We start from the raw sequence: 526,108 nt of genomic DNA on the forward strand, positions 1-526,108 counted from the left end.
GTGTTACCAAGGGTGGTGAGGAGGCCAAAAAGTGCTCCCCGCCACTCTGAAGTGAGTCCCTGATCCCAGACACGGAATTCCCTGAGCAGCAGCCAGCCCCAGACAGAAATTCCCACAGGATATAGGACACTTCCCCCACAACACTAATTAGGGATGATGACTCTCGCAGCACACCCCGATCAGCGTTTGCTCTTCTCCTCAGGCCATCTGCGAGCAGGAGCCTCCCCACAAAACCCCCTTGTGGGGGAAAATCCAAGGAATTCTGAGCCAAAAAAACCCTCTTTATTCATATACAAAAAGCCATTTGCATAGAAGTTTACAGGTGCATTTCTAATTCCAAAGTGCTTTTAACAAGAAGAAGCCAGAGCAAGAGTTTGCCATTGCAGCCAAAGCAGGCAGCCCGCGACATGCCCCGGGTTAGGAACCAGGGTCTCCTGGCTAGGCGGGATGTCAGGCCTAAGTTAGGCCCGGCTCAGCGTCACTCACCAATAAACAGCAGTGGGATAAAGCTCAAGACACCCGGGCTAGAGAGGAGCTCTATGCAAGCAGGGGAGGTTCAATACATCAAATGTGGCCGGTCCTCGGGCACCCCCAGGCCCTCAGGAGCTCGGGACACAAGTCTGGATTCCAGCCCAGCTCAAGACCAGGCCGCAGTCTGTCAGTACTCATCCTCCTCACCCTCATCCTCCTCCCCGTCCGCCGAGTCCCTTCCAACCTCCTCATAATCCTTCTCCAGGGCCGCCAGGTCCTCCCTGGCCTCGGAGAACTCGCCCTCCTCCATGCCCTCCCCCACGTACCAGTGCACGAAGGCGCGCTTGGCATACATCAGGTCAAACTTGTGGTCCAGGCGGGCCCAGGCCTCGGCGATGGCCGTGGTGTTGCTCAGCATGCACACAGCCCTCTGCACCTTGGCCAGGTCGCCCCCGGGCACCACTGTGGGCGGCTGGTAGTTGATGCCCACCTTGAAACCGGTGGGGCACCAGTCCACGAACTGGATGGAGCGGCGCGTCTTGATGGCGGCGATGGCGGCGTTGACGTCCTTGGGCACCACGTCGCCGCGGTAGAGCAGGCAGCAGGCCATGTACTTGCCACGGCGAGGGTCGCACTTGACCATCTGGTTGGAGAACTCGAAGCAGGCGTTGGTGATCTCGGGCACGGAGAGCTGCTCGTGGTAGGCCTTCTCTGCCGAGACGATGGGCGCGTAGGTGGTGAGCGGGAAGTGGATGCGCGGGTAGGGCACCAGGTTGGTCTGGAACTCGATGAGGTCCACATTGAGGGCGCCGTTGAAGCGCAGCGAGGCCGTGACCGAGGAGACGATCTGGCCGATCAGGCGGTTCAGGTTGGTGTAGGTGGGGCGCTCGATGTCCAGGTTGCGGTGGCAGATGTCGTAGATGGCCTCGTTGTCCACCATGAAGGAGCAGTCCGAGTGCTCCAGCGTGGTGTGCGTGGTCAGGATGGAGTTGTAGGGTTCCACCACGGCCGTGGACACCTGCGGGGCCGGGTACACCGAGAACTCCAGCTTGGATTTCTTGCTGTACTCCACGGAGAGCCGCTCCATGAGGAGCGAGGTGAAGCCGGAGCCGGTGCCTCCTCCGAAGCTGTGGAACACCAGGAAGCCTTGGAGTCCACTGCACTGGTCAGCCTGCAGCAGAACATCGGATATTTACCCAAGGACCCAAAAACTATCCCGAGAATATGGATATATATCCCTTTCAGGACTGGAATAACTATCCCAAGAATACTGGGATCACTATCCCAAGAAAATGGATATTTATCCCTGTAAGCACTGGAGTAACAATCCCAAGAATATTGGGTATTTATCCCTTTCAGGACTGGAATAACCATCCCAAGAATACATGTATTTATCCCTGTAAGGACCAGAATAATTATCCCAAGAAAATGGAACTTTTTCCCTGTAAAGACTGGGATAATTATCCCAAGAAAATGAATATTTATCCCTTTAAGGACTGGAGTAACTATCCCAGGAAGACTGGATATTTACCCCAAGGACTAGAAAACTATCTCAAGAATATTGTATATTTATGCCTGTAAGGACTGGGATAACTATCCCCCCCCTAAAATGGATATTTATCCATTTAAGAACTGGGATAATTATCCCAAGAAAATGGATCTTTTTGCCTTTATAGGACTGGAGTAACTATCCCAGGAATACTGGATATGTATCCCAAGGATTAGAAAGCTATCCCAAGAATGCTGGATATTTATCTCTGTAAGGACTGGGATAACTATCCCCCCAAAAAATGGATATTTATCCATTTAAAGACTGGGATAACTATCCAAAATAAAATTGATATTTATCCATTTAAGGACTGGGATAGCTAATCCCCAAAAAATTGGATATTTATGCCAGTAAGAACCAGGACAACTATCCCAACAACATGGATATTTATCCCTGTAAGGAATGGGATAACTATCCCCCAAAAAATGGATATTTATGCCTGTAAGGACTGGGATAACTATCCTCCAGAAAAATGGGTATTTATTTCTTTAAGAACTTGGATAACTATCCCGAGAATACTGGATATTTATCCATTTAAGGACTGGGATAACTATCCCAAGATTACTGGATATTTATCCATTTAAGGACTGGGACAGCTAATCCCCAAAAAATGGATATTTATGCCTGTAAGGACTGGGATAAAGAAATAAATATCCATTATTGGGATAGTTAAGAACTGGGATAACTATCCCAAGATTACTGGATATTTATCCATTTAAGGACTGGGATAACTATCCCAAAAAAAAGGATATTTATACCTGTAAGGACTGGGATAACTACCCCAAAAGAAATGGGTATTTATCCATTTAAGAACCGGGATAACTATCCCAAGAATACTGGATATTTATCCATTTAAGGACTGGGATAACTATCCCAAGAATACTGGATATTTATCCATTTAAGGACTGGGATAACTACCCCAAGTAATACAGCACAAAATTCTGCTTAGAACACTCACTGACCACCTTAAGCCCAGTTTTAACACAACAATTCTCTGCTTTTAGGACAAACACACAAATCCAGGGGCTCTCCCAAGCCCCAAAGCAAACCCCAACAACCGCACCATGTTTGGACCTCACCTAAAGCTGTTTTTTAATTTAAGACTTTTTCATTTCAAGACTCCTACCCCAAACTTCACAATGTTGTCCAGAAGGGTGCTATTTTAACCCAGAAGGACGTTATTTTAACCCAGAACTCGGCGTTCCCCTCACCATTTTCCGGATCCGGCTGAGCACGGTGTCGATGATCTCCTTGCCGATGGTGTAGTGCCCGCGGGCGTAGTTGTTGGCAGCGTCCTCCTTGCCACTGATGAGCTGCTCGGGGTGGAAGAGCCCATGGTAGGGCCCTGTCCTGATCTCATCTGCACCAGGAGGAGAAATCAGCCAGAGCGGGGCACAAAGAAAGGTTCTGGGTGAAGCCGACGGAGCAAAATCCGTGGAATGTCCAGCAGGAGGCCACGGTGTGGTCAGGGAAGGGTTGTGGGAATCATGGAAAGGGGAGGAATAAACTCACACAGGTAGGGTCCTACCAGAACTCCATCCTCACCCTACACCTAGCCTGAAATCCTGAATTAATCTGGTTTCATGAGCCAGGACACCACAATTCCAGAGTTTTTGTGGGATCGGTTACCACAGGCAGCTCAGAGGAGAAGTCTGGAAGCTCCAGCTCCATCCTCTGCTCTCCAGCACGGAGGGGACACAGACAAAGCCCCTCCAGCGCTGACATTTCCACCTCCAGAGGGGTTTACAATCCACTCCATCCCTACACTGGGCACATTCCATCATCTCCCGGCTCACTCATTAAGCTCTCCATTTGATGCCTTAATGAGGTGTCTATAAATTAAGCAGAACCCAAACAAAAGCCTGCAAACCCTTTAATCAGGACTAACGAGTCACATCCCAGGCGGAAAGATAGGAGGGGAAGCCTGGAAGGCAGGAGCAGGTGGTTGGATTTGGGAGTCATTTCCCAAGCAAATAATTATTATTCTCTGGGAAGACGCCTCAAATTGAGGTGCCACACAAACAAACACCCAGAGATCCCTGAGGGAGCTGGAAAGGGAAGTGGGAATCTTTTGGGAATCCATCAGGCTGGAAAAGATCTCCAGGCAGGACAGCCAGGTCCCACAAGGCCGTGGCATGTGTGGCACCCCACATTGTGGGCGGCATCAGAACCAGATGTGCCACATCTGGCCGTGGGATGGTGGAATTCCAGCCAGGACCACCAAGGCTGGCAAATCCAGGACACTTTCCACCTGCCGAAGGTCCCAAAAGGAGGGAACAAAGACAACTCAGTGACAACCACGGGTTGGTCCCTCCTGGTCCCTTTGGAAGGGTAAATTCTCTCTGCCCCCAGTGGCTGGGGACATTTAACCAGAGCAGAGGAGTGGGAACAGCAGGATCCCATGGAAAAAGGGTTGGGAATTATGGATAAAGATGGATCAGGGAAAAAAAAATCCCATTTTTACCAATGACAGTGGGCTCCAGGTCAATGAACACTGCCCGGGGCACGTGCTTGCCAGAGGCTGTCTCACAGAAGAAGGTCTCGAAGGAGGAATCCACCTGCTCGGAGTTGGGATCCATGGATTTCAGCTGCTTGGAGCGGGGATGGTCCCGTCGGCCTGGATGCCGTGCTCCAGGCAGTAGAGCTCCCAGCAGGCATTGCCCATCTGCACCCCGGCCTGCCCGATGTGGATGGAAATGCACTCCCTCTGGAAAAGGGAAACAACAGGGAATTGTATCCCTCTGGAAAAGGGAAACATGGAATTGTATCCCTCTGGAAAAGGGAAACAACATGGAATTGTATCCCTCTGGAAAAGGGAAACAACAGGGAAATTTATCCCTCTGGAAAAGGGAAACATGGAAATGTATCCCTCTGGAAAAGGGAAACAACAGGGAATTGTATCCCTCTGGAAAAGGGAAACAGGGAATTGTATCCCTCTGGAAAAGGGAAACAACAGGGAAATGTATCCCTCTGGAAAAGGGAAACATGGAAATGTATCCCTCTGGAAAAGGGAGACAGGGAAGTGTATCCCTCTGGAAAAGGGAAATGGGGAATTTCACACAGGGATGTGGATGGAAATGCACTCCCTCTGGAAAAGGGAAACAACATGGAAGTGTATCCCTCTGGAAAAGGGAAACAGGGAATTGTATCCCTCTGGAAAAGGGAAACAACAGGGAAATGTATCCCTCTGGAAAAGGGAAAGAGGGAATTGTATCCCTCTGGAAAAGGGACACGGGGAATTTCACACATCCTGTGGAGGGGGATTGGGAGTTAAAGCCCCCACAGCTCCCCTCAGAGCCGTGCTGGGGATGATGAGGGAAACAGGTGGCGTCTGCCACCACGGGAGCTGGAGCCGGGATCAAACCAGGATCTGCTGCACACAGCATTCCTGGGAAAGGCTCTCCCAGCCCAGGGAGGAAGGGAAAGGGAAAGGGAAAGGGCTGCTGGCTCCATGCGGGGGCAGGAAGCAGCTGAGCAGCACCAGCTCCTCGGAGCCGCTGCCCATCCCTCCCATCCTGATGGACCAGCACCAGCAGCTTGGAAAAAAGAGCTCAGGGAGAAGCCAAGCTTGGAAAACCTGAGCCAAGCTGGAGTCACAGAGGATTGCCTCGGGGCAGAGCGAGGCTCCCAGGAGCAGCTCCGAGTCTGGATTTATCCAGGTCATCTCCAGCAGGCTGTGACTCCAGGGAAGCTCCTGGGAGCGGCGTCTCCCGGAGGCTCCCTGGGCACTGCCCTGGGTAATTGGCACCTGCTGCCGCCACCACGCCACGATCAAAGCCAGGGCACGGCCTCCTGGCCCAGATCCCGAGCCCTGAATCCCAATTATTGCCGTGCTGCTTCCCAAGGGGGCGCTGGGAAAGGGAGCTGATCCCTTTCCTGCTGGGAAGCACAAGCCGGTGTGAGCTCTGACCTGTGGCTACCACGGATGCAGGTTCTCTCTCCCTCCTGCAGCACCAAACTGTCCCACCATTAACAGGAGGCTGGGGGGAAAGACTCAAACCTTAAAACTTAAAGGGGTCGCTCTCATTAATGTCCTTATGCTGCATTTACATTTTCTCCCGAAAATGTAAATGCAGGAGAAACTCCGCAGGAGAAACTCCACATCAGAGAGGGCAGAAGTGAGGGATGAAATTCCCAGCTGAACACACACGGGAGTCAGTGACCCTCTCCACAGCTCCGCTGCACGTGGAGTGAGCTGCGCTTGACCCACAGTGAGTGCTGGCCCAATTAATTACTCCAGCTCCACTGGACAACACCAGCAGGGAGGCTGATCCCATTTTTTGTGGGATCATCCATGGGCAGCTGGGCTCAGGTCTCACCTCACCTCACCAGGCTGGGTCTCCACAGGTAAACTCAGCTTAAAGGGGGGTGGTGGGAACAGCAGATCCCAAATCTCCAAGCTGGGGTCTCCACAGGTAAGCCTGGCTTAGCAGATCCCAAATCTCCAAGCTGGGGTCTCCACAGGTAAACCCAGCTTAGAGAGGGGTGGTGGGAACAGTGGATCCCAGATCTCCAACCTGGGGTCTCCACAGGTAAGCCTGGCTTAGCAGATCCCAAGTCTCCAAACTGGGGTCTCCACAGGTAAGCCTGGCTTAGCAGGTCCCAAATCTCCAAGCTGGGGTCTCCACAGGTAAACCCGGCTTAGAGAGGGGTGGTGGGAACAGCGGATCCCACATCTCCCAACTGGGGTCTCCACAGATAAGCCTGGCTTAGCAGATCCCAAATCTCCAAGCTGGGGTCTCCACAGCTAAGCCTGGCTTAGAGAGGGGTGGTAGGGACAGCAGATCCCAAATCTCCTGGGCACAACCACCCGGAGTGCCCAGGAGTGTCCAGAAGATTCCAGCTGGACATCCCGGGGCACCAACCGCTCGTGGCAGGGAGATGAGCCGATGGAACCTCTTCTCCATCTCGTTCCCCCAAGCGTGGATGTGCCAAGATTTTCCCGCCCCTCAAGGAATTGCAGAGGCCACCAGAGCCAGGACAGGATCATTGCTGGGACACGGGGACACCGACCCAGAGCTGCCCAAACACCCCAAATCCCAGGGTGGGACAAGAGCCCCAGGTCTGCGGGGTGGGGGGGCTGCTGGGAGCAGGGATTGTCGGGATCAGGGATTGCTGGGATCCCATTCCTGCTGGGATCAGGGATTGCTGGGATCAGGGATTGTCAGGATAAGGAGCTGCTGGGATCCCATTCCTGCCAGGATCAAGGATTGGGATGATCGCATCCCTGCTGGGATCAGGGACCGTGGTGAATCCATCCCTGCTGGGATCAGGGTGATCCCATTCCTGCCAAGATCAGGGATCAAGGTGATCCCATTCTAGTTGGGATCAGGAGGGGCTGGGATCCCATTCCAGCCGGGATCAAGGATTGGGACGATCCCATCCCTGCTGGGATCAGGGACCGTGGTGATCCCATTCCTGCCGAGATCAGGGATCAGGGTGGTCCCATTCCTGCTGGGATCAGGGATTGCTGGGATCAGGGATTGTGATGATCCCATTCCTATTGGGATCAGGGATTGGGATGATCCCATTCCTGCCGGGATCAGGGCAATTTCATTCCTGCTGGGATTGGGAGGGCCTGGGATCCCATTCCTGCTGGGGTCAGGGATGGTGGCGATCCCATTCCAGTTGGGATCAGGGACTGGGACGATCCCATTCCTGATGGGATCAGGGATTGCTGGGATCAGGAGCTCCTGGGATCAGGGATTGGGACGATCCCATTCCTATTGGGATCAGGGATTGGGACGATCCCATTCCTGCTGGGATCAGGGATTGGGGTGATCCCATTCCTGCTGGGATCATGGTGATCCTGTTCCTGCTGGGATCAGGGATTGGGGCGATCCCATTCCTGCCAGGATCAGGGATTGGGGCGATCCCATTCCTGCCGGGATCAGGGATCAGGGACCATGGTGATCCCATCCCTGTGTCCCAGCTGCCACCTGCTCCGTGCTGGCTGCCCTGCCCAGCGCCGGCAGCAGCGTGGTTGGGATTGTTCCCCATGCCAGCTCTTCCCTGGGACAGCTGCTCCGCTCCCAAACCCCCATTCCCAGCACCTGCTGCCCTGGGAGCGCTGGAATTTACAGCCCAGAGCTCAGGGAACGAGAACAAAGGAAAATAAAAATGAAAAAGGAAAAAAAAACGAAAGGAATAGAAAAGTGAAATAGAAAAGCAAAATAAATAGAAAAGCTAAATAATACAAAAGCGAAAAAAGCAAAATAATACAAAAGCGAAATAAATGGTAAAGCGAAATAAATGGTAAAGCGAAATAAATGGTAAAGCGAAATAAATGGTAAAGCGAAATAAATGGTAAAGCGAAATAAATGGTAAAGCGAAATAGAAAAGTGTGGGAGCTGCTGGAAGGAAAAAAGTGCAGCGGTTTATTGGAGGTTTTCCCCTCCTCTTAAATATTCCAGAGGGGTTTTTTGGGGTTTTTTTTGGGATCTTCCCAATATTTGCATCCAGCTGAAGTGCCTTTTACAGACTCTGGCTATAGGCAGCCTATTGTTGTCCAGCTGATTTTCCCGTTGGGAGCACCACGTACATATTTAACACTTTTATAGCCAGACCAGAAATCCTCAGACTAAAGGAAAAGTTCAAAGCCAAAGCCCTGGGAGCCACTTTGAAGTTTTCTCCCATTTGCAACCGGATTTTTCCCAACAAGTTGCTCCTTTGCATCCAAAAAAAAAACAAAAAAAAAAAGAAAAGTGCCAGTTGGGATCCTCTTTCCCAAAAAGTTTCAGCTGGAGCAGACAGAAATAATCAGAATTCCAGATTTTTTTAATTTTTTTTTAATCCCCAGCTCAATCCGCTTCAGTTTCCCAGCTGCAAACGTTTTGGAGCAGGGATTCCATGGAAAAAAAACCAACATGGAAAAGGGGGATTTTTATCCATTTCATATAATCCCAAGGGTTTAGAGCAGACAAAGGCAACATGGCAGCTCATTCCTAAAGGAAAAAAAAAACCAAAAACCAAACCCTAAAGGTTGTGCTTGTTGCAGCACATTGGGAGCGTTAAAATTTTAGGAAAAGGGGGCGGCAGGATGAAAAAAAATTTCAATTTTAATTCATAATTTAGTTGAGGAAAAATTCATTTTAATTCATAATTGAGTCGAGGCTGCTCCTACACATACACACACAAAAAAAAAATTAAAAATTTAAATTAAAAAATCCCAACTTTTGGAAAACTTTCCAAGTCTCCAGACGCCACGGGGGAAAAGCAGCAAGAGGCCGCTCCAAGCATCCCAAGCACATCCCTCACTTTTCCCTTATAAGGAGCAAACCCCGAATCAATAACCCAGGAGCTCCCGAGCAGAAATAAAAAACCCCCGGGGAGAAACCAGAAAGGAAAAAAATAAAAATAAAAATAAAAAAAAAGGGGGAATTTTCAGCTCAGAAGCCTCGGCGGAAAAAAATTTGGGAATGGAATGCTCTTACCATGGTGAGGCTGGGAAGGTCTGAGCAGAGCAGCTGCTGCCGCTGCCTCTCCCTGCAACTTTATAGCCCAGGAAATCCTGACTCCACCTGGACCGAAAGAAGTTTCTCGGAGTTTAAAGGAGCAGAGCTCCTTTTCCTTCCATCCCCCCAAAAAAAAATTCAGGATCAAATCCCACCCAGCTTGCAGGATTTCTCTGATTAAAGGCAGTGTCATGGCAGATTTTTGCCTTTTTTTTTTTTTTTTTGGATTTATTTTGGCTTTTTTTGCCTTTTTTTTTTTTTTTTTTTTTTTTTTTTTGGCTTTTTTTGGCTTTTTTTTTTTTTTTTTTTTTTTTTTTTTTTTTTTTTCCTTTTTTTTTTTTTTTTTTTTTTTTGCCTCTTTTTTTTTTTTTTTTGCCTTTTTTTTGCTTTTTTTTTTTTGCCTTTTTTTTTTTTTTTTTTTGCCCTTTTTTTTTTGCCTTTTTTTTGCCTTTTTTTTTTTTTTTTGCCTTTTTCCTTTTTGCCTTTTTTTTTTCTTTTTTGCCTTTTTTTGCCTTTTTTTGCCTTTTTTCCTTTTTGCCTTTTTCTTTTTCTTTTTCTTTTTTTGCCCTTTGCCTTTTTTGCCTTTTTTTGCTTTTTTTTTTTTTTTTGCCTTTTTTTTGCCTTTTTTTGCCTTTTTTTTTCCTTTTTTTTTTTTTTTTTTTTTTTTTTTTTTGCCTTTTTTGCCTTTTTCTTTTTTTTTTCCTTTTTTTTTTTTTTGCCCTTTTTTTTGCCCTTTTTGCCTTTTTTTGCCTTTTCTTTTTGCCTTTTTCTTTTTGCCTTTTTTGCCTTTTTGCCTTTTTTTGCCTTTTTTTTTTTTTTTTTTTTTTCTCTTTTTTTGCCTTTTTTTTCTTTTTTTTTGCCTTTTTTTTTTTTTTTTTTTTTTTTTTTTTTTTTTTTTTTTTTTTTTTTCCTTTTTTATTTTTTTAAGGGTTTTATTTGCATGGGAATAAAAGTTGATTTTTAAACCTGGGGATGGTTAAAAAAAAAAAGAAGAAAAAAACTTTTGTGTGTTCCCACATAATTCACTTTATCCAGCAGGAACAATCTGCCTTTTCCCTTATTCACAGCACTGCCAATGATATTCTTAATTTTCTCCATTTTTAGACAAAAACCCGCAATTTTGGGGTGGTTTTCCCCCATTTTATTCATGATTTCGTGGGAATCCGCTGGGATTTGCACCTCTGGGATGTTCAGGTGGAAGCTCAGCCCCTCTGGATTCCTTGAGGATTCATTTTTCCCTCCTGCCGAGGATTTGGAATCACTTTGGGAATCACTTTTGGCCCCATTCCCATGGGATTTCCCAAATCCCACAAGTGCCTGTGTGCTCCTGCTGACTTTTCCCCTAATTCCTTTATTTACCTCTTCATCTCCCATTAAAAATTCCCAAATTTCCTTCGATCCATCCCAAATCCCACCAGCTCTGCATTGGGGGAGACAAGAATATCCCAAATGGGATCCGGAGCAGGAATTTTCCCCTTTTGGGATTTTCTTTGGGATTCCCAGTATAAAACCCCCACTGGTAAACTGGAGCAAAATCCATGGATTGGATGGATTTGGGGCAGGGAATGGGATTTGAGCCCTGAGCTTTCAACTCCCCAGGAATTTGGGGAGAGTTTGGAGCAGGAATGTGAAGATTTAAGGAATTTTGATCCTTGGATGCATCCCAGATTTGATTTTTAGGGGTTTCGTCACTGAATCACCTTTTGGGAAATGCAAAATTCAAAATTTGGGGTTTTTTTTTGGAGGGGAAGTGGGAAGGGAAAAGGGAATCCCACCTGGGATTTGAGGTTTTTTCGAAGAAAAAAAAAGAGAAATTTCATTGGTTTCTTCATTAAATTATGGGGTTTTGGGGCAACCCCAAGCCCAAAATTTGGGGTTTTTTTGGGAAAAGTGAGAAGGAAAAGAGGGAATTTCTGGAGCTGGTGGTGGCAGAGAGAACCCACCTGGGATTTCAGCTTTTCTGCAGAAAAAAACAAGAAAATTCAGTGGTTTCTTCATTCAGTTATGGGGTTTTTTGGGTGACCCCAAGCCCAAAATTTGGGGTTTTTTTCCTCTGGGAAAAATGAGAAGGAAAAGAAGGAATTCCTGGAGTTGGTCTTGCCAGAGAGAACCTGCCTGGGATTTCAGATTTCTGGAGAAAAAAATGAGGAATTTCAGTGGTTTCTTCAGTAAATTATGGGGTTTTGGGGCAAACCCAAGCCCAAAATTTGGGGTTTTTTTGGGAAAAGCGAGAAGGAAAAGAGGGAATTTCTGGAGCTATTGGTGGCAGACAGAACCTGCCTGGGATTTCAAGTTTTTTGGAAAAAAGACAGAATTAGGAATTTCAGTGGTTTCTTCACTAAATTATGGCTTTTTGGGGAACCCTAATCCCAAAATTTTGCGATTTTTTGGGGGGGAAATGAGCAGGAGAAGAGGGAATTTCTGGAGCTGGTGGTGGCAGAGAGAACCTGCCTGGGATTTCAGCTTTTCTGGAGAAAAAAACAAGAAAATTCAGTGGTTTCTTCACTAAATTATGGGGTTTTGGGGCAACCCCAAGCCCAAAATTTGGGGTTTTTTTGGAGGAGAAATGGGAAGGAAAAAGGGAATTTCTGGAGTTGGGGGTGGCAGAGAGAACCTGCCTGGGATTTCAGCTTTTCTGGAGAAATAAAAGAGAAATTTCATTGGTTTCTTCATTTAATTATGGGGGGTTTTTTTGGGCAACCCCAACCCAAGATTTTGGGGCTTTCTGGGGGGAAATGACAAGGAAAAGAGGGAATTTTGGGAATGTAAAGAAATTTCCGGAGCTGGTGGTGGCAGAGAGACATTTCCTGGGATTTCTGCCTTTTTGGAGAAAATGGAAAAGAGAAAATGAGGAATTTCAGTGGTTTCTTCACTAGATTTTGTCCTTTTGGGCAATCCCAAGCCCAAAATTTTGGGATTTTTTTCTGGGAAATGAGCAGGAAAAGAGGGAATTGCTGGAGCTGGTGGTGGCACAGAGAAATTCCCTGGGATTTCAAGTTTTTTGGAAAAAAGACAAAATGAGGAATTTCAGTGGTTTCTTCACTAAATGATGGCTTTTTGGGGAAGCCTAATCCCAAAATTTGGGATTTTTGGGGGGGAAATGAGCAGGAAAAAAGGGAATTTCTGGAGCTGGCGGTGGCAGAGAGAACCCACCTGGGATTTCAGCTTTTCTGGAGAAAAAAAAAAGAGAAAATTCAGTGGTTTCTTCACTAAATTATGGGGTTTTGGGCAACCCCAAGCCCAAAATTTGGGGTTTTTTTGGAGGGGAAATGGGAAGGAAAAAGGGAATTTCTGGAGTTGGGGGTGGCAGAGAGAACCCACCTGGGATTTCAGCTTTTCTGGAGAAAAAATGAGAAAATTCAGTGGTTTCTTTACTAAATTATGGGGTTTTTTGGGGCAACACCAAGCCCAAAATTTGGGTTTTTTTCCTCTGGGAAAAATGAGAAGGAAAAGAAGGAATTTCTGGAGTTGGTCTTGCTAGAGAGAACCCACCTGGGATTTCAGCTTTTGTAAGAAAAAAAATGAGGAATTTCAGTGGTTTCTTTATTAAATTATGGGGTTTTGGGGCAAACCCAAGCCCAAAATTTTGGGATTTTTTTGGGGGAAACAGGAAGGTCTGGAACTGGTGGTGGCAGAGAGAACCTGCCTGGGATTTCAGCTTCTCTGGAGAAAAAATGAGAAAATTCAGTGGTTTCTTCACTAAATTATGGGGATTTTGGGCAATCCCAAGCCCAAAATTTTGGGATTTTTTTGGAGGAGTAATGGGAAGCAGAAGAGAGAAATTTCTGGAGCTGGGGGTGGCAGAGAGAACCTGCCTGGGATTTCGGCTTTTCTGGAGAAAAAAAGAGAAATTTCAGTGGTTTCCTCACTAAATTATGGGGTTTTTTGGGAAACCAGCCCAATTGGGGTTTTGTAAAATGGAAGTTGTATTGGTACCCTGGATTCGTTTTGGAAAAGCGTTGTTTCGTGTTCCACAAATTATGGCTTTTGGGGAACAACAAAATTTTTGGGGAAATGAGCAGGAAAAGAGAATTTCTGAACTGGTGGTGGCAGAGAACCTCCTGGGATTTCAGCTTTTCTGGAGAAAAACAAGAAAATTCAGTGGTTTCTTCACTAAATTATGGTGTTTTGGGGCAACCCCAAGCCCAAAATTTGGGGTTTTTTTGGAGGAGAAATGGGAAGGAAAAAGGGAATTTCTGGAGCTTTTGGTGGCAGAGAGAAATTCCCTGGGATTTCGGCTTTTCTGGAGAAAAAATGAGACATTTCAGTGGTTTCTTCACTAAATTATGGGGTTTTTTGGGCAAACCCAAGCCCAAAATTTGGGATTTTTTGGGAAAAATGAGACGGAAAAGAGGGAATTTCTGGAGCTTTTGGTGGCAGAGAGAAATTCCCTGGGATTTCAGCTCCAGGCCGGATTTAGAAGGGAAGCAGGCAGAGCCCACCCCACCCCAGAGGATTTTTATAGCCAGAGCTCACAGCTGCTGCTCCTTCCCACATCCCAAATATCCCAAATCCCTCCGGGCTCCCTCACTGCTGGCTCTGCTTCAATTCCTGGGGAAATCCCGACCCCAAAATATTCAGGAGGTGAATTATGGCCAGGGCTCACCACAAGGTGCTGCTTGGTCGCTTCAATATTTACTTTAATTTAATTTAATTTAATTTAATTTAATTTAATTTAATGTTCCTTTTTTTGGAATTTTGTTTGGGGATTTTTTGGGGGGTTTTGTTTTTTGGGGTTTTTTTTGGTTGGTTGGTTTTGGGGTTTTGGGGTTTTTTTGGTTTTTGGTTTGGTTTTTTTGGGTTTGTTTTTTTTTTTTTGTAGGAAAAAGTTGGAGGAGGGAAAAATTTCCTTTTGTTTCAGGGATTTGTCCCTATGTTGGTCTGGTTGGCTGAGCTGAAAAAAATCAGGATTCATTGCACTTCCAAACTCTGCAATTCCAGGAATTTGCTCCCAGATTTAATTGTTCACCTGCTTAAATCGGATCCCATTTTTCCATCTCCACCTCCCAAGAGAAATCCACTTTTTGATCCAACCAATCCTTTGGCTATCCACTTATTTCATTGATTTTTTGCTGATTTTTTGTGATTTTTTTGGCTGATTTTTTGCTAATACTTTGCCAGGTTTTGCTAATCTTTGCTGAATTTTTGCTGATTTTTCACTGATTTTTTGCCAACGTTTTGCTGATTTTTTTGCCGAATTTTGCTGATTTTTTACTGATTTTTTGCTGATTTTTTGCTGATTTTCTGCCAAATTTTTGCCAATATTTCACTGATTTGTTGCTGATATTTTGACGGGTTTTGCCTCTTTTTGCTGATTTTTTGCTGACTTTTTGATGATTTTTTGATGACATTTTGCTGATTTTCTGCCAAATTTTTGCTGATATTTTGCTGAATTTTTTTACTGATATTTTGCTGGGTTTTCCTAATTTTTGCTGATTTTTTTTGCCATTATTTTGCTAATTTTTCCTGATTTTTTGCCAATATTTTTGCAGATATTTCACTAGTTTTTTGCTGATATTTTGCTGGGTTTTGCCTCTTTTTGCTGATTTTTTGCTGATTTTTTGCTGACATTTTGCTGATTTTCTGCCAAATTTTTGCTGAATTTTTTTGCTGAATTTTTTTGCTGATATTTTGCTGGGTTTTACTAATTTTTCCTGATTTTTTGCCATTATTTTGCTGATTTTTTTTTTCAGCAGAACTGGAATTTTGATGTTCTTTATTGTCCTGCAGAAAAAGCAGCAGCAAAAAATAATGACAATTTATTTTCCTTATTTATTTCTCCCCAATAAATGAATAAAAATAGGCACCAGCTGTAATCAATAAATGAGAATTTATTTTGATTTATTCCTATTTTCTATTCCCCTCCCTTTAATTTCAGAGTAATGAGGGAAATGCTTTAAGGAAAATGTTCTTTCTCAAATAATCTGGAGAAAAATGGATTTGAATTCCTTAAGGAGTTTTTTTCCTGCTGTGTATGGACAGAGTGAGACAAAAATGGGATTTGGGAATATCCAGGTAAAAAATGGGATTTGGGAATATCCAAAGAAAAATGGGATTGGGATATCCATGTAAAAATGGGATTGGGAATATTAATGTAAAATTGAATTTGGAAATATTCAAGCAAAAATGGGATTGGGAGTATCCAGGTAAAAATGGGATTTGGGATATTTAAGGGAAAAATGGGATTGGGAATGTCCACATAAAAATGGGATTTGTGAAATCCAAGCAAAAATGGGATTTGGGATATCCATGTAAAAATGGGATTGGGAATAACCATGTAAAAACAGGATTGGAAATATCCGTGTAAAGATGGGATTTGGAATATACAAGCAAAAATGGGATTGGGAATATCCATGTAAAAACGGGATTGGGAATATTCATGTAAAATTGAATTTGGAAATATCCAAGCAAAAATGGGATTGGGAGTATCCAGATGAAAATGGGATTTGGGATATTCATGTAAAAATGGGATCTGGAATATTCATGTGAAATGGAATTTGGAAATATCCATTTGAAAAGAGGATTTGGAATATCCAAACAAAAATGGGATTTGGGATATCCAAAGAAAAATGGGATTGGGAATATCCAAGCAAAAAATGGAATTGGAAATATCCACGTACAACTGGAATTTGGAATATCCAAGCAAAAAATGGGATTGGGAATAACCATGTGAAAACAGGATTTGGAATATTTATGTAAAGATGGAATGGGAAATATCCATGTAAAAATGTAATTGGGATATCCAAGCAAAAAATGGGATTTGGAATATTCATGTAAAAGCAAGATTGGAAATATCCATGTAAAATGAATTGGGAATAACCATGTGAAAAAAAGGGATTTGAAATATCCAAGCAAAAATGGGATTGGGAATATCCAAGCAAAAATGGGATTGGGAATATCCAAGCAAAACCAGGATCGGAAAAATCCACATTAAAATGGGATTGGGAATATCCAAGCAAAAAATGGGATTGGGAAATATCCAAAGAAAAATGGGATTGGGAATATACATGTAAAAGCAAGACTGGAAATATCCATGTAAAAATGGGATTGGGAATATCCAAGAAAAAAAGGGATTTAGAAATATCCAAGCAAAAATGGGATTGGGAATACCCATGTAAAAATGGGATTGGAAATATCCAAGCAAAAATGGGATTTGCAATATCCAAGCAAAACCAGGATCGGAAAAATCCACATAAAAATGGGATTTCAGATATCCATGTAAAAATGGGATTGGGAATATTCAAGCAAAAGTGGAATTGGAAATATCCACATACAACTGGAATTTGGAATATCCAAGCAAAAAATGGGATTGGGAATAACCATGTGAAAACAGGATTTGGAATATTTATGTAAAGATGGAATGGGAAATATCCATGTAAAAATGTAATTGGGATATCCAAGCAAAAAATGGGATTTGGAATATTCATGTAAAAGCAAGATTGGAAATATCCATGTAAAAATGAGATTGGGAATAACCATGTGAAAAAAAGGGATTTGAAATATCCAAGCAAAAATGGGATTGGGAATATCCAAGCAAAAATGGGATTGGGAATATCCAAGCAAAACCAGGATCGGAAAAATCCACATTAAAATGGGATTGGGAATATCCAAGCAAAAAATGGGATTGGGAAATATCCAAAGAAAAATGGGATTGGGAATATACATGTAAAAGCAAGACTGGAAATATCCATGTAAAAATGGGATTGGGAATATCCAAGAAAAAAAGGGATTTAGAAATATCCAAGCAAAAATGGGATTGGGAATACCCATGTAAAAATGGGATTGGAAATATCCAAGCAAAAATGGGATTTGCAATATCCAAGCAAAACCAGGATCGGAAAAATCCACATAAAAATGGGATTTCAGATATCCATGTAAAAATGGGATTGGGAATATTCAAGCAAAAGTGGAATTGGAAATATCCACATACAACTGGAATTTGGAATATCCAAGCAAAAAATGGGATTGGGAATAACCATGTGAAAACAGATTTGGAATATTTATGTAAAGATGGAATGGGAAATATCCATGTAAAAATGTAATTGGGATATCCAAGCAAAAAATGGGATTTGGAATATTCATGTAAAAGCAAGATTGGAAATATCCATGTAAAAATGAGATTGGGAATATCCAAGAAAAAAAGGGATTTAGAAATATCCAAGCAAAAATGGGATTGGGAATACCCATGTAAAAATGGGATTGGAAATATCCAAGCAAAAATGGGATTTGGAATATCCAAGCAAAATGGGATTGGAAATATCCATGTGAAAATGGGATTGGGAATATCCAAGCAAAACCAGGATCGGAAAAATCCACATAAAAATGGGATTTGGGATATCCATGTACAAATGGGATTGGGATATCCAAGCAAAAATGGGATTGGAAATATCCATGTAAAAATGGGATTTAGAAATATCCAAGCAAAAATGGGATTGGGAATGTTCACATAAAAATGGGATTTGGGATATCCATGTAAAAATGGGATTGGGAATATCCATGTACAACTGGAATTTGGAATATCCAAGCAGAAAATGGGATTTGGGATATTTAAGGGGAAAATGGGATTGGGAATATCCCAGCAAAAATGGGATTGGGAATATCCAAGGAAAAATGAGATTGGGAATACCCAAGCAAAACCAGGATCAGAAAAATCCACATTAAAATGGGATTGGGAATATCCAAGCAAAAATGGAATTGGAAATATCCACGTACAACTGGAATTTGGAATATCCAAGCAAAAAATGAGATTTGGGAATATCCATGTCAAAACAGGACTGGGAATATCAAAATAAAAATGGGATTGGAAATATCCTGAGCTCCCAGAGGAGGAATTCAGCAGGGAAAGAAAAACCTCCCAGAGTCTTCTTTGAATTTAAAAAAAAAGCAAAATTAATTCCCTTTAAATAAAAAAAAAGAGCAAAATTAATTCTCTTTTCTTTGAATTAAAAAAAAGAGCAAAATTAATTCCCTTTAAATAAAAAAAGCAAAATTAATTCTCTTTTCTTTGAATACAAAAATTAATTCCCTTTAAATTAAAAAAGCAAAATTAATTCCCTTTTCTTTGAATAGAAAAAGAGCAAAATTAATTCCCTTTAAATAAAAAAACCAGCAAAATTAATTCTCTTTTCTTTGAATAAAAAAATTAATTCCCTTTTCTTTGAATTAAAAAAAGAGCAAAATTAATTCCCTTTAAAAAAAAACCCAGCAAAAATTCATTCTCTTTTCTTTGAATAAAAAATTAATTCCCTTTTCTTTAAATAAAAAATTAATTCCCTTTTCTTTGAATTAAAAAACCAGCAAAATTAATTCCCTTTTCTTTGAATAGAAAAAGAGCAAAATTAATTCCCTTTAAATAAAAAAAACAGCAAAATTAATTTCCTTTTCTTTGAATAAAAAAATTAATTCCCTTTTCTTTGAATTAAAAAAAAGAGCAAAATTAATTCCCTTTAAATAAAAAACCCAGCAAAATTCATTCTCTTTTCTTTGAATAAAAAATTAATTCCCTTTTCTTTAAATAAAAAATTAATTCCCTTTTCTTTGAATTAAAAAACCAGCAAAATTAATTCCCTTTTCTTTGAATAGAAAAAGAGCAAAATTAATTCCCTTTAAATAAAAAAAACAGCAAAATTAATTTCCTTTTCTTTGAATAAAAATTAATTCCCTTTTCTTTGAATTAAAAAAAGAGCAAAATTAATTCCCTTTAATTTTAAAAAACAGCAAAATTAATTCCCTTTTTTTTTAATAGAAAAAGAGCAAAATTAATTCCCTTTAAATAAAAAAACAGCAAAATTAATTCAATCAAAATCAATTTGTGATTTTTTTAATTTTTTTTTTTTAATACCTAAATACAGCCAGGAAAGCCAAATGCTTTGTGCACATGTGGGTTTTGTTGTTTTATTTTTAATGGGTTTCCAAAGGAATTTAAGGGGTTTCAAAGGAATTTAAGGGTTTTCAAAGGAATTTAAGGGGTTTCAAGGAATTTAAGGGTTTCCAAAGGAATTTAAGGGGTTTCCAAAGGAATTTTTAAGGGGTTTCAAAGGAATTTTTAAGGGTTTCCAAAGGAATTTTAAGGGTTTTCAAAGGAATTTTTAACAGGTTTTCAAAGGAATTTTTAAGGGGTTTCAAAGGAATTTAAGGGTTTCCAAAGCAATTTAATGGGTTTCCAAAGGAATTTTTAATGGGTTTCAAAGGAATTTAATGGGTTTCAAAGGAATTTTTAATGGGTTTTTTTAAGGGGTTTCCAAAGGAATTTTTAAGGGGTTTCAAAGGAATTTAAGGGTTTCCAATGGGATTTAATGGGTTTCCAAAGGAATTTAAGAGGTTTCAAAGGAATTTTAAAGGGGTTTCAAAGGAATTTAAGGGGTTTCCAAAGGAATTTAAGGGGTTTCAAAGGAATTTTTAAGGGGTTTCCAAAGGAATTTTAATGGGTTCTCAAAGGAATTTTTAAGGGGTTTTCAAAGGAATTTAAGGGGTTTTCAAGGATTTCATCCAAGCTGAGCTCACCCTGGTGGACCTGATGGAGTGTAAAAGGCTGTTCCAGCACTGAGGGGGTCAGAGTTGTTAAAAAGAGAAATTTTAATTTTATTTTTGCCAAATCTGTCTGATCCAACAGCAGATTTGCACCCCAGAGGAAACATTCCCAATTTATCAGCAGGGCAAAGCCACCCCGGGTTCTAGGGATGGTTGGGGGTGTCACCCCATGAGGGGACAGACCCCGTCCCCTCCTCATCGCTGCCACTCTGCGTGGGGAAAGGGCTGGAATGGAGCAAAATCCAAACCCCACCAAGTGGGACAGAGTTCCAGATGATCCCCTTTAACCTGAGAGCATCCAAAAATTCAAATCCCACCAAGTGGGACAGAGTTCCAGATCCGATCCTAAAAGCATCCAAAATCCAAACCTGAGCCAAGTGGGACAGAGTTCCAGATGACCCCCCTTTACCTGAGAACATCCAAAAATTCAAATCCCACCAAGTGGGACAGATTTCCAGATGATCCCTTTACCTGAGAGCATCCAAAAATCCAAACTCCACCAAGTAGGACAGAGTTCCAGATGACCCCCTACCTGAGAACATCCAAAAATCCAAATCCCAGCAAGTGGGACAGATATCCAGATGATCCCCTTATAGAGCACCAAAATATCCCACCAAGTGGGACAGACTTCCAATCCTTCACCTGAGAACATCCAAAAATCCAAATCCCACCAAGTGGGACAGATTTCCAGATGATCCCCTTACCTGAGAACATCCAAAAATCCAAATCCCACCAAGTGGGACAGACTTCCAGATGATCCCCTCACCTGAGAACATCCAAAAATCCAAATCCCAGCAAGTGGGACAGATTTCCAGATGATCCCCTCACCTGAGAACATCCAAAACTCCTCCCAGAGCCTGGCTGGAAGCAGCACCTGGCCCTGCTGAGGGATGGGAGGAGCAGCGGGGGCTCCTGATGGCTTCTCAAGGTGGGCTTGGGGGATTTGCCTGGCCAGAGCAGCTGCTTTTTTCCAGCTCCATCTCACTCCAAAACCTCGCCACAAACGGTTCAGGCAGTGGTTTTGTGCCTCAGGGTTTCAATCCCTCGGGTGTGTTTTGAGAGAGGTGACTGAGGTAAATTTTGGGGATTTGAGCTGATTTCTGAGATGGAATTTTTTCCTTTTTTTCTTTTTTTAGGAAGCAGCTGTTTCTCCTCCAAAATTTCGCTGATTTTTTGACTCCTTCAGACTGGGTGAGGCTGTTGCTCCTCTTTCTGGAGAGAACTTTTCCCTAAAATCCAGGCTAAGCCCACCTGACACAGCTCTGGGGGTTCCATCCCAGGGATCAGGGATGGAGGTGGGAGTGGATGGGCTGGAGCTCCAACAAGACCAAGGGCCAGGTTCACCTCATGGAATGCTCCAGAGGGGCTGGAAATGTCCCTGGGGGTGCTGGTGACAGCAGCTGGACACCCCCAGGTGTGCCCAGGTGGGCAGGAGGGCGATGGCACCGGGATTTTAGCAGGAATGGAGTGACCAGCAGGGTTAGGGAAGGGACTGTCCCCTGAGCTGGCACTGCTGAGGGACCCCTGGAACCTTGGGATCAGCTCAGGTCAGGAAGGACCTGGAGGGGCAGGTCAGGAATGGACCTGGAGGGCTGGAGCTGGGAAGGGGCTGGACCAGGAGGGAGGGAGCTGGGAAGGGGCTGGAGAACCAGGAGAGGCTGAGGGAGCTGGGAAGGGGCTGGAGAACCAGGAGGGGCTGAGGGAGCTGGGAAGGGGCTGGAGAACCAGGGAGGGAGCTGGGGGAGCTGAAGGAAGGGGCTGGAGAACCAGGAGGGGCTGAGGGAGCTGGGAAGGGGCTGACCTGGAGCAAAGGAGGCTCAGGGGCCCTTGTGGCTCTGCACAAGTCCCTGCCAGGAGGGCACAGCCGGGGGGGTCGGGCTGTGCTCCAGGGAACAGGGACAGGAGCAGAGGGAACGGCCCCTGGCTGGGCCAGGGCAGCCTCAGGGTGGGCACAGCAGGAATTTCCCCATGGAAAGGGGGTCAGGCCTTGGCAGGGGCTGCCCAGGGAGCTTTGGAGTGCCCATCCCTGGAGGTGACACTCAGAGCTCTGGGCTGGGGACAAGGTGGGCTCAGGCCCAGGTTGGACTGGATGATCTTGGAGGTTTTTTCCATCCCAAACGTTCCAGGGAATGTGACTTAGGCCTTGTCAGGGGTTCTGTTCCAGCCAGCAGAGGTGGTGATGGCCCCCACGCCCAGGCTGTCCCTCACTGTGACCATCCTCAGCCCAAACATCCTGGCTGGACACCACGAGCTCCGTGTCACATTCAGAGCCCTTTTGCTGCATCTCCTCCACGGGTGTTCAACACAGCCCTGGAGAAGCCACGAAGCACCAAACCGGGAGGAGCTGTGCATCCCTGCCAGACCTTTCCACCCCTCTGACTTCCAGGTAACAGTCAATTATCATCAACCCAAGCCAATAAAGGCCTGGGAATCCTGGTGCTGTTTCTCCAGCCTGAAACATTCCCTCTCTGAGGAGGTTTTGACCAGGGAAAAATCATAATTGGTGGCATTGCTGGTCAGCTAGCTGCTGTCCATTTGTAGCTTGTTGCAAACTCCACTGAGTTTGTGTCCTCTGTGTGTGGTATAACCCACCCTAGAAAGCCAAGGGTAAAATTAGTGTTTGGAGAAAAAATATATATGTAGGATTTAATAATTATAAATGTACGTAATATATAAAGGATTTAATTTAGAGCAACTTGGTTGCAGAGGAAAACAGCCGTGTAGCCATTTTGGCTGTTACTATCTCTAGTAATATGACAATATCAAAGTATAAAAGTAACACTTAAGAAAATGTGATAGAAGGAAAAAGAGAGGGAAAGGATAAGAGGAGGAGGATCTCACCAACCACAGGTCTTGTGATGAGACTTGGCGGTTGCAATCTCGGTGTCTGTTGGTGGATCCACCAGGGGATGAGGGGAAGTCCCAAAGAAGTGGTGGGAGAAAGGCACAGAACACAAAATGTGGGTTTGTGCTCACTCAGGCTCAGTGGGCAGTCCCTGGAGCGGGGAGTTTCACCCTGGATGATGGAATGTTGTGGGTCATGGGACACTTTGGGACTCTTTGACACCTTCAAAGATGATGCAGCTGCCTTTGATATCAGCACAGTTCAGCCCATTTATGGCTGAGGTGAACACCTTGGGGCTCCCTGTGGATGTCCCCATTTTCCAGGGCAGGGGAGTTACCCCATGAGTTCCCTTGGGCAGGGACAAAGAGGCAGTGCCTGTTCAGAGCTGATAAAGGCTCCCTTATCAGTTTGTGGCCTGCTCTGGGCTGTGCTCGTTGCACATGGTAACTCGCCCCCTGAACGTGTGAGCTGGCAGCATCACAGTCTGTCTGCCAACACCCTCGTGGATGCATCCTTCCTCCCAGACCTGCCATAACTGGACAAAATTAAACATTTGAACTGACAGCTCCAAAATCCACCATTCCCATTAAGAGGGGTGTTTGGGGAGGGGTGGCTCTGGTGGTCACAGATGGACAGCAGCTCCTTTGCAGTTTGCTACCAAAGCTTGTTTGTGGCCAAAATGACTGATGATTGATTGATTGATTGATTGATTGATTGATTGATGATTTTAGCAATGTCTAATGCACGAGCCACTTCAGTCTCTCACAACACATCAAGAAAATAATCACAGGATGGAAAAGCTCCAAGCTGGAACAGATCACCAAGTGCAGCCATGAACCCAGCACAGTGTTCAGCAGTAACCCATGCGTCACAGACATTTTTTTAATGAAAAATCCTCTCTTAGGATTTTCCTGCTGAAGCTGAGAAGTTCAGCAACCAGACATAAACAACAGGTTACCTGCTGCTGTGGAATGCAACAGGTGAGTCTGTGACTGGTCTCCTGTGAAAGTTTTGGTTCAGTGACCAGTCACAGCAGAGCTGGCTTGTGGAGTCTGTCAAGGCCAGCTTGTGTGTTTTCATTCTTTACTTTTCTTAGCTTAGGTTAACAGCTGCTGGAAACTCTCCCTTCTTTTTCTTTTTTAGTATCGTATAGTAGATGTATATATCATAACATAAGAAATCAAGCCTTCTGATCATGGAGTCAAGAATCTCGTCTCTTCCTTCACCCCGAAATCCTTGTGACCGCCGTCAACAGCCATGTCCTCAGGAGGGACAGCAGGCTGCTGCATTTCCTGTCTCCCTGCCCGTGAGCTGCAGCTGGCCGCCTCTGATGACGCAGGGATGCGGTTTCCACTCTGTTCTGAGCTGTGCACCTACATCTCCTCCTCAGCCTTCTCTGTGCTCTCACTTCCCCACCACCCACCAGGAAGTCTCTGGTCACAGCAGCTCCACTCGTCAGCCTGCTAAAGCCAGAGGTCTCTTGCAACCTCTGTATTCAGCATCTCCAGCTAAGAAATTAATTAAACCCCAAAAATATTAGATTTTTGTAGGATATATTTAGCACACAGGGCTTTTAGGGACAGATGTTTCTGAGCACTGAAGGAGGAACTGCTCAGTGTGGTTTAGGATGGTTAAGTGAGCAAGGCCATTTTCACATCTGTGGTAAACTGGAGCTACAATGGTTTCAAAACTCCAAGTTCCAGTATCCAAAATTTGCTGGAATATTTGTTAAATAATGACTTTGTTCTCTCTTTAACAAAAAATTCTGATTTCAGCATGATGCCACTGAACTCAGCAGATGGTGAGCAGTGAAGTGCAGAGGACAAAGACTCAGCTTTCCAGTGCATCTGAAAAGTTGCCATTCACTTCTTTGACAGCAGATGAAAAAACCCTCCCAAAAATCCCAAACTCAGTAATGAAACACTTTTCCTTTTTCCCCCTCCTTTTTCCTTTTACCTCTCAGTTGAATTTTGCATGTAATTCCATCTCCCTGGCGGTTCATAAAGACCAAAAGACATCTCTAAAGAAAAGCTTGGACTTCAGATGGCTGGATTTGCTCCAAAGTGCTGCAGGCTGTGCCACGACTTCTGTGGATGCGACAGGGTGACAGCAGCAGCTATTCCTGCTTCACCCCAACCTGAGAGAGTTTGGTTCGCAGACGGGCTTTTCTGGGGCACAGGATTTAAGCCGAGTTTAGGATGAATAAATCCTGCTCTGCCCAAATCCACGAAGAGGTTTGTGATGGAGATGCCCCTTTTTTACAGCACGGGGAACTTTGTGGTGTTCTGCGTGTCAGGCCTTGCAGGGAGTTAGGTTCTTGTAGGGTTGGGGTTTCCTGTGCTCTGCTGCCACCGTTTCCTGCAGGAAGTTGTGCACCAGAGCCCTGCTGCTAAAAACACAGGAGATGTTGGGGTGAGCGTGTGTTTGTGGGTGGGAGAGACACAGGGCTGCTCTGGGATGGGAGTGGTAGACATAAATAAATCTAAACATTAATATAAATTTAAACATAAATACAAATAGAAATTATAACTATAACAAAATAGAAATAAGCTATAAATATTATATTATATTATAATATAAACAATATAATATAAACAACATAATATATAAATATAATATATTTATATATTAAATATAATTATATATATTATATATTATATAATATATTATATTATATATTATATATCATATATTAATATATATTATTACATATTATTATGTTATATATAATATAATAATATATAATATTTATATTTTATTATATAATATATATTATAATATATTATAATATATTATAATATATTATATATAATAATTATATATTATTTATATAATATAAATATTATATTATATTATATTATATTATATTATATTATAAAAGAGTATAATATAAAAATATAATATATAAATATAAATATAATATATACTTATATAATTATATAATATATACTTATATAATTTATAATTATATAATAATATATCGAATATAATATATAATTTATAATTGTATATAATATAATATAATATAAAAATATAAATATTATACTTATAAATTATGAATATAAATTATAACTATAGATATAAATTACATCTATAAATATAGTTTAATCAATTCTATTATTCACCACTCTGGGATGGGAGTGGTAGACATTAATAAATCTAATCATTAATATAAATTTAAACATAAATATAAATAGAAATTATAACCAAATAGAAATAAACTATAAATATTATATTATATTATAATATAAACAATATAATATAAACAATATAAAATATAAATATAATATATACTTATATAATTATATAATTTATCCTTATATAATTTATAATTATATAATAATATATTAAATATAATTTATAATTGTATATAATATAATATGGAAAATATAAATATAATACTTATAAATTATGAATATAAGTTATAACTATAGATATAAATGACAACTATAAATATAGTTTAATAAATTCTATTATTCACCACTCTGGGATGGGAGTGGTAGACATAAATAAATCTAATCATTAATATAAATCTAAACATAAATACAAATAGAAATTATAACAAAATAGAAATAAACTATAAATATTATATTATATTGTAATATAAACAATATAATATATAAATATAATATATAAATATAATATATAAATATAAATATAATATATAATATATACTTATATAATTATATAATTTATGCTTATATAATTTATAATTATATAACAATATATTAAATATAATATATAATTTATAACTGTATATAATATAATATAAAAATATAAATATTATACTTATAAATTATGAATATAAGTTATAACTGTAGATATAAATGACAACGATAAATATAGTTTAATAAATTCTATTATTCACCACTCTGGGATGGGAGTGGTAGACATAAATAAATCTAAACATTAATATAAATTTAAACATAAATACAAATATAACTATAACAAAATAGAAATAAACTATAAATATTATATTATAATATAAACAATATAATATATAAATATAATTTATAAATATAAATTTAAATATAATATGTACTTATATAATTATATAATTTATACTTATATAATTTATAATTATATTATAATATATTGAATATAATATATAATTTATAATTCTATATAATATAATATAAAAATATAAATATTATACTTATAAATTTGCTCTGTTTTGCAAACTCTCTGTATATATTTTTGTAATGACATAAGCTGGTTTCTTCCTCTCTTTTGCTCCTGTAACTCTCATACAAAGGAGCAAAAGGAACGGAATTTGAGAGCTCACAGGGATGGTTTTTAGGCAGGTAGTAGCAGGACACTCGCAGGTACCAAAGTCTCCCAGGTGGAACATTAGGATGGTTTTTGTGAAAAACGCCAATCACTTGTTTTCAAAATTTTAAAAGTTTAATAGTAATAAAAATGGTTATAAAAATAGTAATACAATCAGAGTAATAATAATTTGGACAATCAGGATTTAGGACAATATGAGACAATAAAGACAAAGAGTTACGGACGTCCGGGTACCTTTTTCCAGGCAGCGCGGGCCCAGGAAAAAGGACACACCTCTAACAAAAGGAGTAATCTTTAAGAGCAATAGCTTGTTGCATATTCATACACTTCATACATGATGCATAAATTCCTATTCAAACACAGGATTTTTGTCTGGTCAGTGTCAACTTCTCTTTTCTAACACCCATGGCGCCTTCGAGGCGGGAAGCAGTTCGTTTCTTCTGATAGGAAAGCAATAAATTCTTCTCTTCTGAAGGATTTAGGTGTCCTGTGGCTGTTATCTCGCTGCGAGTCTTCTCTTTTAAACAAAGCATCTTATATAGCATAGTTTCTATTTTAGCAATTTTTTATAACTTAAAACGATACAGTACTTAAGAGAATTAATACAGCATCACTTGCTAACACAACACATATAATATTCATTTTAATATTTGCGAAAAGCCAATCATAAAATACAAGCATTTCTCAGAGTTTTGTTACATCCTGGTGTGTTATCCACTCTGTAATCATCCAGTGCTTTCCTGGGGGTGTTCAGGGAATTCAGGAGTCCTGCTTCCTTTACTGTCCCCTTAGAGCAACCTTTTAGGACCTTCCCACCTCAACAGCCTCATAAAAAGATCCTGGAAAAAAAAAACCACCTTGTTCCTTGATTTTTTTTCTCTCTCTTTTTTGGCTTGTTTGTTTAAGTTCCACATAATTTCATTTTAAAGTATTTAATTAATTTAAAATAAAATAGAGGCCTTTACAATTGCTGCGCTCATTTTAGGTTGTTGCCACAAGATTTCAGGAGAAACAATCAAAAGGAATGTTTTAAATTTAAAGCCTGATATGTTCACAGCTAAGCTAAAGTAAACCAAGTGTGAAATCTTCTTTATGCAAAAAAAAGTGTCAGCGTTTGTCCTCGAGCTGTAACTGGCACTAAAAGAGAGAAATGTGTAAGAAAAATGAGGGAAATATTTAATGGAACCATGGAAAGATGGATTTCTTTTTCTGCAGCAGAATCCTGTGCCATGAAAGAAACAATTTTCTCTTTGGTGGAAATTCTGGATGTAAATGTCCAAAAGCTCACCTGCATTTACTGCTGAATGTTGGAGTATTTTTAATAGCTGAAAACACAAGGATAGGCCAAGTGCTCCCACAATCCTGCAGGAAATGTCAGCAGGGAGACAGCAGCACACAGATAATTGAAGAAAACCAAAATGCTTAAAACTGTTTACTACAAGCCAAAAATTACATTGAACTTCAAAATTTATATTCTTTTTTCTCTCTCTCAGGATGATTCAAGTAGGTCATGCAAATCTTGGGGGCACTTTTCCCACATCATTTAATAGGAAGTGCCTGTTCTGTGAAGGATGGAGATAATCAGCCTGGAAGAAAAGAGTTTTCTGTCCAGACTGAGATGTGAAATCAGAAGTTACATCACCGATGTTTGAGTTAAAGTTGTATCAGTGAAGCGATTAAATGACAGTAATTATTGCAGTTGGGGTTTCCTGGAGTTTTCTCAGTGCTGACGTGGCCAACACACCTGAAAGGGGCTTCAAATGTGGATTATCTCACCCTGCTTGGCACAGCTGTGGGTGCTGAGCTGCTCATGCTGGGATCTCCCTAGGGAGAAAAAGGAGATGGGAAACAGGCAGGTGAATTATGGCCACTTCCAAAAAACTCTGCTGTCTCTTTGTCACAATTGTGGCAAAATGCTCATTCCTTAAATTAAATCATTCCTGGAAAAAAAAAATTAATTTGCTTTTTAAGACTTTTTTTGATTTCTTTTAGTCTGCAAAAGAAGGTTTGTAGAATGAATTTGCCCTCATGTGCTCGGCTGGATTGCTCCCACAGTGCAGGACATGGCACTGTGTGTGCTGAAGGCGTGGTGACAACAGTGACAACGGCTGGGATCACCCAGGGGACAGCAGGAATGATCTGGCTCCTTTGGTATTTACACAAAACCTGCTCTGGGACACTTCCAGTGGGTTTCTTAGGGAAGCTTAAAATGTTACAGAGCCAGACCGACCTTGCTGGAGCTGTAACATTTCTGTCTGGGGGGGAATTCCTGCTCTGTGAGGTTTCCCATCCTGGGTTTGAGGTACCTGTAACATTTCTGTCTGGAGGGGAATTCCTGCTCTTGACTTTCCCAAACTGGGTTTGAGTATCTGTCACATCCTGGGATCTGCTCTGTGACTTTCCCAAACTGGGTTTGAGGTAACATTTCTGTCTGGAGGGAATTCCTGCTCTGTGATTTTCCCAAACTGGGTTTGAGGTATCTGTAACATTTCTGTCTGGAGGGAATTCCTGCTCTGTGATTTTCCCAAACTGGGTTTGAGGTATCTGTAACATTTCTGTCTGGAGGGAATTCCTGCTCTGTGATGTTTCCCATCCTGGCTTTGAGGTATCCCTCACTAGGGATGCTTGGGGAGGAGCAACTGGGAGCATTTTGCTTGTATAAAATGGAATTGTTTTCAGCAGAGAAGGGCAAGGGGCCTGCTGAGGATGATGATTTCCTGTCTGTGGGGTTTGGTTGGGTTGTCAGCTGATTTTCTCAAGCCACTAAGACAGGGAACACCCCAATCTTCTGCCGGGTTGTATTGGAGCTTTCCAAGCTCTGACTCTTACTCCAGTTGTAACCATTGAGTTTGGCATGGGGTCCAACCCCTCCCAAATGACACAGCCTGAGATGGGTCCTTGACAGCTTCTGCCACCTGTTGTTTGGGCTCCTGAGATGCTTCATCAGGAAGAACTTCCTGAAATCAGGTACAATACTGGAGGGAGTACCTCATAATTATAGCTTGCCCTTTGGGAACTGTCCCAGGAGAGTTTCCAGGTTTTCTATAAGGCTCTGTTTTGCTTTCTGTATATTTTGACAGTATATATATATATATATATGACAGTTTTCTTCTTCTCAGAAATCTGCACACTTTTATCAGTTCCTCATCCTTTTCCACTGCCTTCCTCACGTGCTTTGCACAGTTTCTGCTCCCACCACCAGGAAAGCCCACAGCAGAGTAGGAAACACCTCCAGCTCTTACACTGGCAGCTGATATTTTGCTTTTCTCCCCTAAAACCAGAGTTGGGGTCTCTCAGAATGCTGCAGCAGCTCTTAAAAGTTCTCTTCTAGAAGCTTCTTCAGGAGAGGAGATGGAAGGCGGTGTCTGTGGGCTTCACACTGCTGATGGCCTGGGAGTGCCTCTGGGGATCTCCCCGCTGTCCCTTGGCGTGTCCCAGCTCTCGGGTGGCTCCAGGACTGTCCCAGGTGGTTCAAATTCCTGTGGAATTCATGTGGCAGAGCTCTGCTAATGCTGAGCTCACCTGAACCCACTGATCTTCCATGAAGTGAGTGTTGTTCTATCCCTGTTCCCTCAAAATCCCTAAAACCTTTCATCTCTTTAGGGCAACAACCTGCTGCCACCCTTTAATATTGTTACATATTTCAAACCTGTAATTCTCGTTGCTTTCCTCCCTTCCCCACAAGGCTGCCCTTCCATCAGCACAAGGTGACAATTAACACCTCCAACCCGCACTTTTCCTTCCACACGCTGCTAAACTGGGACTCCCAGGACTGATCTGCCCAAACCTCAATGTCTGCATCAATGCTGGGGCTGGTTATCTTGGTTAACACAGGCAGAGCAGCTCAGGATGGGATTCCTCTGATTAAATGCGTGCAGGGCCTTAGAGCAGCCCCAGGTGTCTTGTTTAGGTACAAATTTAGGTATAAATCTCCCATTTATAAGATTTTGCTGAGAGAGCAAATTAAAATTTAGCGTGGCTGCAGAAATGTGAGTTCCTCACAGGGGAAATCGCCACGGCCACGGCTTAGCCCTCAGGAATTTGGGCTAAAGGCCACAGAAAGGGGTGTGAGAACTGCAAGAACTCTATGACAGGGGTAAAACTGTGGGATATTCTCAGTGTCTGAAGGGAAACCAGGCAGCCTGCGCCTTTGGGGCACCTGAGAGGACAAACCCGCGGTGCCTGAGAGGGCAGCGCAGCAGAGCTGGGGAATTCTCGGAGTTTATCTCTCCTGCCCAGGGGGAGGAGCTCACCCCGCGGCTGCCGCTGACAAAAACCCAGCAGGGCTGGGCGAGGACACGCCCGGCCGTGGGGACACCGCAATACCCATGAAAACAAGACAAAAGTGCGTCCTGAACATCCCGCTGGGGGTGCTCAGGGAATGATCTCCCCAAACCCAGCAGAACAAAACAGCGCATCCTGAACATCCCGCTGGGGGTGCTCAGGGAATGATCTCTACAAAACCTAGCAGAACAAAACAGCGCATCCTGAACATCCCGCTGGGGGTGCTCAGGGAATGATCTCTACAAAACCCAAGAGAACAGGACAACAGCACATCCCAAATTCCCGCTGGGGGTGCTCAGGGAATCATCTCCCCAAAACCCAGCAGGACAGGACAAAGCACATCCCGAACATCCTGCTCGGGGTGCTCAGAGAATGATCTCTACAAAACCCAGCCAAACAGGACAAAAGCACGCCCCGAACATCCCTCTCAGGGTGCTCAGGGAATGATCTCCCCAAACCCAGCAGAACAAAACAGCACATCCTGAACATCCCGCTGGGAGTGCTCAGGGAATGATCTCCTCAAACCCAGCAGAACAGGACAAAGCGCATCCCAAATTCCTGCTCGGGATGCTCAGAGAATGATCTCCCCAAAACCCAGCAGAACAGGACAAAGCACATCCCAACATCCTGCTCGGGGTGCTCAGGGAATGATCTCTACAAAACCCAGCAGAATGGGACAAAACGCATCCTAAAGTCCCGCTCAGGGTGCTCAGGGAATGATCTCCCCAAACCCAGCAGAACAAAACAGCGCATCCTAAAATCCCGCTGGGGGTGCTCAGGGAATGATCTCCCCAAACCCAGCATTCCCTGAGCGCATCCCGAATATCCCGCTCAGGGAATGCTCTCCCCAAGGAGAGCGCTCTGGATCCCTCGGTGAGGAGGTTTTCAGCTCTGCCACGGCAGCCGCGCGGTTTGGGGAGCTCCGTGTGTGCGATGCGCTGGCAGCAGGGCCAAGGTGTCACCCTGGGGCTCCCCGGAGCCCTCCCAGCTCTGTCTGTCCCACTCTCCAGTTTACAATGGGAGTAGTGGAAAAAGCAGTTAAAAAAAGAATTGTTTTAAAATCAGGTTTTTTTTTTTTTTTACCATATTTTTGGCGACAAAATCCAGTTTAAAATGCAAATTCCTGGAAAATGCCTTTTAAAATAGGAATTTTGGAAAAATCTGTTTAAAATAGTTTTGGGGTGGGGTTTTTTTTTTGTTTGGTTTTTTTTTCTATTTTTTGTGAAAAAAAATCATATTTAAAACGGATTTTTCTTTCCTTGTTTTGGCGGGAAAATCCATTTTAAAGTGGAAATTGTGGGAAAAAGTTCAAAATGGAAATGTTTCCTTTTCCTTTTTTTCCCCCCCCTTTTTTTTTTTTTCTTTTGTAGAAAAAATACAGTTTAAAACGGGGGGGGGTGGTGGTTGTTTTAGGGGGCTTTTTGGTTTTGGTTTGGGGTTGTTTTTTTTGTTTTTTTTGGTTTTTTTGTTTGGTTTTTTTGGTTTTTTTTTTTTCTTGGGGTTTGGTTTGGTTTTTTTTTAATTTGGTTTTGTTTTTTGTATTTTTTCTAAGATACAGCACAAAAGGAAAATTATCAGGTGCTCCAGCAGCCAACAGCAGGAGGGAAACAAGGCACTGGAGAAAAAACAATTGGAAAAAAAAAAAAATCCTCCCCGGTGTGTTCAGATGGGAAGGCACCGCCTTCCGATCAGCAAGTTCCCACCTCATTTCTCCCTTCTTCAGCCTCATCTTTGTCTCCCCATGAATTGTACATGAGATGCTTGGAGTTCCTTCCCTCCCAAACCGCTCTGCGGTGAACTTGACCCAAGTACATCCACATTTATATAAAAATAAGAAGTGAAAAGAAGCTAAAAATATCTGAGGAGTGCCTGCAAAAGGGGAGAACTTTAAGGATCTAAACGGGAGAGAGGGAATACTCAGATGAAAGAGCAGAAATGTGCGTTTGAGAGCCCTGCCAGGTGCTGGGAGATGCTGCAGGAATCCCAAATTCCCCCCCCAGCAGCAGCAGCTCTCCAGAACAATCACAGATTTTGGGGGCTACAATCCCTCACGGAGGGATGGTTCCACTACAGGAACCAGCCCCACACTCAGCCTTGGCTTTGGTGGGCTCCAGAGAAGCTGTGGAAGGCAGAGCCTGGCCAAGGCTGGGCTTAAGCTTAAACACACCGCGCCACCAAAATCCTCCCTGGATGTGGGGAAACCATCCTGGCTCTTGAGGAGCCGCGCAAAGAGAGCTCAGAGCACGTTCCTGAACAATTCCTGCCTCCAGGACACACTTTAATATGGGAAATGGATTTGTAGTTTTTAAAACACCTCTCAGTCGCCCCATCTGTGGGTCAAGGAAAAGGCAATGTCCAAAACTATAAGGAAAAGCAGTGGATGCTGTTTTCTTTTCAATCTGGAAAAAGAGGGAGAGAAGAAAAAGGCCAAGGAGCTGCAGCTGTGTTCTCTCCCCTCCCATCTGTGAGAAATGTATTGTGAATGTTTGAAAAATGCTCTTTGTGCTCTCGGAGTCAGTGGTTTCTTCACTTTTTTCAGGTTGTCCCAGAGGTTGTGGACTCCACATCCCTGGAAGTGTCCAAAGCCAGGCTGGAGGAATCGGGGATAACGGGAAGTGTCTCTGCCCATGGCAGGGGGTGGAGGTTGATGATCCTTAAATTCCCTTCCAAGATTCTGTGATTTTCCTGTGATTTTTTCCCTCCCCAGACCCAGGAATGGGGACATTTAAACCTTTCCCACCATCCCAGGAATCTGGGATAATGGGAAGTGTCTCTGCCCATGGCAGGGGGTGGAGGTTGATGATCCTTAAATTCCCTTCCAAGATTCCGTGATTTTCCTGTGATTTTTTCCCTCCCCAGACCCAGGAATGGGGACATTTAAACCTTTCCCCGAGGTTGTTCCTCCCCAGGCTTTCCCTGAACACCGAATTTGGCATTTCCTGACCAGCCTCCAGCATTCCCATGGCTCCCTTCCTTCTGCTGCCACATTTGTGTTTCCAGGTAAGTTTTTTCCCAACTTTTTTCACATGGGATTATGACCCAGCACAACCTGGAATATTAGGAAACCTGGTGCTCAGTTTTCCAAAGAGAAAGGGTTGGTTTGTTCCCACTGGGAAATGATGCCTGTCCAGATCATCCATGAACATCTGAACTGTCCCTTTGCTTTCCACAGAGGTAGGAAAAAAAAAAAAAGGGGGAAATTTCCTTTTTCTACTGTATCTTAGAGAAAATATAAACATAAAAAAAATCAAAAAAACAACTTCTGGTTTAAACTCTATTTTTCCACAAAAAAAAGGGAAACATTTCCATTTTTAACTGGCTTTTCCCCCCACAATTTCCACTTTAAAATGGATATTTTTCTGCCAAAACAAGGCAAGAAAAATCAATTTTAAATATGATTTTCTTTTCTTCCCACAAAAAAGACACCACACGTGGCAGCCCTCAGCAGGCACAGACTCAGGGATTTTGGGGCACTTTCACAATGCCACGTGTTGATGAGCCCATTGCAAAGCCATCAGCAACACCTTGGAAACATGCACTGGATGGGACATCCCCCCCACAGCCCGCTGCCCGAGGCAGGAGCAGCTGCAGCTGCAGCGTTGCCCAGCCTGCTCCAAAAGCTCCAACCCGGGTCAATTGGCACATCCTGCCCCTGGGGATTTTCCTGCTGCCTCACATAAACCCACATTTCTCCAGGACCTTCCTCCTGCAGGGATCCCAGACTCCATAGAATCCTTACCTATATATCCACCTATAGATATAGATATCCACAGATATCTATATCTATATCTATATCTATAGATATATATAGATATCCACAGATATAGACATATAAATATGTAAGTAGATATATAGAGATATATAAGTAGATATATATGGATATATAAAATAAATATATTAATTATAATATTACATTATATATATCTATATACCCATATACATATATATAATTATATATACATATATGCAACCATATATAGAAAACTATATACACACATATATATACATATATGTATATATGAGTATATATATACACATATACATATGTATGTATACATATATATACACACACATATATATAATATATATAATATATATTATGTATATATATTATATATTTTATATATATACACATATACATATGTATGTATACATATATATACACACATATATATAATATATATAATATATTATATATTATATATATTTTTATATATATACACATATATATATGTATATATGAGTATATATATACACACATATACATATGTATGTATACATATATACACACATATATATAATATATATATATATATATATATATATTTATATATATATACACACATATCTATATGTGTGTATATATATACATATACATATGTATGTATACATATATATATACACATATATATAAAATATATTATATATATTATATATATTATATATTTTATATATATACACATATATATACACACATATATATACATATATATAATATATATATATATATATATTATATATATTATATATTTTTATATATATACAAATATATATGTATATATGAGTATATATATACACACATATACATATGTATGTATACATATATATACACACATATATATAATATATATAATATATTATATATATTTTTATATATATATACACACACATATATATATGTGTATATATATACACATATACGTATGTATGTATACATATATATATACACATATATATAAAATATATTATATATATTATATATATTATATATATTATATATATTATATATTTTATATATTTTATATATATACACATATATATACATATATGTATATATGTGTATATATATACATATATATATGTATGTATACATATATATACACACATACATAATATATATATACATATATAATATATATATATTTTATATTTTTATATATATATATATATATACACTAATTTAAATCCCAAGCAATTTTTTGACCCCACAGACCTCGAGCACAGAGCACGGAATAAACACAAATTGTTTCTTCACAAAGGGACATCCCAGGAAATATTTTGCTTTCCAGGCTGCTCTTCAACAGCTTCTGGGAACTCTTCCGTGCCCGTGCCCGTTGTGATTTCCATGTCATTCCTAAGGGAAAAAAAATCCGTCAGCTTCAGGGAATTAGGTATCAAGTTCCACCTCAAAAGTCAAAATCCCACAGATTTACACCCATTTTTATTATTTTCCTCAGCTCCTTTCCTCTCTGCGTTTCAAATCCTTTATTTTTCAATTCCCTAAGGCATGGAATTGTTTACATTGGTCTTGAATACTATTAAGTCCCGCTGAAAGTCCAGATGAATTGCAAGCTCCACAGAAAAGGGAAACAATTTGTATTTTTAACTGGGTTTTTCCACAGAAAATGGGGAAAAATAAATTTTAAAATGGATTTTCCCACAACAATGGGGGGAAATGTAGATTTTAAATATGGTTCTCCCACCAAAAAAAAAGGGGAAATTTTATTTTTGTACTGTATCCTAAACAAAAATAAAAATAGAATTTAATGATTTTAAACTGTGGTTTTTTTCCACCAAAAAATAAGAGAAACATTTTGATTTTGAACTACCTTTTTTCCACAATTTCCACTTTAAAATGGATTTTCCTGCCAAAACAGTGAAAGAAAAATCCATTCTAAAGATGTTTTTTTTCACAAAAAAAGCAAAAAAACCCCACCAAATTAGTTTAGACAGATTTTTTTTCAAAATGTCTATTTTAAAAGGCATTTCCAGGAATTTACATTTTAAATTGGATTTTTTCACGAAAAATATGAAAAAAAATATATTTTAAACTGATTTTTCTACAACTTCCATTTTAAACTGGATTTCCCACCAAAAATATGGCCAAGAAAAAAAATATTTTAAACTGTTTTTTTCCCAACTTCTATTTTACACTGGATTTTCCCACCAAAAATATGGCCAAAAAAAATTAAACTGATTTTTCTGTAACATCCATTTTACACTGTATTTTCCCACCAAAAATATGAAAAAAATTTAAACTAATTTTTCCTCAACTTCAATTTTAAACTAGATTTTCCAACCAAAAATATGAAGAAAAATCTATTTTAAAGTGATTTTTCGTCAACTTCAATTTTAAACTGGATATGTCCACCAAAAACATGCAGGAAAAAAAAATTAAAATAGATTTTTCCACAACTCCCATTTTAAACTGGACTTTCCCACCATAAGTTGTCCAAAATAAATCTATTTCAGATCCCTTTGCCGTGGATTTCCAGGCCAAACCCGAGTTTAGCAGCGCTCCCGCCCTGCCGAGGCCCCGCGTCCCTCAGCGCCCCTGAGGCGGGAACGGCCGCGACCTCCCCAACATGGCGCCGGCCCCTCACGCCCTCCCCAAGATGGCGCCGACCTCCCGCCCATGGCCGCCCCCGCCGCCCTCGCCCTCCCCAAGATGGCGGCGGCGCGGCGCTATGACGCCATACGTCCCGCTCCCCCCCTCTCGCTGTCCCCGGCCTCCTCCGCCGCCGCCGCCGCCGCCGGTCCCCGCCTCCCGCGCTCGCCACCGCGGCGGCCGAGGGCGACTCGCGCCGCCGCCCCGCTCGCCCCCCGCCCGCCGCCCGCCCTCCGCCCGCCGCGGCCCGCGGCGCGGGCCCGCCGCAGCGCAGCCGCTCTGAGGTGAGCGTCCTACCGCGCAATCTCCTCCAGCCCCGGCGCAGCCGCACCAACGCCGGGGCCCCCGCCGCCCGCACCCGCTCCCCCCGGCGGCCGCGACCGCCCGGCCACGCTGGGCCCGCGGGGCTACCCGGGGCCGGGGCAGCGCGGGGCTCCGGGACGGGCGGCGCGGGCAGCGGCCACGGCAGCGAGGGCCGGGGGCGGCGGGTGCGGGGCGGCCTCGGAGCTCCGGCCCGGGCTCAGCCGGGCCCGGCCGGCCGGGGAAGTTGGGCCGCGGCCGCAGACATTGGCGGGGCTTTTGCTTCGCCCTTTTCCCTGCTATTCTCGGAGCCCCTTCTCGCCTGCTTTTGGCCCTCACCGCCTTTTTTTTCTTCTCTCCCATTATCCCTCCTTCCCCCCCCCACCCTCCCCCTTTTTTTTTCTTCACCCCCCTTTTTGCCTTCACCCACTTTTTTTTGCATTCACCCCCGCTTTTTTGCTTTCACCTCCATTTTTTTACTCTTCACCCCCCTTTTTTTTCTTTCAACTCCCCCGTGTTTTTTTCCTTTTATCCCCTCTTTTTTTTCCCTTCACACCCCCATTTTTTTCCCTTTACCCCCATTTTTTCCCTTCATAATCAATTAATTTGTAAAAAGCCTCAGAGATAAATGAGTGCAACCTTGATAAAGTTCCTCTTCATGCCCCCTTTTTTTCCTCCCTTCATCTTTGTTTTTTTTCCCCCCTTCACCTCCTATTTCTTTCCCCAGAATCACAAAACCAATTAGGTTGGAAAAGACCTCTGAGCTCATTGATGAAGTTCCCTTTCATTCTCCCTTTCCCCCCTTTTTTTTCCTGTCATCCCTCTTTTTTTCCCCCCTTTTAACCCCCGTTTCCCCCTCCCCTTTATTTTTCTTTGCATTTTGCACATGTATAATTTTCCTCCCTCTGTACAGGAGGTCGGCAGCAAGTTGAAACGTGTTAATCACTCACCTCCCCTCCATTTAATATCCCCAAAAAAGAGCTGCAAATTGCCTATAAAAAAGGGGTGTGACTGGCTGTGTATTAAAACACCCAAAAAAGGGCTCTAAAACATCTGGCTCAGCACAGACCCGGCTGTGACTGAGGTGCTCAGGCCCTTTTTTAGTGTAAATAATAATTAAGGGACAGAAATAATTCAGCTCAAGACTCTTCCTACATTTGAGGTTACCAAGTCTAAGCTTTCTTGCAGCTACAGATGATTTTTATTGGGTGGGGAGATGTTTTCTCTGTTCAAGTTTGGGTTCTCTGCTTTATGTTTTTATTATTTTTTTTCTCCTTCGCTGGACTGTTGTTTCCAGAATTTGGGATTTCTAATCCCTTAGGCAGGGCCTGGCTGTTGTGGTGTTGTTTCTAAGCCTTGCTGGTGTCTGAGCACGGTTTTAGACCCTCTTCCCACATCCTGAGAGGATTCTCAGTGTGAACTCATCCTTTCTTTTCCTTCCTCCACATCACAGTTGCTCCTTTCCAAATCCTCTCACGGCGAACTTTCAGTTCCCAAATATTGAGGAAATAGGCGAGGGAATTGTTCATCTTTTTAATTGAAATTTTTGTGCCGGTTATAAAATTGGGAGCAATCATTTTTTTTGCTGTCGAGGGTGAAACAGGAAGTGCGTGATGATGATGATGGTGGTGGTTGTGGGAAGCTGAGGATTGTAACAACTGAATTTTCCCAGGTTTTAACCTTGCCCATCCATCCCTGGAAATGTCCGAGGCCAGGTTGGATGGGGGCTTGGAGCAGCTGGTCTGGTGGGAAAATGGGATTTATGGTCCCTTCCAACCCAAACCATTCCATGATTCCACCAAGTGTCACAGTGCAGGGTTCATTCAAACCCTGCCATCTTCCTCTGTAGTTTCTTGGTGTGCTTGGTGTTTTGCAGAGCGGCTCAGCTGGTTTTTGTGGCATCCTGGTTGTTTTCCATCATTTTTGCGAGGTTTTGTGACGAGCTCTCGTGCACAGGCCATAACGCAGCGAGGTGGGAGCTCTCAGCCTCATCCCTGCGGGTTTTGTGCAGCTCTTGGAACATTTTAGGATTTAGGAAATGTGTGGTCCGACAGAGGTGACTTGGCCACCCCATTCCAGAAAGTTGAATGAAACCATCCTGGAAAACCCAGCCCCGCCAGTGAGAATCCTTGGTGTGGCTGGGAGGTTGCACTCTGCGCTGCTCCATCGGGAAAACGGGGAAATTTGGGGGGTTAAGCTCAGGGAAGTGGTGGAATCCCCATCCCTGGAATTGCTCAGTTTGGCACCCGAGGCTGTGGTTTGGTGGTGAGCACGGCGGGGCTGAGCTGATGGTTGAACTCGATGCTCTCGGAGGGCTTTCCCAAATTCACCCATCCACGATTCCATGGAGTTTTTTGCTCCTGGGGGCTTTGTCCTGCCATTAATTTCCTGCCATTAATTGGGGCTTTTCCTGCCATTAATTGTCTGGAATTCCCCGGACAGAAGCCCCAGCCTGGTCAGCTGCTCTGATGCCCACCTGCAGTCCATGGGCATTTTGGTGTAAGGAATTCTTCACCTGCTGGGACTTCATCACTTTTCTGTCTCTCAGGAGCCTGGATCACCTTTCTTTTCAGCCTTAAACTGGGAAATTTAACTTCTGGCAAGCTCAGGCCTGGAATATTTCAGCGCTGTAGGGGAAACCAAGGAACCCCAAGAGAAGGAGCCCAGACTGGGAGCACTGGGACCACTCTTGGTGTCCATCTCCCTTCCAGGCTGGTCCAACTTCTGCCACGTGCGTGCACAAGCTCTGGCAATGTTTCCATTGCTTTTCCAAAGGAGGGAGGTTTCCAAGCAGTTTCCTGAAGGGTTTGGGAATTATTATTTTTTTATGCATTACCTTTCTCTGCTGTGGGAAATTGTCTTCCAGGAAGGCAGCAGGGCACAGTGAACTCTGCTGCGCTCCTGAATCCCTTTTACCGAGAAAATTGAATCCACTCTTTTCTGCACGAGAACATTTTGTGCTGTCAGTAGGAGTGGTGGGGTTGCGCTGATGGTTTTCGGTGCAGGGAGTTCTGTGAAATTCAGCCTTGGGCTTTATCTTCCTTGGGCTGCTTCTGAAGTTGATCTGTGGGAAAAAAACCAGTTCAGATATTTTGTGTTACCCATTACCCAGTGCCCAAGATTTTTAATAAAATCGTTTCAAACCACTTTTTTGGGAGGTTTTAAAATAACTTCTGCTGCACAGTGGGGATTTTACTGGTACTGTTGAGTGCCCCACTACCCTCTGGGGAAAGAACCTTTTCCAAAATGTGGCCTAAACCCCCTGACACAGCTCCAACCATTCCCTTGGATGAAGTGGAACCCTGTCCCTGTGTGTGTTGAAAGGGAATCCATCCTCTCAGGGTTTGGAATTCAGCTTTTTGTCAGGTCATTTTAATGCTTTCCTACATTCCCACTGTTGGGTGCAGATCCACACCCCTGCCCTGATCCATTTCTCACTTATTTCAAGTGATTAAATTTGTGTGTCTGCTCTCATGAATCTCTTCATCAGCTCATTTTGCCTGTGAAACCAAACCAGGTAAATAAATCCCGCCAAAACCCCTGCGGTTTCCAAATACTGCAAATTCCAGAACTGGGGACATCATTGGTGTGTTTTATCTCTTCAAACTCAAACTGCCACCAGAAGCCCTCACCACTTCCCAGCCTAAAGGCTGCAGTGGAGTGTGGGAAAAGCTTTAAGGTCCAGAATTGTGCAAGGCTTTGTGCCAGGGATGAGGAGCCTCTCACCTGTCCAGGTGAACCTGCACCATCCAGGACTTGGGGAAATTCAGAATTTGTTCCGTGCCCACTGCAGCAATTGCAGTGGGGTTCAATATTTGTGTACTCCCCAATTCTGGCCCTTCTACTTCTGCTTTTTTTCCCCAAAAACTGGTGGGGCTGATCCAGTTGCCAGGTGGACAGTGCCACTGGGAGGGCTGGCTGGGATTTGTCCAGTTCCTGGGAAACCTCAGAGCCTGTAATCCTTTGGGAATAGCACAGCTACAGCCAGGAGTCTGAGAGGTTTTTCCCAGGTTTTTGGAGCTCAGGCTGCATTCCAGTGTTTTGGGAAGGACTCTGAGGCTGCTCTGGGTTGGTTGTGGATGAGTTGCTCGCCAGACTCCGAGAAGGAATCCAAGAAGTGAAGTCCAAGAGGGAATCCCTTGCTGTGCCAGATGGAACCCGGGAGCTGCCGGCTGTGTTTGCTGCAGCTCGCAGCTTGTCCTGATCCACGCTGACATTTTCATGTCAGTGGAATTCCACCTTGGTTTTTCCCTCCTGGAAAAAAGATGTAGCTGTACAAAACCCCTTGGGACACTCAGGATGGCAGGTGGATCCCATCTGGGTGGGATTGGGAATTCCAGTGTCTCCTTCCCTTCCTGTTTTCCACCCTTCCCCAGGGACTGTGCTGCTTTTGCCAGGGAGTGGAGCCTGGTTTTGTGCTGAAGGATGGAAGCAGGAGTCTCCTTGGTTTGGAGCGTTGTTTTTGTTGTTATTTTTGTTTGGCAGATGTGTGAATTGTTTGTGTGCTGCCTGTGGTGCCTATAAATAATAAACGGGTTGCTCAGATCCTGCAGCGACTCGGAGGGAAACTCAACTTTTTCAGTCCTACAAAATTCACCTGACCTCAAATGCAGAAGGGAAAACCCATGACAGTGTATTTTCACTCAGAGACCACGTTTGGTTGTGATCAGACCAAGGAAGCCAATCCAGAAGTGACTGAGTCCCTCCCACTGTTCATTACATAACCATCTAATTAAAGGAATCAAACAGGGATGACTTGGAAAACTCCATACTCTGGGTCAAAAATACTTGCAAAGCCACAGCCCAGAGTGCCCATGTTTTATTTATGCTGAGGGATGCTGTGTAAATGAAGAAGTTTATTCTTGGTGTCAGCCTCTAGAGTCTCCTGCTGCTTCTGCAGCCGCTTCCTTGGGCACCAGGAAAATCCTTTAACTCCTCATTTCCCTTTGGAAGGAGAAGGGATTCCAACAATGCTGCTCCCTTCCTTCCCTAGAAGGAGCTGGTGGATTCAGAGCTCTTCTTGTGGTTGCTTTGGGTTGAAAGCTGGGTTATTTTCAGGCTTATGAATTCTGCATCACGAGCATTCCCATGGATTTAGGGGTAAATTGTCATTTTGGTCCCTTGCCCCAGAAGGAAATGGTGGATTTCCCTGGGAATGGTTGGAATACTTCAGCCCTGGTAATCAGAAGCGTGTGTAGATGGAGGTGGTGGTGGTGAGAGATGTGAAAGAAGATCTGAAGAACAAAATGTGGCAGCAAATAAAAATCCACGGTCCATTTTCAGCAGGTGGAACGCGGAGCTGTGGCAGCCTGGGATTCCCTCAGGGTTTGCATACCCTGCTCAAAGCAGGAAAAGCACAGGGTTAGGGTGGGTCAGGGCTGGAATTCCAGGATGGCTCAGGTCTGGGTGCTCTCTGTGGGTCTGCAGAGCCCCCTGTGCCCGTGTGGGGCCGAGGGCACACGGAGAGCGCAGCGCCCGGCCTGTTCAACAGGCTCTGTCCGTGTGGAGAGGCAAACGTGGCACCAGCACCTAAACCCAGCTTGGAGGTGCTTCAGACCTGAAAGACTGGCAGGCAAATCTCTCCGGTGTAGTTGGGCTGGAAATGCAATTTTTTTCCCCTCCAGAAAACACCAATGTTGATGGTGCGGAATGCGAGGCTGCGAGCGTGACGTGGGATTCTCTCCTGGGATTTTCTCTGCTGTGTTTGCACAGGGTCAGTTTCCCTTTCTGGGGTCGTGGAGTCATCATGGAATTGTGGAATGGTTTGGGCTGGAAGGACCTTAAAGCTCATCTTGTGCTATGGCAGGGACACCTCCCACCATCCCAGGGTGCTCCAATCCTTCCTGGGACACTTCCAGGGATGCAGGGGCAGCCCCAGCTGCTCTGGCAATCCCAGCCCAGCCAGGAATTCCTCATTGCCAAGATCCCATCCATGCCTGCCCTCTGGCAGTGGGAGCCATTCCCTGGGTGCTGTCCCTGCAGGCCTTGGCCCCAGTCCCTCTGCAGCTCTCCTGGAGCCCCTGCAGGCCCTGCAATGTGCTGGAAGCTCTCCCTGGAGCCTTCCCTGCTCCAGGGGAACATTCCCAGCTCTCCCAGGCTGGCTCCCTGGGAACTGAGGGGCTCCAGCCCTGGAGCAGCTCTGGTGCCTCCTGTGGATTTGCTCCAGCAGCTCCAGGTCCTTATGTTCATGAGTTCCCAGGGAGTTTTCTGGGGAGTTTTTCCTCCTCAAGTGCGTATTTTGCAGTGTTCTTGAACCAGTTGAACTTCAAGAAGGGGTGGCCAGGCTGCCATTTGGGGTGGAAGTTTGACAATTAAACGTGGTTAGGACTGTACTGCCTGCTCTCACCACGTGCTGATCTTGAGTTAATGCCACGTGAGGACCGAGTCCTTAAGGTGGTCCATTCTAATTTTGGGCACCACCATAGAAGAAAGGTGCAAAGGCATTAGAGAGTGTCCAAAGGAGGGACACAGGGATGAGGAAAGGGCTGGAGGAGCAGCTGAGGGGACTTGGTTTGTCCAGCCTGGGGGAGAGGAGGCTGAGGGGAGACCCAGTGGGGGCTGCAGCTTCCTCAGGAGGGGCAGCTCTGACCCCTGCTCTGTGTGACCAGGGACAGCATCCAAGGAAATGGTGTTAAACTGTGTCAGGGTTGGATATCAGGTTGGATATCAGGTTGGGTTCTTTCCCAGGGGTGCTGGCACTGCGCAGGCTCCCCAGGGAACGGGCACAGCCCCAAGGCTGCCAGAGCTCCAGGAGCGTTTGGGCAGCTCTCTCAGGGGACAGAGTGGGGCTGTTGGGGTCTCTGTGCAGGATCAGGGGTTGGATTGATGATCCTGTGCATCCTTTTAACTCAGGATATTCCCAGCTGGAGCCAAGGCTGGACAGAGCTCGTCCGTGCTGGACACGTGGTGATCCTTCCCACCCCAGAACCTCCGCAGCATCTCTGTCCCCACCTTTTGCTCAAACCCTTCTGTGGCACCCCCTGCCATTCTCTCTTCCTGCGGTAGCCCAGCATAACCACTAATCCTCTCTGTCCATAAAAGAGGATTAAACCGGGCACATTTGCACCTTACAGCAGCCAGCAGCGCCGTGCTCTGTCTTTTCCAGCACTAATCCCAAGGGCTGCGCCTCTGTGCCCGGCCAGGAATGCTTCAGCCAGCCCCAAACAGCTGCCTGTGCTTGCTGGGTGAGGAATTCTCTAAAAGACCACTTCTGGCTGTTAATTAAGAGAGCTGAATTGACTAAAGATGAGTAACTCGCTTCACGCTGTTAGAGCGACTCCTGCGTTCTGCAGGTCTGAGGAAAATGGGTTAAAATTGGGATTTCTGCGCGGCTCTTTGAATAAAACGCAAGAGTTACAAAGCATTACCTCAGAGAATGGCGTTTCTCATGTCCTGGTTCCTAAACCTGTGGCAGACCACACATCCCACAAAAAGATTTGAGGGAAAAAAGGTGGGTACTGGTGAGGGGGAGTCACCCCAAATGGAGCCTGGGGCAAGCACGGAATGCTAAATGAGAATTCCATCCAGTGCTTCACGGTGCCGGGTGCAGTTTCACTGCCAGGTTTGGGTTTCACTCGGCTGCCACAGCCTGGCAGTGCCCTTCCCGTGGCTTCCCAAATGGGAAATGTGCCCTTTTCTTTCCTGGGGTCTTCCTGGCGAGGGCTGATTCCACTGGGGTGTTGTTTCTTGGTGCCAAAGCTCGAGAAGAGCCTTCAAGAGGAATCCAGCTCATCCTTGTGTTTACCCCGTGGCTTCCTGCTGGTGTTTGGTGCTAAATATATGAAATTTAGCTGCAAGTCACATTGTCCCTGATGCGTCCTATCGCATCACCCAATGGCAGCTCTCAGCAGCAAGTAGGAGCTATTATCCTAATAAATAGCTGTGAAATCCTGTTTGTTTCTTTTCCAGACCTGAAGTTTTTCCTGCAGGGGGATTTCTTTGCTCTTGGATGTGAGATTGTGACAAAGAGAGCTCGTTAGTAGAAGGAATTTTGGTTTTGTTTGCTAAAATCCATCTGATTTCAGGGCTTTTCACGCTGAGACCAAGAGCATTGGGATTTATTTTTTTTTTGTACCCCATGCTAATTAAAAGGATCATTTTACTAATGTTATGCCACAGGAGGACGCTGTGGAACGAGAGCTGGTTCCTGGTGTTGCTCGAGTCACCGTATCTGTGCCAAGCACGTAAATGAGATGTTCACTTCAATCTTGATAGGAGGGGAATAAACCGGAGTGTCTTATCTTGCTTTGTGCCTGGTATCAGCTGTGCTGCTGACAGGAGTCAGTGTCTCCAGTCATGGAAAGTCTTTCCCATCCAAAACCTTGAGCAGGGTCTGGAGGGGCAGGTGCTCCAGTGGAGGGAAAAAAAAACCCCAGTTTTTGATCAGGTTGTGGTGTTGGCTTCAAAATTCTCCTCGTGAGCATTTTTTTCTTTCCGTGGAAAATGGGATTTTGGTATTTAAATGTGCATTTTCAATGAGTCGTGGTAATGGGTGAGATATGAATCGAGCTTATCCTGGTGAACGGTGGTGTTTGCTTGTCAGACCCGCAGGGGTGATTCCCTCTAGGCACAGTTTTATACAGGAGTGGCGTCAAATTCGCCCTAAATAGGAATTAATGAATGATATTTACTCAGTGAGAGATGCCAATGCAATGTGGAAATCCCAGAAAGAGCTGCATCTCTGTGTGACTGGGAGTCTGGAATCACCTGCTGGGGACACCTGGACGTCCTCTCTCTCCTGTCCCCGTGGAGAAAAGAGCAGGAGCAGGTCTGGGGCTGGCTCAGTGGTGGTAGCTCTGCTGTTCCTGGGCTCTCCCAGAAGCTGGTGCTGTTGGAATTGGCTGGCACAGAGCTCCTGGCAGCTCTGATTTCTCCTGGCAGCGCTTTCTTAACCAGCGCTCTCAGGAGATGCCGTGAGGGAGCTCCACGCCCCGGCTGGGGGTGGGTGAGATGCCAGGTTGGTCCAGATGCAGGAGAAACAGAGCCAGGACAACACCAGGAGTGGCCGTTCCTCCTTTTTAAAGGTTGTCCTCTAATCCTGCCTTCAGCTGGAGCAGCTCCTCTAACCCAGACCATGCCAGGAGCCACCAAAACCAGCTTTTTTCTGGCCATTCTCATGGAGGGAAGACACAAATCCCTCAAGACTAACGAGGCTGACCACTGGTTTCAGTCTCACCTCCTGGTAAAAATCGTGGAATACATCCCTGGATTTGTTGAGGTTGGCTCTCTGTGGTTGTGACATCAAAATGCGATGTATCAGAAATCTGCAGGTGCTAAACCAGGATGTGCCCGCTCTCCTGAAAAACTGCATAGAGGGTCTTGTGCCAGAGCAGGAAACGCAGGGCTGGACAACTTCAAAGGTCTAATTCCACTCAAACAGGGGTTGATTTTATTAGGAAATGGCCAGTGATTGATTTCCTGCTAAGATCAGTTTTCACTTAGGAATTATCCCAGGCTGCCTCTGCAGGGAAATTGGAGTTTATCGAGACGCACGGCCAGAAGTGTGGAACAGCTTTGTAAAGAACACATTCCTGAGCCCTCAGTGCAGAGGAAGTGCTTTTCAACCTGACTGAATGCACCACGTGTGACCCAGCTGAAAAATCTCCTTCACATCACGGTCAGCCCAGATCATCAAAGGTGCTTTTGATCCCTCCCCATCACGAGCTGCCAGCGGTGCCCATGGTGCTGTGGCAGGGAGGAGGAGCAGCTGCAGCCACAAACTGTTGGTAGATCTTGAAATAAATGGAAGTGGGGTCTTCCTAACCCTCCTGGGAGTAAGGAAGCAGGTGGGAAGTCCTGGGTGCCACCAGCAGCATTTGGGAGGCTGGAAACTGCTCCAGCCTTGCTCTGTGGCTCATGGAGATGAAGCAGCAGTTGGCGAGGGATCTCCCTCCCAGTGAGGGGAAGGGGAACAGCAAACAGTGGCCAGAACCTGATTTGGAGGATGATTTCCTACAGAGAAGGAAAGGGTGACCTTCCCCAAGGTCCCTTTCATGGCTGTATGCTAGGAGGGATCCTCTCGTGAGAGGACAGAGCAAGCAGGTCTCTCCAAACCTCCACAGAATTCCTATTTTGCTTCCTTTCAAAGTTATTTAAACCACCAGAGAAGCGAGACCCAGCGATTCTTTTTATTAATTGCTGATCTGAGCAGGGTTTCAAATTAATGAGGTGTGGGCTGAGTTGGTAAAAACGGCACCATGATTTAACATTGCAGAGGATAAATGCTCATCTCCAGCTTCAGTCTGTCCCCGTCGTGTCTCCTGCAGCATCTGAAGCAAAACCTCTTCAGTGGGATAAAGGTTTAAAATAATTCCAGGCCCTGCCTGTGTAAGGGTTTTTTTTTCCATCACGCTGCTGCTCCCGTGGTTTTTTCTGGTGTGGGATTTTTATTTTGGACTCGGTTTTAAGCACCCATTAAGCTGGATGGTGATGGTAGAGGATGGTGTCTGTGGGGGTTTTTATGGGCTGAGCTGTGTGACTTGTCACAATCACACCGCAGAGACCTTCATTTCAATCCCCGTGGGTTTAAATTTGGTGTGGAATTTATGGGGTTTGCAGCCAGTTTCCTGTTGTTTTCTGGTGGTTTGAGTGGGGCAGCTCTGCCGTTTCCTCCTGCTTCTGGTGTTCCTCCAGTGGTGGTGTCAGCAGCCACTGCTCAGGGCTGACAGGACATCAAGGGAACCCCGACACACTCGTGAAGCAACTGCGCTGTGTGATGAGAGGGACTTTATAACCACTTTAAATGACTTTAAAACTACTCCTGGCTGTCATCCAAGCCTTTTGGACTAAGGAAGTGTCCAGAAATATCCTTGCAGTCACCACTGTGTCATTAGGCTTTCCCTCCTCCTGAAACCGCCCTGGTTTTGGGAGAAAACCAGGGATCAACGATCCTTTCCTGGAGTGGGGAATGCTCCTCTCTAAAGGATGAAGGGAGCAGCTTTCCTTTCATCCCTGCGCCCAGATCCTGCTCAAATCCAGGCCCCACCCTTTGGATGTGTCCCAGGGATGCTTGGCTGGGCCAGCTTGGTGACACCTCCACCTGCCAGTCAGGGTGTGGGCCCACAAAGCCTGGCTGGTGTCAGGAACCCTTTGGGAATAATTTGAATATGGGAATGGCTTCCCAAGGGTTCAGTGTTGGTGGCATTAGGTGTGGGTTGCCTTTGAGTGCAAGGTTTGGTTCCAGTGGTTTCATCAGTTGTCCTGACTTTAAAGTCACTGTGCTCTAGCAATCATATTGTGATCACATTTTCCCATGTTTTTTTTTAAATTTTAATAGTCAGAAAAGCAGCAATGTCCCCTTTCAGGAAAAGCTCAGTGTTTTGGGAAATCTGTTAAGCTGGTCCATAAAGATTTACTTGAAATATTTTTTCCCACCCATTTTTCTGAGGTGATGGCAGTGTGAGTTTCATGGAAGGAGTTCAGGCCTGATTGTTTCTCCACCAGGAGTTTTCAGTTTGTCTCCATGTACAGATATTTTTTCCCACCCATTTTTCCATGGTGATGGCAGTGTGAGTTTCATGGAAGGAGTTTGGGGCTGATTGTTTCTCCACCAGAAATTTTCAGTTTGTCTCAATGTGCAGATATTTTTTCCCACCCATTTTTCCATGGTGATGGCAGTGTGAGTTTCATGGAAGGAGTTTGGGGCTGATTGTTTCTCCACCAGAAATTTTCCGTTTGTCTCAATGTGCAGATATTTTTTCCCACCCATTTTTTGTGCTGATGGCAGTGTGAGTTTCATGGAAGGAGTTCAGGGCTGATTGTTTCTCCTCCAGGAGTTTTCAGTTTGTCTCTGTACCTCAACGTCTCAGTGCCTTCCTCGCTGGCACTGTTGGAACTCCTGCTATTTTTGGATGGTTCTAATATTACAACCCAAGTTGTAAACAGGCTTGGACAACGGCAACATCAGACTCCAGCAGCTTTTTTGGGAGGATTGGGAGTCTGAAGCTGGTTTGGCTTTAGCTGTAGCCTCAGTAGGTTTGTGACAGTCTCACAACAATAATTGTGCTGTCCCTCAGCCCTTCCCCAGCACTGCCAATCCCAGCACTAACCATGTCCCCAGGGTCTGTTAAATCCCTTCAGGGATGGGAGCTCCAGCATTTCCCTGTTCCACTGACAACCCCTTTGGAGAAGAAATGTTCCCTAAAATCCCATCTAAACCTCCCCAGCACAACTTGAACCCATTTTCTCTTGTCCTGTGGCTTGGGAGAAGAGTCTGACTCCCACCTGGCTGCAGCCTCCTTTTTGTTTGGTCAAAAGACCCCTCTTGACAAAATGGTTTGGGTTCCTGTGTCTCACTGACCCCTCATGGCATTCTGTGATCTCTGTCAGTCAGGAGCTGTAATTCCATCACTGTTCTTACCAGCTCAGAACCTTTTTTTTTTGTTTGTTTATTTTCCTCTTCCTTGCAGCTGGTCACCTCTTTCTCCTCTTTGCCCTGAGCAGGAACAGATTCCCTTTGGGGAATCTCTTTTTGAGGGTTGAGGCTCTAATTCTCCTGTTGGAAAATCTCTTAGGGATGTGCCTTTTCCTTTCCACAAACGTACAGCAGGCACAGACTGAAAATATCCCTGCACCTCCCACCCTGGCCCTTCTGCACAGATCTGTGCTCCCAGTGTGTGGTCCAGGGCCCTGCTGACTCCATAAGCTGCTGCTTTGCTCAGTGCTTTACCACTGGACGCTGTAATAAATCAGCTTTCTGTGATATTTGTGCTTGGGCTGTGGTGGCTTTGCCTCTTTCTGGACTCTGAGTCCAGGTCTGGGCCCCTCCTGAGCAGAAAGATCTGGAGGGGATGGAGAGGGTCCAGGGAATGGAGCTGGGAAGGGGCTGGAGAACCAGGAGGGGCTGAGGGAGCTGGGAAGGGGCTGGAGAACCAGGGCGGGAGGGAAGGGGCTGGAGAACCAGGAGGGGCTGAGGGAGCTGGGAAGGGGCTGACCTGGAGCAAAGGAGGCTCAGGGGCCCTTGTGGCTCTGCACAAGTCCCTGCCAGGAGGGGACAGCCGGGGGGGTCGGGCTGTGCTCCAGGGCACAGGGACAGGAGCAGAGGGAACGGCCTCAGGCTGGGCCAGGGCAGCTCAGGGTGGGCACAGCAGGAATTTCCCCATGGAAAGGGGGTCAGGCCTTGGCAGGGGCTGCCCAAGGAGATGGTGGACTCACTGTCGCTGGGGGTGTCCAAGGAATTCCTGGATGTGGCACTCGGTGCTCTGCTCTGGGGAGGGGACATTGGTGGGACTCAGTGATCTCAGAGGTCTTTTCCATCCTCAGTGCTCCTGGGATTCTGTACTGGCATCCTCGTCTGTGTCCTGGGCTGTTGAGGTCAGAGGAGACTTTGTGTCGCCCTCAGGCCTCTTCCCTGAGAGCTGGAACTTGGCGTGGCAAAACCAAATCCCAGCTTTGACCCCTCAGTGTGTGGGTGAGGGACAATCTCAGAGCTGCGGGGTCCTTGGGGACCTTCCCTCCAGCAGAGATAATGATGTCTGGGCGCTGTGTTCTCTTTGGAGCTGTGAATTTTCCCAAACTCTTTAACCTAAAGTTCCTCTTCTGGCTCCTGGCAGAGTTATTTCCCTCTTGTAGACTCCCTGAGCGAGGTGATCTCTGTCCGTGGTGCTCACAGCCCGTCGGGCTTTGTGTCACGGCTTTTTGTCACGGCTTTTTGTCATGGCTTTCTGTCACACCTTTCTGTCACGGCTTTTTGTCATGGCTTTTTGTCATGGCTTTTTGTCATGGCTTTCTGTCACACCTTTCTGTCATGGCTTTCTGTCACACCTTTCTGTCACGGCTTTTTGTCCCCCTTGGCAGTGACTCTTGATGGAAGAGCACGGGGTGAGCCAGGCAGAGCACATGGCTACCATCGAGGCGCACGCCGTGGCCCAGCAGGTGCAGCAGGTGCACGTGGCCACCTACACGGAGCACAGCATGCTGAGCGCCGACGAGGACTCGCCCTCCTCGCCCGAGGACACCTCCTACGACGACTCCGACATCCTCAACTCCACGGCGGCCGACGAGGTCACCGCTCACCTGGCGGCTGCAGGTAAAGCTCAGGGGCTGCTCCGTCGTCCCTTGGGGGAGATGAAACAGGAAAGCCTTGTAAATGTGATTGGCTGGCAAAAGATTTTGGGAATATGGAAATATAAGTGAGATGGAAATGAAAGCAAGCTTTGAGATCCCTCAGTTAGTGAACAACTGGACAACAATGGCATGGCTGGCTGAAGGTAAAATCCCCTTTTGATGGAACAACACCCTCTGCTTGCAGACAGGCCCCAGGGTCAGAGCAGACCCTACAGCTTGGCAGAAGGACCCAAAGAGGAGTTTTTAGGGGTTAAAATGTAACACAGGATGGTAATGTAATGATTCTTATAGGCTGTATGGAAATGCTATAGGATTTGTATCTTGTACTGGATTGGTTAGTGAGAATGAGAATATTCAACACAGAAGAAGATTTATGGTATTGTAACGGGAACCTCACCATCTTACCCTTTTACTCTCTTACCTTTTTTACTCTACCCTTACTTCTCTCACCTGCTCTGAGCTGTGGCTGGCGCTCCCCGGCTCTTCTCTCAGTCCTGCTCTGAGCTGTGGCCCTGTGCAATAAACCCCAAATCCCAGCAGGGCCCTGCACCCAGGCCCTGTGCAATAAACCCCAAATCCCAGCAGGGCCCTGCACCCAGGCCCTGTGCAATAAACCCCAAATCCCAGCAGGGCCCTGCACCCAGGCCCTTTGCAATAAACCCCCAAATTCCACCACCTGGCTTCAGAGATCTCTCGTCTCCGTCCATCCTGACCGTCCTACCCGCCATGCATCAGCCCTGCAGGGACACTCACTGGCCATGGACAGAAGAGATCTCCTGGAGGGAGGGTTGGCTGTGGGAGAGACAAAAAAACTTATAACAATTCAGAGGGAGGGGGTTTACATTTTCCATTTCAGGGGAGGCTCCTTCCTTCCTTGGCAGACACCTGGCTTTTCAAACCCAGACACAGAGCCCAAGGCAGTCAGGTGTCCTTGAGTTTCAGGCCTAGAGAGGAATTACCTGAATAAAATGGGAGAACAGCAGCTGACAGGCTAAGGAGTTTTAGAGTTATACACTAAAGCAGTACAGGATCTGAAAAATAGAGAAGCTAAATCCTAAAGCATCACTGGTCCATCCCACCCACAGGAATATTCCACAGGAAATTCTCCCTGCTGGCCACTTGAATCCCACATCATTGCTGTGTGCATCACAGAGGTGCTGGGAATTGCTGGTCTATACAAAGGTCCCTGCTAAAATGCTGCCTCAAGTAATGAAATTAAAATACCAAGTATGTCAAAGAGCAAAGATGATTTCAGGCCCCACAGAAACAACAGCAAAAACTAACCCAGGAGTGCAGCTGAGTCAGGGAGCTCACGTGTTGGGCCTCTCCCAAGGAGATCCACAGAAAATCCTGACATATCTGGGCTGGGAAAGGACTTCAGAATCACAGATTCCTCCCAGCGAGCCAAATGTCCTCCAGCCTGGCCCTCTAGAGTGTCTGCATTGGCAGAAAAATGGGGTGGTAATAAAGCACTGAGTGTGGCCTGACTCTGTGTCAGGCTTGAGACCAAACCTGTGAGGCTCCAGCACCCCCTGAGCATCCCAGGCCTCTTGCTTATGAACTTTCCACCCTCCCATCCTGCGGGAATTTTCCTTTTTTTTTTTTATTTTTTTTCACTTTTATATAATTTACTTTCTTTCCCCTGTAACACTCGAAAACCTTTTTATTTCCCTGGTAGACACCTGACCGATTTTAATTTTTCCTGGTAGACACTGCTGAAAACTGTGGATTTTCATTTTTTCGAAGGACACTGCTGAAAATTTTTTTTTTTTTTTTTTTTGTAGGACACTGCTGAAAACTCTGTATTTTACATTTCTTTCCCTGGTAGGACACTGCTGGAAACTCTGGATTTTACATTTCTTTCCCTGGTAGAACACTGCTGTGAAATCTGGATTTTACATTTCTTTCCCTGGTAGAACACTGCTGTGAAATCTGGATTTTACATTTCTTTCCCTGGTAGAACACTGCTGAGAACTCTGGATTTTACATTTCTTTCCCTGGTAGGACACTGCTGGAAACTCTGGATTTTACATTTCTTTCCCTGGTAGAACACTGCTGTGAAATCTGGATTTTACATTTCTTTCCCTGGTAGACACTCTGAACTGGATTTTACATTTTTTCCTGGTAGAACACTGCTGTGAAATCTGGATTTTATATTTCTTTTTAAAGAAACTGGATTTTACATTTCTTTCCCTGGTAGAACACTGCTGGGAACTCTGGATTTTACATTTCTTTCCCTGGTAGAACACTGCTGTGAAATCTGGATTTTACATTTCTTTCCCTGGTAGGACACTGCTGGGAACTCTGGATTTTACATTTCTTTCCCTGGTAGAACACTTTTGAAACACTTCTGTGAAATCTGGATTTTACATTTCTTTCCCTGGTAGAACACTGCTGTGAAATCTGGATTTTACATTTCTTTCCCTGGTAGAACACTGCTGTGAAATCTGGATTTTACATTTCTTTCCCTGGTAGGACACTGCTGAAAACTCTGGATTTTACATTTCTTTCCCTGGTAGGACACTGCTGGGAAATCTGGATTTTACATTTCTTTCCCTGGTAGGACACTGCTGAAAACTCTGGATTTTGCATTTCTTTCCCTGGTAGAACTCTGGATTTTACATTTCTTTAAAATTTTACATTTCTTTCCCTGGTAGGACACTGCTGATTTTATTGCTTCTGGTAACACTGCTGGACTGTTTTACATTTCTTTAGAACACTGTAAATCTGGATAGAGCTCTGGATTTTACATTTCTTTCCCATTAGAAGAGGCCCTTAATCCCTCAGGAAAGCCTCAGACTCCTGCTGCTGTAGTTGAGGTGTCCAAGCAGGATCTGTGGAGCTGTACCTGGTTTCCCCTTCCCAGCCACCAGGATCTCCTCAGTTATTCAAATCTTGGGAGTTTCTCACGATGCAAACACAGAGTTCTGTGAGTGTAAGGACAACTTCAGGCTGGAAATGTGACTTTCACCCAGGGCTGAGCAGGGCTTTGCCAGCCTGGGGACGGAGCGTTCAGCGCAGTGCTGCAGAGCAGAGCTCAGGGAGGGACTGGTGTCCCTTGGCTCTGCTGGGGACACCCTGGGCGCCCATTCCTGGCTGGGGGGCACAGTGCCAGTGTCCCTCTGAGCTGCTGGAGCTCCCTGACCCTCTGTGCTGTGCTTTGCAGGCCCTGTGGGGATGGCAGCAGCTGCTGCTGTGGCGACGGGGAAGAAACGGAAGCGGCCGCACGTGTTTGAGTCCAACCCCTCCATCCGCAAGAGGCAGCAGACACGATTGCTCAGGTGAGCACTCACCTGGCCCCGCCGCCTCCGTGTCCTCCTGCCAGCTCTGGTGGCCTCTGTGGTCACACCCAGTGCTGCCCAGGAGTCACCCAGCTCGGGGGTGTTTTTGGGAGTGTCTTTCTGGAAGCCAGAAAGTTGTAAGTTTATATAAGTTTGGTCCATTTACATACCAGGGGTAAATCAGGGTTTTAGTTGGCGTTAAAGGGTTAAACTGCAGCTCTGCTCATCTCTGATTTTGTGATCACCAGGGCTGACACTCTGGTGGATCCATTGTTCTGTTTTAACCCCAGCTGGTCGCCAGCTATCTGTCACATTGCAGGATATCCATAGTGGCTTTAGCAGAAATTGAAGCTCCTTCCATATCCCAGCTCTGCAAAGGTTTTATCTGCCTCACAAAAAAAGTCATTTCTGCTTGATTAACCATTCTGGGGATAAATTCAGTGTGCGTAGATCCAAATTTCCTTTGCCATTGTGAAGACTGGCAAAGGAATCTCGGGCATGTATCTCCCCCAGATTATTCTTCCTAAAATTGTGCTCTAAACCCCACGGTGAAGACTGCGGGATTTAGAGCACGATTTTAGGAAGAATAATCCAGGGGAGATTCCTGCCTGAGTTGAAACACTTTTTTTTGGCTTTAGAAACGTCCAGTGGGGACAGCAGAGCTGCACAGCCCTGCAGGTGCTGCATTCCAGGTGCTCTGAGCTCTTTGCCCACCTGATGGCCCCCGAGCCACAGCAGAGCCAGCCGAGGGCACTGCCCAGCCCTGGAGACATTTGTGAGCATCGGCTGCTGCTGCTCCCTGCCTTTTGCAACAAAGCAGTTCTTGCTGTTTCTGCTGTTTGGGATCTCATTGGGCAGTCAGTTTGAAATTATTGGGCAGAGTTACTGCTAAATAACAATCCTTGGGAGGGAACTCCCTGCCTTTTCCAGCTTCATTCTGGTTTTCCCTCCTTCCCCCAGCTCAGCCCTGTTTATTGCAGTGTCTCTGTGTTTATTGCAGTGTCTCCGTGTTTATTGCAGTGTTTCTGTGTTTATTGCACTGTTGCTGAAGAACAAATCTTTTTCTCCCTTGAAATATGAACAATATATTTTCTGAAGAAACTGCTCAGTGAAGGAATTATTTCTTCTCCTTTCACACGACAGCTTCATTTTGCTACATTAAGATCATGACAAAACATCATTTTTTTTCCACTCTGACCAGTCGAACACATGTTTGTGCTCGATTTTTCACCCCACTGGGAATCAAATGGTAATTCCAAACCCCTGACTGTGGGATCTGTGTATCTGGTGGTGCTTTTTGGCAACAGCAGGTTCTGAAATGACCAGGACAGGGGCTGAGCTGTCACCTCACGGACTGCTCAGCTTTTCTGGGAAAACACTACTTCTCTCATTGCTTTTGGAGTTTCTGCCACCATTTCTGGCTCTTGCACTGTTTAAAAGGGAATAAGAGGCAGAAAATATCCAGTGGAACATTTTAATTCCAAAGGGAGTTGCTGATGGGGCAGGAGTTGGGACGCCTGGGTTTCCTGTGCTGAGCTGTTGCAATATTTCCTGTTCTTGCTTATCCTGTAGCTTGAATTCCTCCAGATCTGGTTAGAGCAGGACTTTGGTGCTGGAGAATTGCACTGCTGTGATCTGGATGTAAAACAACCTCTGTCTGCAGGCCTCTTTTGATGAATCATTCGGGTGCTTCAACAAAACACAAGTTTTGTGTTGCTAGGACAGAGTGGAAGTGCAGAATCTCGCTGCCCCAGCTTTGCTGCTCCGGTGATTTCTCTTTTTACATCAATGAGAAAAGGAGAGAGGGGAGAATAATTGACATTTGAGCTGCTGGGTGACTGCAGGGAGCACAGCAGGCCTGTGGAGCAGAGGAATAAACTCCATGTGTGGCCAAGCTGAGCAGCTGGGGCCCCGTTTCTCACCTGCTTCGCGCAGGGGAGCTGGCACTCAGAGGGCTGGTGTTTGTGCAGGGTTCCAGCTGATGCCCATTCCCAGCTTTTGCTGTGTTTCAGGAAGCTGCGGGCCACGCTGGATGAGTACACCACCAGAGTGGGGCAGCAGGCCATCGTCCTGTGCATCTCACCCTCCAAACCCAACCCCGTCTTCAAAGTGTTCGGTGCTGCGCCCCTGGAGAACGTGGTAGGTGTCCCTAGGAAAGTGAGGAAAGAGATTCCTCACCTTCTGCGCAGGTTTTGTTCCTCTCAGGGCAGCCTTGGAAGCCTGGTGGGGATCTGAAGGGTCGTGTTTAAAACCCCAGAAAGCAGAGTTTAGGTTTTGTGGAATACAGTGCTGGCCCTGGTTGAGTCAGTGATTTCAGAGATCTTTCCCAGCCTTAATGTTCCTGTGACTCCCTGACGTGAGGGCGGCACTGAGGTCCTCTCCTCTCTGCAAGAATGGCTGCCTGGCACATCTCACATGGGGGGAACATCCTGGATTAAAACTTTAAAAATCAGAGGGAACAGGTCGTGATACAGAATCCCTGAGGTTGGAAAAGACCTCCAGGATCATTGAATCCAAGGTGTCAGAACCCCACTTCGTCCCCAGCCCAGAGCCCTGAGTGCCACATCCAGGAATTCCTTGGACACCCCCATGAATGGGAGCTCCAAACCCCCCTGGGCAGCCCCTGACCCCCTTTCCATGGGGAAATTCCTGCTGATTCCACCCTGAGGCTGCCCTGGCCCAGCCTGAGGCCGTTCCCTCTGCTCCTGTCCCTGTTCCCTGGCAGCACAGCCCAGCCTGTCCCCTCCTGTCAGGCACTTGTGCAGAGCCACAAGGTCCCCCCTGAGCCTCCTCTTCTCCAGACTAAACCCTAAAAAATGACACGTTTAAACTCAGCTCTGCTGTCTGCACCTTATTGCAAACCCTACCCAGGACAAGTTCTACTTTGAGAACTTTTCCTTCCATCCCACAGATTCTTCCCTTGCCAGCGTTACTGCAAGTTTCATCAGCAGGGCCGAGTCTCGGGGGGGAACTGCTGGCTGTTTCCCTGCCAGCTGTGCCACTGTTTGCTCCTCCTGCTCTGCAGCACCTTGGGGAAGGTGGCTGGGCCTGCACCCTGCTCCTCTCCTGGTGCTGCTCACCTTGTTTACCTGAGCCTAACAACTCCCCACAGGTGCGCAAGTACAAGAGCACCATCCTGGAGGACCTGGAGTCGGCGCTGGCCGAGCACGCCCCGGCCCCTCAGGAGGTCAACTCAGAGCTGCCCCCCCTCACCATCGATGGCATCCCCGTCTCCGTGGACAAGATGACCCAGGTGAGTGGACAGGTGACCCAGGTGAGTGGACAGGTGACCCAGGTGAGCAGCCAGCCCTGGCACAGGCAGGGCAACACAGGGGTGTTGGGCATCTTGCAGTCGCATCCTGTTGTTTTGTGTGGCTGCCTCTCCAGGGGATGGCTCTGATCTCTTTCCCCTGGGGCTCTAACAGCTCAGGTTGTGCTTGGAGGTGGAGCTTTGTTAGTGGTGCTGGTTTTCTCTGGGAAAAAACTGCTGCTGGGGAGAGCTCAGCCTGCTGGGAGCATTCCCTTTGGAGCTGGTTTTGGTACCTCAGAAAGTGAGAGCAGGGAAAATTTCCCTGTTCCCTCTTTGTTCCATTCTTTGCCACAATCTTTGGGCATCAGGGTTGGGAAGGTCTCTCGTGGACACCTTTCTGTTCCCTGTAGCTCATTCCCTCTGTTTCTTCTTGTGGATGGGAGCAGAGGGGAATTTGCTGTTCAACCCCAGATCAGACCCTGAGCGAGATATTTTTGTTGCAGCTTTGTTAGTGATGCTGATTTTCTCTGGGAAAAAAAAATGGTGAGGAGAGCTCAGGCTGTTGGGAACATTCCCTTTGGAGCTGGTTTTGGCACCTCAGAAGGTGGGACCAGGGAAAATGTTTGTTCCATGCTTTGCCACAATCTTTAGGCACTGAGGTTGGGAAGGTCACTTGTGGACACCCTTCTGTGTCCTGTAATTCATTCCCTCCTCCATTTCTTGCTGTGGCTTGGAGCAGAGGGGAGTTTAACCCCAGATTCAGACCCTGAGGGAGATATTTTTGTTAGAAACAGGGAATTATGTGCCCTGGGCATGTGGGAGATTCTCTCCAGGTCCAGCCTGACCTCGCTGCTGGGAGAAAGTGGAGGAGACTCCCAGGGAAGCTTCACCTGGAGGGAAATCTCCTTCCCAGGGATGCAGGACCTGAATTCAGGCAGGTGTGTCCTGCAGGAGGCTCTGGGTACACCCACTCTGAAGCACCACAGCAAGTTTTAAATGCTGAAAAGCAATTTTTTTCCCAAGGAGTATCCAGATGGAAAAGGCAGCACACAGAGAGGTCAGAGCAGGGCGAAGATGCGCAGATTTTTCTGTGCTCTGCAGAGGGCACACCCTGCTCAAAGCACCATTTCCATTTCTTAGTGGAATCAGACAAGCTCACACTCATAATAAAATTTTATTGAGCTTACTGTGCTTTGGCTGGTACAGATCATTTCCCCAATCCCTGACAAATAAGACAAAAATGATGATTTCTTGGATTTTTAAACTCCCGTGAAAGGTGGCACTGCAGGAGCTGCTCATGGCAGCTTTTGGTGTGTACCAGGAGCAGTTCCCCATGGAAATGGTTTTCTCCTCCTGGTCCTGCAGGGTCTTTGCTCAGCCAGCCCAAAGTGCTGATGTAGAACCTCTTCTTTTAAATCTTCTCCTGCTGCTCTATGGTAGAAAAACAAGGATTTTTTTAGGAATGGCCCTCATTGTTCCAGCACAGTGAGGTAGCTCAGAAGAGCTTTGTGAAAAGGTTTCTCCTGAGCTGGGCACAGAGGTGCCATCATTCATTGTGGGAATCTTGATTCCCAGAGCTTCCAGTATAATTATTTGTATCTTCTAGTAAAAAAACAGGAGTTTTTTGTTTTTTTTTGTTTGTTTTTGTTTTTGGTTTGTTGTTGTTGTTGTTGTGGGTTTTTTTGTTTCTGTTTTTGGTTTTGGGGTTTTTTTTGGTTTTTTTTTTTTTTTTTTTTTTTTTTGCAGCTAAGTTGCACAAAACCCTATGGAAACCTGGAACAAAAATAAATATAAATGCAATTAGGATGGCAGGGACTGGAAAAATGAGGCCTCTGCTTTCAGCAGGTGCCAGCAGGCAGGTGTAGAGGTGTCATCAGTGAGGAGGTGAAAATAATTCTCCTTTTAATTGCTCTGCTTCCCCAGTGGTCTGCAGGGAAATAAAGCCTTTATTTGCCTGGGCAAAGATGTTTCTCCAGCCTTGGGAATGGAGAGCATCACCCACCAGGGCTGGGCAGGAAAACCTGTGTTGCAGTGGGGTTTTCAGCCTTCACAGAGGGGGACCTTGGTGCTTTCTGGACTTTGGTGACAGCTGAGTTTGCCCCTCAGCTTGTTCCCAGCTGCTCATTGATGTGATTGAGGAGTAAAATTGGGTAATCTGAGCTTAACCAAGCTGAGCTCAGTGCTTCAGGCAGCTCTCACTGCTTTATGAACAGGTGATTTGTGCTTTAAGCTGATTTTTTAAGCCCCCATGATTTATAGGAGGCAGTAAAAGCTTTTCTGGCATCTACAAGCCAGAAAAAAACTTTTAAAAGTTTTTCTAAGACCATCATGGTGCCTGTTCACCTCCTGAGAGCTGCATTCCTGCTCTCCCAGCTGGTGCCTGGCGTGTGGCAGCATCCTTGCTGGGATCAGCTCCTGTGCAGCTGAGCAAGAGCCTGGGGGGTTTTATGGTTTCCCAGCTCTGGGAGGTGCAGCAGGGATGGATTCAGGGCTGAGTGCTCCATTCCAGCTCTGGGAGGTGCAGCAGGGATGGATTCAGGGCTGAGTGCTCCCTGCCAGCTCTGGGCAGTGCAGCAGGGATGGATTCAGGGCTGAGTGCTCCCTGCCAGCTCTGGGCAGTGCAGCAGGGATGGATTCAGGGCTGAGTGTTCCATCCCAGCTCTGGGAGGTGCAGCAGGGATGGATTCAGGGCTGAGTGTTCCATCCCAGCTCTGGGAGGTGCAGCAGGGATGGATTCAGGGCTGAGTGTTCCCTGCCAGCTCTGGGCAGTGCAGCAGGGATGGATTCAGGGCTGAGTGCTCCATTCCAGCTCTGGGAGGTGCAGCAGGGATGGATTCAGGGCTGAGTGCTCCATTCCAGCTCTGGGAGGTGCAGCAGGGATGGATTCAGGGCTGAGTGCTCCATTCCAGCTCTGGGAGGTGCAGCAGGGATGGATTCAGGGCTGAGTGCTCCATTCCAGCTCTGGGAGGTGCAGCAGGGATGGATTCAGGGCTGAGTGCTCCATCCCAGCTCTGGGAGGTGCAGCAGGGATGGATTCAGGGCTGAGTGTTCCCTGCCAGCTCTGGGCAGTGCAGCAGGGATGGATTCAGGGCTGAGTGCTCCCTGCCAGCTTTGCTGCAGTTTCTGTTTTTCCCTCTCCCACTTCCAGGGTGGTCCTGCATGGCCTCAACTTTGCTTTTCCCAGAGATCCCGAGGCTGAGCTGTGGGGAGATGTAGAAAATTCCCAGCCACAGCTTTTGCTCTGTTCCAGAAACCACTTTCCTTGGTGCTTCCAGCTCTGCAGAGCAGTTGGAATACAGCTGGCTGTGCTTTGGGCTGTTGCATTTGGGATTGGGATAGCTCAGTACCGTTAATTCTTGAATTTGACGTTAAAAGTGAAAACACCGAGCCCGTGTGAAAGGGTGGCAAAGAAACATTTCCCACAATTTCTCCCAAATCCTCCATCCTGGGGGTTACCTGAGCCCTTTCCAAGGGCACAAGCTGGGGTTTTTCAGCAGAGGTTTGATTTTTGGGTGTTTCCAGGATGGTGGCAGCCGAACGTGGCTCCTGCAGGTGAATGTTCCCCCTGTGCCCCAGGGGTGTGGGGGACGTTACCTGTGGCAGAGCCTGGCCTCGTTAGGGCACTAATTAGCCAAGTCCTGTCTCCTGACAGTGCTGCTGATTGTCTCCCTGTGGGTTAAAGACAAACCCTCCTTAACAAGTACCTTGAGTGGCTTGAGCCCTGCAATTGATGCAGCTGGAAACAAGGAGCTCTGCTGATGGCAGGAAAGCAGCTTTCAACTGTCCTTGCACCAGTCCTGAATGCTGAAAATTCTAAACTTTCTGTACCAAAAAAATCTAACCCCCCCAAAAGAATCCTACATTTAACCTAAAGCCATCAACCAGGATTGTTAATGACACTAAAATGACAAGTGCGTAGTTAATTAAAAGTGCGTAACATCACAAAGTAAAAAAACTTGAAGTTTAGTTTTAAAATGTAATATATATAATTTAAAATAGAATATATATTATTTAAAATATAATAGATAGAAAACAAAATAGAAGTTTTAAAACAAAAACTAATCCTTCTTCCTTGTTCTTCATAAGTTTAAATAGTATTTTATAATTAAACAAAAAAAAATCCACATTACAAAGTTCAAATAATTAATTATTAAGTTAAAAAAAATTAAGTATAATTTCTTAATTAAATAGTTTAACCTTAAAAAACCTTACACAAAAAAAAGTTAACCCTTTTGTAACTTATTAATAGACTATTATAAATAGAAATAATATATTACAAATAATATATAAATAAATATGTAAACCACTATATATTATATGAATTTATAAATATTCAATATTTATAAATTATTTGTTTTATTTATTTTTAATATTTATCTACAAATTGTTTAATTATTCAATTTATCAAATTTTTATAATTTTATATATTATATAATTTATATATAATTTATAATATAAATTTAAAAATAAAAACATCTAAACCTAAACACAAAATACCATCTCTAACACTTCAATCCCAACCTTAACAAAAACAAACAAACAAAAAACCTCAAAAATCAACAGCCACTCCAAAAAACCCTGCTGCTACCAGGTTTATTTGAATAAATTATTGGGCAGAGTTGCTGCTAAGTAACAATCCTTGGGATTTCCACTCTGGTTTTCCCTCCTTCCCCCAGCCCCGCTCACTCAGCCCTGTTTATTGCAGAGTTTCTGAGGAACAAATCCTTTTCTCTCCTATGAGCAATGTTATTTTAAAGAAACTGCTCTCTGGAGGAATTATTTCTTCTCCCTTCACCAGGCTCCATCCAGGGAACCTGGAGCATGGCAGGTTGGCCCTGCAGTGGAAGGTGGATCGTGGGCAGGCTGGGAAAAAGGTTCTTTAGGGCATTTCCCATGTGCAAGGTGGAAAAGGCAGCTGGAAATGAGTTCATGGACAGCTTGGAGCCCGTGGATGCAACATCCAGACTGTGCCCAGAGAGGGGGACAGAGCTGGAGCACAGGGAGAAGGGTCTGGAGAACTTGTGAGGGAGCTGGGAAGGGGCTGGAGAACTTCAGAGGGAGCTGGGAAGGGGCTGGAGAACCAGGAGGGGCTGAGGGAGCTGGGAAGGGTCTGGAGAACCAGGAGGGGCTGAGGGAGCTGGGAAGGGGCTGACCTGGAGCAAAGGAGGCTCAGGGGCCCTTGTGGCTCTGCACAAGTCCCTGCCAGGAGGGCACAGCCGGGGAACAGGGACAGGAGCAGAGGGAATGGCCTCAGGCTGGGCCAGGGGAGCCTCAGGGGGGATTTTGGGACAATTCCTCCCTGGAAAGGGCCGTGCAGCCCTGGCACAGCTGCCCAGGGAGCTTTGGAGTGCCCATCCCTGGAGTGATTTAAAATCCATGTGGATGTGGCACTTGGGGACATGGGACAGTGTTGGCCTTGGCAGTGCTGGGGAACTTCAATGCCTTTTCCAACCAAAATGACTCCATGGTCTATGAAATCATTTACTCTAAAAGCTCTGAAGTGATGCCGGGAGCTGCTCCGAAATGCAGTTTTTAAACTTTAAATGTGGTTTCCTCTGATAAAAGGAGAGCTCTCCCCTTCCTGCTCTGCTCTGCAGCTGAACCAGCCTTTTCCTGGTGCTTCAGGGAGTCCCTGGTACAAAACCAATCTTGTCACAAAACCCTGTGTGAGTTTTTTATTTATTTGGGCAGGACAGGGCTGGAGAAGTGTGAGATCGTGGTTTCCACATTTCAGCACTCACTGAAGCTCCATCCCCTCACAGCATCTCTGTAAATGATACATCAGCTCATGCCTGAGCTCCTGCCTCTGTAGGGACATTGATTATGGGGTTTTTAATAGGTTATTGTGATTTTTTTTTTTTTTTTCCCATTTCAGGTTGGCTCATTCCCTTCCTGTAGTGTTTCAGTTGTGAAGTGTCAATACAATGGCTGTGCCTTGGCGCTGTAATTTTCTATTTGCCGGTTGAATTTTGTTTCTTCCCTTCCACCTGCTGCCAAGCTGAGTCCTGGGAGAAGATGGCAAAGTATTGTCCACCTTCCTTGGGCTTTCAGGCCTCTTCCAGTTGATGGCTCCAACAGGATGGAAGTTGAGCCCAAATAATTCTGTGCAACGCCCCTCAAAACCACGCGGGATGTGAATTCCTAAACACCTCTCAACCTTTTGTTTGTTCCAGGCACAGCTGAGAGCCTTCATCCCCGAGATGCTGAAGTATTCCACGGGTCGTGGGAAGCCAGGCTGGGGCAAGGAGAGCTGCAAGCCCATCTGGTGGCCCGAGGACATCCCGTGGGCCAACGTCCGCAGCGACGTCCGCACGGAGGAGCAGAAGCAGCGGGTGAGTGTCTCCCTGTCTGCCTCCAATGGCATTGGAGACAATGCCAAAAACCCCTGGGTTTTGGGGGTGGTTTTTCCCCTGAGGGACAGGAGAAAGGGTCTGTGTCATGGGCTCCTGGAGGAGGGAAGGGATGCTGGCCTCTTCAGAGCAGCAGGGAGCTTTGTGCTTGAAGGATGGAGTCGTGGGTGTGCAGTGGAGCCAGGGAAAATGAGAGAACTGGGCGAAAAAGTAAAGTTTCTGCCAACCTGTCACAGAGATAATCAAAGGAAGCCACCGTGGTGGGGAGGCAGCAGGACCTGTGCAGGCTGGTTCAGGGCTGGCTGGGTGGGGAGGTTGGAAATGGTGCTGTGGCAGCATTTGGGTGCTTTCCCAAATCACCGTGGTTTTCTGCTCAGAGTCACAGAATGGTTTGGGTTGCAAGGGCCCTTTTAAAGGTGTTCTCATCCAGCCCCTGCACTGAGCAGGGACATCTTCACTGGATCAGGAGGCTCTCCAGGGTGATTCCTTGGGGGAAGGAGGGGATGAGCAGAGGGAGATTAAATATTGGTGGTGTTCGTTTGCCAATCATTACAAACCGCCCGGCAAAGCCCAGTGAGGACACAGTGCAAACCCCAGCGCTGAGCTGGCTCAGAACCCTCCCTGGCCTGACTGTGCCCTGTCCCTGCTGCTGGAAGGTGTCCTGGACCCAGGCCCTGCGCACCATCGTCAAGAACTGCTACAAGCAGCACGGGCGCGAGGACCTGCTCGATACGCCTTCGAGGACCAGCAGACGCCGCAGACCACGACCACGCACAGCATCGCCCACCTGGTGCCCTCCCAGACCGTGGTGCAAACCTTCAGCAACCCCGACGGCACCGTGTCCCTCATCCAGGTGAGAGCAGCCCCTGGCTTCTCCATCTCCAGCACCACTCTCAGGGTTTAGCTGCTGAGCGACCCCGAGATAGGTTAGAAAGTCTCTTTTCCCAGCCTGGTGGTCAAAGAAGGAGTCAGAAGTCTGCAGTTCTCGTTCTGAATGTTTTTTATTATTTCTTATCTATAAAATTCTCTCTCTGGCCTGCTGAGGCCTGTCCAGAGGCACTCTGCCTGCCCTGGGTAGTGTTATCTTTTTATACAAAAAACTACATTATTTACCATAACTTCCCAATACCTATCACCTGTGTTAGACACTGAGCTTCTACTCTAAACCAATCCAAAAGTGCCAACATCACCCAGAAGATGGAGGCCAAGAAGAAGGAAAAAGGACAAGGCATGCCCAAATTCCTCCATCTTGGGACCCGGAGCCCCCATTCTAAAAACCTCAAAAATCTAATTTTCACCCTGTGATAAATTCCCTATCATTCCACTTAGACTTTTGTGGCTTGTAAATTCTCATGTAAGGTTGGTAATTTTTTTCCATCGGTCAAGACCAAAGGCACAGTTGTCTTGGGCTCTGTACCAGGGTCTCTGAGCCCCCTTGGCAGCCAGAGGAATTTCCTGGGCTCCAACACCAGGAGGTGGTTTAAGGAAGCTCAGGAGCTGAACTTGTCCTTCAGGAATTTTCTCTCTATCACATCTTATCACCCCACAACAAAGATCCATCCTCATTCTCTCTCTTCCCAACCCCTTGGTGTCCAGGTCAAGGATTTCTGTGATGTGGTCACAAAAATTCAGGGGTTTGACCCGAATTTAGTGAACCTGCTTAGAATAAACCCAGTCCCTGGTGCCACCACACAACACCTGTGGTGGCGATGGGAGGAGAGGTGGTGGAACTGCCTTCCTTTAATGGTATGAAATGTAGTTTAATCAGCTGCATTTCAGGTATTAAATATACATATAAATATAAAGATTATAGATATTATATATATGATATATCTATCTATATCTATATCTATTTATCTCTATCTCTATCTATATCTATATATTTATAAATACATATCTATATATAGATCAGGTATATCTGTGCCCCAAATCTTCACCTGACACCTGAAGTGTATTATATTTATTACAAACACCAAATACATATATATATCTCAATATAAAATACATATTATATATATATATATAAAATATATATCTAGATCAGGTATTTCTGTGCCCCAGGTCTTCATCTGACACTTGAAGTGTATTGTATTTATTACAAACACCAAATGCATATATATATATATATGTTATATATAGAAAAAATATATATTTTATATATATATCTAAAATATATATTATATATGTCTATATCTAGATCAGGTATTTCTGTGCCCCAGGTCTTCATGTGACATATCTGTCCTCATGGAATAAGGATTCCCTCTGCACTGTTCTTAGCTCAGTGCTGCTGCTGCAGTTTTCCCTGTGCTCCCTGTGTGGGAAGGCAGATTCTGGCAGTTCAGGAAGTCAAAAAAATTCGCTTTTCTCTTGAAACTTCCCACAAACTCCTTGTGGGGGTGAGAATTGAATCGCAGTTTCCCCGTGCCTCCACATCACCACTGGTGGTGGTTCCTAACCAGGCCCAGCACTTTGTCCCTTTTGAGCATCACAGTTTTAGTGAAGTCTCAGACATAATGCAGATAAAAATGGGTGTATGAGTAGGGTTTTTTCCCAAATGAAGCTTTTCAGTGGCTGTCAGAGTTTTCTGTTCCCCACCAAGGCCCAGCAGACTTGCCAGGCTGGTTCTCTTTGCTCACCTGTCCATACAATCTCCCTTTGACTGGTGTTCTTTCAGGTGCTGGACACCTGAGATCCCCTCAACTTCCTGGCATTTATATTTCATTCTCCTCAGAGACAAAGCTGCCCATCTCCCTGCCTTTGTCCTTTCCCAGCTGTTAAATGGGGAAAAGATCGTTTCCAAAGGGGTACTGAGGAGGGGCTCCTGTTTGCCAGGGTGCCTGGAGATGAGACCCAGGGAATGGGGAGCAAGGAGGGTGTGCAGGGAATTGTGAGCCAGTGCAGGGTGGGTGGGAGAAGGGAGTTGACTCCACAGCTGCTCTTCCTGAGGCTGGGAAACTGCTGGGGCCTTCATGGACACAGGGACAGCGCAAGGGATGCGCAAAACTTGGCTCCAGTCTGGATTAATGACTTGGTTCCATGGGTTTGTGTGGCCCCAGCTTGGGATTCCCTCCCCCTTGGGGACAGCTCCGTGTTTTCTGTGAGCTCTGCAATTACAAATAGTCACAGAATCATGGAATTTGAGGGGGTGGGAATGGCCCTTAAGGATCCTGTCACTGCCATGGGCAGGGACACCTTCCACCATCCCAGGCTGTGACCGTGTTCACACGGGGTTTAGGAAGAGGGAAGAGATGAGATCTGACTCCGTGTTTCAGAAGGCTTGATTTATTATTTTATGATCTATATTATATTAAAACGACACTAAAAGAATAGAAGAAAGGATTTCATCAGAAGGCTAGCTAAGAATAGAAAAAGAAGGAATGATAACAAAGGCTTGTGTCTCGGACAGAGAGTCCGAGCCAGCTGACTGTGATTGGCCATTAATTAGAAACAACCACATGAGACCAATCACAGATGCACCTGTTGCATCCCACAGCAGCAGATAACCATTGCTTACATTTTGTTCTTGAGGCTTCTCAGCCTCTCAAGAGAAAAAAATCTTAAAGAAAGGATTTTTCAGAAAATGTGTCTGTGACACCAGGCTGCTCCAAGCCCTGTCCGGCCTGGCCTTGGACACTTCTAGGGGTGGGACATCCACAACCTCCCTTCACCACTCTCAGAGTAAATTCCTTTATTGTTTTAGTGTGACAGCGTGTGAGACCCGTTTTCCTGAGAGCTGTGGGCACTCCCTGCACTAACAGATGCGTTGTTTTGTCCCCCACAGGTTGGCACGGGTGCCACGGTGGCCACGCTGGCCGACGCCTCCGAGCTGCCCACCACGGTCACCGTGGCACAGGTCAATTACTCTGCGGTGGCTGACGGAGAGGTGAGAGCCTGCTCCTCCTGGGACACCTGCCCGGGCTTCCAGAAACATCTCTGGGTGCACAGCAAACACCAGCCTGACACACAAGGGCTGGAACACAACACAACAGGATGCTGCAGTTTGATACGGAAAGGGATGAAATGCTGTTGTGGCTCAGGACTCTGCAAACACGATTATTTTTATTTATATTTGATATTTGATATTTTATATTTTATATTTGATATTTGATATTTGATATTTTATATTTGATATTTTATATCTTATATTTTATATCTTATATTTTATATCTTATATTTTATATTCTATATCTTATTTATATTTATACAGAAGATAAAAATGATACATTTTATATATACAATTATATATAATATATATTATATATATTATATATTATATATATAATTATGTATATGTATGATTTCAGCTCAGGACTCTGCAAACACAGAAAATATATAATGTATCGTTTATAAAATATTATATCTATATAAATTATATATAATATTTTATATAATTATATATAATATATATAATATAATAATATAATATTATATATGATTGTGTATAAGTATAATTTCCGCTCAGGGCTCTGCAAGTACAGAATATAATATGATATGATATAATATGATATAATATGATATGATATGATATGATATATATTATATTATATTATATTATATTATATTATATTATATTATATTTTATCATATCATATCATATCATATCATATCATATAATGTAACATTATAACATAACATAAATATAATATATAATATATTATATATAAATATATAAAATATAATGTTATGTGTATAATTATATATATAATATATGTGTATATATATGTAAAATTGTGTTTGCAGAATCCTGAGCCAAAATAACAATTCAGCACTTTCTGTATAAAAAATACGAAAGACATTATAAATATAAATTATAAATAGAATATAAATTATATATATATATATTTTATATATATATATATATATATGTAATATTTCACCATTATCGTGGAAGCCTTAGGTCTGAATTTTGGGGTTTTTTTTATATAAACACCTCCTATAGATTATTTATTTCTATATAATAAATATAGGTTTATATATGGGGTTTATATATAAACCCCATATATAAACCTATTTTATTTATATATTTATAAATATAGGTAAATATGGGGTTTTTTGGCATTTCCATGCCTAAATCTGAGTGCTCAACCTTGCAAACATTTTTTTTCCCTTTTTTTTTTTTTTTCAATCAAATCATACATTAAAAAAATAGAATTCTTTCTCTGGTTTTAAGAAACATTCCACTAAAATTATAGAATTTTTTTTTATACCCTTTTGGCTCCAAACCGCACCTTTAAAGGAGGCTGTGGGTCCCTTTGTGTCCCTTTCTGTCCCCGCGCTGTGCCCAGCTGGGCTGTCACGGCGAGAGGTGGCAGCACAGAACAGCTTTGCTGGCCACAAACCCCGTTCCCATCTCAGACCAGCCTGGAGTGACGCTGAAGCGCTTTGCAGCTGCTCTGGGGTTTTCAAGAGCCAGTTTTATCCCCTGAGAGCTGCAGGGATTCTTTCAAAGGCACGAATAAGGCTGAGTGCGGCTCCCTGCCCTGGATCTGGATGGGTTTCATTTCCTTTTACGCCCTCCTAGCTGTAGAATCTCAGCAGCTCCGCCTTGATGGAGACAGTCCCAGCTTCTTTTCCTTCTTTCCTTATCCCATCCCTGTTCTGCAACTCCTTGGGCACCTTTGTAGGGCATCACTGGGATCTCCCTTCCCACCCACAATTTCAGGTTCTCCCTCCCTCCCTCTCCATCCTTTTTTTTGGGATTGACCTTTGCCCAAAGGCAGCAAAATTTCCTCACGCAAAGTTTTACCTTGAGCCTCAGATCACCTCTGCTTTCATGGATTTTTTTAACCATCTCCATCCCAACAAATTGAGGTGTTTTTTTCCTCACCCCCTACAGCATTTTTATTTGTGTCTCAGAAGTTGGGGAGTGTCCTAAAATGTTTATGGGGATGGGAGGTGGAGGGAGCTCTCCGCCTTGCAAAGCAGCCAGTAGGATTTGTCAGCAGATCCTCTGCTTTTTTGGTGCAAAGTATGTTTTGAGTTCTCATCCTGGTGGATTTTGAGGCCATATAATCATTATCTCACCAGCTGTGAAGTTCCACATGAAAATATGGGGGAAAATGAGCAGCTGGGTGAACTTTAGGTAATATGGAAATTATCTATGGGAATGTCTGGAGTTAGGGAATTTTAAATAGCTGGGATAAATGAACATTTCCAGCCACCATCATCTTTTATCAAGCAATATGGCTCAATCCCATCTGAGGTCACAGGTGCTGTCCAGATAAATCCTGGATGGGAATGTGGACAGATCCACAAAAAGTGCAAATAGAAACAGGGAGGAAAACATAGCTCATTTCCCTGGGGGCTGTGATCTGTGCTGCAGCTCCAGCACTGCAGAAACACAGAATTCCAGAGCAGCTGGAGCTGGAAGGGACCTCTGGGGATCATCCAGTCCAAGGCAGGGTGTCCCAGAGCCGGTGACACAGGGACATATCCAGGTGGCTTTGGGATGTCTCCAGACAAAGACTCCTCAGCTTCCCTGGGCAGCTGTTCCAGAGCTCTGCCACTCTCCATGGAAGGAAGTTCTTCCTCATGGTGAGGTGGAACTTGTGTTTTAATTGATGGCCATTAATCACAGCTAATTAATGAACAGCCCAGGCTGGCAGGCAGCGATCCAGGTACAACAACAACCCCACTGCCCTGTTTTGTTGGGGATTTGGCAGGACAGGAGGGATTTGGAAGGGCTTGGAACACAAACCCTGCGAGGAACCCCTGAGGGAGCTGGGGGTGCTCAGCCTGCACAAAAGGAGACTCAGGGCTGCCCCCAGCACTCCCTGCAGCCCCTGAAAGGTGCCTGTGCCCAGCTGGGCTCGGGCTCTTTCTCCAGCAGCTCTGACACAACCAGAGCACACAGCCTCGAGCTGTGCCAAGGGAAATTCAGGCTGGAGAGCAGGAAAAAGCTTTTCCAGCAAGGGGGATAAAGTTCTGCAATGGCTGCCCGGGGAGGGGGTGCAGTCCCCATCCCTGGGGGTGTTTAACAAGCCTGGATGTGGCACTGGGTGCCAGGGGCTGGGCTGGACTCCATGGCCTTGAAGGTCTCTCCCAACCCGGTGATTCTGTGAATTCTGTGATTTCTGGGTTTTTTGAGGACTTTTCTGGATCTTTATGGCTGAGGCAGGGCTGCAGTGCCCAGCCCATCCTCAGCTGGATCCCAGCCTCCCTCCCTTTCCCCGCTCTCAGAGCCGGACACTGCAGGGCTCTGTGAAAACCAATCCCCTTTTCTTTTGGGAATCAGCCACCCCTGGAGGGGCTTCTCCTGATCCCACAGCCTGTGCTGTGTTCCCTGCAGGTGGAGCAGAACTGGGCCACGCTGCAGGGAGGGGAGATGACCATCCAGACGACGCAGGCCTCGGAGGCCACGCAGGCGGTGGCATCGCTAGCCGAGGCGGCGGTGGCGGCGTCGCAGGAGATGCAGCAGGGAGCCACTGTCACCATGGCACTCAACAGGTACCTGGAGAGGGCACAGCTGCCTCAGCCTGAGCCTGGCATCTCCTGCCTGGGTTTCTTCCTTCTGTTGGGACAGAGTTCATTCTGTTCAGTCCTGAGAGAGGCTTTTCCTCAGTGGATTCATGCGGTGGGTGGTGTGTGCAGGACAGCTCCTGATTCCTGCTCTGGTCAGAATCAGAATTTTTTCCACTGCCCACTAGTTTTGGGTTTTTTTTTTTTCCTCCAGTCTTTCTGGAGTAGAAGCTGAAGGAGCTGCAGTGGTTATTAGGGTTTTTGGCTGCACTCAGGTTAGCAAGATCTGAGGTGTAGCTCCACAGGTCCACCCAGCAGGATGAAATATCTTTGCTCAGCTCTGCTGAGCTGCTTAAACTCATCCTGCTGTTCCTAAAACCTGGAAATGGCTGTGGCCGTTTCCCATTTATCCCATTTCCCACAGCCCATTCCTGAGGGACAGGAAATCACAACACAGCAGTGAAGGAGCTTTCCCACTGCTGAGGTGTGGACTGAGAATTTCCAGCAAACCAGGATCCTGGTTAGAGGCTGTGGGCTGGGCAGCCCACAGGGGGTGGGACAGGGCACCAGACCACACTGCTGGTAGCTGGAATAAAGCTCCAAGACCTTGTTCCATCCAGAAATTGCTGAAGGAATCACTTGGATCCCAGTTTGTTCCCAAATCTCTGTTGGGATTGAATCCTAACACACCTAGAACTGTTTCTGCTCTTTATGATGCAGATTTGGGTCCTTCAGATATTTCTTGTCTGCTACATGAGGTTGCTCAAATAGGCTTTTTTTACTAATATTTCCCTGTAAAATTCCCTTTTAAAACCAAATGATCTTTTCAGGACACCGGAGTTACAGGAACAAGCCCCATCTCCCCAAATCCAACTTGCAGGATTTTATCCTGCACATTTCCAGGATTCCAGATTTCCCTGCATGGATTTTTTTTTCTAGAAGTGGGAAGGCTGGGCATGGGGTTACACCTGATGCCAGGTTTGCTGAGCTGCCCTGGGCCTTCCTGCTGGGAAAATGCCTTCCCAGAGCTCCTGAAGGAGAAGGATGTGCCAAGGGGAGGAGGGAAGCCAGGCAAGAAAATATTCTGGTTCTCTACAAGTGTTTTAAGAGCTGCTCTGAGACACAGAGGGGCTGTTGAGAACTGAAAATCCACCCTGAGTGCATGGAGTAGAAAAGTGTTTGGCATCTAAGGAGGAAATGAGGGAAGAGAAGAAAAAATGTGGGGAAACAGTTGGAAAATATTTGAGTCAATTGGTCAAGCAGAGAATGAAAGAGGGAGAGCATCCATGGGGGAGTTAAAGGAAATTCCTCCTCTTTGTTTGCCTAATTCAGGTGGGAATTGGTAGGAAATTTGCCTTCAGGAATGTTTTGCCACTGCTGAGCAGATATTGTCAAAATAAGTTGAATATTAGGAATTATCAGGAAAGGCATTAAGGGCAAGCCAGGATTAGGAATAACTGATGGTGCATTCATTCACACCTTGGACAGTGCGGGAAGTGCTCACCACTCAGACAGAAAAGAGTGATCAAACCCCGGAATGATCCATGCCACAGCAGGCTGCGGGAAGGAGATTTCCCACTGGACATGTGGGAAACCATGAGGAAAACAAAAAAGCAAAAGTTTTATTTTCTGTTTCTCACAGTACCAGACTATAGGGCTGCCCAGCCAGGAGTTTTTGAAGCACCATAATGCAATTTTTCCTTCTAATTAAATGTGGAACTCTTTGCTCCAGGAAGCAAAGAGTGTAGATGGGTTTCAGAGGGGATTAGAGAGGGCTCACATATAGGGTGTGTTTGTATGTAAAGCTTGAGATAAGAAATGTTGAGTTAGAAACGCTGTGGAATAGGATAAACGTCGTTAGGAGAGAAATGGAATTAAAAATAAGTTTTAAAGGATGCTTTTGTGAATAAGACTAGGTATTTTAGAAAAATATAACTATGAAAAGTGTATTGTAGTAGGATCTATGAGAAGTAACTTTAGATGATTAGCTTTAAAGCATTTACAGTATGGTGTAGTAAAAGCTGATAGGCTAAGAAACACTTATATTGTAATTAAGAAATGGTTCATTTCTGATTGTAATAGTGTAAATTATAACATCTGTATTGTCTCACCCACAAAACTACCCCGTATATATATCTGTATAATATATATAAAAATAAATAAAAATATAATATATTATTAATATACACTGTATTGTTCACCAAAAAAAACCACATATATATATCTGTATAATTATATATATAAAATAATATAAAAAATATAATATATTACTATAGATATAACATCTGTATTGTCTCACCCACGAAACCACCCCATATATATATCTGTATAATTATATATATAAAATAATATATAAAATATAATATATTACTATAGATGATAACATCTGTATTGTCTCACCCACAAAACCACCCCATATATATATCTGTATAATTATATATATAAAATAATATATAAAATATAATATATTACTATAGATGATAACATCTGTATTGTCTCACCCACAAAACCACCCCATATATATACATCTATATAACTATATATATAAAATATAATATATTACTATAGATGATAACATCTGTATTGTCTCACCCACAAAACCACCCCATATATATACATCTATACATTTATATATATAAAATAATATATAAAATATAATCTATTACTATAGATTATAACATCTGTATTGTCTCGCCCATGAAACCACCCTTATTATTATTATTATTATTATTATTATTATTATTATTATTATTATTATTATTATTTAGATATATATATAATTAAAACATCTGTATTGCCTCACCACAAAACCACCCCATCTCTGGGTCAAAAAAAGGCTTAATCCAACAACCTTGAAGCACTTTGCAGCTGCTTTGGGGATTTCAAGAGCCAGTTTTATCCCCTGTGAGCTGCAGGAAATCTTTCAAAGGCACAAATAAGGCTGAGTGGGGCTCACCTGGGTTAGGGAAGGTGTCCCTGCCATGGATCTGGACGGGTTTAAGGTCCTTTTAGACCCTTTTAGCTCTCAATCTCAGCAGCTCAGCCTTGGTGAAGAGAGTCCCTTCTCCTTTTTTCCTTACTCCATCCCTGTTCTGAAACTCCTTGGGCAACCTTTGCAGGGCTTTTGGGCCTGGCTTCATCAAATGAAGAAATTTAAGGATTTCTTCATCACGTGCAGAAATTTAACAGCACTCTGCTGGGAGATAATGCTCAATGAAAAAGAATTATTGGGCCACTTGGCTGGGGAGGAGCTGAAGCCAGAGCTGGTGATGCTGCTCATGGCAGCAGGGCGAGGTGAAGGGGCAGAACCAGGGAGAGCTCTGAGATCTGCAGAGCCCCAGGATGGGCCAGGGCCAAAGTCTGATACCTGAATGCAGAGGCAGGAAGGAGCCACGTGGAATTGTCCCAAAGTTTTATCCAAGTCCCAGGAGAAAGGGAGAACACAGGGCTGTTCTGAGAGACCTGAAAAAACCCACCAGAGGCAGCTTCTTCCCATCCATTCCTCCTGCAGTGCTGATTTCCTGCTGTGCATCACTTCCCCCAGGCCAGATAGGAATCCCTGCGCTCTGGGCTGCTCTCCTGGCGTGTGTTTGCTGGTTGAAATGGAGTTTTATTTAATTTGATTTGTTTCTCTGCTGTTCCTGACCCTTGTCTCCCCCTGCAGTGAAGCCGCTGCCCACGCCGTAGCCACGCTGGCCGAGGCCACCCTTCAGGGAGGGGGACAGATTGTCCTGTCTGGGGAAACTGCAGCAGCAGTGGGAGCGCTCACAGGAGTCCAGGATGCCAATGGTAAGTCCTCTGCCAAGGGTTTGGTTTGGCATTTTTCATTTAGGCTCTTAAAAACGGCCTTTTCTTCTCTTTTTACTGAAATGGCGCGGTTTGGGTGGTAAAATACTCCTCCCTCGCTCAGGGGGTCACTGACGAGTTGTGAGTTTTAATCTCAGGGTGGAATGGGAGCATTAACTCCTTCTTTGCTCCCATGGTGCTGGTGGCTCTGATCTTTCCCTCCTCTGCCAGCTGGCTCTACATCCTTAGGGGTTTTTTTTTGGGAAAACTGCTTGGTGATGTGTGTCTGTGCCCAGCGCAGGAAGGACCAGCCTTGATCAATTAACACATTTAGTTGGTGCCGTAATAAACTCATCTCCAGAACTCTTAAACCAACATTTTATTACTTATTTCCTGCCCTTCTCAAGGCTTTTTTTCTGTGATTGGTGGCTGTTCCTGAGTCAGCCTCAGGTCGTTTTCCTCCTGCTTCATTTTCCATCTTCCCACCACAGTCGATCTCTTGATTCCAGGGATTCTCTGTAGCATTTCTCACCTGCTCTATGCCTTCTGCCAAGTCTGGTGACTTTTGGAGATCTTCAAACCAGAAATAAAACTGTAAATCTATAAAATCCCATCAAGAGATGAGTGGAATATGAAAATGTGCCTCGTTGGGGCTCATCCACTGCCTTCAGTTGTCCTGTGCTTCTGCCTGAGCCTGGAGGTGTTTAAGGAACACCTGGATGTGGCACTGAATGCCTTGGTGTTGGGTCACAGGTTGGATTCAGTGATCCCAGAGGTCTTTTCCAGCCTGACTCTGGGATAATTTCCAAGCTCAGACTGGTTGTTATGGAACTACGCAAGAAACCCACTGGTTGTTTGGGTCAGGTGGAAGGAGGTGTGTCAAAATCAGCCGGAAAAGGGCACAAGGAGTGAAGTTGTAAAGAAACCTCACCTCAAAGGTGGGGCTGTTTGGACAGGAATTGTCAAAGAGGGGCCAAGCACGTGTGGCTGGGTGGCAGAACTGTCACTTTGCATGAAAGCAGAAACCTGCTCAGGTGAGAGCTGCCTTCCTTCAGGATCCTCATCCAGCCGGGAGCGCGCTCCGCGTGAAACGTCTGTGCTCAGTTTGCAGCAGACGAGGGGAGAGGAATTTGACTCGGGGCTGGTTTGGTTCCCTTGCTGTGGAGTCAGCCAGCCTGAAGAGGGAGCAGGAATGAAGGGAAATCCCTGTCCCCGGAGCTGGGGATGCATCTGGCACCGAGGGAAGAGCAGGATTGTGTTTATTGTGCCGGCAGCCTGGCGTGAGGGCGATAAGTGCTGTGTGTTTATCAGAGGCAGGAGCTGACCCTGGATGCTCAAAACCAGCAACTAATCAGATTTGGAAAAGCAGATCCACACCCCTGGCTCCTTCTGCTCTGCTTCCAAAATGCTTTCACAGTCTGGATTCCTCTGGATGCTTCCCCTCAAACTCCCCTTCTCCACACCCTCCCTGACTCACTCCACCTCACTCTCCCACCGTTGACATCATTTCAATACAGGCTGGGCTATTTTTTTTTCCCTTTTTTTTCTCCTTTTTTTTTTTTTTTTTTTCCTAGCAGCTGAGTTGGAAATCAGATGGGATTTAGAGTGCATTAAGAGGAGAGGCTGCAGCATTTTCCTGTGAGCACAACCTCGCCCACAGCCCCCTCGCCTGCTTTCCACTCTCCTTCGATTTGCTCTAATCTCCGGTGGTATTAAGGGGAAGGGCTTTGGAGTCCTTGGAAGCTCCATGCTGCTGCTTCCTTACGTAACCAGCTAATAGATCTCCCTGAGGGATGGAGGAGATGCTGGTGTCCATTGCTGCTGCCTCTGTCTGGGGAGGCAGAGCAGATGGATCTGCTGCTGGCAGGATTTATCTCCGTAGCCGGGGTGGGAGTGGGAGCATCCTCCTGGACACCATTTGATGGATGCAGCAGAGAAAATCCACTCTGTGCCCTTCTGTCCAGAGGAGGTGGAATTGAGAGTGATTTGGGGAAAACTGCCAGAGCCAGAGTGGTCCTAATCAGCAAATTTCCCCTTCTCGCTGTTGCTTGCAAGGTCTTAATTTGCTGGTATTCCCAATAAATGCTTCTCTCTGGGAATGCTCTGACCCTTCTGCAGAACTTTTCTGAGGAAAAAAACCTATCTGCCAGGGTAGCATAGAAATTTATCTCCATCTTATTGATAAAGCAGAGGAGATAGTTGGACACCTCCCCATCCCTGGGAGTGTCCAAGGTCAGGTTGGACAGGTTTGGAACAACCTGGGATAGTGGAAGGTGTCCCCTTGGCAGGAACGAGATGATCTTTAATTCACTTCCAACCCAAACCATTCCATGATTTCTGTGAAAATGTCTGGAGGTCAGGCAAGGTATTTCATCCTGATTTTAGCCATTTCGTGTAATTACTCTCTTTTTTTTTTTTTTTTTTTTTGTTTTTTTCTCTCACTATGGCATTTTTCCCATCCCTTCTCTGGAATTATCTGAATAATTATAACAATACAAGACAACCAGGATGGCTAAAAAGAGGAGACCTCTGAATATTCCTGGAAATGTTGGACTCTAGGGCTGGATATCTTGCAGGGAGCCCAGGAACGTGGCTGCACTGCGAAAGGGCTGTGGATAATCTTGTGATCTGTTCCATTCCCAGCTGAAGGAAACAAGATCTCCTGCTCCCATGCAGTGTCAAAGCAGCTAAGTGCATTAAGGTTTTCCTGCTCCTCAGGAGCATCTGCTCCGAGTGGGGATGCAGGAACTGGTGACCCTACGCTTGGAGCCTCAGCTGGTTTTGTTCCTAAGTGGTTGGTATTGAACAGAAGGATATGGAGAGCAAGAGGAGGGCAGTGTGGCAGCGCCGGGCCCTGAAAATGCTGGGAAACGCTCTGCTGAGAACAACTCCGTGCCCTGGAGCCGCTTTTGGAGCGAGAGGAGCTGGGGAGGTGCCGTGCTGGAGCAGCCTCCTCCCGCAGCCCTTTGTTTGCCATTGATCGCGGGGCCCCGAGAGCTGCCAGGGCTTCCCGGCTGACGCTGAAATATTGATGAGGCTGCGGGCGGGGCCGTGCCTGCAGGGCTGTGCCCCCGGAGGGGCAGGGCTGTGCCCCCGGAGGGGCAGGGCAGCTCCCTGCCCAGCCTGGGCTCGGCAGCACCGACCGGGGCTGCTGTGCGAGGTGAGGGGAGTGGAACGCTCCAGCTCCTGCTGGCATCCAAACCAGGGCATGGAAAGAGGAGCAGTGGGAAGAGTTGGGGTGGAAGAAGAAGCTGTGGAGGATGTGGGATCCAGCCATAACCAGGGAATTAATTTCACAGACCGGAGCTTGGCCCAGCCAGAGATCCAGTGGATCCTGCTTGTCCCCCTTGGCTGCTCTTTTGCTGTCCCCAAAGCAGATTTTCCTGCTGGATCTCCTCCCTGTGCTGCTGGAGATGCTCCTGAGAGCACAGAGGGTGGCACTGAGAGGAGCCCACCCCAAATCCTGCCCTTCTCCACCCAAAAATCCAATCCTGCCCCCCACACAGGCAGAGGGGGCCGTGTTCAGGGCTGGGCTGAGCCAGGATCTGTGAGCAGCATTAGGGTCTGACGTGGGCAGGGGGATTAGAGGGCTCCCTGCTTTCACAAGCCCAGGAAGGAGGCGTCTGTGCTGTTGGCTTCTGGCTTCTTTTTCCTGCTTCTCTCAAGGCTGGCATTGAAGCTCTCGAGATGGTATTTTGTGTTCAGATTCAGGTGTTTATTATTTCTTATTTATATTACAAGTGGCGAGTTCTGCAGCATCCTACTAACAAGCTACCAAATGGCCAACTATCTTTTTATACGAGGTCTTTTAAGGCTAAACTGTCCAATTAAGAAATGACACCTGAATTATTTCTACTTTTAACTTAATAACTAATCACTCAAAGTCCACAATGCAGACTTTTTTGTCTAATTGCAAAATACTACTTAGGGAGAAGAAGGTGAAGAAGAACAACTAGTCACTGCTCTAAAACTTCTATCTTGTCCCATGTATATTGTTATATTTTAGAACCCTAAACTCTTAAGTTTTTCCACGCTGTGATATTCTAATCAAAGTCTGTACTATTACAGACCCATAGTGTTGTCAATCAATTTTGGAAGCTTTCTCCATGACTTCAGGTCAAATACAGTATTTTCCTGTGGCTCTGTGCCCTTCAGCACAGAAAGTTTTAAAATCTCAGCATGCAGGACCCCAACATGTGCAGGGTAAAGGAGCCTCAGTGGGGTTTGGGGTGACAGTGCCACATACAGCTGCTGCTCCAGGTGGTGATTTCCATGTGGGGAGGGGTTTGGGATCCCTGTCCTTGCTTTGGGATCCCTCAGGATGGGGAGGTGCGGCACGGAGCCGCTGGGAGCTGCTGGCTTTTTTACATGAGAAAAACATTTCTACATTTCACGGAGGGGGGGAGGCTGAGGGGCTGCAAATGTCGCTTTGTATAAAGGAGTATTTTATGTTTTTCCTGTTGGATCTCCTTTTTAGGGAAGATGGAGCCAAATGAGTCGCTAGCAGCTTGGCAAAGTGCAGATCAGCATGTTTGCATCCAGGAGGACAGGAAGGAAAGAGTCAAGCTTTTTGTAGGGCCTCCCTGGTGGGAACAGAATTTTTTTATGAAGGTTTTCCCTGAAACAGGTAGGATTTAATCCCAATCTGAAGGAAAGGTGAGGAAAATCATTTTTGCAGGTGTGTTTTGGATGAGAAAGGGTAGAAGAGAAGCCAGCAAGGAGAGCAGAAGAGTGAATTCCTTCCTGGGTTTGCTGAGCAGCTCCAGGAACGGGGAGAGGCATTTCCTAGAGGACAAATTGCTGTGTATCAATGAATAATTATCAGCAACAGAGCTGTTGGGCTCTGAGTGAAACCCCTTGGCGTAAACCTCAGTTAAAAGGAGTTTCATCTGTGTGGGGTCGGGGTCTCTTCTCCCAGGGGACGAGCGACAGGACCAGAGGAAACTGCCTCAAAATGCATCAGGCAGGTTTAGGATATTGGGAAAAAAAATTCCTCACTGAAAGGCACTGAAATTCCTCTCTTGCCAGGCACTGGAACAGGGCAGGGCTGGAGTGGGGATGTGGCACTTGGGGACATGGGGGCGGGCTGTGCTCCAGGGAACAGGGACAGGAGGAGAGGGAACAGAGGAGAGAGCCTCAGGGTGGATTTTAGGGAAAGTTCCTCCCTGGAAAGGGCTGTGCAGAGCTGCCCAGAGAGGTTTGGAGTCCCCATCCCTGTTGGGATTTCAGCGCCCCGTGGATGTGACACTTGGGGACGTGGGGCAGTGGTGGCCTTGGCAGTGCTGGGGGATGGTGGGACTCGATCTGGGAAGTGTTTTCCAACCTGAATGATTCCATGATTCCAAGGACACTCACTCCCCTGCATGTGCCCTGTAGGGAGGGGGTTCCTGATGCATCCTGTGCCCACCTCCATTCCCTGTTGTTGGTTTTTGTAGTTTTTATCGAGATGGGGTAATACTGAGTGATTGGTGTTAGAAGGAACAGCAGCATTGTGTGGCAAGAGCTAAGAGGCTGAAAAACATTTTCAAAGTATTGTAACCAAAAACCAGGCTCACTTCTGATGGAGTAGCTTTGAGCTTTACATCTCTTGTGCCTCACATTTCATCAGAACTGACAATAGAACAAAATCTCTTCAAACACCTCTCAGCTGCCCCATCTCTGTACCAGCTGGGAAAACCAACACTGTGCCAGTGTCACCCTGCTGGGTGTGACCAGGAATTCCCTGCTGGCATTTTGGGGCGCCAACCCCAGCTCATTGCCAGCCCGAGGAGAGGCAGAACACCCCACAGCCCAAAGGGCTGCAGTGTGCCCATCCTGGCACACCTTGCTGTGCCCTTTGGAGCCCCCAGATGGGCTGCAGTGTACCCACCCTGGCACACCTTGCTGTGCCCACCCTGGCACACCTTGCCGTGCCCTTTGGAGCCCCCAAGGGCTGCAGTGTGCCCACCCTGGCACACCTTGCTGTGCCTACCCAGTGGGCTGCAGTGTGCCTGCCCTGGCACACCTTGCTGTGCCCACCCTGGCACACCTTGCCATGCCCTTTGGAGCCCCCCCGGCACACCTTGCCATGCCCGCCCTGGCACACCTTGCTGTGCCCTTTGGAGTGCCCAGATGGGCTGCAGTGTACCCGCCCTGGCACACCTTGCCGTGCCCTTTGGAGCCCACCCTGGCACACCTTGCCAAGCCCTTTGGAGCCCCCAAGGGCTGCAGTGTGCCCACCCTGGCACACCTTGCTGTGCCTACCCAGTGGGCTGCAGTGTGCCCGCCCTGGCACACCTTGCTGTGCCCTTTGGAGCCCACCCTGGCACACCTTGCCGTGCCCCCCCCGGCACACCTTGCCGTGCCCCCCATGGCACACCTTGCCATGCCCACCCTGGCACACCTTGCCGTGCCCTTTGGAGTGCCCAGATGGGCTGCAGTGTACCTGCCCTGGCACACCTTGCCGTGCCCTTTGGAGCCCCGGGGGCTGGGGGTGGCGTTTCGCTAATCCCGCCGTGACGCGGGGCTGGCGCTCGCTGCCGCCGCCCGGCTTTGCTCTGACATCCTGGCCCTGCCGCTGAGGCGGCTGCCGCTGGTGATTAGGATTTGTCTGCCCACCAACCGCGGTTAAAAATAGCCCCTCCTGCCCCACATCCGCGGCCGGAGCTTCCCCCGCTCCGGGTCCCGTTCCGGGTGTGGGGCGGAACCAGCCCCGCTTACCCAGTTCCTTTGGGCTTCCATGGTGGGAACACAGAACGGGCATTTCTGGGCACAGTTTGGTCTTTGAGGGGGGAAAAACCTCATTTTATTGTCTTTGTTTGGCCTGGAGAAGAGAAGGTTTCAGGGAGACCTTATGGTGCGGAATGGGGATTTACAGGAGCGAGGCTTAGAGGAATGGCATCCCACTGTCAGAGGGCAGGGTCAGATGGGATTTTGGGAAGGAATTCCAGGTTGGAAGCAGGGGAGGCCCTGGCACAGGGTGCCCAGAGCAGCTGTGGCTGCCCCTGGATCCCTGGAATGACCAGGGCCAGGTTGGACAGGGCTTGGAGCAGCCTGGGACAATGGGAGGTGTCCCTGCCATGGGGACAGGGGGTTGGAGCTGGATCTTCAAGATCCCTTCCAGCCCAAACCATTCTGTGATTCTTGTGGATATTTTGATATGATGAGCACTCGGGATGTCCCAAGGCCTCTCTCCTCTTCACAAAGTGCCTGAGGAGCACAGGGAGCCTCCCGGGTGGTTCTGTGCCCCTGTTCTGCATCCAAGTCTCACGTGGAGTCTCCTCTTTGAGAGCACAGAGGAGGAGGCAGCGCCCTGGGGAGGCCCCAGGAGTGACCCCGCTCCTGATGTTGTCCCTGCTCAGGTGTCCATGCCAGAGTTCCCAATATCCCAAAGGCAGCCCCTTCCCTGGGGCAGGGAGGGGTTTCCTTGCACACCCCCATCCTTTCTCCCTCTCCTGCTGGTCTCGGGGAGCTCGCAGCCCCTAAAGGAGCCGTGCCCTGTCTGGCCTTGTCTCCTGGCTTCTCCCTGACCTCGCAGCATCTCCAGCCCTCCCCTGGTGAGTTCTGACATGCATTGCTGTGATCAGGCCGTTGAGCCTGCCAGGCTCCCCAGCTGTCACAGCCCAGGCTGGCCTGCTTTGAGCCCAGGCCATTCACCTTCCACGTGTCCTGAATTAGGGGAAATGGACAGGAGGGCTGGCTCTGTTTAAAAATTAAAGCTGATTACAGGGCATTAACATTACATTTAAAGCAATAGACAGCAGCCCTCCTCTCTCTCAGCGTAGTTGCAATATGTTCCCTTTTGTTCTGGGCTGCAAGAGGGAAGGGAGCAGCACTGCCAGCGACTCCAGGCTGGGCAGGATTTCTTCTTTAGCCATAAATTTTGAAAGAGGAGCTGCCTGTTGGCTGGTGCAAGAATTTAAAGCAGGTCTGACTACCTAAAGCAGTTCCCATCTTTGCTGAAGTTCTTTTGGCTGATCCTGAATTTCCCTTGGAAAATTCAGATGATCTGACTCTGTCTTCTGAGTTGTCATGTTGGGAAGTTTCATATTTGATGGATCCCATTTTTTTTTTTTTTTGTTAAATCCCACAATTTTCGTGGTGACTCTTCATCCCAAAACCAGGAATTACTCAGTCTGGCTGGGAACTCTCTGAGTGTGATGCTTGCCTGGGACTCCTTGTGGGTTTGGGTTGGATTTGAAGCCGGTTTGTTTGGTGCATTTGTGTGATGCTTTTCCAGGCTTCTGCACCTCCATCTCACAGCCCCTCAGGAATTCAGGTGGCTTCAGCAGGAGCTGCTCGGAGCAGGGAGGGTGCTGAAAAGAGGCCTTGTGGCAGGTGAAGGGGGGTGTTTGTATTCCCTGGATCCTGCTTTTCTCTGTGTTCAAGAAACCAAAGCTCCAGGGAGAGCTTCCAGCACATTCCAGGGGCTCCAGGAGAGCTGCAGAGGGACTGGGGCCAAGGCCTGCAGGGACAGCACCCAGGGAATGGCTCCCACTGCCAGAGGGCAGGCATGGATGGCATCTTGGCAATGAGGAATTCCTGGCTGGGCTGGGATTGCCAGAGCAGCTGGGGCTGCCCCTGCATCCCTGGCAGTGCCCAAGGCCAGGCTGGACACTGGGGCTGGAGCACCTGGGACAGTGGGAGGTGTCCCTGCCATGGCAGGGGTGGCACTGGGTGCCCTTGAAAGGTCCCTTCCCACCCAAAACCATTCCATGGTTCTGTGATCTCTTAGTGACTTTTCATTTGACTTTACCACCACCAGCATTCACATTAAATTCCAGGGGTGTTTTTCCATTTATTGTGTCAAAATCCCCAACAATCTGGCTTTGAGAGCTTTCCTGGTCCTCTCTGGGTGGCTGGGGCTGTCAGGGCCCGTGGCTCTGTGGTCACAGCAGATTTTTTGGGGTGTCTGCAGTAGATGGGAATTTTAATCCTTGAACAAGCTCCTTTCTGAAAGAGATGTGGTTGAACCCAGGCAGGGCAGGAATGGCAGTCAGGAGAGTTGGCATCTTCTCCTAAATACATCTGGAAGCACAAGGAAACATTTCCTGGTTTGCCTCTGTTTCCAGCCCAGGAATGGGGATGGAAAGGAGGGAAAGGAGGGAGGTGTTTTTGAAGGGTGTCTGCGAGCAGATCTCAGCAGTGCCACCCTCTGGGATCAGAGTTTTGGCTCCAGGATAGGGAATTGCTCTCCTGACAAGCTGCACCTCTCCAGCCTGGTGCTGTTTTATTTACAGCCCTTGGCTTAGGGAGAAGGGCACAGGTGGAGCAGAAATCCAGCTCTGCCCAGCCCTGCATCTCTCCTGACCCATCAGAGATGCTGCCGAGTCCTTTCTCCAGGTCTTCTGCTCCTCCTCCATGCTTAACCTAACCTGGGTCAGAGGCTTGACCAGCAGAGCTTCTTCAGGGGGTCCAGACAGGGTTGTGGTGCTCCTGGAAGGCACCACCAGCCTGGGGAAAGCAGCTTTGTGCCATTTCTGCTGGACACATCCATGCTGGGTGTGGAGCTGGATGTTCAAACCCACCAGGGTGGGTGGATGAAGATGAAGCCAAAATCGAGACCAGCTCTGCTTTGCTGCTCCTTTCTCCAGGATGAAATTCCCCTGTGGTGGATTCTCCCTGTAGTAACAACTCGTTCCAAACTATCTGCAGCGTGTGGCAGCCCCACCTCAGCTTTTTGAGCCCATCCCTGGCAGATCTTCCGGCTTCACCGCAGAGATCCAGGGCAGTTCCGTGCTGCTGGCACCATCCCTGCTCATCCTGCTCCTCCAGAAACCGCCGGGAGAGGTCCCAGCTCTCCCTCCCTGTGAGCTGCTGCCCAGGGCAGAGCTGAATTTGTGCCTGGAGCTCAGGGCAGTTCCCCCAGCTGAGCCCAGGGCTGAGGATGGGCAGTGCTCCCCACAGCTGGGGTTAGCAGCTGCAGCATCTCCCAGTGCAGATTTTGGCAGATTTTGGCTCGCAAGGCCTCCTGCCTCATCCCCATCCGTGGTGGGGAGGGACACAGGCGAGGCTGGGCACGTCACTGCTGCTGCCACCGTGCTGTGCCACTCCTGCCCCGCGCAGCACCCAGGGAATTCATTCCCTGGGACTCCCCTGGCAGATGGAGAGGAGCTCCCCGATCCCCGCACCCCATGGCAGAGCCTGCTGCAGGCTGCTGGTGGATGACAGCAGGACACGGCTCCTGCCGCCATCAGGGTGCCCTGGTGGCTGCGGGCTGCGCCGGTGCGGGGCAGAGCAGAAAACGGCAGTGCAGGGAGGCTGCTGTGACCCGAGGGCGCTGTGTGAGCTGCGGGCCCTTAATGGCTGTCCCTGGGTGCAGGGTGCAATCTGATCCAAATGGGAAGCTGGCTGAAATCCCAGCAAGCTGTCGCTGCTGCTGCTGCTGCTGCTGCTGCTGCTGCTGCTGCTGCGGGAGGCATCTTAGGAAATGAGCCGGGCTCTGGGAGCTCTCCCCGCGCCCCGGGGAAGGAGAAATGCCCTGCCTGCACCCTGGGGCTGCTCCCTGCGCTGAGCTTTGCTGGCTCTTCATTGACCGGCCTTTTGTTTCACACCAAAGTTTCCTCCCTGCGGGCAGCTTGTGGTTTCTGTGCTCCCTCTCTCCCCGCTCCTCTCTGGAATGTGCCTTCCCCACTTCCTGCGTGGACTTCTCCAAACTCCAGCCGGCTGTTGGCTTCCTTTGCCTTGAAAAGTGCTCAGCCCCTCTTTTCTGAGAGCCTCAGCTGCCTCCTCAGCAGGCTCTGACCTCCCAAGTTCCTCCTTTGCTTTTTCCCTGAGCACACCCAGGGGCTCACTCGGTGCCTGGATTTATCCTCCCCGTTGGATCTCCGGAGCAGGCTCTGATTTTAAGGGCTAAAAGCACAGCCCCATCTGTCTCATGCCTCTGGGGCATAGTAAAGAGCCCTGTCCTGCAGCCCCCGAGCCTGTGAGCAGAAAGGTTTTCCTTGTGCACCAGCCCTGCCCTGGCACAGTGAGGAACATGGGAGGCTTTAATGAATTTTCCCGAGTGGCTGCACTGAACTTTCAGATTTCTGCTTTCCCAAGTGAACCTCTTTCCTCTTCCTTGGCGTTCAGCCCTCAGATTTGGGATTGAGGAGGACGTTTCCTGCTCTGGGATAGCCCGGGCTCTTATTTGAGGCATCAGCAGATTGCACAAGAGCCTGAAGAGATGCAGCTGCGCCTTGGTGTCCCTTGGCTGGTGACCATTGGGTGGCTTTGTCCCAAACACTGGTGGGCACCCGAGGAAGAGAAGGCAAATCTGTCACCATAAGGACCCTTCCAGCTTCCAGCACTTTGCTTGGAGCCTGGTGGAGCAGCGGCTCAGCGCTGGGATATCCCTCCTGTGATGTGCACTCCAGCTGAGCGGAGGGGAGGAGGCAGAACCACCTTGCCTTGCCCTGGGAGCGTCAGGAACGCCCTTCCCGCAGCCTGGCGTCCCTTTGGGAAGGCACAGGAGGGTGATGTGTCTGTCCCTGCAGGGCCCTGTCTCCCAGTGACCTTCTCAGCTCGTGGAGACAGCTTGGCTTTGCTGTAAAGCAGCTCATGTGACAGCAGTAATCCTCGGAGGGTAAACAGCTGTGCAGGAAGATTCCGGGCAATCGCCCTATTTTCCCTGCCCCACACACACCGGGAGAGGCTGCACGAGCCCAGCCCCGCTGGGTGTCTCTGGAGCCATCCCTGAAAAGCCAGGGCAGGAGCCCTCACTTCCAGGATTCCTCCTGGAAGCCCTCGTGGAGCTGCACAACAGGTTCCAAGAATTTTAAGAAAGCCATTTCTCCTCGAGTGCTTTCCTCTGAATATTTTCCAAAACCACGAGTGGCATTTTTAAGCCCGAATTTGACTTCTGCCTCCCACCCTCCGTATTTTTTGGCACAATTTATTCCCTCACAGTTGTAGAAATTCCTCTCTCTGGGTAACGCTTTCTGGTGGCTCATGTGGACCCTCTTCTGCTCCTGGGATCCTCAATGGACTTTTTGCCCTCTGCCCATGGGAAATTCAGTTCTGCCCTGGAGAAGATACAGACTGAGGGAGCACTAGCTTGGCGTTGGTTTGAAATTAATCATGGGTTTATCATTCCCATCCCCAGCTTACAGACTGTAGCAAACTTCCTTTCCCTGCGGCTTTACCCCCTCGTTGTTCAGATCCCTGAATTTCCCCATCTCCCTTTTCCCCCATGATTTTAACCTTGCAAACCTCCCAGGGGAGTTTCAGTGAGTGTGTGCTGGTGCTGACAAGTCCAAGGAGCTGATGATAGCTAAAGCAGGTGGTTTTAGCCTGAGATCCAGGCTCCTGCACCTCACAGGCAGCAATTCCCCTCAGTTCCCTGCAGGAATGAGGTGCCTGGGATCAGGTGGGCAGCAGTTGCTTCGTAGCCGTGGAATCCCTGGGTTTCTGGAGCAGAAACCACCAGCAGGGTGTTTGTGGCTGCAGTAAATTGTCCACCAGCGGCCTGAGACAATCCCTTATTCCATGTAAGCCACAGCCCAGCCCTCGGGAGGGACCATCTGTTCCTCTGGCCGAGGGCAGATTTGAGCAGAGCCCTCGCAGTGAAAGGCTCTCTGCTACTCCCCTGAGCCGCCTGATCTCTTCCCTTCCACCTCTTCCCGTGGGGGAAAAAACCAAAAACCCCAAAGCTTTGTACTGCCAAGCATTAGGGGAGCTCTAATTGGTGTGTAAAGTGGGACTGCTGCCTTTAAGTGGTGGACATGGAGCTAATGGAAGTGGAATTTTATTGCTGGCATCAATGGGGGATGTTCAGCTCCTTTGAAGCGGCAGGGATCAGCAGCCAGGGGGGTTTCTGCTCAGTCAGAGCCAGCAGTGAGTTTGGTCCCTGTTATTTCCCATTGCTCTGAGTTATAATGTCTTTCTCAGAGGTTCCTGATGCGTTCTCTCAAAAAAAACCCAGTTTGAGTTGCACTTCCAAATAGGAATTACATAATAAGAGGTTTGAAGTCCAGCTTGGACTCTGCTAGGTTTTAGGGTTTCTGTGTGTTTGCTGCTGCTGGAGATGTGCTTCCTCACCTGTGGGCCTCCCATCTGAGCCAGAGCTGTGGGGATTTGGGCCTGAATCATCCCAGCAAATAAAAAAAAAATAATTCTCCAGCCACCACCGCCCCAGCTCTCTCATTTTCCAACCTGTTCTGTCTGCCTGGGAAGGGGCAGGACAGGCTCTTGCACTGCTGGGTTCTCCTCACAGACACTGTCTGTGCAGGTCCATGTGCCACAAATCTCCACTTTGCACATCCAGGGTGAGACCCACAGGGACAAAACAGCTGGAAATCTCCTTTTTGGGAAAACAAACTCATCCTTCTCCGTGCACCCGTCGTTGCTTTCTCTTGGTGTGCAAAGGACACTTCCAACGCCCAGGCCTGGGTGGTTGGAGCACAAAAGTTCTGTGCCTTCAGTCGCCAGGCCAGAGCCCAAACTTTGTGTTCTTAGCACCAGATGTGCAGAGTTTGAAAGGGAGGAATCTGCCAGAGGCAGCAGCATTCCAAGGATAAATACTCTCAGGAGAGCGAGGTGGGAGCCCATCTCCCCTGCCGGGCAGCGGGGGACGGTGGTGTACAAAAAAGGAGGAATGTGGACTGTAAAAACTTGCTCTTTACATGAAAAGTTCCACATCTGAGCCGTGTTTTCACTGTGATTTATTGCTTACCTCGGTGAGGATGGGCCAGGTCCGTCCTACCTGGGGGGAAGCTGTGCCAGATGTGTGCCTTGTCCTGTAAAGGACAGGCTGTGGACGCCAAAGCCCAGGAGGGGATGTGCTGGTTTGCAGCAGGGGTGCTCTTCTGGCTGGATTTGGAGGCTGTGCTTTGAGGTGAAGGGAAAGACAGGAGCCTTCAGGTGCATTTCCAGCCCCTTTTCCCCTGAGGAAAAAAGCCAAACTTACCTCCTGGTAGCTGGGCAGGACCTAGTGTGCGGTGAGCTCCAGCAGATCACCACAGCTGCAGCTTTCCATATCAAGGTAAAGCTTCAAATGCCTTCCCAAGGGGTTATCCTCCTCCAAAGGCTCTGCTGGGGGGCTCAAGCCACCTCTGCTGGGTTAGGAGCACAGAGTTCCCTGGCACAGAGGCACTGATGGGGCAGGGGGAGTACCCGAGGCGTCGGACCCGCCGCTTGGCCATGAATGTGCACCCTGTTGTGGCAGGGAAGGCTCCTGGGGAGCAAATCTGCAAAAACGCTGGGAAAATGGCTTTTAGATGGAGCCAGGGCCTATCTGGTTACAGATTGCCTTTCTGCCAGCACAATGGCTGCTTTATGTCTCCATGTGCTCGGCGCTCTGTAGGATGTGCCCGCGTCCGTCCGGGCTCGCTCGTGATCCGTCGGCCCCGCTGAAACCTGCCAGGCCCCCCGAGCCTTCAGTTCACATGGAGCTCCTCCCAGGCCCCAAGGAGTGCCTGGATTCCATGAACTTCCCAGCCTCGTGCTCCTGGGATACGTGGAAATTCCACTTTGGCAGCCATTTCTGCTCCTCGTTGCTCTCTCACGGTGGGAACTGTGGGAGAGCTTTGTTGGACGTGGCCTGAGCTTCTCCGTGATGGATTTCACGGCAGACTTTCCTCAGTGGGCCTCTCCGGGCCAATTCAACATCTAAATGTTGGTAAAATATCTGGCAGTGTCTTATTCTTACCTCCCACTTCACCTCCCACTCACACACTCCATGATCTGTACGGAATTAGAAATATCTCAGTTGCTCTGCCTGATGTCGGGGTGCTGCTTCTGTGGGGAGCACCGAATTTTTGCACTCACCCAGTAAACCAAAGGATGCATTTCCTACGAGTACAATAATCACCCCACTAAATCCCCCTCTCCAGCTGTAGCATCTCCCCTTTTACACTTGCATTTCATTGTCAGGCGTGCTAGCAGCAGACTATTCGTGTTGCACGTGGGACGTGGCAGGGGGTTCATCAGGTGAGTGGATTTTTGTGGTGGTAGTTTGGAATGTTGGGATTTAGCTGGTTCTGCACTCGGACCTTTAGGTCCCTCCTGGTGTTTTTTCGGGGTTAAAGGGGCTCTGTCTGTCTGGTTTTTGTGCCTGGGCACCGTTTGGGGTTGAAATGCCTTTGGGATGTGGTGATTTCACTCAGGTGATAAAAAATGGTTGTGTGATTTCAGGTGGTGCCCTGCCATGCTTCACACAGTAGCCATTAATAAAAAATAATGGAAAATACAGGACACTAAAAGCTGTTTAAAAAAGCAGGATAAGAATCCAGCTCTTCCTCTGGGAGAGCCCCTGGGGATGTTAAAAGCATAACTGGGCAGTCAGCAAAATATTTTTGGCAAAATCTGCCAGGGATCCCTTTGAGGTGATTGTTGAGAATCTCGTTCATGGGTTTAACACCTGATTGCTGAGGAGAGGGACAGACTGATTTATCCTGAGGTGTTTCCTCTCCCCAGTTCCTGAGGAGCTGGGCACAGATAACCCCTGTCTGCCCCTGTTTTGTGCCAACACCCAGCAGATCGTGGGGGAAGCAGAGCCCAGCTGGAGCAGACCTTCGGGGTTTGGACTTTCTCTATTTTTATCTGTGTTTCGTGTAGAGATGATTGACCACGATAGACTTGTAATCTTCTCAGGTGTGTCCACGCCAAAGCCAGCTCATCACGGAGGCTTAGATGGGTTATTCTCTAAGCTCCCAGCCCTGGAGCCCAGGAAAAACCTTCCTTCCCACAGGTGGATATGCTCCCTGGGTTTGTCGCCTCTCCTTAGTGACAAACAGACTCCAGTTTAAGGTGCCACGCCCTGGAGACCCAGCACTAGAGGGGCAGGTCTAGGTGAGGACTGAGTTTAAGCAGGGACAGCTTAATTCTGCCTCAGGTGATGCCCAGGGCCTGTTCTCCAGCTCTAAACTCACCCCATGAAGGGGAGAGGAGGGGACAGATGGCATCAGGTAAGGCAAAGCAAAAAAGTGTGGAGCTAATCCACCCCCAGGACACCAAACTGCTGTTCTGCTTTTCCCAAGCACCCTTTTCTTGGGAGTTTTTGCATCCAAAAAAAAAAAAAAAAAAAAAGGGAAAAGCTGGGATTTCAGATTGTTTCCCATGTTAAACATCACTGCAAGTTTTTTTCCTCCTGGGACTGTCCTTGCTGCAAAGACAAGTCCATGGCACTGGTGTCACCGGTGAAGGACACGTTTGTCACCACTGCTGCAGATTGTGGGTCTTTGCTGTGCCAGGGGCATCAGGCTGGCTCACTGGGATTTCCCTCTTTCCATGGAAGTGCTGAGGCTCCAGAGGAGACAATTCCTGTCAACCAGGAGTTCCAGCCCTGTGGTTTTTGTCTCAACGTGCTGCAACCTTAAAAGAAGTCCAGAAACTCCCTAGACGTCCAAAACAAACCCCAGAAACTCAAAGCCCCCACAAAAGACCTGGAAGAAATAAGGGAGATTAAGCCAAAGATGTTTCAGGTCTTGGCTGGGCCCTGGCCCTTCCCTCCTCAGAGGGAGGGAGAAACCAGGAATGTCCCAAAGATGCTGGTGCTCCCAGCCAGGGAAGGAAGGTTGGTCCCCGACCGAGATTTGGAGACAAACCTCAAGTTTGGATTTCATTTAAAACACCGCCTTGTTGCAAAATACCAGCATTGTGCTGAAGCTGAGTGGGTGGGAGGAAGACTGAGCTGTGTAAATGTGGTGTTGCCTCCTGACCTGTCCCATTCCCATGGTGTCCCGGATCAACCAGTGGCTTTGTGGGTCACTGAGACAGCAACTCCTGCTGCCCTGAGAGAGCAGAGAGGGAAAACTCCCTGCAGCAGATCCAGAGGAGCCAGAACCCCACTCTGGGTCCGTTAGGTTGGAGAAGATCTCCAAGGTCACCAAGTCCCAGTTGTGTCCCCCAACCCAGAGCCCCGAGTGCCCCATCCAGGCATTCCTTGGAAAGCTCAGGAAAGAAGGAGTCACTGAGCATGTTGAGCAGGCAGGTGAGCCCCAGGGACAGTCTGAGAGATGAGATGAGGCCCTGGAGGTGTGGTGGATGCAGGGAAGGAGGCAGTGACTCCAGGGCTGCCTCCTGTGCAGCTGTGGGTGGGAATGTTGGATCTCATCTCCTGCATTATTCCCTTCTAAGGAAAAGTCAGGGCTATGATGTAACTTAACTGATCTTCGATATCAAAGCCTCAGGTGCCTCATTAAATTGTTCTTTATTGACCAGAGTAGCTCCTGTAAAGACAGATGATCGTGAATGAGGACCGCAGCTTCTCGCAGATAATTTGGTGGAGAAACCTTCACGTTTTGACCTGGCTGGCCCAGAGGTTCTGTGGGGAAGAGCTGTGACTTGTGAGCCTTGGAAGTTCTCAGAGCTTGCATCACTGCATGGGGGTTTTGTGGTTTGTCAACATCACCGAATCCAGACCAGCTTGGGTTGGAAGGGACCAAAGATCATCCTGTTCCAGCCACACCTCCCACTATCCCAGGCTGCCCCAAGCCCTGCCCAAGCTGGCCTTGGGCACTTCCAGAGGTGGGGCACTGAGCCATTTCTGATGGGAAAAATCCTTCCAGTTATCGTCCTGAGAGATGTCAGAGTCAATCACTGATGGTCTTGCAGCTGAGGTGGGAAAAGATGGAGGGTGAGCTTTCAGTTCAGCTTATCTTAAACCAAGTGTCTGTGTTGGGAGATGTCTTCTGCTCCTCTGCCGCTGCTGAGTGTGGTGGGATTCCTGAAATGCTTTATTTCTGAGGCTGGCTTTGGGTGAAACCCCTTCCATGGTGTCGTGTCAGCACCTCGTGCCCCAAGGGACACGTTTGGTTTGGCACTTCAGGATTTGTCAGGGCAACACCTGGCTTTGAGAGCTCTGATTTCAGCTGCTGTGGCTGGACCTCGTTAGAAACTGGTTTATCTCCCTGAAAATACACCCTGGTACCCACTGATGGTCCCCCTCCTCCACCTCTTGAAGTCTTCTCCAGTCAGTTCCCCAGAAGGGAGGTGGTCAAGAGGATAATTTTTTTAAAAATCTTCACAAACCCAGCTCCCAGGCAAAGGAAACATCTCATAAAAATTAATTGTGGGACACTTTAACGTTTGTGCTGGGCAGTAACACTCCAGGTGGTGTCCAAAAGTGCAGGTGGTGAGGAGAGCAGTGGGTTTTGCTCCAGGATTCTGTAGGACCAGCCCCTTTCCCGAGCCAGCCTCAGTCTTACTTCCTCTAAAACACCTCCAGTGATGGAGACTCTGCTCCAGAGCTTCACCAACCTTGTGTTCAGCTGTCATCTGGGAGTTTTTCCACCTCCTAAGTGCAGGTTTCCACGCTGCACTTCAAACTCGTGTCTTACTGGGGGGAAAGCAATCAGAAAAGATGATTATTCCCTGCCTACCTGCATCAGCCTTGATGTTTTACACCTGGGAATGGAGATCAAAGCATACCCAGTGCCCTTCCGTTGTGCTGCCCACCAAGGGCAAACATTTCATTTTTCAGAGGTCTTCTGGCTTGGTTTTGGGAGTTTTTTGTGTATTAAAATTACTCATTCTGAACCATTGACAAGAATTCTTCAGGACATCTTCAGAAGTCACCCTTGGCTCTGCAGGGAGCTGGTGATGAGATGGTGTCTGCTGCCCTGTGAGCCCTGCAGTGCATTCCTGAGCACAGGGATTTCGGCTGGATTCCTCAGCCCCTGCCTCCAGAGAGGGGAAGGAGAAGGTGCAGGAGTATCTGCCACGAAAGGCCTCAGCAGGACGGTGCTCAGCACAGCTTGCTCTGGTTTCCCCCCAGGGCTGATGGAAACAAACTCCTCTGAAGGAGTTGCACGTCCACAGCCGAGAAAGTCCGGTGGAAAATTCCCCTTTTTTGAGCCTTTTCCATTTGGTGCTGAACCAGGGGCTGAGGGACTGGTGAGGTCGCTCACTCCTGACCCTGCAGTGCTCACAGCTTGCAGCACTTGGGCCTTTGGTGCCCAAGAAACCAGAGCAAGAGTCAGCCTTGGCCTCTGGAGCAAGGATCCCCAATAGCAGCAGCAGCAGTCGAGGTTCTGGGCTTTCATCAGGATTTTCATCTGGGTTTTCATCATTTTGCCTTGCTCCAAACCAGACAATGTCCTGTGCTCTCTGAGGGGCCCCAAGGTGGTGGCTCAAGTCCTTGTGCATTTTCCATTTTGTGCCATAAAAGAACTCCCAGGAGCAACAGTTCTGTGCTGCCTCGTGACCCCAGACTTGTGTCCCCACTCCTCCTCTAGCCCAGCAGTGTTCCTTGTGACATCTCAACCTGTAGAGCCATAAACTCCGCTCTTGGACTCTTTCCTCAAGCACAAGGGTGCTGAGAGGTTCCCACCATCCCCAGCTGCCTGCAGCTGGCTCCTCACCCCTGCTGAGGACAGCAGGGGCTTTTTGGGGGCTTCATGGCGGGGAAGCAAAGGCACAGCCTGCCTGCATCTCCCTGGGAGCCCGTGGGCACGGTCTGTGCTGCTCTGTGTGTGATCCATCCCCTCTGCTGCTGGCCCTGCCAGGCAGGAGTTGCTCTGAGCAGCCTCAGGTTCCGCTGGGATCCCGTTCCCTGCCTGCCCCGTTCCTGTGCCCTCCAAGGCAGGATTTGCTCTGAGCAGCCTCAGGTTCCGCTGGGATCCCGTTCCCTGCCTGCCCCGTTCCTCACAGCCCCGCTCCACTTTCTTTGCAGAAATGTATTTCCCAAAGACTCGAGGAGTTGGTTTGGGGCTGGTTGGGTTTGGGGTTTGGTTTTTTTTTTTTTTGTCTAATGGATTTCCTGTTTTTAATACAATTGAAAGGGTCTGAAATCCATGCTTTAGATTAACATATGCCAGCTAGATTAGGGCTAATCAGGGCGCGGGTCTGAGCAGATGCAGCGCGGGGCCAATCCCAGACCTGATTACAGCATCTCAGTGCTTTAATCGTCTCTCTCCCAAGGGCGATCAGCTCTGCTCTAATGCACAGCAGACTTTGCAGCCCTCTCTTGCTCTGCTTTGTCACCACCCCTGGCAGGAAGGGCCACCACGTCATCTGCTGAGGCGATTTGTGCTAATCCCACGCGGAGCAGAGCGGGATCCGCGCCGCCTCTCGCCGAGACTTCCCAGGAGCTCCCAGAGCTGCCCAGGCTCGGCCAAGCCCTGGCTGAACTAGCTCACCCTTCCCAAACACGCCCAGGGCTCGCCAGTGCCCAGTTTGGGCAGGTTTGGGCAGCACGGAGGCTCGAGCATCACGCCGTCTGTGGCCCATGGGGGTGATGGTGGCTCTGCTGCCTGGGCTGTCCATGTTTGATCTCCTCTGGGTTAACAACCCAAGTAACCCAAAGGGCTTAGTTGGCTTGTTGGTCTGGAGCGGGGATTTGAGGTGCATCCCAGGCCAGAGCTCCAGCTCTTGCCTAAACTGGGATGTGCTGCGTTCCCCCGAGGGGTCTGCTCGGAGATTTCCTTCAGCAGGGCTGAGCCTGAGCTCTGTTTGCTCATTTCTTCTGTTCCTGAAATGCCCAAATTGAGCAGAGGGAGCTGGGAACCTCCTCCTGACTCTGTGCCTCTGTGGGAGCTGGTGCTGAGCAGCCAAGCAGGGAAGCAATTCCTTGGCTGGGCCTGGGAAGGCGGCCAGGACCCCTGAGTCTGGGGGATCAGGAACATTCCCAGCCCCGGACCCCGAGGGAGGGCGGAGGCAGCGCCGGGGTCACCCACCTGGTCAGCACGATTAACTCCTAAGCTTTCCTGTCTGCACACAGAGTTATCCAAGGACACAGAGCTGCCTCTGTTACCAAAGCAGTGCCCTTGGCAGGGCAGAGCTCTGCTCCTCAGCCCAAAGGGATTGCGCTGCTTTTTCGGGAAAGCCTCGCTCGGGAGCCTGGTGTCCTGGCAGGGCTGCCCATCCATCCCGTGCTGCTGCTGCTGTTGGAAGCATTTGCTGACCTCAAAAAGCTGGTTTTTCCCCCAGCAGAGGTGTGGGTAGTTTCTGAAATGTCTAAATTGCCTCGCTTGTCCAAATCCCCCTTGGCCAAGCCAGAGGTGGAGGTGGGCCCAGGGATAACACCAATGGAGTTCCTCCTCCCAGCCTGCAGGATTTGCCATCCCCCTGCCCTGCCCAGCTCTCTTGAGAGCTCATTGCTGTTTTTTGCACCTCTTTCCACCGTTCACATCACAGTGACCCTCAGGGGTTTTGTTGTCACCTTGGTTGGTGTTTCCTGGCTCACCAGGACTCGCCTTTGGTACCGCAGCGTTTTCCCCCCAGCCCGAAGCTTTGCCAGCTCCATCCTCAGCCTGGAGGCATCTGATCCATTCCAGCAGCTGGGCCAGCCTTGGGAAAAGCTGTTTCTAATTTTTGGACCCATCCATGGTTGGAGAAGGGCTGAGAAAGGGGGATTGCTTTCCTTTCTCTGTTCTATGTGTCACATCACAGAATCACAGAATCACAGAATTTCTAGGTTGGAAGAGACCTTTAAGATCATCGAGTCCAATCCATCTTCTAACACCTCAACTAGGTCATGGCACCAAGTGCCAGATCCAGTCTTTTTTTAAAGACATCAAGGGATGGTGACTCCACCACCTCCCTGGGTAGATGATTCCAGTATTTGACCACTCTTTGTGTGAAAAACTTCCTCCTTAATACACACTGTGAGAGCCTGGGGCAGTGCCAGGAGCAGGTTGGGCTTGGCCAGGGCTTGCTGCCCTTTCCCTGTGAGGGCAGAAGGACCTGGCTGGGATGGGGAGGGAGCAGGAGGAAGGGAATTGTGTTGGACGGGCTTCATGGATGCACAGCAATGGGATCCTCTCACGTGCCACTGTGGGGTGACCTGCAGAGTTACAGGGGACGGGAGAAGCCAAATTTATCCCTTCCTCAGCCCCACAGTTCCCAGTTCTGGGCATATCAAGTGGGAAACATGTGAAGAGCGTGTTTCTCACCAGTGGGGGATCCCTGGTGGGCTGTGGGGTGGGAAAACTCGGCCTGATGGGTTTGGCTGAGCACCTCCCTCTGTACCACCCCAAAACATGGCTGGGCTGGGTTCCTCCTCCGAAAATGACGTTATTTCTTTCCCCCTCATCCTTATTGCCTCCCTGGAGCTGCACAGCCCCGGGGTGTGGGCCCCAAGGTGCTGCCACCCATCTCAGCCCCATCCCACCCCTGCTCCCGTCCTGCTGGCTCCAGGGAGGGCAGATCCAGCTCAGCGAGGCCACCAAGGCACAGAGCATCCCCCCAGCCTGGACACAGCTGGGGGAGCCACTTCCTGAAGTTCTAAAGTCCCAAAGTTTCCTTCCTGATTGCTGCTTTTCACGGATAGAGTCATGGCGTGGTTTGGGTGGGAAGGAACTTCAGAGATCATCCAGTTCCAACCTGAACCATGGGCAAGGACACCTTGAAATATCCCAGGGTGCTCCAAACCCCATCCAACCTTGGACATTGCAGGGATGCAATCCCAGCCCAGCCAGGAATTCCTCATTGCCAAGATGCCATCCATGCCTGCCCTCTGGCACTGGGAGCCATTCCCTGGGTGCTGTCCCTGCAGGCCTTGGCCCCAGTCCCTCTGCAGCTCTCCTGCAGCCCCTGCAGGCCCTGCAATGTGCTGGAAGCTCTGCCTGGAGCCTTCCCTGCTCCAGGGGAACATTCCCAGGATGGCTCCAGGGCAGAGGGGCTCCAGCCCCAGAGCAGCTCCAGGGCCTCCTCTGGGTTCACCCCAGCAGCTCCAGGTGCTCACAGAGTTGAGAACCCCTCCAGGCTGGAGAGCTCCAAAAAGCCACCCCCAGAGCAGCCCCCACACCCTGCACACCTCCCATGGCTCTGTCCCCACACCCTGGGCACCCTCCGCACCCTGCGCACCTCCCATGGCTCTGTCCCCACACCCTGGGCACCTCCTGTGGTACTCCCACCCCTCCGTGACGCCCGGGTGTCCCTTTGTCCCCGCAGGGCTGGTGCAGATCCCGGTGAGCATGTACCAGACGGTGGTGACCAGCCTGGCGCAGGGGAACGGCCCGGTGCAGGTGGCCATGGCGCCGGTGACCACGCGGATCGCGGACACGGCCGTCACCATGGACGGGCAGGCGGTGGAGGTGGTGACCCTGGACCAGTGACCCGGAGCAGCCCCACCCTGCCCAGCCTCCTCCTCTGCAGTTTTTTTACGCCTCTCCAGAGATGCAATCAGGTGGCATTTGAGTCTCCCAGCTTTGGAAATGAAACCTTTTTTTTTTTTTTTTTTTTTCTCTTTTTTCTCTTCTTTTTTTTTTTTTATCTAGAAAAATAGGAAAAAAAAAAAAAACACCAAAAAACCAACCAAATCCTGGCAGAGGATGTGTGTAAAGTGCTTTTTTCTAGCGCCACTCTGCTCTCGGAGGAACGAGAAGCCAAATTGTGACGGGACTTTGATTCTGAGGAGGTTGGAAAGAAAAGGAAAATAAAAATAAAGCGACCCTTTGTGCCCCGTTTTCCCCCACGTGGGATTGAGCAGGAGGAGGCTGGGGGGCAGCACGGACACCCTCATCCAGCACCGACCTCGACAGCAAATTAGGTATCAAAGATTTTAATATGGACTTTTATATTCCGAAAAACCCGCCCTGGATAAACAAACAAAACAAAACAAAAAACAACAAAAAAAAAAAACCCAACAAACCACAAAAGGAAAAAAAAAAAAAAAAAAAAAGTTTGGGAAAAAAAAAAAAATTAAAAAAGGACTCCTCTCCTGGGAAGAAAAAAAAAAACACAAAAAAAAAAGTTAAAAAAAGGAAATGCATGTGTGACTGCAGGGGGGTGGATGGAGACCTCCCGAAGGGATGGATGATGCTCTTCCAGGAGCCTGCCGGAGGATCCGCGCCCGCTGGGCTCCCTTGGTGCACACTGGAGACCTGTTCCTACTTCTCTGCTCTCGTACCTGCCATTTTACATCCTTGGGGTTGTTTGTTTTTGGGTTTTTTTTCCTTTATTATTATTATTATTGTTGATGTTGTTGTTATTGTTATTATTATTTCGTGGCTCTAGACTGGAGCGGAAGCGCCTCTAAAGGGGCTCTGGCTGTGTCCCCCCCTTTGTTCCCACCACATTCCCGGGATTTCCCTCAAACAGGAGCCGCCCCGGGCTCAGCCCGTTCCCTGCTGCCAGCCCCAACCTCTCCTCCTGCAATTCCTACAGGAACAGCTTTGCCCGAGGGGGGATGCAAGTGAGACCTTTCCCTTTGGGGGTCCCTCTTCACCCCAGCCCCTGCCCCATCCTGGTCCTGCCCTGTGCCTCTCCCAGCACGGTTTTAACCCCCAAATCCTTCCCAGGAGGGTTCCAAAAAGCCTTTGGGGTGGGGTGGGGGTGTTTTTGGGGGGCAGATTTTACTCAGCATCCCCATGGGCCAAACCCTCGTGCCCAAGCAAACCCCTTCCCCCCCTGCAAGCACTTCCCATGGGATTTAATTTTGGGAGTTATTTTCGGGGGATTTTTTATTCTCATTTCCACGTGGCCGTTCAAGTTCTCCACGTCTCGCTCTGCCTTCGAGGGAGTTTTCAGATTCTTGTATTTACTTGTTTTATATGGGGGGAAAAAAACAAAAACCCACAAAAACAAACCTATCCAATGTTCTTTGTATACAGTTCTTGGGTCCTTTTTCCGAGGGGAGGGAGATCTTTCCATAGAAACAGTCCTGGTTCTCCAGTTCATGACGTTTTCTGGGTTCGGTTTTTTTTCTAATGATTATTTTTTTATCGTCGTTGTGAAGATGTCGGTGGCTTTCCAAGTCAGTGTTTCTTTGGCGATGAAATGAGGTTCTTTTAGTTCCCCCCTCCCCCAAAAAAAAAAAAGACAAAAACCAGGCAAATAACAGAGCATGGACCCCCCCTTGTTTTCCCAGTGTCTATTATTGCCTCATTCAATAAATTGTTACAAATGTGTCTATCCAGGTGTCCAACTCTCCTGTTTTGGGGGGATTTTTGGGAATATTTGGGAATATTTGCCATCCCTCCCTTCCTGGTGGGTGTTTTGGGCTTTGGTCCCTCCCATGTTGGGGCTGGAGAGGAGAAGCTGAGCATCACCAGGATGGTTTTGGGGTTTAATCCTTTTTTTTTGGTGCAATTTATCTCATTTTCATCTTCCAGCATCAACCTTGGGGGTGCTGGAGCATCCCCCCACGCTCCCAGCCAGGGGCTGAGGGAATTTTGGGCTGAATTCCTCCGTTTTCAGCCCCGTCTCACCCCCATGATTTTTTGGGATGCAAACCCAAGGAGGAGCCGGGACACGCAGGGATGGGTTTCAGCAGCTTTATTGAAGGATGGTTCTGGATCCGGGGATTCCTGCGGGGCTCCCGGCGGCCTGGGGTGGGAGGAAGAGCAGGAGAAGCTGGCAGGACAAAGAGGGGAGGGAAGGAGCAATGGGGGGGGAGCTGCTTCCCTGGGGATGCTCCCAGGAATTCCCAGGAGCTGGAGCGGATCCCCGGGACATCGAAGGTGCTGGGAGGGTGACCTGGGGGTTTGGGGACCTCTGGGGACCCCAGGACATCCCATGGGCAGGCTAGGGTGCCCCAAAGGGGCCCCGGGTCCAGCAGCAGGGCCGGGGGAGGCGGCTGGGCCTGGCAGACGCTGCTGGGAGGTTTTAATCTTCATTAATCGGCCTTAATCAGCAGGGCAGGGCTCCTGCTGGGGCAGCTCCTGCAGCCCCCAGCGCCAACAGCCTCCGGTCCAAACTGGGAGAGACTGGGAGGCTGCACCAGTAACCTGCACCCCAAACTGGGAGAGACTGGTGGGGCTGCACCAGTAACCTGCACCCCAAACTGGGAGAGACTGGTGGGGCTGGGCCCTGCACCAGTAACCCTGCACCCCAAACTGGGAGAGACTGGTGGGGCTGCACCAGTAACCTGCACCCCAAACTGGGAGAGACTGGGAGGCTGCACCAGTAACCTGCACCCCAAACTGGGAGAGACTGGTGGGGCTGCACCAGTAACCCTGCACCCCAAACTGGGAGAGACTGGTGGGGCTGGGCCCATTCTGTGCCCCCTGGCACTGGGGAGGTCTTTGTGTGGATTTTCTGCCTCTTCCCGCCCCCAGGGAGAGCCCTGGATTGCAAAATGTGGCCCCAAATTGGAGGATTTGACCCCAAAAATGCAGGTGGACGCTCAGGATGAGCCCGGCTGCTGCAGCTGAAAAGGGCCAGGACAGAGGGGGGGTCCTGGGGTGCTCCCCCAGAGGGAGCTGGTCCTGGGAATGCTGGTCCTGGGAATGCCGGTCCTGGGAATGGGTCCTGGTGGGCACCGGCTGCACCTTGGGGTGGGGCCTCAGGGGAGGGGCGGAGCTCCAGGGGGTGTGGTCAGGGGGGCGGGGCTGGGGATGCTCCACCCCTGACCCCCCCCAAATCCTCCCCCAGCAGGGCAGGGCCCCGTTCTGAGAGAGAATAGGGTTAAATCCAGCACTGGGGGAGGGAGGGATGGACGGACAGACTGGGAGATGGGTCAGGGGATGGACGGACAGACGGATGGACGGACAGACGGATGGATGGATGGATGGATGGATGGATGGATGGATGGATGGATGGATGGATGGATGGATGGATGGATGGATGGATGATGGATGGATGGATGGATGGATGGATGGATGGATGGATGGATGGATGGATGGATGATGGATGGATGGATGGATGGATGGATGGATGGATGGATGGATGGATGATGGATGGATGGATGGATAGATGGATGGATGATGGATGGATGGATGGATGGAGGATGGATGGATGGATGGATGGATGGATGGATGTGGATGGATGGATGATGGATGGATGATGGATGGATGGATGGATGGATCCATGCCTGGACAGACAGACAGACAGACAGACAGACAGGGATGGGTGTCCATACACGCAATGGATGTGGCTGCAGGATTGCACAGACATTGGGTGTTTGTTACCTGGACGAGCAGAGGGACGAACAACCAGACAGACACACGGACACCCGTGCCCCCACAGCCCCCACCTGCCCCAGCAGGGCCATGGGGACCCCCACCCGTCCGTCTGTCCGTCCCTCCCTGCCCCCAGCACGGGGAGGATGATTGGAGCCTGCAGCCTAATCCAGCGTGATCCAATCTCGGCGGGCTAATGCCGAAAGCTCCGTAATCACCAGCGCTGCCCTACATTCCCTGCACAGCCCCGCACAGGGGGTGCACAGCCCCCGCCCCTCATCCCCCTGTCCCCTGAGAGCTGCCACCGTCCCTGCTCCCGCACCTGGGGACAGGCAGGGGACACGGGGCAGCTGCCACCGCCCCCTGCTTCATCCCTGCCTCAGTTTCCCCCCTGCATGGGGCTGGCCTGGGGTGGGATCCAGGAGCAGGGGTGGTATCCAGGAGCTGGGGTGGGATCCGGGAGCAAGGATTGGATCCAGGAGCAGGGGTTGGATCCAGGAGCAGGGGTGGGATCCAGGAGCTGGGGTTGGATCCAGGAGCTGGGGTTGGATCCGGGAGCTGGGGTTGGATCCAGGAGCAGGGATTGGATTCGGGAGCTGGGGTTGGATCCAGGAGCAGGGGTGGGATCCAGGAGCAGGGGTTGGATCCGGGAGCAGGGGTTGGATCCAGGAGCAGGGATTAGATCCGGGAGCAGGGGTTGGATCCAGGAGCAGGGATTAGATCCGGGAGCAGGGATTGGATCCAGGAGCAGGGATTAGATCCGGGAGCAGGGGTTGGATCCGGCAGCAGGGGCTGGATTTGGGAACAGGGATTGGATCCGGGAGCAGGGGTGGGATCCAGGAGCAGGGATTGGATCCGGCAGCAGGGGCTGGATTTGGGAACAGGGATTGGATCCAGGAGCAGGGATTGGATCCAGGGCTGGGGCAGGGGCCAGTGTCCTGACCCCATCCCCGCAGGGCCCTGCCCGGACTGGGGCCGGATCAGCCCCTGACACCCGGAGTCACGCTGGGACACGTGGCCACGCTGCTCCAATGACCAGTATCCCACAGATCCGGTTCCCCCCTGCCATGGGGATGGGCTGGGATGCCAGAGCCCCCTCTGGGGCTGGGGGGCGGCTCAGCATCACCATCCCCCCAAACCACGTGTGCAGGGCACCCACAGCATCCCCCACTCCACCCCGGACGGAGCAGGGCCCTCCCCAGACCCCACGGGGCTCTCCCAGCCCGGCAGCAGAGCCCTGCGGGTGCCAGGGGACACCAGGGGACACCAGGGGGACGCTCATGTCCGCGGCAGTGCCCCGGGGCCGTAGTTGGCAAGTCTAGAACCACCGGATCCTGCTACCGCACCAGTGTGAGTTCTACCATTGCCAAAGGCAGCCCCGGGGCAGCCAGGCCCAGCCTGGGGACAGCCAGGGACAGCGGCCACCGAGCCGGGCCTGGAGAGCTGCAAAAAACAGGAAAAACACGTGGTTGCACCCATGGGGCCAGAAAACCCCACACGTGGCTCCAGATCCCCCCTGGGCAGGGGGACAGGAGGTGCAGGGTCCATCGTGCTCATGGCGGCCACCACGAGGACACGGCCTGGCCGAGGTGTCCCCGTGGGCTGGGACACCACGCTGGGATGGACACCCCGTCAGTGTCACCTCATTGGGATGGACAGACGGACACCCCCTCAGTGTCACCACGCTGGGATGGACACCCCCCCTCAGTGTCACCTCATTGGGATGGACACCCCCTCAGTGTCACCTCATTGAGACGGACACCCCCTCAGTGTCACCTCATTGGGATGGACACCCGCTCAGTGTCACCACGCTGGGATGGACACCCCCTCAGTGTCACCTCATTGGGATGGACACCCCCTCAGTGTCACCACGCTGGGATGGACACCCCCTCAGTGCCACCTCATTGGGACGGACACCCCCTCAGTGTCACCTCATTGGGATGGACACCCCCTCAGTGTCACCACAGCGTGAGTGGGATGGACAGACGGACACCCTCCCCTCAGCCCAGCAATTCCAGAGTCATTCCCAGCCCCCCATCCCAGCCCCCCCGCCCCAAACCCCGGCGCTGCTCCGTGCCCGGCCCGGCGCTGCTCTCCCCGCCCTCTCCCATATTGGCACTACACATAATTGCTCAAACGCTACAAATCAAAGCAAAAATGTGCTAGTGCCAAAACGGGCCAGGCGGCCTCGGCGACGGCCCCGCGGCGCGCGCGGGTCTTTCTCTGCTCTGTTTATGGCCCTATGGTAATTCACTGACCGCGGGGTTGCACAGTGAATTCTACCAGTGCCATACACAGAACAGGAGTAGCGAGCTCGCACCTGCCCCGTTTCCCCGGGATTTCCACCCAAATCCTCCACCAGCAGGAGCCCGACGGCCCCGGAGCGGCGACAGGAGAATGGGAATTGATTGTTATTGATTGGTAAAGTGATTTGGGAATGGCTGAGAGAGGGGAGATGCTCATCCCGGTGGGATGGGGATGCTGGGAGCCATTTCCCAGCCACTGCATTTCCAGGGTTATCCAGGAATCCCAGCCCCAGATTTGCCAACCCCACAATGGTCCCAGACCCCCAAAATGTGCCAACCTCCCCCCGATGGCCACAAGCCCCCCCAGAACGGTCCCAGATCTCAAAATGTCGCAAAGCCTCGGGGTGGTTCCACAACGCCCAGAACGCCGCAATCCCTCCAGTTAATTCCAAACTGACCACACGGCTGCAGCCCCACAAAATGTATCAACCCCCCCAAAAGGTTGCAACCCCCCTGGATGACTGAAAGCCCCCCAAAATTTGCAGCTCCTCTGGATTGTTGCAAGCCCGCAGAAGGTTAAACCCCCCCTGGATGGTCAGAGACACCCCCAAAAGGTTGTACCCTCCCCTGGATGTTTTTGAAGCATGCAGATAACTTGAATTCCCTTCCAAAAAACTACTGCAACCCTCCTGAAAGGTTACAAACCCCCTGAACGGCAGAACCCCCCAAAAACATTTGAGAAGCCTCTTGATGGCTTTGGACCCTCCAAAACCACAACACCCCAAAAAGGATGCAGACCTCCTGGATGGCTGCAAACCCCCACACGGCTGCAAGACCCCCAAATACTGAACCACCCCCCCAGATGGCCGCAAACCCCCCAAAATGCTGAACCACCCCCAGACAGCTGCAAACGCCCCAAAACTTGCAAGCCGCCTTCATTGCTGAAGATCCCCCAGAAGCCTGAGCCCACCCAAGAGGATGCAGATCCCCTCGAGTGGTTGAGACCCCCTGGATGGCCGCAGGCCCCCCAGAAGTTTCCAAGCCCCTGGGAGGGTGACAGAGCCCCCCCGGATGGTGCAGACCCCGGGCTGGCGGTGACACCGTCCCCAGGGCCGCGGCGGCCGCGCCGGAGGAGGAGGAGGAGGAGGAAGGCACAAAGTCTCCTTTGTGTGGGCAAAGCCGAGGCCCCGGCGAGCCCAGAGGGCCGGGATGAGCTCGGGGTCCCCCAGATCCGGTGCTGGGAGCTGACCCCGCTCGAGGACGCAGCCCCCGGCCCCTCACACCCCGTCCGGCCTCGAACATGGGGACAAAGAGGAGCAGAGGCGCTCGCTGGGCTCGGCCACCCCCGAGGCGTGGGAGTGTCACACACGGAGGGGTCAGCGCCAGCAGGGACAGAGCTGTCCCCAACCCACACCCACCTTTGGGGCTCCAACAGCAACACCCCCAGGAAGCACCAAAATTCCCGGGGAAGCCCCAAATCCCCGTGGCGCTCAGCCAAGCAACCCAAAGGGAAGAGAAGAAAAGAAGCCCCCGTGACCACAGCTCGGTCCTCACCTGGGGGACACCGCCCTGGCGCCGCGGCGGCCTGGGGACAGCGGGGACAGCGGTGAGGCCGAGCCCGTGGCCATCCTTGGCCATCCTTGGCGTGACTTTGGGCGACGCCTTGGCCCCGATCCGGCCCCGGCCGCCCGCGTGGCCCCGGCACCGCGCCAGGTGGGACCCGGCCACTGCCCCCGGCCTTGGGGTGCCCCCTTTGTCCCTGTCCCCCTTTGTCCCTGTCCCCCGCCCCCGCCCAGGGCCGCTGCGGCACCGGGCCGGGCTGAGCCAGCCCAGCCCCTCTGCGGAGCCGCCCGTGACGTTGGAGGTTGGAGCTGCCGCAGTGCGGATGGGCCCCCCCGGCCCCCCCGGCCCCGCTGCCGCTGCCCCCTCCCAGGGCTCCCACACCTCCGGCTGGGGACAGCGGGGTCCCCTGGCCACGCTCTGGGGGCAAACACCGTCCCCAGAGGCACCGGAGCCACCACCCGAGTCACGGGCGATGCTCACGGCACCGGCAGCACCAAGATGGTGCCCGGGCACGGCCCCTGGCACGGCGAGGGATGGGGACATGGTGGCTCCTGGATGTGGCTGCCCTGCCATGGGGACAGTGGGGGTGGCACCCGGCCGGCCTCGACACCCTGACACCCAGGGCTGCATCCATGGGAACGGCCAGGAGGGGATGGGACGGGATGGGATGGGAATGGGGACAGGGATAAAATGGGGATGGGACAAGGACAAGGACAGGGAGAAGATGGGGATGGGGACAGGGACAAGATGGGGATGGCATGGGGACAAGGACAAGATGGGGATGGGATGGGATGGGATGGGATGGGATGGGATGGGATGGGATGGGATGGGGACAAGGACAGGGACAAGATGGGGATGGGATGGGGACAACACAGGGACAAGATGGGGATGGGATGGGGACAACACAGGGACAAGATGGGGATGGGGACAGCGGCAGGGATGGGAATGGGGACGCGGACGGAGATGATGGCGATGGGGATAAGGTGTGGGACAAGGAGAAAGAGGAAAGGAGAGGTGGAGAAGAGAAGGAGATACGGACGGGCATGGGGATGGGGACAGGAACAGATAAAGATGGGCATGGAAATGGGACAGAGACAGAAATTTGGTCAGGGATAGAGACGAGGCTGAGGATGCGGCTGGAGATGGGGACAGGAATGGAGACAGAGGACAGTGACGGGGACAGTGATGGAGCTGCCGCGAGCCCCATGTCGGGGCTGAACCGGGCAGATTTGTGCCGCAGTGCCCGCAGAGACACGGCCACGGCCCCCGCCCAGCGCCCGGGGACGCCTCCTCAGCCCGGAGCAGCGCCCAGCCCGGGGCAGACCCCACCCTGGCACCCCGACTGAGGATTGGCGTCCCCGGACCGGACTGGGGACACGCCTGAGCCCCTCAGGGTCCCCCCACGCTCCGCAGCACCGGGCGGGGCAGAGGGGCAGGGGGGCGCGCCCCGGGGGTTGGGGGGCTTGGAGAGCCCCCCCAGAGCAGCCTCGCCGTGTTCCGGACCCCCCCTGAGCCGGGCTTTCGTTAGCGGCACAATTCGTGACAGCGGAGCCGCCCTCGGGGCTGCAGAGCGGCCACGGAGCGCACCCGGGGGCGGGGGGGGCACCCCCGGAGCCCCGGAGAGCCCCCCCAGGGCCGGGGGCCGCGGGCGCTGGCGCCGCGCCCCGATCTCGTTGTCACCCGCGTCGCCCCCCGGGATGCGACCGCGGCGCCACCGCCCCGACGGGAGAGGTTCGGGGGAGCCCGGGCGGGATGGGGGGCGCTGGGGAGGGGGGGTGAGGCACGGGGGGGCTCAGCCCGAAGGGGTTTGGGGACCCTCCCGTCGAGGAGAAGTGGGGAGAGGGGGGAACGCAGCGCGCCGGGCTCGGGTCCCGCCGGGAGCGGGCGCGGGGGAAGGGAGCGGTTCAAGGGGGGTCCCCGAGCCCCGGGGGGGTCCCAGCAGGACCCGACCCCCCCCGGGCCCGAGGGCCGCACTTACCTGCGCTGCTCCGAGCGCTGCCTCGGCTCCGGGCGGCCCGACGGGGGGGTCACCGCGGGGCTGGGGGGGACGCACGGACACGGGACCCCCCCCCCCCGGCACCCCGCATCCCCGGGGGGGTCCCCGCCGCCGCCCGCAGCCCCGGCGCTCGTCCAAGTGGCGGGGAGCGGCGGCGGCGGCGGCCTTAGCCCGGCCGGGGGACCCCCCCTGCGGCTCCCAATTGGCCCAGGTGCCCCGGAAGGTGGAGCCGGGCCCGGGGCGGGAAGGGGGGACGGGCTCACCTTGGGCCGCCCCCCCCCACGCTCCCCACCCCCGGGGCCGCCCCGCCGGGGCCGGTGGCGCCGTCCGTGCCCCCCGCTCGCGCTCCGGGCAGCCCCGGGGGTGGCGGCGGGACCCCCCCAGGGCCGGGCACGGAGCGGGGGCTCCCGAGCAGGCGGGGCGGCCCCCCCCGCTCCATCCATCGCTGCCGGCGCTCCGTGGGGCGGAGGCGGTGCCCGCCCATCCCCGCGGCCTCGGGGCGGCTCCGTCCCGGCGGGCAGGGCCCGGGCAAGGCTGAGCCCCGACCGGCGCTTCCTTCCCCTTGGGGGGGCATTTTTATAGCCGGTGCCGTCCCGCCCCGGGGCCGCCGTCGGGGCCGCTCACCGGCTGTCGGACACCGGAGCCGCGCACCTGAGCCGCCCCGCCGCCGCCGATCCGGTTTCCCGCGGCCGAGACTCCCCCCACATCCCCCCGCGGGGCCGGGGGGGCGAAGGAAACCGATCCCGAGCCCCCCCGCAACCCCTCGCACCGCAACCCGAGAGGCGCAGCTGCCGCCGCCCGCCCCGAGGGGATGGGGTGGGGTGGGATGGGATCCATGGGGTGGGATGGATGCGATGGGATGCGATGGGACGGGCGGGGGGCTCGGGGGGCGCGACCCCCGCTGTGGGTCTGTGATGGATCCCGGGAGGGCGGGAAGCGCTCCCGGCGGTCCCGGGGTGCGGAGGGGTCCCCTCCGTGTCCCAGCGCTGCACGGAGCAGCCCGGCCCCCACCCTGCTAAAATTATCTCCCACCCCCCAAATTCCGTTTCTCGTCCCCACATTAAACCCCCGCCCCGCCCCTCATACCCCCCCAAGGCCCCCCAGCGCAAGAACGCAGTTTCAAACCATATGTAAAAAATATAAATAAATAAATAAAATACAAATTTATAAGAATAAAACTCTCTGGGGGGGTCAGTGCCGCCCCCCCGGCCCAGGCGCGGGCGCAGCGCGGGGCTCCAGCGCCGCAAACCAGCCCGACCAGTTTGGGGCCGGCCCCGCCGGGAGCGGGATCGGGTTGCCGGGGCCGGGATGGAGGCGGGAGAAGCCACCGGGGCTTCCCGGGAGTTCTGGGGGGGTTAAACCCCCGGGCGCGGGGCAGGGGGGCTGGGCCGGGGGTAACCCCCAGAGGGATGGGAGGGAAGGGCAAGGACAGGAGGAGGGGCTGGGATGGGTGAGGTGGCGGATCCCAGGTCCCCGTCCCTGGGATTGGGATGCCCTTGGGATGCTGCTCTGTGGTGCTGGAGGAAGGAGCGTCCTGGGATGGCCCCCAGACCCAGGGAGCTCAGGGTGGTCCTGGAGCCTGGGGGCGCCTCTGGTGGTCCCCAAGACCTGGCGTGCTCCCCACGAGCCAGGGGTGGTCCCCAGGGGTGGCTGCCAGGCAGGGAAGCACCTGGCATGGTCCCCGCATCCCATCAGATTGTTCCCAGGATTGCAGGAGGGGCCTCAAGCAGGGAAGGAGCCAGGATGGTCCCCAGGAGGGTCCTGGAGACCTCAAGACACTACTGGAGCCTCCAGGATTATCCCCAAGAAAAGAAGAACCCCAGATGGTCCCCAGAAGTCAGGATGGTCCTCAAGACCCCAGGAGGGTGTCCAAGAGCCTGAGATGGTCCCTGAGGCCCCAGGATGGTTCCTGGCACTCCAAAACTGTCCCCAAGATGGGAAGCACCCCAGATGATCCCCAGAGACCAGGGTGATCCCTCCCCAAGGTCCTTCGATGGTCTCCAAGCAAGAAAGAACCTGGAATGATCCCCAAGAGCCCGGGAAGGTCCCTGAGTTCCTGGGATGGTCCCTGAGTTCCCGGGATGGTCCCTGAGTTCTTGGGACGGTCCCTGAGTTCCCGGGATGGCCCCAGCTGAGGACAGTCCCCAAGCAAGGAGGCTCCAGGGGTGGTGCCCGTTCCAAGGGATGACCCCAAAGCCGGGACACCCCCGTGCCCTGCACGGTGCCAGCCCGAGCAGGGGATGGGGCCCTCAGCTCATCCCTCTCCTGGCATCCCCAGTGTTTTGTCTCCAGCAAGGAGCTGAATTACGGCCGGAATTTCCCGTTGGCCTCGTCCCGCGTACACCGAGCGGAGCCAACGGCCCTGTTTGAAAATTTACGTCTTCTTGGGTTCCTGAGCCCAGTCTGGGGTGGATGGGGCTGGAGGAGGCTCTGGGAAGGCGGAGGGGGCCGGGCATGGCAGCGCTCAGTGGGGGCTCAGCAGGGGCCGGGCTCGGGGGGATGGATGGATGGATGGATGGATGGATTGATGGATGGATGGATGGATGGATGGATGGATGGATGGATGGATGGATGGATGGATGGATGGATGGATGGATGGATGGATGGATGGATGGATGGATGGATGGATGGATGGATGGATGGATGGATGGATGGATGGATGGGGATGGATGGATGGATGGATGGATGGATGGATGGATGGATGGATGGATGGATGGATGGATGGATGGATGGGTGGGGGATGGATGATGGATGGATGGATGGATGGATGATAAGGATGATGCAATATTGATGTCCAGGGATCTGCATCAGCCAGGGAACCCTCCCAGCACGTTCCATGGCCAAATCCTCTCTGTTCCATGAGATCCCAGCTCCAGAATGGGGTGGAAGCTCAGGGAGAGGCAGGGGGGAGCCTGGTTCACCCTGGTGGGGTCACCCCGAGCTGGGAGGAGCAGGGATGAGAATCCCATTCCTGGGGTTGGGGGGTTTTGGTCTGGAGCTGTTGGATTCGGCATCACCACGCTCAGGTGGGGAGAGGAAAATGGGATGAAGGGAGGAGTTGGGGGGAAAGAGCTGAAAATTGGGAAGGAGCAAAGCAGGGAGGGAGAAACCCCAGCTCCGAAAGGCTCAGAATCACCGGGTTTGGGGAAAACGGAGACATTTGTCACCAAACGTGCCTTGAGCTGGGAGTGCTCTCTGCAGGGGCTCTCTGCTCTCCTGGGCTGGGACAGGGCGGTGGTGGGATCCATCTGGGAAGGTCCATCCTGGCTCCAGCCCCGCCACTCCAGCCGGGCACACACACATGTCCCACAGGCCATGGCTCGCTCCGTTGGCACATCCTGAGCTGGAATTCGGGTCTGGATGGAGGAGGAGGGAGCCAAACCCTTCCCCACACCCCCCCTGCCCCTGCTGCCCTTCCCGGGGGTGGGATGGGGCCGTGTCCCTCGGGAATGTCATGCATTAGTAATGGCCACCGATCCCATCCGCCGGCGCTGACGGCATTTCTTCCAGGGGAGGAACAATTGGGCCGTAACCGGAGCCGGCCCGGGGCCGGCCGGGAGGCTCAGGTGTCCCCCGGGGACAGCGGGGTCACCGCACGGGGCCCGGCTCGTCTGGGTGCCCGCCTGGGCTGGGGGCATCCGGATGGACGCACGGATGGACGCACGGATGGACACACGGATGGACACACGGATGGACACACGGATGGACGCACGGATGGACACACGGATGGACACACGGATGGACGCACGGATGGACGCACGGATGGACACACGGATGGACACATGGATGGACGCATGGATGGACACACGGATGGACGCACGGATGGACGCATGGATGGACGCACGGATGGACACACGGATGGACACACAGCACCGTCAGCAGGGCAGGATCCCGGAGATCCCCGGGGCTCCAAGGGATGGGGAGGGGTCCCAGGGTGTCACAGGGACAGAGCCAGGAGTGCCACAGTGCCACCAGGAGCAGCCCCAGAGCAGAGCCCTGAGCACCGGCCAGAGCTGGGCTGTCCCCGTGTGTCACAGGGGCTGGGGGGTGGCACCCACAGACCCTTGGGGATGTCACCAACCAAAGCCTGACAGGGGTGACACCCACAGACCCTTGGGGGTGGCACCCAGAGACCCCTGGGGTGACACCCACAGACCCTTGGGGGTGGCACCCAGAGGTCCTTGGGGTGTCACCAAGCAAAGCCTGATGGTGATGGCACCCAGATCTTCACGGGGATGGCACCCAGGTCCCCACAGGGCTGGCACCAAGCAGAGCCAGAGCCCAATGGAAACGGCACCCAAACCCCTTAGGGATGGCGCCCAAAACGCCACAGGGAGAGCGCCCAGATCTCCAGAGAGTCCTCAGAATTCCATGGGGGTGGCACCCAAAGCCCTGTGGAAACCCAGGACCCACGGGGATGGCACCCAGAACCCTGTGGGGCCGGCACCCCAAATCCCTTAGGGATGGCACCCAGTGGAAATGGCCCCAAAGCCCCTCTGGGGTGGCACCCAGAGCCCAATGGGAGCGACACCAAAAGTCCCATGGGAACGGCACCCAAAGCTCCTTGGGGACAACACCCAAAGCCCTGCGGTGGTAAAAGCCAGAGTGCCATGGGAATGTCACTGAGTGCCATGGGAATGTCACCTGGAGTCCCATGGGAATGTCGCCTGGATCCCCATGGGAATGTCACCCAAGTCCCATGGGAATGTCACCCAGAGTGCCATGGGAATGTCACCTGGAGTCCCATGGGAATGTCACCCACAATCCCATGGGAATGTCACCTGGATCCCCATCGGAATGTCACCCACGTCCCATGGGAATGTCACCCACTGTCCCATGGGAATGTCACCTGGAACCCCATGGGAATGTCACTGAGTCCCATGGGAATGTCACCTAGATCCCCATGGGAATGTCACCCCACAGTGAAGCTCCCAGAGTCCCCTGAGGTGTCACCCACATCCCCGGGAGCCCCGGGCTTTGCCCTCTGACCCTGTCACAGACCGGGCAGGGTGACACCTCCGGCTGTCCCCAGGAGCAACACCTGCCACCAGCTCTGTGTCCCTGTTGGGGACATGTCACCCATGTCACCCAAACCACAGCCACGCCCCGAGGGGGGACAGCGGGTGGCACCTGGTACGCAGGGGACAGCGGGGACAGAGCAGCCATGGGGACACTGCCGGGGCACAGAGGGCACCCAGCCCCGCGCCCGGCTCTGCCCGGCCTGGGCGGCCACTGGTGGGGCACGGGGGCCACCTGCCGGGCAGAGGGGACAGCGACAGTGCCACCCCCGCTGCCCTGGAGCCCCCCAGGGACGGGACACAGCCGGGGGGGGCACTGTCCCCCCTGCCGGCCCCTCCGCAGGGACAGGGCACAGCCCGGGGACAGTGGAGGTGGCCGGGGACAGCGGAGGTGGCCGGGGACAGTGTCGCAGCCCCGCTGGCAGCAGGTGGCACTGGCGCGGCACAGAGCCGCCAGCGTGTCCCCAGGCTGGTGACAAACAGCCCCGAGCCGGGGAGGAGGAGGAGGAGGAGGATGGAGAGGAAGGTCGGGCTCCGCTCCAGCTGCAGGGGTCAGGGCAGGTGAGGGGGGACAAGGGACGGGCCAGCCCTGTCACCGTCCCCAAACACCCCCGGGGTCCCTGAGCTGCCGCCCCCATTCCCTGCACACCTCACCCCCAATCAGGAGTGATCACCCAGCAAACGGCCCCTCGGCCTAATTAGCACCGTTAATTAATGACACCGCTCCGGGAACCCCGGGCAGCCTCAGCTGGGACAGCTCCAGCTCCAGGACACCTCGGGATCCACGGAATGGAGCAGTGGATCGCTCATCCAGCCCCAAAATCATCCTAAAAATCCTAAAAATCCTAAAAGTCAGCTTGGGGGCCGTGGCTGTGCCACGGGGAGGGAAGGACATCACCTGAAGAGCTGCAAAAGGAACGGGTGAGGGTGGAGAAGACCCCCAGCACCATCAGCCTCAGCACCTCCAGCTGGTCATGCCAGGCGGGGAAGGGCTCGATGGGGTTTGGGAGCTGCTCCTGCGCATGCAGAGCCCAGGATGGAGCCCAGGCAGATCTCAAGGTATATACAGATTTTGTTTAAAAAAAAAAGAAGTTTACAGTTCTTGAGTTATACACAGCTATTGGAGAGGTTACACCCAGAGGAGAGGCAGCTGTGCCGCTCTACCGACCAACACCAGGAAAAAAGAGGAGAAAAAAGGAAAAATAACAAAAACTCAACGCAAGGGCAAAAGCAGCCCCGGATCTCTGGTCTGACCCCAGATCTCTGCTCTCACCTGACAGGAACCCAGCACAGGGGGGAATCGTGGCTCTTGCAAAGGGGCAGCAGGATGTGGAGGGGAAAAATGGGGAAAAAGGAAAAAAAAAAGGAAACTATAAAATTGTGAAACATCTCCCAGGTGCAGGGAGCAGGGAAGGGAGCACAGCTGAGGGATGGGCTCAGGCTGGGGGCACAGCTCTGCTCCCCGTGCCACCACCCTCGGGTGGGCACAAAACCAGCCCTGGGTGGGCACAGCTGGGGCAGAGGGACCCGGGAGTGCCCACGCGGCCTCTCCTTCCATGGAAACCTCGGGGCAGGAGGAGAAACGGCGGCGGGAGAGGGCAAAGGCTGCTCCAAAGCAGCCGCAAGGGCTGCGGCGAAGCTCGGCACTGCCGAGCTCATCCCAGGGTGACGCCGCCGCCGTGGGGGGAAGAAGAAAATCACCCCGGAGATGGGAAAAGAAAGGACTGGAGACGATCAAATAAAGCTCTTGCTCCACCACGGTTCCAGCTTCCCATGCGGATGAGGTGGGTGAAGTTTTACAGACATCTTTTTGTGTGTGGGGGAGATTCTTTTGGGAGGAAAAGGGAGATTTGGGGTGAAAAGAAAAGAGGTGGGAAATGCAGGAGGGTCTGAGGGGGGGACGGGAGAGACCCCAGCACCTTCACCCAGCACCTTCACCCAGCACCTTCACCCAGCACTTTTGGCAGCTGCTTTTCCCTCCCAGGACAAAAGGTGGGATTTGTCCCAGCCTGGCAAGTGCTGGGAAGGAGCATTTTTGTGGCTGGGCCACCAGCTTGGACAAGCTCAGCAAATCCATCCCGTTGTGTCTCACACAGCCAGCTGCGCTTCCCCAGTTTTTGGGGTTTTTGGGGTTTTTTTTGGGAATCCCAGCTTAGTGTTTCCCATCCAGCCCTAAATCCACGTGAGGGGAATGATGGAGATGAAAAACCCTGCAAGGGAAGGGGGTGAGGGAATTAGAACACTATTGTTATACAATATTGAAAAAATACAAATTTTTATTGTGATTTCTTTTTTTTTTTTTTTTGGTTGCCTTTTTGGTTTTTTTTTTGTTGTTCTGGTTTTTTGTTGTTTTTTTCTCGTTTTTTGAAGCTTTTTAAACTGAAATCACCACCCAGCACTTGACTCTACTCCTAAGTAGCACCTACAAGTAAAGGTTTATAGCACAAGCAAAACTGCCAGGGCAGCAGGAAAGCGAGTTAAACGTGGCCCCTCCCTCCCCAAATTAATGAGCAAACAACGTGCTAGATAAGAGTTAATTACATCATTACATGTTAAATAATTAATATTACCCTCCAGCAAGCCACAAATGCTAGATAGAGAACTTCAGCACAGTACTAGCCACAGCCCTACACCACTGCTGGGAGAGGATGGGGGGAGGAGGAGGAGGAGAGGGAAAACCTTTGCTTCGTGCCCGGAATTAACAGAAAGGAAATTCATGGTAGGTTTTTTTATTAAGGAAATTCATGCCAAAGCCAAGTGGGACTTGATGGAGTTTTTGTTGTTCTCCCCCCAAAAGCAACAAGAAATGAAAGGAACTGATTGTGCTTTATGAATCAGAGGTGGGGTCGGGCTCTCCCAGCCCCAGCTCGGTGGAGTCTCGAAAGGAAAAGGGAACAAAGCCCAAGAATTCTGGGGAAATGGCAAATGCACCAGTCTGACATTCAACACTCTGCTCCAGAGTCGCTCAGGGTGGGTTGATTTCTTCCTGCGGGTCGCGTCACAAACGAAAAGATCTCGTCCAAACCCCTCCAAAAATCCCCAAAAGAAAACAGCAGGTAACATTCAGCTTTAAAAATCCATCTCAGCTTGAAGCTCCGATGCACAATTATCCCAATTCAAGTATCCCAAGGAGACATTTACTTATCAGATTTCTAGGAACAACAGCACAGAAAAAAAAAAAAATCTCTCAGTTTGCTGCAAGACACCAGGAGAAATCCAACATTCCAATTCCCACACATCCTGGAAAAAAAAACCAAAAAACCAAAAAAAAACCAAAAAAGAAAACCAAACCAACCAACAAAAAACCAAAGAGTGAATTCATTTGCTTCCTCAATTGGTGCTTTTTAGGCTTTTTTTTTTATTCAGCTCAAATTTTGTGTGGTTTTTTTTTTTCTTTCCTAGATAATTTTCTTTGTTAACTCTTCAGGAATTTTTATCCTGTTGTACACACACAAGCAGATGGGAACCAAGCTGGTGCAGAAGGGGGAGGAAAGAAAGATTTAAAAAGAGAAAAAAAAAAAAAACCAAAAACCAAAAAGGAAAATCAAAAATCGGTGCCGATGGATTCGCGGACTTGGGCCAACGGGACAATTCCGTGGAGCTGAAGCTCTGGCAAGGCCAATCCATCCGGTCAGAGGAGAATTCCCAGGTCACAGCCAGCGTTTGTCAGGTGTCTGAACCACACTTCCAGCAAAAGAGGGAGGGGAGGGAAAAGAAAGAAAGAAAGAAAAACCAAAAATGACAAAGCCAAGTGGGAGCCGTGGAAGGGCAGCAGGTTCCAGAGCGCGGGCAGAGGAGGAGTTGGGCTCCAGGTGCATCCCAGCTCCAGGAGCTTCCTCCTCATCCGTGGGTGCTTCTGGGTGGTTCTTCCCTCCCAGGCAGAGCAGGGAACATCATCCACAGCTTCTCCAGCAGGGTGCAGCAGGCAGCTCAGTGCCCACAGCTGCGGAGGGCAGGCAGGAGCCCACAGCAGCAGGGCTGGAATGCCCAGCGAGTCCAGGCGTCTGCCCTGCGCTGCTCGGGGCTCAGGCGCCCTGTGTGATCCCCTGAACACAGCCTGGGGCAGCCCCCTCCATCCCCACACCCCCAAGGGCTCACACTCGGAGGCAACACCAACACCTCAGCTGGAAACCTCGACCCCACAGCAAATCCTTCTCTTTTTTCTACCTTTTGTTTGGATTTTTGGGTTTTTGTTTTTTTGCTGATTCCCTCCCTCCCAGGGCAGCTGTTTGGTAGCACACCAAAGCTGACTCGGCCAAATGGAAAATCTCAAGGCATGCATCCTGCATATAGCTACCAGAATGGAATGTCGGGAACGCTCTAACGCACCTCGGGAGCCGGGACGTGACCCAGAAAACCAAGAGCTAAAGGGTGATATATATATATATATATTTATATATAAACACACACCTATATATAAATATATATATATATGTGTAGCTCAATGCTAGAATTCATAAAAACCTTGTTTAGTAATAAAAAAAATTGCTTTGTTTAAATATGAATATTATAGTCTGCTTCTCATGGTTAGGAAATTAGAGTCTCTCTGAAAAGCAGGTGGCCTCCTCTACTACAACTCCATGTCCTGAGCCTCGTCTTCAGAGAAGTCAGACATGGAGCTCTCGGATGAGCTGTCCCCGGTGCCTTCTTCCTGTTCTTTTAGTGCTTCTTCTGTTGCATATTTCTGGATGTATTCTGGATGGGAGGGAAAAAAAAAGAAAAAAAAAAAAAGGGGTATTTAGGGATAGGTAATCAACAGCTGGGGGAGGTTGGGCGTATTTGATAAGTTGCTTGTTATAGAATTGATAATGTAAAATGTAAATGTGAATAAAAATAGAATATAATGTGATATAGTAGAAAAATAACTATTATAATATATTATATATAATAATATATAATAATATAATATAATATATAATAATATATAATAATATATAATAATATAATATAATATAATATAATATAATATAATATAATATAATATATAATATGATATGATATATATATAATATAATATATTATATTATATAATATAATATAATATTATATTATATTATATTATATTATATTATTATATTATATTATATTATATTATATTACATGATATAAAATGTAATATGATATAATATAACGTGATATAATATAATGTGATATAATATACTATATGTTATAAAAATTACTATGAAATACGATAAATGACCATAAATTCTCACAAAAATTAATACTGATAAATCATGTAAGTATATAAATTATAAATGGCGTATTTGATAAATCAGATAAATGACCTCTTATAGAATTGATAATGTAAAATATATATAAATCAGATAAATGACTTCTTGTAAAATTGATAATGTAAAATACAACTATTTTACATAATAAAATAAATAAAAATAAAATATAAAATATAAAATATAAAATATAAAATATAAAATATAAAATATAAAATAAATATAAAATATAAATATAATATATAATATATAATATATAATATATAATATATAATATATATTATATATATTATATATATAATATAGTTATAATATATAATATATAAAATATATATGAATAAAAAATGATTAAAATTATCATGAAATAGATGAAACAGCACAAAATTAGCATGAAATAGATACGAGGACACCAGCGCACCTCCTCCCTGGCTGCTCCAGGGCACATTCCCACCTGCAAGCTGCTGCCTCCTCCAGCCTAAGCTAAAAATTGAGCCCTTCAAGCTTCAAATGCCACTTTTTTATATCCAGGAAAGCTCCTGGGCTGGGTGGGTTTTTTTTTTTGGAAGGTTTAACCCAGGGAAAGTGAAATTTTCAGGGAGTTTCCACGCTGAGCGTCACGTTGATTGGGATTTGTGTTGGGATTTTCAGTCCATCAAGGGAAAAAAAAAACCAACTCCAAAATATCGAACTAGTGACAGAGCATGTCCCAGAGAAGGGTGTTCAGGAAGGGGAATCCTGCCAGGAAAAGCCCTGTGGATTCGTGTCGCAGAGGCTGGAGCAGCAGGAAGGAGCTGAGCTCACAGCCCTGGCGTTCCAAGGGATCCCACTGCAATTCCAGACACGTGGGGTGGGACAAGTGACCCACAGAGGTCCTGAGCTCCAGCCTGGAGATCTCCAGCTGTTCCTCACCCTCCCAGGGGAGATTCCCTAAGAAATCTCCCAGAGAGCAGGCAGAGGAGAGGAGGAATTACAAATTTTGGGGCGCACCTCTGTTCCTGTGCTCCCTCCCCAAAGCACCAGGAGCATTCCCTGTCTCCCAGAGATGGAATCACCACGAGCAGCAGCAATAAATAAAATATTGGATTTGCACTCCCAGGGCCTGCCAGGATCCTCTGCAGCACTTTTAACATGTCCAAGGTTATTTTTTACAACAGGGGATGGCAGAGTTTGAGCTCCATCCCATCCCTGTCACGCAATCCTGGCAGGAGCTGCTGCACTCTGGGATTTCTGGAACATTCCAGGCACTCCCAACTCCTTCCAGATCATCTCTACCTGGCTCTGCAAGGGTGGGAATGAGGGAGCAGGTTATCCCTTCGTCCCCAGGGATGTCCTCAGAGCTTCCTCTGCCTGCCATCCAGTTTTTCTGGCTTTTTCCCAAGGGTATTTTTGGGCTCTAGGCTGTTTTCATGAAAGCCCAGAGGACTCTCAGTGCTGGCACTGGAGATTTTATCTGACAAATTATTATTTTTTTGGTTGCAATTTTTTGCCCTTCCCTGGTATAAAAAAGCAGGGAATGGACTTTGGGATACTGAGCAGGGCAGTCTCCACAATCCTGTCAGAGGAATCGGCCAAGGGAGGCCGAATAATTCAAAATTGAATTCCAATTTTGAGAGTTCTACCCTCAAAAATCAAACATTTCACAGCAGAGCAGCGAGTCCAGGTTTAAGCACTCCTGGGTGATGTGGCAGAGCTGATCCCAGCTTTTGGGATACCTGAGCTTTCCCAATTCCCAGCCCAGCAGCACCTCACCCCTCCCTCCTTCACATATCCCATGGAAGGGCAACAACCAGGCAGAACCTGCAGCAGAGAGCCATCACCGCCTCGGCATGCAATCCCAATTAACTGTGCTAATTAGGCCTCACCTTTAATTTTCTGTTTGTACTCTTCTGGTCGGTGGAGGTACATGGCTGCAGCGTCCCCATTGAGAGGATCTATGGGGTTGGGATAGGCCAGCAGCTGGGGCAGGAACGACTCAAAAATATTGGTGAGATCTGCAAGGCAAACACAACCTCGGTGTCAGCGTGCCCAGGGCAGAGCCATCCCAAAAAAACCACCCTGGAACACCCAGACAGCAGCACAAACTCCCAGGGAAACACTCTGGGAATGAGGAGAAATAATAAAGGGAGGAAAATCAAAATGGAAATAAAGGGAGGAAAATCAAAAATGGAAATAAAGGGAGGAAAATCAAAAATGGAAATAAAGGGAGGAAAATCAAAATTGGAAATAAAGGGAGGGAAATAAAAATTGAAAATAAATAAAGGGAGGAAAATCAAAATTGAAAATAAAAAAGGGAGGAAAATCAAAATTGAAAATAAAGGGAGGAAAATCAAAAATGAAAATAAAGGGAGGAAAATCAAAAATGAAAGTAAAGGGAGGAAAATCAAAAATGAAAATAAAGGTTGATGGAATCAAAAATGAAAATAAAGCTGATGCTGCAGCTCCTCATCCCTACACACACATGCTGATATCCATGGGATAAGCAAGAAGGGGATGGTGCTGATCCCAACCCTAAATCCTCCCTGGATTTTTGGGGGAAACCAAACAAAGGGTGGAGAGGGTGGGGATGTTTCATTCCACACATTGGGAATGAAACATCCCTTCCTTCCCACTGCAGGAACATCCTCTCCCTGCATTCATCTCCAAGGGTTCACCCCCAGCCTCATCCCAGGCACACAAACTGCCCAGGCCAAGGGCAGCTCCATGGAAATCCTCCTTTTCTCCTGATGCAGGAACAGGCACAATTCTCTGCTCCTTTATCTGAACTGTAAATTCTCCTGTGCCAATAAAACTCCTCATGCTGATATCCAGGGGTTAAGCAAGGAAGGGGATGGAATTTTCCTGATTTTTAATCCTGGCTGGAACAATCAGGAAAATCTCCCAACAACCAGCGCTGTGCTTTGTCCTTCCCTGAATTCTTTACCCCTTGCAATCCCTGTTTCAATGGAAGTTCTCTGCCCGTGGAGCAGGGCTGGAGCTCAGCCTCTGAGGTCCTTCCAAGCCCAACCATTCCATGAGTGTGTGGGAAGCACAAAGCTCTTCCAGAGCTTTCCATGACCTGGTTAACAGAAACCAGCACTAAAAACTGACCAATCCAGGGAATGTGCAGAGCTCCCAGGAACTCCTCAGCGCCAGCAGGAATCTGTCACCAAACAATGCAGAGCAGAAAACTGCCCAGAGCCACTGGGGGTGCACAAACCCCTCCTGGGAAGCACCAACTCCCCATTCCAGAGCTGGGGATGGGCAGGAACCAGCCCTGAGCCATCATCCCTGCTTGGAAATGTTCCTGGTGGGAATGTTCTGGAAATCTCTGATGTGTCTCTGTTTCCTCGCGGCAGGGAAATCCTGGGGGTGAGCATCACCACTGTGGCCACCTCCACCTGTCCCTGCTCCTGGAAAAAAGCTGGATCCCATTCCTGAGCCAGCCCCAGAGCTGCTGAATTCAACTCCCAGAGCCCTCAACTTCCCCCAGAAATTCCCCAAAAAAGGGGAAGGAGATCTCCAGGGGCTCTCCCTGTGCAAGGAGCTCCTCCAGAGTTCCAGGCTCCAGCTCTGGATGTGGTGCCCAGGTTGGACAGGAGCTCCTGGGATGGAGCAAAGCAGCACCTGGAGAAAGGATCTGAGTCCCAAAAAGGATCCCAGGGAACAGCAGGAGGGCTCTGGGTGGGAATTCCCTGGATCTGAACCCCAAAAAGGATCCCAGGGAACAGCAGGAATGCTCTGGGTGGGAATTCCCTGGATGGAGAAAGGATCTGAACCCCAAAAATGATCCCAGGGAGCAGCAGGAGGGCTCTGGGTGGGAATTCCCTGGATTTGAGTCCCAAAAAGGATCCCAGGAAAAAGCAGGAAGGGCTCTGGGTGGGAATTCCCCGGATCTGAACCCCAAAAAGGATCCCAGGAAGCAGCAGGAGTGCTCTGGGTGGGAATTCCCTGGATCTGAACCCCAAAAAGGACCCCAGGAAGGAGTAGGAGGGCTCTGGGTGGGAATTCCCTGCCCTGGCACTGCCTGGCCCTTGGCAGCTGCAATTCCCAGGGACTGGATTCGGGCCCTGGCAGCAAGCAGTTGAGTTTGGTTTGTAAAATTTCGTGCCGGGTGTCTCCCCTTGGCTCAGGAGCCTCTCTGTGGCCACTGAGGGCCCCTGAGGAGGAGGCAGCAGAGCCCTGGAACTCCCCTGTGCTCACAGAACCCCAGGAAAATGAGTTTTTCTTGAAGGAACCTCTCTGAACCCCCCAAATGTGGTGGGGACACCCACACTTGAATCAAATAAATTTTGTTTTGCAGCACCGAGGAGCTGCTGCTTCCCCAGGAATGAGCAGGAATTGAACCACGAGGTGCTCAGGAATTTTTTTTGGGTGGATATTCCAGGTTTCTCCCACCTTGGTGGAATGATCTCACCCAGATCCTCTGCCAGCTCTGCTTTAAAGGAATTGGAAAAATTCCTTTTTTAAGTGCAAAAAGGAAAGGAATTATTCCTCCTTTTCCATTTCTTTGTGGGGTGGTGTTGGAATCTTGGGTTGGTGGTTTTGGAGGGAATTCAGCCTTGCCAGTGTCCCCCTGCACCCCTGGCAGGACCTGGAATGCTGGGGCACAAAACCACTGCAATTATTCCTTTTTATGCTTTTTGTGGAGAAGCTGATCTCCCACAACAAATCCAAGCTGTGATCCTCATCCTCCTCCACGTGGCAATTCCAGAATTCCCACCAGGAATTCCAGCTAAAATCACTTTTCCAGGGAAGAACCTGAAGGATTGGATGTGCACATTCCCCTGGGTTTGTTCCACAAAGCAAACCTGGAATATCTGAAATCCTCATTTTTCAACAGAGACTCAGCTGTGCTCCTTCTAACAACTCCAGCTTTCTCAGTTTTAAATTGATTTGGTTTTTAAATTGACCTGTTAATCTCTAAAAAGCAGATTTTTAACCAGAAACGAGCCCATGGAAACCACTCTGCAGCATCAGAGGCAACACCACCTCCTAACCTGTAAAAAATCTTATTTTTCTCGAGATTTTGGCTCAGGGAGGAGTTTCAAATTCAGTAAAAAAAACCCCCAAAATCAAAGGGAAAAAACCTCCAAAAAGTGGCCTGGAATCACCAGTCACAGAGGAGAATGCCCAACTCACCGTAGAGAGCTGTCCAGGTTTGATTGATTACATCTAGACACACAGTTCCTGACCTGGAACACATGGAAAAAACAATGGAATTAACACTGCAAAACACTCTGGGAATGGAAAAAACTCCTCCCCAAGCCCTTGCCCAGGGTCTGGGATAAGCCCTGAGTTATTCCTATTTATCTCCTTTAACCACCTCCACCTTCCCACTCTGCCCAGGAGAAAAGAAACTGGAATTTTACTGCCAGGGAAGCTCCACACGAGCAAAAAATGATGGGGAAATAAAACTGGAGATTTTGGAGGATTTTCTACAAAGATGAAGGAAGGATTTACTCACGCCTCGTCAATGTTGGGATGGAAGATTTTATTCATGAATCCTGCAAGGAGAAACAGAGAGAAATCAGCAGAAAACCCACAAATAAATCTATTTTTTTTTGGGTTTTTTAACATGAGAAATCTGGAATTGATGGACCAAGGACCCAAAGCCATCCCAGCCATAAATAACCTTTCAAATAAGCAGGTACCATTCCCACCCTGGGTCCATTCCCCCAAATCCCAGGGAATGCTGGAGTCAGGAAATCCAGGAAAACTCTGCAGTGCAACCACAGAGCTTCTGGTGGATCCTGAGAATTCCTGCCCAGGAGCTCAGTGGAGCTCCCCCATCCCATGAAGTGGGTTTAGAAGGGCAAGAATAAACACTGAACACAAATGTAAGCTCAACATTTGATTTTAAAAATAAATTTTGTATCTATTTTTTTTATATATATATATATATGTATATATATATAATATATATATAATATATATATATAATATATTATATATATAATATATATTATATATTATATATATTATATATATAATATATATAATATATATTATATATATATTTTTTTATATATATATATATATATATATATATATAAAATAATAAATGTATATATATTTTTTTTCCCCAACAGAGATTTCCTATGAGCTTGGTATCATAACATTAATCTACACTTGTGAGCCAGGGAGGTAATAATTGAAATTTTCCATCAACACAGCAATTAATTCTGTTGTTGGTGCCTCTGGTCTCCTAAAAAACAGGTTTAGGAGGAGGGAGCTCAATGTGCCTTTGTCCATATTTCAGAGGGATTTTTTTTTTTGCTCTGAGTTGCAAATTAAATGGTGAAATAAATGAAATAAATTTTGAAGTAAAAAATAAATACATTTCTTTTGAATCATTTTAATAAAAAATTATTCAGAATAAATTCAGAAATGGTTTCAAGCCTTACAACAGTCCCCCCAAAACTTGAATCCAAAGATTAATTTTGTTTTCCAGCTGCCAACTTCAACCCCAAGTTCAAGACAGCTGGAAGCTCCAAACATTCTGGTTTTTATCCCATAAATAATGGTAAAATAAAACACATTAATGGAATTATGCACCATCCTCAGCCTGTAGAATCCCAAACTCCTCACCAGGAGCAGCCCAAATATCTGCATGTGGCCACAAACCACACATGGATCAGGGGTGGAATCAATTCCTTCATTCCTGGCTTGGAGAAACCACTTGGGATCTGCTCAGAGGGACGGATCCAACAGGAAAAGCTGCTTCCAAACCTTGGAGTTGCCTTTTGGATTGAACAATTGCCAGAAATCCTCCTTTTCTCTGCTGTGCCACCTTTTCTTATTGAGAATTTGCCATAAATCCTCATTTCCCTCTTGTGCCACCTTTCTGGATTGAGAATTTGCCACAAATTCTCCTTTTCCCTGTTGTGCCACCTTTCTGGATTGAAAATTTGCTATAAATCCTCATTTCCCCTGTTGTGCCACCTTTATTTATTGAGAATTTGCCATAAATCCTCATTTCCCCTCTTGTGCCACCTTCATTTATTGAGAATTCACCAGAAATCCTCCATTTCTCTGTTGTGCCACATTTTTTTGAGAATTTGCCATAAATTCTCCTTTTCCTTGCTGTGCCACCTTTCTGAATTGAAAATTTGCCATAAATCCTCATTTCCCCTGTTGTGCCACCTTTATTTATTGAGAATTCACCAGAAATCCTCCTTTTCCCTCTTGTGCCACCTTTTTTATTGAGAATTTGCCATAAATTCTCCTTTTCCCTGCTGTGCCACCTTTCTAGATTGAAAATTTGCCATAAATCCTCGTTTTCCCTGCTGTGCCACCTTTTCTTATTGAGAATTTGTCAAAAATTCTCCTTTTCTCTGTTTTGCCACCTTTATTTATTGAGAATTTGCCATAAATCCTCATTTCCCCTGTTGTGCCACCTTTATTTATTGAGAATTCACCAGAAATCCTCCTTTTCTGTGTTGTGCCACATTTTTTTTGAGAATTTGCCATAAATCCTCATTTCCCTGCTGTGCCACCTTTTTCATTGAGAATTTGTCATAAATCCTCATTTCCCTGTTGTGCCACCTTTATTTATTGAGAATTCACCAGAAATCCTCCTTTTCCCTCTTGTGCCACCTTTTTTATTGAGAATTTGCCATAAATTCTCCTTTTCCCTGCTGTGCCACCTTTCTGGATTGAAAATTTGCCATAAATCCTAATTTTCCCTCTTGTGCCACATTTCTGAATTGAAAATTTGCCATAAATCCTAATTTTCCCTCTTGTGCCACCTTTCTGAATTGAAAATTTGCTATAAATCCTCCTTTCCCGTTGGGCCTTTTGTTGAATTTGCCATAAATCCCCTTTTCTTTGTGATTTTTATTGAGAATTTACCATAAATATCCTGTTCCATATTTCTGAATTGAGAATTACCTAATCCTCTTCCCTTTGTGCCATATTTCTGTTTTGAGAATTCACCAGAAATCCTCATTTCCCTGCTGTGCCACCATCCCACAGACCCCAACAAACCCAGGCCCAGGTGGGAATTTCCCTGAATCCTGCAGGAATCCTTTTAAACCAACAGCAACTATTGCCTCTGACTGGGATAAAAGCAGGGAGGAAATTCAGGTCTGGGACATTGACTCCATCCATGGAGAAAGCTCCTTCCAGGACTCAAAAAACATGGAAGTTTTCTTTTCAGAGCAGCCAAAAAAGCCTAAAAGAAATCCGTATTTAACCATTTAAGTGCTGCCAACTTCCCCCACCTTCATGTAATGCTTCAGGGGAGCACTGGGGTGTCCTCCCTGCCCAAAGGAGGAGCAGCCCAGGGTGAGTGACAGCGTGGAGCCCAGCTGGGACTGAAATCCCTCCCCGATTTCCCAGGAATTGGGACACGACCACAACTCCAGCCTGGACTGGGGGGTTCTGCACAAACCCAAGGCTCAGACAATGCCCAAAAGCCAGAACAACCTCCAGGAGAAAGGAGAACTCCAAACATCTCCACGCTGCCAAGTGAATTTCAGGAAGAGCCTGGCAGGATTCAGCTGCAGAAGCTGAAGCAGATTCACCAAGGGGAGCTGGAGTTCCATCAAATATTTACACTCTGCAGCTCCCACAAGTTTAAATCAGGTCACGGATCCATTTTGTCGGGGCTGAGCTGCAGCCAGCGCTGATCCTGACCCGAAATCCTGCCTGGATCTTTGGGGGAAACCAAACAAAGGGTGGAGAGGGTGGGGATGTTTCATTCCACACACTGGGAATAAAAAAATCCCTTCCTTCCCACTGCAGGAACATCCTCTCCCTGCATTCATCTCCAAGGGTTCACCCCCAGCCTCATCCCAGGCACACAAACTGCCCAGGCCAAGGGCAGCTCCATGGAAATCCTCCTTTTCTCCTGATGCAGGAACAGGCACAATTCTCTGCTCCTTTATCTGAACTGTAAATTCTCCTGTGCCAATAAAACTCCTCATGCTGATATCCAGGGGTTAAGCAAGGAAGGGGATGGAATTTTCCTGATTTTTAATCCTGGCTGGAACAATCAGGAAAATCTCCCAACAACCAGCGCTGTGCTTTGTCCTTCCCTGAATTCTTTACCCTTTGCAATCCCTGTTTCAATGGAAGTTCTCTGCCCGTGGAGCAGGGCTGGAGCTCAGCCTCTGAGGTCCTTCCAAGCCCAACCATTCCATGAGTGTGTGGGAAGCACAAAGCTCTTCCAGAGCTTTCCATGACCTGGTTAACAGAAACCAGCACTAAAAACCTCATTGGCTCTGTACTGATTTTTATGGACAAAAAGGACACAGTGCCCATAAACATCCAGGTAAAAATCAAATTCCAAGTTCTACAGGCAGCCAGGAGGGAGACAAAAAAAAAAAAATCCCAACAGTGGGGCGGGTTTATTGTCACACAGCTCATCCCAATGAATGCCCTGTGCAGAATTCCAGGTGAGCATTCCAGATTTTGGGGTTCTCTCCAGGACATGGAGCTGAGGTCACAGCCTGAGATTCCAGCTGCTGGACTGGTTATAAACATCTAATTTAGTATTTTAATCCAAAATTCCCACTGAACTCCTGGAAAAGGCAGTGCTTGGGAAGGATGTGAGCAGCACAATCCATCCTTTCTCTATGGAGAAAGGTTATAAATATCTAATTTAATATTTTAAACCAGAATTCCCCCTGAACTCTTCGAAAAGGGAGTTCTTGGGAAGGATGTGAGCAGCACAATCCACCCTTTCTGTATGGAGAAAGTTATAAATATCTAATTTAATATTTTAATCCAAAATTCCCACTGAACTCCTGGAAAAGGCAGTGTTTGGGAAGGATGTGAGCAGCACAATCCACCCCAGTATGGAGACACCAAAGTCCAGGATTGCCTTTGGAATAAAAGCACAAAACCCATGTGGATAAAAAGGCTTTGGGTGATAACAGAAAACCCCCTGGGCATCCCTAAGGAATTCCACACCAGGAAGGGATGCAGCTGGAAAACCAACCTGGGAAACCAACACTGGTGTTGCACCATCAGCCTGGAGTGAGAATTCCCTGGATTGCCAAAAACCCTCGAGGAGAAGGGAATTGTTAAATTGAAACCCCAGCTCACCAAAGGCTGGCAATTCCTCAGGGCTGGAAACTGGGAATGGGGAAGATTGCCACCCCAACTCCTGGATAACTTGGGAAACACGGAAGATTCCCACCCTAATGGCTTGGGAATGTGGAAGATTCCCACCCCAATACCTGGATAATTAGGAATATGGAAGATTTCCACCCTAATACCTGGAAAACCTGGAAGATTCCCACTCCAATACCTGGATAACTTGGGAATGTGGAAGATTCCCCCAAATACCTGGATAATCGGGAAGTAGGGAAGATTCCCACCCTAATACCTGGATAACTTGGGAATGTGGGAGTTTCCCACCCTAGTACCTAGATAATTTGGAATATGGAAGATTTCCACCCCAATACCTGGATAATTAGAAATGTGGAAGATTCCCACCCTAATACCTGGATAACTTGGGAATGTAGAAAATTCCCACCCTAATACCTGGGAAACCTGGAAGATTCCCACTCCAATACCTGGGAAACCTGGAAGATTCCCACCCCAATACCTGGATAACTTGGGAATGTGGAAGATTCCCACCCCAATACCTGGATAACTTGGGAATGTGGAAGATTCCCACCCTAATACCTGGATAATCAGGAAATGTGGAAGGTTCCCACCCTAATACCTTGGGAACGTGGAAGATTCCCACCCCAATACCTGGATAATTAGGAAATGTGGAAGATTCCCACCCTAATACCAGGATAACCTGGAAAATGTTGAAGACTCCCACAGAATCCCAGAATGGTTTGGGTTGGAAGGGCTCATAAAGCTCATCCAGGTTCCACCCCCTGCCATGGGGACATTTCCCACATTTTCCTGGTTGTTTTTCCACCAGCCAGGCAGAACTCACAAGGACATTCCCAGAGGCACATCCCAATGTCCCAGCCTTGCCCAGGAGAGCCCGGTGACACCAATGTGCTCTGTGTTTATCTGGGCAAATAAAAGGCACAAACTGAGCACAAACATCCATGAAAAATGGAATTCCAGGTGCAGTTGGGATCAATTCAAGAGGATTTCCCACTGGGTGCAGGTTTCCATCCACCTATGCATCCCAAACTCCCACAAACATCCATGAAAAATGGAATTCCAGGTGCAGTTAGGATAATTCAAGAGGATTTCCCACTGGATTCAGGTTTCTATCCACCTACCCATCCCAAACTCCCATAAACATCCATGAAAAATGGAATTCCAGGTGCAGTTGGGGATCAATTCAAAAGCATTTCCCACTGGATGTTTCCATCCACCTACCCATCCCAAACTCCACCTACCCATCCCAAACTTCCATAAATATCCACGAAAAATGGAATTCCAGGTGCAGTTTGGGATCAATTCAAGAGCATTTCCCACTGGATGTTTCCATCCACCCACCCATCCCAAACTCCACCTACCCATCCCAAACTCCACCTACCCATCCCAAACTTCCATAAATATCCAAGAAATATGAAAATCCAGGTGCAGTTTGGGATCATTCAAGAGCATTTCCCATTGGATGTATCCATCCACCTACCCATCCCAAACTCCCATAAACATCCATGAAAAATGGAATTCCAGGTGCAGGTGGGATCAATTCAAGAGCATTTCCCACTGCGTATTTCCATCCACCTACCCATCCCAAACTCCCATAAACATCCATGAAAAATGGAATTCCAGGTGCAGTTAGGATAATTCAAGAGGATTTCCCACTGGATTCAGGTTTCTATCCACCTACCCATCCCAAACTTCCATAAATATCCATGAAAAATGGAATTCCAGGTGCAGTTTGGGATCAATTCAAGAGGATTTCCCACTGGATGTTTCCATCCACCCACCCATCCCAAACTCCACCTACCCATCCCAAACATAAATACATGAAAAGAATCCAGGGCAGCTGGGGATAACAAGAGATTTCCCACTGATTCAGTCTACCACCTACAACCAAACTCCCACAACACCAGAAAAATGAATTCCAGGTGCAGTTGGAGATAATTCAAGAGGATTTCCCTCTGGGTGCATGTTTCCATCCACCTACCCATCCCAAACTTCCATAAATAACCATGAAAAATGAAAATCCAGGTGCAGTTTGGGATCAATTCAAGAGCATTTCCCATTGGATGTTTCCATCCACCTACCCATCCCAAACTCCCATAAATATCTACGAAAAATGGAATTCCAGGAGCCGTTTGGGATAATTCAAGAGGATTTCCCATTGGATGTTTCCATCCACCTACCCATCCCAAACTCCACCTACCCATCCCAAACTTCCATAAATATCCATGAAAAATGGAAATCCAGGTGCAGCTGGGGATAATTCAAGAGGATTTCCCACTGGGTGCACGTTTCCATGCACCTACCCATCCCAAACTTCCATAAATATCCACAAAAAATGGAATTCCAGGTGCAGTTTGGGGTCAATTCAAGAGCATTTCCCACTGGATGTTTCCATCCACCCACCCATCCCAAACTCCCCACACATGGATCTGCTCATGGGTTGAGGACAGCTGGACACTTCTCCCTCCCCCAACACCTAAGGCCCTGCAAGGGAAGTGGTTTTTAAATTTGAAATGTTGAATTTTTAGCCCCACTTCTCACCAATTTCAGGGACTCCCTTGCTGTGGAGCCACCACGAGAAGGTTGAGGAGCCATGGCAGGAGGTGGGGAGAGGGCACGAGGACAAATCCTCTGCCCCAGTCCCAGCTGGTTTTGCCTCTGGATGTTCCCATTTTCCAGGGATGTTCCCACCCTGGAGCTTCACTCCCTGTCAGGTCAAGGAGCCCTCCTTGGCAAAGCACAAATTGATTTTTGATGGAATTTGAAGTGAGGAGCACTCACTAACACAAGGAGTTTTCATCCCTCAAAACCCAGGAGCTTTCCAAAACAATAAAAATGAAGCACAAGCCAGGAGAAATCTGTGAAATCCTGGCTGGAATTCAATGAAATTTAAAAAAAATGAAATTAAATCCAGCTGCATTCCTGTACCAGCTGCCACAATGCCTCATTCCACACACACACATATATATATATATATATATATTTATACATATATTCCATATGTTCTGTGCACACACCAGGTGCTTTGTTTGGGAAAACACTTGGAAAAAAGGGAAAATAGAAATGCAAGGGAAAACAGAAATATCTGCACCTGCAGGTAACTGGGACAGAGATGGAGGAGAATGAGAGCTGGGTGTGAAGATACAGAAAATACAATAATGCAGATAATATAATAGAAAGATATAAAAGTTAGAAATATAGATAAATTTATAAATATATAAAATTTATAAATATATAAAATTTATAAATATAGAGGGAATTTATAATTATAGAGCGAATTTATGAATATTGAGAGAATTTATAAATATTGAGAGAATTTATGAATATAGAGAGAATTTATGAATATAGAGAGAATTTATAAATATAGGGAGAATTTTTATAAAAATAAGTAGCATATATAGAATTTATTTGAGATATTGAGGATCTGGGTGTTTTGAATGTAAATTTTCCAGTTGTGGCATTTGATTATTAACAAAACCCCGTGCTGGCCTAATCTTCCTGCAGATTTTTAAATAAATAGTAATTAAATAGGAAATAAATTCCAGGCTCCCAGGTTGTTGCTGCTGTACCCAAGCAGGGCAGGACATTCCCACTCTGGATTTCCTCCTGCTTGTGGCATTAAAGGGAATTCATCTCCAGCTCTCTGCAGGGCAGGGAGGGATTAAAAACACCAAATTCCCACAAATTTCTGTGACCTGGGAGCTCCAAGGAGCCCTCCCAGCGCTCCAGAACTCTTCTTTGGGAAAGCAGGAAAAGCAGGAATTTCCCTGGAGATTTTAAATGCCAAGGAAAGGAGAGAAACAGAATCCCAAAGAGGGGAAGGAGAGAAGCAAAATCCTAAACAGGGAAAGGAGAGAAGCAAAATCCCAAACAGGGAAAGGAGAATCCTAAACAGGGAAAGGAGAATCCCAAACAGGGAAAGGAGAGAAGCAAAATCCTAAACAGGGAAAGGGGAGAAGCAAAATCCTAAACATGGAAAGGAGAATCCTAAATAGGGAAAGGAGAATCCCAAATAGGGAAAGGAGAATCCTAAACAGGGAAACGAGAATCCTAAATAGGGAAAAGGAAAATCCCAAACAGGGAAAGGAGAATCCTAAATAGGGAAAGGAGAATTCCAAACAGGGAAAGGAGTGAAGCAAAATCCTAAACAGGGAAAGGAGAATCCTAATCAGGGAAAGCGGAGAAGAAAAATCCTAAACAGGGAAATGAGAATCCCAAACAGGGAAAGGAGAATCCCAAACAGGGAAAGGAGAATCCCAAACAGGGAAAAGGAGAATCCTAAACAGGGAAAGGAGAGAATCAAAATCCCAGACAGGGAAAGGAGAGAAGCAGAATCCTAAACAGGGAAAGGAGATGAAAGGAGAGAAATAAAATCCTGAACAGGGAAAGGAGAATCCTAAATAGGGAAAGGAGAATCCCAAACAGGTAAAAGGAGAATCCCAAACAGGGAAAGGAGAGAAGCAGAATCCCAAACAGGGAAAGGAGATGAAAGGAGAGAAGAAAAATCCTAATCAGGGAAAGGAGAATCCTAAATAGGGAAAAGGAGAGAAGCAGAACCCTAAACAGGTCCAACCCCTTTGGCAATGGAAGCAGACATGGAGCAGGGAAGTGTTTCCTCACAAATGCAGGAATATTCCCAATAATTGGCTGAAACAGCAGGAGCAGCAGGAGTTGGGGTTTTTTGGAGCAAGTGCTCCAGTTAAACCGTGGAAATCGGGATATTCAGGGATTTATTTATTTATGCTGATGGGAGCTCTCAAGCCCAGAGCCAAGCTGCCTGCCCTGCACCAGGCTCTGTGGGAATTCCTGCTTTTCCTGGGATGTGCATTCTCCTGTTGGGAAAAACCATCCTGCAAAACCCACAGCAAACCCAGGAACGCTGCAGGGTGGGACGTCCCAGGAATCCCCACACGAGAACTCAGGATGGTTGAGATGCTCAAATATGGGAAACCAGAAATTCCCAGCGCAGTTTTTAGGGAACGGCAACAATGATCCACGTGAAAAACAGGGAATAAATGCCATGGATCTCTGAGGGGGGGAGAGAGAAGATTTGGCAGGAGAAGAACCAGAAAAGCTTCTCCTGGAGATGAAGAGATCCCTGATCCTTTAGGGATTCCCAAAACTTCCACACCTTTCCCAAGGAACCCACAGGAAAACCCTCTCCTGGTCAGGCCAGTACTTTGGGACAGAACACAAAGATTTTCTGGATCTCACCCTTGGGATAAAAAGATCCTAAAACATCCTAAAATATTCCAAGGGAACTCTTACCCATCATTTTTCTGCAGCACATGGATACGCTCCCCCAAAAAAAAACAAAAATAAAATTTCAAGGGTAAAATCAAGGAAAAGCAAAAAATACTTTTAAAAAAGTCACATTTTGTGCAAAAAAATTCATGCCAGGATCAAAGGTTTTTTAGGATGGGAGGAATATTTCAGCCCCCAGTCCTGGAAAGGTGCAAGGATGGGGTTTGTGTTTTAAGCTTGGGGATAAAGGTGGAATTTATTCAAGGAATAAATTGGATTTCATATTTTCTCCAAGGAGAGACTGACATGGGCAATGTGAACTCTGCAGAGAACAGGAACAACTCCAGCACCTCCTTGCCATCTATGGGCTCCAAAATCCCTGAAATCTTTCACTTCCACCCCTAAAAATCAGAGATTTCCACAGGAAACTCCTTCCCTACTAATTATAATTATAATTATTTTCCAGAGCTCAAGCAGGGTTAGGAATGGGTAAATTCTCATTTCCAGTGCTCCCAGTCTCTAAAAATCAAGAGATTTCCAGATGAAATTCCTTCCCTGTTAATTATAATTATTATCCAGAGCTCAGGCTGTGTTGGGAATGGGAGAATTCCCATTTCCATCACTCCCAGTCTCTAAAAAATAGAGATTTCCACAGGAAATTTTTTCCCTATTAATTATAATTATAATTATAATTATTACCCAGAGCTCAGGCAGGGTTAGGAATGGGAAAATTCTCATTTCCAGTGCTCCCAGTCTCTAAAATTCAAAGATTTCCAAGGAAACTCCTCCCCTATTAATTATAATTATGATTATTTTCCAGCCGCGGGGTAATGGATCCCACCACACTCCCTTCTAAATTCAGGAAATTTCCCTATTAATTATAATTATTACCCAGAGCTCAGGTTGGGTTAGGAATGGGAAAATTCTCATTCCCAGTGCTCCCAGTCTCTAAAAAATAGAGATTTCCACAGAAAACTCCTTCCCCATTAATTATAATTATTATCCAGAGCTCAGGTTGGGTTAGGAATGGGAGAATTCTCATTTCCATCATTTCCACCCCTAAAAATCAAGAGATTTCCACAGGAAACTCCTTCCCTATTAATTATAATTATTTTCCAGAGCTCAGGCTGGGTTAGGAATGGGAGAATTCCCATTTCCATCCCTCCCAATCTCTAAAAATCAGAAATTTCCAGATGAAACTTCTTCCCTATTAATTATAATTATTATCCAGAGCTCAGGCACGGTTAGGAATGGGAAAATTCTCATTTCCAAAAATGGGAAATAAAGGTAAAAAACCCTTCCTGGGAGCTTTCCTGAGTTCCAGAACTTTCCTTGGAGCTCCCCCAGCTTTTCCTGAGCTCGGCTCTAGCAGGGATTTTATCCATCCCTACTCGTGGTTCCAGCAGGAGGCAGATTTTAGGGGGAAAAATGGGATTTTCAGCAAGAGCCTGAGGAGAAAAATGGGTTTTTCTGGGAAGAGGAAAATTTTGGGAAGGAAAAAAGGGATTTTCCAGCAAGAGGCAGATTTTTAGGGAGAAAAATGGGGGTTTTCAGCAAAAGTCTAAGGAGAAAAATGAGGTTTTTCAGCAAGAGGAAGATTTTGGGAAGGAAAAAAGGGATTTTCCAGCAAGAGGCAGATTTGGGAAGGAAATAAATGAGGTTTACAGCAAGAGCCTGAGGAGAAAAATGGGGTTTTTCCACAAGAGGAAGATTTTGGGAAGGAAATAAATGAGGTTTCAGCAAGACCTTGAAGAAAAATAAAAGGGGTTTTCTGCAAGAGGAAGTTTTTTGGGAAGGAAAAAAGGATTTTCCAGCAAGAGGCAGATTTTTAGGGAGAAAAATGGGGGTTTTCAGCCAGAGCTTGAGGAGAAAAATGGGGTTTTTCAGCAAGAGGAAGATTTTGGGAAGGAAAAAAAAAAGGATTTTCCAGCAAGAAAAATACTTTGGGAAGGAAATAAAGGAGGTTTCAGCAAGAGCTTGAGGAGAAAAAAGGGGTTTTTCAGCAAGAAGAAGATTTTGGGAAGGAAAAAAGGGATTTTCCAGCAAGAAGAAGATTTTGGGAAGGAAAAAAGGGATTTTCCAGCAAGAGGAAGATTTTGGGAAGGAAAAAAGGGGTTCTACACTAAGAAGCAGTTTTTGGAGAAGAAAAATATGAGTTTTCAGCAAGATCTTTAGGAGAAAAAAGGGGTATTTCAGCAAGAGGAAGATTTTAGGAAGGAAAAAAAGGAGGGTTTAGCAAGAGGCAGTTTTTTAGGTAGAAAAGAAAGGTTTTTCAGCCACTTGAACAGAGACTCGTAGGGTGAGGGAAGCTCCTCGTGGGGTCTGGGACAAACCAGTGGAAACACAACAAGATTTAAACAAGAGAGGGATGGAAAACTGAGGGAAAAGCAGCAAAATCAACGTGAAAAGGGCCAAAAGAACTCAGAGATGTGAGCAGAAGCAGCTCCCCGCACATGGCCCTGCCCCTGGGATGTCCAGCCAGGCTGGACTGGGGCTGGAGCAGCCTGGGACAGGGGGAGGTGCTGGGGCTGAGGTTTCAGATCCCATCCCATGGGGTTTAAGATCCCTTTCCATGATTCCATGAGGTTTAAGACGCCATCCCATGATTCCATGAGGTTTAACATCCCATCCCATGCGGTTTAAGACGCCATCCCATGAGGTTTCAGATCCCATTCCATGAGGTTTAATATCCCATCCCATGATTCCATGAGGTTTAAGATCCCTTTCCATGATTCTGTAAGGTTGAAGACCCCATCCCATGATTCCATGAGGTTTCAGATCCCATCCCATGAGGTTGAAGACCCCTTTCCATGATTCCATGAGGTTTCAGATCCCATCCCATGAGGTTTAAGATCCCTTTCCATGATTCCATAGGGTTGAAGACCCCATCCCATGATTCCATGAGGTTTAACATCCCATCCCATGCGGTTTAAGACCCCATCCCATGAGGTTTAATATCCCATCCCATGATTCCATGAGAACCACCCTTAACCCACCCATATCCATGAGGTTTAAGATCCCATTCCATGAGGTTTAAGATCCCATCCCATGATTCCACGAGGTTTAAGATCCCTTTCCATGATTCTGTAAGGTTGAAGACCCCATCCCATGATTCCATGAGGTTTAAGATCCCATCCCATGATTCCATGAGGTTTAAGACGCCATCCCATGAGGTTTAAGATCCCATCCCATGATTCCATGAGGTTTAAGACCCCATTCCATGAGGTTTAAGATCCCTTTCCATGATTCCATAGGGTTGAAGACCCCATTCCATGAGGTTTAAGATCCCTTTCCACAATTCCATGAGGTTTCAGATCCCTTTCCATGAGGTTTAAGACCCCATCCCATGCGGTTTAAGACGCCATCCCATGAGGTTTAAGATCCCTTTCCATGATTCTGTAAGGTTGAAGACCCCATCCCATGATTCCATGAGGTTTAAGATCCCATCCCACGATTCCATGAGGTTTCAGATCCCATCCCATGAGGTTTAAGATCCCATCCCACGATTCCATGAGGTTTCAGATCCCATCCCATGATTCCATAAGGTTGAAGACCCCTTTCAATGATTCCATGAGGTTTAAGACCCCATCCCATGATTCCATGAGGTTTCAGCTCCCATCCCATGAGGTTTCAGATCCCATCCCATGAGGTTTCAGCTCCCATCCCATGAGGTTTCAGCTCCCATCCCATGATTTCAGACTGGTTTGGGAAGGGGGGAAGGACCAAGGACAGGCAGCAAACAGTGGGAATTCCCGTGGGAATGTGCCTCTCCAAGAGGGAGTGCCAGAGCTGGCTCAGGAGGAGGAAAAGGCTCCTCAGAGCCGCAGATTCCTGTGCTCTGCCTCAGAAATGTTTGCACATTCCTGGCGTTCACAGAAGGTCTCAAACAACAACAAAAATAATTGAAAATGTAAAGGATGGTGTATGGACAGCAGCAGCCTCTCCCAAAAGGCACAATTCCCATTGGAACAGAGGATTCCCCACCCCACAGAGCTCCCAGACAAAATCTGAGCCTGAGGGGGATTTGAAGGAAGCAGCCAAAGGAGGATGATGATGTTGGAAAGGGCTTCAGCCCCTGGAATGGCACCTGAAGACATCTGGGGTGGTTTCCTGCTCCCCAGGGATGGATCCAAGCTCAAACCATTTCCCAATGGAATTTCCTATTGCTCTCCAAGGTGAAACAAGCCTGGCCAGTCAAGCCAGCAGTTTTTTGGTGATAAATCCCTGCTTTTCAGCTCTTCCACATGTGTGTTCCCTGCTCCAAGAGGATGGAGGCTGCAGGGGAAGAACTTCCCCCCACTTTCGGACAGAAAACCCCAAAAGCTGGGTTCACCCCAACACCAAGAACTGTGGTCTTTGCTCCACCACTCCACAGTAAGTGGAGTTAATTATTAAATTTTTAAATTTAATAAATTTAATTTTTTTAATTTGAAATTTGTAATAATTAACTCCACAATGAGTTAATTATTAAAAAAACCCCACAAGGAACAGAGATTGAATTGATCAACACACAAATATGCAGCCAAATCCCACTCCCAGCTCCTCCTCCTTGCAAAGCCCACAAATCCTCTCTTCTTAGGATCTGAAATCCCATAAAAACCCTTATATTACACTGGTACCACTCCACCTGCAAACTTCAGCCCCAAACCCCAGGATTCTGATGGTAAATGAGTATTTGTTACCTATAGATGGGGATTTGAAGGGGTATTTGTCAGGAAGGTCGACTCTAACTTTCCATACTCCACCTTCATAGGGTGCTGCAAGGGAGGAAAAGCAGGAATTAGACACTGCACAGCTCAGAGAGGACAAACAGAGCCAGAGCACCAAGGAAAACACATCTGGAATCATCCACAGCTCCACTGGGAGGGAGATTGCAAAGCCTCTTCCCTGCCCTGCCTCACAGGGTTTGAACAGATCCTGGAGAAGATCTCAGCTCAAGCCTGAATAAAACCAGGCACTGAGGGATAATCCCCTTACCTTGGAGATGGTGCTAAATTAAGGTGGAAAAGCCATCTGAACGACAAACTCCATGGAAATTGCCATGAGTGATGCAGGTTTGAGCAGGTCTAGGAAAGCTCAGGGTGCTGAAGGAGTTTGCCAGAGCTCCAAGGGATGGGGTCTATCCATGGCCATGCTCCCAGCTGGATCATCCCCACCCTCAGAATGTGGATTTCTCTCCATCCCCCTCAGATTTGCTCATCTGGAAATGGCATTTCCCTGTTCCCCAAGCCAGTGGATTGCTTTTCAAGAAGGGCAGGGTCATGAACTTACTTCCTTGTGGTCCATAAAACTTCACGACAAATTCGTTGAGTCCTCCTAAGATTGTGACTTCGTGTTTGCTCTCGATCCTGGTGCAGCAAGTCAAGGAAAAACACCCAATGCAGGAAACAAAACCCATTTACTCCCACCCAAGGAATGCACTCAAAGCCCACTGACCCAAACATTCAAATCATCCTGAGCCCCACGTGGAATTTGAGTGTCCTGACACACCTGAGTGACCACAGCACCACAAGTGGCAAAGCCAATTCCCCACCCTCCCCTGCCCTGAGGAACCTTGGGATGAATCCTCAGAGTTTTCCATTTTCCATCCCCTCCTGCACAGAGCAAGCTGAGATTTGGGAGAGCACCGGGACGTGTTTGAAATAAATGCACTGCTCCAAGGAATTCCCTTCTCCCCTCCCTCCCACAGCTCCCACGCAAATCCTGGCAATGTTGATCTGACTTGCAAGACCAAAAAACTCCTGAGTCTGGGGAGAAATGGGGTGAAAGGAACAACAGGGAGAATCAAAGTGCTTTGAAGGAAGAAGGGAACAGAAAGGGAAAGGCAAGTGGGAAAGAAGGGAATAGAAAGGGAAAGGCAAGTGGGGAAAAGGGAACACAAAGGGAAAGACAAGTGGGAAAGATGAGAAAGACAAATGGGAAAGAAGGGAATAGAAAAGGAAAGAAAAAAGGGAAAGAGGGGAATAGAAAGGGAAAGGAAAATCAGAAAGAGGGGAATAGAAAGGGAAAGACAAGTGGAAAGAAGGGAATAGAAAGGGGAAGGCAAGTGGGAAAGATGGGAAAGACAAGTGGGAAAGAAAGGAATAGAAAGGGAAAGGCAATGGAAAAGAAGGGAATAGAAAGGGAAAGGAAAATGGGAAAGAGGGGAATAGAAAGGGAAAGACAAGAGGGAAAGAAGGGAATATACAGGGAATGACAAGTGGGAAGAAGGGAACACAAAGGGAAAGGAAGGTGGGAAAGAAGGGAATAGAAAGGGAAAGGAAATGGAAAAGAAGGGAATACACAGGGAAAGGCAAGTGGGAAAGATGGGAATAGAAAAGGGAAAGATAAGTGGGAAAGAAAGGAATACACAGGGAAAGGCAAGTGGGGAAAAGGGAACACAAAGGGAAAGGCAGGTGGGAAAGATGGGAACTGAAAGGGAAAGGCAAGTGGGAAACAAGGGAAAGGTAAGCAGGAAGAAGGGAACACAATTGGAAAGGCAGGGATCTCTGCTCCAAGCCAGGCTCAGTTAGGACAATCAGTGGTGGTGTTTCAGCACTGAAGCTCGATAAGGAATTCTGCTGTAAATCAGGGTTAATGGGTTGGGAATAACATCCTACAGCAATTCCCTTCCACCAGTGGTCTGGGTAAGAATTACAAGGGAAGCAGGAGCAAATCAAAGGTTTGTTCCCAGCTGAACTTTGGCTCTGCAGCACCGAGGCTGCTCCCACTTGTGGGAAGGGACAGGGAATATTTCATATACAGATCCCTCACATCACAGCACGGGCTTGGCAGGAATGCTCCAGCCACAGGGAACTGCAGATTCCCCTTTTTCCCCTTTGGATGGAAAAGGTTTCCTGCTTTCATGGCACCAAGTATGCCCAGGATTGCAGGAATTCCACAGACCCTGATGATACCCGGGCACACAGTGAAATATTCCCAACCCACCAGGAATTCCCAAAAATCACCAGGAATAAAGAATTCCCACCTCAGAGCCCTGATTTTAAGCGACAACCTATGAAATCTGCAGGATTTCCCCAAAGGCTGGGTGAGGCTCTGCAGTTTTTGTGAGGAGATCCCAGTCTGGGATCCCTCAGGAGGTCCCTCAGGATTCATTTCAATTCCTCAAGCACAACAACTCCCAGACTGGGCAGACTTTTCCCACAGTGCCAGCTCCAAAAGGGTTTGGACACAAGAACCTCCTTCCCCTCGTTCTCACGGGGAGAGGGAAAAGTTTACAGCTGTTTGTTTTGGCTCTGGAATTTTCTGGGTTCAGCAGGAGCTGAACCTGAAACTCCACAGCAAGGAGCTCCCTGCACCCAGCCAGGAGCAGCTCCCAAAGGGCAGATGTTTCTCCCTCAGTGCTGTGATTCTCCTGCTGAAATCCAATGGAATCTCTGGAAAAGCAGCACCACTCCAGGTTTGTGGTGAGGAGCCTCCCAAGGAAGGGTTGTGGCTGAGGGACATTCGTTACCAGATCTCTTCATGGCACTCAAACTTGAAAACTTCCTGTTGTGGCATTAATTCCATAGGAAATGTATCCCTGGATAACTGTTCCGGGTTCCCAAAGTCCTACACGGCCCTGCTGTGTGCAATGATGGCCCAGAAAATGTTTCATTTTCTGCATTTTCACACTCACAGAAGCTTCATGGGTCAGGTTAAACACAAATGGTTTTACTTTGGACTAAATGAAGTCCTGCTTAATAAAAACCAGCTCTCTCTGAGCAGCTCCAGCCTGGATGCTCCTCAGCTCCCTGAGTTAATGCCAACTGTAAATTAAAGCTGAGTTTCCCACACTCAGACTCGATCCTGGTGTTGCCAAATTCAAAAAAATACTCATGAGCCACACAGGGCCATATCTGAATATTGTCCTTGTTGTGGCAAAGACCTAAAATTCCTACCAAAAAAAAAAAAATCAGTGAGTGAATTGGTTCATGAAAGGGAGAAATACTGGGATGAAAGGTTTGGGAACAACCACGTTGGTTATCAAGAGGATACCAGAAATTCTTCCCTGTGAGGGTGGTGAGACCCTGGCACAAATCCCCAGAGCAGCTGGGGCTGCCCCTGCATCCCTGCAGTGCCCAAGGCCAGGCTGGAGCAGCCTGGGATGGTGGGAGGTGCCCCTGCCATGGCTTGGGTTGGAATCTTTAAGGTCCCTTCCCACCCAACCCACTCCCTGAGTCCATAACTGAGGCCAGCCTGAAAACAAAGTGGATTTCAGCAACGTCAACACAGGGGAAACCTCTGGAAGTGCATCAGCAGAAGTGAAGCTGGGAAAGGCCTCCTTCCCTGAAATGAATTCCAGTTACTACCACAGCTGGGGTGAACCACCTGCCCTCGCCCTTCCCCACCAAGGAAAGGATGCCCAGGAAAGTGAAATCTTGGAATGCCACCAACAAAAGAGCCAAGAGCACTCCTGGGAGAACTGCGTGGAGCTGGTGCAGAGAACATCCCACCCTGCAAGCTTTTTCCATCTCCAGGAAGCCCTCAGGAAAGGAAGCAGTTATTGCACAAGCTGGGAAATGCAGGAATCCGAGGCAGACCATCCCACAAAGCGTCCCAGCAGCACAGGGGACTGGACACCTCTGGAGCAGTGTCCAGACCCCATTCCCAGAGAAAGCTCCACCATCACTCCTGCTGATGCATCTGGCAGTGAATCCAGGCTCTGTTCTCTCAGCTCACACTGAATTTTTTCCAAAAGGCAAAAACCAGCCCAATCCCAGAGGAATTCTGTCCCAAACACGCCAGGAATTAACCAGCAGGCTCACATGCAGGCATGTCTGGAGACCCACAGGCCTGAAGGAAGCCAGCTGTGCTGGTGGGATGTCCTCTCCTGCACCCAGGCTCTGCTGATGGATCCCGCAGCGATCCCAAGGAACTCCAAGAATGAGAAACACTTCAGCTTTTCAGCAAAGTGAGCACAGCTCCAGGAAACCCCAGGAAAGGAGCACCAAGAACTTGGAGAAAGATTCCCACAAAATCAAGGTGATCTCCACAGGTTTCTGCTGGGATTGCTGCATCTGTGTCCAGAATTGCCAGCCACCCCTCTCAGGGGATTCAGGAATTCAACCACACATCCAGCACTTTTTGGGAAGACCATTTTGGAAGAACATTTTTTGGACCTTTGAGTCCACCGTGTCCAGGCCAATCTCTCTGCACCCACATTCTCTCCCAGCACACTTTTCATCAGTCAAATTTACAAAAACCCGAGCAATTAATGGCTCAAGACTTGAAACATTCCTGATTCCAGGGGTTCACCCTGGAAGGAGCCCTTGTTCCCACAGCAGGACAGAAAAAAGGACTTTTAGAAGTCAAAAATGTTAGAAAGGCCACAAAAAAACCCTGTGGTTTCTTGGAGCAGCAATAGGTGGATTTTAGCACCTGATTCGTTGCAAACTTCTTGAGAACTCCAGGCTAAAGTTCACAGCTACAAACCCGGCCTGTAACACATCCCACGCCCTGAAATGTTTAAAAACCATCACCCAAATCCCTCCCAAGGCTTTTGGCCTTGCTGCTTTTATCTCCTCATCACCTCAGGATGCCAGCTGGAGCTGGTGCCAAAACAAAGCCAGCGGAAAAGTCAAGGGAAAAGAGAAAAATCTGGACACGAGTCAGATCTCCGAGTTCAAAAGCCACAGAAATGAGAAATGAGTCCTGAGGACATGAAGATAAATTATCTTAGTCCCAGGATGATGAAGAGAATTTTAACAGCAGTAAACATTGGGAATACTGAGATGATGCTATGGAAGCTTGTTTGCAAGTATCAGCTGGGAAGGGCTGCTAGGAAGGAGCCAAGGGAATTTGTCAGCTCCCCAGCCAGGGCCTGAAACGAGCCAGGAGCTCCAAGGAGGACAGAGCTGTGGATTTGTACAACAGGAACAGCCCAGCTCCTGTGACAGTGTGACAGCTCCTGTGACAGTGTGACAGCTCCCTGGGACAGGAACAGCCCAAACTCCCTGTGACAGTGTGACAGGAACACCCCTGTCCCTGGGACAGGAACAGCCCAGCTCCTGTGACAGTGTGACAGCTCCCTGAGACAGGAACAGCCCAAACTCCCCTGTGACAGTGTGACAGGAACACCCCTGTCCCTGGGACAGGAACAGCCCAGCTCCTGTGACAGTGTGACAGCTCCCTGAGACAGGAACAGCCCAAACTCCCCGTGACAGGAACATGCTAGCTCCCTGTGGCAGGAACACCCCAGCTCCTGTGACAGTGTGACAGGAACAGCCCAGCTCCTGTGACAGGAACAGCCCTGTCTCTGTGACAGGAACAGCCCAGCTCCTGTGACAGGAACAGCCCAAACTCTGTGACAGGAACAGCCCAAACTCCCTGCGACAGTGTGACAGACACAGCTGAGCTCCCTGTGACAGTGTGACAGGAACAGCCCTGTCCCTGGGACAGGAACACCCCAGCTCCTGTGACAGGAACACCTCAAACTTTCTATGACATGATCATCCCAAACTCCCTGTGACAGGGTGACAGGAACAGCCCAGCTCTTGGGACAGGAACAGCCCAAATTCCCTCTGACAGGAACAGCCCTGTCCCCATGACAGGAACACCCCAAACTCCCTGTGACAGTGTGACAGGAACAGCCCAGCTCCTGTGACAGGAACAGCCCAAACTCCCTGGGACAGGAACAGCCCAAACTCCCTGTGACAGTGTGACAGGAACAGCCCAAACTCCCTGTGACAGGAACAGCCCAAACTCCCTGTGACAGTGTGACAGGAACACCCCAGCTCCTGTGACAGGAACAGCCCAAACTCCCTGTAGGGATCAAGGCTCTGCCTTCAGGGCTGAGCTCACTGAGGAAACTGAAACTGAAATTGTTTCCTCAGTCAGAATGAAAAGCAATTTAAAGCACTTTGGGTTTTCTACGTCAGGACAAAACCCCCCCAAAACCTTCCAAATCTGGACTGGCAGGACCTGACCAGCAGTCAGGGAAAAGTGGCCACTGTGGATTTGCCTGTTCCAGGGTCCAATTGCCATTTCCTCCTCCTCATGCAGGGCCACCCAGCACTGCAGGGCTGGATTTCCCCCGCAGCAATCAAATAAAAATGTGTTAGGATTTAACTTCACACCCAGACCTCCCCAAACCCCAGCTGAACATCATGGCCTACACATGGTCTGGCTGCTCACGGGGCTCAGTGGCTTTTTCCTGGCAAACATTTCACTCAAAAAAAAAAAATCATTAAGTTTCTTGAAAATTAACATTAGTTACAAGCTTGGGAAAAGGAGTTTTCCAGCTAAAAATATTCAGCAAGCAACACAAATGGCAAAGAGGAGCAGAAAGTTGGAATACTCTGTAGAAAAATGAAGTGGTGGATTTATCTGGGGGTTACAACTGAAGTGAGAGATGGGCTGAGGGTCATGATGAGGAATTAGGAATTTTTTAAGGGTCTCTGTCGTGACACTTGTCTGGAGGCAAATTACATCACCACAGAAATCATCCTGAACTTGAAGGAGAACCAAACAGCACACCTGAATATATCCAAAAAACAAAAAAGAAATCATGCAGCTCTGCCACCTAAGCAGAGAAGCTGCCTTTGAGCAAACAAGTCACGGTATTTAGTGAGAAAAGGAGATTTCAAAATGAGATGTTTCTTTTTAATTATATATTTATATTATATATAATATATATTTATATTTATTATATTTATATTACTATATATTTCTATAATATATATTTATAGATAAAATATATTTCCATATTTTATATCTTTATTTTATACCATTTTATATTTTATATATTTATATTTATTATATCTTTATAGTTATATATTTTACATAATATTTATTATATTTATATAAAATATATTTTTATGTTTTATTTTATATATTTATAATTATTATATATTATATATTTATACTTAATATATTTTTATTATATGGATATATACTATATATTATTTATATTTTTTATACATTTATATACTTTATATATTTATTTTAGATAATTTTTTATTATATATTCTTTATATATGTACATTTATTTCTATGTTTATAGTTATATATTTTACAATATATATATTTATATTTATCATATTTTATTGTATTTATATAGTATATTTATTATTTACATTTTTATTTTACATATTTATAATTTTTATATCTATTTATCCCTATTTTCCCTTTATCCCTGTTTGCCCCAACTCCCTGCCCTTACTCACATTTCATTTCCCTCCTCCTGCCCTGCAGGGCACCAGCAAAAAGGAATTTTAGAAGTCAGAAAGGTCAGAAAAGACACAAAAAAGCTGTGGTTTCTTGGAGCAGCGAGAGGTGGATTTTAGCACCTGATTTGTTGGAAACTTCTTGAGAACTTCAGGCTAAAATTATTCCCATATATATTTATCCCTCTTTTATATATTTTATGTATTTAAATATTTTATGTATTTGTTTTATATATTATATATTTGTTTTATATTATATGTATTATATGCTATTTGTATATTTATATTTATTTAAATTATATATTTATATTATATATAATATATATTTATATTTATTATATTTCTATTACTATATATTTCTACATTTTATATATTTATAGACAAAATATATTTCTATACTTTATATATTTATTTTAGATAATTTTATATTTTATATATTTATATTTATTATATCTTTATAGTTATATATTTTACATAATATTTATTATATTTATATAAAATATATTTTATGTTTTATTTTATATATTTATAATTTTAATATATTATATATTTATACTTAATATATTTTATTATATGGATATATACTATATATTATTTATATTTTTTATTTTATACATTTATATACTTTATATATTTATTTTAGATAATTTTATATTATTTATATACTTACACTTATTTCTATGTTTATAGTTATATATTTTACATAATATATATTTCTATTTATTACATTTTATTGTATTTATATAGTATATTTATTATTTACATTTTTATTGTACATATTTATAATTTTTATATCTATTTATCCCTATTTTCCCTTTATCCCTATTTGCCCCAACTCCCTGCCCTTACTCACATTTCATTTCCCTCCTCCTGCCCTGCAGGGCACCAGAAAAAGGAATTTTAGAAGTCAAAAAGGTCAGCAAGGGCACAAAAAAGCTGTGGTTTCTTGGAGCAGCAAGCAGTGGATTTTAGCACCTGATTTGCTGCAAACTTCAGCAAATGAGAACTCCAGGCTGAAATTTTTCCCACATTAAAATCCGTGTATTTCCCTCAAGCCAGGAATTCTCCTTGCCACAGGGCACCCTCAGAGTTTGTGCCTTTAAGCAAAGAGGTTTTCCAGCGTTGTTATCTTGCCAAGGATGTTCTGCTGAACGCTTCCTGGGGTTTGATCCTCACATTCCTGGGGCAAATCCCAACTTTCCTTCCTCTGGATTCTCCCTCTACTCTGCCCTGATGAGACCCCACCTGCAGAGCTGGATCCAGCTCTGGAGTCACCAGCAGGACCTGGAGCTGATCAGAGGAGAGCAGGGAGATGCTCCAAGGGCTCCTCTCTGCCCTGGGAGAGCCGGGAATGTTCCCCTGGAGCAGGGAAGCACCCAGGGAGAGCTTCCAGCACATTGCAGGGGCTCCAGGAGAGCTGCAGAGGGACTGGGGCCAAGGCCTGCAGGGACAGCACCCAGGGAATGGCTCCCACTGCCAGAGGGCAGGCATGGATGGCATCTTGGCAATGAGGAATTCCTGGCTGGGCTGGGATTGCCAGAGCAGCTGGGGCTGCCCCTGCATCCCTGCAATGCCCAAGGCCAGGCTGGACACTGGGGCTGGAGCAGCCTGGGATGGTGGCATTGGAATGGGATGGGGTTGAAGGGCCCTTCCCACCCAAACCATTCTGGGATTTGGGACACTCAGAATCCATCCCGAGGGATTTTTATGGCAGCTGGGGATGGAAAAGGGAAGGGAGACCCTTCCTGGAGCCCTGAGATTCCCAGTGAAGCCCCCGGATCCCAAAATCCCTTCCTAGAGAGGAGTCGGGGTGGGGATGGATCCAATCCCAGGTGGGAGAGCTGGGAATGGAGGGAATTCCCTGGGAGAGGGAGACTGGGGTGGGATTTTGGGAAGGGATTCCCAGAGCAGCTGGGGCTGCCCCTGATCCCTGGGATGCCCAAGGGTGGACACTGGGGCTGGAGCAGCCTGGGACAGGGGGAGGTGTCCCTGCCCAGGATCTTTAAGATCCCTTCCAATTCCACACCATTCTGGGATTCCATGAGTCTGAACTAGACTTTTGCAGGAATCCCACAGCTCTGAAAGCCACAAAACTGATTTTTATCCTACAAAATACACAAAAAGGACAGCAAAGCACTCCTGGAAAGCTCAGAGGACAAACAGTTTTCCCTTGGCTCTCCTGCTCCCAGTGCCAAGCAAAGCAGGGACACCTCAGCACAGAGGGGGCTCACTCCCTGTAAGACAACACCAGCTCTGCCTGCTGCCAAAAACGCCCTGGAAGGGCAGGAATTGTGAATTAATAACTGAGCAGCAACCTGTGCCTGGCTGCTGAGTTTTCATTTTACTGCACACAAGAGTTTCCTTGTTGGAAATGCAGCTTTGCTGTGAAAAAATCCCTTCCTGGCCACCTCTCCACCAGGCTTTACCTGCCTGAGGGAAGAAATCACACACACACAAAAAAAAAAGAATTCTTCAATTATTCCACAGGCATCCCTCCCAATGTCACATAAGGATGGCAAATTTCCCCCAGACAAAGCCCTTGGTCACCAGTGACCCCATCACCTTTCCTGAGAAGCAAAAGGCACCTTCTGGATGAAAGCAGGGATTTGGGGAGAAGAAAATGCTGTTCCAGCAAAGCCTCCAGCCTGCCCTGCTTGCTTTGGAGCTCCTGGTGATTTACATCTGGCTGATTTCCACCAGCTTTGTGCCAAGAAACTGGAGTAATAAAGAGAAGGTAGAAGGAAAAGTCAGCTTTTCCCTGGAGACACTCTGCAGCCGAGCTGGCTGCTCTGAACCAGCACGAACCAAGTCAGCATTTTCCTCCAAAGCTGCTTTGCCTTCCCCAGCAGCACCACAGAACACAAGGAGCATCCCATTCCCTGCTGCATGGAGCAGCACTGCCCTTCTCCTACAGAAATAAATCCATTTAGTGCCCTCCCAGCCCTCTGCTGCTCCCTTAAACAGTTACAACTGGAAAAAAAAAAAGAGGCAGGGATATATTGGATCTTTTATCCATGGAGGGGAAAGGAGCTGGGAAGGGTCTGGAGAGGCTGAGGGAGCTGGGGAGGGGCTGGAGAACCAGGAGGGGCTGAGGGAGCTGGGAAGGGGCTGACCTGGAGCAAAGGAGGCTCAGGGGCCCTTGTGGCTCTGCACAAGTCCCTGCCAGGAGGAGATGTTGGTTTTCTTAGTTTGTGTGGAGATGGGGTAATTGAGAGGTGTTTTACAACATTTCATTCTATTACCAATCTCAATAAATAGTAAAACTATTTCTTGAGATTGATAATAGAATGACTACTATTACTACTACAATAAAAGGTATTTATATGTAATATATATAACATGTATAATAAATATATAATGTATAAAATAATATGTATATAATGTATATATAAATATATAATATATGTATAAAATAATATATATAATAAATATATAATATGTAAAATAATGTATAAAATAATATGTATATAATGCATGTATAAAATAAATAAAGAATGTATGTATAAAATAAATAAAGAATGTATGTATAAAATATAGAATGTAGGTATAAAATAAATATAGAATGTAGGTATAAAATAATATATATAATACGCATATAATATGTATAATAAATAGTATTTATATTCTATTATATATAATATATATAAAATAGTATATATAATATACTATAAAATAGTATATATAATATATATAATATATATAAAATAGTATTTATATTCTATTATATTATATATAATATTACTATTTATTTAGTTTTACTCTTTATTATAGTAATAATATAATTATTATTACTATAATAAATAGCAAAACTAAATAAACAGTAAAACTAAACAAACAGTAATATTTTAATTCTCTACAATATCTGATCTTTTTACAAAACCCTACTTTAAAACCTCTCTCAACAATATCATCTCTATTCTATCCCCTTCCTAAACCAACACACCATATCTCAATATTTATATACAAATATATCAAACTATATAAACTTGCTATCAAATTTTACAAATCCTTCACAAATCTATTTCCCACAAGGGGACAGCCAGAGGGGTCGGGCTGTGCTCCAGGGAACAGGGACAGGAGCAGAGGGAACGGCCCCAGGCTGGGCCAGGGGAGGGGTTGGGAGGATTTCAGGGAAAATTCCTTCATGGAAAAGGTGCTCAGGCACTGGAAATGTCCAGGGAGGTTTGGAGTCCCCATCCCTGGAGGGATTTAAAGGATTTCAGAGCCCTGTGGATGTGGCACCTGGGGACATGGTGGCCTTGGCAGTGCTGGCAGTGGTGGGACACGATGATCTCAGAGGCCTTTCCCAACTCAAGTGATTCCATGGCCCTGTGGTTTTATGGTTGTGCATTAGAGAAATCACACTGGGACAGACTTGTCCAGAACTGTGCTCAGCCTGGGATGGGCCAGTACTGAACTGCAGTGGTGGCACCAGGAACCCGCCCTCCATCCCATAAACAGCCCACAAACCCTTTAAACCAGACCTGCACCCTCCTGGCTGGGAGAGGCTCCAGTCAAGGAGAGGAGAAGCGGCACAGGAATTTTAAAGGGGACTGGATTTGATGGAAGGGAGCTGCACTGGAGTTGGGATCAGGAAAGCTGAAGGGATGTCCCTGTGTGTGACCACAGTGACAGAGCCACCTCCACAAGCACCACATTTCCTTCAATCTCAGGAAAAGCCAGACAGGGGTCCAAGAAGGGCAAATAACACCTAATTAGAGGCAAGTGTTAACGAGCCAACTCCTTACATGGATCCTACAGGGAGGAAACTGCAGGGAGGACTTCTCTGGGATAAGTGGAGAGGCAAAACCATCCCAGGATTCCACCGTGACCTGAGAGCTTCCCAGGGAACTCCCTGAGAGAGGAAAAATCAGGAACCAGAAGAAGCCCCCAGTCTGAGTCTCAGTCAGAGGAGCCAGAGCTGGGTCCAGGAGCACTGAGGATGGAACTGAGGATGGAACTGGAGCAGTTCTGGGGGAACTGAGGATGGAACTGGAGCGGTTCTGATGGAACTGAGGATGGAACTGGAGCAGTTCTGGTGGAACTGAGGATGGAACTGGAGCAGTTCTGGGAGAACTGAGGATGGAACTGGAGCGGTTCTGATGGAACTGAGGATGGAACTGGAGCAGTTCTGATGGAACTGAGGATGGAACTGGAGCGGTTCTGATGGAACTGAGGATGGAACTGGAGCAGTTCTGATGGAACTCAGGGTGGAACTGGAGCAGTTCTGATGGAACTGAGGATGGAACTGGAGCAGTTCTGGGGGAACTGAGGATGGAACTGGAGCGGTTCTGATGGAACTGAGGTTCTGGTGGGAACTCAGGATGGAACTGGAGCAGTTCTGGGGGAACTGAGGATGGAACTGGAGCAGTTCTGGGGGAACTCAGGATGGAACTGGAGCGGTTCTGGTGGCCACACATGTGTCCCTGAGCTGAAGCACCACATTTGATGTGTGCATCACTCCAGGCTCCCACCCAGAGGAGCTGGTTTCCATGGAGATGGGACACACTGGTGGAACTGAGTGGTTTGTGCACAAATCATCAACTTCTCCAACAGCCAGAAATTTCAAGTGTGTTTTCAGAGAAATATCAGAAGGAGAAAATGCAACCTTTGCTTTTTTTCCAGGTGTGCTGGCAGGGCTTCATTTCCTCTTTGGGAGGATTCAGGAAGTGCTGAACCTCTCGAGAAAGAGAAACCCTGGTTGTGAAACCACAGGACTGAGCGTGACCCCAAACCTGAGCTAGACCTGACACCAAGCCCAAGACCTGAGTTTATTTTGGGGCTGGGCCTCATCACATGATTTACAAGAATGCAGCAGGGTCTGTCAAAAGCAGATTGCTCTGACATATTTAAATACTTCTCCAATTTAGTCTTCACAGGAAAAAAAAAAAGAATTATTTTAAGATGTGGCTTTTTCCCTCCAGGGGAGTTTGGGTTAGGTTTTTGTAGATTTTAGTGAAATGCTTTTTCACTTGCAGAAACCTCCCCAGTCATTCAGAAAGTGCCTCAAAGCACCTCAGCAACGGTGACATGAAGCCCTCAAGGGACAAACATCCACCTCCTCCTGCTGGAAAACCCTTGGGATGAGATGTTTGCACTCACAGCAGATGCAGAGGAGGCCAAGAGCTGAGCTTTGGCAAGGGCTTATTCAGGGGAAAAAAAAATAATCTAGAATTATGTCAAGGTCTTGATTTTAAACAAGATAAAAGAGTTTCATGGCAGGAAGGAGAAAGTGTCAAAGGAAATATTTTAAGCTTAAAAGAAATGAAGCTTAAATTTAGCTTTGGCATGGAGCAGGTCCAGTTCTGGAGGCACATTCCACATCCTCTCTGCTGCCCACTGCCAGGACCTCTCCTTGCCTGCCAAAGAAGCTGAATGGACCACAGGGACTGAGGAGGAAGATGCTGATCCTCAGCTCCGACTCCAGCCTAACACTGACTCAGGGAAGAGTGGAACTGAGAACTGGTTTAACAAACACTCCATGCTGGGATGCTCCAGGAAAAACCAGACCTGGGAGAGGCTCCCCAGGAACAAACTGAACCTTGAGCTCTGAAACATCCCAAGGGGAGGAAACCCCTCCAAAGTCCTGCTCAGGATCCCTCCAGGGCCTGCCTGGAGCAGAATCCAGGGGGATTTTTGCTGTCCTGCTCCCCAGGCCTCTCAGCACCAAGGAGAACTGAGTTCTCTCCATGTTCTGCACAGTTCCTTCCAAGCCCACCAGAAATACTCAGGGATGCATTTCTGATCCCATTTACACCAAGTTTTTAACCCGTGGTTTTCAGAGCTCAGGCAGCACCAACTGCTTGGAATTCCAGCCTGGCCAAGCTGGGTTTGCACTCTAAACCAGACTCAGAGCCCACAGAAATGGAGAGTGCCACTGAAAATGAGGCAGCTCTGTGCTCACAAAGCTGCCTCAACCTTAATTCCTCAATAATTGGCTTTTGTGCTTCAAATCCAAACTCCCAGCAGGAGCTGCCTCCCACCAGGGGTCTCCTGCTCCAACCTCCACAGCAATAAGGTCTCCCAAAGATATTTTGGGGGTGATTTGTCCCCTGTTGTCTCATAGAACCATAAAATTCGGGTGGGAAGGGATCTCAAACCCCCCCCCAGTGCCACCCCTGCCATGGCAGGGACACCTCCCACTGTCCCAGGGAGTTCCAAGCCCCAAAGTCCAACCTGGCCTTAAAGAATTCCAGGGGAGCCCCAGCCAACCTGTGCCAAGGTTTCAGCACCCTCACAGGGAAGAATTTCTTCCTAAGATTTAATCTCAACTTACCCTCTCCAGTTTTAGGCCATCCCCCAGTTGTTTGCTCCAGAATTCTTTGCTACTTGAGCCAGAAGCTCCAGCAGTTCTGAGCCTTCCTGGTTCTCATCTGCCAACCCTCAAAGAAAAAAAGCTTTAAAACAAATCTCCAAACCCACTGGGATTTCTCCAGCACAGGTGGAGGGAATAAAAGCCAAGTGAATGTGGAAATTAAGCTTGAGATCAGTGCAATTCCTCTAACCTAAAGCAACACAGATGGAAATCTTGCTTTGCCTTCAGTGCAGATTTCCCAGCACCCAACCTGAAGGAATCCACCAGGTGGATTTTCCAGGGGGGATCATTCCTGAGGCACCTGGGGATTTTTGTTCCTTTCAGAACACTATTCAAAATACACTTTTTTTGCAAGAACAAATGAAATTCTGCTCTTCTCATTCCCAGGTGCAGCAGAGAAGGCAGAGAGCAGCTCACCAGCAGTGGGAAATCAGGATGAACATCAAGCCTGTGGAAGGGGCTTGCACCCAAAATCCTTCCTGAAGTGCTGAGGCAGCAGCCACACCTTGGAAAGGTTAATCTGAAACCCATCTGCAGCCCTGGTGAGGATCCTGCTCCTTTGGTTGGGGCAATGTTCACAACAGCTCCCCATGGGCTGCCAGGAACACAATCCTGGGGGATTTTTCCTTTCCTGCTCCCCAAACACCTCTAAATTTCCATTTTCCTTGGTGCATCTCCACACTGGGCTTGTTTTGCAGAGCTCCTCCCAGTCCCACATGGAAATAGTCTGGAGTTGGGGACCTGAGGGTGCTGTGGCTTGTACAGATCCCTCCCAAACCCCAGAGGATGGATTTGTTCCCTTCTCTCCCTGCCAGAACCTCCAGAGGGATCAGATTTGCTTCCCCCCTCCTTGGCTTTGTTCAAAGTGTTTTAAAGGAGCAGCTCAGGCAGGATTTACACACAGTTTCCTTGGGTTTTTAGCACAAATTCCAAACCTGAATCACAGACCTGGTGAAGTTACAACAACCACAATTTCTCTTCTTTTCTCTCACACCAAAGCAGAAAAAGCCCAAGTGATTTAGGAACAAGCAGCCTGCTTACACACAGCTGAAGTTTATAAAGTTTGCCTTCTTTCCAGGTCACCTGCCACATAAAACCACCACAAAGCCACCCAGCAGGAAAGTGCAGCCCAAAAGGTGCAGGAGTTTCCTGCATGCCAGGGGTTTGTACAGAAACCCCTGCAGCAATCCAAGGTGCCACCGTCACAGCTATTAACCCAATTATCCTGAATTAAGAATGAGGGCACTGTGGCTTCCCCAGTGCATCCCATAAACACATCCAACACCCCAGGGCTGCCTGGGGACAGCCAGGCTGCACAAGTGGCTTTGCCCCTCATTTTTGTCCAGTGCACGTGGCCACTTCTATTTAAAGAGTTCGTGAATAAATCTGAGTTCATCGCTCAGCTCTCTGCCGAGTCAGGTGGGACTGCACTGCATGGATCAGGCCTGAGAAAACACAAACACACCAATTCCAAGGCTGGGTCAGTGCAAGGAGCTCCCATCGAGCCATTCACTCTGGAAAAGTGGAATCAAAGGCTGGTTTGGCTTGGAATGGAGCTTCAAACCACCCAGTTCCACCTGCAGGGACACCTTCCACTACTGCAGGCTGCTCCAAGTTCAACCCAGCCTGGGCAATCCTGCTTAGAACGTAAATTAAAGACTGACACTGGGGCAGTTAATCACCAAACCACCTGCCAAAAGTTCATTTAGTCACCAGTCACCAAACCACCTGCCAAAAGTTCATTTAGTTACCAAACCACCTGCCAAAAGTTCATTTATGAGCCCAGGAAGTTCAGGAAATCAGGCTGGTGCTTCCTTTAACCCCAGCAATTCCTCCTGATCCAGCTCCCACCATCTCTGCACCAAGAAGGACTCGCTCACAAAAAGCCATTTTCAGGCTGGAGCTTTCCAAGGGGTTTTGGCCTTTCCCAAGGGATTCCTTGCACAGGATTTTCCTGCAAGCTGAAGGGCTGAAGATACATTGTGTTCCAGAGGAAGCCACGAGAGAGCCAGGCTGGAGTGAACAATGATCCCCACAGGAAAGGCAGCAGCCAAGGAGGGAGCAGCACAGCCTGGGAGCTTTGTGTGCATCTGGGAATGGCTGGGCTGCCCACAGCCTGGGAGCTTTGTGTGCATTGGGAATGGCTGGGCTGCCCACAGCCTGGGAGCTTTGTGTGCATTGGGAATGGCTGAGCTGGGCTGCCCAAAGCCTGGGAGCTTTGTGTGCATTGGGAATGGCTGGGCTGCCCACAGCCTGGGAGATTTGTGTGCATTGGGAATGGCTGGGCTGCCCACAGCCTGGGAGCTTTGTGTGCATTGGGAATGGCTGAGCTGGGCTGCCCACAGCCTGGGAGCTTTGTGTGCTCCTGGGAATGGCTGAGCTGCCCACAGCCTGGGAGCTTTGTGTGCATTGGGAATGGCTGAGCTGCCCACAGCCTGGGAGATTTGTGTGCACTTGGGAATGGCTGAGCTGCCCACAGCCTGGGAGATTTGTGTGCATTGGGAATGGCTGAGCTGGGCTGCCCACAGCCTGGGAGCTTTGTGTGCATTGGGAATGGCTGGGCTGAGCTGCCCAAAGCCTGGGAGCTTTGTGTGCACTTGGGAATGGCTGGGCTGCCCACAGCCTGGGAGCTTTGTGTGCATCTGGGAATGGCTGGGCTGCCCACAGCCTGGGAGCTTTGTGTGCATTGGGAATGGCTGGGCTGCCCAAAGCCTGGGAGCTTTGTGTGCATTGGGAATGGCTGGGCTGCCCAAAGCCTGGGAGCTTTGTGTGCACCTGGGAATGCTGGCACCACCAAACCCAGGACCAGCCAGGTCTGGAGGGTGCCCAGAGCCCAGGACAGCTGCCATGCTGAAGGCTGCCATGGGAAATACCTGTTTCTAATTATTTTTATGGTTTGCAGGCTTTGGAGATCCTCCTTGGCTCAGCAGCTGCACCAGAAGGAGGAGATCCAGGCTGTTTTCAAGCACTGGGGATTTCTCTGATCATGGGAAGCCTCTGGTGACAGGAAGGCAGGGATTAAAATCATGGAATGGTTTGGGTGGGAAGGGACCTTACAGATCATCCACATCCACCCCCTGCCATGGCAGGGACACCTCCCACCATCCCAGGGTGCTCCAAACCCAGCCAGCCTGGCCTGGGACACTGCCAGGGACCCAGGGAGAGCCCCAGCTGCTCTGGGAATTCCATCCCCACCTGCCCAGCCAGGAATTCCCTCCCAATACCTGACCTAAAACTCCCCTCTCTCAGTTCATGGCCATTCCCCCTCATCCTGTCCCTCCAGGCCATTCCAAATCCCTCTCCCTCCTTTTATAACCCCCCCTAAAGCACTGGGAGGGTTCATTAAACCTCATTTTGGCACAGGTGACACCAGCACAACCAGAAGAAAGGAAAAAGGGAATTTTTTTGTAACAGCAGCAGAGCAGAGGGTGTTGGTGGAACACAGAACACAAAGTCCTGGTCACTGTGGCCAAGATTCCTCCAAAACAACCTCCAAGATGGGAGTGGGAGGGCTGAGAAAGATTGGGATGTTTCCCTGGGAGAGTCTGGAAGGTGCTGTCACTGCTGGGAGCTCTGGGAAGAAAATTCCCCACCCAGAAGCACCAAACCCACCTGGAGAGGGGAAGCAGGACACAGGGGTGGGTTTGCATCTGCTGGGATCAGGAGCAGCTCATCCTCAGCCCTGATCCGGATCCTGCTCTAGCACATCTGCTCAGGCTTCACCATCCCACCTCCCTCTGAACTCAGAGCCCAGGGGAGTGTCACAAACCAGCCACCCCTACATGTATGTCCTCCCATTTCACAGAGCTGCAGGGAGAAAAACTCACAGGAACAACAACACCCGGGGTTTGTTGTGTGCATCAAAAAGAAAAAATACCAGCGGTGAGTCTCAAATGGAAGCTGAGCTTTGGGGTCAGGCCTGGAATACACCCCACACTGCCAGGACACTGCAATTCCCAGCTCTTAGGCTGTGTTTGGAGCGAGGGCACAGCTTTCTCATAATTAGTTAAATTCAGCTGAAACAGAAGATTCCTTGACATCCTCTCTTTGAATCGCCGTTACAGAAGAGACAAAGGAACAGCGCACTAAAACCTAATTAACAGTTCAGTCGTTAGCAGGTGCAGCTGCCTGAAAAGTGGGATTTTGTCACCAAGTTTGAAGTGTCTCCTCCTTCAGAGAGGAGCTGATAAACCCCCCCCAACTCCCCGAGTTTTCCCCAGCACAGAACAAAAAGCCTGGAGCCGACCTCTGCCAGATGCTCTGAATTCCAGGTGACCCCCGGCAGAGGCAGGCAGCCTTTCAAAGGCACACATTTATCACAGCCTGCTTCAGGAAATCAGAATTAAGCAGCCTTGACACACTTGAAGCCATTTGGAGGACAGTATTACTAATCCACAAATAAAATTAAAAAAAAAAAATCCCAATTAAGCAGGGTGCTGCTGCTGCAGAGAGCCAGGATGCTGCAACAATCAAGGAAGTTCAAATAAAGACAGCTTGGAATTCCAGCAGCAGCACACAGCTCCCAGCAATTTTCCCCTGTGCTGCCACAGTGACTTGTTCTCCTCCCCTTTACTCATCTCTGCCATGTGACAATTTTAGCAGAGATGTGGGGCTTGGAGAAATGAAAGAAAAAAACACCAAAGTGGGAACATTCCTGCCTTGAGATAAATTTACAGGGTAATGAGAGAAGTGGTTTTCTCCCTTTCCCACCCTAAACCTACACGAATCTCCAAGCAGAGTTCAGCACACCACAGCTTTTTGGGCTGTGGAGCTGCTCCCTACACAGAAATGGGCCAGGATTCTCCTCTTGGCCACGCTGGCAGCCCTGGATGGGACTCAAGCCCTGATCCATACAGAATCTCCATGTCCTGCTCCTCCTCCCTACAATTCCACCTCCAGTTCCTCCTCCAGGAGCTTCCCAAGCCAAGCTCAGGTTGTCCCCAGGGACCTCAGCAGAGGCACAGCCCAGAACCAGGGATGGGGCAGGAACTGGGATCCAAAACCTCCCTCTTCTGGCTCACAGGCTAAATTTAGCCCAGCGTGGTCATGACCTAAAAAGCAGCTGATGTGGGTTTCTGTGACGCCTGTGGCAGCTCCAGCCACTTCCTGAGAGAGGGATGGGCACGTGGCAAAGTCCTGCTGCCTCCTGCTCCTTCAGGAGACCCAAATTGGCAAATGTGGGCAATATCCCACACCTGCACCCAAAGTCCTGCTGCCCCTGGTCCTTCAGGACACACAAAATGAGAAATGTGGGCAATATCCCACACCTGCACCCAAAAAATCTGCTGCATCCTGGCTCCTTCAGGAGACCCAAATTGGCAAATGTGGGCAATATCCCACACCTGCACCCAAAAAATCTGCTGCATCCTGGCTCCTTCAGGAGACCCAAATTGGCAAATGTGGGCAATATCCCACACCTGCACCCCAAGTCCTGCTGCCCCTGGTCCTTCAGGACACACAAAATGAGAAATGTGGGCAATATCCCACACCTGTACCCAAAAAATCTGCTGCATCCTGGCTCCTTCAGGAGACCCAAAATGAGAAATGTGGGCAATATCCCACACCTGCACCCCAAGTCCTGCTGCCCCTGGTCCTTCAGGAGACCCAAAATGGGAATGTGGGCAATATCCCACACCTGCACCCCAAGGATCTGCTTGAGCCAAGTGGTTCCTGCTCCTGATCCATTCTACATACTGACAGGATTAGGGGAAAGTTCCCCTTGCAGGGTTTTTTGCTGTTTGAAGCACCTAAAAGAATATCAAAGGACTCTGGAAGCCACCAAGAGCCACAGAGGACAATTTAAAGGACTCAGTGGCTACTGAGCTGAAAAATCTCCAAAACTCTTTAAAAAACCCCATTAATGCATCTCAAAACCCTTTAAAAAACCCCACTACTGCATCTCAAAACTCTTTAATAAAACCCCACTAAAGCATCTCAAAACTCTTTAAAAACCCCACTAAAGCATCTCAGAACCCTTTAAAAAACCCCATTAATACATCTCAAAACTCTTTAATAAAACCCATTAATGCATCTCAAAACACTTTTAAAAACCCCACTAAAGCATCTCAGAACCCTTTAAAAAACCCCACTAAAGCATCTCAGAACCCTTTAAAAAACCCCATTAATGCACCTCAAAACCCTTTAAAAAACCCCATTAATGTATCTCAAAACCCTTTAAAAAACCCCACTACTGCATCTCAAAACTCTTTAAAAAACCCCACTACTGCATCTCAAAACTCTTTAAAAAACCCCACTAAAGCATCTCAAAACCCTTTAAAAAACCCCACTAAAGCATCTCAAAACCCTTTAAAAAACCCCATTAATGCATCTCAAAACTCTTTAAAAAACACCACTAAAACATCTCAAAACCCTTTAAAAAACCCCACTACTGCACCTCAAAACACTTTTAAAAACCCCACTAAAGCATCTCAAAACTCTTTAAAAAACCCCACTGAAGCATCTCAAAACCCTTTAAAAACCCCACTAAAACATCTCAAAACTCTTTAATAAACCCCATTAATGCATCTCAAAACCCTTTAAAAAACCCCATTAATGCACCTCAAAACCCTTTAAAAAACCCCATTAATGCACCTCAAAACCCTTTAAAAAACCCCATTAATGCACCTCAAAACCCTTTAAAAAACCCCATTAATGCATCTCAAAACTCTTTAAAAAAACCCACTAAAGCATCTCAAACCCTTTAAAAAACCCCACTCATGCATCTCCTGAGGCTGCAGAATCCTGCTGTGTCCCAGCCACGCTGAGCAGGAATCCCCTGCAAAAAATTTGAAGTCCAAAAAGAAACAAACTCCAGCAAACTCAGTATTTATCAGCTCAGGATTAAAATTTGCCTCTACCCAGACAGAGATGCTCGTTCAGGCTCAGAGCAGCCAGTGAAATGGAATTTTGGGGTGGAAAGGACCTTAAAGATCACCTGATTCCCACAGCTTCCCTAGACCAGGTTTGCTGTGTTGTGTTATAAACTCTTCTCACACACCATTCCCACTTATCCAAGCAACTCCAGACAAAAATTAATGGGAAAAAAAACCCCAAAGCCACGGTGAGAAGAGGCACCAAGGCTCTCTCTCAGCACTCTGCCACCACAGAATCCCTGCACAAACCCCACAAACCCATTTCTTGCTACATTTAAGCAGGTGGAACAGGCAAATCTTGGCTTACCCCTCACTCTTTTCCAATAAATGCTGCTGAAGAGAGGAAAAATTCTGATTTTTTTTTTTTCCCCAGAGAAATGACACTTAAAAAGCTCTGGCAGTTTGGGATCACACCTGAGGAGCTGCAGGGATTGTTGGGATGCAGCTCAGGAGGATCTGACCCTCTGGGACACACAGAAAAATTCTGATTTATTTTTTTTTTCCCCAGAGAAATGACACTTAAAAAGCTCTGGCAGTTTGGGATCACACCCGAGGAGCTGCAGGGATTGTTGGGATGCAGCTCAGGAGGATCTGACCCTCTGGGACAAACAGAAAATCCAAACACACCCCTGCCCTCCACAATCTACCCCCTGAATGTGTAAATTTGGGTTTAGCACCAGGATGTGCAGATGCTTTAAATACAGGCCAGCAAGTTTCCTGATCTCAGAGCAGAAGCAAAGTTGTGGCAAACCTTGAACTGCAGAATGGGGCCCACTGGGGGCACATCATTGCTCAGCAGCTCACTCTCAGGGCATCTCTTGTTTCACCTGGTGAGGCTCAAGCCTCGATTTTACTCCAAGCAGGGCTCACAGTTTAACTGTGGATTTGCTAAAACCACGTGGGAATATCTCTTCAGTCCCGCCAGACTGGGGGTCTGAGGCACTTCCCACCCCTGCTGTCACTGGTGGGTTTGGGTTTTTCTCCACACTGGTTTTGCCTCCTGCCCAGTTTGCAGAACGTGGTGATTTTTTTGGGCAATTTTTGCTCCAAATCAGGCAAGCATCTAAAAGATTTGTGCTCCAAACTGGGCAAGCATTTAAAAGAGAATTAAAATGACCTTTTCATGGCAACACCAAACAAACCATGGAATAAAAAAACCAGTGGATTCTGAGTAACCTGCAGCTTTGTCAGCAGCTGTGAGCATGGCAAAATGTGTTTAAATGCCAGACCCTGGAGCTTCCCAGGAGGCACAGGAGTTGAAAGAAGCGTGGAGCAGCTCCAGGGGGAGCAGGTGAGCTAACACCTCCTCACATACCTTCCCTTTCAAGGAACACGGGCTCTGGCTCTGACTTACCGGGATCTGATTTCTGACATCCCAACTTTTCAACCCAGCCCTGAGTTCCCCCCTTCTCAAAGCACATCCTCCTGCTGGGATCTGAGCTTTCTCCAATATCCAGGCACGGATTCCTCCCCTGAGCCAGGAGGATTAAATTACCAACGATGTTCAACAAAGCACCGATCATTCCGCTGCCTTATTTCCACTGCTTCCCTCAATTCAACACTGACACAGCCTCAAAAGAAGCAAAAATATATAAACAGTGGGAAACAAAAAGTAGGAGGTGGCTTCAGGAGCAGCAAGGAATAAATCAGTGTAACCACGCTGAGTCACCTCAGAGATGGGACATTCCCAGGAACTGCTGCACTCCTGGAAGGATTATTCCTTTATATCAGCATCCTTGACTCTGGAATTGAGGATTCCCAAGCAAGGCCATCCCCAAACTAGTGAAAATCAGTCCCTGACTGTCTTCTTATCCAAACAAAGTCCCTTCAGAGATCTGACACTCCCAGGAAAACTGCTGGGAGGATTATTCCTCTATTTCAGCCCTGTAGATTTTGGAATTGAGGATTCCCAAGCAAGGCCATCCCCAAACTAGTGAAAATCAGTCCCTGACTGTCTTCTTATCCAAACAAAGTCCCTGCAGAGATGTGACATTCCCAGATAGCTGCTGCACTCCTGGAAGGATTGCTCCTTTATTTCAGCCTCCTTGACTTGGAATTGAGGATTCCCAAGCAAGGCCATTCCCAAAACTAGCAAAAATCAGTCCCTGACTGTCTTCTTATCCAAACAAAGTCCCTGCAGAGATCTGACAGCCCCAGGAAAACTGCTGGAAGGATTATTCCTTTATTTCAGCCCTGTAGATTTTGGAATTGAGGATTCCCAAGCAAGGTCATTCCCAAAACTAGCAAAAATCACCCCTTGACTATCATCTTGCCCAAACAAAGCCCTTGCTGGTTTCCAAACCTGGCTTTGTGTTTAGAGAGCTCCTAAAAGTCAGCAGCAGAGCCCAGGGGGATGTGGGTGCCTTGGGAAGGGATCCCAGTGCTGCTGAGCCATGGGCACGGGCACGTCCTGCCACAGAACATGAGCTCAGCACCAAAGCAGCCGGGGCATTGTGAGCTTTAAAACCTGCCTGGCTGCCATGTGAGAGCAGGTCCAGCCCTCCTGGCTTTGGGGATCTCAGGGGGAAGGTCACTGAGTCTGAATTAATGGCATCAGACAGAAGAAAAACAAACCCAGTTTCAGTAGAAAGGAGAGGGCGAGGGAGCGCTGGCTTCCCCTGATGGAGCAGCTTTCACCTGATTCAGCAGCAGGAAAAAACCTCCCCCCATTCCCAAAAAGGAAGAAAAAGCAGGGAAATAAAAGGAGAATTTAAACAAAAGATTGATTAGGAAAGGGTTTTGCCTGAACAAATCAGTTTGGGAGCAGCCAGGAACCAAAGGCAACTTTTGGGCTTCATCTCTCACCACTTCCATGTCATGTTCTGGCTGTCCAGGCACGTGTGGGGTTCCCAGCCCTGCAAGTGCCCAAGGCCAGGCTGCATGGGGTGTGTGGGACACCCTGGGATGGTGGGAGGTGTCCCTGCCCATGGTTTGGCTGGGAACTGGATGATCTTTGAGGTCCTCCCCACCCAAACACCCCACGATTCCATGTCTGCTCCTCCAGGTTCCTCTCAGTGCAGATCTCCCAGTTTTATGTTTTAAGAAGCCAAAAATTCCCTTTCCCAAATGCATCTGAAAGCTAAAGCTGGCCCTTTGCAAACTGAAAAGAGATCTGGCTTCACAGCACTCACACTCCACTGAGCAAGGCTTAAAGGAGCAGCTTCATTTCCTCAAACCTTAACTCTCCAACCGCGGCCACGCCGGCGATCCAAGAGCTTCAAGCTCAGATTTAAAACAGCACTTTGATTTAGAAACTCCTTTAAGAGCAAAATCACTTTCAATCTCTGCTCAGACAAGCCAGGGATGTGTTCTCGTGCAGCTTTCCTGCTGCAGGACTCGGGTGTCTCCTCGGACACAGCCTCAGAGCAGGCCCAGACCTGCCAGCACCAAGACAAAACAAAGCAGCACAGCCCACAGAAAAAAAAAAAAATTGCCAGCGTGGTTAAGTTAATAATTTATCAATCTTTTCAACTTTGCATCCATTAATCTACCACGGTGAAGGTTAATCCAGGACACTCAGGCTCAGTATCACACACTGGGTTTTTACTTTTTCAGGGGTTGCACTTGGTAAATTGTGTGAAGAGCTGACCCTACCCTAATTTAAAATAGAAAATCCCATCTTTTATAGCCAGCCAGTGTCTGTCCCTGATGCAAACATCCCCAAGCTCACCTTCCCATGGCAATCCTGGCTCCTCCTCCCCTAATCCCATTCCTGCATGGTGCAGGGCAGCAGCTCAGCCCTGTCGTTCCCTGCCAGCCCCACAGCCCGTCCCAAAGCAGGCTTTAGGAAAGGTCCCCCCAGCAGTGCCCACCACCTGTGCTGTGACACAGCTGTGACACTGAGAAGGCAGCAAGGACCTGCACAGCTCTCATTTCCACCACTGCTCAAAGCCAGGTAAAAGCCCCCTGGAATTAGGCAAATAATGCAAAATTTATAGAATTATGGAACTGTCAGCTTTTAACCTCAGCCATTCACAGGGAATGACACAAAGCCTGCAGGGGGAAGCTGCTCTAAAAGGCAGCAACTGTCATCAATGCAGACTTTTCCCCAAGAAAACATCAACAAATTCAAAACATTTTTAAGGCAGTAACACCAAAAACCCCCAAACAATTAAAGCCAGAGATTGCAAAACCTTTCAGAACTATCCACCCAGACGCTCTATTTGTACAATCCCTAATAAAAAAATATTTTCTGCTGTTTTCTGGTAGTGATTCCAAGGAAAGCAGGCACAGGGAAATGCAGCAATGTCTGGAAAGCAGCATCTGACCCTCAGCAAAACCAATCCAAAATGGCTCTAACCCTTCCTGAGGCTGAGTCACGAATATCTGGGAGCCTCCATCACCTCCTGGATGTGGATCACGGATCACGCAGGATGCCCAGCCCTGCTCTGTGATTCCCAATTTAAAGGGATTCATTCCACAGACCACCAGCTCAGTTTACAGACGATCCACCCCTCCACTGCTCTGCAACACCTCATGCCAAGTGATTTGGGAGCGATTTGGCTTCTCCTGAAAGGCTGCATCAATTTGCTCCAGGGAATCAGTGAAGTGATTTAAGATTAGAGGATGGCTCTTGGAAATTGCAAAACGAAACAGTGGCCAAGTCCTGAATCCAGAACCAACCCTATCATCACTGGATACACAAGAAGCAGCAAATCACTGTTTTCCAAGAGATTAAATCCACCCTCAGCCTCAGGCAGATCTTTAGGGAGGCTGAGGAGCTGGGAAAAGATGGGGAGGGAAGATGAGGAGGCAGCAGCTGGAGGTGAGGGGTCACAAAGGCGATGGGATGAGTGTCACAGGCATGTTTTATGGAAAATCCTTTCCTTTGGATTCTTCCTCCTGAGAAGCTGAGAGGCCTCAGGAACAAAATGTAAACATTGATTATCTGCTGCTGTGGAATGCAACAGGTGCATCTGTGATTGGTCTCATGTGGTTGTTTCTAATTAATGGCCAATCACAGCCCAGCTGGCTCGGATAGAGAGTCCAAGCCACAAACCTTTGTTATCATTCTTTCTTTTTCTATTTTTAGCAAGCCTTCTGATGAAATCCTTTCTTCTATTCTTTTAGTGTAGTTTTAATGCAATATATACAATAAAATAATAAATCAGCCTTCTGAAACACGGAGTCAGATCCTCATCTCTTCCCTCAGCCTGAGACCCCTGAGAACACGGTCACAGATGAGGGGGACAGCAGATGGAAATGCTGGGAACAGACTGCCTGGGTGATGGGGCAGTGAATCCCTGCACTCCTGTGCACTGACAGCACTCCAGGGCCACCCACACCCAGGCACAACCAGCTCTGAGCAGGGCAAGGAGGTAAAAAAAGGGAATAGAGGAAGCAGGGAAAAGCAAAGCACCAAAACCAAGTGAGCCCATGGCTCTGGGATGTGCTGGGGGATCCATCCCACCCAAGGGCTCCCGCTGTGGGAACCCAGGACATCCCTCTGGCTGTCCCTGCCAGGGGGCTCAGAGACCCTGGCACAGAGCCCAGGATGCCCCTGTGGTTTGGATTATGACCCACAGAGCAAGTTACCAACTTGAGATGAAGATCTGCAGGCCATGACAATTTAAGTAGAATGATAGTGAATTTATCATGGGGTGAAAAAGTAGATTTTGGGGTTTTCTAGAATGGGGGTTCAGGGGGCAAGATGGAGGAATCTGGGCGTGTCCAGCCTTTCTCCTTCTTCTTCTTGGCCTCCATCTTCTGGGTGATGGTGGCACTTTTGGATTGGTTTGGAGTAGAAGCTCAGTGTCTAACAGAGGTGATGGGTGTTGGGAAGGAATTGTAAACATTGTATACGTAGTTTTTAGTATAAAAAGATAACACCACCCTGAGGCAGGCAGAGTGCCTCGGAACTGTCCTGCTGGATGGACCTCAGCAGGGCAGGAGAAAGAATTTTATAGATAAGAAACAATGAACAACTTTGAGACCGAGAAATGAAGAGCTCTGACTCCTTCTTCAACTGCCAGGCTGGGAAAAGAGAATTTCTGACACATCTCGGGGTCACTGTGAGCAGCAGAGACCCCGAGACTCCCCCAGAGGCTCCTGCTGGGACCCACAGGGGCTGCACAGCACAGATGCCAAGGCTGGGTGATCCTTCAGCCACCAGAGCTCTGTTCTGCTGAGGAGGAACAAAGAGCAGGGCTCTGTGCTCACGGCTCCAGAAAGGCACGGACAAAACTCACAGGGAAATGGAGGCACTGAAAGGAGGGGAGTGAACGCACACAGGAATTCACAATGAAGAGCTGAGCTCTGATACTCACACCCACATCTATAATTCCCATCTCATATTTAGGAAAAAAAAAAAACCGTTATTCAGCATTTTTGCTGCCGGAATAAAGCCCAGGACAGCAGGAAAATTCAGGCATTTCTGCCTCAGTGTGGGATCACCTCTGACTCAAGCAGGCAGTGAAAGCAGGAGGGGTTTGGCTGGCAATCTGCTCCATATGGGAGCCTGTCACTTTAACTGTGGGCTCTCTCCTTCCTTCCCAACAACCTGTTAAGTGTTTATCCCGATTCAATCACAGAAGGGCAGAGCCCCAACAGGTGCTGAGCACATTTGGTGACACTGCACCCAGCTCTGGGGGCTTCCAGTGGCACCTTCCCTTCCCAACAGCCCCATTCCTGCTGCTCTGCCACCATGGAAGGGGGAAAAACCCCAGGAAAACCAACAGGGGAAAAGTCTGTCAAGGCTTTCAATCTAGGGCTGAAACCTAGAATAAATAATAAATAAATGTTTCCTAGAATAAGGAAACAAAGAGAGGAAAAGTCTATCAAGACTTGAAATTTAGGGGAAAAAAGAAGAAAACAAAGAAGGGAAAAGTCTGTCAAGGCTCTCAATCTAGGAATAAAACCCAAGGAAACAAAGAGAGGAAAAGTCTATCAAGACTTGAAATTTTGGGGGAAACAAAGGGGGGGGAAAGTCTATCAAGACTCAAAATTTAGGGGAAAAGAAAGAGGGGGGAAAGTCTATCAAGACTTGAAATTTTGGGGGAAACAAAGTGGGGGGGAAAGTCTGTCAAGACTTGAAATTTAGGGGAAAAGAAAAGAAGAAAACAAAGAGAGGGAAAGTCTATCAAGCCTTGAAAGTTAGGAATAAAACCCAAGGAAATAAAGAGGGGGAAAAGTCTATCAAGGCTTTCAATATTGGAATAAAACCCATGGAAACAAAGAGAGGAAAAGTCTATCAAGACTTGAAATTTAGGGGAAAACAAAGAGGAGCAAAGTCTATCGAGACTTGCAGTTTAGGAATAAAACCTGAGGAAACAAAGAAGAGGAAAAGTCTATCAAGAGTTGAAATTTAGGGGAAAAAAAGAAGAAAGCAAAGAGTGACAAAGTCTATCAAGGCTTTCAATCTAAGAAAAAAACCCCAAGGAAACAAAGAGGGGAAAAGTCTATCAAGACTTGAAATTTTGGGGGAAACAAAGGGGGGGGAAATTCTATCAAGAGTTGAAATTTAGGGGGAAAAAAGAAGAAAGCAAAGAGTGACAAAGTCTATCAAGGCTTTCAATCTAAGAAAAAAAACCCAAGGAAACAAAGAGGGGAAAAGTCTATCAAGACTTGAAATTTAGGGAAAAACAAAGAGGAAAAGTCTATCAAGAGTTGAAATTTAGGGGAAAAAAGGAAAAAACAAAGAGGGAAAAAAGTCTATCAAGGCTTGAAATTTAGGAATAAAACCCAAGGAAATAAAGAGGAAAAGAAGTCTATTAGGACTTTCAGTTGAGGAAGAAAATAATCCAAGGAAACAAAGAGGAGAAAAAAAACCATCAAAACGTTCATTTTAAGCCCTCCTTTGGTTTTGGTTCCCCCAGGACAAAGGGCAGGGATCCTGCCCAAGATGTAAGAGCTGTGCAGGGAGTTGTCCCTCTGGGAATCCCCTCCATGCTCAGGAATCTCCCCCTGTGCTGGCATTCCCAGGGAGGCAGCAGAGCTGGAGTCCTGCAGTGATGAGCTCCCAAGGAGGCACTGCAGGATTTACTCCTTCAGCTCCCAGACTCACTGCTAAGGGTGAGCTTGAAGGAGAAATTCATTTTAAAACCCCCAAAACATTAAAAAAAAAAACCAATCATCGTTTAATGCCAGCGCACGACGACGAGCAGAACCAGGACAGAACACTCCTGTGAAGATTCAATGTCATTTCCCCCTGGCAAATGAAACAATGCAGGGCCTCATGGAGGGGCATCTCCTGCTTGATCCAAAATCTGGGACCTGACAGGGTCTGCAGGACTGGGAGCTCAGCTCCCAGCTCCCATTATCAGCTCCTGCTGCCCAGAAATGCCCAGCACGTGGGAGTCACTCTGGGAGATGGTTCCAAAAGCTCACCAGGATTGTACAGCAGCCATGGTGACACTTCAAAACAATGCCCTGCCACAGGTCCAAGCACAGCTTCCCTAGGAAAGGCAGGAAAAGCAGCTGCCACAACCTCCTGGAGCCAGTGGAGGGGAGACCATTTCACAGGGAACTTGTGTTCCTGAAATCCTGTGCTCACTCTTGGGGTTTTTAAAGAAAAGGCCTCTAGAATTGGTTTAATCAGCATTTAGGGCCCAAATGCCACTTCAGAACTGGGAATCTGGGAAGCATCATCCTGCCAGACTCCTCAGTATTCCAAAAGCTCTGCTCTGAGTCCAGGGAATAAGATGGGAAAATAATTAAAATTACCCCTATTTTTTATGATTTTAAGCAGGGCTGGGATGTCAGGCTTCAACAGGCACTCTGCTCCAAGCAGCCCTAAGCAAATCCATATTTCCCAGTTTGAACTCCAAGATTGTGGCAATTCCATGATTAAACAGGTGCACTTGGCTCTCAGGCAAGTTCCCAAATCCTCCCCAGTCCAACTGACAAAGCAACAAAGGGAGAGTGAACTTCCAGCTCCAGCCAATTTTTTGGGAAAAAAAACCATCCAGCCACCAGCAAAGACTCCAAATTCTGCTCTAAAAGCAGCAAGATGATACCCTTGGAAGTTGTCATTTAGGCAACAAAGATTATTTATATTCCTCCAGTTGGTTTGGTTTGGGCAGAGATTTATGGATTTCGAGTTCTGCTGAAGACAGGCAGCACCTCCCAAGCCACGTTTACCTGATTTGATTTATAAAGCACCACCTGTGACAGCATTTCTGGGAAAAGGGGGGGGCTCTCCCAGTTCTGGGAAGGGGCTGCTGCCACGTCTTTGTGCATTCTGAAGCATCACCACACGACTCCCCTCATCCCCAGAGACCTCATTAAAACAGAGCCCCAGAAGCGGAGCGGAAAGAAACGTAGCGTGACATTCGAAAATTTACATTCAAAGTTTCCAGAAATATCGGTCCTTTAAAACAAAACAAAACGAAAGAAAAACACCCCAAACAAAACCCCAACGAAACAACCAAGCCCCACCAAACCCTACCAAAACAAGACATTCCAGTGCACACGCTCTTCCCTGGGGACAGGCCAAAGAGAACAACGCCACGTGACCCCGCGATTGCTCAACGCCGCTCTTGGAAGGTGTTCAAGTGGGATGAGAAGTGCCATGTAAGCCCATAATGAGCAGAAAAAGGAATTTATCCCAAATGTAAACTCTGTCCTACCCTTTGCCTCCACGGAGCAAACACGGCTGGGGCAGTTTGGAGATTACAAAACGCTCTGCAGGTAAACTAAGGAGCTTTGTACCTTTATTCTCCTTGACTCAGGACGAGCCTAAAATTAGCAGGGAGTGCAACGCTCTGCGAGTTACGCTCCCAAAGCCCCGGCTCTGCAAACCGGGCAGCACACGGAGACTCAAACAAAGCTGGCCACTATTTATAATTCCTTTCAGGCACAAAACAGGGTGACACTTCCCTTTTCCAGCTCTGACGCTTAAAAATAGAGCTCGGGGACTACAAGGCAGCCAGCAGAGTTTCTCCACAAAAGGAGGAAAATAAATCAGCACTAAATAAACTCCCGGCCAAGAGGAAGCTGCGAGCGCAGCGGAACAATGAACCCCGGGGCTGGAACGGGAAACGGCCCCGGGGTTTGGGGGAGATGGGGGGGCCGGGCTGGGTCCCCCACGGGTGTAAACAGCCCGGCAGGGGCACCCCTGGATCAGCTGCAGCCTCGCTCCGCCCCGGGCCCGGTTTCCGGGTAGTAACAGAGCAGCCAATCCGCGGAGTTGCGAGAGCTCGAGGCCTTTTCCCTGCAAACACAGCTCCGGGGCTGGCACTCGCCCCAAAACCGGGGGGAACCACAAAGGGGAGCCCCCGTTCTGCCGTCCCCAGGGTGGGAGCTACCCAGAGAGGCCTGGCCTGGAGCCCCAGGGATTCCCAGTGGGAGAATCCTTCACTTCCAGGCCGCTGGTGAGGTGTTCTGGGGAGCACGGAGCCTTCCTGCAAAACCTTGCTCTGAAGGGTCACAGGTCACCCAGGAAACTCGGGCTGGAGCCCCCAAAAGGGGGAGGAGGGACTGTGGCTCTCTTTTCCCAGCCCCAGCACCACAAACCCGGCCTGGAGGGAGACAATGAATGCCGGGGAGCTGGAGCACACCCTGGTCCGGGAGATGATGATTAAACATCAGCTGCACACATTCCCGCAGAGCTCTGCCCTTCCTGCAGCCCCACCGAGAGCGAGCAGGCACCTCTCCCCTTCCCTCCTCACAAAGAGGCATCCACAAAAGGACACGGACGTGGTAGGATTGAAAATAGGAACCATAAAAAGACCTCGCTCGGCTCCTAAACCTGTCAGAGCAGGAGAAGGCAGGAGTGTTATTCACCCTGCTCGTGCCCCCTCCCTACAGGGAAAGGTAGCCCTTGGCAGGCCATAAATCCATACTATTATTCTCCATTGGAGACGTGGAAAGGGGATGAAAAGGGAAACTGTAATGAAAACGGCAGCAAAAAGGGGGGCTAAAAAAAACCCCAAACAAAAACCCCTCCACAGCAACAAAACGCTGAAAGCCCCAGGAGGAGATGCCCTCAAGCACATTCCTTCAGTGTCTCCCCTGGGCAGCAGCGAGACCCCCCTGGCTGCCGTGTCTCAAAGGAGAGCCCGATTCCAGAGCAGCTTCCAGAGGGGGAGATTCCCCAGGGAAGCTCTCGGGAGCCGGGGCCTAGCGAGCTGCTCACCCCGAGCGAGGCGAGTCAGGCAGACAAACAAAAAAGGCCGGGGAGGGAGGGAGGGAGCAAGCGAGGGAGGAGTGCTGAGGAGTCATCTGACACATCCAACTTCCTAAGTTTGTTATCCGCAGGAGACCGACTGCTCTAACCCTCACCCCTCGGAAAACAAGGAAAGCCGAGCCGACAACAAGAGCTTTGCTTTTGGAAAAGCCACCGGGGTTCCTTTTGTCAGGGGGCAGAAAGAGCCAGGGCAGAAACTGCCCAGCACCGAGAGGAATCCCGGATATTCGGGGCTTTCTACCTACCCAGCTCCTAGAAACACACAGCAAAGCCACTTCGCAGGGAAAACCTGCTCTTTGTCCTCCAAAATGCTGCGACCGCTGGAGAAGCCGGCAAGGAACCGAACAAAAAGGGGAAAAAAAAAAAAAAAAAATGGAAAAGAGAGGGGGAGGGGAAAGGGAAACAGAGCAGCAGCCGATCAGGTCGGGCCTCAGCCCCTCTCCGGCCCAGGCTCTTTGCAGGGTATCCCTAAGAAAGGTTTTCCCCCCTCGCTGAACAGCTGGAATTCCCGACCCTCCTCCCGGTGCGATTAAGCATCGATCGCAATTGGCGGAGTCTGACATGTGTGTAACTTTAAACCCCCGGATAAAAATAGCTCCGATTCGAGCACCATCAGGACTCATTTCCTATTTGCTTCAAAACAGGGCGAAAAATACACCGAGCGCAGCTTTGTGGGGAGAAAGGCGCTGCGAGAACGTCAGACAAGTTTCCTTCGATAAGCCACAAACAGGAGCGCTGCTGCTGCTCCTCCCTCCCTCCCCCCCCACCCTTTCCAAAAAAACACCACCAAATCCAGATAAGTTTGTTTATCTCTCTCTGGGAACTAAATCAGACCCGTTTCTCGACCCCTCGACAGCAGCAGGGCAGAGTCACCAGCCCCGAGTCCTGCTGAGGGAGGTCGGGCACGTTCAGGAGACAGATCCGAGAAACATTTCATCCACTCGTGTCATTGCTACCCTTTCCCGGCTCACCCCGCCACCTTGTAAACAAAAACTATTAATAAAACAATCCCAGAACCGAATTCCCAATGGTATTTTTCAACGCCACCCACTCTCCAGACAGAGAGAAAAAAAAAGGGATTCACCGCCCCGTAAAGGGCCAGGAATAAAAACAAGGAGGAAAAATATAAACAGATCTATGTAGGAAGAAGGGGAAAAATAAAAAGTAATAAAGCCTAAGCAAACCTGGAGGGTTACATAAACCTCTTGGGAGACAGGCTCGGGCCCTGATGCCCTTCACCCACCCCTGGGTCTGCTGAGCCAGACCCCGAGGGACCCCCCCCGTCCTCCCCAAAAAATCAAATCCCTAAGCCGGCACCAGAAGCTTCATGAACTGCGGGGTGAGATGGGGGAATAAATAATAATAATAAACCCCACAAAAGCCTTTCTTTGGGCTGTGGCTGCTGGAACTGCTCTCCCCCTCCTGGCCCTCCCCAGGGCAGGGCAAGGGGGGGTGCGGGGCCCCCAGATTGGGGGGGCACCACCGAGGGGGTCTGCAGAGACACCGCCAGGGCCGCCTCTCAAGCCACAGAGGGGGAGAACCCCCCGAAATACGGCAGAAGGGGGGGTTAGGCCTCCCCTGGTGAGGGGGGGAGGGCAGATCCGACCCCAGCTCCGGGCAGAGGCCGCGGGGCTGCCAATGGGGGCGTCTGGGGGGCGACCCCGGCCGGGTCCCCGGTGCCCCCCGCCCTCCCACCCCTCTGCAGGCCCGGCCCCGGGGGGGGAGGGCAATCCTGGTCCCCCGTGGGCCCGGGGTGGGGGCACGGCAAGGATACAGCTTGACCACGTCGGTGTCCATCCGCCTCTTGCCCGGGCTGGGGGACGACATGGTGGCCGCGGCCGCCCCCGGGGCTCCGGGCGGGCTGTCAGCGCCGCCGCCGCCGCGGGCCGGGGCCGCCCGGCGCCGAGCGGAGCGGAGTAACGCCGGGCCGCGAGGCGCTGGGACCCGCCGCTGTCGCTGTCGCCGCTGCTGTCGCCGCTGTCGTCGCTGTCGCCGACAGGGCCCCCCCGCGCCGCTCGCGCTCCCTCAGCCGCTCCGGCCGCCTCTGCCCCAGCCTCTCTCTGGACCCCTGACGTCACCCGCGCTGACGTCACCGCCCCGCGGCGCTGCCATTGGCCGCGCCCTCAACGCTCCGCCGGCCCCGAGGCACGCCGGGAGTTGTAGTTCTCGGGGGAAGGGGAATGACGGATGGGCCGCGGGTTCGAGGCCCCGCTGGGGCCGCAAGCTCCAGTTCCTCCTTTTCCAAGGTTTCCCGAATTCCCCACGGCTCCCGGTATTCCCCGAGTCCTCCCCGTATTCCCCATGGATTCTGACACTCCTCTCATTCCCCCATTTCCATTTTGCCCGTTCCCAACACGGCCAGGGAACCACCTGATAAAATACGGGGTGCACCTACGTCAGGGCCTCGCAATTCCCCATGGCTCCCCCATTCCCACGTTTTTCCACAACTCCCCACAGCTCCCCCTATTCCCAGTATCGCCCTAGTTCCCCATGGATTCTGACGCCCTCTTATCCCCTATTTCCTGTCCCCAAGGGGGTCAGGGAACCACCCCACAGAATATGGGGTTTGCCCATAGAGAATATGAGGTTTGCCCACTCAGCATATGGGGTTTGCCTATCCAGAATATGGGGTTTGCCCATACAGAATATGGGGTTTGCCCATACAGGATATGGGGTTTGGTTTGCCCACTCAGCATATGGGGTTTGCCTATCCAGAATATGGGGTTTGCCCATCCAGAATATGGGGTTTGCCCATACAGAATATGGGGTTTGCACATACAGGATATGGGGTTTGCCCATGCAGCATATGGGGTTTGCCCACACAGCATATGGGGTTTGGTTTGCCCATACAGAAGATGGGGTTTGCCCATATAGGATATGGGGTTTGCCCATCCAGAATATGGGGTTTGCCCATCCAGAACATGGGGTTTGCCCATCCAGAAGATGGGGTTTGCCCTTATAGGATATGGGGTTTGCCCATATAGGATATGGGGTTTGCCCATACAGAATATGGGGTTTGCACATACAGGATATGGGGTTTCACATACAGGATATGGGGTTTGCCACACAGCATATGGGGTTTGGTTTCCACACAGCATATGGGGGTTTGATATAGATATGGGGTTTGCATCAGAATATGGGGTTTGCCACCAGAATATGGGTTTGCACATCCAGAATATGGGGTTTGCCCATATAGGATATAGGGTTTGCACATAAAGAAGATGGGGTTTGCCCATATAGGATATGGGGTTTGCCCATATAGAATATGGGGTTTGCCAGCATATGGTTTGCCCATACAGCATATGGGTTTCATATAGGATATGGGGTTTCCATATAGGATATGGTTTGCTATAGAATATGGGGTTTGCCATGCAGCATATGGGGTTTGCCCACACAGCATATGGGGTTTGGTTTGCCCATACAGAAAGTTTGCCCATATAGGATATGGGGTTTGCCCATCCAGAATATGGGGTTTGCCCATCCAGAACATGGGGTTTGCCCATCCAGAAGATGGGGTTTGCCCTTATAGGATATGGGGTTTGCCCATATAGGATATGGGGTTTGCCCATACAGAATATGGGGTTTGCACATACAGGATATGGGGTTTGCACATACAGGATATGGGGTTTGCCCACACAGCATATGGGGTTTGGTTTGCCCACACAGCATATGGGGTTTGCCCATATAGGATATGGGGTTTGCCCATCCAGAATATGGGGTTTGCCCATCCAGAATATGGGGTTTGCACATCCAGAATATGGGGTTTGCCCATATAGGATATAGGGTTTGCACATAAAGAAGATGGGGTTTGCCCATATAGGATATGGGGTTTGCCCATATAGAATATGGGGTTTGCACGTACAGCATATGGGGTTTGCCCATACAGCATATGGGGTTTGCCCATATAGGATATGGGGTTTGCCCATATAGGATATGGGGTTTGCCCATATAGGATATGGGGTTTGCCCACACAGAATATGGGGTTTGCCCATATAGGATATGGGGTTTGCACATAAAGAAGATGGGGTTTGCCCATATAGGATATGGGGTTTGCCCATGCAGCATATGGGATTTGCCCATACAGAATATGGGATTTGCCCATCCACAGTATGGGATTTGCACGTACAGAATATGGGATTTGCCCATGGCAATGGAATGTGGCAGCTGGCCAGGCCCCAGAGCAGGAGTCACCACTCCGGATTTCCGCTGGGACATCACCGGAGCATTTCCCGGTGCCTCAGTTTCCCCAGCCGGATGATGACAGCACTAATGGGTGTCTCCCAAACTGATGGGATTCCTGTGTGGAACCTCCCCACCCCACATTCCTGAGCCCGGCATCATCCCATAAATCTGCCCCGGTGCTTCCTCCCCCTGTGGGGAGGAGACACAGCCGAAGAATCCCAAAAAAAGCTCCTCCTTTAATGCCCCAACACGGCCCGAGTTTGGCAGGGGCAGGAGGTGACATCACCTGAGGGGACTCAAATCCACACCCCACATTGCAGGGGGGAATGTGGCAGGGGAACAGGGTTCTGTCTGAGCAGAGCTGCTGGAAAACTTGGGCTAGAGGGCCCTGTATTTCCCAGGCCACGATATTCTCTGACTGGAGAACTGGACAGGGAAAAACCAAGGATTTCTTGGAATCATTTCTTGGAATGCTTCTATTCCATCCGTGAAACACCAGGGATTATTCCAGGGACTACAACAGCACCCTGTTCCTTTTTGGAACACCTCAAGGCCACTCTTACAGCGCCTAAACCTTGGAATGGTTTGGGGAAATTGCTGAGGGAATTTTGGGGATCCTCTGAGCACCCCTCAGTCTGGAAATTGGGGATGGGAATATCATCCTGCCTGGATTGGGTGCACCCCATGATTTGTGGGGTGGGATCAGAGATGGGGGGAGCCAGGAGAATCCACGGACAGGGAATGTGGGGAACACAGGGAGCCAAAGGGAGCTGCTGGAAACCACTGGAAATGGAGAAAGCAGAGTTCCAGGGAGCTGTAAGGAATGGGGAAAGCATGGGGGGCTGCTGGGGGATCTGTGGGTCCAGGCAGCTGGAAAAGGGGCTCTTCCCTGCCCATCCCAGCCCATCCTCGTCCCTCTGCATTGGGGGTATCCCCATTTCCACCCCAACTCCCAGCCCAGCAGGGCCATGGGTGCAGCAGCCCCTCGTTAGGGCTCTGTAATTAGGGAAAGGAAGGGAACTCACCCAAATTCAGGCCCTGCTGCTTCCCATGGCATCCCAAAACGGTGGGTCCCAGGAGAAGCCCCCAGGTGGGCAGGTGCACCCCCAAGTTTTGGGGTTCAGGGAGAGCCAGGATCAGCCCTGAGCAAGGCAGCCACGGCATTCCCAAGCACAGGGATCCCAAAATCCATCCAAGGGCATGAGACAGGGGAAACCTCAGAGCTGGGGCTGGGGAAATGGAGGCAGGAGATCCTTTCCTCACAAAAAACCCCAAAAGGAACGGCATATCCCTGTGCCCTCACCCACAGCACAGACCTGCAGGGAGGAGACCCAACGGTGCCGGGCTGTCTGTGGGATCCCAGCCCTTCCCAAAGCCCTTTCCCCAATATCCTCAAGGATGGAGATGACACCATTCCCTTCCCAGATTTTGGGAATCCCACCCTCCCACCAGAGGGATTCATCGCCCCAAACTGGCCATCAGCAGAGGGACAGGGACTGAGGCAATGGAAAACCAAAATGTGGAGTGGCAAACAGGAGGCAGTGGGATGATGATCCCATAAGGACAAGAATCCTGAGGGATACAGGAGCCACACCTGGTCCTGACCTCCTCCTGCCCTGGGGAAAAGCACCACGCCAGCAGGAAGGAAAAAGAAAAAAAAACAACAAAAATGAAATGTTTATTCCCACCTGGCGTCGCTTCCTGGGGAGGTGACAATGATGTCCCCTTGTCACCCCACGGGCCCACAGCACATCCCAGCTCCAGGCAGCCCTGGCGGGGAGGGAGGGACAGACACACAGACACAGCAGCAGTTTGGGGAGGCTCCAGCAGGGCAGGCAGGGAGGGGATCCCATCCCAGCGTGGCTGGAGCTGCCTCGGGACACCGAGCTGCCCAGGAGCCACCGGAGCTGTGGGTGTGTCCCCATGGGTGTGTCCCAGTGGGTGTGTCCCAGTGGGTGTGTCCCCGTGGGTGTGTCCTCATGGGTGTGTCCCCATGGGTGTGTCCCCATGGGTGTGTCCTCCTGGGTGTGTCCCCATGGGTGTGTCCCCATGGGTGTGTCCTCCTGGGTGTGTCCCCATGGGCGTGTCCCAGTGGGTGTGTCCTCCTGGGTGTGTCCCCATGGGCGTGTCCTCAGTGGGTGTGTCCTCGTGGGTGTGTCCCTGGTGACGTATCCCTGGTGGGTGTGTCCCCATGGGTGTGTCCCGGTGGGCATGTCTCCGTGGGTGTGTCCCCATGGGCGTGTCCCGGTGTGTCCCTGGTGGCGTATCCCTGGTGGGTGTGTCCTGGTGGGTGTGTCCCTGGTGGGTGTGTCCCGGTGGGTGTGTCCCCATGGGCGTGTCCCCATGGGCGTGTCCCGGTGGGTGTGTCCCTGGTGGCGTATCCCTGGTGGGTGTGTCCCGGTGGGCGTGTCCCCATGGGCGTGTCCCCCGCCCGGGCTGGCTCCCAGGGCTCAGGAGGAGGAATTCATGCTCTCCCACTGGCGGAAAATGCGGAACACCTTGCAGGACTTCTCCGAGAGGCTCTGGAAAAGATGGGAACAGGGAACAGCCACGGGTCAGGGCACTGGAGCAGGAGCTGCCCCTGGCAAAGGGCACGAGGGGAAACTGCAGCAAAAAACCATCCAGAACATCCCAGCTGGCTGCCAGGACAGCACTTGGCTCCTTATCTTCATCATCCCCGTTTCCAGTGGAGGGGAGAACAAGGGGATAGGAGCAAGAAGCAGGAGAGGAGCCCAAAAAGCAGAAAGAGAACCCAAAAAGCAGGAAAGGACTCCAAAAAGCAGGAACTGAACCCAAAAAGCAGGAAGGGACCCCAAAAAGCAGGAAGGGAATCCACAAAGCAGGAAAGGACCCCAAAAAGCAGCAAAGGACCCCAAAAAGCCGGAAGGGGCTCCAAAAAAGCATAAAGGGAACCCAAAAAGCAGGAAAGGACTCCAAAAAGCAGGGAGGGACCCCAAAAAAGCAGGAAGGGGCTCCATAAAGTAGGAAAGGACCCCACAAAGCAGGAAGAGAATCCAAAAAGCAGGAAAGGGACCCCAAACAGCAAAAAGGGACCCCAAAAAAGCAGAAAGGGGCTCCAAAAAGCAGGAAAGGGACCCCAAAAAGCAAAAAGGGACCCCAAAAAAGCAGAAAGGGGCTCCAAAAAAGCAGAAAGGGAACCCAAAAAGCAGGAAGGGGCTCCAAAAAAGCAGGAAGGGGCTCCATAAAGTAGGAAAGGACCCCACAAAGCAGGAAAAGACTCCAAAAAGCAGGAAGGGACCCCACAAAGCAGGAAGAGAATCCAAAAAGCAGGAAGGGAATCCAAAAAGCAGCAAAGGATCCCAAAAGGCAGAAAAGGATCCCAAAAAGCAGGAAGGGACCCCAACCATCCCCTGCTCCAGCTGGGTCTGGTGCCTGTGACTTGTGACTGGTGCTGCTGGACCATCTGGAGCTTTGCTGGCTCATGGCAGAATCACAGAACCATGGAATGGTTTGGGATGGAGGGACCTTAAAGCTCACCCAGTCCCAACACCCTGCTGCGGGCAGGGCCACCCCTAGAAGGGACCTGCTGGGGACACAAATGCCACACAAATGCTGAAGGGGGAATGCCCCACCGCTCCCCTGAGCTCCAGGTGAAGCAGGAAGGAGCTGGCAGGAGGAATCCAAGTGGGTAATGAGAGCCAGGGAGGCAGCAGCTGCTCCACAGCCACATGGGGGGGGAGTTGTGGCCTCAGCACAGCTGGCACCCCAAGAGCCTGGAGCCAGGCATGGGGATGGCTGCAGAGAGGAGCTCTGGGGACACTCTGGGCAATGAAACCAGAGCTCGGGCAGCACTGGTATTTATAGCAGCCCTGGAGCAGCTCCAGCACAGCCCAGCCTTGGATGGAGCCTGCCGGTGGGAATGCCGGGGCTCGCGCTCTGCAGCTTGGTCCTTGTCACCTGGCTGGGACTGATCCCACACAAAGCCCACCCATCCCAAATTTTTGCTGCCCGGACAAGTTGGGATGCCCCAGGCTCACCACCGGCTCCGTTTCGGGCACCGTGTCGCATTTCTGGATGCCAAGGAGCCTCTTGAGCACCACCTCCCAGCCTGGCTCAGCCTTGCCAGGCTCCTTGTCTGTGTGGGACGCAGCGTCCTCCAGGGGTTCCTGTCCCTCCCCAGTGCTGACCCAGGGACACCAGTCCCGGTGCTGAGAGCTGGGGTGGAAGAAGCTCCGCAAGGAAGTGTCCTGGGAAGCGAGGCGGTGACAGAGAAGGGACACAACAGTGGCACGCTTTAGAGACACCAAAAACCCCTCTTGGTGCCCAAAGCCCTGAGCAGGGGCTGCCAACACCAACGCGCGGGGCAGGAGCTCCCTGCCAGGGTCACTCACCGAGCTGCTGGAGGAGCAGAGCCGCGCGCGCTTGGCCCTGCGCGCGGGGCTGGATGGCACCTCCATGGTGTCCCCCTGGCCCATGCTGCGGGTCACGGGGCGGCTCCTCAGGGCAGGGCTGCTCACATCCAGCTCGCCCCTGTCCATGGAGCTGGGGGAGTCCCAGCCCCGGGGCCGGGCCACGGCTGGGGACGGGCTCTTCTCGTGCTGCTGGGGCAAAAACGGCACCATGGAGCTCCTCTGCTCACCTTGTCCACCTCCAGTCCTCCTCAGGCACCCCACAGGAGCCCTTCCCACCACATGGAGGTGTCCACTGGATGGGGTGAGGGATCTGGAGCACCTGGAGCTGGTCAGGTGTCCCTGCCCAGAGGGGGATGAGGGACGTCCATAGGACATGGATGAGGGATCTGGAGCACCTCTGCTCACCAAGAGGCCTTGTCCAGCTCCAGTCCTCCTCAGGCACCCCACAGGGGCCCTTCCCACCACGTGGATGTGTCCACTGGATGGGGTGAGGGATCTGGAGCACCTGGAGATGGCCAAGTGTCCCTGCCCAGACAGGGATGTCCACTGGATGTGGGTGAGGGATCTGGAGCTCCTGGAGCTGGTCGGGTGTCCCTGCCCAGAGAGGGATGAGGGACGTCCCTTGGACACATGTGGGTGAGGGATCTGGAGCTCCTGGAGATGGCCAGGTGTCCCTGCCCTACCCAGAGAGGGATGAGGGATGTCCCTTGGATGTGGATGAGGGATCTGGAGATGGCCAAGTGTCCCTGCCCTGCCCAGAGAGGGATGTCCATTGGATGCGGGTGAAGGGATCTGGAGCTTCTGGAGCTGCCAGGTGTCCCTGCCCAGAGGGGGATGAGGGATGTCCATAGGACACATGTGGGTGAGGGATCTGGAGCTCCTGGAGCTGGCCAGGTGTCCCTGCCCAGAGGGGGGTGTCCATTGGATGTGGGTGAGGGATCTGGAGCTCCTGGAGCTGCCAGGTGTCCCTGCCCTGCCCAGACAGGGATGTCCATTGGATGTGGGTGAGGGATCTGGAGCTCCTGGAGCTGGCCAGGTGTCCCTGGCCTGCCCAGAGCCCCAGGGTGTACCTGCTCGGATGCCGGGTCCTGGCTCCGTGTCAGCATCCTGCGAGGGGAGGTGGGCACGGGCGGGAAGCGCTCGGGAGCAGCCGGGGTGGCGCTGCTGGAGCCACAGGAATCCAGCTCTGGAGCTGCAGAGGATTCCAGCTGGTGGAAGCCCCACAGCCCCACCTTCCTCATGCAGCGGGAGCAGGTGATCACCGAGAGGTTCATGGAGCCCGAGGCAGCGCTGCAGGGACAGAGCCAAGGCGTGGGATCCTTGTAGGACCCTTGTGGAGATCCTCATAGGGTCCTCATGGAATCCTCGTAGAGTCTCATAGGGTCCTCATGGAATCCTCATGGGATCCTCATGGGATCCTCACAGAGTCCTCATGGCATCCTCACAGGATCCTTATGGGATCCTCACAGGATCCTCATGGGAATCCTCATGAGATCATCGTGGGATTCTCACGGGATCCTCATGAGATCCTCATGGGATCCTCGTGAGATCCTCATGGGATCCTCATGGAACCCTCATGGGATCCCCATAGGGACCTCATGGGAACCTCGTGGGATCCTCGCGGGATCCTCGTGAGATCCTCATGGGATCCTCATGGAATCCTCATGGGATCCTCATGAGATCCTCATGGGATCCTCATGGAACCCTCATGGGATCCTCATGGGATCCTCATGGGATCCCCATGGAACCCTCATGAGATCCTCATGGGATCCTCATGGGATCCCCATAGGAACCTCATGGGAACCTCGTGGGATGCTCATGGGATTCTCATGGGATCCTCATGGGATCCTCATGGAACCCTCATGGGATCCTTGTGGGATTCTCGTGAGATCCTCATGGGAACCTCAGGGGATTCTCATGGGATCCTCATGGAACCCTCATGGGATCCTCACAGATCCTCATGAGATCCTCATGGGATCCTCATGGGATCCCCATGGAACCCTCACGGGATCCTCATGGGGTCCTCATGAGATCCTCATGGGACCCTCATGAGATCCTCATGGGATCCTCATGAGATCCTCACAGAGTCCTCATGGGATCCTCACAGGATCCTTATGGGATCCTCACAGGATCCTCATGAGATCCTCATGGGATCCCCATAGGAACCTCATGGGATCCTCATGGGACCCTCATGAGATCCTCATGGGATCCCCATAGGAACCTCATGGGATCCTCGTGGGATCCTCATGAGATCCTCATGAAATTCTCATAGGGTCCTCATGGGATCCTCGTGGGATCCTCATGGGAATCCTCGTGGGATCCTCGTGGGATCCTCATGGGATCCTCACAGGATCCTCATGGGATCCTCATGGGATCCTCATGGGAATCCTCATGGGATCCTCGTGGGATCACAGGATGGGTTGAAAGGGATCTTAACGCTCATCTCATTCCCACCCCTCATGGGCAGGGACACCTCCCACTATCCCAGGTTGCTCCAAGCCCCGTCCAACCCAGCCTTGGACACTGCCAGGGATGGGGAAAGTCAGGAGATAAGCCTGGGCTTGGAACAGTCAGGGAAGTAAGTCCATTAAATCCCATTTATGATGTTGATTTAAACGGGCCCAGTTGTGTTTTGCCTTGCCAGGAAGCAAGAACAGAGGGGGAAAAGAGGGAAAAAGTGGTAAAATAAGGGAAGCGGGAATGTAGTGGAAAAGTGGGGAAATGGTTAAAAAAGGGAAGCAGGATCCTAGTGAAAAAAGAGGGAAAATAAGGAAAACAGTGACACAAAGAAAGCAGGAGAATAGTGCAAAGAGGGAAAATTGGAAAAATAGTGACACAAAGGAAGAAGGGGAGTAGCGAAAAACAGGAAAATGGGAAAATAAAGTCAGGTAGGCAGAAGCATGGTGAAAAAGAGGGAAAACAGTGAAAAAAGGGGTACTGAGCATTCCACAGGAGGAACATCCCACATCCCTGCAGCCCCCAAGAGCTTTCATGGCCAGCCCGGAGCGTGAGGGACACTGAGGCCCAGCCCTGCAGCCCTGCCCACCTGCAGGTCCAGCCGCACAGCGCCAGGATACAGGCAGGAACGTGCACCTGCAGGATTTCCGTGGAAAACTTCCCGGGAGGCTTCTCTCCCTCTGTCCCCTTGTGCTCCAGCTCCTCCCCGATGAGCTGGAGGAGCCGAGTGATCCTTTCCTCTGTCAGGGACTGCAGGGAGAAAAGGCACTGGTTTGACCCCCAAAATCCCATCCCACGTGGAGAATGATCCCTTTTGCACCCCCAGCTCTGGGGAACAGGGAAAAGGCACTCAGAGCAACCCTCCCTGCCTCTGGTTCCCATTCCATGCAGCGTGCCCAGGCCCCAGCTGCTCCCTGGGGAGGAGCAGGTCCCACTCCTGCCATGCCTTGAGAATCCCTGGTGCTTTCTGAGCTCAGCCAGCCCCAAACCACCCCTGGGTTGTGGAATCCTCATGGGATCCTCATGGGGTCCTTGTGGGATCCTTGCGGAATGTTGGTCCTGAGTGACCCAAAAGGAAAGGCTCAGTATTCCCACAGGCAGCAGCAATGTGCCCCCTGTTCATTTCCAGGGCAATTGCAGCCAGGAAAATTGGGAAGTGGGGGTGGCACTGCCTTGTGGGATAATGAATTCATTAATTAAGGAACTCGGAGCAACCCTCCCTGCCTCTGGTTCCCATTCCATGCAGCGTGCCCAGGCCCCAGGTCCCACTCCTGCTGGGCCTTTCTGAGCTCAGCCAGCCCCAAAGCACCCCTGGGCTGTGCTGAATGGATGAAGATTCCCTGGATCCCACACAGCTCCTGGCTGCCCAGAGCCATCTGTTCCCTGGCAAAGGAGTGTCCAAGCAGCCAGACTTGGCTGCAGCAGAGCAGGGCCACGACAGGTCCTTGCAAGGTGACAGTTCCACACTCGTTCCTGGCTTTTCCTGCTTTTCCCTCCTCGGGCTCCTTCACCTTCCCAGCTCTCTGCCCACACCTCAGGCTCAGGGTGGCAGCCCCTGGCATCCCAAATTCCTGTCCCCAGACATCCCAGCTAAAGGAGTGATCCATGGGCTGCCCCTTCTCAGGGAGTGCTGGAGCTCCCAAAGGAGTGTGTGGGATCCCAAATCCCCTCTCCCAGGCACCACAGAGCAGCCTGGACACTGGGAAAGGTCCAGACTGCAAACCAGACACACTTCCCAGCTGATGAGCCATTCCAAACTCCTCTTTACACGTTTCCATGGTGGAACCACCACACGGGGAATGTCCAAGGGGGAAAACCAGGTGGGAGCAGATCCCTCACACACACACACACACACACACACACACACAGAGGCTGGAATCCCTGATTTTGGGGGGGCCCAGGCTCGTCCCTGGAGCCTGGAATGCTGCAGATTTTGGGAGCAGGAGGGAACTCCCCATGTTTTTCAGGTCTTGGGAGCAGGAGGGAACTCACCATGTTCTTCAGGTCTTCTGGTTTGAGGGAGGGCAGCTGCAGCTCCAGCTGACATAGGCTCTGGAAGCGATCCAGGAAATCCTGGAGAAGAACTCTGGGCTCATCCACCAGGAGCCTGGCAAAGCGATCTGGGGAGGGCAAAGCTGTGCTCAGCATTCCCAGCCCTCCTCATCCCACAGGGAGAGGGAGGGCACAGCCCAGCCAGGCTCTCCAGCTAAATGCAGTGATGGGATAAGAGGGAGTGACCTTAGGGCTGAAGGAGGAAAAGTTTAGGTGGGATCTTGGCAATGAGGAATTCCTGGCTGGGCTGGGATTGCCAGAGCAGCTGGGGCTGCCCCTGCATCCCTGGCAGTGCCCAAGGCCAGGCTGGACACTGGGGCTGGAGCAGCCTGGGATGGTGGCATTGGAATGGGATGGGGTTGAAGGGCCCTTCCCACCCAAACTGCTCTGGGATTCTGGGATTTGGGACACTCAGAATCCATCCCGAGGGATTTTTATGGAAGTTGGGGATGGAAAAGGGAAGGGAGACCCTTCCTGGAGCCCTGAGATTCCCAGTGAAGCCCCTGGATCCCAAAATCCCTTCCTAGAGAGGAGTCGGGGTGGGGATGGATCCAATCCCAGGTGGGAGAGCTGGGAATGGAGGGAATTCCCTGGAGAGGGAGACTGGGGTGGGATTTTGGGAAGGGATTCCCAGAGCAGCTGGGGCTGCCCCTGATCCCTGGGATGTCCAAGGCCAGGCTGGATGGGGTTTGGAACAACCTGGGACACTGGGAGGTGTCCCTGGAGTGGCACTGGAAGGGGTTTAATGCCCTTTCCAACCCCAACAACTCCAAGATTATTTTCCTGGCTTTTTGCATTCCCAAGCAGCAGAGCTCCCAAGACAGGATCCATCCCTCTCTGAGCACTCCATGACACCCAACCTCCCCTGTCCCCTCCCAGGTACAACCCATAAACAATTTAACTGCTCCAGAGGCACCCCGAGCTCAGGAAAAGCTGGATACAGCCCCAGGGCTTCCATTTCCTGAGGCTGCTCGGGGATGCTGCTTTCCTGTTCCATTCCATCATTCCCACAGGGAAAAGGAGACTGTGATGGCAGGAACAACAACGGAAAGGGGAAGAAAAAAAAAATGGGAATAATGCAGGAATCTGAGGCACCCACCTGGGCAGGGGCTGTCTGGCCAGAAGCAGAACTTCTCGTGGGCAGTGCTCAGGGCCTTCCTGAGCTCCTCACAGCGCTCCTTGTCTGCAGGGAAACACTCTGGGATATTCCTCTGCACAGCCCCCTGCTCAGGGAAGGGCCAGGAAAACCCAGCCAGGTGGTGGCAGAGCTCCCTGGGATGCTTTCCCAGCATTTCCCAGCACGGAGGCTGCACAGCCTGAAGCTTCACCTCAGACTGTTCATATAGAATTGTAATAATAATTTTAAAATTATATATTCCCCAAAATATATTATATATATTTTTAATATCATTATATTAAATTATATTCTATTTTAATATTATTATATTATATATCATATTTTAATATTAATATATTATATTATTGTATTTTAATATTAAAATATTTATTATATTATATATATTTTATATATAATATATATAATTTATATATAATATATATTTTAATATTATTATATTATATATTATATTTTAATATTAAAATATTTATTATATTATATATATTTTATATATATAATATATATAATTCTATATATATTATATATATATTTTAATATATATTATATATTATATTTTAATATTAAAATATTTATTATATTATATATATTTTATATATAATATATATATTTTATATATATAATATATATATTTTATATATAATATATATACTTTATATATATAATATATATATTTTTATATATATATATATAAATTATATATTCCCAAAATAAAGTGTCCTAATTAAAAAAAAAAAGCTTTTAAAAAATACTGTACTCAAACCAGTAAGTACTCAAATTTAAATATTAACACCTAATATAAGCACTAATGGATGCTGAGGATTCTGAACTCTGTGTTTAGAACTCGGAGAATTCTGAACTCTGTGTTTAGAACTCGGAGAATTCTGAACTCTGTGTTTAGAACTCGGAGAATTCTGAACTCTTTCAGCACAGAAAGATCAAAATTCTCAGCATGCAGGATTCCAACCTCTTTTGCCACCAAGAGGAATTGCAGGCTCCCTCAGGCAGCCCCAGAGCAGCAAATGTCACCTCAGCAGTTCCACCTGCCCACAGCCCAAATCCCTCCCTTTCCCGGGCACAGGAGCAGGGCAGCCTGTGGAAAAGCAGCCCAAGCCAAGCACGGGCACAAATCCTGCTGGATGCTGCCAGTTCCTCCTCCTGGGATGCTGCCAACCCCTGGCTGAGCTGATCCCTCCATCCCCAATCCCAGCCATGTCTGGAAATCAAACTTCCCCAAAAAAAACCCCAAAAAAAGATCTGACATTTAATTTCACTTACACTTTCCGAACCAAATAATTTCTTTTTCCATTTGGTTTTCACTGCCTCCTTCCCAATCTTTGATTATTTTGGGTTTTCCTAACCCGGCGTGTGATTTTCAATGGAATAATTAGGCCAAGGTTTATTTAACAGAGATAATCTGAATCAATAGGGAATGTTGATCTTGAGTGAGCCAAAAGGAAAGGCTCAGTATTCCCACAGGCAGCAGGAATGTGCTCCCTGGCCACTCCCAGGCCAATTGCAGCCAGGAAAATTGAGAACTGGGGATGGCACTGCCTTGTGGGATAATGAGGAGTTCATTAATTAAATCTCACAGTGGAATTTCTGCCTGAATGGCTTCGGTGAGCAGCAACCACCAATCAATTTTTCCACGCTGGAAAAATTCAGTGGAGGATCAGGGAAGCAGATCCAGGAATTGGGAAAGAAAAGAGAAATTTTTTTAAGAGGATTTTCAGATCCTGAAATGCATCCAGAGGGGCAACGAGGCTGGAGAAATGGCTGGAAAACCTGGGAAGAGGCTGAGAGCCTTGGGATTGTTTGGAGAAAAGGAGGATGAGGGGTGAACTCTGCACCTTCTGGAGGAGGGAAGTGCTGAGCTCTTCTCCCTGGAATCCTGTGGCAGGGCTGGCATGGAATTCCAGCACGGGAATGGCTCAGAGCTGCGCCAGGGGAGGCTCGGGCTCAACATGAGGAACCATTTCTCTACCAAGATGATCCAGCTCTGGAATATTCCAAGAGGCGACCAGTGCCCCAAGCCTGGAAGTGCTTCAGATGTTTTTGGATCATTCCCTTGGGTCTGGTTTGAGGTTTGGAATCTCTCTGGGCTTTTCCAGTCCTTAAAGGATGGAGGCAAAGAGGATGAGGAGGGTCTCCTTTCCATGGAGAGGGCAAGGAGCAGTGGGGACAGGGTGTGCTGGGACAGGTTTTATCCCAGCATAAAAAAGGAATTTTTTACAGTGAGAATTCCATCATTCCTTGGAACCATCATTCCCTGAGATCATCATTCCTGGCACCATCATTCCCTGAAACCATAATCCCTTGGAATCATCATTCCCTGAGATCATCATTCCTGGCACTATCATTCCCTGAAACCATAATCCCTTGGAATCATCATTTCCTGGGACCATAATTCCTTGAAACCATCATTCCTGGCACCATAATTCCCTGAGATCATCATTCCCTGAGATCATCATTTCCTGGCACCATCATTCCCTGAAACCGTAATTCCTTGGAATCATCATTCCCTGGGACCACCATTCCTTGGAAGCAGCATTCCTTGAGATCATCATTCCCTGAGACCATCATTGCCTGAGATCATCATTCCCCAAAACCACCATTCCTAAGGAATATCATTCCCTGGGACTATAATTCCTTGGAATCATCATTTCCTGGGACCATAATTCCTTGAAACCATCATTCCTGGCACCATCATTCCCTGAGATCATCATTCCCTGGCACTATCATTCCTTGGAATCATCATTCCCTGAGATCATCATTCTCAGAAACCGTAATTCCTTGGAATCATAATTCCCTGGGACCATCATTCCCAGAAAACATAATTCCTTGGAACCATCACTCCATGAGATCATCATTCCTTGGAACCATCGTTCCCTGAGACCATCATTCCTTGGAATCATCATTCCTGGCACCATCATTCCTTAGGACAATCATTCCCTGAAACCACCATTCCTTGGAACCACCACTCCCTGGGACCACCACTCCCTGGACACCAGCCCAGAACAGGAGGCGCTTTAAGACCCCTCCCAACCCAAACTCTCTACAATCCCATGACCTCTCCCAGCTGGAATTCCCAACACAAACCAGGATTGATTATCCCATCCCCCAGCTAAACACCACCCATCTGCCCTGAGCTGCTTTCCCAACCTCCCCGCCCCTGGAAGCCGCTGCGCCCCGCGATCCCACAATCCCAAAATCCCAAATCCCAAGCTCTGGGCTGTGCCCACTCACAGTTGCTGAGGTCCAAGGTGAGCTGCAGGCTCATGCACAGGTAGGCCTGGCAGCTGGAGCACCTCAGCATGTCACACTCGACGCTGACCCAGCCGAAGCGCGCGCACACCAGCGGGGACAGCGCCGGCGGCTTGCCCGCCCACCTCAGGGGGTCTGCCCGTCAAGGAGAGACAGCAGCACCATTCCTGGGATTTATGGGATGGGAAACACTCCCAGGGAGAGCTCGGGGTTTGTGGGGTGGGGGAACATTCCCAGGGAGGGAGAGTTCGGGGTTTGTGGGGTGGGGAAACATTTCCAGAGAGGCAGAGCTCGGGGTTTGTGGGGGAACATTCCCAGGGAGGGAGAGCTCAGGGTTTGTGGGGTGGGGAACATTCCCAGGGAGGGAAAGTTTGGGGTTTGTGGGGGAACATTCCCAGGGAGGGAAAGTTTGGGGTTTGTGGGGGAACATTCCCAGAGAGGGAGAGTTTGGGGTTTGTGGGGGAACACTCCCAGGGAGAGCTCAGGGTCTGTGGGGAACATTCCCAGGGAGAGTTCAGGGTTTATGGGGTGGGGGAACATTCCCAGGGAGAGCTCGGGGTTTGTGGGGAAACACTCCCAGGGAGAGCTCGAGGTTTGTGGGGAAACATTCCCAGAGAGGGAGAGCTCAGGGTTTGTGGGGGAACATTCCCAGGGAGAGCTCGGGGTTTGTAGGGTGGGGAAACATTTCCAGAGAGGCAGAGCTCGGGGTTTGTGGGGAAACATTTCCAGGGAGGGAGAGCTCAGGGTTTGTAGGGTGGGGAACATTCCCAGGGAGAGTTCGGGGTTTGTGGGGTGGGGGAACATTCCCAGGGAGAGTTTGGGGTTTGTGGGGTGGGGAACATTCCCAGAGAGGCAGAGCTCAGGGTTTGTGGGGGAACATTCCCAGGGAGGGAGAGCTCAGGGTGGGCTGCAGCTGGCTCAGGGAGAAGCACAGGGACAGGGGGGAGCTGGGCTGGGGGAGTTTAGGAGAAAGCTGGATTTAGGAAAAACTTGGATTATAGGAAAAGGCTGGATTTAGGAAAAGGCTGGATTTAGGAAAAGGCTGGATTATAGGAAAAGGCTGGATTTAGGAAAAGGTTGGATTATAGGAAAAGGCTGGATTTAGGAAAAGGTTGGATTATAGGAAAAGGCTGGATTGGAGGAAGAGGCAGGACTCTACAAAAGGATTTAAAAGAAGCTTGGATTATAGGAAAAATTGGGATTTCAGGAAAAGGCTGGATTTTAGAGAAAGGCAGGATTTTAGGAAGAGGCAGGATTTTGGGAAAAGGTTGGATTTAGGAAAAGGCAGGATTTAAGGAAAAGGTTGGATTTAGGAAAAGCTTGGATTGTAGGAAAAGGCAGGATTTTAGGAAAAAGCTGAATTTGAGGAAAAGGCTGGATTTGAGGAAAAGGCTGGATTATAGGAAAAAAGTTGGATTTAGGAAAAGGCATGATTTTAGGAAGAGGCTGGATTTAGGAAAAGCTTGGATTATAGGAAAAGGCAGGATTATAGGAAAAGGCAGGATTTTAGGGAAAGGCTGGATTTTAGAAAGAGGTTGCATTTAGGAAAAGCTTGGATAATAGGAAAAGGCTGGATTTAGGAAAAGTTTGGATTATAAGAAGAGGCTGGATTTTGGGAAAAGGCTGGATTTTAGGAAAAGGTTGAATTTAGGAAAAAGTTGGATTTTAGAGAGAGATGGGATTTTAGGGAGAGATTGGATTTAGGAAAAGGCAAGATTTGAGGAAGAGGCTGGATTGAGGAAAAGGCAGGATTTGGATTTAGGATTTCTGGGGCACTGAGCATTCCCCAGGCAATGGCCACAGCTCCAAAGCTCCAGGAGTGTTGGGACAACTCTCAGGAACAGGGAGGAATTTTGGGAGGAATTTTGGGAGGAATTCTGGGAGGAATTCTGGGATATCCCTGCAAGGGTGGGAATTGGATCAATGATCCCTCTGGCTCTTCCCCCACAATTGCAGCTGGAACTGCAGCATCCCAAAGGATATGGTGAATGTTTCCACCCTGCGGAAATAGGCCTCCCTGCTGGCAGATTCCAGGGAGAGAGCCTCCAGCTGGGAGGCTCCATGGGCTCGCTCCGAGCAGTCCAGGGTGTGCTTCCTGAAAGGAAAAGCAGCAAGGGAAACTCTGGGAAAGGGTGGAAATGGCAACAGGCTGGAGCTGGGAAAGGGTGGAGTCAGAACAGGCTGGGTTTGGGGAAAGGCTGGGTTTGGGAAAGGTTGGGTTTAGGAAAAGGTTGGGTTTGGGGAAAGGTTGGGTTTGGGGAAAGGTTGGGTTTAGGAACAGGTTGGGTTTGGGAAAGGTTGGGTTTAGGAACAGGCTGGACTTGGGAAAGGCTGGGTTTAGGAAAAGGTTGGGTTTAGGGAAAGGTGGGATTTTGAACAAGGTTGGATTTGAGGAAAAGGCTGGATTTAGGAAAAGGCTGGGTTTGGGGAAAGGCTGGGTTTAGGAAAAGGCTGGGTTTGGGGAAAGGTTGGGTTTGGGGAAAGGTTGGGTTTAGGAACAGGCTGGATTTTGGGAAAGGTTGGGTTTAGGAAAAGGTTGGATTTTGAACAAGGTTGGATTTGAGGAAAAGGCTGGATTTAGGAAAAGGTTGAATTTAGGAACAGGTTGGGTTTAGGAAAAGGTTGGGTTTAGGAACAGGCTGGATTTAGGAAAAGGTTCAATTTTGGGAAAGGCTGAGCTTAGGAACAGGTTGGATTTTGGGAAAGGATGGGTTTTAGGAAGAGATTGGATTTAGGAAAAGGCTGGATTTGGGGAAAGGCTGGATTTAGGAGAAGGCTGGATTTAGGAGAAGGCTGGATTTAGGAAAAGGCTGGGTTTAGGAACAGGTTGGGTTTAGGAACAGGTTGGGTTTAGGAAAAGAACCAGGCTGGATTTTGGGAAAGGTTGAATGTAGGAAAAGGTTGGATTTTGGGAAACCCAACCCAAAAGGTTGGGTTTTAGGAACAGGCTGGACTTGGGAAAGGCTGGGTTTAGGAACAGACTGGGTTTGGGGAAAGGTTGAATTTAGGGAAAGGTTGGATTTTGAACAAGGTTGGATTTTAGGAAATGGCTGGGTTTAGGAAAAGGTTCGATTTTGGGAAAGGTTGGGCTTAGGAACAGGTTGGATTTTGGGAAAGGATGGGTTTTAGGAAGAGATTGGATTTAGGAAAAGGCTGGATTTTAGGGACAGACTGGATTTAGGAAAAGGCTGGGTTTAGGAAAAGGCTGGGTTTAGGAAAAGGCTGGGTTTAGGAAAAGGCTGGGTTTCAGGGACAAACTGGATTTGAGCAAAAGGCAGGATTTTGGGAACAGGCTGGATTTTAGGAACAGGACTAAAAACAAAGCCCAGAGCACTTCCTAACCACCCCCCTCCCAGGCTTGTCCTGACAAGGATTTTCTCCAGAGCTCCCCATTCCCAGCTCCTCATTCATTCCCAATAAAACAATAAAATAAAATCCCAAAGGTGCCTTTGGCCTCCTCCCAGCACCAATTCAGGCACAGCTCAGGGGGGGCTGGGACCAGGGAGCCCCTGAGACAGCCCCAGAGCTCAGCCCCCCTGCTCCCAGTGCCCCCAGTGCCCCCAGTGCCCCCCAGTGCCTCCCAGTGCCCCCAGTGCTCCCAGTGCCTCCCAGTGCCCCCAGTGCCCCCAGTGCCCCCAGTGCCTCCCAGTGCCCCCAGTGCCCCCAGTTACCCTCCCAATACCCTCCCAGTGCCCCCCAGTGCCTCCCAGTGCCCCCAGTGCTCCCAGTGCCTCCCAGTGCCCCCAGTGCCCCCCAGTGCCCCCAGTGCCCCCCAGTGCCTCCCAGTGCCCTCCCAGTGCCCCCAGTGCCCCCAGTGCCCCCAGTGCCCCAGTGCCCCCAGTGCTCCCAGTGCCCCCAGTGCCCCCAGTGCCCCCAGTGCCCCCAGTGCCTCCCAGTGCCCCCAGTGCCCCCAGTGCCCCCAGTGCCCCCAGGGCCCCCAGTGCCTCCCAGTGCCCCCAGTGCCCCCCAGTGCCCCCAGTGCCCCCCAGTGCCTCCCAGTGCCCCCAGTGCCTCCCAGTGCATCCCAGTGCCCCCCAGTGCCCCCAGTGCCTCCCAGTGCCCTCCCAGTGCCCCCCAGTGCCCCCAGTGCCCCCAGTGCCCTCCCAGTGCCCCCAGTGCCCCCCAGTGCCCCCAGTGCCCCCAGTGCCCCCCAGTGCCCCCAGTGCCTCCCAGTGCCCTCCCAGTGCCTCCCAGTGCCCCCAGTGCCTCCCAGTGCCCCCAGTGCCTCCCAGTGCATCCCAGTGCCCCCCAGTGCCTCCCAGTGCCCCCAGTGCCTCCCAGTGCCCCCAGTGCCCCCCCTGCTCCCAGTGCTCCCAGTGCCCCCCCAGTGCCCCAGTGCCCCCAGTGCCCCAGTGCCCCCAGTGCTCCCAGTGCCTCCCAGTGCCCCCAGTGCCCCCCAGTCGCCCCCAGTGCCCCCAGTGCCCCCCCTGCTCCCAGTGCCTCCCAGTGCCCCCAGTGCCTCCCAGTGCCCCCAGTGCCCCCCCCTGCTCCCAGTGCTCCCAGTGCCCCCCAGTGCCCCCAGTGCCCCCAGGCCCCCCCAGTGCCCCCCAGTGCCTCCCAGTGCCCCCCAGTGCCTCCCAGTGCCCCCCAGTGCCTCCCAGTGCCCCCAGTGCCTCCCAGTGCCCCCAGTGCCCCCCTGCTCCCAGTGCTCCCAGTGCCCCCAGTGCCCCCCTGCTCCCAGTGCCCCCCAGTGCCTCCCAGTGCCCCCAGTGCCTCCCAGTGCCTCCCAGTGCCCCCCAGTGCCCCCCAGTGCCTCCCAGTGCCCCCAGTGCCCCCAGTGCCTCCCAGTGCCCCCAGTGCCCCCCAGTGCCTCCCAGTGCCCCCAGTGCCCCCCAGTGCCTCCCAGTGCCCCCAGTGCCCCCAGTGCCCCCCAGTGCCTCCCAGTGCCCCCAGTGCCTCCCAGTGCCCCCAGTGCCCCCCTGCTCCCAGTGCCCCCCAGTGCCTCCCAGTGCCCCCCAGTGCCCCCAGTGCCCTCCCAGTGCCCCCCAGTGCCTCCCAGTGCCCTCCCAGTGCCCTCCCAGTGCCCCCAGTGCCTCCCAGTGCCCCCCAGTGCCCCCAGTGCCCCCCAGTGCCCCCCTGCTCCCAGTGCCCCCAGTGCCCCCCAGTGCCTCCCAGTGCCCCCAGTGCCCCCAGTGCCCCCCAGTGCCCCCCAGTGCCTCCCAGTGCCCCCCAGTGCCTCCCAGTGCCCCCCAGTGCCCCCAGTGCCCCCAGTGCCCCCTGCTCCCAGTGCCCCCAGTGCCCCCAGTGCCTCCCAGTGCCCCCCAGTGCCTCCCAGTGCCCCCCAGTGCCCCCCAGTGCCTCCCAGTGCCCCCAGTGCCCCCCAGTGCCTCCCCTGCTCCCAGTGCCCCCAGTGCCCCCCAGTGCCCCCAGTGCTCCCAGTGCCTCCCAGTGCCCCCAGTGCCCCCAGTGCCCCCCAGTGCCTCCCAGTGCCCCCCAGTGCTCCCAGTGCCTCCCAGTGCCCCCCCAGTGCCTCCCAGTGCCCCCAGTGCCCCCCTGCTCCCAGTGCCCCCAGTGCTCCCAGTGCCCCCAGTGCCCCCAGTGCCCCCCAGTGCCCCCAGTGCCCCCCAGTGCCTCCCAGTGCCCCCAGTGCCCCCAGTGCCTCCCAGTGCCCCCAGTGCCCCCAGTGCCTCCCAGTGCCCCCCCAGTGCCCCCAGTGCCCCCTGCTCCCAGTGCCCCCAGTGCCCCCAGTGCCCCCCAGTGCTCCCAGTGCCTCCCAGTGCCCCCAGTGCCCCCCCAGTGCCTCCCAGTGTCCCCAGTGCCCCCAGTTACCCTCCCAATACCCTCCCAGGGTCCCAGTGCCCTCCCAGTGCCCTCCCAATGTTCCCAGTATCCTCCCAGTGCCCTCAGTACCTTCTCAGTGCCTTCAGTACCCTCCCAGTGCTCCCAGTACCCTCCCAGTAACCCCAGTACCTTCCCAGTACCCTCCCAGTGTCCCCAGTGCCCTCCCAGTGTCCCAGTATCTGTTTCAACTGCTGCCTTCTTGTCCTTCCATTATTCTCAGTGTCTCCCAGTCCCACCAGTGCCCCCCAGCCCTCCCAGTCGCTCCCAGTTCATTCCCGCTCTCCTTTCCCGCTCTCCCTCCCCAATAACAATTCCCAGCACCTCCCAGTCCCCTCCAGCCTCGCTGCCTCCGGCTCCAACCCCTCCCAGAACCCCAAATAACCGCGAGGGGTCCCCGATTCCCTCACGAGTCCCCAGCCCTCCCCTCCCCTCACACGGCCGGGCCTCCCCCCGACTCCCGCCCGGTGCCGGCGAGTCCCCGGCGCCCGGTGCCGCTGGCCCTCACCCGCCGGGCCCGGGCCCCTCGCTGGCGATGCCGCCGTCGATGAGGTCGCGGATCTGCCGGGGGGTGACGGGGGGCGGCCGCCCTCGGCTCCCGCCGGCCGCCGCCGCCCCCCCGGCGCTGGGCGCCGCCATTTTGGTCCCTCCCTCCCGTCGGGGCCCGGGAAACGCGGGCCCCGCACGAACGTTCCGCTCGCGCACGATCGTTCCGCCCGCGCCGCGGGGTCGCTCATGGCCTCGCGCAACCCCCGCGCCGCCTCCGGAACCTCGCGGAGGGCTCGTGGGGCGCCGGTGCCCCCGCGAAAGTCGCCGTGAATGTCCCCGTGAATGTCCCCGTGGGTGTCCCCGTGGGTGTCCCCGGGAATGTCCCCGCGCCCCCGCTCTCGGCGCTCCATTGCTCCAGCCTGGAGCGATCGCTCAGCTCTCCCAACAGCGGCGCTCTCGTCGCAGCCTCCCCCCACCTGCCAACAAGCCCGCAGCTGATAGGCTCCGGCCGAAGAAGCTCGGCGCTGATTGGCGGTTGCCGCTCCGTCCCTCAGGCAGCGGACGGGCCATGTCGGCGGCGGCCGCGGCCCGGGACGGGCTCGGGGAGGGCGCGGGCGGCGCCGCGGGAGGCGGCGATGGCGGCGGGGGAGGGATCCTGAACCGCTTCGTGCAGCTGCCGGGCAGGCCGCGGGCGGCGGGTGAGTGGCGGCCGGCGCCGGGGATGACCCCGAGCCCCAGGCCCAGAAGGGGTTCGGGAGCCGGGCAGCCCCGACCCTGAGGGCGCCGAGGGCTCGGGGAGCGCAGCATCCCCATCTCAGGGGACCGCGACCGGGACACCCCCGTTTGTGAGCTCCTGAGGGGTTCGGGGTTGGGGCATCCCCGTCTCCGGGCCTGGGGAACCGGGACAGCGCCGTGCCCGAGGTCCTGAGGGGTCCTGGTCCGAACACCCCCGTCCCGGAGCATCAGGAAGCGGATTAGATCCATTCTTCAAACAGTCTGTGATTAGAATTACCCATCGCCGCGGTGCTCGGGAGCGGGCACCCCCATTCCTGGGGGTCCTCAGTCGGGGCACCCCCGTCCCCAGCCACAGGGTCCCGCTGTCCCAGGCTGTGACACGCGTGTCCCCAGGGCCCTCAGGGGACAGGGACACCGGGGGGACAGCTGTCCCTGCTCTGGGACGTTCCCGGGGGAAGCTGGGGTGCCCCAGCAGACCGGGAATAATGGGGTGCCCCAAGCCGGGAATGCTGTGGGGGGAGCTGGGCTGTTCCCATCGCAGTGATCCCGAGGTGTGGAGCCTGCAGTCGGGGCTGGGGGGCGCTGATCCTTTCCCAAATGCATTTAGGGTCAGCCCCTCCCACAGCCCAGTGTCGGGTTCCCCATCCCAGCGTTGCCCAGGTGCTGGGAGGTGCCTGGGTGTCCCCATGGCTGTGGGGACAGGGGCACCCCACAGGGCTCAGCCCCCTTTCAGCCACCCTGGGTAAACCTGGGGTGACCCCTGGGCTCCCCCCGCTCTGCAATCCCACTCTGTTGGGGTTTTTGGGACACCTACCCCACTGCATTGGGGTTTTTGGGACATTACCCAGTGTATTGGGGTTTTGGGACATTACCCCTGCTGTATTGGGGGTTTTGGGACACCTACCCCAGTGTATTGGGGTTTTTGGGACATCTCCCCCAGTGTATTGGGGTTTTGGGACATTACCCCACTCTATTGGGGTTTTTGGGACATCTCCCCCACTGTATTGGGGTTTTTGGGACACCTACCCCACTCTATTGTGGTTTTTGGAACAACTACCCCAGTGCATTGAGGTTTTTGGGACATCCCCACAGTGCATTGGGGTTTTTGGGACATCTCCCCCAGTGTATTGGGGTTTTTGGGACATTACCCCAGTGTATTGGGGTTTTTGGGACATCTATCCCACTCTATTGGGGTTTTTGGGACATGTGCCCCAATGTATTGGGGTTTTGGGACATAACCCCACTCTATTGGGATTTTTGGGACATCTCCCCCACTGCATTGGGGTTTTTGGGACACCTACCCCACTCTATTGTGGTTTTTGGAACAACTACCCCAGTGTATTGGGGTTTTGGGACATTACCCCAGTGTATTGGGGTTTTTGGGACACCTACCCCAGTGTATTGGGGTTTTGGGACACCTACCCCAGTGCATTGGGGTTTTTGGGACATCCCCACCGTGCTGGGAGGGGACATCCTGCCTGGGGAGTGACATCAGCTTAGTCCTGCTCCCTTGGGAAAGGGGGAAATGTTCCCTGGCAGAAGTGCTGCTTTCCCTTTGCACCTCTCTCCCGGCAGTTCCTCCATCATTTCTGGATGTCTGGCACCCCAAACCCCCCAGCATTCCAGAGGGAGGCTGAGCTCAGCCCAGGCTCCCAGCACTGGGAAGTTCTGCAGCACTGCGAGGGCTCTGGGCCAGCCCTGGCCCTGTGACACTCCCAGCTGCTCTGCAATCTCCCATTTTCCCTGTGCCCTCCTCCTGACCTGGAGCTGCACATCCCAGGGCCAGGAATCCTTTGCTGTCACCCCCATGTGGGACAAGAAGCCCCTCAGGGCTGGCAGCAGCAGCTGGGAATGGCTTTTCCATGCACGTCCCCATCCCTGAAAGCTGCCCTGCCTTTTCCCTGCACACCCATGGGGATGTGGCTCAGCCTCCCAGCCCCTCCCAGCAGCGCTGGGAATTTGCTGAGTGTGGCTCCACACTTTCTATTTCTGGGCAAATGCTCAGCCCCAGCTCCCTCCTTGCCTGGAAATGCCTTTGTGGGCACCACAGGCCCTGCTGCTCTCCCCTTGCTGCCTCCTGATCCTGCATGGATTCTGTCCCTCCCTGCAGCTGCCCAGCTCAAACCAGCCTAAATGCACCCCAAACTGCCTGCCAGCCCCAAAAAACCCGGATTGTTGGAGTTTGACACCTGTTAGGGCCTATTTATAGAGCTCCAGCAGCAGCAGCCCTTGCATAACCACTGAGAGAGGAATTTTCCCCCTCACTCCATTTCCTCCAACCTGATTTGTTCCTGAGCTCCCAGTTCTCTTCCAGAGTTCCCAGGTTTGTTTTCTTAGCTCCCAGTTCTCCTCCAGGCTTGTCAGGTTTCATTCCTCACCTCCCAGTTCTCCTGCAGAATTTCCAGGTTTTCTTTTCTTCCCAATTCTCAAAATTCTCAATTCTCTTAAATTTTTCTTCCAAATTTTTTCAGGATTCTTTTCTCACTCTCAACTCTTCCAGAGTTCCCAGGTTTGTTTTCTTAACTCCCAGTTCTCCTCCAGACTTGTCAGGTTTCATTCCTCACCTCCCAGTTCTCCTGCAGAATTTCCAGGTTTTCTTTCCTTCCCAATTCTCCAAAATTTTTCTTCCAAACTTTTCAGGATTCTTTTCTTATTTCCAAATTCTCTTCCAGAGTTCCCAGGTTTGTTTTCTTAACTCCCAGTTCTCCTCCAGACTTCTCAGGTTTCATTCCTCACCTCCCAGATTTCCTGCAGAATTCCCAGATTTTCTTTTCTTCCTAATTCTCTAAATTCCCAATTCTCCTAAATTTTTCTTCCAAACTTTTCAGGATTCTTTTCTCACTCCTAAATCTCTTCCAGAGTTTTCAGGAGTTGTTCCTCCATTTTCCCTATGCTATTCCATGCCCTGGTGTTTGTAAGGTTTGGAAAGATGGGAAAAAAAGTCAAATGCAGGTGGTTTGTGGTTTGTTCTTCTTTTTGTGTCCACATTTTCCAGTGTTTTCATCAGACTGCTGGGATTAAGGGAATTGGAACAAACTTGAATGGATTTTTGCCTCTCCTGGCTCAGCATTCCTGCTCTTGCCTTCAGCTGCAATTTTCCCAGTCACAGAAGGGTTTGGGATTTTTATGTGGAGAGGTTCAGTTTTTAATATGTATTTAAACAGAGCAGAAATTCCAACTATCCCAAACCCCTTTGTGGCATGGAGAATTCCTTCGTTGATGGGATACAATTCCAGGGAACTCCTGAGGCTGCAGGAGTGGGCAGGCAAGTGTGGAGTGCAGCAAAGACAAAATTCCAGGGGTGCAGCAGCTGGAATGACATCCCAGGAGCCCAGAATGTGGGATCTGAGGGGTTTGGGAGCCTCCTCACGGAGAGGGAGCTGAGGGGAGGCAAATCAGGGCCTGGGCTGCAGCCCCAGGGACTCTGGGAGGGACAGATGGGATTGTCCTGCTCCTCCCAGTGCCCCTGGAATTCTGGCTGCACTTCTGCTCTCCACAAGTCAGGAATTCCCAGGCAGACTGCGGAGCATCCCAAGGAGATGGTCCAGGAAGGAAGGGTGAAGGATTCAAGTCTCTTCTCCCTGGAAAACCAGAGCAGCCCCTGGAGTCCTGGCCGTGCCCAAGGCGTGGCTGGGTGAGGTTTGGAGCAGCCTGGGACAGTGGGAGATGTCCCTGCCATGGAATGGGATGATCCCTGAGGTCCTTTCCAGCCCAGAGCGTCCTGGGATTCCATTCCATGAGGCTGTGAGAGGGGAGGGCTCAGGTGGAACCTCCCTGGGGGTTTCCAGGCCTTACAGGATGGAAGGTCTCCTTTCACATGGAGAGGACAAGGAGCAGTGGGGACAGGTGCACTGGGAAGGGTCATCCCAATGGAAAAAGGACATTTTCCCAGTGAGAACCACCATTGTCTGGGACCAGCATTCCCTGGGATGGGCTGGAATCCCTGCAGGGTTTCAGGACGTGGCTGCTCAAGGTGCTGAACAGCCTCATGGCAGCTCCTTGCTCCACAGGACACAGGTGATCTTCCCAGCTCCGTGGTTTTCATTCTCCACAATTCCTCTGTTTTCCTTTGGGCTTCTTGGAAACGAACAACCCAAGGATCACTCAGTTGTAGTGGTGTAAAATCCTTTAAAATGGGATTGTCCCAAAGATTTTGGAAACAAAACCTGGGAGAGCCAGAGCTGTTCACAGAATCCCTGGGTTGGGAGAGACCCTCAAGAGTCCAGCCCAGTCCCTGGCCCCCAGTGCCACATCCAGGCTTGTTAAACACCCCCAGGGATGGGGACTGCACCCCCTCCCCGGGCAGCCCTTGCAGAACTGTATCCCCCTTGCTGGAAAAGCTTTTTCCTGCTCTGCAGCCTGAATTTCCCTTGGCACAGCTCGAGGCTGTGTGCTCTGGTTGTGTCAGAGCTGCTGGAGAAAGAGCCCGAGCCCAGCTGGGCACAGGCACCTTTCAGGGGCTGCAGGGAGTGCTGGGGGCAGCCCTGAGTCTCCTTTTGTGCAGGCTGAGCACCCCCAGCTCCCTCAGGGGTTCCTCGCAGGGTTTGTGTTCCCAGCCCCTCCCCAGCCTCGCTGCCCCTCTGGACATTGATCCAGGAGCTCTCCCAGGATGATAATTGTGGAGTTCTCAGCTGTATCAGGAAATCTCTTGGCTGACCTGCAGGTTGTGTTTGGCATCCTTGGCTGGATCTTCTGGCTTCTCCCATTTTCCCTCAGCCCCGCAGAGCTGTTGTTCAGGGACCCAGCTACAGCTGGGAGCTTTTCCTCTTGGGAGTTTTTCCTCTTGGGAATGTCTCAGGCGTGGGCAGCCTGCCCAGGAAGGGAAGGGTGGGATCTGAACACAGCTGCATGAACAAAAAGGTTTTAAACCTCACCCTCAGCAGTGCATTCCCAATCCTGCTTATCCAAACATTCCTGAGGGACTCCAGTTCCACCAGTTCCAAACTTATTTTGTCCAGCTGTTGTGGAAAAGATGAAACTTTGAAGATGGGAGTCAAAGTCAATATTGACTTGTCTTGTTCTGGTTCAGCCCTTGTCCTAAATGTCCTTCAGGATTCCTGCAGGGATCAGAAATGGAAAGGGAGAGATTGAACCCTGCTGTTGTGGATATTGGAGATCCAGGCAGCAGGAAAAATAATCACAAACCCATCTTTAGAAAGCTTTCAAAAGCAGAGGAAAGGACTTGTGCACAGCCCTGGGATATTCACCATGGAAAAGAGGAGGATCCAAAGCCACGTTGCATTTGTTGGGTTTACACCCTGTAGTTATTCTGTTTGTATTTCCAGAAATAGGGCTGGAAGCAGAAATTCTGCTGCTGCTGGTGCTGATACTGTGGTGGTGTAGCACACACTGGTGGGGTGGCCTTGCACTGGGATTTGTGGGGTTAAATCGTGGGTTGCTCGGGACACCCCGATAGCAGGAGAGGCTTTTCACTGCTGCTGTTCCTTTTCCTGTTCTCCTGACAGGAAGGATTTGAGGTACTCAAAGTGCTGCAGATAACCCTGGGATTAAATTACCTTGGGGAAAAAAGGGAATTGATAAAGGAATGTACAATTATGGGATGGTTTGGGTGGGAAGGGAACTCAGAGCCCATCCAGTGTCACATGGCAGGGACACCTCCCACTGTCCCAGGAGGCTCCAGCCCCATCCAGCCTGGCCTTGGACATTGCAGGGATCCAGGGGCAGCCCCAGCTTCCCTGGGAAGTTTGTTCAGTGTCCCACCATTCTCAAAGTGGAAGTTTTTCCTCATACCCAGCTGGAATTTCCTGTTTCACTTGGTGCCCATTGTCCCTTCTCCTGTCACTGAGCAGTCCAGCCCCATTCCTCTCCAGACCCACCCCTGAGATAGAAATGGAATTGTTTAGGGTTTCTGACAGTCATAAGAACAAGGATGGTTTCAGGAGGCTCAAAACAACCTCACATCCATGGAATCATGGAATCTTTGCAGTTGGAAGAGGTCTCAGACCACTGAGTCCGAGCATTCCCAGCCTTGCCTTGGCCACCACTGCCCCACATCCCCAAGTGCCACATCCACAGGGCTTTGAAATCCCTCCAGGATGGGGACTCCACCCCTGCCCTGGGCAGTTCCAGTACCTGAGCACCCTTTCCATGAAGGAATTTCCCCTAAAATCCAATCCAAACCTGCCCTGGCCCAGCCTGAGGCCGTTCCCTCTGCTCCTGTCCCTGTTCCCTGGAGCACAGCCCGACCCCTCTGGCTGTCCCCTCCTGGCAGGGACTTGTGCAGAGCCACAAGGGCCCCTGAGCCTCCTTTGCTCTGGTGTCACACCTGGAAACACCTTCTTGTCTCATCCCTGTCCTAATGACAGCTCCTGCAGGAGAGGAGTTCAATTCGGAGCAGTTTGGGATTGGCAGGGCAGCAGCTCCCTCAGAACCCCTGGGTGAATCAGGGCACTTCTCCCTGCTTCAGGGGAATTGAGCAGGGGGTTGGCAGCTCCCTGCCCAGCCAGCCCCTTTCTGCTGGATGGCTCAGCCCTTAATTAGCACTTTCCTTAATGATGCCCCTGTTGTGATGCTTCAGCCTGGAATCACTGAATCCATTGGGTTGGAAAAGCCCTCCCAGCCCATCCAGTGCCAGCTGTGCCCCATGCCCACCTTGTCCCCAGCCCTGAGTGCCACCTCCAGGAGTTCCTGGGACACTCCAGGGCTGGGCACTGCAAACCCCCCTGGGCAGCCCCTGCCAAGGCCTGAGCCCCTTTCCATGGGGAAATTGCTGCTGGTTCCACCCTGAGCTGCCCTGGCACAACCTCTCATCCTGAGGGCATTTCCAGGGCGAGGCTGCCCCAGGACCCACCTTCAGCACGTACAGGGGCCGCTGCTCGTAGCTCTGCCCCATCTGGACCTTGCTGACCAGCTTGGGATGATCCTCCACCAGGACATCCATCCACTCATAGATCTGCAAGGAGGAGCTGCTGGCTCAGGAGCCTCAGCCTGGTTCTCACCTTTTGCTTTTGAGATGCAACAAGCAGAGCTTCCCTGGGGAAGATCCGGTGCTTCCCTGGAGAACTAGAACTCCCCTGGAGAAGACCTCATGCTTCCCTGGAGAACATGAGGTGGCTGGGGCTCTGTGTGTGCAGAGAAAGGCACATCCAATCCAAGCTGTCACTAATTGTCACCTTGTCCCCAGCCCAGAGCACTGAGTGCCACATCCTTGGACACCTCCAGGTGGGGACGGGCACTCCAAACCTCCCTGAGCAGCCCCTTCCAATGTTTAACAACCCTTTCCATGAGGAAATTCCTCCTGACATCCGCCCTGAGCCTCCCCTGGCACAGCCTGAGGCCGTTTCCTCTCATCCTGTTGTTACATTTCATCCTGATGGTGGAACTTATTCCCTGAAATTTTTACTGTTCCCATTTTTGCCCTCAGGACTGAGGAAGAAGAATCTCCTTGTAAATGCACCTTCCCATCCTTCCTTCCTGCTTCTCTCTGGAATCTTAAACTGGGAAAATGGGTGCTTCCCACATCATCCATCCATCCATCCATCCATCCATCCATCCATCCATCCATCCATCCATCCATCCATCCATCCATCCATCCATTTTAAAGCCATATTCCATAACTTCACAACCTCTTCTTTCCCCCAGACCTGGTAGATCCTGCTGCTTTCCATGCCCAGCATCAAGGAATTCCCAGCAGGACCTGGTGAATTCCAGCTTTTCACACAATACTTCCCCTAAGCTTTGGGTGTTTTGGGGTTCAGCTCTGGGAAAATGGGCTTTGCTCGTGACCAACCTCAGCAAATCCTGGGATTTTCCCATCTAAAAGTCACACCTGTGGGATGGGCAGCAAAAGCAGCTGCAGAGCTCTCCTGAATTTCAGCAGGAGCTGTGAATCATCCAGCGAGCCCTGGTTACATGGAAATGCAGCTCTTTATTGGAGCTGTGGACTTTGGCTGCTGAAGGAACTCAGAATTAACCCTTGAGCAGCTCCAGCTTTTCCAGCTCTTCCATAAAAAGACACAACTGGAGGATTCCTTTTGAAGGCAGAGTTGGAAGGGCCCTTAAAGCTCATCCAGTGCCACCCCTGCCATGGGCAGGGACACTTGCCGCTGCCCCAGGCTGCTCCAAGCCTGGCCTTGGAGCCTTCCAGGGACGTGGGATCCCTTCCTGTTGAAAATTGGGATTTCTGGCCAGGTCAGGTGCCTTCCCTGTTTGATTTTGGGAGGTGGATGGCAGTGAAGGCCTCCTGGGTGGTTTGTTTTAATTTATTTTCTTAGAATTACTCCTCTTACCTTGAGTTCATTTGCTTTATATAAAACTCAAGCCTTATTCTCCTCTTTTCCCTCTGGAAAATTCTCATGGCAAGTGCTAGAACTAGAGGGAAATAAAATGTGTATTTAATATAACATCTGAACTCCTAATTCCTTAACACCTCTTAAATTAGGAAGTGGAATATCCCCCTCTCCTGTGCCCAAACATCCCTGTCCTCACTACAGATTTTCCCCTTAATCCCTTCACTTTCTTCCCCTCTTTTTCAGCCAGTGCTTATTAGTTTTCTGAGTGGGAATTGCTGTGAGACACAGTTATTCCTGGAAACACCCCAAATCTGTCAAAACCTTGTCTGAACCCTGGAGAGCAGCTTAATTTTGGGCCAGAGTTGAACATGATTAAGCAAAGCTGCTTGTGCTCAGCTCAACTTCATTATTTGGTCTGGACAAATAATTCATTTCACTTTTCCTGTAGGAAAAATGCTTCATACCCTTTTTTTTTTTTTTTGCAGTGTTGGATTCACTGCTGGGAATTAAAACAGAAGAAAACATGCTGGGTCCTCATTAGATGCTTTCCTAGCTCCTTTTCTATCCTAAAATCCATAAAAAAGTCTGTGGGAGCAGGTGGGAGGTGAAGGTCACTGATTTGTTTGGGTTTGTTTTGGTCAGTTGTCAGCCAAGACCTTGATTTCTGTTACTTCTCAATGTTCCTGGTTGGTTTTTCCTTGGCTGAATCCATCTTTTTATCTATTCCAGTTGAGAGCTGAGCTGGAATTGTCCTCCCTGCTTTTATTTCCATTGAGTTTTTAGGGGTGGGCAGGCAGAGGATTCCTTTTGGGAACGGCTGCATCTCTGTAGGATCTCAGCTGGATTCCCTGCTCCTCCCAGTGCAAACACCTTAATTCAGGAGCAGATTTCCCCTGTTCTGTCAGAGCTGTTTAGTGACAAAAGTCACTAAATTTTTCTGTCACTAAACAGAACTAAACTAAACTGAAGTGTTCTGTTTAGAGACAGAAAATTTAGTAACTTAGATGAAGTCTTGAGATCCAAGGAGCAAAGAGGGAAGTCGCTGAGAGGTTTTTGTCAGAGGGAAAGCAAATCCTTAATGTTTTTCTCTGTTGGGCAGCTCTAAATGCACACATTTGGAATTGTTTCTGAGTGAAACTTGCCAAACAGAATGAAAGAAGAGGGATTTTCTCAAGTACCTCAGAAGGGGCTGGAGTGGAAGAACTGCCACGTGGTCCAGGGATGAGCTGGTGACACGCAGCGCGTCCCTTTTCCAGCTCGTCCTTCCAAAGCCATTTCCTCGTGCTGCAGAGGCCCTTCCCTGTGGATTCCCTGTGGGATCCAGCCCAGTGGGTGCCCTGCTGACCCTGGGGCACGCCCTGAGCTCTTGTGGAGCTGTTGTTTCTCCTCCTCCTCCTCCTCCAGGCCACAGGTGCCCCCCGGCCAGGAGCGGCCATCGCTGCGTGGCCGACAGTTCCAACCTCTACGTCTTCGGGGGCTACAATCCCGACTACGATGAGTCTGGGGGCCCAGAGAACGAGGACTACCCCCTCTTCAGGGAGCTCTGGAGGTACAACTTTGCCACAGACACCTGGCACCAGATGGGCACCGAAGGCTACATGCCCAGGGAGCTGGCCTCCATGTCACGTACGTATGGAAATCCAGCTCCTCCTGTGCCTGCTCCTGGAGCTGTTTTAATCCTGCCTGTTGTAATCCAGGCAAGAATTGGAAATCTGGATGCTGTTTTTCTAAGTGGGTCCTGAGGTTGGGTTGGGTTTGGGATTTTTCTTTCCCTTTTTGCTCGGTTGAGGCAGAGGGAAAGAAAGAAATGGGAAAGCAAGAGGTGTTTTCCAGGTGTTTACCTTGCTGTGCTTTCAGCAGGAAGGTGCCTCATGCAGACATCTCCAAGCATCCAAAAATAGCTGTCTTTGTTCATTTTTCAAAGCAGACCTTTGGTTACCATGGTTTTAGTTGGGATCCTTTCTCCTTTAGAGCCTCTCAAAGCCATCAATGCCCAGGGTGGATTGTAGGGAATTTGAGCAGCACTGAGCACTGCTGTCTCCAGAGCAGGGAAACCTGGAATGCTTTGGGTTGGAAGGGAGCTTACAGATCATCCAAGCAGCTTGCTCCAAGCCCAGTCCAGCCTGGAAAAATGATTTGGGAATGGTTTGGGTTGGAAGGGAGCTTAAAGATCATCCAATTCCCATACCATGGGCAACCTTCCCTAGAGAAGCTTGCTGCAAGCCCAGTCCTGGAAAAATGATTTGGGAATGGTTTGGGTTGGAAGGGAGCTTAAAGATCATCCAGTCCCATGGAGCAGCTTGCTCCAAGCCCAGCCCAGCCTGGAAAAATTATTTGGGTTGGAAGGGAGCTTAAAGATCATCCAATCCCATGCCATGGATAGGGACACCTCCTCTAGAGCAGGTTGCTCCAAGCCCAGTCCTGGAAAAATGATTTGGGAATGGTTTGGGTTGGAAGGGAGATTAAAGATCATCCAATTCTATGCCATGGGTAGCCTTCTTTAGAGCAGGTTGCTCCAAGCCCAGTCCAGCCTGGAAAAATGATTTGGGTTGGAAAGGAGCTTAAAGATCATCCAATTCCCATGTCATGGGCATGGGCAACCTTCCCTAGAGCAGCTTGCTGCAAGGCCAGCCCAGCCTGGAAGAATGATTTGGGTTGGAAGGGAGCTTAATGATCATCCAATTCCCATGCCATGGATAGGGACACCTTCCCTAGAGCAGCTTGCTGCAAGGCCAGTCCTGGAAAAAGGATTTGGGAATGGTTTGGGTTGGAAGGCAGCTTAAAGATCATCCAATCCTATGCCATGGGCAACCTTCCCTAGAGCAGCTTGCTGCAAGGCCAGCCCAGCCTGGACAAATCCTGTTCTGCTGATCTGCCAGCAATGAGCACCCCTGTTTTCCCCTCTCTCTCCCCCAGTTGTTTTACATGGCAACAACCTCCTGGTGTTTGGGGGCACCGGGATCCCCTTTGGAGAGAGCAACGGCAACGACGTCCACGTGTGCAACGTCAAGTACAAGAGATGGGCTCTGCTCAGCTGCCGCGGCAAGAAACCCAACCGCATCTACGGCCAGGTACGGGGCCCAGGGAGCCCTGGGGGAGCGCTCAGAGCGCCCCAATCCCCTCTCTGTGCCTCAGCAGAGCTGCTCCCGCTGTGGAAAAGCACGAGGGAAAGCAGGTGTCCTTCAGAAAGAAATGAAGCAGCCTTGGTTCTTGGAGATTTCAAATGAAAGGAGGTTTTCTCTTAGTTAGAAGGGCAGAATTTGTTCATTCAATGGCTGGTGCAGCTGAATGAGAAAAGTGTGATTTCAGGAGGGGTTTGTAGTCAAAAACCTTCAAAACCCAAAACTCTAAATAAAGTAAAAAAGTGATTTAAGGAGTGGTTCATAGTCAAAAACCTTCAAAACCCAAAGTTCTAAATGAAGATGAAAAAAGGTATTTAAGGAGTGGTTGGTAGTGAAAACCCTTAAAGCACAAAACTCTCAATAAAAATAAAAAAGTGATTTAAGGAATGGTTCATAGTCAAAAACCTTCAAAATCCAAAGTTCTAAATGAAGATGAAGAAGTTATTTAAGGAGTGGTTGGTAGTGAAAACCCTTAAAACACAAAACTCTAAATAAAAATAAAAAAGTGATTTAAGGAGTGGGTCATAATGAAAACCTTCAAAACCCAAAGTTCTAAATGAAAATATAAAAAATGATTTAAGGAGTGGTTGGTAGTCAAAAACCTTCAAAACCCAAAACTGTCAATGAAAATGAGAAAGGGATTTCAGGACTGATTTGTAGTCCAAACCCTTAAAACATAAAACTGTAAATGCAAGTTCCTAGGGTTCCTTTATATTAGAATTACACCTTTTAAGACTTTCCATTGGGTGGATGAACAAGGTGGACAAGGAAATGAATTGACACTCACCACAGGGCTGACTCTTTTAAGACTTCCCATAAAGTAAATGAACAAGGTGGACAAGGAAATGAATTGACACTCACCACAGGGCTGACTCTTTTAAGACTTCCCATAAAGTAAATGAACAAGGTGGACAAGGAAATGAATTGACACTCACCACAGGGCTGACTCTTTTTCCTGGTGCACATCTGCTTTGGAGGAGCAGGAATTCCCTCTCCTCCAGCCCCAGGTGCCCCAAATCCTTTCTGGTTTCTCTGCCAGGCCATGGCCATCATCAATGGGTGTCTCTACGTGTTTGGAGGAACAACTGGCTACATTTACAGCACTGACCTCCACAAGCTGGACCTCAACACCCGCGAATGGATCCAGCTGAAGCCAAACAATATGTCCTGTGACATGCCAGAGGAGAGGTGAGCACCTGGGCAGCCTCAGGGAGCTTTTGTGGGAGGCAGGGAATGGGAAGCTTTGGGATACCTTGCTCTGGTTGCCATTTCCAGCCCTCCTTTGCCTGGGAGTTGTTGTGGCATTGGCAGGAAGGATTTTGGTCGCTCTCATCCGTGGTTTGGTGTCCAGCTGAGAACAGGGAATTGGGAATGGAAGAATCCCAGAGTGGTTTGGGTTCATAGAAATCTTAAAATAAATCTAAAAATAAATCTTAAAATAAATCTAAAATAAAGTGTCCTCCTGCCACGGGCTGGGACACTTTTCACTATCCCAGGTTGCTCCAAGCCCTGTCCAGCCTGGCCTTGGACACTTCCCTTAGAAGGGGCTGGAATATTGCTGGCTGTCCTGGTACTCACTAATCCTTGCACTTCATTATTTAATAATTGCTCTGCAATCAGAAAATGCCTTTCAGACTTCTGGGGTGCTGCTTGGAGGGCTCAGGAACACTCCCACATCTCCTGCATGCTCCCAGCCTGAGGGACTGATGCAGCAGAGCCAGCCTTGGGAGTTTCTGCTCAAATCCCTGGAATTTGATGGTGATTGCCAAAAGGTTTTTTGTTGTTGCTAATTGTGCTGCTCTGCACCTTCAGGTACAGACATGAAATTGCTCATGATGGTCAAAGGATTTATATCCTGGGAGGTGGAACTTCCTGGACAGCTTATTCCTTGGATAAGGTGAGGCATTTGGAACCCTGCACAGGAGATTTTCCACACTGAGGAATTACCAGCACAGCCTCGCCATCTGGCTTTGCCTGGAGAGCCTGGTAAAAAAAAAAAAGAAAAATAAAAAAAAAAAAGATAATTGGGAGCAGATTGTTCTCCTATTTCTGTAAAACCTGGATTTGCCACACAGTGTCCTGGTGATGAATCTGTGGTCACTTTAAATAGTGCTCTGCTTCCAAAAAAGTGGAGTCTGCAGCACTTTGTGTGACATTTTATCTCTCCATTGTCCCATTTTTCTCCCTGTGTGCAGCAGGAGAAAAGGTATTTCTAAATCCTTCTGAGAGCTCGAGGGTGTGGATTTTAATTGGTCCAGCTCTTTTCAAAAGCAATATTCTTTTCTTTTTTTCAGCTGTAGGGCTGAAATAGCAAAGCTGGGATGGAGCTTGAAAGGTGATTTTAGACCTGCTTAGTCACTGGCTGGGATCAGCTATTTTTGGGTTTCCACTTAATGAAAAAAGGGATTTATTTCTAGTGGGTCAGGGCCTGGAAGGTCTCATGGCTCCTGTTCTTCCCCCAGATCCACGCCTACAACCTGGAAACCAACACCTGGGAGGAGATCACCACAAAGCCTCACGAGAAAGTCGGTGAGTTTGGGATTTCCCTTCTTTCCCTGGAAGCCAGAGTGGCCAAGGTGCTTGAGGGTGCAGTTTTCTTGTTCAATATGTGGCTTTATCTGGATTTGAGATCCTGCTTGTGCTGCAGCACTGAGGATGAACCCATCCAGGGGAGCTTGGCAGTCTGGCTTCCCTCTCTCCCTGCCTGGGAAAGGTGGCAGTGCCTGGATCTGCTCCCAGAGGATCCAAACCATCCCTGCTCCCTTTGAGGCCCTGGGCTTTCCCTAGAGTCTCACAGCTGCTTTTCACCAAGCCAGATTTGAGACTCTGGGGAACAAAATTCCAGCATTTTCTTCCTTCCCTGGAGAGGAATTAGGACTCAAACCTGACCCAGCTGCTTAAAATTGCACTTTTTATACCTGGGATAGCAGGAAAGTAAAACCTCTTAGAAATTAAACTCCATGATTAAATGTTGAGACAAAATCACCACTTGCACAAGCACTTTAAAACAATTATTGCTGATACATATTTTTAAATTTATTCTCTCCAGGCTTCCCAGCAGCCAGAAGATGCCACAGCTGTGTGCAGATAAAAAATGGTAAGATTTACCTCTGGAAAATTGGTGTATCTTGTACAACCAAACAGGGGGGAGTTGGAGACAACTGCAGGGACCACGTGGCTTTTCTGGAAGAGGATTTTTTCCTCACTGACAGGCTTTAAGCTGCCCACTTGGCACCATTCCTTCTTCTGCACTGAAAAAACAGTTACAATCTTCTTCCCTCTTTTCCAAACCCTTCAGGTCAGTGGCTGAATGCTCTCTGCTGAAGGGTGGAGGGAAATGCTGCATTGTATTTCCTGGGAGTGTTGATTGTGCCAATAAAAGTGAGGCAGGAGCTGGGAGATGCTTCCAGGATTTGGCAACCCCTGAGCTGAGAACTTGGGCAAAGCTGGGAGCAAGGCAGGACTGGGAGCTGGGGCTGCTCCCTGGGGGTTTAAAATCCCTGGAATCTGATCAAGCACAGGTGTCCTGGCTGTGAGAAGAGGGAATGCTCTCCTGCCTGCGGAGGCATTTAGCCCTGAGGCTGCCATGGTGGGCTGGGGTCATGGGCAGGCTGGGAAGGGGGACATGAGGCAGAAATCCACCCTGACCCCCAGTGTGGGCAGCAGGGCATGGGGGATTCTGCCCTTCTCAGTGAGACCCCACGTGCAGAGCTGCCCCAGCCCTGGGACCAACAGCAGCAGCACCTGGAGCTGCTGCAGAGAGCCCAGAGGAACCCATGGAGCTGCTCCAGGGCTGGAGCCAGGCTGGGAGAGCTGGGAATGTTCCCCTGGAGCAGGGAAGGCTCCAGGGAGAGCTTCCAGCACATTGCAGGGCCTGCAGGGGCTCCAGGAGAGCTGCAGAGGGACTGGGGCCAAGGCCTGCAGGGACAGCACCCAGGGAATGGCTCCCACTGCCAGAGGGCAGGCATGGATGGCATCTTGGCAATGAGGAATTCCTGGCTGGGCTGGGATTGCCAGAGCAGCTGGGGCTGCCCCTGCATCCCTGGCAGTGCCCAAGGCCAGGCTGGAGCAGCCTGGGATGGTGGGAGGGGTCCCTGCCCAATTCAGGGTGGAACTGGAGGGGCTCTGAGGTCCCTTCCCACCCAAGCCAGTCTGGGAATCTTTAGGTGCCTCTGCTTTGTGGTGGGCCTGATTTGGGAGATCTGGGAGCCTTTGTTGAGGTGGAGCAGTTTCTGATCCCAAACCTGTGTGGGGAGGGGGATCCCTGAGCTCTCCCCCAGCCTGTCCCTGGTTCCTGGCAGGGCTGGGCCTGGCAGCTCCCCACGTCCCCTCTCTTGCAGATGTGTTCGTGTGTGGGGGCTACAACGGAGAGGTGATTCTGGGAGATGTTTGGAAGCTGAACCTCCAAACTTTCCAGTGGGTCAAGCTCCCAGCTGCCATGCCAGAGCCTGTGTACTTCCACTGTGCTGCTGTCACCCCAGTAAGTGACTCCTTTTGTTCCTCCAAGCACTCTTACCTTGCTGTGGGCTGCAGATAGAGCTGATGTGCCCAGGGAAGTGACCTCCACTGGATGCAGCAGCTTTTTCTTCTTCTTGCTGCTCTTTGGACAGTGGAGCCACACTGTGGATTTTGCTTTCTCAAAGAAATGATGCAGAATTTGAGCTTTTAAAGTCTCTGTGGGAACAGCAGTTCCTGCTTGTAAAAGGAAAAAAAAAACCCACAAATACTCCCTGAGTAAAGTGATTTTGTGCTAGTGAGAGCAGCCTGAGGTGAACGATTGGATGAGGCTGTTTCCAACCCTTTGGAAGCCACTAAGGAATGTTGGTATTGCCAGAGCTTTTGGCCTTAAGTAGAAATCTGGAGACCTGGGATTGATAATTACCAGGCAGCAAGAAGTGCCTTTGGCTGTGCCTTCACCTCCTTCAGCTCCTCAGGGCAGAGATCACATTCCTTGGCGTCACTGCCTTTGGGGAATGTTACAAATGCAGCTTTTCCTGGGAAGTCTGATAAAGGTGTTTCCCAGGCAGCTCAGTGACTGCCTGGACAGCTGGGATGCCCTTTCTTTGCCAGCCTGTGGAATAAAATACCCACTCAGCAGCTGAGTTTTCCCATCTCTGTGTTCCTGTCATCCCTGGAGCAGGGTTGTGCTGAGCCAAGGGAATGCAGGATGTCTGTGTGAGGTGGGTGGAGTTTAAAAATACATTCTTTTTAGCTGGAACACGAGTAGGGCTCTGTACTACTTTATTAACAGTTTGCCACACTCCTAAAATGGATTTCTTGGGATAGAAATCACCCAAACCTCAGAGCAAAGCACTCAGAGGTGGTGGATGAGTGGTTTAGGATGAGACATGGCCCCTCCAGCAGTGATTCCTCCCTTGACTCAGAGGATCCCAGAGTGGCTGAGGCAGTGCCAGCTCTGCTGAAGGGTGGGAGGTGGGAATAAAGGCCAGCCCTGCTTTTCCTGGCTCTCTAACTCCTGTCCCCCTTTCCCCACCCAGGCTGGCTGCATGTACGTCCACGGAGGGGTGGTCAACATCCACGAAAACAAACGGACTGGCTCCCTGTTCAAAATGTGGCTGGTGGTGCCCAGCCTGCTGGAACTGTGCTGGGAGAAGCTGCTGGAATGTTTCCCTCACCTAGCAACTCTGTCCAGATCCCAGCTTTTGCACCTTGGACTGACGCAGGGACTCGTTGAGCGACTAAAATGAGCAATCTCCCACTTCTGTCCAAGACTCACCACGTTGAAGAATTCCCCCTCCCACCCCCTATTTATGGATTCCATGGATGGTCTTGCTAAGAACATGGAGGAACCTGCTCAAGGCCTTACTCAGCAAATACATCAATGCCTTCCCAGACACGGTTACTTTTAGTCATTGGAAAAAAAGAAAGTCCCCTTTTTATTTATGGAGCTCTTAAGTTACACCATTAATCCAAAAGTATTTTCTGAGACTAAGCAGCCAACCAGCAACCTGTCATCAGCACGTGCTTGCAATTAACTGGGGAGGTTAATGAATGTCTGAGCCCGTGCTCAACGTGGCACCTTCACCTTGGTACTTCCACCATCGCATCCAACGAGGGACCTTTGATGCAGAACAGGCACCAAGCTGCTCTTTAGCTGTGGCTGCCCCATCCCTGGCAGCCAGCTGAGCTCCCTGTCCAAAGCCAGCCCTTTTCTCCAGCCCTGCATGTTCCCTGGGCATGTTCCCACCACGTTCCCACCACATTCCCACCGCGAGCCTCCGGAGACGGCTGGAACGTCGCCCGGGCCGGCGAGCCCAGCTTGGCCCCCGCAGCTCCCCCGGTGCAGTGGCTGTGTCCTCCCCTTGTCACATTGAAAGGTTTGCTTGGAAGACTGGGAAAAAGTTGCCACTTAAGGGGACTACTGTGTAGTTTACTGGGGGTGAGGAGGGAAAAGGTTTTCCTGAGGCTTTTTTAACCTTTTCGGCTCGCTTTGCACCCACAACGAGCTACGGCAAAAACTCACCCTGTGGATTTCAGAGCTCTTTGAACCTGCTCAGCCAAGCCATGGTTCTCAGCATCTCCCAGCTTTTGGTTTTCCTTCCTCCCACACATCCCAAAAATTGGCCTTTTTCTTCTTGTTTCACGTTCCTCTGAGGGTGGGAGATGGGATTTAAAGTCAGTTTGGGGAGTGGCTTTGTGGATCACTCAGCCCAGGAAATACAGCATCCCAGAAAGGGGAGAGGGAGCAACTGTCCCTCCTTCTGGGGACAGGGATTGTCTGTGCACAGGAAGGGGTGGCTCTGGTCCTCTTGTGCTCTCTACACTGCATTTGTTTAAGTGGCCACTGAACTCTGAACAGCTCCAGGCATGAGGTTTGTGCAAAATCCTTTTCAGTTGGAGCCCATTTTTAAGTGCCTTTTGTTTTTAAAATCAGCTTTTCCCAATGCTTTCCTCTTCATCAAAGGCAGAGGTTACACTCTGAGGTTTTAGTTTCTTTTTAAGAAATTGCATTTATGTTTAAATAAACCATAGCATTGTCTTCATGTTGTTAATCCAAAGGTGCTGCCTGCTGGAGTCACTGCCCCCCACATAGGGAACTCACCCCTTGTCCCAAAATTAAGCTTCCCCTGGTCTTGACAATAGATTTTCCTCTTTCTCCAGCTTCAGTTGCTGCTTTTTTCCCCCCTCAAGGCTCAGAAAAAGTCTGGACCTCACAGCTGAGGCTTTCTCAGGTGCTTGGACCACAGGAACTGGTGGGAGCTGCTTGGAGCTCTGCTGTCTCCATCTCCTGCATTGCACCTTCACAGGAATTGTGCATTTCAATCCCTCCTCTGCCTCCCTGGCTGCTGAATCCAGACCCTGCTGGCAGCTGTGGGCTGGGGAAGGGTTCCCTGCTCTGCTGCCCTGCCTTGCAGTGACCTGCAGGACCATTTCTCCAGCTCCTCCTTCCATGCCAAACTGAGGCTGAATATCCACACTTCCATCTTTGCCTTGTGGGACCTTTGTCCTGGAGCAGCCTGGCCATCCCTGTGCTGGTTTTTCTCTCAGCTGCTTTAAAGAGCATCTGCCCTCATCCCCAAGGTGATCCTGGAGCCATCCAAGATCTCTGAGCAAGCACATTGCTTATGTTCTTAGGTTGTCCTTACTCTGGAAGTCTCTAGAGCTTTCTCTGAGGTTGTCACAAAGCCTCTGTCGATGATTTTGGAGCAGTCTTGGGACTCTGGAGAGGTCTCAGCTGGCTGGAAGCTGGTCCCAGTTTTCAAGGGATGACTGTGGAAACCACAGGGCTGCCAGTCCCACTTCAGTGCCTGGTAAAACCCTGGAAAAGATTGTTCTGGGAAACACTGAAAAACCTCAGGTGGACAGCACAGCCGTGGGTGACAGCCAGCACAGCCTCAGGAGAGGGAAGTCCTGCTTGGCCACCCTACAACCCACCTGGATGATCCTGGAAAACCAGGAGATGGAATCTGCAGACTTCAGCGAAGTGCATCCAGGACAGGCTGGGGAGCAGCTGTGGGAAGGGACCTGGGGGTCCTGGGTGATGGGACAGCAGTGCCCTGGAGCCAGCAGGGACACCTCTGCCCTGGGGACATCGGGGACAGCAGCAAGGGAGGGAATGTCCTGCTCTGCCCAGGCTCCCCAGGGAATGGCACATTTGGACAATGCTCTCAGGGCCGGGGGGGATTGTTGGGGTGTCCTGGGCAGGGCCAGGAGCTGGACTTGATCCCTGTGGATCCCTCCACCCCCAGCAGCTGGGAAAGCATCACCAAGAAAACCACAAAGCTCCAAGGAGTTCACTTTTGCTGATAAAAGCCATACAAGCATCACCCACTGATGGATTCCAGGGGTCTTGCCCATTCCATAACCTCCACAGATCTTTGGAGGCTGCTGTTCCTGAAAAAATGACCTGGTTTAAGCACTGAGCTCAGAGCTCCTGCTGAGGGGGCTTTAATTGCTGCTGGGCTACTGCCTGTGGGTAAAAGCTTTAATTAAAACATTCCCTAAAGGAGAGGGGGAGGATTCAGCACCTTCAGCAACTGATGGAGAGGGGTAGGAGCACCCACAGCGCTGCCCGGGATGGGGACAGGATGCAAGGGACAGGGAAAGCCAGCTCAGAACAGAATTCCTGAGCAGGTTCTCCTACAGCTCCTGCTCTCCCATCCCTTTTCCATGTCCTGCCACTCACCTGGCAGTGCTCCCAAATGTCCCAGGCTAAGGACAGCAGGACTGGCCCTGCTGCTGCCTCCCTAGGAAAACAAAAGGCTTAATCAAGCAGCTTCATGAATCACTAATGACTGCTGCCTTCCCTGCAGAGGAGGGCAGTCCCAGGCCGCCTCCTGCCTCACTCAGGGCTGTCCATCCCGTCAGAGTCCAACACTGCTGTGACAGCACTCCCTGCTTTTTGTGCTGAAGGAACAGGAGAGGGAAGAGGCACCAGAGCCTCCTTGCCTGTGTTAATGATCTGTCAGTGCTTTGCTTTGGGATTGTTTTTGTTTTAAAGATAATAAATATATCCAAGCCACAACTTTGTCCTCTCACGTCATCCACCAGCATTTCCCTGCGTGGAGGGAGATGTCCCCAGCCTGTCACACCCTATGGACAACACCAGGAGCATCCCTGAACCTTCTCAGGACTCTGGGACAGCCCTCAAAGTCAGGAGGACCAAAGACAGTCAGAGAAGACAGGCTGGATGAGCTGGAGCTCTGGGAGGGTCATGGAGAAAGCTGGAGCCCACAGCCACCCTGCTGGCTCTGTCCCTGGGGTGAGGTGACAGAGCTCTGACAGGGAATGGTGGCCACACAGGGGCCCAGGCTGGTGCCTGAGGCTCATTTAAGGAGAAACAAGTTTGTTTCTGATTTGTACAAAAGTGCTTTAATGACAAAACAGCTGAAAATACCTTTGGGTGCATTTCTGGTGCCATCAAACATCCCGTGTGCGATTCCCAGGCCCCTGCCAGGCCTGGGAGGGTGAGGGGCTTGTCAGGCACCTCCTCCCAGTGCAGCACATCCCAGGGAGGGCTCTGTCCTCGAGACACACAGAAATCCCTTCCAGACCCTCCTCTAAGGACAGTTTTCCTTCCAGCCACTCGAGTGTGGGCTGGAGATGCCCGTGTGACGTGCTCTGCCTTTGAGGCTCCTCACTTTGGGAGCCATCCCATTGCCACCACCCTTCCATCCCTGAAGGCCCACGGGGGAGCCCAGCAGCAGCAGGAGCTTCGGGAAACGGCGCTTGCAGACCGGAGCCAGCCCGGCCAGGTCCCTGAGACATGGAAAAGGTCCTGATGGGTGCTGATCCCAACGAGGGGGTTGGAGACAGGAGAATCCAAACCTCAGCAGCCGCTGGGCGACGGGGCGAAGAAATACACGGCCAGCAGGATGAAGTAAACCATCACCAGCACCGTGCCTGGGGCAGACAGACAGGGGTGGAGGGAGTTACTCCGTGGAGCAAGGAGGGACACGGGTTTAGACCTGGAGTGGTCTGGATTAGCCCCCTGTAGAGGACTTCCATGGCTCTCTACACAATGTCCATTAAAAGGGAGTTTAAAAGCGTTTAATGGGGGAAATGGGAGTGATCCCCCTTGGAGCCGCTGCAGGGGAACAGCTCCAAGATGGTCAACCAAGACCCCAGGATCGCTCAGGTCACCGCACGCCAAGAGCCCCAAAAAGCAGATGATGCCAGGGCTGGAGCCAGGAGCCCCCCATCCCACATCCCAGGGAATACAGGCATGCTCCAAGCCCCACAGCAGCCCTGGGGGAGGTGCTCACCTTGGAAATAGTCACATTTGCCATCCATGAAGATGTAGTTCATGAGCACCACGCTGAACATGCTGGCGTAGACATGGAGGTCACTGAAGACGAGCGTGAAGTTGGTCGGCTGCGAGGAGGAGGATTGGGGTTTATGGCCAACCAGGACAAGCCCACACTGACTCTGTCTGGGGACGTGTGTGTCACCCCCTAAACCCCCTCTGCCACACGTCCCCAGGGTGGGGACAACACCAGGAGACATCTGACCCCACTTGCCCTGCACTGAGCAGAGGGGACACTGGCCAGGGCAGCTGTGTCCTTCCATGTCCCATGGACACTGTGTCCCCAGCCCTGCTGCAGGAGGTCCCCAAGGGCTGTCCCGGGGTTACTCACGTAGAAGATGGTGAAGAGCACCAGGATGGGGATCTGGAGCATGCAGACCTGCACCGCAATGCAGTTCCCGATCTCGATGCTGGGGAGGAAGGACAACTTAGGAGCTGTGTCTGGGTGAGAAAATGCCAAACCACAGAGCCCATCCCACTTCTGACACCACTTTTTGGGCGACTCATCTCCTTGAGGACAAGCTGACACGGACTCTGACCCACCAGTGGCTGGGCAGCTCATCATGGCACCAAGGCAATGGGATTGGGACAGGGCACAGGAACCACCCCAAAACTCATCCTTGGAGCCATCTCACCTCAAGCTCAGATTGTTCTGCAGGGCAAACTGGATGCCATTGACAATCTCTGGCAGCTCGGGCACCATTGCCAGCACAGTGACACCGATGAAGTACTGCAGGGGAGAGGTGACATCAGCCTGGGCCTGACCACATCCAGGCCCTGGCCAACTGTGCAGAGCATCTCAGCACCTTTCCCCCACTCCTTCTGGAGCTCCAGCTGCAGCCAGGGCAGGTCCCCATCCCTGGAGGGCATATCTTGGTCCTCGGGGACAGCCAGAGGCAGCTCACCTGTGAGATGGTGGAGTTGGTGAGGATGGGGCTGATGTGCTCCGTGGCCAGGTCAGCACAGGCTGACATGCAGAGGGTGGAGAGCAGGAGGATGACCAGGGCCCGCCAGCGGGACCAGTGCACCACGGCACTGTGGTGGTGGCCAGGCACTGGGGAGAGAGCAGAGGCGTGTGGGACACTGCAGAGCAGTGACAAGAGCCAGCCCTGCAGCCAGGACGTTTGGGGACACTCACTGTGACAGTCGCTGATGTGGATGTCGTAGATGTGCGTGTGGGTTTTGAGGGTGAAGAAGAGCCCGATGAGGTAGGCAGCAGGGAGCAGGATGGACACCGTGTACACCAGGGGTCTGTGGGACACAGGTGACACTGTCAATGCCACCAGGGTCCAGCATGGACACCCAGGGGACTTCCCCTGGGGATGAGGAAATGGGGCACTGGATCATTGGGGTGGAGAGGGGCCCTGGGAGGGATGCGGGAACATGGCCAAACCCAGGGGGTGCCACCCCAGTGTGGGGACAGCCCTGTCCCCACTGCATGGACACTCACTGGACGTGGCTGTAGTAGAGGGTGCCGTTGTTGTCCATCTGCAGAGAGAGCACCTGTCAACAGGGATACAGGGGACAAGGGACAGCCACCACCCAGCACAAGAGCCAGGGGGCTCAGAGCATCCCTGACCCCAAATCCCCCCTGCTGGGGTCCAGGTCCCCACTCACCAGGTCAAAGTGACAGTTGTGGCAGAGGTAGTGGCCCAGCGGGTTCTGGGTGACGTTGTGGCACTCGCCACAGACCAGCTTCCCGTACACCTTGGAGAAGAGCGTTGGGGCAAAGACGCCTGCAGGGACAGCACATGGAGCAGGCACCCACCCTGGTGGGACCCCCAGCCCTGGGGACAGCCCTGTCCCCAACTCACCTCCCACGGAGAGGAAGAGCAGGGCCGAGCTGACGCCCGCAGAGCGGCTGTTGAACCGCTGCTCCTGGTGCCGGATGCCCCCGATCACCATGCACAGACCCTTGGGGACGGGAAAACCCCCCAGAGAAAATCCCCATCAGTGCTTTGCTCACAGCACCCTCCCAGCTCCCAGTGCCACCCGTCTCACCGGCACAAAGAGGACACAGCCCACCAGTGTCCCCGTCAGCGCTGACTTGACCACCTCGGCGTAGCAGCGGTTGCCCTCGCGCGAGCCCTTGATGAGGGCGGTGATGTAGAAGGTGAGCTCGGTGATGGAGCCGAACGTGGCGTTCACCACCGCCCCCACCGCGAAATTGCTCTGGGCCGAGATGCTGCAAAAGGGAGCAAAAGGGCGTCACAGCAGGGCTGGAGTGTCCCCACTTGGCCACCAAGTGTCCCCCGTCGCCTCTCACCTGGCGATGGCCATGCCGATGTAGTAGGAGAGGGGCATGATGGAGAGCAGGGCCAGCGTGAACTTGACAGCAGAGCCCGTCAGGTGGTTGGGGCTGTCCACGTAGCCCAGCACCAGCGTCACCAGCACCAGGGGCAGCAGGTCTGGGACAGCCAGTCAAGGACACAGCAGAGGGGGTGGATTTGGGGTCACCCCCACCCGTCCCACTGCAGCTGCCAGAAGGATACTGACGGCAAAGACGTTGATGCCATCCACGGCGTATTTGTAGTAGTAGGGGTTGGCAGCGCGGTAGCAGCAGAGAATCACCTCTCCCTCCAGAGGCACCTCTCTCTGGGGAGGGACAGGAGGGTCACCCCCAGCCCCAAATCCCCCCAGAGCAGGTGTGGGACCCTGGCCCTGCCCAGAGCCACTCACCATCCTCAGGGGCCGGATGAGCACGCGCTCCGGGGGCAGCAGCAGCACGCGGGAGGTGGCGCGGGCGCTCAGCTTGGCCACGGGGATGAGGACGATGAGGAGCCAGGCGGTGACACACACGAGCCCGTGGGCCAGAGCCAGCACTGGGTATCCCAGGCACAGCCACACCGCAGTGCTGGCGTGGTGCTGTGAACAGGGGGGCACCTTCAGGGACTGCCCCCCAAACCACCGAGCCAGGGGAGGGAAGGGGCCCGTGGGCACCTTGCCCACCGCACTGGGGGCTCCAGGGGTGATGGCCCTGGGGTCAGCATGGGGCTCACCCAGTATCCAGTGCCCAGCCAGCACCACGGGCGCCACCAGAGCGCTGTGGGACCCCCGAGCAGGGCTGAGCTCTCCCCCACGCCGGCCTCACATGCCTGATGGGATTTGGGCACCTGGGGAGAGGGGGATGTCAGGGTGTGCATAGGGCACCCCAAGACCCCCCAGGGGTTCCCAAAGCACCCTTACCTCCACTTTCTGGATCACTTTGCCAAAGGGCCAGAGGAAATACCCGGCCAGGTCCCAGCAGAGCCTCCCTGTGGGGACACAGCCATCAGTGTCCCTTCCACCTACAGGGACATTCTGTGGAGAAGGGACCCAGGAGACCCCAAACCCCATTGGTGCCGTTCTGAGCTCATCCAGCCCTCACGTGGGGGTCCCAAATTTGGAACTCACCATAAGGAGCCCCCATGATGGTGATGAACATCACAGCAGCCACGAGGACGTAGAGGAGCGAGAGCCACCAGCCAAAGAGCAGCAGGTAAAGGACATTCCCACACGTCAGCGTGGACCCTGCGGGAGGGAAGGCACCAGGTGGGACCACTGTCACCTGCAGCTGCCCAAATCCACACTGGTTGTCCCCAGGGCCACCCACCTCCAGAGCCTCGGACGATGTTGAGGTCAGAGTAGAGCTCCTTGACAATCTCGGACCGGTCCTCCCAGGGCCGCGCCGTCACGTGGCTCTTCCATTTCTTGAAGCCAAACTGCAGAGAGAGGAGGGTTTTTTTGGGATGAGCGAAGAGGAAGAAAATTAAACCCCATCACAGACCTCCAGGAGCACCCATGGGTGCCCCCACCCACCTTGTAGTTGTTGGAGAGCTTGTTGGCCTCCACAGCGTTCTCGGCCGTCAGGGTGGTTTTCACCAGGCAGCTCTCACACACCTCCTCCGAGTGCTGCTGGCAGCAGGACGGGGTGGACGTGGCTGTGGGTGACACACGGGGGTGTCACAGCGGCTGTGGGACCCCCCAGGGCCCCATCCCCAGCCCTTCCCAGCGCCAGCCTACCTGGGGGGACACGGGGATGGTGCAGGTGGCAGCCGAGCTCCCCCAGGTCCCCCTGCACGTTGTTGATGGCAGCGCAGTGCCGGTCGCAGAGGGAGCCCCGGCGGGGGCCGTCGCTGTCACCGCGGGAATCCGCGACCTTGGGAGCATCTGCGGGAGCTGCTGCAGTCACCCTGGGGCCACATCCCCACCCCTGCCCGGGCTCGGCACGGCGGGACAGCCGAGTGCCGCTGTGCTGGGGTGTCACCTTGGTCCCCAGACCCCGCAGGGGGGGACACAGAGCGGTACCCAGGGATGCTCAGGAGGGGGGACCCCACCAGCGCCCGGTACACGGCGGGAAATCCCGCTCGGTGCCCGGGTCGGGAGGGGCGGGACCCGGTGAGGACCAGGGACGGGGCAGCCCCGGCGGTGCCCGGGGATAGGGGAGCCGCGGCGGTGCCCGGGGACGGGGGAGCCCCGGCGGTGCCCGGGGACGGGGGAGCCCCGGCGGTGCCCGGGGACGGGGAGCCGCAGCGGTGCCCGGGGACGGGGGAGCCCCGGCGGTGCCCGGGGACGGGGCAGCCCCGGCGGTGCCCGCCCCTCTCAGCTCACCGGGCGTGTCCTGCGCGCAGCAGCGGCGGTGGCGGCGGCCGGGCTCGATGTCAGCGGCCATGGCGAGAGCAGCAGGTGCAGCGCAGGTGGTCCCGGCCCGGCCCGGCCCGCCGGAATTTAACGGGCGGGGCCGGACATGCGCGCCCCCGGGAGCCGCCCCCGCCCCGGCGGGAGGGGCCGCACCGCCCCCGGCGCGGGGGATGCGCCCGGTAACGGGGCGGGAATGGGGAGCGGGGTGTGCGGGTGGTTTGGGGTGCGCTGGGGAGAGCGTGCGGAGATTGGGGTGTGCGGGGATCACGGTGCGGGGTGGAAAGGGGTGCGCAGGGATCGAGATGCGCGGGGACCGCGGTGCGTGGAATAACGGGGTGTGCGGTGTAACGGGGTGCAGGGAGAGCCGGGTGGCGGTGTTTTGGGGTGAAGAGAGAGCGGGGTGCGTGGAATAACGGGGCGCGGAGAGAGCGGGGTGCGCGGAGTTTTGGGGTGCAGAGAGAGCCGAGTGCGCGGTGTTTTGGGGTGCAGAGAGAGCGGGGTGTGCGGTATTTGGGGGTGCAGAGAGAGCAGAGTCCGTGGAAGAACGGGGTGCAGTGAGAGCGGGGTTCGCGGTGTTTGGGGTGCAGAGAAAGAGGGGTGCGCGGTATATGGGGATACACAGGTGAGAGGGTGCAGATATTGGGGTGCAGGGGGCACAGGGATATGGGGTGTGTGGTATATCGGGGTGCCCGGGAATTGGGGTGCATGGTGTAGGGAGCGTGCCCAGGGATGAGAATGAACAAGATCTGGACTGTGCCGTGAATCGGGGTGCACGGGGATGTGGGGTGCAGAGTTAGGGCCTGTAGGAACAGGGATCTGCCATATATTGGGGTACACGGGGAGCAGGGGCTGTGCAGTGTTGGGGTACATGGGGAGCTGGGGGTGTGCAGTGTTGGGGTACATGGGGAGCTGGGGGTGTGCAGTGTTGGGGTGCACAAGGAGGAGGTTCATGGGGAGCAGGGGCTGTGGTGCAGAACGTGAGCAGGAATGGGGTGCACAATGAATTTGGGGTGCACGGGGTGTCAGGGGGCACCAGGACTGGGGTACACAGCAGTCTGGGGTCTGTACTGGGGGTGCAGAGTCCATTGGGATGTGATGTGCTGGGGGGCACAGGGAGCAGGGTGGATGGGTAATAGGGGGCACAGGGCCTGCCTGGGGTGTGAGATATATTGGGGTGAGCAGAGAGTGGGGTTTGTGATGTATTGGGGTGCAGAGTGTATTGGGGTGCACATGGGCTGAGGGGTGTGACGTATTGGGGTGCACATGGACTGAGGGATGTGATCTATTGGGGTGCACAGGGATTGAGGGCTGTGATGTATTGGGGTGTGTGATGTGCTGGGGGGCACAGGGAGCAGGGTGGATGGGTAATAGGGGCACAGAGCCTGACTGCGGTGTGGGATATATTGGGGTGCACCGAGAGTGGGGTTTGTGATGTATTGGGGTGTACAGGCAGCAGAGTGCACTGGGTATTGGGGTGCACAAAGACTGGGGTGTGTAGTGCATTGAAGTGCACAGTGTATTGGGGTGCACAGGGGCTGAGGGGTGTGATTTGTTGGAGTGTGTGATCCCTTGGGGTGCACAGGGACTGGGCTCTGTGATCCTTTGGGGTGCACAGGGACTGGGCTGTGTGACCCTTTGGGGTGCACAGGGACTGGGGTCTGTGACCCTTTGGGGTGCACAGGGACTGGGCTGTGTGATCCTTTGGGGTACACAGGGACTGGGCTCTGTGATCCTTTGGGGTGCACAGGGACTGGGCTGTGTGACCCTTTGGGGTGCACAGGGACTGGGGTCTGTGATCCTTTGGGGTGCACAGGGACTGGGGTCTGTGATCCTTTGGGGTGCACAGGGACTGGGCTGTGTGATCCTTTGGGGTACACAGGGACTGGGGTCTGTGATCCTTTGGGGTGCACAGGGACTGGGCTGTGTGATCCTTTGGGGTACACAGGGACTGGGCTCTGTGACCCTTTGGGGTGCACAGGGACTGGGCTGTGTGATCCTTTGGGGTACACAGGGACTGGGGTGTGTGATCCTTTGGGGTACACAGGGACTGGGGTATGTGATCCCTTGGGGTGCACAGGGACTGGGGTGTGTGATCCTTTGGGGTACACAGGGACTGGGGTGTGTGATCCCTTGGGGTGCACAGGGACTGGGCTGTGTGATCCTTTGGGGTGCACAGGGACTGGGGTGTGTGACCCTTTGGGGTGCACAGGGACTGGGCTCTGTGACCCTTTGGGGTGCACAGGGACTGGGCTGTGTGACCCTTTGGGGTGCACAGGGACTGGGCTGTGTGACCCTTTGGGGTGCACAGGGATCCATGTGGGGGCTGTGTGGGAAGAGGCTGTGCAGGATCCTGGGAGCACAGAGGGATGTGGGGTTTTGGGTACCCCAAAAACGTGCAGGGTCCTGGGGCTGCAGAGCCCAGGTCACCCAAGGGTGCCCTGTGGGATGGGCTCTTCCTGAGGATCCCCACTTTTTGGTGAAATAGGGGATTTCTGCACTTCAAGTTTTTAGAATGTGACACTAACAGAGCTCATTGAAGGGGAGAGTTTTGGGGTAAAACCCAGCTAAACCTGGTTCTTGAGCATTCCTGTGGTACATGGACAGATGTGGTCATGCTGAACACAAGAAAAACCCCAGAAAGTGTTGGATAAAACAAACTCATTTAATACAAGAACCAAATGAGCCATTTTGTTACCAGTTCTTGGAAAAACCCAGGTCCCCCAGGGAAGAGAGACAGAGTCCCCAAAACCAGTCAGTTCACACCAAAAAACAGCAAAGTTCCAAAAATTCCTCTTTCCCTCCCCTCAGTAAAAAATACAGTACAATGATTCCATGTGTTTATGGTCCTATATACACCTCTAAAATACTCATTTACCAGAATTTACAACAAATCCTCCCCCTGCCCCTTTGAGAAATATGACAAATATTGACTGATTCTTTATTTGACACAAATTCAAGTGTTTTTACCAAAAAAGGTACATTCCCAAAAACCTGTGCGTGTGTAGGGCCTGGTGTCCCACCAAGGTGCATAAAGCTCCCAAATTAGGTGGTGATTAGTGAAAAAAGCTGAAGGAAAATGAAATTCAAAAGCAAAGGCAGGTGAGAGTTGGTGGCAGTGAAGGTACCTGGGGAGTTCAGAGCTCTCAAGGCTCCCTAAGAGGGGAGGCCACGCTGGTTTCGTACAAAACAATGAAAATAAAAATTAAAAATAGAAGTAAAATTCTTATTTGCTGAACTCAGCAAGACAAACATGGTTTTGTCTTTCCTCTTCAGCTGCAGGAACATCTTGAGGGGTCAGAAATCACAATTACACCAATAATCAGGGATAAAAATAATGGGTTTTTATCATGCAGAATAAAATGAAGCAAAACTGAGTCTGAGCTTCCAGACTGGGAATTTCTTGGATCCTGAAGTTGTCCAAGTTGTTTAATCCCTGCAAGTGCTCAGAGCTGTGCACAGCCCTAGGCGGCTGTTCCAGCTGCACCTTCAAAGGTTTGGTTTAGTTTAGTTTAGTCTGAGATCAGCAAAGCTCAGTTTAAACAGCACTGGTTGGGGTGAGGAGCAGGAAGGAGAACTCCTGCCCAGAGTTCATTCCCACAGTGAAACATTCTGTGTAGTGCCCTGACAAAATCCACGGGGGAATCACAGGCACTTGCTCCCTCTGTGCACAGAGCTGAGCTTTAATTGTCCTGGTCTGCAGCAAATCCACGTTTCAGTCCCAGCTGATCCCTCAGAGCAGCAGCACTGTCCTCCAGAGCTGTATCCCACTATTCCCCAAAGATCCACAGGACGTTGACTCCTGATAATCCCAGATTTACACGCCTGCAAAACCAAAGGGATCACAATTAGCCGTTTCCATTGAAAAGCTGCTGTTAATTCGATTTTAGCACCGATAATTATCAGCCCACCGTTCCCATCCTTGGTCCCATGGGATACCTACCCCAGCATCCCAGATTCCTTCGTCTTTATGATGTACAGGAACATCAGCAAGGTGTGGAACATGTTGTTCCTGCCCTGGAGCCACAGAGAGACATAAGGATTTAGAAATCAAAGCAATTCAAAATCTCCGGATTTTCCTAGTTTGAACTGCCCCTTGGAATGTGCAGGGGCCTCAAGGGGTGACATCAGTGACACCAGGGACTGTGATTTGGGGTTTTACAATAAATTGGCAGAAAATAAATAAGAGATCCTGTCTCCTAAACAGACACCACAGGTAGAATTCAGCAGCAGAGTAAGCACCACGTGCTGGGCAAAGACCAAGCTGGACCAGCCTCTGTGTCAATGGACAGAAACGTGTCTAGGATTTAAAAAGAGCCCAAATCAGCCCTGGAAATGATTCCTGAGAGCAGGAGGAGAACAAAGCCCTGTACCTTGGGCAGGCTGTAGACGTGGCACTCGTAGATCAGCTCGTAGTGGGGAGGGTTGATGCTGCTCTGGTAGATGCAGAACACGTTTTCGTTTGAAGTGTCTGAATTCAAAATTGATTTAAAAAACAGATTTCAGAGGTGCTGCTGTGATCCCAGAGGAAAAGAGCAGCTGCAGGCCAGCCCATACCTGGTTTATCTGGAGTCTGGATGAAGTGCTGGGAAGTGAAGGTTTTGCCATCGGGGTACTTGGGGTGAGGTGGGAGCCTGGAGTCCAGGTAAGTGCAGAACACGTGCATCAGGATCTGGGCAAACACAACCAAATCTCACTGCAATGCTCCAAAACCCAGCAGCTTCCTGATCCCAGCAGTTAATCCCAGTCTTTGATACTGCAGTTACAATGCTGGCTTAACCCCAGGCTTAGGAGCAGCTTCATGCCTAAATCACCAATTTCAGATTGGCTGAGAACAGCAGAGGAGCTCAAAAAACAGCTCTGCCCACCCCACACCCAGCAAGGAACCTTCTCCCTTTCCCTCATGGCAATCCCTGCAAAGCCTGGGCTGCCCACAAGTCTTATCATGCCAAAATTGTGAAACAAAGGCCTGGGGCAGCCTGAGGGTTGGCTCAACCCTTTCTGGAGAGTTCTCAATATTTTATGTGGGTAACATCAGCAAATTGATCTGGTGCTTTCTGTGTTCCTTATACCCAACAGGAGCTGTCTGGCAGGGAGCACGGAGGATTTGCTAAAAAACAATACCACAAATCTGAAAAAATCTGGGAGATGCACCTTGGACCTCACAGCATTTTATTACCCACACTTAATAAAAATAAGAAATTGTCTAAATTTTTTTTTCTAATAACCTTAAATTAATGTCAAAACTTCTTCATTTGCCCTTTTCCTGTTTATCAGGACACTCAGAGCTGCTCCATAGCTGGACAATTCCGAATATTTAACCACCAGAAAACCAAATCCTATTTCAAGGTTGATTTTCCAATCTCTTTAAATATCCAGCAGCAAAGCTGCAAAGCTCCATTTTCAGATTTCCCCATGCTCCTCAAAGGCTTCCTGGCTGCTCCCTCCAAACCCTACCCCGAAATGCAAACATCCCTGGGATGCAGGCGTGCTGGAACTCACCGAGGAGTCGGTGGGAAGGTCCGTGTCCCATTTGCGGCCCTTGAAATCCCCTCCTCCGTTCCAGCGGAAGGAGCTCATGCACCCTCCCTGGGAGAGCTCTGCAATGACAGCAGTTTGCACTCCACTGCAATGACTGCAGTTTGCACTCCACTGCAATGACTGCAGTTTGCACTCCACTGCAATGACTGCAGTTTGCACTCCACTGCAATGACTGCAGTTTGCACTCCACTGCAATGACTGCAGTTTGCACTCCACTGCAATGACAGCAGTTTGCACTCCACTGCAATGACTGCAGTTTGCACTCCACTGCAATGACTGCAGTTTGCACTCCACTGCAATGACTGCAGTTTGCACTCCACTGCAATGACTGCAGTTTGCACTTCCTGGGGGCTGGAAGTGCCTCTCTAAACAAAGGAGGTTCTGGTGTAGAAAATGGGAACAATTCAAATAGGTAGAGAAGATATTGATCCAAGAGGTGAAGTTACAGGAGGATTTTCGTTTGTGGATATTGAAGTGATTCAATTTCACCCTGAGCAGGCAGGAGGAAATCACGGACTGGTTTGGATTGGAGGGAAACTGAAGGATCACCCATTGCCCCCCCTGCCATGGCAGGGACACCTCCCACTGTCCCAGGGTGCTCCAGCCCTGTCCAGCCCGGCCCTGGACACTGCAGGGATGCAGGCACAGCTCTCTGGAATACAGAACCAGCAAATTCCCTGCAGGATGGAAATGTTTTGCAATCAGAACTTAAACACCACAAACCTCTGATCCTTTCCACCAGATACTCCTGGTTTGGGGTGAGGTCCAGGTACTGCACCAGCGCGTTGAGGGTGGGGATGAGCGGAGCTTTCACCAGGGCTGCCTGCTTCAGGCTGCTGATGCTGGCTTCTGGAACAGACAGACAGACAGACTCAGCCTCAGGGGGGCACTGCCAGCTCCCTGCCCAGCCTGGGAACATTCACACCCCAAACACCGCCCAGGCACTACAAAGTAGCACAAATCCCCTTCACATCAGCTACAAGGAAGCAACAGGAACTTAAGAGCAGCAGGAGAGAAACAAAGCGGAAACAACAGCGGAAACAACAGCGGAAACAACAGCGGAAACAACAGCGGAAACAACAGCGGAAACAACAGCGGAAACACAGTGAAAACAAAAGCAGCACCTACAGGTTTGTTAAGCACTTTGCAACAGTAGCTTTGGAGGAAACACTCTAAGGACAAGCCAAAAAGAATCAATTCAAAGCCATCAAAGCCACTTCTCAGTTAATTTGAAACAACCAGAGAAGCAGCAGGATTCAACAGAATCCTAACCTGACATGAAAACCAGACCCCAGTTCATCAGAATTTTAAACCCCCAGTTCTTTCAGGAAGTGGGTGAATTGAAGGAAGAACTTGGGAAAGCACACAGCAGTGGAGACAGTGAGACTTTGGGAGACACTGAGAATTTACAGCACATCTGTCTTTGAAATGCTTTCTGCATGATTAATAATCAATTATTATTAATGATAACGTGAGCTGTAAAATTAAATTTATGGGAGAAAAAAAGAGGAATTTAAGAATTGTACCCAAGTGTCCAAGCATTGATATTTATAGAAGTATCACAGAAAACCTTCCCAGCTTAAAGAAATGCAGGAGATGGAACAAAGACAACCCCAAAAGAGAGCAGAAATGGGACAAAAGTATTTCCCAGACCTAATTTATGTACCAGCCATTCCAAGGAATTCCCAGGCTGCTGATCCTACCTCCAATCTGCAGTTCTGGACAGCCCATCCTCCTCAGCTGAGTGCTCACCGATTCCATCTCTTCCACCAGTGGCACCAGAATGGTGTCATTGATCCACTGGGAGGGAAAAAGGGGGAAATTCAAGCTCAGAAGCAACAGGAATGTTTAATAAACCCCTCCGTTTACACCCTGCAATCATCCCCACCACAAGCACAAGGCAGTTCAACAGAAACACTGAAGCCAATCAAAGAGAGAAATAATTTAATTTAATTTAATTTGTCAAGCCAGGCAGAAGTTAAGTAACCCCTTAAGGCAGAAAATTCAATGTAAAGGAGTTGGGAAAACCCATCTGTATCAGGTGAAGCTTTTCTGGCCACTGAGGAAAGGGGATTATGAACCACAGCCCTGCAAGCACAGACTGCTGGCTGCAGTCCCTCTCCCGTTTGGCTGAGGGCAGCAGGGAGATGAGAAATGTGTGGGATTTGTGTGTGACAGAGCAGCCCAACCCTCAGCCAGGCACTGCACCCCTTCCCATCGCAGGCCCACAGGACATGGAGGAATTTTCCCACTTGGAACTCCTCAGAGAGGCACTCACATTCCTGAATTTTGCTGTCCAGGAATCCATGTGGTCCAGGAGCTGCCGGTTCATTGTCACCCGAGCCCAAACCTATGGGAAGGTTTATTAAATCCACATGAGAACCTCACAGAGTTTTTAGGGTCTGTGACAATTCCTGCTGCTTGCAAAAGGAAGGAGTTGGCTGAATGCTGGAGGACTGACCCAGCTCAAATCCAAACCTCTGCACAAAGGTACATTTTAAAATCCCATTTCTCCCTCTTGACCATTTTTTGGTGGAATTTACCTCTTCTGCAGCCTGTTTGGAGGTGAGATCAGCTTCATCCTTGTGTGCAGAAGGAGCCTGGGACCTGCAGGCCAGCTGATACTGGAACTTCCTCAGGATCTGTGCGTGGTCAGCCATGGAGCGGCTGTAGTTCCAAAACGTTGGGCTGCTGGAGGGAGAGCTGGAATCCGAGCTCCCTGGAAAGATTAATTCATTAAGAAGTTCAATTATTGCCAAGTGATTCTGGAGAAACAGCACGGGGACAACAGGTCAGTGTGAGTGAATGCACTGCAGTCACTCTGCAGAAACCCTTATCTTGATTGTCCCCCCTTATCTCGATTGACCCAGGAGAAAAATGTACTGGATTCAGCCCCTTATCTGAAACCACTTGGACAAAATCCCCCTCTTATCAAGGTGATCTTATCTCAGTCCATTACAGCCACCAAGTGCTACACAGATAATCCAGCAGCACTGCCATGCTTAGCTCCTGCTCCAAGGAATAACTGGAGGAAAACTGCCTGAAGGGGAAACAATGGGGTTCTACCTCACACCCCAACTCCCAGGTGATCCAGAATCCAGTGGTGCCTTTTTACTGCTACTTCTCCCATCACAAAAGCCAACGCTGGGTAAAACCAACTCCTCTTCCCTGCCAAGCCTTTCCCAGCAAACCCCCCCAGTTTACCCAGTTGAACTCGGTGCTGTTTCTCCTCCTCGTTCCTCAGGAAGGTGTCCAGGGATTTGACATCTGTGATGCAGTCGTCTTTGTAGGTGGAATTGTTGTACAGGATGGGGGAGAATCGGTAGTGAGACCTGATCCCAGCGCTGTCCACAGGCCCCACACTCATGGAATAGGGAGATCCATTGGGAGAGTGGCCGAAGCTGGAAACCTTGGGAGAAAACAAAAAAAGAATTAATATATTTCCACTTCCAAGGCTGAAGCTGTGCCACTGGGAGCGTGCTGGTGGTTACCTTGGTGTAGCTGCTGCTGGGTGAGTAGGTGCCCGAGGGGCTGTGGGAGGGGCTGGCCCCGGGCAGAGCCTGCAGCTGGGGGCTGTAGCCGCTCAGGCAGCCCGCGGAGAACTTGGGGCTGGCGCTGGGCGAGCGCGAGGGGCTGTAGCTGAGCACGCACTGGCCCTGCGTGGGCGGGGACGGCGTCAGGGACAGCACCCGCTTGGCCGCGGCCTCCCGGGGAGGGCTCGTCTGTCCAGCTGCAAGGGAAGCACCTGCACGTCACCAAAGTGCCCTTCTTCGTTGGAAAAATAATTACTGCCATTGTAGACACGCTCAAAGCTGGTCCCTACACAACTCAGATGAAACACAGACCTGGGAGCCCAGCTCAGAATAAATCCTGCTGGGGGAGTCTCTAATATCCCATCAGCTCCCATCTGTACCACACTAATTAACGTCTCAATTACCTAAAACACAATTAGTTCCACCTCAAATGGCACAAACTAAACCACAGCACGGAGCCCAGCTCCTGGCCCTGCACAGGACAACCCCAAACACCCAGCTCAGCTTACAGCTCTTGTCAGAGGAGACAATTCAGAACAAAGAACACAGAACTGCAGAAACAACAATAAAACCGTGGAAAAGAACAAAAAGAGGGTTCATTCCCCACCTGCCTTGTGCAGCCAGCCCGTGATCTGCTGGCTGGGACTCGTCACCAAGCTGGCTGGTGCTGCTGTGTAGGTGAAGTACCTCCAGAAGTCAAACAGGGCATTGAGGCTGAACAGGGCTGCCAGGGCGAATTCTGCAAGAAACACACGAGTTTCTGTCATGGTTTGAGCAAAAATGACATTACTGGCAAAACCAGGCTATGTCTATTTAAAACAGGTCATTATTAGTGCTGCCAGTTTGGGGAAGTATCCAAGATTTCTTCACTTTCTTAGGCAAGAACCGTTGGAGATAATTTTCCTCACCGTTGAAATTAATGTATACATTTAAAATTTTAATTTTTTAAAACGGAATTGTTATTTTCCAAAAAAGAAATCTCATGATTCTTGCTTCTTTCCATCCTGCTTGACAGAGCTTGGGGTGTCCTTCTCCCCAAACCTCCTCTGAAACCAACTCGAATTGTTGTAAAATATCACCCACACCCAGAGCACAACACAGCAGGAAAATAAATCAAGGCTTTCTAAAGCTTTAATCCACACATTAAAACAGATTTCACACATTAATTAAGTCCTTCCTGCCCATTTCCCATAGAGAAAAAGCTGTTAACACTCCTTATCTGCCCCTAAAAAGAATGGAACTCCAGCAGTTTCAAGGGAGATCACAGAAAGGAAAACAAAGTTTTAGTTTAAAACTCAAACAGAAAAAAAACCAACCCTGCCTTAAAAACAATCTCCCAACAATAAAAATGAGTAAAAAACAATCCTGAAATTTGATTTAAATGCTTCAACGACTCACCAATGTACCAGAGTGGAAAGCAGGTGATGTTGTAGTAGGTGCTTAGGAGTTTCCCAGTCCTGAAAAGCAAAACAAGGGAGAATTTAGCAGAAATTCCATCCTGGGGGATATTTAGGGCTCCACGTGGTGGAATCTTTGCTGGTTTGGATCAGACGGAACAGTTAACTCACATTTCAGTGTAGATCATGCCTGCCACAGATATATTGAGGAGTCCCCAGGCCAGCACCACCTTCCTGGTCTCAGCCTGTTTCCTCATCTTCACAGCAAGGTCAATGAGGGAAGTGTCTGGACTCTTATTCGGTGTCATTGTCTGTGAGAACACAGGGAAAAGGCAAAATCTGTGAATTTTTAATCAACAGGAAGGTTCTCAGCCAGGTTACTGAGGAACAGTGTCCATCTCCTGCCTCATTTTTGAATAATAACGTCCTTCAAAAGGATGAGAAAAAACTCCTGCCTCCTGCAGGCAAGAGCAGTGCTTTTAGCAAAAATTCTCACTTATTTCAGTAGGTAACAGAGTATTTTCTATCATATGAAACCCACAGATTTTATTTCCTCCTCTATGTCCAGTAACACCTTATGTGAAGGAGACAACCCTGTCCCAGGCAGGCAGCCCTCACATCACCTCCAAACCTCAACCCCTTCCCCAAACTTCTCCTGTCCCCTCCTCAAACTTCACCTTTCCCCCACCCCAAAGCTCTCCTCTCCCTTAGCACAAACCTCTTCGATGATCCTCCTCAAACTTCTCTGATCCCCTCTCCAAATTTAAACTCTCCCGCTTCTCACACTTCCCTTCTTTCCCCGCCCCAAACCTCTGCTCCTCCCACTCCGCAAACCTCCCTGATCCCCCTCCTCACATTTCATCTCTGCAGACCTCAATGTCCTTCTCCCCAAACCTCCCTTCTCCCTTCCCAACCGCCCTCCCCAAACCTCACCGCTCCCCCTCCCCACACCTCCCCGTCCCCCTCCCGAAGCTCGGCCGTGCCCCCCGCCCATGTTCCACCTCACCTCTCGGCAGATCGGCCCCGTTTCCCCTCAGCCCGAGCAGTTTTTTCCCTTTTTCCCGCCGGGGCCCTCCGCTCCCCTCACGCCGCCGGGGCCTCGCGCTCTGTGCGCCTGCGCGGGCGCTCGCGCCGCGTCACCGGCCGCGCCGGGGGAGGGGCCAAGAGGGGCGGGCACTCGCGCGCGGGTTTTGGCGGGAAGGGCGTGAGGGGGCCGCCATGTTGGGGGGGGGCGAAGGAGCCCTCACAGTTTGGCTGTGGGGTTTTTTACTTGTCTTTATCGCTAAATTGTTTAGTTACCGTGAAAAAACGCCAGTCACTTGTTCTTTAAAATTTTAAAAGTTTAATAGTTATTAAATGGTTATAAAAATAGTAATACAAGTAGAGTAATAATAATTTGGACAGTTTGGATTAGGGCAATATGAGACAATAGAAACAAAGGGTTACAGACAGTCCTGGTACCTTTTCTGGGCAAAATAAGCCCGAAAAAGGACCCACGTTAACAGAGGATTAACCCTTAAAAACAACAGCCTGTTGCATATTCATACACCTCATCCATGATGCATAAATTCCATTCAAACACAGGATTCTGTCTGGGCAGTGTCAGCTTCTTCCTCTGAATCCTGACAGCGCCTTTGAGGCAGGAAAAAGTTCCTTTCTCCTGATAATGGAGCAATAAATTCTCTTTCTCTGAAAGATTCAGGTGTCCTGAGGCTGCTATCTCACTGCGAGTCCTTTCTTTAAAAAGGTATCCTACATAGCATAGTTTCTATTTTAACATTTTTTATAACCTCAAACTCTATTTAACACACTACTTAAGAGAATTAATACAGCATCACTTTCTAACACAACTCATATAATATTCATTTTAATATTAGCGAAAAGCCAATCATAAAATATGCATTTTTCACATTGTTATGCATTTTAACAAACAAATTAATGTTCATTGGTTCTAAATTGCATAATCCTCTTCATTAGTTACTATTATAATAAATGTTCCCTATTCATTTCCTCACTTTTTAGACTGATCTGGTCCAAATGATTTAGTAATTTTGTTATCTTTTTCTCAGACATGAAGTCTCCAAGCTTTCAGGCCTTAATTTCCTCTATTTTCTGGTTACTCCAATATCCTTGAAGTGCCATACATTTAAGATCCCACATGCCCAGCCTTCAAATTCTTTGGGTTTGTTCATTGAAGTTTGTCAGGTTTGTTTTAACAAACTTATTTGATGATTTCATGATCAGAGTAATAATAAATGTCTGTGGAGAAGCTTTATTAGAGCTTTAAAAGTAGGTGCTGCTCATAAATCATTAAAATTACCAACTAAAAATTAGGAAAGTTGTATCATTTCCAACACATGCACGACTTCAAATTTTTATCCAGGTGTAACTTCATTTTTCTGCTCTGAAATGCTGTTAATGGAAAGGGTTGTGTGAGGATAACCCTCCACATTTGAGGATCTTGATTTCCTAATTTAAGGAGAACTGAGTTGGAAATACATGGCTCCATTGCAGCCAGGGTTATTACACTGACATAAACTCAGATTTTCCTAAAGCCTAAAGATTTTCCAGAAACATCAAAAATATGGGCTCTGCTTCCAAAAAGAATTCTCGGTGTACGAGTGGTGAAGCACATACTGAAATCCCTACTCATTCCTTATCCAGGGCATTTCCAAGGGGGATTGGGGACATGGAGGCAATCCATCATTTACAGAAATAATAATTCCCCCATCAGTAATCCAAAATAAATTGGCGTTATGGCCAATTAACTCTGATTATCCAGGAGCTGAGCTGCCACTGGAGCCCTTTGCCGTGCCAGTGAAATATTTCTATCCAAAGGTGAAAAGTTTCTGGGATATTTTTCCCTACAGATGACAGGAGAGGCTACAACACTGGATCTTGGTTCACATCATTTGGGGCAGCAACAACACAGGGTCTGGATTTTACAAAAATGGACCGACCCCACTGAAATTTAATGATTTTTGAGGCTTTTCTAGTTGTTGTTGTTGTTGGGGGCACGTATCCATTCTGGTGTCTCTCAGGGAAAATCTGTGTCAATGCAGGGATTTTAGGTGAGGAGGGGGTTCGGCAGCTGAGACTGATTGGCCTTTGTGTCGCGCGGGTGTCCCCAGGCTGTCCCTGAGTCACGGGGTGACAGCAGAGCTCTGCAGGGCAGTGGGGAGAGCCCTGCGTGCCTCACCCACACACCCTCCACCCACCCGCCCGCCTGGGGAGCTGCTCTGAGCCTCAGCCCAGTTGTTCTGGGGCTTGTTTGAGCCGCGCCGGGCTCAGGGGGGACCTGGGGCTGTGCTTGGTGACATCCTGGCTGTGGAGCTGCCCTGAGGACCTGCTCGGTGCCACCAGACCTGCTCTGCTGCTGGCTGGATCCCGTGGGGCTCTGCTGCTTCTGGTGAGCTCCCTCCTGCACTGCCCTGCTGGGTCACCTCGGCCTCCCCGCTGCTCCCTGGGCCAGCACTGTGGAGCTTTGCAGCCTCTGGAATCCCCAGAATGGTTTGGGTGGGAAGGGACCTCAAAACCCACCTGGCTCCAACCCTTCTGCTGCCCCAGTGCCCAGCCTGGCCTTGGGCACTGCCAGGGATGCAGGGGCAGCCCCAGCTGCTCTGGCAATGCCAGCCCAGCCAGGAATTCCTCATTGCCAAGATGCCATCCATGCCTGCCCTCTGGCAGTGGGAGCCATTCCCTGGGTGCTGTCCCTGCAGGCCTTGGCCCCAGTCCCTCTGCAGCTCTCCTGGAGCCCCTGCAGGCCCTGCCATGTGCTGGAAGCTCTCCCTGGAGCCTTCCCTGCTCCAGGGGAACATTCCCAGCTCTCCCAGACTGGCTCCAGAGCAGAGGGGCTCCAGCCCTGGAGCAGCTCCGGGGCCTCCTCTGGATTCACTCCAATGGCATGGATGCCCATGGCTCAGGGCTGATCTCCAGACCCTTTAGGACCTCGTGGCCATTGCAGCCCCCCAGGGATGAGGGGTGAGTCCAAGGTTTGGGTTTTATGAAATGCCCTGGGTGGAGGCCGCAGAGGATGCTGATCAGGGCACTCAGAGCTTGTTGGGATAGTTTGGATCCTGCCATCAGGTTTGGCAGGGTTTCTTGGCAGCCCTTAAATCCATGTGGGATGTAGCATGAGTAATGAAACCAGCTCTAATTTTGCCCTGGATTAAATCCCTTCTTCCTGTTTGCAAAGAGTGAGCCGTGGCAGGTCGTGTGGGCAGTCAGCTGATTCCTTGTGAAATATTGGAGTCGGGAAGCTGCAGCTGGGGTTTGACTCCCACCACAGCTCCTGCTGTAGTTCCAGAAGCAGGAAATTCCTGTGATGGCTCCTGTCTTTGGGATAAATTTTTATTATTTGGTTTAATTTGAGGGGGTGGAGATCTTTTTGCCCAGGGACTGGGTTTGGTTAAACCTTAGAGACCAGAGCAGTTCTCCTGTGCCCCCAAGACACAGCAGTTACACGGTGACTCAATCCTACAGGCCAAAACAGGACTAATCCCTGCCTGGGGCTCCCCTTGTTCCCAAAAACATGAGACAAAGGACTTGCCTGGGACTGTGAACCCAACAGGACACCTGGGGAGGAGTGGGGTGGGAGTGTAGGTGAGAGGAGACTCCTCGGGAGGTGCTGACAAATGCTGAGTGATACAACAGAGATCTTTATTAAAACTTTCCTCTGGGAATTGCTTTCCCCGTTCTCCTGAGGTGGACTGAGCAGCTGAACATCTCCCCTCTCTCTGCTCCCCAGGAGCCCCAGGTGTGCCAGCAGGGGCAGCTCCTGCCTGTTCTCGGAATCCTTTTGGTTTGGATAAACACCAAGTTTATCCAGCAGCCCCGTGTGTACAGCCACAGCTGGGGCTTCCCACAGGAGAATATTCCCAAAGCTCAGGCAGGACTCTGCCTCCCACGTGGATAACAACTCCTCAAACGTCCTTTGGAACCAGGAATGGACAGCTCAAAATCCCAACCAGGCGTGGGCTGGCAGAGCTCGTGACCCCCAGTGAGAGCTGGGATGAGCTCAGTTTGTCCCTGATTTCCTCTGCCCTAAAGAACACACACATTTTTGTGGTCAGAGCTTCGGGACCGACTCCTCCCCCCACCCTGGTTTGGATGTCAGTGGAAAATATTTTTTTGGAGGTGAAATCAGCCTGCTGGTGGCCTTGAAGGCTCTGATAAATGTGAGAACTTGATCACATGGACTGATGGTGCTATCAGATGTGTTTGATCTGAAAAATAAAGCTCTGTATAAATTGCCCCTGGCCAGGCCCAGCTGAACTTGCCGCAAACATGAAGCTGATTTTGATCTTCAGTGCCCTCATCGGGGCTTCCCTGTGCCTGGAAACCTTCGTGGGGTGAGTTCCACTTTTGTGGGAAACCTTTCATTTAGGGCTGGTATCCTCTTGCTGTTTTTCATGGTCTCACCTTCACAAAATCTGCTCGGGGCGCATTTTTTTGGTTTTTGCCACTGATTGTTCTCGTTGCTTTGCTATTCTGGTGTCTGAGGGAATCTTTCTTTACTTTTGTTTGGGTTTTCTAAGGAGAAGGGCCCAGCTGTGGGGTTGAGATCCTCAATTCCTGTTCATCCAAGGCTTGATTTTGGCTTGAGTTGAACCTCACTGCAAAAGCAGAGCTGAAAGACCAGAACCTGTCCTCACAGCACGAAGTTCACCACTTTCCCTTTTTTCCCCAAGTTTCTTATTTCTCTTTCTTGCTCTTCTTTCCTTCTTTCTAAGCATTTAAAATCCTGATTTCCAACCATTAAATTCTCTAGGTCTGTCTTTATGTTGCATTGCAAAAATTATCCCACAAGGTATTTCCTCACAGCCTCACTGACCTTGGAAGAGCTTTAATAATTAAAGATTATGAAATCCTACTGGATAAATCCTGAGCTGCAGGAAGTGAGCACTAGATTCCAGTGAGTAAATCTGTGCATGAAGGTTTAAGGATTAAGAATAAAAAATTAATATAAACAATGTCCCAAAACTCGGAGATTTGTAAAGCCAGGAGGGGCTATTTTGAGGGGCTATTTTTCATTTAATCCTGAACTGAATTCTGCTTATTTCGTTTCTCAGCAGCTGTGGTGAATTCACAGCAGAATCCAACACTAAGATAAAGCTTATGGACAATCCGGTAATAAGTTATTAATGAGGAAAAGTTCCTTTAGAGCTGATTTAACTCGGTTCAGCAAAGAGATCTTATCCCTCTGCTGGCCGGGGAGAGGATCCCGGTGTAAACGAGGTGTAAACGAGGCGTAAACGCGGCGTAAACGCGGTGTAAACGAGGTGTAAACGAGGCGTAAACGAGGCGTAAACGCGGTGTAAACGAGGTGTAAACGAGGCGTAAACGCGGTGTAAACGAGGTGTAAACGAGGCGTAAACGAGTCCCGCTGTTTGCTCTGCTCCCCAAACACTGGATCCCTCCCCAGCTCAACTGGAATATCACTGTCCCACAAAAGTTCCCGAAGGATGCAGGATTGATCCTTGTGATTTAAAACCCTTCCACGTTGTCTGGTTTGCGAGGAAGGTGCGGGTGGCTGGCTGAACTCTTGGGTGACACCAAATCAACTGATGAAAGAAGCCGTTAACACGCAATTAACACTGAATTAACGGCCCCAGGAACAAACGCGTTCAGCCAGCCCCCTTCTGAGACTGCTTCTGAAAACACGGATTTATTGCAGGCACCAGGTTCTCCGGATCAAGACCAAAAATGAGGAGGAGGTCAAGCAGCTGCAGCTTCTGGAATCGCTGGAACACCTGCAGGTGGGTCGTGGCCACAGAGGCTTTTTGGATTTGCATCTCATTCACAACAGGTCAGGCTGTGAATCTGCATCTCGTTTGGAGGGTTCCCATCACTCTGGGGCAGCTGCCATAAATAATTTTATTCTCGCAACACTTTAAATTTGACCTGCAAGTTCGAGTACCAGCTCAGTGTTCAGGAGGGCCAGAATTGATAAATTTTTTTCCTACTGGTTTTACATCATATTTGAATTGTTAGATCTTAATCTCAGTGTTGAAAAACTTGTTTTTCCAGTGGGAATGGCAATGTCTTGTCTCCCAGAGTTATGGAAGGAATTTATTAGTTGGTCTACACTGCATTGAAACAGGAAAACACAATGTAAAATTCCAGGTTATTACAGTTCTTATTGCCATTGGTGAGAATTTTTAACACCACTTGTTAAAATCTCTGGCTTAAAAAATAAATTATGGATAATTTAGAAATTAAAATTTAGAAAAGTCCTACCAAAGGAGAGATAAAAGGAGAAATGAAAACAATGGGTTTCATATTACCTAAGACTGGAATATGGAGCTTTTCTTGAAATTATTTCTAGTAAAAGGGAGAATAATAAAATAGTCATCAGAGACAATTAAAATTTCCTCTTGTTTGTGTGACCAAAGCCTAGAAGTCAGTGAAAAACCGACTCAAGCCTTTGGTATTTGTTACTTTATTGAGTTTATCAGAGGAACTGATACAAGGCTGTGGTGAGGCCACAGAGATTGGAGCATTCCAAGGCTCCTGTCTGCGGGGGCCTTTGGATTGGGGAGAAATCAGCATTTCTAAAACTCTGCAAGAGCTGTTTGCAGGATGCCTTCCCCAAACCAAATCCATTTTCCTTTCTCTCTCCAGCTGGATTTCTGGATCAACCCCTCTGCCCCTGCCCTCCCTGTGGATGTGAGAATTCCTGCTGTCAGTGTCCAGTCAGTGAAAGCCTTCCTGGAATCCCAGGGCATTCAATATTCCATCCTGATTGAAGACCTGCAGGTGGGCACCTATTTCTTACATCTTTTGGAAACACTGATTGACAATTTGGCCTTGCTCCCACTTTCCCATACTCTGTTTTCTGTGGGATCCTCCCCTCATTTTTGTAGGCTGTGGATTATTCCTCAAAGACAACCCATGGATCGCTGTAGGTGTTCCCTGAGTGGTGACATCAATGAACTCCACAGGGCTCTTCTGACAGCCCCTGAGGAATTACACGTGGACTTTAGATCCCAGACATGTGGGAATCCCAGCACTGAAGTTACTGATCAGTCAGTAAACTCTGCTGAGAGTAGTTACGGATACAAATCACCCACTCGGGCACTGATCTGACATTTCCTCATGAGCAGTAATCCCCAAAGAGCACCTAAACCAGCATTAACTCACTGCCTTTTCATTTCTTTATCTTTTAGCAAGTGAAGCAGACACTTCTCACCATTTGAATGTTATTTTAGGATGTTCTGGATAAAGAAAAGCAAGACATGGCTGAGAGTGCCCAAAGGCAGCGCAGCACCAGCACCTTTGACTTTGGTGCTTACCACACTCTGGATGATGTGAGTACCTCAGGGGAAGAGTATTCTGATTTTTTCTGGTCTTTTTGCATGCTGTCTTCAGTTCAACATCCTATCTTAGCATCCAAAATGTCCTTGCAGCTTTTTCTGGCATGTGGGTTTGTTTTTTGCAGTATTAATTTTGTGCTCAGAACAATCAGCCAGCGCTGATCAAAATTCCATAAACTCTCCTGCAGACTCTGTCAAAACCCATCCTTCCAAAGAAAGAGAAATAAGGGGATCTTGAAAATGGGAAATAAAGAACTAAAAAGAAATAAAGCTGTGGCTTCCCCATCCTTGGAAATGCCCAAGGCCAGGTTGGAACAGCCTGGGGTGCTGGAAGGTGTCCCGGCCTGTGGCAGGTGGGTGGAATGGGATGGGCTTTCCAACGAATGGTAGAGCACATAAATGTGATATTAATGTCCTCAAAGATGATGGTCATGTCCTCATGGCCGTGCGTTTCAGATTAATGCAGAACTGGACCATCTTGCATCTGAGTACAGCTTTGTGGAAAAGATCCAGATCGGGGAATCCTACGAAAAGCGGCCTCTGTATGTCCTGAAGGTACAAGTACCATGGAATGCCTCCCTAGGGATGAATGACAGCACAGGCCAGAGCACCCCAGTCTGTTATGGGATGTGCTGGGCTGTGAGGTGCCAGAGTCTGAGACGCTGTGTTTGGTTTCCCAGTTCAGCACCGGAGGCTCCAGCCGCCCGGCCATCTGGCTCGACGCCGGCATCCATTCCCGCGAGTGGGTGACCCAGGCCAGCGCCCTGTGGATCGCCAACAAGGTTCTGCAGCTGGGATTCATCTCGGGCCTCTCTGGGCAATGTTTGCTGCTCTTTCAGAGGATATCACCCCTCTGTGTGTTCAGTTAATTCACCTCCCAAAAGCGGCTAACTCTCTCAGGATGTGGTGGCTGCCTCAGCCTGGAATTGGGAACCTCTGTCCTGTTAGAACAGCTGAGTTTAGGCAGACAGAATGCAGTGGTTCAACCAAACACTTTGAGGTTGTATTGCTGCTTTGCTCTGTTGTATTGCTTGCCCAGAGAAATGCAGTGGGGTTGGTTTCCTTCCACAAATGCCCAGACCTCCAGCTCTCTATAAATGAGGATTTAAATCCTGCTGGAAGTGACTGAGCCACCAGAGAAGTCACAGGATCACAGAAGAAGCTGAGCTGGAAGGGACCCACCAGGATCATGGAGTCCAACTCCTGGCCCTGCACAGAACCGTCCCCAGGAGCCACCCTGTGCCCAAGAGTGTTGTCCAAAAGCTCCTTGGGCTCTGTCAGTGCTGCTCAGTTGGCAATTCCCAACCTGGCTCTTCCATCTCAGCCTTAGTGCCAGCCTTGGCCTGTCCTCTGGGACAGGGAGGAGGAAATTTTATTATCCTCTTCCATTTTATTCTAAAGACCTCTTGACTTCAGAATAAAATAATAAAACAGATTCACTGCTCACTCCCCATGTATAACAAGGAACAGTTATGGCCCACAGATAATGGATGTTCCTTGTTTCCCTGCCCCAAAATCCAGCCTTTCCTGTGTCCCAAACGACGAGGGAATGAACATCTGGGAAGGAATTGCTCTGCTAAGCAGGGTGTGCTCTGTGTCTGCCTAGATTGCCTCTGACTATGGAACAGATGAGTCCATCACCTCCCTGCTGGACAAGATGGATCTTTTCCTGCTGCCAGTCGCCAACCCTGATGGATTTGTGTACACTCACACCTCGGTGGGTCAGCTCTCTGTCTGAGCTCAGTGAGATTCCAAAGAAATAATAAACATGAGGGAAGTGGGCTCTGAAACTCTTAATGCTGTGAGAGGAGTTACCAAAGAGTTGGGCAGACAAAGATCCTCATTCTCTGTCTAACCCCCTGTAATTTCCCATTTTTAGTAAATACATTTGATTTTTGACCATTGGCCCATCTTGGCAGTCAGAAATACTCTTGGGATCATGGCTAGGATCAATCCCCCATGGATGGGGAGCAGTTTTGGTGCCAGCGCCCAGATTTGGCCCCTTTTGAGCATTTCTCTGTTGTAGAATCGCATGTGGAGGAAAACCCGCTCCAAGATTCCCGGCAGCATCTGCGTCGGAGTCGATCCCAACAGGAACTGGGATGCAGGTTTTGGAGGTAGGGATGAGCCTTCTGGATTCTGGATCCTGTTACACAGAACCAGCAGCTGCCTTTAGAAAGGGGATTAATCACCCTGGAGCACAGGATGAGGCAGCATCGTGGAATTATGGAATCACAGAATGGTTTGGGTTGGAAGGACCCAAAACATTATTTAGTTCCACTCCCTGCCATGGGCAAAGCCACCTTCCATTATCCCAGGTTGTTCCCAGCCCCATCCAACCACAGAATACCCCCAGGAATGTGGATTCCTGCATTGCTGGGCAGCCTGTCCCAGGTTGCATCATCTCAAAGCGCATCCCTTGGACATTCACACTCTGTCGCTGCTGTTTGAGCATTTATCAGCGTTTAAGGCCTTGCTTTGGCTGCAGCCCTGTCCTTAGGAAAGCCCAGCTTTGTGGGGTCTGCCCTGACCTCCCAGGAATCCCACTCCTCACGGGGCTGTTCCCTCCTTGCACCACCAGGTCCTGGAGCCAGTAACAACCCCTGCTCCGAGTCCTACCACGGGCCCAGCGCCAACTCCGAGGTGGAGGTGAAATCTGTCGTCGACTTCATCAAGAATCGTGGAAACTTCAAGGCCTTCCTGACCCTCCACAGTTATTCCCAGCTCCTGATGTATCCCTATGGATACAAATGCACCAGGCCAGACGATTATGCTGAGCTGGTGAGACAGCAGGACTTGGTTTTACCTTCCTCTCTTCTGTCCAGCTGCTTTTCTGTGCTTTCCTTCCTCTTCCCTAATGACAGCACCACAGCTGGAATAATATCTCTGAGGCCATGTGGATCTCACAACCGTAATTCCAATGGGAAAGACCTCTGGAGGTCTCTGTTCTAACCCTGTGCTGAAAGGGCTTTGGAGCCAGAGCCAATTTCAGACTGAATTTGGATTGTTTTGATATTTCTAAAGAAGAATTCCACAGCTTTTTCAAGCTCATCCCAAAGTTTCCTTAACCTCATGGGGATTTTTTTGTCCTAATACCTAAATGCAGTTCCCCTGTGGAATTTCTTGCCTTTTCCCCCCTTCACAAACACAGCTCTGTTTTCCATCCAGCCCCCCATTACGTAGTTGAACTGAGCACAAAGTTGACCTTGGAGTATTGGAAGATCCCAGCTGCCTTGGGAATTTCTGGTATCTCTGGAGCCTTCCCTTGACAAGCCAGTGAGATAAACACGGGATGAGCACTTACAGAACCTGCTGGAAGTTAACTCACCTGCAGTGGCACCTCCCAGAAATGCTGTGGAAGCTGTGGCTGCTGGTGGTGTGAATCACCTCCAAAGCAGTTTGGAGATTTCTGGTGAAATCCCAGTGTTTAATCTCAGGAAATGTGGCTGCTTCCTGACTTTCCCTTCTTCTCCCCTGCAGGAATCTCTGGGAAGAGCTGCTGCCAGTTCCATCCGCTCCCTCTATGGCACCACCTTTCAAGTGGGCACCATTTGCAAAACCATCTGTGAGTATTTGGCCACCCAGAGCTTTTAGGGCTGTCCCAGGACACCAATCCCTGTCCTCCCCACAGGGTGAGTCCCTGCTGGAAGCCACAGTGCTCCTGTGCAGTGACACCGCTGGTCACACATCACACCTGAGTGTTCCCATCCAAACCTCATCCTTGTCCCCCAAAACACCAACAGCAGAACGACAGAACTCCACCATTGCTCTGCCTCCCCCTCTGGAGCATCTCCCTTTCCCTTCCAGACCAAGCCAGTGGAGGCAGCATTGACTGGAGCTACGACAACGGCATCAAATATTCCTTTGCCTTCGAGCTGAGGGACACGGGGCGTTATGGATTCCTGCTGCCCGCCAACCAGATCCTCCCTGCTGCCAAGGAGACCTGGCTGGGCCTGAAGAAAATCATGGAGCACGTGAGGGACAAGTCCTCCTGAGAGCGGGGCTGGGAGTCAGCTCTGCAGCACAGCTCAGAAACCCTCCATGATGGCTGTCATAGAAAGGGCTGAATAAACCCCTGTGCATTCCCCACATGGTGTTTGCCACGTCTTCCTTGTGTGTGACACATCCCTGAGGAGATTTTGGGACATAACCCTCCCTGCCCACCACCCAGTGCCCCCCCTGCCATGGCAGGGACACCTCCCACCGTCCCAGGCTGCTCCAACCCCATATCCAGCCTGGCCTTGGGCACTGCCAGGGATGCAGGGGCAGCCCCAGCTGCTCTGGCAATCCCAGCCCAGCCAGGAATTCCTCATTGCCAAGATGCCATCCATGCCTGCCCTCTGGCAGTGGGAGCCATTCCCTGGGTGCTGTCCCTGCAGGCCTTGGCCCCAGTCCCTCTGCAGCTCTCCTGGAGCCCCTGCAATGTGCTGGAAGCTCTCCCTGGAGCCTTCTCCAGGCTGGAGGGGCTGGTGCAGAAGGCCTGGTGTTAACCAGCATAATCCAGGCTATGGAACTAATTAAAGGAATTTAATTTCCCTTAACAAGCCCCAGGACCCTGCCAGGCCCCTGACCACTGTCCTCAAATGTACACCCCCATATATTTGGCTGCCCCTTTTCTCTCTCCCACATGTTCCCAGGGGACATGGTTGGAGGGAAGATGGAGGTGAGAGGACACCTCCCCTGATCCAGCACCCAGTCCCTCAGGAGCCCCTTGTTCCAATTTCATCCTGCAAATTTCTTGGGGATTAAGAGCAAAGAGCTCAGGAGGCCCTGAAGGATCAGAGATTAGCTCTGGCTGCTGCTGCTGTGGTGATTATCGAGTCTAACAGGTTTATCTTGGTGTCTTGTGACCCCCCAGCAGCTGGTGAGTTACTCACCCTCAGAGGCTGGCAGGAGAGCAAACAGCACTGATGTGTCCGATAAAACCCTGCGGACTCGGGCTCGGAGCTGTTGGCAGGAAAAGGGGAAGGTGCAGCTGAGGGAAGCAGCCCAGGGGGCTGGGTTTGGGTTAAAAGCAGCTGTTTTGGAAAGCAAACCATGCCTGGGGCAGCCAGCGCTGCACTTGTGTCCCTGTCCCCTCTGCTCAGGGCCTTGTCCAGTGGCACCTGCTTCCCAAACTGACCCAGCTTTCCAAAACCCCATCCTCTGCCTGGTGACTAAAAACCACTGATGGTAAATCCCAGGGACAGGGACAGCTGCCTCTTGGACCTGGAGGAGCTCTTGTCTCCAGAGCAGGAACTGCAGAGCCTGAGGAGCCTCGGCTGGGGGTGTGGAACTGTGACCTTGTCCTGGCGTGGAAGCTCATTCCAACCATCCAGGGCTCCCCCTGTCCCCTCCTCCCTAAGTGCCTGGTGTGAGGAGAGCTCATGCAGGTCTGGAGCCCTGACTCCAGAGAGATCTGGAGCCAGAGCAGTGGATGCCACCCAGAGGAACAGGAGGGTGCGTGCCATGGTGGGACAAGGAGGGAGATGGGCTGGAGATGACACAGGTCTGGGGTGGGGGGACCTAACAGGAACCTTCCCATCCCAAGGAAGGAGATTATTGAGGAAACAGCCAAGCTCTTCCCCACAGAGAGTGATGGGAGAGACAACAGCCTCACCTGGAACGAGGGAGAGCCAGGGGGGACATCAGGAAATGCTTTTCACCAGGAGGAGAAGCAGCAGGACCTGGTGCCAGCGGGGCTGTGCGGCCTCCATCTCTGGAGGACTCCAAGATGCAGAGAGGAGGGCCCTGGTGGGTCCCCAGAGCTGCCCATGCCCCACCCAGGCACTGGATACAGACCTCCCGTGGTCCCTTCCCACCTCAACCACCCCACGGTCCTGGAACCCCCTCAGCAACAGCACCAGTTTGTCACAGACATTTCTTTTACGAAAAATCCTCTCTTAGGATTTTCCCGCTGAAGCTGAGAAGTTCAGCAACCAGACATAAACAACAGGTTACCTGCTACTGTGGAATGTGGCAGGTCTGCCTGGATTGGCCCAGTTTGGATGTTTGGAGCTGGAGACCAATCCAGAGCTGAGATCTCTCGGACACAGTCCGACAGAGCTGGTTTGTTATTCATTCTTCTGCTTTCTATTCTCAGGTAGCTAGCAGCTTCTGGAAACTCTCCTTTCTTTTTCTTTTTAGTATAGTTTAAATAGATGTATATATCATGATATAATAAATCAAGCCTTCTGATCATGGAGCCCATCTTGTCTCTTCCTTCATCCCCAAACACCCTTGTGACCACCGTCAACGCCAGTTCTGCACCGCAAAGCCCCAGCAGACCCCAGCACCTTCCCACGGCACCTCCTGCTCCTGGTGCAGCCAGAAGCCCCTGGATTCAATGGAGAAAGCCACGGTCAGAGGATGTGAGCTGTAAAAAGCTGCCCTGGGAGGTGCCTGCCAGCCTGGGAACACAGCCCAGGAACCCAGAGCATCCCTGACAAGCACGGTGGGAGCTCAGGGGCAGCGCAGATAAGGCCCAACAAAGGCCCTGCTGTAACCTGCAGAACAAAGACACTGCTTTACCTGGGGAACAAAGACACCTCTGACAAACTGACCTCATGGATAGCCCCACTCAGTGACAGCTGCTCCACAGCCACTGCTTACACTGAAAACATAAAAATAATTCATTTTCTACCCAAAAATGAGCCTTTCTCTCTGAACATTACCCCAGCTGAACGTCCTTGTGCACCTCTGAGCTCCACGACTTCCATCCGCTTTGAAGTGAGATTTCATCCACCATCAAGTGACCTGGGAATGGTTTGATGAATAATTTGAACAATATATCTTACATTTTATACATCTGTATCTATATCTATATACATGTATGCATAAACTAATTAATAATAAATAAATCCACGTTTAAATGTTTGTTTTTTCTGCGTGTAACTTTGTAGTAGCTTGTCATTACACATGCATTACTAATCATAATTATGATTGGCTTACTCATAGCAATGTGTAATGAAGAAATCCATGGAAACAAAGAGGTGTTTCCTTGTGGTTTTGGGGCTCCTGTGAGCACGCCATCCCCACCGCCCCACGCCCGTGGGTTGGGAGCCGCCCGTGCCCACGGCAGCTCGGGGCTGGGAGCAGGGACACTCATCCAGGACCCACTCACCGAGGGAGACGTTATCAGATCCTCCCTAATTTGGCTGCTCTTGTGTTGACTTTGCCAAATAAAGCAAACATTTGGGCTCTGGGAGCCCTTCCTGCCTGCTCTGTTTGTCGCTGCCGACGCCGCGGGGGCGGCAGATGCGGCCCCGGTGAGGAGCTCCGGGAGGGACCCCGACCACCGAGGGGCTTCTGTCCGTCCTCGGGGCTGTGCTCTGCTCCCACCCATCATGGAGACCCTCCTGGTCTTCCTCGCCCTCCTGGGGGTCACCAGCACTGAGCAGCTCTTCGTGGGGTGAGTCCTGCTGGGGCAGGGGGTGGTGGGACACCACGGCTGGGATGGGCATGGCCCGTCCCCACCACTGTCCCTCAGGGTCAGCCTGAAGGGTGACATCCCCAAGGATGGAAATCCAACAGGGTTTTTGCCAGCTGGGAAAGGTTTGGTTTCACCCCAGGGCTGGAGGGAGGTTTGGAGCAGGTAGAAATCAGGGAATGCTGAAGCCTGAGGGCATCGCTCCAAGCTTTGCCAGGGTGGGGAATCCCAGAGGATCAGGGGATGATGTGTAGGGCTCAAAGACGATGGCTGTGGAGCCATCCAAGGATTGTCAGGAATAAAAACCACGATTGCTGGGAATAACAGCCAAGGATTGCTAGGAATAACCAAGGATTGCTGGGAATAACCAAGGATTTATGGGAATAACATGCCGTGGGAAAGGACAAGATGTGGCTGGAGAAGGGGCCCTGGGGAGGGAGGGCAGCACTTTTCCAGGATGAACATCCTGGTCGCAGCTCCTGCAGATAAGAACAGCACCAGTGCAGGAATGAGGCTGAGCAGGGGGCATGGAATATTGGGGGGGGTCAGGACAACCCAAAACTCCCAAAGCTTCCAGAAAGGTCTGAATGAATGGACTGGCAATGAGAACTAACTTGTAGAGAAAGTGCGAATTCTGTGTTCAGAGTAGGGAAAACTTATCCATAAAAAAGTACCCCCAGGACATCCCAGCAGCTGGACTGACACTGGAGCTGGGGCTCTCAGGACCCAGGGCAGATGGAGCTGTGCCAGGGGGGTCTAGGTTGGATATCAGGAAAGGTTCCTGATCCACAGGATGCTGGCACTGCCCAGGCTCCCCAGGGAATGGTCACATTCCCAAGGCTGCCAGAGCTCCAGGAGTGTTTGGACAACGCTCTCAAGGGCAGGGTGGGATTGTTGGGGTGTCTGGGCAGAGCCTGGAGTTGGATTTGATCCTTGTGGGCCCCTTCCAGCTCAGGATATCCTGTGATGTGACTGACCCACCTTCCTCCCTGCTTTCCTTCCTCCTGGGACACGATGAGGGTTGAGGGATCCATCCAGGATCCCATCACTCTCCTCCAGACTTGGGTGGCTGTGAGCCAAGTCTGTCCAGGGAACGTCAGGGCTGCTCCCTGACTTTGGAAAAATCACAAGGATTTAATGCCTGCCTGCATCCCCCAGGCACAGAATGGGAATTGTTACCACCCTGGGGAGGTGGTTAAACTGATAAATGGGAGTTAAGAGGATGAAAAGTACAAAAGGGGAAAGGTGAAGGAATTTTGTGCCATTTTGGGAGCAGCTTTAAGCACTGGCCAGCAGGAGAGGTTGGAGGTAGAGGATTGATCCAAGATGGGAAAACGTCTCTCCCACAGAACATTTCCTCCTCTCCAGGGGCTGTGCCTGTCCTTGGGAAGCCCAGCCAGGCTGGACTGGGACCTCTGCTAGGGAATACATCCATAGATATAGAACATATCCATGGGAGATATTCCCCAACATCCTGGGAGCTGGTCAAACAAGGCTGGAGATCACCTCAGACCCCCAGCACTTGCTCTTTTCCCATCATGGCTGCTCTGAATCTGCATTTTTTTTCTCTCGACACCAACAATCGATGCATTTTCCAACCCTCTGAGCCGGTGTGGAGCTTCCCCAGCCTCCCCCCAGGCCAGAGTCTCCTCCCTGTGACCCCTCTGCCTCCCTGCAGGGACCAGGTCCTGCGTGTCACGGCCAGGAACGAGGAGCACATCACCCTGCTCGGGGTGCTGGGCGAGCAGGAGGAGCTGCAGGTGAGCTCTGAGGGACCCTGAGCACCCCCTGGTCACAGACCCAGGTGAACCCAGGGCTCCCTCCTTCTCTTGCCATCCCATCCTTTTTCCTCCCCATTTTGGAGCTGTATAATTCAGAACCATATAAATGCGAATTTAACCTGGGGCTCCTTGAGCTCAGAGCTCCTGTTTTGTATGAACTGGGAACATCCCACAAATACTTACTCAAACAACTTGGGCTGAAACATTTCTGTAATTCCCTATCCAGACATCCATCTGTGGCCCAAAATTTGCCCAAAAACCTTTTTAGATCCTTCATGGAAATTCCTGTGAGACCCCTGGAGGTGTTGGGGAGCTCGTGGATGAGCACCAGCACAGGATGGGGCCGAGTTCTGCCTTTCAGCTCAACTTCTTCTTCCCAGGTGGATTTTTGGCGTCACCCCAACAGCCTTGGCCACCCCGTGGACCTGCGAGTGCCCTTCCCCAGCCTCCAAGGAGTCAAAAAATTCCTGGATTCCCATAATTTTTCCTACAGCATCATGATCGAGGACGTGCAGGTAATGGCTATGACGGGAACAGGATGAGCTCCTGCAGCTCAGCCCTGAGAGAAAGTTCGAAAGTTGGAAATCAAGAAGAAAAATCCAACCCCCTCCTCCTTCCAGCCTTTTTGATCTTGGGGTTTTTTGGCCTCCTAACCAGGAATTATTGGATGAAGAAAAGGAAAGCATGAGGAGGTCCAGGAGGGTAAAGAGAAGCTCCAGGATGTTTGATTTCGCCTCCTACCACACGATAGATGAGGTACCTTTCTCTGCAGAGCACTGGCTTTGTCCTGCTGGGGTCACATCCGTGTGGTGAAGGTCGTGGTGAGTTCTTGGTGACAGGTGAGACCTCCCTGGGACACGTTTCTCCTCCTTGGTGGGGCTTTTAGCTGAGATGGGAGACTGGGAAACCTTCCACATCCAGCGTGGCCACTCCTGGAACCTCCCACCCTGTGGAAGACACTTTCAGCTTCACTTTGGGGGTGCTTGGAGCCCAGTTTGGGACTGGTGAGGGCTGTGGTGGTGTTGGGGGGTCTTAGAACTTTTCCCCTCATCATTCATTCTACTTTTCCAAAAATGTTGGCATGTGCCTTTCCCTGCTCACACAGAGCCCCAGCCACCTCATGTTCTCCAGGGAAGCATGAGGTCTTCTCCAGGGGAGTTCTAGTTCTCCAGGGAAGCACCGGATCTTCCCCAGGGAAGCTCTGCTTGTTGCATCTCAAAAGCAAAAGGTGAGAACCAGGCTGAGGCTCCTGAGCCAGCAGCTCCTCCTTGCAGATCTATGAGTGGATGGATGTCCTGGTGGAGGATCATCCCAAGCTGGTCAGCAAGGTCCAGATGGGGCAGAGCTACGAGCAGCGGCCCCTGTACGTGCTGAAGGTGGGTCCTGGGGCAGCCTCGCCCTGGAAATGCCCTCAGGATGAGAGGTTGTGCCAGGGCAGCTCAGGGTGGAACCAGCAGCAATTTCCCCATGGAAAGGGGCTCAGGCCTTGGCAGGGGCTGCCCAGGGGGGTTTGCAGTGCCCAGCCCTGAGGTGTCCCAGGAACTCCTGGAGGTGACACTCGGGGCTCGGGGCTGGGGACAAGGTGGGCATGGGGCACAGGGTGGATTCCATGATCCTGGAGGGTTTTTCCAGCCTCAATGATCCCGTGGTTCCGCACAGTTCAGCACCGGGGGATCGAACCGCCCGGCCATCTGGCTGGACACCGGCATCCACGCGCGGGAATGGATCACCCAAGCCACCGGTGTCTGGACGGCCAACAAGGTCACCTTGGGGCCACCTGGGATGTGGGACCCCAATTCTTACCCCGCATCTGTCCCACCCCTCATCTCCGAGGGGCACCGGGGCAGCTCCTGCTCCTCTCCATGCACAGATCGCCAAGGAATACGGGCAGGACCCCTCTGTCACGGCCATCCTGGACAGCATGGACATCTTCCTGGAGATTGTCACCAACCCCGATGGCTTTGCCTTCACCCACAGCTCCGTGAGTGCGGGGACACCACGGGGGGATCTTGTCCCAGCGCTGTCCCCAGCCACGGCTGTGTTTTTAGGGTGGGGAGGGATGTTCCTCCATGTGGGGCGGTGAGTGGAGATCCCTGGAGATGCTTGGGCAGGGATTGGGACTCACACCCCTGTTCCAGTCTCCTCTCCATGTGCTCCCAGAACCGCCTGTGGCGCAAGACCAGGTCCATCAACGCTGGATCCCGCTGCGTGGGAGTGGATCCCAACCGAAATTGGGATGCTGGGTTTGGAGGTGAGACCTTGGCCACCAGGTCCCCACGCCTGGGCATTGTTTGTGCCTCAAAACATCGAAACTTTCTGCTAGAGTGGAGAAACCCAGGGATGGAAACCCTTCCTGAGGGATCCTCTCTGGATCTCCTCCTCCCCCTGCTCCAGGTGCCGGCTCCAGCAGCAATCCCTGCTCTGAGATCTATCACGGCCCTCACGCCCACTCTGAGAGGGAAGTGAGAGCCATCGTGGATTTCATCCGCGCCCACGGGAACGTCAAATCCGTCATCTCCATCCACAGCTACTCCCAGATGCTGCTCTTCCCCTACGGATACAGGAGGGCGCCCGCACCCGACCACCAGGAGATGGTGAGATGGCCCCAAAACGTGGGGCTGGGACCACCTGGCAAAGGCAGGCAGAGCATCCCAGTAGCTCCCCTGCTCCTCTTGTTAGATGCAACCCAAATACGGAACCCCTGCAGCTGGAGAGTGGTTGCAAGATGGACCTCAAAGCTCAAAAATTAAGGGTTTTTGGGAAAATCTAGAGCAGAAGGGATAGGGAATGATGGGCTCTAGATCCCCATGATCCACCAGATCCCACCACTTTTGGTGGTTCCTTTGCAGAATGAACTGGCCAAGAAGGCCGTGAGCGACTTGGCTGCCGTGTTCGGGACAAAATACACCTACGGCAGCATCGCCAACACCATCTGTGAGTGTCGCTCCCTCACCCCGCAGCAAATCCCCCGGGAATGGGCTCCCACCTGGGCTCCTCTCCCTGCAGACATGGCAGGAGGCACCACCGTCGACTGGGCCTATGACAACGGGGTGAAATATTCCTTCACCTTGGAGCTGAGGGACTCGGGGCGCTACGGATTCCTCCTGCCCAGCTCCCAGATCGTCCCCACTGCCACCGAGACATGGCCGGCGCTCCTGGACATCATGGTGCACGTCCTGGAGCATCCATACTGACCCCAGCACCTCCCCCAGCATTCCCTGCTCTCAATAAATGGGCATTCAGTGGTTTCAGGCACCCTCATTTTTTTTCATGCTGATCTCCAAAGAAAGGGTGGAAAAGGACTCCCAGTCCTGCAGGTGTTGATTTTCCCCTCGTGACTTTGGCTCAAAGTCCCCATCCTTTGGAGCTAACAGCCAGCATGGGAGGAGATGGGGTTTTTGGGGCAAGCAACCCCAAATTTGTGGGGTTTTGAGCAGCTTTGCTGCATCATCCCTTCCCAGGGGGCTACAGGGAGGGACATGGGGTACCCTCAGGATATTTGCTGTTTATTTTTGGCTACTGGGACAACTGTCACCTGCCCTGACCTTTGTCCTGGGCCAAGCTTTACACCACTTTCCTCAGCCAAATTTTAAACCAGTTTCCCCACCGCTCTGGTTTAGGGGTGCAGCTCACCAAGCCCCAAGTGGAAATCTGCATTTCGCACATTCTCAACCCAAACTGATCCTTTCCCTCCCCTCAGCCAGCGCTGAAGGCTGTGGGATTTTGGCACCTCCCGGTCTCACCTTGCTGGCAGCTGACTCACCAGGGCCCCAGCTGGTTCCTGGGACAGGTTTGGCCAGGACTGGGAGTGCCTGGATGGGGACAGCAGGCCCTGACCTTGGCTGGTGGCAGCCAGAGCCTTCCCAGGGCCCTGGGAAAAGGGACAGCTGGAGGGGCTGGGCTGGGGCCATCATCCCATGGGATTTAAGAGGCCCCAGGGCACTGCTGGGATGTGAGACCGGCTGTCCCTGCTGACCATGAGGCTCCCTGTGCTCCTGGCTGCCCTGGTGGCAGTGGCCACCTGCACCGAGACCTTCTTTGGGTAAGGGGCCAGGATGGGGACAGTGGCACCGGGTGGGGCAGGAAAAAGGTTCAGGGGAAATCCCTGGAATGGGGGGATGGATGTGTGGGGTTAGGTCGGACTAATGGGGCTGGAGCTCGTCCCACACCCCTCAGCACCCCCTGACCCCACAGGCACCAGGTGCTGCGTGTCGTCCCCCAGAGCAATGAGGAGCTGCAGAAGGTGCAGGAGCTGCAGGACCTGGAGCATCTGCAGGTACTGGGTGTGGGGGTGGATTTTGGGGGACACCCCCCAGCCCACGGCCTTTGTTTTACACCCCCAAGCAAAGCAAGGATGGGGTTGGATGTGGGATTATGGGAACCAAGCGGTGAAAAGCAAGACAGGCTGGCGCTGGGGGCGCATCCCAAGGCAGGATCTCACCCCTCATGTCCATTTTTCCCCATCCAGCTGGATTTCTGGCTGGCTCCCCGCAGGCTCGGCCTGCCCGTGGACATCCGCGTGCCCTTCCGCAGCCTGCAGGCGGTCAAAGCCCACCTGGAGGCCTCTGGGGTCTCCTACTCCATCATGATCGAGGATGTGCAGGTCAGCAGTGCCACAAGGGAGGTGAGGGAGAGGTGGGATCCCATCAGTGGGAAGGAGGCTCACCCCACCCCGTGTCCCACAGGCCCTGCTGGATGAAGAGCAGATGGAGATGCTCCGCAGCAGCCGCCAGCGGTCGGTCGACACCAGCACCTTCAACTACGAGGCCTACCACACCATAGATGAGGTGGGAAAGCACAAGATTTGGGGCATTTTGGGGGGAAAAGTCTGCTCTTGGGCAGGGCAGTGACCCCCACATCTCTCATTCCCAGATCTACAATTTCATGGACTTGCTGGTGGCCGAGAACCCCAACCTGGTGAGCAAGCTGGAGATTGGCCGTTCGACCGAGAACCGTCCCCTCTACGTGCTCAAGGTGAGGATTTGGGGATTGTGATCCAGAGGGGAAAGGGGTGACAGGGACAAAGCCAACCCCCCGTCTCTGCTGTCCCAGTTCAGCACAGGGGCACAAACCGCCCGGCCATCTGGATCGACACCGGGATCCACTCCCGCGAGTGGGTGACACAGGCCAGCGGCGTCTGGTTCGCCAAGAAGGTACTGACACATCCCAAAAGGGTCCTCAGGAGCTGTGGGATCCAGGTGGGTGATCCCACAGGGAGAACAGGGAGCCCCAAACCTCCATCCTCTCTAGATCGTCCAGGATCACGCGAATAACGAAGGTGTGGCCTCCATCCTGGAGACGATGGACATCTTCCTGGAGATTGTCACCAACCCAGATGGCTTTGCCTACACCCACACCACGGTAATGCCCTGGATCTCCTCCCCCTGGTTCCTACAGCTGCTCTGGATGGGGCTGGGGAGGATCTGGGGGGTTGCACATCCCTGAGAGGGCAAAGCCTCCTCACCCACGTTTCCATGGGGTGGGAAGGGGCCCACCACAAGCTGTGGAGCTCCCTCCAGCCCTGGGCACCAGCTGAGGTGGCTCTGCCCTTCCAGAACCGCATGTGGCGCAAGACCAGGTCCAAGCACGCGGGCGCCATCTGTGTCGGAGTGGACCCCAACCGCAACTGGGACGCAGGTTTTGGAGGTCAGAGCTGGCCCCTTGCCCCTGTGGAGCGCTTCCGCTCTCCAGCTGGAGGCTCCAAAGCTGTTTCTGGCTCAAAGATCCGTTGATGTCCCCTGGGGAAGAGTGGGATTTGCTCTCTGTGGCAGAGCCAAGGGTTTGGGCTCCACTGGGGCTTCGATGTCCCCCGGTGGCAAATCAAGGTCACCGTAAAAATCTCTAGGAGCAGATGCCCCAGGAGCATCTCTTGATCACCACCAAGGAGCTGAGGGGTGGGAAAACCTCTTGGGATTGGAATCCCCCAAATTCCCACTGTGTTCTCACCATCCCCCCAAATTCCCACTGTGTTCTTACCATCCTCTTCTCCGCAGAGGCCGGAGCCAGCGCAAACTCCTGCTCGGAGACGTACCACGGACCCTACCCCAACTCGGAGCCCGAGGTGAAATCCATCGTGGACTTTGTGAAGAGCCACGGCAACATCAAGGCTTTTGTGTCCATCCACAGCTATTCCCAGCTCCTGCTCTACCCCTACGGCTACACCGAGACCCCGGCGCCAGATGAGCAGGAACTGGTGAGGCCCATGTGCTTTGAGGGGCTGGCATGGGGTGGAGCTCTTTTGCTGCACCAAGGGGGAGCCACCTCTGTCCTGCATTCCTTGGGCAGCTGGGAGGAGCTTTGTTGCACCCAGAAAAAAGCTGTACCTCACAGTTTTTACTTTCTTTGCCTCATCTTTCCCTGTTCCCTGTATTCCCAGAATGAGATTTCTGCCAAGGCCGTGGCAGCTCTGTCCTCCCTGTACGGCACCAAGTTCACCTACGGCAGCATCATCACCACCATCTGTAAGTGCTGGGGCAGCCCCAAACCCCCCAGATCCCAAAACCATCCCTCACACCGGCCAAATATCCCATGGGATTCCTGTACTGTTGTAGTGTGTTTTTATACTTGGTAACAGTTTTGGTTTTGTATCCCCGTATTTTTCCCAAATGGTTTACCCCGGATTGTACCCCCTCCCTTTACCTGTGTAATCCCTCTGCTGAGATCATCCCCAAACCCCCACCCTGGCTCTCTGTCAATCACTCAGCATCCCACCCCCTCCATCTAGAAGTTTCAGTCCAGGACATCGAATGATCAGCCAGAGGTTAGAGGTCAACCCCATATGCTGTCCTAAATGTCTATCCCCCAGTACCCATCCCTTGGGGTCACTTCTTGGTCAGTAAAATGTTATCTACTTTTGGTTTCCACCTCCCTTTAACTGTAACCTTGGCACCTCTCCCGGGGCTCTCGGCAGGAGCCCCCTGAGGCGTAGGGAACTCCTAGAATAAAACTTGGATTAACCCCTGCTAAGAGTTGGCCCTTTATCTTCTACCAATATCTCTGATGTCTCTCCTGCTGCAAAGGTGACCAGCCTAGGTGCCCTCAGTACCCTCGGGGCACAAGAGTGTCCCCCTGCTGTCTGCCAACCCAGGGTTCCTGAGAGGCTCCCAGAGAGACAGAGACACTGTACAAAGCAATCAAGGCTCTGAATCCTCCCCCGTTTTTTCCTCCCCCAGACAGAGCCAGTGGATCGACCGTGGACTGGACCTACAACCAGGGGATTAAATATTCCTTCACCTTCGAGCTGCGGGACACGGGGCGCTATGGGTTCCTGCTGCCCGCCAAGCAGATCGTCCCCACCGCCCAGGAGACCTGGCTGGCACTGAAGGTCATCATGGAGCACGCCAGGGACAACATCTACTGAGCTGGGATCAGGCTGCAGCAGCTGGAGAGAGGGGAGAAGGCAATGAGTAAATAAATGCAAAGAAGGATGAGAAAAGCTTGTGGTTGGTTTTCCCTTTTTCCCAAACTGGGTGGAAAAGCCCTTTCGGAGTTGGGAGTTGGAGCCAGCACAAACAGGGTGTGCTGGGTCAGTGGCCTGGAAAAGGAATGGATTGAAAGGGCATGAAAATAGCAGGAACAAAAAGGAAGGAAGGTGGTGGTTTTCCCTTTGATCTGGCAGAGGATGGGAAGGGAACTGGGCTCTGGGACATGAGGCCAGCAGGATTTATTGGGGCTCCAGGAGAGCTGCAGAGGGACTGGGGCCAAGGCCTGCAGGGACAGCACCCAGGGAATGGCTCCCAGTGCCAGAGGGCAGGCATGGATGGCATCTTGGCAATGAGGAATTCCTGGCTGGGCTGGGATTGCCAGAGCAGCTGGGGCTGCCCCTGCATCCCTGCAAGTTTTCCAGGCCAGGCTGGAGAGGGCTTGGAACAATCTGGGATAGTGGGAGGTGTCCAGGAGCTGGAACTGGACGGACTTTAAGGTCCCTTCCCAGCCAAACCTTTCTGATTGTGTGACCCTTCCTCACCTGCTGCAATCCCTAGGGAATGGGGAGCTGAGCCCCTGCTCACTCCCAGCTTTTCCAGGCTCTCCACAGCTCTCAAAGCTGCAAATAAATCACCCAAACAGATGCTGTAATTTACATTTTATTAAATTAAACCTCTCAGCCTCTACGGAGTTTGACTCTGCTCCAAACAACACCAAGAGTCCAAATCCACTCAAATCCATCGAGATGGTGGGAAAGTACATCCAGTCCTTGCTTTGATTCCTTGGATTTGGAGTATCACAAACAATTCAAGCCAGTTTTATCCAACAGTTTCACCAGGAGGTTTTCATGCAGCACAGAGCAGCCAGGGATTCTGGATCTGTCTCCCACAGCTGGACAGCAAAATCAGGATTTTAGCCAATGCAATGACACTGCCAAGAGCTCATGGAGCTGGAAAAATCTACTCCCACAGCAGCAGGACCTTATCAGACTGAACCTGCCAGTCCTGCAATCAGCACGGTCTGATTTCACACTCACAGTCACAATACAAGATAAATGTGCTCAGGGATGTTGAGTCCTAATCTCCCAAACAGGAAATTATGTGCCATTTCTCCTACTTTTTGTCCTTTCATCAGAATTATCCCAAAATCACCGGTGAGTTTTGGGATGTGTTGAAAATTGTCTGCTTCAAAAAGGGGGGAAAAAACCACTGAATCCAAAAATACACACAAACTCCACAAAACCACGATAACCAAAGCAGGACCAGGTTCAGCAATGCCAGATGGAAAAACTGGAGAGCAGAATCTCTCCAAAATCACTCCCCATAGGTAGCTCAGGAAAATCAGAGGATTCCCAGGTTATCCAGAAGCACCAATTTGAGGAAAACTGTGCTACTCACTTTTCCAACTGTTCAGTTCCTGATTCCAGGGTCCTGCTGGGCTTTAGGGACCTTGGTGTAGCAGAAGCAGCAAATTTTCCTTCAGCCACCCTAAACCTTAAAAAAACTCCTAAAAAACCACTGGCAAAGGAGTCATTGGAAAAAACAAAATCCCAGAATTCTAGTTATTCTCCTCCAGGTCACCTTGAAAAAGACACAACTATTCACAAAGTGTCCACGAGCAAGCACCACTGTCACAGCACCAACTGAGCAATAAAAAACATCTTTATTACAAATACTTCTGTTCATTATCATAATTTATTTTAAAAAACCAACAAACAACCCTTCCAGGATCTTCTCTCACTTTTGGCAAGTTGCTGAATGTCTTTATCTCTGCTAAAACCACCAAAGTTCCTGCTCACAGATGATTTGTGGCCTGTTCACCCTCACAGCTCCAGGCATGGCCTGGCAATGTCACGGACACAAATTCCTTCAGCTGGACTAAAAACTTTGTGGGACAGTTTCTACTGGTGCCAGCCTTTACTAGCAGTTTTCTCCCTCCCCTACAAAACCAGTTTTATCAGCTCTGTCCTGCCCTGCGCCCCAAGTGATGCCATTCCTGCTTCTATGAACATCATTCCAGCTGCCCAGCCTTACCCGAGCTGCCAGTTCTCACCAGGGCTGCTTTTCCCTGCCGATTCCTAAAACCACAAAGGGGCTGCACTGCTCAGCGTTCCCAAAACCTGGAGACTGCTTTATTTCCAGGGCCTGTTCTGGATGCTGGTCCTGCTGTGCGAGCGGCTGCTCAGGGACGCCAGGCTGCGAGGAGAGCTGTGCAGGCTGCGGTTGCTCCTCACGGATGAGAGTTTGGAGTCGTGGCCTGAGAGCCCCCGGGTAAGGCGGCCTGTGGGAGAAACAGCCCCAAATCACAAACTGGCTGTGCACAGGTTGTGGCTGCTCCTTCCCTGGATGTGTCCAGCCAGGCTGGATGGGCTTGGAGCAACCTGGGATAGGGGACGGTGTCCCTGCCCATGGTGGGATGGATGGGGTTTAAAGCCCCTTCCCATCCAAGCATTCCATGATGAGGGTGAAGCACGTTCTGGTGATGCCTTAGCATAAATTTTAGCTTTTATATTTTTCAAATCCTGTACTGCATTATTGTTATGCATGTATCACAGTTGAGACAGCCACCATACAATATCAGAAGGATTCACCCCATACACAGTAACACCACCCCACTTCAGAAGGCTGCAGCATCTGCCCTTCTCCTTTTTAGCCCAACCTTTTATGCCCTCCTGTTCATGCAGTGCACCTGTGTGCCCTCTGTTCCCTCTGTGGTTGCTCAGCACACCTGGGCACCCCATGGCTCATCACCTTCAATGCTGCTCACCTGCTTCTCACAGCTGGAGACAATTATTGATGAGGCTGGGGCAACTCCACTCCCAGTCACCACAAACTCTGTGCCTACACCTTCCCACCCAACCATTCCATGATGAGGTTGAAGCACATTCTGGTGATGCCTTAGAATTTTAGCTTTTCTATTTTTCAAATCCTGTACTGCATTAGTGCATGACTAAACTCCATGTGAAAGGTTAATTAACTTCATCTGCCCTTCATGTACCTGAAGATCCTACATTAAATTTATCTCCTTTTATTCTTTTAACTTTGCCTCAATGCCTTGTGAAGGCTGACCTAGATGGAGCTAAAGAATGAAGCAGGGATTTATGGAAAGGATCTCCTCCACGGATGCACCTTGTGCAGCACCAGAGCCCAGCCAGGGCTGCACCCAAGATGAACCAAAATGGCCCCAAAATGCACGAGCGCTCCCGGGGTCTCTCCCTGGGATCAGTTCTGCTCCATTTGCACCTTGCAGTTCATTGTCCCATCCCAGCTTTAGCCCCTGCAGTCCCACCCTGCTTGTTTTTCTCTCTGCAGCCCACGGGGTTTGTGCTCCTGGGCTGAGATTTGGGTCATTTGTCCTTGGTGCCCAGCTGGAGCAGGAATTGTTTTGTCTCCCTGCTCTGTGCACAGAGCTCACCATCCCATAATGTGAAGCTCAGACCCACACACTAAAGCAGCACAGAATGGGAAAAATAGAAAAGCTAAACCTGAGGCAGCAATCCAGCCTCTGTTTCTAGGCAAGCCCAAAAAGGCAGCACTGGTCTCTTACTGGCAGCATCTGAAGGCATCTGCTCCTCAGCCAGGTAATGCCTCAACTTCTGGAGATCATCTGCAGAAAACCTCCACTTGTTCTCTGCACGTGTGGGTGGCACCCTGGGGGTCGTTCTCCTCCGGGCAGTTCCTGTGGGAGCCGTCACCTGGCAGGACACGGGCAGCGTGCCGGTGATCAACCCCTCTGGGATCTTCTGGGCAAGGACCTTGAGGCCTGCAGGGACACAGAGCAGCTCTTACCCAGCTGGATGGGTCAGGAGGGATCAGTCACAAGGGATTTGTGGAGCTGGAGGTCCAAAGTTTGGATGGAGAAATGTGGGCGGCAGGAGAGGGGGAATTCTGTCCCTGTGCCCTGCTCAGGTGAGATCCCACATGGACTCTGGGGACAACGGCAGGAGGATGTGGAGCTGCTGGACAGAGGAGGCCCTGGAGCTGCTCCCAGAGCTGGGAATGTTCCCCTGGGGAAGGGAAGGCTGCAGGGAGAGCTTCCAGCACATTGCAGGGCCTGCAGGGGCTCCAGGAGAGCTGCAGAGGGACTGGGGCCAAGGCCTGCAGGGACAGCACCCAGGGAATGGCTCCCACTGCCAGAGGGCAGGCATGGATGGCATCTTGGCAATGAGGAATTCCTGGCTGGGCTGGGATTGCCAGAGCAGCTGGGGCTGCCCCTGCATCCCTGGCAGTGCCCAAGGCCAGGCTGGACACTGGGGCTGGAGCACCTGGGACAGTGGGACGTGTCCCTGCCCATAGGGACAGGACTGGATGATCCTTCAGTTTCCTTCCAACCCAAACCATCCTGTGATTGCACAACCCATTGTTGTGTTGTTTCCCATGTTTCCCATCTCCAGCTCCCACGAGTTGCTCCCTTTCCCCGGGAGCTGTGGGGGAGCTCTCCCAGCCCCACCTACCCCCAGATAACATGAAGAGGTTCTCGAAGCCCCTCTCACACATGGTGGTGGCTGCCTGGCTGGCCAAGCGCTCGTCGTTGTCGTACACGATGATGATTTTGCCATGGGCGTTTTTCTGCCATGGGAATTGTTAAGGAGTCACTGTTGAACTTAAGGGATGTTGAAACATTTTAGGAAGCAAAAGAGAGAAATGGGATTGGGGAGGGAAAGACTCCATAGTTGGCTTGCAATCAGGAATGCTCTCCCTGAGGAATTCCCAGTGGCTGAGGCTTGCCAGACACAGCTTAATTCCCACTGGATCCAGCATTGCTTGAAGATTGGCAATGGCAACAGCCCCTTTGTTTACAACCTCCCCTCAGAGTCAACAGCCTGGGAATGATCAGCCTAATCCCCCTTAATAATCCTCTGCCTGTCCCCAGTCCCATCAAGGTGCTGACAGGAAGCCAAAGGATTCGATGGATGCATCCCTGGAGCAGCAGCACGAGAGCAGTGCCCAGGTCTGGCTTGGCCTTCCAGCAGCCAAAATCCTGGGAAATGCCAAATCCAGGCAGCCCCCACTGGAGTCAAGAGGAACCTTGAGGAAGCAGAATCCAGCATGTGATGGGGGCAGTGGAGCTGCACCAGGTAACTCCACCTCCTGTCCCAACCTAACTTTGCTTGGATACACCCCAATTGATTTTGGGAGCCCCCACCAACATCCCCCCATGCTGCCATGTAAAGGATACATATTCCAGAATATTATTTGTATAGGGATTCATGGTTCTTGACAGCGTTGCAATGGGGTAGGAATAAGCTGCAGAAAGGAAAAAAAAAAAAGAGGGCAAATCACCCAGAGGCTGAACACCAACATCCTGGGATACAACAGCCTTGAGAACCCACTGAGTATGGGATTAACATCAGCTCACAAACACATCCCTCCCAGGAAGGAGGGATGTGCTGGATAAACACTGGGACCACGCAGTGATGTCCCAGCTGGGGGACAAACTGCAGCAGGGGTGTGCCCAGAGCTGCAGGCCCTGCCCAGAGCTGCAGTCCCTGCCCAGAGCTGCAGTCAGTCCCTGCCCGGGGCTGCAGTCAGGCCCTGCCCAGAGCTGCAGTCCCTGCCCAGGGCTGCGGTCAGTCCCTGCCCAGAGCTGCGGTCAGTCCATGCCCGGGGCTGCGGTCAGTCCATGCCCAGAGCTGCGGTCAGTCCCTGCCCAGAGCTGCGGTCAGTCCCTGCCCAGGGCTGCGGTCAGTCCATGCCCAGAGCTGCGGTCAGTCCCTGCCCGGGACTGCGGTCAGTCCATGCCCAGAGCTGCGGTCAGTCCCTGCCCAGGGCTGCGGTCAGTCCCTGCCCAGGGCTGCGGTCAGGCCATGCCCAGAGCTGCGGTCAGTCCCTGCCCAGGGCTGCGGTCAGGCCATGCCCAGAGCTGCGGTCAGGCCGTGCCCAGAGCTGCGGTCAGGCCGTGCCCAGAGCTGCGGTCAGTCCCTGCCCGGGGCTGCGGTCAGTCCCTGCCCAGAGCTGCGGTCAGTCCTTGCCCAGAGCTGCGGTCAGTCCCTGCCCAGAGCTGCGGTCAGTCCCTGCCCAGGGCTGCGGTCAGTCCATGCCCAGAGCTGCGGTCAGTCCCTGCCCAGAGCTGCGGTCAGTCCATGCCCGGGGCTGCGGTCAGTCCATGCCCAGAGCTGCGGTCAGTCCCTGCCCAGAGCTGCGGTCAGTCCCTGCCCAGGGCTGCGGTCAGTCCATGCCCAGAGCTGCGGTCAGTCCCTGCCCGGGACTGCGGTCAGTCCATGCCCAGAGCTGCGGTCAGTCCCTGCCCAGGGCTGCGGTCAGTCCCTGCCCAGGGCTGCGGTCAGGCCATGCCCAGAGCTGCGGTCAGTCCCTGCCCAGGGCTGCGGTCAGGCCATGCCCAGAGCTGCGGTCAGGCCGTGCCCAGAGCTGCGGTCAGGCCGTGCCCAGAGCTGCGGTCAGTCCCTGCCCGGGGCTGCGGTCAGTCCCTGCCCAGAGCTGCGGTCAGTCCATGCCCAGAGCTGCGGTCAGTCCCTGCCCAGAGCTGCGGTCAGTCCCTGCCCAAGGCTGCGGTCAGGCCATGCCCAGAGCTGCAGTCAGTCCCTGCCCGGGGCTGCGGTCAGTCCCTGCCCGGGACTGCGGTCAGTCCATGCCCAGAGCTGCGGTCAGTCCCTGCCCAGAGCTGCGGTCAGGCCCTGCCCAGGGCTGCGGTCAGTCCCTGCCCGGGGCTGCGGTCAGTCCCTGCCCGGGGCTGCGGTCAGTCCCTGCCCGGGGCTGCGGTCAGTCCCTGCCCGGGGCTGCGGTCAGTCCCTGCCCAGAGCTGCGGTCAGTCCCTGCCCAGAGCTGCGGTCAGTCCCTGCCCGGGGCTGCGGTCAGTCCATGCCCAGAGCTGCGGTCAGTCCATGCCCGGGGCTGCGGTCAGTCCCTGCCCAGAGCTGCGGTCAGTGCCTGCCAGGTGCGGTCAGGCCGTGCCCAGGTGCCCGTGCCCGTGGTGCTCACCCCCCACGATGTGGCACTGCTCGTAGGCGTCGCGGTCCCGCACGTCCAGCAGCAGGAAGGGGCAGTCGGGGTAGGGCCTCTCCCTGGCCTGGCTGTCCTTGTCCTCCTTCTTGGGAGAATCCTTCTCCACGTCCAGCTCCCCGACCCCACTGATCACACTGCAAAGGGAAGGGCAGCTTGAGGAATGCTTCTGTGCCTCTCAACCACTCCCAAAGCTGGGGAAGAGCTGGCCTAAAGCTCTTCCAGCACCATCCTGGGATCCCCTCACAGGGGGGTTTGGAATTATTCTCAATCCCAGAATGGTGTGGGTGGGAAGGGACCTTAAGGATCTCATTCCACACCCTGCCATGGGCAGGGACACCTCCCCCTGTCCCAGGGCGCTCCAAGCCCTGTCCAACCCGGCCTTGGGCACTGCCAGGGATCCAGGGGCAGCTCCAGCTTCACTGGGAATTCTATTCCAGCCCCTGCCCATCACCCCAGCCAGGAATTCCTTCCCTGTGTCACCCTGAAGCCATTCCCTGTGTCCTGTCCCTCCATATCCACACAAAACCATCACCAACAGGAATGCACATGACTGAGCTGACCAGAGCACTGTGTTATCCCCACAACTCTGCATTGTGGGGGCCTGGATGGAATCCCACAAACACATTTCCTTGTCAGACCACTACCAGTGACAACAATCTTGGCTTGCTGTTTAATCCAAACCCATTCCAACAGGAAATCCTGCCAACCCCCTCCCTCTCACCTACAAAGCCAGGCTTTAATGAGAACCACAGGATAAAACCCCTTAGCAGCGATTTAAAATCAGCAGCTGGGCTCAAATACTCATCAGCTAAGACAGGAAGGAAAGGGTGTCGATGTGAGGCACCTCTGCAGCGTGGAGCGAAGGGATTCCCCGGCTCCTGAGTCGTTCAGGAACAGCACAGGGCTGGCTGTCCCCTCAGGGCTCCCTTTGCCGTTTGTCCCTGCTCCATCGTCACCTGCAGCACCAGCACCTGCGGGGAGAACAGGGCACCAGGAGCTAAGGAGCTGCACGAGGTAAACGAGCAGCTTTTAAGGGCAGTTGCTATTCCTGGAAAGAAAAGTGTGACAGCTTTAGCTTCATCCTCTTAAGCAGGAGAATTTACCCAGAGCCTCCTTATTGAAAATAATAAAGAGCCAACAGATTTTTTTTTTTTTTTTTAGGGCTTGAGCTCTCATTTGAAGAAGTCAATAAAGCAGAATTTTGATGTGGATTATGTTACTGCCAGCACGAGGCCTTTCCTACTTGCAAACCCTTCTTTTTTTAGGAGTGTTTCTACTCCCAGGCCACGGGTGAAGTTTGATTTTTCCATTTTTCCTCCTGATTAATCCCATCTGCCACTTCACCCCCGGCAGTGCCCCCAGCTCTGCCGCTCTGTCCCTGCCGTCGGCGCTGTCACCTTGCAGCTTGTGCAGCTCCTCGTTTGTCACTTCCAGGCTTTCATTGGACAGAGAGGCCACCTGGAGAACCTGCAGGGCACAAAAACAAGCAGACACTGATCCCACACCCACAGCAGGGAGCAGCTCAAGGAAAACAATCCAGGGAAAAAAAAAATCCCAACTCTGCAGGATCCCACTCTTCACATCCCTGAGTTTAACCTTCCCTTTCCTTCTCTCCTGAGAAGACAATTTGTTTGGTTTTTTTTTTTCCTAGTTTGAAGCAGTTTTCTTGAACCAGCACTCCCCAGCTCTTTATTTCATGATCAATTTTTCATTTTTTAATATGATGATTCACTACTTTTAAATAAAATAATGCACAGACAGCATTGAAATCCCAGCTGCCCCCTTCTGCAGTTAAACCTGGGGTCAGGGAGGGCTGCAGACACAAAACTCAGATTTAGGTGCTGTTTTACACAGCCCTTTTCTTTTGCAAGATGCTTGAAGATCCTTTTAAAGTTAATGGACAAATCAAGTAAGGAACAAATCTCAAAGATGGGGTCACCACAAACTTTAATTTGTAATTAAAGGCATTTGGCCCCTGTGGAAATGAATGATTTGCTTTTATTAAAGGCAGGAAGAAGCCAAGACAGAATAATTACAATTAAAGCTAAATAATTACAGAGGAATTTTTATTCCAAGGGAAAATGCTGCTCCTAAAAGATTCTGGAGGCCAGAGAGGGATCTGTACCTACCAACTGAGCAAAAGTTGTCACCTTCAGCCTCTTGAACAGCTCATCCTTTTTGTACCTGTAATCTACAAAAACAAAACAAAGGTATATTTTCGGTTCATTCCCAGGTCATGGCTCAATCCCAGCTTTTCTCTGAGGCTCTTCTGCAGCCAGGCAGGAATTCAGGGCAGGTTTGTGCTGAAGGATGAGAGCAGCAAACCTGGAGACGCTGTGAAGTGCCAGTTATAAATGAAGGGTTTGATTAATACCAGTTATAAAGAGAAGGTTTAACTAATCCCAGTTTTATAAAGAGAGACTTTAATTAATGCCAGTTATCAAGAGAGATTTTAATTAATGCCAGTTATAAAGAGAAATTTTAAGTAATGCCAGTTATCAAGAGAGATTTTAAGTAATACCAGTAATAGAGATTTTAATTAATGGTAGTAATAAAGAGAGATTTTAAGTAATACCAGTTATAAAGAGAGTTTTGAATTAATGCCAGTAATAAAGAGAGATTTTAATTAATACCAGTTATAAAGAGAGATTTTAATTAATACCAGTTATAAAGAGAGATTTTAAGTAATACCAGTAATAGAGATTTTAATTAATGCCAGTTATAAAGAGAGATTTGAATTAATGCCAGTTAAAAAGACAGATTTTAAGTCATACCAGTAAAAAAGAGAGATTTTAATTAATACCAGTAATAGAGATTTTAATTAATGCCAGTTATCAAGAGAGATTTGAATTAATGCCAGTAATAAAGAGAGATTTTAAGTAATACCAGTAATAAAGAGAGATTTTAAGTAATACCAGTAATAGAGATTTTAATTAATGCCAGTTATAAAGAGAGTTTTTAAGTAATACCAGTTATCAAGAGAGATTTGAATTAATGCCAGTAATAAAGAGAGATTTTAATTAATACCAGTTATAAAGAGATTTTAATAAATGCCAGTTATCAAGAGAGATTTGAATTAATGCCAGTTATCAAGAGAGATTTGAATTAATGCCAGTTATCAAGAGAGATTTTAATTAATACCAGTTATCAAGAGAGATTTGAATTAATGCCAGTTATCAAGAGAGATCTGGTGCAGATATGATGAAGTGGAAGAGGCAGATTCAGTTGCTTTTAGACTCAAATATGAATTTGTGTTTTCCACGGTGCTGGGGCAGGAAGCAGTGCAGGGTTTCCCCCTTTCCCTGCTGCTCTTTGGAGCCCCTTGGAGTCACAAAGCTCCTTAAACCAAAAGATTAATTTACCTTAATTTTTAATTCGTGTAAATTACAGCAGTATCAGAGCATGGGGCATCGTGTCTTTGCAAATACCAAGCTAAACACACAAGTTTCATCTTAACAATTAAGAAATCCAAGTTGTTTTACTTTATCTGACAATTAAATTCTGATTTTTTCCACTTGGTGACACGGATCTCTCCAGGAATGGATAACTGACACAAGAAACTGGACTAATTGAGTCTTAATGGGTAATTAATACAAGAAACTGGCCTAATTGAATCTTAATCCTGAAGACACAGCTTAGGGAGGAAGAAAACTGAGCAGGGCTGCTGGCAAAGATCCAGAGCAGAGACTCCCAGAGCCAAGGTGGGAGCCTGATCCCATCCAGATCCTGCAGAGGAAGGGAAGAACCTCCTGGGGGGAAACAAAAGCTGTGGGGAGGAGAAAGAGAGGCCAGGGTGGGTATCAGCAGGAACATCTTGCTCTGGAACAAACGGCCTGTCCTGGGGAGCAATGGGAGCTTTGTCCTTTGGGAAATGGGGCTGGGATGGAGCTGCTCCCTCTGCAGCTGCCCAGCTCCCAGGATAACAGTGGAGCTCAGGATCTTTGGCAAATCCACTCAGTTCAAGGATTCTAAATCCTCTAAAACCATCTGCTCAAGGCTCCATCAGCTTAGGGGAGATGGGGAGAAGGGGGAAGGGCTCCCCTGGCACATTCCTGCAGCCACCACACCCAAAAATTCCTGCGGGATTTGCTCGTGGAAATTCTCCAGCTGAGTTGTGCTTAGAGAGGCACGGGAATGCTGCAGGCTGAGATCCTTTCCCAACACATTCACAGTTCCTAAATTCAACATCCTACCCTAAATCATTTCGATTTTCGCAGAACAAGCAGCTCTCTGCTCCTCACAAGTTGTCCTAGGGAAGAAAAGGAGCCCTTGCAAAACATCCACTGCCCATCCAAACCACGGGGCTGAAGCACAGGAGGTGCAGAAAATGACCTGGAGGATGAGGAGATGCAGAAACTCAATTTCAGGATGTCAATTAACTGGGAAATGAGCCTCGTGGTTCTTGCAAAACCACCCGGTTTCAATCCTCAGCAGAGGTTGTTAAATCTTCCTTTAACTCCAAAAAAAACCCCAGCAACTGTTATCTCCTGTAATTATTTCCCCTTTCATCTGCTCAAGGATTTAAACTGCCCAGCAAAGGCCAAAAAAGAGCCCTTCTGTCATGGCAAATCAACTCCATTTAGAAGGCCAAATAAAAGCAGCAAAAAATAAAAGCAGCAAAGCTTGGGAAGGGCTGGATGGATATAAACGAAGCAGAGCTGCTGCCAAATGATGCAGCTCCTGAATGGCTCCTTCCCACCTCAAACAAGGAATTTTTACCCCCAAAAACCCTTTTTTTCCCTAGATCTTGCCTTTTTCTCGCTAGATCTTGCCTTTTTCACCCCAAATGCCTTCCCAGAGAGCTCAGGAGTGCTGCTTGCAGCTCCAAGAGCAACCCCACTTACCTGGTGTGGTCCTGAATGGCTCCTTCCCACCTCAAACAAGGACTTTTTACCCAAAAAACCATTTTTTTTGCCCTAGATCTTGCCTTTTTCACCCAAAATACCCTCCCAGAGAGCTCAGGAGTGCTGCCTGCAGCTCCAAGAGCAGCCCCAGGTACCCAATCTGGTCCTGCATGGCTCCTTCCCACCTCAAACAAGGATGCAGCTCCTGCATGGCTCCCATCCACCTCAAATAAGGACTTTTTACCCAAAAACCCTTTTTTTTCCTAGATCTTGCCTTTTTCTTGCTAGATCTTGCCTTTTTCACCCAAAATGCCTTCCCAGAGAGCTCAGGAGTGCTGCCTGCAGCTCCAAGAGCAACCCCACGTACCTGGTGTGGTCCTGAATGGCTCCTTCCCACCTCAAACAAGGACTTTTTTCCCCAAAAAATCCCTTTTTTTCCCCTAGATCTTGCCTTTTTCTCGCTAGATCTTGCCTTTTTCACCCAAAATACCGTCCCAGAGAGCTCAGGAGTGCTGCCTGCAGCTCCAAGAGCAGCCCCACGTACCCGGTCCGGTCCTGGCGGATCCGTTGGGATTTTCTGACATGGTTTTGCTTGGAATGATTCTGTTTTCCAAGGCTGGGCTCCTCAGGGCTTTGGAGAGGAGGGAAACAAGAGCAGAGAGGAGGGAAGAGACCTCCTGTGCGTCCTGAAGCCAATGAATCCTCCCAAGGATGGCCGGCGGTGGGCGCAGCCGTTGCATTTTTGATGGCGCGGATCGAAATCTCTCAGGTTACATAAGGGACAGAGAGGTGCCTGTGCTGGGGATTGCAATCTGCATCCAAAGGGTGTCATCTATCCCTGAGAAACCAAGGGGGAGAACTTCCTCCACTCCCTGGGAACACAAGGTGGCCATTCAGGCTGCAGAGAATGAGAAAGTTCCTCCAAAAAAAGAAAGGAGAGAGAGAGGAGGGAATAAAAGAAGCGCACGGAACAGATCCGCGGTGAGATTGGAAAGGCACAACAAAAAAAAAACCCCAAGATTTTCAACAGAAATAAAAAGCCAGGCAGTGTCCAGCACTGAAATCTCAGTCAACAGAGCATTCTGGAAAGCTCAAGGTCATTCCTCTTTTCATTTTCTCCCCCTCCCCAACAAAAGACCTGCAGTGTTTGGGAAAAAACCAACGCAAAGCCAACAAACAAGGGGCTGTTTAGCACCAAGAAATTCCCTCTGAAAGTGGGGCTGGGAACTAAAGCTGAACGGTTCAAATCCCAATTCAGGCTTTTTTCCCACCTCCAGAAATGCAGCTTTGAGGCTGAAGAGCTTTCCTGGCTTCTTGTGTGAGAATAATCTGGGAATAAAGTCATCAATCGCTGGTTTTATGGGGAAAAATCGATTTGGAAAGCCTGGGTTTGGTGGGAATATAGAGAAATAAAGGTAATTTAGGTTTGCATTAGTCTGAACAACACAAAGTCCTCAAAATACCAATGTTTAGTGCTGGTAAAATCAATGGAAACACAAGGAATGAGCTTGGTTTTTATCTTTTCTGGAGTATTTAGATAGGAATTTAAATTATATAAACATAAAAGAGCTCAAGTTGTGACTTAAAAGTGAAATAAAAGTCTTAGAAATGATCCAGAAATCTTCCCAGATCAGTCCAGCCTGGATTTCTTAGCCCAGAGGGCTTCCAACAACACAATCCAATAAGAAAGAAGGATCTGGATGGTTCCTGCTTGGATTTTTCAATTAAATCTGTGGAGATTTCCAAGGAAAACCTCCAGGAATTCATCTCCTGCCCTCTGAGTTTTGCACCAAGCCATTTTTAACCCACCCTGCTCCTCCCCAGGTACTCACTTCTTTTGATCTCCTCCAGTTTTTCCATGTATTTCGACAAACTATTTCCTGCAACAACAACAACAACAAAAAAATCAATTTATTACAATTATTTATTGCTTAGAGGTTTTCTTCAGGCCCATTGAGGCTTAAATTTGAATTGCTTTGAAGGAAGCAGCTGTTTGTTGCAGAGCCTCTTTCACAGGGGCAACAAAAGGTATAAAAATGCCACAATTTGCCTCTTTTCTCTCAAGGAAAGTAGAATTAAACAGAGAAATCCGAGGATTTGCTGCTCCTTTCCCAACATTTTGGGGAGGATGCTACAAGATAATGTTACTGGATAAAATTCAGCTGCCTTATCAACAATAAGAAAAAAACCCCACAAAGACAGCCCCAAATAATGATCTTGGCTCACACCCTTGATAAGCCACAGGAAAAATCCATGGACAGAAATTCCAAGACCAAAAATTTCTATGGGAACCACCACAACAGAGCCTGACCCAGTTTAAACCTATTTAAACCCCAAATTCTTCTTTTAAAAAGGAGAAAAAAAAAATAAATAAGCTTTGAGACAATAAAGACTTTAAATATGTGGTCATCTACACACAGAGCATTGAATCTCAATTTTCAGGGGGGTGCACGGTGGTGTGTGAAGATAAATGTACATAAATACATTAAAAATATATATAAATATACATAAATGTGTATAATTCGTGCTTGTTCATATTTCAGATTTGAAAGAAATTATAAATAGGATATTTTTATAATTGCAAACAGGAAATTTTTGTAACTGTGAATAGGAAATTTTTATAATATTTGGTGAGACTAATCATAACTACAATAAGGATTCTGCAGTGTTAGGATTAATTAGCTCCGGGCAGAGGTAATTAGGACATTAATTATATTTTTCCTCTCATGATAAACCAATTTTGGGTTTATCATAAGAGGAAAAATAATTTACCACACGAATTTCACTTACCAGTATCCAGACGAGTTTTAATATGTTGATACTTGGGATTCGGGGGGATGCGCCGGGTTAGAAACTGTTTCAAAATGGAAAACACGAGAAGCCAAAATTAAAAAAAAACAAAATTAAAAAAAAAAATCAGAAAAATTAGCATAAAACGCGATTTGAAGGGGTTTACGAGACAGAAAGACAAGCGAGATTCCTGAATCCCCAGGGCGGTATAAACCCCGCTGATTTAAAGGCTCCAAAGGAGAATTTCTGCCGTTTGCTCTCCGCGCGGAGCTCTCCCGGCTGCGGGGGCTGCCCGAACCATCCCCGCGGCCCTGCCCCGTGTTCCCCTCGCTCCCTGGAGGTTGTGGAGAAGGGAAAACCCCTGGCGGCACCTGGGGGTCTCCGAAGCCGCCCCGAGCCGACATCGCCCCTCACGGCCGCCGGCCCGCTCCGCCCGTCCCTCACGCGCGGCCGCGCTCCCGCCTCCCGCCCACCCCCCAACTACGCCCGCCGCCATTGGCCGCGCGCCGCGCCCGCAGCCAATCAGAGGCCGCGCGGCGGGGACGCGCGCGTCGCCCGGCAACGGGAGGGACGCGGCGGGCGGGAAGTGGCGGGGAGGGGGGGCTGCGCATGTGCGGGGCAGAGGCCACGCCCCCCTCTGGCTCCGCCCCGCCGGGAGAGCGCGATGGCGGCGCGCGGCCGCGGCAGCAGCTGAGAGCAGGTGGGAGCGGCGCGCGGGCGGCCGCGGCCACGCCCCCCCGCCGGGAGCGCGCGCGGGGGCTCCGCCCCGTCCTCAGGAAAGGGGCGTGGCCTGAGGTGAGGGGGGATGGGGGGTCCCGGGCTCGGGTTGTGGGCGGGGTCTGTTGGGGGTGTGGCCTCGAGGGGTGTCCCCTCAGGTGGGTGTGTCCCCTCAGGTGGGTGTGTCCCCTCAGGTGGGTGTGTCCCCTCAGTGGGTGTGGCCTCTCCCTTTGACCGCCATTGACTCCCTAAACCCGTTGGGGTCATGACCCCGCAGACCCCAATAAGCTCCTGACCCCCCCATGGCCCCCTCAGGCCTCCCACAGCCCATGGCCCCACTGGAGCCCCCCCAGTGACCCCATGGCCCCACTGGAGCCCCCCCAGTGACCCCATGGCCCCTGTGGACTCTTAGTGGGGTCATGCCCCTTCTCAGAACCCCATGAGTCCACAACCCCCCTTCAGACCCCTTATGGATCCACAGCCTCCCAATGACCCCATACTCCCCCTCAAACCCCAAATAGCCCACCAATCCCCCTCAGACCCCAAGGTGGACCTTTGCTCCCCCTCAAACCCCAAATGGCCTCACAGTCCCCCTCAGAGCCCAAATGAGATCGACCTTCCCTCTCAGACCCCAAATGTTTGCTGCATCTGCCACCCTGGGGACATGCAGGTTCTGGGAATGGGGGTTTTGGGGCCATGGAGGTTTATGGGAATGGGGGTTTTGGGGCCATGGAGGTTTATGGGAATGGGGGTTTTGGGGCCATGGATGAAGGGGTTTTGGGGCATGGGAATGGGGGTTTTGGGGCCATGGAGGTTTATGGGAATGGGAGTTTTGGGGCCTATGGGAATGGGAGTTTTGGGGCCATGAAAGTTTATGTGAATGGGGGTTTTGGGGCCATGGAGGTTTATGGGAATGGGGGTTTTGGGGCCATGGAGGTTTATGGGAATGGGGGTTTTGGGGCCATGGAGGTTTATGGGAATGGGGGTTTTGGGGCCATGGAGGTTTATGGGAATGGGGGTTTTGGGGCCATGGAGGTTTATGGGAATGGGGGGTTTTGGGGCCATGAAAGTTTATGTGAATGGGGAGTTTTGGGGCCATGGAGGTTTATGGGAATGGGGGTTTTGGGGCCATGGAGGTTTAGTTTTGGGGATGGAATGGGGGGAGTTTTGGGGCCATGAAAGTTTTTGTGATGGGAGTTTTGGGCGCCAGTTTATGTGAATGGGGAGTTTTGGGGCCATGGAGGTTTATGGGAATGGGGGTTTTGGGGCCATGGAGGTGGTTTCTCTGGACCTGGGGATCTCAGTGGGGGTGCGCAGCTCCGGGGTGACCCCGGTGTCCCCCCGTGTCCCCCAGGATGAAGGAGTGCTGGCTGCAGGTGGGGCTGCTGGGCGTGTCCCTCCTCGCTGCCTGCCTGCACATCCCACCCCCCAGCTCTCCGCTCCTGGAAATCCTCCGGGAGCTTCTTCACCTACAAGGACCTGAACATCTTCTACAGAGGTGACAGAGCCACCCATCCCTCAGTGGCCACGGGGACATTCCAAACCTGGGCCAGGTGGTGACAAATCCCTCCCGGTTTTTGCCATCCTGGACCCTGGGGATGGATCAGAACGTTTCACTGGGGAAAGCTGGATCTTGTACCTTGGTGGGAAGGATCCCAAGATGGATCTGTCCTTCTCCTCTGGGTGTCCATGGCTGAAATTGGGATTCCACCCCCAAAATTCTGAACATCCAAGGGTTGCTCCCAGGCAAAATCTCCCAGTACCAGCAAGTCTGGCTGGCCTTGGCCTCTGGTGGCTGCCCCTGCAACTCTGGGGCTCAGTTCTTTCCTTCCTATGGAGATCACTGGGACACAACATGGAAAAGACACTGGAAACCCTTTTTGCAGCAGCACAGAGGCTGCTGGAGTTAATTTGGGCTAATTAAATCCTTGTGTCAATTAAAAACCCATAGATTTGAAATCAATCCCTGGGTTGATCACGGAGCTGGTGAGGTTTCCAAAGGGAAGCTGTGGTGGGACTCAAACCCATCCTTAGTTTTGGGGAGCAGAGGGAGAGGTGGATTCCCAGTGGGATGGACTCAGTTCCTGTCCTAGAAGGGAGGGATTTTGGGAAGGGCTGGCTCCGGGGTGTCCCGTTGTCCCCAGAGATTCCAGCGGCGCCGTCGGCAGCTCGGATGTCGTGGTGCTCCTGCACGGCTTCCCCACATCCAGCTACGACTGGAGCAAGCTCAGGGGGTGGGATCTGACCCCACATCCCAGGATTTTCAGCTCCTGGGGATGAGCAGGCAGCACAGGAAGGGTGGGCCATGCTGCAGAGGAGAATTCCTGATTTCTGCTCGAGGTATCGCCGTTCTCCAGGATTTCACCTTGCTCCTCTCCCAGTGTGAAATCCAAGCTCTTGCCACATCCCACAGGAAAACAGCCACAAGAATTCCTTGGCTTTTTTGGGGGGGATGGTGGGGCTGTTTATTGGGGAATTTTGACCTGCTGCTGTTTTCTTGGAGCTGGCATGTTCTGTGGGGTGCTGGGGAGGAGCACGTCCATCCATGGCTGCTCACCCTGCCGATGTTTCCATGCTCTGCTCCCACTGGATGCTTTTCAAATGCATTTCTCCTCTTCCCAGATCTGGGAGGGGCTGACCCAGCGCTTCCACCGGGCGATTGCCCTGGATTTCCTCGGATTTGGATTCAGTGACAAGCCTGTGAGTACCCTGACATGAGGATTTTCATGGTTGCTTTCAGCCCAGCACTCTGGAAAATTGCTTTTTGCCATCCAGGAGAAAAATTGGTTTTCTCCTCCCATTCCCTCTGGAAAAGGGATAAGTCATTACAGCAGTGGAAGGGATGGGGAAGGCTTGTGGTGGATGGGTTTGATAGGACTCCAAAATGCACCCTGACCCCTCTGGAGCACGGACAATGCTCCCATGGCCTTGTGGACATCCCACAACCGCTGGGTCTGGGCTCACAAGCTGCTGCTTTCCATGTTCCCTACCTCCACATTCCTTCCTTGGGGCATTTCTTCTGGAAGCTGTGGGCTCCTGCTGGGTCAGGCTCTCACTGGGACCCCTCTCCCCCTTTCTGCAGAGGCCCCACGGCTACTCCATCTTTGAGCAGGCCACCATCGTGGAGGGGCCGCTGCGCCACCTCGGGCTGCGGCACCAGCGCATCAACCTCCTGTCCCACGACTACGGGGACACGGTGGCCCAGGAGCTGCTCCACAGGTCCCTGCCACCCCTCCTGCCCTTTGCTGTCCCCACCAAGATGATTTCCAGCAGATAAGTGGAAGGATGTGGTGCAGAATTCCCGTTTCCTTGTGCCTGAGGTGTCTCAGGGCACACCCAAGACTTCCACCCGTCTGGTTCCCAAAGGAAACGGAGATGATCCCACACAACTGGAGCTCCTGCTTGGTCTTTTCTCAGAGCCTGGAGAGGTCTGGTTGTGTTTCACCTTCTTCTCTGCTGTCCCCAGGTATGAGCACAACAGAACTGGAAGCATCCTGATCAACAGCCTCTGTTTGTCCAAGGAGGTAAGGTCTGTGCAGGGTGGGATGGGGATCCGTGGGATGGGGATCCATGGGATGGGAACCCTTGGGATGGGGATCCATGGGATGGGGATCCATGGGATAGGAGTTCCACGGGATAGGGATCCATGGGATAGGAACCCTTGGGATGGGAATCCATGGGAAGGGGATCCATGGGATAGGAGATCCATGGGATGGGGATCCATGGGATAGGAGATCCATAGGATGGGGATCCATGGGATGGGGATCCATGGGATGGGAACCCTTGGGATGGGGATCCATGGGATGGGGATCCATGGGATAGGAGATCCACGGGATGGGGATCCATGGGATAGGAGATCCACGGGATGGGGATCCATGGGATAGGGATCCATGGGATGGGGATATATGGGATAGGAGATCCATGGGATGGGGATCCATGGGATGGGGATCCATGGGATAGGAGATCCATGGGATAGGGATCCATGGGATAGGAACCCTTGGGATGGGAATCCATGGGAAGGGGATCCATGGGATGGGGATATATGGGATGGGAACCCATAGGATAGGAATCCATGGGATGGGAACCCATGGGAACCCATAGGATGGGGATCCATCGGATGGGAACCCATAGGATTGGAGTCCATTGGATGGGAACCCATGGGATTGGGGACCATGGGATAGGAACCCATAGGATGGGGATCCATTGGATGGGAACCCATGGGATGGATTGGCTTTCCCATCTCCACCACCCAAATCCCAAGGATTGCAATCAAGGTGCTGTAATTAACCAGGAGCATCAATCCTGGGGCTCCCTGGCATGGCACAGTGAAGGGGGACAGCCTGGGAGATGTGCAGCAAAACCCTTCCAGCCTTACAGCTCTGGTCTTTGCTGTCCTTCCAGGGATTTTTCCCGAAACAAACTACCCCCGCTTCATCCAGAAGGTGAGCTGCTCCCCTCTCCAGTCACACTGAACCCCAAAATCCCAAACAAACACCCCTTGGTGAGCTGCTCCCCTCTCCAGTCACACTGAACCCCAAAATCCCAAATAAACACCCCTTGGTGAGCTGCTCCCCTCTCCAGTCACACTGAACCCCAAAATCCCAAATAAACACCCCTTGGAGCGCTGCTGTCACACCCCATGGACACCTCAAGGGTCTGGGCCTCATGGGAGAAGCTCTCCATGGATTTATTCATGTATCTAATGCTGAGTTGTGCTCCCTCCTTTTTCCCTTCTTCCCAAGCTCCTCAAGGATGGGGGTTTGCTGTCCCCCCTCCTCCTGAGGCTCATGAACTTCTTCTCTGGAGGGTGAGTGGGGTCTCGGGGGTGCTGGGCACAATCCATAAGGTTCCTCTTCCAAGTGGGGAAGGGGAAATGCAGGAATGAGAAGGAATTCCTGGCTGGAAGGGTGGGGAGACCCTGGAATAGAATTCCCAGAGCAGCTGGGGCTGCCCCTGGATCCCTGGAATGGTCCAAGGCCAGGCTGGAGCAGCCTGGGATGGTGGGAGATGTCCCTGCCCATGGCAGAGGGTGGCAGTGAATGATCCTTAAATTCCCTCCAACCCAAACCATTCCATGGTTCCACACATCAGGGATTTGGCAGGGAGTGGCAGTGAATGATCTTAAATCCCTTCCCACCCAAACCATTCCATGGTTCCACAAATCAGGGATTTGGCAGGGGGTGGCAGTCAATGATCCTTAAATTCCTTCCCACCCAAACCATTCCATGATTCCATAAATCAGGGATTTGGCAGGGGGTGGCAGTGAATGATCTTAAATTCCTTTCCACCCAAACCATTCCATGGTTCCACACATCAGGGATTTGGCAGGGAGCAGATTCCCTGGCACTGGTTCTGGGGAGGTGGGATTGACACCTGGACCATTCCCTCTCCACACTGGCCAAGCACTTCAGTTTAATAATAAACCAAACAACTTTTCCCTGGAGATTGGAATCCTCCTTTCCACAAGTGTTGGAATTACACATTTCAGAGGCAACAAAACTCCTGCACAATTAGATTTTTGTATTTTTAGCAGTGTTAAAACCCCTTTTTTCCCCTCCAAAAAAGCCCTTTGAGTCCATCCAACACTTATCCCAACTTACTTGGGGGACATCTCGGCACTTGGAGTTTTGCTGTGGCAACTGAACCACTGGAATTTTTTGCCCTGGAGGAGTTTCTGAGTGGTTCCCTGACACAGCTGCTGCTGTGTCTCTCCTAATCCCATGGTTTTCCAGGCTCGGGGCAGATTTTGGGCCCTACACACAGCCCTCCCAGGCAGAACTCTGGGACACGTGGACAGCAGTGAGGAACGACGACGGGAACCTCGTCAGGGACAGGTACCTGGCATGAAATCCTGCAGCAGCTGGGTGTCACACCTGCTGTGAGGAGCCCAGAGCTCCCCAGAACTTCCAGCTGCTGCTGGAAAACACCCCTTGGAGTGTTTTGTTGGAGATGCTTGTTTTCGTTGGAGATCAACATTACATCCCAAGAAAGAGCTGGGGGTGATGCAGTGAGGATTCTCTGGGATGACACAAGGTTGGAGTTGGATCTGAGATGTGGATTTTTTCCTTTGGAAGTCAAGGGTTTGGATTTGGGGGAGTTTTGGTAAGGACTAGAGTTCAATCTCTATTTGGCAGGTATTTGAGCAGCATTGTCCCAGGAAAGATTTGACTCTGGATTTGAACCTTCTGGGCCATTCCCAGAAATCCCAATCCCAAATCTTCATCCTGGCAATTTTGGAAGGACATGTTTTGTCCAGTTTGTGGTTTTTAGAAGGCTCTTGTGCTTGAGTTGGTGGTGGTTGAGTTGAGCTCCTTGTATCCCCTTCCCCAGTGGGAGAACAGAGTCCCAGAGCCCAGGGATGCCGGTGTGGTGCTGGATTCCCACAGGAGACGCAAATCCCACCTGGATCCCATTGTGCCCACAGCCCCAGGAGCAAATTCCAGGGTGGGCAGCACCCACTGCATAACAAGGGCTTTTCCTTCCTTTCCTTCCTTTCCTTTCCTTTCCTTTCCTTTCCTTTCCTTTCCTTTCCTTTCCTTTCCTTTCCTTTCCTTTCCTTTCCTTTCCTTTCCTTTCCTTTTCCTTTCCTTTCCTTCTTTTCCTTTCCTTTCCTTTCCTTTCCTTTCCTTTCCTTTCCTTTCCTTTCCTTTCCTTTCCTTTCCTTTCCTTTCCCCCTCAGTATTTTGCAGTACATAAACCAGAGGAAGAAGCACAGAGAGCGCTGCCTCGGAGCTTTGATCTCTCCCTCACTCCCATGTGAGTAAGAATCCATTCCTTTCCTGCTCAGCAGTTTTGGCAATTGTTCCCCTCGCTTCCAGGCTCCTTTCCACTCATCAGCCTCTCATGATCCTGAGCTCAAACCCACTTGTGCGGCAGAGATAACATTCCCTGCTTCACAGATGTTTCTCTAAGTGCTGCTCCAGGCAAGTTGAGGAGCTTTTCAAGCCCAAAAAGTTGCAACCAGGGAAAAATTTGGGGCTTGGAGGCTGCACTTGCCCCCAGGGCAGCCCAGCAAAAGCCCATTCAGAGCTGTTTTGTTCAGTGCTCCACTGGAAGCTTCCCGAGCTTTGTGTGAGGAGGGAACACTCCTGCAGGTCTCATTGGGGATGTTCTCATTAATGAATCCGTTAATTGATGGCTACAAAAGCTCTGTCTGTGCTTCCCTTGCAGTGCATCTCATCTACGGGCCCCTGGACCCTGTGAATCCACAGCCAGAGTTCCTCCAGCTTTACAAGTCAGTCAAAAATGGGAATGTGCAGCTGGGGCTTCATTCCAAGGGCTATTTTACCTGGCTGTTCCCTCCATTCCATCCTCACGGAGGCTGTTTTTAATTCCCACTGGCACCTGCACAGCCAGGTGCTTCAGTCAGAGCACTTGGGAAGTTGCTTCTGCATTTTAGGCACCAAAACCAGGATTTTCAGTCACGATCCATTTGAAAACCACACGGGGAACATTTGTTTCCCGAGCAAGTCATCTCCTCCAAACTGACCCGAAGGAAATCCAGCACTTGCAAGGGCTCAGATGGAGCTGCCTCCAGGGTTGTTTATCCCCAAAATGGGCACAATTGAGTCTGCAGCAATTCCTGTGCTTAAGCCTTGCTCTGTTTTCCCACCAGGAAGGTGCTTCCCGTGCCCACAGTGTCCCTGCTGGATGACCACATTGGCCACTACCCCCAGCTGGAGGATGCCCTGGCATTTCTGAATGCCTACCTGAACTTCATCAACTCCTGCTGAGCTGCTGCAGCTCCGTTCTCACTCTTTGCTTAGAGTCAGGCTTTGGGAGCAGGAAAAACCGTGGATTTTTCTCTCCCCAATCCAACACTGTGCTCACACCTTCATCCTGGGCTGCCAAACTGAGTGAAATCCTTGGAGAGCTGGAAAAATGAGGGGAAAAGCAGGATTCTGACAGCTCTTCCAGCCCTGCACTCCCCTTCTCGCCCAGCTGAACTCAGAAGAGTTTCAATCGACACGAAATCAGAATTTCTTACTTCCTTCATCACCCTGACTTGGAAAGGAACAACCACTTCATCAGCAGGGAGAGGCAGGAGTTCCCTCACAAAATCCCTCCATCCCCTTCCCTTCCCCGTTTTCCAGATGGGATTTTTCCCAGTTTGAACCCAGGAAAAGGCTGCCCTGAGGTTTGCTTGTTACCTGACATAAAGCTCAGAGAATTGAATCTGCCTCAAGAGATGGAGTTTAATCTCTCTCTGTACATTGATTTTTCTGTGTGGAAGAAGAGACGGTCACAAAAATATTGCAAATCTGGAGGTTTGGGGTGGTTTTTACCAGTTTATGTTGGGAATTTAATAGCATCCCTTTAGGAATAAGGGGTTTTTGCTTTATAAACAGCCCTTATGGGATATTTTTTCTGTACTGGAGCAGACAGAATTAGAACAAAAAAATTCTATTTTATTAACAGGAATTCATAAGAATTCCACCACTCGAACCAGTGTTTATTTTCTGTTAATAAAAAGCAATTTGGACAAAAATCTGATTCCGTTTTCTCGCATCTTTTCTCTTCCCTGGTTGAGATGCCCTAAGTGAGGTGGGAACGGTGTGACAGTGAGGGAAGGGACACGGGCATGGCTCAGTACCAGCCACTAATGGACAGCATAGAAAAGATTTCCCAAACAGAGGAATAAAAACCCCGTGCAGAAGGACAGCGGGACAAAGGGACAGTTCCAGGAGCTCACTGGAAGCCTCAGCCCACGGAGGCCAGGATGACATCGACGGACGTCTCGTCCTTGCTCCTGACTGTCACCTGCATGGTCACACCGTCCCCGAGGAGCCAGCCTGGACCTGAGCAGCACGTCACAGCCACCTCTGTACACACCTGGGACAGAGCAACACGGAGAGGTCACTTGGGAGAGGCTCAGGGATCCACTCCTGAGCCAGGGCAGGTTCGGTCTTCAGCCAGGTTCTGCACGTGGCTCACATGCCCATGGAATGCTCCAGCTTGGAGAGCTGGGACAGGCCCTGGGGGTGCTGGTGACAGTGGCTGGATGTCCCCAGGTGGGCAAGAGGCTGATGGCACCTGGGCTGTGCCAGCCCCAGCATGGGCACAGCCTCGGGGCAGGGACTGTCCCCTGAGGGACACACCTGGGGACAGCTCTGGGCAGGAAAGTCCTGGAGGGGCTGGACAGGGTCCAGAGAAGGGAACGGAGCTGGGGAAGGGGCTGGAGAGGCTGAGGGAGCTGGGAAGGGGCTGGAGAACCAGGAGGGGCTGAGGGAGCTGGGAAGGGGCTGGAGAACCAGGAGGGGCTGAGGGAGCTGGGAAGGGGCTGGAGAACCAGGAGAGGCTGAGGGAGCTGGGAAGGGGCTGACCTGGAGCAAAGGAGGCTCAGGGGGCCCTTGTGGCTCTGCACAAGTCCCTGCCAGGAGGGCACAGCCGGGGGGGTCGGGCTGTGCTCCAGGGAACAGGGACAGGAGCAGAGGGAACGGCCCAGGCTGGGCCAGGGCAGCTCAGGGTGGAATCAGCAGGAATTTCCTCATGGAAAGGGTTGTGCAGCTCTGGCCTCTGGCACAGGGGTGGAGTCCCCATTCCTGGAGGGATTTCAAAGCCCTGTGGATGTGGCACCTGGGGACAGGGTCAGTGCTGGCCTTGGCAGTGCTGGGAATGGTTGGACTCAATGACCTCAGAGGGCTTTTCCCACCTAAACCATTCCATGGTTCTAGGAGAAGTTGTGGGTGTTGCAGAGCAGCTCAGGATGTGTCTTCAGCTGCAGGAACTCGGGAACAAGGCACCCCCACAATCACCCTTCTGAGATAAGCTCAGGCATTAAGGGGTTAAATTCTGTCTGCTCTGGAAGCTCCCAAATCAGAGATTCTCCCCCATTCCCACAGGTGGAATTCCCCCATTCTCAGAGCTTGGCCTGAGCACATCCAAGACAGAGGTCTCCAAGTCAGGACCAGCTGCATTCAATACACTGGGGTCACTTCGGAGAAAAAAAATCTCTTTCTACAGAGAAAAAACTCCCCAAATAGCAGCAGGGTCTCCTAAACCATTTCCCTTCATTTAGAAAAATCCACGGGGACACAGAAACATGAAATTCAGCAGCAGGAAAACTTACCAGCCAAGTAGAGGGTGTGAGAATTTTTGTTTTCTGGCACTTTATCTGACCTCTCACAGGGCTGCATGCCCAGGAACTTGATGATGTTATTGACAGCTTCTGCATTCAGAGATTGAAGAAGAAAATCATTCCAGGCAATTATTTATCACACTAAATCAAACCCCAGCCTGGCAGGTGGGTGATCAATAAAGGAGGGATTATCTCACCATCCAGGGTTTTGATGGAGCTGAGGGCAAAGGTTTCTTCTTTCTCAAAGTCATCTCCCACCTCCTCCCAGGCAGCTGCAAAGTTGGGCTTTAGAACCTTCTGGAGATGATCAGACACTGTCACCTCCAAGTCTTCCAACTGGGAGGAAAAGAAAGGGAAATTTTCAGGCCAGTTATGGAAATAATCCTCACCTTGGAAAGGGAAAAAGAGCCCACAGCATTTTGCCAAGGCAATGCCTGGTTTTAATTCCAGGAGAACCATATCATGATAGCTTCTAAAAAGAGAGGAAATGGTATTTATGGTTATTTATGGGGAAATAGTATTGATTTAAGAGGAGAAATAGTATTGATGATGAATAAATAAATAGTATTTATTTATTCATCTACAATCCTTAAAAATATTTACACAAAACATCTGTGAGACTAAAGGAGAGCAGAAAATGAGGCCATCACTTGGCTCAAAGCCTTTGCAGCCCCTCTTGGCCTTCTTCCATGGAGAACTTCCTCAGAATCCATGGAATTCCAGGATGGTTTGGGTTGAAGGGTCTTGAAGATGATCCAGTGCCACCCCTGCCATGGCAGGGACACCTCCCCCTGTCCCAGGCTGCTCCAGCCCCAGTGTCCAGCCCCTTGGACATCGCAGGGATCAGGGGCAGCCCCAGCTGCTCTGGGAATCCCCTCCCAAAATCCCACCCCAGTCTCCCTCTCCCAGGGAATTCCCTCCATTCCCAGCTCTCCCACCTGGGATTGGATCCATCCCCACCCCGACTCCTCTCTGGGAAGGGATTTGGGATCCGGGGGCTTCACTGGGAATCTCAGGGCTCCAGGAAGGGTCTCCCTTCCCTTTTCCATCCCCAACTTCCATAAAAATCCCTCGGGATGGATTCTGAGTGTCCCAAATCCCAGAATGGTTTGGGTGGGAAGGGACCTTCAACCCCATCCCATTCCAATGCCACCATCCCAGGCTGCTCCAGCCCCAGTGTCCAGCCTGGCCTTGGGCACTGCCAGGGATGCAGGGGCAGCCCCAGCTGCTCTGGCAATCCCAGCCCAGCCAGGAATTCCTCATTGCCAAGATGCCATCCATGCCTGCCCTCTGGCAGTGGGAGCCATTCCCTGGGTGCTGTCCCTGCAGGCCTTGGCCCCAGTCCCTCTGCAGCTCTCCTGGAGCCCCTGCAGGCCCTGCCATGTGCTGGAAGCTCTCCCTGGAGCCTTCCCTGCTCCAGGGGAACATTCCCAGCTCTCTTCAGAAGGAGCTTTTATTTCCTCCAACACTTCCTGAAATCTGACTGTATGCCCATCATTAATTAACAAAAATCCAAATGTTTGAGGTGGAAATATTGCAGCACAATTCTGAAAACACACAAGGGAAGTTATTTCTTCCTTCTCTCCTCTCTGTCCCCACAAATTCCATTCCACAGGGCCACTAAAACTTTGACAGCAATGAAGCTTTGGGGAAGGATCTAAAAATGACATTTTACAGAATTTTGCTGTTTCAGGCACATTAATTGATTTCAGGATTGAGAGGAAACTTAACCCAGCTGTCCCATTTCTCTCAAATGAGTGAGAATGGGGAACAGGGAACAAATGCTGGACTCACCACATACTCATCCTCGTAGCCATCCTCCTCTGGCACCCCCGTGCTGGGGTCGCAGTCCCGCACCGTGAACTTCATGGTGCAGCTGAAGGTGCAGGCGACTGGCAAGAGACACAAATCCTGGCTAAATGGGGAGATTCCTCTGCTGGAACCCTCTCTTCCCACAAAGAGGCTGCAAAATCCATCAGGTTTGCCCCAGGAATACACATGTGCCCAGGACAAAGCACTTTAATATCGTTTTTCCCTTTGATTTTAAAAGAAAGGCCAAAGGAGGAGCTCAGCAGAGTTCCAGGGGTAACAAATCACTGACTCCAAATGCTGCCATGAAATCCAGCAGCAGCCACCAGGAAAAACTCCATGAGGATTTCTGACAAATGGAATAGCATCCAAACCAACAGTTTAGCAAATTCAGATTAGTTCTAATCGTCCCTGGTATTAAAAGAATTGAAAAATCCACTCCACTGGTAAGTCACGTTAAATAACTCATATTATATAATAAGTCATGTTAAAAACCCAGCGGTGTTTAAGTGAGAGTAAGAAAAGAAAGGGAAGTTTCACGTCCAAGAAAATCTCATTCCTATATTTTGTAGTAGTTTCTGATTCTCTAAGGAGAGGAAAAATTTAATTAGTCCATTAAATAAAGTCTGAAATTAGGAATACTTTTATTCTATCTGCATTTTCCTTTGAGTGGTTCTGTTCTTAAACACTACAAAACATCCAAGGTTTTAAATGTGTTCCTCTCACTGATTCCAGCCCATAAATCTGAGTTCCCATTACCTGCATGCTCTGCAATCCTCTTTAACACCCCATCTTTAATGCTCCAAGAAAGGAGGATAATGATAATTATTTATAAAATAATTAAATAATAACAATAGCAATAATTATAGAATATTACCAGTGATTATTTATAAAAATTATTTTGCTAGAAAGCAGCACTTGTGACACACTGTGATGGTTTTGTATGGGAGGTATTTATGGGAGTGATGTAAAAGATTCTGTGTAACAGAGTTTGTGGAACTATTGAGAAGTTGTACACATAAAAAAGTATTCTACAAATTTTATTCTAATTCTTATTACTCTTTCTTTTACTTACTGTTCATAAGTTTTTCTTTATACCCTTTTAAAGTTTTAAACCTGCTGTACCTTCATCCTAATCCTATCTCCCAACAAAGATTAAATACATTAATAATTACCCAATGCCAAACCCACCACACTCTTTAATACATTAACCAAAAAAGCATTAAAATTAATGAAATCTCGAATTAACAAACCAAAAACCACTACACAAAATTAGTATTTCCACCCAGCTCAAACTAAAACCACCACACACAGAAAAAAGAAAAATCCAAGGACCTCAGGATGAACCCAACCCCACTGCTGGCATTCCCCAAACCCTTCATCTGAGGGATCTGTGGGGCACAACTCCTCACCTGCAGTGGGGTCATCCTGGGGATCCTGACCAGGGTGTAGCACATGCCAGGCTGGTTGTAGGCCAGGCTGGGAGCTGGGATGCAGCAGATCACATCATAACCCTCTGATGGCTCCATCTGCACCGTCACTCTCTCCAGGAGCTGATCATTCAAGGTGTTTGTGCAGTCAAACTGCAGCAGCAAACACAGGGAAAAGGATTTGCAAACATTTCCTCATCCAGAGCTTTTCCTCCCCACACCAAATCAGCTAAAACCCTCCATGGCATGCAGCAAATTCCCTGGGTTTTGATCAAAGAGGGTGGGTTCTCTCACCTGGAAGACGATGTGGGCTGGGAACACGTGTTTGATGCAGCGAACAAAATACTCTGTTTCTGCTTCTGTGAGCTGCACTGGCTCTGAGGATTTGAACAAGGGACCCAGGCCCTTAAACTCTGGGATGGCTGCCAGTTGTTCTGTGCAGGAAGGAAAAGAGGATCAGCAGGGCCAGGCTCTGATCCTGTCCTCATTCAACACTTCAGAGAACCCCAGGATGGTTTGGGTTGGAAGGGACAGTGAGGATAATTCAGTTCCACCCTGACACCTCCCACCGTCCCAGGCTGCTCCAGCCTGGCCTTGGCCATCCCAGGGATCAGGGGCAGCCCCAGCTGCTCTGGGAATCCCTTCCCAAAATCCCACCCCAGTCTCCCTCTCCCAGGGAATTCCTTCCATTCCCAGCTCTCCCACCTGGGATTGGATCCATCCCCACCCCGACTCCTCTCTAGGATGGGATTTGGGATCCGGGGGCTTCACTGGGAATCTCAGGGCTCCAGGAAGGGTCTCCCTCCCCTTTTCCATCCCCAACTTCCATAAAAATCCCTCGGGATGGATTCTGAGTGTCCCAAATCCCAGAATGGTTTGGGTGGGAAGGGACCTTCAAACCCATCCCATTCCACCAAAACCATCCCAGGTGCTCCAGCCCCAGTGTCCAGCCTGGCCTTGGGCACTGCCAGGGATGCAGGGGCAGCCCCAGCTGCTCTGGCAATCCCAGCCCAGCCAGGAATTCCTCATTGCCAAGATGCCATCCATGCCTGCCCTCTGGCAGTGGGAGCCATTCCCTGGGTGCTGTCCCTGCAGGCCTTGGCCCCAGTCCCTCTGCAGCTCTCCTGGAACTCTGGACAGCCACAGATCTCTCCTACCTTGAAATATATCCTGGCGTGAAGGAGCCACTTTCTCAGGTTTGCTGGTCACCAGGGCAATCTCTGTGGAGAAAAAGAGCAAAGCCTTTGTGCTCTGTCTCAACTAAACCATGCAGGAGGTTGAAATGCCATTAAATTTCCATTAAATATTCCTTATATTATCCTCCTTATATTTATTACACTCCCTGTATATTTCTCACACTCTACTGCAAACCACTGCCAGCCTGGCTCCTCACACACTGAAATATCTTTTTTTTTTTTTGTGTGGAAATACTGGATTGAAAGTAGAGGAAAAGAAGTCTGAGTTATGAGGAATAAAGCACACCTTGGTCCTCAAAAGCCAGCAAAAAAATTAAAGGAGGAAAGGGCAGGAAAAAAGAACACCAAAGCTGGTTGTGCTAAGTGAAGATGCTCAAGCATTGTGCAAGGACATGGAAGAAAGCCAGAGAAGTGGCTGAGAGCTCCTGGAGTGGCCTTTTCCAAAGGCTGAGAACCAATAAATGCTGATTATGCACAGATCTGTCCCTGCTAATGAGATCAGGGCTCTGAGCCTTGCCTCAGCCCTTGCCATCAGTCTGGGGGTTACCTGCTTTCTGCTCCAAGATGGGGGCTGTAGCCAGGGGAACTGATTTCATGTCAAAGGGTTTCTCTGAGGGCTCCAGGGTGTACTGGTGCAGGGCCTTCTCCATGCCAGGAACAGACACTGTCAGCCCTGCAGAGGAGAAAGGCAGAAAAAAATTCAGTTTGGAGAGCTGGAACTGCCCCAGGCACTGCTGATCCACAGGAAACCCAAACCAGGCAAAGCAGAAAAAAAAGCTGCTCTGAAGGTGACACAAAGTTGCCAAGTCTAAACAGCTCATTCCCAAGAATCTTACAAGGATTAATTAAATCCTCTGCTCACGTGAAGTTTCAATCACAGACAAAGTGTTTTTATAACCAACCCTCATCCTCGTTTTGGAATGGGAAAAGATGGAGCAAAAACCAAGAAAGGAAAGGCCAGCTCACACTCCTGGCTCCATTTCCCAGACCTTGCTTCCCACATTTACATTATTTAGGATTCTCAGAGCAGTGTGGCTGCCCCTGGATCCCTGGGAGTGTCCAAGGCCAGGTTGGACAGGTTTAGATTGCTAAATCTTCCACTCTCAGCACAAGTACCAGCAGGGAAGTGCCAAGGCCGTTAAAAACCTGTGAAAGAACAGCTCTGAGGGGTTTCATTTCTCTCACTGACCATTGAAAATGTAGGCAGCATTCAGGGCCAGCTGTCTCTGCTGCAGGACATTCAGGTAGAACGTTGCCCTGTCCCTGACTTCGTCGTCGCTGTCCATCATGCACCTGTTTGGGGACAAGGGGACAAGGTCAGAGAGCTGAGCTAAAAATGGCACTGACAAAACTGCCTTTGATACTGCAGTGACTGCCAGAGCTCCCTCCAGGGATTTTCAAATTCTGCAAAAATGTGTTTGTGCAACACAGGAGTTGGGGTAATTTCAATTCAACCATTAACACCACATGGCTTGAGAAGAAACATGAACGAGTGACATGGGAACAGCCAACTCTGGAAACACAAATGTCATTCCTGAGTAACCTGGATAGGAATTCTCTCGCTTCAAGGGGTGTTAAAAATGCTCACGTGGAGAAAAGCTCTGTAGAGGGAAAGTGACTTTTTATATGGGCAGAAACTGATAGGACAAGGGGGAACAACTTCAAACTGAAAGAGATTGAGGTTGGATGTGAGGAAGAAATTCCTGTCTGGGAGGATGGGGAGGCCTTGGCAGCTGCCCCTGGATCCCTGGAAGATGCAAGGCCAGGCTGGATGGGGCTTGGAGCACCCTGGCACAGTGGCAGGGGTGGCACTGGATGAGTTCCAAGCTCTTCCAACCCAGAGCAGTCAATGTCTCTGATTTATTACCCCTGAGCAATGTCCTCAGACCAAATTCCCATCACGTGTTTCCCTGACTGATCCCATCCTTCATTCCTTGGGCTGCTTCCTTCCATCTCCCTTCCTCCAGCAGGGCTCTGCTCCCCCCAGCCACACAGGGAGGGTGACAGAAAATGTCCCACCCCCAGCTGGGAGTGCCAGCCCGGAGCCCTCATCAGCCCAGCTGCTGACATTGTGTCAGCCACCAGCCCCAGACCAGCTGCTGTGACATTGTCTGCAGCATCACCTCAAGCCACGTGGACTTGCAGAGTCCCCAGTGACCCAGCTGCTGTGACATTGTGTGCAGCCACCAGTGTCCCCCAGTGCCAGCCCACTGCTGTGACATTGTCTAGCCACCAGTCCCCCAATCAGCACTGCTGTGACATTGTCTGCAGCCACCAGTTCCCCCAGTCAGCCCAGCTGTGGACATTGTCTGCAGCCACCAGTGTCCCCCAGTGCCAGCCCAGCTGCTGTGACATTGTCTGCAGCCATCAGTGTCCCCCAGTGCCAGCCCAGCTGCTGTGACATTGTGTGCCACCACCAGAGTGTCCCCTCAGTGCCAGCCCAGCTGCTGTGACATTGTCTGCAGCCACCAGTGTCCCCCAGTGCCAGCCCAGCTGCTGTGACATTGTGTGCAGCCACCAGTGTCCCCTCAGTGCCAGCCCAGCTGCTGTGACATTGTCTGCAGCCATCAGTGTCCCCCAGTGCCAGCCCAGCTGCTGTGACATTGTCTGCAGCCACCAGTGTCCCCTCAGTGCCAGCCCAGCTGCTGTGACATTGTGTGCAGCCACCAGTGTCCCCTCAGTGCCAGCCCAGCTGCTGTGACATTGTCTGCAGCCACCAGAGTGTCCCTCAGTGCCAGCCCCAGCTGCTGTGACATTGTCTGCAGCCATCAGTGTCCCCTCAGTGCCAGCCCAGCTGCTGTGACATTGTGTGCAGCCACCAGAGTGTCCCCTCAGTGCCAGCCCAGCTGCTGTGACATTGTGTGCAGCCACCAGTGTCCCCTCAGTGCCAGCCCAGCTGCTGTGACATTGTCTGCAGCCATCAGTGTCCCCTCAGTGCCAGCCCAGCTGCTGTGACATTGTCTGCAGCCATCAGTGTCCCCCAGTGCCAGCCCAGCTGCTGTGACATTGTCTGCAGCCATCAGTGTCCCCCAGTGCCAGCCCAGCTGCTGTGACATTGTCTGCAGCCACCAGTGTCCCCTCAGTGCCAGCCCCAGCTGCTGTGACATTGTCTGCAGCCACCAGAGTGTCCCTCAGTGCCAGCCCAGCTGCTGTGACATTGTGTGCCACCACCAGTGTCCCCTCAGTGCCAGCCCAGCTGCTGGGACATTGTGTGCCACCACCAGTGTCCCCCCAGCCCCACTCACCTCTGCAGCAGCACCAGGATGCTGGGGAGCAGATTCTCATTCTGGGCCCCAAACTTGGCCAGAGCACTGACAGCAGCTGCAGAGAGAACAGGGAGGTGTCAGAGCAGCCCAAGTCCTGCACAAACTCATCCTCCCAGCCCTGAATTTCCCATCTGCACAGCTCTTCCACCCCATAAACCTTTCAGTGACAGGACTCCACTGCTCCTGTATTTCTACATGGAAACAGTTCTGTGGTCAAGATCAGCTTAGCAGCTCTGGAAACCAGCTGGGGGAGAGGCTGCTTCAATCTGCTTTCTAGGAAACCCCTTTGGAGGTTTTCTCCCAAATTTGTCCTAAACCAGGACACTCCTTACTACAATGATCTCAAATCTCATTTCCAGGTTGAGGAAAAGGTGTGATAATTTAATTTGGAAGGAATTTGAGATGGGATTTTTGAATTGTTCTTGATGATGTGGTTTATTTTTTACATAGGTAGGAAGGGTGAATTTGGTTTATATTGTTGTAGTATGGTTTAGAAGGCTACAAGATTCTGTTTAAGGATCTATTGACTCATAAAACACTGTTAATAAGGAGATTTGTGGTTTTGACTTAATCTTTAAATATTTTCTTTTATGGATTTATGTTACAGTGTAAGCTTTTTTAGTTAATTATGTTATGACACACAAACTTACAGTACTGCATTCTGAACTCTTTATCTCTGTAACTACTTTTATTTTTTATATTTTAACCTTTAAAAGTCTAAACTTTACTTAGTTTAACATGTCTCTGCTCGAAACTACAAATCCACATTCTCACTTTTAGCACTTCAGTTTGGAAGTTTTTTCTAAGGTCTCAGATCAAATCTTGTGTTTAATTCTAAGCTTTGGCAATCCCCAAAGTTCTGAGAGTTCTTTGCATGTGGGATTCTAACAAAAAGGCAAGGAGCCAGAATTGCAGGGCTGGAGCTGCACTCAGCAGCCCTCACAGCCTCACTCCCCTCTCAAAGGACTTCTTGAGAAACCCTTTTGGAGGTTTTCTCCCAAATTTAACCTAAACCAGGACACTACTCTAAAATTTTCAAATTTCATTTCCAGTTTGAGGAAAAGGCAAGGAGCCAGAACTGCAGGCCTGGAGCTGCACTCACCAGCCCTCATAGCCTTGTTCCCCTCTCTCAAAGAGGTTTTTGAGAAACCCCTTTGAAGGTTTTCTCCCAAATTTGCCCTAAACCAAGATACCTTACCACAATTATCTCAAACTTCCTTTCCAGTTTGAGGAAAAGGCAAGGAGGCAGACCTGCAGGTCTGGAACTGCACTCAGCAGCCCTCACAGCCTCGTTCCCCTCTCTCAAAGAGATTTTTGAGAAACCCCTTTGGAGATTTTTGCCCAGATTTACCCTAAACCAGGACACCTTTCCAAAAGTTTTGCATTTCATTTCCAGGTTGAAGAAAAGGCAAGGAGCCAGAATTCCAAGCCTGGAATTCTCACAGCCCTCACAGCCTTGTTCTCCAGCACCACCTTGGGATCCTCCTTGGCCAGCAGGTTTGGGATTTTGGTGGCCAGCACGGTGTGGAGCTGCTTGAATCTGCTTTCTAGAGAAACCCCTTTGGAGTTTCTAGAGAAACCCCTTTGGAGGTTTTCTCCCAGATTTACCCTAGACCAGGACACTCCTCTAGAATTTTTGCATTTCATTCCCAGTTTGAGGAAAAGGCAAGGAGCCAGAATTGCAGGTCTGGAGCTGCACTCAGCAGCCCTCACAACCTCACTCCCCTCTCAAAGGGATTTTTGAGAAACCCCTTTGGAGTTTTTCTCCCAAATTTAACCTAAACCAGGACACTACTCTCAGCCCTCACAGCCTCATTCCCCTCTCTCAAAGAGGTTTTTGAGAAACCCCTTTGAAGGTTTTCTCCCAAATTTGCCCTAAACCAAGACATAATTATCTTACTACAATTATCTCAAACTTCCTTTCTAGTTTGAGGAAAAGGCAAGGAGCCAGAATTGCAGGTCTGGAGCTGCACTCAGCAGCCCTCACAGCCTCACTCCCCTCTCAAAGGGGTTCTTGAGAAACCCCTTTGGAGTTTCTCCCAAATTTGCCCTAAACCAAGACACCTTACCACACTTATCTCAAACTTCCTTTCCAGTTTGAGGAAAAGGCAAGGAGGCAGACCTGCAGGTCCGGAGCTGCACTCACCAGCCCTGACAGCCTCGTTCTCCAGCACCACCCTGTTGAAGATGAAGCGGATGTACTTGGAGGGGCAGGGGGTCCTGGGCCCCTCCTTGCCCAGCAGGTGCAGGATCTTGGTGGCCAGCACGGTGTGCTCGCAGTCCTCGATGAACTCGCAGAGGTGAGCCAGCCCCGCCTCCTTGCTCTCGGGGTTCTCCTCGATGATGCTGATGATGCAATCCACAATGGCTCTCTTGTACTCAAAGCCACCCTGGCAAAGGGAAATCAGGCACACTGAGCCTCGCATTGGAGCGATGCTCAGCTCCTCCACGCTTCACTGACTGCTTCCCCCGGAGAAAAGAATCATTTGTACAAACTGGGGGGAAAAAATGGACTGGGTGACCTCACAGGGCATTCCCAGCCCTCTGAGCATCCTCAGCATTGGGATTTTAGCTTTTATGTTTTTCAATCCCTGTACTGCTTTAGGGTATAACTCTGAATTCCATATACAGTGTTAGTTACTGTCCTCACATTTTGGTCAGGCAAAACAATCCCTCTAGGCCTGAAACTCAACAACACCCTACAGCCTCAGGCCCTGAAAAGTATAAATAAAAGTGATTTTTATTGGAAACTTCATTACCTGAAGCTGTAACTGGAGGATTAAACCTTGAAATGTAAATGGACCAAACTTTTAATTGTCTGAAAAACTTGTGACCATCCTCCATCTTGGGTGTAGCCCCTTGGAGGCTTCTGACTGCCCAAGGAGTGATGCCTTAAGTTCGATATTTCCTATTTTCCAGATTCTGTGCTGCATTATGTGTAACTCTGAACTTCATATCAAGTGTCAGCAAGTTCTCCTCACAGGTCAGTCACACAGAACAATCCTTTTCCAGCCCCTTGGTTTTTGGGCAGCTTCAGGCCCAAAAAGTGCAAACAGCAGGGAACTGAGGAGAGCAGTCTGGGACAGCAGAACCTGCAGCTGTAACTGGACAATTAACCCCAGTATGGAAATGGACCAAAACTTACAAAAGTGTGAAAACTCATGACCAGGAGTCCATGCTGGGTGAAGCCATGGCCGGGCTCTTGCACTGCCCAAGGTGTATCCATGGAGGCCTTTAATAAATCCTATTTTATTCTTTTAACTCTGTCCAGCCTCTGTTCTAGGTAACCTCTGTACCTATTGAAGACCTTTAATAAATCCTATTTTATTCCTTTATTTTTATCTAGCCTCTGTTCTAGGTGGCCTCTGTACCTATTGAAGACCTTTAATAAATCCTATTTTATTCCTTTATTTCTGTCCAGCCTCTGCTCTAGGTAACCTCTGTACCTACTGAAGACCTTTAATAAATCCTATTTTATTCCTTTATTTTTATCTAGCCTCTGTTCTAGGTGGCCTCTCAAGGCACCAGGTGTACCTACTGAAGACCTTTAATAAATCCCTATTTTATTCCTTTAACTGTGTCCAGCCTCTGCTCTAGGTGGCCTCTGTACCTATTAAAGGCCTTTAATAAATCCTATTTTATTCCTTTATTTTTATCTGGCCTCTGTTCTAGGTAGCCTCTCAAGGCACCAGGTGTACCTACTGAAGGCCTTTAATAAATCCTATTTTATTCCTTTATTTCTGTCCAGCCTCTGCTCTAGGTAACCTCTGTACCTACTGAAGACCTTTAATAAATCCCTATTTTATTCCTTTATTAGCCTCTGTTCTAGGTAACTGCTGTACCTATTGAAGACCTTTAATAAATCCCTATTTTATTCCTTTAACTCTGTCCAGCCTCTGCTCTAGGGAGCCACACCAAGGCATCACCAATTCCCAAGCATTTCACACAGGTCTGACCCAGCAGGAGCTGCAATCACTCAGCCCCACCTCCCTGTGCACCCACTGACAGAAGAGACCCTTCCCATCACCGAGCAGGTCCAAATCTGCCAAAATGCTGCCCAAAGCCCTCCCCAGAGCAGGTGCCCCACGTACATCATCCCTGAGCATGTTGGAGAGGAAGGTCATCATCACGCTGTGCTTGCGAGGGTACTTCTGGCACAGGGCACTGATGGCCTGCACGACCACAACCTGCAGGGGACACACAAGGACGTGGGTCAGGGGCTCATTTCCTGGGAAAAACACAGCCTTTCAGCTCAGCTTGTCACCCTGAGGGATGAAATCCATGGACAAGGAGAAAAATCAGGTGGTGGATTCTCAGGGTTTGTGCCAGGGTGTGCAAGGCCTGGCTCTGCTAAAAAAATGGAATTTAGGATGGAATGTGTTAACTCAAAGTCCTTCCTTTTCCTTTTCCTTTTCCTTTCTTTTCCTTTCTTTTCCTTCCTTTCTTTTCCTTTCTTTTCCTTCCTTTCTTTTCCTTCCTTTCTTTTCCTTCCTTTCTTTTTTCCTTCCTTCCTTCCTTCCTTCCTTCCTTCCTTCCTTCCTTCCTTCCTTCCTTCCTTCCTTCCTTCCTTCCTCCCTCCCTCCCTTCCTCCCTCCCTCCCTCCCTCCCTCCCTCCCTCCCTTCCCTTCCCTTCCTTCCCTTCCTTCCTTTTCCTTCCTTTTCCTTCCTCCCTTCTCCAATTTTAATTTGTCACTTTCTGTCATTAAAACTCTTTGCAATTTCAACCTTGTCTGATACTTATTTTTCTCATAAAAACAAGGACTTGAAGCAGACTGATTTTGCAGAGCTGTGCTCCTCATGATGTAACAGGTACAACTGAACCATCCTGAACCAATTTCTTACCAGTTTAGTCACTATAAAACTTACAAATTAAGTAGAAATTCATAATTAACACAGTTTCCTAACTGTGCACCAATTTCTTACCAGTTTAGTTACTATAAAACCTACAAATTAGGTAGAAATTCATAATTACCAATTTCCAAGCTGTGCACCAATTTCTTACCGGATTAGTCACTACAAATCTTACAAATTAGGTAGAAATTCATAATTAACACAGTTTCCAAACTAGATTAGTCACTACAAATCTTACAAATGAGGTAGAAATTCATAATGAACACAGTTTCCAAACTATGCACCGATTTCTTACCAGTTTAGCCACTGTAAATCTCACAAATTAGGTAGAAATTCATAATGAACACAGTTTCCTAACTATGCATCAAGACTGATGTGATATAAACTCACTTAAAATCCTTCCTGCTAAACTCACTTAAAATCCTTCCTCCTTTCTAACACAATCAGAAGGAAGTCCAAGGTTTGCAGGATATTGCACAGGAGCCAGGAATCCACCAAATGATATTTTTCCTTCCTTGGAGCAAGGCATACAAAGATAATTAAGCTGAAAAAGAAATTCTGAATTTTATCCTGCCAGATTAAACCATCAAAGCTTCAAACAAAACAAGAATGGGAGAAAAACCTGCAGCTGGAAAGAGCAGAGGCCTCCAAGGGCACACCTTAAACTCATCTGAGATTTCTGACACGAAGGAGGAGATCTGTTTCATGAGCCTGTCCACGCTGCTCTCGCTGCCAGTTTTGAGCAGGGTGGTGATGGCCAGCGTGGCAATGCTCCTGTTGGAGTCTGTGATGAGGTTCTCCAGGTCCAGGTTGCAGGCAGTGACTGCAGATGGATGTTTCATGGCCACCTGCAAGGAATGCAATTACAAAATTACTGGGAGGTGTAACGTCCTGCAGGTCAAAGCACTGGATGCAAGCAGAGCTCAGGGGGTTTGGTTGCAGTGTTTTAAATGGATTTTAAGTTACAGCTTGTGGGTTTGAGTCTATAATTTTTGCTGTTGTGTAGCTCTGAAATCAGAATATCTCCTTCAAGTGATTTTGTAACATTAAATATCCAGCTACAATCTCACAGATTATCAAACTACAGCTTGCTCTATCCCCGTGGTCCCAAAATGAGCAAACACAGCCTGAATGCAGGAAAGATTTCTGTCCCACCAGGAGGGCTGGCATGGAAAAGCCAATTCTCCAGCATGGAATAATTCCAAATAAAGTCATCCCAAGGGCAGCTGCTCTGCTTGAGGTAACACAGCCATCATTAGGCACTGCTGGCTGGCTCTGACCTCAGAGAATGAAGCTTTTGGAGGTTTTGAGGCACTCACTTTATTGAGGGTCCGCACGGCCGCGTAGCGCAGGACGGGTTTGGGAGAACTGCAAAAAAGCTGCAACACTGGGAAAGAAAAAATTAAAAAAAACAAAGATATGGTCTCTTTCAAAGAAAGGAAATAGAGTAGAAAGTCTAATATATCTCCAACTACACACTGCTAAATATTCATGCAGCTTCATGCACAATTTATCAAACAGGTTAGAAATAAATTCCTGGTTTTTATCCCATTGCCAGTAACAGGGGGTGCCTCGGTTTTCTCTACATTCCAGTTCTATATTCCAGCTGCAGGAGGGTTTTCCCAGAGAATCTGTGGCTGTTCCATCCCTGGAAATGTCCAAGGCCAGGTAGGGCAAGGCTTGGAGCACACTGGGACAGTGGAAGGTGTCCCTGCCATGGCACTGGGTGATCTTTAAGGTCCCTTCCAACCCCAACCATTCCATGATTTCCTCCCATCCCAAATTCCTGCAGCTGGATAAAGACAAGCATCACCTCTAATGCCATTTCTCTAAACCTCTGGATGGAAAAGGGATCTCATCCAAAAGCCCTTTCACATGGGAATAAAGGACTTTTAACCCCAAATTACCAAAAAATCAGGGTTTGGGTATTATAATTCTGCTGGATTTTCTCTAAATGTCTTTATTTTGGCTGTGACCAACCTGACACAGCAGGTGCCAGCTCCCTGGCAGTGCAGTTGGGCAGGTGGATGATGGCAGAGGCAGCCTCATAAATCACCATCTCGTGCTTGTTCCTCAGGCAGCTCTCGATGAAGTCAAACAGGGGACTTTCGTGCCTACAAACACAACAATCCCAGGATTTTAGGATGGAAAAACCCATTTAAGATAAGTCCAAGGCTTTCAAGGCCGCAAATGCAAAAATCCCAGAATCTTTTAGGCTGGAAAAATCCCTCTGAATCCAAAACTTTCAAGGCCACAAACACAACAATCCCAGGATCTTTCAAGTTGGAAAAACCATTTGAATCCAAGACATTTGTGGATACAAACACAACAATCCCAGGATTTTAGGATGGAAAAACCCATTTAAGATTGAGTCCAAGTCTTTCATGGCTACAAACACAACAATCCCAAGACCTTTTATATTGGATAAACCCTTTGAATCCAAGATTTTCATGGTTACAAACACAATAATCCCGGGGTTTTAGGATGGGAAAATCCCTTTAAGATTGAGTCCAAGACTTTCATGGTTACAAACACAACAATCCTGGGGTTTTAGGATGGGAAAATCCCTTTAAGACTGAGTCCAAGACTTTCATGCCTATAAACACAATTCCAGGATCTTTTAGGTTGGAAAAACCCATTTGAGTCCAAAACTTTCATGGTTACAAAAGAAGAATCCCAGGATTTCAGGCTGGGAAAACCCTTTAAGATCGGTCCAAGCCTTTATGGCTACAAACACAACAATCCCAAAACCTTTTATATTGGAAAAACCCTTTGAATCCAAGACTTTCAAGGCCACAAACACAACAACCCCAGGATCTTTTAGGCTGAAAAACCCATTTGAGTCCATGACTATTCATGGTTACAAACACAACAATCCCGGGGTTTTAGGATGGGAAAAACCCTTTAAGATCAAGTCCAAGCCTTTATGGCTACAAACACAACAATCTCAAGACCTTTCAGGCTGGAAAAACCCTTTGAATCCAAGACTTTCATGCCTATAAACACAACCATTCCAGGATCTTTTAGGATGGAAAAACCCATTTAAGATTGAGTCCAAAACTTTCATGGCTACAAAAGAAGAATCCCCGGATTTCAGGCTGGAAAAACCCCTTAAGATCAAGCCCAAGTCTTTATGGCTACAAACACAACAATCCCAGGATCTTTCAAGTTAGAAAAACCATTTGAATCCAAGACATTTGTGGTTACAAACACAACAATCCCAAGATTTTAGGCTGGAAAACCCATTTAAGATTGAGTCCAAGACTTTCAAGGCCACAAACACAACAATCCCAGGATCTTTTAGGCTGAAAAACCCCTTTGAGTCCATGACTATTCATGGTTACAAAACAAGAATCCCAGGATTTCAGGCTGGAAAAACCCATTTAAGGTAAATCCAAGGCTTTCAAGGCCACAAATGCAAAAATCCCAGAATCTTTTAGGCTGGAAAAATCCCTCTGAATCCAAAACTTTCATGGCTGCAAACACAACAATCCCAGGATCTTTTAGGTTAGAAAAACCCCTGTGAGTCCATGACTATTCATGGCTACAAAAGAAGAATCCCAGGATCTTTTAGGTTGGAAAATCCCCTTTGAGTCCAAGACTTTCATGGATACAACAAAAGAATCCCAGGATCTTTTAGGTTGGAAAAAACCCCTTAAGATTGAGTCCAAGACTTTCATGGCTACAAACACAACAATCCCGGGGTTTTAGGATGGGAAAATCCCTTTAAGATCAAGTCCAAGTCTTTATGGCTACAAACACAACAATCTCATGACCTTTTATGCTGGAAAAATCCCTCTGAATCCAAAACTTTCATGGCTGCAAACGCAACAATCCCAGGGTCTTTCAGGCTGGAAAAACCCATTTAAGGTCAAGTTCAAGACTTTCAAGGCCACAAACACAACAACCCCAGGATCTTTTAGGTTGGAAAAACCCCTTTGAGTCCATGACTATTCATGGCTACAAAAGAAGGATCCCAGGATCTTTTAGGTTGGAAAAAACCCCTTTAAGATTGAATCCAAGCCTTTATGGCTACAAATACAGCAATCCCAGGATTTTAGGTTGGAAAAACCCTTTAAGATCAAGCCCAAGGCTTTCATGGCTACACACACAACAATCCCAGGATTTTAGGCTGGAAAATCCATTTGATATCAAGTCCAAGACTTTCATGCCTACAAACATAACAATCCCAGGATCTTTTAGGTTGGAAAATCCCCTTTAAGATCAAATCCAAGGCTTTCATGGCTACAAACACAACAATCCCAGGATCTTTTAGGCTGGAAAAACCCCTTTAAGATAAGTCTCTGCATTATCCCAGCACTACAGTTCAGTGTCTGTGGAGATTTCCACAAACACTAAAAAACCCACAGCTGTTTCCAACCCTGATTTAATTTCTGGGATTTCAATGCTGCCTCTCACTTACCCCTCTTCAGACTCCCTGAGGAGTTTGCTGGCAATCCTGATCAGCATGCAGTAGGCAAACTGGGACTTCAGGCCAGATTTGGTGAATTTATTCAGCATCTTGGACACAGCCAGGCGGTCGTTTTTCCTAAGGTGATAGAGCAGCCCCAAAGCATGATACTATGGGATGGGAAACAGAGGGGCAGGCACTGAGTACAGCTGGAAAATCCACAGCACAACATCAAAAGAGGGGTAATTATTGCCCTTTCCTGGCAGAAATACCTTCTAACCTCAACTCAGCTGAGATTCCTGACCAGTTGCAAAGATCTGCAACGTTTCCTTGCCCTTTCTGTCCACTCTCAGCTATTCCTGAAGATCCAAAGAGCCACAAAGTTAATTTATTTCCTTTTTTTTTTTCCCCAATAAAATCTCATCACTTCAAAAGGTTTCACATTTGCACAGTAATTCCTGCATTTCTAATGAACTCCACATCCAGGATATCCCAAGGCCTTGAAGAGACAGCTGACCTCACAAAAATCCTTGAGGCCTTTTTGATGGAAGAACAAAAGGACATTTCTAGTTCCTTGCCAAGTTATTTTGGGTTTTTTTTTCTCCCATAAAACTGATTTACTGCAAGGCTTAATGAAGCTGCTAAGTGGGCAAGAACAAAGCTGATTTTATAGATTTTTTCTGATCATGAGTCTGCAACAGACAGAATAATCCCATAATCTGAACATTTAGAATAATCCCATATTCTGAACATTATCACAATAATCCCATATTCTGAACACACAGAATAATCCCATATTCTGAAAATTATCAGAATAATCCCATATTCTGAACATTTAGAATAATCCCATATTCTGAACATTTAGAATAATCCCATATTCTGAACACTCAGAATAATCCCATATTCTGAACATTTAGAATAATCCCATATTCTGAACACACAGAATAATCCCATATTCTGAACATTTAGAATAATCTCATATTCTGAACACTCAGAATAATCCCATATTCTGAACATTATCAGAATAATCCCATATTCTGAACATTTAGAATAATCCCATATTCTGAACACACAGAATAATCCCATATTCTGAACATTTAGAATAATCCCATATTCTGAACACACAGAATAATCCCATATTCTCAACATTATCAGAATAATCCCATATTCTCAACATTATCAGAATAATCCCATATTCTGAACATTTAGAATAATCCCATATTCTGAACACACAGAATAATCCCATATTCTGAACATTTAGAATAATCCCATATTCTGAACATTTAGAATAATCCCATATTCTGAACACTCAGAATAATCCCATATTCTGAACATTTAGAATAATCCCATATTCTGAACACTCAGAATAATCCCATATTCTGAACATTATCAGAATAATCCCATATTCTGAACACACAGAATAATTCCATATTCTGAACATTTAGAATAATCCCATATTCTGAACATTATCAGAATAATCCCATATTCTGAACATTCAGAATAATCCCATATTTTGAACACTCAGAATAATCCCATATTCTGAACACACAGAATAATCCCATATTCTGAACAATTTCATTTCCACAGATGTCTGGAACATCTGCGCCAAAATTTTGCTCTTGTGGAGATCTTGCTGGTATTTGGGTTCATCTTTTGCATCTGGCAAATTTTCTGAAGGCCAAGAGATGCTCCTTGGGAAGCAGTGAGATAATTTCCCACTTTTTGAGCACTCAGATTCAAATCCCTTCTGCAAGAAGCACTGTGGGACAGGCAGCAGCATTCCAGCTCCCAGAAATTGAGGGGGAAAAAGGGAAGAGATCTCCAGAGCCAGCTCCTAATTAACAATCTTGTCTTGGCATCATGGAAAAATCATTAATTTTTTGAAACTGTCCAGTTGTTTCCCAAAAATCCCAATTCTTGCTTTTAAAAGACTAAAGAAAAAGGAGATTTTTTTTCTGAAGTTTTCTTCAGAACTCCAGAATGCCACTAAGCCCCCCCAGCATTTTTAGGGACAGCCACCCTCAAACACACCTGTACCATGATGTTGTCACTGGAAGCTGCTTCCTGAGCTTCATTGATCCACCTTTTGACCACATCATAGCTGATCTTCATCATGTGCTGCAAAAAAATTGAGATTGGAGACAAGCTCACAGCAGTTTCACAGCCACTCTTTACCCTACACCCCTATAAACTGTGGGTTTCCCTCCATCTCAGTCTCAAATTACCATGCTCCACTTCCATTAATAAAATGAGATCTTTCCCAGCCTTTTCTCCTCAAAAAGGGTGAGGAAACCAGAGTGGATTCCTTCCTCTTGCCCTCCTGGTGTCTATTAGCAGAAATAATCCTGAACTGCAGTTTCAGCAGGGGATTTCATGGCCCGTCCCCAGATAAATTCATGTTTTACACCGACTGCAGAAATCTGAGCATTTTGCACTAGTTTGCATTAGAAATTATGATGATTGATGTACTCAAATGTAAGAAAGGAATTGGAGGAGAGAAAGGAAACTCTGTTTTTTTCTTATTTTCCAGTGAGATGAAGAAACATCTCAGAGAAAAAAAAATAAAAACAAGCACAGCAGACTCAGCTTCCCAGCCTGACAAAACACCAGATTCACAAAAATCTTCTGCTTTGCTTACCAAGGAAGACACGAGTGCAGAGCTGGACACGCCAGGGACTTTGTCCACAATGGCCTGCTTCATGTACCTCTCAATGGCCTGGAGCATTGTACCCTGGCAAGGGGAAAACAGAGAAACAGGGAAGAGTGGATGCTTTGGAAGAAGGGGATAAAAGCAGCAGGAAGCAAAAATTCACATTCAAAGGACCCTCAGCAAAAATCTTGAGTTAATTCTGCAAGGTAGACTTGGGTTTGAGCTGCTTGGTCCTGATGGTCAGTGACAAAGTCACCGGCAGAGCAATCCCAGAGAGAAACAGGAACTTCCAAACCTTCCAGCTGCACAATCCAGTGCTCCAGCACCACACTGCTCATGGAAATGGCACAGAGCATGGAGCAGAACAATCCCAAATAGACTCTGGAGCTTCCCAACCTTCCAGCTGCACATTCCAGTGCTCCAGCACCACATTTCTTTTGGAAATTGCACAGAGAATTGAGTGCAGTAATCTCAGATCAGAAACTGAAACTTCCAAATTTTCCAGCTGCACATTCCAGTGCTCCAGCACCACATTTCCTTTGGAAATTGCACAGGGCATAGATCAGAGCAATCCCAGATGGAAACTGGAGCTCCCAAATTTTCCAGCTGCACATTCCCAGTGTTCCAGCACCACAGAGCTCCTGGAAATTGCACAGAGAATTGAGTGCAGCAATCTCAGATCAGAAACTGAAACTTCCAAATCTTCCAGCTGCACATTCCAGTGCTCCAGCCCCACATTGCTCATGGAAATGGCACAGAGCATGGAGCACAACAATCCCAAACAGACACTGGAGCTTCCAAACATTCCAGCTGCACATTCCAGTGCTCCAGCATTGTTCATGGAAATGGCACAGAGCATGGAGCAGAACAATCCCAAATAGACACTGGAGCTTCCAAACATTCCAGCTGCACATTCCAGTGCTGCAACCCCACATTTTTCCTGGAAATTGCACAGGGCATTGAGTGCAGCAATCTCGGATCAGAAAGTGAAACTTCCAAATTTTCCAGCTGCACATTCCCAGTGTTCCAGCCCCACACTTCTCTTGGAAACTGCAGAGGGCATCAAGCAAAGCAACCCCAGATGGAAACTGGAGCTCCCAAACCTTCCAGTTACACATTGCAGTGCTCCAGCACTACATTTCTCCTGGAAATTGCACTGGGCATCAAGAAGACCAATCTCAGATAGAAACTGGAGCTCCCAAACCTTCCAGCTGCACATTGCCAGCGCTGCAGTGTCCCAGAGCTGCTGGAAATGGCACAGGGCACTGAGGAGCACCTCATAAAGCAGCAGTCCCAGCACTGCTGTAAAGTGCACCCTACAAGAGGGCAGTTTTGGGATCAAGAGGGCAGTTTTGGGATTTGAAAGCCCTGCTGAGCTCCCCCCAGTGCCCCAGGGTGTACTCACATCAGTGATCCTGCACAGAGCTCGGACGGCCGGGCCTCGATAGACATCCTCCTTCCCTGTCATGTCTTTGGTGAGACTGAAAGCACCAAACAGCCTGTCAGCACCTCCTGAACACCCCCATTCTCACAGGGCTGCTGTGACATCCACCTCAGCCAGCTGCTCTGCTCTGCTGAGCAACAGCCTCCTCAGAATCAGCTTCATTTCAGATTTATCAACACCAAAATAAATGCACAACCCATTGAATTGTTTCGCCATGGCCTGCTTTGTTTAGCTCATTCTGCTTCTTGGTGCTGCTGCTTGTTCCACGTGGAATTTTGATTTAGAAATAGCAAGCAAAGTTCAGTTTGGCTTATTTGATATATTTCTAAAGCTGTTCAGCAATCCAACAACAGATGCAATTTTTGCTCTTGCAACAGCTGCAATGTCTATTTTTGCAGTTAAAAAATTAAGAGTTCACTCTTAAAAAAATTGAAAGAGTTCAGTTCAGAATGAACTGGGCTTTGCTCTGCTTTTCTTTAATTGCTGTGACTGCAAAGTCCCAGCCTAACCTCTGACAAAACAGGAATTAAAAAAACCCCAACACCCTAAACCACAGGAAAACAAAGTAACAACCACTTGATAAACTCAGTTCTCCCAGAGAGTGGGAACAAAATAACATTTCAGAGGGCAGCACAGACTGTGTATCACAGAACTGCTGTATCCCTATAAAACCTCAACACTGTAGCAGCTCAACCAAAGCCAGGGAGCTGCAGCCCCTTTTCCAGAGGGGGAAAAAATCCCATTTTCCCAGGTTCTGGAGGGTGTCCCACCTGCTGGTGACAATGATGACATCCTCAGAGATATTGGCCATCTCTTTGATTGTCAGGTAACACATTCTTCTGAGGGTTTGCTGTGGAAATGGGAAGAAAAAGATTAAACTCAATGGTAATTAGAAGTTTTAAAAGATAAACGAGCATTTATCTTTTCGAAAGATAAATGTTCATTTTTAAAAGTTTCTTTTTCAAAAGGAAAATAAGCTTTTCAACAAAACACATTGTTTTCAACTCAAAGTTAAAAGTGTAGAACTACATTTGACCCCTGGATAAGAGCCAAACTCCCTGACATCAAACAATTCAGAAGAGGAAGACATCAGTATTTTGTAAAATGATAAGAACACAAAAATTCATTATAATGATCAAAGAAGTGATGCAGCATATCTGTATTCAGAAGTTTCACAATTATCAGTTAAAAGCTTGGAATAGAACTTTGTTGCTGTAAAAAAAAAAGGAAACGTGGAGTGTTGACATCAAGTATTTGAAAGCAATTAACTTTATATTGTAAAAAATCCTTTACTTTATAATGTGGATATGACAAACATTTCAAACACACTGCACTTCCAAAAATGTTATGACATCTTTGAACAGCTACACCTTCCTTGGACAAATCTCAAACGAGCAAACCCTTTTTAATTAAAATTAATGAGCCCCATCTCATGAAACACACTGCTCTGAGCTCTCACACTGCACAAGAGATCACAGAAGCACTTTACACTGTGCTGAGCCCAAAGCTGAATTCCCAAACTCGATTCCCAAACCATCCTATGGTGTTTAGGGTGTTCTCATCCCTTGCCTCAATGGGATCAAGGCTGATGCACGTTCTGAGGAACAGCAGCTCTGATCTGCAGGCAGCAGAGAATTCTATTTTCAATGAAGCAGATGGTGATTTGCAAGGGGAAACAACGAGCACCAAGTGCCACTGCTTTGTAAACTCAGGCTTTGTCACCACCCCCACTTCTACAGCAGTAATTAATTAACTCAGAGCCCACAGAACAAGCACATATTATTATCCAGTCCTTCATTTCCAAAGCAGGAACTCCTCCTGTGCAGCGCTTCCTCCCACATCCCAAATTCCAAGGGTTTGGCAGCTCCTGCAAGCCCAGACAGAAGCAGGGAGAGGCAAAAAAACCACCAGGTCCTTACATCATTGGACTGAAACAATCTGGTCATGGCAAAAAAAGCTTCTGTGGCTTCCGTGGTTCCGAAGTGCTCACCCTGCAAGCAGCAGAGAGGAAAAGCAGGAATTCAAATCCAGCTCCTTTTCTAATGCCCTCCCACACACCAGGAATCCTTCCCACTAAAAATATGAAATATTTCCCACTAAAATATTATTCAGATTCCTTCTGGATGGAGAGAAATCCTGACAATTACCTGGTTCAGCAGGTACAGGATCTTGGTAAGGATGTGGAGGCATCTTCGTGGGTTTATTGGGGTCTCATTGAAGAGCCGTGCCTGGAAATGAAACCAATTGTGCTTGAATAGATCCCAACAATAATTATTTCTCTTTCAACATCAAAATTCAATGAATCTGTTTCCAGCCAAGCAGCTTGCAATTTTTATTTGTATTAAATATGAATCTCAGAGAATGTGTTCAAAATTAAATGAATCTGTTTCCAGCCAAGCAGCTTGTAATTTTTATTTGTATTAAATATGAGTCTCAAAGAATGTGCTCAAAATTCAATTAATGTTTCCAGCAGAGCAACATGTCATTTTTATTTGTATTAAATATGAGTTTCAGAGAACGTGTTCAAAATTAAATGAATCTGTTTCCAGCTGGGCAACATGTAATTTTTATTTGTATTAAATATGTGTCTCAACAAATTATGAGAGTGCTTTTATTTGAAATATGAGGGTGTTCAAAATTCAATGAATCTGTTTCCAGCTGGGCAACATGTAATTTTTATTTGTATTAAATATGTGTCTCAAAGAATGTGCTCAACATTAAATTAATCTCTTTCTAGCTGGGCAACATGTAATTTTTATTTGTATTAAATATGTGTCTCAAAGAATGTGTTCAAAATTCAATGAATCTGTTTTCAGCTGGGCAACATGTAATTTTTATTTGTATTAAATATGTGTCTCAAAGAATGTGCTCAACATTAAATTAATCTCTTTCTAGCAGGGCAACATGTAATTTTTATTTGTATTAAATATGAGTCTCAAAGAATGTGTTCAAAATTCAATCAATCTGTTTTCAGCTGGGCAACATGTAATTTTTATTTGTATTAAATATGTGTCTCAAAGAATGTGCTCAAAATTCAATTAATGTTTCCAGCCAAGCAGCTTGTAATTTTTATTTGTATTAAATATGAATCTCAGAGAATGTGCTCAAAATTCAATGAATCTGTTTCCAGCAGAGCAGCTTGTAATTTTTATTTGTATTAAATATGAGTCTCAAAGAATGTGTTCTTATATCTTTGGTTTGCAGCAATCTGAACAAAGCACAAACAACTCAATTTGCCATCTGGAACTGGCAAAAATGCCTGAAAATAAAACCTGTTTTTCTTCAGGAAGAGCCCCCTGAGATGCCACATGTCCATATGGGAGGCAGAAGCCATGTGCCACCTAATTACCCTAAAAACCCCTCGTTAACTGTAAATAAAATCATTTCTTGACACTTTGTGTGGTTTTCAATGAATTCTATGGATTTAGCCATGCACATTTCCCCCCAGTCATTCTGCACCACTTGCTGAAGGAGAAGATGAGGAATGCCACAGCATTATCCTGTGACTGTCCCTACCTCCTGAAGCACAGCGCTCTTCTCCAGATGCTGGAAAGGGTTGGAGCCACTGCCTGAGGAAAAAGAGACCTCTCAGTTGTGGAAATGAATTCTTCACACCCCAACAGGTCTGAACATGCAGGAACAGCCCCAAAATTGAACAAAACCATCTGAAAACAGATGAATAACTTTGAATAACTGATGTTGGCCATCAACAGCTTTGAATCCACTTTGTTAAGTGGTAAATTCAGAGTTACAGAAAGAATAAAGGTAAAAAACCCAAAAAACTTGAGAGGAAGAAAATTGTTTGCTATTTCAAACACCTTTAATACCTTTTCTTACCTTTCATATAACTAATATTTTTAATACCTCTTAATACCTAAATGTCCTTTACATAGAACTATTTCCTTTCCCCACTTTCCTAATTTCATTACAATTATCATTATAAATATATAATTTCCTAATCCACCTGTTTTTATTATAATATTATAAATATTGTTATATATTATATTATAACATAATTATTATAATATTTTAAATAAAACATTACAATTATAAATATATAATTTCCCAATCCACCTGTTTTTATTATATTATATATTATATTATATTATATTATATTATATTATATTATATTATATTATATTATATTATATTATATTATATTACATTATATTACATTACATTACATTACATTATATTACATTACATTACATTACATTACATTATTATATTTCAATGAAATGTTATAATTATAAATATATAATTTCCTAATCCACCTGTTTTTAAATTTGCTGGGTTTACAAAGTCTAATCACCAGGACAGCTCTACATCTAACCTAAAACCACAGAGAAAATTTCCAAAATTCATTAATAAAACAAAGAGTACAAGTGTATCATTGAATTAGAAGTACGTAGTATCACTAAGTAAAAATTATATATAATTATATAAATTATAAAAAATATATAATGTAATGTAATGTAATGTAATATAATATAATATAATGTAATATAATATAATATAAATTGTAATATTATATAATTATAAAAATGATATATAATATATATAAAACAAAATTTAAACTTTTAGAACAGTAACTAACCCTTCTTCTCTACTCTCTTCTTCCTTCTTCTTCTTAAGTTTAAATAATGTTTTGTAATTTTAAAAAGTCCACATTACAAACTCCAAATAATTAGTTATTAAAAGTAAAAAAAATTGAAATATGAGTTCTTAATTAAATAGTTTAACCTTAAAAAACCTTATATAAAAATAATTCACCATTTTATAACTTATTAATCAAATACACTAAAACTCACAACTTCTATTATAAATTAAAAAGAACAAACATCTAAACCTAAACGCAGAATTCTATGTCTAACACTTCAATCCCAACTTTAACAAAAATAGGAAAAAAACCCCCAAACCCAACACCAGGGTGCTCCAAGCTCTGTCCAGCCTGGCTTTGGACATTCCAGGGCAGCCCCAGGATTATATGGGAGATGGGGCCAGAGGTTTCCAAAGTCCCTGGAGTGAATTCCAGATGTGCAGACACAGTTCAGACAGAGAAGGTTTGGAGAGGCTCCTCTGAAGCCTTCTGGATGTTGCTTTGTGCAGCAAAATGACTAAAAAGAGAAGTTTCTGTTCTGTACATACATCAGCTCAGCGTTCAGAGTTAGGGCTATTGTATAGGGTTTGTTATATAAATATATAGGGTTTATTCTATTATATAGGGGTAATTCTATAAATACATGTCATCAATTCTCTCTTCTTTTTTTGAGGGATGAAACATCTGCAGTGAGCAGAGACAGGGATAAAATCCTCTCTAAAATTCGGCTGTGTAAAAAGGGAGAGCAAACAGACCCCAGTTCCTTTAGATTTGTCACCAGATGGGAGAAATACTTTGTCAGTCAGTTCCTACAGCTGAAACACAAATGCCCCATGAGCTGTGAGAGATGAGAGACCACAGAACCACGGGATGGGCTGGAAGGAGCTTTAAGGACCATTTACTTCCACCTCCTGTCATCAGCAGGGACACCTTGCACTACCCCAGCTCCTCCAGCCTGGGACACTTGCAGGGATCCAGGGGCAGCCACGGCTGCTCTGGGAATTCTATTTCACCTCAGCACCTCCCTCACCTCCACACCCCCCTCAGCACCTCACTCACCTCCACACCCCCCTCAGCATCTCCCTCACCTCAGCACCTCCCTCACCTCAGCATCTCCCTCACCTCAGCACCTCCCTCACCTCAGCACCTCAGCATCTCCCTCACCTCAGCACCTCCCTCACCTCAGCACCTCCCTCACCTCAGCACCTCCCTCACCTCAGCATCTCCCTCACCTCAGCACCTCCCTCACCTCAGCATCTCCCTCACCTCAGCACCTCCCTCACCTCAGCACCTCCCTCACCTCAGCATCTCCCTCACCTCAGCACCTCAGCATCTCCCTCACCTCAGCACCTTCCTCACCTCAGCATCTCCCTCACCACCTCCCTCACCTCAGCATCTCCCTCACCTCAGCACCTCCCTCACCTCAGCACCTCCCTCACCTCAGCACCTCCCTCACCTCAGCATCTCCCTCACCTCAGCACCTCCCTCACCTCAGCATCTCCCTCACCTCAGCACCTCAGCACTCCCTCACCTCAGCACCTCCCTCACCTCAACACCTTCCTCAGCATCTCCCTCACCTCAGCACCTCCCTCACCTCAGCACCTCCCTCACCTCAGCACCTCCCTCACCTCAGCACCTCCCTCACCTCAGCACCTCCCTCACCTCAGCACCTCCCTCCTCAGCATCTTCCTCCACATCTCCCTCCCCCTCTCACCTCAGCACCTTCCTCACCTCAGCAACTCCCTCAGCATCTCCTTCACCTCAGCACCTCCCTCACCTCAGCACCTCCCTCACCTCAGCATCTCCCTCAGCACCTTCCTCACCTCAGCATCTCCCTACCTCTCCTCACCTCAGCACCTCCCTCACCTCAGCATCTCCTCCTCTCCCTCACCTCAGCACTCCCTTCACCTCAGCACCCCTCCCTCAGCACCTCACCCCCTCAGCACCTCCTCACCTCAGCACCTTCCTCAGCCAGACTCCCTCACCTCAGCACCTCCCTCACCTCAGCATCTTCCTCACCTCAACACCTCCCTCAGCACCTCCCTCACCTCAGCATCCCCTTCACCTCAGCACCTCCCCACCCCCCTCCACCCCAGGTTCCCTCACCTCAACCCCCGCTGTCTCCTCAGCCCCTCAGCCAGCGCGCCCCCCCAGCCCCCCGTACCGGACTCCTCGTCCTTTTTATCGAACTTCTTGATCATGGCGGCCCCGCTCCCGCTACCTCCGAAAGCCGCCGCCTCAGCAGCCCCACCGGAAGCCCCGCCCCCGCTCCGCTCTCTGGCATCTGATTGGGCAGCGGCGCTGTCGATCAATCCTGTCTCTTTCCGTCTCGCCAAGCCACGCCCCCCACCCGCGCGCTGAGAGGCGGGGCCAGAGTGAGGGCGCCTCTTAAAGGAGCCGCGTCGTTATTTTGTGAGGGGAGTGAGGTTCCGCTGGCGGACCGGAGAAAAGTAAAAAAATAAATCAACGATCTGCGCTCCTGGCCAAGAAACGGGAACTCCTGTGGAGTTCACAAGGAATTTACGTGGAATTCACATGGAATTGCCATCGAATTCACGTGAAATACACGTGACAATCCAACCCGCTGGGGCCTTTGGCGAAAGCTGGGGTGAGTCACAAGTAACTCCTGTGCAACTCTTGTGTAACTCACGTTTAACTCCCATGACAAACCACACATTGAACCTCTTGGCAAAAAAAAAAACCCCAAAGCTCCCATGTAACTCATGTGTTGACAAGTTAACAGAGTTAACTCTCAAGGCAAAAACCCACTGAGCCCACTGGCAAAAAAAAGGATTGCCATTAATCTCCCGAGTAACTTCCATGTAACTCTTGTGCAACTCACAGGGAACTCACAAGTAACTCTCATGTTACTATCCAGACTAAACAACCATTTTAGCCCATTGCCAAAAAAAGGATTCTCATTAATGTCCCATGTAACTTGTCTAACTCACAAGGAATTCACATGTAAATCCCAAGTAATTCCCAATTAATTCCCATGTAACTCATGTGTAGCTCACAAGGAACTCACTAGTAATTCTCACCTAACTCTCCATATAAAACAACCATTTGAGCCCATTGCAAAAAAAAAAAAAATCCCATTAATCTCCCAAGTAATTCTCATATAATTTCCATGTAAATCATGTGTAACTCACAAGTAATTCCCATGTAATTCCCAAGTAATTCCCAATTCATTCCCACATGTAATTCCCATGTAATTTCCATGTAATTCCCAAGTAATTCCCATGTAATTCCCAAGTAATTCCCAAGTAATTCCGAATTCATTCCCACATGACTCATCTGTAACTTGCAAGGAACCCACATGTAATTCCCAGGTAATTTCCATGTAATTCTCAAGTAATTCTCAAGTAATTCCCATATAATTCCCATATAATTCCCAAGTAATTCTCATGTGTAGCTCACAAGGAACTCACTAGTAATTCTCACCTAATTCTCCATATAAAACAACCATTTGAGCCCATTGCAAAAAAAAAAAATCCCATTAATCTCCCAAGTAATTCTCATATAATTTCCATGTAAATCAGGTGTAACTCACAAGTAATTCCCATGTAATTCCCAAGTAATTCCCAATTCATTCCCACATGTAATTCCCATGTAATTTCCATGTAATTCCCAAGTAATTCCCATGTAATTCCCAAGTAATTCCCAAGTAATTCCGAATTCATTCCCACATAACTCATCTGTAACTTGCAAGGAACCCACATGTAATTCCCAGGTAATTTCCATGTAATTCTCAAGTAATTCCCATATAATTCCCATATAATTCCCAAGTAATTCCCATGTAACTCATGTGTAGCTCACTAGGAACTCACTAGTAATTCTCACCTAATTCTCCATATAAAACAATCATTTGAGCCCATTGCAAAAAAAAAAAATCCCATTAATCTCCCAAGTAATTCTCATATAATTTCCATGTAAATCATGTGTAACTCACAAGTAATTCCCATGTAATTCCCAAGTAATTCCCAAGTAATTCCCATGTAATTCCCAAGTAATTCCCATGTAATTTCCAGGTAATTCCCAGGTAATTTCCATGTAATTCTCAAGTAATTCCCATATAATTGCCATGTAACTCCCATGTAACTCATGTGTAACTCACACATAACTCTCACAACACACCAAGCATTTGAGCCCCTTAAGCAAAAAAACTGCCTCAAAGTTGTTCCAGGGAAGGTTTAGGCTGAATAGTGGGAAAATTCTCTCCTGGGAAAGTTTGTCCCCATTCCCAGAGGGGTTAAACACCCTGTGGATGTGGCACCTGGGGACACGGGCAGTGCTGGGGATGTGACTAAATTTTCCCCAAAATATGAGGAATTGGGATATTTACTGTTATTAGATATTTATCTAGTGTTGGATATTTATTTCCTGTTGGATATTTATCTGCTGTTAGATGTTTATTAGTGGATGTTTCTATTGATAGTTGTTTCCTATTGTTTGATACTTACCTGTTATTAAATACCTATTATTTGGTATAGAATATCTACCTATTCTTAGTAGATATTTAGAATAAATAAATAGAGGAAGTGATGCCTCAGGTTTTAGCTTTTATATTTTTCACATTCTGTGCTGCTTTAGTGTGTGGGTCTGGGCTTCATATTATGGGATGGTGAGCTCTGTGCACAGAGCAGGGAGACAAAACAATTCCTGCTCCAGCTGGGCACCAAGGACAAATGACCCAAATCTCAGCCCAGGAGCACAAACCCCGTGGGCTGAGAGAGAAAAACAAGCAGGGTGGGACTGCAGGGGCTAAAGCTGGAATGGGACAATGAGCTCCCCCGTGTGGGTAAAAATTCCAGCGATTTTGGCTTGGAGCAGAGGGTTGTAAGGCAAGGATTTTGTTTTACTCCTCTAAACACCAGCAGCAAATGGGTTTCTGAAACAAGGGGGGTACAGGAGGGGTTTATTTCCTGAAATAAAATGTGAGATATATATCATGTATAATGTATAATATATAACATTTAATAAATAGTATATAATATACAACATATAATATATAATATATAATATATAATATATAATATATAATATATAATATATAATATATAATATATAATATATAATATATAATATATAATATATAATATATAATATATAATATATAATATATAATATATAATATAAAGATTTTGTTTTACTCCTCTAAACACCAGCAGCAAATGGGTTTCTGAAACAAAGGGGGTACAGGATGGATTTATTTCCTAAAATAAATTGTGTATATATATATATATATAACATATAATATATAATGTATAATATATAATATATAATATATAATATATAATATATAATATATAATATATAATATATAATATATAATATATAATATATAATACATAATATATTGTGTGTTATATATCATATATATCATATATCATATGTCATATATCATATGTTATTTTAAACGCAGTCCCAACCTGTATCCTGTTAAATCCAGCAGCAGTGACTTGGAGAGGTTGGAGCACAAAGCCATGAGCCCATTTTTAATTTTCTTTCCAAAGCTGGATTTTTCATGGTATTTTAGGGACCCGACAATGAAAAACCGCTGAATTCCCTCCCATTTTCCTGGCTTCTCTTGCTTGTAATCCATGATCCAGGGAGTTGTGAAAACTCCTGGAGTAATTTATGACTTCTTAAAGTTAATTCTGGTTCTTTCCTGTGCTGCTGAGCCAGTTTAACAGCCCAGACAACAATTTTGGGCAGGACACCAAGAGTGGAGTGATCTTTCCTGCCACATCCTCAACATCCTGTTTCCTGTGTGGAAACACATCCTACTCCTGACAGAATTATTTTCTCCTGAATAACCCCCTAGTAAATAAATGCAGATTAACTCCATGGTTTCCAGATAAAGAGACTGGAGTGGTGAATGAGTTAATTCAGTGCCTTTCCCCCTCAAACAGAGGAAAGAAATGAACCGAAAAAATGTCAGGGATTATTTCAAATTTCTCTTTTCCCTTCCCCATTCCCATTTCTGGTTTCCCTTCCCCATTCCCTGTCTTCAGCATTTTTGGGGTCTCCAGTCTGGAGAAGTGTTTCCCATCCCACTGGGAATAAGACTGGCAGTGCTGCCAGATCTCAATAGGATTTTATGGCCTGACCCGAGGGATTTAGGAACTTCCATCTAAAAGCTGTCCCGCTTTTCCCTTCTTTTTCCAAATGGGAATTGTGTGCTGCATTCCAAACCCCAGGGACAGGGAAATTCAGGGCAAACTGAACATCTGTGACATATAATATATATTATATATTATCTAAATAAATATATAGATATATTTATTTATTTATTTATTTATTTATATATATAATATTTCCTTTTGTACAGTATATGTTATATCATATGTGATGTGCAATATAATATATAATATATAAGATATAAGATATAAGATATAAAAGATATAAGATATAAGATATTACATATTACATATTATATATTATATATTTTATATAATATATAACATAATATATAATATATAATATAATATAATTAAAAATATATAATATATATTATATAGTACTTAAAATATATTATCTATTTATTTTTATGTTATATATTATATAATATATATTACATATATTTTACATAATATACTAAATTATGTATCATATATTATTGTTCATACCAGTGGCACTATATTACATATTACATATAACACTTATAAGATGCATTATTATAATATATAAAATGTATTCTATATTAAATACATTTAATATATAGATATATAAGCATATAGACATATAAATACATTTATAAATATATTTATATTTATAGATGTATAAATATATAAATATATTGAACATATATGAAATGATTTTATGTTTATGATATTTTTCATATATTATAAATTATATTTTATTACATAGTATCATATATTAAATATGTTATATATTATATGTGTATAACAGTAGATATATGACACATCACAATATAGAATAGAATATAATATGGTATAGTTCTATAATATAATATTTAATAGACTGTATAGTATATTATAGATTCTTTTAATGTATATAATTACATATTAAATATGTTATACATTACATGTAATAGGTATTACATATTGCATTATATTATATTAATATATTATATTATATTATATTATATTATATTATATTATATTATATTATATTATATTATATTATATTATATTATATTATATTATATTATATTATATTATATTATATTATATTATATTATATTATATTATATTATATTATATTATATTATATTATATTATATAACATTATACCATTTTAATAAACCCTGGGGCCAACTTTTTATCTCATGTTTGCTTCTCTGGATCTGCTCAGGTCTCTCCTGGAATTCTGATTTCCTTCTTGTCTCATGGTTGGAGTTGTCCCACCCTGAACATGGCTGGGGTGAGGCTGTGGTGTCACCTCTGGTGACCTCGAGGAGCAGCAGCATCCCCTTAATCCTCTGCTGAAGAACTTTTAATTAAAAGCTATTATTTTATTGTTTTAATTACTCTCCCCACTGAGATTACTCCGTCCTTCCTCGCATTCTACTACACGCCCAAAAACATGATGGGGGCAGAACCACCTAAAACCCCAATTTTGGAGCTCCAGCCTCTTTTTAGCAGCTCCCCAGCCCCAGGAGCCTTGAGGAAAAGCTTTGCTGTGGATGTTTATCCCACAACCAGGATATTTATCCCCAGGATTTATCCTCCCAGGATGAGGAGGGGAAAACAACCACCCCACAGGGATGCTGTGGATGTTTCCCAGCCCTCCTCCCACCTCCAGAAGCCAAAAGCTGTTCCTGCCACGCTCTCAACTCTGGGGTTTCCACCTAAAACTCGAGGTTGTGTAATCTCAGCCACCTGCAGGAAGAGGAATTGTTCCAAAGCAAATCCCTCAACAAATGTCACAAGCAAGTTTTTCCTGCAATTTTTCTTCCTCTTTAACACGTTGTCTCCTTCAAGTGCTCGTAGAGGTCAAGGAGAACATCCCAGCTTTAATTCCAAGGGGAATATTTGGGGTTTTGTACAAGTTTTTCCAGTGATTTAGCACAGGCTTATATTCAAGATTCCCAAGCTATCAGAATTCACAGCTGTTGGTAGCAGAGCCAAGTGGAATTTGATAATTATTGACTTCAAAGATAAACTTTAAAAAGGAAAGGCTTCCCCACCTGATTGGAATTAATTATAGAAGGGAGAAAGGAAACAAACCCCGTGTGATGGACATTTATTTATTCCTAGAAAGTGAGAGGGGAAAGGTCCATACAAATCTTCCCTTTTCCTTCTCACCCTCAGAGAACAAAAATATGCATGAATTCATTTTGTTTCAGGAGAAACCCTCTGGGAATGTTATTTCAGGGAAAAGGGGATGTTTCCAAGCCTCCAACTGGAATTTTCACAACCTCATGTTTCATCAGTGCTCTTCCCTCCTAGAACAGCATTAAATAACTGAATTGGATTAAATAAAACTTAGGACCAAAATCTGCTCATTCTCTTTGGGAAAAGGCTGCTTCTCAAAAGCAGCCTCACATCTGAGAACTGAAACTTCCCAGACCAGAAGTTGAGACCTGAAGCAACCCGTGGCCAAAATGACCCGGTGGTTTCACGGGTGCTTTCCTCTCGCACGGGAACGGAGCTGAAATGCCAAAAAATCCCGGCAGAGATCCCCTGAGCCCAGCCCAGCCCAGCCCAGCCTGCTGCTCCTGCGGCTCCTGCTGCATTCCTGGAGTGCCACACTCCTGACACTCCAGCAGGGAGGGATTTCCCTTGGGAAGGCTGGAATCTCTCTAGCCTGAGGTCATAACTGCAGCAAAGACACTTTGGTTTCACCAGTTCTGCCAAATCCCAGCCAAAACAGGAAATGTTTGTTTGTAAAAAAAAAAAGAGCAAGTGTTACATGTGCTGTATTTTAGCTTTTATGAGAAAATGACCTTGCAATGCTTAGCATTGGATCTCCTCCTTCTCCTTCTCCTTCTCCTTCTCCTTCTCCTTCTCCTTCTCCTTCTCCTTCTCCTTCTCCTTCTCCTTCTCCTTCTTCCTCTCCTTCTCCTTCTCCTTCTCCTTCTCCTTCTCCTTCTTCTCCTTCTCCTTCTTCTCCTTCTTCCTTTCACCTTCTCCTTCTTCCTTTTCTCCTTCTCCTTCTCCTTCTTCCTTTTCTCCTTCTCCTTCTTCCTTTTCTCCTTCTCCTTCTTCCTTTTCACCTTCTCCTCCTCATTCTCCTCCTTCTTCTTCTTCCTTGTCACCTTCTCTTTCTCCTTTTCCTTCCTTTTCTCCTTTTCTTCTCCTTCCTTGTCTTCTCCTTCTCCTTCCTTTTCTCCTTCTCCTTCTTCTCCTTCTCCTTCTCCTTTCTCCTTCTCCTTCTTTTCACCTTCTCCTCCTCATTCTCCTTCCTTTTCACCTTCTCTTTCTCCTTCTCCTTCCTTTTCTCCTTTTCCTTCCTTTTCTCCTTCTCCTTCCTTTTCTCCTTCTCCTTCTCCTCATTCTCTCATTAAAAAAAAATCACAATTCCCATGACACAAAATGTTACCACTGGAATTTTTTCCTTTCTCCATCCCTGTTCATTTCCAGGGCAATATTTTGACTTTTCCAGGTGTCTCTGAGTGCAATGGGCAGCGCTGCCTTGGGACAGAATCTGGGCCCAGCAACTGCTTCTTGCTGGATTAATAATAGGTAATTAAAATGAAAGTAATTAACCTGATGGGAAACCATCCCAGGCTGCCAAATACAGACCATTTCTTGGGTCCATTTTCCCTGAGCACATTGAAATATCAGGGATGAATCACAGTCCCAAATATTCCTGGGAGGATGAACTCACATCCTGAGCATATTTTCTGTTCTCAGCGCAGGAACCTGTGAGAGCTGATAAGAAATTAGGTAAATCCTGCTTAAATCCTCCCAGGAAAACAAAAGCTGATTAACCACTGCAGTTTGGACCATTCTGCTCCTTGAGGCAGTCTTGGTTTCTGTTTCTGGAATAGGAATACAAAGGAATTCTTTTGTCCTGCAAGGAGATGGATCCTCATCCCTGGTGCTTTAAAACAAGGAGTTTGTCTCCCTTTGGACACTGGACTAATCTCTAGTCCTGACTTAACATGCAGCTTTTTTTACCCAGGAATCTCCAGTTCAAGAGTCACATCCAAGAACACAACCCTTCCATGAGCTGCATCCAAGAAGAAACCTGGGATTCCTCAACCCTTCCACCTGTGCTGCTGCCCCCCAGCCTCCCCTTCCTTGGGGCTGCTGGGGGCCCCAGGAATTCCCACCTGCATGCTGAAGTGTCCCTTCACCAAACCAGCTGGACAGGGAAGCATCCCAGGAACTCATGCATGGAAAAAGTGGGAGAATTGTCCATATGAAGAGCTCCAGCTGCCTGAGCAAGGTGAGGAACAAGAGATAATCCCTTATTCCCTAAAGGCTTGGAGTGTCACAGCCTGGAATCATCCCAAGTGGAAATGTACCATTGTTAGTAGAGCTTTGAAAAAAAAAATCTTCCAGTAATTCCCAGCTTGGGTTGTCCCAGTGTGGAAACTTCCTGATGACTTATGGGAAATCATGGAATCTGAGAATGACCTGGAAAGGATCCCAAGAATCACCCAGTGCCACCCCTGCCATGGCAGGGACACCTCCCACTGTCCCAGGTGCTCCAGCCCCAGTGCCCAGCCTGGCCCTGGGCACTGCCAGGGATGCAGGGGCAGCCCCAGCTGCTCTGGCAATCCCAGCCCAGCCAGGAATTCCTCATTGCCAAGATCCCATCCATGCCTGCCCTCTGGCACTGGGAGCCATTCCCTGGGTGCTGTCCCTGCAGGCCTTGGCCCCAGTCCCTCTGCAGCTCTCCTGGAGCCCCTGCAGGCCCTGGAATGTGCTGGAAGCTCTCCCTGGACCCTTCTCCCCTCCAGGCTGAAGGGCTGGTGCAGAGGGCCTGGTGTTAACCAGGGATCTGGTATCTGAAATTAAATGGCTGCTGTAATTGGAGCAAACCCTATCCATGTAAATGTTCAATTAGTCAATAATTAAGTGCTGCTAAAACCTTTCATGCCCTCATCCTTTTGCACCCTCTCCACCACCAGTCTCCATATTAATAATTCTGAATTGATTCTGACCTGGTGCTCATTTCATCCATGTGATAAATAATAGAATGGACTGAGCCAGGGACATGGAACATTGGAGAGAATCCAGAGGAGGCCACCAGCATGATCAGAGGGATGGAGCAGCTGGGAGGAAAGGCTGGGAGAGCTGGGAATGTTCCCCTGGAGAGGAGAAAGATCCAGGGAGAGCTTCCAGCACATTGCAGGGCCTGCAGGGGCTCCAGGAGAGCTGCAGAGGGACTGGGGCCAAGGCCTGCAGGGACAGCACCCAGGGAATGGCTCCCACTGCCAGAGGGCAGGCATGGATGGCATCTTGGCAATGAGGAATTCCTGGCTGGGCTGGGATTGCCAGAGCAGCTGGGGCTGCCCCTGCATCCCTGGCAGTGCCCAAGGCCAGGCTGGACACTGGGGCTGGAGCAGCCTGGGATGGTGGGAGGTGTCCCTGCCCATGGCAGAGGGATGGAAAAAAGATGATTTTAAGATCCCTTCCCACTCAAACCTTTCCATAATTCGATGAAATTTATATTAAAACCTGGTTTTGCCAATTCCACTGATGCTCATGGTGACAAGACAGTGGTGATAACCCAGCCCAAAAATTGCTTCTCAGATGTTCAAAGCATTTGAAGACAGACAACCCCTAAAGCATGAGCTTGGATGTGGGGTGGTGAATTCCTCTGGAGATCCAGATGCTGTGTCCAGCCCTTGGTGTTGTCCCTGCCCCAAGGGGGCGATGCTTTGGGATCACACCCTTGTCCTGGTGCTGGATGGGAAGGATCCTTTGATGCTGCACCTTGGGGAGTGCACAAAGGGCTCCCTGACACAGGGACCTGGCAAGGCTTGGTGGGATGATCCTACAAATCAGCCTGTCAGGGGAAATTCCCTGTCCGACCACCTTGGAGCTGCTCTGGAACTCACAATTCCTGAGCTGGGAATTCCTTCCCAGCTCCACCCCACACTCACAGGGTCAGACCACGCACTCCACATCTGCCATGGCAGAGCCTCAGATGTCTCAACCCTTAAATAATTTTAATCTCAGTGCAATAATTAAATAATAAAACAACAGCTCAAGCTGGTGCCTCTCGGGAAGCAAAGGACACCCTGGCTTTGCACACCCTCACAGCCCCTGGAAAATTCTGGATTCCTCAACTCCTGCTGTAGCTCCAAGCGTCCGGTCACTTGGCTGGACAACAGGTCCCTGTCCCTTTGCTGGTCAGTGCCAGCTCATGTCCTGTTGTCCCCAGCTCACGTCCTCTTGTCCCCAGCTCACGTCCTCTTGTCCCCAGCTCATGTCCTCTTGTCCCCAGCTCACGTCCTCTTGTCCCCAGCTCACATCCTCTTATCCCCAACTCATGTCCTGTTGTCCCCAGCTCATGTCCTCTTGTCCCCAGCTCACATCCTCTTATCCCCAACTCATGTCCTGTTGTCCCCAGCTCATGTCCTCTTGTCCCCAGCTCACGTCCTCTTATCCCCAGCTCATGTCCTCTTGTCCCCAGCTCACATCCTCTTATCCCCAACTCATGTCCTGTTGTCCCCAGCTCATGTCCTCTTGTCCCCAGCTCATGTCCTCTTGTCCTCAGCTCACGTCCTCTTATCCCCAGCTCATGTCCTGTTGTCCCCAGCTCATGTCCTCTTGTCCCAGCTCATGTCCTCTTGTCCCCAGCTCACGTCCTCTTATCCCCAGCTCATGTCCTCTTGTCCCCAGCTCATGTCCTCTTATCCCCAGCTCACGTCCTCTTGTCCCCAGCTCATGTCCTCTTGTCCCAGCTCATGTCCTCTTGTCCCAGCTCACGTCCTCTTGTCCCCAGCTCATGTCCTCTTGTCCCAGCTCATGTCCTCTTGTCCCCAGCTCATGTCCTCTGGTCCCAGCTCATGTCCTCTTGTCCCCAGCTCACGTCCTCTTGTCAGCACGCAGAGCTTGACCTGCCACTTGCACTGAGTGTATTCCTGAACAGCCAATCATTCCCTAGCTCTGATTTTTCATGGAAAGGCTCGAGGATTTTCATGGAAGGTATTGCAGAAAAGTGCCCTTCCCTTCCTGGAGGGATCACAGTCCTTCAGGTAAACTCTCACCTGGTTGTGCTTATCTTCTGGAAGATTAGCAGCTGCAGAGCTCGTTTGCATCAACAGCACCAAAACCCTCATCTGAAACTTCAGACATGATTGGATTGTTTACATCCTTTGGAGGAATTCTTGAGAGGAAAGGCAAAGTCTTCCCCTGCAGACTGAATTTTCTTTGCCACCAGCTGAGAGGAGCGGGTTCAGCTCTTGCACAGAGTGCTGTGAACCCTGCCCTGCTGACTGTTCTTCACAGCTGGGATCCTGTGGGATCCCAGCCCGTCCAGAGTACAGCACAGGTGTCACCTGCCAGCCCTGGCACCTGGGATAACCCTCAGCTGCAGTGCAGCTGCCTGGATCCTTTGTTTATTCTTTCCTCAACATCTTAACGTTGAGAGTTTTGTGGTTTGGGGTTTGTTTTTTTTTTTTTGTTGTTAGGGTCAGGATTAAATGTGTGAGATGGGATTTCTTGTTTGGATTTAGATATTTCCTGGTTCTTATTTATATAACAAATTGTGAGTTTTATAGTACCTCACTCGAATAAACAAAAAATGGAGTTGTATCTCTTTCTTTAGAAGGTTTTTAAAATGATAAACTGTTTAATTAAGAAATGATACTTAAATTATTTTTACTTTTAACTTAATGATTGTGGACTTACTTAACTTACCTGTGGCGTGGAATGTGGACTTTTTTATCCAATTACACAACACCCCCCAAACCCATGGAGAAGAAGGTGAAGAAGGAGAACTAGTCACCACCCTAATCTCGGGGTCGGCTGCTTGTTCTCTGCCCCCGAGGTGAGTTGGGTGGTCCAGGGAGCGACCCCAGGCTCTGAAGAATGAGACTGGACTCTTTGCTGTTCGGTCTTCAGGTTGTTTATTAAGTCTTATCTACAAAATTTTCTTCCTGGCAGACAGAGGTCTGACCAGCAAGGCAGCCACGACGCTCTCCGACCGCCCCCGAGGCTGCTCCGTCTCTTATACCACAAATTACGTATATCATATTTACCTTTACCTTCCAATACCTATCACCCATGTTGGACAGTGCACCCCTTCCCCAAACCAATCCCTGAGTGCCAACACCACAGCAGAAGATGGAGAACAAGAAGAAGAAAGAAGAAGGACGAGACACGCCCTGTTCCCTCCATCTTGTCCCCATTACCTTTATACAAAATTTTTTAAAACTTATATTTTCACCCTGTGTACACCTTATAAAAACACCCTTTAAACCTGTGACACCTTCCAGCCCTCATACCAAACTGGCAATTCATTTGCAGGATCGAAATCCAGCCACCAAGTGTTCCGGGCATCATGCCAAGATCTCCGAGCCCCCTGACGGGGTTTCGGCTCTCGACGTGGTCTCGGGGACTCCTCACATCCGGAGTGATGTGCAGAGTTCCCACACCCTAAAATCTCTATCTTGTTATATATATATATATGTATAAAATAGCATATTCTTAAACTTTAAACAAGTTTTCTCCCATGTGATATCACACACTTCTGTTCAAACTGCACACCCACCATCCCAGCTCCATCATTCCATTCTGGAAGCTTCTCCAGGCCCCAGGTCAGTGCAGGGTTCTCTTGGGGTCAGTGCTGGCAGCACAGAAATCTCCAGTTCTCAGCAGCCAGGGTTCCACAGAACTCCTGCAGCGTTTTCATCTGGAATGTTCCTGAGCAGCACCCTCAGGCATCTCCTCCTGGTTCTCCAGGCTCCCAATGCTCTCTCTAAAACACTTGGCAGGGTCCAGAGCCTTGTCAGGGGTGCAGCCTCTCTTCTCCCTCAGGGAGGGCTCATTGAGGTTGATTCTCTTTCCTTGGGGGCAGAGGGAGAATTTATCCCCCTCTCATGAAGATTTGGCCATGAAATGTTATCCAAGTTACCCATTGCTTTCCCTTTTCTAGACATGTGGGGCTATTTGCTGATGCTCACTGATAAAATAAAATAAAAAAAAAAAACCTCCAACATGTGAGAATAAAGAGGCCACGAGCAAGGAGCTGAGCTGAGGAGGATTTGTTGTGAGCAGGATCTGAGGGATCTGAGTCCTGGGAATGCTGTGGGCTGGAGCCTGACTGCAGGAGCTCTGCAGAACTTCCAGGGCTGGATCACAGCTTGCTTTCCAGTTTTGAGATTTGTGTGGGGACCAGCATGTTCCATCTCCAGGACTGGGATTCATGGAATCCCCCCAGATCCACGGCCAGGCACAGGAGGAGGAGCTGCATCCCGCAGGACGCCGCGATGCCCTCGGACACCACATTCCCGCGGGCAGGGAGCGCTGCCTCATCTCCCGCCGGGATTGCATCCCTTCCCGAGAGGTTGCATCCCAAGAGAACCACGAGCCTCCTGGGGATTGCAGTGACCCCCATCTCGCATTCCCCCAGGCACTGCTTTCTCCAGGGGTATCCCATCTCCTCTCCCCCACCCGATACTGCACCCCGCGGGTCACGAACCCAAATAATTCATCCTTTTCCTCCCAGGGCATCTCACACCCGCTGGACGCTGCATCTCAGTGTTTCATCCCTTTCCAGGTATTGCGTTCCCGGCACCGAATTCCGCTCGGGTCCCGAACCCCCCCGGCACCGCCAGCCCCGCATCCCCTCCCTGCCCATCCTCGCGGGGCGGCGCGTCCCTCCCGGTGGCCCGACTCGAAAGCGAAAGCGAAACCGCTCGGGCCGCACCGGGACGGCGACAGGGGCAGGGAAGCGGCACGGAGCTGCCGCTGGATCGCGGAGCTGCCGCCGGGCCGGTGCCATGGCACCGCCGCTGCTGCCGCTGCTCTGCGGCACCGCCGCGCTCCTGCTGCTCCGCGCCGCCGCCGACACCGGTAAGCGCGGCTGCCCCGGGCTCGCCGCCGGCTTCTCCGAGCCCTGCCCGCGGCGTCCACACCCTCCCGGGGAGCTCTACGCCTTCCCCCGGGTGCCCACACCCTTTCCGGGGCCCCTCCGCCTTGCCCGGGGTGCCCGCTCCGCTCCCCGGGATGCCCGCGGTGCTGCCCGGGGTCCCCGCTCCGCTCCCAGGTGAGCCTACTCGACTTCCGGAGGGGATCGCGCCACTCCCGGGGGCTGCCAAGCTCCCACGGAGGTGCCCACACTCTCCCTGGGCTGTCCGTGCCATCCCTGAGGTGTTTGCTCCGGTCCCGAAGGTGCTCGTTCCGCTTTCCCGGGATGCCCGCGCTAATCCCCGAGTTGCCCGCGCCGCTCCCTAGGACGCCGGTGCCAATCCCCGGGAGGCCCCCTACCCTTCCCGGGCTACCCACGCTACTCCCTGGGGCACCCAAACTCCCATTTGGGATGCCCACACTGTCCCTGGGGTGGCCATGCCATCCCTAAGATGCTTTCTCTGCTTCCTTGGGTGGTTGCTCTGCTCCCTGGGATGCCCGTGCTACTCCTTGGGGGTACCCAAGCATCCACTCGAGGTGCCCAGGCTGCTCTCCAGGGTGTCCATGCCATCCCTGGGGTATCCCTGCTGCTCCTCGGGGCGTGCATGCCACACCTGGGGTGTCCATGCTGCTCCCTGGGGGTACCCAAGCCCCCACTTGAGGTGCCCAGGCTGCTCCTCAGGATGTCCATGCCACATCTGGGGTGTCCCTGCTGCTCCCTGGGGTATCTGTGCTGCTCCTTGGGGTGTCCATACCACACCTGGGGTGTCCATGCCACACCTGGGTGTCCCTGCTGCTCCTTGGGGTGTCCATACCACACCTGGGGTGTCCATACCACACCTGGGTGTCCCTGCTGCTCCTGTGTCCCTGCATTCCCAAACCTCTCCCTGGGCGCCTCCTGCCCCCCCCAGGCTGCAGCCCCGTGTTCCCTGGGTGCTCACCTTGCTCCTGGCACTCCCACACCACCTCCTGCCAGTGTCCAGGGAGGCTGGGGCTGCCCTCCAGGGTCTGTGTGCTGGACCCATGGGAGCTGCATCACTGCGGGATTTCAGCCTGGCTGCGCTCCCTGCGTTTTCCGTGGCACTGGGAGTTGTCCTCAGTGGCTGCTGAGCCTGGAATGGCACATCATTGTCCTGCCTCTCCAAAAGTCCAAAACCCTGGAATCACCGGATCCTGACGGCTGAAAGACACCTTCAAGGTCACTGAGTGTAACAATGAACCCAGCGCTGCCAAGGCCAGCACTGACCCTGTCCCCAGCGTCACATCCACAGGGCCCTCCAGGGATGGGGACTCCACCCCTGCCCTGGGCAGCTCATCCCAATGCTTTACAGCCCTTTCCAGGAAGGAATTTCCCCAAAAATCCCCCCAGTTCCTCCCCTGGCCCAGCCAGGGGCCGTTCCCTCTGCTCCTGTCCCTGTTCCCTGGAGCACAGCCCGACCCCCCCGGCTGTCCCCTCCTGGCAGGGACTTGTGCAGAGCCACAAGGGCCCCTGAGCCTCCTTTGCTCCAGGTCAGCCCCTTCCCAGCTCCCTCAGCCTCTCCTGGTTCTCCAGCCCCTTCCCAGCTCCCTCAGCCTCTCCTGGTTCTCCAGCCCCTTCCCAGCTCCCTCAGCCCCTCCTGGTTCTCCAGCCCCTTCCCCAGCTCTGTTGCTCTTGGAGCTTTGGGAAAATTCTCATCACAGCTTGGGCCTTGGAACTACGCCTTGGTTCATCTTCCCAGGAGCTCCTGGAAGCAGCAAGACCATTAGGAAATACTTAATTTGCTGATCATGTGGCAGCTGTGAAGGATTCTGTGAAATGAGGCTGGAAAGGAATGCAGAGCTTTGGGACAGCTTCAGTGCTCACTGTTCTCCAAGTTCCTGTGGGCTCCTGAAGCCTTGGAAAATGAATTTATATTTATATATATTTATATTCTGTTATATTTATAACAGAATGACAGAAATGGCCAGGAATGTAAAACTCTTGGGTGACAAAAATAAGCCAGGCACTGGGAAAACATGAGCCCTGAGCCTCAGCAACAAGCTGAAAATAGCCCTCCAAAGTAATTCCTCACTGACCACGGGTCCCAGACACCCCAACAACATTCCAGGCAGCAGTGCTGCCACCAGGATTGTTCTTTGGGGCAAAACCCGTGGGTTTAGGGGGTGTTAGAGAAATGAATAATATTTATTTCTTCTAGTTCACGTGATGGACAATACAGGATGTGCTGCTGCATCCCACCATGGGGACATCCCCACTGAGTATCCTGTTCTCTCCTGCTCAACCGGAAATATTTTTTAATTAAATGTGGAAGTTTTATCTATTTCCGTGATTTTGGCATTTCTCATGGATTTTTCTTGTATCCGGATTTGTGAAATTCCTCTTTTCTCCACTTTTTTTTTTTTTTGCTCATACCTTTTAAATTTTGAGCAGGAAAACTCCACCTCTCTGGGCCTTTTCCTGATCATTTTTTAAGGAGAACAGCCAAGTTTTTCCTGGTGTGGATTCTCCAGTGTCCAGCTGTGGTTGTGCATCCCTGGGAAGCTGTATTTGGACATGGAATGGCATCCAATGGCAGCATCTCCATGCCTGGCATCATCCTGGCTGTATTCCCTGTTCTCCTTCCCAAAATGCCAGAATGAGCTCATCCTCCACAACTGGCATCATTGGAGGTCACTGGTGGGGAAAGACAAGAAAAAGAGAAGAAAAAAATCCATGGGAATGCAAAATCCATGGATATCAGGCACATTTCAGCCTGGCTGTTTAATCCCAGCAGGATGCAGGGAATCCAGATGGAAATAAGGCAGCTGGAGGTGTTCTCCTGGGACCGTCAGCTCCCGGCACCACAGCTCCTTTGGGAGGCTGGCCAAGCATGGGATGAGTCTTTGAGCACCTGGGATAATCCATCCATGGGAAATTCCAACTCATTCCTGAGGGATTAAAGCCTAAATCCTGCATCTCCAGCTGATTCCTTCCCTTTTCCCCCTTGGAATGTGTTTGTCTCATCAAACAAGCTGAAATCCACGGATGGTGTGAAACACCGGATGGTGATCCTGGAGAGTGGCGCTGCTGGGATCTTGTTGGAACAACTTGGGCATTTTTTAGAAGAGGAGGAAAAAAAAACCCTCTTTGGAGGGATTGGGATGAGGAGAGGAGGTTTAAAAGCTGGAAGGCATAAACAGAGCTCACAGATCCCAGATTTTCCTGGACATTTTTGGTGTTTCCGGCTGAATTTCCCGCTGTGCTCCCTGCGGAGGCGCAGCTGGCACCGGGAAGGTTTTTCACTGACTAAAGGCACAGTGCCAGGTCTGGAGAGTTGTGACACTGTTGTGAAACATCCTCAGGCAGGCATTTCCTGGTTCCAAGAGCTGCTGATTCCAGAAATTTCACCCACATCTTGAGAGGAGACCAAGAGCTGCTGCGCTCAGCACATGCATGTCCCCACGTCACTCGTGTCCTCTGGCCAGGATCACACCCAGATCCACCTGGGCACTGAAACGGAGCAGATTCCTCCTGGCATGTTCTGGGGATGCACCACAAATTGGGGCAGGAGCTTTTCAGGATGGAGATTTTTATCTCTGGATGCTTTGGGTGCTGCAGGTGCACGTTGTGTTCCTGTCCCCACTGCTGCTGTGCCACTGTCCCCTTCCCATCCTTCTCCCATCCCCACTGTTTCCAGTTCCCCATCCTTCTCCCATCCCCACTGTTTCCAGTTCCCCATTCTGTTCCCATTCCCACGATTTCCAGTTCCCCATTCTGTTCCCATCCCCTCTGTTTCCAGTTCCCCATCCTGCTCCCATCCCCTCTGTTTCTACCATGTTCCCATGCCCACTGTGCTTCCAACACCGTGTTCCCATTCCTACTGTTTCTATCCCCATCCTGCTCCCATCCCCACTGTTCCCATTCCCGCTGTTCCAATCCCCATCCTGCTCCCATCCCCACTGCTCCCATCCCCACTGCTCCCATCCCCATCCTGCTCCCATTCCCGCTGTTCCAATCCCCATCCTGCTCCCATCCCCATCCTGCTCCCATTCCCGCTGTTCCCATCCCCATCCTGCTCCCATCCCTGCTGCCATCACACTCCTGTCCTTGTCACCGGCACATTCCCATCCCTGTGTGCTCCTGTCCTCCCTGCCATGGCATTCCCATTCCCACTGTTCTTCCATCTCTATTCCATAATGATCCCAGCCCAGCTGTGTGTTCCTCCTGGCTGGACACTGCTCCATCCCAGCTGGACATCATTCCATCCATGGCAGGCACCAATTCAGCCTGGCCATGCCTCATTCCATCCTATCCCTCCTTCCCATCACAGATATCCATCATCCCATCCTATCCCTCCTTCCCATCCCAGATATCCATCATTCCATCCTATCCCTACTTCCCATCTCAGATATCCATCATTCCATCCTATCCCTACTTCCCATCTCAGATATCCATCATTCCATCCTATCCCTCCTTCCCATCACAGATATCCATCATTCCATCCTATCCCTACTTCCCATCCCAGATATCCATCATTCCATCCTATCCCTACCTCCCATCACAGATATCCATCATTCCATCTTATCCCTACTTCCCACCCCAGATATCCATCATCCCATCCTATCCCTACCTCCCATCCCAGATATCCATCATCCCATCTTCCCCCTTCCCACCCCAATATCCATCATTCCATCCTATCCCTACCTCCCATCACAGATATCCATCATTCCATCCTATCCCTCCTTCCCATCACAGATATCTATCATTCCATCCTATCCCTACCTCCTATCCCAGATATCCATCATTCCATCTTATCCCTACTTCCCATCCCAGATATCCATCATCCCATCCTATCCCTACTTCCCATCATCCCATCCTATCCCTCCATCCCATCCCAGATATCCATCACTCGTTCCTGCTCATCCATCCCATCCCAGATATCAACCATTTCCTCCTGCTCATCCATCCCATCCCAGATATCCACTGCTCCATCCTGCTCATCCATCCCACCCTGGCCATCCGTGGCTCCATCCCAGCTGCATTTTGTGTTATTCCCATTGTACATTTCTCCACCTCTCCGTGCTGCCTCCCACTGGGACAGAGGAGCTTCCAGCAGCCAGGATCATGGATGAGCTGTTCCCACACCACCACAGGGATCCAAGTGATGGCACAGTTTTGGAGCAACCAGGAAATTTTTCCCCTTGCACCAGAAAAGAGGGGAAATTTCATCACCCTGCTACAGAACTGAGCTCATCCTGAGGCTGAAGGGGAAGCAGGAGCTCGTTTGGGGAAAAGCAAAGCCACAACTCAAAATCCATTGTTGTCCCTCTGTCTGGGATACTTGGATTTCAGCTGCCACCTTCCAGAGGGGAAAAACTCCAGGGAAGAGGCTGGAGGACTCAGCAGCAGCTGGAATTTTTCATGTCCAGCTGTGAAATGAGAGGAGAAGGATGGGGGCAGTGACCACAGCTGGAATGCAGCAGCTGGAGGCAGCTGGGGCTGCTGGCCTGGGACAGTCACTGCAAGGGGATGGAATTCCATCAAAATTCCTTGCTGGCTGGAGGAGCTGCTACAAGTGACCACAACCATGCTGGAAGTGGAGTTTTCCCTTTCTGCAGCCTCTGGAGGAGCTGCTGCAAGTGATCCCAAAAATGCTGGGAATATTTTCCCTTTCTCCATCCCCTGTGGCAGGCACGAGGTCCCTTCAGTTTTGCAGGATGGATAAATCCCTATATCCACCCCTAGGCAGGATTTTCTAGCATCATGGAAAGGTTTGGGTTGGAAGGGAATTTCGGGATCACCTCATTCCATGTTCCACCATGGACAGGGACACCTTCCTCTATCCCAGGCTGCTCCAAGCCCTGTCCAACCCGGCCTTGGACACTTCCAGGGATGAGGAGTGGGGAACTGCCCAGCACAGCCAGAGGCTGTCTGATCTCCCTGTTGTGATTCCATGGTTTTTTTCCCATCCCAGTGCACTGCAGCCACCCCAAGGCCGTGGCCAACGCTCACATCGACGCCGGGAATCACACGGAGCTGAACTCCCGCCTGCGCTACTCCTGCAACCCCGGATACAAACGGAAAGCTGGGACCTCCAGCCTCATCCAGTGCATCCTCTGGAACGGCTCCGAGCCCCGCTGGACCGACCCCACGCTCCGGTGCATCCGTAAGTCCTCAGGGGAAGCTGGGACACCTCCAGAACCAGAGGATGGAAGATGGGAAGAAATGCGAGCACCACCCAAGTTCTGTTTCTTCCAAAAGAATCAGATATGGGGGGAAAATTATGGAGAGGAATTTAATCAGTGGAATTCCTAATGGATAATGGCTTGGGAAAACAAAAGTTTAGGGCCTCATGTCCTTCAGTGCTACCTGGGGAGGAAGTTAAAACCTGGGAGAGGAATTTATTGTTGAGGATGGAAGGCCAGGAGGAATGTGGAATTTATAAACCACAAAGAGCCTTTGAATAAACCAGAGGTGCCCAATGTGGGAAAACATAATTAGAAGGCTGAAAATAGGAATTAATTAGGATAATTTAAAAGGGACAAATTATTAAACAGTAGAAGACAGAATGGTAATTAATGACTTGAAGGCAGTGAGCATTAATTCATTGTTTTGCTAAAATATAAAAATTGTTAAAATTTTACAAGGAACACCCATGTTTTGGAATTTGTGGAATTTCCCCCAGACCTCAATGTTGGATAATGTAATTTTGACTCTCTAACTTACCAAACCACTTGGAGAGTTCATTTCCCAGCTGATGGTGTCTCCCTGTTGTGTTTTCCCAAAGGAGATCCGGCTCTTTCCAGGGAAAGCCCCGGCGCGGCGAGCACAACCCAGAGGGGTGAGGAACAGGATTGGGATGGGGTTTGGAGCTGCCATGGCCATGGCAATGCCACAGCTCCCAGGGTGTGGGAACCACAACATTCCCGTGCTGGGATCAGATCCACCCCACGAGGTGAAATCCCAACGTTCTGTGGCTGCTGGATGAGGGCAGGGAAATAACGGCGCCGCCTTTGGATTTTGGGAATTTAAACATTTCCCACCGTTTTCCCAGCAGGAACCACCAGTGCCAGCCCGAATTCCAGCCCCTCTCCAGCTTCCAGTCAGTCACCTGTGCCACCAGCACCTGATGGATCCAGGCCACCAGAGATGGTTCCAACACTGGACACATCCGCGCTGGGAGAGGGGACAACCCCGCTGCCCATCGCACCCACGGATTATGCCGCAGGTTGGGCCGATTCCCAAGGGAATACCAACCTCCCCTGGGGCCTTTTCATCCACAAAGGCTCTTTTGCTTTTCCAATGGAACTTTTCCTTCTCTCCGACCTCCTTTTTAGTGAGGCTCCTCCCAGCATCCACCCCTTCCCTACCTTTGCAGCTCAAAATTTCCTTTTCTCTCCTCTTTTCCAGTTTCCATCCAGTCCGTGGCCTCTTCTGTTGGTAAGCTGGGAAAAAACAAGTCTTTGGGAAACAGGGGCTTATTTCAATTTTTTTAAGTTTAAAATCCCTTCTGGGGGCTGTGGGAGATTTATTCCATGGCCAATGGGAATGCCACTGAGTGGGGGAAGGATTCAGCACCCAAATTTCTTCCTGGAAAGAATTCCCAATTCCATCCCTCCAGGGGTGGGGAGGGATCTTGTGATGGTGTCTGGAGTGGTTTTGGCTCCTCATGGAGCTATTTTGGTGGAATTCCTCAGCCATGGGTTGGGAGATGCTCCTCACCCCGAGTGTCCATCCCACAGGACTCCTGGTGCTGCTGGCCATCGGAATTGCGGCCGTCTGCTGCTGGAGGAGGAGGAGGAGGAAGTAAGTGCCAAACCCCAGGAATGAGTTTTCCAAAGCTTCTGTGCCTTCCAAAGAAAAGCCGTGGAATGTCACTGATGCTCCTCTTCCCCCCCCCAGAGGCACCAGGCAGGGCTACGCGGTGACGGAGATGGACATTCCCATGGAGGGAATTCCCTCCGACAACGAGGAGCTGCCGCCTCCTGTCATTGTCCCCACGGGCTGAGCACCCACCCTGGGGACACTGGGCACACCCACCATGCCGAGGGATGCCGGAGGATGGAATTCTGGATGCTTCCCTGAGGGGTGGCAGAGCACACGGAGCAGCCAGGCTGCTCTTCCCAGCCTGAACAGGGATGATTCCCATGGATGATCCTAAAGGTGGGTGGGTGTCCTGCACTGGGAGCTGGGATTTGGGGGAATTGGCCCTGGGGATGCTGCTGGTGGGCAGGGAGAGGGTTGGGATGGGGTTTGGGATGAAGTTGAGCTGCCCTGCCCCAGGTAATTCCCATTCCCTGTCCAGCAGCATGGATAGAGTTGGATTAGCTGGATACATCCATTCCTGGCTTTGCCCCAAATCCCAGAAAATGAATGGAGAGAGACCCAGCCAAGATTTCCCCCACATCCTCATCCATTTCCTGCCTTTGTCCCCACATCAAGAAAACAAACAGAAAGGGACCCAGCCAAGCGTTTCCCCACATCCTCATCCCTTTCCTGGCTTTGTCCACAAATTGCCCCAAATCCTCGAAATCAGATGGAGAGCACCCAGCCAAGCATTTCCCCACATCCTCAGCTTTGTCCCCAAATCAAGAAAAGTGAAAGATTTTGGCACCATTTTGGTTCATCTTGGGTGCAGCCCTGGCTTTGTCCTGCTCTCTGTTTCCAGTTCCCCAATCCCTTTCCCGGCTTTGTCCCCAAATCCCAGAAAATGGATGCAGAGGGAGCCAGCCAAGCATTTCCCCACGTCCTCATCCTTTTCCCAGCTTTGTCCCCAAATCCCAGGAATGAGACTGAGAGAGAACCAGCCGAGCATTTCCCCACATCCTCATCCCTTTCCCAGCTTTGTCCCCAAATCAAGAAAATGAATGGAGAGAGAACCAGCCGAGCATTTCCCCATATCCTCATCCCTTTCCTGCTCTCTTGCAGCCACTGAGCCAGAGCCAAAGGTGTTGGGACCGTCCCAGCTCAGAGCTCAGGGATCCTTTGGAAGCGCTCCCAGCCCTGATCCCAGCTCTGGATCCCGATCCCCAGAGGCTCAGGAGGAATCCCGGCTTGAGCAGTCTCTCTACAGACACCATCAAGGACCAAATAACACAATTTAGGGAATATTTTCCTTTGTGTGTTTTCCCTTTATCCATCAGAACGTTTTATCCATTTGTTTCCTTATCCAGGTTTTATCCGCTTCTTGTTTCCTTATCCAGGTTTTATCCACTTCTTGTTTCCTTACTCTATGGAAAAGGCAGCTCTTTATTTTTATGTATAAATAAATATATTTTATATTAAAAATAACAGAGCAGTGGGTTCTTTAACTGGATGGGAAGGACTGGATTGGGATGAATCCATCCCCACAGCACCAAGGACATTCCCATTGGACACCACGGAAATGAAGGGTTCAATCCCATCCTCTGGAGCTGCCAGGTCTCAGAAAGCTTGGGAAGCTGCAGGGATCCAACAGCTGAAATTCCATGGCTTTTCCTGGCTGCTCTTGTCCTGTTTGTGCCTCTGATCTGGGATGTGTGCCAGGCACTGGGCACATCCCTGTTCCCAGGGAGAAGGAGAGGCTGGGAGGGAGGGAGCACTGCAGGTGCCTGATCCACTGCCTGCTCCAGGCTTTGTGCTTCCATCCACATCCAAGGGTTTGGGAATGCATTCCTGGAGGCAGCTTTGAAAGTGAAAGGAGAGGGAGGGAAGCAGCTCCGTGAATGGAGCAAACCAGGATGTCTGAGATTCCTGCAGCAGGCACAGCCCACGGCTCCAGGACAGATTCCTTAGACCACTTTCAGTTTTGATTTCCAGGCCCAGGCTCTGGAATTGTGGCACAAGGCACAGAGTGTGATCCACCTGAGCATTCCTGGGAAATAAAGGGTATTTAAGGGCAGGCAGGAGACACAAAGGAAGTGTTAAGGCTTTTCTTGGCTACACATTTAATTTTAGGATTGGAAATCCCTCTCCAGTTTGTCCCTGAGTTTGGCTGGAACCAATCCAAAGGATTTTTTCTGCTGCCGCCTCATTTCTTCCTTCCTGGTTGGCTGCAGGGAGAAGGGAAAGAATCCAGGGAAACCCCTCGGCTGCAAGGATGGAAAATTAATTAACTGAGGGAGATTAATGATTTCCTCCCATGGCTGGACAGGAATAGTTCATTTTAAAGAAATTAACTTTCTTTGGATACTTTCCAGTGTTGTGTTTCCTCTTTTTCCAGTGGGTCAGAGGGATTTCCAGGAATGATGAGATATTCAAGTTTGGACACTGGTGACAGGGGGAAGAGAGGGAATGTTCCAGAATGAACCCTGCTCTATCTGATCCATTCCTAAAGTGCAGATTCCTCTGGATATCCCATTCCCAGCTCCTGGAGGATGAGGCAGGGCTGGCAGAAAGGCATCACATGGTCCCCAGGGAGCCTGGAAGTCCCTCTGGAGCTGGGAACATCCTGCTCCAACATCTGCCTGATTCTGGAGCTGGGCTGAAACCCTGTCCAACATCACCTGGAATGTGGAGCTGGGCTGAAATCCTGCTCCAACATCCACCTGGAATGTGGAGCTGGGCTGAAATCCTGCTCTGATATCCACTTGATTCTGGAGCTGGGCTGAAATCCTGTCCAACATCCACTTGATTCTGGAGCTGGGCTGGAATCCTGTCCAACATCCACCTGGAATGTGGAGCTGGGCTGAAATCCTGCTCTGATATCCACTTGATTCTGGAGCTGGGCTGAAATCCTGTCCAACATCCACCTGGAATGTGGAGCTGGGCTGAAATCCTGTCCAACATCCACCTGATTTTGAAGCTGGGCTGAAATCCTGTCCAACATCCACCTGGAATGGGAGCTGGGCTGAAATCCTGCTCTGATATCCACTTGATTTTGGAGCTGGAATGTGCCAAGAGGATTTGTCCCACATCCAGGATAGCTCTGGGAAGCTGGAGGGCTTTGTTAGAGCTGGATGGGCTCCTACTGGATCGTTGGGACAGAGGTGAGTGGTGTCAGGGAGCCGAAGAACAGCCAGGTGCAAGCCTGGCAAAGGAATCCCCCTGGATCCTGGCTGCTGTCGCTCTGTGGGAGGAAAAGAGGAGATTTCAGGGAAGAGGAAGCTGCAGGAACACAACCTTGGCTTCCCAGCTCTGCCACAATCCAGGGAAGGGAGCCATGATGTGCCCAAAGCAAGGAAATCCCACACAGAATCGCGGAATGGTTGGAAAAGATCTTTAAGGATATCAAATCCAACTACTCCAAGGTGAACTGATGCCCTGTGAATGTGAGCTAGAGCAGAGGCTGGGCAGAGTTCCAGAATGAAGCAGGGATTTATGAAAGGATCTCCTCCATGGATGCACCTTGGGCAGCACAAGAGCCCAGCCAGGGCTGCACCCAAGATGAACCAAAATGGCCCCAAAATGCACCGAGCGCTCCGGGGTCTCTCCCTGGGATCAGTTCTGCTCCATTTGCACCTTGCAGTTCATTGTCCCATCCCAGCTTTAGCCCCTGCAGTCCCACCCTGCTTGTTTTTCTCTCTGCAGCCCACGGGGTTTGTGCTCCTGGGCTGAGATTTGGGTCATTTGTCCTTGGTGCCCAGCTGGAGCAGGAATTGGTTTGTCTCCCTGCTCTGTGCACAGAGCTCACCATCCCATAATATGAAGCCCAGACACTAAAGCAGCACAGAATGTGTAAATAGCAAAGCCAAACCTGAGGCATGACACCCCCGTCCCCAAGTGCCACATGCACAGGGCTCTGGAACCCCTCCAGCAATGGGAATTCCAGCCCTGCCTCGGGCAGCCCACTGCCATCACTGCAAACCCTTTCCAGGAGGGAATTGTCCCCAGTGGACAAGGATTGCCCCCAATTGTCCCCAATGGACAAGGATTGTCCCCAGTTGTCCCCAATGGACAAGGATTGTCCCCAGTTGTCCCCATGCAAGGATTGTCCCCAGTTGTCCCCAGTGGACAAGGATTGTCCCCAATTGTCCCCAATGGACAAGGATTGTCCCCAGTTGTCCCCAATGGACAAGGATTGTCCCCAATTGTCCCCAATGGACAAGGATTGTCCCCAGTTGTCCCCAGCGGACAAGGATTGTCCCCAGTTGTCCCCAATGGACAAGGATTGTCCCCAGTGGACAAGGATTGTCCCCAGTTGTCCCCAGTGCACAGGATGCAGCTGGGACCAAAGCCAGACCTGGCCCCAAAGGTTGGATTGTCCCTGGGCCAGGGCTGCTGGGCCAGCCCCACCTGGATGTTCCATGGGCTCCAAGGGGCACACGTGGGATCTGGCACAGCAAAACCCCAGACCTGGACCCACCTGAGGTCTCAGATGGGATCTCTGGGATGCAGTGGATTTGTGGGAAGTGCAACATGACCGGAATTACCCTTGGAGTTCACTGCTGGTTATGAGCACAAGGAAATGGATGGAGAGCTGAGATCCCTGCTCAGAACAGGGACTGGAATGGCTCAGGAAGGCTCCCAAATCCCAGGGAAGGGACATACGTGAGTCAACGGGAGCTTCTTCACCACCAGCCCAGAGGTGACTTCCAGGGATTTTGTACATCCTGGCACACAACAAGCAACAGGAGCTCCATCCTTGTCCTTCCCAGCCTCACTGAGCAGCTCCACCCGGAGGAAACGCTCCTAGGAAACACGGAAAAAAGGGAATTTCACCCCTCAGAGGCAGCTGAGGGAAGCTGAACCTTGCTCCATAATTATTTTAGCCCCTAAGGAAGAGACTTGGAACACAATGGGATTTAAAGAAGGAACAAAACCCCAAATTCCTGGTGGTGAAAAAGCTCCAGCAGAAGCCAATGGCAGGAAGGAGATGAAGGAAGGAAACGAAGGGGGGAAAAGGAAAGGGGGAAAAGGAAGGGGGAAAAGGAAGGGGGGAAAGGAGGGGGGAAAAGAAGGGGGAAAAGGAAGGGGGGAAAAGGAAGGGGGAAAGAAGGGGGAAAAGGAAGGGGAAAAGGAAGGGGGAAAAAGGAAGGGGAAAAAGGAAGGGGAAAAGGAAGGGGAAAAGGGGAAAAAAGGAGGGGGAAAAGGAAGGGGAAAAAGGAAGGGGGAAAAAGGAAGGGGGAAAAGGAAGGGGAAAAGAAAGGAAGAGCTGGAAGGCCCTGCAGGCAGGGAAAAGGGAAGCTCTACACTTCCATGGAGATAAAACCCCAGGATCTGTGGAAAACAACATCCAAATGCAAGCACTATGGAAAAAGCCCACTGCAATCCTGTGCCTTCCTACTGGAACCTCTGATGGAGCAGCAGAATGCAGGAATAAAAGTGATTCCTGCTCCTCTGGTGCATGCCAGCACAAGGAGCAGTCCATGGCATGAATCCTAGGATCAGGAGGGATCTTAGGATAATCCTTTGGTGCCTGAAGTCACCCCACAGCAGGATTGCCTTGTCCTGGGAGGGTTTCACTTACTCCAGCCAGAGATAAAAGGTTTTCCAGGGATTTGGACATCAGCAGGCACTTCTTGGCTCTGGTCACGGCCACGTAGAGCAGGTTCCACTCGTCCTCAGGGGTCCTGTCTGGGAGGGAGGAGAGACAATCCATGGATTTAGGGAACAGGGGTGAGCAGCTCTCTGTGGTCCTTCCAATGCTTCAACCAGTGTCCCCAGAATGAGCTCTGAGGTTCCTTCCCACCCAAACTACCCCAGGATTCCATTTGGGACAAATCTCTGGTATTCTGGGCTGCTGGATGTGCTTGGGGTGGGAATCTGATCCTGATTTTCTCCTTGCTGAGGATTTCAGGCTCTGTCTCCACGGGAAGCTGGGAGGAGACCTGGGACATTCCCACTCCTGCTTGTCCTGACAGGAGGAGGAGGAAAACAAAGCCCGGAGGGATTTGGGATGGCTGGAGGCTCCTTTCCATGGAGAAATCCCCAAATCTCCAATCCAAACCTGCCCTGGCTGTTCCCTCTTATCCAGGGGTTGATTCCCTGGATAACCTGGATGCACTGGGAATTCTCATGGAGGTATGAACACAGAATTCCCAAATTATTGAGGCTGGAAAAGAATGCTTCAACCAGGACGAGGCTTGGAGCACCCTGGGATAATGGAAGGTATCACTGCCCATGGAATTGGATGGGCTCTAAGGTCCCTTCCAAGCCAAACCATTCCAGGATCCAGCTCTGGAAGGACACTGGGGGTTTCTCTGGGAAAGCAGGAATTTGCAGCCCCTGTGTTTGCAGCTCCTGCCTCATCCCACATTTCTCCCTCCACTCTGCATGCCTGGAGAAGCCACTCCCAGATCCCTGTTTTCTGTCTGGAGCCCAGGCTTGGCTCTGCAGGAGCTTCCCTGGATTCCCTCTGGGAATTCACTGGGAAGGGAGAAACTCCAGAACAGGAGCCTCAGGGAAGCAGTGGCTTCCCAAATCTGGACTGGGCTTTGCTGCCACACAACTCCAAGCTTGGCTGTGGGAATATTTATGGAATGGGAGAATCCATAGAGCTGGAAAAGGTGTGCAGGAGAATGAGGAGGGGGAGGTTATTTTAATGGGAAAAATCACTGGGAGGGCCCTCAAAATAGGTACAGAAAAAAATAAGGACTTGATCTTTCTTTTCCTTGTTCTGCTTGGACACAGGATGGTGGAATCAGGGAATCAAGGAATTATTTAGGTTGGGAAAGGCCTCGAAGACATGGAGTCCAACCATTCCCAGCACTGCCCCGGTCACCCGTGTCCCCAGTGCCACATCCACAGGGCTGGAAATCCCTGCAGGAATGGGGCCTGCACCCTGCCCTGGGCAGTTCCAGTGCCTGAGCACCTTTTCCATGCAGAAATGTTCCCTAAAATTCAACCAAACCTCCTCTGGCACAGCTGGAGAAATCAACAATGGGATCAGAGAATGCTGAGCTGCTCCAGAGCCCGGAATTCCCAGCTGGAATGAGCCCTGGGCATCCCTGACCTGGCTCAGCCTCCCACACCAACCCCAGGGAATGGTTTATCCAGCTCCTGCCTTGGGATGGGAATGGTTTATCCAGCTCCTGCCCTGCTGGGATGGGAATGGTTTATCCAGCTCCTGCCTTGGGATGGGAATGGTTTATCCAGCTCCTGCCTTGGGATGGGAATGGTTTATCCAGCTCCTGCCCTGCTGGGATGGGAATGGTTTATCCAGCTCCTGCCCTGCTGGGATGGGAATGGTTTATCCAGCTCCTGCCTTGGGATGGGAATGGTTTATCCAGCTCCTGCCTTGGGATGGGAATGGTTTATCCAGCTCCTGCCTTGGGATGGGAATGGTTTATCCAGCTCCTGCCCTGGGATGGGAATGGTTTATCCAGCTCCTGTCTTGGGATGGGAATGGTTTATCCAGCTCCTGCCCTGCTGGGATGGGAATGGTTTATCCAGCTCCTGCCCTGCTGGGATGGGATTGCTGGAGCCAGGGAATCCTTGGGGTTGGGAAAGACTTCTAGGGTGGAATCCAACCATTCCCAGCACTGCCAGGGCCACCCGTGTCCCCAGTGCCACATCCACAGGGAAATCCCTGCAGGAATGGGGACTGCACCCTTTCCATGGAGGAATTTCCCCAAAATCGCCCCTGAGCCTGCCCTGGCCCAGCCTGAGGCCGTTCCCTGTGCTCCTGTCCCTGTTCCCTGGAGCACAGCCCGACCCCCCCGGCTGTGCCCTCCTGGCAGGGACTTGTGCAGAGCCACAAGGGCCCCTGAGCCTCCTTTGCTCCAGGTCAGCCCCTGCCCAGCTCCCTCAGCCCCTCCTGGTTCTCCAGCCCCTTCCCAGCTCCCCACCCTCCTTCTCACCCTCCCATCCCTCACCCCTCCTGGTTCTCCACCCCTTCCCACTCCCCACCTCCTGGTTCTCACCCCTTCCCAGCTCCCACCCCTCCTGGTCTCCCCCTTCCCAGCTCCCTCAGCCTCTCCAGCCCCTTCCCAGCTCCCTCAGCCTCTCCAGACCCTTCCCAGCTCCCTTCCCACTCTCCAGCCCCTCACCACATTTTACTTTCCCACTTTTTGGTGTCCCTCACCCAGAGCAATGTTCATTCTCCTCAGGAAGGCCCCACTGACAGAAGGGATTTGCACAAAATCATCCGCGACACAAACGGTGTCGAACTCCAGGCCCTTGGCTTGGTGCACGGTCCCGATGAGAAAATCTGGGAAAAACAAGGAAAAAGGGTCAGTCTTGGCAGCAAGAATGGTAATTTTTGTTTCATTTCATTCTGCCTCCACTCCCAGAGTTAAATCAGGAGCAAAGCTCCTCTGTGGGGAATCAAGATGGACGGAATTTGTACCAAGGGAAATTCCTGGTTGGCATCCTGAGCTCCAGCCGCATTCCCAAACAGGAATGCTCAATATTTGAGGAACTTCCCTTCCCCAAATTTCAACAGGAATCCTAAATGGGAAGGGCTCCACTTTCTACTATCCCAATGTCCAGCCTGGCCTTGGGCATCGCAGGGATCAGGGGCAGCCCCAGCTGCTCTGGGAATCCCTTCCCAAAATCCCACCCCAGTCTCCCTCTCCAGGGAATTCCCTCCATTCCCAGCTCTCCCACCTGGGATTGGATCCATCCCCACCCCGACTCCTCTCTGGGAAGGGATTTTGGGATCCGGGGGCTTCACTGGGAATCTCAGGGCTCCAGGAAGGGTCTCCCTTCCCTTTTCCATCCCCAACTTCCATAAAAATCCCTCGGGATGGATTCTGAGTGTCCCAAATCCCAGAATGGTTTGGGTGGGAAGGGCCCTTCAACCCCATCCCATCCCAACCCCACCATCCCAGGCTGCTCCAGCCCCAGTGCCCAGCCTGGCCTTGGGCACTGCCAGGGATGCAGGGGCAGCCCCAGCTGCTCTGGCAATCCCAGCCCAGCCAGGAATTCCTCATTGCCAAGATGCCATCCATGCCTGCCCTCTGGCAGTGGGAGCCATTCCCTGGGTGCTGTCCCTGCAGGCCTTGGCCCCAGTCCCTCTGCAGCTCTCCTGGAGCCCCTGGAATGTGCTGGAAGCTCTCCCTGGACCCTACTCCAGAACATTCCCAGCTCTCCAACCTGCCTGCAGAGCAGAAACATTCCAACCCCAAACCCTCCCGTTCCACCTCCGTTCTCCCTAAAAAACCCAACCCAACTCCCCAGAGCCTTTTCCCAGCATGGAAAACCATCCCAGTTTTCTCCTGGGACGTGGACTCACCTGCCAGGGCCTCCTGGGACACGTGGCTGGCCCTGATCCTGCTCACCAGCGCCGGGATGCTGTCCCTGTACTTCTCCACGATGGAAATCTTCACCTCCAGCTCTCGGTCGTCCACGCGCGCCGCGAATTCCTTCAGCCCCGCCAGGCCCTCGGACTCGGCCCATCTCCTGATGAAGGGATCCTCAATCTCCAGCTTTGCTGCCAGGGACGAGCGATTTATTTCATAGTTTTTTAATTTTCATTTGAAGTTTCATTAAGGTTTTTTCAATCCTGTATTGGTTTCCCTCGTTTTCCAGCTGTCGGAGAAATTTTCCAGGCAGTTCGCCTCGCAAAAAAGTGGGAATTATATTCATGTAAGCAGATGTTTGTGGAAAATTGGGGAATCTTTTGTTGTCTCCATAAAAAAATCATCGGTTGCTGCTGGATTTTAAAGGGATGATTTTTATCCTGAATTTTATCCTGAATTTTACTCCATCTTTTAAAGGAAATCCCGAATTTTATCCTGAATTTTTTTCCTGAATTTTACTCCATATTTTAAAGGAAATCCTGAATTTTTTTCCTGAATTTTACTCCATATTTTAAAGGAAATCCTGAATTTTTTTCCTGAATTTTACTCCATCTTTTAAAGGAAATCCTGAATTTTATCCTGAATTTTTTTCCTGCATTTTATTCTGTGTTTTAAAGGAAATCCTGAATTTTTAACCTGAATTTTATCCTGAATTTAAAGGAAATCCTGAATTTTATTCCATGTTTTAAAGGAAATCCTGAATTTTACTCCATACTTTAAAGGAAAATTCTGAATTTTAAAGGAAATCCTTAGTTTTTAAACTGAATTTTATTCAGAATTTAAAGGAAATTCCAAAATTTACCCTGAATTTTATTCCATGTTTTAAAGGAAACCTTGCAATTTAATTCCATATTTTAAAAGAAATCCTGAATTTGATTCCATATTTTAAAGAAAATCCTGCATTTTAACCTGAATTTTGTCCTGAATTTTATTCTGTTTTTGAAGGAAATCCTGAATTTTATCCTGATTTTTCTTCAGAATTTTATTCTGTATTTTAAAGGAAATCCTGAATTTTTAACCTGAATTTTATCCTGAATTTAAACGAAATCCTGAATTTTTATCCTGAATTTTACTCCCTACTTTAAAGGAAAATCCTGAATTTTATCCTGAATTTTAAAGGAAATCCTTAGTTTTTAAACAGAATTTTATTCAGAATTTAAAGGAAATTCCAAAATTTATCCTGAATTTGATTCCATGTTTTAAAGGAAACCCTGAACTTTAATTCCATATTTTAAAAGAAATCCTGAATCTTAACCTGAATTTTATTCCATGTTTTAAAGGAAATCCTGTACTTTAATTCCATATTTTACAAGAAATCCTGAATTTGATTCCATATTTTAAAGAAAATCCTGCATTTTAACCTGAATTTTGTCCTGAATTTTATTCTGTTTTTGAAGGAAATTTTGAATTTTATCCTGAATTTTATTCCATATTTTAAAGGAAATCCTGAATTTTATCCTGAATCTTTTCCTGAATTTTACTCCACACTTTAAAGGAAATCCTGAATTTTGTCACAAATTTTAAAGGAAATCTTTAATTCTTAACCTGAATTTTATTCCATGTCTTAAAGGAAATCCTAAATTTTATTCTTTTTTTGAAAGGAAATCCTGATTTTTTTTTCCCTGCATTTTATTCTATATTTTAAAAGAAATTTTTAAAATGGAGCTCTACACCCAAAACAACCCAGGGAACACTGAAAATAAATCAAAAACAACTAAAAATTTGAAAAATTTTGGGAAAAATATCCCAAATTCTGTGTTTACTTACACTGAAAATAAGGAATCACTGGGGAAAGCTGGGAAAGATGCCTGACAAAAATTCCCAAATTTTGGAATTTCTGGAATCAAGCAGCCAAAATAGCCCAGCCTGTTATAAAACCATTAAAAAATGAGGTTTCAACCAAAAAATTAATTTGGAAATTGAAAAGTAACCAGGGTTAACTATTAAAATAGAATAACTAATTATATTCTATCTAGAATGTATCATATAAAATTATATATAATATAGAAATAGATGTGATTATCAGATATTCAATGATTATTATTATTGTCATAATTGTTATATTATATAATTAAAAGGGTTTTGATTTCCAACAAAACCTAAAAAAATCCTGGAAAAAAGAAGGATAAGGGAATACTCACAGTTTTTCCTGACATCTGCAGGCAGGCTGAGCTTCCAAATGTCAGAAATTCTGCTCAGGCCAAATCTCTCCAACCCCTAAAAGGAAGAAAAATGTATTTATAAAATTTATTTATAAACCAAATTTGACTTGTGTATTATTTTTGTATGTATTTGTTTTCATTATTAGATATAGTGGTTTATGTATGTATTTATTTACAAAATAAAGATTATTTAAAAAATACGGATCAATATTTTAAAATAAAATAACAAAATAAATAAAACAACATAAAATAACACAAAACAAACTAACATAAACTAACATAACGCCAAATAAGAATTAGAAATGTATTGTATTTATAAATTTGATTTATTCCAAACTGCAGAAGATTTTCAATCCTGAGCACTTCAACCCCTCCTTGAATTGGAATTTGGGTGGAACAAAGATGGAAAATTTGAAATACCAGCCTAAAATTCCCAAGGATCAGGTTCCAAACCTGTTAAAATTCCCAAAATCAGGCTCCAAACCTCGCCAAATTTCACCAATTTTGTTGTTTTCCTGCCTCATCCCTGATAAAAATGGGAAAAATTATCCCAAAATAGGGATGAGGCCTGCAAGGCTTGGAGAGGAACAGCTCCAAATAACATCCCTGGCCAAAAAAAAATTCCTGCTTTTTCCTGGAATATTCACTGAAAATCTTGGAATAACTTGTTCCAAGTGTCTATTCATCTTTCCTTGCCCCATCCCTCATAAAAATGGGAAAAATTGTCCTAAAAATGGATTGAGGGCTGCACAAAAAAGACTCAAAATGGGACAAGGCCTGTGAGGGTTGGAGAGGAACAGCTCCAAATAACATCCCTGGCCACAAAAAATTCCTGCTTTTTCCTGGAATGTTCATTGAAAACCTTGGAATTCTTTATTCCAGCTGTCCATCCCTTTTTTCCTGCCCCATCCCTGACAAAAATGGCACAAATTATCCTAAAATAGGGATGAGGCCTGTAAGGCTTGGGGAATAACAGCTCTGAATATCATCCCTGGTCCCAAAAAAATTCTGCTTTTTCCTCAAAATTCCTGCTTTTTCCTGGAATATTCATTTAAATCCTTGGAATAACTTGTTCAAGTGTCTATCCCTCTTTCCCTGCCCCATCCCTGACAAAAATGGGACAAATTATCCTAAAAAGGGATTGAGGCCTGCACAAAGAAGCCTCAAAATGAGATGAGGCCTGCAAAAGCTGGAAAATAACAGCTCTGAATATCATCCCTGCCCACAAAAAAATCCTGCTTTTTCCTGGAATATTCATTTAAAACTTCAGAATAACTTGTCCCAACTTTTCCTGCCCCATCCCTGACAAAAGTGGAACAAATTATCCCAAAAATGGGATGAGGCCTGCAAGGCTTGGGGAATAACAGTGCTAAATATCATCCCTGGCCACAAAAAATTCCTGCTTTTTTTTCTGAAAATTCCTGCTTTTTCCTGGAATATTCATTTAAATCCTTGGATTGACTTGTTCCAGCTCTCCATCCCCTTTTTCCTGCCACATCCCTGAGAAAAATGGGACAAATTATCCTAAAAATGGATTCAGGCCTGCACAAAAGAAGCCTCCAAATAGGACAGGGCCTGTGAGGGTTGGAGAGGAACAGCTCCAAGTAACATCCCTGGCCACAAAAAATTCCTGCTTTTTCCTGGAATGTTGATTGAAAACCTTGGAATTCTTTATTCCAGCTGTCCATCCCTCTTTCCTTGCCCCATCCCTGATTAAAATGGGACAAACTATCCCAAAAAATGGATTGAGGCCTGCACAAAGAAGCCTCAAAATGGGACGAGGCCTGCGAGGGTTGGAGAATAACGGCACCCCTGGGCATAAAAATTCCTATTTTTTCCTGGAATATTCCTTGAAATCCTTGGAATTTGACTGGGTGCAGTGCCCCTCACCCCAATGACGTGGATTTTGGCCGGGGGGTCTCTCCCAGAGAATTCCACGGCGTCCTCAAACACGGTCCAGTTGCTGCGGGACAGCAGCGCCACCTTCCCCTGCCGGGCTCCCCGCACGTCCCCTGGGGCAGAAATTCCCGTTAAACACAGCATTCCCAGTTCAACACAGCATTCCCAGGGAATTCCCAGTTCAACACAGCATTCCCAGCTGGAATTGCCAGTTTCCCACAGCCATTCCCAGATGGAATTCCCAGTTAAACACAGCCATTCCCAGTTAAACACAGCATTCCTGCCAGGAATTCCCAGTTAAACACAGCATTCCCAGCTGGAATTCCCAGTTACCCACAACCATTCCCAGTTACCCACAGCATTCCCAGGAGAATTCCCAGTTAAACACAGCATTTCCAGTTAAACACAGCATTCCCAGTTAAACACAGCGTTCCCAGGGAATTCCCAGTTAAACACAGCATTCCCAGGAGAATTCCCAGTTTCCCACAGCCATTCCCAGCACGAATTCCCAGTTAAACAGAGCATTCCCAGTTAAACACAGCATTCCCAGGAGAATTCCCAGTTAAACACAGCATTCCCAGCTGGAATTCCCAGTTACCCACAGCCATTCCTGCCAGGAATTCCCAGTTACCCACAGCATTCCCTGGAGAATTCCCAGTTAAACAGAGCATTCCCAGTTAAACCCAGCATTCCCAGGGAATTCCCAGTTAAACACAGCATTCCCAGTTAAACACAGCACCATTCCCAGATGGAATTCCCAGTTAAACACAGCATTCCCAGTTAAACCCAGCCATTCCCTGTTATTTTATTACTAAATTGAACTATTTATTACTAAATTTATTTTATTACTGAATTTAACTTTATCGTTTATTATTGTTTTATTTTAGGAAATGAATTACTATTTTGATGTCATTATTAATTTAATTCCATATTTTATTATTTTTAATTTTGCTATGAATTTATTATTTCTATTGAGAATTTAATAATAGGAAATGAATTGTCTATAGCGTATTATTAATTTAATTTAACCTTTAATTATTTTATATTTATTGTTATTTATATTTTAGTATTAATTTAATTTTGGTAAATTAGATATTATTTCTATTTAAATATTTTTTAACCTTTTATTTTTAATTTAATTTAATATTTAGAAAATTTTATCTGTAATTATTCATTTAATATGATAGTTTCTATTATATTTATACATTTTTGATTTATATTTTATTATTAACTTAATTTTATATTTTATTAAATATTTGAAGTTCTTTATTTTATCTGTTACTATTAATTTAATATTTATGTTATTATTAATGCATTCTTTCTTCTTTATTATTAATTTAATTTGGTAAATTAATTATTATTTCTATTTTATATTAATTTAGTTTTATATTTTATTGTTAATTTAATATTTACCTTTCATTATTAACTAAATATTTATTAATAATTAAATATTTACATTTCATTATTTCATCTGCTATTACTTAATATATTAATTTTTAATCTCTTAATAGAAAATATTTACACGTTATAAACAATTTAATATTTTCCATTATTAATTGAGTTGTAGGAAATGAACAAAACCTTTATTTTTAGGAAATCAATTCAATATTTATTTTCTGTAAATGAATTAAATATTTATTTCCAAGCACACAATTTTCAAATTTTAGAATAAATTAAATTACATCCATTTAATTATTTAATGTTTGTTGTTAATATCATTATTTAATACAATTATTTAATTATTTCCCAATGTAATGAATATATCTCTAATTTATAATTAAACTTATAGATTAAAATTATAATTTAGTTATACTTATTATCGATCATATTTTTACCGTAATATTATTTAATTCAGAAATATTATTTATTATTTAATAATAATGGTATTTGATATTATGTTTATATTAAATATTACATTAATATTATTTATATTAATATATATACCATAGTAATAAAACAATAAAATTATAATAATATATAATATAATAAAATAATATAATATATAATATGGTATAATATAGAAATAATATAATATAATATAGATATAATATAGATATAATATGGTAATAATATAATATAAATATAATACCATATAATAATATATAATAATATAAAATATATAATAGTATAATACATTGTAATATGCAATAATTTAATACACAATAATATAATATATAATATGGTATAATATGATAATAATAATATATATCATATCATATAAAAATATAGATATAATATGGTAATAATATAATATAGATATAATATCATATAATAATGTAGAAATATATAATAGTGTAAAGGTTGTAATATGGTATAATATGATAATAATATAGTATAATATACATAATATATATAATATAGATATAATATAATATAGATAAAATATAGATATAATATAGATATAATATATATACAATATAGACATAATATGGTAATAATCTAATATGGATATAATATGGATATAATATGGATATAATATGGATATAATATGGATATAATATCATAAAATAATGTAAAATATATAACAGTATAAGGTTGTATATCAATAATATAATATGGTATAATATGATATAATATAGTATAATGTATATAATATATATAATATAGATATAATATGGATATAATATAGATATATATACAATATAGACATAATATGGTAATAATATAATATGGATATAATATGGATATAATATGGATATAATATGGATATAATATGGATATAATATGGATATAATATCATAAAATAATGTAAAAATATATAACAGTATAAAGGTTGTAATATGCAATAATATAATATGGTATAATATGATAATAATATAGTATAATGTATATAATATATATAATATAGATATAATATGGATATAATATAGATATATATACAATATAGACATAATATGGTAATAATATAATATGGATATAATATGGATATAATATGGATATAATATGGATATAATATGGATATAATATGGATATAATACAGATATAATATAGATATAATGTGGTAATAATATAATGTAGATATACTATCATATCATTAGTATTCTGGATTGAATTAATGAATATTCTTATTTAATATAATTAATTAATGAATTATTCCTGACTGAATCCCTGTGAATCCCCACTCCCAGCTCACCCCTCTGGTTCCCTCCCAGCAGGGTTTTGCTGCGGATCCCTTTGCACACATCCAGGATCGTGGCTCCCACGTAGGCGATCTCGGGGCCGAACCTGAAACTCTGGAAAAACCCCGGGATCAGCGGGAAAACCAGAAGGAATTCTTGGAATCTCTAAAATTCTATCTATATGGAATTATGGGGTTCCCAGCAATCTTCTGGGCTGGTTTTTTCCATGGAAAAAGTATCAAAATTTCTCCAAAGTGCTCCCAGAAATCCTGGTTGTTCTTAAGACCTTCTGGAGAACTTTGCTCTTGCAAAAAACATCAAAATATTTCCAAAATATTCCTAGAAATCCTGGTCACTCTTAAATCCAAATTATGGGATTCCCAGCAATCTTCTGGACAGTTTTCTCCATGTCAAAAGCATGAAAATCCCCCCCAAACATTCCTGGGGATCATGGTTATTCTGAAGACCTTCTGGAGAACTTTCCTCTTGGAAAAAGCAACAAAATCTCTCCAAAATATTCCTGGAAATCCTGGTCACTCTTAAATCCAAATGATGCTATTCCCACCAAGTTGCTGGACAATTTTTTTTCCTGGAAAAGGCACCAAAATCCCCAAAATACTCCTGGGAAATCCTGGTCATGGCCAGGGACACCTCCCACCAATCGCAGGCTGCTCCAGCCTGGCCTTGGGCATTGCAGGGATGCAGGGGCAGCCCCAGCTGCTCTGGCAATCCCAGCCCAGCCAGGAATTCCTCATTGCCAAGATGCCATCCATGCCTGCCCTCTGGCAGTGGGAGCCATTCCCTGGGTGCTGTCCCTGCAGGCCTTGGCCCCAGTCCCTCTGCAGCTCTCCTGGAGCCCCTGGAATGTGCTGGAAGCTCTCCCTGGAGCCTTCCCTGCTCCAGGTGAGCACCCCCAGCTCTCCCAGCAGCCCCAGGTCAGTTGGATCCCACAGCTGGATCCAGCATTCCAGATGTGATCCCCTCAAAGAAGGGGAATCTCCCTGCAACACTTCCTCAATCCCAACTCCCTCTGTTCCACCAACAGGGTGGGATCCCTCCACTAAAGTCCCACAACTGCCAGATTCCCATGAACCCAGGGAAAAGCAAACCCTCCACGGTGCCAAATTTTCCATGGATCTGGGATTTATCCATGGAAAACACTGCCCTTACCTGGGTCAGGTAGTACACGTGGGTGTGAGGCACCAGGTACAGGGTGTTGACAGCCCCTCGGAAGGTGTAGATCTGCTGGTGTGGGTCTCCCACCAGGATTTTCCCACAGTTTTGGGATTGCACAATATCCACGATGGCTGTGAGGGAAAAAAAAAATTGGATCATGAGGGAAGAACCTGCTCCAAACTCAAGGGAAAGCTCAGGTTGGAAGAACCTTTTCCAAATCCAGTTTGGATCATGAGAGAAGAACCTGCTCCAAATCCAAGGGAAAGTTCAGTTGGGATCATGAAGGAAGAACCTGCTCCAAAGCCAAGGGAAAGCTCAGCTGGGATCATGAAGGAAGAACCTGCTCCAAAGCCAAGGGAAAGCTCAGTTGGGATCATGAGAGAAGAATGGAAGAACCTCTGCTGGTGAGGGTCGCCCACCAGGATTTTCCCACAGTTTTGGGATTGCACAATATGCATGATTGCTGTGGGGAAAAAAAATGTATCATGAAGGAAGAACCTGCTCCAAACGCAAGGAAAAGCTCAGTGTGGATCATGAGAGAAGAACCTGCTGCAAATCCTAAGAAAAGCTCAGTTTAGAAGAACCTGCTCCAGACCCAAGGAAAAGCTCAGTTGGGATCATGAGGGAAGAACCTGCATCAAATCCAAGGAAAAGCTCAGCTGGGATCATGAAGGAAGAACCTGCTCCAAGTCCAAAGAAAAGCTCAGTTTGGAAGAACCTGCTCCAAAGCCAAGGGAAAGCTCACTTGGGATCATGAGGGAAGAAGCTCTGCTGCTGGGGGTCTCCCACCAGGATTTTCCCACAGTTTTGCGATTGCACAATATCCATGATTGCTGTGGGCAAAAAAATGGATCATGAAGGAAGAACCTGCTCCCAACCCAAGGGAAAGCTCGGTTGGGATCGTGAAGGAAAAACCTGCTCCAAATGCAAGGAAAAGCTCAGTTTGGAAGAACCTGCTCCAAATCCAGTTTGGATCATGAGAGAAGAACCTGCTCCAGACCCAAGGAAAAGCTCAGTTTCGATCACGAGGGAAGAACCTGCACCAAATCCAAGGGAAAGCTCAGTTGGGATCATGAAGGAAGAACCTGCTCCAACCCAAACCCAAGGGAAAGCTCAGTTGGGATCATGAGGGAAGAATCTGCTCCAAACCCAAGGGAAAGCTCAGTTTGGAAGAACCTGCTCCAAATCCAAGGAAAAGCTCAGTTTGGATCATGAGGGAAGAACCTCTGCTGCTGGGGGTCTCCCACCAGGATTTTCCCACAGTTTTGGGATTGCACAATATCCACAGTGGCTGTGAGGGGAAAAAAAATTGGATCATGAAGGAAGAACCTGCTCCAAACCCAAGGGAAAGCTCAGTTTGGATCATGAGGGTCCAAATCCAAGGAAAAGCTCAGCTGGGATCATGAGGGAAGAACCTGCTCCAAACCCACGGGAAAGCTCAGTTTGGAAGAACCTGTTCCAAATCCAGTTTGGATCACGAGGGAAGAACCTGCTCCAGACCCAAGGAAAAGCTCAGTTGGGATCATGAGGGTCCAAATCCAAAGAAAAGCTCAGTTTGGACCATGAGGGAAGAACCTGCTCCAATCCAAACCCAAGGAAAGCTCAGCAGGGATCATGAGGGAAGAACTTCTGTTGGTGAGGGTCTCCCACCAGGATTTTCCCACAGTTTTGGGATTGCACAATATCCATGATTGCTGTGGGCAAAAAAATGGATCATGAAGGAAGAACCTGCTCCAAGTCCAAAGAAAAGCTCAGTTTGGAAGAACCCGCTCCAAATCCAAGGGAAAGCTCAGTTTGGATCATGAGGGAAGAACCTGCTCCAACCCAAATCCAAGGAAAAGCTCAGTTGGGATCATGAGAGAAGAACCTGCTCCAGACCCAAGGGAAAGCTCAGTTGGGATCATGAGAGAAGAACCTGCTCCAAATCCAAAGAAAAGCTCAGTTTGGAAGAACCTGCTCCAAATCCAAGGAAAAGCTCAGTTGGGATCATGAGGGAAGAACGGAAGAACCTCTGCTGGTGAGGGTCTCCCACCAGGATTTTCCCACAGTTTTGGGATTGCACAATATGCATGATTGCTGTGGGGGAAAAAAATGTATCACGAAGGAAGAACCTGCTCCAAACCCAAGGAAAAGCTCAGTGTGGATCATGAGAGAAGAACCTGCTGCAAATCCTAAGAAAAGCTCAGTTTAGAAGAACCTGCATCAAATCCAAGGAAAAGCTCAGTTGGGATCATGAAGGAAGAACCTGCTCCAAGTCCAAAGAAAAGCTCAGTTTGGAAGAACCTGCTCCAAAGCCAAGGGAAAGCTCACTTGGGATCATGAGGGAAGAACCTCTGCTGCTGGGGGTCTCCCACCAGGATTTTCCCACAGTTTTGGGATTGCACAATATCCATGATTGCTGTGGGGAAAAAAATGTATCACGAAGGAAGAACCTGCTCCAAACGCAAGGAAAAGCTCAGTTTGGAAGAACCTGCTCCAAATCCAGTTTGGATCATGAGAGAAGAACCTGCTCCAGACCCAAGGAAAAGCTCAGTTTCGATCATGAGGGAAGAACCTGCTCCAAATCCAAGGGAAAGCTCAGTGTGGACCATGAGGGAAGAACCTGCTCCAACCCAAACCCAAGGAAAGCTCAATTGGGATCATGAGGGAAGAACCTGCTCCAAACCCAAGGGAAAGCTCAGTTTGGAAGAACCTGCTCCAAATCCAAGGAAAAGCTCCGTTTGGATCATGAGGGAAGAACCTCTGCTGCTGGGGGTCTCCCACCAGGATTTTCCCACAGTTTTGGGATTGCACAATATCCACGATGATTGTGAGGGAAAAAAAAAAAAACTGGATCATAAGGCAAGAACCTGCTCCAAACCCAAGGAAAGCTCAGTTGGGATCATGAGGGTCCAAATCCAAAGAAAAGCTCAGTTTGGACCATGAGGGAAGAACCTGCTCCAATCCAAACCCAAGGAAAGCTCAGCAGGGATCATGAGGGAAGAACTTCTGTTGGTGAGGGTCTCCCACCAGGATTTTCCCACAGTTTTGGGATTGCACAATATCCATGATTGCTGTGGGCAAAAAAATGGATCATGAAGGAAGAACCTGCTCCAAGTCCAAAGAAAAGCTCAGTTTGGAAGAACCTGCTCCAAATCCAAGGGAAAGCTCAGTTTGGATCATGAGGGAAGAACCTGCTCCAACCCAAATCCAAGGAAAAGCTCAGTTGGGATCATGAGAGAAGAACCTGCTCCAGACCCAAGGGAAAGCTCAGTTGGGATCATGAGGGAAGAACCTGCTCCAAATCCAAAGAAAAGCTCAGTTTGGAAGAACCTGCTCCAAATCCAAGGAAAAGCTCAGTTTGGATCGTGAGGGAAGAACAGAAGAACCTCTGCTGCTGGAGGTCTCCCACCAGGATTTTCCCACAGTTTTGCGATTGCACAATATGCATGATTGCTGTGGGGAAAAAAAAATTGGATCATGAAGGAAGAACCTGCTCCAAACCCAAGGAAAACCTCGGTTTGGATCGTGAAGGAAGAACCTGCTCCCAACCCAAGGGAAAGCTCAGTTGGGATCGTGAAGGAAAAACCTGCTCCAAACGCAAGGAAAAGCTCAGTTTGGAAGAACCTGCTCCAAATCCAGTTTGGATCATGAGAGAAGAACCTGCTCCAGACCCAAGGAAAAGCTCAGTTTCGATCACGAGGGAAGAACCTGCTCCAAATCCAAGGGAAAGCTCAGTGTGGATCATGAGGGAAGAACCTGCTCCAACCCAAACCCAAGGAAAAGCTCAGTTGGGATCATGAAGGAAGAACCTGCTCCCAACCCAAGGAAAAGCTCAGCGTGGATCATGAAGGAAGAACCTGCTCCAAACCCAAGGGAAAGCTCAGTTTGGAAGAACCTGCTCCAAATCCAGTTTGGAACACGAGGGAAGAACATGCTCCAATCAAAACCCAAGGAAAGCTCAGCAGGGATCATGAGGGAAGAACTTCTGTTGGTGAGGGTCTCCCACCAGGATTTTCCTACAGTTTTGGGATTGCACAATATCCATGATTGCTGTGGGCAAAAAAATGGATCATGAAGGAAGAACCTGCTCCAAGTCCAAAGAAAAGCTCAGTTTGGAAGAACCCGCTCCAAATCCAAGGGAAAGCTCAGTTGGGATCATGAAGGAAGAACCTGCTCCAACCCAAATCCAAGGAAAAGCTCAGTTGGGATCATGAGAGAAGAACCTGCTCCAGACCCAAGGGAAAGCTCAGTTTGGATCGTGAGGGAAGAACAGAAGAACCTCTGCTGCTGGGGGTCTCCCACCAGGATTTTCCCACAGTTTTGCGATTGCACAATATGCATGATTGCTGTGGGGAAAAAAAAATTGGATCATGAAGGAAGAACCTGCTCCCAACCCAAGGAAAAGCTCAGTTTGGAAGAACCTGCTCCAAATCCAAGGAAAAGCTCAGCGTGGATCATGAAGGAAGAACCTGCTCCAAACCCAAGGGAAAGCTCAGTTTGGAAGAACCTGCTCCAAATCCAGTTTGGACCACGAGGGAAGAACATGCTCCAATCCAAACCCAAGGAAAGCTCAGCAGGGATCATGAGGGAAGAACTTCTGTTGGTGAGGGTCTCCCACCAGGATTTTCCCACAGTTTTGGGATTGCACAATATCCATGATTGCTGTGGGCAAAAAAATGGATCATGAAGGAAGAACCTGCTCCAAGTCCAAAGAAAAGCTCAGTTTGGAAGAACCCACTCCAAATCCAAGGGAAAGCTCAGTTTGGATCATGAGGGAAGAACCTGCTCCAACACAAATCCAAGGAAAAGCTCAGTTGGGATCATGAGAGAAGAACCTGCTCCAGACCCAAGGGAAAGCTCAGTTGGGATCATGAGGGAAGAACCTGCTCCAAAATCCAAAGAAAAGCTCAGTTTGGAAGAACCTGCTCCAAATCCAAGGAAAAGCTCAGTTTGGATCGTGAGGGAAGAACAGAAGAACCTCTGCTGCTGGGGGTCTCCCACCAGGATTTTCCCACAGTTTTGCGATTGCACAATATGCATGATTGCTGTGGGGAAAAAAAAATTGGATCATGAAGGAAGAACCTGCTCCAAACCCAAGGAAAACCTCGGTTTGGATCGTGAAGGAAGAACCTGCTCCCAACCCAAGGGAAAGCTCAGTTGGGATCGTGAAGGAAAAACCTGCTCCAAACGCAAGGAAAAGCTCAGTTTGGAAGAACCTGCTCCAAATCCAGTTTGGATCATGAGAGAAGAACCTGCTCCAGACCCAAGGAAAAGCTCAGTTTCGATCACGAGGGAAGAACCTGCTCCAAATCCAAGGGAAAGCTCAGTGTGGATCATGAGGGAAGAACCTGCTCCAACCCAAACCCAAGGAAAAGCTCAGTTGGGATCATGAAGGAAGAACCTGCTCCCAACCCAAGGAAAAGCTCAGTTTGGAAGAACCTGCTCCAAATCCAAGGAAAAGCTCAGCGTGGATCATGAGGGAAGAACCTGCTCCAAACCCAAGGGAAAGCTCAGTTTGGAAGAACCTGCTCCAAATCCAGTTTGGACCATGAGGGAAGAACATGCTCCAATCCAAACCCAAGGAAAGCTCAGCAGGGATCATGAGGGAAGAACTTCTGTTGGTGAGGGTCTCCCACCAGGATTTTCCTACAGTTTTGGGATTGCACAATAACCATGATTGCTGTGGGCAAAACAATGGATCATGAAGGAAGAACCTGCTCCAAGTCCAAAGAAAAGCTCAGTTTGGAAGAACCTGCTCCAAATCCAAGGGAAAGCTCATGTGGGATCATGAGGGAAGAACCTCTGCTGCTAGGGGTCTCCCACCAGGATTTTCCCACAGTTTTGGGATTGCACAATATCCACAATGGCTGTGAGGGGAAAAAAAATTGGATCATGAAGGAAGAACCTGCTCCAAACCCAAGGGAAAGCTCGGTTGGGATCATGAAGGAAGAACCTGCTCCAACCCAAACCCAAGGAAAAGCTCAGCTGGGATTATGAAGGAAGAACCTGCTCCAAAGCCAAAGGAAAGCTCCGTTTGGAAGAACCTGCTCCAAATCCAAGGAAAAGCTCAGTGTGGATCATGAGGGAAGAACCTGCTCCAAACCCAAAGGAAAGCTCCGTTTGGAAGAACCTGCTCCAAATCCAGTTTGGACCATGAGGGAAGAACATGCTCCAATCCAAACCCAAGGAAAGCTCAGCAGGGATCATGAGGGAAGAACTTCTGTTGGTGAGGGTCTCCCACCAGGATTTTCCCACAGTTTTGGGATTGCACAATATCCATGATTGCTGTGGGCAAAAAAAATTGGATCATGAAGGAAGAACCTGCTCCAAACCCAAGGAAAACCTCGGTTTGGATCGTGAAGGAAGAACCTGCTCCCAACCCAAGGGAAAGCTCAGCTTGGATCATGAGGGTCCAAATCCAAGGAAAAGCTCAGTTGGGATCATGAGAGAAGAACCTGCTCCAGACCCAAGGGAAAGCTCAGTTTGGAAGAACCTGCTCCAAATCCAGTTTGGATCATGAGGGAAGAACCTGCTCCAGACCCAAGGAAAAGCTCAGTTTCGATCACGAGGGAAGAACCTGCACCAAATCCAAGGGAAAGCTCAGTTGGGATCATGAGGGAAGAACCTGCTCCCAACCCAAGGAAAAGCTCAGTTTGGAAGAACCTGCTCCAAATCCAAGGAAAAGCTCAGTTGGGATCATGAGGGAAGAACCTGCTCCAAACCCAAGGGAAAGCTCAGTTTGGAAGAACCTGCTCCAAATCCAGTTTGGACCACGAGGGAAGAACATGCTCCAATCCAAACCCAAGGAAAGCTCAGCAGGGATCATGAGGGAAGAACTTCTGTTGGTGAGGGTCTCCCACCAGGATTTTCCCACAGTTTTGGGATTGCACAATATCCATGATTGCTGTGGGCAAAAAAATGGATCATGAAGGAAGAACCTGCTCCAAGTCCAAAGAAAAGCTCAGTTTGGAAGAACCTGCTCCAAAGCCAAGGGAAAGCTCAGTTGGGATCATGAAGGAAGAACCTGCTCCAAACCCAAGGGAAAGCTCAGTATGGATCATGAGGGTCCAAATCCAAGGAAAAGCTCAGTTGGGATCATGAGGGAAGAACCTGCTCCAACCCAAACCCAAGCAAAAGTTCAGTTTTGATCACGAGGGAAGAACCTGCTCCAACCCAAACCCACAGAAAAGCTCAGTTTCGGACACGAGTGAAGAACCTGCTCCAAATCCAAGGGAAAGCTCAGCTTGGATCATGAGGGTCCAAACCCAAGGAAAAGCTCAGTTGGGATCATGAAGGAAGAACCTGCTCCAAAGCCAAGGGAAAGCTCAGTTTGGATCATGAGGGAAGAACCTGCTCCAAAGCCAAGGGAAAGCTCAGTTTAAACGTCAAACCTGAGGGGAAAATTAGTTTAAATTCTGAGTATTTCTGTTGAGATACTTCCATCACATTTCTGAGCACATGGAAATCCCCTCTGGAAGTGGGACTGGAGCTCCTGGAATAACTCACCTGGGGTGCAATCCTGGGCTTCATCCACAAAAATGGCATGGTATCCCGAGAGCTGGGGCTTGCTGAGCTGCCAAAGTTTCAAATATCCTGAAGGAAAAAATCAGGAATTTCAAGGACAGGGAAGATCCATCAGGACCTTTAAAACAAATCCCCTTTTTCCTTTTTTTTTTTTAATTTTTGGTTGTTTTGCGACGTCGTTTTGGTTGTTTTTCTCGCTTCGCTTCCTGTTTGGAATTTCCACATTTGGAAGGTCTGCAAAAAAATCTCTGTCTCTCTTGGCAGCCCAAATTTGATGATTTCAAGTTTCTTAATGGCCACCAAAAATTCCAGTAAAAAGGTTTTTCCCAGTTATTTCCAGCACTGTCCAGAGGAAAGGATGTGCTGGAAGCAACTTCCAAATTTTGGGCTGGATTTTTAGCCATTAAAAAATGGGAATATCCTTAAAATCTGCACATTTTTATCCTAGTGGGAGCACAAATTCATTTTATGTATTTTATAAATACATATAAAATGAAAAATTGAGCCAGAGGGATATTCCCTGGTGAGCTATTGGCAGGAAAAAAGGGATTTTCTCCTTCTGGATACTCAGCTAGGAGCAGGAATAATAAATCCATTGATTTTTCCACCTCCAAATCCCCTTTTCCCAAGGATTTTCCACCCCTTTTACCATCACAAGTCATCTTGTATTTCTTCTCTACATCTCCATCCAGCTTCTTCATGTTGTGCCAAATCTCTTTGGCCTCTTCCACGTTGATCTAAAAGGAGAAAACAGAAGGATTGTGATAAAATCATGGGATAAAAATAAAATTATGGAATGGTTTGGGCTGGAAAGGGTCCCAAAGCCCATCCAGTCCCACCCCACCCATGGACAGGGACATTTTCCTCTACCCCAGGGTGCTCCAACCTTTCCTTGGCCATTGCAGGGATGCAGGGGCAGCCCCAGCTGCTCTGGCAATCCCAGCCCAGCCAGGAATTCCTCATTGCCAAGATGCCATCCATGCCTGCCCTCTGGCAGTGGGAGCCATTCCCAAAAAGCCCCAGATCCTTTTTTTCCCATCCCAAGCATCTCCTCAAACCCACCAAGATTTGGTGAGGAGATTGGCTGGAAGTATTTTTTAGGGAAAATAGGGATTGTCCCTTTTTTCCCAAACATTATCTTCTTCCCAATCTTTTGATTCCTCATCCCAACCTTTGGGAGGAAAATTCCTCCTCCCAGTCTTTTGGTTTTCATCCCAGTCCTTGATTCTCCCTCCCAGTCTTTGATTCCTGCTCCTAACCTTTGGGTTCCTCCTCCCAACCTTTGGATTTTCATCACAATCTTTTGATCCTTCCTCCTCCCAATCTTTGGATTCCTCCTCCTCCCAATCTTTGGATTCCTTCCTCCTCCCAACCTTTGGATTTTCCTCCTCCCAACCTTTGGATTTTCATCCCAATTCCTTTGGAATGTTGCCTCTGATTACTTCCAAAGCTCAGGACTGACCCCAACCCTTTCTCTGACTGAAGGATTCCCCAATCCCAAATTTCAGCTGAACACGGGAAGATCTCTTCCCATCAACATTTTGGGAAGGGGGATGAACATGAATTATTTTATGAAATCATGGAATGCTTTGGGTTGGAAGGGACCTCAAAGCCCATCCAGTGCCACCCCACCCACGAGCAGGGACATTTCCCACTATCCCAGACTTCTCCAAACCCCATCCATCCAACCTCAGAAAATTCCAGAGGCTCCATCCCAAAAACTCACCCTCTTTTCCTGTGGGCTCACTTGCTCCATGTGTCCATGAGTGTTTTTGAACCACAGGGGCACATGCTCCTCACAGATCTCCTCATCTGAGGAGGAGAAGAAGTTTCCCAAGGTTTGGGACACAGTTTTCCCTCTTACAAACAGGGATTGGCCCTCCCTGTTCCGGAGGAGGAAGCTGATGGAATAAACGGACATCTTGGAGAAGTTCAGCTTGCCTTTCTCTTTGTAGCTGTGCCAGAGAGGAAAAAAAAAAAAGGACAAAAAAACCCAAAAAAAGGAAAAAAAAAAAAGAAAGACAAAAAAGGACAAAAAAAGACAGGAAAGGAAAAAGACAGGAAAGGAAAAAGACAGGAAAGGAAAAAGACAGGAAAGGAAAGAAGACAGGAAAGGAAAGAAGACAGGAAAGGAAAAAGGAAAAAAAAGACAGGGAAAAAAAAGACAGGAAAGAAAAAAGACAGGGAAAAAAAAAGACAGGGAAAACAAGTTAAAAGACACAGAAATTCCTTTTTTTTTTGGTGCACTATCCCTAGAAAAAGCTTGGCTTTATATCCCAATTCATTCTAATTATGGAATATCTTTAAATCTGCACAGATTGGTCTTGGTGGAAGCACAAATTTGTTGATTTTATACATTTTAGAGATGGAAAATTGAGCTCATCCCTGGAATTCCAGAGTGTTTGCAGAGCCAGGGAATGGTCACAGCTCATTTTCCTTGCTATCCCCAGCTTAAATGTGCCAGAATTGGACAGAAACTGGATCAAGAAAACAGCTCAGGATAAGGAAATTGATGCTCTGGAAAAGGAATTGAACCTCAGGAAAAGCAGCACTTGGAGCAGTTGTAGCATTCCAGTGGGAGTGGGAAGTGGGAAAACCTCACTCCCAGTGGATTTCCACCTCCCAAACCATTCCTTGGCTTTGGGGTGCTCCCATGGATGCTAAAATCCCTGGAGCATCCCACTGCATCCATCCGGAAACCATAAATGACAAATTTCCCCTCATTATTTGTGCTGCCTCAAATCCTGGAGGTTTCCCTCAAAACCACTTCCCTGCTTCCACAAAGGAACTGGAATTCCCCACTCACTGTCTCCCAATGCTTCCAAAAGCCAAGGAGTGGAAGGTCTTGCAGGTGACATTCCTTGGGAAAACCATTTTCCCCTTCTCTGCCACAGCTTTGTTAAAAGTCAGGTAAAGGAATTTCAGCTCCGAGAATTTCTCCGCGTACTTCACCAAGGTCGAGGTTTTCCCTGTGCCTGGAGAGGAGAGGAAAAGAAGGAATAAAATAAAAGTAAGGAATAAAATATCCATGGTCAAGAATGAATTATTCCACATATTTTAATTTTTTTTTACGCCTCCTTCTCCTGCTGTCCCAACTCCAATATTCCACCTCACTCCTGATTTCAGAGAACCAGGGAATTATTTGGGTTGGCAAAGTTCTTTAAGGTCAAGCCCAACCATTCCCAGCACTTCCAAGGCCATCTGTGTCCCCAGGTGCCACATCCACAGGGCTTTTAAATCCCTCCAGGAATGGGGACTGCACTCCTGCCTGGGCAGCTGAGCCAGAGCTGGATAAGCCTTTGCATGGAGGAATTGCCCCAATGTCCAACCTAAACCTCCCTTGGCACAGCTTTAGGAACTGCCCACTACAGCCTGGATCCCCTTTCCATGGGGTCAGCCCTTCAGGAACTGCTCCCTTTCCATAGGGTCAGTCCTTCAGGAACTGTTCCAGCCTGGATCCCTTTATCCATGGGCTCAGTCCTTCAGGAACTGCTCCCTTTCCATGGGCTCAGTCCTTCAGGAACTGCTCCATTTCCATAGGGTCAGTCCTTCAGGAACTGCTCCAGCCTGGATCCCCTTTCCATGGGGTCAGCCCTTCAGGAACTGCTCCAGGGTTGATCACTTTTCCATGAGGTCAATCCTTCAGGAACTGCTCCAGCCTGGATCCCTTTATCCATGGGGTCAGTCCTTCAGGAACTGCTCCAGCCTGGATCCCTTTATCCATGGGGTCACTCCTTCAGGAACTGCTCCAGCCTGGATCCCTTTATCCATGGGGTCACTCCTTCAGGAACTGCTCCCTTTATCCATGGGCTCAGTCCTTCAGGAACTGCTCCCTTTATCCATGGGGTCAGCCCTTCAGGAACTGCTCCCTTTATCCATGGGGTCAGCCCTTCAGGAACTGCTCCCTTTATCTATGGGCTCAGTCCTTCAGGAACTGCTCCCTTTCCATGGGGTCAGTGCTTCAGGAACTGCTCCTCCATGGAAATCTCTACTCCAGCACCTGGAGCATCTCCTCTTCCTCCTTTCCCCAACTCAGGATCTGTAGGGCTGTTCCACATTTTCCCACTCCTCTGTTTTTATTCTGCCTCCATTTTCGGCAGATTTTCCCTTAAATTTGTTATCCCAGAGGCACAAATTGATTCTCTTGGGATCTCACAATCCCTCAGACAGAGGGAGCCGGGAGGGAAGGAGCACACTGGGAATTGTCCAAGCATTTTTCCAACGTTTTGGGCTCTTACCTGCAAATGCCATTATTTTCACTGTTTGGCCAGGCTCAATTTTGTGACTCAAAATCCTCTGCTGTTCATGGGTCAGTGTGACATCAGCCCATCCACTAAAAACAGGGAAAAAATTCCAATCAACAAGTGGGAAAGGAATTAATAATCCTTTAAAAATTCCTAAAACAAACCATCCCACTTAAAAAGAAATTAACAGGGAAATCAGGGATTGATTGATCCCATCTCGACTTGCTCATTGGGAAAAGGAGAAAAGCACGGAATAAGAAAATACTGGAGATAAAATAAAAAGTCATAGGAAAGGTCTTTTAGGGAATAAAGGGAAACCATCACACACAAACAAAGGAAAATATATTTTTGAGGGAGCAAGCTGTGCTTTAAGAATGAATTTGGCACCTTAAGCTCATTAAAACCAGTTTTATCTCTGTTAGACCTCAGTGATGGATGAATTTATCCCATTCCCTTTCTCCAGGAATTAAATTATTCAAGCCAGCAGCTGAAAAGGAACCCAGCTTGGATCTCCACGGGCCAGGGAAGTGGTAAATTCCTTATAAATAAATTCCTTATTTCTTGGGAGAGCTGGGAATGTGTTGGAGCTCTGGATGCTGAGGATTTGAGACTTTCTGTGCTGACAGACTCTGACTCACATGAGAACATGACATTTGACCTAAGGTGTGCAGAAGACTTCCAAAATTCATTAATAGCACTGAGATTACAAGAGAGTAGTTTAATTAGAAGTGTGTAATATCACTAAATAGAAAACTTAAGAGTTTAAAGTTTTAAAATATAGTAATACATATAAAACTAAAAGAAAAGTTTTAAGACAGTAACTAATCCTTTCTTTACCTTCTTCTTCATGAGTTTAAATAATGTTTTGTAGTTAGACAAAAAAGTCCACCTTACAAATCTCAAATAATTAGTTATTATTTTAAAAGTAAAAATAATTTTAGTATCATTTCTTAATTAAATAGTGTAACCTTAAATAACCTTATATAAAAAATATTTAACCATCTTATAACTTAGTGGTAAAATACGATAAAAAATACGATAAAACTCGCAACTTATAATAGAAATAAAAATAATAAACATCTAAACCTAAACATAAAATACCATCTCTAACAAAGCCATCCCAACCTTAACAAAAACAAAAAAGAAAAGTCCAAAAATCAACTCCAATAAATCAGGAATGTTCTCCTGGAGAAGGGAGGGATCCAGGGAGAGCTTCCAGCACATTGCAGGGGCTCCAGGAGAGCTGCAGAGGGACTGGGGCCAAGGCCTGCAGGGACAGCACCCAGGGAATGGCTCCCACTGCCAGAGGGCAGGCATGGATGGCATCTTGGCAATGAGGAATTCCTGGCTGGGCTGGGATTGCCAGAGCAGCTGGGGCTGCCCCTGCATCCCTGGCAGTGTCCAAGGCCAGGCTGGGCACTGGGGCTGGAGCAGCCTGGGATGGTGGGATTGGAATGGGATGGGGTTGAAGGGCCCTTCCCACCCAAACCATTCTGGGATTTGGGACACTCAGAATCCATCCCGAGGGATTTTTATGGAAGTTGGGGATGGAAAAGGGAAGGGAGACCCTTCCTGGAGCCCTGAGATTCCCAGTGAAGCCCCCGGATCCCAAATCCCTTCCCAGAGAGGAGTCGGGGTGGGGATGGATCCAATCCCAGGTGGGAGAGCTGGGAATGGAGGGAATTCCCCTGGAGAGGGAGACTGGGGTGGGATTTTGGGATTCCCAGAGCAGCTGGGGCTGCCCCTGATCCCTGGGATGCCCAAGGCCAGGCTGGACACTGGGGCTGGAGCAGCCTGGGACAGGGGGATGTGTCCCTGCCATGGCAGGGGTGGCACTGGGTGATTCCAAACCATTCCACGATTCCCAGATAGACCCAGCAGCAAATTTAAACTCAGCACTCCCAATTTTACAGATCTAAGGCCCCAATCCTGATTCTCCTCTGAGAATTCACAGGAAGGGGGTGAGCAGCAGGATCAGCTGTGCCACTGATCCACCTCCACCTTCTCCTGCTGTGGAATATTTGGAATATTTGCTCCTCACTCCATGGAATTGCCCAGCATGCACTGCTTGGATCACCTGGGACACAAATCCATTCTTCCCTCTTCCAGAGGCTGCACAGTTCCAGAGGCATTTTCCATCAGATACAAACAGTAGAAAATATTGTAGTGAAGCCTGGAAAAAAAAAAAAGGGATAAAACAGGAATTACTGAGAAATAATTAATAGATATAATATATTTTATATACTATATATATATAAAATATATAATACATTATTATAATATATTATTATAATAATATCTATTATATAAAAATACTATATATATATAAAATATATAATACATTATTATAATATATTATTATAATAATATCTATTATATAAAATAATTTATATTATATTATATTATATTATATTATATTATATTATATTATATTATATTATATTATATTATATTATATTATATTATATTATATTATATATTATACATAGGCAATATATAATATATAACACATAATATATAATATATAATATGTATTATATATAATAATTACATATAATTATGTATCATTATATATAATAATTCTATTACTATACAGAATAATATACATCACAATTAATAACAAATTAAACCTCTGCAGCCACTTAAACACCACCAATATCTTGGATAATTAAAACAAAAAAACAAAACCTCAAGCTCTGCAGGAAATGATGACTAATTTAAAAGGTTCTTTAAATAATTCTGCCCTGCCAGGTTTGTCATTTTGCACTCCTGAGCCACAATTAACAACAGAGCTGGGGCTGGGGGACCTCACAGGGAATTTGGGGCTGATTTGGGCTTTTAGAGTGAAGCAGTTTTTGGTTCAGAAAGGTTTCAGGGGAGGTTTTTAACTCTGATAGTAATTCTTGGTGGTTTTCCCTGCAGAGGGAAAAGAGATTCTTTGGTTTTAACTGTGTTGACAACAATTGGTTTAAAATTAACCCGGATTCTCCAGCAGGGCTTTCCCACTGTGCTTTTCCCTCTTTTAGGGCAGTTTTGTTCCTTTCTTCCGCCCCTCCAGGACAGATTTTGTGTTTCTTATCAAGATTTGGACCCTCAGACTCATTAATTACTGCAAACAGCAACCAGGCAATTCCTCCAGGACACATTTCCTCCTTATTCCCAGGAGGAATTCCCACTTTTTCTGGTCTGGCTTGTCCAGGGAGATGGAAATTCTAAAATGCCTGGATTTTGACCTGCCACAATTCCTGCAGGTTAATGACTTTATCCAGCAATTAATCAATCATTAACATCCCAAACAAAGATCCCAGTTTCCCTCAGGATGAGCCTTTCCCTGTCCTCCAGCCCCTCAGAACTCACAGCTTCCAGAGCCATCTAATTCCTGGATATTTGCATTTTCCACTCCAGTTCCTTCCCAGTTTTCTCCCAAGAAGGATTTCCCTGTGTCCTTCATCCTTATCCCCACTGCAATCCTGAAGGAATCCCAAGGATTCTCTGCTCAGATCCTTTTTGGGGTTTTTTTGGGAAGAAAAACATCATAAGGGAAGGAGCTCCTAGGACTTGGAATGAAGTAAAATAAATCCATTTTGGGGACGTAATAAAAACATTAAATTATAGGAGCTGAGCAGGAGGAGTCTTTAAATCCTGCTTTTGTTTTGGGAAAATTTGGAGGTTTTTGATTATTATATCCTGAAAGGAGTGACAGGATAAGGGGAAATGCCAGAGGGATGGGATAGATGGGAAATTGGGAAGGAATTCCTGGCTGGGAGGCTGGGGAAGCACTGGAATGAACTCCTAGAGGAGCTGCAGCTGCCTCAACCCTGCAAGTGTCCGAGGCCAGGCTGGAGATCCAAATCCCCTGGGAACTGCTGGGATTTGAAACTCAAAGCTGGAGAGACCTCAGAGCCTCTTGCAGGGCCTAAAGGGGCTCCAGGAGAGAGACTTTGGGATAAAGGATGGACACAGGGAATGGCTTCAGATTGGAAAAAAGGGGAGATTTGGGAAGGAATTATTGGGCTGGGTTGGAATTCCCAGAGAAGCTGCAGCTGCCTCATCCCTGGAACATCCAAGGCTGGGTTGGAACACCCTGGGATGGTGGGAAGGGCCCAGGGATGGAATGGGAAGCTCCTGGCCTGCTGGAGATGGAAATGCTGTTGTTCTATTGGGAATTGGAAGGATCTGAAATTCAAAGCTGGAGAGATCTCAGAGCCTCTTGCAGGGCCTAAAGGGGCTCCAGGAGACTTTGGGATAAAGGACTGGACACAGGGAATGGCTTCAGATTGGATAAAAGGGAGAGATTTGGGATGGGACATTGGGAATTGGCAATTCCCAGAGCAGCTGCAGCTGCCTCATCCTAAAGCCAGATTAGAGAAACTGGGGATGGTGGGAAGTGCCCAGGGATGGAATGGGAAGCTCCTGACCTGCTGGGATTTGAAACTCAAAGTTGGAGAGACCTCAGAGCCTCTTGCAGGGCCTAAAGGGGCTCCAGGAGAGAGACTTTGGGATAAAGGATGGACACAGGGAATGGCTTCAGATTGGAAAAAATGGGAGATTTGGGAAGGGATCTTGGGAAGGAATTCCCACAGAAGCTGCAGCTGCCTCATCCCTGGAACATCCAAGGCTGGGTTGGAACACCCTGGGGATGGTGGGAAGTGCCCAGGGATGGAATGGGAAGCTCCTGACCTGCTGGGAATTGGAGGGATTTGAAATTCAAAATTGGAGAGATCTCAGAGCCCCTGCAGGGCCTAAAAGGTCTCCAGGAGAGAGACTTTGGGATAAACGATGGACAGCACCTAGGGAATGGCTCCCACTGCCAGAGGGCAGGCATGGATGGGATCTTGGCAATGAGGAATTCCCACAGAAGCTGCAGCTGCCTCATCCCTGAACATCCAAGGCTGGGTTGGAACACCCTGGGATGGTGGGAAGTGCCCAGGGATGGGATGAGAATCTCCTGACCTGTTGGAGATGGGAATGCTCTTGTTCCTCATGGCCAAGAGCAGCGTGGCCATGCAGTGGAGCACCTCGGTGACCTCCAGCAGGGCCAGCTCCGGGCGGGGGCTCCGGAAACATCCCAGGAGCTTCTGGATGTCACCAACACCATCAGAGAACAGCACCATGACAGCAAAGATGGCCCACATCTTCTCTGCCTGGGGAAGGACAAGGAAAACACAGCAAAAAGCTTGGAGCTTCCAGGAAAATCTCACTAGGAGGTGGAAAAATTCTGTGAGGAGCTGTTAAATCCTAAATTGATGCCTTGAGAATCTGAGCTAGGACAGAGGCTGGGCAGAGTTCCAGAATGAAGCAGGGATTTATGAAAGGATCTCCTCCATGGATGCACCTTGGGCAGCACCAGAGCCCAGCCAGGGCTGCACCCAAGATGAACCAAAATGGCCCCAAAATGCACGAGCGCTCTCGGGGTCTCTCCCTGGGATCAGTTCTGCTCCATTTGCACCTTGCAGTTCATTGTCCCATTCCAGCTTTAGCCCCTGCAGTCCCACCCTGCTTGTTTTTCTCTCTCCAGCCCGCGGGGTTTGTGCTCCTCGGCTGAGATTTGGGTCATTTGTCCTTGGTGCCCAGCTGGAGCAGGAATTGTTTTCTCTCCCTGCTCTGTGCACAGAGCTCACCATCCCATAATGTGAAGCCCAGACCCACACACTAAAGCAGCACAGAATGGGAAAAATAGAAAAGCCAAACCCTGAGGGATCATTGTCAGCCCAAATGATCCCAAATAACACCACAGAGGGAGGAGTTTGGGATACAGGAGGGCAGAGTGACCTCAAACAAGCTTTAGGATGGGTTCAAAAGGGACGAGCACATCCCATATTTGCATCCTGTCCAGCTTTACCCATCCAAATTTATGGGAATGGCAGGAAGGAAAACCTGGATCTCCCCAAAAATGTGGGCTGAGGTCAGATCCCAGGGGAATGGTGAGTGACTGGAGAGGTGCTGCCTGTTCCCAAGCCACTTTTTGTGGGATTTAGGGATCATTCCTTCCAGCTGTTTGCCTTGAACCAAAACCCATCAACACAGAGCTCCAGGGTTTTCCTCTAAATCCATTTGGTGACAAGAAACCCCACAGACACACCCAGAGCCTTGGGGACACTGCAGGAATTTGTTTAAAGAAAACCAGAAATAAGAGTGAAATAAAAGAAATAAAACAGAAATAAGAGTGAAATAAAAGAAATAAAACAGAAATAAGAGTGCAACTCACCCCAGGCTTGCTGTGTAACTCGGGGAATTTGCTGAGGACACAGAACTGAGCCTTTGGGAAGAGGGGATGGCTTCCCAGAACCTGGAGAAGCGTGCTGGGATGCACCTTGGGCCCTGTGGATGACACCAACCTGTGCAGGAGGAACAAGGAGGGATTTACTCTCCCAGGAACCTGTGGCTCCCCCAAAGCACATCCTGCTGATGCCCACAGCTCCTTATTAATGCAGCACGGACCCTCTGAGAGCCACTGAACTCATCAAAAATAATTTCAATAATTGTCACAAGGGATTGCCTCTGGACAAAGAACATTGCACACAACTTAGTGTCTGCCTAATGTTGTGTATGGCTGAATTACCAAATACCCACCTTTTAGAAAATTTAAAATATTCACGTGTCTGTAGGTACTTTTTCAAGCACAGTTTTGACTTCTGCACTCAACCAATCGTACTTGCTGCCGCAGTTTTACATGAGAGACATTTTAAAAATGACACAAAGCTTCCAACCCTTAAAAAACTGCACAAGCTTCTGTGAGAAACACACAGAGAAAAGAAACCTGGGAACTATTAATAACATTTTCTTCCTACCTTTTTAAAGTTTTAAACCTACTTTACCTATTTCACAGCAAAAAATAAATACATTAATCATTAACCAACACCAAAAGCCACCACACGAATACATTAACAAAAAAATCCTAAAATTAAAAAAAAATCTCAAATTAACAAACAAAAAATCTTAAATTAACGAACAAAAAATCTTAAATTAGCGAACAAAAAAATCTTAAATTAACGAACAAAAAATCTTAAATTAACGAACAAAAAATCTTAAATTAACGAACAAAAAATCTTAAATTAACGAACAAAAAATCTTAAATTAGTGAACAAAAAATCTTAAATTAACGAACAAAAAATCTTAAATTAACGAACAAAAAATCTTAAATTAACGAACAAAAAATCTTAAATTAACGAACAAAAAATCTTAAATTAACAAACAAAAAATCTTAAATTAACAAACAAAAATTATAAAGCTTTAAATTAACAAAAACCTCCCTTCCCTAACACATTGATGTCTCAACAAAAATATTCTTAAATTAACCTGAACAAAAAAATTTTAAATTTAACAAACAAAAATCTTAAATTAACAAACTATTTTAAATTGCTTCACTGAACACACTGATGTTTACAATTCTTTTGAATTAAAATCTGCCCTTCACCTGAACACGTTGATGTCTCAATAATAATTATACCTGCCCCTCACCTGAACACATTGAGCTAATATTAAAATTTTTTTTTTAATTTTCCCCTGACACTCAATCAATAATAATACTTTATTTTTAAATTTGCTCTCCACCTGAACACACTGATATCTCAATCATAATTATTCTTAAATCTGCTCTCCACCTGAACACACTCATATTAACAAAAATTATACTTCATTTTTAAATCTTCTCTCCACCTGAACACACTGATGCCTCAATGATAATTCTTTTTTAATCTTCTCTCCACCTGAACACACTCATATTAATAAATTATATTTCATTCTTAAATCTTCTCTTCACCTGAACACACTGATATCTAAATCATAATTATTCTTAAATCTGCTCTCCACCTGAACACACTGATGCCTCAATAATAATTTTTCTTGAATCTTCTCTTCACCTGAACACACTCATTAATAAAAATTATACTTCATTCTTAAATCTTCTCTCCACCTGAACACGCTGATGCCTCAATCATAATTTTCTTGAATCTTCTCTTCATCTGAACACGCTGCCTCAATCATAATTATTCTCAAATCTTCTCTCCACCTAACACACCCACACTAACAGGAGCTATACTCTATTTTCTCCTTTTACCAGGAGGAATTTACCCTGCTACCCCCAAAGCACCCTCAGGGTGGCTGCAGAAGCTCCCATTAATCCCTGCTGTGTTTTCCATGGAATTGGAGCAGCTGGAAGTTGCATTTCCAGCCCATTCCTGGAGCCAGGAGCCACTTGGACAAGAACTCCCAGATTGAAGAGCTGGAATAAATTCCTACATCCAGCCCTTCTGGCTGTCTCCAAGTCTCCTGCAGTGGAATTCCATGCCCAGGGAGGGTGGAACTGGATGATTTTAAGGTTCTTTCCAATCCAAACCATTCCAGAAGTTGGATCCACCTTGCTCCTTTATTTTTTCTATATCTTAACCTCTAAAACTTCATTTATTTTAATGCGTCTCTGCTCTAAACTATAAATCCACATTCCTGCTTTTAAATTTGGAAGTTTATTCTAAGGTCTCAGATTAAATTTTGTGTTTTATTCTAAGCTTTGGCTCACAGCCCCAAAGTTCTGAGAGTTCTTTGCATTTCAGGTTCCAGCACCTGTGGATGTGGCACTTGGGGACACGGGCGGCCTTGGAAGTGCTGGGAATGGTTGGGCTCCATGTCTTGGAGGCCTTTTCCACCCTAAAGAATTCCATGATTCCAGCATCTTGTGTCCAAACAGGGTAAGAAAAAGAAAAGGGAAGTTTTGTACCTCTTTTTAGTGGTTTTTTTTTCCTATTAAAATCACTTTCCCTCCCCATTTTCCTGCACGTCTCCCACCTGTTTAGAAGCCAAACCTGGCAATTCCCGGGATCCAAAAGAAGAAATCCCAAAGCCAGGAAAATCTGAGGATGTGCAGGACTCACCTGAGCAAGCCCAGCACACAGCCCTGCTGCTCCTGGGTTATGGAGAATTCCTGCAGGATCTGCTCAACCCTCTGCAGGGCTGACTCCTCCCTCTTCAGGTACTGGTGGTAGAGCTTCTTCCAAGGGATAAACTGCAATGGAAGCACAGGGTTCACCTCCTGGCATTCCAAAGGGGGATTGCAGGGGGCTCTCAGAGTCATGGGGGTCAAAAAGGAGCTGGATGGGAAAGGGAGATGGGGAAGGAAAGGGGGGAAAGGGGGAAAAAAGGAAAAAAAAAGAGGGGAAAAAGAAAAAAGAGGGGGGAAAAAGAGGGGGAAAAAAAAGAGGGGGAAAAGAAGAGGGGGAAAAAAAGAAGGGGGGAAAAGAAGAGGGGGGAAAAAAGAAGAGGGGGAAAAAAGAAGAGGGGAAAAAAGAAGAGGGGGAAAAAGAAGAGGGGGAAAAGAAGGGGAAAAAGAAGAGGGGGAAAAAGAAGAGGGGAAAAAAGAAGAGGGGGAAAAAAGAAGAGGGGAAAAAGAAGAGGGGGGAAAAAGAAGAGGGGGAAAAAAGAAGAGGGGGAAAAAGAAGAGGGGGAAAAAAGAGGGGAAAAAGAAGAGGGGGAAAAAAGAAGAGGGAAAAAGAAGAGGGGGAAAAAAAACAAAGAGAAGAGGGAAAAGAGAAGAGGGAAAGAAAAAAAAAAAAAAGAGAAGAAAAAAAAGAGGGAAAAGAGAAGAGGGAAAAGAGAAGAGGGAAAAGAGAAGAGGGAAAAGAGAAGAGGGAAAAGAGAAGAGGGAAAAGAGAAGAGGGAAAAGAGAAGAGGGAAAAAAGAGGGGGAAAAAAGGGGGAAAGAGAAGAGGGAAAAGAGAAGAGGGAAAAAAGAGAGGGGAAAAAAGAGGGAAAAGAGAAGACAAAAAAAAGAGGGAAAAGAGAAGAGGGAAAAGAGAGGGGGAAAGAGAGGGGGAAAGAGAGAGGGGGAAAAAGAGAGGGGGAAAAAAAGAGAGGGGAAAAAAAGAGGTAAAAAGAGGGAAAAAAAGAGGTAAAAAGAGGGAAAAAAAAGGGGGAAAAAAAGAGGGGGAAAAAAAGGAGGGGGAAGAAAGAGGAGGGGGAAGAAAGAGGAGGGGGAAGAGAAGAGGACAAAAGGAGGGAAAAAGAGAAAAAAGAGAGGGAAAAAATAGAGGAAAAAGGGGGGGAAAAGGAGGAAAAGGGGGGAAGAGGGAGGACAAAAAGAGGGAAAAATAGAGAAAAAGGGGAAGAAGGAGGAAAAGGGAAGGGGGGGAAAGAGGGAGGAAAAAAGAGAGAAAAAACAGAGAAAAAGGGAAAGAAGGAAGGAAAAGGGAGAGGGAAAAAGAGGGAGGGAAAAATGAGGGGAAAATAGAGAAAAAAGGGAAATAAGGAGGAAGAAGGAAAAAGAGGGAGGAAAAAATACAGGGGGAAAAGCAGGGGGGAAAGAAGAGGGAAAAAAAGGGGGAAAAAAGGAAAAAGGGGGGAAAAAAGAAAGGGGGGGAAAATACTCAAAGCCTGCAAATAGGGCTGGATTTTTGGGAATGGTGAGTGACTGGAGAGGTGCTGCCTGTTCCCAAGTCACTTTTTGTGGGATTTAGGGATCATTCCTTCCAATTGCTTGCCTTGATTCCTGAAGAACCAAAACCCATCAACACAGAGCTCCAGGGTTTTCCTCCAAATCCATTTGGTGACAAGAAACCCCACAGAGACAGCCAGAGGTTTGGGGACACTGCAGGAATTCCCTGAAAACTCCTGCCAGCAAAAAAGGCTGCAGGGAAAACTCTGCAAGGTGGGATTTTATGGAATCTTCCAGATTTTTTTTTTTCCATGGATGGGAAGGAATGTTGTTGCAACACGGATTTTGGATATAGGGCTGCAACTTTTGGTCCAGAAGACCAAAAAAAAAAAAAAAAAACTGGCAGGAAATGTAAAAATTCATGGATTTGGGGAAGAATCATGGGATTGAAAGGAACAAAGTGGCAGGCAGGGCATGGATGATCCCATGAGAAGAATGATGGGATTTAAAGGAACAAAGGGAGACATGGATGATCCCATGGGATGATCCCATGGAGTTCCTTACTCGTGGATCCCAGATTTTAGATATAGGGTGGCAACTTTTGGTCCAAAAAAATGGCAGGAGACCTAAAAATTCCTGGCTTGTGGGAAGAATGATGGGATTGAAAAGAACAAGGTGGCAGGCAGGGCATGGATGGTCCCAGGGGAAGAATGATGGGATTGAAAGGAACAAAGGGAAGCATGGATGATCCCATGGAATTCCTTACCCACAGATCTCAGATATAAGGTAACAACTTTTGGTCCAGAAGACCAAAAAACAAAGGCAGGAAACCTTAAAAATCATGGATTTGGGGAAGAATGATGGGATTTAAAGGAACAAAGGGAGACATGGATGATCCTATGGGATAATCCCAGAGTGTTCCTTACCCACAGATCTCAGATCTTTTGGTCCAAAAGACCAAAGAAAAAGGGCAGGAAATCTAAAAATTCCTGGATTGTGGGAAGAATGATGGGATTGAAAGGAACAAAGTGGCAGGCAGGGCATGGATGATCCCATGAGAAGAATGATGGGATCTAAAGGAACAAAGGGAGACATGGATGGTCCCATGAGAAGAATGATGGGATTTAAAGGAACAAAGGGAGGCATGGATGGTCCCATGAGAAGAATGATGGGATTTAAAGGAACAAAGGAGACATGGATGATCCCATGGGATGATCCCATGGAGTTCCTTACCCACAGATCTCAGACACAGGGCAACAACTTTTGGTCCAGAAGACCAAAAAAAACAAAGGCAGGAAATCTAAAAATTCATGGATTGTGGGAAGAATGATGGGATTGAAAGGAACAAAGGGAGACATGGATGATCCCAGAGCATTCCTTACCCGTGGATCCCACATTTTAGATACAGGGCAGCAACTTTTGGTCCAAAAAAATGGCAGGAGACCTAAAAATTCCTGGCTTGTGGGAAGAATGATGGGATTGAAAGGAACAAAGTGGCAGGCAGGGTATGGATGGTCCCAGGGGAAGAATGATGGGATCTAAAGGAACAAAGGGAGACATGGATGGTCCCATGAGAAGAATGATGGGATTGAAAGGAACAAAGGAGACATGGATGATCCCATGGGATGATCCCATGGAGTTCCTTACCCACAGATCTCAGACACAGGGCAACAACTTTTAGTCCAGAAGACCAAAAAAAAACTGGCAGGAAATCTAAAAATTCATGGATTTTGGGAAGAATCATGGGATTGAAAGGAACAAAGGGAGACATGGATGGTCCATGGGATGATCCCAGAGCGTTCCTTACCCGTGGATCCCGGATTATCTCCCTCCAGCAGCGACACACCAGGCTCAGGTTCTGGTACAGATCCACAACTGGCAGGAAAGCAAAAATATTCCTGAGGATTTCGGGAGGAAGATCATCCATGGATCCCTGAGGAAGCTGCCAGCTCCGAGTGCCCAGGAGGCCGTAGTGGGGATCGGGAAGGGGTTCCACCTCCAGCTCTTCCCATTCCTGCTTGATCCCACTGAGCTCTGGAATCTTCTCCTCGGGTTCCTCCCAGAGATCCCGCTCTGGTTTGGGAATTCCTCTTTTCCTGGAATGTCCGCTGGGAGGTGGCACCAAGGCCTGGGGATGCAGGGGAAGGGAGGGGCTGCTGAAGGAACCGGGAGCTCCAGGGGAAAAGGGATCCAGTGGCTCTTCCTTGATGCCACGGCTCGGCATCCCAGCACTTCCCACTTGTGGTGACTTCAGGATGCTGAAAAAATCCGAGATTTTCCTCTGCTGGCCTGGTGCTGCACGAAGAGGAAAAGTGGGAATGAATTCCATGGGAATCAGGGAATGAGGAAGAATTTGGGATTTTGGTGGCGCGTCCAGGCTGGGCAGGGAATGTTCTCTGGGAAGGGAGCCAGGTACAGACAGAGCTCTCAGGAAAATGGGTCTGAATCCCACATGTCCCAGGCACTCAGGAGTAATTCAGGGAGGGTTTTCTGGGGTTTCTGCTCAGCCACAGGTGTGCAGGATTTGGGGAATAAAATGAAATGAGATTTTAAAAAAAGAATTTAAAAAAAAATTAAATGAAAATAAATAAAATCAAAATAACATAAATATATAAGCCTACATAAAATAATGAAATAAAATAAAAATAATATAAAATTTTTAAAAAAGCAAAATTAAATTAAATGCAACAAATAAAATAAAAAAGAAAATGAAATAATTACATTAAAAAAAGAAGTGAATAAAATCACAAAATCTCACAGAGAGGAAATTGGTCGAGGAAACTCTTTTTAATGGAATCCTGCAATGGGTTGGGTGGGAAGGGACCTCAAAGTCCCCTCAGTGCCACCCCTGCCATGGCAGGGACACCTCCCCCTGTCCCAGGCTGCTCCAGCCCGGCCTTGGGCATCGCAGGGATCAGGGGCAGCCCCAGCTGCTCTGGGAATCCCAAAATCCCACCCCAGTCTCCCTCTCCCAGGGAATTCCCTCCATTCCCAGCTCTCCCAGCCTGGGATTGGATCCATCCCCACCCCGACTCCTCTCTGGGAAGGAATTTTGGGATCCGGGGGCTTCACTGGGAATCTCAGGGCTCCAGGAAGGGTCTCCCTTCCCTTTTCCATCCCCAACTTCCATAAAAATCCCTCGGGATGGATTCTGAGTGTCCCAAATCCCAGAATGGTTTGGGTGGGAAGGGCCCTTCAACCCCATCCCATTCCAATCCCACCATCCCAGGTGCTCCAGCCCCAGTGCCCAGCCTGGCCTTGGCCATTGCAGGGATGCAGGGGCAGCCCCAGCTGCTCTGGCAATGCCAGCCCAGCCAGGAATTCCTCATTGCCAAGATGCCATCCATGCCTGCCCTCTGGCAGTGGGAGCCATTCCCTGGGTGCTGTCCCTGCAGGCCTTGGCCCCAGTCCCTCTGCAGCTCTCCTGCAGGCCCCTGCAGGCCCTGCAATGTGCTGGAAGCTCTCCCTGGAGCTTTCCCTTCCCCAGGGGATCATTCCCAGCGGTACCTCTGGGGTGTGTCCGTGGGATGGGATGAAGGCCCCGGTTTCCTCCTCCTCGGGGCAGGCCCAGGGGGTGCCGCAGCGGGGCCGAGCCCTCGGCGCTCTGGGCCAGGGCGGCGCACTCGGGGGCTGAGAGCTGCCGCCTCCGGCAGCGCCGCATCCTGCGGGAAACGGAAACCAAAGGGAAAAAACAAAATGGTGCTTTGCCCTCCGGAATTCTGAGGGGCCGCAGGGATTGAGCGAGTTATTGTGGAGCGGCACCTGAGAGTCGGTTTAGTTTGGGTATTTGGGGTATGGTTTAGTTGGGGGTATTTAGTTAGGAATTCCATCCCAGGCAGGACATCCTAGAGAAGCTGTGGCTGCCTCTTGTTATAAATGACAGTATATAATATAATATACATATATAAAGTAAAATAACATAATATAATATAAATAATGTAATGTAATTATATAATTATATAATAAATATAATATAAAAGTATATAACACAATATAATATAATGTAATATAATATAATATAATATAATATAATATAATATAATATAATATAATGTAATGTAATAAAATATAATATAATATAATATAATATAATATAATATAATATAACACAATATAATATAATATAATATAATATAATATAACATAATATAATATAGTAAATATAATATAATAGTATATAACATAATACATATACATAATATAATATAATATAAAATAGTATAAATATAATTATTCTATAATCATTATAATGATTATAGTAATTAACTACTATAATATTATATAGTAATTAATATAGTGATATTATAATGGTATAATTATAATAGTATAATATTACTATATTATTATTATATAATATAATATTATAATTAGAATAAATTATTATAATATTACAATTATTATATTACTATATTAGTATCATATAATATATTGTATATAACAACATAATCATATTATAATACAAAAATATTACATTATTTATTATAAAACTATTGCATTATATTATAGTTATTTATATCAGTGTGTTATGTTATTATTATGTTATATTATATTATATTATCAATATATTAACACAACATAATACAATAGAATATATAAAATTTATACTTCTATTACTATAATAATATAATATTAATTGTATAATGCATCATATTTTATATTATAAATAGAATAAAAATATAATATATAATATATATAATCTAGTAACATTATAATGTAGCTATTGATTTTCATATTTATGTATTGGCTTTTAGAAGTTACTGTTAATCACAACAGTTTCAATAGAATACAATTTATAATCCCTTTTAATTACTTCTAAAATATAATATAACCCATCTGCTTTTATACACACTATTTAGCTTTATATAAAAATAATCAAAGAAATATTTTTTAGCCTTCATATAATATTCAAATAGGAACTATGTAATTACAATGTCATTAAAATTCAAATTTTCATTAAAATATGTCTGACTTTACGTAAATTCAAATAATTATGTTGAATACTTTTATTTACATAACTAACTCAGATAATGGTAGAAAATAACTATGTGAATTCAATATATTTGTGGACTATCTTATCTAAATGATAATGAATCAATACCAAGAACCAAGACACCAAGAAAAAAATTTATTACTAATTCTCCAGTTATTGAGAAGTGGCAAAACAATAAAAAAAACCTCAAGAAAAAATAAAATATATTCATTTTAGTAAAACGCAGACAAGTCCAAAGTCCAAACCAAGAAAATTAATTCCCATAATACATAAACTCACAAATTATAATATAATATAGAAATATATATAATTCTCATAAGTATGTCTTTAACCAATGCAATAAAAATATAGAAGAAAATGATTTTAAGCTAATGGTGTGCTTTTGGCAATTTGCACTAGATATATATATATATAGAAGAAGAGATGAAATAAAAGAAAGCAAAATTAAAAAACCAAAATAAAATAATAAAAATTAAAATGAAATTTAAAAATTGAAATGAAATGAAATGAAGTGAAATGAAATTAAATGTAATGAAGTGAAATGAAGTGAAATCACAAACTCACTTTCCCAGAGAGGAGATTGGTTAAGGAAATTCTTCTTCATGGAATTTATGGAATCCTTTCATCCCTTATTAAACTTTTAATGATTTGAAAGAACCAGCCTTGTTCCTCACACCCTGGATCCCACATTCCACCACCCAAACCGAGCCTTTCCAAGCTGGGATCATTCCTTACCAGAGGAACCTGAACCCATTTGCAGGTTTAAAAAATCCTCCTGGGAATTATTCCCATAAAATAACCAAACCTTACTTGGAATAGGCACAAACTCCTCTCTTCTGGCCACCAAAAAAAAACCCCCAAAAATGTAATTTTTTCCACAAAAGAATCCCCAACCCAGCAGGAGTGGCTGCCACAGGATGAGCTCCCTCCTGCCAGCACCAGCAGTTTCACTTTTGCTTCCTTTAATTTATTTATTTCTCTTTAACACGTCTGCAGCAGCCCCAGAAATGCCCCGTTTTCCTTTTAGGGCAGGATCCAAGGATCAGCCTGGTTCTTCCTTGGGATAATTTTAGGGGTTTTTCCCAACCTGAATGATTTTATGGAAGTGCTGCTCCTTCCTTTTCAGCTCAGCAGAGTTAAAACCACTCAGCTCCATGCGGAGGCTGGTTGCCAACATCCCCATTTCCTCAAAATATGGGAAATGAGGCAAATAAAAGGGGAAAAAAAAAACCAATTCAAGACACTCCTGAGGCTTTTAGGAATGTGCTGAGGGAATTTGGGGCTGGATTTGATGATTTCTTCCAACCTAAATCATCCCAGGATTCTACTTAAAAATGGAATTTCTCACTCAGCCTTCAGCTGCATCCCTGTTTTTTTCCCAATTTCCCGTGTGGCTTCCAATGTCAGCCAGGACAGGACATTCCAGCTGGGAAGGCAAAGGATCAGAGGATGGAGGGGGAAGCTCCAGAGGGAGGAGAAATATTTGGGAGGAAGTTGGAGCTGCTCCCTGTTCTGCCCCCTGAACGTCCTTTCCAAACCCTTTTCCCACATGGATGCACCGCCCTCCTTCAGAGGGTCCCCTCATTTCCAAGGCTGGCTATTCCCAAAGCCCTTCAGTGCCAATCCCCCAATTCCAAGGATTCCCTCATTCCCAAGGAATTCCCTTTTAACCCTTTCTCAGCCAAGAGCCCCCCTGTTCACTCCCCATCCTGTTACCCCTCATTTCCAATCCCTCGATTCCAAGGATTCCCCCATTCCCAAGGGTCCCCTCATGCCGAAGGAGTTCCTCCATTCCCAGGCACCCACAATGCCAAGGGTGCCCTGAGCACCTCCCGCAGTGCCCAAGGATCCCCTCAATCCCAAGACCCCCCTTTTCCCTTTCCGCCAAGGGTCCTTTGCCCTCCTATTACCCAAATCCAACCCTCAATTCCAAGGATTCCCCCATTTCCAACGGCGCCCCCAACGCCAAAGGAGCCTCCATTCCCAAGCTCCCCTCAAAGCCAAAGGTCTCCCGCAGCGCCAAAAGCCCATTGAATACCAACCCCTCGGCTTTGCCAAGGGTCCCCTCAGTGCCAATCCCTCAGTTCCAAGGATTCCCTCATTCCCAAGGGCTCCGCATTCCCAAAGAAACCCCATTTCCAAGGAAACCCCTTCCCCCCCCCCCGTTCCCCCCCCTTCCCAAATGGTCGCGCCCTCCTCCCCCGGCCTCACCCGCTCCCGGCGCTCGCGGCCCCGCGCTCTCCACCGGCCCCGCCCCCTCCCCTCTGTCCAATCAGCAGCCAGATCAGCGCTCAGCGCTGTCCAATGGCGCAGCACTTCCGGGTTAGGCGGGGTTTATTTACTTCTCCCCTTGTGGTGACGTCAGTCCGTCCGCGCGTGACGTCACGAGCGCTCCGCGGCGCGCGGGTGGGTTGGAAAACCCGGGAATTTTCCCGCGGGAATTGCGCGGCTTGGGATGCGCTGGGGAGGGAATGAGGGAGGAGGGAGGGAATCCCGGGAGCCCCGGAGGGAACGGGGATTTCTGATTTTCCTGAGGAAAAAAGGAATTTTGGGGTTTTTTCCTGAGGAAAAAGGGGATTTCCCGTTCGTTTGGGAGGGAAAAGGGAATTGCTGCTTTTCCTGGAGCAGGGGTTGGTGTCTGGCTGTCCGCAGGGAAAAGGAAATTATTCGTTTTCCAGAGGAAAAAGGGAATTTCAAGTTTTCCTGAGTGAAAAAGTAAATTTATGGATTTCCAGCTGGTTTCTGGCTTTCCTAAGAGGGGCAGGAGTTTTGAGTTTTCCCAGAGGGAATAGGAATTTCTGTGTTAACCAGGGGGAGAGGCTAGTTTCTAATTTTCCTGAGGGAAAATGGAAAATCCTGGTTTTCCTGAGGAAGAAAGCCATTCCTGCTTTTCCATATGAAAAAGCAAAATTCTCTTTTTCCTGCTGGAGTGGCTAATTCCTTGTTTTCTCAAGGAAAAAGGAACCTCCTGGTTTTCCTAAAGGAAGAGGGGTATTCAGGTTTTCTGGAGGAAGAGGTGGGGTCCTGGTTTTCCTGAGTAAAAAGAAATTGTCCATTTTTTCCTGAGCAAAAAGGGAATTTCAGGATTTGCTGAGGGAATTCTGTTTTTCCTAAGGGAAAAAAGGAATTTCTTTTTGCCCAAAGGAGATGCTGCTTTCATGTTTTCCTAAGGGAAAGGCTGATTTCTGGTTTTCCAGAGGTTTTCTACTTTTCCAGAGGTTCCTGGGCATCCCAGTGGAAAAACAAAATTCTGGTTTTCCCGAGGGAGAAGAGAATTTCTGTTTTCCCTAAGGGAAAGGTCAGATCCTGGATTTCCTAAGGAAAAGAAAATCCTATTTTCTGGAGGGAGAGACCAGCTCCTAATTTTCCCAAGGAAAAATGGGATTTTTGCGTTTATTGAGGGTGTGACTGCTTCCTGAGTTTCAGAAGGAGAGGAGAATTCCTGCTTTTCCTGAGGGAAAGGCCAGATCCCGGTTTTCTGAAGGGCAATTTTTCATCATCCTGAGGGAGAAGGGAATTCCTGCTCATCCTGAGGGAGAGGCCGGTTTGTGGATTTCCTGAGGGGAAAATTCCCATTTTTTTGGAAGTAGACACCAGGTCTCTGCTTCTCCTGAGGGAGAATCTCATTCCTGCTTATCTCAACCCCCAAACCAACCACGATATCCCCCAAAATCCTGATTTTTTACCTCTTTCCCCTCAGGCCCGGCTCCATGACAGAGCAGGAGAGGCCGTAGTGAGTCCTGAGGCTGGTCTAGGAGGGAAACCTGGATGTGCTGTGGGATTTGTGGATTTCCTGAGGGAAAAATTAATGTTTTTCTGGCAGTAGACACAGGTTTCTGCTTCTCCTGAGGGAAAACCTCATACCTACATATCCCAATGCCCCAATCCAACCAGGATATCCCCCAAAATCCTGATTTTTTTACCTCTTTCCCCTCAGGCCCGGCTCCATGGCAGAACACGAGAGGCCATGGCAGCTCCTGGGGCTGGTCCAGGAGGGAAACCTGGATGTGCTGCGGGATTCATGGATTTCCTGAGGGAAAAGCTCCCATTTTTCTGGAAGTAGACACCAGGCTCTGCTTCTCCTGAGGGAGAATCTCATTCCTGCTTATCCCAACCCGCAAACCAACCAGGATATCCCCCAAAATCCTGACTTTTTACGTCTTTCCCCTCAGGCCCGGCTCTATGACAGAGCAGGAGAGGCCGTAGTGACTCCTGAGGCTGGTCTGGGAGGGAAACCTGGATGTGCTGTGGGATTCATGGATTTCCTGAGGGAAAAGCTCCCATTTTTCTGGCAGTAGACACAGGTTTCTGCTTCTCCTGAGGGAAAACCTCATTCCTGCTTGTCCCAACCCCAAACCAAGCAGGATATCCCCCAAAATCCTGATTTTTTTACCTCTTTCCCCTCAGGCCCGGCTCCATGGTGGAGCAGGAGAGGCTGCGGCGGCTCCTGAGGCTGGTCCAGGAGGGAAACCTGGCTCTCCTCCGGGGTGAGCTGAGGCTGGATGAGATTCCAGAGGCTCGCAGCTGGCGCTGGGGGCGTTTGGGAGATTCCCTCCTGCACCACGCAGCTCGCTTGGGACACCGGGACGTGCTGGAATTCCTGGTCCAGGAGATCGGGATGGACATGGAGGTGGCCAATGGGGACTACAAGAGACCCCTCCATGAGGCTGCGTCCATGGGACACGGGGAATGTGTGGCCTTCCTCCTGGAGAGAGGGGCGAGCGTGGACTGCTTGAAAAAGGCTGACTGGTAGGTGCTGGGATTTGGGATTGGGTGGGGAAGGTGGGAATGGGGCTGCTGGAGGCGGTGTTTGGGATCGTGGAATGGGTGGGAAGGAGCTTAAGGATCACCCAGGGCCACCTTCCCCTGTCCCAGGCTGCTCCAGCCCCAGTGTCCAGCCTGGCCTTGGGCCATTGCAGGGATGCAGGGGCAGCCCCAGCTGCTCTGGCAATCCCAGCCCAGCCAGGAATTCCTCATTGCCAAGATGCCATCCATGCCTGCCCTCTGGCACTGGGAGCCATTCCCTGGGTGCTGTCCCTGCAGGCCTTGGCCCCAGTCCCTCTGCAGCTCTCCTGGAGCCCCTGCAGGCCCTGCAATGTGCTGGAAGCTCTCCCTGGAGCCTTCCCTGCTCCAGGGGAACATTCCCAGCTCTCCCAGCCTGGCTCCAGCCCTGGGGCAGCTCCATGGATTCCTCTGGTTTGCTCCAGCAGCTCCATGTCCTTATATTGGGATCCCAGAGCTGGACTCCATGTGAGATCACCTGAGTGGAACAGAATTCCCTTCCCCTGCTGCCCATACTGTGGATCCAGTTGGATTTTTGGGAGAAATTGCAGCTCTGTCCCTGCTTTCCCCCCTGTTTCTCCTAAAAGCTGTAAATTACTGCTCCACTCTTCCCTTGGGCATGGGGATTTCTGGAAAAAGAAAACAAGGATTCTCCCCTGCTCCCAGATGGAAGCCTGGGAAGGTCCTTTGCAGCTGAACTGCCACAAATGCAAAGGCAGCATTCCAGAGCTGGGAATTGAGGCTGTGCCAGCCTGGAGCTGAGGCCAAGATTCCACGAGCCTGGATTTGTGTGGCCGTGCTCTTCCACCCATGGATTGACACCAGGGAGCTCTGTGCTTCCTAAGGCATATCCAAACCTTTGGGAAAAGTCTCATTTGCCTTAAAAACACAGAAAGCTCCGAGGGACTGCATGGAAAAGGAGCTGGAGTATTCCCAGCCTGGAACAGCAGTGCTGTAAAACCTCCTGGATCCTCAGGCAAAGCGCCTGAACCAGATTTGTTGTGCCAGGTTATTTTCTTTCCCTGGATCTTCTTCCAGGACTCCCCTGATGATGGCTTGCACCAGGAAGAACCTGGAAGTGATCAAAACCCTGGTGGAGCACGGAGCCAACCCGTTGTTGAGGAACAAGGATGGCTGGAATTGCTTCCACATTGCCAGCAGGGAAGGGCATCCCGAGGTGCTCCGCTACCTCCTGCATGTGTCCCCAAGCTGCTGGGACACGGAGAGCACCACGGGGAGAACTCCTCTGCACACAGCAGGTACACCAGGGCTGGATCCAGGGAAGCCTCTGCAATCCCATCCAGCCTCAGCTCATCCTGTGGGAGATCCAGGTTTCCTTCCTGGACCAACCTCAGGAGCTGCCATGGCTTCTCCTGCTCTGTCATGGAGCCGGGCCTGAGGGGAAAGGGGCTAAAAAATCAGGATTTTTAGTTGGTGTGGGACGTTGGGATAAGCAGGAATGAGGTTTTCCCTCAGGAGAAGGAGAGGCTGATGTCTACTTGCAGAAAAATGGGAATTTTCCCCTCAGAAAATTCACAAATCCTTAGGTTTTCCTTCATGAGAAGCAGAGTCTGGTGCCCACTTCTAGAAAAAACCAGGAATTTTTCCCTCAGGAAATCCACAAATCCCACAGCACATCCAGGTTTCCCTCCTGGACCAGCCTCGGGAGCTGCCATGGCCTCCTGTGCTCTGCCATGGAGCTGGGCCTGAGGGGAAAGAGGCCAAAAATCGGGATTTTGGGGAATATCCTGGTTGCTTTGGGGCGTTGTGATAAGGAAGAATGAGGTTTTCCCTCAGGAGAAGCAGAGGCAGCTGCTTCTTCTGCTCTGTCATGGAGCCAGGTCTGAGGGGAAAGGGCCAAAAAATCGGGATTTTTGGCTGGTGTGGGGGGTTGGGATAAGCAGGAATGAGGTTTTCCCTCAGGAGAAGGAGAGGCTGATGTCTACTTGCAGAAAAATGGGAATTTTCCCCTCAGGAAATCCACAAATCCAGGTTTCCCTCCTGGACCAGCCTCAGGAGTCACCACGGCCTCTCCTCCTCCACCATGGAGCCAGGCCTGAGGGGAAAGGGGCAAAAAAATCAGGATTTTGGGGGATATCCTGGTTGGATTGGGGCATTGGGATATGTAGGTATGAGGTTTTCCCTCAGGAGAAGCAGAGTCTGGTGCTCACTTCCAGAAAAACATTAATTTTTCCCTCAGGAAATCCACAAATCCCAGAGCACATCCAGGTTTCCCTCCCTGACCAGCCTAAGGAGTAACCATGGCCTCTCCCACTCTGCAATGGAGCCGGGCCTGAGGGGAAAGGGGCAAAAAATGGGAATTTTTGGGGGATATTGTGGTTGGGTCTGGAGGTTTGGGATAAGCAGGAATGAGGTTTTCCCTCAGGAGAAGCAGAAACTGGTGTCTACTTCCAAAAAAACGGGAATTTTTCCCTCAGGAAATCCACAAATCCTTAGGTTTTCCCTCGGGAGGAGCAGAGCCTGGTGCCTACTTCCAGAAAAATGGGAATTTTTCCCTCAGGAAATCCACAAACCCGGCCTCTTGGAATTCTTGGGATCCTTGGATCAAGTCCATCTCTCCCTGGCACAGATGGATCCGAGCTCCCTTGGAACAGGGATATGGTTTTCCTTCCTGGTGTGAAGAGCTCCCCAGCTCCAAGCACATCCTGGCATTTGCAATTCCTGAAAGCAGCAGAGCTGCTGACAGGAACTTTTTGGGATCTGCCTGCGGATGGATTTCTTTATCACAGCCTCAAGCTGGGCCTGGGGAGGTGCAGCTGGGATATTGGGAAAATTCCTTCCTGGAAAGGAATTGTAAGAATTGGTAAGCATTGGGATGAGCTGCCCAGGGCAAGCGTGGAGTCCCCATTCCTGGAGGGATTTAAAATCCATGTGGATGTGGCACCTGGGGACATGGGGCAGTGGTGGCTGTGGCAGTGCTGGCAATGGTTGTGCTCAAATTCTTTTCCAACCAAAATGTCTCCCATGATTCCAATTACAAACTCCAAATTTTGGAGTCCCCTTGCCCTCATGCCATGATGAGAATTCCAAAGGGCCTTTCTGTGAAGGAGAGGGACAATCCCTGCTGGCAATACACAGGAGCTGTCGTTGGAGCCCACCATGTCCACAGTTCCCTTTCCCTGCCCTTTTCCTTACTTTTAAGGGATATTTAAAGGGAATGGGCAGGTTTAGGAATCCCAGCCATCCTCTGGGAAGCACAAGAGGGCTCAGACCACATCCAGAGTGGGAATCAGGCTGTGTATTCCAGGCCTCAGCGGCAGAGATGAGCCCTGGCTGCCCAAACTCCTTTCCCAAAGAATTTAATTGGGATTGACTCCCTGGAAAAACCCGAGGTGCTGGGAGGAGCCCCTGCTGTGCTGTCACTCCCGTGGCTTTTCCAGCCCTTGCTCTGTCACTCCTGGCTCATCAGCAGTGACAATCCCAGCCCTTGGGCACCACTGAGTCCTTGTGCTTGACCTGGGAATGCAAAAACCAGGGAATGAGTTGGTGGTGGGATCACAGCAGGTTGCCTGAAGTGGCTGATCCCGATTTTTTTAATGTTCTCCCATCCCTGCCCAGTTCTGGGGGTTGTTTCCATGGAGCTGGCAGCTCCTCTCCCTGCAGGAGGTGGATGCTGGGTGGGGATCTGGGAGCTGAGGGGCTGGGGCAGGGTCAGGAGCAGGGTGAGCTCTGGGATTTGGGATCATCCTGTGGGAAAGGGGGAATTCTGACCTCGAGGCCAACTCTTCTCCCTGCCTTGGGAGATGGGAATACAGCTGGGATCCAGCACCTGGATTCTGCTTCCTAGAGGTGTCTCCACCTGTGTTTTCTGTGGCAAAGCCACCAGTCCACAATTTGGGTGGATTTCTGGAATTTCCTAACCCAGCCAGACCCTGGAGCAGCAGCTGGAGTGGGAGTGCCTGGGAATGGGGAAGGGCTGGAATTAGGGAATTAGGGAATTAGGACTTAACCCCCCAGTGCCCTCAGTGCAATTTGATCCCAAACTGCTGCTCCCTGGTATCCCCACACTTACCCCAGGGGATATTCCCAGTTCCCAAGGCAGGAGCAGGCCTGGGGGGCTGGAGATGGTGTTGGAGCTGCTGGGGGAACTCATGTCAGGACCAACTGCCTTTTCCTTGGGTTTCCATGGGTTTCCATCCCAGGGGTGTGGATTTGAGCACATTAACCCGTGACCAGGCCAGCTGCCTTCCTGAAGGGTCATTTTCTCCCCCCTGCAATTATTTTTTATATTAATAAGGGTTGATTCCTTCAGCTTTGTTGCTTCTTTCTATCCCGAGGGAAGAAAGCTGGGAAGAGGTAATTGGAGGATATGGAATGCAGCAGTGGATCCCAGCTGTCCCGAGTCTCTGTTCCTGATAAAAGATGGAATTGTGAGGGATTTTTCTTCCCATGACTTGGATTCATCAGCTTAGGTGAAGAACAGGCAGGGAGCAGGAGCAAAGAGCCAAAATCTGGGAATCCCTCACTGGGATTCCAGCTCAAAGTTGTTCCTGGGAGCACACATTTCCCAGGAGCCCTTTTTCCATCAGCTGATGGAGCAGCTCCAGCCTTGGTTTGATATTATTTTTCTCTTGGATGTGTTCCATTTGTTTTGCAAAATGACCTGCAGGGAAAAAAAAAAAAAAAAGCTGGATCAAAGCTGTGTGAAGTGAAATGTTTAAAAGATCAAGAAAAAACTGGAATATTTCAGTGCCTCGGGTTCAAATCCTCCCCCTCTGTTGTTGTTTTCCCTCTGAGGTGGGTGAGGATGATGAGGTGGGAGTGGCTGAGGAGGGCTGGGAGTGTTATCCAGCATTTCCCCAGCTCCCTGCTCTGTGTTCCTTTTGCTTCTCCCAATTCGGGAATGAACAAATAACTGGGAGAAACCCTCTTTGTTCCAGCTGAATTCTGTGGCAGATGGAGCCAGGCAGTGCCCATTCCATCCCTCCCTTTTCCCTGCTTTACCTCACATTTCCCAATGGCATCAGAGGAAGGGAAACTTTTTTTTTTTAATCCACCAGAAAACTGATGGGAATGAAGCCCCTTGGAGCCCCTTCCCTCATCCCAAAAGGATCAGCACCCCGAGCATGCCTCACTGTAGGAACACAATGCCACAAACCTACAACCAACCCATGTTTTTCCTGATTTTTCCCCATCTTTTCCCAGCGATGCACGGCTGTTCCCAGGTCGTGGAGCTGCTCCTGGAACGGTAAGCAGGCTCCTTCCAGCTTTTCCAGCTTTTTCTGCCCCAGCTCCCATTCCCTGCCAGGATTTGGACACAAAGGATGCTTGTGCTGTTCCAGCTGCCCTGCCCTCCATCCCGAGGCTGGCTCCTTGTGCTCCAGGTTTTTCCCAGCTGGGAAAGACACAAGGATTCCCTGGGGATGGGCTCCCTCTTGGTTGTGACACAAATCCCAGTTATGTAACTCAGCCCTGGCTTTGTTTTCCCTGCTGATTCATTCCCAGTGTGACAACAACCAGAGCAGCTTCCCTAGGCTGGGCTTATCCTTGTTTTCCTGGGAAATTGCTGGGAAATGGCTTTAAAGCAGCTCTGTTCTCCCTTCCCAGAGCTGGGGCAGCTTTCCCTGGGCATGGCAGCTCATCCCAGCCTGTCCATGCTTGGCCCAGCATGAATAGCTCTGTGATCTAAGCCAGGCTTTAATTCAGTTTTCTCTCATTTCACTGGAGTTTAACCTGAATGTCATTGGTGGGCTCTGATTTTGTACATCATTCCATGAGGATCTGGTTATTCCCTGCTTCCAGTGCACTCCTGGTCCCTTCTGGAAACCCTCTGGTCAGGAAAAAGGGAATTATAAATGATCTGTAGAGCCCAAACGAGCTGAACCAGATCTCTGACCCCAAAAAACCCACAAGTCATTCCCCAGGCCCTAAAACACCAGGACAGGTTTATCCATGCTCTATGGATGAGCTTCAAAAATTCCATTTTCAATCCCAGCTGCTGAGTCTCCTTCCATGAGGATTTTGGAGCTGCCCACAGCCCTGTGCTGGTTTTCTCTCCTGTCCCTTGCAGGTGCCAGTACAAAGCTGACAGCAGGGACAGCTGTGGGGTCACTCCCTTCATGGATGCTCTCCAGAACGGGCACGTTGGCATCGCCCGGCTGCTCCTGGAGAAACACCAGGTGGGTGCCAGAATTCCTCACTGCCGGGGCAGGTGAGCCCCCTGTTCATCCTGACTGGAGCGTGAGGAAGCAAATTTCCAGATTGTAAAGAGAGAAATTGTGTCAAAAGGCAAATCCCCGCTGGAGATGAGAAGGGTTTGGTTGAGTGGGGTCGTCAGGAATCAGCTCGTGGGGCAGGAATCATGGAATGGTTTGGGTTGGAAGAACTTTAAAGAAGTTTAAAAAACTTCAAAAATCATCTCGTTCCACCCCTGCCGTGGGCAGGGACACCTTCCATTATCCAAGGGGATTCCAAGCCCTGTCCAGCCTGGCCTGGGACACTGCCAGGGATCCAGGGGCAGCCACAGCTTTGGTGGTGAACGTGTCCCCAGAGCTGCTGGAGTGGGATGGTGACACCAGGCAGTGGCAGGAGGGGACAGGACATTCCCAGTGCTCCTGTGGCAGAGCCAAAAGCAGCTCTTGGAATGCCAGGACTCGGCATGGAGGCTCCAGTGGCCATGGATAACGTGGAAATGTCCATCCATGAGTTATCCAGAGCTCCTCCCTGCCCTCCCTCTCTCCCAGCAGCTCCTGCTCCTGTGCTGGCTCCCAAAAATCCCTGATTTCCTCCAGGGAATGCCATTGGAGCCAGTTGTGCACAGCAGGAACCAGACCACTGCAATCAATCATTTATTGATGATTGATTGATTGATTGCTGGATGATCCCAGCTGGTTGGGATCCCCTCATGGCTGATTCTCCCAGAGGTGTTGGTCAGATCCTGGATTTCCTAAGGGAAAGGAAATCCTGTTTTCTGGATTGGGAAGTTTGTTGTGGTTTTAACCTCACATTCCAGGCACTGAGCGTGGGAGAGGTGGGAAACCTCGTGGAGTTTTCCAGAGGGTGCTGATCTCATTTGGGGTGAGTGCACTTTGTGTTATTTCCGTGCTGTTCCTTCACTGCAGGCCTGTCCCACAGCTGTGGATGCCCTGGGTGCTCAGGCCCTGCACAGGGCAGCTGTGACAGCCCAGGATGGCTCCATCCAGTTCCTGGTGTGCGAGCTGGGCGTGGATGTCAACGGCAGAGCAACGTCCCTGCAGCTGCCAGCCCTGCACTATGCAGCCAAGGTTTGTCCCTGCTCCCAAATCCCCTTGGATAGCCTGGGCCAGGCACCTAAACCAGGCTGGATCAGGTGTTGGCCACCATGGAGGAATTGCCTTCCTGGCTCCTCCTCTGCCACTGTCCATCTGCTCCTGACCAGTCCCATCCCTGTCCCGTTCCTGACCAGTCCCATCCCTGTCCCGTTCCTGACCAGTCCCATTCCCTGTCCCATTCCTGACCAGTCCCATTCCCTGTCCCATTCCTGACCAGTCCCATCCCTGTCCCGTTCCTGACCAGTCCCATCCCTGTCCCATTCCTGACCAGTCCCATTCCCTGTTTTCTGGGCATCAGAAGAAATGTGGGCAGCAGGGTGAGGGTGGGATTCTCCTCCTCTGCTCTGCTCTGCTCTGGTGAGATCCCACCTGGAGCACCAGATCCCAGCCCTGCAACCAACAGCAGCAGCACCTGGAGCTGCTGGAGAGAGCCCAGAGGAACCCATGGAGCTGCTCCAGGGCTGGAGCCAGCTTGGGAGAGCTGGGGCTGCTCACCTGGAGCAGGGAAGGCTCCAGGGAGAGCTTCCAGCACATTGCAGGGCCTGCAGGGGCTCCAGGAGAGCTGCAGAGGGACTGGGGCCAAGGCCTGCAGGGACAGCACCCAGGGAATGGCTCCCACTGCCAGAGGGCAGGCATGGATGGCATCTTGGCAATGAGGAATTCCTGGCTGGGCTGGCATTGCCAGAGCAGCTGGGGCTGCCCCTGCATCCCTGGCAGTGCCCAAGGCCAGGCTGGACACTGGGGCTGGAGCACCTGGGACAGTGGGAGGTGTCCCTGCCATGGCAGGGGTGGCACTGGAGGAGCTCTGAGATCCTTCCCACTGCAGGAATTCCATGTTTGTGTCCAGCTGCCTGCAGAGGAGGGATAGGAGGTGTCCAGAAGTGGGAAAGGAGAACTGGGAAGGTGGGGGGAGCTCCCAGAATTTTATCAGTGTCCTTCACACCAGAGTTGTTTTGAATTCCAGAACTGGAGGAGCTTTCTCCTCCTCCCAGCCTGTGTGGGGAGCAGAGCTGTAGGTCCTGCAGCATTCCCTGGGAATGCAGAGCAGATCCCAACATTTCCCTACTGACCAGGATCCCTCCTGGGACCCAGCTGGCAGCACAGGAATGTCCCTGCTCAGACCCAGGGATGTTAAACCCAGGATTTTGGCTTGTAGTGGGAATAAAACCTCATCCCAGTGCCCTGATCCTACAGAAACATCTGGGAATGCAGAGCAGATCCCAACATTTCCCTACTGACCAGGATCCCTCCTGGGACCCAGCTGGCAGCACAGGAATGTCCCTGCTCAGACCCAGGGATGTTAAACCCAGGATTTCAACAGCACTCTGAGCCTTGTAGTGGGAATAAAACCTCATCCCAGTGCCCTGCTCCTACAAAACCATCCGTGCCACTCCCTGGGGATGCTGGCACCATCCAGCCCTGCCACAAAGGAGCCCTTTCTCCCATTTTCCTGGCCTCCTGCTCCCAGAAGCCACGTTCAAAGCCCTTCTGGTTGCCAAGGGTACGTTGAACAGCAAGGCTCTGGGGGGAATATAATGTGCCTTGGAGAAAATCCCAGCTCCTGGCTGATTTGGGAATGACTGGATGGGATTCTCTCCCTTCCCTCCCCAGGCTTGGTGTCACTTTGTATTTACAGCACCACTTGTTTGCCTGGTGGGTTGTGTTTTTATCTCCCTCTTTTCTTACTCTTTTGCATTTATAAACACATGAAAATCAAATTATTTTTTAAATTCGATTTGCTGCCAGGGCTGTGGCAGCTGCAGCAGTTCCTGGCTCAGTGGCTTTCCCATGGAATTGGGTTTGCAGGGAAATGGGAGCCTTGGGATCAGGGAAGATGCTGTGGAACCCTGTGGGAATAGGGAAAAAGAGAGGGTGGGGAGGGGATAAAAAGAAGAGCTTTCCATTCCCAGGCTGCAGGACAAAGACTAATTCATGGCATTGAGGATGTAATTCCAAAATCAGGCGTGTTATTTAGGGAGAAAGGATTTATTTCTGGAAAAGCCTGTGCAGGGTAGAAGGAGGTGGGGGCTGTGCTGGGTTTTTCCCTGTGGAATTTGAAATTGGCTCCTGGCAGAGGAAGGAGGGGAGGACACAGTGGCTTGGGGCTGGCTGGGTCTTCTCCCAGGGGATCCCAAATGCTGGAGGAATCCTTTGGGAAATGCCAGTGCCTGAGGGAGGCAGATGAGCAACAGCCCAGATCAGCAACAGGTGCTGCTCCTGGAGCTGGAATAACCTTGGAAACATCAACTCCAGATCCCCTGGGAAGTGCAGGGATTTGAAACTCAACATTGCAGAGACCTCAGAGCCCCTGCCAGGGCCTGAAGGGGCTCAGGAGAGATACCTGGGATAAGGGATGGAGGAACAGCACCCAGGGAATGGCTCCCACTGCCAGAGGGCAGGCATGGATGGGATCTTGGCAATGAGGAATTCCTGGCTGGGCTGGGATTGCCAGAGCAGCTGGGGCTGCCCCTGCATCCCTGGATTGGAGCACCCTGAAATAAGGAAGGTGTCCCTGGCTGTGTTTGGGGTTGGAATTTGATGATCTTTAGGGATTTTTTCCAACCCATACCATGCTGGGATTTTATGAAGCTGCCTGGTGGCACCTTTCTGGCCAGTTCCTATGGGATAATTCCCATGGGATGACACAGAGTCCCATTGCTGCCTCATGGATCTGATCTGAAGGCAGCTGAGCCTGATTTCCACCTGCTCCAAGATCCTCTGGAGCTCCTGGTGCCCCAGACCTGACCAGGCCAGGGCAGATCTGTGCAGTCCCAGGTGAGGGATGGATCCAAGCCCAGAGCTGATCCCAAATTCCGCGTTCTGCAGGAAGGACATGGCCACACCATCCAGACCCTGCTGTCCCTCGGTGCTGATCTCCAGGCCAAGGATGGGAAGGGCCGTTCTGGTGAGAATTCCAAGCTGCTTTTCCAAGCTTTACGTGACACCAAGAGCTTCCATAAGCACATCCCAACCTCAGCATGCAGGGAGATGCCAAATCCATGGATATATTTGCTCTGGGAGGAGCACGAGGAATCATCCCAGGGGTTTTTTGGGCATTTTGCATTCCCTGGCTTTCAATTTGCTGGAATTTCTGCTGGGGCTTTTCCCTTGGGGGAAGAACAAAGACCCAAATTGGGAAATTCCTGCTTATTTTTCACCTGAGGAGCTCCGATGCTGCCTCTTCCCCATCAAATTTGGCTGGAATGATCCTGTTGGATGGACAAACACAAGGATTGAGCTCTCCAGCCTCAATTCCTCAGCAAACAGCCTGGAAATGGCTGATGAGCAAATAATACCAGAGAGCTGGCACGGAAATGGAGTTGCTATAGCGATGCCGGAGAGTCGGCATTCCCAGCGGGAAAGGCTCCGGCAGCTCTTGCATCAGCATCTCCCCCCAAAAAATATTAAAAATTAAAATGAAAAAAGACAAATTTGTTTCAGCCATTGCCAAAATTGTCAAATTCCCCAGCCGTGGGGTTTGGTTAAAGCCATGTTTCAGCGGTGCCATCTCTCCCTCCGCCCCCTCAGTGACTAAATCCGAGCTCTGCTGAGCTCATCCAACCCTGGGATGTTTTTTCCTGTGGCTCCTCCTTGGCTGGGTTTGGGTCACTGCGTCCTTGGGGAGCTTCTCATCCACATCAGGATTATCCAGAGGGATCAGGATGCCTCCTTTGGATTAGATGGAAGATTTTTAACAGTGAGGGTGGGGAGGAGCTGGGATGGCATTGCCAGAGCAGCTGGGGCTGCCCCTGGATCCCTGCAATGTCCAGGGCCAGGCTGGGCACTGGGGCTGGAGCACCTGGGACAGTGGGAGGTGTCCCTGCCATGGCAGGGCTGGCACTGGCTGATCTTAAACTGGATGACCCCAAACTTAATCCTGCAATTCCATCCCAACCCAAAACCCATCCAGGTGGAACTCAGACTCAATGACCCCCAAACTTAATCCTGCAATTCCATCCCAACCCCAAAAACCCAAACCCCTCCATAACCCCACAGTGGCAAAACCCTCATTTTTTCACCCTCCGCCTGCTCATTCCCACGGGAATGCTGTTTTCCTGCAGAGCAGGGTGAGGCAGGGCCAGGAGGTGACCGGGGTGGTGTTGTGTCCCCAGCCCTGCACGTGGCCAGCGCCGGGCAGCGCGCGGGGGCCGTGGGGGTCCTGCTGCGGGCCGGCCTCCAGGATGCTCCTGATGCCACGGGAACGCTGGCCCAGCAGCTGGCCAGGAGCCCTGATGTCATCCAGCTCTTCCAGGGAACACCAGGCAGCACCTGAAGAGGAGGAACCTGCTCCTTTTCCACATGGTACAGTGCTTATTCCTTATTGCAGGGGTTCCATACTGGTGTCTCCTTATCACAAAAGTTTCACATCTTCTTGGTGTTTGAGCAGCTCCTCAGAGCACTGACTCTTTCTCCTTCACAAAGCAGCCAGCTGACTCCAGTTCCTTTCTCAACATCAACCCACTCTTTTATAGCACTCTTCTTCTCACTGGGTACAGCTGTGGCCTGTTCCTAATCTTTGATAATTGGCCCAGCTGCAGCTCCTCAGGGGTGAGATTACTTTCTGCACCATCTTTATTTTCTTACGTTCTATCCCCCCACAACAAACTGCATTTCCCATCCAAAATCCAGCTGTGGGATGGAGCCTGTGGCATTAGGAGTGATTGTCACTCAAGGGCACAGCCCAGCACGGGGTCCTGTTGTGCCTCAGCCCATGGATCCAGCCTGGTGTGATCCCAGAGCTGACTGAAGGTGCCCTTGATCTGCTGGCATCTATTGCAGGGGTTCCATATCACAAAAATTGTCTCCTATCACAAAAGTTCCACACGTTCTCAGCTCCTCAGAGCACTGACTCTTTTTCCTTCACAAAGCACCCAGCTGACTCCAGTTCCCTTCTCAACATCAACCCACTCTTTTATAGCATCTTCTTCTCACTGGGTACAGCTGTGGCCTGTTCCTAATCTTTGATAATTGGCCCAGCTGCAGCTCCTCAGGGGTGAGATTACTTTCTACACCATCTTTATTTTTTTATATTCTATCCCCCTCCCAATTCCTTGCCAGATTTAGGGAAACAGCTGATTAAAATCCCCAAGTTGATCTCCAAAGTGAGGAGTCTCTTTAAATTAAGGATTCCCCCAAATAGGGGACTTGCCCCAAAAAGAGAACTCCCTTCAATTGTATCTCCCACTAATGAGAGGACCCCAAAAATTAAGAATCCCCCCAAATAGAGGATCCTCCCCTAAACTGAGGAAAAAGCTCCTAAATTGAGGAAATCCCCCCCAAATTGAAGACCCCCTAAATGGAAGACCCCTCCCCAGACTGAAAACTCCCCCAAACTGATGAATACCCTAAACAGAGGAACCCCCCGGGTTAAGGAGCCCCCCAAAACTGAGGTTCCCCCCAAATTTAGCTCTGACCCCAAATAAAGAATCCCCATAAACCGAGGATTTTTACCCAGAATTGAGCAGAGGAGCCAAGCTTGGCATTTGGGAGTAGATTTAGGAGAAATGTTTTAAATAGGATTCTCTCAAAAGATAATGGAGGTGATGGGTCTGGGCTCTCCTTGGGAGGGTGGGCAGGCCCTGGCACAGGTTTCCCAAAGAAGTTTTGGCTGCTCCATCCCTGGAAGTGTCCAAGGGCAGGTTGGAGCTGGGATAGTGGGAGGTGTCCCTGCCCATTGGAATGAGATGATCTTTAAGGTCCCTTCCCACCCAAATGATGACATCCCTGTTCTGATCCATGGTTATAAATTTATTTTCTTCTTTGCCCTCTTCTGTGCAGCTGCCTGAAACAGAACCATCCAAGGGAAGTGCCACTTCTAGGGATCCTCACGGCTTTTCCTGGGAATTTCCCCACCCTGAACATCCCCCTGGAGAAGATCCACCTGGATCATGGATTTACCTGCTCTCCACTAATCCCTTAAACTGCTTTAACTTGTAATTTAATTTTTAATGTGACCTCTTTGGCTAGGACAGAGACTCTTGAAGCTGCATCAGCCTTTTGAATCCTTTTTGTAGCTCACAGCTGATCCCAAAACCTGCAGGAATCTGCAGTGGGAGCTCAGCCTGGTGAGAGGACATCAGGGATCTCTGGATCAGACTAAAACAAGGAGGTGTTTTATCCCAGACTGGAATGCTGGGAATTCCCAGCACTGATCAACTTGAAATCTGCTCTTGGAAGCCTGGAGAACCCAGCAAGGTGAGAGCAGCTGCAGCTCTTGGGTTTGTGCAGCTGGAATTACAAATTCCATCCAAAACTGATGTGTCCTTGTCTGTTTGCGATGCCAAGAGGTAAAAACTGATGGAATTCTGCTTTTTTGGGGGTGGCAGATGTTAAAAATCAGGAAGGGAGCGAGTTAAGGCGTGCACCGTGAGCCATGGCTGGGTTTGAGTGGGACATTCCCACCTTGCTCTCCCTGGAGCAGCAATTTTGGATCAGCACCTGAGTGGGTGAGGAAATTATTTTATTCCTCCAAAAGGAATAAAAACAAAAAAAAAATTAAAGGATTAAATTTAAAATTTAATCCTTACATTTAAAATAGCTGTGTCCTCCCAGTATTGCTGATGAGAAAAACCAGTGGGAATGTTCCCAAATATCCATGGAAACACAAAGGGGAAACTCCTTAAAAACACGGGGAGCACCTTCAAAACACAAAGGGGAATGTGAATTATTTTGAGGGTTAAAAAAGGAACATGGACTCAGCTTTATCCCTGCAGAATTCCCCCAGGGAGTTCTGGTTTTTCCCAAAAATTTTTCCTTCTCGTTTTTTTTTCCCCAAACAGGGTTTTGGGAAGTAGGAATGCAGCCTAATGAGGGGTGTTTGTTGGGATAATTAGCAAATTTCCCATCCAGAGTGGTTCATGGGGTGCCTGGGATGGGATGGAAAAGCATCAGATGTGAAAGGGATTGGGGGGGTCCAATTAAACCCCCCTAAACTGAGGAGCCCCCAAATTGAGGAACCCCTCATTTAAAGACCCCGCTAAACTGACAACCCACCCTAATTAAGAACCTCCCTCAAGTAAGGATCCTCCCCACAAAAACCCCTAAATCGAGGGCCTCCCCAATATTAAGGAACATCCCCAAACTGAGGATCCCCTTGAAATTAAGGATCCCCCAAATAGGGGACTCCCCCAAAAAGAGAACCCCCCCTTCAATTGCATCCCCCACTAACGAGATGTCCCCCAAAATTAAGAACCCCCCCCAAATAGAGGATCCTCTCCTAAATTGAGGAAAAAAACCCAAATTGAGGATCCTCTGAAAGGAGGATCCCCCCCAGACTGAAAACCCCCCCAAACTGACGAATACCCTAAATAAAGGAACCCCCCAGGCTAAGGAGCCCACCAAAACTGAGGACCCCCCAAACCTAGGTCTGTCCCCATATAAAGAACCCCCCCATAAACCGAGGGCCCCCCTCCAAGTGGAGGAAATTCCCTAAACTGAGGAATCCCCCAAACTGAGGATCCATGAAAACTGAGGACCACCCCCCACTGAAGGGCCCCCCTAAACTGAGACCACCCCAAATAAAGGACTCTCCCAAATTGAAGGCTCCCTAAACTGAAGTGCCCCCCAAATTGAGGAACCCCATAAATTGAGGAGCACCCCCAAATTTAGGACCCCCCCATATAAAGGCTCCCCCCCTGCGCGCACCGAGCCCGTAGGGGCGGCCATGGAACTGCGCATGCGCGCCGCGCCCCCACCACGGTGGCAGCCTCGCGCGCGCATCGCTCCCGCCCCTTGAGTGGCGGCCCCGCCAGCCAATGGCGTGGCGTATCGGACTGTGATTGGCAGGCACGTGGGCGGGGCGCAGGTGGCCCGGCCCCGCCCCTCCCGGCGCGGTCCCCTCACGGCGGCGGCTCCATTTTCTCGCGCTCCCGCGGCCCCCGCGTAGCGCCCGGTTCGCCTCAGCCCCGGCCGAGAGACCCCCGAGACACCGCGCGCCGCCATGAATGAGGAGTACGACGTGATCGTGCTGGGCACCGGCCTCACGGTGAGGAGCAGCCGCCGCCCGCTCGCGCCTCGGGCCTGCTGCGGGCGGCCGCCGCCCTGCCCCGCCCCGCCGCCCCCCCTCCGCCATCCCCCGGCTCCTGCGGCTGACCCCCTTCCCCATCTCTCACCCACCCCGGCGCCGCTGTCCTTTGCCCGTCTATCACCTGATCTTCCCCCCCAGGCTGGGTTTGAGCCCCCCCGCCTGGGGCGCTCGGGGCTTTATCCCCTCCCCCAGGGTGTGCGGTCCCCTCCCCAGTCTCTCACCTGATTATTGCCCCACTCGCCCCATTCAGGCCGTTTTCTTCAGCTGTCACCTGTCCGTCGTAGCCCCCCCGCCTCTGTCTGGATTGTTCCCTCTGTCCTTATCCCCAGAATTACAGGGGGTCTGGTGTATGTGACCCCCTGGGGGACCCCTGGGTGCTTTCCCCTATCATTAATTATCACAGCACCCCCTCGGCTTCAGTCCCACCCCCACCCTGGATCCTTTCCCATTCATCTCCAGCCCAGCCTGGGATCCTCCCCCTCCGCCCCTGAACATTACCCCGGGGGTGTGACCCCCCCGGGGGACCCCTGCCTCATTTCCCCATCGTTAATTCTCACAGCACTTTCCAGCCCCAATCCCATCCCCACCCTGGATCCTTCTCCCCGTCCCTAACTGGACCCCCGGGTGGGGTTTTTATGTGATTTTTATATATATATATATATATATATATTTTATAACAGTTCCTCGTGTTTGGATATACCCCCGTCCCCGATCCCCGCCGTTCCCAGGGGCCCCAGGAAATGCGGTTGTTTTGCGGAGGGAGGGCGTGGGGAGACTCGGACAATAAAACGCCGACGGGCATTTATTGCCTTTTATTTCTTCTTTAAATTATTACCTTTTTTTTTTTTTTTTCCCATTCACGCATCTCTTCCCCCCCCCACCCCGTACCACAACCCTAACGTGGCTGCAGGTCCGTGCAGGGCGGAGGCAGCCGTGGTTATCCCCCCCCTCTCCATCCCCATTCCCGCTCCGCCTTTGCAGCCTTCGGCTCCATCCAGCCCTGACTGCAGCAGGAGGGGGATGGGAGGCTGGCGAGCCTGTCAAATTTCCCTTATTCCCCCCTCCAAAAAAAAACCCTTTCCTGCGATGTCGCTGCATCCCGGTGATCCCTAAGGAGAGCTGACAGCTGATGGGGGTGCGGCGGAGGGAGGGGATGAGCCCTGGTGGGGCTTTGTCCTATTGTGGAGGATGCAGCCCGCGCCGCAGGCAGCCCTGGGGAGAAAAAACATGGCAGTGCCGCTGCCCGGGAGGTTTGCGGGAGGATTTCTGCCCGTTCCTGCATCCCTGGAGGCCGGGAGATGCCGCGGGAGGGCGGATTGCAGGTTACCAAATGCGAGGCATTGTTTGGAGAGGGGGGGAAGAAAATCCAATATGGTGGAAAGGTTTTCCTCCTTGTGCAAGTGGCCTTTCCTGCTTTTGTTCCCTCCTGTTGGTGGGGAAAGGTGGCTGGACAAAGGGATCTCTTTGGGGTTGGCCCAGTGGGGTTCCCCCACTTCCCCTGGGGATGGAAATTAAATTGAAATCCAGATGTGATTTGGGTGCTGTGATTGATGGGGCTGCTGACACAGGAGCCCCCCCGAAGGCACAGCTGGATTGTCACCCCCCTCTTTTGGGTTTGGGGAGAAGGGTGACACACCTGCAGTGTGGCACAAAGGGAAGCTGTAAGGTGTGGGAGCATCTCCTGCAGGGGACACCCAGCTGTCCCAGCTGCTTTCATTCCTTTCAAGGCTCTTCTCTGAGGTGGAGGAATGGCTTAGGAGGAAAAAGCTTCTTCCCTTTGATAGGGAAAGCTGGAGTCTGTCCTAAAGCCTGGCCCAGCTCAGCAAAGCAGGGAAAGGGACTTTTGGGGAGGTGAAATATAATGAGCTTGTAGTGAAGGGGCCTCCAATAGATCCGAGCTCCATTAAAATGTTAATTTATGCTTTAGTGTGAGCGGGGTATCAAGTTGGTGAACGCAGGGCTTAATCTCAAACTGACAAATGCCAGTGTAAATTTGACAAAAGGCCTCTTGTGAAATCACTTTTAAGACAAGCTCCTGCTAATGAGCAGCAGTTGAGTTAAAAGGAATAAATTAGGGCCGTATTTTAAGGTGTGCTGACCAAACTCCAGAGCCTGGGAGTATCCAGGAGCTCGGATTTTGCTTCTGGTGTGCTGGCTTTGCCTCTGAAATACCAATTAGGGTGGACTTCGTCTTGTCTTAAGCAGCTCATGTGGAAAAGAATGGAAAGCAGAGGTGCTGGTGCAGCCATCCCAGAATTCCTGGTGTTGGCTCAACCATTGTGGCTGGAGAGTGGTGTCAGAGCAGAGCTGGGTCAGGCTGGCCTGAAGGACTCTCCTGCTCTCAGATGAAGCTTGAAGGTTGCTCCTCCAGCTGTGGTAGCAGTGGAAAAGGATCTGGTACCTGTGGGACCCGAGGAGAAGGAGCTGGAAACACATCCAGTTGTTCCTTTCCTTTTCCAAAGGAGCTGTCACAGAAATTCTCGTGGTGTTTGCAACCACCAGAATCCTTCATGCTGCTTCTGGATTCCACTGCTGGAGCCCCTGTTGTAGCTCTGAGGTTGTGTCTCCGCCGCTGATCTCGAGGGGTTTTTTTCTTTTTCCAAAGGGAAAGTTCAGCTGTTGGTTTAAAGAGGAAGAATGAGTCGTTGGAGGCTTTGTAAAAGAGTATAAATACATCCATTGTAGTGGCCATTCTGGTTGGGTCTGTGGGGCCAGTGGGTGCACGTGTAAATTCCACTGGGATGGATCTGGAAGTGCAGCATGAATATTTCAGGTGTTAATCTCTCCCTCAGCAGTAATGAAAGGACTAAAGGCAGCTTTTGGACTGGGATTACTGGCACTCAAACTATTTCAGCTTTTCCCTTCTGTGTGCTAATGAGAGACCCTATTGCAGTGCCAGCTCGAAGAGATGTCTTAGCCCTGTGGGGAAAAATAATCCCGAATTAGTGCTCATACAATCAGCACTAAGACACTCCGACTTCCACCAGCTGTAGTGAACTCCATGGCTCCTCCTGCTCCCTCCTGCCTGGATCAGTGTGAAGTGAGAGAGCTGCATGAGAGCTGGTAGATCTTCCAGCTGCTTCATTCCTTGTGGGAATGGATTTTTCCAAGGTGCTGGACCTTAAATAGCTTTAAGGTCCTTGTCTTAGGCTTTCTGCGTGCACCATGTGTGGCAGATTAGGGATCATCTTCCTGCAGCCCTACTGCACAGACTCGTTTTTAATCTGGTGCAGTGGTCACAGGCTGGAGAGCTCCTCGTGGCTCTATTTTCACACCTCTCTTTTCAGTTCATGGAATTTCCCAGCCCACTGTAATTTCCACCTCTGCTGTGGGAGTGGCTCGGTACTTCCTCACTGGGTTATTTCAGAGTGGGATGTTGTGCCTGGGGACAGGCTCTGTTATCTGCCCTCCCTGCATCTACAAAGTTATTTTCCATAGATTTTGGGGATGATTAAACCCTCCAGTTGAGCCCCAGTAGGTGAATGCTCTGTTCCTGCTGAGGTTTCACTCTTTGCAGGCTGAGCTAAGCTTCTTACCTGCCAGCTGCCTCCCCATGTTAAAGCAATTCAAATCCACCTCAAAGATCCAGATTCACTTTCTGTAGGAGCAGAGGAGCCACACTCATTGGTTCAGGATATATTTATTCCTGCAGGCCCAGGCTGAAGAGCCTCAGAGTGACTGTGAGGACCATGTGGGAGCGTCTGCTGCAGGGGACTCCCAACTTTCCCAGTTGCTTTCATTCCTTTCAAGGCTGTTCCTTTGAGGTGGAGGAATGGCTTTGGAAGAAAAGCTTCTTCCCTTTGACAGGGAGAGCTGGAGTCTGTCCTTTGCTTCATCCCCTGGTAGCAGAGGGGATTGTTGCAATGCAGTGAGGAGTTGTTTTTGCGGTTGTAGGATGGGTCAGGCGGTGAGAGGTGGAATTGCCCGTGTCACTGCTCCAGGTGACGCTGCCTAGGTTGGAGCAAGGATCTCCAGAGGTCCCTTCCCAGCCCAGGCACTGTGTGCCTCTCTCTGGGCACAGCACAGCCCTGCCTTTCGAAGAACGAGCCTGGCAGTGCCAGAGCCGCTCCCGAAGCCGAAGGGATTTTGCTCAGTGCTCAGTGCCCAATCCTCCCCTCGGCGCCGTTACAGGAGCGGCGCTGGCTCCAGTTTCCATCGGGCTGTCTGAGCCTTTCTGAACTGCCGCCCTACTTGGAGAAAATCCACAGAAACCTCCTTGCTTCCCTCCATTCCTCAAGGCCTCTGCATGCACAAGGTCTGGCTATGACCAGCTCCTGCCCTCCAGGGAGGAGCTGATGGTCTTAAGCAAGCATGGAAACACCAATACCTCCAAGTCACTCCTTATTTTTATTTCCACGGAGTCCCAGTGGATGTGCTGTCCCCACATTGCCAGTGCTGGTTTCTCCCTGGTTCCCTGGCCATTTGCAGCAGCTCAGATCGTTCATTCAGCAGCACAATGAGCTCCTGGGAGCTCGTAACCTGAACTGGCTGAGGCAGAGCATTGTAGTAGCAGCGTGACTGCAATTTGCATGGATTCTGTTGGATCTGGATACCCGGAGCTCTCCCTGCTGTGTCCTGCTGCTGCTGTCAGCAGCTGCCCCCTGTTCCTGTTGGGTGGTGGCGACGTTTATAAAACAGCAGAAAATGCACAGATTTGAACTGTGACACTTCCCCTTTTTATTTGCACTCCAAACTGTCCCCAGCCCTCCCCTTATCAGCACAGGCCGTTTGTTTTCCTCGCTCCCTGACCCAAATGACAGCGTCACACATCAAGCGCTTCCCGGTCCCATGGCCAGCACTGCATCCAAAGGAATTGCTGAGCTGGAGGATAAATCCATTGTGCAGCTTCATGGCCATCATGGCTGCACAGGGAAGTGGCCTGAAAGGGCTGGGCAGGATTTCAGAGTGCTCAGTGAGCCCTGGGTTAAACAGCAGTGTAAGAGCTCCACCTCAGTCCCACAGCCGAGTTCAGTGGGTGTGAGTGGACAGGAGCTTAAGGCCTCTTGTGTCTTCTGCTGGTGCCCCAATTCACTCCAAGGGATGCACACTCCCTCTTCTGGGAACACAGAGCAAGGAATGCTTTGAGGTTAAGTGGGTGACTGAAATCAGCTGACATCCACATCAATGGATGTGCCTTGTGCAGCTTTTACTGGAGCTCCATCCCTCCTTTTGGTACTTATTTCGTCGTGAAACCCTGGTTGGCTTCCTTGTGGCTCATCTCCAGCATGGACACTTGCAGTCCTGTGCCACCATCTGGCCGAGCTGGTGAGCCAGGGTTCTGGGAGATGTTCCAGGGGGATAAATCACAGGGTAGAGCAGGGAGTCCAACCACAGAGCTCTGTGAATGTAACTGCTTGGAGATGAGGCCCGTGGTGTGGCAGTCCTGCCTTGGGTGTGGTTAATCATTAACGCTGGAGCCGCTTTTACTCCTGTGGTTACTCAGCGGTGTAGGCTTTGAGTAATGACTTCACACGGGGTTTGGTGCAGCTGTATCTGCTGGGAGGATCTCTGCTTGCTCCAGCCTGTGGGGAAAAAAGGAGGGACCTTGTAGGATCCTTGGAAGGATGGTACAGTGGAAGGAGCAGCTGATGGATCATGGAGAGCTTTTGTGGGAAGCACTGTGGCTCACTACTCACAGTCCATGTGGTGATCATGAAGCCTTGTGGGCACCGTGCTGGAAATCTTCCCTGACTTCAGGCACTGCATTCAGAGTGTCCTTGCTGTGTGTGAGGCTTTGCTCCTCAGGTCCTTGGCTGGGTTTTGGTGACAGACTGGCCAGCAGTGCCCTGCTGTCCCAACAGAGAAGGTTTTTCCAGTGCCACCTGGAAGCAGCAGCACAGCAAATCCTCAGCCAGCAATCCTTGCACCTGCAGATGTCTGACCTTAGAACAAAACAAGCCCCGAGAGCTGCTGTGGCTGGGAAGTTGATTTTACAGCTTCCTTTACAGCGAGGATTGACTGGAGTCAGGATTTACACAAACAATCCACAGTGGGAAGCTCCTGGTGTTTGTGGTTTTCCTGCCTGACACCTGCACTGGTCAGTCTGGAGTTGGAAATGAACCTCGTGCGCTCTGCGGGAGGGGGAAGTGCCACAGGAGGAGAGTCCTGCTTGAGGTGCTTGTGGAGTAAACAGGAAAGATCTCCTGGAGACACAGATCTGCAGGAGGGCCAGCCTGCCTGCAGGAATCCATCAGATGTGCGGTGCTGGCATCTCAGCAGCTGGGTGAGGGTTTCAAGCTGAATGAAAGGTTTGCGATGGTTTGGTGGAGAGGACCTTAAAAACCATCCTGCCATGGTTGGGACACCTTCTCCTGGACCAGGTGCTCCAAGCCCCCTCCAGGAAGCCCCACCCATCATGTGAGATGTGTCCAGGACCTACCAGAGAGATCGTGGTGATGAATGGGAGCTCAGCTGCAGCCAGAATTCTGCTGCTGGAGGGAGCTGAGGCACAGCAAGATCAGTAAAACCTCCAAGATAAGCTCTCCTAAGCACACAAACATTGGAGTTTTTGTTAAGCTCCTTGGCTGGGGAGTGCCAGCGCCGGTGCAAAGTCGTGTTTTAATGGGGATTTAGTTGTGCAAGGGCTGAGCTGGTTCTGCAGCCTGTGTGTGTGCTCTGTAGTCACACACAGCAGCTCATCTGCTGCTCCAGGGAGCCTTGGTGGGCACAGAGCAAGGAGAGCGAAGCTGAGCTGATAAAGCACCCAAATGCCTTCATTTATTCTTTATGCTGCTCCCTGAGAGAAGCTGGTGATTATCCTGAGTGTCCCAGTGTGGCAAATATTAATAATTGAAGTTCTGTGGAGGCTGATTGAAATCCAGGTAAGATTTCATTCTCCTGCTGCCTCTCTGTGCACACCCTTAAACTGACAGCTGGTGCCTTAGAGGACAGATTTTCCTTTGGCTCAAATGCATGGAATTCCCAAAAAATTCCTCTGGGAAACCCTGATAGATGGTGGTTGTGCAGGGATCCAACCTACACACAATCTCTGACCCCTTGCTTGGCTTGCCCAGAACAGACAATAAATTTATTAAGAGGTTAATCTGCCTCCAAGAGGTGCCTGAATTCTGGAATGAGGCAGCTGCTGTGCAGCTGCAATGGAGCTGTCTGAACATGCTCTTAGGAAAAATGGGAAGGGGGAGGCTCCAGTGCAACTGACCTGTCCCTTGCATCCTTTCCTTCCTGCAGGAATGCATCCTCTCCGGGATTATGTCAGTGAATGGAAAGAAAGTCCTTCACATGGATCGGAACTCTTACTATGGAGGGGAAAGTGCTTCCATTACACCCCTGGAAGATGTAAGTATGGAGAGACACCCATCCTTGTGTCCTTCCTGGCACACAAAGGGATTTAATCCCACTTAGCCTTGGGGTGGCTTCAAATTAATGACTCTGAGCGTTTCCTTTGGGTAAGGAAGGTTTATGGCACCTCCTCAGCTGGTAACAGTGCGGAAAATGCCAGTGTGGGGTGTTTGGAGTTGGAGGGTTGTGCTTGTTGGAATCTGAGCAAATCCTAGCAGGGAGCATTCCAGAGCTGTTACAGCTGGGTGTTAAAACTCTTCAGCTAAATGGTAAATTGGACTAAGAAATGCCATGTTAAACAGTCCATCAGGTTCATACATTCCCAAAGCCTGGATGAGCAGAATTACACTGCCTGCTTCTTCCTGTAACGATTCACTGGCTGTGTTTGTGTGTTCCAAACTCAGATTGGAGCTCAAACTGCAGCCAGAAGCTGGCTCTGAAGAGCTTGTGTTCAGCCTGGAGCTGTGGGCGTGGAAAGTGTGTCCATGTGTGGGAGAAATGACACCCAGAGAGATTTCCTGGGCTATAATAAGTTCTGTATTCTCTCTCCAAAGCTCTACAAAAGGTTTAATCTCCCGGGAACTCCACCAGAATCTATGGGGCGGGGAAGAGACTGGAACGTGGACCTCATTCCTAAATTCCTCATGGCTAATGGTGAGTGACCCTGAGCTCCCAGATATTCATTCCTTGGGCTGGTGCTGGGTGCTGCAATAGGACAGGCGCTGTCATTGTAATCCTTATCCTTGAATCCGTGTGCTCCAGTGCTGGACTGGGCTAGAGCAAACCCCCTGTCAGTGAAGGGTTCCCAGTGCAGGGCCTAAAACCAGCCCCTGGCTGCTGGAATCTCACCCTGGAGCACCAGGGCAGGGGATGGATGGATGGACAGATGGATGGATGGGGATGGACGGACGGAGGGGACGGACGGATGGACGGACGGATGGATGGATGGATGGATGGATGGATGGATGGATGGATGGATGGATGGATGGATGGATGGATGGATGGATGGATGGATGGATGGATGGATGATGGATGGATGGATGGATGGATGGATGGATGGATGGATGGATGGATGGATGGATGGATGGATGGATGAATGGATGGATGGATGGATGGGAGATGGATGGATGGATGGATGGATGGATGGATGGATGGATGGATGGATGGATGGAGCAGTAGTGCCTGGCTCAGGGCTGCTGCAGTGGAAGAACTGATCGATCCCAGCCAGGGCTTGGATGCTTTAGTCCCAGCTTACCTTCAGCCTGCAGTGGGAGTTGAGCAGGGGGAAGGGTTTGTTGCCGTGGGAGCTGCTGTGTCTGTGTCTGACTGTGCCAAACCCCTTGCAGGTCAGTTGGTAAAGATGCTGCTCTACACAGAAGTCACTCGTTACTTGGACTTCAAGGTGATCGAGGGCAGCTTCGTCTACAAGGGAGGAAAGATCTACAAAGTTCCTTCCACTGAGGCAGAAGCTTTGGCCTCCAGTGAGTAGCTGCACCTTTTCTGTTCCCTCTGAATCCCCTAAACAGAGGCAAACCCATCCCTTGGATATTCTTGATGCTCCCTGTGTGTGAAGGAGCATCCTCAGGGCTCTCCTGCAGCTCTTTGTCCTCAAACCCCCCTTGCAGTGTGAGCCTTGGGTTTGCTGAGCCCTGTTTTCTTGGAGCTTCCAAGCTGCCTGTGCACTGAGATTCTGCTGAGAACCTGGCAGTGTTTTCCTTCCTCAGGAGGTTCCATCTGGGGCTCGTCTCCCAGCTCTGCCATAAATATTTGATGTCATGTCCTTGTTGGAATTGTGCGTGTGAAAAACATTGCAGGCAAATTGGAATGACTAATTCTGACCTGCGGCACCTCAAACCTTAATTGTCGCCTACTTAGATTTCACTCCTCAAATACAGCTAATAACAGTGTGGTGAAATCCATTAGGATCTAGAGGGCATTCCATGAACTCCAGACGTGGGATGTGTTCAGCAGCACCTCTGAAAAAATCTTCTGATCAAGTGACTCCTGCAGTTAAGGCCCCAGATGTGCAGGGCTGAGCCTTCCTCATGGCAGATATCCCTGTGTGCTGAAGGGATCAGGAATTCCTTCACTTCGGCCACGTCTCCTGTGGGGTCTCCAGGACACTCATCCGGGCAGGAGTGGAGGTGCTGCCTCTGCCCTCACATTTCCAGTCCTGCTTCTGCAATTTGTGGAGAGTTCAAGTGCAGAAATGGTGCCTTGTCCAGCCTCGTGTTTGGGGTTTGAGGGACAGGACAAAGGGGAATGACCTTAGGCTGAAGGAGGGCAGGGTTAGACAGGATCTTGGGAAGGAATTCCTGGCTGGGAGGGTGGGGAGGAGCTGGGCTGGAATTGCCAGAGCAGCTGGGGCTGCCCCTGGATGGATCCCTGGCGGTGTCCAGGGCCAGGCTGGACATGGGGGCATGGAGCAACCTGGGATGGTGGGAGGTGTCCCTGCCATAGGGGTGGAGCTAAGGCCCTTTAAGGTCCCTTCCAACCCAAACCATTCCTTGTTTGAACACTCAGGGGTTCTTACCCACTGCTGATAATGAGAAAGCCACAAAAGTCACTGAGGATCTGAGTTCTGCCAAACCCCTGGTTCTGCTGAATTCTCACAACCCTGGTTCTGAATTCTCACAACCCTGGTTCTGAATTCTCACAACCCCTGGTTCTGCTGAATTCTCACAACCCCTGGTTCTGAATTCTACCAAACTCCTGGTTCTGAATTCTCACAAACCCTGGTTCTGAATTCTCACAAACCCTGGTTCTGAATTCTACCAAACTCTGGTTCTGAATTCTACCAAACTCCTGGTTCTGCTGAATTCTCACAACCCTGGTTCTGAATTCTCACAAACTCTGGTTCTGCTGAATTCTCACAACCCTGGTTCTGAATTCTCACAACCCTGATTCTGAACTCTCCCAACCCCTGTTTCAGGTTTGATGGGTCTGTTTGAGAAGCGCCGCTTCAGGAAGTTCCTGGTGTACGTGGCCAACTTTGACGAGAACGACCCGCGGACCTTCGAGGGCGTGGACCCCAAGAAAACCACCATGAGGGATGTGTACAAGAAGTTTGACCTGGGCCAGGATGTCATCGACTTCACAGGCCATGCCCTCGCTCTCTACAGGACTGATGAGTAAGTGGGGGGGGGGTCAGTTGCTCTCCCAAATCCCAGGGTTTGGGGTTATAATGGGATTGATTGGTTATTTTGAATTTGGAGGGTTCCTGGGTAAAACTTGTGCCACCAAGTGCTCCTTAAAGGGACCTGCCAGAGAAGCACTGGCAGGAGCAGCTGGAGGGTGGGGAAGGAAGCGTCATGGGAAAGCAGTGTTTGCTCTCTGGGTGTATTCTGCTGGAAGTGCTGGTTTGGGAACATCCCAAATGGTGAAACTGTCCCTCCCAGCTATCTAGATCAACCGTGCCAAGAAACAATCAACAGGATCAAGCTGTACAGCGAGTCACTGGCGCGGTACGGGAAGAGCCCCTACCTGTACCCCCTGTATGGCCTTGGAGAGCTGCCCCAGGGATTTGCAAGGTGAGCTGCACTTGGCTTTCACTCGGGGTTTCCTCCAGTGGGGGTGCAGTGGAGTTGGATGTGTGCAGTCACCGCTTGAGCTTCCAGAATGTGATGCTGCACAAAATGCTGTGGTCCTTAATGGATCTTTCACTTAATTAAGAGGTGGTTCCTCCACGTGACATTCTTTCTTTGTGGGCTTGTTCACCTCTGGATTTGCTGAGAGATACTGTTGGCAGAGTATTTATCCCTTTTGTTTTAGCAGAGGATTTTGAAGAGGTTTAAGTCTGAGGAGGGGTTGTTTTATCCAAGAGGAGCAGCCCCTGGGGGCTGGAAGGGCTGTTCAGGTGCAGCCCTGGAGGTGCTGAAGGGATTTTCCTGTTGCAGACTCAGTGCAATCTATGGAGGCACCTACATGCTCAACAAGCCCATCGAGGAGATCGTCATAGAGAACGGCAAAGTGGTCGGGGTCAAGTCTGAGGGGGAGGTATGGACCCTTCCCTCCTTCCTGCTCCCCTCCCCATCTACCCCTCAGAACCCACATCTGGGTTTGATCACAGCAAACAGAGAAAACCCTTTCTAAGCCCAAGGGCCAAGCGTGCTGGGCTGGGGCTGCTGTCCCTGTGCCAGCTTGCTGAAGACACAACGTCCTGATGGGCAGAGCCCTCAGCATCCCTGCTCCAGGAGTTGGGATGAACTCTCCATGGGCTGGCAGGGAATAATTCAGGAAGGGAGCTGCTCCTCGTGTCCAGCTCTGCCCTTGGCACTGTGAGCTGCTCTGACAGCTGGCACGTGGCCTTCCTGCAGCTTCACCAGCACCTGGCTGGATAGAGCTGGGAATGCTGCCAGCTTGGGAGCGCTGAGTGGGCACTGATGGGACAGCTGAGCACTTGCTGGTGGGATAACGTGTCCCTTGGGGTGGGAATGACGTGTCCTGGCTGGGAACAGAGGTGACAATCCATGCCAGAGACCAAAGTGAGTGCAGCCTGGAGGCTTCAGATTGATGAATGGTAAATTGTTACTGGAGGAACCATTTCTGATGTGAGCTGGGTGATGTCTCCACACTGGTGCTCAGGTGGCTCGCTGCAAACAGCTCATCTGCGACCCCAGCTACGTGTCGGACCGCGTGACCAAGGTGGGCCAGGTGATCCGGGTCATCTGCATCCTCAGCCACCCCATCAAGAACACAAACGATGCCAACTCGTGCCAGATCATCATTCCACAGAACCAGGTCAACCGGAAATCAGGTGTGTGCTGGGATCACACAGGGACAGCGACAGGGACAGGGACACCTCGTGCCCTGCTCCAGGGGCTGCTGGGGCCCAGCCAGGCTGGGCTGCAGTTCCCTGCACTTAGGGGAGGTGGGAGGAGCCTGTGGTTGGAAAACCTCGTGAGGAACCTATGGCAGGAAATGCCCCAGACTGGGAGAGGTGGGTGAGGGCTGGGGAGGGGCTGTTGGCCTGGAACAGAGCACTGGGAATCCCACCAGATTTTGGGAGCCATCATGGGAAACTGAACTTTGGGCTTCTCCCATGTCCAGGCTGCTCAGCCAGGAGATGAGAGCATGTAGGGCAAGGATGGGACTCACTGCAGGTTCTCTAACAATCCAGGGGTGCCAAGTGTCAGGGCAGCGGGAAGTGATGTGGGCAGAGTTTTGGGATGGGGCTGGGGAGGTTTTGCGATGGGGCTGGGGAGGTTTTGGGATGAGATTGGAGGATGTTTTGGGATGGGGCTGAGGAGGTTTTGGGATGAGGCTGGAGGATGTTTTGGACTGCAGCTGGAGGTGGTCTTGGGATGAGGTTGGAGGAGATTCTGGGATGGGGCTGGAGGAGGTTTTGGGATGGGGTTGAGGTTTTGGGATGGGGTTGAGGAGGTTTTGGGATGGGGCTGGAGGAGGTTTTGCAGCTGGAGGAGGTTTTGGGCTGCAGCTGTGCCCTGTCCCCCCAGATATCTACGTGTGCATGATCTCCTCTGCTCACAACGTGGCGGCGCAGGGCAAGTACATCGCCATCGCCAGCACCACCGTGGAGACCGCGGACCCGGAGAAGGAGATCAAGCCAGCCCTGGACCTCTTGGAGCCCATTGAGCAGAAGTGAGTCCTCAGGCAGCCCCCGTCCCCTCTGCTGGGACATCTGGAGCCGGCCCAGAGCTGGTCAAGCTGAGTGTGCTCAGCACCTCGAGCGCTGCCCTTGCATCAAACCGCTCCTGCTCCGAACCCATCCCTTTTCCAAAGCAAACCAAGGCTTTTGTCCCTTGTCCAGGTTTGTGAGCATCAGTGACCTGTTTGCACCGACCGACCCGGGAACCGAGAGCCAGGTGAGTGAGGGCTGAGGCGGGCTGGGCGGGGACGGGCTCCAGCTCGGGGCTCCAACGCTGCTTCTGCTTCCAGATCTTCATCTCGCGCACCTACGACGCCACCACCCACTTCGAGACGACGTGCGACGACATCAAAGATATTTATAAGAGGATGATGGGATCAGAGTTCGACTTCGAGGAGATGAAACGCAAGAAGAACGACATCTATGGGGAGGAGGAGCAGCAGTAATGAGTCTCTAATTAGGAGAAGTTTAAATCGGCTGATATGAATATATAAGGAACTTAATGAACACTGTACGAAATTCAATATTGTAAGGCCTGCTTTTGTAATCCCATCTCTGAGAGATTGAAGAGTACTGCACTGGTAATGTTCCCTTTTTGGATATCATGTGTTAATTATTTCATTCTAGTAGGGCTGCTGTCCAGAATCTGGCAAATTCCTGACTGATATTCCTGACTAACCTCGTAAGCAGAAAGGCAGACTGAACTTACTATTATTTTTGCAGACGTAGACGTGGGTGCAGATTTGAAATAACTCATTGACAGCTGTGTCTTACCTTGTCTTTTTAATCATTTGTAAAACATCCTTCACAATCCTGTGCTTCTGGTGAGCTCGTAGATGTGACGCTGATGTCACTCAAACCTGATATCAAGGAAAATAGAAACTGAGCACTCCATTATTGTGGACAGCATCCCTAAAAGTCTCTCCCATCAATCTTAACTCTGTGGCAAAGTTGTATCATGGACAAAGCCCACACCTATTGTAGCAGCAAATGTTGGCTTCGTTCTGGGCACAGAACTTAACCTCCACTTAAGCTTCTAAACCCGTTTACATCGGTTGGGACACAGCTGTGCCTCAGGCTCCTTTGTGTTTTAATCTTAATAAAATTGAGAGAACAAATTACAGAGCAGGCAAGATGTGGAAGTATTTTCTGTCCCCTGTGGCTTCTCGGATGGACCAAACGGCGCTGCGGTATCGGCATGACAGAGCCTGTGCTTCTCGTGTCTCCTGAAGGCTCCAAATGATTTCTGTACTGCGAAGTAAAGCCAAATTCTGGAAACCAGTCCTGGCCTCTGGTCTGATTCACTTCAGTTCCGGGAGCAGCAGCTCCAGGCTGAGATCCTGCAGCATCTCTGCCTGCCAGGGCTGGGATGGGAGCGTTTCCTGCAGGAAGGCATTTCCTGGGTCCGTGCTTCTTTCCAGGCTGTGCTGCTCTGGCTGCGTTTGGCAGGGCAGGTGTGGCTCAGGCTGTGCTGACCCAGTCCCTGTTCCTGCAGCCACCCAGTGCCACAGCTGCGAACAGCAGCAGCAATAAACAATTCCTGTTGGGCTGCTCTCCATCCTCAACACGAGCTGTTCAATCCTGAGCCATCCTTCCCCATTCCCTGGCTGGCACAGCCGTGCCAAGTGCCAGGAGAACGAGGGAAAGCCTTGGAGCAGGTCCCCGGGGTGGCACGGGCTTCCCCTGGCACCGTTCCCACACAGGAACTGGGGTTTGATCCTATCGCGGTCCCAAAGCTGAGCTGAGCCCGCCTGGGGCTTCCCCTCTCCTTCCTCCCAGCCGGGGCTTCTGGCACTTCCTCCTCACCAGGTGCCACTGCAGGAACAATTGCTGAGGTGCCACTGCAGGAACACTGAGGTGCCACTGCAGGAACAATGGCTGAGGTGCCACTGCAGGAACAAGTGCTGAGGTGCCACTGCAGGAACAGTTCCTGAGGTGCCACTGCAGGAACAGTTCCTGAGGTGCCACTGCAGGAACAGTTCTGAGGTGCCACTGCAGGAACAGTTCCTGAGGTGCCACTGCAGGAACAGTTCTGAGGTGCCACTGCAGGAACAATTGCTGAGGTGCCACTGCAGGAACAGTTCTGAGGTGCCACTGCAGGAACAATTGCTGAGGTGCCACTGCAGGAACAGTTCTGAGGTGCCACTGCAGGAACAGTTCTGAGGTGCCACTGCAGGAACAATTGCTGAGGTGCCACTGCAGGAACAGTTCTGAGGTGCCACTGCAGGAACAATTCTGAGGTGCCACTGCAGGAACAGTTCCCAAGGTGCCACTTCCAGCACCGCTTCCTGAGGCGCCACTTCCAGGAACCCCTCCCACCCTGGGCTGCTGGGAGCAGGCTGGGGAAGCTCCCTCTGTGCCATGCCCATAAGCCAGGTGGAAAATAAATCCCTAATGATCCCATTATCCCCACCTGCTGTCACCTGGTTATTGCTCTGGTTCTTCCATCCTTCCTGCAGGGAAGCACGCTGGGATCCATCATCCAGGAGCCCATCACAGTCTTGCTCACTCCTTGCTGCTTCCCCACCTTTGTCTCAGCTGGAAAATCCCCTGCCCTCCTCCCTTTCCCCGTTGGAAAACACTGGATGCTGAGCTGGATGCTGACCCCCTCTCCAGAAAGCAGAGCTGTGTGCCATTCATTATTTTGGAGGTTTTATTAATCAAACTCTTTACAAAGTCATCCTGTACAGAGCGGCCTCGCAGTCCTGGGTTTAAAAAGGAGCTGAAGGACGCCCCTGCCCCACAGAGCCGGGTCGGGAACGGGGCTGGGCCGCTCCTTTTCCCCCATAAATAAAAGAGCTTATTCCATTCCTGCAGCCCGGCTCCCCGCTATTTACAAGGGTTCCAGTGCTGGGATCCCACGAGTCCCAGCAGGGAACCCGTACCAGGAGGCCACGGGGGTGAGCTGAAATGTAGTGTGGGCCTGAACAGCAACGACCACGTGGAAAAGGGTTTTGTTCTCATTCCTCATCTTCAAGTAGGCTTTGGGAAATTCATTTGCCTACTCCAATGGCAGCTGCACGAAAAGACTTGAAACCACTCCAATAATTTACCTGTACCGTTAAAAAAGCCTTTCCTATGTGAGACTCAATGGCAGGGAATGAATCCCCTGAGGATTTGCATTTCCCACCTTTAAATAAGATTTCCGTACAGAGCTAAAATCGACTTTCCCCCACCCCCAGCAGCTGCTGGGATCCACTGGGATGGATGGTGGGGATCCACTGGGATTGATGGGATTGACTGGGATGGATGGTGGGGATCCACTGGGATGGATGGGATCCACTGGGATTGATGGGATCGACTGGGATGGATGGTGGGGATCCACTGGGATTGATGGGATCCACTGGGATTGATGGGATTGACTGGGATGGATGGTGGGGATCCACTGGGATGGATGGGATCCACTGGGATTGATGGGATCCACTGGGATGGATGGTGGGGATCCACTGGGATCATCGGGATCCACTGGGATTGATGGGATTGACTGGGATGGTTGGGGATCCATTGGGATGGTGGGGATCCACTGGGTTGGGTGGTGGGGATGTCCCCACAGGACCGGGATGCCCAAACTGGTGCCACAGGGCCTGGGGAGGAGCCGTGTCCTGGTGGCTTCACTTTGTCACCTGCAACACAGAGACGTGGCCCAGGTCAGTGCCTGGCACCCTCTGGGCAGCGCCAGCCTCCTGCAGAGCCTCCCCAGGGCCAGGCCTGGAGCTTTTCCCGTTTTCCAGCAGCGCCCGGCGTGGCTCTCCTGGATCCAGCTGCAGGGATCAGTGCTGACTGGCAGATCCCATATCCAGCACTTTGGGATGGTCCTTGCCCTGCTGTAGGATCCCAGCTCCCTGCTGGCCACCCCACAGCCAGCCCTGAGCTGTTCCCAGCTTTTTGGGATCAATCCCAAGCTTTCCCCACTTACCAGTAGCTTCTTCTGAAGGGAGCAGCCACTTTCTGCACCGTCCCGAGGAAGGTGGTGATGTCAGCCACAAGAATTCCTTTGCTTTCCAGCATCTCCCTGCAGCTGCTGCTGGGATTTTCTGCAAGGGCAGGAGCAGCAGCTCCGTTAATTCCAACAAAGGGAAATATCCCTAAACCCCACTGTGGCTGCTCTGCTGCTTCGCCAACAGCCTCAGCCACCCACAGGCTCCAAAAACCGCTGGAATTCATCAACCTCCAAAAACCCCAAATTCCTTTTCAGCACTCACACCCGACCCGCACCTGGAAGAAGCGATTCCCGCAGGAGAAGAGGGATTTTTTATCCTCCCCCATCCCTTCCCAGGGCCCTCTCAGAGCTGCAGGGTTCGGGCTCCCCTCACCTGTGAGGTACACGGCGAAGCGGGCGCGGACGTGCTGCGCCTGCAGCCCCAGCAGGCACTGGGCGCGCCGGGGCTCGGCCGCCGCGTCGCAGCCGTGGAAGGGCAGCAGCTCCAGCAGCTCTGCCCCCTGGCACCACCTCAGCAGCAGCTGCTTCTTCTGGGCACTGCCATCGTCCCTGCTGAGAGAGGGGCACGGGCACAGCTCAGGGAATGAGCAGGCACGCTGGGATCCGCCTTGCCAGGTGGTTTTTCCAGTCCCACGGGTGAGTTTTGGATCCAAAGTGGCAAATTCCCCCCTGCCCCAGGGCTGCCTGTGCTGGTTTTGCCCGGGGTTGGTTCGTTTTTGCCTCAGGGGCTGCTCTGGGGTTTGTGCTGGGAGCTGTGGGTGGGTCAGGGAGGTTCTGCTGTTGCTGGAGCAGGGCTTGGAAAGCCAAGGCTGCTCCTCACTCACCCCACAGGCCTGGGGCACAAGGCCAGGACAGGTGAGTGCCACTGTCCCAGGGGATGTTCCAGAGCCTGGAATCAGGCTCAGGATACAAAACTGGGAGGAGGAGAAGGAAGAGAGGATGCTGGGAGAGGTGGTGAAGATGGAGCTTTCCTGGGGATGGCCTGTGATGGGAAATGGGGATGAATCCCTTGGTTTTCCCAGCTTTCCCTGCTAAACTGGCTTTATCCCAACCCAGGAGTTTTCTCACTTCACCCATCCCTGGATGAACCCAGGCCAGAGCAGCTCCATCTTCAAGCATTCCTGGTGGGAACTGGAGCAGCAATTCCTTCTCTGCACCCCCAGCTCAGGCCCCCGTCCCTGCCCAAATCCCAGCTGGGACGGGGCAGGAAAAGGCCCAGAGGGGGCAGAGCCCAGGAAGGTGCCCTGAGCTCCAGGGCTGTGCCAGGAGCTGGGATGAGCTGGTGGGAAGGGAGAGAAGTTTGCTTTGGGAGTTTTGGGAATGTGCAGCTCCTCAAGGGAATTCTGTGCCTCTCCAGGAGCCTGCAGCACTCCCTGAGGGCATCTCGGCCAGGGAGGAGCCTATGGAGGCCCAGCAGGGAGCAAGGAGAGCTGCCAGAGCTCTGCCTCATCCAGGACCACATCCAGGAGAACACTGCAGGCCATCTGATGCTCTCCAGGTCCCAGGCCCTGCTGCTCCATCCCAGAAATCCCCAGTTTGCCAGGCAGAGCCGTTACCTGAGGTCTCCTCTGAGCTTCTTGCTCTCCCTGTGGTGCAGGAGCCACTTCCACCTCCCGCTCCTGTTCAGCTTCTCCAGCACCTTCACCACCTCCTTCAGCTGGCCTGAGGGGACACCAGAGCTCAGCGTGGCTGGAAGGGGACCTGGGGGTCTCTGGGCCCAGCCCTGCCCCAAGTGGGGCCACCTGGGGGTGCTCAGGGCTTTGTCCAGGGGAGCTTTGAGTCCCTGCAAGGATGGAGATCAAACTGCACAGGATGGGGAACTGGGATCACGTCCTGGGGTGAATTTTTCCCTGATATCCTAAAGGACACGTGCAGCTGTCCCTGTCACCTCACAGAGCATCTCCCAGAAGAGGTGGCTCTGTTTTCTCTGCCACTTCCCACTAAGGAGCTGAAGGCAGCAGCAAGTTCTCCTCCTTTTCCCACTGGATACCGGGAAGGAATTCCTGGCTGGGCTGGAATTCCCAGAGCAGCTGGGGCTGCCCCTGGAGCCCTGCAATGGCCAAGGCCAGGCTGGAGCAGCCTGGGACAGTGGGAGGTGTCCCTGTCCATGGAATTGGATAATCCTTAAGGTCTCTTCCAACCTAAAGCATTCCATGAGTCTCCAGGCCAAACAAACATCCCGGGACAGCCCTGCCCTGTCCTGGGATGTTCTGGGACCCCTGAGCTGGGCACTCCATCCCAGAGAGAGGGCTGGAGTCACAGCGAGGGCCAGAACTCCCTCCTGGACACAGAACCAAGGGGAAGGGTTGGGGATGTGTCAGGGACACTCACCCAGGGTCACCCCTTCCAGCAGCTCCTCGTCGGACACCACGAACCCCCCGGCCTGGAAGAGCTCCTGGAATGTGTCCCCTGTCACCTCCTCGGGCTCGTCCACACCGGCAAACACCACGCTGGGACAGCGCTCCAGCTCCAGCAGGCACGGCACCTGCTCCAGGAACAGGGATTTGGGAACAGCCCCAGCCCAGGGAGCCCAGCCCAGCCCAGCCCAGCCCAGCCCAGCCCAGGGAGCTGAGCCCAGCCCAGCCCAGCCCAGCCCAGCCCAGGGAGCCCAGCCCAGCCCAGCCCAGCCCAGCTCAGGGAGCCCAGCCCAGCCCAGCCCAGGGAGCCCCCGCAGCAGCCCAGCCCAGGGAGCCCAGCCCAGCCCAGCCCAGCCCAGCTCAGGGAGCCCAGCCCAGCCCAGCCCAGGGAGCCCAGCCCAGCCCAGCCCAGCCCAGCCCAGGGAGCCCAGCCCAGCCCAGGGAGCTGAGCCCAGCCCAGCCCAGCCCAGCCCAGCCCAGCCCAGGGAGCCCAGCCCAGCCCAGCCCAGCCCAGCCCAGCCCAGCCCAGGAGCCCAGCCCAGCCCAGCCCAGCCCAGCCCAGCCCAGCCCAGCCCAGCCCAGGGAGCTGGCCCGAGCCCAGCCCAGCCCAGCCCAGCCCAGCCCAACATTCCTGTCCCCACATCCCAACCCAGCCCAGCCCAGCCCAACATTCCTGTCTCCACATCCCAAGCCAGCGCTGGAGGCAGAGATTAACCATTCCCTGAACTGGTGAGTCAGGGTGAGGCTGGACCAGCAAAGCCCAACCTCAGTGCTTTGAGCTGGGCTGCTCCAGTATTTTTAATGGATGCTGGGATGAAATCCCAGTGCTGAGAGAGGGAGCAGGGCAGTCAGGCTCACAGTGTGGATGTGGGAGGCGATGTCCTCGTTCCTGACGATGACCAGCAGCCGCTCGCTGTCCCGGTGCTGGGCTCTGCAGAAGCTCAGGGGCTCCATCCTCACGAACCCCTCTGCCTTCAGCAGGGCCTGCAACACACACAGGGCAGCCTTGGGTGGGGAGTGTTCTCCTGGGAACACGGGGACAGGAAGGGGAATGAGCTGCCCAGGGGAATGGGGAGCCCCCAGCCCTGCAGGGATGTAAAAGGGACATGGATGTGGCACTTGGGGACACGGGGGCCTTGGCAGTGCTGGGGGATGGTTGGACTTCAAATTAACCAGAGCAGATTTAGATGGGATCTTGGCAATGAGGAATTCCTGGCTGGGCTGGGATTGCCAGAGCAGCTGGGGCTGCCCTGCATCCCTGGCAGTGCCCAAGGCCAGGCTGGACACTGGGACAGTGGGAGGTGTCCCCGCCATGGGGTTGGAACTGGATGATCCTTAAGGTCCTTTCCCACCCAAACCATTCCACAACTCTCTGATGACTCAATCCCAAGGCTCCTGTGCCTGTGATTCCCACTCCTGGCACTGGGAGCCAAGGCGGCTCCTGGCCCCCAAACCGTCCCTGTCAGGCTGCCCGAGCCTCCCTGCTCCGGCCACCCTCAGCTCTCCCCCTGGAGCTGCCCATCCCCATCCATCCTGATCTATCCTGATCCATCCCCATCCATTCCATCCTGATCCATCCCCATCCATCCCATCCTGATCCATTCCATCCATCCCGATCCATCCTGATCCATCCCCATCCATCCCATCCATCCTGATCCATCCCCATCCATCCCATCCATCCTGATCCATCCCATCCATCCTGATCCATCCCCATCCATCCTGATCCATCCCCATCCATTCCATCCTGATCCATTCCATCCATCCTGATCCATCCTGATCCATCCCATCCATCCTGATCCATCCCCATCCATTCCATCCATCCTGATCCATCCCCATCCATCCCATCCATCCTGATCCATCCCCATCCATTCCATCCATCCCCATCCCCATCCATTCCATCCATCCAGATCCATCCCGATCCATCCTGATCCATTCCATTCGTCCCCATCCATCCCAATCCATCCCCATCCATCCCCATCCATCCCCATCCATCCCCATCCACCCCAATCCACCCCCACCCATCCCAGTGCACCCCAATTCACCCACATCCATTCCCCCCACCCCAACCCACCCCAACCCACGAGCAGCTCCCACCTTGGCCCTGTCGAAGAAGGGCTCCTTCCCGGTCTCCAGCAGGTAGAACATTCCCGGCTGCCGGCTGGCGGCCACGCGGCGCAGGCGGCACCGCAGGGCCCCGCACAGCTCCGCCACCATTCCCGGGAACGCCGCAGTCCTGCGGGGCCGGGCCAGCCCCGGCCTGGCGCCCCGGCCTCCCCTGCCCGGGGCAGCACTCCCGGCCCGGGCCCCGGCCAGCAGCACCCTCTGGAACTCGGAGAACTCGTGCAGGATGCCGGCCACTTCCCGTCCGCCCGTCCCCGTCCGCGTGGCTCCGGCTCCGGGCCGTGCTGGTGCCGCAGCCGGCCCAGGCGCAGCGCGGCCCCGCGCTCCCGGCTCCGGGCCCGGCCCCTCCTGGCGGCCCGAGGGTCCCTGCGCGAGCGGAGCCACCCGTCCGAGGGCGGAATTGTCACCTGCAGGGGGCTCCTGCTGCGTGGGGACAGCGGGACGTGGGGAGAGAAGTCCGTCGGGAAGAGGCTTTTGGAGGTAGAAAAGGGCGGTTTGCCATTCCTTAGGATTTCTTTTAGCTTATAATGGAAGCGGAGACACTCCATGTCCAAAGTGTTCTGGGTGATTTCCTCCAGGCCCCTCCAGGTCCCCAGCAGGGATCGGGCCAGGTGGGACTCCCGGGCACGGCGGCTGCGCCTCCGGGGCGGCTGGAAATGTTCCACCCTCTCCTGGCACTGCCTGGTGACCACGAGGCTCCCGGAATCCCTGGGCATGTCCCAGTCCCAGGCCTCCCCGGGCTCCTCCATGCGCTCGGAGCTCCTGGAGGAGCTGTCCCAGGTAGTCCTTGCTCCTGCAGCATCCATGGATCTCATGATGCAGGAACTCCTGCTTGGAAGAGGGGAGCGAGAATTCTCCTCCAAATATTCCTGGTCTGAGTCAGCGAAGGAATTCTCCAATGGATCTTCAAAGGCCAAGCCCTCGTGTGTGTCTTGGCTCGGGAGCTGCTCTTCCCTTGGGAGCACATCCAAAATATCCTCGGCATCACTGAACTGCAGGTGTTCTCCAGAGAGATCCCTGGGCTCGTCCCACGGGATGGGAGAAGCGGGAATTTCTCCCTGTCCCACCTCAGTGACAGCACAGTCGGGATCAGGGAACACCTGGGATCCCTCGGGGTGGTGCTCACACACATCCCAGGGCTGGCACAGGGGACACTCCCGGCCTGGGAAAGGGGCAGGACTGGGAATGCTGCCTCCTTCCAGCTCCTCTGGCAGGAAGGGCTCCTCCCCGGGCTCCCTCTGGCATCCCCTGCCTGGCTCCTGGGGCTACCAGGGCTTCTGGGGCTACCACAGTTCCTGGGGCTACCACAGCTCCTGGGGCTACCAGGGCTACCACAGCTCCTGGGGCTACCACAGCTCCTGGGGCTACCACAGCTCCTGGGGCTACCAGGGCTCCTGGCACTGCTCCCAGGGCTACCACAGCTCCTGGGGCTACCATGGCTTCTGGGGCTGCCAGGGCTCATGAGTCTGCCACAGCTTCTGGGGCTACCAGGGCTCCTGGGGCTACCAGAGCTACCATGGCTTCTGGGGCTACCATGGGTTCTGGGGCTACCAAGGCTCCTGGGGCTGCCATGGCTCATGGGTCTACCATGGTTTCTGGGGCTACCACCGCTCATGGGGCTACCAGGGCTCCTGGGGCTACCATGGCTCATAGGGCTGCCACAGCTCCTGGGGCTCCCATGGTTCCCAAAGCTGCCACAGCTCCTGGGGCTGCTCCTGGGGCTGCTCCCAGGGCTCCCACACCTCCCAGGGCTGCCACAGATCCTGGGGCTACCATAGCTCCCGAGGCTACCACAGCTCCCGGGGCTGCTCCTGGGGCTGCCATGGTTCCTGGGGCTGCCATGGTTCCTGGGGCTGCTCCTGGGGCTGCCATGGTTCCTGGGGCTGCTCCTGGGGCTGCCCTGGCTCCCAGCCCAGCGGGCGCTGTCTGGAGTGGGAGGGAGCATCCCAGTTAGCGCCTCAGGGAGGGGCGAGCCCGGCTCTGCCGGCTCCGGATCGTCCCATGGATCATACGGAGAAGGAGGAGCAGATCCCAGCTCTGCTGACGCTTCCACGGGAGAGCAGGGAGCTGGGGACTCCGCCAGCTCCTGGGAACAGCTGGGATGGAAGGAACCATCCAGGCTCCAGGCAGCCACGCTCACGTGTGCGGCTCCTCCTTCCCGGCACGGCTTCCAGAGGCGGCACAGCACCGACTCCCGCCGGCCCGGCACGGCGGGAACGCCGCGGTCAGAGTGTCCGGCGGCAGGAGAAGCAGGAGCTGAGTCCCCGTGGATGTTTGGGAAGCTCTGCTGCTGCCTGCGGAGCTCCTGTATGGCTGAGATGCCCTCCCTGATGGAGGAGGAGGGCTCTGGTTCCAGGTGATGGTGGAGAGGGATCTCTGCCATCTCCATGTTCGTGGTGTCGTTCCCAGGGGAATTCTCCGTCCCAGGGAACACATCCCCGCTCTCCTCAGCTCTGCACTCATCTCCTATGTCTGTGTACTCAAAGGGGGAGTCCCGGCCGTCTCCTGCTCCCATGGGATCATCCAGCTCCTCCGTGCCATTGGCAGAGGGGCTCCCCAGCTGTTCCTCCACCAAAACCCCGTTCCCACCTTGGTTTGACTCCTCAGCATCCCGGGAACTGGGGTGGGGATCGGCGTCGCCCCCACCCCGCTGGGAGCAGCAGCTGCTCAGTCCCAGGTCGCTCTGGGACGGCGACTGGAGGCTCTGCACGGGCTGATCCTCCGGAGCAGCCCACGGACCCAGGGAGCCATGGGGAGAGGCCGGGCACACAGAGCTGGTGTCGGGGGACAGGGTCAGGCTCACCGCCGGCCTGCGGGCGGATCCCGCGCCCCCAGCACGCTCCCAGCGCTCTCCGGAGGGCTCGGAGGCAGGCGTGGCCCCGGCAGGCCCCGCGCTGTCTGTGACGCTGTCAGGCCGTGCCCCACGGACAGGGCCGGCCACTGTGTGTGACCCCACTGCGCTGTGGTCACTGTGCGGTGAGCCCACCTCGGCCACTCCAACCCCGTTTGTCTCCGACTCCGGCGTGCCCGGAGCGTCCCAGGGATCCGGGAGCTCCTCCTGGTTCGGTGACACCTCCTCAGGAAAGCCTCCAGGGACAGTCCCAGCCCCTTCTGAGGGCGCTGGCGAGGATCTGTCGGGGCAGGGGGGTGCCAGGGAGGTGGGGCTGGGCACGGGCTCCTGTTCAGGAACACCAAACTCCTCAGGAGATGCCGAATTCCCCGGATTCTGCTCGCATTCCATCTCAGCATCGCTGCTCTCGGACAGCACCAAACCCACGGGGCCCGTGAAGGAGCCTTCATCCTCCAACTCCTCGCACTCCTTCTTCTCCTCCTCCTCCTCTCTCTCCTTTTCTGAGTGCTCTGAGGGCTCCTGGCATTCCTCCCCTTCCTCAGGGGCTCCCCCAGGCTCTGCACTTCCAGGAGCTGCTTCCAAGGAATCACAGGCAGGCTGTGGATCAGCGCCACCCTCACCTTCCAGGGAATGCCCAGAGCCTCCCGCTCCCTCCTCATCCTCGGGAGGGCCGGGGCCACTCCCTGAGCCTGCTTCCTGCTGCTGCTCCCCGTTTTCCTGAGCTGCACACGGGGGGTCTGTCCATGGAGCTGTGCTGGAGTTCGGGGTTTGGCTCCCGGCGTTTTCTGGCGCATCCGGGGATTTGCTGGGACAGCCGAGCTCCTCGGGAGGGCTGGGGGTGATCCTGGCATCCAGCAGCTCCTGCTTGGCTGGCTCCTCCTGGAACACAAGCCACAGGTCAACAAGAAGAAAACATTCCTCATAGGAAAACGCAGGAAAAAAACCCCACTGGAATATTTCTTCCTTCGTGCAAAACAGTTCCAGCCCTATGGAAGCTGCCCCTCTGCTCAAGTTTTAAAGGAATTATTTTAATTTGAGAATTCAGGCTGGGAAATACCTCAGCAGATCCCCACATTTTATGTTTACCCCAAGAACCTCCACTCCTGACCATGTGCAGACTGGAGAAAGTGTAAAAATGAATTTCGAGCTTTATCCAGAATGGAATTTTCATGGATTTCACCGGAGGGATGAGGGAAGTGAAGCAAAGCACTGCACTGGCACCTGCGTGGGGGAAAATCTCCTGAGCCAACAAATCCCAGCTTTCCAAATCCACGTGGGAATGGCTGTGCTGGATTTGGAATTCTGCTCTGGGATGCTGGGGGCTGCCCTGATCCCTCAGCTGAGCGCACACAAACTCGGAATTTAAATCGGGAACAGGCGCTGAGCTCGACACTTGAATTACTTGGATTTGGGATTCCTCCCCCTTGGAGAGCATCCCTGCTTCCCTGGGTACCCCACAAGCACATCTCCATTCTTCTGGAAAATCCTGATCCCCTAAGAGAAAAATCCTGATCCTCTAGAGGAAAATCCTGCTCTTTTAAAGAGGAAATTCTGCTCCTTTTAAGAGGAAACTTCTGCTCCTTTAAGGGGAAAATCCTGCTCTACTAAGAGGAAAGTTCTGCTCCTTTAAAAGGAACATCCTGTTCCTTTAAGAGGAAAATCCTGCTCTTTTAAAGAGGAAATTCTGCTCCTTTAAGGAGAAAATTCTGCTCCTTTTAAGAGGAAACTTCTGCTCCTCTAGAAGGAAATTCCTGCTCTTTTAAGAGATGAAAATCCTCCTCCCCTAAGAGGAAAATTCTCCTTCATAAGAGGAAACTCCTGCTCCTTTAAGAGGAACATCTGTTCTTTTAAGAGGAAAATCCTGCTCTTTTAAAGAGGAAATTCTGCTCTTTTAGGAGGAAAACCCTGCTCTTCTAAAGAGGAAATTCTGCTCCTTTAAGGGGAAAACCTGCTCTTTTAAAGAGGAAATTCTGCTCCTTTAGGAGGAAAATCCTACTCTTTTAAGAGGAAAATCCTGCTCTTCCAAGGGGAAAATCCTGCTCTTTTGCTAAAAAGGAAAATCCTACTCTTCTAAGAGGAAAATCCTGCTCTTCCAAGGGGAAAATCCTGCTCTTCTAAAAGGAACATCCAGTTCTTTTAGGAGGAGAATCCTGCTCTCTTAGGAGGAAAATCCTGCTCTTCTAAGAGGAAACTCCTGCTCTTCCAAAGGGGAAAATCCTGTTCTTCTAAAAGGAACATCCAGTTCTTTTAAGAGGAAACTCCTGCTCTTTAAAAGAAAACATCCCTGGAGCCGCCCAAGGGCGCACTCACCGCAGTGACACTGGAGACATCGGTGACACTGGAGACACCGCGCGCTCTCTCCTCGGCAACGCCCTCGGGCTCCCCGCCCGCCCCATCCAGCTTTTCCCTGGAACCATCCGGCAGGGGAAGGCTCTCGGGACAGCTGGTGGAGGAAGGCTCCTCCTCCTCCTCCCCCTCCCCGCAGGGCAGCTCCCCCGAGGAGGAGGACACCGTGCTGTCCACAGCTCCGGCAGCCCCGTCCGCGTCCGTCTGCGAGTCCGCGGCGCTCCTCTGGGGCTGGGGGCCGCCCTGGGCAGGGGCGCTGGCATCCAGGGAGCTGCTGGGAGTCTGGTCAGGATCCGAGCCCGAGTCCGCAGGACACGTCTCGAAGCCAAAGCAGTCCTGGCTGTCGTCACTGAGCTCCAGGAAGCCACCGGAGCTGTTGATGGAGACGAATTTGCTGGGATTGCTGTGCTCCACCACCTTCCTGGAGCTGCTCAGGAGCTTGCTGGGCTTCCTGTAGAACAGAGCCACCCACATGTGCAGGATCAGCTTCATCCCCTCCACGTCGTCGGGAAGATCGGGATCCCAGGGCCTGGCAAGGGAAGCAAAGAGAGTTTGAACCATCCCCATCCTTCCCTGTTCTGCTCCAGGGAATTCATCCCTGAGAATTCATCCCTGAAATTCATCCCTGGAGTTCATCCCTGAGAATTCATCCCTGGGAATTCATCCCTGGGAATTCATCCCTGAGATTCATCCCTAAAATTCATCCCTGAAATGCATCCCTGGAGTTCATCCCTGAGAATTCATCCCTGAGAATTCATCCCTGAAATTCATTCCTGGAGTTCATTCCAGGAGTTCATCCCTGGAGTTCAACCCTGAGAATTCATCTCTAAAATTCATCCCTGAAATTTCATCCCTGAAATACATCCCTGAGAATTCATCCCTGAAATACATCCCTGAGAATTCATCCCTGAGAATACATCCCTGAAATTCATCCCTAAAATTCATCCCTGGAGTTCATCCCTGAAATTCATCCCTGAAATTCATCCCTGGAGTTCATCCCTGAGAATTCATCCCTGAGAATTCATCCCTGAGAATTCATCCCTGAAATTCATCCCTGAAATTCATCCCTGGAGTTCATTCCAGGAGTTCATCCCTGGAGTTCATCCCTGAAATTCATCTCTCAGATTCACCCCTGGAGTTCATCCCTGGCTCCCTGCAGGGCTCAGCCCCAAGGCACGCACTGCTTGATGCAGATTCCAGCTTTTTGTAGGAAGAAATAAGAATAGAGGAAATCTGAGCTCCAAAGGAGGGATGGAGGACTTGGGCTGTGGCTTTAGGGACCGATTCCGGCTGCAGAGCCACGGGAATTGCAGAATCCTGGAATGGGTTGGGTGGGAAGGGATCTCAAAGGTCACCCAGTGCCACCCCTGCCATGGCAGGGACACCTCCCACTATCCCAGGCTGCTCCAGCCCCAGTGTCCAGCCTGGCCCTGGGCACTTCCAGGGATGCAGGGGCAGCCCCAGCTGCTCTGGCAATCCCAGCCCAGCCAAGAATTCCTCATTGCCAAGATGCCATCCATGCCTGCCCTCTGGCACTGGGAGCCATTCCCTGGGTGCTGTCCCTGCAGGCCTTGGCCCCAGTCCCTCTGCAGCTCTCCTGGAGCCCCTGCAGGCCCTGCAATGTGCTGGAAGCTCTCCCTGGAGCCTTCCCTGCTCCAGGTGAGCAGCCCCAGCTCTCCCAGCCTGGCTCCAGCCCTGGAGCAGCTCCATGGATCCCTCTGGGCTCTCTCCAGCAGCTCCAGGTGCTGCTGTTGGTCCCAGGGCTGGGGCAGCTCTGCACGTGGGGTCTCTTCTGGGAGGGCCAGAATTCCCCGATTCCCCCTTTTCCTGCTGCCCACACCCTGGATCACCCCAGGATGGGGAGGAATTTTGGCTCCAGCACACGAGGCTGGGTCACATCCCCTTTTCCCCTCACCAGCACCCCAAACCCTCTTTTCCAAGACAACCACAGCGAGTCAGGGAACAAACCCCACAGCTATGGCACACGAAGGGCTAAAAGCACAGAAACCCCATTCCCAAACGGACTTACCCATGCAGGGCCCGGATGACGGTTTTCTCCAGGGAATCGTTGGTGTACCTGCTGTCCAGGTGGAAGAGATATTCCTCTTCCCAGCGGCACGTGACCTTCATGGAGCTCCCACAGAGATTCACCGTGTGGCTCTTGGAGAATTCCTCCTTTTTCCTGGGAGAGCTCCGGCTGCGGGCGGGCTCGGCGGCGCTGCTCTGCTGGTGCCGGAACGGCAGCACCTTCCCCACCAAGGGAGCTGCTGGGGCGCTCCTGGGATTATTCCCTTTGGGATCTGGGGTTGCTTTGGGATCCTCGGGCATGGGGGAGGCGTAGGAGTGCTCGGCTGAGATGATGGAGTGTGAGTTCACCTCGCAGGCTGGGCGGGGAGGGAACGCCTGGAACCCGGCGCTGCTCCTGCTGACAATCCCAGAGGTTTTCTCCCTGGGAGGAGAGGCCAGCTGGCTGGGATCTGTTTGCTCAGGAAGCGCCTGGCTCTGGGACACCTTGCTGTAGGCGGAGGTGGATTTTTTGCCCTGCTTGTCTGCCCTGTGGTATTTGTGGTCGGAGGCCACGCGCAGGGATTTGGGCTCGGACGGGCTCTGCTGCTCGCAGGAATCCCCGGATTCCACGGGGACCACCCCAGAATCTTTGGGAATAAAGGCAGGAATGCAGGAGCCCAGCGCCAGGTCAGCCAGCAGGTTCAGGGCGTGGGAGTCGCTGTTGTCCCCTGGCAGGGCAAAGGCAAAGCTGGGAATTGCCATGGGATGAACATTCCTGGGGATTTCTGCTCCGGGGGGTTGGGATGAGGCCTCGCTCGGGAGCTCTGAGGGCTGCTCCTTCCGCTCTGGGGGGAAAAATCCATTGAGAAAGGGAAAAATCCATTGAGAAAGGGAAAAAAAAAATCCATTTTTGGATTGGGGGTTTTGTACAGACAAACTGGCTTTTTTGGGATTTTTGGGGGGTTTTTTTGGGGTTTAGCAGGAGCCATCCCATGGGAGAGATGCTGGATGCACTCTGGGAGCTCCAAAGGCAATGAGGGAATGTTGGATCATGGAATGCTGGAAGGGAATTTAGGGATCATCCCATTCCAACCCCATAGCTCATCCCATTATTGAGACACAAAATTGGGGGTTCTTACAGCCAAACTGGCTTTTTTTGGGATTTTTGGGATTTTTTGGGGGTTTAGCAGGAGCCATCCCATGGGAGAGATGCTGGATGCACTCTGGGAGCTCCAAAGGCAATGAGGGAATGTTGGATCATGGAATGCTGGAAGGGAATTTAGGGATCATCCCATTTCAACCCCATGGCTCATCCCATTATCCCAGTGGCCTTGGGCACTTCCAGGGATCCAGGAAGATTCTCTGGGAATTCCATCCCAGAATTTCTCTCCAGTATTTGACATTTCCCCCGTTTCAATCCAAACCCATTTGTTTCATCCCTGCCATTGGATGGCCCAGCTTTTAAAGGAATTTTTTCCCAAGGGGATTTTTTCTCACCGCTCTCCTCCTGCTGCTTCTCCGGAGGTTTTGCCGCTCTGTTTTCCACGTTTTTCTGCGTTTTGCTTTTCCCTGGCTTTGTGCCACCCTCAGTGACAGGAACCTTCTTTGTGTCCAGGTTTTCCAGGGTTTTTGGCCTCTTTGCCTCCACAGCAGGACTGCTGGGAGCTGAGCTTTCCTTCTCAGCACTTTCACACTGGGGTTTGTGGACAATTTCTGCAGCCAGGACCTCTGCACCTGGGACAGGGAAAAGGAGGGGCTGGTTTTAATTTGGGAATGCTTTGGGTTAAAAATTCATTGGGAAAAGGGAGGGATGGGGGGGAAGGGGTTTTGGTGATTTTACTTCTCATTATCCTGATTTAATTTGGAATATAATTAATTTATTCCCAATTCAGTCAGGATAATGAGAAGTAAGATGTGACGTGGAAGCAAAGGAAGGACCCAATTTCATGCCGCTTCCCTGGGATAATTCCTGAGATTTATCTGGATGCTCCAGGCACTTGCAAAGTTCCTGGATGGTTCCCAGTGAACCCTGAGCATCCCAGCTGCATGGAAGGAGGAAACCAATCTGATTTTTCCATTTTTCCAGCGCTCACCTCTTTTCCTTCCATGTGGCAACTGCAAATTGGCCAATTTCAGCATGGGCTCGTTGGAATTTCCCGTGGACGCCGATTTTTTGGGACAAGAGGAAGCGCCGTTGGTTTTCTTCTTGGCCGCCTCCCTGCTCCTGCTGCTGCTCTCCCCAGGAGGTGTCTGTGCCTTGGGGGGTGGAGTGTTCTTCCTGAGGATCCTGCTGGATTTCCTCCTGAGCTCCCGGCCCCAGGGCTTGGTGGGAGAGGTGACACTTTTAAGGAATCTCTCTGGGGCGGGACTGGGAAGTTCTCTCTTATCCCGCATGGCTCCCGCTGCTCTGGTGCAAGGAGCAGCACCTGGGGGCACCGAGGAGGAGGAGGAGGAGGAGGAATTGCCAGGATCAGCTGCCACATTCCTGCCAGCCCCACGGAGACACTGCAAGGCAGCTGAGATTCCCAGGGTGAAGCCGCTGGGGTCGGAGAGGTAACGGCGCAGCTGGGCCAGGGATTGCTCCGAGAGCTTCTGGGAAGGGACAGCATCCCCATCCTGGCATGGAGAGGGGACAGGGACACTGGGAACGTCACTGCCCGGGCCAGGGCTGCCCGGAGAGCTTCCCTGGAGCTCTGCATATTCCTGGAGGTGCTCCTGGATGCGGGGGCTGCCCGCGGCACCGCAGGAGGAAGCGGCCGCTTTGCGCAGGGCGTAGCGCAGCCCCGGCAGCACGGAGGCGATCCTCAGGGAGATGGAGCTCCTGGAACTGCCCTCCTTCCTGCCCCTGGAGTCCTGCTTCTCCACTGGGAAAGGGAAAACCAAATGGATTTTAGTCCAGGGAGAAAGGGAGGGAATTCACTGAATCATTGCCCTGGTGCAGGGAAACACTGGAGGGAAGGGGGAGAAGGGGAAAGGGGAAAGGGGAAAGGGGAAAGGGGAAAGGGGAAAAGGGGAAAAGGGGAAAAGGGGAAAAGGGGAAAAGGGGAAAAGGGGAAAAGGGAAAAGGAAAAGGAAAGGGAAAGGGAAAGGGAAAGGAAAAGGAAAGGGAAAGGAAAGGGAAAAGGAAAGGAAAGGAAAAGGAAAGGAAAGGGAAAGGAAAGGAAAGGAAAGGAAAGGAAAGGAAAGGAAAGGAAAGGAAAGGAAAGGAAAGGAAAGGAAAGGAAAGGAAAGGAAAAGGGGAAAGGGAAAGGAAAGGAAAGGAAAGAGGAAAGGAAAGGAAAGGAAAGGAAAAGGAAAGGAAAGGAAAAGGAAAGGAAAGCAAAGGAAAGGAAAGGAAAGGAAAGGAAAGGAAAAAGCTAGCGGAAAGGAAAGGCAAAGGCGGAAAGGAGAGGGAAAGAGACAGGGCAAATGAGAGGGGATAAGCAAACACCCCAAACATCAAAGGAAAAAGCTCCAAAAACCCCAAACCAGCAAAAGCTCAGCCCTCGCAAAAAGCCCAAACTGCTTTGGATGGATCCCACCAAACACCCCAAACCTGCTCCAGACAGATCCCACCAAACACCCCAAACCTGCTCCAGGCGGATCCCACCAAACACCCCAAACCTGCTCCAGGTGGATCCCACCAAACACCCCAAACCTGCTCCTCATGGATCCCACCAAACACCCCAAACCTGCTCCAGGTGGATCCCACCAAACACCCCAAACCTGCTCCAGGTGGATCCCACCAAACACCCCAAACCTGCTCTGGAGGTGGATCCCACCAAGAACCCCAAACCTTGGAGCAGAAAATCCACCTTTTGAAGAGCAGTGGGCCCTTTAGGCCAGGCCTGCAGCCCAAAGCTGAGCCTGGGCAGCACAGGGAGGCTCCTACCTCGGGGGCTCAGGGCCCGGGGGGAGCTGAACAGGAACAGGGCCAGCAGGCTGACGGGCTCCTTGGGCTCCAGGCCTGCAGAAACAGAGCTGGGGTCACAAACCAGGCTTAGCCTGAGAAACCAGGATCAGTTTGAGAAAATATTCGGTTTAGTTTCAAACAGCAGGTTTCGTTTGAGAAACCAGGTTTGGTTTCAGAAACCTGTTTTTTTTGAGAAATCAGGTTTAGTTTGAGAAACCAGATTCAGTTTGAGAAACCAGATTTGGATTAAGAAACCAGATTTGGGTTAAGAAACCAGGGTCAGTTTGAGAAATCAAGTTTTGGTAAAAGAAACAGGTTTAGTTTGAGAAACCAGGTTTAGATTGAGAAACCAGGTTTGGGATAAGAAACCAGGTTTAGTTTCTGCTTTCTGATAAGAAATCAGGTTTAGGTTAAGAAACCAGGTTTGTGTTAAGAAATCAAGTTTAGCTTGAGAAACCACGTTTAGTTTGAGAAGCCAGATTCAGTTTGAGAAACCAGGTTCAGTTAACGAAACCAGGTTTGGGTTAAGAAACCAGATTTGGGTTAAGAAACCAGGGTCAGTTTGAGAAATCAAGTTTTGATTAAAGAAACAGGTTTAGTTTGAGAAACCAGGTTTTGATTAAGGAACCATGTTTAGTTTGAAACATCTAGGTTTAGGTTAAGAAACTAGGTTTGGTTTGGGAAACCAGGGTTAGTTTGAGAAACCAGGTTTGGGACAAGAAACCAGGTTTAGTTTCTGGTTTCTTAACCTAAACCTGATAGGAAATCAGGTTTAGGTTAGGAAACCACGTTTGTGGTAAGAAATCATATTTAGCGTGAGAAACCAGGTTTAGTTTGAGAAGCCAGGTTTAGTTTAAGAAACCAGGCTCAGTTTAAGAAGCCAGGCTCAGTTTAAGAAGCCAGGCTCAGTGTGAGAAGCCAGGCTCAGTTTAACAGGACCAGGCTCATGTTTACAGGCTCTAGCCAGGCTCAGTTTAAGAAGCCAGGCTCAGTGTAAGAAGCCAGGCTCAGTGTGAGAAGCCAGGCTCAGTGTGAGAAGCCAGGCTCAGTTTGAGAAGCCAGGCTCAGTTTGAGAAGCCAGGCTCAGTTTAAGAAGCCAGGCTCAGTGTGAGAAGCCAGGCTCAGTGTAAGAAGCCAGGCTCAGTGTGAGAAGCCAGGCTCAGTGTGAGAAGCCAGGCTCAGTTTAAGAAGCCAGGCTCAGCTTAGGCTCAGTTTAAGCCCAGCCCCAGCCCGGCCTCACCATCGTCCCGTGCCAAGGCCGAGGACGTGAGCAGGATGAGAACTCCTTGGTCCTGTAAATATTTGATGATTGCCTGCAACAAACAGAGAGAGAAAAAAAATCAAATGTGGCTCCTTCCCTGCCTCCTGTGCCAGCTGGGATCAAAACCTGCCTTGCTCAGGCCTAAAATTCCTTAAAATAAAGAAATATCCTTCTCAAGCTGGCTGGAATGAGTGAGGATTAATAATTAAGGAACTGCAGCCCAAAGGGGAAGGTTTTTCCCAGCACCCTGGGAAAACACAAAATTCCAGCACTTGGGAAAACACAACATATAAATATCTATAAAACCATTATATATATATAAAAAAAATTTATATATATATATATAAATGGTTACAATGTTTCTATTTTCTAAGGTTTTAAAAGATTCAATTATTTCATTAAGAAGTGCTACTGAAACCATTTTCATTTTTAACTTAATAATGAATTTCCTGAAGCCCGCGCTGCAGATTTTTCTGTTTAATTCTAAAAGAATCTCTTAAACTTATGGAGAGGGAGGTAAAGAAGAACAATGTGGTTTTGTCTTAAAATCTTTCTTTTGTTTTTTAGATATTGTATTTTAAAACTCTAAACTCTGCAGTTTTTTACTTTGTGATATCATACACTTTTAAGCAGCTACACACTTGTAATTTTAATGTTATTAATGTAATTTTAATGTAATTTTAATGTTATTAATTAATTATGGAAGGTTTTGGGGTTTTTTTTATGGCTGTAGGTTAAATGTAGCGTTCTGTTGGGAGTTAGAGTTTGTAAAGGAAGTTGAAAATTTTTAGTATTTAGAACTCCAATAGAATAAAATGGAATAAAATGGAATAAAATGGGAAAAAATGGAAAAAAAATGGAATAAAATGGAATAAAATGGGAAAAAATGGAATAAAAGGGAATAAAATGGAAAAGAATGGAATAAAATGGAATAAAATGGAAAAGAATGGAATAAAATGGAATAAAATGGAATAAAATGGAATAAAATGCAATAGAATGGAATAAAAGGGAATAAAATGGAATAAAATGGAATAAAATGGAATAAAATGGAATAGAATGGAATAAAAGGGAAAAAATGGAATAAATGGAATAAAATGGAATAAAAGGGAAAAAATGGAATAAAATGGGAAAAAATGGAATAAAATGGAATAAAATGGAATAAAAGGGAATAAATGGAATAAAATGGAATAAAAGGGAAAAAAATGGAATAAAATGGAATAAAATGGAAAAAAATGGAAAAAAATGGAATAAAATGGAAAAAAATGGAATAAAATGGGAAAAAATGGAATAAAATGGAATAAAAGGGAATAAAATGGAATAAAATGGAATGGAATGGAATAAAAGGGAATAAAATGGAAAAAATGGAATAAAATGGAATAAAAGGGAATAAATGGAATAAAATGGAATAAAAGGGAAAAAATGGAATAAAATGGAATAAAATGGAATAAAATGGAATAAAAAGGGAAAAAAATGGAATAGAATGGAAAAAAAATGGAATAGAATGGAATAAAATGGGAGTGAGGCTTTGGCTGCCCTGGGTGCTGAGTGATGCCCGGGCTTCAGTCCCTCCTCACCTCCCTAAAACCATCCTGGCCCTGAGCATTGCCAGAGATTCCTTTGGAATTCCTGCCTCTCACCCTTCTCCTCTCTGCCTTGAGCACCCAGAGGAGGAGCTGCTCTGCTGAATCCTGAATGTCTCCCTGGGATTGCCCACAATTCCCAAAATTGTTGTGTTTTCCTGGAGAAACGGGCACCAATCCCTTGGGATCAGGGAATTTTCTTTTCTTGGGAGCTGGAAGTGCATTTCCCCCAGTGAGGGACCAAGGGACAAAGCTCAGGAGCTGCAGGAATTTTCTCTCCAGGACTGGAAACCCAAAGCTTCCAGTGGGATTTGGGAGCCTTAACCCCCTCAGACACCTCCTGCCTCCAGCCAAACACGCTGCAATTCCCAAATTCATCCCTCTCCTGCTCACTCCTCCTTGTTTTCATGGCTCTGCCATCCTGACATCGGTGGTTGGGATTTCTCTGAGTGGAAATGAAGATTCCAACCCAGATCCCAGCTCTGGGTTTGCGGGAAGAGCAAAGCCCAGCCCCAATCCCAGCTGTGGGTTTATCCTGGGGGACATCAGGCTCAAGCCAAAATATAAAAATATATATCCCAAAATATAAAAATATATATCCCAAGGAAAAACCTTGAGAAAGAATTCCTAGCTCATGGTGTTAATCTTCAGGTGATAAAGACAAAAAATAAATGTTTGAGAGCAGTAGGAAGATGACATTTAAAGCAGGGAAATTCATTCTGTTCTGCTTTAGTTGTGGATAATGACACCAAAAATGTCATTTAAAGGCCACTCTCCTCCCAGACAAACACTCACCAAGTCCTTCTCCTTCAGGTTTTCCACCAGCTGATCCATTTTGGATTGATCCTTGTTGGATATCTCCACCTCGTAGAGACTGGAGTAAACACCCTGAAAGCAGACTGGGGGCAAGGAAGGGTTTGGGCTTGGGATGCTGATTTCCCATGGGTTCTGTCCCAGCAGGATGGAGGGGGCATTGCTGGGAGCACTGGGAATTGGGCTATTTCACACCCACCTTCATTCCTAGTGTAATTTTTTTTCCCAAATGCAGCTTCTGGAAGTTTTTTCTTCAAGTCAGACAATCCCATGACGTGTTTGATGTCCAGGCTGGGAGGCCTGAGGGGAGAAAGCACAGAAATGTCAGGATTGAGGAGAGCTGGGAGCTCTGTGGAGCCAAACAAAGCTCTGGAAAAAGCGCAGCTCGCTCGGGATCCTGCGTGCAAACCCTGGAAATGCTCAAACCACAGATCCTGGGGTGTTTAAAGGCAGGATTGGAGCAAGCTGCTTTAGTGGGAGGTGTCACAACTGAATTATTTTACAGCATTTTTATCTCCTCACCCAGCTGAGACCCAACACCTCATTCCTGACTGCCCCAACACTCCAGCAGCGAAGGGAGCAGGCAGGAAAAGACACAACTGGTTTATCTGAGAAACCAGGTTTGGGTTCAGGAGCCAGGTTTGGGTTCAGGAGCCAGGTTTGGGGTCAGGAGCCAGGTTTGGGTTATAAAACCAGGTTTGGGTTCAGGAGCCAGGTTTGGGTTCAGGAACCAGGTTGGGGTTCAGGAACCAGGTTTGGGTTCAGGAATCAGGTTGGGGTTCAGGAGCCAGGTTTGGGTTATAAAACCAGGTTTGGGTTCAGGAACCAGGTTGGGGTTCAGGAACCAGGTTGGGGTTCAGGAACCAGGTTTGGTTTAAAATATCAGGTTTGGGCTCAGGAACCAGGTTTGGGTTCAGGAACCAGGTTTGGGTTCAGGAACCAGGTTTGGGTTCAGGAACCAGGCTCAGTTTGAGAACCCGGGCTTAGTTTAAGAAATGAGGCATAGTTTGAGAAATCAGGATTTGGTTAAGAAACCAAGTCTGGGTTAAGAAACCAGGTTTGGATTATGAAACCAGGTTTGGGTTCAGGAACCAGGTTTGGGTTATGAAACCAGGTTTGGGCTCAGGAACCAGGTTTGGGTTCAGGAACCAGGCTCAGTTTGAGAAGCCAGGCTTAGTTTAGGAAATGAGGTGTAGTTTGAGAAATCAGGATTTGGTTAAGGAACAAGGTTCAGTTCCAGAAAGCAGGTTTTGGTTCAGGAACCAGGCTCAGTGTGTGACCCCAGCTCAGTGTGCTAAGCTAGACTCAGGTACATAAGCCCAGCTCAAGTACATAAACCCAGCTCAGTGTGCTAAACCTGACTCAGGTACATAAACCCGGCTCAGCGTGCTAAACCCAGCCCAGCCCAGCTTCACTCTCAATTGGGTGGGCATGCTGCCTGTGCTGTGCTAAGCCCGGCTCGGGGTGCTAAGCCTGGCTCAGGTGTGGCACTCACAGCTGGGCGGGCACGGTGCCCACGCTGTGCTAAGCCTGGCTCAGGGTGCTAAGCCCAGCTCAGGTAGATGAGCACACTCACAGCTGGGCGGGCACGCTGCCCGCGCTGTGCGCTAAGCCTGGCTCAGGGTGTTAAGCCCAGCTCAGGTAGATGAGCACACTCACAGCTGGGCGGGCACGCTGCCCGCGCTGTGCTAAGCCTGGCTCAGGGTTTTAAGCCCAGCTCAGGTAGATGAGCACACTCACAGCTGGGCGGGCACGCTGCCCGCGCAGTGCCGGCTCCTCAGGCCGATGGTGCACAGGCGCCGCCCCCCGATGCACAGCTGGCCCCGCCACGGGCACGGCGCCCACAGCGCCCGCGGCTCTGCACAGGGAACGGGACAGAGCAGAGAACAGCCCGTGGGGAAACACAAAAACCACAAACCAAAGCCACAGCCTCGAACCCAAAAACCCCAAACCCAAAAGAACCCAAACCCCACCTGAAAACCACAACCCCCAAACCAAAAACCGTAACCTCAAACCCAAAAAACCCCAAACCCAAGAACCACAATCACAACCCCAAAAACCCAAAAACCACAGCCTCAAACCCAAAAACCCCAAATCCACAAACCCCAAACCCAACCCAAAAACCACAAGCCCAAGCCCCCAAACCCAAAAACCACAACCACAAACTCCAAAACCCCAAACCTAAAATCCACAAGCGCAACCCCAAAAACCACAACCCCAAACCCAAAAACTACAGCCTCAAACCTAAAAAACCGCAAACCCCAACCCCTAAAACCCAAACCCCAAAAAACCACAACCCCAAAAACCCCAAACCCAAAAACCTCAAACCCAACCCGAAAAATCACAACCACAACCCCAAAAACCCCAGACCTAAAACCCACAACCACAACCCCAAAAACCACAATCCCAAAAACCATAATCCCAACCCCAAAAACCCCAAACCCCAACCCCAAACCCCAGCAGCTCTTACCTTGGTGGTTCTGCTCCGCTCTGCAGAGAGAGATCAATAAAAAAAGAAAATATTCAGAGATGGGAAAAGGAATAAAAGGAATATTCAGAGATGGGAAAAGAGGGAAGAAAAGGAATTTTAGAGGTGGGAAAAGCATAAAAGGGAATACTTAGATATGGGAAAATGATAAAAGGAATATTTAGAGATGGAAAAGGAATAAAAAGAAAAAAATCAGAGAAATAAAAGGAATTTTAGAGATGTGAAAAGAGGGAAGAAAAGGAATTTTAGAGATGGGAAAAGAAATAAAAAGGAATATTAGAGATGGGAAAAGAGGGAAGAAAAGGAATTTTAGGGGTGGGAAAAGCATAAAAGGGAATACTTAGGTATGGGAAAATGATAAAAGGAATATTAGAGATGGGAAAGGATAAAAGGAATATTTAGAGATGGAAAGGGAATAAAAGGAAAAAATCAGAGATGGAAAAAGGAATAAAAGGAATTTTAGAGATGGGAAAAGGAATAAAAAGGAATATTAGAGGTAGGAAAAGAAATATAAAGGGAATATTTAGAAATGGGAAAAGGAATGAAAAGGAATATTTAGAGATGGGAAAAGGAATAAAAAGGAATATTTAGAGATGGGAAAAGGAATAAAATTAGTTTTAGAGATGAGAAAAGAGGGAAGAAAAGGAATATTCAGACATGGGAAAAGGAGTAAAAGGAATCGCAGAGATGGGAAAAGGATAAAAAGGAATTTTAGAGATGGAAGAAGGAATAAAAGGGATATTAGAGATGGAAAAAGGATAAAAGGGATATTAGATGGGGAAAAGGACAAAAGGAATTGCAGGGCTGGGAAGGGGGAAGCAGAGGGCTCTGGGGCTCCTTACGGGCGCGGCGGGGCCGGCGCGGGCATCTCCCGGGGCGGGCGGTACTGGCAGGACAGCAGCACGTAGGGACACACCTGGCGGGGCCGCTCGGCCGCTCCCGCCCCGCTCACCTATCGTACACGTAGTACTGGGGAGACAGGGAAACAGCCATGGGATACCGGGGATAATCCATGGGGAACGGGGAATTCACCCCGCTCATCCCGTACACGTAGTACTGGGGAGACAGGGAAACAGCCATGGGATACCGGGGATAACATGGGGACGGAATTCACCCGCATACATTACACGTAGTACTGGGGAGAGACAGGAAACAGCCATGGGATAGCGGGGATAACCCATGGGGAACAGGGAATTCATCCATGGGATATGGGATAATCCATGGGATACCAGGGATAATCCATGGGGAACGGGGAATTCACCCCGCTCACCTCGTACACGTAGTACTGGGGAGAGACAGGGAAACAGCCATGGGATACCGGGGATAACCCATGGGGAACGGGGAATTCACCCCGCTCATCCCGTACACGTAGTACTGGGGAGAGACAGGGAAACAGCCATGGGATACCGGGGATAATCCATGGGGAACGGGGAATTCACCCCGCTCATCCGTACACGTAGTACTGGGGAGAGAGAGGGAAACAGCCATGGGATACCGGGGAATAATCTATGGGGAAAGGGAATTCATCCATGGGATATGGGATAATCCATGGGATACTGGGGATAATCCATGGGAAGGGGGGGAATGGGAATTCATCCATGGGATATGGGATAATCCATGGGATACTGGGGATAATCCATGGGGAATGGGAATTCATCCATGGGGAATGGGGAATTCATCCCGCTCACCTGTACATGTAGTACTGGGGAGAGACAGGGAAACAGCCATGGGATATGGGGATTCATCCATAGGGAACTGGGAAATCATCCATGGGGAATGGGAGATAATCCATGGGATATGGGGAATAATCCATGGGATATGGGAATCATCCATGGGGATTGGGAATCATCCATGGGGAATGGGAATCATCCATGGGGAATGGGAATTCACCCCGCTCACCTCGATACACGTAGTACTGGGGAGAGACAGGGAAACAGCCATGGGATACCGGGGATAATCTATGGGGAATGGGAATTCATCCATGGGATATGGGATAATCCATGGGATACTGGGGATAATCCATGGGGAACTGGGAATTCATCCATGGGGAGCTGGGAATTCACCCCACTCACCTCGTACATGTAGTACTGGGGAGAGACAGGGAAACAGCCATGGGATACTGGGGATAATCCATGGGATACCGGGGATAATCCATGGGGAACGGGGAATTCATCCATGGGATATGGGATAATCCATGGGATACTGGGAATCATCCATGGGGAACGGGGAATTCATCCATGGGATATGGGATAATCCATGGGATACTGGGGGTAATCCATGGGGAATGGGAATTCATCCATGGGGTGCTGGGAATTCACCCCACTCACCTCGTACACATAGTACTGGGGAAACACAAGGAATTCATGGGATACTGGGAATAATCCATGGGGAACTGGGAAATGGCTCATGGGATACTGGGGATCATCCATGGGATACTGGGAATGGTCCATGGGATACTGGGAATCATCCATGGGGAACTGGAAATTCATCCACGGGAAACAGGGAATTCATCCATGGGGAACTGGGAATTAATCCATGAGGAACTGGGAATAACCCATGGGGAATGGAAATTCATCCATGGGAAACAGGGAATAATCCATGGAGAATGGGAATAATCCATGGGGAATGGGGAATAACCCATGGGGAATGGGAATAGTCCATGAGGAACTGGGAATCCATCCATGGGGAACTGGAAATTCATGGGGAACACAGGGAATTCATCCATGGCAAAGAGGGAATTATCCACAGGAAACACAGGGAAATAATCCATGGGAAACTGGGAAAGAACAGGGAAATCGTGGAATGGGGATGGGAAAAACAGGGAATCATGGAATGGTCGCCCTGGGAAAAAGGGAAATCAGGGGGCCCAGGGAAATCCAGGGGAAGGGAAATCGAGTGAATGGGAAAAGGGAAATCCATGGAATGTGGGAGTGGGAAAAAGGGAATCTATGGAATAGGAGACTGGGAAAAGGGAAATCCATGGAATGGGAAAAACAGGGAAATCCATGGAATGTGGGAGTGGGAAAAGGGAAATCCATGGAATGGGGAAAAGGGCAATCCATGGAATGTGAGACTGGGAAAAGGGCAATCCATGGAATGTGAGACTGGGAAAAGGGAAATCCATGGAATGTGGGAGTGGGAAAAGGGAAATCCATGGAATGGGGGACTGGGAAAACAGAAATCTATGGAATGTGGGACTGGGAAAAGAGAAATCCATGGAACGTGGGTCTGGGAAAAGGGAAATCCATGGGAAAAAGGGCAATCCATGGAATGTGGGACTGGGAAAAGGGAAATCCATGGAATGTGGGGGTGGGAAAAGGGAAATCTATGGAATGGGAAAAACAGGGCAATCCATGGAATGTGGGACTGGGAAAAGGGCAATCCATGAGAAAAAGGGCAATCCTTGGAATGTGGGAGTGGAAAAGGGAAATCCATGGAATGGGGGACTGGGAAAATGGAAATCCATGGAATGGTAAAAATAGGGAAATCATGGAATCTGTGACTGGGAGAAAGGGAAAATCCCTGGAATGTGGGACTGGGAAAAGGGACAATCCATGGAATGTGGGTCTGGGAAAAGGGAAATCCATGGGAAAAAGGGCAATCCATGGAATGTGGGACTGGGAAAAGGGAAATCCATGGAATGTGGGAGTGCGAAAAGGGAAATCCATGGAATGGGGAAAACAGGGCAATCCATGGAATGTGGATCTGGGAAAAGGGAAATCCATGGGAAAAAGGGCAATCCGTGGAATGTGAGACTGGGAAAAGGGCAATCCGTGGAATATGGGGGTGGGAAAAGGGCAATCCATGGGCAAAGGGGCAATCCCGGAGTACCTGGCTGCTCCCGCTGGAGACGTGGCAGTCGTAGCCAGGCGAGGGGCAGGTGGAGCTGCTGGGGGAGCTCTCAGGGATGGCTCTGACCTTGCCCTGCACCAAAAACACATCCCAAGCATGGAAATCCATCCCAAAAATCCACCCATCCCAAGGATGGAAATCCGAGGAAATATTCCCAAGAATGTGGTTTATTCCCCACGCTGGAAGAGCAGGGTGAGGGCGGTGCGGTTGTGGCGTTCCAAAAGTTCTGGTGGGTTTGGGGTGGGAAGAGCCACTCAGGATCAGGAGTGGGGTTTGGAATCAGCTCCAGACAGGAGGAATGGAAAAAAAATTTAAACCTCCCAAAATTCTTGAGAATCCAAGGAAAAATTGAAGTTTGATTTTCCATCCCACCAGAACTGTGGGCAGCAAAATCTCAAAGTTCAAAGAGAAATTTTCAGTCTCGGGAGTTTGGGTTTGGAATCAGCTCCAGAGAGCAGAAGAAAAAATCCTCAAACTTCCCGAAATTCCTAAAAATCCACAGAAAAGCTGGAGCCTGGAGTTTGATTTTCCATCCGAGCAAAATTACGAGCACCAAAATCACCTTCAAAGAGAAATTTTCAGTCTCGGGAGTTTGAGTTTGGAATCAGCTCCAGAGAGCAGAAAAAAAAAAATCCTCCAAATTCCCGAAATTCCGAAAAATCCAAGGAAAAACTGGAGCCTGGAGTTTGATTTTCCATCCCACCAGAACTGTGGGCAGCAAAATCTCAAAGTTCAAATTTCAAAGAGAAATTTTCAATGACAGACTTTGAATTTGGAATCAGCTCCAGACAACAGGAAGGGGGGAAAAAAGCTCAAAATTCCCAAAATTCCTGAGAATCCAAGGAAAAACTGGAACCTGGAGTTTGATTTTCCACCCCAGCAAAATTACCGGAAAAAAAAATCTCAAAGTTCAAATTTCAAAGAGAAATTTTCAATGACAGACTTCGAGTTTGGAATCAGCTCCAGACAGGAGGAATGGGGAAAAAAAAAAAAATTAAACCTCCCAAAATTCCTGAAATTCCAAGGAAAAATTGGAGTTTGATTTTCCATCCCACGAGAATTATGGGCAGAATAATAAAAAAAAAAAAAGAGAAAAAGAGAAATAAAAAGAGAAAATTCCAATGTGAAGAGTTTGGGTTTGGAATCAGCTCCAGAGAGATGGAAGGGAAAAAAAAAATCCTTAAAATTCCCAAATTTCCAAGGAAAAATTGGATTCTGGAGTTTGATTTCTAGGCAAGAAAAGATTTGGGTTTTACCTTGATGAGTTTACAGATGACAATAAATCCTGATTTTCCGTGGTGCCAAGGGCTGGGGTGGAGGCAGTCGGAATATTTGGAAATATAAACCCCTGGGAAACAAGGAAAAAAAGGGAATTATTTGTCAGCAGGGAAAGTTATTCCCAAAAAATCCTGTAAAGAGCCAGAAAAAGGTGGAATTCTGGCTCTTTCAACTTCTTTCTTTGGATCTTTATTATGAGAAAATGAGAAATATTCCCAGAAAATGAGAAATATTCCAAGAAAATTAGAAGTATTCCCAGAAAATGGAAAAATTCCAAGAAAATGGGAAATATTCCCAGGAAATGGGAAATATTCCAAGAAAATCAGTTCTTGGGTAACAAAAGTTGTGAATATTCCCAGAAAATGAGAAATATTCCCAGAAAATGAGACATATTCCCAGAAAATGGGAATTTGAAGGAATTTTGAAGGGGTTTCATTCCCAGAGTGGGAATTTGGAAGAAAATTTGGAAGAAATTTGGAAGGAATTTGAAGGATTTTGATTCCCAGAGTGGGAATTTGAAGGAATTGCATTGCCAGAGTGGGAATTCTGAAGGAATTTGAAGGAGTTTTATTCCCAAAATGGGAATTTGAAGGAATTTGGAAGGAATTTCATTCCCAGAATGGAAATTTGGAAAGAATTTTAAGGAATTGCATTCCCAGAGTGGGAATTTGAAGGAGTTTCATTCCCAGAGTGCGAAATTGGAAAAAATTTTAAGGAATTGCATTCCCAAAATGGGAATTTGGAAGGAATTTTATTCCCAGAATGGAAATTTGGAAGGAATTTGAAGGAGATTTATTCCCAAAATGGGAATTTGAAGGAGTTTTGAAAAAGTTTCATTCCCAGAGTGGGAATTTGGGAGGAATTTGGAAGAAATTTCATTCCCAAAATGGGAATTTGGAAGCAATATGGAAGAAATTTGGAAGGAGTTTTACTCCCAGAGTGGGAATTTGAAGGAGTTTGATTCCCAGAGTGGGAATTTGGAAGAAATTCGGAAGGAATTTGAAGGAGTTTTATTCCTAGAATGAGAATTTGAAGGAGTTTTGAAGGAGTTTCATTCCCAGAGTGGGAATTTGGAAAGAATTTTAAGGAATTTCGTTCCCAGAATGGGAATTTGGAAGGAATTATGAAGGAGTTTTATTCCTAGAGTGGGAATTCGGAAGGAATTTGAGGAGTTTTATTCCCAGAATGGAAATTTGGAAGGAATTTGGAAGAAATTTCATTCCCAAAATGGGAATTTGGAAGGAATTTGAAGGAATTTGGAAAGAATTTGAAGGAGTTTCATTCCCAAAATGGGAATTTGGAAGAAAATTTGGAAGAAATTTGGAAGGAATTTTGAAGGAGTTTCATTCCCAGAGTGGGACTTTGGAAGAAATTTCATTCCCAAAATGGGAATTTGGAAGGAATTTGGAAGGAATTTGAAGGAGTTTGATTCCCAGAATGGAAATTTGAAGAAATTTCATTCCCAGAGTGGGAATTTGAAGGAATTTCATTCCCAAAATGGGAATTTGGAAGGAATTGGAAGGAGTTTGATCCCCAGAATGGGAATTTGGAAGGAATTGGAAGGAGCTGGATCCCCAGAGCGGGGATTTGAAGGAATTGGAAGGAGTTTGATCCCCAGAATGGGAATTTGGAAGGAATTGGAAGGAGCTGGATCCCCAGAGCGGGGATTTGAAGGAATTGGAAGGAGCTGGATCCCCAGAGCGGGAATTTGAAGGAATTGGAAGGAGCTGGATCCCCAGAGCGGGGATTTGAAGGAATTGGAAGGAGCTGGATCCCCAGAGCGGGGGATTTGATGCTCAGGAAGGAGCTGTACCCTAGGCGGGATTTGCCAAGGAGTGAAGGTGCTGATCCTGCTGGTGACGATGGAAGGGGTGGAAGGGAGCCCCTGGATCCACAGACAGCGGGGATTTGAACCAGCCCCATCCCCAGGACTCACCCCCAGGAAATCAGAGATATTCCCAGGAAATGGGTTATTACCTTTGGCGGGTTAATTTCCCAGGGAATCGAATTCTTGCAGAAAATGAATTATTCTTCCCAGGAAATCAGAATTGTTCCCAAGAAATGGGTTATTGGGTGATAGAGTGTTAATATTCCCAGAAAACCAGAATTATTCCCAGAAAATCAGAATTATTCCCAAGAAATGGGTTATTGGGTGATAAAGCGTGTTAATATTCCCAGAAAATCAGAATTATTCCCAGGAAATCAGAATTCTTCCCAGGAAATCAGTTACTGGGTGATAAAGTGTTAATATTCCCAGGAAATCAGAAATATTCCCAGAAAATCAGAATTCTTCCCAGGAAATCAGAATTATTCCCAGAAAATGGGTTATTGGGTGATAAAGGGTGTTAATATTCCCAGAAAATCAGAATTATTCCCAGGAAATCAGAATTCTTCCCAGGAAATCAGAATTATTCCCAGGAAATCAGTTCCTGGGTGATAAAGTGTTAATATTCCCAGAAAATCAGAATTATTCTTCCCAGGAAATCAGAATTATTCCCAGGAAATGGGTTATTGGGTGATAAAGCATGTAAATATTCCCAGAAAATCAGAATTATTCCCAAGAAATCAGTTCCTGGGTGATAGAGTGTTAATATTCCCAGAAAATCAGAAATATTCCCAGGAAATCAGAATTGTTCCTAAGAAATGAGGAGTATTCCCAGGAAATGAGGAATTCCAAGTAATTCCAAAGAATCCCAAATCATTCCGGTGGCACAAAGGAAAATTCCTTTTTCTCCAACCAGATCCATCCCTAAAACCCCACACAGGAGCCAAAGAATCCCAAATATTTCCAAGCAATTCCAAAGAATCGCAAATAATCCCAAATAATTCCAAATAATTCCAAATAATTGCAAATATTTCCAAAGAATCTCAAGGAATTCCAAAGAATCCCAAGGAATTCCATTTAATCCCAGTGGCACCAAAGAAAATCCCATTTTCTCCAATCAGATCCATCCCTAAAACTCCACAGGAGCCAAAGAATCCCAAATATTTCCAAATAATTCCAAAGAATTTCAAATAATTCCAATAAGAATTCCAATAAGGATTCCAAAGAATTCCAAAGAATCCCAAGGAATTCCAAAGAATCCCAAGGAATTCCCTTTCATTCCAGTGGCACCAAAGAAAATCCCATTTTCTCCAATCAAATCCTTCCCTAAAACCCCACAGGAGCCAAAGAATCCCAAAGAATTCCAAATAATTTCTAAGAATTCCAAAGAATTCCAAATATTCCCAAGGAATCCCAGTGGCACAAAGGAAAATTCCATTTTCTCCAATCAGATCCATCCCTAAAACCCCACAGGAGCCAAAGAATCCCAAACATTTCCAAATAATTCCAAAGAATTTCAAATAATTCCAAATAATTGCAAATATTTCCAAAGAATCCCAAGGAATTCCATTTCATTCCAGTGGCACCGAAGAAAATTCCATTTTCTCCAATCAGATCCATCCCTAAAACCCCCAGGTGCCAAAGAATCCCAAAGAATCCCAAAGAATCCCAAATAATTCCAGTAAGAATTCCAATACAAATTCCAAAGAATTCCAAAGAATCCCAAAGAATCCCGAAGAATTCCATTTCATTCCAGTGGCACCCAAGAAAATCCCATTTTCTCCAATCAGATCCATCCCTAAAACCCCTCAGGAGCCAAAGAATCCCAAATATTTCCAAATAATTCCAAAGAATTCCAAAGAATCCCAAAGAATTCCAAAGAATCATAAATAATTCCAAAGAATTCCATTTCATTCCAGTGGCACCAAGGAAAATCCCATTTTCTCCAATCACATCCATCCTTAAAACCCCGCAAGGAGCCAAATAAATAATGCCAAATAATTGCAAATAATCCCAAAGAATTCCAAGTATTCCCGAAGAATCCCAAAGAACCCTGAAGAATCCCAGCTAACCCCGCTGGCCCCGAGGGAAATTCCCTTTTTCTCCCACCAGAGCCATCCCAAAACCCCCCCAGGAGCTGCTCCCAGAGCTTTTCCCAGCAGGAATTCCCTTGGGAACTGCCCCAGCAGATGAAAAGCAGGGATGTGATCCCGAATTTCCCTGGAAATGCCACGGGATCGGGGACAGGTCACCTCCTCCTCCTCGTCGAAGAGCAGGAAGGCAAAGGTCTCCTGCAGCTCCTCCTGGCTGTATCCCGCAGCTGCCTTGGCTCGCGCAAAAGCTCGCAGCTGCAACACAAAAAATTCCCAAAATTTTTGGTCTCAGGGGATGCTGGTGCCAGAAAAAAAATTTTTTCCCACTATTTTTTTTCAGGATTAGGGGGAAAAGGAATTTGGTCCAGCAGAAACAGCTGGATGTGGTTTAATTGCTGAGCCTGAGAATGCCAAAAAACGGAGTGAGGGGTGAGGGAAATGAAACACAATGGTGAGGAAAAAGCAGCAGGGAATGGGATGGAGGGATTTGGGAATGGGGATGAAGGGATTTGGAATGTGGGGATTTGAAAAGCGGGGATGTGGGGATGAAGGGAACTTGGAAACGGGAATGAAGGGATTCAAAAAGTGGGAATGTGGGGATCTGAAAAATGGGAGTGAGGAGATTTTAAAAAGTGGGGATGTGGGGATGAAGGGAACTGGAAAATGGGAATGAAGGGATTCAAAAAGTGGGAATGTGGGGATTTTGAAAGGGGAAATGAAGGGATTCAAAGAGTGGGAATGAAGGGATTCAAAAACTGGGAATAAAGGGATTCAAAAAGTGGGAATGAAAGGATGAAGGGATTTTAGAAGTGGGAATGTGGGGATTTGAAAAATGGGAGTGAAGGGATTTTGAAAAGTGGGGATGTGGGGATTTTAGAAGTGGGAATGTGGGGATGAAGGGAACTTGAAAATGGGAATGAAGAGATTCAAAAAGTGGGAATGTGGGGATTTTGGAAGGGGAAATGAAGGGATTCAAAAAGTGGGAATGAAGGGATTCAAAAAGTGGGAATGAAAGGATGAAGGGATTTTAGAAGTGGGAATGTGGGGATTTGAAAAATGGTAATGTGGGGATTTTGAAAAGTGGGGATGTGGGGATGAAGGGAACTTGAAAATGGGAATGAAGGGATTCCAAAAGTGGGAATGTGGGGATTTTAAAAGTGGGAATGAAGGGATTTCAAAAGTGGGAATGGGATGAAGGGAGTTAAGAAGTGGGAATGTGGGGATTTGAAAAATGGGAGTGAGGAGATTTTAAAAAGTGGGGATGTGGGGATGAAGGGAACTTGAAAATGGGAATGAAGGGATTCAAAAAGTGGGAATGTGGGGATTTGAAAAGTGGCAATTAAGAATTTTAGATTGGAAATGTGGGGATGAAAGGATTTTGAAAAGTGGGAATGAGGAGATTTTGAAAGTGGGGAATGAAGGGATTTGAAAAGAGGGAATGAAGGGATGAAGGGAACTTGAAAATGGGAATGAATGGATTTAAAAAGTGGGAATGGGATGAAGGGATTTGAAAAGTGGGAATGAGGGGGTGAAGGGATTCAGAAAGTGGGAAAATGGGGATTTGAAATGTGGGAATGTGAGGACTTTAAAAGTGAGAATGAAGGGATTTGAAAAGGGGGAATGGGATGAAGGGATTTGAAAAGTGGGAATTAAGCCAGCTGGAAAAAATAAAGTTGAAAGGAAAAGAAAGTTGGACACAGAGACATCCCAAAAATCCCTCAACAGAAAGGAATCCATGGAAGGGAGTTCCCTCAATTCCAAAGGAATTTTGGAATTCCCAAGGCTCCAGGAATTTTGAGCACCATCGGTTGCATGGATTGGTCATTGCCGATGGGGATGGGAAGCGCAAGGAACGGGGGGAAAAAAAAAATTGGGAATCTCAAGAGGGAAATGAAACAGAGCTGGCAATCAAGCAGCATTCCCAGAAAATCCCGTTTTTCCTGGGATTGTGGGCTTACCTCACTCAGGAAAAGTTCATTTTCCACCAGGATGGCTCGGCTGTACTGGAAGCCTTGCTGGGAGCCGGAGTGCAGGGAGGAGCGGCGCAGCACGGCCACGGCGCGCTGCAGCAGGGAGCAGCCCTGCTCCTGGGGAAAGCCTGGAAAAATGGGAATATTCCTGCTGGGAATGGCTGAATTACTGCAGCAGGGAGCAGCCCTGCTCCTGGGGAAAGCCTGGAAAAATGGGAATATTCCTGATGGGAATTACTGCCAAAGGGAACAGCCCTGCTCCTGGGGAAAGCCTGGAAAAATGGGAATATTCCTGATGGGAATGGCTGCCACAGGGAGCAGCCCTGCTCCTGGGGAAACGCTGGAAAAATGGGAATATTCCTGATGGGAATGGCTGCAGCAGGGAGCAGCCCTGCTCCTGGGGAAGCCCTGGAAAAATCCTGGAAAAATGGGAATATTCCTGATGGGAATGGCTGCCAAAGGGAACAGCCCTGCTCCTGGGGAAATCCTGGAAAAATGGGAATATTCCTGATGGGAATGGCTGCAGCAGGGAGCAGCCCTGCTCCTGGGGAAACCCTGGAAAAATGGGAATATTCCTGCTGGGAATGGCTGCCAAAGGGAGCAGCCCTGCTCCTGGGGAAACGCTGGGAAAATGGGAATATTCCTGATGGGAATTCCCAGATTGGCTCCTCAGGATCTAGGGAGAATCCTGGGGGAAAAAAAGGGAATAATCCAGAATGGGAATTGCCAGATCCATGGGGGAATTTGGAATGGGAAAAAGGGAAATATTCCAGTTGGGAATTGCCAGATCAATGTGGGAAATCAGGATGGAAAAAGGGGAAATATTAGATATAAATTATATATAATTATAATATATATTATAATTATTCAATATATATTAATAGATATTACTATATTATATATAATAAATTTAATATATAATTATAATATATATAACATACTATATACATTTATTACATATTTTAAATTTATAATATATATAATACAACACATACAATTTATTATATAAATTACACATTATTATATATTATATATAATGATATATATTGATACATAAATAATAATATATACAACAGTATAATATAGACTATCACATAGATAATTTATTAAAATATAGCTTGTAACTAACTAGAAATTATTTTAATTACTTATATACATTGATTTAATATAAATGAATTTATGAATTTATAGTATAACTAACTAGAAATTATTTTAATTACTTATTCATTAATTTAATATAAATGAATTTATGAGTTCATAATTGAACTCCATTCATGAGATTCCAAATGCCAAGCTCAGCGTTTGATCCCGATTTTTAAGGGCAAGTTCGAATAATTTTTGTCTTTTCAATTTAAAAAAATTAAGATCAAACCATTCCTTGTGTCAATTTTTATTCCTCTCCAATTGTTCCAGGAGGAACAAAAAAAAGGATGAATTTAAGGAACAGGGGGAAGGGAAAGAAACAAATCCAGAATGCAGATGAGGGGAAAACAGGGAGGGATCTAAAAATGATCCAAGAATTCCAAAATGATCCAAGGATCCCAAAATTATCCAAGAATCCCAAAATGATCCAAGAATTCCAAAATGATCCAAGAATCTCAAAGTGATCCAAGAATCCCAAAATGATCCAGGAATCCCAGGTGATCCAAGAATCCCAAAGGGATCCAGGAATCCCAAAATGATCCAGGAATCCCAAAGGGATCCAAGAATCTCAAAATGATCCAAGAATCCCAAAGAGATCCAAGAATCCCAAAGGGATCCAAGAATCTCAAAATGATCCAGGAATCCCAAGTGATCCAAGAATCCCAAAGAGATCCAAGAATCCCAAAGGATCCAAGAATCTCAAAATGATCCAGGAATCCCAAAATGATCCAAGAATCCCAAAGGGATCCAAGAATCTCAAAATGATCCAGGAATCCCAAAGGGATCCAAGAATCTCAAAATGATCCAAGAATCCCAAAGAGATCCAAGAATCCCAAAGGGATCCAAGAATCTCAAAATGATCCAGGAATCCCAAAATGATCCAGGAATCCCAAAATGATCCAAGAATCCCAAAGGGATCCAAGAATCCCAAAATGATCCAGGAATCCCAAAATGATCCAAGAATCCCAAAGGGATCCAAGAATCTCAAAATGATCCAGGAATCCCAAAATGATCCAAGAATCCCAAAGGGATCCAAGAATCCCAAAGGGATCCAAGCATTCCAAAATGATCCAAGAATCCCAAAGGGATCCAAGAATCCCAAAGGGATCCCAAAAAAAAGTATGGAAAACTCTTGGGGATGAAAAATCCAGGGATTTTGCAGGTGATCGCTCCAAGATTTTTTTTCCCTAAATGCAGCTTCCAAATGAAAATCCAGAAAAGGGGGGAAAATAATTTAAAAATTAATTAATAATAAATTAAGGAGAGGAAACTGAGCCCAAGGGGCTGCAGCCCTCAATTCCCTCCGGGATTCAGGGGAGATCCCAACCCTAAAGGGAAAAATTCCCAGGAAAAAATCCCAAATCCCAGGGCAGGAGCAGAAGGGAAAGTGAAAGTGACAAACGGGAACGGCACTGGATCCGCGGGGGAGCTTGGGAATGGGGAACTCAGGAATGGGAAACTTGGGAATGGGGAATTTGGGAAACTTGGGAATGGGAAACTCGGGAATGGGGAATTTGGGAATGGGGAATTTGGGAATGGGGAACTCGGGAATGGGGAACTCGGGAATGGGGAATTTGGGAAAATTTGGGAATGGGGAACTTGGGAATGGGGAATTTGGGGACGGGAAACTTGGGAATGGGAAACTTGGGAACGGGGAATTTGGGAATGGGGAATTTGGGAATGGGAAACTTGGGAATGGGGAACTCGGGAATGGGAAGTTTGGGAATGGGAAACTTGGGAATGGGAAACTTGGGAATGGGGAACTTGGGAATGGGGAATTTGGGAATGGGAAACTTGGGAATGGGGAATTTGGGAATGGCACTGGATCCATGGAGGGGGAACTTGGGAATGGGAAACTTGGGAATGGGGAATTTGGGAATGAGAAATTTGGGAATGGGAAACTTGGGAATGAGAAACTTGGGAATGGGAAATTTGGGAATGGGAAACTTGGGAATGAGAAATTTGGGAATGGCACCAGATCCATGGGGGGAAACTTGGGAATGGGAAACTCAGGAATGAGAAACTCGGGAATGGGAACTTGGGAATGGGAAACTTGGAAATGGCACCGGATCCAAGGGGGGAACTTGGGAATGGCACCAGATCTGCGAGGGGAAACTTGGGAATGGTTTATCCAGCTCCTGCCCTGGGATGGGAATGGTTTATCCAGCTCCTGCCCTGCTGGGATGGGAATGGTTTATCCAGCTCCTGCCTTGGGATGGGAATGGTTTATCCAGCTCCTGCCTTGGGATGGGAATGGTTTATCCAGCTCCTGCCCTGGGATGGGAATGGTTTATCCAGCTCCTGCCTTGGGATGGGAATGGTTTATCCAGCTCCTGCCCTGGGATGGGAATGGTTTATCCAGCTCCTGCCCTGGGATGGGAATGGTTTATCCAGCTCCTGCCCTGAGTCGCTCCTGCCTTGGGATGGGAATGTTTATCCAACTCCTGCCCTGGGATGGGAATGGTTTATCCAGCTCCTGCCTTGGGATGGGAATGGTTTATCCAGTCCTGCCCTGCTGGGATGGGATTGCTGGAGCCAGGGAATCCTTGGGATTGGGAAAGATTTCTAGGGTGGAATCCAACCATTCCCAGCACTGCCAGGGCCACCCGTGTCCCCAAGTGCCACATCCACAGGGAAATCCCTGCAGGAATGGGGCCTGCACCCTGCCCTGGGCAGTTCCAGTGCCTGAGCACCTTTTCCATGGGGAAATTTTCCCTAAAATCCAACCAAACCTCCTCTGGCACAGCTGAGGCCGTGGACTTCCAAAATCCAGGATTTGCCTCTGGTTCCTCCCTTTTCCTGGGATCTCTGGATGGCCTCAGCACTCAGCAACTTCCCAGCCCAGCAGGAAAACTCCAGGCTTTGGAAGTGCAGAATTTCCCCTTTTTTAACATTTTTTACCTTAAAATTTGAGCAGCATTCACTGCAGGCATCAAATCCTCAAAATTTCCTCAAAACAAAATCCATCAATTTTCCTGGCTTGATCCCAAGGCTGGAATGAGCTGGAATATTGGGAATCACCAGCAGGATCAGCTCTGGCACCACCACATCCCACCGTGGATTTACACCAAAATTTGGGATAAATCCAGGAGCTTTTTTATCATGCCACAATTCTCCCAAAAACCAGTTTGTGTTCTTCCAGAGGTTCCTTGGGATCATCTTTCCCAAATTCTTTTGGAGTTTAATTCCTCCCATCCCAATTTCCTTCTTTCCCTGTGAGAGATCTCCCAGAAAAACCAGAGTCTCTCCCTGGCTGATCCAGAGATTTTTTTCCTTTTCCAACTGAGATCCAGAAATTTTTCCTTCTCCAGCTGAGATCCAGGGATTTTCCTTCTCCAGCTGATCCCACTCCTGGGAGCTGTTTGCTCAGTGGACCGGGAACAACAGAAATTTCAGGAAAAATTGGATTTTAGGGAAAATTTCCCCCCTAAAAAGCACGGGAAGAAGTTGCCCAGAGATTCCACCTTTCCCTCAGGAAATGCAGCTTCCATGAGTTTTCAGGACGCAGCTCCACGTTCCTAAATTAATCCTCCTTGGCCCCAAACTCGGGAATTATATCCTGGTTCGGGGTGGGATCATTTCTTTTGCTGTTTTTAACTCGGTGAGCCAAGGTGGTTGTTCCTAAGCAAACCCAGGGGCTGGATTGGATTCCCAATTTTTTTTTCTATTTTTTCCCCATCACCAGGGCTGATTCCAGCTGGGAATTCCGTGCTCTGGAGCAGCTCAGCATTCCCTGATCCCACTTCTGATCCCGTTTTTGGCCTCCAGCTGTGCCAGGGAAGGTTTGGATTGGATTTTAGGGAACATTTCTCCGTGGAAAAGGAATGAGGATGCGGAGGCTGCAGATGTATTTAAGGGCCTGGCAGGATTTATTTGGATGGGTTTTTGGGTTTTGGTGCTGCAGGGAATTCCTGGCATCTTTTCAGGGCACTCTGCAACCCTCAGAGAGCTGCACTCGAGCTCGGATTTGATCTCACAGCAAAACCCAAATCCCATTGGATGGGCAGGGAATTTTAGGGAATTTCAGCAGTTTCCTCATGGGAAGGGAAAGCGATGTTCCTGCATTATGTTTTAAAAAACAAAACAAAACAAAACAAAACAAATCTCTTTGTGTCATCAGCAAATCCGGGTGTTTCCAAATTCCCACCCGGAATTTTGTTCCTTCTGTTCTTTTGTTTGGCTCCAACAAAAGAATTCCAAAGGAAATGTTTCATCCAGGAGGGGAAAAGCTGGAAAAATCCAGCCTGGTGGAGAAATGATGGAGCTGCACCAGCAGATGGAAAAATTAAAGGGGAAATAAAAACCAAACCTCCTTGGGAGGTTCAGGCTGGATGAGAAGTTGGAATTTTCCCCCATTCCTGGCTGGACAAAGCCACATCCACCCCACTGGGATGAAAAAAAAAACTCCTCGGGGTAGGAATCCTCCAGCTCAAATCCTTCAAGAGCCATTTCTTGGGTTTTACAACCTCCCTCCTGCTCCTTTCAGCTGCTCAGGAAATTCAAAATGTGCTTTTTGCACGTTGCACACGTTCATTGATAAAAATCAGGGGGTTTTATCCCAAAACTCCGATTTTGTCACCTCACCCAGGGCTGTGGCTTCAATCAGGGGACACCCGACTCTTCCCAAGTCACCAGCACAGGAATTTTGGCACTTGGACAACAAAAAAGCAACATTTTGTTTGCAAAATCAGCCAGTCCAGTGAATTTCCAGGGAGCTGAGAGATCAGCAGTGTCAGGAACAATCTCCCTGAGGCAGAGAAATTCCCTTTGGGAAAAGGGAAAAAAATCAAAACAAATCTTCCAACCACATTCCCTAAGGATCCTCTGGCTGGGGAAATCACAGCCTGAAAATTCCCAATAAAAACAACCAAAGTGCCAAGCACTCAAATCCAAAGATTCCCTCAGAATTAGTGGGGTCTCACCATCAAAAAAAAAAAAAAATTCCAGATTGGGCAAAAAACTGAATTTATCCCCCCCGCAAAAAAGAAATCAACATTTGACTTTCTGGTGTCAAAGGGATTCTAAGGAAGAACAAGGAATTGGTGACTTTGGGGAAGAAAATCCCAAGGTGGGATTTTAAGGAATACTGAGGGTGAAGATGTGGGAATGGGGAATATTCAAGCTGGCTCTGCTGTTGCCAAAAACTGCAGCTTTGAGAGGAGCACTAAAAAGAAATAAATTTTATGCAAATTATGCATAAAACCAATATCAGAGCCACCTAACAGCCTGTGGTGCAAGGCAATTAATTGTAATTAATCACAATTCTTACCAGAGGAGGTAAGAGTTTCTGAAATGCTCTGATAATGATTTTTTTTTTGGCTGGAAAACAACAATTTCTGTAAAATCAGACACTTCAGTTACAACAGAACTTATATTAAAAAATTCCTTCTAGAGCAGAGCAGTGATTTCCAGACCTGACCACAGCAAAGTCCCGTGTTTTATAAAAAATAAAACGTTTTGGAAAAACCAAAATGAGCTTGGAGCTGCACTAAGAAATATGCAATTTTATCAAAGACTTGGGGTAAATCCATTATTTTATGTTCTTGAGTAGCTCCTGCACCATTCTGGATCATTCTGGATCATCACAGAACACACGTTTTTTATGAAAAAACCTTGGCTTCCATGGAGCAAGGACCACGATTTACAGTTCTTTTTGTGCCATCCAACCTCCTGCTCGTTCCATCTATCCCAGATTATCCTCCCTTCAGGAGGGCAGGCCTAGAGCTGGGCAAGCCCTGCTGCAATCCAAACCTCCGCGGGATAATCTGAGGACAACCTGGGATTAGAATTGTGCAAGACCGGAGCACAAACGTATTTTTCTCCCCTTATAAGGCCAAATTTCAGCCCTGCAGCTGCTCCAAAGGGGGACCGAGAGTCCTCCAGCCCATCCAGGAGAGGATCAGCACCCATCCACGCTGTTTTTATTCCCAAATCCCACTCCCGAAGCGCGCCCGCATCACCCAGCACGTGTGTCCAAAACAGCACCGTGACTTTCCCAGCCGCTCAGGCCTTGGGATCAGCCCCTTGGAAAAGCCAACGTGTCGCTGGTAAGCCGGAGAATTTCAAAACCATCTGGGTTCCTACGTGTCCCAGGCTTCCAGGAGCTCGGGGTCGGGGCCTCACCGGCAGCAGCGGGCACGGAGAGGGGCAAAGGCGGCGTGGCCGCTCCTCTGCTCCCGCAGGGAATGCGGGATGGAGCCGGGAACTCTCTTTTACCCAGGGAAGGGCAGGATGGAGCCGGTAAATCGTCTTTTCCCCAGGGAAAAGTGCGATGGAGAGGTAACCCTTTGCTTCCCAGAGAAGGGCGGGATGGAGCGAGTAATCCCCACTCCTACACATTTCTGCCAGGGCAGGGCGGGATGGAGCCGGGAATCCTCCTCTCCTTAAGGAAGGGCACGACGGAGCCGGGAACCCTTCTCTCTTTAAGGAAGGGCACGATGGTGCCGGTCGCTTTCCTCTCTCCAAAGGAAGAGCGGCATGGAGCCAGTAATTCCCCCCCTCTTAGGGAACAGCTGACTGAAGCCGCTCGCCTTCCCTTCTCCCAGGGAAGAGCGGGATGGAGCCGCTCGCCTTTCCCTGCCTCAAGGAAGAGCGGCATGGAGCCGGTAACCACCGCCCAAGTGGCAGGGAAGGGCGCGATGCAGCCGCCTGCCCTCACCCCCGGCCCCGCTTACCCGTGCCCGGCTCGCTGCTCTCCCCGCGCCGCCTCTCGCCCATGGCCGGGGCTCGCTCGGGGCCGTCCCTCAGGCCGCCCTCATGGCCGCCCCGCCCGGCCCCCGGCGCGGCGCCGCTACCGGGCCGGCGGCATGAGGCGGCGCGGGGCGGCCGCCGCCATCCGCCGGCCCCAGGAAGTGGAAGGACGGATGAGGAGGGGGAGGAGGGAAAGAGGGAGGGAGGGAAGGAGGGGACGTGGGGCGGGAGTGGCGCGGAAAAAAACAGAAAGTGAAAACTGAACCGGAAAGACAGCGAGGGGCCGCCCGCGGGTTTTCCTCTTCCCGCGGTCACCGGCCGCTGGCTGCCCGGAGCCGGCCCGTCTTCTTCCGTCCCTCGTTGCTGCTCCCTCATTGTCAGCTCCCGGCTCGGCCATCAGTGTTTGCCGGTTGTGAGGATCTTGCCCCAGTCTTGCCCTGGCCTCCTCCTGGATCACCTCAGCCCGTCCATGCCTGACTTCAGCTCTCCCCGCTGCCCCTTCCCTCAGCCCTTCACGGCATTGGCAGACACCCCTTTCTCCTCCTCAGTCCTTTCCCATCAGTGTTCTCCCATTTTTGGGTCTTCCTTCAGTTTCCCCCAAATCTCTTCCTGACCGATTCAATGTTTGTTTAGCTCTTCCCACTGCCCCTTCCCTCATTTTTCTGCTTTGAGCTCTCATCTCAGTGCCTTCCCCAGAGCCATGTTTTCAACCTTCCTTCAGTCCCCAGACTCCTTCCCTTGTCCCCTTGCATCATGGCCAGAGCTCTTTTTCTCACCTCAGTCTTTCCCCTCAGTATTTTCCCTTCGTGTTCCTTGTTTTGGGCCTTTCCTCAGTCCCAAAATGTCTTTCCTTAATTCCTCTCACTTCGCATCATGGCCAGAGTCCCCTCCCTCCCCTCAGTCCTTCTCCCTCAGTATTTTATCTCAATCCCCTTCCTGATCCCCTCAGCCATACCTGACCTCAGCTCTTCCCACAACTACTCAAGGACAAACTCTCTCTTTGCTGGGCTGATCTGGGCAGATTCCGTATGGTGCAGAAAAACTGAATTATTTATCTTCTTTTTTTGCTTAGACATCCATTTCCGTGCGTGAGTGTGTGTGTGTGGCCTGCAGCCACCCCGTGAGGGACTTCGGGGATATCCCAATCCACGGGGGACAAGGGGACATCAGGAACAGGGATGGGGCTGAGGGAAGCACTGAGGTGAGGGACACAATAATGGGGTGAGGAGATGAGGGAAGGGGGTGGAATGGATAATGAAATATGGGGGAAGGTCCTGAGGGGACCAGGGAAGGGGTTTTGGGGGGATTGAGGGAAGGCTCTGAGAGGGAAGGACTGAGGTGAAGGAAAGGACTCAGGGAATGATGTGAGGGATGAGGAAAACAAGGAACGAGAGGAAGGGGTCTGAGGGAAGATCTGAAATGAGAAACTGAGGAAAAACCCTGGGCCAGAACAGATAGAAAATCATGGGAGAAGCCCCTGAAGGAAGAGGCTGAGGGGATCAGGGAAGGGTTTTGGGGGGATTGAGGGAAGGCTCTGAGGGGCAAGGACTGAGGTGAGGGAAGGGGTTTAAGGAATGATGCGAGGGGTGAGGGAAAGAAGGAACAAGAAACAAGGAATGAGAAACAAGGAATGAAAGGAAGGGGGCTGAGGGAAGATTCAAAATGAGAAACTGAGGGAAAACCCTGGGGCAGAACAGATAGAAAATGATGGGGGAAGGCCCTGAGGGAAGTGGCTGAGGGAAGAGCCAAAATGAGAAACTGAAGAAAAACCCTCAGAACAGATAAAAAATAATGGGGGAAGGCCCTGAGGGAAGAGCCAAAGGAAGGGGCTGAGGGGATCAGGGAAGGATTTTGGGGGGATTGAGGGAAGGCTCTGAGGGGCAAGGACTGAGGTGAGGGAAGGGGTTTAAGGAATGATGTGAGGGATGAGGGAAAGAAGGAACGAGAAACAAGGAATGAGAAACAAGGAATGAGGGGAAGGGGGCTGAGGGAAGATTCAAAATGAGAAACTGAGGGAAAACCCTGGGGCAGAACAGATAGAAAATGATGGAGGAAGGCCCTGAGGGAAGAGCCAAAGGAAGGGGCTCGGGGGATCAGGGAAGGGTTTTGGGGGGATTGAGGGAAGGCTCTGAGGGGCAAGGACTGAGGTGAGGGAAGGGGTTTAAGGAATGATGTGAGAGGAGTGAGGGAAAGAAGGAACGAGAAACAAGGAATGAGAAACAAGGAATGAGGGGAAGGGGGCTGAGGGAAGATTCAAAATGAGAAACTGAGGAAAACCACTGGGCCAGAACAGATAGAAAATGATGGTAAAAGGCTCTGAGGGGATCAAGGAAAGGGCTCATTAAAGTCCCTCCTGATGGTTCTGAGTTTCCTAACCCCAGTATTGAACCCTACATGGAACAGAAGAAGCCGAGGATGATTTTTAGGCTTCGCCAGGCTTGGCAGAAACACCAAAAACACATCCAACAGCGAATGTTGCAATCGACTTTGGAGAGGGAACAGGGAGATCGGGACTTGCCCAACCTCTTACACAAGGGGATTTAGGAACACCCCGTCCCGAACGCCGGGGCAAAGGTTGTGTTTGGCTGAGCAAGGAGCCTTGGAGGGGATTCCACTTGGCATTCCTTTTGGCAACGAGACCCATGGCGCTGAATCCATAATGAACTCTTTATGGGGAGGCTGATTCCTGATCCTGGCTGAGCTGTCCCCATGCTCAGTGCCCGGGCTGGGCTTTAGCTCTGCTGATCTTTGCAGGAAAGATTGGCAAACAAATTCAAACATAAGGAACAACAATGGGGCCAACTCATTTATGAGTCACTTATTAGCCAAATAAGTCAGGAACGTGCCCTTGTGGGTATTTCACCCACCCTAAGAATTTGCTACAGCAGCAGCAGAGGGCAAAGTGCTGCTGCCCAGTGAAAAAAATAAATTCTGGAGGAAGAAAAAGTTTTTTTTTGGAGGGGCAGGGCACCATTTATAGCAGTTTTTATAGCATTATTTATTCATTATTATTATTTATTAAATTTTATTTCTTTATTATTTCATTATTATTTATTCGTTATTATTTATTTATGGCATTTATCGTAGCAAATTTGCCAGATCCGTGGGTTTTTCTAGCTCCTTCTGGCAGATAAAGACCTGGAATTCTTGCTGAGACAGAAATATGTTCCTGGTTGTCCTTAAAGAGGGAAAGATCCACAGCCTTGACCTGAGAGGTGTGAGGAGGTCTCTGTGACTTTGGGGTATCTCAGGAGCAGATCTGCACTCAGAACATCCAACTTTCCACCTCCAGTGGGATCATCCAGTCAGTGTCCCAATGAAATCCAAGTATTTTAGCATTGGGAGCTACTTCTGGTGAGGAAATGTAGAATTTCAGCTCCTTTTTCAGTGCTTAGAAAAGCAAAGAATTCAAAGGAATTTTGTCATCAGCACTTCTGATGGTTCGGACTGGATCATCCTAAAAAATCTTTTCCAATTATTTTCATCATAATGATTTTGTTCCTTTTGCCGAGGAGAGGAACTGGAGCCTCTGGAGGTCAGAGCCCATTTTAAAGTGGAGTTTCCCTGTCCCTTTTTGGTGCCTCATGACTTTTTTTGGGTGGTGACAAGCCAAGCCCATGATGTCACCGTGGTGGGGACCTGGTTCCTGGCAAGGCTTCGTTTTGGCTTCTTTGAAACTTTCCTGGCGTACTTAAATGCGAATTTAACAAAGTAATTTGGAGTTTTATTTCCCTCTTTTATTCAGAAAAAAAAAAAAAAAAACCCTGAATTATCCTGTTGGTTGTTGCATGAAGGAAAAGAATTGCAGTGGGATGACTCAAGTGGGAGCAGCAGTTCCTGATGACCTCAGGGTAAAGCAAATCAATTTAGGAATTATTGACTGTGGGGCAGTGCCAGGAGCCCAGGGGGAGAACACAACCTGCAAACACCAGAGAGGAGAGGATCCTTCTCCTGCCCTGGCTCAATCCCAGAAATTCATGGAAAAGCTGCATTTCTCCGCTTTTCTCTCATTTATTATCATGGAAATGCTGATTTTTCTCCCATTTCCTTATTCTCTGCTTTTCTTTTATTTATTATCCTGGAAATGCTGATTTTTCTCCCATTTCCTTATTCTCTCTTTTATTTATTATCACAGAAATGCTGATTTTTCTCCCATTCCCTTATTCTCTGCTTTTCTCTCATTTATTATCCTGGAAATGCTGATTTTTCTCCCATTTCCTTATTCTCTCTTTTCTTTTATTTATTATCATGGAAATGCTGATTTTTCTCCCATTTCCTTATGCTGTGATTTCTCCAATTTTCTCCAAAATCTGTGGTTTCCTGCTCATCAGCTCAAGTGGGCAGAAATTTGCTCATCCCATTTCTGCTCTGTTTTCCCTACAGGGGTGTCAAACCAAAAAAAAAGAGGCATAAAATGCAAAATCTGGACCTTTTAATTCAAATTTTTGCTTTATTCCACACCACTACCAACGTGGGTGTGAACCCCTTATCCCATTCTTCACTCACTCAAGAAAAACTCATTTAATCTCTAAGATCTCATTGCAAATTTTATTTTATTTTATTTTATTTTATTTTATTTTATTTTATTTTATTTTATTTTAATTTAATTTAATTTATTAAATTTTATTTTAATTTATTTTATTAAATTTTATTTTATTAAATTTTATTTAAATTTTATTAAATTTTATTAAATTTTATTAAATTTTATTTTATCTTATTAAATTTTATTAAATTTTTATCCTCATTAAATTGTTATTTTATTTATTTTATTTATTCATTTATTCTATTTTAGGCCCAATTTTGTTTTAGTTCCCTTTAATTTTGTCACGCCTGTCAAAAAATTGGTGAAAATCATCAAAAATACCCCATGAAAGAGCATTCTAAAAATTTCCCCTTTTATTTTGTCACATCTGTCAAAAGATTTTGAAAATAATAAAAAATACCCCACGAAAGAGAATTTTATTTTATTTGCCCTTAAATTTTGTTCATTCTGTCCAAATCAATAATAAAAAATTAAGGAAAAATTTTTTATGTAATAATTGTTAATTCTGTCCAAAAAATTGGGCCAATAATAAAAAATCCCTAATGAAAGAGAATTTTCTTTTATGTAATGATTGTTAATTCTGTCCAAAAATTTGTGAAAATCATCAAAAATCCCTAAGGAAAGAGAATTTTATTTTATGTAATAATTGTTAATTCTGTCCAAAAAATGGTGCCAATAATAAAAAATCCCTAAGGAAAGAGAATTTTCTTTTATGTAATAATTGTTAATTCTGTCCAAAATTTTGTGAAAATAATCAAAAATACCTAATGAAAGAGAATTTTATTTTATTTGCCCTTTAATTTTGTTCATTCTGTCCAAAAAATGGTGACAATAATAAAAAATCCCTAAGGAAAGAGAATTTTCTTTTATGTAATAATTGTTAATTCTGTCCAAAATTTTGTGACAATCGTCCAAAACACCCCACGAAAGAGAATTTTTGGTGTTTTTTCATGGGCTCTTCATGCAGTGCTCACACCCCAGTTCCAATTTTTGGCTTTTTGGTTTGATTTATTCGTGGGTTGGGTTTTCTTTTGCAGCAATTTTGGCGTCCCGCACCTTCAGAACGCACGGTGCTGCTCGAGGGGTGGTGCCAAACATTTCAAATCCTTCTGGTGCCTTTTTAAGTCAGACCTAAAGTTAAACCAGGCCTGAAAAAAAAAAAGGCTTGAACTAAACCCAGCTGATTTGAATTTCGTGGTGCAACTGTTAAACCACAGAGACTCTGCAGGAAATGACTCAAAGGGGACAAGGAAGGCAGAAAATTCTCTTTTTTGTCAAGTCTCTGCCATTGCCCCCCTGCTATTTTTCACCAAAATTCTCAATTTCAACTCTTCATTCTTAAGAAAATAATTCCTGCTGCTGCTTAGCTGATCATTTTGCAATACAAACCTGAAGAATTCTAAATATTGAGTTTAAATCTGAATTGTTGATATTGATTATTGCTCTTTACCAGGTAAAGCTGGAGCCAGCAGAGATGAGCTCGTTCCAAAAGGTTTGATCCTGGGAAAAAATCTTGGAATCATGGAATGGTTTGGGATCTAAAGGGACCTAAAACTCCTCCAATTCCACTTCCACTGTCCCAAATTTCTCCAAGCCCCATCCAACAATTCCAGGCACGGAGCAGCCACAATTTCCTTGGAAAAAATCTCATTTTTTTGAGAGATGCCAGCCTGGAAAAATCCTCCAGTTCTGCCTTGGCAGGATGGAGCAATTGCAGTTTTTATGGGATTATTGCCTGGATTTTCCAGCTCCAGCATTTCAAACCAGAATGGATTTATGGAATTTCATCCTCCTGCAGGGGCAAAATTGGGTTTCTCCAAAATTGCTATTTTCTCCCAAATGGACATTTGCTCCAAAATTGGTAATTTTCAGGAGAAAAAGATACATGAAAAATCCATACATGAAAAATCCTCCAGTTCTCCCTTGGCAGGATGGAGCAATTGCAGTTTTTATGGGATTATTGCCATGGATTTTCCAGCTCCATCTTTTCAAACCAGTCCCGCCGTTCCCCATCCCAGTCTCCCCATTCCCCATCCCAGTTCCCATTCCCCTGTCCCCCATCCCAGTCCCGCCGTTCCCCATCCCAGTTCCCTGTTCCCCATCCCCATTCCCTGTCCCCCATCCCAGTCCCCCAGTCCCCCATCCCAGTTCCCTGTCCCCCATACCAGTCCCTCTGTCCCCCCATACCAGTCTCCCCAATATCCCTGTCCCCCATACCAGTTCCCTGTTCCCCATCCCCATTCCCAGTCCCCCATCCCAGTCCCCCTGTTCCCCATCCCAGTCCCCCATCCCATTCCCCTGTCCCCCATCCCAGTCTCCCCATTCCCCATCCCAGTTCCCTGTTCCCCATCCCAGTTCCCAGTCCCCCATCCCAGTCCCCCCATTCCCCATCCCAGTTCCCTGTTCCCCATCCCAGTCTCCCCATTCCCCATCCCAGTCCCCCAGTCCCCCATCCCAGTTCCCAGATCCCAGTTCCCAGTCCCCCACCCCCCATCCCAGTCCCCCCGTTCCCCATCCCAGTCTCCCCATTCCCCATCCCAGTTCCCCGTTCCCCATCCCAGTTCCCTGTCCCCCATCCCAGTTCCCCTATCCTCCATCCCAGTCCCCTGTTCCCCATCCCAGTTCCCTGTCCCCCATCCCAATCCCCCAGTCTCCCATCCCAGTCCCCCCATTCCCCATCCCAGTCCCCCTGTCCCCCATCCCCATTCCCAGTCCCCCATCCCAGTTCCCCTGTCCCCCATCCCATTCCCCCTGTCCCCCATCCCAGTCTCCCCATTCCCCATCCCAGTTCCCTGTCCCCATCCCAGTTCCCAGTCCCCCATCCCAGTTCCCTGTCCCCCATCCCAGTCTCCCCATTCCCCATCCCAGTCCCCCCAGTCCCCCATCCCAGTTCCCTGTTCCCCATCCCAGTTTCCTGTTCCCCATCCCTGTCCCCCATCCCAGTCTCCCTGTTTCCCCATCCCAGTTCCCCATTCCCCATCCCAGTTCCCAGTCCCCATCCCAGTTCCCTGTCCCCATCCCAGTTCCCCTGTCCCCCATCCCAGTCCCCGTTTCTCCCCATCCCAGTTCCCTGTCCCCCATCCCAATCCCCCAGTCCCCATCCCAGTCTCCCCATTCCCCATCCCATTCCCCCTGTCCCCCATCCCAGTCCCCCATTCCCCATCCCAGTTCCCAGTCCCCCATCCCAGTTCCCCATTCCCCATCCCAGTTCCCAGTCCCCCATCCCAGTACCCTGTCCCCCATCCCAGTTCCCCTGTCCCCCATCCCAGTTCCCAGTCCCCCATCCCAGTACCCTGTCGCCCATCCCAGTCCCCTCCCCCATCCCATTCCCGTCCCCATCCCAGTCCCCCAGTCCCCTGTCCCCAATACCCAGTCCCCACTGCGGCCCGTCCCCGCACTACAACTCCCGGCGTGCTCCGCGGCGGGCCCGGCCAGCCCCGGCAGGCCCCGGGCACGGGACGAGGCCGCGGCGGCGGCTCTGCGGGGCCGGGCCATGGAGAGCCCCGGCGGCAGCGGCTCCCTGCGGGGCGACATCGGTGCGTGGGCACCGGGCCGGGCTGGGCACACCTCGGGAGAGCGGCTGGGAGCGGGGCCGCGCCGGGAAGAGACGGGAGCTGCGCGGAGCGGCGGCTCTGGGGGGTTGCGGGATGGGGTTTGGGGCTCGCAGGGTGGGTTTCGTGGTTAAAGTGGGATTTGGGGTGCTAAAGAGTGCTCTGCGGGTTTGAGGATGGGTTTTGGGGATTGCAGGAGGGTTTTGGGGATTGCAGGAGGGTTTTGGGGTTTAGGGTGTGATTTTGGGTGTTAAAGAGGGGTTTGGGGGTTACAGGATGGGTTCTGGGGGTTGCAGGGCGGTTTGGGCAGCGAGTGGCCTCTGGCATAGAAAGGGATAAGAGGATGCTCTCGGGACAGCGTCACGGCACGGCAACGATTCTTGCTCCTCCCTAATTCCCGGGGAATGATCCTTGTTACACCTCCCTAATTCCCGGGGAACGATCCTTGTTACACCTCCCTAATTCCCGGGGAACGATCCTTGTTCCTCCCTAATTCCCGGGGAATGATCCTTGTTCCTCCCTAATTCCCGGGGAACGATCCGTGTTGCTCCCTAAATCCCCGCGTGCGCTGTTGTGGGGCTGTGGGATCGGGATGTTCCCGCCTTGGAGCCGCGGTGCCCAAATCCCAGCGGCTGCTCGCGGGTCACCCCCGGGGCTCGTGTCCCGATTCCCGGGGCAGGGACACCTCCCACTGTCCCAGGCTGCTCCAGCCCCAGTGCCCAGCCTGGCCTTGGGCATCCCAGGGATCAGGGGCAGCCCCAGCTGCTCTGGGAATCCCTTCCCAAAATCCCACCCCAGTCTCCCTCTCCAGGGAATTCCCTCCATTCCCAGCTCTCCCACCTGGGATTGGATCCATCCCCACCCCGACTCCTCTCTAGGAAGGGATTTTGGGATCCGGGGGCTTCACTGGGAATCTCAGGGCTCCAGGAAGGGTCTCCCTTCCCTTTTCCATCCCCAACTTCCATAAAAATCCCTCGGGGTGGATTCTGAGTGTCCCAAATCCCAGAATGGTTTGGGTGGGAAGGGCCCTTCAACCCCATCCCATTCCAATGCTACCATCCCAGGTGCTCCAGCCCCAGTGTCCAGCCTGGCCTTGGCCATTGCAGGGATGCAGGGGCAGCCCCAGCTGCTCTGGCAATCCCAGCCCAGCCAGGAATTCCTCATTGCCAAGATGCCATCCATGCCTGCCCTCTGGCAGTGGGAGCCATTCCCTGGGTGCTGTCCCTGCAGGCCTTGGCCCCAGTCCCTCTGCAGCTCTCCGCCCTCATTTGGATTTGCTCCTCCTGACATAAAAACCACGAGGAGCTCCAGGCAAGGAAAACCATCCTGCCCAGGGATTTTGGCAAAGGAATGAGGATCTCCCCAACCAAGGGGAAAAATCCCTGTAAAAATGTTGGGACTCAGAATTCCCTTTTTTTTTTTAATGGAGAGGCTGCATTAACACAGGGAGCTCTTTTTACTCAGTGCCACCTCCAAAGCAGCAGCCACCTGAGAGCAGGTGACATTGTCACCTCACGGTGCCACGTGAGCCAAAATTGCCCCGTGCTGGGTGCTCAGCAAAGGTGCTGGAGGTGGGAACTTCTTTTTCCAAGCTCTGTGGACTTTTTGGGAAGGGATTTTTTGAGTTGGGCTGAATTTTTTGGGGCTGAATTTTTCCTTGATCCCAGCTCTCCTTGTAGCCAGCCCATGTTCCTGCAGGAATCCAGAGTTTGGAAAGGGATTTTTTGATCTGGGCTGAGATTTTCCTTGATCCCAGCTTTTTCCATGTTCCTCCAGGAGTCCAGAGTTTGGGAAGGGATTGTTGAGCTGGGCTGAATTTTCCCTTGATCCCAGTCCTTTTCCCATGTTCCTCCAGGAATCCAGAGTTTGGGAAGGGATTTCTGAGTTAGGCTGAGGTTTTTTTGGGGCTGAGTTTGCCCTTGATCCCAGCTCTTTTTCCATGTTCCTCCAGTAATCCAGAGTTTGGGAAGAGATTTTTTGAGTTGGGCTGAGTTTTTCCTTGATCCCGGCTCTTTTTCCTTGTTCCTGCAGGAATCCAAAGGGATTTTTTAGTTGGGCTGAGTTTTTCCTTGATCTCAGCTCTCCTTGTTCCTCCAGGAATCCAGAGTTTGGGAAGGGATTTTTTGGGTTAGGCTGAGTTTTTTTTGGGGCTGAGTTTTCCCTTGATCCCAGCTCTTTTTCCATGCTCCTCCAGGAATCCAGATCTCCATGGATATTTTCTCCCAAAGTGGTGTTTTCAGGAGAAAAACATCCATGAAAAATCCATCTACAAAAAAATCCTCCAATTCTCCCTTGGCAGGATGGAGCAATTGCAGTTTTTATGGGATTATTGCCATGGATTTTCCAGCTCCATCATTTCAAACCAGAAGTTTCCCACTGGATTTAGGGAATTTCATCTTCCTGCAGAGGCAAAATTGGTATTTTCTCCCAAACTGATATTTTCTCCCCAATGGATATTTTCTCCCAAATTAGTAATTTTCTCCCAAATTGGTAATTTTTTCCCAAACTGATATTTTCTCCCCAATGGATATTTTCTCCCAAATTGGTAATTTTCTCCCAAATTGGTATTTTCTCCCAAATTAGTAATTTTCTCCCAAATTGGTAATTTTTTCCCAAACTGATATTTTCTCCCCAATGGATATTTTCTCCCAAATTGGTAATTTTCTCCCAAATTGGTATTTTCTCCCAAATTAGTAATTTTCTCCCAAATTGGTAATTTTTTTCCAAACTGATATTTTCTCCCAGATTGCTATTTTCTCCCAGATTGCTATTTTCTCCAAAATTGCTATATTCTCCCAAATTGGTATATTCTCCCAAATTGGTATTTTCTCCCACACTCCTATTTTCTCCCAGACTGTCACTTTCCAAGAGAAAAACATGGATTTTTCCATCCCAGCAGCAACCAAGGCCAGGGCAGATTTTTATGTTACAAACTGAAGTCACTGTGGAACAGAAATGACCAAAAATACAATTTTAATTTTTTTTTTTTCCCCCACCAAAAACGTAATTCCCTAAAAACTCTGTTGGGGAAGATGAAACAGGAAAGCCTTATCAATATGATTGGCTGGCAAAAGATTTTGGGAATATGGAAACTGTAAGTGAGATTGAAATGAAAGCAGCTTTGAGATCCCTCAGTTAGTGAACAACTGGAAAACAATGGCATGGCTGGCTGAAGGTAAAATCCCCTTTTGATGGAACAACACCCTCTGCTTGCAGACAGGCCCCAGGGTCAGAGCAGACCCTACAGCTTGGCAGAAGGGACCCAAAGAGGAGTTTTTAGGGTTTAAAATGTAACACAGGATGGTAATGTAATGATTCTGATAGGCTGTATGTAAATGCTGTAGGATTTGTGTCTTGTACTGGATTGGTTAGTGAGAATGAGAATATTCAGCACAGAAGAAGATTTATGGTATTGTGACGGGAACCTCACCATCTTACCCTTTTACCCTCTTACCCTTTTACTCTCTTACCTTTTTTACTCCCTTACCCTCTCATCCTCTCTCCCCCTCTCTTCTCTCAGTCCTGCTCTGAGCTGTGCCTGGCAGCTCCAGCAGGGCCCTGCACCCAGGCCCTGTGCAATAAACCCCAAATTCCAGCAGGGCCCTGCACCCAGGCCCTTTGCAATAAACCCCAAATCCCAGCAGGGCCCTGCACCCAGGCCCTGTGCAATAAACCCCAAATCCCAGCAGGGCCCTGCACCCAGGCCCTGTGCAATAAACCCCAAATCCCAGCAGGGCCCTGCACCCAGGCCCTTTGCAATAAACCCCAAATCCCAGCAGGGCCCTGCACCCAGGCCCTGTGCAATAAACCCCAAATCCCAGCAGGGCCCTGCACCCAGGCCCTGTGCAATAAACCCCAAATCCCAGCAGGGCCCTGCACCCAGGCCCTGTGCAATAAACCCTAAATCCCACAGCCTGGCTTCAGGGATCTCTCGTGTGCTGGTGTTCGCAGGGGTCCGAGGATGAGGGAAGGGACAAGGATCTGACTCCATGTTTCAGAAGGCTGATTTATTATTTTATGATATCTATTATATTAAAACTATACTGAAAGAATAGAAGAAAGGATTTCATCAGAAGGAAAAAGAATGGAATGATAACAAAACCCTGTGACTGACCAGCGAGTCTGAAACAGCCAGGCTGTGATTAATTAGAAACATCCACATGAGGCCAATCGCAGATCCCCCTGTTGCATCCCACAGCAGCAGATAATCATTGTTTACATTTTGCTCGTGAGGCCTCTCAGCTTCTCAGGAGGAAGATGCTAAGGAAAGGAGTTTTCATAAAACATGTCTATGGCACTCCCATCTCCGTCCGTCCGGGCATTCCCACAGTGTCGCTGCTGTTTCCAGGTTTCTGGGCAGACCGCACGCCGGTGCACGAGGCCGCGCGCCGAGGGGAGATCGGGCAGCTGCAGCAGCTGATCGAGAGCGGCGCCTGCGTCAACGCCGTCACCTACGACTCCATCACGCCCCTGCACGAGGCCAGCCTGCGGGGCCAGGCCCAGTGCGTCAAACTGCTGCTGGACGCGGGCGCGCAGGTGTGAGCCCGCCCGGATACCGCGGGGAACGGCCCTGGGGCCGTGCTGGGAGCTGGGGAGGGAGCTGGGAAAGGGCTGGAGAATTCCTGAGGGAGCTGGGAAAGGGCTGGAGAATTCCTGAGGGAGCCGGGAAAGGGCTGGAGGGGCTGAGGGAGCTGGGGAGGGTCTGGAGAATTCCTGAGGGAGCTGGGAAGGGGCTGGAGAATTCCTGGGGAGCGGGAAGGCCAGGGGGGCTGAGGAGCTGGGAAGGTGGGAATGGGAGCTGGGGCTGGAGAATTCCTGAGCGAGCTGGGAAAGGGCTGGAGGGGCTGAGGGAGCTGGGGAGGGTCTGAGGGAGATGGGAAGGGGCTGGAGGGGCTGAGGGAGCTGGGAAAGGGCTGGAGAATTCCTGAGGGAGCCGGGAAGGGGCTGGAGAGGCTGAGGGAGCGGGAAAGGGGCTGGAGTCTGAGGACTGGGCAGGGGCTGGGGAGCGGAGGGCTGGAGGGCTGGGAGCTGGGGGGCTGGAGAATTCTGGATTCTGAGGGAGGGTGGAGGGGGGGCGGAAGGGAATGGGGGTAAGGCGGGGAAGGTGGGGGGAGGGCAGCTGAGTTGGGTAGGGGGGGGCCGGCTAAGAGGGCTGGGAAGTGACGTGGAGGGAAAGGGGTGGGAAGAAAGGAGGGGCTGAGGGAGCCGGAAAGGCTGGAGAACCTGAGGGAGCTGGGAGGTCTGGGGCGAGGGAGCGGGAAAGGACCGGGGGGCTGAGGGGGCTGGGGTGGAGAGAGGGAGCGGGAATGGTGATCTGAGAGGGGGGAGGGCCTGGAGGAAGCTGGAGGGGCTGAGGGAGCTGGGGGTCTGAGGGAGATGGGGCTGGGCTGAGGGGCGGAAAGGCTGGAGAATTCCTGAGGGAGCCGGGAAGGCTGGAGAGGCTGAGGGAGCGGGAGAGAAGAGGGAGCTGGGAGGGGAAGGGGGGGGGGCGGGGAGCTGGGGCTGGAGAATTCCTGAGGGAGCCGGGGAGGGTCTGGAGGGGCTGAGGGAGCTGGGAAGGGGCTGGAGAATCCCTGAGGGAGCCGGGAAGGGGCTGGAGAATTCCTGAGGGAGCTGGGAAGGGGCTGGAGAATCCCTGAGGGAGCCGGGAAGGGGCTGGAGAGGCTGAGGGAGCTGGGAAGGGCTGGAGGGGCTGAGGGAGCCGGGAAGGGGCTGGAGAATCCAGGAGGGGCTGAGGGAGCTGGGAAGGGGCTGGAGAACCGGAGGCTGAGGGGGAAACTGAGGGAGCTGGATGGAGCTGGAGAACCAGGAGGGGGAGGAGCGGGAATGGGTGGAGAATCCCGGGGGAAAGGGCTGGAGAATTCCTGAGGGAGCTGGGGAGGGTCTGGAGAGGCTGAGGGAGCCGGGAAAGGGCTGGAGAACCAGGAGGGGCTGAGGGGGCTGGGAAGGGGCTGGAGAACCAGGAGGGGCTGAGGGAGTGGGCGGAGAACCAGGAGGGGGTGAGGGAGGTGGGAGGGGCTGGAGAACCAGGAGGGGCTGAGGGAGCTGGGAAGGGGCTGACCTGGAGCAAAGGAGGCTCAGGGGCCCTTGTGGCTCTGCACAAGTCCCTGCCAGGAGGGGACAGCCCTGCTTTTAACCTGCTTTTCCCTCCTTTTAACTTGCTTTCCACTGATTTTCCCTACTTTTCCCTGCTTTTCACCACCTTTTCTCTACTTTTAACCTCCTTTTGACTTGCTTTCCCCTGCTTTTAACCAGCTTTTAACCTGGTTTTCCCTACTTCACCTGTTTTTAATCTCCCTTTAACATGCTTTCCCCTGCTTTTCCCTACTTCTTTACCTGTTTTTAACATGCTTTTTCCCTGCTTTTAACTTGCTTTTCCCTGCTTTAAACCTCCTTTTAAGTTGCTTTTAGCCTGCTTTTCCCTTCTTTTAACCCGCTTTTCCCTACTTGCAACCTGCTTTTTCCTACTTTTCCTCTCTTTTAACTTGCTTTCCCTGCTTTTCCCATCTTTTAACTTTCTTTTCCCTGCTTTTAACCTGGTTTTCCCTACTTCTTTACCTGGTTTTAACCTTCTTTTAACCTGCTTTTCCCTGCTTTTAACATGTTTTCCCCTGCTTTTAACCCCATTTTAACTTGCTTTCCTCTGCTTTTCCCTGTTTTTTTCCTGGTTTTAACCTCTTTTTCCCTGGTTTCCCCTGATTTTAACCTGCTTTTCCCTGCTTTTAACCTGTTTTTAACCTCCTTTCCCCTACTTTTAACTTGCTTTTCCCTGCTTTTAACCTCCTTTTCCCTACTTTTAATCTGCTTTTAACCTGCTTTTCCCTTCTTTTAACCTGCTTTTCTCCTGCTTTCCCCTGCTTTCCCCCTATATTCCCCTCCTTTTAACCTGTTTTTCCCTGTTTTTTCCTGAATTTAACCTGCTTTTCCCTGCTTTTAACTTGTTTTTAACCTGTTTTTAACCTGTTTTTTCCTACTTTTAACTTGGTTTTCCCTGCTTTTAACCCGCTTTCCCCTGTTTTCCCCCTGTTTTTCCCTCCTTTTCCCTGCTATTAATCTGTTTTAACCTGTTTTCCCCTCCTTTTCCCTCCTTTTAACCTGCTTTTAACCTGCTTTCCCCTGCTTTGAACCTGATTTTTCCTGCTTTCCCTTGCTTTTAACCTGCTTTCCTCTGCTTTTCCCTACTTCCTCCTGTTTTTAACCTGTTTTTCCCTCCTTTTACCTGTTTATAACCTGCTTCCCCCTGCTTTTAACCTGCTTCCCCCTGCTTTTAACCTGCTTTTAACCTGCTTTTAACCTGCTTCCCCCTGCTTTTAACCTGCTTTTAACCTGCTTCCCCCTGCTTTTAACCTGCTTTTAACCTGCTTTTCCCTGCTTTTAACCTGATTTTTCTGCTTTCCCCTGTTTTTAACCTGCTTTTCCCTCCTTTTAACCTGCTTTTAACCTGTTTTTTCCTACTTTTAACCTGCTTTTCCCTGTTTTTCCCCTGCTTTTCCCTGCTTTTAACCTGCTTTTAATATGTTTTTTCCTACTTTTAACTTGCTTTTCCCTGCTTTTAACCTGCTTTTAACCTGCTTTCCCCTGCTTTTAACCTGCTTTCCCCTGCTTTTAACCTGCTTTTAACCTTTTTTTTCCTACTTTTAACCTGTTTTTTCCTGGATTTAGCCTGTTTTTTCCTGGATTTAGCCTGTTTTTTCCTGGATTTAACCTGTTTTCCCCCCGTTTCTAACCCGTTTTTCGCCGCTGTGTCCGTCTGTCCGGCAGGTGGACGCGCGGAACATCGACGGCAGCACGCCGCTGTGCGACGCGTGCGCCTCGGGCAGCGTGGAGTGCGTGCGGGTGCTGCTGTCGCACGGCGCCAAGGTCAACCCGCCGCTGTACACGGCCTCGCCCCTGCACGAGGCCTGCATGAACGGTAACGCGGCGGTTCCGGAGCCGGCAATCCCGGGGCAGTTCCAGGGGCATTCCGGGGGCATTCCTGGGGAATTCCTGGGTCATTCCAGGGCAGTTCCTGAGGAATTCCAGGGCAGTTCCTGGGTCATACCAGGGCAGTTCCAGGGCAGTTCCTGGGTCATTTCAGGGCAATTCCAGGGGCATTCCTGAGTATTCCAGGGCAGTTCCTGAGTCATTCCAGGGCAGTTCCAGGGTAATTTCAGGGCAGTTCCTGGGTCATCTCAGGGCAATTCCAGGGCAGTTCCTGAGGAGTTCCAGGGCAGTTCCTGAGGAGTTCCTGGGTCATTCCAGGGCAGTTCCTGAGTCATTCCAGGGCAGTTCCTGGGTAATTCCAGGGCAGTTCCAGGGTAATTCCAGGGCAATTTCAGGGCAGTTCCAGGGTAATTTCAGGGCAGTTCCAGGGTAATTTCAGGGCAGTTCCTGGGTCATTCCAGGGCAGTTCCTGGCTCATCTCAGGGCAATTCCAGGGCAGTTCCTGAGGAGTTCCAGGGCAGTTCCTGAGTAATTCCTGGGCAGTTCCAGGGCAGTTCCTGAGTAATTCCAGGGTCATTCCAGGGCAATCCCAGGGCAGTTCCAGGGGCATTCCTGAGTAATTCCAGGGCAGTTCCTGAGTAATTCCAGGGCAGTTCCTGAGTAATTCCGGGGCAGTTCCAGGGCAGTTCCTGAGTAATTCTGGGGCAGTTCCTGGGTCATTGCAGGCCAGTTCCTATGTAATTCCAGGGTCATTTCGGGGCAATTCCAGGGGTCGTTTCAGGGCATTCCGGGGTAGTTCCTGAGTCATTCCAGGGCAGTTCCAGGGCAGTTCCTGAGTAATTCCAGGGCAGTTCCTGAGTAATTCCAGGGCAGTTCCTGAGTAATTCCAGGGCAGTTCCAGGGTCATTCCAGGGCAATTCCAGGGTAGTTCCAGGGCAATTCCTGGGTCATGCCAGGGCAATTCCAGGGCAGTTCCAGCGTCATTAATTCCAGGGTCATTCCAGGGCCATTCTGGGGTCATTTCAGGAGAATTCCAGGTCATTCCAGCCATTCCAGGGCAATTCCAGGGTCATTCCAGAGCAATTCTAGAGTTATTCCAGGCAATTCTAGGCTTATTCCAGGGCCATTCCTGGGTCATTCCAGGGTCATTAATTCCAGGGTCATTCGAGGGCAGTTCCAGGGTCAGCCAAGGGCAATTCCAGGGTCATTCCATGGTTATTCCAGGGCAATTCCTGGGTCAGTCCTGGGTCATTCCAGAGCAATTCCAGGGTCATTCCTGGGTAATTCCAGGGCAATTCTGGGGTCATTTCAGGGTCATTCCTGTGTCATTCCAGGGGAATTCCAGGGCCATTCTAGGGTTATTCCAGGGCAATTCCTGGGCAATTCTGGGGTCATTCCAGAGCAATCCAGGGCATCCTGGGTAACCAGGTCATTCCTGGGTAACCAGGCAACTGGGCCTGGGTCACCTGTGTCATTCCAGGGGAATTCCAGGGCAATCCAGGGTCATTCCTGGGTAATTCCAGGGTAATGCCCAGGGCTTTCATTCCAGGGCCATTCCACAGCAGTTCCAGGCGCTTTTATTCCAGGGGCATTCAGGGCCATTCCAGGAGAATTCTGGGGCCATTCCTGGGTCATTCCAGGGCAGTTCCAGGGCAATTCCCGGGTCATTCCAGGGTAATTCCAAGGTCATTCAAGGACATTCCAGGGTCGTTCCAGGGTCATTAATTCCATGGTAATTCCAGAACAATTCCAGAGCAATTCCAGGCTCATTCCAGGGCAATTCCAGAGTCATTCCAAGGGAATTCCAGGGCAGTTCCAGGGTCATTCCAGGGCAGTTCCAGGCTCATTCCAGGGCAGTTCCAGGGTCATTCCAGGAGAGTTCCAGACTTATTCCAGGCCAATTCCTGGCTCATTCCAGGGCCATTCCAAGGGTGTTTGCAGCCTGGAATGGGACAAAAGCACCAGAACTCTTCATGTGGCCACGCACTGGGTAGGGAGAGAATCCTGCAGGGATCCCATTGCTGATATCCCACTGCTGATCCCATTGCTGATATCCCACTGCTGATATCCCACTGCTGATATCCCATTGCTGATATCCCATTGCTGATATCCCACTGCTGATATCCCACTGCTGATATCCCACTGCTGATATCCCACTGCTGATCCCACTGCTGATATCCCACTGCTGATATCCCATTGCTGATATCCCACTGCTGATATCCCATTGCTGATATCCCATTGCTGATATCCCACTGCTGATATCCCACTGCTGATATCCCATTGCTGATATCCCATTGCTGATCCCATTGCTGATATCCCACTGCTGATATCCCACTGCTGATCCCTCACTGCTGATATCCCATTGCTGATATCCCATTGCTGATATCCCACTGCTGATATCCCATTGCTGATATCCCATTGCCGATCCCATTGCTGATATCCCACTGCTGATATCCCACTGCTGATATCCCACTGCTGATATCCCACTGCTGATATCCCACTGCTGATCCCTCACTGCTGATCCCACTGCTGATATCCCATTGCTGATATCCCACTGCTGATATCCCATTGCTGATATCCCACTGCTGATATCCCATTGCTGATTCCACTGCTGATCCCACTGCTGATCTTTCACTGCCGATATCCCATTGCTGATATCCCATTGCTGATATCCCACTGCTGATATCCCACTGCTGATCCCTCACTGCTGATATCCCACTGCTGATATCCCACTGCTGATATCCCATTGCTGATATCCCATTGCTGATATCCCACTGCTGATATCCCGTTGCTGATATCCCACTGCTGATCCCATTGCTGATCCCGTTTTTCCCTGCAGAGTGGGAATTCCTGGTTTTCACTGGGAATTCCATCCCAGTGGGGTGGGAATTTCAGGTTTTCAGCAGGAATTCCCAGTTTTCAGTGTGAATTCCCAGTTTTCAGCAGGAATTCCCAGTTTTCAGTGGGAATTCCCAGTTTTCAGTGGGAATTCCCAGTTTTCGGTGGGATTTTCCTGGTTTCCAAGTGGGAATTCCCAGTTTTCAGCAGGAATTCCCAGTTTTCATTGGGAATTCCCAGTTTTCAGTGGGATTTTCCTGGTTTTTAGTGGGAATTCCCAGTTTTCATTGGGCATTCCCAGTTTTCGGCCGGATTTCCCTGGTTTCCAGTGGGAATTCCCAGTTTTCATTGGGATTTCCCAGTTTTCAGTGTGAATCCCCAGTTTTCAGTGTGAATTCCCTGGTTTTCATTGGGAATTCCCAGTTTTCATTGGGAATTCCTGGTTCTCAGTGGCATTTCCCTGTTTTTCATTGGGAATTCCCAGTTATCAGCAGGATTTTCCTGGTTTCCAGTGGGAATTCCCAATTTTCAGCAGGAATTCCCAGGTTTCAGCGGGATTTCCCTGGTTTCCAGTGGGATTTCCCTTGTTTCCAGTGGGAATTCCCAGTTTTCATTGGAATTCCCAGTTTTCAGTGTGAATTCCCAGTTTTCAGTGTGAATCCCAGTTTTTGGTGTGAATCCCCAGTTTTCAGTGGGAATTCCCAGTTTTCAGTGTGAATTCCCAGTTTTCATTGGAATTTAGTTTTCATTGAATCCCCACTTCAGTGGGATTGTTCATGGAATTCCCAGCTTCACTGAATTCCAGCTCTATGGGATTCCTGCCATGGGAATTAACAGGATTGCCATGGAATTCCAGGCAGTGGGATTTCCTTATGGAACCAGACAGATTTCCAGTTTTCACTGGAATCCCGTTCATGGGATTTCCGGTGTCCTTCACACCCCAGCCAGCTCCTGATCGAGGGCCAACCTGAGCACGCACGCCACTTCGCACGCCCTGCTGGCTTCCAAAGCACTGACGCCGCTGCGCTCACAGTAGCCCTCCGGAGCCGAGGCCCACCGCGCCTGCACACCCCTCTGGTACCACTCCGATCCATTCTGATCCTTCCTCACATATCTGGTACCATTCCTGATCATTCTGATCTTTTCCTGCACAGCCTCTGGTACCACTCCTGATCCCATTGTTGATCCATTCCTGATCCATTGCTGGTCCCGTTCTTCCCTGCACATGGCCCTCTGGTACCATTCCTGATCCATTCCTGATCCTTTCCTGATCCATTCTGATCTTCTTCCTGCACACCCTGTCCTGATCCTTTCCCTGATCCCATTCTGTCCCATTCATCATTCATCTCATTCCTATCCCATCCTGATCCCTCCTACCCATTCCTGATCCCATTCCTATCCATATGGTCATTCCTGATCCGTTCTTCCCTCCCACGCCTCTGGTCTATCCATTCTGATCACTGGTCATTCCTGGTCAATTCCTTCCCATTCCTGTCACCTGGTCATTCCTGATCCATTCCTGGTCCAATTCCTGGTCCCATTCCTGGTCCAATTCCTGGTCCCATTCCTGATCCATTCCTGATCCATTCCTGCTCCATTCTTGATCCTGTTCTTCCCTGCACACGGCCCCCTGAGCCCATTCCTGGTCCTATTCCTGATCCCATTCCTGATCCCATTCCTGGTCCCATTCCTGGTCCCATTCCTGGTCCCATTCCTGGTCCCATTCCTGATCCCATTTCTGTTCCCATTTCTGATCCCTTTTCCCTGCATAAATCCCCTTTCTCCTGGCTATATCCCCTTTTCCCTGATAACTTCCCTTTCTTCCTGGATTTTCCTGGCAAACCCATTTTTCCCAAGCTTCCTCTTCTCCTGGATTATTCCCTTTTCCCTGGATAAAAATTCCCTTTTCCCACCTGGATTCCCTTTTCTCTGGAAAAATTCCCTTTTTCCTGCCTGGATTTATTCACATTTCCTTGAATAAATTTCCTTTTCCCTGCCTGACCCCTTCCCTCTAAATCCCTCTTTCCCACCTCTTCCCTCCTGGAACCTTTCCCTCGGGATTCTTTTTTCTCCCACTTTTCTCTCCAGCCTTCCCGGAACCCTTCCATACCCTTCCCGAAAATCCCCTTTTCCCTGCCAACCCCTTTTCCCTCCCTGTTTTCCCACCTGTCTTCCCTTCCCTGCTGGATATCCTTCCCCTACCTTTCGTCTACCCCTTTTCTACCATAATCTTTCCCTCCAATGTCCACGTCTTTCCCTTCCTGGAACTTCCCCCTGGATTCCTTCCCGCTGGATATCCCTTTCCCTGGATTCCCTGCTGGATATCCCTTTTCCCTGATTTCCCTTCCCGGATATCCATTTTCCTGATTTCCCTTCGCTGGACTTATCCCTTTCCACCTGAATTTCCTTTCCCTTCTCACCCTTCCACCTAACCCCTTTTCCCTGGTTAAATTCCCTTTTCCTTGAGAATAAATCCCCTTCTCCCTGGATAAATTCCTTTTTCCCTGCCCGATCCCTTTTCCCTGGCCAAATCCCCTTTTCCCTGGCCAAATCCCTTTTTCCCACTTGGATTTCCCTTCCCTGCTGGATTTATCCCTTTTCCCCCCTGGATTTCCTTTTCCTGTCTCAATTCCCTTTTCCCTGGCCATAATCCCCTTTTCCCTGGCCAAATCCTGCTTTCCCACCTGGATTTCCCTTCCCTGCTGGATTTATCCCTTTTCCCCCCTGGATTTCCCTTCCCTGCTGGATTACTTTCCCACCTGGATTTCCCTTCCCTGCTGGATTTATCTCCTTTCCCTGATGGATTTATCCCTTTTCCCACCTGGATTTCCCTTCCCTGCTGGATTTATCCCTTTTCCCCCCTGGATTTCCCTTCCCTGCTGGATTTATTCCCTTTTCCCACCTGGAATTTCCCTTCCCTGCTGGATTTATCTCCTTTCCCTGAGATTATCCCTTTTCCCCTACCCTTCCCTGCTGGATTTATCCCTTTTCCCCCCTGGATTTCCCTTCCCTGCTGGATTTATCCCATTTCCCACCCGGAATTCCCGCAGGAGCCAACGTGAACGCGGCCAAGCTGCACGAGACGGCGCTGCACCACGCGGCCAAGGTGAGGAACGTGGACCTGGTGGAGCTGCTGGTGGAGTTTGGAGGGAACATCTACGCCCGGGACAACCGGGGCAAGAAACCCTCGGATTACACCTGGAGCAGCAGCCCCACGGCCAAGTGCTTCGAGTTCTACGAGAGTGAGTGCGGAAATCCCGCTCTTTATTGGGAACTCGGCCGTCAAATCCCCTTTGGCCTGGGAATTGGGTCATCAAATCCCCTTTGGCCTGGGATTTTGGCCATCAAATCCCCTTTCTGATCCCATTTTGATCCCGTTTCTGATCCCATTGTTCCTGTTCCCAGTCTGGTTTTTATCCCATTTCTGATCCCACTTTTATCCCATTTCTGACCTCATTTTGATCCCATTTCTGATCCCATGTTCCCATTTCTCATCCCATTTCTGAGCCCATTTCTGGTCCCGTTTTCCTGTTTTTATCCCATTTCTAATCTCATTTTGATCCCCTTTCTGATCCCATTTCTGATCCCATGTTCCTGTTTTCAATCCCATGTTCCCATTTCTGATCCCATTTCTGATCCCAATTCTGATCCTGTTTCTGATCCCATTTTTCCCATTTCTGATCCCATTTTTCCCATTTCTGATCCCATTTTTATCCCATTTCTGATCTCATTTTGATCCCATTTCTGATCCCATGTTCCCATTTTGATCCCATTTCTGATCCTGTTTCTGATCCCATTTCTGATCCCATGTTCCCCTTTCCAATCTCATGTTCCTGTTTGTGATCCCATTTTTATCCCATTTCTGATCCCATGTTCCCCTTTCTGGTCCCATTTTTATCCCATGTCTGATCTCATTTTTTTCCCATTTCTGATCCTGTTTTTATCCTGTTTCTGATCCCCTTCTCCTGGTTTTATCCCATTTCTGACCCCACATTCCCATTTCTGACCCCACATTCCCATTTCTGACCCCACATCCCCATTTCTGACCCCACACTCCCATTTCTGATCCCACACTCCCATTTCTGACCCCACATTCCCATTTCTGACCCCACATTCCCATTTCTGACCCCACACTCCCATTTCTGACCCCACACTCCCATTTCTGACCCCACATTCCCATTTCTGACCCATTTCTGACCCCATTTCTGACCCCACACTCCCATTTCTGACCCCACACTCCCATTTCTGACCCCACATTCCCATTTCTGACCCCATTTCTGACCCCATTTCTGACCCCACACTCCCATTTCTGATCCCACACTCCCATTTCTGACCCCATTTCTGACCCCACATTCCCATTTCTGACCCCATTTCTGACCCCACATCCCCATTTCTGACCCCACACTCCCATTTCTGACCCCATTTCTGACCCCATTTCTGACCCCACACTCCCATTTCTGACCCCATTTCTGACCCCACACTCCCATTTCTGACCCCATTTCTGACCCCACATTCCCGTTTCTGACCCCATTTCCAGTCCCTATTCCCATTTCTGACCCCATTTCTGACCCCACATTCCATTTCTACCCCACATCCCATTTTACCCATTTCTGACCTCACATTCCCATTTCTGACCCCACACTCCCGTTTGTGACCCCATTTCTGACCCCATTTCTGACCCCACACTCCTGTTTCTGACCCCATTTCCAGTCCCTATTCCCATTTCTGACCCCATTTCTGACCCCACACTCCTGTTTCTGACCCCATTTCCAGTCCCTATTCCCATTTCTGACCCCACACTCCCGTTTCTGACCCCACATTCCCATTTGTGACCCCATTTCTGACCCCATTTCTGACCCCACACTCCCATTTCTGACCCCACACTCCCATTTCTGACCCCATTTGTGACCCCACATTCCCATTTGTGACCCCACACTCCCGTTTGTGACCCCATTTGTGACCCCACACTCCCGTTTGTGACCCCATTTGTGACCCGGCCCGCTGTCCCGCAAGAGCCCGAGCCGGCTGTGACCCAGCGGCCGCCACGCGCGCGCCGGCGCGTTTGTGACCACAAGTCTTCCAGACCCCAGATCCCCCCCGCTCATCCAGTACCTCTCCTACAACTGACAGAGCCAGGAGGAACCTGCAAAACCCCGGAGGAACCTGCAAAACCCCGGGAGAAACCCCACAGCGTCGGAGGATTCCTCCTTCTGTTCTACCTCCCCCAAATCCCCGCTTTAATTGAATTCCGGGCACTGCTGTCAGTAGGATCTGTCGGGAGCTCCTCTTTTCCGTGACTTTTCTTGGAATGGCCCAGGTGGGATTTCGGCCTCCCCAGGTGGCATTCCCTGATTTCCCTGGATTTCCTCTGGGCCATCCAGCCAGGGGGGAGGGAAATGGGATAACTGTGCAGTGGGAATCATTCCAGGCGGGAATTCCGTGCTCTGGAGCGCCTCTGATCCCACTTTGATCCCGTTTTTCCCTGCACAGACCCCTCTGATCCCACTTTTCCCTGCAGGGACTCCTCTGATCCCATTTCTGATCCCATTTCAGATCCCAGTTTTTCCATTTTGATCCCATTTTTCCCTACACTGACCCCTCTGATCCCATTTGATCCCATTTTCCCTGCACTGACCCCTCTGATCCCATTTCTGATCCCAATTTTCCCATTTTGATCCCATTTTTCCCTGCGGGGACCCCTCTGATCCCATTTCTGATCCCAGTTTTCCCATTTTGATCCCATTTTTCCCTGCACAGACTCCTCTGATTCAAATTTTCCCATTTTGATCCCATTTTTCTCTTCAGGGACCCCTCTAATCCCATTTCTGATCCCAATTTTTCCATTTTGATCCCATTTTTCCCTGCACAGACCCCTCTGATCCCATTTTTATCTCATTTCTCACATTTTTATCCTGGTTTTTCCCATTTTTATCCCATCTTTCCCTACACAGACCCCTCTGATCCCATTTCTAATCCTGTTTTTCCCTGCACAGACCCTTCTGATCCCACTTTTCCCTGCAGAGACTCCTCTGATCCCATTTCTGATCCCAGTTTTCCCATTTTGATCCCATTTTTCTCTGCAGGGACCCCTCTAATCCCATTTCTGATCCCAATTTTCCCATTTTGATCCCATTTTTCCCTACACTGACCCCTCTGATCCCATTTTGATCCCATTTTCCCTGCACTGACCCCTCTGATCCCATTTCTGATCCCGTTTTTCCCATTTTGATCCCATTTTTCCCTGCAGGGATCATCCATCCCCTTTTGGATGATCCAGCCTGGAATGACCCAGGACCCCTTTCCCTGCTGCCTGCAGAGGGACTGGGAGGGGAAATCCTTGGATTTCCAAATCCTTGGATTTGGATGGGATTCCCACCCTTGGGAATAACTCCAGTGACAGCTCTGAGCTCTGCTGGGGGCAAATTAATTCCCTGTTCATTCATTCGTTCCCTGAATTAACGATTCCCTAAATGAATTCCCTAAATTAATTCCCTAAATGAATTCCCTAAATGAATTCCCTAAATTAACGATTCCCTAAATGAATTCCCAAAATGAGCCAGCTCAGGGCTAATTAGAGGCACTGCAGCTCGTTCATTTAGGGATTTTTTTAAGGTTTTCCAGGAGCATCCAGAGGCTTTGGATCAACACCAGGGATGAGGAGAGGCCAGGATGGGATTGGCTGTGTCCCAGTCCCATTCCATTCCCATCCCATTCCCATCCCATTCCCATCCCTGTTCCCATCCCTGTTCCCATTCCTGTTCCCATTCCCATCCCATTTCCCTCCCATTCCCCATTCCCAATCCCATCCCATTCCATTCCCAGTCCCATCCTATTCCCAATCCCATTCCCATCCCGTTCCCATCTCTGTTCCCATCCCTGCTCCTATTCCTGTTCCCATCCCCATTCCATTCCCATCCCATTCCCATCCCTGTTCCCATCCCTGTTCCCATTCCTGTTCCCATTCCCATCCCATTTCCCTCCCATTCCCCATTCCCAATCCCATCCCATTCCATTCCCAGTCCCATCCTATTCCCAATCCCATTCCCATCCCGTTCCCATCTCTGTTCCCATCCCTGCTCCTATTCCTGTTCCCATCCCCATCCCATTCCCAATCCCATTCCCATCCCATCCCCATCCCAATCCCATTCCCAGTCCGATCCCATTCCCAATCCCATTCCCATCCCCATCCCCATCCCCATCCCAATCCCATTCCCATTCCAATCCCATTCCCATCCCCATCCCCATCCCCATCCCAATCCCATTCCCATTCCCATCCCATTCCCATCCCATTCCCATCCCATTCCCATCCCCATCCCAATCCCATTCCCATTCCAATCCCATTCCCATCCCCATCCCCATCCCCATCCCAATCCCATTCCCATTCCATCCCATTCCCATCCCATTCCCATCCCATTCCCATCCCCATCCCAATCCCATTCCCAGTCCCATCCCATTCCCATCCCATTCCCATCCCCATCCCAATCCCAATCCCATTCCCAATCTCATCCCCATCCCATTCCCATCCCATACCTATCCCATTCCCATCCCATTCCCCATCCCATTCCCCATCCCATTCCCAATCCCATTCCCATCCCCATCCCCATCCCAATCCCAATCCCATTCCCAATCTCATTCCCATTCCCAATCCCATTCCCATCCCATTCCCATCCCATTCCCATCCCCATCCCAATCCCATTCCCAATCTCATTCCCATCCCATTCATCCATTCCCAATCCCATTCCCACATCCCAGGACATTCCCTGATCCCAGTTTTTGGTTCCCCCGGGGATCCCGTGTCCAAGAACAAGACTGGGTTCTGCCTGGAAGAAAATTTGGGAATTTTGGGATTGATTTTTCCCCCTTTGGAGCTCTTTTCCCAATGCCAGGTTGGGGTTGGGATTCCAGGGATTGGGGTTGGGATTCCAGGCCTGAATCCCAGCTGGAATTCCTGGAATTCCTGGGGCTTTCTGGCATTCTCCTCCCCCTTCCAGGTTTCCCCAACAATCCTGGAAAATCCCAGAGTTTCCCCACAAGAACAAATTCCTCCCAAAACCCTGGAATCCGCTCGGGATCCAGGCTGGGAATGCTGAATGCACTTTACGGGGTTTTACTTTTAATTTTCATTTTTATTTATTCGTTTATTTATTCCTCCCTTCCCCTTTTTATCCCGAAGATCCCAAACCCTGCTGCTGTTCTCATCCCGGGTTTTGGGCTGGGATTCCCAGAAATGTGAAATTGTGGGAGCTCAGGGAAGCCCCAGAGGGGTTTTTTGTGGGATTCATCCCTGGGAATGGCAGGAAAAGGTTTTGTGGGACAATTCAGGGATCCCAAATCCATTTTGAGGATCCCAAATCCTTTTGAGGATCCCAAATCCATTTTGAGGATCCCAAATCCATTTTGAGAGATCCCAAATCCATTTTGAGGATCCCAGATCCATTTTGAGGATCCCAAATCCATTTTGAGGGATCCCAAATCCCTTTTAGGGATCACACATCCCTTTTGAGGATCCCAAATCCCTTTTGAGGGTTCCCAAATCCCTTTTGAGGGTTCCCAATTCGCCTTTAGGGATCCCAAATCTCTTTTTAGGATCCCAAATCCCTTTTCAAGGATCCAAATCCTGTTTTAGAATCCCAAATCCCTTTTTAGGGTTCCCAAAACCCAGGATCCCAAATCCCTTTTCAGGATCCCAAATCCCTTTTCAAGGATTCAAATCCCTTTTCAGGATCCCAAATCCCTTTTCAAGGATCCCAATCCATTTTTAGGGTTCCCAAATCCCCTTTTAGGTGTTTTTCCCAACCCTGCCCACGCCGGTACAATAATGGAATTCCCAAATCCAATTTTCCCTTGGAAAAGCAAAAAGATTCCTTGGAGAACCCACAAGAAATTCCCCCAATCCCGTGGATTCCATCTGCATTTTCCCTGATTTTGGAGCCTTTCTGGGGAATCCCAGAGTTTTGGGGTTTTTTATTTCAAATCCACGGGGGAATTCCTGCAGATGGGATTTAGGAGAGCTTCAGGCACCGTCCTGGAATTCCAGCTTGGAAAACTGGGAATGACACTGGGGCTGTGAACACTCCTGATCCATGGATTGCTGGGAATAATCCCATTAATCCCATTATTTATCCCACTAATCCCATTTATTCTATTTATCCCATTAATTACATTTATTCCATTTATCCCATTTATTCAATTTATCCCATTAATCCCACTTATCCCATTTGTTCTATTTGTCCCATTCATTAAATTTATCCCATTTATCCCATTATTCCCATTTATCCCATTTGTTCTATTTATCCCATTAATTAAATTTATTCCATTAATCCCATTTATACCATTAATCCCATTAACCCCATTTATTACATTTATTTAATTTATCCCATTATTTATCCCATTAATCCCATTATCCCATTTATTCTATTTATCCCATTAATTAAATTTATTCCATTTATCCCATTTATTCCATTATTTATCCCATTTATCCCATTTATTCTATTTATCCCATTAATCCCATTTATTCCATTAATCCCATTTATCCCATTTATCCCATTAATCCCATTAATTCAGTTTATCCCATTTATCCCATTAACCCCATTTATCCCATTTGTTCTATTTGTCCCATTAATTAAATTTATTCCATTAATCCCATTTATCCCATTAATCCCATTAATTCAATTTATACATTTATCCCATTAACCCATTTATTACATTTATTTAATTTATCCCATTTCCATTTATCATTAATTTACCATTTATCCCATTTATTCCATTATTTATATATAAATAATTTTATATAATAAATCTCATTTATCCCATTAGCCCTTTATCCCATTTTCATTTTTATCCCAGCTTGAATTTCTTGGGTATCTTCTTTATTTATCCATTCCCATTTATCATTACTGCATTTTTCTCTCGGTTTCTTTATCCCAGCGGAATTTTTGGGACTTTCTTCTCAGGACACCTGAATCTCCTCTGGATCAAGGGTTGGGATGAAAACCCAACCTGGAGACTCCAAGGACCCAAATCCCTCCTGGATCTCAGGCTCTGGGGGTCTTTCCTGGGGGTTTGTAGGATTTGGGATTTCTGGGAATGCCAGAAGCAGCTGAATCCCTGGAATAATGGGAATAAACTCCTGGATTTGGCCTTGTTGATTTTTGGGTCACTTTGGGACAATCCCTTCCCCCTTTATTATTCCCAAATCCAGGCCTGCATCCATCCCAAATCCCACCAGGCCATTCCTGCTTTATCCTGCCCTTCCCAGGCTTCCCAAATCCCAAACCCAGCTGAAAAATTGGGGATAATTCCTCCTCCCTGGGGGTTTCCAGCAGGGAATGATCCCAAATAATCCCTCCCAGTTCCAGCTGGGAACAGGGCTTTGCCTCCATCCAATCCCAGGGCAATCTTTGGCATTCCTCCTGCCTGGAATTTGGATTGGACAAGGGGAGCTGCATCCTGGCAGCTTTTCCCAAAAATTGAACTTTATCCTGGGAAAACAAGGTGGGATTCCTTGGGAAGCTGGAAAATTTCACTCCTGGATGAGGGAAATCCCTGCGGGGTTTGTGCTGCGGCTTCCCAAATCCCTGGAAAATCTGGGAAAGGGCCAAAAGCCACGATTGGGATTCCTGGTTTTACCTTCTGGGCTCTTGGAGTGAGGGGAGAAAATTCCCAGGAGTTTCCCTGAGCTTTGCATCCCTCGGATCCTCTGGAGCGGGGCAGGAGCAAAGCTGGAGTTCTGCCCCACCTGAATTTTGGGAATAAATCCCCCCAAACACCCCAAATCCGGAGGATTTTCCTGAGTTTCCCCACGCCCTCTTCACCCTTCCCTCCTCTTCCCAGGAAAATCCAGGCTGATCCTGCGGAGCTTCTTGGTGCCCATCCCAAATTTTTGGGTGGATTTGGGGAGTGTGGAGAAAACCCCAGGAGCGCCAGGTCGTGGTTTGAACCCCAAAATCGACATTTTGGGGTTACACAGGAGGGATCAAACCCCACGGATTCCTTGGGATTTCTGGAAAATTGGGATGAGTCCTTTGGCTGTTCCCAGGAGGGATCAAACCCCACGGATTCCTTGGGATTTCTGGAAAATTGGGATGAGTCCTTTGGCTGTTCCCACCCTTCCTGCATGTCACAAAATCCTTGGATCCTAAAAAAACCCCAAACTCCCTCACTTGGGGATGGATCCTGAGCTTTTGGTGGTGCCCTAAAACCGAGATCCTGGCTTTTCCCTGGATTCAGGCACTTGGGAAGTGCTGGGAAAGGGAGGAACTCCTCAGAGCTGGGGATTTGGGCACCTGGGATTGATTCCTGATTAGAGCTCAGGAAGGGCTGAGGTTATTCCCGATTAAAATTCACTCTGGAAAATCTCACCCGTGTGCTGCTGCTGTGGGATCTGCCCTGGAAATCTGTTCCTCCAACAGCCTCATCCCAAATCCCAGGGCTGGGAGAGCTGGGAATGTTCCCCTGGAGCAGGGAAGGCTCCAGGGAGAGCTTCCAGCACATTGCAGGGCCTGCAGGGGCTCCAGGAGAGCTGCAGAGGGACTGGGGCCAAGGCCTGCAGGGACAGCACCCAGGGAATGGCTCCCACTGCCAGAGGGCAGGCATGGATGGGATCTTGGCAATGAGGAATTCCTGGCTGGGCTGGGATTGCCAGAGCAGCTGGGGCTGCCCCTGCATCCCTGCAATGCCCAAGGCCAGGCTGGACACTGGGGCTGGAGCAGCCTGGGATGGTGGGATTGGGATGGGATGGGGTTGAAGGGCCCTTCCCACCCAAACCATTCTGGGATTTGGGACACTCAGAATCCATCCCGAGGGATTTTTATGGAAGTTGGGGATGGAAAAGGGAAGGGAGACCCTTCCTGGAGCCCTGAGATTCCCAGTGAAGCCCCCGGATCCCAAAATCCCTTCCTAGAGAGGAGTCGGGGTGGGGATGGATCCAATCCCAGGTGGGAGAGCTGGGAATGGAGGGAATTCCCTGGGAGAGGGAGACTGGGGTGGGATTTTGGGAAGGGATTCCCAGAGCAGCTGGGGCTGCCCCTGATCCCTGGATGTCCAAGGCCAGGCTGGGCACTGGGATCAGGAATTGTCCCTGCCCTTGGAATGGGGCTGGAATTGGAGGATCCTGAAGGTCCCTTCCCACCCAAAGCATTCCACGATTCCATAAAAACCCCACAGTGTTCATCCCCTTCCCAAAATCCTTCATTCCTCATTTCCCAGGGAAAACCTGGGAGGAAAGGCTGGGACTGGGGAATCTTCCCAGAGGGTTCCTTAGCTCTGGAAGGAATCAGAGGCTGGAAAAATCCCAAAGGAACTGGGAGGAAAAGGACGCTCAGGAAAAACGGGACAATCCCTTTGTTTTCCCCTAAGGAATCCTCTGCAGCCCATTCCTCAGCCAGTCCTTGTCGCTGAGCCGGCTGCGATGGGGAAGAGCCGCCCGTGGCTTTTGGAGGAGGAAATTTCGGGAGGAATTCTGGGTCGAATTCCCACAAAAACCTCTCCCAAATCCTCGGCATTGGGGTGCGGGAGCCTCTTCCCGGCGCGGCGCCGCTTGGCGGAGCTGCTGCCCCCGGGAAAAGCTCCGGGAACGGGAATTCCCGAGCGGCCCCGCTCGTCCCGAACCCCGGCAAAACCCGGGAATCTCTGCTGCCCCGGGCGAGAACCGCGAATCCCGAATTCCCTGTGATCCCGAATTCCTGTGATCCCGAATTCCCTCTGATCCCAAATTCCCTCTGATCCCCAATTCCCTGTGATCCCAAATTCCCTCTGATCCCGAATTCCCTCTGATCCAAATTCCCTCTGATCCCGAATTCCCTCTGATCCCCAATTCCCTCTGATCCCAAATTCCCTCTGATCCCGAATTCCCTCTGATCCAAATTCCCTCTGATCCCAAATTCCCTCTGATCCAAATTCCCTCTGATCCCCAATTCCCTCTGATCCCCAATTCCCTCTGATCCCGAATTCCTGTGATCCCGAATTCCCTCTGATCCCAGATTCCCTCTGATCCCAAATTCCCTCTGATCCCGAATTCCCTCTGATCCCGAATTCCCCCTGATCCCAGATTCCCTCTGATCCCAAATTCCCCCTGATCCCGAATTCCCCCTGATCCCGAATTCCCTGTGATCCCAAATTCCCTCTGATCCCGAATTCCCTCTGATCCCAAATTCCCCCTGATCCCAGATTCCCTCTGATCCCAGCAAATCCCAATCCCCAAACGCCGACCCCGCTAATCCGGGAGTTGGGAATTCCGATTATTTTTTGGTTTTTGGGGAACAACAAATCGCCTCCAGAGCGTTCCGTTCCCGCCTCCGGACTCCGATTCTCCCGCTCCCAAAAAGACCTGGAATTCCCAGGCCTGGAATAAAATTCCCGCTGCTCTCGGCTCGGGGCAGGCGCGTTTTTAAGGAGAAAAGCGGGAAATTCGGGAAAGACTTGGACTGGGAGGGGAGGGGGAGCACGGGGCAGGCTGTGCCTCCGTGGATGGGCTGAAAATTGGGAAAAATTGTTATTCCTTCTTTTCAGCTTTGCTTTATTTTATTTTATTTTTATTTTACATTTTATCCTATTTTATATTATTTTATATTATTTTATTTTATCTTATATTTTATCTTTTTTATCGTATATTTTATCTTATTTTATTCTATATTTTATGTTTTATTTTATATTTTATTTTATTTATTTTTATTTTATTTTATTTTACTGTATTTTATTTTATTTTTATTTCATTTTTAAAATTTAATTTATATTTTATTTTATTTATATTTCATTTTATTTCGTTTTTTTATTTTATTTTTATTTTATTTTATTTTATTTTTATTGTATTTTATTTTATTTTATTTTATTTTATTTTTTTTTATTTTATTTTTTTTATTTTATTTTAATTTTATTTTATTTTATTTATTTTATTTTATTATTTTATTTCTCCTTCCCAGAGCTGATTTGGGATCAGTTTGGGAATTCCAGGTGCGTTTTTAATCGAGGAAAAAAGTGGAGCTGGGAATGGGGGGGAGTGGAAATTTTCATTGTTTATCCCGGGGGTGTTTCCTGGAGCAGCAGCGCCATCCTGCTGCTGATCCCGGAGGGAAAAAAATGGGAAAAGATTCCCAAAATCCCTCCGGGCCGGGCCGTGCTGCCGCGGGGCTGCCTGAGCTCAGAAATTCCCAGAAATTCCCGTTTGTGGGAATTCCCGTTTGTGAAAATTCCCGTTTGTGGAAATTCCGTTTGTGGAAATTCCCGTTTGTTAAAATTTCCATTTGTGGAAATTCCCGTTTGTGAAAATTCCCGTTTGTGGAAATTCCGTTTGTGGAAATTCCCGTTTGTGAAAATTTCCATTTGTGGAAATTCCCACTTGTGAAAATTCCCGTTTGTGAAAATTCCCGTTTGTGGAAATTCCCGGCGGCTCCGCTTGCGCTTTACCCCTGCAGGGATTCCCGGCTTTCGCAGGAGTTTTGGGAATTTTGGGAGGGTTTTCGTTGGAATTCACCCCCTGCAGGTCCCTGGCCGCCACCCCATGGAATCTGCGGGTCCCGGCGCGGCTCCCGTGGGATTTGGGATCCTTCCCGATGTTCCCAAAGCGCCTCGGGCGCCCCCAAACCCCTTTTCCCGTTAATTCCCTCCCGGCCGGCCGGGCTGGAGCCGCCTCTGCCCATCCCGAGCTGCTGGAATCAATTCCCGGCTTGGAATTTCGGATTTCAGCTCCCGATTCCCTTGGGGCTGATCGCCCGGGGAATATTTTGGGAATTGGGGTTTGGGGGAGCCCTGGGCAGCGAGGGGAGAGGAGCCCCAGGGCCTCGGCAGAATCCCTCGGGATTTACCTCGGGAACGGGATGGAGGGGCTGGGCAGGGCGCTCCCTGCCGGGGCACCGGGGCCGCCTCATCCCAAAGCCCTGGCCTCGTCCCTTCTCCTTGTCCCGCTTCTCTCCTGCTCCCAAACCCCCAGACTCGTCCTTGTCCCCTGGGCCTTTCTGATCCAGCTTTTCTCCATCCCTTGCTCCCAACTTTTCCTTGTCCCCTGATCCCCTCTCCTGGTGCCACTTGTCCCCAGCTCCTGGTTTTTCATCTTCCCCTTTTTTTATCCCATTCTCCTCCTGTTCCCATTTATCCCCAGCCCAAAGTCTCGTCCTTGTTCCCTCTCATGATTCCGAATCTCCTTGTCCCCTTGTTCCTTCTCCTGACCCAGCTTTTCTCCATCTCTCGCTCCATCTGTTTTTCCTTGTCCCCTGCTCCCTTCTCCTCATGCCGCTTGTCCCCATCTCCTGTTTTCTTCAGGTCCCCTTTTTTTGGTCCTGTTTTCTTCCCGTTTGTCTTTATCCCCAGCCCAAAGTCTCGTCCTTGTCCCTTTGTCCTTTCTCCCAATCCAGCTTTTCTCCATCCCTTGCTCCCACTTTTCCTTGTCCCCTGCTCCTCTCTCCTGGTGCCACTTGTCCCCATCTCCTGGTTTTTCAGGTCTCCTTTTCTCATCCCGTATTTCTCCTGTTCCAATTTATCCCCAGCCCAAAGTCTCGTCCTTGTCCCCTCCCTTGTCCCCTCTCTTGTCCCCATCTCCTGTTTTTTCATTTCTCCCACAGATGGGATTTTCTCCTTTCACAAATTACCCAAAAGTGGAAAACCAGGGAGGAAAATCCCCTTAAAACAGGCGGAACAGACACCCCTGGGAAATGGAACAATTGCTTTTTGCCCTGGTTTGGTCACATTTTCCCCTCTCCTGGTTCTTCCTGTCCCCAGTTCCTGGTCCCTGCTGTCCCCTCCCTTGTCCCCAGCTCTGCTCCCCTTTATTTCCCTCTCCCCATCCCATTTGTTCCCTTTCCTTCTCCCCATTCCCATCTCCCTGTCCTGCTCATTCCCTCTCCTCATCCCCAGAATTCCACGAGGGATTAATGCCAAAACCCCAAATTTGGAGATAAACCCAACCCCTCCAGCCCCAAAATCGGGGATTTTCCCCCAAAGCTTTCCCCACCTGGTACAACCTCAGCCTCAGTGTTGGAGCTGGCACCAAATTTTCCCCTTCTCTATCATTTTGGCCATCCCTGGACAATGCTTCCCACATTTCCCCGTGCCTGATTTTGGGATGATTTGTGGGGTTTTTTTCACTTCTCCAGCAGACAGGAATTTCTCCTTCCCCAAAAACCCAAAAGTGGAAAACCAGGGTGAAAAATCCCTTTAAAGCCGGTTACAGGAACACCCCAGGGAAATGGAAAATTTCTTTTTTCCAAAGCAAACATTGGAAAAACGAGTTTATAAATGGATTTGTAGAACCTGCCTTGATTTCCCAGCCCAGCTGCCCTCACCCACCAACCTGGAGCAATCCCTCTTCCCGAGCCGTTTTTCCAGACTTTTTTCTGGCAGCTGGAGGTGGAGGGGCCTCCTGTTCCCGCAGACATTCCCAGGCACCGCGTCATGTTTGCTCGGGGGCAGGGAGCCACGGATCCACAGGGCTTGGAAAGGGGAAAAATGGGGAAAATCGGGAAAAAAAAAATCCTGCTTTTCCTCTGGGGAAACCTTGGGAGGTCTCGGTGCTGTTTGCCCGAGTTTAATTAATGTGTTTTTAAAGCCCCGTTGTTGAAAGGGGATGGGAACGTCTCGGGTTGCTAAAATTAAAGGGGATGGGGAGAATTTGGGATTGGAGCAAACATCTCCGGTCCTTTAGGATGGGGGATGGTGGGGGAGTGGTCCTGAGCTGCTTTTTTTCCTTAAAAATCCCATTTTAGGGCAAAACCAGTGTCCAGGTGAGCAGGGAAAGGGGAGCAATGGGGGCAGAGCTGGATCCGTGGTTTTGGGTGGTCCTGGAGCCCTCGGTGGATTTTTTTGTTGGAAAATACCTGGAAAAGTGGTGGGAGATTGTCCGTGGTGGAGGTGGGAGCAGCTGGATCCTGGAGATTTCCCCTCCAGTCACATCCCAAGGGATCCCCCCAGTCACATCCCATTCCAGGTGGTCCCAGGTCCCACCCTAAATCCAGCCCAGGTCCCATCCCAGGGGTTCCTCATGGTCCATGTGCTCCCATCCCAGCTCCCATCCCAGGTTATCCCTACTCCAGATCCCACCCTGGATGATCCCACAGGATCCCTATCCCAAATCCCACACCAGATGATCCTCCAGGACCCATTCCAGGTGATTCCTTTCCCAAATTCCACACTGGATGACCCCACAGAACCCATCCCAGGCGAACCCTATCCCAAATCCCACACGGATGATCCTCCAGGATCCATTCCAGGTTATCCCTAACTCCAAATGATCTCCCACATCCCATCCCAGGTTATTCCTACCCCATGTCCTGGCTTAGATGATCTCCCAGGACCCATCCCAGGTGATCCTTGTCACAAATCCCACACTGGATGAACCCCCAGGATCCATTCCAGGTGATTCCTGTCCCAGTTCTCAGATCAGATTATCCCACAGGATCCATCCCAGATGATCCCCATCCCAAATCCCACACCAGATGATCTCCCAGGATCCATCCCAGGTGATCCTTATCCCAAATCCCACACCAGATGATCCCACAGGATCCATCCCAGATGATCCCCATCCCAAATCCCACCCTGGATGAACTCCCAGGATCCATCCCAGGTGATTCCTGTCCCAGATATTCCCAGTTCCCATCCCAGGTGATCCCCATTCCACATCCCATCCTCCAATGCCCACCCCCAGGTGCAGGGAACATCCTGACCAAGTTTTAGGGTGGAAAATCGGGATGTGGAGGGATCAGGGATCCTCCAAACTTCCCAGGCTCCAAGTGCATCGCTGGACCTCGATTCATTGAATTATTAACCAACACCAGAAGGAATTCCACTGCTCATGGATCTGCCGGGCCGGATCCTGCAATTCCATCAGCTGCTTCTCCTCCAGAGGGACACTTTGGGGAGGAAAACCTGGATTTGGGAAGCAAAATCCTCTCCTTTTCCTGCTGAAAAAACAGGACCATCCTGTCCATCCACGTGTCCATCCCAAGGGGGGCTGGTGGGAATTTCCCACTGTTCTCCCAAGCACCAAATAAATGGAAAAATGGGAAAACATGGATGAACTTGCTCTGTTGTTGATGGAGCTGCTGGGCCAGGATCCAGGCTCCCATTCAGGATCATCATCAGGAAAAACCATCCTGGGATAAGTGGAAAAAACGCTCCGGAAATTAAACAACCCGAAAATAGAAGGAGAAAAAAAGGTCAGGCCTAAAAATACCGGGATCAGTTTGGAGTTGGATCCTGGCATGAAATAAATAATCCAGGTTTATGGGGAGGACTAATTTTAGCCGTTCATTGCAACAGCCCGGCGTGACCCTGGAATTTTTTCCGGCTGGATTTTGCTGGATTTGGGGATTTTGGGGCTGGACTTTGGCCCGCTCCCATCCTGGGAGGCTGAGGGAGAAGGAGCTGGGAGCGAGCGTGGGCGTGCCGGGCTCTGCCGGGACCCGCCCGGTTTTCCCGGGAAAACAGCTGGGATTGCCAAAGTTCCCAGCCCCAGGGATGGGCTGGAGCCGTGGTGGCTCCAAAGGTCCCCACGGAGCAGCTCGGCCCCGTTTGCTCGTTAGCGACGGAGCATTGATTAGAGCCAGTAAAAGGAATTTTCCTCCCAATTCCTCTGTGGAGGGAATGATCCCATCCCAGGATTCCCCCTCGTTGTGGGGAAACTGAGTCACGGCGAGTTTGGGAAAGGTGAATCCTGCTCTGCTCAGATTTGGGATGGGGATTAGGGATAAATCCAGTTTTTCCTAGGTTGGAAGAGGGAAAAGGACCCCTGAGATCCTGGGGGTGGAGATAGATCCCAAAATGATGGGATTTGGGATGGGGATGGCCACATCCTGGTATCCAGCACCTTTCCAGCTTTTGGGAAGAGGGATGGAATGGGAGGAGGATGGACATGAGGAGGGGTTTGAGCCTGACCAGGATGATTTGAGGGAATATTTTCAGCAGGGATCCCAAGGAGAAGCCAAATGAAGCAGCCACCAGGATGTGGGGGGACGTTTTTATTGGACTCAGGGATGTCAGGGAATTTTCAGTGGCCTCTGGAATATCTGCAGACACGAGACATCCCACGGGGACCCCAAATCCCTCTGCACCCCACATCTGATGCAGACGCCGTTTGGTGATGCTCCAGCTGGGATAAGAGAGGATTTTTCCAGCCTGGAGAAGGTGGGAGGGGATGGAGGGGGTGAACCACCACAACCTCTGTTCCCTATGGGAAAAAGAAGGAAAAGTTATATATATATGTAAAAAAAGCACCACAAAAATCGATTTTTCCAACCACCAAGACAAGGAGGGTTGGAAGAAATCCCCAAGATTTGGGGATTTTCCGTGGACAATGCATCCCAGGGGGTTACCTGCGGAATGGCTGGCGGGGGCCGTCACTTCTCCGTCATCATCCTCACGAACTCCTCGTAGTTGACCTGCCCGTCGTTGTTGCAGTCGGCCTCCTTGATCATCTCGTCCACCTCCTCGTCCGTCAGCTTCTCGCCCAGGTTGGTCATGACGTGCCGCAGCTCGGCCGCGCTGATGTAGCCGTTCCCATCCTTGTCAAAGACCCGGAACGCCTCCCGGATCTCCTCCTCGCTGTCCGTGTCCCTCATCTTCCTGGCCATCAGCGACAGGAACTCGGGGAAGTCGATGGTGCCGCTGCCGTCGGCGTCCACCTCGCCCACCATGTCCTGAAGCTCGGCCTCGGTGGGGTTCTGGCCCAGCGAGCGCATGACGGTGCCCAGCTCCCGCGTGGTGATGCAGCCGTCGCCGTCGCGGTCGAAGAGGGAAAAAGCCTCCTTGAATTCCGCGATTTTCTCCTCCGACAGCCGCTCGGCCATGGTGCTCCCCGCCGGCACGCGGCTCTGCCCCGGCACGCCACGGCCAGGAGGGAGGAAGGAGGAGGAGGATGGAGATGGAGCCTCCTCCCTCCCAGGGCCTCTCCCTGCATCAGGAGGAGGCAGGAATGGGAATGGATCCAGGAGGTTTGGGAGCTGGGGAAGAAGAGTCACCCAACCCCCTTGGGCTGCCCTGGCTCTCGTCCCGCTGCTCCCACGGTGGCGTTTCAGATCCCAACAAAGCCCTAATTAGGGATCCGGGCTGTGGTTTCGGGGGAGGCGGCAGTGGGGGTGACACACGCGATTTCCCCAGTTTTTGGGCTATTTTGGAGAGGATTGGGGCTGTACGAAGGATGTGGAGGGTCCCCCCCAGTCTCCCCAGCCCCAGGCGGCGCTGGCCGCACATCAAAGGCACCGAGGGAGGATCCCTGTGCAGGTCCTGGCAGATCCCGGCTGGCCGGACCCGCCGCTCCCGCCCGGAGCTGCCGGGGCCCTGAGTCACCTCCGGGGCCTCCTCCGGGCTGGATCCAGGGGGTGACGTGGGGCTGGAGCAGGGCAGGGCTGTGGGCTCCTGCCCTGTTACTCAGGGCTGAGCTGAGGGATCTCCCCATTGTCAGGTTGGGTTTACTCATCTCTTACTCAGGGTGTAAAGGAGGGGACAGTGACAAATGAGGGAGTGTTTCTCTGTCCATCCATCCATCCATGGATCCCATATATTCATCATTCATCCATGGACTCCATCCACCCATCCATCCATGGATCCTATCCATCCATCATTCATCCATGGATTCCATCCATCCATCATCCATCCATTCATCCCTCCATCCCTCCATCCATCCATCCATCCATCCATCCATCCATCCATCCATCCATCCATCCATCCATCCATCCATCCATCCATCCATCCATCCATCGATTCCATCTCTCCATCCATGGATTCCATCCCTCTTTCCTCTATGCCCACAACAGCCCAGTGACCTTCCCCAGCTGGATCAAGGAGCTGCTGGACCTGGAAGTCCCACATCAGAAGATAATTTGACTTTCTCAACTATGGGAAATCGGCACCAGTTAATCCCAGTTTAACCCAGTGAGGAATTCAAGCAGTGAGATTTGGAGGCAAGGCCACAACCCAAAACCCAGCCCATGGGACACCTGAGGGACACCTGAGGAATGGTGGGATAAATCTGGGAGGGGATCGCCCTCCTGGGGAAAACCTCACATGGAAAAAGCTCTGGGCGCGTGGAATGCTGCAATTCCCGTGAGGAATTGCGGGAGCCGTGCTTGGAACCTGTCTGGTGAGAGGTTTCAGGGAGGAGAGGCCCTGGCAGCTCCTCCTGTGCAAGAGCTGCTCCCTAATTATCCGTCTGATTGCCCTCACTCGCAGCTCTGCTCCAGATTTAATTAGATCCACTCCAAACTGGCGGGAAGAGCCCAGGGGAGGCGGAGCTGGCTCGGATCCGCCCGGGAGAAGCAAATCCCAACAGATCACTGGGGTTTGGAGGCCTGGGAGGGTTCAGGCGCTGGTTCAAACTGTGGCAGAGGGGTTGGAGCTCAGCTGGGGGGGATTTGGGGTCCCTGTGTCACCTGGCTGGGGGTGGAGGGGTTGGGCTGTCCGGGGTGGCCCTTGGTGCAGATCAAAGCTGGAATCTGCTGCTTCCTTCCCATGGAATCCCCGTGACTGGCATCCCCTTGCTGGCAACCATCATCTTCCATCCCATGGACCCCATCCCACGGATGCTGTGCCATCCCATCCCCAGGACCAGCACCCACTGCCAGCATCCATCATCTCCCATCCCATCCCATCCCATCCCATCCCATCCCATCCCATGGATCCCATCCCCATCCCCATCCCCATGACCAACACCCATCACTTGTCATCCCGTTCCATCCCATTTCCATGACCAGCTCCCATCTCCTCTCATCCCATTCCATCCCTCTGACCAACACCCGTTTCCAACACTCACCATCTCCCATCCCTGTGACCAGCACCCATTGCTGGTATCCATCTTCTCCCATCCCATCCCATGGATCCCATCCCCATGACCAGCATCCATCATCTCCCCATGACCTCTCCATGACCAACACCCGTCACCTCTCATCCCATCCCATTCCATCTCATTCCAATCCATTCCATTCCCATGACCAACACCCATCACCTCTCGTCCCATCCCATTCCTTTACATCCCTGCAACCAGCACCCACTGCCAGCACTCACCATCTCCCATCCCATCCCATCCCATCCCATCCCATGGATCCCATCCCATGGATCCCACCCCATCCTTACATCAATTTTCAGGAGGTCAAAGCCAGCCCTGGAGTTTGTCTGTGCTTTAAGCGCGCCTCATTTATCAGGATAACGATCCCAATAAAACTTCCTGCTGGCCCATAAAACCCCAGGATTTATGGCCCAATTACAGCATCCGGGGTGGGCTGTGGGGTCGGACAGGGAAGGGGAGACCACCACGGTGGGATGGGGAGCACGCAGCCGCCGCCACTGCCGGGATTTTGGCAGCTGCATTTCCCGGGATGTCTGCACCTGGAGCTGGAAAAGCTGGAGCTTTGATGAAGGACGGCCCCGCTAAAGCCTCACACGGAGCTTTCCAGGCTCGGTGTCTGGCTTTTTGAGGGGCCTCATCCAGGGAACGGCGGGAAAACTCCCCCAGTGCAGGAGGTGAAAAGCTTCCAGCTGCCAGCGCCAGCCCAGATGTGCACAGATGTGTCTGGGTTTGCAGCTGCAGACACGGCGGGGGGTGGGAGGGGGATGAATTCATGGAAAAAGAGAAAGTTGGGAGGTGGAGAGGGAAGCGGCTCCGACAGGGAAAGCTCCGTGGGGCCCTCCCGTCCCTGCGCGAGCCCAGACTGATCCCAGGAGCGGCTGTGGGGAGGGGGAGGAACCGCCACAAATCCCCGCAAAAGCTACACCGAGGTTTAGTGTGGAAAATGGGATTTTGGAGAGGGTGGGCTCGGGATTGATCCCAGAATGGCTGTGAGGGTCTCGGGGCTGTTGGAGTCAAATTTGGGATTTGGTGGTTTGTGGTTTGTTTTGGACTTCGCTTCCATGGAGTTCCCAAATCCAAGGGCAGCTCAAGGGACCCTGGTCCCCGATGTCCCCTTGGAGAAGAGGCTGGGACGGGGATGTGGGAATCCTCGGATGACTCCACCCCACAGTGACCGCGGCTCTGATCCGGGCTCCGGGAAGGTCCCACCCGGGCACCCTGGGGGCGTGGGCAGCGCTCCGGAGCTGGGCGGATCCCCAGGGCAAACACGGATCCGGCAGCTGCTCACCCAGGGCGGAGGCGCCACATCCCCGGGCACGGACACGGCCGCGGCCCCTTCCTGGCACAGGGATGTCACCACAGGCTGCCCTCCGCCCTTGGGAACTTCACCCTGCTCCATCCCGGGGTTCCACACCCATGGGATGGGGGTCCTGGCTCCGCAGAGGCACGGAGAGAGCCGGGATCCCGTGGAATTCCATGGGAGGAATCCAGGGCAGCAGGGCTTGTTTAGTCTGGAGAGGGACGGCTGAGCCGGCTGCACATTCCTGCAGGAGGGACAGAGCAGGGAGGGGAACCAGCAGCAGTTGTGGGGAATTACTTGAAGGGAATTACTTCCAAAGGGAATGAAGGAGTTCTGGCTGATTTGCTGTCGGCTGCAGGATGAGGAGACACAGATCCAGCCCAGCAGACAGTCCTGGGATTTCCTCTCCCTGTGCCCCAGCAGCTCACTGGTGCTTTTTTGCAGGAAGAGCCATTATCCCAGCTTCTCCCTGCTTTGGGAAGGGCTGAATTCCCTGTGGATCAAATCAGCCTCAGAGGTCAGGGCTCAGCTGTGAATCCTGTCCCTAAACCCGAGCTGCTCCTTCCCTCCCAAGGGACAGGGCCAGTCTGGAGCTGGGACTGCTCTCCTGGAGCTGCAGCCGAGACTGGATACCCCATACAAGGTCAGGCTGGAGGGTTTTGGGAAAACGGGATGGGCTTATCCTGATAGAACAACTCCCTGGAAGCTTCCTTGGGATCAGCCCAGCAGGATCCCCTTCCCAAGGATTTCACATTTACTAAATGAGGGCCCTGCTGCTGATGGGGGTGGAATCCCACTGCTCCCTTTTCCTGGGAAACTGAGCACAGTCCACAAACTCAGCTGCTGTGCTCCTGTCCTGCCTGGACACAGAACAGGACTGGAGCTGTAAAATTCCAGCTTGTCCTGCCTGGACATGGAAGAATCATGGTAGGAGGACAGAGGTTCCTCCTGGAGCCTGAGCTTGGAGAGCTCCATCCTTACCCTGAGCCAGCTCCCGAGCACGGACACAGCCCTCCCTCCCAGGCAGGACTCGATGAGGCAGCAGAGGCTGTCAGGAATTTAATGGAACTTGGCACTGGAAACTGTACAACATTTACAGAGAACCACACGCTGTGTCTATGTACACCCTCTGCCCATTCCCAAAGCTCCCAGCCGGACATGGGACAGGCAGTGACCATCCTTGGATGTGGAGTCACCGCTCCCCAAACCTGGATTTTGGGATGTGGCGCCCCAGTCCTGGGTCTCAGGTGACAGGGACTGCAGGATCCCAGTCCTGGATCTCAGGTGACAGGGACTGCAGGATCCCAGTCCTGGATCTCAGGTGACAGGGACTGCAGGATCCCAATCCTGGGTCTCAGGTGACAGGGACTGCAGGATCCCAATCCCCAATCCTGGATCTCAGGTGACAGGGACTGCAGGATCCCAATCCCCAGTCCTGGATCTCAGGTGACAGGGACTGAAGGATCCCAATCCCCAATCCTGGGTCTCAGGTGACAGGGACTGCAGGATCCCAGGATCCCCCCATCCTGGATTTTGCTGTGCTCAGAGCTGTCACCACTTTGCTTCCCAGGACACTCTGCAGCGCCATTCCCAAGCTGGGTCTTTCCCTGGATTTCCCCTGCATCTTTGGAGCGCTAGAAGATGGCAGTGCTGCCACCCTGAGTATTTACAACCACTCCTCCTCCTCTCCTCACAGCTCCAGCTCTTCCTCTCCTCTACCTTTCTACCACATGCAAGAACCCCTTGGTTGCCTCCAAGTCCTGCTTCCCGGTGGGAAGTGTTTCACTTCCAAAAGGCAACAAAAACACGGAATCTACCTTCACTCCCTGCTACCCCTCTACTCACTGCTCCCCAAACCCTTTACAACGTGCTACAACCTTCCTACACCCTAGAGTAAAGCAGTTCTCTTTCAGTAGTGTCTCCGCCCAGCCCGTGCATGGCTCCGGGGTGATGTCAGGGACAGATGGGACATCACCCCTCGGAGCACGAAGGATCAAGTACTGGAAAGGAAATGCCAAGTCTGAGCAACAAAAATACAAAAATAAAAAAAAACCAATCAAAGGAAACAAAAAAAAAAACCCAACCAACCACCCCAAAATCCCAACCCCCAAACTCGAAACAAAACTAAAAAAAACATTAAATAGTTGGCAGGATACAAGAGTGAGACAGAGGAATGTACAAAGGACACACAGAGATCAAAGATTCCAGTAGGTGAATTGAGAACCTGTTGAACTTGGGGTCTGTTTTTGTAGGATTTTTCCTTTTGGAACATGCAAATTTGCAGGAATTACCATAACCACACACCAGAGTGACTTCAGGTGTTGAGTCCTTTAAGGGACTTTTGCAGTGTTGCTCAAAACCCCTGGTGCTGCCCAAAATTCCACTTTATTTTCCATCCTCTACCCCCAAAATTCCACTTTATTTTCCATCCTCCACCCCTAAAATTCCACTTTATTTTCCATCCTCTACCACGGCTGTGGAAAACTTCCAGGAGCCCAGATTTGCTCTTCAGATGTGCCAGGAGGGTTTTGGAAGCCCCTCATGGGTTCCAAGTGTAAAAACAGACCCCAGTTCAACAGTAACTGCACACCAGTAGCTGCCATTCCAACAGAAACCCAGGATCTGATCCGCGGAGCGCTCCCAAGGCGCTCCCGGTACAAAATGTACACGGAATTATTTATAAATTAACAGTTTTCCCCCAGGGTGCCACCGGGGCTCCTCTGCCTCCTTACACCAGCGTTTCCTTCCGCTTCCCGCTGAGCTGCTTCTCCCTGGATTTTCGGTGCCCGGATGAGGTTCTGTGGGATTTCAGCCCTTTGGCTTCCCCCGAGTCCAGCACGGCCGCGCACTCGGCCGCGCTCTCGTCCAGCTCCATCTGGGATATTCCCGAGTGGCGCCGCTGGGCCGGGATGTTGGGCACGGAGGGGTTGTTCTCCTCGGACTCCTCGCTCAGCTCGGGCAGCTCCGTGAGCTCGGCGGCGGGAATGTTCCTCTGGAACGGGGCGATGGCCGTGCGGATGCAGTTCACCCACTGCTGCTTGTGGAAGACGTCGTTGGCCTGCAGCGTGTGCGACTGGCCCGGGCTGGGATCCTGGAAACGGACTCGGAAGATGTTTTTGGCTGGGGATAAAGGGAAAAGCACATCAGCTCCTAGATAACGTTTACAGATTCCACTGGTAGGTTTGAAATCCCAACAAAACCCCTCCAATCCCAAAAATCCAGCAGGGAGACAAAGGTATTTTCTAATCCAAGCCCCAGCTGTGAATTCATGGCTGACTGGATCTGTGCTGGAGAAGATGAAACAGGAAAGCCTTATCAATGTGATTGGCTGGCAAAAGATTTTGAGAATATATAAAGTGAGAAACTATAAGTGAGATTGAAATGAAAGCAGCTTTGAGATCCCTCAGTTAGTGAACAACTGGACAACAATGGCATGGCTGGCTGAAGGTAAAATCCCCTTTTGATGGAACAACACCCTCTGCTTGCAGACAGGCCCCAGGGTCAGAGCAGACCCTACAGCTTGGCAGAAGGGACCCAAAGAGGAGTTTTTAGGGTTTAAAATGTAACACAGTGTGGTAATGTAATGATTCTTATAGGCTGTATGTAAATGCTATAGGATTTGTATCTTGTACTGGATTGGTTAGTGAGAATGAGAATATTCAACACAGAAGAAGATTTATGGTATTGTAACGGGAACCTCGCTCTCTTACCCTTTTACTCTCTTACCTTTTTACTCCCTTACTCTCTCACCCTCTCTCCCCCTCTCTTCTCTCAGTCCTGCTCTGAGCTGTGGCTGGCAGCTCCAGCAGGGCCCTGCACCCAGGCCCTGTGCAATAAACCCCAAATCCCAGCAGGGCCCTGCACCCAGGCCCTGTGCAATAAACCCCAAATCCCAGCAGGGCCCTGCACCCAGGCCCTGTGCAATAAACCCCAAATCCCAGCAGGGCCCTGCACCCAGGCCCTTTGCAATAAACCCCAAATCCCAGCAGGGCCCTGCACCCAGGCCCTGTGCAATAAACCCCAAATCCCAGCAGGGCCCTGCACCCAGGCCCTGTGCAATAAACCCCAAATCCCAGCAGGGCCCTGCACCCAGGCCCTGTGCAATAAACCCCAAATCCCAGCAGGGCCCTGCACCCAGGCCCTGTGCAATAAACCCCAAATCCCAGCAGGGCCCTGCACCCAGGCCCTGTGCAATAAACCCCAAATCCCAGCAGGCCCCCGCACCCAGGCCCTGTGCAATAAACCCCAAATCCCAGCAGGGCCCTGCACCCAGGCCCTGTGCAATAAACCCCAAATCCCAGCAGGGCCCTGCACCCAGGCCCTGTGCAATAAACCCCAAATTCCACGACCTGGCTTCAGAGATCTCTTGTCTCTGTCTGTCCCGACTGTCCTACCCCCCGATGCTCCTACAGATCTGTACCTTTATCAGAATTTCCAAAAGCTCCTCGGAAGGAGCCTCCCATTTTGACATCTCCATCCTGGAGGTCCTCAAGGAGCAGCTCCTGCACAGGGATGGGCTGGCGGTACACCTGGAACGCCTGGCGCTCGTTGCGGGTCACCGGCCGTGTCAGCACCAGGATTTCTTGGAAGAGGAAGACGTAGAGCTTCTGGAAGGGAAAACATCCCAGTATTCACTCTGTACTCCATGAGGTCACACATCCTGTGGGATTCGAAGCCACCTTATCTGCAGTTTCACCCACAATAATTTCCCGAGTCTCCGGTGACAATGCCAAGGTCTGGCACACACCAGGATTACATCAGCGGCTTTATTATTTTATTGATCCCTAGAAAGAGAATGATGATTCCCAGGTGCCCAGGACAGGATGATTAGGGGCCGTATCTTTCCTGTGTGCATGGAATGCCTCGTGTGCACGAGTAAAACAGCCAATTAACAACAACAAAAAAACCCCAATCAACAGAGAAAACATGAGAAGATTTGAGGTTGAAATCAGGACAAAAGGCAGCAAAGCCCAAGTGCAGTGGGTGGGAGACAAACTCCAGGCAGCCCAACCCAAACCAAACAGGCTTCTGCAGCAACCCTTTTGTTTGGAAGAGCCAGGGCTCCTCATGGGGAATGTCAGAGCATTAGTGGGACGTAAACAGTGGCAGGAAATCCCTCTGGATGGAGAGCACTTTCTGTGGGCACTCTGTGCTAATGATTTTCCAGCTTCCCAAAGGCAATTGTGGAGCTGTCAGCAGGAAACTTTCCCTTACACCCTGAAATGAGGCTGACAATTAAGAGATTTTCTTCTGCTCTTTTATCCAGTATCCAAACTATCCCTAAGGATGGAAGGCCCCCAGTCCTGCCCTGAGTTTAAACCAGGTTTGAGAATTAATTAGTAAAAAACAAGGTACTTACGTGTCCGTTTTTATTCTTCAGCTCCCCGTGGCACAGTAAGGCTTTGCTGCCTTCAATCCTTGGATCCTTCTGCTTCTCATCCAGGTATTCCAGCTTGTCAATGTAGTACTGGCACTCAGACTCGCCCTTCTTCAGGTTGATGTCAGAGAGGACTCCTTGGATTATGGATATCTAAAAACCCAAACAAATGATTAAGAGGGATTAAGTGCTTCCCTGTGTCTCTGCTTGTCTCCTTCACAACTCCCAAGGATGCAATCCACGTGGACTGATCCCTCACTTTCCCTGTCACAGATTTGTGCCCCTGGGAAGTGCTGAGGGTTTAAAGGAGATTTCTGGAGCTCCCACATCTCATCCCTGGGTCAGAACAAGCAAAACAGGATCACTCACAGCTTCCTCCAGGATGTGGATATCGGGATGGTCTTTGGGAGTGTGCCTCAGGATCTCCTTGAGGAGCAGGGGGTATTTGACCAGGCGGCTCCGAGGGATGTCCAGGAAGCTCCAAAGGTCCAGCTTGCGGCTGAAGGGAGACTCCAGGCAGCGCTGCAGGAAATCCTGCACCCTCCTGTCCTGCTTCTTCTGATCCAGGAGCGCTTTGGCTGCCAGCTGGTTGCTGCAGTAGCCTTTGTAGGCGTGGAGTCGGGGTAACTACAGGGAACAGAGGAGATTTAGGAGTCAGATTCCCTGTGGGAAAAGCAGATGTCACTCACATGACAAACTCAGGGAGTTCTACAGCACTCACTGGGGTATTTTTCCCAACAAAAAGATAAGGGAGGATCTTGGGAGGAGGATGAGCACAGGGAGCCCATGCAGCTCCCCATGTCTGGATGAGCACACAGAGCCCATGAAGCTCCCCATGTCTGGATGAGCACACAGAGCCCGTGAAGCTCCCAGTGTCTGGAGAGCACACAGAGCCTGAACTCCCAGTGTCTGGATGAGCACACAGAGCCCATGAAGCTCCCAGTGTCTGGATGAGCACACAGAGCCCGTGAAGCTCCCAATGTCTGGATGAGCACACAGAGCCCATGAAGCTCCCAATGTCTGGATGAGCACACAGAGCCCATGAAGCTCCCAATGTCTGGATGAGCACACAGAGCCCGTGAAGCTCCCAGTGTCTGGATGAGCACACAGAGCCCGTGAAGCTCCCAGTGTCTGGATGAGCACACAGAGCCCATGAAGCTCCCAGTGTCTGGATGAGCACACAGAGCCCATGAAGCTCCCAGTGTCTGGATGAGCACACAGAGCCCATGAAGCTCCCAAAGTTTGGATGAGCACAGGGAGCCCATGCAGCTCCCCATGTCTGGATGAGCACACAGAGCCCATGAAGCTCCCCATGTCTGGATGAGCACACAGAGCCCATGAAGCTCCCAGTGTCTGGATGAGCACACAGAGCCCATGAAGCTCCCAGTGTCTGGATGAGCACACAGAGCCCGTGAAGCTCCCAGTGTCTGGATGAGCACACAGAGCCCGTGAAGCTCCCAGTGTCTGGATGAGCACACAGAGCCCGTGAAGCTCCCAGTGTCTGGATGAGCACACAGAGCCCATGAAGCTCCCAGTGTCTGGATGAGCACACAGAGCCCGTGAAGCTCCCAATGTCTGGATGAGCACACAGAGCCCATGAAGCTCCCAATGTCTGGATGAGCACACAGAGCCCGTGAAGCTCCCAGTGTCTGGATGAGCACACAGAGCCCGTGAAGCTCCCAAAGTTTGGATGAGCACACAGAGCCCATGAAGCTCCCAGTGTCTGGATGAGCACACAGAGCCCATGAAGCTCCCAAAGTTTGGATGAGCACACAGAGCCCATGAAGCTCCCAATGTCTGGATGAGCACACAGAGCCCATGAAGCTCCCAAAGTTTGGATGAGCACACAGAGCCCATGAAGCTCCCAGTGTCTGGATGAGCACACAGAGCCCATGAAGCTCCCAATGTCTGGATGAGCACATGGAGCCCATGAAGCTCCCAGTGTCTGGATGAGCACATGGAGCCCATGAAGCTCCCAGTGTCTGGATGAGCACATGGAGCCCATGAAGCTCCCCATGTCTGGATGAGCACACAGAGCCCATGAAGCTCCCAGTGTCTGGATGAGCACACAGAGCCCATGAAGCTCCCAGTGTCTGGATGAGCACACAGAGCCCATGAAGCTCCCAAAGTTTGGATGAGCACACAGAGCCCATGAAGCTCCCAAAGTTTGGATGAGCACACAGAGCCCATGAAGCTCCCAAAGTTTGGATGAGCACACAGAGCCCATCAAGCTCCCAGTGTCTGGATGAGCACACAGAGCCCATGAAGCTCCCAATGTCTGGATGAGCACACAGAGCCCATGAAGCTCCCAGTGTCTGGATGAGCACACAGAGCCCATGAAGCTCCCAAAGTTTGGATGAGCACACAGAGCCCATGAAGCTCCCAAAGTTTGGATGAGCACATGGAGCCCATGAAGCTCCCAATGTTTGGATGAGCACACAGAGCCCATGAAGCTCCCAGTGTCTGGATGAGCACACAGAGCCCATGAAGCTCCCAATGTTTGGGATCAGCAGGGATAACACTTCTGGAATCACACTGGGACAAAGAGTCCAGGAGACACAGACATTTCAAGCCTTAATCAGCAAATCATTCCAAGTCTCTGGGGTGAAATTTGGGCCAATTCCAGCCATCAGAATCCCATTGTTTGCAGCACTGCCAGGATTTCCCTTCTAGTCTTGCACTGAGGGCCACTGAAGCCCCAGAGCTGTGCAGCTTCTGCCTTTAAATGTTCTCTAAACTCAGTTTTAGCCTGTTGATTCCAAGTTCTGAACTCACCCACTTCACAAGGATGGGCCCAATCTGCTCCACTGTTCCATCTGGTTTTGTTGCTTCTCCCAAACTTGCCAGTAAGTCTGGAATGGAAACAGGGAAAGAGGAATTGCACCAATGCCCTAACGAGTAACAGGAGAAAGCAGAGAGGTTAAATCCTAGCGAGCACAAACCACCCAGCTGCTCTTACCTTCATGCAGAGGAATGTAGGAATCCAAGTCCCCAAAAATGTGGGTGAGTTCCTCCTCAGACATGATGGAGAGTTTCAGCATGGGGTCATGGTAGGCCTGTCAAATAAAAGTATACTCAAATGTGTCTCAAAGCTGATGATTTAAACTGGTTTAAATGTGCCTCAAAGCTGATGATTTAAACTGATTTAAATGTGCCTCAAAGCTGATGATTGAAACTGATTTATCAGGTGAAAGAAGTGAAGACAACAGAAAGAGTAACACTGATTTGATGCTAGAATATTCACTCAGTGTGAAGTATGAAGGACTTAAAAGAAAAGCATTTTCCTGTCTGGACTATTCCCAGCTGGGAGAGGGAGTCCCCAAGCAGCTCTGCACAGTCCTTTTATGGCTGGGTTTGCTGCAATCACACCAGTGCTGGCCCAGTGCTCACGTCAGCTTTCTGGGCCAGCTTTCAAACTGGGGCTTCAGGGGCTGACAAAGCTCCCACGTCATGTTTGCAGGCACAAAAAATCCCTCATTATTCCCTGGAATGTCGTCACTGACTGCAGGAAAAATCCCACTCACCTTTCTGGCCAGCTTCAGGTCTTCAATCAGGTCCTGCTCTCCCCTGGACATTTCATAGATGGCCTGGGAGGAAGGATAAAGCACCCGGAGTTATACTGAATCCCAGTCTTTCTCAGCAAGAGCCTTTCAGCTGCCATGATGTACAGCCTGCCCTGAATAGGCCTTTGGCCACCCCAGTCCCTCGGGGGCACCTGGGCATGACAACCCTGAGTAAATCTGCTTTCCCAGCCCTGAGAAAGCAGCTTTGCTTCCCAGGGTGTGAAAGCCTTGATGGCCCCTGCACGAGCCAAATTAAATACCAGAGCCTTTTAAATCATTGCTTTTAGCCAGGCAAGGCTGCAAACACAAAACCCCCGAAACCGCAGAGGTCAAATCCCAGGCGGCTTCCGGCGGCTCCTGTGCCGTCTCCAGAAGATTTGTCCAAGAACTCCAGGAAAAAGGCAAGCCAAGGCCTTGCTGCTTGGCTTCCAACCAATTGTCAGGAGCTTTAGGAGAAAGACAGCTGGCTCTGCGAGGAACCTGAGGTTGGGGCAGCTGCAGAGCAGCCAGCGGGGCCGGGGCTGGGATTTCAGGAATGCCGTGGAAAGTCTGGCATCTCCGAAGGGTCACACAGGGGAGGTGAATTCCAGAGTGGAATCCTCCTTTTCCCATGGCTGACGCAGACATAAATCTCAGGTTTAGGTGCACAGGAAGATGCAGCCCCCCAGAGGCTGGTACTCCTTTCCCAGCAAGGGAAGGGACAAAAGGCCTCGGCTGCTGCTCCCAATCCCGTTTTCCACGGGCAGTTACCTCCTGGCGCTTGATTTCCTTGGTGCTCAGGGATTCCTTCGTGTTGACATCCAACATTTCAGACCAAAGGACACTGTTCCTTCTCTTGGGGGGAGTAGGAGCAGCAGATCTGCTGCATGACTTCTGGGCACAGCCAGGGGATTTGCTGTCGCTGCGAAGGGTGAACGACTGCAGGGATTAAAAAAAGTAATGAAAAATATTAAAAACAAACGTGGAGAGCCAAGATTTCAGGAGTATTAGATTATCCATGCCATTCCCAATCCTTCATGCCCCTGGGCTATCCAGGGCAGGAAAACACACCCAGACACTTTTCCTCAGATAAAGGAAAGCTTTAATCAAGCTGCTGAGGAAGCCCAGGGCTTGGCAAGGTTTTCCATGCCCCTCTCCCTGCGAGGAAGAAGGGAAGGCAAAGCTTGGCTCTGTTTCCAAGGTATGAGGAAGCAAATAAACAAAGATCATAACTCTTGCTCTGAAGAGGTTAATGAGAAGCCACTTGAACTTTGCCCTGGTGTTCTGCAGTGCTGCTATCTGCAGGTGAGGGCACAGAGCTCCCTGGCACAGGCTGCAGTGCCAGTGCTGGGCAGCAGGGTCAGCTCCCATCACGCTGCAGCACACGTGGGCCCAGGCCCAGGGCACTTTATCAGCTCTTTATCTGCAGCAGTTGATTGTATTTACTGTTGAACCTGTTTGTACAGCACTTTATACCCGTGCGCTCCTGAGGGAGCACCTTCCAGCCCCAAGGGCCAAGAAAGCTCACACAGAGCTCCAAGAGATCCCCAAACCCCACAGGGTGCCTGTTCCACCCCATCCCACCATCCCTTGCCCAAATCTCCAGGTTTTGCTGTGTTTTCACCTGGATTGTCTGCCCAAAGCGTCCAACTGCCCCATTTCTGACAGGAGAGATCAGGTTGGCCAGGAGGTGACCCACCCCAAAACCAGGGTCCCCACCCACCAATCCCTCGCCCAAATCTGCAGTTTTTGTGTCACCTGGATTGCTGCCCAAACCAACAGCCCCATTTCTGAAGGAGAGATCAGGTTGGCCAGGGAACTTGCTCCCGGCCTGTGCCTCCTGCAAAGCAAGCAGAGAACAAATTGTCCTGGCTGTGCCTCCCTCGGAAATTTCTCAGGCAGCTTCCAAAAGCATAAACCCACTTAAGGAGTGGCAAACACAGCAAGGAGAGTGTTTGGAAGCAGCCATTCATCTTTCAAGGCTATAAATATTTGTCTGAACTTTAAGGCTGCAATTAAACTGCAGAGGTTTTTGCCCAGTGTTAAAAGAGGTGAGAGAACATCAGCGAGAATTCAAAACAGGGCTCCAGCAGGGACTGTTATGCTTTGAACAGAAATAGATTAAAGTGTTTTCTGACACTCTGTGGCAGCTAAAGATGGAGCTGGGATCTGCTTCTCCATTTTCTCATCTTTTCCTCTGGAGAAAGAATGTGTTTTTCCATTTTATTTTGGAGAGCAGGGCAGCAGTGGGGGCACAGCACAGCCTGGGCAGCTCCTTTAACAAGCAGCAAACAACCACAAGCTGAACATTCTTGCGAGGGACACGCACACAGATAAAGCTGAAATCCTCCAGTTTGCACAGTTCCCTCCTCCTGCTGCTCTCCCCCACCCCCTGCAATGACTGCAATTTTTCTTACACGTTGTTTAGATTTGAAAGTTGGAGCTTCTGCTTTTCTCCACCGCTAATCCCTGCCCGGAGCTCAAGTCTGTCCCGACCCAAACGCTGCCAAGAAAGAGGAAACGCCCCTGGGAAGCTCCTGCTGCTTCGGTTTTGAAAATTCTGTTGGCAACTCGACGTGTTTGACATCAAAAATATTGTGTGGTGAGGGCTGGGCAGGAAAGGTGTGCAGAGGGGGAAGCTGGGAAGAGATGGGCTCCGAGTTCAGGCTGGGAAAGGGCTGCAGGATTGTCCTGGGGCTGCCAAACATCGGGCACAGGCCTGGACGTGACTCATCCTCAGGAGACTGCTCAGCACCAAGCTCACACCAGCACAGGGAAGCACAACAGCCCCAGTTTGGGTTCATCTCGGTTAAAACTGGTTAATTATTGTTCAATTTGTACTCTTTCAAAAGGTTGTGGAGGTTGCTGAGGACGAGCTCTGGGCTGTTTCCATTCCCAGCCCAGCTCAGTGGCCAAACCCTTCGCGCAGAAGTGACAAATGTTGAAAACAAAACTACAAAAAAAAAAAAAGGGGGAATAGGAACACCCAGAGCTGGATTCCAGTGATGAAGGAGCACAAAAGCTACGTGTGTGTGTAAGATCTGATTTCAGCAACCCGACCCCAGCAGCGGCCCTGCCCACACGCGGAGTTGGGCAATAGAGGAGGAGGAGGAGTTGGAGGAGGACGAGGTGAGCTCACCCTGAGCTCAGCCTTCAAACTTGCAGGGGGGGAACATGAAAAGCAACAATTTATGAGCCGTGCAGGGAGAAAAGAGCTCTTGGCACGGCACAAAGCTGTGCTATAAGCGTTTGGGGAATGTCAGAGTTAGGAGGGTACCATAAACATGGAGAAAAGCTGTAGAAGTGTCCTTGATCATGGGATCCTCAGCTGGGTGTACACCAGGAACTCCAAGTGGGACACCAAGAACTCCTCCACTGAGCTCCAGACAGGGACAGTCAGGGAAAGGTTGGATAGTTAGGCCAGGCTTAAAGACAACAAGGAAGGTTTAATGTATTACAGATGTTTCTGAGTGGAAGAAAAGGGAGGTGTTTACTTCTAGAAAATCATCTATCAGTGCAGGAGAATAAATAAAGGGACGTGGGCCTAGAGAAGCTTAAGAAAGTGCAGCACTGAATCAGGGAAGATGCAGACACAAAACCACCCACGGCTCTGGCAAGGCCAGGGATAAAAATAGCCTGGAAAAGCAAAATGTGACACTGCAAATGAAAAGCAAGAAACCTCGAGCCCTGGGGAGGCTCCAGCAGGTCACTGCTGAGGGGTCAGCGCTGCAGAGATCCAGTGACAGGGCCGGGAGCCCGGGGCCGTGGGGGAATGTGGGAATGCTGTCCCTGCACGGCTGAAGTGACACGTGCACGTGCCCGAGGGCTGGCAGCAGGAATTCCTGAGTTCAGCTCAGCAAAGGCCAATTTTTCCTCTCTTAAAGAAGGAAAAAAAAATTAAAAAAAAATCCCACTTTGTGTCTGAGCGCTCCTCAGACACGGCCCGACTGCCAAAAAAAAAAAACCCAAAAAACCCCATCTGGTTGTTCTTCTCCTCCCGAAGATCGTTTGATCCAGAGCGGGGAGGAGGAAAATAAAACCCCTGTGCTTGGAAACTGCCCCTTGGCTGAGCTGTGTGCTGGAGCGGGGTCACGGCTCCCCGCCCGGCCGGCGCGGTGTAAGCCGAGACTCCGGGCGCTTCGTGCTGCGGATAACTCGGGCTCAGGAGGGTTTTTTTTAGCTCTGTACTTGCAAACAATGACTCTCCTGTCTCCACGCCGCCTTCCTTACAGGAGCCAGATTACAACAAAGTCTGGGAGGTTTCTGTAACAATCCAGGGGTGTTGCAGCACTCGCGAATAATTAAAACCCCAGCGGGGTCAACAGCTCCATCAGGAAATATTATTTTTCCAGACAACTCTTTATTAAAAGTGAATTAACACATCACGAGAGCAGCCACTAAAGGTAATTTTGTGCCAGGCGAGATTTCACACCCCTGAAATTCCTTCAAGTGCTTCTAAGTGCAGGTTAACTCATGAAAAGATTGCACCTTGCTGGAAAGAAAACCAGGCGTTACTTTTGAGCAAGGTTGTTTTTTTTTTTCAGCAGCACGCCCACAACCTTTCCCCTGTGCTGGGTAATAATTAGTGGTTTTTACGAGGATCCCTTGCTCGAGTGCGATTCCTACGTGCCGCACACAGTTCCACAGCAGTCCCACACTAACACGGTGAGCAATGGCAAAACCACGCGTGACAGAAACTTTTCCTCCCGAGCCAATTCAGCAAAAACGGGATTTTAGTCAGCAGCCTGAGTAATTCCTGCCAGAAATCATCAACCACCTGACCACCTCCACGGGAGATTCGCACGCAGAGCCCCAAGATGAACAATCAGAGCTTTCCCAAATCCAACAGCCCCCATATTCCCGACCAAACTCCGGCTCAGAGAGGAGTGCTGGCTCACTCCAGAATTCAGAATTCGAGGCGATTTACTCGCCTCCCAGAGCTCTGGTTTCTGTTATTTCTCCCCCAACATCTGGTTTCCCTTTGGCACAATGAGATTGCCCAAGTTTGGCTGTTGCAAAGCCGGCCTTTGCTGAGGTTGGTGACTCGGCGCTGAGCCCTCAAACCCCAGCCATGTCTGGAGACGCCTATTTTTTTTTAACTTTTCCAGCTCATCTCGCCACTAATCTGAGCAATAAACCCAGCCCAAGGCTGCCGGGCCCTACCTGGCTGCTGAACTTTTGCTCCTGTCGCAGCAGGAGGCTCGGGAACACCTCCGAGGAGCGCAATTATTGCCATCTGCATAACAACACGCGATAAAAATAACAATACTGCCAGCAAACAAACCGGCCCTCAAAAGGCCGACCAACCCCACGAGGGGCTTCTCTAAGGTTTAAGCAGCAAATAAGCACCTAATTAGGAAAAATCCTGTCAGTGGAAAGAGCGCTGAGAGACAGGCGATTTTATACTAGAAAGAGGTGATTTTTAAATGAGAACAGGCGGATTTTTAATGAAAAGCCACCTGGGGGGGAGCGGGGTCAGGTGAGGCACCGAGATTGGTTTTGGCTCAGTCTTTGGGGCTATGATCTTAAACACAAATCTATCTGTAACGTATACACATGTATATAAAATGCATATAAAAAGGATATGTACATATACACGGCCTTAAATATATATACAGCTTATAAATCGCTAGGTGAGGCGCCGACATCGGTTGTGGCTGCCTGGTCCCACTCTTTAGGGGCTATGAGCTTAAATATATTGCACATATATATATATATACACACACACACACACAAAATATACGTACACATAGAGATGAACTTAAACATATATATATCTAGAGAGAGAGTGTTTTTTAAACCGCTGGCTATGCTGCGCTCTGCCCGGCTCGCCCCCTCCCCTCAGGCGCTGAGAGCAGGGAAGCTGAGGGGGATCCCCCTCCCCACTCTCCCCTCAACTAAATCCCATTTTTCCCCCTCTCCAGCCCCTGCTCCGCTCACCTCCTGCTCCCTGAAGTGCTGGTTCTGCGCGTCGATGACCCGGATAGTCCTTTTGATGGGCAGCAGCCCGCCGAGCTCGTCGTGCGCCACCATGGCCGCAGGACCCCCTACCCTCCCTCAGCCCGCGCTCATCGCGCTCTGCGCCCGCCGCGCGCCGCACCCCCGAGCTCACCGCAGGGGCGGGGCCAGCACGAAAGCAACGCCCCCTTCAGGACAAGCCACGCCCCCTCCAGTGGCCGGGCACTGCGGACCCTCCCGGAGCCCCAAATTCTTCCAGAATTCTCCCAAAAAAACCTCTCCCAAAAAAACCTCTCCCAAAAATGCTCCTGCTCGTTCCTCTGAGTGCTGTGTGCAACTGTGGGCTCCTCAGGACAGGAGGCACCTGGAGCTGCTGGGGCAGGGCCACAGGAGGGATGTCAGCATGGCTCAGGGCCTGCAGCATCTCCGTGCCCGGGGGAGGCTGAGGGAGCTGGGGCTGCTCAGGGCAGGGGGACACGGCTGAGGGAACCATCCATGGGGATCCATGGCTGAGAGACCCATCCATGGCTGAGGGACCCATCCATGGGGATCCATGGCTGAGGAGACCCATCCATGGCTGAGGGACCTGACCCATCCATGGGGATCCATGGGCACAGGAGCTCATCCATGGGGATCCATGGGCACAGGAGCCCATCCATGGGGATCCACGGGCGCAGGAGCCCATCCATGGGGATCCACAGGCACAGGAGCCCATCCATGGGGATCCATGGGCACAGGAGCTCATCCATGGGGATCCATGGGCGCAGGAACCCATCCATGGGGATCCATGGGCACAGGAGCCCATCCATGGGGATCCATGGGCACAGGAACCCATCCATGGGGATCCATGGCTGAGGGACCCGTCAATGGCTGAGGGACCCATCCATGGGGATCCATGGCTGAGGGAGCCCATCCATGGGGATCCATGGGCACAGGAGCCCATCCATGGGCACAGGAGCTCATCCATGGGGATCCATGGCACAGGAGCCCATCCATGGGCACAGGAACCCATCCATGGGCATAGGAGCCCATCCATGGGATCCATGGGCACAGGAGCCCATCCATGGGCACAGGAGCCCATCCATGGGATCCATGGGCACAGGAGCCCATCCATGGGCACAGGAGCCCATCCATGGGATCCATGGGCACAGGAGCCCATCCATGGGCACAGGAGCCCATCCATGGGATCCATGGGCACAGGAGCCCATCCATGGGGATCCATGGGCGCAGGAGCTCCCAGAGGATGGGGCAGGCTCTGCTCTGGGGCCAGGGTGGCACCAGGGGAAGGGGCAGGGGCTGAGCCCAGGAATTCCCCCTGGATGTGGGGCAGGACTGCTGTCCTGGGCAGAGCCCAGAGTGGGGCTGGAATCTCCTCCCTGGGGACATTCCTGGACACTTCCCTGTGCCCTGTGCCCTGGGATGGCCCTGCTGGAGCCGGGAGTGGGACCAGTGACCCACTGGGGTCCTTTCCAACCTCACCCATCCTGGGATTCTGTGAAAAACGAGCCCTCCAAGAGACTCTGCTGCAAGGAGGGCAAAGAGTCTGTCCCATCCCACAGAGCCAAGCGTATATTTGCTTTTTCCCCCCATTTTTAGTGTTTTTTTCCTGGCACTTGCAGTGTGGCGGGACAACCTCCTTTTAACAGCAGCTCTCCTTGCCAATGCTGGAGTATATAAAACCTTTGCTGCTGCAAAATGTTTAAAAAAATATTAATTCTTGTCTAGACCTGTGCTTTTAAGTCTGCTCTGAGCTTTAAAGCTGTGCTGGCAGAGCTCTGGGGCTGGGCTGAGCCTCTCCCCCTGCTCTCCCAGGGGAGCCTGTCTCGGCAGGCCCGGCTGGAGCTGCAGAGGGTTTGGATTTGCTGTTTGTTTGTTCAAGTCCTTTTATTCCTGGCACTGCTGCAGATCTCTGAAATAAAAGCTTTCTTGTGCTGGTAAAAATAAACTTGAGTTGATTTGGCTGCCTACCTGTGCTGACCGAGCTGCTGCTTCAAGGAGAGAAATTTGGGGTGGGTTCCAGCAGGAGGTTAGCAAACAGCGTTTATCAGAGGCAGGAGGAGGAGAAAAAGGAAAATCCTGCCCTGGATTTTTAATTTTTGGATTTGTTTGCTTCTCTCAGCAAATCTGCAGCCACTTAACCTCTGCCATGCAAGGCCAGCACATTGAGGATTCTCAGAAACTCAGGATACACTGAGTCTCCCCTTGCTGAAAGGACAGACTGTGACTCTTCCAGACACAAAAATGCTTTCCTGGATTACTGAAATCCGCTATTTTTAACACCAAAGTGACGCTGACTCTGGGGAGGAGCAGACAAACCCTCCCTTGAATTGATCTTTTTTTAGAAAGTATCAAACCCATTTCTCCTAAAATCCAAGGTCCAAGCCTCGCTAAACTCGACCTAAAGATCCAGCAGCTCATTTCTTTGCAGGGAGATGGAAAAAGGCCAACTGCAAACGGGGCATGAGCAGCCGGGAGTGAGGGGACGTGAGGCAGAGTCACACCGAGGTGACACCGACACGCTCCCGGCGTGTCCCGTGTCCCAGAGCTCCTCCTGGGGACATTTGGTGACGCGGGAGTTGCATTGTCCCCGGGGCAGGGCCACGTGGTGCAGCCACGGGTGATCCCTGACTTTGTGGTGACACCTGGGCAGGTGACGAATGCGTGGTGATGCAAGGCCCGGGTGAGGTGATGGTGAGGGAATGTTCCTGGCCTGATGGGACAGAGCTCCAGGGCTGGCTCTGGGCCAGGCTGAGGGATGTGTGACCTGGGACATGCCCTGCCTCTGGAGAAAGGCCTGAGAGCCACCAACTCCCTGAGAGGAGCAGTTCCCAGCTGGCCACTCTGGGGTGGGACGGTTTCTGTGTGGCAGCTGGATCTGTATGGGTCATCAACAGCGTTTTGGGGCAAAATCCATCCTGAGTGGTGGAGATGAGCACCACAAACCCATCCCAAGGGATGGACATGATCATAAATCCATCCTAAGTGGTGGACATGAGCACCATACACCCATCCCAAGGGATGGACAGGAGCACCATAAACCCATCCCAAGGGATGGGCATGATCATAAATCCATCCCAAGGGATGGATGTGATCATAAATCCACCCCAAGGGATGGACGTGATCATAAGTCCATCCAGAGGGATACAGATAACCATCACAAATCCATCCCAAGAGATGGAGATGAGCACCATAAACCCATCCCAAGGGGTGGACAGGAGCACCATAAACCTATCCTGAGGGACGGAGATAATCACCATAAATCCATCCAAGTGATGGACATGAGCACCACAAACCCATCCCAAAGGATGGAGATGAGAACCACAAATCCATCCCAGGTGATAGACAAGAGCACCATAAACCCATCTTGGGTGATGACCACCATAAATCCATCCCAAGTGATGGAGATAAACACCAAAAATCCATCCTAAGTGGTGGAGATGATGACCATAAATCCATGTCAAGGGATGGAGATGAGCACCATAAACCCATCCAAGGGATGGAGATGAGCATCATAAACCCAACCCAAGGGATGGAGATGAGCACCATAAACCCAACCCAAGGGATGGAGATGAACACCATAAACCCATCCAAGGGATGGAGATAATCACCATAAATCCATCCAAGTGATGGACATGAGCACCACAAACCCATCCCAAAGGATGGAGATGAGAACCACAAATCCATCCCAGGTGATAGACAAGAGCACCATAAACCCATCTTGGGCGATGACCACCATAAATCCATCCCAAGTGATGGAGATAAACACCAAAAATCCATCCTAAGTGGTGGAGATGATGACCATAAATCCATGTCAAGGGATGGAGATGAGCACCATAAACCCAACCCAAGGGATGGAGATGAACACCATAAACCCAACCCAAGGGATGGAGATGAGCACCATAAACCCAACCCAAGGGATGGAGATGAACACCATAAACCCATCCAAGGGATGGAGATGAACACAAAAAAAAAAAAACAAGGGATGGAGATGAGCACCATAACCCAAAGGATGGAGATGAACACCTACACCCAAGGGATGGAGATGAGCACCATAAACCCATCCTAGGTGATGAAGATAAAGACCAAAAATCCATCCCAAGGGATGGAGATGAGCACCATAAACCCATCCAAGGGATGGAGATAAACACCATAAACCCAACCCAAGGGATGGAGATGAGCACCATAAACCCATCCCAAGGGATGGAGATGATGACCATAAATCCATAGATTCATCCCATGGATGGGATGAACTCACAGGGAAGGCCACAAACCTGGAGAAGGCTGCAGACAGCCAGGCTGGGGTGTGCCCAAGGACAGGTCCAGGAACTCTTTCCCAGGATCCGCCCCCCAGCGCCGCCTGGTGTGCCCCCCCGGCCCGGCGGTGGCGCTTGTTTTTTTTTGTGCTCGTCGATACCTCCACATCCCTCACCTGCCTCTGCTCCACTTCTGCCGTGGAAGTGGGAATATCTTAAATTTACTGGAGTCCCTTGGGATGCAAACCCATCCTGAACAAGGCTGAGCAGCTTGGGAACGCTCAGATAAAAGCCAAGATATGGGAAAAGGAAGGAGCAACAACCCAGCTTGATGCATTTCCCTACAAACTCCGTGCTGTCATTCCAGCTTGGGACACATCCTTCAATCCAAGAGATCTCCCAGTGCTCCCTTCCCCCCTTCCCTGTCCTTCCAGGAGCCTCAGGAACGCAGCCAGGCCGGGCCATGGACACCAGACATGGATACCAGACCAGTTCTTCCTGCTCTCCTGCCAGGGGGCATCCACAGCGTTCCTGGCCTGGATTCCCATGGAGATTTTCACTTCCAGGAGCAAAATCCCTCGGTGATTCCTATCCTGTTATCAAATCAGGGAGCTGGGAAGAGCTGCAGCGACAGGGAATCACCCAGCCCTCAGCTTTCCTCTCATTTTCAGGCTGGGATTTCATTCCCACAGAGCTGTTTTCCTTGAGTCCTGGAAAACACAGGCCTCATCTCTGTGACATTCCTGGAATTTATTCCTGGAAGAGCTGCCACCAAATAAAAATCCTCTCTGGGGTATTGCCATGCCAGTTTGTTATTTCAGCCCCAAAGCATCATCCAGTAAATTTGAGATTAACAAAGGATGAACTCTGAAGAAAACAAACATTCAAATTCCAAAATTCCAGCATGCAATTCCAGGCTGATGGAAATTTTTAGGGATAGAAATGCCGGGTTGTTGAAGTGACACCTGGCATCTGCCTCGTGCCAGGGGTTGCCAAAGTGTGGAATGTTGTCCCCAACAGCTGAAAGTGTCCCCAGGGTGGACACACACAGCCTGATCCTGCATTTTCTCTTGGAAAAACTCAAGGAAATGAGGTGTTGGAGCAGCAGGAACACATAAAAATCCCAGCAGATTGGGGATTGGGATTTTCAGCGCATCATGATCAGGAGAATCCTTAGAGCACTCTGGTCTGGCCATGCCACCAATCCCAAATGATGTTTCAGGTTTGGCTTTTCTATTTTTCCCATTCTGAGCTGCTTTAGTGTGTGGGTCTGGGCTTCACATTATGGGATGGTGAGCTCTGTGCACAGAGCAGGGAGACAAAACAATTCCTGCTCCAGCTGGGCACCAAGGACAAATGACCCAAATGTCAGCCCAGGAGCACAAACCCCGTGGGCTGCAGAGAGAAAAACAAGCAGGGTGGGACTGCAGGGGCTAAAAGCTGGGATGGGACAATGAACTGCAAGGTGCAAATGGAGCAGAACTGATCCCAGGGAGAGACCCCGGGGCGCTCGTGCATTTTGGGGCCATTTTGGTTCATCTTGGGTGCAGCCCTGGCTGGGCTCTGGTGCTGCCCAAGGTGCATCCATGGAGGAGATTCTTTCCATAAATCCCTGCTTCATTCTGGAACTCTGCCCAGCCTCTGCTCTAGCTCACATTCACAGGGCATCAATTTCTGGTGACCATGAAGGGACACGAGGCATCTGGGAAACCCCTGGACCAGAGGAATGCCCAGCTCTGGGATGGCTCCATTTGATCCCCGATCCAAGAGCCAGGAATCAAAGCTCTCGGTTGGAGAGGAGAAGTTTGGAGCTGGGGCACTGCAGAGCCTGGTGGGTGTTCCTCAGTGGGCAGTTTTTCCCCAGTTTTCCCAGACCCTGGAAGGTGGAATCCATCAGGATTCCATTCCTTCCAAGCAGAACCTGGGACGTTTTAACCCCTTGGGCGGCCGCGACTCTCAGGGAAGATGAAATCACCCGGTCCATCCCCATTCCCAGTTTGAAACCCCATTCCTGGGAGCTGCCAGCCACCTGCACCATCCCTTCCCAGCTATTTTTGCCGGGATATTTTTAGTGGAAGGCGCAGAACACTCGAGGATGGGATAAACAGGATTTTCCACTCTGGCTTTTGCCATCCCTGTTCAGTGGGACCCCGGGCCGTGGCTGTTTGCTGGCCACGAGCTGTGTTTAACATTCCACTCCCGGATATTTATATTCCCAGCCAAATTCAGAGCAGGATTCTGGAAAATGAGCAAAAGTAGGCGATGACCCAACCAGAGACCATTGGGTCATCCAAAAACTTTAGGAGCTGCTCTGGAATCAAGTGTTTTTTTGGGATGATGGGAGCTGACTATAATTAGCAGCCACTCAAATCCTTTAAACAGCCACAAAAAAATCAACTCTGATTTTGCTGAAATCCACCCTTGAGCAATTTGGGAATATTTAGGAAAGGTAAAATCAACCCTTGAATATTTGGAAATCTTTAGGAAAGGCAAAATCCACCCTTGAATATTTGAGAATATTTAGGGAAGGTAAAATCAACCCCTGAATATTTGGGAATATCTAGGAAAAAATAAAATCCCTCCTGGAATATTTGGGACTATTTAGGAAAAATTAAATCCACCCTTGAGCATTTGGGAATATTTAGGAAAGGTAAAATCAACCCTTGAATATTTTGGGAATAATTAGGGAAGGTAAAATCCACCCTTGAACATTTGGGAACATTTAGGAAAGGTAAAATCCATCCTTGGAGATTGGGGAACATTTGGGAATATTTAGGAAAAATAAAACCTCTCCTTGAATATTTTGGGAATATTTAGGAAAGGCAAAATCCACTCTTGAAGATTTGGGGAATATTTAGGGAAGGTAAAATCCACCCTTGAACATTTGGGAATATTTAGAAAAAAATAAAATCCCTCCTTGAATATTTTGGGAAGCTAAATTCCTTCCTTGAATATTTAGGGACGGTAAGATCCACCCTTGAACATTTGGTGGAAAAATCTTTGGGAATCTTTAGGGAAGGTAAAATCCACCCTTGAAGATTTGGGGAATATTTAGGGAAGGTAAAATCCACCCTTGAGCATTTGGAATATTTAGAAAAAAAAAACCCCCTTAATATTGGGAATAATTCATCCTGGGGAACATTTGGGGAATATTTGGGAATTTAAGGAAATAAAATCCACCCTTTGAACACACCCTTGAACATTTGGGAATCTTTAGGAAAAATAAAATCCCTCTTTGAATATTTAGGGAAGGTAAAATCCACCCTTGAACATTTGGGAATCTTTAGGAAAAATAAAACCTCTCCTTGAATATTTTGGGAATATTTAGGGAAGGCAAAATCCACTCTTGAACATTTTGGCATGAGCTCCCCCAACCCTCCCTGTGCTTGGGGCAGAAGCGCAATTTCCATCTCATGAATATGGATGAGGGAGCAGAAATTGGCGGGGCCAATGCAGGGATCTCATTAAAGCCCAAATCCCTTTTTTCCCAGGGATTAAGGGAGCAAGGAGCTCCCGTGCCCGGAGTTGTTTTTGGGATCAAAGGCGATTGTTCAACCCCAAATTTGTAACTCAATGCACGGGCACGTTCCTGCAGGGATGGGACACGCCCAGAAAATTCCCATAAAATCTCGGGAGGAGGGAAGGGGAGGTTCGGTTGTTTCTGTCAAGCTTGGGGGGATGTTGGGATGGAGGGAGGTTTGGGTTTTTTGGGGAGGATTTGTAGGCTGGGTTATCCCTGCATGAAGCCAAGGGGGTTTGGGAGGAATTACAAGGGTTTTGGGAATATTTATGTAAGGTTTTGGGAAGAACTGCAAGGTTTTTGGGAGGAAAGGGAAGGTTTGTGGGAGGAATGAGAAGGTTCTTGGGGAGAATGAGAGTTTTGGGAGGAATTACAAGATTTTGGGGAGGAAGGAGAAGGGTTTTGAGAAGAACAAGAAGGTTTTTAGGAGGAGTGGGAAGGTTGTGAGGAGGAATGAGAAGGTTTGGGGAGGACTGAGAAGGTTTTTGGGGAGAAATGAAAAGGTTTTGGGGAAGAATGAGAAGGTTCTTGGGGAGAATGAAAGTTTTGGGAGGAATGAGAAGGCTTTGAGGAGGAATGAGAAGGTTTTGAGGAGGAATGAGAAGGTTTTGAGGAGGAATGAGAAGGTTTTGAGGAGGAATGAAAGTTTTGGGAGGAATTACAAAGTTTTGGGAGGAATTACAAAGTTTTGGGAGGAATGAGAAGGTTTTGAGGAGGAATGAGAAGGTTTGGGGAGGAATGAGAAGGTTTTGAGGAGGAATGAGAAGGTTTTGAGGAGGAATGAGAAGGTTTTGAGGAGGAATGAAAGTTTTGGGAGGAATTACAAAGTTTTGGGAGGAATTACAAAGTTTTGGGAGGAATGAGAAGGTTTTGAGGAGGAATGAGAAGGTTTGGGGAGGAATGAGAAGGTTTTGAGGAGGAATGAAAAGGTTTTGAGGAGAAATGAGAAGGTTTTGGGAGAAATGAGAAGGTTTTGGGAGAAATGAGAAGGTTTTGGGGAGGAATGAGAAGGTTCTTGGGGAGAATGAAAGTTTTGGGAGGAATTACAAAGTTTTGGGAGGAAAGAAAAGGCTTTGGGGAGAAATTACAAGATTTTGAGGAGGAATGAGAAGGTTTTTAGGAGCAAAGAGAATGTTTGGGAAGAATGACGAGTTTTTTGGGGAGGAATGAGAAGGTTTTGAGGAGGAATGAGAAGGTTTTGGGGAGAATGAAAGTTTTGGGAGGAATTACAAAGTTTTGGGAAGAAAGAAAAGGTTTGCGGGAGAATTACAAAATTTTGAGGAGGAATGAGAAGGTTTTGGGGTGAAATGAAAAGGTTTTGGGGAAGAATGAGAAGGTTTTTGGGAGGAGTGAGAAGGTTTTGAGGAGCAAAGAGAATGTTTGGGAAGAACAACAAGTTTTTTGGGGAGGAATGACAAGGTTTTGGGAGGAATTAATATTTTGGGGAGGAAAGACAAGGTTTTGGGAGGAATGAAGGTTTTTGTCAGGAAAGAAAAGGCTTCTGAGAAGAATGAGAAGGTTTTTGGGAGGAATGATAAAATTTTGTGAGGCAAGAGAAGGTTTTTGAGAACGTTTTGGGAGGAAAGAGAAGGTTTTTGAGAAGGTTTTTGGGAGGAATGATAAGATTTTGGGAGGAATAACAAGGTATTTGGGAGGACTCCAGCCATGGAATGCCACTCATTGATGGCTTCAAGTGGTCTGCAGTGGCAAGAATCCAGGATTTTCTGGAAACAAGGATTTCCTCCCCTTCTCCTCTTTTTTTAAAAGCAATTTTCCCCATTAAAAATAAAATTAAATCAGTATTTTCTGCCTTGCCTGGAGATGTCGTCATCCCAGCCTGTTCCTTTTTCCCAGCCACGGCGTTGGGATGAGATGGATTTAAGGTCCTTTCCAACCCCAACCATCCCATAATTCCACTTCCCAAACTTTTCCAACTCCATGAGAAGCTGGGAATTTGGGCTGAAATCCCCCCTAAAATGTGAGGGACGCTTGGAGAGGACACAGCTTGGGGGGTCAGGAGAAGAAGGTTCCTCACTGAGATTTCTGTTCCCTCCAGAAATCCCTGTCCCTAAATCCTCACAAGGACAACCCAGGAGGAGAACACATCACCCAAAAAGTGATTTTTTTTTTGTTTGCTCGTTTTGCCTCGGGGAAAATGGAGTCTCTGGCTGCCAGTGTTTATTTAGTTACTAACAACCACCAAGATCCACACCCAGCCCTTGGAAAAACACGCTCCTGCTTCCTCCCTGACTCAGCCGCACCTCACACGGCCCGGGGCGCTTTGGGATCACCAACGGCCCCAAACTCACCTGAAATGCAGAAATAATGCAGCTTTAAAGCAGGAAAAACTGAATTTCCTGCCCAATTTTCCCAGTTTTTTAATAGTCAATTTTGGGGGAGATTTGGAATCACAAACAGCCCCAAACTATCATGAAATGCAGGGATTAAAGCTGGGAAAAGTGAATTTCCTGCCCTCCATTCCTATGTTTGTTACAGTAAATTATGGGGGTGATTTGGAATCACCAACAGCCCCAAACTCACCTGAAATGCAGAAATTAAAGCAGGAAAAACTGAATTTTCTCAATTTTTTTATAGTCAGTTTTGGGGGCAATTTGAATGACAAAGAGCCCCTAATTTACCTGAAATGCAGAAATTAAAGCAGGAAAAAGTGAATTTCCTGCCCTCCATTCCTAAGTTTGTTACAGCAAATGATGGAGGTGATTTGGGATCACCAGCAGCCCCAAACTCACTTGAAATGCAGAAATAATTCAGCTTTAAAGCAGGAAAAACTGAATTTCCTGCCCGATTTTTTACAGCCAGTGTAGGGGGCAATTTGCATGACAAACCACCCCAAACTCACCTGAAATGCAGAAATAATTCAGCTTTAAAGCAGGAAAAACTGAATTACCTGCCCAGTTTTCCCAGTTTTTAATAGTCAATTTTGAGGGTGATTTGGAATCACAAACAGCCCCAAACTCACCTGAAGTGCAGAGATTAAAGCAGGAAAAACTGAATTTCCTGCCCTCCATTCCTAATTTTTATAGGCAATTATGGGGGTGATTTGGGATCACCAAGGCCCCAAACTCACATGAAATACAGAAATAATTCAGCTTTAAAGCAGGAAAAACTGAATTTCCTGCCCAATTTTCCCAGTTTTTTAATAGTCAATTTTGGGGGAGATTTGGAATCACAAACAGCCCCAAACTATCATGAAATGCAGGGATTAAAGCTGGGAAAAGTGAATTTCCTGCCCTCCATTCCTAAGTTTGTTACAGTAAATGATGGGGGTGATTTGGGATCACCAACAGCCCCAAACTCACCTGAAATGCAGAAATAATTCAGCTTTAAAGCAGGAAAAACTGAATTTCCTGCCCAATTTTTTACAGTCAATTTTTTGGGGCAATTTGGAATCACCAACAGCCCCAAACTCACCTGAAATGCAGAAATTAAAGCAGGAAAAACGGAATTTCCTCAATTTTTTTATAGTCAGTTTTGGGGGCAATTTGAATGACAAAGAGCCCCCAATTTACCTGAAATGCAGAAATTAAAGCAGGAAAAAGTGAATTTCCTTCCCTCCATTCCTAAGTTTGTTACAGCAAATGATGGAGGTGATTTGGGATCACCAGCAGCCCCAAACTCACTTGAAATGCAGAAATAATTCAGCTTTAAAGCAGGAAAAACTGAATTTCCTGCCCGATTTTTTACAGTCAGTTTTGGGGGCAATTTGCATGACAAACCACCCCAAACTCACCTGAAATGCAGAAATAATTCAGCTTTAAAGCAGGAAAAACTGAATTACCTGCCCAGTTTTCCCAGTTTTTAATAGTCAATTTTGAGGGTGATTTGGAATCACAAACAGCCCCAAACTTTCCTGAAATACAGAGATTAAAGCAGGAAAAACTGAATTTTCTCAATTTTTTATAGTCAGTTTTGGGGCCAATTTGCATGACAAACCACCCCAAACTTTCCTAAATGCAGAAATTAAAGCAGGAAAAAGTGAATTTCCTGCCCTGTATTCCTAAGTTTTTTACAGTAAATGATGGGGGTGATTTGGGATCACCAACAGCCCCAAACTCACCTGAAATGCAGAAATAATTCAGCTTTAAAGCAGGAAAAACTGAATTTCCTGCCCTTTGTTCTCAACATTTGTTATAGCAAATTATGGGGGTGGTTTGGGATCACCCACAGCCCCAAACTCACCCAAAATGCAGAAATTAAAGCAGGAAAAACTGAATTTCCTGCCCTCCGTTCCCATTTCTTATGTTTCTTATCAATTATAAATTACATTCCAGAGCAGCTCTAGGTATGATCCCAAGAGAAAATTCCTGATTTTTTCCCCAAAGGAGGCACAAGCAAAGAGGCTGAAGGAATCCTTTTCAGATTTGGGCAATATTTGGGAAGTTTGCAAACAGAAATCTCAAAGATTTGCTGGATCTGGTTGGGTTTTGAGTAAAAAGTAAAGAAATAAAAATAAAGTCACTTCATGGCTCTGGATGATCCCCCTGACCGCTCCACATCCCACATTCCCAGTGTGTGGAATAATCTGGATATGGGAGCTTTAAAAAGCATTAAAAAATTGCTGAAGCTTTCAGGAAAAAAAAATTAATTAAAGAGATTCCAACTGATAAAAATAAAATAAATCCCAATTAATTTAAAAAATCCCAATTAATTGAAAATTAAATAACCCACTCAGCTTTATTTTAAAAGCATATGGGGTAGGGTGGCAAAATTGGGATTTTTCAGCTAAATGTGCTGGAGTTGAAATCCCATTTTTGCTGCAGATTTAGGGGAAAAACCTCAGAAAATCAGTTTATCATGGGCTGAAAATATATGTGGTTTGATCAGTACGTGATTGAGTGATTGTGATTTTCTCTTGTGATTTTATTTCAGCTGGGATGGAGCCACATTTGACGTTTTGGGTTCATTTTGGTTAAATGGAGACAGAGGAAAGAACAATTTTGGGGCAGCCCAATGGGGCTATATATTTCGAAACGTTAAAAATCCTGGAGAGTTGGGCTCAAAAAGCCTGGAAATCACAATTCCAGCAGCACCATTCATGTATTTTAACAAAAAATTGGAGTTTCTTTGGTGGGTGTGCCTCAAAATCCCAAAGGTCCAGCAGAGGCTGATCCTTTTTAAAGAATAAATGAAAAACTGAAGTGAAAGAACAGCTGACCTTTAGCCCAGGGAGTTCCCTTTTTGCCTTGGAAGATTTCTGTGAAAATGATTGTTGATGTTTTAATCTCACAATTGCTTGGTGGGAGAAACCCTAACGCAGGGAATTGTTTTCTCCATATGAAGAGCTTGTCCAATTAAAAAAAAAATAAAAAAAGAAAATAAGAAAATCCTCCTCCCTTAGGGCAGATTTCCCTGTCTGAACACTCCCATTGCATCAGGAGCCCAGAATTCCCTCAGGAACAAAACAAATCTAAAAAAATCAGGTTCAGAGGGTCAAAACCTCTTTTTTTTTTTGCTTTCCTCCCATCCTGGAATTTGGAGAGGTCAAAACCCAGAATTTGCCTGGGCAGGGTCCAGCAAAGCCAGGGGAATAATGAATTCTGAATAAATAATTCACAAGAAATAATTCCGAATAATTAATTCTGAATAGACACTTCAGAATAAATAATCCAGAAAAATAATTGAGAATAAATAATTCAGAATAATCAATTCAGAAGAAATAATTCAAAATAAATAAATTAATTCAGAAGAAATTCAGAATAACTAATTCCGAATAACTAATCCTGAAGAAATAATCCAGAATAAATAATTCAGAACAATCCAGAATAACTAAATCAGAATAATTAATTCAGAAGAAACAATCCAGAATAACGAATCAGAATAAATAATCCAGAATAACTAATTCAGAATAACTAATTCAGAATAAAGAATCCAGAAAAAATTGTCAGAATAAATAATTCAGAATAATTAATTTTGAATAAATAATTCAGAAGAAATACTCCAGAATAAGTAATTCAGAATAAATAATCAAGAATAAATAACCCAGAAGAAATAACTCAGAAGAAAAAACAATTCAGGAGAAATAATTAATTCAGAAATGCAAATGAGGTGACATCAGCAGGATGCCCTGGTCATGAGATCACACAGGAAATGCCCCACTAGCAAATTGCCTTTAATCTCAGCCTAATAAACCTTAAACCTCACTTAGCTAAGCCTCACCTAAAGAGGTGTTACACAGGAAAATTCCTTTTTCTCTTCCTTCTCCTCTCCAAAGGGATCAGGACAGAGGGAAAATGGGGAGGGGTTTTCCCTCAGAAAAGCAGAAAAAGCTTCACCTCAGGCTTGATAAAGGAGTTTTTTCCTCAGAAAAAGGGGAAAAGATTCACTTTGGGAGGGATAAAGGAGGTTTTTTCCTCAGAAAAATGGGAAAAGATTCACTTTGGGAGGGATGAAGGAGTTTTTCCTTCGGAAAAGCCTCA

At 49.4% G+C, this 526,108-nt stretch overlaps 21 protein-coding genes across 25 annotated transcripts; 9 read left to right on the forward strand and 12 right to left on the reverse strand.

The window, feature by feature from the left end:
* Window positions 1-264: 264 nt before the first annotated feature.
* Window positions 265-4,724, reverse strand: LOC115910478 (tubulin alpha-3 chain-like). Its single transcript, XM_030960662.1, is given in 4 exon segments — window positions 265-1,642; window positions 3,232-3,380; window positions 4,485-4,622; window positions 4,625-4,724. Coding segments are annotated over 4 exon segments (1,332 nt in total). The 5' UTR covers window positions 4,686-4,724; the 3' UTR covers window positions 265-658.
* A 33,312-nt stretch (window positions 4,725-38,036) lies between these two features.
* On the forward strand, window positions 38,037-99,358 carry NRF1 (nuclear respiratory factor 1). The gene is given in 12 exon segments (XM_030959969.1): window positions 38,037-38,095; window positions 51,906-52,137; window positions 55,342-55,456; window positions 57,469-57,595; window positions 58,569-58,709; window positions 64,880-65,038; window positions 65,713-65,784; window positions 65,787-65,909; window positions 68,838-68,939; window positions 72,345-72,502; window positions 76,179-76,303; window positions 99,095-99,358. Coding segments are annotated over 11 exon segments (1,509 nt in total). The 5' UTR covers window positions 38,037-38,095; window positions 51,906-51,914; the 3' UTR covers window positions 99,259-99,358.
* A 16,798-nt stretch (window positions 99,359-116,156) lies between these two features.
* UBE2H (ubiquitin conjugating enzyme E2 H) lies at window positions 116,157-173,916 on the reverse strand. Its single transcript, XM_030959862.1, has 7 exons — window positions 173,628-173,916; window positions 139,667-139,743; window positions 139,078-139,152; window positions 124,539-124,578; window positions 124,214-124,266; window positions 120,958-121,086; window positions 116,157-118,562 (listed from the first exon to the last, which is right to left on the reverse strand). The coding sequence occupies exons 1-7, from the start codon at window positions 173,678-173,680 to the stop codon at window positions 118,438-118,440; spliced, it is 552 nt and encodes a 183-aa protein (XP_030815722.1). The 5' UTR covers window positions 173,681-173,916; the 3' UTR covers window positions 116,157-118,437.
* Window positions 173,917-178,485: 4,569 nt separating this feature from the next.
* On the reverse strand, window positions 178,486-195,370 carry ZC3HC1 (zinc finger C3HC-type containing 1). The gene is made up of 8 exons (XM_030960851.1): window positions 195,334-195,370; window positions 189,299-189,451; window positions 184,858-184,985; window positions 183,455-183,615; window positions 181,479-181,698; window positions 180,388-180,597; window positions 180,034-180,243; window positions 178,486-178,557 (listed from the first exon to the last, which is right to left on the reverse strand). The coding sequence occupies exons 1-8, from the start codon at window positions 195,368-195,370 to the stop codon at window positions 178,486-178,488; spliced, it is 1,191 nt and encodes a 396-aa protein (XP_030816711.1).
* Window positions 195,371-195,607: 237 nt separating this feature from the next.
* Window positions 195,608-214,708, forward strand: KLHDC10 (kelch domain containing 10). Its single transcript, XM_030960492.1, has 9 exons — window positions 195,608-196,281; window positions 205,975-206,196; window positions 207,487-207,641; window positions 208,732-208,880; window positions 209,505-209,589; window positions 210,155-210,221; window positions 210,742-210,789; window positions 212,033-212,172; window positions 213,191-214,708. Exons 1-9 carry the CDS (start codon window positions 195,630-195,632, stop codon window positions 213,398-213,400), a joined length of 1,728 nt encoding a protein of 575 aa, XP_030816352.1. The 5' UTR covers window positions 195,608-195,629; the 3' UTR covers window positions 213,401-214,708.
* Window positions 214,709-217,002: 2,294 nt separating this feature from the next.
* Window positions 217,003-222,657, reverse strand: LOC115910645 (putative cation exchanger C521.04c). 2 transcript variants are annotated; one of them, XM_030960922.1, is made up of 20 exons: window positions 222,550-222,657; window positions 221,962-222,108; window positions 221,758-221,879; window positions 221,552-221,660; window positions 221,353-221,469; window positions 221,146-221,213; window positions 220,959-221,072; window positions 220,639-220,824; window positions 220,452-220,554; window positions 220,226-220,367; window positions 219,961-220,144; window positions 219,774-219,873; window positions 219,577-219,695; window positions 219,410-219,447; window positions 219,098-219,210; window positions 218,865-219,013; window positions 218,595-218,689; window positions 218,291-218,369; window positions 217,919-218,027; window positions 217,003-217,556 (listed from the first exon to the last, which is right to left on the reverse strand). In XM_030960922.1, exons 1-20 carry the CDS (start codon window positions 222,608-222,610, stop codon window positions 217,483-217,485), a joined length of 2,229 nt encoding a protein of 742 aa, XP_030816782.1. In that variant the 5' UTR covers window positions 222,611-222,657; the 3' UTR covers window positions 217,003-217,482. The 2 variants fall into 2 exon arrangements, with proteins under 2 accessions (XP_030816782.1, XP_030816781.1); XM_030960921.1 differs by having other exon boundaries at window positions 219,577-219,873.
* Window positions 222,658-225,222: 2,565 nt separating this feature from the next.
* On the reverse strand, window positions 225,223-234,156 carry TMEM209 (transmembrane protein 209). Its single transcript, XM_030960923.1, has 15 exons — window positions 234,054-234,156; window positions 233,219-233,358; window positions 233,049-233,107; window positions 232,258-232,389; window positions 231,609-231,847; window positions 231,322-231,526; window positions 230,661-230,836; window positions 230,396-230,467; window positions 229,821-229,917; window positions 228,841-228,966; window positions 228,079-228,176; window positions 227,134-227,248; window positions 226,950-227,047; window positions 226,520-226,593; window positions 225,223-226,401 (listed from the first exon to the last, which is right to left on the reverse strand). Exons 2-15 carry the CDS (start codon window positions 233,353-233,355, stop codon window positions 226,347-226,349), a joined length of 1,683 nt encoding a protein of 560 aa, XP_030816783.1. The 5' UTR covers window positions 233,356-233,358; window positions 234,054-234,156; the 3' UTR covers window positions 225,223-226,346.
* Window positions 234,157-238,333: 4,177 nt separating this feature from the next.
* LOC115910316 (carboxypeptidase A2-like) lies at window positions 238,334-245,357 on the forward strand. Its single transcript, XM_030960364.1, has 11 exons — window positions 238,334-238,398; window positions 239,724-239,805; window positions 240,671-240,805; window positions 241,258-241,356; window positions 241,819-241,917; window positions 242,043-242,144; window positions 242,969-243,079; window positions 243,389-243,479; window positions 243,944-244,143; window positions 244,843-244,927; window positions 245,170-245,357. Exons 1-11 carry the CDS (start codon window positions 238,334-238,336, stop codon window positions 245,355-245,357), a joined length of 1,257 nt encoding a protein of 418 aa, XP_030816224.1.
* Window positions 245,358-248,687: 3,330 nt separating this feature from the next.
* Window positions 248,688-253,745, forward strand: LOC115910296 (carboxypeptidase A1-like). The gene is made up of 11 exons (XM_030960321.1): window positions 248,688-248,752; window positions 250,449-250,530; window positions 250,932-251,066; window positions 251,209-251,307; window positions 251,826-251,927; window positions 252,211-252,312; window positions 252,422-252,532; window positions 252,712-252,802; window positions 252,946-253,145; window positions 253,401-253,485; window positions 253,558-253,745. Exons 1-11 carry the CDS (start codon window positions 248,688-248,690, stop codon window positions 253,743-253,745), a joined length of 1,260 nt encoding a protein of 419 aa, XP_030816181.1.
* A 783-nt stretch (window positions 253,746-254,528) lies between these two features.
* LOC115910297 (carboxypeptidase A1-like) lies at window positions 254,529-257,911 on the forward strand. 2 transcript variants are annotated; one of them, XM_030960322.1, is made up of 11 exons: window positions 254,529-254,593; window positions 254,746-254,827; window positions 255,020-255,154; window positions 255,237-255,338; window positions 255,424-255,542; window positions 255,614-255,704; window positions 255,802-255,912; window positions 256,107-256,197; window positions 256,545-256,744; window positions 256,928-257,012; window positions 257,724-257,911. In XM_030960322.1, exons 1-11 carry the CDS (start codon window positions 254,529-254,531, stop codon window positions 257,909-257,911), a joined length of 1,269 nt encoding a protein of 422 aa, XP_030816182.1. The 2 variants fall into 2 exon arrangements, with proteins under 2 accessions (XP_030816182.1, XP_030816183.1); XM_030960323.1 differs by having other exon boundaries at window positions 255,424-255,525; window positions 255,609-255,704.
* Window positions 257,912-258,619: 708 nt separating this feature from the next.
* CEP41 (centrosomal protein 41) lies at window positions 258,620-273,032 on the reverse strand. Its single transcript, XM_030960065.1, has 11 exons — window positions 272,944-273,032; window positions 272,573-272,636; window positions 271,615-271,662; window positions 267,068-267,129; window positions 266,336-266,405; window positions 265,783-265,909; window positions 264,915-265,072; window positions 263,155-263,222; window positions 262,430-262,544; window positions 261,523-261,738; window positions 258,620-260,256 (listed from the first exon to the last, which is right to left on the reverse strand). The coding sequence occupies exons 1-11, from the start codon at window positions 272,974-272,976 to the stop codon at window positions 260,108-260,110; spliced, it is 1,110 nt and encodes a 369-aa protein (XP_030815925.1). The 5' UTR covers window positions 272,977-273,032; the 3' UTR covers window positions 258,620-260,107.
* Window positions 273,033-274,644: 1,612 nt separating this feature from the next.
* Window positions 274,645-281,767, forward strand: MEST. Its single transcript, XM_030960001.1, has 11 exons — window positions 274,645-274,720; window positions 275,403-275,513; window positions 275,910-275,989; window positions 276,372-276,508; window positions 276,756-276,809; window positions 277,686-277,731; window positions 278,032-278,096; window positions 279,022-279,123; window positions 279,969-280,045; window positions 280,460-280,523; window positions 280,905-281,767. Exons 1-11 carry the CDS (start codon window positions 274,645-274,647, stop codon window positions 281,020-281,022), a joined length of 930 nt encoding a protein of 309 aa, XP_030815861.1. The 3' UTR covers window positions 281,023-281,767.
* On the reverse strand, window positions 281,441-311,286 carry COPG2 (coatomer protein complex subunit gamma 2). The gene is given in 26 exon segments (XM_030960000.1): window positions 281,441-282,073; window positions 282,075-282,121; window positions 283,359-283,457; window positions 283,565-283,703; window positions 285,162-285,259; window positions 286,589-286,606; window positions 286,609-286,759; window positions 286,901-287,040; window positions 287,764-287,826; window positions 288,350-288,475; window positions 288,992-289,095; window positions 291,048-291,123; window positions 293,215-293,458; window positions 295,160-295,255; window positions 296,579-296,767; window positions 297,239-297,306; window positions 297,900-298,033; window positions 300,343-300,500; window positions 302,362-302,448; window positions 302,969-303,061; window positions 304,386-304,461; window positions 305,195-305,274; window positions 306,344-306,415; window positions 306,572-306,652; window positions 307,941-307,993; window positions 311,189-311,286. Coding segments are annotated over 26 exon segments (2,613 nt in total). The 5' UTR covers window positions 311,226-311,286; the 3' UTR covers window positions 281,441-281,989.
* Window positions 311,287-333,797: 22,511 nt separating this feature from the next.
* On the reverse strand, window positions 333,798-379,844 carry FBH1 (F-box DNA helicase 1). 3 transcript variants are annotated; one of them, XR_004061199.1, is made up of 22 exons: window positions 379,819-379,844; window positions 376,125-376,279; window positions 374,425-374,912; window positions 371,123-371,253; window positions 368,461-368,590; window positions 367,206-367,396; window positions 364,330-364,425; window positions 362,247-362,341; window positions 360,815-360,983; window positions 359,735-359,963; window positions 358,658-358,745; window positions 357,991-358,077; window positions 350,497-350,633; window positions 349,341-349,440; window positions 346,199-346,320; window positions 344,288-344,363; window positions 342,080-342,277; window positions 340,928-341,053; window positions 338,372-338,478; window positions 337,453-337,593; window positions 335,633-336,031; window positions 333,798-335,510 (listed from the first exon to the last, which is right to left on the reverse strand). XR_004061199.1 is itself a non-coding variant. In XM_030960963.1 (21 exons), exons 2-21 carry the CDS (start codon window positions 376,276-376,278, stop codon window positions 335,930-335,932), a joined length of 2,967 nt encoding a protein of 988 aa, XP_030816823.1. In that variant the 5' UTR covers window position 376,279; window positions 379,819-379,844; the 3' UTR covers window positions 333,798-335,929. The 3 variants fall into 3 exon arrangements, 2 of the variants coding, with proteins under 2 accessions (XP_030816823.1, XP_030816825.1); XM_030960963.1 differs by having other exon boundaries at window positions 333,798-336,031; XM_030960965.1 differs by lacking the exon at window positions 337,453-337,593 and having other exon boundaries at window positions 333,798-336,031.
* Window positions 379,845-379,967: 123 nt separating this feature from the next.
* On the forward strand, window positions 379,968-395,900 carry ANKRD16 (ankyrin repeat domain 16). The gene is made up of 9 exons (XM_030959644.1): window positions 379,968-380,013; window positions 382,015-382,356; window positions 383,428-383,648; window positions 387,556-387,598; window positions 388,421-388,529; window positions 389,472-389,633; window positions 392,487-392,565; window positions 393,773-393,962; window positions 395,439-395,900. The coding sequence occupies exons 2-8, from the start codon at window positions 382,025-382,027 to the stop codon at window positions 393,931-393,933; spliced, it is 1,107 nt and encodes a 368-aa protein (XP_030815504.1). The 5' UTR covers window positions 379,968-380,013; window positions 382,015-382,024; the 3' UTR covers window positions 393,934-393,962; window positions 395,439-395,900.
* A 1,574-nt stretch (window positions 395,901-397,474) lies between these two features.
* GDI2 (GDP dissociation inhibitor 2) lies at window positions 397,475-411,874 on the forward strand. The gene is made up of 11 exons (XM_030959646.1): window positions 397,475-397,644; window positions 404,875-404,982; window positions 405,540-405,639; window positions 406,332-406,466; window positions 407,918-408,116; window positions 408,384-408,515; window positions 408,882-408,981; window positions 409,570-409,741; window positions 410,442-410,586; window positions 410,756-410,810; window positions 410,884-411,874. The coding sequence occupies exons 1-11, from the start codon at window positions 397,600-397,602 to the stop codon at window positions 411,037-411,039; spliced, it is 1,347 nt and encodes a 448-aa protein (XP_030815506.1). The 5' UTR covers window positions 397,475-397,599; the 3' UTR covers window positions 411,040-411,874.
* A 2,631-nt stretch (window positions 411,875-414,505) lies between these two features.
* TASOR2 (transcription activation suppressor family member 2) lies at window positions 414,506-440,173 on the reverse strand. The gene is made up of 19 exons (XM_030960852.1): window positions 440,081-440,173; window positions 437,092-437,218; window positions 436,232-436,251; window positions 435,502-435,619; window positions 433,961-434,061; window positions 433,744-433,847; window positions 431,348-431,420; window positions 430,087-430,161; window positions 428,309-429,079; window positions 427,713-427,949; window positions 426,238-427,060; window positions 424,173-424,737; window positions 420,362-422,741; window positions 418,985-419,532; window positions 417,749-417,874; window positions 416,865-417,018; window positions 416,090-416,195; window positions 414,907-415,082; window positions 414,506-414,627 (listed from the first exon to the last, which is right to left on the reverse strand). Exons 2-19 carry the CDS (start codon window positions 437,115-437,117, stop codon window positions 414,506-414,508), a joined length of 6,525 nt encoding a protein of 2,174 aa, XP_030816712.1. The 5' UTR covers window positions 437,118-437,218; window positions 440,081-440,173.
* LOC115910601 lies at window positions 437,198-455,210 on the reverse strand. Its single transcript, XM_030960853.1, has 8 exons — window positions 455,085-455,210; window positions 447,256-447,395; window positions 445,277-445,552; window positions 438,577-438,591; window positions 438,322-438,336; window positions 438,149-438,164; window positions 437,520-437,623; window positions 437,198-437,305 (listed from the first exon to the last, which is right to left on the reverse strand). The coding sequence occupies exons 1-8, from the start codon at window positions 455,125-455,127 to the stop codon at window positions 437,198-437,200; spliced, it is 717 nt and encodes a 238-aa protein (XP_030816713.1). The 5' UTR covers window positions 455,128-455,210.
* A 7,869-nt stretch (window positions 455,211-463,079) lies between these two features.
* On the forward strand, window positions 463,080-488,551 carry ASB13 (ankyrin repeat and SOCS box containing 13). The gene is made up of 5 exons (XM_030960855.1): window positions 463,080-463,179; window positions 467,543-467,730; window positions 470,956-471,106; window positions 477,006-477,197; window positions 488,367-488,551. Exons 1-5 carry the CDS (start codon window positions 463,137-463,139, stop codon window positions 488,549-488,551), a joined length of 759 nt encoding a protein of 252 aa, XP_030816715.1. The 5' UTR covers window positions 463,080-463,136.
* Window positions 488,552-492,892: 4,341 nt separating this feature from the next.
* Window positions 492,893-493,903, reverse strand: LOC115910194 (calmodulin, striated muscle). Its single transcript, XM_030960145.1, has 2 exons — window positions 493,254-493,903; window positions 492,893-493,108 (listed from the first exon to the last, which is right to left on the reverse strand). Exon 1 carries the CDS (start codon window positions 493,725-493,727, stop codon window positions 493,278-493,280), a length of 450 nt encoding a protein of 149 aa, XP_030816005.1. The 5' UTR covers window positions 493,728-493,903; the 3' UTR covers window positions 492,893-493,108; window positions 493,254-493,277.
* A 4,552-nt stretch (window positions 493,904-498,455) lies between these two features.
* On the reverse strand, window positions 498,456-512,018 carry LOC115910603 (neuroepithelial cell-transforming gene 1 protein-like). Its single transcript, XM_030960856.1, has 10 exons — window positions 511,869-512,018; window positions 507,565-507,780; window positions 506,712-506,879; window positions 505,923-505,985; window positions 505,358-505,454; window positions 505,174-505,250; window positions 502,768-503,025; window positions 502,381-502,551; window positions 501,442-501,628; window positions 498,456-500,141 (listed from the first exon to the last, which is right to left on the reverse strand). The coding sequence occupies exons 1-10, from the start codon at window positions 511,971-511,973 to the stop codon at window positions 499,750-499,752; spliced, it is 1,734 nt and encodes a 577-aa protein (XP_030816716.1). The 5' UTR covers window positions 511,974-512,018; the 3' UTR covers window positions 498,456-499,749.
* Between the last annotated feature and the right edge of the window lie 14,090 nt (window positions 512,019-526,108).

This window comes from Camarhynchus parvulus, chromosome 1A (assembly GCF_901933205.1).
Source record: "Camarhynchus parvulus chromosome 1A, STF_HiC, whole genome shotgun sequence".
NCBI lineage: Eukaryota > Metazoa > Chordata > Aves > Passeriformes > Thraupidae > Camarhynchus > Camarhynchus parvulus.

What these genes read in the sequence shown, in the direction of transcription:
- TMEM209 (XM_030960923.1), bottom strand. Translation starts at nt 233,355, where the DNA reads ATGACACCGAATAAGAGTCCAGACACTTCCCTCATTGACCTTGCTGTG. An exon ending in ACAGCACCGAGTTCAACTGG is followed by an intron (nt 230,837 to 231,321) that starts GTAAACTGGGGG and finishes TAATCTTTCCAG; the next exon opens with GGAGCTCGGATTCCAGCTCT. An exon ending in TCCAGAACTGCAGATTGGAG is followed by an intron (nt 228,967 to 229,820) that starts GTAGGATCAGCA and finishes TGTCTGTTCCAG; the next exon opens with AAGCCAGCATCAGCAGCCTG.
- FBH1 (XM_030960963.1), bottom strand. Translation starts at nt 376,278, where the DNA reads ATGCGGCGCTGCCGGAGGCGGCAGCTCTCAGCCCCCGAGTGCGCCGCC. An exon ending in TGAGCCCACAGGAAAAGAGG is followed by an intron (nt 358,746 to 359,734) that starts GTGAGTTTTTGG and finishes TTCTCCTTTTAG; the next exon opens with ATCAACGTGGAAGAGGCCAA. An exon ending in GCTGGGAGGGAACCAGAGGG is followed by an intron (nt 346,321 to 349,340) that starts GTGAGCTGGGAG and finishes TTTCTGCCCCAG; the next exon opens with GGGACGTGCGGGGAGCCCGG.
- ZC3HC1 (XM_030960851.1), bottom strand. Translation starts at nt 195,370, where the DNA reads ATGAACTGGGAGCGACTGGGAGGGCTGGGGGGCACTG. An exon ending in AGGACCCGGCATCCGAGCAG is followed by an intron (nt 180,598 to 181,478) that starts GTACACCCTGGG and finishes TTTTTGCCCCAG; the next exon opens with CAGCACGAGAAGAGCCCGTC. An exon ending in TCTGCTCCTCCAGCAGCTCG is followed by an intron (nt 180,244 to 180,387) that starts GTGAGTGACCCT and finishes CTCGCTTCCCAG; the next exon opens with GACACTTCCTTGCGGAGCTT.
- LOC115910316 (XM_030960364.1), top strand. Translation starts at nt 238,334, where the DNA reads ATGAAGCTGATTTTGATCTTCAGTGCCCTCATCGGGGCTTCCCTGTGC. An exon ending in AATCGCTGGAACACCTGCAG is followed by an intron (nt 239,806 to 240,670) that starts GTGGGTCGTGGC and finishes TTCTCTCTCCAG; the next exon opens with CTGGATTTCTGGATCAACCC. An exon ending in CTTACCACACTCTGGATGAT is followed by an intron (nt 241,357 to 241,818) that starts GTGAGTACCTCA and finishes CGTGCGTTTCAG; the next exon opens with ATTAATGCAGAACTGGACCA.
- LOC115910603 (XM_030960856.1), bottom strand. Translation starts at nt 511,973, where the DNA reads ATGGTGGCGCACGACGAGCTCGGCGGGCTGCTGCCCATCAAAAGGACT. An exon ending in GGCCCATCCTTGTGAAGTGG is followed by an intron (nt 503,026 to 505,173) that starts GTGAGTTCAGAA and finishes TGTTCCCTGTAG; the next exon opens with TTACCCCGACTCCACGCCTA. An exon ending in TCCACATCCTGGAGGAAGCT is followed by an intron (nt 502,552 to 502,767) that starts GTGAGTGATCCT and finishes TTGGGTTTTTAG; the next exon opens with ATATCCATAATCCAAGGAGT.
- LOC115910296 (XM_030960321.1), top strand. Translation starts at nt 248,688, where the DNA reads ATGGAGACCCTCCTGGTCTTCCTCGCCCTCCTGGGGGTCACCAGCACT. An exon ending in GCGAGCAGGAGGAGCTGCAG is followed by an intron (nt 250,531 to 250,931) that starts GTGAGCTCTGAG and finishes TCTTCTTCCCAG; the next exon opens with GTGGATTTTTGGCGTCACCC. An exon ending in CCTACCACACGATAGATGAG is followed by an intron (nt 251,308 to 251,825) that starts GTACCTTTCTCT and finishes TCCTCCTTGCAG; the next exon opens with ATCTATGAGTGGATGGATGT.
- GDI2 (XM_030959646.1), top strand. Translation starts at nt 397,600, where the DNA reads ATGAATGAGGAGTACGACGTGATCGTGCTGGGCACCGGCCTCACG. An exon ending in TAAATTCCTCATGGCTAATG is followed by an intron (nt 405,640 to 406,331) that starts GTGAGTGACCCT and finishes AACCCCTTGCAG; the next exon opens with GTCAGTTGGTAAAGATGCTG. An exon ending in GGCAGAAGCTTTGGCCTCCA is followed by an intron (nt 406,467 to 407,917) that starts GTGAGTAGCTGC and finishes CCCCTGTTTCAG; the next exon opens with GTTTGATGGGTCTGTTTGAG.
- ANKRD16 (XM_030959644.1), top strand. Translation starts at nt 382,025, where the DNA reads ATGGTGGAGCAGGAGAGGCTGCGGCGGCTCCTGAGGCTGGTCCAGGAG. An exon ending in TGCTTGAAAAAGGCTGACTG is followed by an intron (nt 382,357 to 383,427) that starts GTAGGTGCTGGG and finishes ATCTTCTTCCAG; the next exon opens with GACTCCCCTGATGATGGCTT. An exon ending in GTGGAGCTGCTCCTGGAACG is followed by an intron (nt 387,599 to 388,420) that starts GTAAGCAGGCTC and finishes TGTCCCTTGCAG; the next exon opens with GTGCCAGTACAAAGCTGACA.
- TASOR2 (XM_030960852.1), bottom strand. Translation starts at nt 437,117, where the DNA reads ATGCCCGCGCCGGCCCCGCCGCGCCC. An exon ending in GGCAGCGTGCCCGCCCAGCT is followed by an intron (nt 434,062 to 435,501) that starts GTGAGTGTGCTC and finishes TTCTCCCCTCAG; the next exon opens with GCCTCCCAGCCTGGACATCA. An exon ending in AAATTACACTAGGAATGAAG is followed by an intron (nt 433,848 to 433,960) that starts GTGGGTGTGAAA and finishes CCTTGCCCCCAG; the next exon opens with TCTGCTTTCAGGGTGTTTAC.
- UBE2H (XM_030959862.1), bottom strand. Translation starts at nt 173,680, where the DNA reads ATGTCGTCCCCCAGCCCGGGCAAGAGGCGGATGGACACCGACGTGGTC. An exon ending in GACACCGACGTGGTCAAGCT is followed by an intron (nt 139,744 to 173,627) that starts GTATCCTTGCCG and finishes TTGCTGCACCAG; the next exon opens with GATCGAGAGCAAACACGAAG. An exon ending in CTTCAAATCCCCATCTATAG is followed by an intron (nt 124,579 to 139,077) that starts GTAACAAATACT and finishes TTCTCCTTGCAG; the next exon opens with GATTCATGAATAAAATCTTC.
- KLHDC10 (XM_030960492.1), top strand. Translation starts at nt 195,630, where the DNA reads ATGCCGCCGTCGATGAGGTCGCGGATCTGCCGGGGGGTGACGGGGGGC. An exon ending in GGAGCTGGCCTCCATGTCAC is followed by an intron (nt 206,197 to 207,486) that starts GTACGTATGGAA and finishes TCTCTCCCCCAG; the next exon opens with TTGTTTTACATGGCAACAAC. An exon ending in TGTGACATGCCAGAGGAGAG is followed by an intron (nt 208,881 to 209,504) that starts GTGAGCACCTGG and finishes CTGCACCTTCAG; the next exon opens with GTACAGACATGAAATTGCTC.
- LOC115910645 (XM_030960921.1), bottom strand. Translation starts at nt 222,610, where the DNA reads ATGGCCGCTGACATCGAGCCCGGCCGCCGCCACCGCCGCTGCTGCGCG. An exon ending in GCTGTGTCCTCTTTGTGCCG is followed by an intron (nt 219,874 to 219,960) that starts GTGAGACGGGTG and finishes CCCGTCCCCAAG; the next exon opens with GGTCTGTGCATGGTGATCGG. An exon ending in CAGAACAATCTGAGCTTGAG is followed by an intron (nt 218,370 to 218,594) that starts GTGAGATGGCTC and finishes CTTCCTCCCCAG; the next exon opens with CATCGAGATCGGGAACTGCA.
- LOC115910297 (XM_030960322.1), top strand. Translation starts at nt 254,529, where the DNA reads ATGAGGCTCCCTGTGCTCCTGGCTGCCCTGGTGGCAGTGGCCACCTGC. An exon ending in GCGTCTGGTTCGCCAAGAAG is followed by an intron (nt 255,705 to 255,801) that starts GTACTGACACAT and finishes CATCCTCTCTAG; the next exon opens with ATCGTCCAGGATCACGCGAA. An exon ending in TTGCCTACACCCACACCACG is followed by an intron (nt 255,913 to 256,106) that starts GTAATGCCCTGG and finishes CTGCCCTTCCAG; the next exon opens with AACCGCATGTGGCGCAAGAC.
- LOC115910194 (XM_030960145.1), bottom strand. Translation starts at nt 493,727, where the DNA reads ATGGCCGAGCGGCTGTCGGAGGAGAAAATCGCGGAATTCAAGGAGGCT.
- ASB13 (XM_030960855.1), top strand. Translation starts at nt 463,137, where the DNA reads ATGGAGAGCCCCGGCGGCAGCGGCTCCCTGCGGGGCGACATCG. An exon ending in GCACGAGGCCTGCATGAACG is followed by an intron (nt 471,107 to 477,005) that starts GTAACGCGGCGG and finishes GAATTCCCGCAG; the next exon opens with GAGCCAACGTGAACGCGGCC. An exon ending in GTGCTTCGAGTTCTACGAGA is followed by an intron (nt 477,198 to 488,366) that starts GTGAGTGCGGAA and finishes TTACCCCTGCAG; the next exon opens with GGATTCCCGGCTTTCGCAGG.
- LOC115910601 (XM_030960853.1), bottom strand. Translation starts at nt 455,127, where the DNA reads ATGGGCGAGAGGCGGCGCGGGGAGAGCAGCGAGCCGGGCACGG. An exon ending in ATGAACTTTTCCTGAGTGAG is followed by an intron (nt 445,553 to 447,255) that starts GTAAGCCCACAA and finishes TTTGTGTTGCAG; the next exon opens with CTGCGAGCTTTTGCGCGAGC. An exon ending in CCCAGTACTACGTGTACGAG is followed by an intron (nt 437,306 to 437,519) that starts GTGAGCGGGGTG and finishes CTGTCTCCCCAG; the next exon opens with TACTACGTGTACGGGATGAG.
- MEST (XM_030960001.1), top strand. Translation starts at nt 274,645, where the DNA reads ATGAAGGAGTGCTGGCTGCAGGTGGGGCTGCTGGGCGTGTCCCTCCTC. An exon ending in CCTGCACATCCCACCCCCCA is followed by an intron (nt 274,721 to 275,402) that starts GCTCTCCGCTCC and finishes GATTTTGGGAAG; the next exon opens with GGCTGGCTCCGGGGTGTCCC. An exon ending in GATCTCTCCCTCACTCCCAT is followed by an intron (nt 280,046 to 280,459) that starts GTGAGTAAGAAT and finishes CTTCCCTTGCAG; the next exon opens with TGCATCTCATCTACGGGCCC.
- CEP41 (XM_030960065.1), bottom strand. Translation starts at nt 272,976, where the DNA reads ATGTCGGCTCGGGGCGGCTTCGGAGACCCCCAG. An exon ending in GGAGCTGCACAAGCTGCAAG is followed by an intron (nt 265,910 to 266,335) that starts GTGACAGCGCCG and finishes TTCTCCCCGCAG; the next exon opens with GTGCTGGTGCTGCAGGTGAC. An exon ending in GATGCCTTCAGATGCTGCCA is followed by an intron (nt 260,257 to 261,522) that starts GTAAGAGACCAG and finishes TTTCTCCCACAG; the next exon opens with GCCGCCTTACCCGGGGGCTC.